At 44.4% G+C, this 576,716-nt stretch overlaps 8 protein-coding genes and 1 long non-coding RNA gene across 26 annotated transcripts; 5 read left to right on the top strand and 4 right to left on the bottom strand.

Moving 5' to 3' along the window:
* Window positions 1–43,194: 43,194 nt before the first annotated feature.
* On the bottom strand, window positions 43,195–47,387 carry LOC119064290 (uncharacterized). Its single transcript, XR_008390071.1, has 2 exons — window positions 47,221–47,387; window positions 43,195–44,194 (listed from the first exon to the last, which is right to left on the bottom strand). It is a non-coding gene; the product is annotated as an uncharacterized LOC119064290 (long non-coding RNA).
* Window positions 47,388–47,589: 202 nt separating this feature from the next.
* BPGM (bisphosphoglycerate mutase) lies at window positions 47,590–78,135 on the top strand. 2 transcript variants are annotated; one of them, XM_037165820.2, is made up of 3 exons: window positions 47,590–47,700; window positions 59,604–60,265; window positions 75,386–78,135. In XM_037165820.2, exons 2-3 carry the CDS (start codon window positions 59,665–59,667, stop codon window positions 75,556–75,558), a joined length of 774 nt encoding a protein of 257 aa, XP_037021715.2. In that variant the 5' UTR covers window positions 47,590–47,700; window positions 59,604–59,664; the 3' UTR covers window positions 75,559–78,135. The 2 variants fall into 2 exon arrangements, with proteins under 2 accessions (XP_037021715.2, XP_037021716.2); XM_037165821.2 differs by lacking the exon at window positions 47,590–47,700 and adding an exon at window positions 48,073–48,163.
* A 98,125-nt stretch (window positions 78,136–176,260) lies between these two features.
* Window positions 176,261–365,671, top strand: CALD1 (caldesmon 1). 7 transcript variants are annotated; one of them, XM_037165801.2, is made up of 15 exons: window positions 176,261–176,587; window positions 239,202–239,295; window positions 260,744–260,855; window positions 327,724–327,870; window positions 331,330–332,284; window positions 333,513–333,590; window positions 338,686–338,831; window positions 342,930–343,188; window positions 346,195–346,335; window positions 351,612–351,655; window positions 351,751–351,829; window positions 353,653–353,790; window positions 354,247–354,342; window positions 360,144–360,224; window positions 363,357–365,671. In XM_037165801.2, the coding sequence occupies exons 3-15, from the start codon at window positions 260,785–260,787 to the stop codon at window positions 363,360–363,362; spliced, it is 2,241 nt and encodes a 746-aa protein (XP_037021696.2). In that variant the 5' UTR covers window positions 176,261–176,587; window positions 239,202–239,295; window positions 260,744–260,784; the 3' UTR covers window positions 363,363–365,671. The 7 variants fall into 7 exon arrangements, with proteins under 7 accessions (XP_037021696.2, XP_037021700.2, XP_037021701.1 ...); XM_037165806.2 differs by having other exon boundaries at window positions 176,267–176,587; window positions 331,330–331,723; XM_037165802.2 differs by lacking the exon at window positions 176,261–176,587 and adding an exon at window positions 237,986–238,073.
* A 6,575-nt stretch (window positions 365,672–372,246) lies between these two features.
* On the top strand, window positions 372,247–427,508 carry AGBL3 (AGBL carboxypeptidase 3). 4 transcript variants are annotated; one of them, XM_053657064.1, is made up of 19 exons: window positions 372,247–372,618; window positions 374,072–374,178; window positions 375,110–375,170; window positions 378,389–378,574; window positions 387,169–387,273; window positions 390,007–390,145; window positions 391,449–392,228; window positions 395,074–395,236; window positions 396,455–396,581; window positions 397,517–397,617; window positions 397,838–397,950; window positions 398,711–398,765; window positions 404,500–404,586; window positions 409,452–409,509; window positions 410,147–410,218; window positions 416,244–416,292; window positions 417,448–417,644; window positions 420,549–420,780; window positions 424,314–427,508. In XM_053657064.1, exons 2-19 carry the CDS (start codon window positions 374,113–374,115, stop codon window positions 424,633–424,635), a joined length of 2,913 nt encoding a protein of 970 aa, XP_053513039.1. In that variant the 5' UTR covers window positions 372,247–372,618; window positions 374,072–374,112; the 3' UTR covers window positions 424,636–427,508. The 4 variants fall into 4 exon arrangements, with proteins under 4 accessions (XP_053513039.1, XP_053513037.1, XP_053513038.1 ...); XM_053657062.1 differs by lacking the exons at window positions 390,007–390,145; window positions 395,074–395,236; window positions 396,455–396,581; ... (8 more) ...; window positions 420,549–420,780; window positions 424,314–427,508 and having other exon boundaries at window positions 391,449–391,529; XM_053657063.1 differs by lacking the exons at window positions 387,169–387,273; window positions 390,007–390,145; window positions 391,449–392,228; ... (10 more) ...; window positions 420,549–420,780; window positions 424,314–427,508 and adding an exon at window positions 379,177–380,129.
* A 6,781-nt stretch (window positions 427,509–434,289) lies between these two features.
* On the top strand, window positions 434,290–448,579 carry TMEM140 (transmembrane protein 140). 3 transcript variants are annotated; one of them, XM_037165859.2, is made up of 2 exons: window positions 434,290–434,471; window positions 447,431–448,579. In XM_037165859.2, exon 2 carries the CDS (start codon window positions 447,468–447,470, stop codon window positions 448,026–448,028), a length of 561 nt encoding a protein of 186 aa, XP_037021754.2. In that variant the 5' UTR covers window positions 434,290–434,471; window positions 447,431–447,467; the 3' UTR covers window positions 448,029–448,579. The 3 variants fall into 3 exon arrangements, with proteins under 3 accessions (XP_037021754.2, XP_053513040.1, XP_053513041.1); XM_053657065.1 differs by lacking the exon at window positions 434,290–434,471 and adding an exon at window positions 445,391–445,533; XM_053657066.1 differs by lacking the exon at window positions 434,290–434,471 and adding an exon at window positions 445,392–445,515.
* A 445-nt stretch (window positions 448,580–449,024) lies between these two features.
* On the bottom strand, window positions 449,025–453,661 carry CYREN (cell cycle regulator of NHEJ). 3 transcript variants are annotated; one of them, XM_037165861.2, is made up of 4 exons: window positions 453,196–453,661; window positions 451,887–452,160; window positions 450,475–450,550; window positions 449,025–449,576 (listed from the first exon to the last, which is right to left on the bottom strand). In XM_037165861.2, the coding sequence occupies exons 2-4, from the start codon at window positions 452,030–452,032 to the stop codon at window positions 449,328–449,330; spliced, it is 471 nt and encodes a 156-aa protein (XP_037021756.2). In that variant the 5' UTR covers window positions 452,033–452,160; window positions 453,196–453,661; the 3' UTR covers window positions 449,025–449,327. The 3 variants fall into 3 exon arrangements, with proteins under 3 accessions (XP_037021756.2, XP_037021757.2, XP_037021758.2); XM_037165862.2 differs by lacking the exon at window positions 453,196–453,661 and adding an exon at window positions 452,898–453,189; XM_037165863.2 differs by lacking the exon at window positions 453,196–453,661 and adding an exon at window positions 452,798–452,883.
* A 3,548-nt stretch (window positions 453,662–457,209) lies between these two features.
* WDR91 (WD repeat domain 91) lies at window positions 457,210–483,121 on the bottom strand. Its single transcript, XM_053657110.1, has 15 exons — window positions 482,949–483,121; window positions 481,524–481,703; window positions 480,751–480,957; window positions 479,008–479,091; window positions 477,878–478,008; window positions 476,750–476,915; window positions 468,163–468,318; window positions 466,960–467,153; window positions 465,867–466,017; window positions 464,420–464,514; window positions 464,144–464,312; window positions 461,829–461,937; window positions 460,942–461,054; window positions 459,925–460,122; window positions 457,210–457,717 (listed from the first exon to the last, which is right to left on the bottom strand). The coding sequence occupies exons 1-15, from the start codon at window positions 483,069–483,071 to the stop codon at window positions 457,553–457,555; spliced, it is 2,241 nt and encodes a 746-aa protein (XP_053513085.1). The 5' UTR covers window positions 483,072–483,121; the 3' UTR covers window positions 457,210–457,552.
* A 7,317-nt stretch (window positions 483,122–490,438) lies between these two features.
* STRA8 (stimulated by retinoic acid 8) lies at window positions 490,439–504,899 on the top strand. Its single transcript, XM_053657099.1, has 8 exons — window positions 490,439–490,630; window positions 491,744–491,819; window positions 492,414–492,498; window positions 496,208–496,438; window positions 497,315–497,600; window positions 500,138–500,211; window positions 501,898–502,009; window positions 504,812–504,899. Exons 1-8 carry the CDS (start codon window positions 490,439–490,441, stop codon window positions 504,887–504,889), a joined length of 1,134 nt encoding a protein of 377 aa, XP_053513074.1. The 3' UTR covers window positions 504,890–504,899.
* Window positions 504,900–506,448: 1,549 nt separating this feature from the next.
* Window positions 506,449–559,040, bottom strand: LOC119064243 (solute carrier family 23 member 1-like). 4 transcript variants are annotated; one of them, XM_037165815.2, is made up of 13 exons: window positions 558,678–559,040; window positions 538,768–538,869; window positions 532,161–532,304; window positions 527,913–528,070; window positions 522,751–522,910; window positions 513,929–514,110; window positions 512,947–513,067; window positions 511,695–511,851; window positions 510,395–510,648; window positions 509,099–509,263; window positions 508,593–508,701; window positions 508,401–508,496; window positions 506,449–506,865 (listed from the first exon to the last, which is right to left on the bottom strand). In XM_037165815.2, exons 2-13 carry the CDS (start codon window positions 538,807–538,809, stop codon window positions 506,609–506,611), a joined length of 1,845 nt encoding a protein of 614 aa, XP_037021710.2. In that variant the 5' UTR covers window positions 538,810–538,869; window positions 558,678–559,040; the 3' UTR covers window positions 506,449–506,608. The 4 variants fall into 4 exon arrangements, with proteins under 4 accessions (XP_037021710.2, XP_037021711.2, XP_037021709.2 ...); XM_037165816.2 differs by lacking the exon at window positions 558,678–559,040 and having other exon boundaries at window positions 513,929–514,074; window positions 538,768–539,036; XM_037165814.2 differs by lacking the exon at window positions 558,678–559,040 and having other exon boundaries at window positions 538,768–539,034.
* Window positions 559,041–576,716: the final 17,676 nt, after the last annotated feature.

The raw sequence follows: 576,716 nt of genomic DNA, 5'->3' as shown, positions 1-576,716 counted from the left end.
CCATGGTCATTCACTCATTCCTCACGTATGGATCGGACACCTCCTCCGTGCTGCGCTCCCCTGGCAGTGGGGTGACGGAGCTGAACAAGGCAGACCAGACTTTTTCCTCATGGAGTGTACGTACTTGTAAGCAGAGAAGGAAGTCAACAAGCAAACCTGTTCATTCAGATTGTAGCAAGCCAATTGGAGAGAGAAACTGGATAGTGAGACCAACTGGGGGAGTGGGCAGGCATACCGCTTGAACCCAAACAGGTCAGAAAGGGTGGCATCGGCTCAGAGAAGACCTTTGCCCCAAGACCCAAAGAGAGAAAAGTAAGCCCTGCAAAGAGGCAACATGAGAGGATCTCAGGTGCAGGGAAAGGCAAGTGCAAATGTCCTGGCACAGTATATACTTTCCCTTACCCTTCTTCATTTTCCTTCTTCAATGTCATGTGTTTTCTGAGTACAGGTCTTTTACATTCTTAGTTAAACTTATTCCTAGGTATTTTATTCTTTTTTGAAGCAGTTGTGAATGGAATTGTTTTCTCAGTTTCCCAGCTGATTTCCTGCTACTTTACTGTATTCATTATCAGTGCTAATGTTTTTATTAGTGTTTTGGTGGAATCTTTCAAGTTCTCTATGTATGGTATTGTGTCATCTGCAGACAATGACGGTTTTACTTCCTCCTTTCCAATTTAGATGTCTTTTATTTCTTCATGTTGTCTGATTGCTTGGGCTAGGACTTCCAGTACTATGTTGAAGGAGAGAAATGAAAGCAGACATTCCTGTCTTGTTCTGGATCTTAAGGGGAGCGCTTGTATTTTTTGCCCATGGAGTATGATGTTGGCTGTGTGTTTGTCCTGTGTGGCTTCTATGATGTTGAGGTATATTTCTTTTATTCCCACTTTGCTGAGTGTGTTATCATAAATGGTGCTGGATTTAATCAAATGCTTTTTCTGCATCTATTGATATTATAAAATGGTTTTTGTCCTTTATGTTGTTTATGTAGTGTTCATGTTTATTGTTTTGTGGATATTGTACCAACCTTACATCTCCAGAATAAATCCTACTTGATTGTGGTGTAGCATCTTTCTAACGTATTGCTGGATCCAGTTGGCTAATATTTTGTCGAGGATTTTTATATCTAAGCTCATGAGGGATATTGGCCTATAATTTTCTTTCTTTGTAATATCTTTATCTAGTTTTGGAGTTGGTATAATGCTGGTCTCATAAAATGAGCTTGGGAGTCTTCCCTAATCTTGAATTTTGGGGAAGAGTTTGAGAATAGGTGTTAATTCTTCTTTGATTGGTAAAGTTCACATACAAAGCCATCAGTCCAGAGCTTTTGTTGTTTGGGGGTATTTTTTTTAATACTGCTTCAATTTTCCTAGTCGTAATCATCTATTCAGATTCTTTAATTCTTCCTGATTTGGAAGATTGTATGTTTTTCTAGGAATTTATCTATTTCATCCAGATTGTCCAATTTGTTGGCCTATAGTTCTTCATAAGGCTTTCTTTCAATCCTTTGTATTTCTTTGGTTTCAGTTGTTACTTCTCCTGTTTCATTCCTGGTTTATTTATTTGAGTCCTCACTCCTTTTTTTTTTTTTTTATGAGTCTGGTTAAAGGTTTGTCAATCTTGTTTATCTTTTCGAAGAACCAGTTGTTGGTCACATTGATCTTTTGTATTTTTTTTAGACCCTATTTTGTTTATTTCTGCTCTGATCTTTATTTTTCCTCCCTTCTGCTCACTGTAGGCTTTGGTTATTGTTCTTACTCTAGCTCTTTTAAGTGTAAAGTTAAGAGTGTTTATTTGTGCTTTTTCTTGTTTCTTGAGATAGTACTATAATGCTATGAATTTCCCTCGTAGGATTGATTTCCTTGTGTCACAGACTTTGGGTTGTTGTGCTCTCATTTTCCTTTGTTTCCAGGTATTTTTTTTTATTTCTTTCTTGATCTCATGGTTAACCCATTCATTGTCCTGTAACATGTTATTTACCCTCCATGTTTTGTGTGTTTTTCAGTTTTCTTCTTGTGACCGATTTCTGCTTTCAAAGAGTTATGGTTGGAGAAGACACTTACTATCATTTCAACCTTCTTAAACTTATTGAGGATTGTTTTGTGTCCTAACATGTGGTCTATCCTAGAGAACATGCCATGTGCACTTGAAAAGAATGTGTATCCTGCCTCTTTGGGATCAAATGTTCTGAGGATATCAATTAAATCCGTCTGCTCTAGAGTGTCATTCAAGATCATGCTCTCTTTGTTGATTTTCTCTCTGGAGTATCTATCCTTTAATGTCAATGGGGCATTAAAATTTCCTACTATAACTCTATTACCAACAATCTATCCCTTTATGTCCATTGAGATAAGACTTCTTTTACATATTTAAGTGCTCTTATGTTGGATGCATAAATGTTTGCAAGGGTTATATTCTCTTGTTGGATTTCCCACTTTATCATTATGTAGTGTCCTTCTTTATGTCTTACTCTAGCCTTGGCTTTAAAGTCTATTCTGTCAGGTATGAGTATGGCTATCCCAGCTTATTTTCCTTTCTAGTCGCATGAAGTATATTTTTCCATCCCTTTACATTTAGTCTGTGTGTATCCTTAGTTCTGAAGTGGATCTTTTCTAGACAGCACGTATATATGGGTCTTGTTTTCTTATCCTTTCAGCTACTCTCTGTCTTTTGATTGGAACACTTAAGCTATTTACATGTAAAGCGATTGTTGATAGGTACGTATTCATTGCCACTTTATTTTTTAACTTTGTTCTGTTTGTTTATTCTTTTTCTTCTTTGTCTTCCTCTCCTCTCTTCAAAGAGATTTTATTTACCTATTTTTAGACAGAAAGGAAGGGAGAGGAAAAGAGGGGATCCACACCTTGTGGCCTCCTCTGCTGGGCCTGCATGTGTGCAGGAAGGACCAAACTGCATATCGAGGCTGACTTTTATGAGCACCTGGCCAGGGAGGAGGATGGCAGAAGTCTCAAATCTCCCAGAGGTCCACCTCTGCCTCCAGGCTGCCTGTTGGGCTCCGTCACTGAAAGAGCCTCTGGCTGTACTCCTCAGCAGGGTGTAAACTCCCTAGGGTGGGGTGAGAGAGATCCCAGTGAGCGGGGCTATGGCTTCCCCCCCAGGCCGATGCTGCATGGTGGGGAGAGCTCTGCCCAAGAAAGATGGCTTTTGCCATATGAGGGAAGGACTCAGCACAGGAGTCCTAGAGGCTGACCCTTCAGCTCTCTCCCCAGAGCCACCAGCCCCAGAGTCTCCTCATGCAGCGCTAGTCCCCTCTGCCCCACCCCTCCCGGAGCCCAGGGTGAGTGATTATTAATGGAATTGTGTGCACTGGCCCTTTAAGAGCATGGCTGCCTCTCTAGCCATCTCTCCCTGGCAGACAGAAACCCTGCTGCTTTTCACAGCCAGATGTTATGTGGGCACCTTTCCTGGTTCTTGTGTTTAGGCTGGAGAGCCCAGCTTGGGGGTTAGACCCCACACGTCTCAGGAGGAACCCCCTGCAGCTGAGATATCCCTCCATAACTTCAGCTGCCGACCCTTCAGCTGCCGACCGTGGAGGCACCCTCAGTCCTCTGGCGCCTCTGTGCTTCCTACTAGTTTCAGTGTGGCTTCTTCTGCAATTCCTTTGTTATAAGATTTCTCTTCAGCTTCTTCCGTTGATTATTCAGGGTGATTTTTCTATAATTTAGATGTAATTCTAGTTTGGTCCTGGGAGGAGGTTAGTACAGCTTCCACCTAATCCACCACTGTCTTGGATCCTTATACTCCTAACTCGTCTTTAGAAAAACTTGTGCTTAGAGCAGTCTTTCTGGTGCTAAAATATGTCTTCCGATCTATTCTACCTATGTATTTTTTCCCTATGTATCTGCAGCTCTCAATTCTATATGCTGTGACCATACAGAACAGGTCTTAATCTATTTCTTCGAAAGCCCTCCAAATACTTATTATAGTTGTAGATTCCTAGGTTTCACCCAATTGTTTTGGGTAATTGCCAATCAAGCAATCAATGGTGTTTAAGTTAATGTTTAATAATTTATTAATAAGTAAGTTAATTTGCCATAAAATTAACTATTTTATTATCCTATTCAATACTAATATTAAATTGATGTTAATTAAATTAGTTAATTAAATTCAACCAATACCATTTAACATGGATGTGTCTTTCAGTTTATACTGGCAGCTTTAAGAGACAAGGGCTAAACTGAACTTAGAGGATGCCAGCCAGCATGGGCAAGGTCATTCTGAGGCCAAGGTCTAGTCTACAGTGCTGCAAATAAAAAAATTCATTTTTGTTAATTCACTTAGGAGTGGTTTGGGGGGATGATTCACAATAATCCAGTTCATAGCAGACTGATAAATGGGTAGAAGTCTAACCTACATCGCCGTTCTGAGAGAGGTACCCGTCACGTAGGCCAGAACATATGTTTATTGGCTGGTCTTACATCATCTTTTCATTGGATAGAGAGCCTCTGAAAACTCTTTGAATGTGAGAGTGACTATAATAAAAATGTAAAGCCGGAGGCACTTCCTCTCTCAGCCGCTCACCCCTGAGCGCCCCCCGGCACAGGCTGTCTGGCCGGAGCAGAGTGGATTCTCTCTCCAAGGTACTGGAGGAAGATTCTGACACATTCCGGAAAAATGATTCTCCTTTAATATTCTTTATCTGTCACAAAAGTCCACCATCGTCACATCTGTACTTGGCAGAGTGTGTTCTGGTTAGGAGTCTTGGCTGAAGTCAGCATTTACTAACCAAATGACTGAGTAAATGAATCAGGGGTCATTGAACAGAACAAGCTCTTGTGAAATTTGACAGACAGAATACGTTTTATTCTCTTTTGTTGATTTTTTTTAGTGAATAATTTGAAGGCATTTTCTTTGCAGATGACATTTGGAAAAGCTACCCTCCAGCCTGCTTCCTATGAGTTATGAAACATTCCAGTTATCGATTTGTAACTCTTCTGGGTTAAATATTTGCATAACGCCCCAATCCGTATCCTGGGACCCCGAACCCCGACATGATGGTAGTGGGGACAAGACCATGAGAGTTAGATTAGGTCATGATGTGTGGCCCTCACGAGAGCATGAGTGGTCTCACAAGATGAGAGAGATCGATCTCGTTCTGTATGCCCACCTGAGGAAAGGCCATGAAAAGGTACAGCAAGAAAATGGCTGTCTGCAGGCCAGAAAAAAAGATGCCCACGGGAACCAAACTAGCCAGCGTCTTGGTCCTGGACTTTCCAGCTTCCAGACCTGTGAGAAATAGGGGTCTGCTGTTTAAGCCACACAGGCTGCAGTATTGTGTTATGGTAGTCCAAGCTGACCAGGAGAGTAACCTATCTTTCAAAAGAATCAGCTGATTCTGAGACAAGATGTAGGATATTTGTTTTATTACTTTCCATTGAAGAGGGTGGCATTTCTGATGTCTTCCCCATCTAACTCTAGCAGCGTACCCTGGGGGACTCTGTGGGTGCTATACTCTGTCTACAGGGACTGCTGGGGAAGACTGGATGGGTGGTCCCAGTCCTCCGGATGAAGAACAATGTGGAGTCACACTGGCTGAGGAGCGCCAGTGCCGTAAGGGACTTCAGGGAGTGGACGGTGTAGAGCTTCTGTGAGCAATTCCCTGGGAGAAGAGTTTAGAGCTCACCACTTAGGGTATATATTATGCATTTAAAGTTGAGCCAATGTGTAGATTGTAACTTTATTTATTTATTGATTTTTTTTTTAGACAGAGAGGTTGGAGGGGGGGGAAGTAACATTGATTCATTGTTCCATTCATTCATTCGTTGTTGCTTATATGTGCCCTACCCAGGATTGAAACCACAATCTTGGCATGTGGGGAAGATGCTCTAATCCCTGAGCTCCCCAGCCAGGGCTAGAATGTAACTTTGTAACTTTCTTCAGTAGTACCTGGCTGCCCAGGGAAAAGAGGAGGTTTGACGTTATCTAGCACTGGGGATCAGTAAGGCAGTCAACGAACGTGTATAAAGGGCCCATGGACAAAGCTGAAGCAGGTAGGATTGAGGTGGGAAGTGGGGTGGAGGAAAGGGGTGGCAGGAAAATGAAGACAGCTGTACTTGAACAATAAAAAAAATAAGAGCAAAGGATTCCAGGAGGCTTGTTGGCATTAAGTAACTAACCCTTAAACAGGTAGTGCTTCAGGGCAGTAAAGAAGGGAATAGTTCAAGGCAGGAGAGGACTGCCTGTGTATAGGTAAGAAACAGTTACAATGAATGTGGAGTACGCTGTTATCTCCTGCATTGATCAGGTTTAGCCACTTCTCTGCTTTATACCTATGTCACACTCAAGATCTCGTTCCCAGCTGACTGATCTCTCTGTACGCTCTACCCTTTGTTTAATTCCACCACTGCCTTGCCTCTTTGAACTGGGAGCTCCCATTATAAACTCTACCATAGCCGTCTTCGTGCCCAAGTAATGGACAATGAAGTTGAGACTCTGCTGCAACCTAGTGGTCGCTTCACACACGTTCTTGGTTCCTACAGGATGGAAGAGGCAAGTGACACCAAGACAGAGCTGATTATTTGGATATGAGCATTCAAGGGGTCTGGAGCCCATAATAAGAGCGAAGAAACAAATTAGTAGGTATGAGGGAGAGGAATAAGATTTTGTAGCCCAAGAGCATTTCAGAGTTTGAAATCTTGATGATGGAATAGTAGTGAGACCAAAAAATGAGACCAACAAATGCCCAAATCATCCATGTTAAGTAATAGTGGAGGGTAGTTTTTCTTGCTCAGAAAAATTTCCATTTCAGTGTTGAGCGAAAAGAAAAATCACTTTTCAACTTTACTGTTGCTAAACCATAAAACTGCTGTTTGGTGGGGCAAGGCAGGATATTCAGCTCCTATTGCTGACAAAAAAATTCATAGAAGCAAGATGCTTAAACCCATGAAAGTGAAGAGTTTATTTTTGCTGTTGGTTTAATAACACATGACAGATCCAAATACAGTGTTGGACCACACAGTGACAGTTCGGTCAGCTACGGGCAGCATATACACTGATGGCCCCGTAAATTACCATGGAGCTTAAAAATTCCTATGGCCTTATGACACTGTAACCTTCATGATGTCAGAGCACAATGATTACTTACCTGTTCGTGGTGAAGCCGATGTAAACAAACCCACGGCCCTGCCAGCCATATGAAAGTATAGCTCATACAATGGTGCATAGTGTATAATACTTGATAATGGTAATAAATGACTATGTTTCCAGTTTATGTATTTGCTATACTTTTATCGCTATGTTAGAGTGTACTCTTTCTAATTTTAGAAGGAGCTTGCTGTAAAAGAGTATGCTGCCTTACATCAGCAGTAGCCTCATCCACCTCATCATTTTCTCTTGTGCTTAATTTAATCTTGTGTTGTTTTATCAATTCAGTGCAGGCTAAGTGTATGAGGTTCACAAAGGCTATAGCAGTGTATGGTAATGTCCTAGACCAGGGGTGTCAAACTCATTTTCACCGGGGGCCACATCAGCCTCGAGGTTGCCTTCAAAGGGCTGAATGTAATTTTAGGACTGTATAAGTGTAACTACTCCTTAAAAGTTAAGTGCAAGCTCGGCATGGCCACCGGGTAGAAACACAGTGCCAGGCTGGCTAGGACAAGGTGGAGGGCTGGATTCGGCCCGAGGGACCTTGTGTTTGCCCCCCTGTGCCCTAGACTCTCACACTCACTGACCACGCACTCACTGACACACCCAGAGCAACTTCCGGTCCTGCGAGCTCCATTTGTGGTACGCGCCCTACACAGGTGTATCATTTTTTATCTTTTGCACCGTATTTTTTTCTGTACCATTTTTTAAATGTTCAGACATGTTTAGATACACAATTACTTATTAGCACCACCGCCTACCAAATTCAGTACAGTAACATGCTGCGTGTAGACTAGGAGCAAGAGGCTGTCTCACAGAGCCTGAGCAGGGAGCAGGCTCTCCCAACCGGGTCTGTGTCAGTGCAGTCTCTGATGTTCACACAATGACAAAATGATGCATTTCACCTAATAATGCGTTTCTCAGAACATGTCCCCGTCGCTAAGCGGCACAGGACTGTATTTTCTGTGGAGGACCGGCTGAGGAATCACACAATGAATAACTGCAGGCTTCGACCTTTTACTTCTTTACGGGCTTTGTAAAGTTGTCCAGCTAAGCCTTTCCTGCTGCACACAAACTCTCACCACCAGAGGCTGTAACACATCTTAGCCGATTCCACTTCAGGTTGCACTGAATTAGCGCTTTCCCTGACTTCTTTGAAAATATTCTCACTTACAGTCGATCTATACAGATGATAGGTTCCAGTCCTCTTCAGTCTCTTCAAACTTGGCATTGATGCCTCGAGTAAACAACAGCAACTGAGCAGTGTTGGCAGCAGCTGCCAACTCGTTAAAACACAAGAAAAAAAATACTCAGAATCATTAGCCTTGTTTTTCTTTTAATTAACTGCTGATGTTGCTTCCAAGGTCCCCAACTCTTCCACCAACTGTTCTTAACAAAAGGCTGATTGTGTGAAATAGGTTTATTTTATTTGCTCTGGACACATTTCTTCAGCTTCTGCAGTCAAACACAATCAATGAACTTACCGCTGGTAAACAAACGGCTTTTCTTGCTTGCAAACAAATAAGCCCCTTGGAAACTTATTTTGGTTGCAGCTTCATTTACATTTTTAATTCTTGCGAAGACGTTCTTCTATAACGAGGTACTCTATTTTAAGTCCCCTAATGTTTTAACCGTTGATTTCCTGTGAGTTTGAAATAGCATGACGAATGCTTGATCTGTGCACGTTGGCATGTAGAGTGTTATCCTGGCACACTCGTTCTGTCATTGCGTAATAGATATAATTCACTAGCAAAATAAACCACTCTACTACAACATTTCAGGTCCACTTTTCTTGTTTTGACATAGAGGATGGGCACTGGCAACATAAAATAAAATAAACAAAATGTCATAAAATATTATGGGACAAAACTGCGCCGGGCTCCTGCAGTGCTGTTTTGAGTGTGTGGTGACTTACTGAGCAGGAAGTGGTGGGAGCTCCACCTACGGTCTCTGCTTGAACCTTTCAAGTCTGCTGTTAACACTAATGGACCACACGAGAATGAATGTGCGTGGATCTGTTACAATAGAACTGCACTTATAGATGGATGTAACCTTTCATTTCTAGTATTTTTCCCATGTCACAAGGTATTATTCTTCTTTTGATTTTTTAAAACCATTTTAAAATGTAAAACTACGGTTAGCTTTAGGACCATAAAAAAAAAAGGCGGGGTTGGGGGCAGTGGGCCAGATCCGGCCCACAGGCCACAGTTTGCCAAGCCCTGGTCTAAACCATTGCACCTCTAAAAATGCCACACATGTGTCAGGTCCTTGAATCTTTGTAGGGTTTTTTTCCCTACCACCCGAGGTATACATCTCTTGGTTAAGCACTCAACTATCTCGTCACTTTCTGCTTCCGGGCCCAACTGGCATGATATCATCAGTATAGTGGGTCCGTGATCAGAACATGCAGGTCACCAAGGTCCATCATCATCATCCATGATCTATTTAATATTTAATGTAAGCCAGGGTCAGACTGGGTTATCATGGAGAGCTTCGCTCCTGCTTCCTTCAAGAGGTTGACGGTGATGCAGATCTCTGCAGGGTGTTCTGTTTTTGCAACTCGCTATCTTTGCTCAGTGATGGGGGTCAGTGAGAACTTTTGGGGGGCTCCTCTTAGCCCTTCTGATCATAAAGACTCATTCCATGGAGAACCCATGGGAAGGTTCTTCCAGGTTCTAAGAATTGCACAGACCTCTGACTATGGCTTAGACTCTATCTACCACTTGGCCTGTGAACATCCCCACTTTAATTAAGAGGCCGATGCTATTTTGGGTCATTTGATATTCATGTCAGCTTATACAGAGCCCTCAGAATACTCGAATACTTACTTTCCCCAGTGCACAGTTAGTCTTGTATATGTCTGTAGGTCCCTTTGGGGAAGAATTATTAATAGCTACTATAACTACGGGCTATGGTGTTGCAGGGACCTTCCTCAAGGGGTCACAGCCATTCAATTAGTGGGTTCTGAACCTGAGACTCACCTCAACTTTGGAAACTAGACAGGAGACCATGATTTTCATTATGGTGCAGACCCACTCAAGAGCTATTTTGGATATAAACATCAATCCGTACCCTCATTTGCCTGCCTATATATCTTGTTCCTAAGACACCATAATTTATTAGTCTTCACCACAGATTCTTGAGGGTCAAGGCCCCCTGGTGGTCACTCTGGCCTTCATATTCACTCAGATGATTGCATTGACCTGTATTTCTTGAGGCCTATGGTAGCAATTCATGCAGCCAATTAACTCCACTAATATGACCTTCGCTTTGATCATTATGTGCTGTCAGCTTGATTCTGCTATTCCAGGGTTCTATCATCTCCATCAAGACCAGGGGACCCAGCTTCCCAGACGTGTTTCCAAATGCCACCTCTGCCCACAGAGGACACGCAACCCCGAGTTTGTCTAGACACTGGTGTCTCCACTAGGCAGCAGTCCTTCCCACTTGAGTGGGCAGTGTCCTTTGTGCTTTCTGAGAAACGCGGTCATCTACTGGCCCCTTCCTCTGACTTGGAGTTTCCAGCTTCTCCCCCTCACTACTGTGGGCACCATTTTCCCCCAAACTGAAGGAGATATTCCAGCAGTTTAGCAGGAGTGGTTCCAGGTGTCCTTGCCAGGACAAGCTGGGGAAGGAGAAAACAAAGAGCAAAAATCAATTCTGAGCTGCAGAAGGGTAACACTTTGAAGTGGATGACGATTTGAGGTTTTTAGCTAGATATACCTCCCAATATCTGCAAAATTAGACTATTTTAATACCCAAGAATGAATGGAGAGTCATTGGATCTGCCCTGACATCCCCATGGGACGGGAGAGAGAGCCGACAGTGTTTTTAAAGGCAAAGTCAGAAGAAAAATAGAGCTGTTCCCTCACTCTACGCCACCCATTCTAGAGGGTTCAAATAACCAGTCACACATGAGCTGAGGGCAAGATGGTGCTGCTGCTTTCTATTTCCTTGAGTTGGTTTTTTTTTCCATTTAAATGATGTGTTACAATGAGTCATTGTGCCATATGAAACTACTAGGCATGCTGCTTTTATAAACCTAGGGAAGGAAATGTGTTAAATCTGTGTCTCATAATATGGGAGATGAGGCCTTGGAGATGGAGAAGCGGTAACATAAGTGCCATATGAAAGTCTTAGCCTCGTGCTCCGGAACCCAATGAGGAAACAACCCATTCATGGCATCGGGGGTGCTGGCCAGACGAGGTTTCATGAAGGAGATGATACTTACAAAGAATCTGAAATGCTGAGTATGACTTTGGAAGATGGAGAAAGAAGTCTTTCCAAGAAAAGGGGACAAGAGGAAAAGGTGTGACAGTATGATATCAGGGATGAGAAATTCAGTTTGGATGAAATGAAGAACCCGTGTAAGGATGCAATGAAAAACAACGTCTGGGAGACAGGTTTGGCCAGTGTCTGGACAGTCCTGGATGTCAGAGAGCGGGGTGTCTATTTCATACTGAGGCACAGGAGTGAGTGATTGAAATTAGAACACTCTCCTTAGTATTTTTCAAGTGATTTCTTGAATAGGATCTTCAAGTTCTTGTTAATAAACTAAACCTCAAGATGGAGTAAGTGGGAGTAAGTCTCTGAAAAACCAGTGGACAGGAACTTGGTGAAGCAGAGCAGCCACTGGAAGTGATTATACCACATGCCTGGGAGGGGGGTGACTTGTGACAGGGACAGCCCTGAGGTTCTTGTTCTGTCTCCCAGCCAGCGATAGCTGAGATGGAAGGAGGTGTAACTGTGCAGAAATTTCATTCCTATAATCTGATCTTTTCTCCCTCGTTCCTTTGACTTAAACTGGTCTTGTCCAGCCTAGGAGCACCCTGAGTCACCCACTTTCCTCTCCCTTGTTGGTCTAGTCCCTTAATCATTAAGCCCCAGGACAATGAGGTTCTGGTCAGCATCACATAATCTCAGGAAGAAAGCCTCAGGTCTGTTGACCACGGAGACAGAGTGTTTAGTCAAACTCAAGATAACATCTTGGCCTCAGTTGTGTTTTAGCTCCAGACCCAGAAAAAAAAAACATCCCACCGACCAAATCCTTGCGAAACCAGACAGAACGACGCCATGGCTGAATCAGGACCAGATGAAATGATCAACTATTCCCTACCCGAGTGCCAACCAATCAATAGAGACCACGACCCCAGCTCCTTCAGTGCCCTCTGTAACCCATTCCCTAAAAGCCACCAAGGGAGCCAGGTCTTAGCACAATGACTCACATGTGACTCTGGGTTTGGTGCCATTTCCGTAAATAAACCTTTACTTTCTTCGCTGCAACCTCCTGTTTGTGACTGAGTGGGCTTTGATACATGTAGGTGAAGGAACCCCCTTTAGTTTAGTAAGAGAGTCAGGTGCCTGCTACTCAGGCCTTGCTCCGGGATTTGGTGGCCTCTTTGAAGTCCACCTACTGTCGTGCCCCAGTCTCATTCTGGTCTGAGTACAGATAGCAATGGTCTGCCACCGTGTTGGATCCTGGGAATGAAGAGCCCTCTCCTCTGAAGCTGATCATTAACCTTCAAGTTGAACCCTAGAATCCAGCATCACCATGTTTACCTCAATGAGCAAATGCTTTCCCCTCATTTGGTCTTCAAAAGGAGGAGTTATAAGAATACTGCTAAGGTATCTGAAACAGATCAAAACTGTCTCAGAGACGTGGTATAGGCATGTAAAGTGACAGTTACCTTCTGGCACCGAGTAAACACTCAATGGTAAATTCTCTTTCTATTGGTACTCCATACCGAAGGCCATGGCACAGAGTCAGTACTTTATTCCATACCGAAGGCCATGGCACAGAGTCAGTACTTTATCTCCTACACACTCTCTTTGAACACCATCTCCCACCCGTGCCTGCCCAGATCACTGAAGACATTACATCCCTCACTAATCGTATTTCCCATTCTTCACATGAGGCAGTTTCAGCCTTGTCCCTTCTCACCCCATTCTTCTGTACCCCTATGGTTTGAAGCTGCCTCTCCGTGATGCCTGGAATACTACTCACTTCCCCAGGGAGGGGCTGACTTAGTGAAACAAAAGGGTTCTTTCACCTTGGCTTAGATACTACAGTTCTGTTTTTCCAGGCTAGGATTTCTTAGGGTTTTGTTTTGCTTTTGTTTTGTTTTGTTAAGTAGCCACAACTTGCTGTTGACTCATATTTAGCTTCCAGCCAACGGAAACCCTTAAGTCTTTTTTTCCATGTGGTGTTTTTAAGCCATCTCTCCCCAGCCCAAATCTTAGACAGTTTGTTTTCCTGGTTCTCAGTAAAGGACTTCGGATGGTTGTTAAATTCCATCTCGTTAGATTAATGTGCTCCATGCTAGGCTTTAGCACGTTAACTCTTCTCCTTTCCCCAGTCCACGAAAACCAGTTACCTACCTTCTCCAAATGGGATTCATCTTCCAGGGATGCCCTTGATGGAGAACATTGTAAGAAGTTTAAGTAGGACGTGAGGCAGTGCGGAGCCCTGTGGCCTGCCACGAAGGGCCTTTGAACGAGTTGAAAGGAGATTCAGTGAGTACCATTCTGGGTATCGTCATTCAACTGAGTAGGAATTCGCCTAATTGATCCAGAAACCAGTTCACATTATTGCACATTTTCTAGAATAAATCACAAAGCATCTTGCCAAACGCACTACTGTGGAATGGTTTACTGTTTGTGAATATTGTATTTAACACTAGCTGGGGTACCCTTCCCCTCTCCACTGTCCCTACAAAAAATGACTTCTAAAATGAATCCCCCTTTTTTAACAGAGGCGGTATAGCACTGTGCTTTTGTTCAGAGTGTGGAGAGTACGAACCCCAGACTCGAGTCCTGGCTTCCCCAGTTAGTGCTGCCTTGGACCCTTGGTCTCACCAAACTATGCCTCAGTGTTTTCATCAGTAAAATGGGGATAATAATAGAACCCATGTCATAGGCCTGGTATGAGGATTGACTAACTTAGTCCCTGTAAAGCATTTAGAACCACTTCTGGCCCGTTAGCAAACAATATAAAAATTCTTGTTAAATAAAGAAGTGAAAAAAAATACATCCAGTGTATTGGCATACAGATGTCAGACTATAGCCCTAAATACTCACTCAGGATGCTGCTACAGACTCACAGAATATCATGGAAACACTAAGCTGCAGTTGTTTTTTAAAATGAAAATAACCTACGAGCCATGCCACTGACTAAAGGTAGAGTCTCTGTTAGACTTCCCAACATTTAGACTCAATATTCTTCCAGGAGAATAGATTGCATCTCCAGAACTTATGGTTTATTATAGTGTATATATATATATATATATATATGCATTTACATTAATGAATGTATGCTTTCCTCTTACAAATCATTTTAGATACTTTGATTAGTACTAGATAATTAAACACATAATTTAATACTTTTTATTATTTTTCCTTTCATTGGAAAAAAATATGTAAAATTGGAATACTTCTTAAGTCCCTGGGTACTTTTTAGTCTAATTTTTTAGATTGAGGTAAAGTTTACATAACATAAAATTCACCATTTTAAAGTGAACAATTTAGTTTTATTTAGCACATTCACAGTGTTATACAGCCATCTCCTCTAGCTGGTCCCAAAATGTTTTCATTACTTCAGAAGAAAATCTCATTACCATTAATCACTCCCCCTTTCCCATTTCTCCTCTACGGGTTTACCTATTCTGGGTATTTCATATAAATGGAATCATACAATATTTGACCTTTTGCATCTGGCTTCTTTCAGCATAATGTTTTTGAGATACAGTCATGGTGTAGCATGTATCAACCCTTCATTCCTTTTCATGGCAGAATAATATTCCATCACATGGATATACCACCATTTGTTTATCCATTCACACACGATGGGCATGGGGATTGTTTCTACCTGTTGGCTGTTGTGGTGAGTGCTGCTATGAACATATGCACATGTAGTTGCTTGAGTGACTGTTTTACATTCTTTCAGATGTGTGTCTAAGAGTGGACTTGCTGGTTCAGATGGTCGTTCTATGTTACATTTTTTGAGGAACCACAAAACTATTTTCCACAGTGGCCGCACCACGTGACATGACCATCAGTGTTATAAGAATGTATAATTTATTCACATTCTTGCCAACACATTATTTTGCATTTTAAAATTATAGACAGCCTAGCAGGTATGAAGTGGTACCTCATTGTGGTTTGGTTTGAATTTCCCTGATAACTAATGATGTTCAGTATCTTTTCATGTGCTTGTTCCCCATTGGTATGTTTGTGTATCTTCCCTGGAGAAATGTCTATTTAAGTCCTTTGTCTGTTTTTTGATGCTTCCCCAAAGACATGCTTACTAATTTAACAGAGAGGGAGAGAAAGGGAGAGAGAGATCAGTTGCCTCCCACATGCACCCTGGCCAGTAATTGAACTATAAGCTAGTATGTGCCCTGACCAAGAATAGAACTCACAACCTTCTGATGCACAGGATGACACTCCAACCAACTGAGCCACTCAGCCAGGGCCCTTTGACTATTTCTTCAATTTTGAACCCAGTTGTTGAGTTCTAAAAGTTCTTTATATATTCTGGGTACTAGACCTTTATCATTTATGTGATTTGCAAATGATTTCTCTCATTGTGTGAGCTGTCTTTCTTGATAATACTTTTTAAAATTATCTATTTTTTTCCTTTCACTGCTTATGACTTTGTTATAATACCCAAAAATCCATAGCCAATATAAGGTCATAAAGAGTTACACTTATGTTTTCTTCTAAAAGTTTTATGAATTTAGCCCTGGCTGGTGTAGCTCAGTGGATTGAGCACCAGCCTGGGAACCAAAGGGCCACAGGTTCAATTCCCAGTCAGGGCACATGCCTGGGTTGCAGACCAGGTCCCCAGGAGGAGGCATGTAAGAGGCAACTGCACATTGATGTTTCTCTTTTCTCTTTCTCCGTCCCTTCCCCTCTGTCTAAAAATTAAACAAAATCTTTTAAAAAAATAAAAGTTTTATGAATTTAACTATTGCATTTACGGTGTTCATCCCATTTTGAGTTAATTTTTGGCTCCTCTCTTTTTAAATGGTCAGTATAGCTAAAGGTTTGCCAATTTCATTGAACTTTTCAATGAACCAGCTTTTGGTTTCATTGGTTCTCTTGACTGTTTTTATGTTTTCTATTTCATTTATTTCTACTCTAACCCTTTTTAGATTCTTTTGTTAGATTCAGATTTAGTTTTCTCTTTTTTTCTAATTCTAAGATATAAGATTAACTATGTTTCAGATCTTTATTCTTTTTTTTAAAGATTTTATTTATTTATTTTTAGAGAGAAGGGGAAAGATAGTGAGAGAAATATCAGTGTGTGATTGTCTCTCACGCACCCCCCATTGGGGACCTGGCCTGCAACCCAGGCATGTGCCCTAACTGGGAATCGAACCAGCGAACCCTTTGAGTCATTGGCCTGTGCTCAACCCACTGAGCTACACCAGCCAGGGCAGATCTTTATGCTTTTTAAATGTAGCTATTTATTGCTATAAATTTGTCTCTAAGCACTGCTTTCACTGCATCCCCTAGGTTTTCACAAGTTGCATTTTTGTTTTCATTCATATCAAAGTATTTTCTAATTTCTGATTTGACCCATTGGTTGTTTAAGTGTTTGCTGTTTAATTTCTATATATTGTGATTAGATGCTACTTTAAGATCATTCTTTGGAGTCTTGCCCATAGTCGATATTAAATTCAGAGGTCTTTGAGAAATCTACGTTTGACCTTAATTCAGGATCTTATGTGTATCCTTACTACACCTTATTTCCTTGTGAGTTATCACACTGTTTAGCCAAATGGTTTTTGGATTCTGATTTTATCATCTAATGATTTGTCCTACTCGAGGTCCCTTATCAAATGAATGATAAAACTGTGAACTATGGTTGCCTAAGGAGAAACCCATCTTCATAATTAGGTCAACAGGAGCAAGTTCAGTGTATGAATTTTTCTTCCTCATGAAGAAGTAAAGGGTTAGGGTTGAAGAGCTCAGCCTAATTTCTTCAATTTATACACTATAAATATAATTTAATACACTATAAATATAATTTATTACACTATAATCTTGCTGTGATGGTTAACTTTAGGAGTTAACTTGGCTGGGCCATAGTGCCCAGATATTTGGTCAAACATTATTCTAGATGTTTTTAGGAAGGTGACCTTTGGATAATATTAACATTTAAATGGGTGGACTTTGAGTTAAATAGAATCCTTCATAATATGGGTGGATCTCATTCAACCAGTTGAAGGCCTTATAGAAAAATGACTGGCATCTAGCAAGATGGAGGCTGCCTTTGGACTCAAACTACGGCTCCTCCCTGAATCTCCAGGCTGTTGGCCACACCATCAGAGTTTGGATTTGCTAAGCCTCTGTAGTCACCTGAGCCCATTCCTTCAAATATATCTCTGTATGTACATGTACATCCTGTTGTGTCTGGTTCTCTGGAGAAGTGACTAATATACTTGCTATGTAGTTTTATTTTCTGAAACCAAAATATTTCCTTTAACCCCTGTGATTTGTACTTCGCTTCCAGAGTCAGATTTTCCTGCATATCCAGAATTTATTCTCTCATGTTTGGTTTCATCATTCATTCATTTACTCATTCATTTGAAAAACATTTATTGAGCATCTGCAATGTACCACCAGGTGCTGAGCATAAGGCAGTGAATGAATGAGGAAATAGGTAGCACACCAAATGGTGATAAGTGTTATGGAGAACAATAAAGGGTAGGATGCAGGGCATGTTTATCATGATACGTATAGGATAGTAGGTTAGGTACCTTCCACTTGCTTCCCCAGATTTCCCCACCTTTCTCCCCTCCATTATCTACCACAGTGGTTGACCTTTCTGGATCACACAGTAGGCGCTTTCCCCCTCTGGCTTCCAGTTGGGTTTGTCCAGAGGGACCACTGGCAAGAAATCAGAGGGAAAGACCATCATAGAATTAGAATATTTATTATTCTGACCCTTCTGAATTGCAGTGGTTTGGCTATTTCTCTCTACTAAAGGTTTGTCCAGTTGGATGGCCATCTACCTACACCTTTTTTCTCTCTTAGGTTTCCAATTGCTGGCCTTACCTAGTGGTTTTCCACCTTGAGCTATTTTGGCCCCCCAGAGCACATTGGCAATATACAGAGACAATTTTGATTGTCCCGACTAAGGGAATGCTACCAGCATCTAGTAGGCAGAGGACAGAGACGCTGCTAAGTGCTCTACTATGTTCAGGACAGCCCCCCCCACACACAACAAAGAATTGCGTGGCCCAAAATATCAATAGTACTGAGGTGAAGGAGCCCTGCCTTAGACCCCCAGGCCTGGGGGTTGGTGGGTAATGGCTCCTAGATATTACTGGCTCCGAGTTACTGCACCATCCTTTCTTATTTCCCCAAACCCAACCAACGTGCACATAAATCATCATCTCATTATTAAAGTCTCCTCAAATGGCAAAATGTCTTCTGGGACTGAAACTGATACAAGTTGTCAGTCAGGATTCAAGGAATAAGACAGAAGCAGGTCTGAGTATTTCCAAGAGAGGACCCTCATGGGAAGAACTGGTGACATGAGCATTGGAAGACTTTAAAGGCCAAATAAGTAACAGCGAAGAACCCGGAAAGCAGCAACAGCTGGAAGCCACTACAAGGGAGGGACAAAAGAAGTATATCCTGTTACCAAACCCCAGAAGCTGGAGTGCGTGGAAGGAGCTGGAAGCTAGTTCCATTAGAGAGATTTTCTGCTGCCTGGATGTGCAGCCTGAGAAAGGGGAAATTATCCCTCCCTCCGTCTTCCCTTCTCCCTGTGTCCAATCTCATGTTGGCTCTCCTATCGATGGGACTCAGCTGAAAGCCAGCTGACCTGGGGAGTCTGAGAAAAGCAGCCTGAAGGAGCAAGCAGAGTGAGGCAAGGTAATAATCCGAGACCACGCAGGCTCAAACCCAACAAAGAAGGCAATTCTAAATAAGAACACCTTTCAGTAGAGGCTTTAAAGAAGTAAAGAAACAGAATGTGCAGAAAATCTGCAATGTTCCAGGTTGCAGAAAGAGTGCAAAGCCCCTAGAAAATAGCATGTTTAGCATGTTAAGGGGGCACTTGGAGCCAATGATCCTACAACAGATTGACCGAGCCGCAGAGTGGTAGGAGATGGACTCAGAGGGGAAGACCAGCAGCGGATCCTAAGAGGCTTTGTGTTCCATGCTGTAGACTTTGGATTTTGCTCTGAGATGAAGTCATTGGGAAGTTTTGAGTAGAGGAGGGGCATGGCCTCACTATAGTTTTAAAAGATCCTTGTGGCTACTCTGAGAACAATAGGCTTTAATAGGGCAAGAGACAAAGAGAGAGGGCAGTTGGGAAATTATCTCGATCATCTAGGCGAGGTAGCTTGGATGAGGGCCCAAGGGACAGATGAGGGGAAGTAGGATTTTGGACATATCAATATTGAGGAGAGAGTCAGTAGATTTTGTTATTGGGTTATATGGGGGTATGAGAGAAAGAGGAGGCAAATGTGACTTTGACTTGAGAAGTGCAGGTTTGGAGGAGAAATTGGGAGCTTGTATGTGGACATGTTAAGATTGAAATGGATATTAGATATCCATGCAGAGTTGCAGTGGAGGATCATTGGCTGTACAATTTGGGAGGTGTTTGGGCTGGAGATATAAATGTGGGCATTGTTGGCATGTAAATAGTCCTTCTCTTTAGTGTGGGTTTTCCTAGAGGCCGACCCTCACAAGAATTTCGAGTGCAAATAATTTATTTAGGAGGAGAGTCCCAGAATTACCAGTAGAGAAGAGGAGAAATGAGCCAGGAAAAGGAAGGATGTCAATAAAAGGTGCATTATGAGGTAAGTCATCCCTATTGGCAAATGACACTGGGGAATTCTGGGAGAGTGTAGAATAGGCCTCAAAGGTGGATAAGTTAATTTTTCACCAAATTGCCATTTACCTTTGAATGAGGGTTGATCTAGGTGCCTTAACTCTCCAGCAATTTTCTCCCCAGGAGAGCACAGTGCTTCCTGGGCCAGTAAAAGGCCCAGGCAGGTCTGTGTGTAGAGGTGAGTCTTGAAGGGATATCGGTGAGGCACCCACAGTGTGAGATGATCTGGCATCAGCCCAAGAGTGAGTTGGGTTAGAGAAAGAATGTGTCCAGTCCCCAAAGCGCTATAGCATTCCAGCAGTTAGAGGTCAAAGAAATGAGTGGGACCTGCAAGGGAGGCTGAGGGGAGGCCAATGGAAAACAGAGTGGAGTTCTGGAGGCCAAGTTAAGAAAGTGCTCCTAGCTGGAAGAAGACCTTAACTGTGCCCCAAATGCCTCAAAACAAACAAGCAAGGTAGGAAGTGAGGACTGAGCATGGGATTTAGCGACTCTGGAAGCTCTTGGTGACCTCCACAGGATCAGTTTTGGAAATGTGGGTCAGCATAGGGAATGAGTTCGAAAGAGAAGAGAAATCGGAGGGTCTGCGTTTCCAAAGAGTTTTGTTGAAGAGAAGTTGAATGGCAGCTGGAGGGAGCTGCTGAGCTCAAAGGAGAGAGAAGTGTGTGTGTCTGTTTAAGATGGGAAACACTGCAGCACGTTTGCATGTTGGTGGGACTGATGCTGTCAGGAGAGGAAAACTGATGCTGCAAGAAGAAGCAGGAACACTACAGAAGTGATGTCCTTAGTATGTGAGCGGGAATGGGGTCGTGTGCACAGCCGGATGGGGCTATCTCAGGCACGCAGACCTTCCTGGATCATGGCAGAGAGAAGGTAGAGGGTGCAGCCACAGATGTGGAGAGGTGGTGGACAGTCTCTTCTGAGTTGCACTATTTTTCACAGAAGCAAGGAAGTCAGTTGGTATTTGAGGACGGAAGAGGAGGCGGTTGTTAGAGGGTTGAGGAGAGAAAAGGGATGAAATAGTCATTCAGGACTGGGAGCAGATGAGAGAAGTGGGAGCAAGTGGAGAAGGGTGGCAGGTGGCACCCAAAGCCCACCTGAGCTAAGGGATGGATTCTAAATTTAAAGCGAGAGGGGCCAGTGCATCAGGTCTCCAGCCATGCTCAGCTGCTTGGTTGCAGGCCTGGAATAGGGGAGATCAGATTTACTGAAGGTTGGGAAGGTTTTATTTACACCCCAAAATGTGTAATTTTGCTTCAGGAAGATAGTATGTAGTAGTTAGATAAGACATAAATATTCCTGGGGAAAATCATCCTGAATGCAAAGAGTATGGAGGATGCGTTATAAGCAAAGACAAATGAAAGTCAAGGAAAAGTTGCCTTACTCAATCCATTTTGAAAGGGTTGCTCTGCAAAAACTGATCTTTATCCTCAGTAAACATTAGGAACTGGCTTTCCTCTCTGAGCCTCTTGACCCTGGAGACACTGATTAGCTAAGGAATTGGAACCCAACTGTTAGAACTGTAAATAATCTGCTCCAGTTTACAAGGGACAGAGTCTGTGACAACCATAAGGGATTGTAAAAAGCAAGAAAGGTGTGTTTGAGACAGCCCCACCTTCCTCTGGTTTTTACATTTTTCAACGTCTTAACTCTAGGCATTTTGCAGGTAGAGCTCATCTGCTTCGATGAGCTTCTGATCAAAGACGCTAGTAAGAAGACTCTTGCACACCTGAAGCTGGGTGATTTGGATGGTTTGTTTTACTCCTGGGCAATGGAAGTTAAGATGCCGTGTTTTTCTGTCCCTTCCCATTTCCGGGCAAGGTTAGATGGCCCATTTACAAGCACTCAGAAGACATCCATAGAAGATATGGGCAATGCAAAGGGGGTTGAATACTGTTTCCTGAAAGGACACGACTGAGTTCTAACTTCCGGAACCTATGAGTGTGACTTTATTTGAAAACAGGACCTTTGCTCATGTAGTTAAGGATCTTGGGATGAGACCATTTTGGATTTAGGGTGGGTCCCCAATCTGGTGACTGGCATCCTCACCAGAGAGGGGAGAGGGGGACTTGAAACATACAGCGACACAGAGAAGCCAATGTGAGTGTGGAGGCGGGTATTGGATGCTGCGTCCATGAGAGTCCGGGATTGCTGGCAGCCCCTGGAAGCGAGGGGAGAGGCACTGGGCAGATGCTCCCCCAGAGTCTCCATCCAGAAGGAACCAATCCTGCAGAAACCTCGATTGCAGACTTCCGATCTCCTAAACTTTGAGAGAATAAATTTCTTGCTCTTTCAGCCACTGCACTGGTAGCAGTTTGCAATGGCAGCCCCCCTGGAAACCGATGCAGTGAGTAAACTCATATTTTAGTGACGTGAGGAGTGTGTGGTCAGGAAAACAACAATGGAATATTCTTGGGACCAGGGAAGACGGCTGAGATCCCTGGTATTTCCCAAAACCCTGGGACATTTCCCTAATTTTCCGTCGAGAAGGATGTGTCGCCTCCCTCTCAGAAATCGTGTTTCCTGATGGTCTGGAAGTCTTGCAGTCATTCGGAGGCTATTGTGCCATTTCTAGGAAAGTGTTTGCAAATGTTTTGCTTTCCAGGAAGTCCTGCCCTTATCATTTCACCAGCTTGATTTTTCGGTCCCGACACTCCTGCCTGCAGCAGGTCTGAGCTGAGAGGTCTGGTCCTGAGGAGGGCGGTCTCCTGGACACCCATCCAGGCACCGCCCCAATCCCTGACTTGTCTCATCGGGAATGGAAAGAAGTGAGAGATAGCTCTGCGCCCTGATGCTAATTCATTCTGTTCTCTGCCTAAAGTGCTCCCTCTGCCCTTGGGGAGCCCCTGCTTATCCTTTGGGTCTTGTCCACGTGTCTCTGCCTTGGGACCACAGAATCAACGATGTTTCCATCTACATTCCCACAGAACTGGCGTACCTTTGTTAAAAGACTTAGTGCATTTTTATTATAGCTTATTTTTAATGTATCTGTCTTAACTGAAACACTCCAGAGGAATGTTATTCATGTCTGAATCACCAGAACTTAGCGTAGAAGCTAGTCCAACAAATGTTTTTCCTATAAATTAAGGAAAGCATGATCTTCAGCAACCAAAGTGTCTTGAAAGTACACACAACTGCTATTGTTTCACTTTATCTATTTTGGATTTCAAGCCATTAGAATTTGGCAGAGCAACAAAAGTAACATAAATGTTAGTGTGTCCTGTGTGAGCAAAGAGTTCAGTGCAGAATCACGGAGGTTAAGTGTTTGCTGCTTTGCTGTTATGACCAGAGAACTTTCTTCCTGCAGGTGAAAAGGGCAGTGTCAGCCCTAGGACTGCAAAGGTCTTGAACTTATGGGAAGCAGGTTCTTCCTATTTTGATTAGAGCTTAGACAAGGCTTTCCAGAATTAACCGCCGAAGAGGCTCACTGTGCTGTATTCCTTCATCTGGCCACTGTAGAAAGCTGAAGTGTTTATAGCAGACAGTGTTCAATGGGACGTCATTATTCCAAGATCTGTCCAAGTGCCTGCTTTCATCATGTTTTGTTTGGCGTTGTACCTTGAGCTTTATGCATCTGGAAAAATGTAGAATGAATCCGCAGCTGTAGGAGAAAAATTGACTCTAAGCTCATCTGTGAATATGCTCCATAGAAAAGATGAAAACATCTGAGTGAGCAGAAGCTGAGGGCAGATATAAGAGGAAGGCTTGGTAGGTAAGTACGATATGCGTGTTCCCATGGGAACAGAGAACTGCTGCCAGCAAAACCCATGGGAAGGGCTACAGACTCTTTCTATGATTCAGGCAAAATCAAATGGGTGGAAGAATCAGAATCCACATGAATCATCTCGTCTTTCAACCACCACGACCATGACTGTCTCCAAGTCGAAAGCCGGCTAAGAGTCATGACGGAAACCAGCCTGTTGTGACAACTGAAGATATTTGCACTGAATAATCTCCCCACTGAGAAATCCCAGCAGCTTCTAACATCCACCACGGAACGTCTAAATTCCTTCGCCTACTGAGACCATGTGGTACAATAATCTCTACCCCACCTAATGTGTGACCACTTCCCATTTTGGTCGGGGTGGTCTTCTCACTTCCCACTGTACCTTTGTAAACTCTAAAACTCCACTTCCACTCTTTGTCTGTCTTCTGGGGCATCTTCCCTCCTCGTCATCCATTCAAACCAATGTATTCTTACCATCTGGTCTTGGTACCACAACCCCATGGCCAGGGCCCGGTTAAGAGCTAGTGAAGAGGGATGCTCAGTGGTGGCCGTAGTTTAGGTGGGAGGCCCTGGACAGAACCACAGTGAACAGGGCATGGTGGGGGGGGGCAGGGAATAAACACCCTGGCCTCTCTCCTGCTGGCACCTCCCACTGGCCAGAGGGCGACATCGTCCACACAGATCAGCCTCCAAAGACAAAAAAGGCAGTAAAGAAGGGAGAAGGGATCTAGGGAGAATCAAGGAATAACCAGAAGAGATGGCTGTTAACACTTGTTCCAGTTTCCTTAGGGAAGAAAATGTGGGAGAAGATGAAGAAGGTGTTAGGTTTACAAGGCTATGGGTCACAGAAAGCACACGAAGTTTGTCATTTTGAATTGATTAGCAAAAAAAGAGAGAACTAGAGAATCTGTGACTTGGACCAGTAGGTGTCTTTGTCTTGCACAACGCTGGCCTCAGGGACTTATAAAGCGTCGTGAGAGAAACCCGGGGCACTAGAAGTGTTATTTATTCCTGTAAACCACAGAATATATTTAATTCACACTAAACATAAAACTACAATAATGTCCAGACTTTATCAAGTAGACATTACATTTTTTCTTCATTTATAAAGGAACAATGAAATTAACATTAAAGGACCTGGGAGGTAATATTGAGAGGAAGGCCATGGACCTAAGCCTCAGGCCTGAATGTCTGGATTTGGGATGGGGATTTAAGAAGACATATCCTAATGGATGGAGAAGCAACGTGTATTAGACTGCACAGCCCTGAGAGTGTTTCAGTTTTGTGATGCTCCTCTGATTCTCGATCTAATGAGAATTGTCCCACCCAAAGGGTGGGAAGGGTGGAGAATTCAGTCACTAACTCCCATCGGTCAGTAGTCTGAAGGCTGTTCCCAGGATGTGAACTCCCTGGCACATCCAGCCTGCTTGGCACCCAGCATCTCCCATGGTCAGAGAAGGGTCTCAGGCTAAGGGATGCGGGTATTGGCCATAGAGAGCTATCAGAGTATACGGGAACGCTGAGTGCCGATTGAATATGAGCAATGCACCCAAGGTGCAGGCATACCTGATTACAAACACAGTGTTAAAGCTCCTTTTAATGGGAGAAAACCAAAAGGCCAGCAACAGAAGGTGGCTTGCTGTGGAAAGCATAAACTAATCCCTCCGACAGCAGCCCTCTTTCCTCCCGCCCAGGGTCCTCACAGGCTCCTCCGCATCCCTCGGTCAGTCAATGAAGGTCAGGCTCAGGGAGACCTGAGAAAAATGTCTCCTTATCTTCTCAGAAGACACTGGGCCAGGTCAGGAGAGGAGCTTTGCCAAGCACAGCCAGCAAGAGAATGTACTGCCTTTCTTATCAGTGGGAACTTACTATCTACAGTCCAAGGAAATAACATTTATTTTCCTGCTGTAAATTCTCATCACTTTGTTTCTCTGCAGGGTTAAAAGCCACAGGATTATCCCTTCTAAAGGAAATATGGAAACTGAGATGCCATTGTTCTTCAGTAAAACTTCCACACAGTACTTCCCCTTTAGATGTTATGGTATGGCCCTGTCTCCATAAAAGCTTTTTGTGCTTCTTAACATCAAACTCAGTGGGCAACTGAGACTTGGGTCGTTTGTATTTCTGACTTTGGGAAATGAAGGAGGGTGCAGGAAAGGAGAGTTAATCTGCCTTAAGTTTCCAGGGTGCTACAGAAAAGTAATAGTCAGTGTTTTTTCTAGAAAATTTGTTTTCATGTAGCTTTTAGGCTGATTTCCTTATATCTCACCTTTACTGAACAAAGGGTTTCTTTCCATACAGTGAGAAGGACCAGATAACGAATGAGTAGTTAACCAGGTAAGGGTGGTAGTCAGTGCTCTGGATGAGGGAAACTCTCGTGACACTGTGTTAGAGGCCAAAGTAATAAGCTCATGAAAACATGCATAACATTTCTAGTCATTAAGGAAATGCAAATTAATGCTAAATCAAGATACTACTTCACACCCACAAGAATGGCTAAAATTGAAGACTGACCATACCAAGTACCAGTGAGACTATGGAACAATTAGAACTCATTTATATTGTTCAATGATAGCATCGCTTTGACAAAGTGGTAGTTTCTTACAGATTTGAGCATATGCTTTCTTTATGATCCAGCAATTGCAGCCCCGGGTAATTATCCAAGATAAGGGAAAATATATATTCACAAAAGTTCTGGTACAAGAATGTAGTTCATAGCAACTTTATTCACAATGGCCAAAAATTGAAAACAACTCAAATTTCCATCAACAAGCAGATGGGTGGACAAGTTTTGGTATATTACTACTTGTCAGTAACAAGGATGAATTAGTGCACTGATACATGCATGAACATGACTGACTCTCACCAACAGAACATTGAGAAAAGGAGTGGACACAAAAGGGTATATAAAAATTATATGTTCCCACTTAGATGAAGTTCAAAACTAACCAAAGGTCAACAAAAACCAGTGGTTACTTTTTGGGGGTTGAGGGATCACCTGGGAAGAGCTGAGAACCACCTCCCTTTACATCAAATGGAAATATGGTGAGGGTGTAGGTACACAGGTGTATCTAGATGCCAAAACCATTCAGTTAAGACTTGCGCATTTCAATGTATATAAAATTTACCTTAAAAACGGTAAAAATAATAATCCAACGGAGGGGCTAGGGAGTGGGAGTAGAGATGAAATAAGAATGGTAGAATATTTAATAGTTTGAAGTTGTAGGAAAAAAAGTAGGGCTTATTATATTCTGTTTATCTAAGTTTGACATTTCCCACACACAAAAAACAGTTTTAAAAAAGATAATAAGCAAACATCACCAACAGGCTTTCATGAAACTAAAAAAAGTTCAGTCTGTCTGGAGTCAAGTGTCTTTTCCACTCTTTCATCTCATAGGCATTTTCCCAGACGGGGTGGACAGAAGATACCGAATCTCTTAGTCACATCTCCTGCTAGAGCAGGGTGGGTGCTGTGACCAGCTACCACAAGTGGGTAACTGTGGTGGGAAAACAGATGCGTACATCTCATGTGTAAGGAGAGCTTACCCAGTATTTTTCCCTTGCGGCACCTTGCAGGAACTGGAACAAGAATTCAAACGTGAGCCATTTAGCTACCATGGAATATAACATGTTTACTGGTACAGGCTCAGACCAGTATAATCCCCTTTCCCAACGAATAAAGCTCCTGAGGTTGTAGTAATTAAACCACACCATACTCCATCCACAACTAATTTTTAAAAACTATAAAGAAAAATTATATGTCTGAAAACATATAAGAAATGTGCTCAATAAATCATCACCTCATCACTTTTCATTTTAAAAAAGATTAATACCAACACTGTGGGCGTTTCGTAAGAAACATTAAATTTCCTACATCTTAATGCAATGCATGTGTATGTGTTGTGTGTGAAATTGGGGGTCTGTATAGACTTCTTAGAGTGAATTACAGGCTTTGTAAGGAATAATTTAAAGTTTCCTTTAATTTTACATTAAGGGAATTAAAACCACATCAGTGAATTCACTTGTCCAAGGTAACAGGGAATAAGACCACCACTCAGATCCGATTTCTTCAAATAGGAGTACACTATTCTGTAACACGCATGATTATGAAATGCCTTCCATTAGCTGTGTCCAGGAGAACTCTATCTTGGCAATTCACAGAACTCTGGACAGATACAGAATTGTTCAAAAGGTGTCCAGTGCACCCGTAGAAAAATTATTTTGCCATGTGGAGACTACAGTACTAGACCTGGGTGACATCTGCAAAAGAGTTTAGAAATGCTGCCAAGTCACCATCTGCTGACACAGCAGAGTAGCTGCTGAACTGCTCAAGACCCTTTCCCGTCTTTATTTTCTCTTCTCGCCTATGTCTTGAGTTGAGGGCCGCCAAAACTCTTCATACCAATTTTTTCAAGCAGTGGGCTCTGACCCATTTGTGGGTTATGAAATCCACTTAATTAATCAGGAATTAATGGAACTAAAAAAAGTTTCATTAAAAGTGAAACTTTTATTTAAAAAATGAAATTAATTAGATTAGAAAATAGCATACAAAACACATAGTTAGGACAAGGATTATTTTGTGAAAAATTTTTTCAGTCATGTACATATGAGTGTGTACCTGGTGGCAACATAAAAAGTTTCTCACTGAGGATCTTGGTCTCAGTGAGAAAAAGTACTTGAGAGCCAATGGCTCTCGTAGGGTCTCACAGAACTTGAAAACACTTTAACTGATTACTCCTTTCTCATAAACCTTTGTGTGGTTTATTATTTTAACTCTCGTTTTTAAAACTCTACCAATGAGATATGATCATCATCATTTGCCATAATATAGAGTATCTTGCTAGTTTCTTTGCACCTGTGAACATTTTTTATTGTGGTAACATTCACACAATAGAATTTACCATTTTAAGCCATTTTAAAGTGCATTTCAGTGGCTAATAGTACACTCACAATGATGTGTAACCATCATGACTATCTGGTTCCAAAACATTTTTATTCCCCTAAGAGGAAACCCCATACCCATTAAGTAATCACAAACCATTCCTCTCCCATACCCATCCTCCTTCCCCTCCACCAGTAATGCCCTCTCTCTCTATGGATTTCTCTATTCTGGATACTTCAAATGGAATCATACAATATAGGACCTTTTGTGTCTGGCTTCTTTCACTTAGCATAATGTGTTTGAGGTTCATCCATGTTACACAAGTATCAGTACTTAATTCCTTTTTTGTGGCTGAATAATATCTCATGGTGCGAATATACCAAATCTATTTGCCCATTCATTCACTGATACACATTTGGGTTTTTTCTACCTTTTGGATACTGTGAATAGCGCAGCTATGAGCATTTGTATACAAGTATCTGTTTGAGTACCTGCACTCATTTTTGGGGGGTATATAGCTAGGAATAGAATTTCTGGTTTGTATGGTAATTCTATGTTTAACTCTTTAAGGATTCATCATACTTTTTTTCCACAGAAGCATCACTGTTTATAATTCCCACTAGAAATGTACAAATGTTTTAATTTCTCCACATCTGCCCGACACTTGTTATTTTTCATTAAACAAATTACAGCCATTCCACTGGGCATGAAGTGGCGTATTTTTGCAGTTCTGGTCTGCATCTCTCCAATGACTAATGGTGTTGAATATCTTTTCATGTTCTTGTTGGCCATTTGTGTATCTGCTTTGGGAAAATGTCCATCCAAGTCCTTTTCCCACTTATTAATTGGGTTGCTTGTCTTTTTGTTGTTCAGTTGTATAAATTCCTTATAAATTCTGAATACTAGACATCTGACAAATATGACTTGCAAATTATATCTTCTATTCCCTGTGTCGTCTTTTCACTTTCTTGATAATGTCCTTTGATGCACCAACTTTTAAATTTTGAGTAAGTCCAATATATTTTTTCTCTTGTTGCCTGTGTTCTTGATGTCAAATCTAAGGAATCATTGACAGATCCAACATCATAAAGATTTACCCTTATGTTTTCTTCCAAAGCTGTTATGGTCAAAGCTCTCATATTTAGGTCTTTGTCCATTTTGAGTTCATTCTTGTATATGGTGTGAGGTAAGGGTCCAACTTCATTCTTTGGCATGTGGGTGTCCTGAACTTGATTTTAGAATTCTTTTTCTTTTTTCTAAAGTAGTCTTTTAAAAGTTCCTTGAGAGAAGGTTCTTGGTAGTAAGTTCAAACTATGCTAGTCTGAAAGAAAATGTCTTTATTGCCCTGTTCTTGAAAATAGAAATGCTAGTCCATAAACCTAGGTTGACAGTCATTTTTCACTTTAGAACTTTGAATATATCATTGTACTGTGTTCTGGCTTCCATCCTTGTTTTTGAGAAACTCAGTATCTATTTGTCCTTCTTTGGAAATTACCTTTTTTCTCTGCATGCTTTTAAGATCTTGTCTCTTCTCTGATATTTTTGGTTGTGTGTAATATATATATATATCTTTATTTATCTTTCATATCTTGGACTCTTGCTTCCTTTATTTGTGGGTTCATACCCTTTCATCAGCTTTGGGAAATTCTCAGCCTTTATGTCTTCCTTAAGTATTGCCTTTTTTCTATTTGCTCTTTCTCAAACTCCAGTTAGATATGTTATACTTACTTATTATATTTTCCATGTATCTTAACCTGTATTCCATATTTACCACTTTATTTCTATGTATTTACTACTTTATACAGTATGTTATAGTATATATGAATACTCAGACTTAATACTTTCTTCACCTGAATATATTCTGTTGTATAACTCATCCACTAAGTTAATTTCAATAATTATATTTCATTCATAAATGTTCTAGTTGATTCTTTTTTCAAAAGTGCCTGGAAATTTGATTAGATTTATACTTTTGATCCTTTTCCAGTTTTCATTCCATTTTCAATTTCTTAAAACAGTTGAACCATAATTATTTTGCTGTACTCTCTACCTGGAAATTTCAGTACCTAAATTCTCAAGAATTTAAATGTTATTGTTTTCTCATGGCTTTCATTTGTGGTGTGTTTGTTAATTTCTTATTCTATTAGATTGTATTTAATCTGTAAATTGGAAGGCCTCGATTTGGGAATTGTATTTGTTTTTTAATGGATATAGGGGACTACTAATTTGGGACCCCCATAGTTCCCTTCAAGGGCCGTCAGTTAATGGGAGAGTCTCACTCCCCACTTTAGAGAAAGCCCAAAGTTTAACATTCTAATCCCAGTAGCTGGTGTTGGCATTTCCCCCCCAAGGCAATCCCAGTCTTTATATTTGTTTAAACTGTTCATTCCAGTTTTAGCTGTTTTCATTTTTGGCACATGGAGAGATCATCTATTTCTTGTATGTCAGCAATGTATGCAATTATATTTGGAATTTACCCAGGTTTTAATTAGTCATATTTTAGGGGGAGAGTCATTCTGTCTAGTCCATCATGATCATAGCAGTGAAAAGCATAAGAAATATTTTAATCTGTATTCGTTGAAGGTTGTGACTTTGGAAGGAAAAAAATGAAGTTAGAAGTAAATCATAAGCCACACACATGTGTTGAATAATTGGATTTGGTTTCTTGGACTATGGCGATACTATGCTTCTTTTTCTGAGGGCTAGAAAGAGGAATACCAGAATTGACGGAGAAAAGCTGATTATAAATTGTGCTGTAATGTCTTGAACCAAGTTCACCTTACATAGTGAGAAAGAAAAATGTTATATTTTACTACTTCGAATAAGTCATATTTTCATGAAATGCTATGCTTCGTAAGAATAGGACTATATTTCTTTCATATTCCCAGGCCCCCAACATAGAATAAGCAGTAAAGTATTCCCTGGGGTCCAAAACTGCTGAGCTAAAAATGTCTCTAGAGGTTATGTAGTTTAACATTTTCAGTTTAGAGACAAATAACGTGGATTACAGTTTTAAGCAATGTATCCCAAAGTCACGCAGTTAGTATAATAGATCTCAGAAGGAGACTCCAAGTCTCCTGACTCCAGGCCATGCTTGTATATTACATCACATCACACCACTGAATGAAGTTGACATACATTGTTCAAGTATGTGGCATTGCATACCAAAAAAAAGGGGGAAACACTCTCATTGAACTAATCGTTTTTCTTCTTTCTCCTTTACAGAACTGATGACTTCATGCTGAGAGAAGCACATATTTTCTATGACCGTAAATCCTTTAGTGTATATTTTTAAAAAATAATTTAGACTTTAAGGGCTATTTCTTTTGTAGTAGTTCCACTCCTAATCCAGTGGTTAAGAATGGATGCTATCCAGAAATAAGCAAGACACACAGGTTCTAGTTAGGGCTCAGGAAGGAGCTGATTCATACATCAACATCAAGGGGTCTCCCACAGATATAAATTGTAAACGTGTGATGAAAGAGGTGAAGAGGGGGAGGAAGAGCTGCCCATGTGTGCAGTGGGTCAGGTTGGGATCTAAAATTCTAAAAGATGGGCATCCTTAGCAGATTTGGGGGAGGTTTCAAAGGGCTGAAGCCTCAACACACACTGTCTATTTTTCCACCTCCTTTCATCTACTTCAAGTCTCTGAGGCCCTAATATTCCTTTTTTAAAATATATTTTATTGATGATGCTATTACAGTTGTCTCATATTTCCCCCTTTATTTCCACTCTGACCCCCCCACCAGCATTCCCCCACCTTAGTTCATGTCCATGGGTCATACACATAAGTTCTTTGGCTTCTCCATTTCCCATACTATTCTTCACCTTCCCCTGTCTATTTTGTATCTATCATTTATTCTTATTATTCCCTGTACCTCTTCCCCCATTCTCTCCCCTTCCCCTCCCTGCTGCTAACCCTCCATGTGACCTCTATTTCTGTGAATCTGTTCCTGGTCTTTTGTTTGCTTAATTTTTTTTTTTAAGATTTTTATTTATTTATCTTTAGAGGGAAAGGGAAGGAGAGAGGAGAGAAAGGTGGTTTGGGCTTGTTTGTTTTTGTTTATGTTTTAGGTTCAGTTGTTGATAGTTGTGAGTTTGTTGTCATTTTACTGTTTGTATTTTTTATCTTCTTTTTCTTAGATAAGTCCCTTTCACACTTCATATAAGGGCTTGGGGATGATAATATTCTCATCTGTAGAAAGAGACTATAGGACGAATCTCTCAAAATTGTTATGAGGAATAAATGAGATGATGAAAATTAAAAAGTGAGCACAGAGCCTGGCACACCGGGAGGTGCAGTAGCCCCTACCTTATACCGTCATTGTATGTGCTGACCCTGAGTCCCACCTGCCAGCCCCTTCACCTGAATGCGCTTTCTCCTCTGACCCCCAGAGAGCACATCAACATTGCCCTTCCCAAGTGAACAATACCCATAATCCTGCAGCCTGAGACCTCAGAAATGTGCTCTCTTCTACGAATTTTGCAGAAGAGCAAACCAGACTTCTCCAAAAGCCTAAGTACAGTATCTGTTTTCTTCTTCATATGTTAGTTGAGCAAGGAAGAAGAAAGATGTTAGTTAAACACTCATTGAATAGGAAGTTATACATAAATACTGAGATGCACTAGGTTTCTGGCATTAGGAATCAAAAAACTTGAGTATTTACTTTCTTTTTTTCTTTGTATTTTAGAACACTTTATTACTTTTTTTAGGTACTATTCTATGGGTTAAAATATTTCATGGTGTCCTCAGAGTAACACTGTACACAGGGAAGAGTGCATTTTCCCCCATTTAACTGGTATGAAAACTGAGGCTCAGATAAGTTTAGTGACTCACCCAAAGCCAAACAGATATTTGGTGTCAGAACCTGAACTCAGGTCTGAGATATCATAGACAGAAATGCTTTTGTCTTGCCCTCACTTCCTTTTCTCCTTCCCTCCCTTCTTTTCTTCCTTCTTTCCCTTCCTCCAGTTCCTCAGCCTTTTTCAAAATGCACTATTTCACACACATACATGTCTGATCTGAGTAAAATGAATGCCTATTAACCCAACATCCAACTTAAGAAATATGATATCAGGAGTAGGTCTGAAGCCCAGTGCGTTCCACCCCCTACCTGTGACCACTGTCCTGGATTTTGTAGTTACTATTCCCTTTTCTTTCTGGTTTTATCATCTTACCACTTATGCATTCCCACAAATATTTAGTATTTTATTTTGTGTGTTGCTGGACTTAGTGTTAATGTAAAAGATACTTATGTATTCTTTTTTTGCTCAATATTATGTATCTGAGACTCATTCATCAATATGATGTGTACAGCTGTAATTCACCGCCACTGCTTTAAAGTGTTGCATTTTAGGAATATAACACACTTTATGCACCCATTCTCCTACTGATGGGCATTGTGGGTATTTTCAGCTTTGTGCTATTCTTCATACAACTCCTGTTGCATGTATGCAAGAGTTTTTCCAGTGAAATTGCTGGTTCATAGCATGTAACTACCTTCAGTGTTCCTGGCTAATGTCGAACTGTGTTCCAAACCAATTGTACCAATCCCCATGAGTGTGTAAATTCTACATTTTCATCAACTTGAAACTGTCAGAAACTTTAGCCAGTTTCACACCTTGTGCTCAGATCATGGTTTCTACCACTCTCTAACAGAAAGAACTAGAGTCTCTTGGAGAAACTGTTGATTCCAGGGCCAGGATGGGTAATAAATAAGGTGGATGAGTCTAGAACACCTTGTGGTGCCAGAAAGTATGACTATCATGTTCCAAAACCAAAACTAAACACAAGGGCAAACCCAGAGTAGCTCTTAAAAGCCAAAGCTGGAACAATTGGAGCAGCAAAATAAAAAATTATTGGAGCAGCACAACAAAAAATTATAGTATTAAATCATAATACAGAAAAAAATAAATATTCATGAGTTCACACTGGTAAGTCCATACTGATAAAAGTAATCAATTAAATAAATAAATAGAAGAAGAAAGGACAGCTTTTCTTTATGGTAGAATTTGAAGTAATAAATGTAAAAGGGAAAGGAAATATATAAAATCACAATGAAATACCACAATAATAACTGTTGCAGACAAGCTCCATCAAAAGATAATAAAATTAGTGGATGAAAGTTGGAGGAGATATAAAGTTTACACCATTTCAAAATATCTGCTCCAAGGGAGAAGGGGGAATTATTGTTCGATGAGTACAAAGTCTCATGCAAGTGTAGAGTCTTTGTGAGTTGAAAACACTTCTGGAGATGGGTGGTGCTGATGTGGTCGTACAACAAATTGCATGTACTTAATACCACTGAGCTGTACACTTACACAGTGAAGATGATAAATCTTATGGGTATTTTACAATAAAGTTAAAAAAATCTTCCCTAAGATATTTATTATTGATCACAAAGGGAAAGACAGTCATTTTATAGTAGAGAAACTTAGCAGAAATCGCACTCACCATGTGATAAAATTTAGCATCGCCAATGATAATACACACCCACATCACGAACCCTGTGATATGGTGCAGTATGAGTGCAATATTTCACGGTATTCTCTCCTAACACGTTTAACCTCACTGCAGTCATGAGAAAACATCAGGACAACTTGAACTGACAGACCTCTGACACAATATACTCTTTAGAAATAACGAAGGTTGTGAAAGACAAGGAAAGACTGAGGAGCTATCACAGACTAAGAATGGCTAACAACTGAATGTCATGGGAAATCTTGACCATCCTGGAACAGAAAAAGAATAGCAGTGGAAAATGGGTTGCAAATCTGAGTAAGGTCTTCAGTTTAGCCAGAAGTATTATACCAACATCAATTTCCTGTTTCCGACTATTGTGATGTGATTAGATAAGACGTTAACATTAGGGGAAGCTGGGTGAAGGATATATTCTGGCTAGTTTTCTGTCACTCTGAATTTAGCGCCACATAAAAAATTTTGAAAAGTTTTTCACTGATCCAAAGTTGTAAGATTGGTAACAAAGAATGGAAAGACAAAGGTAAGTGTCTTGAAGGTAGAGAGCAGAATATTGGCTGTGTTTCTGTTGAAGTTGTTGAATAATGGGGCTCAAGTATGAGGCAACAATAAACTTTTTCATGCTGTGTTCAGACCCAGAAAGGTTACCCACCCTCATAGGCAATACTAGACGCTGAGATCTAACCTTCAAGGTCAGGGGCATTACTGCTAAGATCACTCATGCACTTTCTCATTGAAAAGGAAGGGCTAGGCCTGATACACGCAAAGCTTTCCCCCAAACTCACTAATTGGATAAACTGTTCCTATTCCTCTGGAGGTAAGTAAGTGAGAGAGCCAGGAAGAGGCCATTTATGCTACACCAATGTGGGAAGAAATATCAAGCAGTAGGAATAAGGGATTCCTGCAGATTCCTCAACTATAAAACTTTCTGGGCCAGCGCTGTTTGTTTGTTTGTCTGGTAGGGGTAGATTTTATACTATGGATTCCTTTGTTTATTGATTATAGAACTATTCAGACCTTCTATTTCTTCTTGAGTCAATTTCAATGTTATGTAGTGTTTATGAACTTTTTCATTTCATCAGTATTTTCAAACATATCCTCATAGAAAACGACTTCTACTGCCATCTCTTTGGAAGCAGGAAGGGCCTTCTGGCCTCTGGAGCATCTTCTCCTCTTTTGCTACCTGCTATTGAAGGTGACAAGCTATGGTGACAAGCTGTGACACCTTCACAGGTGACAAGCTGTGGCTTAACCTCATAGGCAAGGAGAAAGCCTCAAATGAGAGAAAGAAAGGATCGAAGAAGTGAGCTCCCAGTGTTACAGAACAGACCCGGTGCGGGGTGGGGTGGGTGAATGATATACTATTACTGAAAGGACTCCCTCCTCTTTCTCTGGGAGTTCCCCCAACCCCGTAGTAGGTTCACTTTGCCTACTGCCAGAGGAAAGACGTCTCTCACTGCCAGAGATTGGTGAAAAGGAAAGAAATTATTTATTCAAAAGTTATACAGACTTAGAGTAATGACTTAATGTCTTCATTAAGATACTAAAGCTCTTTAGAATACCCACAAATGCATACAGTCCTTCCTTCTCCCCCTTGCCCAGCCTGGGTACCGTAACTCAGGAAAAGAAGTAGAGGTCAGTGATTCCGGCTCAGGGCACCACCAGCTGTGCTGCCGCCATGATCTCCAGTTAATCCACAGCCATGTGGCACCTTCTCATGGCCCACCAGCAAGAGTCCTTTCACCCCTTTTCTTCCAGGCAAAGTCTCTCCTGCTGCCTAAGCCACATGGCAAAAGGGAACATCCCAGAGCCGCATGGTCCCCACCTCTGCCCAAGCCGTGTGGTGATTCCCTCCTCTTCTGAAGCCACGTAGTTCTACCCTCCTGCAAAGCCAGGTTGTGATTTCTCTTGGGTTTAAATCCCCAAGCCAACCTTCCTCCATAGCCCCATTTCCAACTCCTCCCATAATCAGTTACATCTGCCAGCATGCCTGTATCCAGCTTTACCAGGCTGCCATAGTGAGTCTGGGCAGGCATGGCCCCATGGTGTGGAGCCAATTATCTCCAAGCTCTCACGCAGGCGCTGTAACCAGGGGGACTTGCTTCCCCGTTATATATCCTGGGTTGCAGTCGCTACAACCCCTGTCCTCAAGGCATGGTCACAGATATTTAACATATCTATGAAACCAGTTAAATGTTATAGATATGTTAAATGACTATGCCAGAGGTTAGCTGCAAAGCTGTTGCTATGAAAAACAGCTTTCAATGGCCCTGTTCCATGAGACTCATTCACCAGCTCAAACTGGTGGGGGTTAAGACATCATATATTTTTTTTCTCTAATTTTTCCTGAACTTCCTGAGTTCTGGACCCCATTACAAATTTCTATTTGGGGACCCCCCCTTGGCTGCACCCTGTTACACCAATATCTGGGGACTCTCCTCAAAGACTCCTCAACCATATTCTGATGAACATACACTGGTAGAGAATGAAGAACGCTACTTCAGCTTCTACCTCTAAGAGTAAAGAGAAAGAGAAAAAGAAGGAAGAAGGAGGAGGGGATGCAACAGCAGCAGTCTAATGTTCGAAAGAAAGGTCCAAAAAAAGAAAAAATGACCAAAAAGCACAAAAGACAATGACTCTCCGTTCTGACGTAAATGCTAGTGATGAAGATGCAAAGGGAAAGCCAAGAAAAAGAAAAAAAGGAAGGTGTGGGTTGAAGGAATAAAAAGGAAAAAGACTGGGAAGAGTAGGAAAGGAGGCAGTGACTCAAGCTCTCATTTTCCGTCAGAGCCTCTCAAGAACTCCCGGAAGGATCAATTAAAGCCTGAAAATCCCTCAGGTTTAACTTGAAAACCATGGCCAAGTTGTTTCCTGGTCACTTTGTAGCTGTGACTAAATATGTAAATGCTGGGAAACTGTATCCCACACCCATAAATAAAGAAAATGTATCATTTAAATGGGCAGGTTATGCAATGGGTTCTATGGCTGAAGGGAGGCCACGTGACTCACAAGTGAACCAGATAAACCGAGAGGCGAATGAGTTACCCAGGGCTGAAGCAGAGAGGGCCCTGTATCCTTTAAACAAGAAGATAGACTGAAGAGAGGGAACACATGCCAACCAAAGGGAAGGATGACAGATACGGATTTTCTGATTGTTCGGTAGATATTTTACTTAAACAAAGACAAAAAAAATATGAGACACGCACACAATCTGAAAAAGCCTCACAGTACTTAGGTGACTTTTATTTATTCCAGGAAAAGTGACTGACATAAATTGAGCAGGCTTCTCGGGTAGTTTTAGATGGGTTGAGCAGAATAGCTTTCTGTTTCAAAATTGAAGTCAGCAATGAAAGGGGAGGTGATGGAGACATAGTGTCGGTAGGATAAGAAACCTAAATCTCATGCAGTGGGACTGGGCCATTAGTCCTACATATGCCCCCACTTCTACCCACAGTGAACTTGTGGAAAAACTATATATTCCCTTATGGAATGTGTTATAAATGGAAGTGATGAAAACATATAGGAGATCACACTGAACAAAAACGAAGGTTTTCCTGAACAAAGTCGAGCTAGAATTTAAAAATGGATTGACATAATCCAATATGTACTCCACCGTAGGAGTTAATACATTTTGATTTTAGCCCCTAGCCCACCACAACTCATCTGGAAAAAAACAAACAAACCAGGAGCAAAAGTCTACTAACCCCAAGACTTGTCTACATGAAAAGTTCTGTATGTATGACAGAAATGTAAGATGTAAAAAAGCTGGGGGTGGATGCAGTGTTTATATATGATTCTTCATTCTTCTCATTATGTATGAAATATTATACAATACTAAACCCTAAAAATGAATGAAAAAATGATTAAGGGTTACATAAGTGAAGGAGTTATATACAATGCAGGTGGAAATAACAATAGGCAAAGGCAGAGAGAAATTCCACTGGAAATATAGGTAAGATGCTTGACAAGGGTGCTTAGTAAGGACGTAAGAAGAGAAATGGGAGAGGAGTAATCCATCAGTCAAGTTCTAGTGAGAGGAAGTCAGAAGACACAGTGAGCAGAAGTGTCTGGTGGACAGCAGAACAATTAAACACTCATTAAACACCCAGGGAAAAGGAAGAGAATGATCACAGACTGAGTATGATAGTGTAACAGGCACTTTCAACACACTGTCTCATTTAATCTTCCCCACAGCACTGAGCTGGATATCATTACCCCTATTTTACACGAAGACCCTGAAGATCAGAGGTTAACTAACTTGACCGAGATCCCCCAGCTAGTAACCAGGAATCTGTTGACATATAACTGTTTCAAAAGCCAGTGTTCTCTTTGTAAAAAATCAGGGTTTTTTTTCTAGGTATAATTTATATGCCATTAACTTTACCCATTTTTAGCATGCAATTAATGAGTGTTAGTGAGTTTAATAGAATCGTGCAACCAGCACCACGATCCAATTTTCAATTCTTACTGAAATTCTATTTATTTTTGATACCAGTGCTCAGACTTCACCTCTTTATTATGTATCTAAACTTGTCATATTGCTTCCAACTTCTCACCTCTAATCCCTCCCTCCACAGACATTGGAGCACCCCCTTCTAGCCAAAACACTCTGTGAGTCTTCAGTAATTGTACTTGCATGTTTGTTGGACTGTAACTAATAGTTCATAAATTGGTCTCTCTCTTTCTGGGCCATGCTCCTTGAGGACAAGGGCAATGTTTTGTTTATCTTTATCTCTTGCTCCCAGCACAGTTCATGATAGGCACTAAAAGTATTGTTAATTTACTTCACTCAAAATTCCTAACAAGTTCTCGAACATTAGGAAACACTCAATGAATAATTTGTTACTTGTTGGTTTGATTGACTGATTGAGACCAGATCCCGTGCATTTCTCAAGGTTTTACTTGTTTTTTCCCTTTTGCTTTTCCTTTGCGGCTCTTCTCTGCACCCCACACCCCTTTCATTTTTAGAGAAGGCAGAGATGGAACAAAGCATAAGGAAATATGAGTTTAGGAAAAGAGGAATACATATGATACACAATAAATTTGCCTTTTGGGGGGGAGCTCAAACATTTACTTTTCCATAATATTTTGTTGAAGTGGGTCTAATATTTTGCAAAATATATTTAGTTTTGGAGTCAAGAACACAAGTTCTTTCCCATTGGTCTTAAAAATAACTTCTAACCGAAGGGAAGTTTGGGCAAGCTGTAGACGCCTGGCCTTCCTATACTTGCTTGTGTTCCAGAGGAGAAGAAATGTAGGCCACTCGGCCCTGCAGTTTTGTGCTTCAGCTGTCACTGGGCGAGCAGGGATCACAGCCACCTGGGTTCCAGTGCGTCGTCTCACCCAGGATCAGAGCCTTTGCTATTTGTTACTCATCTTACACATCACAAGTAGTCTATAGAACACCACATATGTAACCCTCCTTAAAAATTTTTACAACCTGTGGTTGCCAGCAGGTGCTTTACCTCTTTTTCTTACCCGCCACCTCACAGACAGGTGATGTCAGAGACTAGCGAGTATCCCCTCTTCCTTCCTCAACTGGCATTGAAAAACCGACATTCAGTTGTGGGTAATGGCTGATGGTTTCTGTCATTACCCTTTACTTGAAAACTCACAATAAATGAGGACAGTCAAGCTATTTCCTTAGTTTATTTAATGAAGATTCTGTGAAGGTGCTTCCAATGGGAAGCATAAAAAGAGACTGTCTCCTAGTGCAGTCACAGATCTATAGGTCAAGTAGCTTCTCTCTGAATATATATATATATGTATATGTATACATATATATTTTATGTATGTATATACACAAATAGCTATAGAAATGGTAGCTCTGAAAACCAAATTCTGGGACGTCAGGAAAATGCTTATCACACAAGGAAATTTTACATAACAGGGCTTAGTTTAGAAGCTTAAGATGATTTCACTGGTAAGATTGTCTTTTGTTTGCTGTTGTGATTTTATGCTGTATTAGATTTCTTTAATATTTTTCTCTTCGTTGTGTTTTACACCCGTTAGGCTTTACGCTATCTCAACTCATTTGCACCTACGGCCTGGCACTTGTTTTGACTAAGTAATCGCATGTCTTTCCCTACATAGCACAGCCCCTGAAACCTTATCTGCTAGGACCAGCCTTTCCCTGCCCCCGGAGGGCCTCCCAGCTACTCACTGTGTCTATTTTTCTCCAGGACTACACGAGAAAATCCACAAGGTTGACTTTGTTCTGTACCTTAAAACGTATATTGGGTCCTTACTCTATCACTGAAACTTTTTAAAGTTAAAATTGATCGAGCTCCTTCCATGTGTGAACTTCTTTAAATAACATAGCTTTAGGAGGAAGCTATCATTACTAGGCTCATTATACAAGAGAAGAAATGAGGCAAGAATGTTAAGCAGGCTGCCCAAGGTCACATGGTTAGTACAGAACAGAGCCAGAGTTGGAACTGACAGGCTGGCTCTGAAGCCCATGCTTTTGCCCACTTTGCTGTTTCTTTTGAACCACTGAATCCCATTTTCCTGTTGAATAATTATTAGTCTCCAGTAGTACACTTGCAGTGGAGATTCAGCCTGAGAGTTAGGAAACTTGGATTCTTGTTGTTTTAACTTGGAAAAAGAACTGCATTTAACTTGGAAGAGAACATGCATGTACAAAGGCCCAAAGGCCAGAGTGAGGAAGAAAAAGGCCAGCGTAAGGCAATGTGAAATGACTGCAGTGTTTTAGACTTGGGAGAGTCGGGGGTTAGCTGTGTGACATGATCGCTAATGTGCTCTACTAAAATCAATCACCCTGGCTGCCTAGAAGAGAGCGAAGAGGGCTGAGCATTTGGTAGGGTCTATGGAGAAAACCCAGGCAAGAGGTGATGGTAGTTTGGGCCAAGGTGTTGGTAGCACGCGTGTGTGTGTGTGTGTGTGTGTGTGTGTGTGTGTCTGCATTGTACACAGGGTGGGATGGGGTGGATGGATGGAAAGGATACTAAAACATGCGCCACTGACTGAAATGGATTGGATTACATAGAGGCTTTAACAGAACATTCTAGAAATTACATTTCCAAAAAGTGCTATTGCCTTCAGAGCAGCCTATTGGGGGTGGGTTACACACCCACTTCGATGATGCTTCCAGTCTCTCAGCAATCCTGGAAGGCCTCATTCAGAATTTCCTTCAGATCCAGTTTGTGAGACTAAGTAGAAAAACAAGTATGCATATATTCGTACTTCGTGAATCCCCAAAGCTGAGGGGACTACGCATTGTGTTAAGTTGCTGCCAGGTTTGTAAGAACTTCCTTCTATGACTCTGACCTGCCAATGTACACAGTGAGGTCACTTCTGTAAGAAAACAAGCAACTACTGCGTGGGACAAAAGCTAAGTCACCTGATTCAACAAAACAGGAGGATATGTTCTTTTGGCAAAGCATGAGCCAACTCAGAAAACTCAAGGAAGAAGAAATTCTTGGTTAGTTGGATTTTATTTATTTATTGGAGTGGATAACAAGTATCTTTCAGAAAACCGACACATTTTTCACAGGGGGAACAAAGAAGAATGGCGTTACACCCATCAGTTCTAAGGAACAGTGGGAAGTATGGTGGACGGAGTTCAAATTTCACGCCCAAGCCTACGGGTACCACTCTGACTAGCTGTGCAGGCTTAAACCAATTCTCTGAGCCTCGCTTTCCTTGCCTGTAAAATGGAGATACCTATGCCAGGAGTTTTGTGAGGTTTTACTAATAGAGCCCTCATTTCCAAACCCTCCCCCAATTTTCTCTCACCTAACCACTTTTTCTTCAGGTTAGAAAGAACAGGAATCCCTGAGAAAAGCAGGGATTAAAGGGCAACCCTCCAGGTGTTTTCAGGCTTTAAGTGGCTTTACCTTTCTCAGCTCTGCCAATAACCAGGGCGCAGAGCAAAGAATTCCTTGCTACTTCATCACCCTCAGCAAAGAAGGCTGCCCCACCCCCGGGGCAGTGCCTTTGGTTCAGAAGACATTCCCAGAACACCCCATCATTCAGGGAAACATGCAGCCCATTTAAATACCTGAGTCTTTTCAAGAAAATGAAAAGCTCAATCCTTAAGATCTGTTGAACTGTGAGATATACCGTATTTTCCAGACCATAAGACACGCCTAGGTGTTAGAGGAGGAAAATAGGAAAAAATTATTTGAAGCAAAAAATGTGGTAAGATATTTAATGACATAATATTTCACCAATGTAAATATAAACAGAACTCAAGAGCAGCATTAACACCCATTATTCCTCTCAAATTTGGAGGGAAAAGAAGTGTGTCTTATAGTTAGAAAAATATGGTAATACCCAAAGGCACACTCACATGATAGAATTATATATTGAAGAAGAATATTAAATGACATGGGGAGATGTTCATGATAAATTAAGTAAATGATTTACTTAATGTACTCCTGCAAAACAGTATACTAGGTCTGTACAGAAAGTATCCAGCTACGTAACATGAAAAATAGAGACATTTACTGAAGAAGATACAAGGTACAAGAAACACTGCACACAGGACAATGACACCTCAGTCCCCTTCAAGTAGGCACTGGAACCTCACACAGTTCTCCCAGCATCTCTTCCACTGCTCAAAACACTGTAAAATCCTTTGTTGGAATCGCCATCAGCGGCCCCATCATATTTTCCAAAATCTCCTCCCTTTCAAAGGTGATTTTAGTTTTAGGAAAAGCCAGAAGTCCCAGAGTGCCAAATCTGGGCTGTAGGGAGGCTGAGTCACCTTGGCCGCCGATCTTTGTTGATTCCGGCCCGTACATGTTCAACGTTCTTAGGTGTTCTGCTTGTTGCAGGCCTTCGAGAATGTGGATCACTTTCAGCAGATTCTTGACCATCTTTGAAGCATTTGTGCCACACTTTTATTTGCTCTGCACTCATTGCATTGTCCCCAAAAGCCTTCTGAATCATCTGAATAGTTTCTGCGGTGGAGCGTTCAAGCTTAACGCAAAATTTGATGCAGATACGTTGCTCTACTTTCTCAGTCATTTTGAATTTGATGGCCACGTAGTATGCATGCTCACTCAAAGATATCTGCTGTCCCCACTGACTAGTACAGTGAAGTCCTCACTGTTCACGCATACCCATTCCAGTCCACTCTCCTTGGTTGCCAGGTTACAGAGATGTCACGCAAACCATTCTCGTTATTCCGATCTTTTTACATTAATTAATTTACAGGAAAAAAAAACAGAAGAAAATAAAAGTTATTAATAAATTGTGAGTGGTAAGATCATGGGTGTTTTAAATTCTTTCCTAAACCTTATACAATAAATATTTGTTAATAAAAAGTTATAGTAAGCAAGTATTATATAGTACTTGAGACACAACTCCAAAGGACAGAAATTGTGACTACTCTGCTAACCACCACAGAAAAAACGAGCATTTAAAGAAATATGTTTTTTTTACCCAAGCAGACTTTGTAAAAGGGGACAGTGCCTCATTTGACTTTCTGCAAGTTGCCTCCTTTTTCAACCTTGTCCCACACACCAAAACTATTTATCTCCCCCTCAGGATTAAGAGTGGGGGAAAAAAATCAACCTGGCTCTTTTCCTGCCCCAGGATGTTCAATGTTGAGATTTAGAGCAGGGAAATTTCACATAATTCGGACTTCCCAGTACTGAAGGCTCCCGAACCCACCACTGGTCTGTACCCTGTTGGCCATTCACTTCCCGACAGTTGCCTCTCTGGACATCAAGGAGCTAACAGGAAATTCCTGCCCTGTAACCTCCTCAGTGGTCCTGGAAAGAGGTGGAAAGCACAGGGCCTGGAGTTTATTGACTTCTTAAAGAGGACTTGTAAGTGTAGTTAAAAAACTCTACATTGAACATTACTGTAGTTGTTATGAAACAATACCACTGACTGAATGCTTTCCAAGGGTCAGGAATACACAACGTTATTTAATTTTCACATTGGCCACTTAGGTATTATCCATATTCCACAGACAAAGACAGGCTGAGGTCAAGCAACGTACCTTCGGAGATTGCAAAATTATTTCAAAATTGCCTCCATTGTTCTTCATACTACTCTGCGACGAGAATTTTAACATGTGAAATGAAAGAACAGGTGGCTTTCAGATCCCTCCTGTGGGCCTCCATGGCTGATCCACTGAAGCAATTCATTTTTGGTTTCAATAAAGAGGTCCTGTACTTAGTAGGGCAATGGAAGCCAAACACAGGCCTATTGCACTAGATTATGAGTGGCAGATTTTAATCTGACCCTGAAGAAGGCAGGGTGTGGTGGAAGACTAGATACTAGCAGTAAACAACCAGGTCATGATGCACCTTGGCAACTGTTAAGATATGGACAGGGTTCTGTACATGTGATACTGGACCAACTAATTCTGCAGTTTGTCCGAGGGAGGGAGGGAGGAAAGCCAATGGCTCTGCCTGGGAAGAAAAAGGCAGAACATCTTAGGTGAGTGGATGATGCTTGGACCAGCTCAACCCCACCTACAAGGGGATTCTGTGTAAATAGCTGTGAAATTATTATGGCCAAGTAGGTATGTTACCATAAAACAGTATTTCATTCAGGTCCTGCATAAGACAATCTGCTACCTAATTCCTAAAGTGCAGTAGGTGTTAATATTGGTTTTTCGATATACACACATAATAGAAAGTAAAAAGTAAAATTATTTAGAAAGTAATTATAAATATATTACTGCATTTTCATTTCCTGTTTGGATGAAAGTGGAACTTCATCAAGAATCGAAGTAGAATAGGACCTGAGACACTGAGTTATTCTCATAGTGCTTGCTATATCAGAATCAAATTCCTCACGATGGGTCTTAATGCAAGTTAGTTTTAAAATTTGTAATCTTGATTTTAAAAAGTTTATTGATTTTGGGGGGGGGGAAGGGAGGGGAAGCAGCAGGAGAGGAAGCATTTTCCCAGAATTATGAATTAGCAACGCTGGGTCTTTGTCCCAGTTCTACCCCCAACCAGCTAAACAATTCTGAATAAATCTCTTAAAACTTCACAGTCCTCACCTGTCCAATGAGATTCTACAAGGCAGGTGATGCTTGACGTTGTTAATGTTCTTGAGACGAGCTAGCATTCCATGGGTATCCATAGCAACGATAAAAGTAAACCCAATGAGCTGGTACCCTTAGGTGCAGAGGTATCCCTACTTATCAAATTAAGACACTTGTGAAAAGCTGTCTTTATCCTCCAGAGTAGGGATGGTTCGCACTCTGAGTTAGGGAGCTTCGTGTAACTCTGCAGTAGAAAAACTCTCCCCTCACTAATCCCCATCCATCACGGAGAAAAAGAAGAGCAAGTGGGTAAGGGTATAGGACTTGGAGGTTGGAGTCCTGGGAGTTAAGACTGGAAGGCACCTCCCCAGCTGCAAGTTAAATTCCAGCGATCACTAGACGGGACTTATTCTACCCCTGCGACCTGTCAGGCATTGGAGTTGTGCTCTCCCAGGAGGAAAGTTCTAGCCTTTGAGATCCCACGAGGAGTTGCTTCGCCCTAACAAGGTCTAGAACTAACCACGAACGCTTAGGTCTTAATGAATTCAACACATCGTTTGTCACCGAGTTAAAAATGTGCAAAGAGGATCTTCTCGAATATCTGTTAATCACTCCGAGGGCCTGCTGGGCAGTCACAGAGCTCCTGGACCCACTGAGAATGAAACAGGAAACCCTCCGAAGAGGACACTCCACACTAAGTAGGACAGCTTCTAGAAATCTCGAAGGGGAATTCCCCATGTGGTCAGGCAAACGTACCATTCCTTATCTATCTCACCTACGCAAAAGCAAAGTTCTGACATTTATGCTTCAAAGCCTTGTGCAGTAGTTCTAGCCTGCTTAGACGCTTACAGGGCCTCGTGACAGGCTTCGGGTATTTTTATAGTTTGCTCCAGTTCAGTAATTGTGGCCTCCGCATTTATAATTCTCCTCCGTCCACTCCATCCTCCGTCTGTTGTATAAGCTTCAATGCATTCCTTTTATCACTTTTCTCTCCCAACCAAAACCAGTGGCAGGGACCTGCCTAAGCGGAATCCCTATAATACTGAGACAGCGCTGATGAGCTACTGCCCAGAAAGCCGGCACTGTAAAGGCTTTTGTTTCGATCACTATTGAGACTATTAAATCCACAAGGAAAGCAGTTTTCCTCCTCGACACTGCCCACCTCCTTCCCCGGGTCAAAGTCTCCCACGAGCAAAATAAAAGGCATCACCTCATCATTTCCAAGATTCCGCCGACACTTCTCTATCTCGGTAGGCCCTTCCCTTACAACGCGAAACGCTGTCTAGCACCTCAGCCAGTTAAGAGATTCCCCAGGCCAAAGGTTTTCCCATGGCGGGTCGACGTGCTTGGCGTTATTTTTCTAGTTCCCCAGGCCCAAGCCCGCCCACCGCTGTCGAAGCCATCTCTTTACTGGTCCGGAGGTATGCTCTTCTCCGCAGTGAGCCAATCAGAGTCTTACTTTCTACCCCAGGGATTTGGGAAACGGAAAAGACATCAACCGGTTCCCGGGAGTAAGGCGGGGCCGTAAAGGAGTGACATCACAATCCTCCAATGGGCAGAGCGCTAGGACCTGCCCCTCTGGCGCCTAGGCTAGAAAAGAGCGTTGATGCCGGCGGTAAAGATGAGTCCTAGGCGGCGCTGCCTGCTCAGCGGGTCTGAGGAGCGGGTGCTGCCGGCGGCCTCTTTGCGGGTGAGTGATTTTGTTTTAGAATATTGCTATTGGGAACATTTATATCTTTAAATAATGTGATGGCTTATTTTGGAGTGCGGGAAGGCCGGTTCCTTCACTCCCCCTGTTCAGTCTTTGAATCTGGCGCTCGCTAGTCCGCCCCTCCAGGCAACCCTTAAACGTCTCCCCCAGGTCCCTCTCTGCTGTCCCTTTCTCAGAATGAGCCTGTCTGGGAGTCACAGATCTGTGAGCTGACGGGAGGACGCGCCTTGGCAGTGATGTCTTGATGGCAAGAATAAATAGGAACTGAAGGGAGGGATGAACTCACCCTGGACGTCTGGCAGAGCCCCTTCAATGGTAGGGCTCCTGGAAGGAAGCTCAATGTCTTTTCAGGGCCATGCCACTCTATTTACGGCGATGGCAGACCTAGCCTGAAAAGTCTAAGTAGATGGAAAACACCTGAATGCCAAGGAAGGAGAAGGAGGTGAGTATCTGCAAAGGTTTCATGCAGCGCTCAAATCTGGAGCCAAATCACAGGTTCTTAGAACCACTAAAGTATATATATAACAAATAAGTGTATTTCTTCCCCTTTCAAAGGTATTAGGGGGCGCTGCATTACTAGAGAAGGGCAACAGAAATGCATAAGGGAAGCAAAGTTAAGTTCACAGTTAAGGTTTGAAGGATAATTGGTTGTTAGCTAACTTAGGATAACTCCAGTTCCCCAACCACCTTTCTTCCAAATTATGGACAGTTTATAGCTTGAGAGTGGTACCCGCATGTTACCTGACTGAATGCAGATGTTGGAGAAACAAATCAAATACTGTCTTTCACCAGTGGCTAATAAGGTTTTCCAGTAGAAAGCAGAAACATGTCAATGCGTCCTTTATATTACAACTGGCTCCCCTGAGGCCAGTGTTTAGGTTTTATCTACCTCTGTTTTCTTGTAGCAACCCCCCACACCAGAGATGTTTCTCAAGGTGGGGTGGACTTTAGAGACACATAATTCAAACAAACAGTGCAGCGGAAGGAGCTCCGAGTTTCAGGTCAAGACACCTAGGTTTTAGTCTTGAAGCTGTTGCTATTTGTGAGATCTTAAACAAATTATTTCAACTCTTTGACTCTTAATTTTTTGCATCTTTAAAAAGTGGGAGTTGCCTTAGATTATTTCTGAGGTCCATGCCTGTGTTAAAGATCTGTTTTAAAATGAAGATGATTAGACATTTTCTAGCACAAATATTTACATAAACAGAATCTCACTGCCGCATATTCCATACTAATCTGTTAGCAAATAAAACTTCCCAGCTGCGAAGATAATACTTGTTGTTTTGTGTCCATATTTAAGCCAAATGGACCATGGGAGAAAATTTGCCCATTTTACAGACTGACTGTTGCACAGAGGTATAATGTAGTAGAAAATGTCATTTTTTATTCCATCACCCAGAGGCAACCACTGTTTGTGTTTGGGTAGATCTTTTGCTCTCTCTTCCTCTTTTGCTTCCTACCGTTGGTTGAAACTGAGTGGTGCCTTTCATTTTAAGTAATGACTGATGCATCTAAATCCACCCATGCAAATGTTTGAACTGATCGGTCTCTTGAAATCCTTGGGATGAAATCTGGTGTGAGGGAATGTTTGTATGGGGAAGTAGGACTAAAAGAATTACTTAACAAAAATGTTTCATTGAAATTTGGCCACAGATATGGAAAAAACATACTTATAAAACATAAATGAAATGTTAGCCACCTCATTAAAACATTTGGATTGTAGAATATTGCTTAGGATTTAGTATGCTTCAAGGTCTGTATCTTACCATCAGCTTTACCCCCACCAACACACACACACACACACACACACACACACACACCCCTCACTTGATTTCATTCCTCCTTCCACTACCTTATTTGACTTTTTCTCTGTAGTCACCTCATTTTACTTTATTCTCAGCTTTTGCTTCTGCTCATGCCATCAGCAAGGTAAGATCACCTGAGGTCTGTGGCAGTCTTCTTGGTGTGTTAGCTAAAGTCTGCTCCATTCATTCCAGAATACCTCTCCCTTTTTGGTAGAGTGCTTCACCACAATCTCATTTAGTCTTCCTCATAGCCCCTTGAGGACAGTAATCTCATTATCCTCACAATTTTGGATAAGGATCCAGAAGTCTGGAGAGTTTAAGTAACTTGGTCAAGGTCACGTTGTCAGTAAGTAGCAAAGCTGGGACTGATACCCAGGTTTCTTGACTTCAAACTTTTGGGATTTGGTGGAGTTTCTGTTGACAAAAGCAACTACTCTGGGGAAATAAGTAACCAACAATCAGAAGGAGGTGTCACGAGTGGGTGTTGTCCACATCGGTGATGCCATGTCAGCTGGAACAGGCAACGTGCCCAGGAAACAGACATCTCATGACATATGAGTATGTGTATTTCTTTCCTGGGAGTGGGTGTCTGCCTGCTGTGGTCTGTTCTCCTTGTAGCCAGTGATCAGTAGTAGATGTAAAATTGGAGAATGACACAGTAATAGTGCCTAGAAAACACCTGTAGGTGGTAGCATTTGCTCCTGGTAAAGAGGTGTGTTTATAATGGAAATCTGAATGGGAAAGTTACTATAAAGCTAGGAAAAGTAAGAGATGGTGAACCACCTGGTACTTTTAGGTGTGCTCTTGTTTCAACTTTTAATATTGAGCTTGATTTGGGGGTAATCATACTTTAAGATTCTAAGGAACTCAGCTCCAGATTTCGTTTCCCATAAGAACTGTTCCTTTTGACTTTATTGGAAGCATGGTTAACCTCTCTCTCTCTTCTTTTTTTTCCTATATCCTCAAATATATAGCCGGCCTATCTTCTGTAGAATTAGGGTCCTACTGCAGCGGGGTTTGAGCTACACAGTGATGTTTGGACCAGGAAAAACAGCTGAGGGGTCTGTGGTAGCATTTGAATAGTTAGTATTGCAGGGTAAGCTTTGGATGATCCAAATCAGAGCCACTCTGGCTCTATATCTGTGTTTCCTGTCTCTTCAATATTATGTCATTGATCACATTTCTTACTCAATTTTTGGGTACAGGAAATGGAAAACAAAGGTTTTAGGCTGGTCTTGAATTGATCCTGTACTTTTTCTTACCTGTTCATGAGTTGTCATAATAGAATATTAGACATTACTTTTCAGATCCCTGAGGAAGAGAGGAAGCAATGTCCTAGGAGCATTAAACTGGAAGATGGGGCAAGCCTCAGATATGGTAGGGATGGGGGAGGTATGCAAAATTATATGGTTTAGTAAGGGGCAGGAGTAGAAGGCAGCATCTAGCTTGTTACACTACCTTTGTTGAACCTGCCTAGAGATTCTGGAGATAAAGTAGCAGTGGCCTCAGTAAATGCAGTGCCTTGCATGCACACCAGTCATTTATTGACCTACCCTCCCCATCCGCCTTGCCAAAAGGATGCGGATCTTGAAACATAACTTCAATTTTATGGTGGCATTTATGGAAAGAATATCTTTTGCCGTATAGCCAATTTAGAATACACACACGCACACACACAGTGCAAAGGATATTTGAAAATATAAGTCACGTACAAAGTATGTTTCCTTTGAATCACCTATTTGTTTCTGTCTTGCCAAGGCAATTAATTGCACAGCACCTGTTCTTGAGCAAATATTCATTCATTTGAAGTGCGAGGCACCATGACAATTTATGGAGATGTCTAATAGAAGGAGAGCACGTCAAAATGACAGATTATGTTTCTGAAGTTGGTTAACAAGATGAATAATTTTCCCTTATAGTTTTTCTTTAGCCCATTATTAAATAATTAAGCAAAGGTAAACTACTCAGACTCTTTTAAATGTTCTCAGTATTGTATTCTGTGAGGAATAAAAACAATTATGAATAGGATGCCATTATTCAAGGTACGTGCCATCCTGGCCAATAGTAAAATCGGGTGATTTAATAGTGTTGGGATTTTCTGTGGTGGGATGCTTACAGCTTCAATACAGTGATGGGATTAGTACATCTGAGTATAGTTTCCTGCTAGGCTAGTTGTCGCCAAATTAAGGCCTTCTGGCCCATTACCCGCTTTTGTACAACCCACAAACAATGAATGGTTTTTATATTTTTTAATGGTTGACATAAATCAAGAAGAATAATATTGCATGTGCATGAAAATTACGTGAAATTCTAATCCCACTGTTCGTACATAGTTTAATTGGAACACAGCCTCATTTATTCAGCTGTGTGTTATCTGTGGCTGTGTTCAGCTACAGTGGCAGAATATAGCACCACATAGCACAAGAAGCCTGAAGAATTTACTGTTTGCCCTTTTATGAAAGAGCTGCCAACACCTGAGCTAAGCGGTCGTGTCTTCACATTCATCTCCATCACATTTCAACAGCCATTATCCTGGTGCAGGCCTTCATGCTATGTTACCGGGATTATTGCAAAAGCCTCACCAAGTATTCATATCCTTGGTATTTCCCATCACAAACTGTATTTGTAAGTGCTGTCAGATTCCCCTAAAATACACATTATTAAGCCTTTAATGATGTCCCAGTGTTTACAGAGAACCTACATTCTTTGGCACAAGGCCCTTCTGAAGTCACTATTCAGTCTTATCTTTCTAGGCTAGTCTCCTCCTACTTCCTTGTTGCACCTTATACTTAGGGTGATCATATAATTTTCCAAATGGGGCATTCAAGTGGGAAAGGGGCCCTATAGTAATTATGCTGGGGAAACAGCCCTAAAGCAAGACTGTGGCAAACCAGGACACACGGTCAGCCTACGTATGCTCCAGCCAGTTTGCATGGGCCACCAGTTTTCATAAGCACCTGTTCCTTTGCCTCTACTCACTGTTCCCTTAGGCTAGACTTCCTTTTCCTTTTTCTGTAAATCTGAATCTTAAACATCTTTCCAGTCCAGCTTAAAGAGTGCCATGTCCATGAAGCTTTACTCAGAAATAATCTGTCTTTTTACCTCCCTTATGGATGGAGTGTTATCTCACCATGTGGACTGCTTTCGGCTTTAGTAATACACACCCACGCCCCCACATCACCTTTCCCTCAGCAGTTCCTTGCAGACATAATCCATGTTGGTTTCTGTGTTCCTCGTATGCCCAGCACTGCTCCCTGTTCCAACGGGTCTGCAGCACATGTCTGAAGAATGAGTTCATTAACCAGACCAGAGAGACTGATGCTATTAGGGACTGTCAGTTTATAAATCATCCGTTTTAATGTGATTAAGTAGTAAGGGAAGTTGGGTTTCTAAGGACGAAGCACAGAGCCTTGGGTGCCAGTGTGGCGATATAGCAGAGCGCTCTAAAGCCTGAATGTGGGCATTGGGGTCCAGCCTGCCTGTGGCTGAACTCCTGCTCTGGCAGTTACAATCTGTGTCATCTTGGGCAAGGTAGCCTCTCTTACTAAGTTTCTGCATCTGTACAATGGGACTAATCACAGTACCTCCTCCACGGGATGGTGGTTGAAGATTCAGATAGTCTCAAGTACATGGTGGGCGCTCCATGAATGTTAGCTGCTATGATGTCATATGATGTCTTCATCATCATAGTAGTCTTGCTGGTGGGTAGAAAAATACAGAGACTTAAGACCAGGACATGACAATGGAAGTGCTGGAGGAAGTATAGCCCTGAAAACTTTTTTCTTTTAAAAATTTTATTTATTTGTTTTTAGATTGAGTAGATTGAGGGAGAAAGAGGGGGGAGAGAAACATCAAGGTGGAAGATGTATATCGATCAGTTGCTTCTTACACACCCCCAACACGGGACCTGGCCCGCAACCCAAGCATATGCCCTGACTGGGAATCAAACTGGGGACCTTTCATTTCACGGGTCGGCACTTCATCCACTGAGCCACACCAGCCAGGGCAGCCCTGAAATCTTAAAGAATTTTTTTCCTTGATGGAAGTAGTCAGCTTCCGGGTGTAAGTCTTCAGAGAAGGTTGTCAGTACTTAGTAAGAAATAATGAATCTGCAGTTTTTTGAGAGACCGTTCCACTAGAGTGGGCAAGGCACAAGTTAGGTGTCAGGGAACTAAACATGTAATTGTGAGAAGAAAGGAAAACACCACAAAAAGAAAGGGCAAGAAGATGAGACACAGTTGTATAAAAGCACAATTTTTTTTTTTTAGGTATGGCATACTTTAACAAGGAAGGAAGCCCGGGGTATGAATTCGGTGACCTGCGTGGCCCTTCTTTGGTACGAAGCATCAGTAAATCATCAACCACAATTAGTGCTTAATTCAAGTGTTGGTAACCCTTGTCCAGGGATAAATGAGGAGCCTAAAGAACCAATTCCAGGGTGGCAGGCTTCACCAAAAATACAAGTTGATGTTTAAAAGGAAGGGAGTATAGATTCTTTGTGTGATGTCTTTAAGCTGGGGTGACCGTTGCCCAACTTGACTCTGTGCCTTGAGGTTTTCTCAAAAACAGCCATAAGCCGAGCCCCTCCTTTATAGCCACCTCGCTTGTATTCCTTTTATAAAGTGCTGCCTGGGTTTGGAAAGACAAGTTGTGACTGGAGACGATCCTGCGAAATGAAGCCAAATGAGCCCAGGTCCTCAAACCAGGACTCTCAAGCCTGCTTCAGGGACGAGGCGGGAAACGCTCAGGTAGTGGGGGGGAGAAGACCTAACAAGTTGATTGGAGTCTTTCATTTTCTGTGGAAATTATGGCCGTTTGTAAGCATACTAAACTGGAAAGGGTACAAAAATATAATGCATGGTTATTCTTGGCCCTGGCTGGGCCATTAAGTACACTGGGATTCTGGAGTTAAAGCTTTCTAACATCTCAGGCCTGCAGGCTGAGTGTTTTTGCTTGGCAGTGCCCACTGAAACCGTCAAGCCTCAGCCTCATTAGCACAGCGTAGTCATCTTTGTTGAACTGACTTTGATTCAGTCGACACACCTACTGAGTCCCCCCCGTGTCCAGTGGCATGCCAGGTCCTGGGGATATGGCCGTCAGTCAGACCGACTGTGGAGAGGCTTTCAGCCTAACGTGTAAACTGAGCTCTAAAGTACCCCGTTCAGTCCGGTAGCCACCAGTCACGTGTGGCTGCTGAGCCCGTGAAATGTGCCTAGTCCAAAGTGAGGTGTGCTTTAGTATAAAGTACACATCAGGTTTCAGTGAAAAGAAATACACGCCAGACTTACTATGAAAAGAAGAATGTGCAATACCTTGTTAAGAGTTTTATATAGATCATATCTTGGGATGATAATTTCTGAACCCGTAGGGGTAAAGAAAATATGTTATTCAAATTAATTTTACCTATGGCTTTTTACCTTTTCATATGGCTTTAGAACATATGTGACTTGCATTATACAGGGTCGGGCACATATAATATCCCTTTTTTTATTCCAAAATCTTTCATTACAAAACCAGAAGCATGTGATTCTGTAACATAACATCACATGCAAGCACACCATATAACATTTCAGGTGAAGTGTTCAAATTGCTGTCCATCTCGTGCGAGACGTTCATGTACCCTGCCAACCACACTCAAGCAGGCCTTACTTCTGCTGGACCCACTATTTTGACAGGACACAGCTGATCTGAAGGACAGTGACGTTACCTAAAGCAGCGAGGGACTGAGCTGACAGTGGAGGGGAGGCAGCGATGGGCTGGAGGAGGGTCCTGGGTGGGACACAGTGGGTGCAGAGGTCCTGAGGCAGGAAAGAACAGGGCATTGTCAAGGAAATGAAACTGAAGCCTTGCATGTCACGTTAATGATTTTGAGCTTTATCCTCAGATCAACAGGAAGTAATTGAGGGTTTTAAATGGTGTGCTCAGTTTTCAGGAAGTTTGCAGTTAATAAATGAGGGCAAGACAGCTACAGTTGAATATAACAATACAATCAGAAACAAAGCCCCCCTCCCCCCACAAAAGAAAGAAAGATGGTAGAGTCTGGAGGTATTTGGTTGGGAAATGCCATTGAGAGGGAGCAGGACCCTACTTGCCCTCGTTCCTGCCCCAGGGTATGAGGCACAAACACCCCCCACTAAAGAGAGAAGCAGACAACTGGGAGGGAGTTTGCATTCATTTTCAGCTTGGTTACGGCTCAGCCCTGGAGGAAGCATTCCAGGAAGAGTCCAAAGTTGAGTGGGAGTTTGATTACAGAGCTGGGGCTCTGCAGGGTCAGGAACAAGGAAGCCCAGCACAAATGGGGATTAGAGGGTCTGTCCTTTGAAAGAGTGTGCTGGACAATAGCAGAGGAAAGCTTGGATTAGAGCCCGGAGGTGTGGGGTCTGACCGTTCCTGGGGCCTCCCCGTGCATCTGTGGCCAGGAGGACATTTCCCTTTAAGGCACAGGTCACACACCAGCAGACCCAGTCTGGCCTGCAGACGTGGTTTGTTTAGCTCACCTCTGAGAATGGATCACCAGTTTTAGATCAGATATCACACACAAATACAGATTTCCAGTATTTTGGCAATTGGAAGATCCAGGAACTTCACTTCTTCAGTAGGAACTAAAATGATCATTTTCATTTTGTTAAAGCATTTATTTATGCTAAAAACAACTGGAACCTATAGATTCTCTGTGGTCTGACTCTAAGTCTTGCATTCTCTCCAGTTTTTGTTTCAGCAGTCCTGTCTTTCAGTTCTTCAGAAAAGTTCTTACACTGGCACCCTTAGTTCCGTGAGACCAGGTAATACAAAAGCTTTGTCGGTTTACACGAGAGTGGAGTCCATCAGAGAGGCATGCGTGTTCCCTGCAGCTCACCACTGTTCCCTCCACCCTGTTCTTCATGCATCTGTATGGCCAGTGGCACATGTGGATTTGCTGGCCGTGCCTCAAACTTTAAATCCAACTGACTAGTGTTATGTGTCTGTTGGTGAACACTTGGTCTGCGAGCTCCCATGCTGATTAATATCTTAAAAATGGCCAGCTTTAAAGCTCAACAGTCCCTTTGTAAATATTCGGCAGTTAATTGAGATGGGAAAAGTCAGTTGACAGCAGCAAGGAGGGCAGAGGGAAGTGGTTTTATGTTTACCTGAGATAGATGCACTAAGCTGGGGACCTTGCTTAGTATTCACACCCTCTGCGCCAGAGTGAGGGAAGGGTATGTATTTCTGTTATCTTTGTGGCTGTAGTACTGTTTCTCTGCTCCTGCTCCAGTATACAAAGTCTGTGCAAAAGGTATCCACCCATGTGATACGAAAAATAAATACATTTACTGAAGAAGACTCAGGTATAAGAAACATTGTACACAGGACAATGACGCCTCAGTCCCCTTCAAAGTAAGCACCTTGGGACCTCACACAGTTCTCCTAGTCACCATCAGCTGCCCTATCATATTTTCCTGAGTCTCATCAAGATTTCCTGAAATCTCTTCCCTTTCAAAGGTGATTTGAGTTTGGGGAAGAGCCACAAGTCACAGGGCACCAGATCTGGGCTGTAGGGGGTGAATCACCTGGGTTATTTGATGTTTCACCAAAAAACTCTGCACGAAACCTGATGCATGAGCAAGTGCGTTGTGGTGAAGTTGTAAATCACCAGGTGCCCATAGCTTTGGGCTTCGAAATCATCCAGATAGTTTCTGTGGAGGAAGGTCCAAGCTGAACATAAAACTTGATGCAGATGCATTGCTCTGCATTTTGAATGCAATGGCCACACAGCACACATGCTCACTGAAAGCCGTCTACCACCCCCATTGACTGATACAGTGAAGTCATCATTGTTCACATGTGTGCATTCCAGTCCGCTCTCCTTGGCTGCCAGGTTACATTGATGTTGCACAAAACTGTTCTTGTGTTAACCATGGCTGGACTTCTTCCAGACAGACCTCATATATATTTTGAGTGGAAAAAAACAGAGAAAGTGTTTTGTTCCTTAAACAAAGTAAGCAAAGGCAGCAGATTAAAATACTGCAAAGCTTGGTGGTAGGTGCCTGAGTGTCCCTGATGTTATTGCTGCATTTTTTTTGTCCCTGTGATAGAGTTCATAGCCAAAAGATGATGGAGAAGTGCTTCTGCCCACAAAATTTGCCCATAATATGCCTCTTCATTTGAAGGAAAAATAGTCCATTCGTGTAAGGAGGCTTCTTGCTTGAGAAGACAAAGTAACTGTTGAGGCAGAGAAGTTGTTGATAACTTCTCTTTTCTCCAACCCCTTCCACCAACTGCCACCAAAAAATAAGACAATAAATGTTAGAGGGGTCGATCCAGTTTCTGATGGGCCTAAAGCTTCTACATGTTGGTGGATTGGAGTCCTTTAAAGAAATCATACAAAAATACCTTTCTTTTGTAAATTGCACACACCCATAAGAACTCATTATTTGGTCTCCGAGTGCCTTAGAAAGAGTTTGGTCCAATGAGGGCACGTGAAGCTTGAGCTTCATCAGCTTCCTGATTATTCTGCTTCTGGGCACCAGTAATCGCCTGGCCAATCACCACGCAGATGCCTTCACCCATTCTCTGTTCTTCTGACACCCAGTGGCCCTCTGGTCTGAGCACAGAGGTATCCCTCTCCCCTGGAAATTCTCCGTGAGGGGCCTTCATCTGGGCCCCGAGCTCAGCCTCTTCCTCTGACTTCAGGCTTTTTTCCCTGCTGCATACACGCTGAAGCTTCAAACCTGGTGCTTGACAGGAAGGGGAAATCCTAAACCTGCTAGAGCCTTCCAGCTGCATGCACTTCACCTCAACCTGCTGCCTCCCATTGAAGCCTTCTTGTAAAGTCTTTTCCCACCTTCAGAATCTCTAGGAATTAGTACAGAAAGGAAGAAACTCGATCTAGATTCCAATTAACGCTGTCACTGTTGGTTATATAACTGTGGCTGAATCACAGTTTAAGTGGAACAGCAAATCTCCAGTTAATGGAAGTTGCCAAAAAGACCAGGCCCTGATTGATGTTCATATAATCTTTACTCCCTGTGTGTGGAAAACGCTGGGGTGGAGGCGGAGAGCATTGGGCATGTAAACCGACCAGCATTTGTTGCGAAGGTATGTCCACTGCAAGGTGAAGGAAGGCAGGCCGGTGCAACCAGACAGCAGGTTCTCCGGGGCACACAGTGGGCCCAGCAGATGTTCGGGTCAGCTTACCGAGTTCAAAACACTTTTTGGTTGTGGTTCCCTGCGTTGCTAGATTCTTCTCCCTCCGAGAGGTCACTGGTGTGCGTAGGATAACCGCAGGGGTGGGAGGAGGAGGTGCGGCCTGCTTATCACGGAGCTTCCGCTCACTCCCGCAGACCTGCTCCCGTTAATCTGTGTCTACAGGCCGCGCTGCTCAGCTGCTGGCTTTTGATAGCGTGTTTGCATCCGGATTTACTCCTTCCCAAAGCGCTGTCTTGAGGCAGGTGAGAGATTAGTTTGGTGAGTCCCATGTTATGAGTTAATGTTGCTTTAAATCACTTTTGATGTTTGAATGTGGAACCTTAGATTTTCTTGTGTGCGGCGTAGCCTGTGGCACTGAAGAGCTAGTTGCCACCAGCCAGTGGTTTGCATACCTGGTAAACGTGGTGGACTGTTGAATTAACAAGTTTAATAACTTCCATAATAAGGTGAGACTGGTAAACACTCTTTTTCCACCAGAAGAAAAACAAAGTAAGAAGGATGCCTTCAATGTAGAGTCAGCTACTAGTCATCTTTGTAGACAGCTACAACTCATTCTGTTAAATCCTCTCTCCTGTAAACAAACTCCTTTGATCTGACAGAAATGCAGCATGCCATCAGAATGAAGTGTCCTGGTTATCGTACATCATACAATTAACATACTATCTAACCATCAGAAAATTTAAGCCACTGGGTTCCTTGTAATTAATTATCTGTAGAATATGCCTGTATGTACCATTAGTGTATGAATTGCCGGATGTCCGATTTCAACCCTGTTCAAAGGAATTGTCTCAGTTTATTTTAGAAACCAGCAGTTGTAACATGTGCTTCCTTTCCCAGGTTGTCAGCTGAATGAAGAATATAATGCATGCTGTTTGTTTCTTCTCTTTCTAGAGATCTTTCTGTCATTGATCATTGGCCCATCCGAAGGCACGAGGGAAGCTCATCCATCAGCATGTCCAAGTATAAACTGATTATGTTGAGACATGGAGAGGGTGCTTGGAACAAAGAGAACCGTTTTTGTAGTTGGGTGGATCAGAAACTGAATAGTGAAGGACTGGAAGAAGCTCGGAACTGTGGGAAGCAGCTCAAAGCGCTGAACTTTGAGTTTGATCTTGTATTCACATCTGTCCTCAATCGGTCCATCCACACAGCCTGGCTGATCCTGGAGGAGCTGGGACAGGAGTGGGTTCCCGTGGAAAGCTCCTGGCGTCTGAATGAGCGTCACTATGGAGCCTTGATCGGCCTCAATAGGGAGAAAATGGCTTTGAATCATGGCGAAGAGCAAGTGAGGATCTGGAGAAGAAGCTACAACGTGACTCCGCCACCCATTGAAGAGTCCCACCCTTACTACCACGAAATCTACAACGACCGGAGGTACAAAGTGTGCGATGTGCCCGTGGACCAGCTGCCTCGGTCTGAAAGTTTGAAGGATGTTCTGGAGAGACTCCTTCCCTTTTGGAACGAAAGGATTGCGCCTGAAGTGTTGAGTGGCAAAACCATTCTGATATCTGCTCACGGAAATAGCAGTAGGGCACTCCTAAAACATCTGGAAGGTACCATCTTTATGCTACTACTTGTTAGAGGTGGCTAATGGTATAGTCGGGCCGTGATCTACAAAGGACGTGGTCTGTAAGCTAATAATGCACAGTCTCCATAATAGACTTTCCTTCCCTATTCCCTTTTGTCAGCTTCAGTCTTTTTAAGAATCATTTTGTTCTGTAAAGCAACAGTTGTCTGCCTTTCTGGTCTTTGTATCTGGAGCAGTGGTTCCCAAACTTTAGTGAGCATCAGAGTCACCGGGAGGGGGAGGGGCTGTTCTACCACAGATTGCTGGCCTTGCCCGAGGAGTTTCTGAACTTGTAGGCCTGGGGTTCCAGGCTGTGGATTTGCATTTCTAAGAAATTTTCAGGTGATGTTGATGCTGCAGCTTGAGGCTGTCCTTTTTTAGAAGTCTGAACTAAAAGGACCATGTAGCTTTCTTGTAGTAAGATAAAAGGAGGCTAGCCGTGGAAGAGACTTCTGTAGGAAAGATACTGAAAGTACACTAACCTACTGGAGTCTTTCAAGATAAGAAAAGTTATCTAGACTTCAGTTTTGCTCACGCCCTTCCAACCTTGAACAGTTGTTGCTGTGTTTTGAGGCCTAGGTTTTGGGAACAATTCATTTGCTCTAAGACCTCTCTTTCCAGACCCAGGCGTAGTCTTTGATGGGGTGAAAGTTGAGGGGGTGGGGGATAAAACCATGGCTTGTCGGAGGTAATCAGTAGCTGCAGCAGTACTTGATGTTGTGTTCTAAATGTACCATAAAACGAGCTGCATAAAACCTGTCTCTCAAGTAACGGGAACTAAATGGACCCTTCTGAGGACTCAGACACACCAGTGTGGGGCATCGGTAATGACACTGCAACATTTTCAAGGCATTTCTCATCCCCTTTCCCCCCTCATTAAAGAATCCCAGCCAGTTATGCTGTTTGAGTGATCTGCTCTGTCTGGCGTTTTCCCGTCTGGCGTCACTTACTGCGTCATTTACTACCGTCTCGTTCCTGTCAGCAGTTCCCTTACCGATGCTAGAACACATTTCTCCAACATCCCTGCTCCGTTCTGCTTTACTTTTCTCCATGCGGCTGTGAAAAATAAAAGCGCTGACCTTGTATGTGAATCAGTGAAAGTAGGTTATGGGGAGCAAAATAAAGTGACCTTTATGAGATTTTACTGTAAACTTTTTAGCATGTATTTTTTAACCCCTAATTTTTATAACATGGCCAGCAGCCAAATGATTACCCATATACCTGTGTCCATTAGTTGTGTAGAAATCTAAGATCTGCGGCCTTTATTGGCTAGTTAAACCTTTATTGGGTAGACACCTTTGTTGGGTGCTCGATCTGTTTGTGTATGTGTTTATATATCTTATTTACTCAGCTGTATAAAGGGTCCTCTTCTTCCTTGTTCAGAATAGTCAGATATTTGATTAAGTGCTATGTAACTTAATCATTATTGGACCAGCAGCTCTTTACCGTTTGAAGAAGAGTTGAGGCTCCTCCGAGGACGACGAGAGCCTGAAATGCAGAATTTCACAGTTTCTTCCAGAACGTGCACTTTTTCTCACGTGCCGATTTCCTCTCCCAGAGGTGGAGCTTAGCTCTCTTTGGGGCCTGGCGCCTTCCCTAGAGAACAGGTCACGTCTCCTTCAGGATCCTCGTTGTTTGTTTCCCTGCCTTCACCAGGAAATCTTCCCTTTAAAACAGTCTCCTGCCATTTAGTGCCATTTACTCTCCTGTCCTCAGGTGGTTACAGTTGTTCTGTGGCCCCAACCGTAGTTTATTCTAGTGCCCCCTCCTAATAGTGCGTTGATGACTTAACTCTTTGTAGCTGTTGTTTTTTTTGAAGGAAATAGGATGGTTTAACAAATGGAGAAGAAGACTGTCACCGCCCTGGCCGGGTGGCTCAGTGGGTTGGAGCGTTGCTCCGTGCACCGAAGGGTTGCCGGTTCACTTCCTGGTCAGGGCACATACCTAGTTGGGGGCTCTGATCCCTGGTTGGGGTGCGTGCGAGAGGCAACCGATCGGTGTTTCTCTGTCTCTGTCTCCCTTCCTCTCTCTCTAAAATCAATAATAAAAAAATGTCCTCAGGTGAAGATTTAAAAGCAGGAAGACTCACCATGGTGGGGATGGAGGGAGCGTTACCTGTAGAAGGCAAGGTAATTGGACAGTTTACACATAGAAAAGTTCACTTTCTATATTCAAGACAGGTTTTGAAGTCATTAATAACTTGCTGAGAAGCAATCAGATGGTGGAGCTGCCTTGGAAAACAGTCTGGCAGCTCCTCGATGTTAAATAGAGAGTTACTGTGTGACCCAGCAATCCTACTCCTCGCTGTGTAGCTGTTTTAGTTTCCTGTTGTAACAAAGTACCAAGAACTGGGCAACTTAAAAAAAACATATTAATGCTCTCACAAGCTTGGGGGCTCCAGGTTCTAAATAAAGGTGTTGGCAAGGTCACGCTCTTTCCTCTTGTAGCTTCTGGTGTTTGCTGGAAATCTTCGTTCCTCGGTTCCTAAGTTCATCACTGCCGCCCTCTGCGTTCACTTGGCATCTTCCCCGTGCGAATCTCTGTTTCTTGTCCAAATTCCCCCTTTTCATAAGGACATCGGTAATATTGGACAAGTGCCCACCCCAATGACCTCATTTTAACTCGGTTATCTCTACAATGACCCTCTTTCCAAATACGGTCACTGTCTGAGGTATTGGAGCTTAGACTTCACCATATCTTTCCTGGTAGGCAGTGCAATACACTCGAGAACTAAAAACATCCATCCACACAAAAACTTTTACTGAAATCTTCAGAGCAGTATTATTCATGGCGGTCAAAATGCAGAAGCAACCCAAATGCCCATCAGCTGGTGACTGGAAGAATCCAAGGTGGTACGTCCATACAATGGAATATTCTTCAGCAAAAAAGAATGAAATACTGATACATGTTACAATATGGATGAGCGTTGAAATTGTTACAGAGGAAGGAGCAAGTTAAAAGGATCATGTGTGGTAGAGTTCTGTTTATATGAAATATCCAGAATCGGCAAAGCTGTGCAACAGAAAGGGGACTGTTTCCCAGGGCTGGGGAGCAGGTGAAGAGGGTGTGGAAGGAAGAGTGACTGCTCGTAGGGACAGCGTGTCTTGTCGGGGTAGTGGGCATGTTGTAAAGCTCATTGTGGTGGTGGCTACCCAACTCTGAATACTGAAAGTTACCGAATTCTAAAAAAAAAAGATTTTACTTATTTGTTTTGAGACAGAGGAGAAGGGAGGGAGAAAGGGAGAGAGAGAAAGAAACATCAATGTGTGGTTGCCTCTCATGCGCCTCCCCACTGGGGATCTGGCCTGCAACCCTGATATGTGCCGTGACTGGGAATCGAACTGGCAACCTTGTGGTTCACAAGCTGACGCTCAGTCCACAGAACCACACCAGCCAGGGCTGAATTGTACTCTTTTAGTGGGTGAATTGAATGGTATGTGAATGATCTCATTGAAGCTGCAAAAATAATTGAATCAGTGGGACCGAAAGGTTAAAGGATTTGACATTGGCCTAGAAAACAATAGTTTTGGGCAAATATATAATAGTGATAACAAAGTAGAAATGCGTGGATGCGGGGTATAGAATATGGAAAAAATTAAAACACAGCTTTGACCACTGGGACAGAACTGGATTCATAGGAATCGCCGAGAAATTAGCAGGCTTTAGTCCTTAGGCTTCATTTAACCTTTCTTCTAAAGGCCGTTCTTCTTTTTTTTCTTTTTATGTTGGGAGATAATGGGACTAAATTACATTTCAGAGATGAATTCATTTGAAGCAACCTTAAATTGTAATTCCTATCTCTATGACTATAAACAGGCTTTACATAAAATGTTTTGTTTGGGGGAACAGTTGATTTACAGTATCGGTGCTTGTGCTGGAAGAGGTATGAGAGGCTTGAGCAGGAAGTTTGTGAGAGTAGGCAAAGGTGTAGGCTGGCAGCTGTGTGCAGGGAAGAAGGAAGGAACGTATGAGGGAGACGGGATGGAGATGGTAGGGCTGGTGCCCAGGGAGAATGGCAGGCATTCGGGGGCGGGGGGGGGGGGAATCCGCAGAAAAGCCAGGCTATGCCATTAGGCACAAACCTAGGGCTGGGGAGGCAAGTGTGAGGGTTGAGCTCTGTCCAAGGGAGGCAGACCTTATAAGGGTGGTTTGTAACCTTCGCTCACCCTTCCTGGGGAGAACAGCGTTGCTCCTTTCTGGCCTGCAGTGCTCCCTGGTGGTACTATTAGGATTCATGGAGTTCTTTGATGTTGCTGTGATTCCCTGTAGCGATTTATTCCCACCCCCTAAGGGGGAAGAAATTATTTCATGTGCATGAAGAAGCCTGGAGTACGTTTTAGGATCACTTTGTAAATGAGTTCTCTCTTCTTGAAGAAGTCCTCTAAATGCCATTTCCCACTGATAGAATTCTCTTGGAGAATATTTTGAAGAATGAGATCCAAGCATTCTGTGTCACAGCTGTGGGGATGAGGCATAAGCAACTTTCCCAAGAGGAGAAGACAGTGTGTATGTTATTTCTCCCATGCCATTTCTGTTCATCAAGTGAGATTTCAGCCCTTTTTAAAGTTTATTCTAAATATATATGTTCCCCGGAACGGGCATGACAGCATTAGACGTCTTACCTTGCCACGTGTAACTTGCGGGAGCTCGAGTTACAGGGCTTCGCGTGGTACTTGGTACATTCGCAGTCTGAAAGGGCATTGCATTGAATTTGGATACTAGCTTTTCAAAACCCCCAAAAGTAAGTGAATATTCCTTACTTTAGGGGGAAAATATAGACTTTTGTTTTATAAGAAGAAATATTTGCTAATTCGTGGTTGTGGTTTTTGTGTTAGAAACACGTATCATTCCATTTATTATCTTGATTGCCAGTTTATTTTTACTCTAATACGAGCATACACCCTATTTTTCTGGTTAATATCTTTTATCCCAGAGTAATTATTAATAGTATCTCCTTTCACTCTCAAAAGTGCTCCAGGAGCATGGGTAAGTTACACAGTCGCCTTGCTACTTTAAAGATGTCAGCCTTCTCTGGTACTAAGAAAGTGTCCTTGAAGCGAATGTGACCAGATTCCGTATGTCCTGTAAACACCCGAAGCTGCTAAACTTTTTGCACTGATTACCAAAGTAAAAATACTTGTGGTTATAGATTCATCTGATTCCTAATCATGTCTTCTAGATGTTTCTATAAAATTTTCCTCCATAGAACAGGTTCTTTCAAAGAACTGGGGCAGTTTTTCCCTATACTGTCTTACTGCCTACCAGTCTTAAAACATTTTACCTTCTGTGGGAACTGATAGAATCAATGCCAGAATGTTGTCATATCATAAAAATGCTTTGTTATTATTTAGACACTGACTTTGGGAATGATGACCCAGATAACTAATTAAAATATCGGTTGACCCTGAGATCTCAAAGTGCGTCTCCTCCTGAGAGCATTCTAGTGTTACTTATCTTCTCAAGATTGTATGTACCTCCACAGCGGGGAGTGTTGATTCTTAAGACATCATGTTGTCTCAACTCTCTGGTGGTGTGACATCACTCTCCAGGCAGTGAGACCCTGACCGACACTCCGTCCCTTTTCGGGGGAGAGCACGGGTGCTTTTGGACGGAAATGAAACCCAGACTGACCTCAATGGCTGGGCTGTGGGCCCCAGCATTAGATGAGGTCGTGAGTCCTGCCCAACCCAGTTTACTGAGTCTCCACACGATGGCCACCTGGGCTTTCTTTGGTTGTTTTACTTTTTTTTTTTTCCGGAAAAGTAGTCTTTCTTTCGATCTGTTTTTTGTTTGGAATACTGTGTTGTAAGAAGCCAAGTCAAGAGCATCCTTGGCAGGTAAACCATAAAAAGGTAGCTTGAGGCAAGTAATTGAGTCTTAAGTTATTGCTGCCGTTACCCTCCCACTGTAGTCTGTGAATGGCGTCCACACTCGTCTCGGCATGGCGGTCCCCGATACTGCTGTACGCGGTGGCCCTTTCCTGACTGCATACTTTGTGCCAGGGGCACTTCTTGTCTAACGTGGGAACTAGCACAAGGCTCTGAACTCCCTGGGAAGCTACGGTTCGATCCTGGGTTTTACTCTGCTCTTCAGTGTATCCAGGGCAGATTTTTAAGTTTCATTTGATCACCCACTGATCGCTAAGCTGGTTTGCTGAAACTTTAAAGAGGTAATTAAGGTAAACGAGGCCGTTAGGGGGCGCTAATCCAATGTGACGGGTTTCTGTCTAAGAAGGGGAAAGTTGGACCCAGACACACACAGAGGGAGGACCGTGTGAAGGCACAAGGAGGTGACAGCCATCTCCATGTCAGGGAGAGAGGCCTTAGGGGGGAAAAGCACTCCTTGGTATCTCTAGAATTATGAAATCTTCTATTTTTAAAAAACAATCATGCATTGTGTGACTGCATTTACATGCCATTCAGGAAGGGGTAAGACTGTTCGGTCAGAAAGCAGATCAGTGGAGGCGGATAGGCCGTGAAGGGCCACTGGAGATTCGGGGGGGTGATAGGACTGTTCTGCACCCCAAAAAGGGTGAATTTGACTGTATGCAAATTGTACTTCAGTTTTAAAAGACCTGCCTTTATCTAGTGCAATGGCCGTTGCTCTAAGTGAGACCTTGCCTGCTGTTTTAGAAGGTAATTGGCAAACTAGATAGTTGGCCAGTTAGTAGAATGGAGTGAAAGTCGCTAGGTCCACCCACCTGTGCCTGTGGAAAGTGACCTGGAGGGCAGTAGGATGTTTTCTCAGCACTTTAGGAGCTGTTGGTGCAGACTTGACTTAGCACCCAAACTGCGGGCCGTGCAGGGAATTACCTTTCAAAGTCCTTCTTCCTTCTTCATAAGAAGCTACGGGACAAGCTGCTTGACCATGAAGTTTTCTGCTTAGGAGCTCGGAGCTCCTTTGGTAAAGGTTTTCTGCCCCCAAACTACAGGGTCCGGCAGAAGTAAGGCCTGCTTGAGGGTGGTTGGGAAGTTAAAAATATGGGTGTAATAATTTATAGTTTTGATTTGAACATGTCACCTAAAATGTCATATGGTGCACTAGAATGTGATACTGTTATGTTACAGAATGATGTGCTCACAATTCTGTGATAAAAGACTTTGGAATAAAAAAAGGGCATTATTTGTGCTAGGCCCCTTATTTCTTCTCAATTGCCACCAAACTCGAAGTGCCATTCTTTTTTTAAAAAATATTTTACTTATTTATTTTAGAGAGAAGAGGGAAGGGAAGGAGAAAGAGTGGGAGAGAAACATCAGTGTGTGGTTGCCCCTCATGTGTCCCCTACTAGGGCCCTGGCCTGCAACCCAGGCATGTGCCCTGACTGGGGATCAAACCGGCAACCCTTTGCTTCACAGGCCCATGCTCAATCCACTGAGCTACACCAGCCAGAGCTCTAAGTGCCATTCTTAATTGGGCCTTCCATCTATCATTTTTCCTTTTCACGGCTGCCCAGTCTAGGTGGGAGGAGGCCACCAAGGGCCTCCTGGAGTCCCAGCACAAGCACAGCCCCGCGAGAGGCGAGTGTCCTGGGTCCGAGCTGGTGGCACTGTTGTACCAGAATGGCACACAGGAACCGCGCGTTGGGGCCTGGGACAGGCTCTGTCTGGGCAGGACGGCCTGTATGTACCCTGTGAGGTTACTTATTTATACACTGTCTCTGCTCTTAAGTGATATATAATTTGGGGATTGTTTTACTTTTAACACAATAGTAGTTCTTGGTACTTCCAGGAGAAAGAAGACTTAAAGCAGATGTGAAATATTATGTAGTAGGAAAACTCCTACTTGAAGGGACTGCTTGGCTGATTTTAGCAGCGCAGTTACTGTGCTGTGCGGACCAGTTCAGACCGAAGCAGGGCCCACCCCTCACTGCTTCTGACACACTGGTCACCAGGCACCACCCTGAAGACTCCGCACCCAAACTTAGTATCTGAAAGCTTGCTGTTCTGTAGTGTTCCAGACAGGCGTGTGTTTCTTTCTCGGTGGTTGGCAGACTCACTTCCTGTTTGTTTCCTGCCGGCCCCGCTGAAGGCAAGGCCAGGTCCTGAACTGAGGCACTGGATGCAGTCTGCATCGTGCCAGCGGAAGTGGATTGTTTAGTCTGGGTTCAAGCACAGGGCTAGGCAGTTTCAAGTGCGGAATAAGAGTGGCATGCGAGAGACTCATGAAAGACAGGCTTGATCCTTGAAAAACTGCGTGCAGCTGTGCACATGTAAGGCAAAGAAGTGGTCAGATGAAATTAGAGAATCTGGGAGGAAAGGTCAGCTGGAATTCACTGTGGGGACAGGGACAGACGAGTCGGTCACCTTTGGCATTTTAGTGTGATATTTTCAGAAGCAGCAAATTCAGGCCTCTTCTGTGAAACAAGTAACTAGTCTAGTGGTATAGTTAAGCTTTCTTTTACATATAAGTATAACTGATTTATAGGAACCTTTATTTTTAAAAAGTTGCACACTATTTAACTATTAAATTAAATGTAGGATGGATTCTTCTCTCTTCCTAATTCTAAATTAGAGGCTTTTATTCTGTCATCTTGTTATGATATTCAAATAACCATTTCCACTTGTTTCCAGCCATTCTTTAAGTTGTGCATATAGGGCATTCAAGTCTTAAAGAATTGTAATTAAAAACACATAGATGATCTATAGAATTCAGAATTTCTTATTTTGCTCTTATTTTGGCCATAGAAGAATACAGCAGTCTTATCACAAGTACCCATCAGCGGAGTTTGAATGGTGACTTACGTGATGGGGAAAGGAAAATGAGGCGTGGGTGGGACCTCGTACTTGACTGATTTGGTCAAAACTGTTTTCCTCTTTTCTAATTCTCCAAAACATGCATTTCAGAAGTAGGGTTTCTTCTTGTCCTACAACAAATCTGTCTCCCTCTATGTCTTTTTTCCCATTTCCTGATATTCAAAGGTTTTGAGCAAATACTTTGGAGACCAAAGAAAATACATAGAAGACAAATTTAATACGAGTTATTTATTAGCACTAAATGCAAACAGCCTTTTGTTCAACTTTTGCAATTCTCTCTTTTTTTTCTCGGTACAGTGAAGAAAGGGACACACTCTTTCATCAAGGCTTTGGCAGTGAAAGACTAGATTCAATTTGAAAGCCCAGAGTGTTCAGATTCATTCATTTCAGCTCTGTCCCGAGGGTGTGTTAGGTCAGGCACTGTTCTTGGTAGGAGGGTGCAGCACCTAGAACTGGACACGCCTGCTCCTTATTTTTCAGGAACTTCTGTCTCCGTTTTGATCTCTTTCTAAAACTCCGCCAGGACTTGTACCTCTGAAAAGGCCTCAGAACGCTTTCAGGGCTTAGGCTTTTATGCACTAGAGTTTGGGAAGGCCCAGCAACTGGTTTTTATTTCTGTAGGCCATCATTTATGTATAAAAAGTAGACATAAACACATCCAGTTATAATAGTGAATGATATAGCTCCATAATGTCTGGGTCCTAGCAGCCATCACTGCATAATAGCAGTCCTTAGAGTCGAACAGACAGACACTGAATTCTTGCAGTGAGCCAGGCACCATTCCAAGGTCATGGGCGATACAGCGTTGAACAAAACATGACTCCTGTTCAGGGAGCCTGTGGTCTTAGAGGGAGACAGGAGCATTTGCACAGCCACCTCCCAGAGAAGGCCAAGTGTCACTGGCGTGGCACACACACAGCGATCTGTCTGCGGTTCCTGTTTATGCTGCAATGATTTGGGGGAGGTGGCTTACAGGTACAAATGAGACTTTCTGAAGTCAGACCCGTATGCGGAAAATGAAGCTTGAATTTATCCTCATGTGAGCGTTGAGTTGTTTACCCCTTTGACTTGCCACCAGACTTTTATTATTTCGTACTTGAAATGTCCCAGTCATTTAAGTGGGTTGCAGTGAACTCCTAGAAGCCCCTCCCTGAAGATTCAAGAATTAAAGCAATGGTTGGTTTCTGAGGGGGGGCTCCCAAGGGGGGAGCAAGGGATGGAAAAAGGTTGACATGGGACGAGACCTCAGTGATGCTTTTCTTCAGAACATTCGTGGGTGCTGCATAAAAATCCCGTGCCAGTTTTCAGACAGAAGGTGTGAACTCTGGCCATTCTTTTTTAACTTTCGTAGGATGTTCCAGTTAATGAGTTTGTAACACGATGTTGCATAATAGAGTATTAGTTCAGTTTGGTTCCATCCAGTGCAGACACATTATTCTAGCCTTAGGAGTTCTGCTTGCTTAACTTTCTTAGGACAAAGAATGTGCCTTTTGCCAAAACTGAGCAATGAGTAATAGCTTTGTGGTGGTTTTTCCTAATTTGCTATTTAAAATTTAAGTCTCATTGACTGATTATTAACCAGTCTAAGCATTTTAAATATTTGCAAGTAATTAGTCTGCTGTGTGAATGGCTTGAGTAGTCATTAAAGTGGAATGTTCCTTTTTTTTAATTGGAAATGTTCTCTATTTTTGTTGAGCTCTCCTTCCTTTGTAGGTCGAAAATTATAGTTCTCACGGCCTTTGTAGAGTTGGCTCTTTGATTCGATCCCACACATCTAAGCCACAGGCCTGAGCTTGAGAGCCATGCTATTAAAGGGAGCACCTGCTAGGTGTGGTTAGATCCGAACTCTTTTCTGAGGTTGCAGACTGTAGTCCCTGAACTTCATCAGCCCCTGAACCCCATCACTTTGGTCCCCTTGATAGTTAACTCTATCAAGGGGATCAAACGTGTCCACACCCTTTACTAATCTTGAAAACACGAGAACACAGAGCACTGCTGTCCAGCGTTGTGAGCAAGGGAGCATCCCCCAGAGGAGTCCCTCACACACATTTGCGTCTTTCCACGATGCCAGGTTTGTTAGGGGAGACCTCCCAGATAAGCCAGAAGAGTCATGCACATTTCAGTATACAGAGAGGGGGAGCTTACATGATAGAAGCCAGCAGAACAGACGTCCCATACCAAGTTCCAGGTCAGTGCCACCGTCTGCAGGTGGAGAGGTGTTGTTGGTCTCAAGCCAGGTGGCGGCGGTGGCGGCACATGTTCGGTGGAGTGGAAGTCTGGCGGGCTCTGCGGGGACCCGCAGCATAGCCACACTTGCGTGTGGGGTGGTCAGAGCTCTGAGTTCCTACAGCCCACCAGTGGTGGAGGCCCCACTCGTATTGGTGTCCAGGTGGAATCCTTATCAAAGTGTGCAGACTTGTAGTTTGGGCCTTCTGGGCCCCTCCTAAGGTCATTCCTGTTACACCCCACTGCCTCGGTCTTGACCTAGCACTTGACGTAACTGTCATGGCTGACACTGACTCCATGTTGGATTGTCCAAGATGTGCAGAAAGCTCTCTCTGCTCTTGCTCTGTACATCAGTTCGCACCCAGCCTTCCCAAGGGCAGTGCATTCACACAGATATTCTCTCTCCTTGTGCTGTGGTGGAGACAGCCATAGATGATTCAGATGGCCAGAGTTGGACTTGTGGGATTTGGGAATTAAGAAAAACAAAAACTAAAACCAAATAGGTCCGGTTATACTACCTTAACAGTTTTGTGACTTGAACAGTTTTATTTAACTTCTCTGGATTTGTTTAGTACTTTTAACAGCCTTATTGAGATATAATTTATATACCATATAATTCACCCATATAAAGTATATTGTTCATTGGCTTTCAGTATTTTCACAGTTGTCCATCCATCACCACAGTTGATTTTGGAACATTTTCATTACCCTCAAAAGAAACTCTATACCAAGCTGGCACTTTCCAGTCCCCTCATTCCTGCTGGCCCTGGGCAATCACTCATCCATTTATAAGTTTGCCTGTTCTGGACATTTCACATAAGTGGAATGGTACAATATGTTGTCTTTTGTGACTGGCTTCTTTCACTTAGCTTAATATCTTCAAGGTTCATCAGTATTTAGCATGTATCAGCACTTCGTTCCTTTTTATTGCCCAATAATATTCCACTGCATGGATATACCACATTTAACTTATTCATTCATCAGTTGATGGACATTTAAGCTGTTTCCACTTTTTGGCTCTGTGAATAATGCTGCTATGAAGGTTTCTGCGTAAGTTCTTGTGTGCCCCGGGGTTTTCATTTCTCTCGGGTGTGTGCTGAAGAGTGTTATGGAAGGCTATTCTAGGCACCTTGACTCTCCATGTGAATTTTATGATCAGTTTGTCAATTTCTGCAAAAAAAAACTCCTGAAATTTTGATAGGGATTGTGTTGCATCTTTACGTTAACTTGTGGAAACAGTATTTTGCAGTGTTCAGAGGGTAAGTTTTTTACTTCTTTGGTTAAATATATTCCTAAGTATATTATTCTTTTTGTTGCTAATATAAATAGAATTGGTTTCTTAGATTCATTTTTTATTTGCTCATCACTGTAGAGAAATACAGTTCATTTTATACATTAATCTTATCTCCTAGAACCTTGCTGAACTCATTTATTGGTTGAAGTGTCATCTAAAAAGAGAGAGGTTTGCTTCAATCTGGAGGCCTTTTATTTCTTTTTCTTGACCAGTTGCCCTGGCTACAACCTCTAGCACAACATCGAATAAAAGTGGAGGCTTAGTCATTTTAAAATAAAGTCCCAGGTTAATGGTCAGTGAGGTTGTAAAGGCCCACAGTCTATAAGCAGTGAATCTGAGATGCTGATAGATGCAAATGCTCATAATTTCTATTTCTCCTGGAAAACGCTAGTCAAATGTGGTCATTTTCACTAAATGGTTGTCTCCTACCAAAGCAGACAACCAACTGCAATTTCTCTGCAATTGTTTTTTGCAGAAAAAAAATTAGATTAATTGAAGAAGTCTATAAAATCCATCTTTCTCTCCAATTCAGTGAGCAATATGCTTACAGACGCTGGGGACAGATAGAACCTGGTCCTTGTGTGACAGATGAGCGGAAGCCCAGTCCCGGTCCCCATGTTTCTCATGCCTCTAAAGGGCCTTTGCTTTTCGTGACCATTGCAAATTAAATAGAGGAACTTTGGTGCTAGAAGAGACCATCCTCCTCGCTTTCATGAATGAAGAAGTAGTCCAGTGGAGGTGAACTCCTGGCCAAGGTCACAGGTGTCCTCCCCAGAGTGCTATGCATGTCACAGGCCCTCAGTTCCTGGTTGCCGAGTGGATTTGGGGGGAGTGGGGTGAGAACTACTGGGTTGAAAGCCTCGGTGGTCACCTGGCTCTAAACCTCATGCTGGTGAATTCTGCATCCGCCGCCTCCAAGGGCTGTGGGTAGCAGCTCCGATGCATCCAGCTGACAGATCTGAGCTTTTGGAGCCGGAGGGCTCTCAGAACCCTCCCCACTACACAGCTGGCTGTCTGGTCTGACCTGCTCCGTTCTTGGCAGCTTCCGTTTGGGATGCTAATCTTGTGTGGGGTTGCAGTGTGGGGATGGGGGCTCGGCAGGGCGAAGTAGTGTGTTAGCCGCCGCCCCTGGAAAGCGTCTGCCGAGAAGAGAAGTCGTAGTAGGGGAAGAAGACACATTCACTGTTTTATACTTTTTCGTGTTCTCTTTCAAGTCCATGCCTCCTACCCCACACCCTTTGTGCTGGTAAAGGAAGAGCCCGTGTTTCTTTTTTAATCTGTCAGAGGGAACGGAGGCCCAGAGAAGTCACTTGCCTAAAGTTACGGAGGTAGCAGACGGAGGGGACCGTCAGAAGGGGGAGATGCGCAGTGCATTGCCCATTGTTTCCGAGCTGTTTGAACACGTGCAGTTCATGCAGGCGAGTTCGCAGGTAGCTCTCCTGGGCCGAGCAATGAAATTCTAATGAAGAACTACCCTAGCCCTTGGGGTCCAGAGATACAATTCTGTGATTTTGGCTGGTGCTGTTGTTGTAACTGTTGGTTAATTAAAATGGCCCAGTTCATTGAGAAGTAGCTGCTGCTAACTTTTTCTGCCGTCATCGCCTCCCAAGTAACGACAGACATCAGACTCTTCCTTAAAACTGGCTCCACCTCGATCCTTTCTGTTAATACAGAACAGAAGCATTTGATTGGGATGTAGAAGTCTGTATAACGTAAGTGTGTTTTTAAAGTAGGTAATTTGAATAGTTTCAGGTCCCTTTTAATTTGCTTCACTCTGTCTGTTGCCTCCTCCCGTCTCCTTGCCCATGTTGGACTCAGAAGCCCTTGCAGGGGTTGCTTTGTGCAGCAGTTGCACCTGGTTTGATGCAGGCTCTGCTGCTGGCGGTCGGTGTGACCTGCAGCTGTTCGCCGCACCTCCCTGTGCCAGACACGTTACATGGACAAATAATAGCTTGTAACCTCATAGACTGTAACAATGATGAAATGAGTTAGTACACACACAGTGCTTAAAAGAGGACCTGGCATGTAGAATGTGCCCAGTACATCTTAGCTGTTTATTGTTACACGTGGTCGTGGTAATAAAAATACTGTCACTGCTACTCTTACAGTCTTGCTCCAACTCTTGTGGTCACAGTTGAACTAGCTGCAATTGAGCTTGTTTTAAAAAGAATTGAAGGTAATTTGTCCATTACACAAACAAGCCTTCCTCTCCTGTTAGTTGGGACGACAGGGGACAGTAGGAGAGCGAGGCCCGTTGACAAGGCATCCCTCACAGTCCTTTCCTGACTTCCCCTCATTGGGCGTCCTAAGTAGCCAAGGAAGTGTCCCCCTGCCCAGGTCATTCCAAGCGCACTCAGCATTGGAAACGCAACCACATTGTAATCTATTGAACTGGGCTTAGAGGTTAATTTTAGCCAGCCTGAGGGCATTTCATAAAAGGGAAAAAATCAGAAAACCCTCCTAGTTCACTCTAAGATTTTTCAAGATTGATTCATGTGCAAAATCAGTAAAACAAACATGGGCACAGAGAGACTAATTTCCATTCTTTTAGGATTTACATGGGAAACAGCCAGGAACAGGCAGTCCTAGAGGGTATTTACTGTCCCGAGATATGCTGTGATGTTAATTTCTGTCTGGGGCTTTATTTTCGTTTTTTAACTTCTGGGAATTTCTTGGCTTCCAGGAACTCTAGTTAGAATCCCTCACAGAATCCTCACGGTTCCAGACCGGCCGTTAATCTGGGACTTAAGTATGTGTGCAGTTAAGCCACTAAACAGTGAACTTCCTCCTGGGTCGTCCTTAATGCCTTGTTCCTTCCTCTCTTAATCTCCAGGTATCTCAGATGAGGACATCATCAACATCACTCTTCCGACCGGCGTCCCCATTCTCCTGGAACTGGATGAGGACCTGCGTGCTGTTGGGCCTCACCAGTTCCTGGGTGACCAAGAGGCTATCCAAGCAGCCATTAAGAAAGTAGAGGATCAAGGAAAAGTGAAAAAGAGCTGAAAGATAAAGCCTTTCCCTAGCTGGATTTCCTCTAGCTAGACTGAATTCTCTGGCTAGATAGGAATAGCTGCAAAAACGAGTGGCATGCAGTGTGTTATCGGTGCTGATCTCTCACTCTCTCTTTCTCTCATTCTCTTTTCCGACTTTTTCAGAGCTAGGCTGTGGGGTAAAGTTTGTATAAGTAACTAAGGAACTTAGGTTGGTGCCTGAGTGCTTATGTCATAAGCCTTGTGAGTTAGCTATCCCGATAGCCCTATTTGAATTAGTCACTAAACTCGTAACCAGCTGGGGCTTAATCAATGTCATAAGTTTCCAAGATGGGGGAGTGATCATGTAGGTGGAGTTGAAGGTACTCACCATCCAGTAGGTCCTTACTGAGTCCCCACTGACAGGTATTACTTCTCCAATAAGTAGTTCACTTTTATACTTACTAAGACTTTCTGGGACGATAGGAAAGGATATTAGATACTGCACTATACTTAAGTATTTATTGCTAGTCTTTTTCTGTAGGAAAAGGGATGTTTTGAAAGGTAAGATGAGAGGCCCATTAAGTGGGGAAGCTGCAGATGGGTTCCTCCAAGAATGGCAGCAGTGCCCAGCGAGGTCCTCTGCCCTGCCTGGGGTCAGAGACCCCTCGTTTTGCATTCGGTGGGATCCCTCTTTGGCAGCTAGAATTAGCGGTACATAGGCACGTGTAGCTGTCGGTGTTCTCTCTTCATTTTGTGTTTGGTTTTTGAGCCTTGATCCTGGCGTTCCTGAAATTGGCTTCCAAATAAAGTTCTGTGACCAAAAAATGATAGCCCTACGTATCTCTGTATGATTCATAAATATTAGAGGAAGGTTCGAACTGGTCTTCAGCTCCTATCTTTCTGTAACACTCAAAGAGTTGCAACTTTTTTCAACATGTAGGCAACTCCTAATTGTCTGTAAATTGCAGGGTGGTGCCCAGGAGAAGGCATAATAGAGTGGGTGTAATTTGATTCACATGAGCAGGGAAGTGACCTATTGGAGCTTGTCACATACATTGGTTCATCTACTGAGGGTTATGAGTAGCCAGGGTAAGCCATAGACAGAACCGATTGCTTATCAGTCTTAACGATTCTGTTTTCCATAGTGTATTTTTAGATAGTATAGGTATGTAAGTCAATTCTTTAAGCTACTGCCTTATTTTGAAGCACATAACATATATTTCAAGGATAAAGTCATGTAAAAAATTTGCAGTTGTAATAGCTGTTACAGATACTTAACCATTTTTTGTGGCTTTCCATTGGTGGATTAGCTTATTTGTATCCACATTATAGTAAAAGTGGCATTAGAATAAAACGAATTCTAAAGACCTTTGCCACTGCTTGGTCTCCATTTCATCAGTCCTTAAATCAAGACTCAGAGCACTGGCCAATGAGGGGCTGAAAAAGAGATGAACCCGGTTTGCTCACAGCCGGCCACATCTGTGATGCATAAGGACATGGAGTGTGGATGCTTTACGTTTCTGACCAACCGCTGGCTTCCCTCCCATAGTGCTTTTTAGTCTGGCAGCTTAATCAAGCGACACCCTTTAGACTTCAGAGATCAGAGTCAACTACCGGATATTCCTACCATTCCAAACCTATTGTTAGGCGGCAGCTCAGAGCATTTTTGAACAGTTTCATCTCTGGAACTGGTCTCTGGATTTTGCAGCCCAGGCGGTGACCATGTCCTCATGCAGCTCAAGGTCCTAGAGTTGGATTCTTCTTTGTTCTGCATGTAGATGTGTGTGCATTTCCAGGTCCCCCCCCCCCCCGAGCGTGATGTGCTTCTGCACACAGAGCTATACTCATACCCAGTCGCTTTGGGGTCTTGCAGACTTCCTCAGTAAGGGATAATTTAGGATGCTTTTGGATACAATTTGGTTTTATTGTATTTGAGATCTTGGCTGAAATAAATGAAGAGTCATTTGTGACACTATGTAAAATAATTTTTAACGACTCCAGTGCCTCCACCTTAGGTCACCTAGTGAACCTGTTTTCTTTGCATAGTTTACAAGGTACTCATGAGTTTTGATGTAGGAATCTTGAAGGCCACCTAACCTGCATCCTAATTTGGCGTCCTTCGGTTCTATGTCAAGCCGGGACCAACAAGAAAATAGGGATTTCCAATTTTATTTTAAATAAATGGTAGACAGCTTGTGTAGAAATCTGGTCCTTGGAGAGGGCAGTCCCTCGTGTTGCCAGGTCGGGTTTGCCCTGAAGCCAGCAATTCATGTCTCCTCTGTACAGGTGGAAATGATGGTCCCAGTGTGGGGAGGTAAGGGCAGTAGCTAGATGCTACTCCTAGAGTTTCAGTACACTGAGAATATTTCTACAAGAGCAGAAGTTCTGCTATAGAAAATGGAGGTTCTTCACCTTGAGCACTGAATTAACAGAGAATGCATTAACTGAATTAATGCATTCTTGGTTAGAATGCATTACGTCACATGTTTTTCCTTACTAAGATGTGCAAGCAAAATAGAACCAGAGACGTGGAAATAAAGAACAAACTGACAGTGACCAGAGGGGAGAGAGGAAGGGATAACGGGGAAAGTAGGGGAAAGGTCAAGTCCAGGAACATGTATAAAGGACCCATGGAGGAGAACAACTGGGGTCGGGGGGTTGAATGTGGGGCATGGGCTGGGCAGGGCAGGGGAGAGTAATGGGGGAAAAGGGGAGATAATGAATTGAATAACAATAAAAAATATCTTTAAAAAGATGTGCAAGGAAGATTGTTTTAAATGTAATCTAGCTATTGCCAAGCTCAACCAGATTCCTTTGCAGATTATCTCTGATCTTGGATTATGGCCATGAAGTTATTACACACGCACATCAGTGGCAATGGCTGTCTTCCAGCCTGGGAAGCTTCTCTGTGCCCCATAGCTTTGGGGGGTGAAATGCCTTTTTGGTCAGTGTGCGAACCTGTAAAAGTCAATACCCATTGGACAACAGTTGACCAACTTGGTGGCCAAAGCAAAAATCCTGGTCACATTGCCACACCCCCAGGAAAGAGAGAAGTCGGGGGTCACGCATGCACCGACCTTCCCCCACTTCCCATTGTGTGTACAGTTCTTTATTTTCCCAGTTCCTAACTGTGTTTAACAAAATGGGGCAGGGGAAACAGCTTAACCAGACAAGTTTCATCGCCCCCCGGGCCACTATTATTTCATTCTTAGCCTTTCACAGGGGATAAGATTCTTTTCCAAGTTCAACTTCTCTCTTAACCTAGAAACCCTTTCAAAGGTCTTTCCCTCTGAAGTACACCTAAATTGTTGCACATCTTGATCCTGCTTCCTGTTTTTTGTGTTTTGCACTATTGTATTTTGCAAGTTTTTGGCTCACTTTTATAACACCACTGATTGTATTAAACCAGGCCTGGCCTCGCGGCAGATCGGCTGTGGCAGATGCCAGGCTATGCTGAAGCCTAAGGCTTTCACGTTGGACTATGAGGGGAATTTAAACCACTGATCCCAAGGGGAATAGGAAACCTCCAAAATATAAGAATCCTTTCATTATTCAGTCTCCTTCTAATGACAAAATATCTGGCAAAATGATAGGCAGGATTAAACTCACTGTTTCCATAACTGGTAAAGTTTTATTATAGTTTAGTCTTTAAGACACTGGGGCCCTACGTTGCCAGAAAATAATGTATTATAATTTCCTTTGACAATATTTTAAGGGTAAGCTCCCTCCTCGCACTCTTCCCCCAACTGACTGGATCATTTTGAGACACATACCCAACATCAAACAGGATAGATTTTGAAAAGAAATAACATAGTCTTCAATAAGTTAAAATGGAAGCCATTGGTCACCTGCTCTGATCTTTGCCCTGTTTGGTGCTCTAGAGAAACCACATGTAAGCCCTTAACTAAGTTTTCCAGTTTGGATCTGACTTGTGTAGAGTCTGTTATCTCTGGTTGCTGTTGGTCTGTTATGTATGACTTATGCAGGATAATGTGGGGTGATTGGGAAGTTAAAGAAGGACCCTGTTTTACTGGTTTGAACTGGAGACACTTGTGTGAGTGCATGTGTAGGCGCATGTATTTTCCTCTTTCTTGCCAGTCTCACCCCTTCTTGCCCCACTCCCAGACCTGGCTCTGTCCTCTGGAAAGTCCTAGAAGCAATACCTAGTAATAGAGAGCACACCGAGCTCCCTTGACCTTGCTTTCTCAATACCGTGTCACATGACCAGAGCTGTTGGTTGGTTCCAGGTTTGGTGCAGATAAAGTAAAAGGTGAGCTCGAAACATCTTGAGTCAGGAAAGAAGCAAATGCCCAAAGCCCAACAATGAGACACAAAAATTGTCTTCAGGTACCAAATTTGGGAAAATTTGAGATTAAATGGATTATAGAACATTTGTCTTAATCTGCTCAGGCTGCTATAACCAGATACCACAGACGAGGTGACTCAATACAACAAACATGTATTTCTCATGGTTCTGGAGACTGGCAAGTCCAAGATCAAGGTGCTGGCAGATTTGGTGTCTGATGAGGGCCCTCCTCCTGGTTCTCAGATGGACTCTTTTTGCTGTGACTTCAGATGGAGGAGAAAGAGGGCACTCTGGGTTCTTTCTCTTACAAGAGCACTAATCTCATCATGGGGGAGCCAACCTCATTGACCTCATCCAAGCATAATTATCTCCCAACAGCCCTACCTCTGAATTCCATCACACTGGGGATTAGGGCTTCAATATTTGTGCCTCAATTACATGTTACAATGAAAAGTTATGGAGGTCCTTTGGGTGCTGAAGAATTTAAGGGTGAGGAATGATGTCTGCAACTCGCATTCAGATGGTTTAGCCAACACAATTTCTCTATATAGAGACAGCAAATACAGTGAATGTTCTAACTGATGAATTGAGGAAAGTGTTTATAATGGATTGTTGTACTATTCTGGCTTTTCTGTAGGTTTGACATTTTTTCAAAATACAATCAGAAACGATAATGACAGAAACTAAACATGGACTAAAATAAGCTTGCATTGAGTACAGTCACTAAAACTTTTATGCAGCGTGTGAATGAAGGTGAGTGGTTTCCGCGCTTGTTATTTTTCCTGAAATCTCAGTCCTTGGTAGGTAAGATGGAAACTTTAAGTCTGCACTATACTGTCGAGAGGCAAGGCATGCACTGATTTTATTTCTGTTATGTTTGGGGCTGTAGTTATGCATCAGGCCAACACAACAATTAGCTCGTTTGCTGATACAACAAATCATACACAGGATTAGGATCGCCATTGGCTTGTACTGGAACAAACAGTGCCAGACACTTCTTCATGCCACCATTTGGCTGCTAAACTACTTCATCTTTGGGCCTCTGTTTCCTTGAATTTCAGGTCGCTGTAGCAACCACCTCACAAGAGTCCCCTGTGTCACTCTGCCCCATGTCGTAGCCCAGTCTGAGTCCCTGTTTCCTACTGCTCCTCCCTGCAGCCTTCTACTAAGAACGCTAAGGGTTAATGGCCCGAAGGGAAAGCCTCTCATTGCCGAAAACAAGTCAAATGAATTCTGTTGGCATTGAAGATTTGCCTTTGATGTTGTGGTTGGCCACTGAAGTCTCTTCTCATTTTAAAAACAAGGTTCATGGAGAAGATCCCGTTTTTGCGAAGGACACTCTACCTTTCCAAGACAGCTTGATTGCTCGACCTGTTCATTGACTTCTCTGCAAAGCTAAGCTTTCTCAAAACTTCAGCACAGCCCCGAATGTGACAGGAGCATGTCTCCACGCAGCTAGTTTCTGGCCTGTGGAAAACAGATGCCACCTGACGGCGACTGCAGCAACCATTGGCCAACACGTGAGATGGTTACGTTCTCACGAGGAAGCAGCTCCAGCTGAAGGAGTTATTTTGCTGCCGAGAGTTTACTTAAGAATTTCTCGTGAATTTGATCCAGCCACACAGCTGTTGAAAGGGGACTATGTGCCAACCACGCTGCTCTGAATCCGCTGGAGAGGGTAGTTATGGGATGCAATGTTGACTTAGGTGAGGTCAGAGCCAGAGTCCGTATTAGTCAAATTTATTGCAATAAATCTGCCGGTACTCCAGCTTTTTGGAGGAGTTGAACTTGGACCTCGGAGCAGGGAGGACAAAGGCCATCACATAGCCATGCACCCATGACCGAGGCCACTTAATCCACACTGACACATTCCATAGAGCATTTGTTAGAGGCGTGCAGGCAGCCAGCAGCCAACAATTAGCTAGTCAGTATTTTTATTACGGAAGCAACCCAGGGTTCTGAACTGAAGTGGAATATTCTTTGTAGCTGGAATTCCACGTCCTCTCCCTGGAGGCCTGGTGTTTTATAATCTTTATTTCTGCACCTAAACACTGGGGGTCAGTATTTATTCATAAATGCCCCTGGGTTTGACTGCAAACTTCGCTCTGGCGATTTACAAAAGGTCATACCTAAAAGAGCCAGGCAGTGATTGTGGGATTTTTTCCCCCCTCTGATTATGTAATGGCAGAGCTTAGTTTATGTAAACATAAAATGTAAATAATCGTGGATCCCCATGGGGTTGCAATGGGAAAGAGATGGTTGAAAATCTAAAATATAAACTAATTCCAAGGCCTTGTTAGTTTCTGGAGACTTGTCTGGCAACGGGGGTCTCACTTCTACACACAGATGCCCAGCCATCATCCCGGCTGTCGACCTTGACTTTTCTTCTGATTGGCTATTGAGTCCTGTTGATTCTCCCTCCTCATACCTTTCAAGTTCATCTCCTCTTTGTCTTCACCACTCAGACCTCAAGTCACACCCTCATCTTTTCCCTCTTTAAAGATTTCAACAATCTTCTAGTTGAGCTTCCTGTCTCCACTTTTTCTCCCCAACATCTGTCAGTGTGACCATGCACAACTTCACACAGAGTCAGCGACACCAGCTCTCTTGCAAGGCTCTAGCTTCTCACTTTTCTCCCCTCCATTGCCCGCCCCACCCACCTTGCCCTCCTTTCTTCGTCTGTCTGTAAGAGACTCTTAGCACCACCACCCATCCCCCGACTGCCTAGAGCCCTGGCACTTACCGATGCTTGATCTCACTTGTTCCCTTCTCTCCTCTTCAACAGCAGGAGAATTGAATGAACTCCGTCCTCTACTTCATGAAGCTGGCAACATCGTGTGGATTTACTCCCCGAAATTTCACATATATCCCCCTCTTTAGTGCCGAACTGCCCATGTTTATGGGTTTCTTCTTTAAAATATCTCTCGTCTAGCAGATACTTGATTTTAATCTGTACTGTGCTCTGCGGCTGTCTTTCCACCATGAGGCAGAGATGGAGACCCTGCAGCTGGCAGACGGGAGGGCAAATGAGGCCGCGGAGCCGCTCCGCTCAGAGCCTTCTCCATTCACTGAGGCCAGAATGGCATGAAAACAGGATACTTAAGGAGCCGTGTTCTTCCTTTTTATTCAAGTTATAGAGTTAAATGTAGCAGTATATTTTGAAATTTGAAAATAAGTAGAAAAGATTCCTTAATCTTACCATCCTGACAACCATTTATTTCTATATGCATTTTTCATGTGCAGTCTTAATTTACATTCCATTTTGTATTATTTTCTTCATCATAAGCATCTCTCCATGTTTCATAGGCTTCAAACAATCTTAATAAATGGATAAATACTGTTCTATCATTTAGATAGAACTTAAATGTTCCAAAGAGAAAAAGTAGGTGCTTTCAATGTTCTACTATAATAAATCATCCTGTTCATATAACTTCCTTCCAGGCCCATCTCGAATGCCTGTGAGGCCCGTAGAAGATCACAATGGAGACACACATGCTATTTGTCCAAACATTTTAATAATCTCAATCAAGCTAATGTGAATTATTTTGTTTTATATGTATTGACAAATACACTCTTCTAACAAAAAATACTTTAAACTCTGTAAAGCTGTTTTATATGACAAAAGCCACCAAACATCATGGTTATGAAAGTCTTCTCTGGAAAGTTTTCATATACAGTAAACCTCAAGTGATATAGTGTGTGTGTCTGTGTGTGTGCACACTTGAATGGGTGTGAGCCAGGGGAGAAAAGAGTGGTTAAAAAACACAATAACTACTATTAGGGAGGCTTGAGCACAGTATTGAGCAGTGAAATGTCATGAGGTGGGTGGGATTGGAGAAATAGAAACCAGATTGGGTCCTGATGATATGGAAGGCCTCCTAAGCAGGGGAGTGGCCCAGTGGCCCAAGCCCTCATTGCCACTGGAGATTTTCAGCCATTTGAGCATACAATCTCCCCAAGGTGACATTTACACTCCACTATTGTGAGATACAACCCCTATGAGAATTGCAAATCCTATCATTTTTAAAGAGAGATGAAGGCTTCCAAAGGTATGAATTATTGAGAGAACTAAAGGGAGAAATGGATAGTAACATAATAAGAGTAGAAGACTTTAATATCTCCCCTTTAATTATGGATAGAACAACCAGCAGAAGATCTATAAGGACACAGAGGACTTGAACAGCACAATTGGACCAACTGAACTTGACAGAAATATACAAAACACTCAACCTCCAGAGAGCAGAATACACATTCTTCTCAAGTGCACATAGGACATTTTCCAAGATAGACCACATGTTAAGCCACAAACGAAGTCTTAATGAATTTAAGGTAAAAATCATATATCTTCCCTGACTATATGGAATACAACTAGAAATCACAGAAAAATAGGAAACTCCACTAAAATGTGGAAATAAATAATTCACTCTTAAATAAACAATGATCCAAAGAAGAGATCAACAATGGACTTTGGAAGATATGTGGAGATAAAATGAAAACACAATGTACCAAAACATACAGAATAAAGTGAAAGCAGCACTAAGAAGAAAGTTTATAGTAGCAAATGCTTACATTAAAAAGATCTCAAATCAACTTAGTTTAACATCTCAGTGAACTATAAAAAGAACAAACTAACCCAAAATTTTGCAGAAAGAAGGAAATAATAAAGATGAGAGTAGAGATAACTGAAATAGAAAATCTAAAACAATAGAAAAAAACAAAACCAAGAATTGGTTTTTTGAAAAGATAAACAAAATTGACAATCCCTTAGCCAGACCAAGAAAGAGATATGGAATGAGGCTCATATTTAGAAGTGAAATAGGGAACATTACTTCTCAAGTCATAGAAATAAAAGTAATTATAATAGGCTACTGTTAAGAATTATATGCCAACAAATTGGATAACCTGGAAGAAATGGATATTTCTAAAAGCATACAGCTTACCAACACTGAATTGTAAGAAATAAACAAGTCCAAACAGGCCTATAACTAGTGAGGAGAACAACACAGGAATCAAAAGCCCACCAATAAAGAAAAGTAGAGGACCAGATGGCTTCACTGGAGAATTCCACCAAACATTTAAAGCAGAATTAACACCAATCTTTCTTAAACGCTTCCAAAAATTGAAGATGGGGGAATACTTCCAAACTCATTCTATGAGGCCAGCATTACTCTGACACCAAAAATAAAGTCACCCAAATTGGAAAGGTAGAAGTAAAATTATCTTTATTCATAGATTACATGATCTTATATGCAGAAAATACTAAAGATTCTACAAAAAAACCTTTAAAGTTAAGAAATAATTTCAATAAAGTTTCAGGATGCAAAATGAACACACAAAAATCAAATGTGTTTCTAAACACTGACAATAACAATGAAAAGGAAATTTAAGAAAATAATCTCATTTATTACAACATCAAAAAAAAAAATACTGCGTACTTGGCAGAAACAGAAAATCCTAGACTCTCAAAGGACTCTGAGTAGCCAAAACAATCTTAAAAAAGATTAAATTAGCAGAGTTGGAGACTTCACACTTCCTGGTTTCAAAACATACTACAAAGCAACAATAATCAAGACCATGTGGGACTGGCAAAAAGACAGATATATAGGCAAATGGAACAGAACAGAAAGCCCAGAAATAAACCCTTGCATATATGGCCAAATGATTTTTGGCAAGGGTGCCAAGATTACGCAGTGGGAAAAGGGCAGTGTCTTCCACAAAATTGTATTGGGAAAACTGGATATCCACATGCGAAAGAAGTTGGACCCTTACCTTACACCATATATGAAAATTAACTCAAAATGGATTAGTAACCTAACAATAACACCTAAAACTACAAAACTCCTAGAAGAAAACAGGGGGAAAGCTTCAGTGCATTGGGTTTGGCCTTGATTTCTTGGGCAAGACACAGAAGGTGCAGGCAACAGAAGCAAAAATAGACAGTGGGACTATATCAAACTTTAAAACTTTTGTTCATCAAAAGAAACAATGAAGTGAAAAGGTAACATATGGAGTAGGAAAAATATTTGCAAGTAATATATATGGTAAGGGATTACATCCGAAATATGTAAGGAACCTTTACAACTCAACAACGAAAACCAAATAATCTAATTTTAAAAATGGGCAAAGGTCTTGAAGAGCCACTTCTCCAAAGAAGATACACAAATGGCCAACCAGCATATAAAAAGATACTCAACATCACTAATTATAATAGAAGTGTAAGTCAAAAGTACAATGAGATATCTTATTACTGCACACCCATTAGCATTATCACTAGCAAAAGAACATAAAATAACAAATGCAAATGTTGACAAGGATACAGAAATTGGAACCCTTGTGACTATTGGAGGGATATAAAATGGTGCAGTTACTACGGTGAACAGTATGGAGGTTCCTCAAAGAATTAAAAATAAAATTACTGTATGATCCAGCAATCCCACTGTTAGGTATATATTCAAAAGAATTGAAACCAGGATTTTAAAGCGATAATGACACACCCATTCATTGCAGCATTATTCACCATAGCCAAGAGAGGGACACAACCCAGGTGCATCATTGACAGATGAATGGAGAAATAAAAAGTGGCATATGCAAACAATAGAATATTATTCAGCTTTTAAAAAAGCAACCCTGGCACATACTACAACATGGATTGATCTCAAGGACATTTTGCTAAGTGAAATAACCAGTCAAAAAAAAAAAAAAAAGACAGACTGTTTGATTCCACTTCTATGAATTACCTAAATGAGGCAACATCATAAAAACAAAAATTAAAAAGGTGGTTGTCGACGGCTGGGGGAGGAGGAATTAGAGTTTAATGAGTATAGAGTTCTGGTTCTGCAAGATGAAAAAGTTGTAGAGATCTATTGCACAAAAAAATGTGAATATACTTAATGCTACTGAACTCTACCCTTAAAATAGTTAAGATGGTAAATTTAATTGTTGTATTTTTTTTACCACAATAAAAAAGAGAGAAGTGGGAGATATATATTTATATTAACAGGAAGATGTTCATACGTCTACACACTCCATTTCCGGAAATGATATTGTAACAAGCATCACAATGAAAGGAAAATGAGGATGGCTGTTTTTATGATGGTTGAAGTCAGGCAAAAGTACCATATTTAAAATGTTGATTTCAAATTTTATCATCAGTTACAATGAATTACTCCCAAGGGTCATCCTCCAATGGCAAATTAAGCCAGGGATAGCTCTTGTTGGATCCTCACAGTATTACTACGAGGTGGACACTTGGATTATCCTCATTTTACAGAGCAGGCTCAGAAAAGCTGAGTGACAGCCCAAAGTCACGGAGATAGTACAAAGCTGCAGCAGGATTCAAACTGAGGCAGAGCCCATGCTCTTGGCCACTATTCTGTACTATTTTTAGTTTGAAAATGTTTTTTTTAATTGAGATGTCCATCTAAAACTGGACAAAGAGTAAGTTGTCCAATGAAGCTACTGCGAACAACTTTAATTTTCATTCTCCTACAAATGAATAGGGAGCCACATAAGTTCAACAGGACACTGAGTGGAGCTAGAGAGCTTATATTTTTCACTCAAAACATTAAGTGGTTGCTTTTTTAAGTGGGAAGAAATGGAGTTTGCTTTTCTTCCTTTCTCAAACCACCTGCTTTGATATTGGGGGAGTTCTGAGCTTGTGTATTAAAACCTAACTGGATTATATGAATACATACATACAATTTGGTGACCTAAACATTTATTTGCAAAACAAAAGAAAAGAAAACAAAAATTGTGCCTTCTTCAGCATGAGTACTTAAAGCCACAGAGCTCCAGCCTTAGAAAACTTTTGGTGTCAGGACTTTTAGGTAGAAACAGTAGAAACCACTCTAGCTAGTCTAAACAAAAAAGGAATTTATTAAAGGATATCGGTGCCTCACATACTGTGTAGAAAGGCGAGACTTAGAAGACCACTCAGCTGAGAATAACACCCAAAGCTTCATGTGGGACAGATCCAGCAAGGAATCTAATGTCCTGTCATCAGGCACAGTTGCTGCAGCTCCCACAGGTGATGTCGGGCACTAAGTGCTAGAGCAACTGCTGCTACTTTCCCAATGGGCAGTGGTCCGGTAGGTTGCAGAAATCGTTGTAAATTCTTCTCCCCTGAACCTGTCCATCCATGCTTTCTTACCATGGAACTCTGATGCTCTGCCACCTAATTCCAGCTCAGTCCATGGGATATCAGGAATTGTGGTATAAGCAGAGACTTAAAAAGCATGTGTACAGTGGAACTTGTTTCCTCTTGGAACCTTGAGGCTACGATGTGAAGAAACCCAAGGTGGCCCCCTGGATGATGAGATACATATGACCCCATCATCTGTTACCCAGACTTAAGGCTTGACAACCAGCAGGCATGTGATTGAGGCCATCCTACACGACCCATCCACTAGCCAACTTGCCAGTTCACCATGCATGCCGGAGTGAACCCAGCAATGATCAAGGAAGATAACCCAGACTAGAGTTGGGCCAACCCCCAGATTGTAAGCTGAATAATTGGCTGTTATTATAAGCACTGTGTTTTAGGGTATTGGCAGCAACAGCTACTTGCTATTCGTGTACTGAATTCTTTCACATAATTTACCTCACTTTGCTCACGACAACCCTGTAAGACTGGAGGAGCAGGAATGCTGTCCCCATGTTCCAAATGGGAGGAGATTGAGCCACATAGAAGCGTAATAAATTGCCAAATGCCAAACTGCCAATACATTAAAAAGTTAGGTCTACAATGGAGGTTACCTTGACCTGCTAGTCAAAATGTACACATCAACTATATTGTTATGTTCAGAGCAAAGCTGAGCTGTGATTACTCCCTTGTGGGGTCTTGAGAGAGCTACATAGGATAATATATCTAAATGTCTAGCATAGTGCTTGGCCATAGAAAAAATTAAAATTACTATTCAGTCCCTAGAATAAAGGGTTTCCTTATCCAACTTGTTTTTTCTCCCTTGGTGATGGAGGAGCTTAACTTTGGGTGTTTCCTTCAATCAACCTAGACCACCTGAAAGACCTTTACCAAACACCCACCATCAAGAATGGTTTGTGAACCTCAATCTAGAGAAGGGCTTGGCCAAATTCTCCTATGAGGGGCTAGCTAGTAAATGCTCTCATCTTGTGGGCCATACAAAGTGTTAAAATTATTCAACGTTGCTGTAGTGTGACAGCAACCATAGACTGTATGAAAATAAATGGCTGTGACTCTGTTCCAATAAAACTTTATTTACAAATACAGGCGAGAGTTTGCCAATCCTCAATCTAGAGCAATGTCACTGATGGCTGTATTAGAATGTGGATGTCCATAGACATCAATACCATTTTTCAAAGATGAGATACTTGCGTATCTAAGACACTCTGGTTTGAGGGGACTAACCCACACTCAGACCCTGTTATTTAATCACTGCACCAGGAGGAAACACTTTATTAGATCAGCCTTCTGAGTGCATGGACTGTCTTGTCCTCCCACTAGCACCACGCCTGCCACATGAAAGGAGTATCAAAGGCTACTAGATGCTAAGACACATTCTCTCTCTTAATAAAACACTGTAGATAGGCAAATAGCTTGCCAGTCAGAAACTACATTTTCCAGGCTCCCTTGCAGCTAGAGTGGCCGTGTGTCTAAGTTCTCACTCACTGAATGTGAGCAACAGTGAAAATTTCAACTTCTCACCTTTTATCCTTAAAAAGAATTGCTGTCCTGGATTTACTTTCTCTTCTTTCTTCCTTATCATAAAAAGATGGCAGAGACCTAGCTTTGATCGTATAAATGAGGACAGTGCAGGAGACCAAGTCTTCCCAAGCCTAAGTATACACCCGCAAAAGAATGAAGTAGGACCCTTACTTAACCACCATATGTAAAATTAACTTAAAGTGAATAAAAGACATAATGTAAGTTCTAAAAGTCCTAGAAGAAAGTTTCATGACATTGTATTTGGCAATGATTTCTTCCTATGACACCAAAGGCATAGGCAATAACAGAAAAAATAGACAATTATAAAAATTATAAAAACTAAACTTGCTGTACATCAAAAGACATCATCAACAGAGTAAAAAAATAGCCCACAGAGTGGGAAATATTTGTAAATCATATATCAGTTAAAGGTTTAATAACCAAATATATAGAGAACTCCTAAAACTCAACAACAAACAACTTAAGTTAAAAATGGACAAAGGACTTCAAGAAACATTTCTCCAAAGAAGATATACAAATGGCCAAAAAAGCACATGAACTATGCTCAATATCACTGATCATGAGGAAAATGCAAATCAAAGCTACAATAATATACCATCTCACACCGTTTAGAGGTCCTGGCTCTGCTACCAAAAACAAACAACAACTACAAAATGTAAATAAATAAAACAGAAACGAGTGTTGGTGAGGACAAAGAGGAACTGTAACATCATGTACGCACTGTTGGTGGGAATGTGAAATGACACAGCAGCCATGGAAAATAGTATGATGGTTTTTTAAAAATTAAAAATAGGATTACCATGCGATTGCAATTCTACTTTTGGGTATATACCCAAAATCATTGAAAGTCAGGTCTTAAAAAGATATTACTAGAGCCATTCACAGCAGCATTATTCAAAATAGCTAAAACACAGAAGCACTCCAAATGTTCACCGATGACTGAATGGATAAGCAAAAATGTGGTGTATACATACACTGCCATATTATTGAGCTTTAGAGAGGAAGGAAATTCTGCCATCTGCTACAGCATGGATAAACTTGGAAGATATGCTAACTGAACAAAGCTAAGTCACAAAAAGACAGATGCCATAGGATTCTATTTATATGAGATACTTAAAGTTGTCATACTCATAGAGACAGAAGGTAGAATGGTTTTCAGGGGCTGGGGAGCAGAGGTAGATGGGAGTTCATGCTTCGTGGGTACAGAGCTTCGGTTTGGCAAGATGGAAAGAGTTCTGGAGGTGGATGGCGGTGAAGGTAGCACGATAGTACGTATTTATTTAATGCCACTGAACTGTGCAGCTTGAAATGAGTAAGAAGGTAATTTTAGGTTATGTGTATTTTATCACAATAAAAAAATTGAAAGAAAAAACTAAAAGAATCACCCAAAGAGCCCAGGAAAATACCGATTTTTGGGTGTCACCACCAGAGTCACTGGTTCAAGGTGTAAAGTGGGGCCTGAGAAGTTAAATTTCTAACAAGCTCCCGGGGGGAGCCTCATGCTGCCCATCCGCAGCCCCTACTTCATACTTCAAATAGCTGTGCCCTGGGGGAACACAGGTTAATAACAGGGAAGGGGTCTGGGCCCCTAAACGATCCTCTGTAACAGAGAAGAGAGAAACAGACTTTCTTAAGCCAACGTCAGTGTGGTGGATGCCTCGTGGTCAGAGCAGCTGAGCTTCCATCCAAACTCAGTTGGTACTCAATAACTGCATGTAGGAGGGCTTGAATAAGTGAAGCATTGTGTGTTGATGGGCCAAAAGTACAGACTGGTTCGGACTGCTTGACTCTTCTGGGTCTACTTCCCTCTCTTCCTACACGTTAGTCCAAGGCAAATGATGCTAGTTCCTGAAAGGAACTGGCCGTGGGTAAGGGCAGTGCAGTTCCCCTCTTGCCAACCATCCCCACATAGAGTTAAAGGACAAACGATCTCGTAAGGAATGATGGGTACACAGGCTTGCTGAGGGAATTTGGTTCCAAGTTCATGAGAGGAAGAGACGAATGTGCAATATTAGACCAGGGAGGCGCTGCTGGGGTGGGAAAGAATGCTGGTCATGGCCACTTCCTTCTCTCTATTCCACACTGGAGTTAAAGGCTGGCCTTGCCCACACGTCACGCTGCGACCTGGACCTCAGCAACTCCAAAACACACACCCTTTTCAGAAATGTGTAATTTCATCATTTCTTAACCAAATGTCTCCAACCACAGGAAGGCACAAAGTTTCCATTGGGATTTATTCTGCCACTCCCTTCTGGTGGGTGTACTCTTTCTTGTCGCTTTTGAAACCTCATTCTTTATACAAAGTATAGGCTTTTCAGAACTGATTTAAAAGTAAACTTGTTATTAAATGTACATATTTTGTCTTTTTTGCTTCACTTTATAGATTTGAGAACTGAGATACAGAGCAATCCATGGCTTAGGAAACTAAATTCGCTTTTTATTTGGCCTGTGGACCATTATCTGGGCTTTGAAGTCTAAAGATCGAGAGTTACCCACACCCTCTGACATTTCAGTATGACTAGACCCTGATACAAAAAAAAAAAAGAAAGAAAGAAAGAAACAAAAACAAAAACAATCTCAGACTTCCAGTTTCCGGTTGCAGTTGAAGGCTAGTAAATTTGGAGAACAGGCTGGAACTGTTTCTTGCCCAGGCAAACAATTTGTGATCATGAAGCAGCTTGAAGTGAATGAAAAGCAATTCACCCAATGGTAAATGTTGCCATGAATTTTTATCCCCAAAATGAACACATGATACAGGCATGATTCTTGATTTCTGGTAAAGAAGAAAATGTGGATCTATTATTAAATGCAAAGTAAAAAAGAACATGAAAAAATGTTAGGAGATAGAAGGAATGCAAGTAGGAGCCCCGAGGCAGAGGGGAGGCAGAGCTCAGTGGAGGGGGTGCGGGGGAGGAGGACGAGGGGAATAGGGGCGCTCTGCTGTGGAGTCGTGCCCAGTCGAGTCAGTCTGCAAGCTGGCGACACTGAGGGGCAAGGCGCGGAGCCGGCTTCTCCCTAGGCGGCCTGAGCCAGGGCCTCTGTAGGCTCCCACCCCACTCCTCCTTTCCAGAGGGAGTCAGATGGTGCCCTCCCCTTATGAAGCAAGAAATAGAGAATGACTCCTCATTTCCTGGAACACTTGAGACCACAGGGGAGTTGGCAGAGGGAAGGGAAAGTTAGGATTTTTCTGTGGACTAGGAGAGGGGGCGGGGGAAGAGGGCCCACAGCTACCTACGTATCTGTCCCTACCAGGCAAAATTCTGGCAAATGCAAGGCGAGGGCTCTTGAGGCTATAGCCTGTGGTTGAAAAACCAACGTGGGATGCTTCGAGTTCCACCCACAGATCCAGATTATTCGGTGGGGAGTTCTGCCTTTGAGACATCAGAATATCATTCGGTCCTTGGCCACCCTACGGGTACTTGAATGAATACCTAATATGATCACAAGACCTTCCCAATCACTGAGAAAAAGCATCTTCCCCTCCTTCTATCACAGATGCTTGGCATTCCTTTAATAAGGGATATAAATCTTTGTGAAATCATTAGGTACACAATTTTAAAAACACATACCACTAAGGAACAGGGTATTCTGAGGATACTCATTCACCATGAAAAAGGAGGCAGTAAATTGAGTCGTAGATAAAATTCTTGGGGCCGATTCCCCTTGTTGTGACGGAGGAAAGGATGCTAAAGCAGGGAAGGGATTTCTGTTGGAAAAAGACTGTGGGAAAGAAAGGCACTGGCGAGTGATTGTACTCGGGGTCATCCTTGCTGACCTCCGTGCGGATGGAGGAGAGAGAGCGGAACACTGCCACCGTGGGTGTGCAGGTGTGTTCGTCTCATTGGGTTACTGGTGTTAGATAATCTCGCCTATGCTTTATGGAGATTTGGTGCCTTCTTTCACAATGCCTTCCAAGAAATCATTATTGGAGCATTCTATAGCATCGTTATTTGAGACACACAGTCCAGAGAACAGCTCAGTGAGACGAAGATGACCTGAGCACCGGGGGACCGAGATCGGGGCTCTGCCACCAACAAACTAAATGGCTGGTGGCTCCATCTCTGAGACGTAGCTGCCTCAGACAGTGCTCTAGACCATGGCTTTCTTCTTCCCAAGTGGGGACACTGTCTGTGAAAGCAGAGTTGCCCCAATGGAAATAGAGGAGGGGTCTCAGAGCCTGACCCGTTCAGCGCCCCACTGACCCCACTTCCCCCAGCCTGCGTGTTGCTCATCAGAACCTTGGGATGGTTCACACTGCGCTGGCTCAGATGCTGGCTCAGGGCTCCTCTGAGTCCATTGAGAAGTGGCCTGAATTGGGGGAGCAGCCCTGACAGTCTGAGCGTCTGGCCTTTCCATGTGAGAATGAGGCACGTGGCATTCATGAGCCTTATTCTGCTTGGAGGCTGCACATAGGAGCCAGAGGGGGCTGCTGCCGGGGGCCTGCAGTTTCCCACCTGCTAAAGTGGATAAGCTCTTAGCGTCACAGGCTTCCAGAAGCTCTGGAGGTTGTAGGAACTTTCATTCATAACTCTTTCATTAAGAACAGCTTCTACTGGTTACATCTTCTACTAACAATCACATGATCTCCTGACTTCTAATTCAGCCCCTTCTTTCAGGTTGACTTGTCCTTTTCCATCTCTGCCATCCCCTTGGTGCTTGGTGCTCGATTTTGCCTTTGCTATTTCTACTACATGTTGTAGATGACTTAAATGGTCGGAATAGCACACCTTCTGTATTGCTTGAGTGGGGGCATTATCCATCCATCCCCCTCTCCTGTCAGACATGGATGAAAAGGTGGAGGTCTGTGCTCTTGCCCTGGACCTGTTACTAACTCACCATGTGGCCCTTGGAAAGAGATGGGCATAGTTACAGATATACACACAGAGAGAGCGACATGAGTAGGGGTATACATACGCACACACCGAATGTCCCATTTGTTGGCAATAAGCATGTATTGCTTACCTTTGGGGAAAGCACATGATTAAGTACTAGAGAGAATAAGAGGTGACATAAAAACAGGGAAGTAATGAAACCGGTTCTTTAAGTCCCCGTGAAAATCTGAGGCGCATCCAAAGCCACATCACATCCCAGAGAGAAACCCGGTAGATCCTTAAACACCAAAGTGGGGGGAAGAGAAAATTCTATCTGAAGCGAAACTATTCTGGCAAAGAGGTGTAAAGGCAATCGGAACAGGAAAAACAACGATAATAAACCAAAAACTAGGGAACTCGACTACCTGAGTGTGTGGGAATCAGCCCTCAGGTGCACGAGGACCTGTGCCAGGAATGACATCTGTCCCCTGGGAGATCCGGGGGGGGGGGGCAGGGAAGGGAACGTGGTCTGGGGGCGGAAGGCTGGGAGACTTAGGGGCTGCCACCAGTTCTGCCCTCAACTGGCCAATGAGAAGCTTTCAGATGAGGGGTGGGGCCTGACAATTTTGATGTACAGCCCTCCCTGATCCCTGTGACTCGCCTTTGTCAGCCCTTGTGACCCAGAGGGGCCACAAATCACTAGGCACATTTCCCTGGAATCTCTACAGGCACTTCAACATTTTCCAAATCGATGGGCCAAAGTGATTAGAGCTGCAGTGCCTAATCACCCCGATGGCTGCAGTGCCCTACCTAGAAAAATTATGTGACAGTAACCAGCACATGTGTGGGACTTCTTCAGTGTGGGCCCAGCCTAACTGCTTTGTACATTAGTGTGTGGAGTAGACACTATGGTCACTCTCATTTTGTAGGTAAGGGAACGGAGGTACAGAGTGGTTAAGCTCGTTGCTCAAGGCCAATGCTGCTACAAGGGATAGAGCTGGGCTTCAAACCTAGGCAGTTTGGTTCTGGAGCCCATGGGTTACACCACCAAATTTCACTGCCTCTCTGTTATCAAACAAGTACTCATAGCAGCAACGGCACAACAACATATGCGGGAAGCTCTTGGCCTTTCTGACCAAGGAGAGTTTTGGGCCCACAGAAGAAAGCTGATGAGACGAGAAAAGGTCAGGGTATCTGAGGGCATGGCCAGGGGCCCTGGAGGATGTCCCAGCTACTGTATACAAGCCTTACTGCCACTGTGTCTGTTTCTCTCTAAAAATTAACAGCAACAAAGAAACACGATCATTTGCAAATTTAAAAAGAAGCTAGCAGCTATGGGAATCTGGAAATAATATCCCCTTAACTCAAAGGGCTGATGCACTGGTTTGGTTTAAAAGGGGTTGACTTTAAAGCTGGTATGTGAGTTTACTGGGGCCATTGGCAGGGATGCTAACAATTTATGGAATGCATTTTTGGAAAGGATTAGGGGAAAAAACATGTTGTGTCTTACAAACTCAGAGTTAGGAATACAGCTCTAACGGGTGAGCATTAAATATCAAGCTTTCAGTATGCATAGTTTTTAAGGGAATCGGTTTGCCTTCTTTCTTCCCCTTTTCTTTTTCAGATCTTACCCAAAGGATCAAATGCAAGCCATATCGGATGTGCCCAAATCATTCCCATCTGACGCCCGGGACAGCCCCAGGAGACCTGGCCTTGAGGACCAGCCCCCAGTGAGTGCTGTTGGTGAAGGGACCAACATGGAACCATGTCACTTGCCTCTGTCCAGCCTGGTCCAGGGTCCCACAGGCATAATCTCACCGGTTTTCCTCTGTCCGTCCGCTGAGTTTCAGCAACAGGCTGCTGTTGACATTCTGGCCATTGATTAAAATAAGGAAGAAGAAGCTCTTCATCCGTATTCAATGTTCCTTTCGCTTTCTTCTTCCTCACTGATTGAATGAGGCGGCTTCCACAGAACAGAGTTTATGACAAACGAGTTGTCATTAAGTTGGCGCAGAGAGAGACTGACGGAGGTAGGCTGGCTCTGCTTAATTGTTGGGTAACAAAGAAAGGGACATACATAGATCTCTAATCCGGAACAAAAGCCCTGGTAACCACCAGTACTAAATCAAAAGGCAAACAACAGGCTTTTTAAAGAATCCCTTTGTTGATATTTCAGAGCGTGCTGCTTGGAGCCCACCCGCCTGGCCCCAGATTTTCGCAGCTCCCCAGAACACAGAGAGCCTTTTAAGTTCTGTGTTCACCTCCACCTTGAACAAGCATGATCGGACAAAATACACCTGGCAGAAAGGGCTCCAGCCGCTCCGGAAGGCAGCAGCAATTGCATCTGGGGTGGAAGCTCAACAGGCCGGCGGTTTCTAAACTGAAATGAGGCAGGGAGATGGGACCAGCAGCCCCGGCACTGGAGCAGGTGTGCACAGCAGCTCTGCCTGTGCTGGGAGGGACTCTCAGGAGAGAGGCTTGTTTCACTGCAGCCAGTGGTCCTGCCCTGGCAGGGCCCTTAGACATCCCTGCATTCAGCCATCTGGGTTTTTTTTTTTCAGTATTTTATTTATTTTTGAGCAGTATTAAATTTGCAACAAAGTTGAAAGGAATATACAAAAAAATTTCCTTCTACGTACCCTCTATCCCAACATGCATAGCTTCCCCGATTATCAATGTCAGTGAACAGAATGGTGCATCTGTTACCAAAGAAGAGTCTACACGGACACCTCCCGATCACCCAAAGTCCCTAGTTTCCATTAGGGCTCAGTCTTGGTGCTGCACGTTCTGTGCGTTTGGACAACTGTACAGTGGCCTATATGCATTAGTATAATGTCATATGGAGCAGTTTCATTGCTTTAAAGATCCCTGTGCTCTGCTCATTCATCTCTCCTCCCCGACCCTTGGCAACCACTGATCTGTGTAGGGTCTCCATAGTTTTGCCTTTTTCAGAACGTTTCTTTCTTTTACTCAGTAGTATTCATTTAAGTTTTCTGCATGTTGTTCCACAACCTGATAACTCATTTCTCTTTAGTGCTGAATAATATGGCGTTGTCTGTATGTACCACAGTTTATTTATCTCTTCACCTACTGGAGAATATCTTGATGGCTTCCAAGTTTTGGCAATTACAGATAAAGCTGCTACAAATACCTGTGTGCAGGGGTTTTGTGTGTGTGTGTGTGTGTGTGTGTGTGTATGTGTGTGTGTGTGTGTATAAGTCCCCAAAAGTTTTCAGTAACTATCGAGGAGCACAACTGCCAGTTCACATGGTAAAAGTGGGTTCAGTTTTATAAGAAACCACCCAACTAACTCCCAAAGTAGCTCTGCCATTTTGCATTCCCACCAGCAATGTGTGAGAATCCCTGTTGCTTCACATTCTCCCCAGCATTTGCTGTCCTCAGTGTTCTGAATTTGGGCCAATCTAATTGGTAGTGTCTTGTTCTAATTTTCATATCCCTGAGGGTGTGGAGCGTATTTTCTTATGATACTTGCCATAGACGTATCTTCTCTGGTGAGGTGTCTGTTAAGGTCTTTGGTCCATCGTTTTAAATCAGGTTGGTTTTTGTCTTATTGTTGATTTTTAAGAGTTCTTTGTGTGTTTTGAATAACAAGGTTGTTATCAGATATTTCTCAGATAGGTCTTTTGCAAATATTTTCTCCCAGTCTGTGGCTTGTCTTGTAATTCTCTTGACATTGTCTTTCACAGAGCAGAAGGTTTAAATCTGAATGACGTTCAGCTTATCAATGATCTCTTTCACGGATTGTGCCTTGGACATTGTGTCTACAAAGTCAGCACCATACCCAAGATCATCTAGGTTTTCCCCTCTGTTATCTTCTAGGAGTTTTATAGTTTTGTGTTTCATGTTTAGGTCTACGATCCATTCTGAGTTAAGTTCTGTGGACAATATAAGATCTGGGTAAAGATTTATATTTTGACATGTGGGTGTCCAGTTGTCCCAGCATTGATTGTTGAGGTGTCTATCTTTGCTTCATTGTACTGTCTTTGCTCCTTTGTCAAAGATCAGTTGGCTATATTTATGGGAGTCTATTTCTGGGCTTTCCGTTATATTCCATAGATCTAGTTATCTGTTCTTTTGACAATACCACACTGTTTTAATTACTATAACTTTACAGGTTAAGTCTTGAAATCAGGGCACATCGGTCGCCCAACTCTATTCTTCCCCTTCAATATTGTAGTCTATTCTTCCCCTTCAATATTGGAGTCTTTTCTGGGTTGTTTGCCTCTCCATATAAACTTGAAATCAATTTGTTGATATCCATAAAACAATTGGGATTTTGATCGGGACTGCATTGGATCTGTAGATCAAGTTTGTAAGAACCAATATCTTGAAAATCTCTCTAAGAACATGGAATATCTCTCCATTTATTTAGGATGTTTGAAAAGGAGTAGTGACAGAGGACATTTCTGTTTTGCACTTGATCTTAGTGGGGAAGCTTTGAGTTCATCACTATTAAGAATAATGGTAATAGAACAAAAACTGTACTTGAAAAATAATTAAATTTAAAAAAGAAAAAAAAAGAATAATGATAGCTGTACGATTTTTATAGGTGGGTTTTCACAAGTTGAAAGAGTTCCTTTCTATTCCCAGCTCACTAAAGATTTTATTTTAAATGGGTGTTGAATTTTGCCAAATTCTTTTTCTGCATCTATTGATATACTAATGTGATTTTTTTGTTATTTACTCAGTTGATGTGATAGTCTTTTTTTAACATAAAAAATGTAATGCCATGAAAATTGTGCTTAAAGAAATGAAAAGTTTCTACCATTCATATTATATGTTTTTGCTATTTAAATTGAGAGACTTTGTAGAGAGAAATTTGTTTTTCATGTCACACAGAGTGATCTGTTCATTACTGGCCACATTTCACTTTCTAGAAATCAAGTAAATCACATCAAGCAGCATTTATTGAGCACCTTTTATATGCAAAACACACAGTGCCTGGCGTCAAGAAAAATGCCAAGTCACATATCCTCAAGGTAGTTTTTAAACTTTCTGCTTCGACGTCATTTTAGAAGTTTCAAAGGAGTCACAAAATTAGTGCAGAGGGTGGTTGGGTACCCCTCACTGTACTTATTCCAGTGATAACATCATATGTAACCATAACACATGATCGAAACTGGGACAAAAGCCTCTAGCTTTACAGATAAAAAAATTGGAAGCTCGGGAAGGCTGGGTGCCTTCCCAAAGGCACAGAGTGAGTGAGGTAATTTGGTTCCCCCACGGGTGTACCTTTCACCCCACTGGGGAAGCAATGGGCAGCTGGCAATACCAAGGCTTTGTCTGAGTCCAGCTTTGTCTGCCACCAATGAGCTGGGTGATTTTGGTTGTTCTCGAAACTCTGTAAGCATCAGTTTTCTCATCTGTGAAATGGAGATAATAATAGTACCTATCTTGAGGGATTGTTCTAGAGATTGGGAGAGAGTCTACACACAATGCTTGCTTGGTAAAAGGCCTGAACTATGACATGAACGTTGGTGGTGTCTCTGTTCCTGGTACTGGTCTAGGTACTTTCTTTTTTTTTTTTTAAGGATTTTAATAAGATTATTTATTTATTTATCTTTAGAGGGGAAGGGATGGAGAGAGGGAGAGAAATATCAGTGTATGGTTGCTTCTTGAGTGTCCCCTGCTGGGAACTGGCCTGCAACCCAGGCATGTGCCCTGACTGGGAATTGAACTGTGATCCTCTGGTTTGCAGGCCCGAGCTCAATCCACTGAGCTACACCAGCCAGGGATGGTCTGGGTACTTTCTATGTTAAATGATCTGAGCCTTGTGACAACTCTAGGACACATCATCATCATTATCATCTTACAAGTGAGGAAACTGAGGCACAAAGAGTTCACAGACCTAGTGAGGGTCAAAGTTGAGATTCAGAGTTAGGGGGTCAGGGTCGAGGGTAATTATTCCCAAACCCCATAGTCAAGATTAAGGAGCAGTCCTGCTGCCATTGCTGTCCCAACGCATTGTCCCCACGTGGACTCTGGCTTGCTCGGGTGGCTTCTCCAAGCCACCTCGCCAGTGACACCTGTGTGTGAACCTGTATCCAGGCAGAGAAACAATCCTGAGGCACTTGTCATTTGGCCACTGTAAGCCCAGTGGTTAATGAGCTTCCAGGCTGACTTCATGAAGCTCTTGGGCCCCGGAGAGACTCAGCAATTGTCCACCCTGGAGGCCCCTACCTTTTCGTGACCAGAAACTCCTTTCATTACCTCCCTCCTTTTCTCCACCCCTTGGGCCCCCTTTGTCTCCAAAGGGATTGCTGAGAAATATTTATATTTGTTCATTAGTTGATCTATGTTTCTATTTTTAAAAATCTGATCAAAGATATACACAATTACAAGAGTCATCGAGCAACAAAGGATAACCAGTGTCATTGCATGGGGCTACTAATGTTCTAGCCCAAAGCAAACAACATGTGACAGTTTAATGAACCTGTGTGGGCTTAGTAGGCAGGGGTAGGAACTCAGCGCAAAATACTGAGAATACTTTGAGAACTCCAAAGTATTCAAGAATCCCAGGGACCTAATTCAGTCCCATAAGATTCTAAAGATTCCAGAAAATCCCCTATAAAGTATAAATACACTTTATTGTATGTGTTTTATGTTGGCTGAAATCCTTTTCTCGATATCTTAATCCCATTCTACTTTAAAGTTTAATATTTACATGAGAATCCCTAAAATTTAAGGGTATCCAATTACATTAAAATATTTCTACACACATATGGTACCCAGGTGCATAATAAATGTAGAAATCATTATTTTAAAAATAGTAGCGTGCAGTTTCTTTCCTAGTCATTCAATCCTTGTCTATAACCACATATTTTCAGCCATTTTTCTGTTCCTAGTCCATCTTTCAGTCCTATTTGACATACCCCTTTTCTTGTTCTGCAATCCCTAGTGCAACAAACTTTTAACAAACATATACTATAATAATCCAGTCCTCCTGAGAAGCAGAAGCAATAGCACATACATACAGAGCCAGACACAGAGAAATGTATTTTAAGGAATGAACTTACCTGTGGGGGCAGGTAAGTCTAACATTTGCAGGACAGGCAGGCAGGCTGGTAATTCCAAGAGCTGATGTTATCCCTTGGGTCTGAAGGCAGAATTCTTTCCTTCCCCTTCCAGCAGTGGAATACAGCAAAAAAATAAGGCAACTTCATTCAATTTTTTTTTTGTTGGCTTGTTTTGGTTGGAATGTACAAGCCACGCATCACCAGACATCATCTCGGTCTGAACGGAGTGAGGAGTTAAGGAGATTGGTGCTCAGACTCTTGGTCGAGGAGAACACTACAGCACCCAGATGCAAAGGTGGGGTTGAACTGTCGGCGGTGTTCTGTAAGTCAGTGGGATTTGGGGTGTGAAAGCGATAAATTACAAATAATTGCTGCTTTCTAGAGACCAAGAAAGCCCTGCGTTCAGACACGACTAAACTGAACTCTGATCTACCCCTTTTCTTATACGATCAATACTGGTTATTTTGTAAGAAACCAGTGTTTTAGCTAAAAGAGGACATAATTAATTTGTTGAGATAAATGATGCTTGTTACACATAAATGTTTGTGTTTCCCCCTCCCCCCACCACACACGAGTTCCTGTTAAATCCTATTGCCCAATGTGATGGTATTTGGGTGTAGAACCTTTGGGAATTGACTAGGTCATGGGAGTGGAGCCCTCATGAATTGGATTACTGCCCTTATAAATAAGCCCTGGAGAGCTTGTCCTAACATCTGCCAAATGAGGACACAGCAAAACAACAGCGATGTATAAACCAAAAAGCGAGCTCTCGCCAAACACCAAGTCTGCTGGCATCTTGAGTTTGGACTTCCCAGTACTGCAAGAGATACATTTCTGTGCTTATAAGCCACTCGGTCTATGGTATTTTTTTTATAGCAGCTTCAGTGGACTTAGACCACTCTCTGTGAAAGGCATGTCACAAAAAGTCAACAAAGAACTGCTACACAAGAAATATGAAACGGAAAACTTGCCTATTTGCAATGGTATTTGTTGAAGCAGAACTTTACCTGGATATTATCTTAATAAGAGCACAGAAGAAGTAGGAACCATTCTTTCCCTTGGAGCAAATGATTTATTGGGTTTCATACAGTCTCAGCTTTTGACACTGATCTTCATAATTCCACCTTAAAAGATCCCACTACAGATTCCACGGCAACATTTCAGATTGCCTTGGGGCAATACCCTAGCTTAAGAGAAGGTGAAGCACAGCCTCTCATTCTGGTTTTCCTTTTTAATAATTACACAAAATTCACCGAGATAGAGCTAGTGGTGGGCTTTGGGCCACTGAATTAAGCCAAGCTCACTGACCCATCCATGGGTCAAAGCATTTAGCACAGCTTCTAACCATTGAATTAGATACCAGAGGTCCAAAGTTCTGAGACTGCCTTAGAACAACCCTGAGGCTCCAGGTGGCACAGACTCCAGAACATTCCAGAAGGATGGATGTTCGGCTTTCACAAGCCCAAATGTTAATGCCATCTACTCAGGAAGATGAAATGTGTGACCAGAAATATCTCCCATGGGGCAGTCTCTGTCCATTTCTCTGAGACAGTCATCCCCAGACATCATTGTGGAGACTGCCCGGTAGCTTTCTGAAACCAGGATGGAACCTTAGAAGGTTGGGAGAGAAGGATTTTGGGAAAGAGCTGGAATGGATTGACTATTGGGAATGGAGTCACTTTTTTGTCAAGGGTAGGGATGGGGAGGGGGAGAGTTTTAAGAGGTGGAACACTTTTTTGTTTTATCAGTAGGAAACCCTGAGGTGCTCCAGACCACCCAACCAAGCAAGAAGCAAGATGACCAGAACTTTGCCTCCAGCCAGATATCTGAACAGGCCACCAGCAGTGGTGTCCCAAGGCCCAGGGAGATAGGCTGTCTTCTTGCCTGGTCACCGTGAGATGACAGGATCACAAGGTCACTCAGCTCTGTGTGTTAAATACTTGTGCCCCCTAAACTCCTGTGTGGCTTTTTGGATAGGAGGAGAGTGGAGGGAGCTGTCTAGAGGGGCAGCCTAATCAAGACTCGGGGCTCCCCAGCCCGGTCTGGTCCAGGGCACAGGCGCTCTGCAATACTTACTAACCCTTTCATTGGCAAAATACAGCTCTAGACGATGAGAGGAGTTCCATGGGCTGTAAAGGTTCTCCCCACTCATGAGAGTGGAGAAGTGAACCCATACAGAACGAGTCAACAGAAATGCATGGGATGGACAGTCTTACCATCCACGTCAGCCACACAAAGATCTACACAAATACTCCAGCCAGATCCCCAGTGAGACACACACCCAGTCTCAGAAGTAGAAGCAGCCTGGGCAGTCACTTTGAACAATCCTCTGCCCAATTTACTGGCAAAGGGAAGCTCTGTGCTCAACACCATTAGGGGGAAGCAGAGTCAGAAGCAGAACCACAGCTGCTGGAGCCGTTTAGGGCTCCCGGTCCTGCCCACACTGCCTGTCTCCTCTTGTGAGACTATGGGAAAGAATGAAGGGACATAAACCACATAATCCGACAATCTGGGTTTTAATTCCCTCTCTGATGCAATGAGAGCTTCCTAAGAGTCGAGCCAGCACATGGCTTTGCCTCTTTTTTTCACTTACAAACTGACAGAAGAACAAATATACAAAAATAGCATAAGGATAGCCTTGGCCCTGAACTCCACGTGTATCTTCCCGACATAGTTACGCTGGTCTAAATTCCACTCTTCGCACAGCGTTCTCATGAAAGCTGTGCTCTGAAGAACGGAAGTGCCAGAGCCAGCACCCAGGGCCCTGCTGCCCGGGTGGGAGGCCTTGAGCAAGTCCCTTCAAGGGCAAGTTTCTCCCTTGCTTTCCTACTTGGAAAGTAAGGAGGTTGGACCAGATCCTCCCAAGTGTTCTGCTTCACCCAGATTGGACTGTGCTTCTGTTTACTGAACAATGGAAGAAATGGCAAATGTGCCAGATAGAGGACTAAGTGGATCAGGGAGGGGGCCACGGTGTGGGCGGGGGGGGGGGGCAAGGAGGACCCACGAGTCTTTTCACTCAGCTGGAAACTGGTTCCTCTTATTTCTCTTTACTGTGCTTCTGGGATGCTTCTGAAGACAGAGCAAGGAGAACACAGGAATTTCAGGTTGCTATCGAGGAAGATGGCGTGGTTAGAAATTTAAGCCCAGGTTACATCAAACAGCAAGTGACTGGCTAAGGGTCTGATGAAGGTCGGCTGCTTAGCCTCAGGTCAGAAGTAGGGGCCATGAGCGAAGTTATCAATGTTGGGGATGCATCAGCTTGGGTAACTAAGTGATTCCCAGGGTTACCCCCCTAACTAGTCTGGAAGCCATCTGCGGCGAAATTGGAACTAATGAACCCAAATGTCTGGGAATGGGGCCCAGGGACCTGCAATTTGATCGGCACCTCAGATTATTTTTAGACTTAAACGTTTGAGAACCACTGATGTGGTCCATTCCCTCACTTACAAATGAGGATCAGCTATTTCTTTTTTCTCTGCTCCCTTCTAGTGGTTATTCAACGTAGAGAAGTCGGGTTTGATTCCAGCCCCGCTCCCTTCTTCTAAGTCACCAGTGTTCAGGCAGCTGGCAAGTAAGCGTTAGGAAGAATGTGGGTGAAAAACAGCTCGAAAATCCTCAAGGCCTTGGGCAAAGGTGCGTTTGATCTCCTTCTGCCTATCCCCCACTACACACACAAAATGTGTTAATGCTGGTGTGTACGTGGTCTCAGGTGTTATTAAGAGAAAAGCATCTGAGAAAGGAGACCCTTCCCCTTCACAGAACTCCCAGAGCAAGTCAGACGGTGCTATGGGTGGGCTTGTTCCAGAAACAGCTGCCCCCCACCCCCATGCCTCTAGGAGAGTCCTAGCCTCCCACTGAAGCAGTTTCTGGAGGTCAAGGTTTGAGAACAAACTGCAGATAAAAGCATCCATCTTTTTTACAGCTGACTCACTGGAGGCCACCCGGGGGGCAGCCAAGCCTCTCTGTATAAGGCAGGAGCCGCTCGATTTGGGGCATGGATAAATTAGGAAATGTGCAGTTCTAAATGGGAAAGTAATGGGTAGTTTTATTTGCAGAGCTAACTGACAAGTTTGGCATTCTGTGTACCCAGATTTTTAAATATTTACAGTCAAGAACCCACAGGAGTGGTGCTCCTACAGACACCTTTCTGATGGAGGGTTGCACACCTCCAACAGCCCTTGCTGAATCTTTCTATGAACCCATTCAACCTTCCTTCCTTCCTTCCTTCCTTCCTTCCTTCCTTCCTTCCTTCCTTCCCTCCTTCCTTCTTTTCTTTTTAGTAAATAATGCCTAGTTTTTTCTGGGTCACCTTAATAAACAATATCTGGTAATATTTTGAATACTGCCAAGGGTCCACGGGCCTAGGATGCACCCACAATGCAGATGGGACTATCCAGCAAAGAGGTTCTTTGGCTAATAAGTAGGTGGGAAGGCTAAGCCCATTGCCATTTAACATGGAGAGTTCACAAAAACCTCCTGGCCAATGCCTGTCATTTGAGCTGGGCCCTGGAAATTCATTCTGGAAAGTATTTCAGGAAGTCTGAGAAGTTCATGTCCTCTTAGGATTCAAGCTACTCTTAGGAAGTCATGACCAAACCCCAGCTCCCGGGAAGAGTCTTCTTGGAGGTAGGGAGACTGGGCAGTTTGTGAGTCTGACCTTCCCAGAGTGCTCTAAACAGGGGAGGAGGCGACCTAGAGCTACACTTCCAGGCTCCCTTCCAGGACAGTATCTTCCGGATGCCCTCCACACTGTCCACTGAGAATGCCTGGCCCCACTGGCATATTCCAGCAAAATAGTGGTAGGAGAGTGTATGCAACTTGCCCCAAGTCCCACCGAAGTGAGTGGAAGGGCTAGAATTCCAATTCACATCCCCCACCCCCCAAGCCACACTGTACTATATGATAGGTGCTATGGAGCCATTTTCAGCTGTGAAAGTCAAATTATGCTTTTAATCATTGAGGAGTGCTTTGCTGAACCTCTGATGCCTTGTCTATAAATCAGAGCTAAGAACACCCCCTCACAGAGTTACAGTGAATATTGAATGAGATAACATGCGTGTGTCAAACATCCCACATCTTTTCTGAAACACAGAACACTTGTAAAACATGAGAGATATTATTTTTATTGTATTTGGGGAGTAGAAAGAAATGAGTGGGTTAGTCGAAGTGTGCACACTGTTTTCTATGATCCGATACAGAGACAAATCAGTGATCTCTGGGAAGTGAAAAAAAAGTGTTACAAATTGTCACCTTATCTAATTTGGACTTAACAAATCTTTAAACCAACCGACCAATGGAGGAGTGGTTTTTAGGGTCAGTTGTCAGATATTAGAGGGGAATGTACTTAAGGCTGTTTTGAATGGAAAGGCAATTTACAGAGTTATAAATGCAAATACGAAAGGGATGAAAAAAAGAACATAATAGTCAATCTGACAACGTCGTAAAAGGAAGACGTCCATCCTTCATTTCACATGTTATGAGCCCTTCCTCCGAGCTGAGAACAGCGACACCAATCTGTGCCCTTCTTGGGAAGGCATTTCTGGTGCTAGTGACAACATCTGAGACTCCCTGGGCATAGACGGGTCACAGCATGCTTCTTTAATGACAGGTGGAGACCATCCTAGGGGAACCAGGTTAGCCGAGGATAGTAACATAACTAAAAAGTGTCCATAGGTAACAGCTGCTTCTACCTAAGCAGTAATATGTATTAGGAAAGCGTTTGTAAATACGATGTTACTGAAATCGTGACATTTGATGGTTTGAGTGGAGAATGCTAGAAAGACAGATTTATTCCTACCAATCAAAACATGGGGGAAAAATTAGTGGTTCTTTTTTGTCTTCCTGCACTTACATAGCTTTCAGAGTCTGTAGAAGGAACATCAGAAAAATGTTTTGCAATTTCAAATAGTATCTGTATGAGGTAAGTATCCTTATTAACATCATATATAAAAATTCACTAAAAGTGAACCAAACACCTAAACCTAAGACCTAAACTATATAACTCTCAGAAGAGAACATAGGACAAAAGCTTTATGATGTTGGATTTGGCAGTGAATTCTTGAATATGACACCAATGGCACAGATGAGAAAATAAAAAATACACAGATTGGACTGCATGAAAAATTTCAAAATTTGTACCACAAAACACCCTATCAACAGAGTAAAAAGGCAACCCACAGAATGGGAAAAAGTATTTGCAAATCATATATCTGATAAGGGATTAACATCTAGACTATATGAAGAACTCATAAAACTCAATGACAATAAAAACAACTCAATTCGAAAATGGGCAAAGAACTTGAATAGGTATTTCTCCAAAGAAAATATACAAATGGCCCGCAAGCACATGAAAAGATATTCAACATCATTATTCATCAGGGAAAAGCAAATGAAAACCACAATGCTCTGGCTGGTGTGACTCAGTGGATTGAGTGCCGGCCTGCAATCTGAAAGGTTGCTGGTTCAATTTCCAATCAGGGCACATGCCTGGGTTGCCAGCCAGGTCCCCAGTTGGAGGGTGTATGAGAGGCAACCAATCAATGTATTTCTCACACACTGATGTTTCTCTCTCTCCCTTTCTCACTCCCTCCCTTCCCCTCTCTCTAAAATTAAATAAATAAAGTCTTTTAAAAATTAAATTAAATTTAAAAATAAAATAGAAAAAAAGATAAGAAAATAAACTAAGAAAAAGAGAAACTTCTTTCCAGGAAAGGTTAATAAATAGCCTTCACATTGTGGCCTAAGGTTCTGGCCAGTATCTGTGTTCTTCCCTCCCATGATGCGCTGTAAGACTGTATCTTCAACCCCCACCCAGTAGGTGGAATGACATGACTAGTTCTCACCAATGGAAGTACATGAGGGATGCATTGCCATCTCTGAGCCAGGGGCTAAGAGCAGCAGTGCCCTCCTCACCCTTCTTTCTCATGCCCCAGAAGACATCAGAGCCCCTGAACGGAAGGAGCTTGAGCCCCGGAATGACCAACGGAACAGTCTTCACCTTTGTGGACTGTGAGAGGACTAAGAAATAGGACTTTATTTTATTAAGTTACTAATACTGGGGGTTGTTTATTAGACACATTATTATTTAGCTTAACTAATATATACCAACTCATAAGTAAATCTATTTGTGCATTTATGTATATATAATATGATTATATTATATTATGTGCATTCATTTTTCTCGTTGTTCTGGGAGCCAGTGAAAACTTTAGCAAAAGACGAGTGTGGGGACCACTGTTCTACTGCCTGGGTTTAGAAGTGTGGAAGCTAAACAGTAGAAGTTAGTAAATTCAACTATACTTAGATTCACGAGACTTATCATTTATCCTTCTGATTTTTTTTTTAAATGCTCTGGCATAAAATTCACTAGTGGCTTTAAATTTAAATTTATTGCTAGAAAATAGTAAAGAATCATATCGTTGATTGGTGCAGAAGATTCCTTTCTCCTTGGTCCAGCTCCATCCATTTCACTTGATACTGCTTAGCTTATCAGAATCCTGCTGTTTGATTCAAGTTGACTAAATTTTCTGGCTCAGGCGTAATGTGTGGAACAAAATCATTCAACTGGCCCAGTGAAAAGTCACTCCAAATATAAGGGAGTATAAGCCAAGCTGTAACATTATGAAGACATGCCCAGGAAGGAACTTTGTTAAACAGCTCCTAAGTAATGCATTTATGGCAAAACCAATAAAGAAAACTCTCTTCAAACCAAAGGTAATATATTTTAAAAGGAGACAAAGGTCAAGTAGAACGTGGAGCTTATGGCATCTGAATTTCAATCTTCACTCTGACTCTGAAGCCGTTAATGAGAGGCAACATTAATCAGAGGCCCTGATAGCGCATGCGCGTATGTCCTGACAAGCAGGTTAATGAAGTAACACACAATAACATCACTTGTAGTGTTTCATATTAGTTTTCAGTACTATGACCATGGTGAACTCAGTCTGAAGTCAGTCTTCTTTTTGTGTGTGATCATACATTGTCCGGCATCTAAAAACTCCCTGATATCTTCAATGAGATGGTTATTAATGGATATTAATTCAGAGCAGGCTTAATACACACACACGTATACACATGCACACACGGTCAGTCTTGCTACATTAAAGTGGCACATCGTTTTGACCAAAGATGAGCATCACCCCATTTGATAATAACAGGGTCCACTGGTAATTCATTTGCTAGTCTCCTCAGACAGTACCAGTACAGACATGGGCCATTCTGGGGACTGGACACACTCAACACTTCTTCATTAGCCATTGATTGAGGACCCCCTTAATTCACAAGACTTTGGTCGAAATGACTTATAACTGTTTCCAAAACTGTAAGTCATTTTCAAAGAGATAAAATAGTTGTTGAGGAGTGAAAGGAATCCTCTACTTGAAGCCAGAAGTTCCGGACTTTTATTTGCCTGTTATGTGTTCTTGGCAAGTAACTTTATAGCTCACGGCCTTGGTTTCTTCATGCTGTGGAAGTGATACAAAGTACCAGGGATGTTTTGAGGATAAATGGGATAATTATAAATAGTACAATACATGGTACGATTATTTCTTAATTATCATTTAAAGAGATATTTATAGCCTTTAAAGTAACTTCACACAAAGATTTCCCAAAATGTTTGGATTCATGAAAGTTAATTGCAAGAAGTTTTTGTCTTTGCAAAGGAGACACTGCTCATCTGTCGCATTAGTCCTGAAGTGTGGGTTAAAAACTCAGTCACACTATTACAATTTGAAGGGTTAATAAAACAGGGATAGTTTGACAAAGACTTTGACCATTCCCAGGTTCTTCTTAACTGCTTGCAAAGCACCGGAATGCCGCAGAGGCTAAAATGAGAGGGAGGTGGAGATTAAAATGGAAAGTACCCCGGCAGGCATCTGAAGTTCCCTCTGGATGAGGCTCTGATTAAAGAATGGAAAATATTTTTGCAATAAAAATTTTTGTCATTAAGCCAAACACCTTTGTTATATTAGGTTCCTCTTGGGAGAGCCGAACCCTCCTGGACGAGGCACCTTATCTCCTTAGGGACTGACCCCCATCTGTGAGCAATAATCTCAGTATGGATCTGTCTGAGCTCTCTGTCTGTAAGTTTTAATTTTTAAAGTAGATAGGTGTAGGGTCACATTGCTCAGAAAGAGTTCATATCTAAATGCCTTCAGATTTGCCCTGTGTTTTTAATAATGCTATTGTTCCTATTGTGTCACTAGTCTTTTAAATTAATTAATTAATTTTTTAGAGAGAGAGGAATGGAGGTAGAAAGAAAGAGAGAGAAACATCGATTAGATCCCTTCTGTATGTGCCCTGGCTGGGGACAAATCCATGCCTCGACTGAGGACTGAACCTACCATCCAGGCATGTGCCTCTATGAGAAATCAAATCACTGACCTTTCAGTTTATGGAAGAATGCTCAATCTATATTCGGAGACCCAATCAAAAGACATGGGTAGCTGAATGAATATAAAAACTATACCTATACGTTGCATACCAGAGACCCGAGTCAGAACAAATGATACACACAGACTAAAAGTAAAGGGATGTGAAAAGATATTTTATGCAAATGGAAAGTGGGAAAGAAGCTGGAGTAAGAATACTTATATCTGACAAAATGGACTCAAACAAAAGCGATCATAGGAGACGAAGAAGGATACTACATAACGATAAAGGGAGCAATACCACAAGAGGATGTAACCCTTGTAAACATTTATGGACCCAACATAGGAGCACCTAAATATATAAAGCAAATGTCAATAGATGTAAAAGGAAAGACTGACAGTAATACAGTCATAGTAAGGGGCTTCAACACCCAATTGTCATCAGTGGGTGGATCTTCCAGATAGAAAATCAAGAAGGAAACAACTGCCTTAAATGATGCACTAGAGCAGATGGATTTAGTTGACATCTTCAGAGCATTTCACCCCAAAGCAGCAGAATATACATTCTTTTCAAGTGGACATGAAACATTTTTTTAGGATAGACCACATGTTAGGACAAAAAAAACAAGTCTCAATAAATTTAAGAAGATTGAAATCATATCAAGCATCTTCTCTGAACATAATGTAATGAAAGTAGAAGTCAATGACAAGAAAAAAAAACTAAAAAATACACATTCATGGGAGTGAAATAAATGTACTAAACAATGAATGGATCACCAATGAAATAAAAAATCAAAAGCTACATTAAAACAAATGAAGACGAGAACAAAACAACTCAAAACCTATGGGACACAGGGAAAGCAGTCCTGAGAGGGAAATTCACAGCATTACAGACCTACCTCAAGAAACAAGAAAAAGCTCAAACAAGCAATCTTTAAACTTCCAAGGAACTAGAAAAAGAACAGCCAAGAAAGCCCTAAGTGAGTAGAGAAAGGAAATAATAAAGTTCACAGCAGAAATAAACAAAACAGAGACCAAGAAAACAATACAAATGATCAATAGAACCAAAAGTTGGTTCTTTGAAAAGATAAACAAGGTTGACAAACTTTTAACCAGACTCATCAAGAAAAAATGAGTGAGGACACAAATAAATACAATCAGGAATGAAAGTGGAGAAGTAACAACTGGCTCCATAGAAATACAAGAGATTGTAAGAAAATATTATGAACAACTGTATGCCAACAAACTGAACATTCTGGATGAAATGGATCAATTCCTATAAATATTAAATCTTCTCAAACCAAATCAGAAAAATAATCAGAAAATCTGAATAGATGGATAACAGCTAGTGAAATGGAAATAGTAACTTTTCAAAAACTCCCAGAAAATGAAAGTCCTGACCAGACGGCCTCACAGGTGAATTTTACCCAACACTCTCAGGAGAACTAACACCTGTCCTTCTCAAACTATTCCAGAAATTCAAGAGAAGGGAAGTCTCCCAAGCTCACTTTATAAGGCCAGAGTTACCTAATTATAAAACTAGATTAAAACACTACAAGGGAAGAAAATGATAAGCCAATATCCCCGATAAACATAGATGCTAAAATCCTCAATAAAATGTTAGCAAACTAAATTCAGGAATACATCAAAACTACTGTATACCATGATCAAATGGGATTTATTCTGGACATGCAAGGATGGTACAATATCCACAAATCAATAAATGTGGTACGCCATGTAAATGAAATAAAGGATAAAAACCACATGATCATATCAATAGATGCAGAAAAAGCATTTGACAAAATCCATCATCCATGTGATAAAACTCTCAGTAAAGTGAGAATAGAGGGGACATAGCCCAACATAATAGAGGCCATATACGACAAATCCACTGCCAACTGTTGGGAACCGCCCTGCCTGGTTTCAGGAGCTGAAACCCCCCCATGGCTAAGGCTGACTAAGTGACCTTCTGACCATAAGCCATCAAGGAGACAAAGCTTATCTCCCTGGCAGGGGTACCGCCTCTGCTCCTTTTTTTCATAACTGGCCTCCAATGCTTGATCAGTTAGCCAATGATGGGTAAGATTATTCAAGGGGGGAACAACCTAGGACAGGCTTGATCACGTGGAGGCCCAGGGAAGGACTTGGGGGCTATGGAGAAAGGGGGTGATGGACCCTCACCCCTCGGCTTTGATGAAGCTTGAGTCCTCAGTCTGTGTGCAAGAAGTCTCCAAGAATTCCTTGACTATCTGCCTCCTCTGCCTGACTTGAGCCTGAAACAATGACAGAGGGTGGTGCAGCCCTGTGCTGGAAAGGGCGGGATCCCTGGGTGATCAGGCCTGAGAAAGGATATATAAAATCCTGTGAAGCCTGCTTTGCTAAGAATGCTCTTAGTTAAATGATAAAGACCCGAGCAGGAAATGAGTTTGTTTCCCAAAGTTTTGTAGCCTTTTAGCTGAGAGACCCTGACTCAGAAGAAGCCCTAATAGTTCTTTGTATGCTATCTACTGTTTGATCCTTACTGCCTGACAATGATTAATAAGTTGTACCTGTGCAAAAAATTCTGTAAAAGCCTGTCTAGGCAAGGGTGCACAGCGTTCTCCCCTAGAGAGAGTGGCCTGCCCCTTTTTCTCCACAGGACTCAGTAGTCCATGTGAATTTGTCTTGATTTTTCATCCATAACGCCACGAGCACCGCAGGGCAGTGCATGCATCAGCCAACATCATACTCAAAGGGCAAAACTACAAGTGTTTATATTAAAATTTGGAAACAGGTTTGTTCACTTTCACCCTTCTTATTCAACAATGTACTGGAAGTCCTAGCCACAACAATCAGACAAGAAGAAATAAAAGGCACCGAAAATGAAAAGGAAGAAATAAAACTCATTATTTGCAGATGACATGATACTGTATATAGAAAATTATAAATATTCCACCAAAAGACTATTAGAACTAGTAAATGAATTCAGTAAACTAGCAGGATACAAAATAAATACCCCCAAAACAGTTACATTCTTATACACTAATAATGAACTATCAGAAAAGGAAACTAAGAAAACAATCCCATTCACAACTGCTTCAAAAAATAAAATATCTAGGAATAAGTTTAACCATGGATATAAAAGACCTGCACTCAAAAAATTATGACACTGAAGAAAGTAATTGAAGAAGATTCAAACAAATGGAGGCATATACCGTGTTCATGAATAGGAAGAATGAACATCATTAAAATGTCTATACTACCCATACCAATCTACAGATTCAATGCAATTCTTATCAAGACGCCAGTGGTGTCTTTCATAGAGTTAGAACAAATATTCCAAAAATTTATATGGAACCACAAAAGACCCCAAATACAGCAATTCTGAGAAAGAGGACCAAAATTGGAGGAATCATGCTACCTGATATCACACTACACTAATCAAAAGAGCATGGTACTGGCAGAAAAGCTGACACCTAGATCAATGGAACAGAATAGAGAGCCCAGAAATAAACCCAAGCCTTTATGGTCAATTAGTATTTGACAAAGGAGGCAAACACTTACAGTGGGGTAGAGACAGTCTTTTCAATAAATGGTATTGGGGAAATTGCAAAAAAAATGAAACTAGATGACCTCCTTACACCATACACGAGAATAAACTAAAAATGAATTGAAGATTTAAATATTAGTCTCGAAACCATAAGAATCCTGGAAGAAAACATAAGCAGCAAAATCTCGGACATTTCATGTAGCAATATTCTTTTGGTATATTGCCTCGAGCAGGGGAATAAAAATAAAAATAAACAAAAGGGACTATATCAAACTAAAAAGTTTTTTGTGCAGCAAAGGAAACCATCAACAAAAGACAAGCCACTAGCCCTGGCTGGTGTAGCTCAGTGGACTGAGCATGGGCCTGAGAACCAGAAGATCAGGGTTCAATTCCCAGTCAGGGCACATGCCTGGGTTGCAGGCCAGTTCCCAGCAGGGGCCAGTTCCCAGCAGGGGATGCACCAGAAGCAACCATACATTGATATTTCTCTCCTTCTCTCCTTACCTTCCCTTCTAAAGATAAATAAATAAAATTTAAAAAATAAAAAATTAAAAAAATTAAAGCCACTAAAAGCCACTAAATGTCATTTGCCAATGATGCATCTATAAGGGGTTAATATCCAAAATTTATAAAAAACTTACGAAATTCAACACCAAAACAATCCAGTTAAAAATGGATAAAGAACCTCAACTGAAACTTCTCCAAAGAGGACATACAGATGGCCAGTAGGCATATGAAAAGATGCTCAAAGTCGCTAATCATTAGAGAAATGCACATTAAAACCACAATGAGATATCACCTCACACCTGTTGGAATGGCTACATCAATAAATCAACAAATAACAAGTGCTGGGGAGGACCTGGACCCTTAGTGCAAAAGGGTACCCTTGTGCACTGTTGGTGGGAATGCAGATTGGTGCAGCCACTGTGGAAAACAGTATGAAGTTACCTCAAAAATTAGAAATAGAACTGCCTTATTACCCGGTGATTCCACTTCTGGAAATATATCCAAAGAAACTTGAAACACTAATTCAAAAGAATATATGCACCCACTGTTTTCACTGCAGCATAATTTACAGTTGCCAAAATTTGGAAGCGGCCCAAGTGCCCATCAGTAGACGAGTAGATAAAAAAAGCTGTGGTACATTAACATAAGAGAACACTACTCGGCCAAAACAAAAGAAGGAAATCTTACCCTTTGTGACAGCATGGATGGACATGGAGAACATTATGCTAAGTGAAATAAGCCAGTCAGAGGAAGACAAATACCATATGATCTCGCTCATATGTAGAATCTAATGGACTAAATGAACTAACAAGCAAAATAGAGATAGACTCATAGCTCAAGAGTGGGCTGTCAGCTGTCAGGTGGGGAGGTTGGATGGGGAGGTGGAGGGATTGAGCAAAAAGCAAAAAAAGAAAAAACTCCGAGACACAAACAACAGTGTGGTGATTTCCGGGGGGGGGGGGGGGGGTGGGGGGAGGTGGACGAAGTTTAGGGGGTTAAATGGTGATGGACAGAGACTTGACCTGGGATGGCGAACAAATAATACTGTGTACAGGTGATATGTTGTAATAAAATAAAAATAAAATGGTGGCTGCTATTTGATTTGTGCAAAAAAATCACAATATGTTGCATTTTTTAACAAAATATGTTTATAGGAAAATTTGAAATTAAAGAGAAGTATAAAGAATAAAATAAAATCACCCATAGTCATACTTATTTCTGAGCCTCTCTTTTTTAGTCCTTTTTTCTATGTATGTATTTATGGGGTGGGGCAAAAGTAGGTTTACAGTTGTTCACTTGGAAAGTGACACCATAGTTAATAAACAATAACGCAAGAATGGGCACTGCTTTGCATACTCACAACTGTAAATCTACTTTTGCCCCATCCCGTACTTATATATTATATATGTATACGTACGTAAATACACACTTTCAATGAGCTTGTATTTACAAACTGCTACACGATGGCTTTATCATTTAGTCTATTATGAACACTTGCCCATCCGTCATTAAACATCCCCCTACCGAACAATTGTAAATGTCTGTAGACCGGCTCCCTGCAGTGGGTCAGCAGTGGTCTGACCACAGGGTTTGGGGGCCCTACCCTGGGCCCGGCTGGGTCAGCACTTCCCTGCGCCTCTGTGCTCCAGGGAATCGTGTGTTCTGGCGATGACACCCCATGCTGGTGCTCACTGGTGTCCTCTGCTGTGCCCACCGTGTGTTTCCTGTACTGTCCCATGGAATCTAGCAGAACTGGCAGCCCAGCCTCTTGTGCCCAGGGACTTTGACAATCTGGAACTGGCCCTTGAGAGTGGAAGCGGGTGGTGGGGTCCCTTTGGTTGTAGCCCCCTGCACGTCAAAGTTGGCAGTTGGGCCAGGAGCTGATACCATGGGCTCTGGTGTCTGGCAGGCTGGATCTCAATCCCTGCCCTACAAGGACCTCGGGTAAGGTGCCCAGATGATCTGGGTGAGAGAAGTTAATAATAACAGTGCTGACTTCGTAGAGCTTTTGTGACAATCTAGTAAGAAATTCTTGCAAAGTTTGGCATCATGTCTGGCAAATAGTGAAAGTCCAGTAGGTGTTAGCCATTATCATCATCCCCTCAGTGTTCTTGTGAAAGCAGGAAGTCTGATGGGAGAACAAGGCGGCAGGAGAAGAACCGCTACAGGACTGTAGGGAGGGTCCTGGTGATGGTGATGGGAGGGGCTGTGTGCCGGCCAACTTTATGTGTTAACCCGGTAGGGCCATGGTACCCAGGTATGTGGTCAACACAGCATCTAGATGTCACTGTGAAGGTATTTTTTTTTTTAGGTGTGATTACCATATAAATCAGTAGACTTTGAGTAGAGTAGATTGTCACCATAATGTAGGTGGGCCCCACCAAATCAGTTGAAGGCCTTCAGAGAAAAAAGACAGATTCCCCCTAAGGAATAGGAAATTCTATATCCAGACAGCTTTGGACTTTGAACTACATCAATTATTACCTGGGTGTTTGACTTGCCAGCCTGCTCTGAAGGTTTTGGACTTGCCAGCTCCCACGACCATGGGAGTCCATTTCTAAAAATCTCTCTCACTCAAAAAAAAAAAAAATCTCTCCATACAGATATATACAGGGACCAGCAGAAGCAGGCCTGCTTGGGTCTGGTCGGTAGGGTAATAATAATATGAGTGTAACAGTTTTTATTTTCAAATGTGAACATTTCACCTAAAATGTCATATGTGTGCTTGAGTGTAATATTGTTATGTTACAGAATGGCATGCTTCTGATTTCGTAATGATTTGGTGATGAAAGGGGCGCTATTTGTGCCGGACCCCGTAGCTATAGATGATATAGTTATCGATACAGATATCCTATGGACTGTTTCTCTGGGGAACCCTAACAAATGTGGGCTGTTATATCAAGTGCAGGAGTGGTAGAGACGGGGAAAATGGAGAAGAATGCTCAGGGAAGGTCTATGAAGGAGGGAATAGAAAGGGAGTTATTGGATAGATTCGGAGCAGGAACCATGTCTTGTTTATCTTTGTAACCTTAATACACTTCCTGGTGTATAAGCATCAAATTAAACAGGCGTTCTAAGGTGAATATATTTTCTCTCCTCTCTCCTTCCTTCCCTCTAGTTTTCTAAAACTAGAAAAGGAGAGAGAAAAAGGAAGAGAGTGAAGGAGGGAGAGAGGGGGAAAGGAAGTCCCAAGGGAGGCTGGAGGGAAGACTTGCTCTCGCTGTCCTTTTCCCTTCTAATCCTTCAAACAATGCCTGAAGTATTCCTTTCTGCATACTTTAAACACCAAGAAAACAGCCCAAATCTCTTAACATTTCCCCCCAAACCTTTTACTTCATCAGACACTTCTCTCATCTGTATCACTTGGAAGTCTAGCCAACTATATCTTCTTTCTAAATCAAAGTATTTAGTCTGGAATCTGTCTTGGCACAGCCATAATGCTCTGCTTTGACTATGGATTGGTTGGAGAGATGGGACCTGGAAGATGAACGCTCAGATGGCTGGGTAATTACATCCTGACCACCAGAATTCCCCCCTGTGGTCTCCATCGGATCCATGCATTGCTTTCTGTCCCTGGCATGTGCTGGAGTCACCCACAGAGCAGCCACATTCCTGCCCAGGGCACAGGGGCTGTGTTCCCAGGATAATGTCCCATCTGGGACAATGCCTGGAGGGTCTTCTGGAGTGAAAGGAGAAGAAAAAGGCAGAGGGTTTTCGGATGATTATGCCAGTTTTGTGTGTTCTCAGGACTGAAGCGAGACTAGGTACCCTCTTCAGTGCTGAAACGGCGGCAGTCGGGGAAGACTGATACTCAGCTTTCCCACCATGGAGTCATCTTTCAGTTAAGATGGGACTCCGTTTCGGTGACTACCCACCCCTGAGCAGGGGGCTCTTTAAGGTGGAATCAGACACATCTTAGTGTAAAGTTTTCACAATGGAAAGAAGGGAAGAAAGGCACTAACACCCAGGAGAGGAAAACACATACCTGAAAATAAACCTTGCGTATTTGTTTTATAATGTGTGCCAGGGCCACCCTCATTCACTCACTCATTCAGGTGATTCGTCCCCATGGTTGCTGAGAGTCTATCATCTGTAAGGGTCCCCAGGTAAAGGGTATGGGTCACAAGGGGTACCAGGTAGATGTACAAAAATGTAAAAGGCGCTTGAATGCCACCTTTTACACTGATAAAGGAAGTTCCGGAGAGTTCTCAATATTACTTCCAAGTAAGTCAGCACTAGGGAGTAGGCGGCATTTATGTTCATTTTTCCTTCTCCCGTTTGTTTATTCCATGTTCCCTAAGACATCCTCTCTGAGAGTTTTCTTTCCTGCCTGCCTAGGACCTACACTGTATTGTTCATTTCCACTGCAATTCAAACTTTCTCTGACACGGGTTCTATTTCTCTCACCTGGAAATAATTATAGTAAACAACTTCCTCTTGTGGGGCTTGACTGACAGTGTGATTGGCTCCCCAAAATCAGACCTCCCCTCCCCCACCTGTGGAGAGAATTGTGAATGACGAGCTGTTCCGTGTGACTGAGAGCAGAGGCCTCTGGGAGATGCAGAGTATCTCAGGCCCTGCCTTGTGAGACATGAGTTTGGGGAGGTGTTCACAGGTACTCTACAAATAATTTTCTGTGTGGAATGAGCAGAGCAAACAACATATTCTATTTCCCCTTAGAAACTCCCAAGAAACATTAGCATAGTAAAGGTTTAATATCCCGTAGTAAGAAAAAACTTCATTTAATTTACTTTAACTTCATAGTAATCCCAGGTGGGAAAAAAACGTTTTCCTATGGAGTGATGATGGCCCATGGAACACGAGTTGGGAAAATACATACCTAAGCTAATGAAGTGAAGACCAAACGTGAAAATGGAAGGATCTCAGATGACTCCATAGGCGAATAGAAATGTCAGGAACTGGGGAGGGTGGGTTGGACCCCATCACAGGCCAGGGGTGCTCAGCGTCTTCCTGCGTCTCCTGGCCCACTTGCCCCGGCTCTAGCGGGATCTTTCCAGTCCTTTGGGGTCCCCCCTCTTACAGTCTCTGTCTGTCTGTCTGCTTCTCACTCAGAGAAAGTTCTGCAGAGAAGCCCTTGCTCCGCCCTCGCCGCTCCACTCAGGCCACTCCTCTTACGCACCTCGCAGGCTTCCGGTTGCCTCGTGGGGGAGGGGCTTCATTTTCCAGATTGTTTGGCTCAGTTCCCTTCCTGCGTTGTCCTATGTTAAGGACAGAGCAAGGCTATGCCTTGCTGCAAACATTCCACGAGCGTAGAACCCGAGCTTCGTCTTAAAATATATGTCTTGTACTATTTACAAAGAAACTAGATGATAAACATGCGCTCTAATTTGTCCTGCACCAGATTTTAACATATCAGAGACCGTCACTACAGTGACTTGGACTGCTTGGTGAGTGTGGTCCAGTTGGGTCCTGGAAATTGCATTTCTCTTGATTGTCTCCGTGTCTACGTTCGAATGTCTTATCATTATGCCTTGGAACGGAGCACAATTGTAGAACTGCCCCGATCTGTTCTTGAATTCAGGCCTGTGCCTGTCCCCTAGGGTGAATTATTCCAAGTGCGCCTCTTCATTAACATGGAAGTGACATGCGCCATTAAACACTGGGCAAGGTTTGGGGCTCAGATGTTCAGCACGTGCTCTCCTTGCGGGGTGGAAATCAGTGATACAGCGACAGAGGAAATGTACTGCATTGCCCCATGATAGTATCACAGCAGAGCAGTTTTAACGAATTAAGTTTCTATGCTTTGACCTTCGTGTTTACAAATGTTATGCATGTATATGTACGTGTGCAAGAGAGGGTATGTTTACGTTTACATTTATCTCCCCTCAAGTGGGATGAAATAATTATGCTTATAACAAGGAAAACCATACAAAAATAACAATGAGTTTGACCAGAAGGAAGCACCTGCCCAGAAAACGAAGACCACGTGTGGACTGTGTTCTCAGAAAGTCACGCCACTACGAGAGACGTGGTGATGATCCTTTGTCATTGGGGTTCACCTTTTATGGTGCTACGAGTTACTAGATGTACTTCATGCAGCAAAAATTTGCAAAGTAGCCTGCGATGCTTGCCAAGCCACGGTGGTATGTTGAAACGGAGTATAGTGGGGATAAGAATAAGGCCATTGACACCTTCCCTCTTACAGTTTTGAGAGTACTGTTCCCGGAAAACTGAAAAAGAACTAAGATTAAACCTGACGATGAAAATTCACATACGGCACCATTCAAAGCTGAAGGCGCTCTGTGAGAGAGGATGGAATGTTCCATCAGGGACAACGGTGGTCGACTTCCACTATGACAATGCAACTGGCTACTATAAAAATTTCACCACTACCATTCTGACAAGAGGAGAGTGTGAAATGCAAGCATAGGCACCCAGAAAGCTTGATGAATTCATTCAAAGGCCGGGATTTTGCAGAATCTTTATAGATCTAGCGGACAAGACTCTGCTTGCCTTGGTATTATAAATTCATGTAGAAAATACGAGAAAGATTGGTTACTCTGTAAAACTTTTTGATACAGGGTGCAGCCGGGGGGGGGGGGGGGGCAAAAAAAACAGATTTGGAATGGTGTCCAGAATTCAAAGTGTATAGAAATATTGGAGAGACATATAAGATGTCCTCACCCCGCCCCCCTCAGGGGAAAGGAATGAATGGAGCCAGGCCATTGAGAGCTATTTTGCATAGCAACAGTTTTGGAGCTAACCTCTGGAGGAATGGTTATTTAACATATCTATAACCTTTAACTGGTTTCATAGATATGTTAAATAGCAGTGGCCAAGTTTGGAGCCAGGGAGAAGGTAGTGAGCAGGGACTCAAGATGGGAACTAGGGGCTGCTCTCCTGAGTGAGAAGGGCTTGGACTCAGAATGTAACTAAGGGCTGCTCTCCGGAGGGAGAAAGACTGGGACTCAGGAGAAAAAAACTAGGAGCTGGACTCCTGAAGGAGAAGTTTGTGGCAGGGACTCAAGATGGGAACTAAGGGCTGCTCTCCGGAGTGAGAAGGGCTTGGACTCAGAATGTAACTAGGGTCTGGGCTCCGGAGTGAGAAGGCCTGTGTGGGAGCTTGGAAAAGACTGGCTCCAAGACACGAAGGGTCCCCGCTTGGCCAGATGAGAGAGAGCCACGCGGTTTCAGCAGAGTGAGGACCCCCTCTTTCCCAGGTGAAAGGGAAAAACCACGCAGCTTTGCCAGAATGGAGATCCCTGCAGCCAGGTGAAGAAGACAGCCACATGCTTTTGGTGGAGTGCGGACTCCTGCAGCTTTGGTAGAAGAGGCCCACGCGGCTTTGGGGTGCCCCCTTTGGCCGCGGGGCCTGAAAAAGCAACAGAGACTTTGACTGGAACTGGGTACAAAGGACTCTTGCCAGTGGACCATGAGAGGGTACCACAGTACTTTGGATTAACTCGAGATCCTGCACAGTGATACAGCTGACGGTGCCAGCGGCCTGCAACACAGACGTGTGCTCTTTTCCTGATTTACGGTACCCGGAGTTGGGACAGTGGGAGAAGGGAACGCTGTGTGGGTGTAGGTGTACAACCTAAAGGACTTTAATATTTTAGTGGAGGCATTAGGCCTGAATAGCATTAAATAAACATTTTGTTTCCTTTTCACAAATCTCTGGCATTAAGAGATGTCTTTCCAATTGGCGGCGGACAGAAGGGCCCAGTAGATTTTAGTATTTTGTTTTCGGGAGGGGCCCCTGTTGTACAGCAGTTTTGGGCATCCCTAGGTGGGCCAATATTGTATTGCCCCTCCCTCGGACCACCTCTTGTTTGGTAACATTTTGACATGAACATAACAGAAGAAGATGTTGCATTTTTAGATCAGTTTTTAATATACCATCACATAAACTGGCAAAAATATAAGCCAGCGGAACAGACCATTGGAAAACAATGGCAGGGAAAAATAATTCATTCTGGAATCATTACCAAAGTTAATTTAGTTTTTGCTGTATTTTGGGTAGGTGTGTACTAGCTCTTGGTAAGATGACAGCTTCTTTGAGAACTACATTGAATAGTGCCATACAAATGGTCAATTTTATTCAGAAGTAGTACTTACATTGTACACTTTTATGTTTGATATGAACACTGTGAGTGTCAGTTCTAAAATTTACTTTTTCACACCAAATGTCAAAGCCACGTGAGGTAAGAAATCACTGGTGTGTGTTTGCTTGTAATTATTGCTGTTGGTAAAGAAACGCTGTCACCATGTTATCACTCAAATACCAGAAGGTTAGGCTACTGTAGTTATAAAAATATATATAAAATAGATTTTATTTTTAGAGTATTTTTAGGTTTACGGAAAAAATGGAGCAGAAAGTACAGTTTCCCATATACCCTTCCCCCCAACACATACAGTTTTCCCGGATCTTAATATATATTATACTATATGCTATATACTATATAATATATATTTCTTAATATATATTAAGAAAATGCTCTAAAATGCTCTAAAAATAAAATCTATTATATATAATATATCATTATATTATATTATAATGATATATTATATATATAATAGATTTTATTTTTAGAGCATAATATATCATTATATATATATATAATAGATTTTATGTTTAGAGCATTTTTAGGTTTACAGAAAAAACTGAGCAGAAAGTACAGTTTCCCATATACCCTTCCCCCCAACACATAGTCTCCCGGGTCTCAACAAGATGCACTGCTGTGGTACACTTCCGAAGACTCACGGACCAACCTGGTCACTATTATTAACTGAAGTCCACAGTTGACGTTAGGGCTCACTCTTTGTGCTGTACAGTTCAATGGGTTTTCATACATATGTAGTGTCATGTATTCATCATTACAGTGTCATACAGAATAGCATCACCCCCAAGGGCCACTTCAGCTCTAATAACCTGCAAGAACCCACTTGGGAAATCGGAGTAACACTGTTACCTTGCTCACAACCACAGATAAAGCACCAGGACTAAAATGAAACGCATTTTGTTTCCATTCAACACATTTCATGCTATACAACTAAATATTCCTGCTTTGATCCTCAGAGCGAAGGAAGAGGAAGGGGATGGGAAGTGATGAGGCGGGAGGAAAGGTGCAATGCGGAGCACCAGACAGCCCTGGAGGGACCCGGCTCCCAACTCGGCCGCTCCCTCAGTGGGGGACACTCCCACCCGGGGACCCTCCCACCCGGGGACCCTCCCACCCCCACCGGCTCAGGCTCCCTGTCCACAAAGCAAGGGGGTAGGATGCTCTGGTTGCAAGGCGGCTTTTTTCAAATCTGAGGGTTTCTCGTGCTAACTGCCTTTGGAGAATTCAATAATTTTTTTAAAGATATAGACACGTAAATATAACGATTTCTATTTTGTATTTTACCAATGTAGTCAGTAAATAACACAGTTGAGCTACGGCTAAAACAAAAAATGATAATAATTCAGATTATTCATAGGTAAGAATCCATAAATGCAATTCTCTTCATCTGCTTTTGGTACCTGAACAAAGCTTATAAGAGAACATTCCGTTTGGAATGGAGAGAAAATTTGATGTTAACTGTACAGTTGTTTATAGAATGTGGGCCTTTCATTTGATACCAATTTTTCTTTCTTCTTGTTTTCACAGAACCACGCGAAAGTTATCAGTGCTTCTGAGCACAAAAGTGGGAGAGAGAGCTGTCTTGGTTGTAAGTGCCTGTGGATTTATTCTGAAACCCTAGGTTCTAGATTAAATACATTATTAAAAAATCCCCCACTTAGGGAAGAACAGTCTCCCAGAAAGAGTAAGACATAAGAGGGGATTAAGGAAAAGAACTTCATAGCTGGAGAGGGGTAACTCCCAACTACCAACTCGGAGTTTTTGGAGAAATCTGAGAAGAGATTTCTCAAAGCACTGGAATGTTGTGGTATGGGGGCTTTGTCATCCTGGGGTGTTAATTGGCTTTGTTTTGTTTGGATATCCATGGCCTTGTATGTGTGCAGAAGGAAGCTGTTAAGAACTTCAACCAAGGCCTGGCTGGTGTGACTCAGTGGATTGAGTTGCTGACCTGCAAACCAAAGGGTCACTGGTTTGATTCCCAGTCTAGGGCACATGCCTGGGTTGCAGGCCAGGTCCCCAGTGGGGGGCATGCAAGAGGCAACCACACATTGATGTTTCTTTCCTTTTTCTCTCTCCCTTCCCATCTAAAAATAAATAAATAAAATCTTTTAAAAAAATCATCAATCAAGTTTAGATAAAGTGAGAGCACCCACCAGTGTCCTCGCTTGACCTTTAGGGGAGTGAATTCTACAAGGTACTTGCTCACTAGCCAAAATGTTCAGACTCAATCACTAAAGACACCTGCAGTGAGTTTTTGCTTCCTTATTTTTATCTCTGTCCAAGTCAGCTATACTTTGAGCTCCACAGAACCTTAAAAATAATAAAGATTTTTTTGATAACCTCTACTCTGGATTGTAACTAGACAGGATGGTTCTTAGCGTGTAGCCCTACTTTCGCCCACCGGGCTTGACTGTGTTCAGCCCCACACTCTGTTCACAGGTAGCCTGCAGACATTCATCAGCGATGGTGGCGGCATCCTGGTGGGCCCCAGGTTCTTTGTTTCCTTGCAGAGCACGGCTGAAATCATTTGGGAGAGTTCCTCTTCTGCAGGGGCCTGGGAAAAGGATGATGAATGGCTCCCTTGTTCTGCTGCATCCCTTCAGTTTCCTACCAGGGAAAAAATGCTGATGAACAGCTGTTAATCTCTGTGCTTTCACGAGCCCCACCTTGCTCGCCAATAAGATCACTTACTGCCATGGAGAACACGTACCGTGGGGGTGAAGCAGAGTTTCACGTTATTCATTAGGCTTGAGTCCTCATCGGTACCTTCTTTATAAAATAAACACTGGGCACTGCAGACACGGGGAACAAGAGCCCACTTCATACCAAGCACAATGACAAATGTCTCCTGTGGCCCTAGATTTCAACTCTTCACAGCTGTGATCTTCCCATCTCCATGGCAACATAAAGTAAATAACAAAAATAGTCCAAATCCAGGAAAACCACAGCAGGGAATGTCTGTCTTGAAAGAAAACAAGGGCTTTACATGTGTTCACATACCAGCAAGAGGGCCCATGTGAAACCTAGCAGTTGATCGATAGGACACCAGCGAGGGGGGAATGCGGAGAGTGAACGCAAGCAGACACAAAACGTCAGATTATTTGAAGAAGCGTCGTCTGCTTTCAATAGGAGGCCTGAACGGCACATTGCTTCTTATATTCCTGGGCTTGTACAGTGCAGATTTTACATTTTGTCCAAATGTGTTTCGAATTACAAGCCTGTTATGGTACACTGTATTTAAGGGGAACCGTGGATTATAAAAGTAATAGTATCAAGCAAAGAGTGGGGAAATGCTGATTTTGTTTCTGCCACATAGCTTCTGAGCAGAGCTGTGGTCAGCCGAACAGACCTCTTGGGGTTCCCCCTCCCTGCACCCCAACAGCTCCAGGGAGTCTTCCTGTGCCCCACCCACCTCTGGAGGGAGGCTCCACAGGCCCCACTGTGGGTGGGAGAGCAGCAGAGAGGCCCCCTGGGAAAGAAGAAGGTACCTTCCAGGACACGAGGAGACCATCAGGGACAGGATATTTTTCAAAAATGGGGATTTTGCGTTGAATGAATGTTCTGGTTTACTGTAGTGACTAACACCATCACTTTGGGCCTTTCTATTCCCTAAGGGTGGTTTAGATCATCTGCAGAGAGTGGGAGGGAGGGAGAGAAAGAGAGAAGGGGACATCACGGCCCTGGGTCCCTGCCAGCCCTGGAATCCTACAATTCTGTGAATTGAACGCAAAGCATGATTTAGTTTCAGGCTTTGTGGATAAGAAACTTAGACTGTCTGTGTGTACTGTTCTACTGTAGCAAAACTGCATTGACTACAACCAGAGGGCAGTGTGTGTGTGTGTGTGTGCGCGCGCTCGTGCGTGCATGCTTAGAGCTGGGTGTGGCCTGGGGAAAAGATGGGGCTCTAGAGCCAACCTCAGGGACTAGGTGTGTGCCCTTGGGGCAGTTTCTCAATCTTCCTTGGCCACAGTGCCTTTATCCCCCTCTATGGGGGTCATAGTCCCCCCCTTGCAGCATTGTTGTAGGAGTAATTATAAGTGATCAATAAATGGTGACCATCATATTTTTATGGTGTTTAGAACCGTTGCTTGAAGAATAATTTTTTGATCACATAGGTAAGATTTTTCTGGTAGTGAGACCCCTTGACCAGTGTGATTTTTGGAAACCAAGCCCAGTACTTAGAGACAGTGATTCTATTTGGCACTAAGTATTTGTGGATCTGTACTGGACATACAGCATGTTGGGGTGCTTTTTTTAAATTATTCTAACAGTAGGTTTTTAGTCTGATTATTTCCATATTTCTCCTAAAGGTAAAGTATAGCTAAAGCATTCTGGCTAATTTAATAGTCCAGAATAGTTGGGCTATAATAAATGGAGGCTTTTACTCTGTGAATTGTGCACAGACATCTTGCCTTTTATTCACAGCTTTGTGTTCAAGTTCAAAGCTAACCAGAAGTCAATAGCCACAAAGATGGGTCTGGAGCAGATTCTATTTATTGTTGCCTTCTTCCAGCCAAGTTTCTCTTCATCTCTCTCTTTCTTATCCTTTTACTACTCTTTTCCTTTTTGTTCTCTTCTTCTGACTTCAGTGTTCTCTTCTTTCTAACTGTGTATTTTGAGGTATTTTGCTTTCTTTACTCCTTCATCATTTTTTTTTTATCTATCCCTGCCTTGCTTTTCTTTTTATTGCCTACACTTTTACTTCTAATAATCCCCAGCACCAGTTGGGGTGGGAGCACTTTTTTTTAGGACAAATAATGAAAGGGAGGGTGGACTTCTCTTTGAATTTGGAGAATGGACTTACAACTAACTCCTGGGGCCAAGTTTCTGGAGGTCGGCCAATGTCAGAGAAGCCAGCTGCTCAGGATGTAGAGATACCAAGCAGAGCACTAGGCACTGTCTAAGGTCAAAGTGACTTCAAGGGCACCAAAATTCAAACCAGCCAATGGAAAAGGGAATCAGGGCTTTAAAAAGTAAGGTGCTATATTTGGTTGTTAATACAAATACCTATTGTGCCTGGACTGCCTGACCTGAAATGATGAAAAAAAAGAGGGGAGACTTCTGACCAAGATGGAGGTGTAGGTAGGTCAACACACTGTACCTCCTTGCACAACCAAAAGAATTTAAGAATTTAAAAACAATATAACAATTTAAAAACAAAAAACAACCAGAACTGACAGAAAATGGAACTGTATGGAGGTATGACAGCCAAGGAGTTAAAAAAGAAACATCCATCCAGACTGGTAGGAGGGGAGAAGACAGGCAGCTGGGCAGAGAGGACTTGCTGCAAGGTGCGGCTGGTGGAACAGGGTGGGCAAGGCTGCAGCTGTCCGGCAAGGCAGCTGGTGGAGCCAGCGGTCCCACATTCGCATGCAGATAAACCAGGAGGAGCAACTGGGGAGTGAAACAGACTGCACAACCCGGGGTCCCAGCTTGGGGAAATAAAGCCTCAAACCTCTAACTGAAAACATCTGTGGAGGTTGAGGAAATGGGATAGACTCCCAGCCTCACAGGAGAACTCATTGGAGAGACCAACAGGGTCCTAGAATGTACACAAACCCACCCACCTGGGAATCAGCACCAGAAGGGCCCAGTTTGCTTGGGGGAAGTGACAGAAGGGACTGAAATCCCTCAAAGACCTGGGGAAGCACCACTGTTTCCTCTCAGACCCCTGCCCCACGTACAGCATCGCAACACAGCAATGTGGGTTGCCCAGCCCTGGTGAACACCTAAGGCTCCACCCCTCATACGTAATAGGCACAACAAGACAAAAAAAAATGGCCCAAATGAAAGAACAGATCAAAGCTCCAGAAAAAGTACAACTAAGCAATGAAGAGGTAGCCAACCTGTCAGATGCGCAGTTCAAAACACTGGTAATCAGATGCTCACAGTATTGGCTGAATATGGTTGCCAATTAAATGAAAAAATGAAGCCTATGCTAAGTGAAATAAAGAAAAATGTACAGGCAACCAACAGTGGCAGGAAGGAAACTCTACTCAAATCAATGGTGTGGACCAGAAGGAAGAAAGAAACATTTAACCAGAAAAGAATGAAGAAACGAGAATTCAAAAAAATGAGGAGAGGCTTAGGAACCTTCAGGACATCTTTAAATGTTTCAACATCCAAATCATAGGGGTACTAGGAGGAGAAGAGGAAGAGCAACAAATTGAAAACTTATTCAAACAAATAATGAAGGAGAACTTCCCCAATCTGGCAAAGGAAATAGACTTCTAGGAAATCCAGGAAGCTCAGAGAGTCCCAAAGAAGTTGGACCCAAGAAGGAACACACCAAGGCACATCATCATTACACTAGCCAAGATTAAAATGAAGGAGAGAATCTGAGAAGCAACAAGAGAAAAGGAGACAGTTACCTACAAAGGAGTTCCCTTAAGACTGTCAGCTGATTTCTCTAAAGAAACCTTGCAGGCAAGAAGGGGCTGGAAAGAAGTATTCCAAGTCATGAAAGGCCAGGACCTACATCCAAGATTGTTCTATCCGGCAAAGCTTTCATTTAGAATGGAAAGGCAGATAAAGTGCTTCTCAGATAAGGTCAGGTTCAAGGAGTTCATCATCACCAAGCCCTTATTATGTGAAATGTTAAAGGGACTTGCCTAATAAAAACAAGATGATCAAAAATATGAATAGTAAAATGACAGCAAACTCACAGTTGTTAACAACCACACCTAAAACAAAAACAAAAACAAACTAAGCAAATGACTAGAACAGGAACAGAACCACAGGAATAGAGATCACATGGAGGGATAGTAACAGGGGAGTGAGAAGAGGAGAGAGGGGGAAAAGGTACAGAGAATAAGTAGCATAGATGGTAGGTAGAAAATACACAGGGGGAGGTTAAGAATAGTATAGGAAATGTAGAAGCCAAAGAACTTATATGTATGGCCCATGGACATGAACTAAAGGGGGGGGGGGAATGTGGGTGGGAGGGGGTGTGAAGGGCAGAGGGGAATAAAGGGGGGAAAATGGGACAACTGTAATAACAATCAATAAAATATATTTAAAAGAAAAAAAGGCTAAACTGACCTCTGTCCTAATTTTAACATCTACAACCAGAACCATGGGATTAAGATAACTGATATATTCAAGCCCTTGGCCAAATACAAACATCATCTGATCTCTCACCCCCCATCCAAAACTACTTAACCTTTTCAAGCATGGGTTCCCTCTGTAAAAAGCTGTGACGCCTGGATCTTGTGTTGTTGTTACAGGATTAAATGAGATCACACACGAAGTGCATTCACAGTGCTTTGAAGTTTCTGTGCAGTTTCTGCCTCTTGGCCTGGGGTTTTAATGTTTCAGAAAAGCTCTGTTCACATTAAGGGTAGTTCAGGGTCAGTGTGGCTCAGTGCCTGACCCTACTCCTCACGCCCTGACAGGAGTCGAATTAGAAATAAGAGAGTGAGCCTCTCAATATTGTGCTATAAACCACTGCTCTCGTAAATCCACACACACTTGGCACCCCCAAATCCCCAGTTGGCTCACGGATGACTGCAGTGGTCCAGTATGGAAGAAAATGTTAAAAACTGCCAACTCCAAACCCACTTTCACACTCGGCCTGTTTAGAGCAGTGGGTGGCAATTTTGCCTCCCAAGGGACATTTGATGATGTCTGGAGACGATTTCGATCGTCACAACTTGGGGTGAGTGCAGTGGGTGGGATGATGCCTACCCCCCAAAATTTCAATAGTGCTGAGGTTCAGGAACCCTAGTTTCAAGGTAGCCAGTCAGACAAATCATTCTGTAAATAGGGGGCCATTTTGGCTTTGGGGCCTCACTATTCATTAAGTCTGAAAAAAGCCTGGCTAGAAGAGGCATAGGATGGGATCAAAAACCTTTTCTAAACTAAGCTGCTGTTATGAATTGAGAGAAACACATTTGCCTCTTGGACAAAAAGAGCTGGAGCCTTTCGCATGCGAAAGCAACGTGCTCGGAGCTTGCTCCGCAGCAAGAGAAGCTGTCCATAAAAGGGATGGGCTTTGCTGCTCAAAGGGATTCCCTTCAAGGGTTTCCCTTGTGAGCCCACCCCACCCCCACCAGCCCCAAAATAAATCACTGGGAAAGGGAAATGTTGGCCAGCCTCCTGGGTTCCAGCCCCTCCCAAAAGAGGGTTTGTATGTCCCGGAGGTGAGAGCGAAGAGGCAGCGGGGATGGAACAGGGCTCTAGCCCTAAAAAGGGGTGGTTGGGGAACATCTCCTTGTTTCTTAGATACGAGGATTAGACCGCTTAAATGGAAAGGCCCCAGTGGGGGGCGGGGACCAGGTCTTTTTCTCAGGGGAAGGCTTCAAGGAGGGGTGGCCACCCGGGATTCTGTATCAGGAAGACGAGGTTTGAGCCTCGGCTCCTCCAGCTGCTTGCTGTTTGGGGGTCCTGGAAAAAGAAAGGAAAATAACGAAAACTGCTGCACCCTGACTATCTGCCAGGCTTCAAGCTGGTTTTGCATATGCTGTACAATTTCACTTCCCTTTTCCAATAACCCTTCGAAGTAGCATGGCCCAGTCATAGAGTCAGTAGCTGGTTAAGTCACCCTAGGTTTGTTTGACTCCGCTGCCCATGATTTTTCTGCTGTACCACACGATTTCTCCAAACCCCCAGCCTCCTTGAGCCTCAGTATCCTCCTGGCTTGTTAAATGCACGCGGTCAGACCACCTCCAAGGAGTGTTCTGAAGGTAAACTTGGAGCAACTCCTGGTCTGTAGCGGACCCTGGCCTGCAGGGGGAGCCCAACCTCCTCCGGTCCCCCTCCCTCCCCTCCTGTGCCCGGCTGGTCTGCTTTCAGGGCGTTTCTCTGACACTGCACCCACGGGGCACAGCCCTGTGCGGAGGTAAGGCTCTGCACCCTGGTGGAGCACCAGCTCCTGGCTCCTCCTCTTTGTGGGTGGGTGCGGTCCACGCCCTCTCCCTGGGACCTCCCTTTCCCCTTCCTCTTCAGAGGACCTGAGGTTCAGCGGCCCAGGCCTTGCTCCTCAGAACTGGGGAGACCTGTCAACGCCTTCTCACTCCTCAGACACTGCTGCCCTCCAGGGACACTGGCCTGGCCTGGACACCTGGGTGGAAAGCCCAGGCCAGCTCCTTGGGAGGCCTGAGAGCAAGTCTTTTTATATATATTTTTTTCGGGGTGGAGCCTTTCCTTAATCCACAATTTTTGGACCCTGGTGTAGAAACCAACACAGAGAGACATCCACAGGCCTCACGTCCCTGGAACAGGAGCGGGCTTCCCCGGGCTCAGCTGGCTCGCCAGATGAGCCCTGCGCTGCGGGTGGGCTCCGAGCCCTGCTGGGGGCAAAGTCGGGCTTTGTCCGCTTTCGTAATTTGTACACTTCTCTCTCTCTCTCTCAGGGAGGCTTTCAGGAGTGGGTGATTTAGGGCAGGATTCCGCGATTCCTCAGTTTCCAGACCACATACGATATTAACACCACCCCTTGATCTGCAGGGGTCCCCTCTCCAGCCGTTGGTGCTTGACAAACGTAGGGCTCCCGTAAACATGAACAGAGTCTGAGAGGTCGTACAGTTTAAGGGGTCTTTCAACTGAGGGTCCCAGTAAGGTCCGTATTAAAGAGAGTGTTCCCTCTCTCAGGAGTCGGTGGTTCTCTGAGAGTCTTGGCCTGGGGAATCAGATGCCAAACAGAAGAAAATGACTTCTCTTGTGAGAGGGAGAGGCACATTTACCATCATCATAGTTGGGTTTCATTCTTAATCAGTTTAAGTTATGAGGATTTGAAGTGTTCCAACGCATTATATATAAACAAAATTAAAAAAATGCAAATCCCACCCCTTTTTTTTCCTGGCTATGGAGGCGAGGGAACACCTCAGGAAAAGTCAAAGTGCATACAGAAATGAACAGCCACATTGGTCCAGAAATGTTCGGCATCATTTTTCCCGTTTGCACAGGAGTAACGCACTGTATTAAATATGTAAGATCTTCATCGACATGGGTCTGATTACAGAAACTAACAAAGTATTCTCTAAAGAAAAAAGAATAGTCTAAATCCAGACCTCAGTTAGGCTGTGTGCTCTGTGATGGTCCAAAATAGCTGGGGAGCAGCCGTACCCAAAGCTATTGGCTGTGCTGGGTGAGCATTCTATTGCTTATATATTCCAGAGCGTTGTGAGTAGGTTTGGTGCCCACCGTCCTGTTTTGTTTTTGTTTGTTTTTTAAAAATCATTTGCTGTTGCTGTAAGTGAAAATCCCCTTTCTGTCGTATAACAATGTCATCCAAATGCCTGTTAAGTTGTGGAGCTAGAGCTTCAAAAAGTGTTCTGAGAACTAACATGGGGGTCGGCATACTTTTTCTGCAGGAGCTGGGCAGTGCATGTGTTAGGATGTGTAAGCCATACGGTCTTCGTCGCTGTTACTCAACGCTGCCGCTGAAACACGGAAGCTGCCTCGGACAACACAGAAGGGAACCAGTGCGACTGTGACCCAATGAGGTTTCAGATATGAATATGAACATTTGAATTGCATATCATTTTCATTTGTCAAAAAATTCTTTGGCTTTTTGGGTACTGTTTAAAAATGTCAAAACCATTCTTAGCTTGTAGACTGTACAAAAACAAGTGATGGGCCAGATTCAGGCCCCTGCCCTAGCGATTAGATGACATAAAAGGCTAGTAAACAAAAGTTATGTATGTGCTTAAAAACTATTTGAAGTAAAAATAAGTTACAGTGTTTGCTGATTTGTGCTACACACACATACACAGGCATACACAGACACACAATGTATTTATGACGGTGGAAAACTATTTTTAACTCATTGAGGAGGATGTGACTGTAGGCACCATTCAATGAAAAACTAGATCATGTTTCAAGTCACTGTCAGAAAGGGCAAGAATAGGTACTATGATGTTTTATCAATAATAGTTGTATAAATTGGGTACCAGTTAAGTTATAGAACCAAAGAGATCTACGAATACTATCGCTTGAACACGATGGCAATGCATCTCTATGCTAGAGTGTGGGTTGGCAGTGCAGGCCTGGCACCCAGATCTGTCCTGTCTTATTCCTCCATCACCTTCAACATTCAGCTCTTACCTCACAGTCCATAATGGCTGCTTCACCTCCCGATATCACGTCTATATTCCAGTCAGTCAGAGGAGAGAAAGGGGAGGGGGAGGGTAACTTGATCATAATGTTTATTTTTTTAAAAACCCTTCTTTCTCCTTCCGGGCATGATGTAGTAATGAGAACTGGATTTATTCTCTCATTTCAAACGACAACAATGAAAAGGTATAACATGAAACAATGGTTAACATGAAGCCATTGGAATGTTGGATATTGGACATTAAGCAGCAAAGGACAATGATCCCTGAGAGACAGGAAACAAATGAGGTGAGCCCTACAATTGTCCCAGGCCGTGGTGCAGGGTGGGAGATCCAGAGGGAGGGTAAGAGCAGGGAATCCTGCGAGGAGACGCCACACAGCATGTGGGCCCCTGAGATCTGCAGAGGGTCCCACACCACCAGGTCTCGTGTGAGCTGTGGTTACTGCATGCATGTGAAGAAACCAGCCAAGGCCTGGGAAAGAATCACCTGGGAGCATCAGAAGGAAAGTTCTCTAAAGCTCACACAGAATCAGGAATAGCTCTTCTTCCCACCAGCCAGAGTAGAAAACTCTCTAATACACAAGCGTCGGGGAGGATTCTCAGGGGGTTTGGCCTCAGTAGTAGTAGTGGTCCCTCTTAATGAAGCTTCAGACAAGACCCAAAACGATCAGGTTGTTTCTAGATGTGACAGGATGAGTGGTGGCCCAAAGATAGCAATTCCTAATTTCTTGAACCGATATATGTTACTTATTCAGAAAAGGGGTCTTTACAGTTGTGACTACCTTAAGGATCTTGAGATGAAGACAACATCCTGGATTACCCGGGTGAACCCTGAATATGCCATTACCAGTGTCCCTGTGAGGGGACATTAATGTCCCCCCAGAGGGACATTAACCCACGGAGCAGAAGCTGCTGTGAAGACAGAGGCAGAGACTGGAGTGATGTGGCCGAGGGTTGCCCGGCACTGCAAGTTCCAGAAGAGGCAAGAAATGGATTCTCCTCGTAGCCTCTGGAGATGCCCTGCTGCTACCTTGGTCTTGGACTTCTGGCCCCTGAGCTATGAAAGCAAAAAAAAAAAAAAAAAAAGTCTTATTGTTTTAAGCCACTAAGTTTGAGATAATTTGTTACAGCAGCCTCAGGAGACTAATACCATCCCTTCCACCCCGATAATTTAACTGCTTCTCATAACAAAACTCAACAGTATTACAGGAATACAGAATTATTCAGTACCTAACAAGATTTACAGGGTTTAACAACCAACCAACAATTACCAGGCATGCAAAAAAAAAGCTGGGAAATTCAACACATAATGAGGAGAAATAGCAATCAGTTGCACTGACCCAGAAAAGACCCAGAAGGTGACATTAGCATGCTCGCTTTCTTTTAGATCAGGACCTGATGCTGCGGTGAATGGAGCTGCAATGTGGAGTTCTATCACCAAATGATGAAACGGAGAACATTGGCAGACAGCTGGCAGTCTCAGCCACGATAGTAAAAAAACCCTGTCTCACCAGTTGTATTAGTCAGGGTTTTATGGTTGCAAACAACTGAAACAGATGTGGTTGATTTAAGCGGAAAAAGCATTTAATAAAAGGATATTGTGTATTTCACAGACTTCAGAACCAGGCTTAGAAATTGAACAGGAACAAATGAGGCCTGGCGGCAGCCAGGACCAGAGCCAACATCCTGCTCCAGAGCCCAGCCAGGGCGCACGGCTTGCCCTCTGAAGTCGCCGTGTGCAGCTGCTGCTCCTCAGCCACCGCTGCCACTAGACACTTCCTTTTGTTGACACTGCTGCTGTCACCCACCAGAAAAGGTCCTCCTTGGCGCTGCTTCTTTGCAGCACCAGCCGAAGGCTGCAAAGGATGCATTCGACCGACAGAGCTTCCGCCTTAATCTGAGTCCCCAGGAGGCTGGGCGAGTGTGTCTTAAGCTACTGCAATGAGAAGCAAGCTTGCCTGGATTCAAGACGTGCAAGAAAAGATAATCTTCTCAAAACTGGAAGAGGGTACAGAACCCCAACAGCCAAATAATAAAATAATAATGGTAGTAGTATTAATGATTGACAAAGGCCCGTTTCATGAGTTCCGATTCTATGGATGTTAATGAGCCGTGAGTACAGAGCAAAGGGAAGATCTTAGCATCCGCGACTCATTCTGCTCTTTGGGACCCGACTTTGCCCCTCATCTAAGTCCGCCTTTACTTCTTCCTGATGAATAAATTTTAGTCAGCTGTATAGGAGATTCATGAACGATCATTGGGAAGTAAATCATCAGCATCTGTGTTATTAACTTCCTATTTTGGGTGATTTTCTTTACTATCATTAGTTACTGTATTAGTTACCAACCGGCTACCAGCCTCTGCATCCAGGATGGGGAAGACTAGACTCCAAAAGGAGAATGGAGGGCAGTTAGTTGAATGGACTGTTCTTTCCTTTGCGCTGGGATATTTACTACAGAGAAGGACTTTGGCTCTGTTTTAGTCCTGATCTACTTGCTTCCTAGGTTTCTTCTCTGACCAGATGATCTCCTTTACAACAGGAAGCATTAGACCAGGGACTGTCGGACCAGAAGGAGCCGTATTTTACACAGCTGCACTGGTATGATTTAAGAGTATTGGAAAGACTGCTCCATTGTCCTAATTGCTCTGTCCTTTGAAGTTCATTCCTTGGACCCTTCCTATAAGGCTCTCATTAAAATACAGAAATCACACAAGGAGTGAGTTTTTCAGGGAATAATGACCACTTATTTGGCACTACAGAGTTCTTCATGCATAATGTCACTCATTATTCCTCACAAAAGCCCTATCACAGGGGTGTTATTGTTACTCTTTTCCTAAAGATCAGGAAAGTGAGGGACAGAGAAGCCAAATACCTGTGGCCTTGGACTGTGCTGCCCAAGGTCACACAGCTAGTCAATGGCATCGCTGGGACTCAGATCTCCCAGAGTCCATCTCCAGCATCTGCTTGCTTAGCCTCTACCCTTTGCTGCCTCTCGCCTAGGAGAGAGGTACAGGTGCAGGGCAGGAAAGTGCTGATAAGAGGAAGAAGGGAGCCCTTGCTGGTGTAGCTCAGCGGATTGAGCACAGGCCTGTGAATCAAAGGATCATGGTTCGATTCCCAGTCACGGCACACACCTGGGTTGCAGGCCAGTTCCCAGCAGGGGACTCATGAGAGGCAACCATACATTTATATTTCTCTTCCTCGCTCCTTCCCTTCCCCTCTAAAGATAAATAAATAAAATCATTTTTTTAAAAGGCCTTTTTAAAAAAAGGGAAAAAGGAGCCCAGTCACAGCACACAGACCCTGGAGGGCAGGCCCGTGTCCAGGTGGGGACACACGGGAAAGGTGTGGAGGGCTGGTACAGCACCCTGCACCCCTTGGCCATGGCCCTTCCTTTGTCCTGGACAGCGGACGTTAGCCGTCTTTTGCACACAGTCCTGACTTCAGGGCTCTGCCTTCTAAAGGAGTCTCCCACTACTTTCATACCTAATAAAACCAGCCGACTCTGCCTTCTGGACATCCAAGGACAACAGTGGGGAATGGGGGGCAATTTTAAGGGGAGCTGTGAGTGATGCTTAAGGAAATATGGAAGATTACTTATTTGTCTACTGGGGGACAAAGGCAGCAACCTGCATACCAGAGAGGCAAGCTCTCCGTGAGAGAGAAGGAAACCTGTGGGCGCCATTCTACATCCAGACCAACGTACTTGGTCCCCAGACCGCAGGCTTTGTGTTCTCTAAGCCCCAGATTCTTTGCATTGGAGAGAAGGATTCACAAAGCACCACGTGAACAGAAATATTTATAGTCATGGACCTGCAGAGTTGCTGCTGCTGCTGGGAAATTCACCGGCCCAGAGGTGAATTCCAAGTTTGCGTTCTACGGCACTGCCCCTTTCGCTGAAAAGGCCAGAACCCAAACCAGGACTCAGAGTCCGCCCTGATTCTCTCTCTGCCTCTCTGTCCACCGTCGCATCTTCCCTCCCTCTTCCTCTTCCTCTCTTTCTCTTTCTCAAAGCTTCCATGGTGTCTGACTCTAAGTGTAAATCAAACAACCAGACACATTAGAAGATAAGTAAAGAGAACTAAAACAAAACAGCACCAAGCAATCCTTCAGTTTTCCCACCCAGGCCAGGCAGCGGTGGAGAAAACAGCGGAGCATCTGCCAGATTCATCATGCAAAGACTGCAACTTCCCCATCCTTTCATCATCGAAAGAGACTCAGGTGCTATCAGCAGAAAGAGGCTTCATGAGTAGGCATGTGAGCACCGCACTGTGATTGAACCTTTTTAAAAATCCCAGACTTACGGCACTTAGACTGATAACAGATTGTATCTCAAAAATGTCTTCTCTCTGGCATCCTGTCTTATGAAGAAACACAGAAACTAGCCATGTGGATTAGTCTATTTATAAGTTTTGGGCCTCATTCATCTTTTAGAATTAAAAAATTAAAACATTGCTTTATACCATAATTAGGAAGAGCACAAAGTTACAGAATAGCAATGTAGAAGGTAATTGTAGGATTAAAAAAGACTTGGCTTTTATGATTCATAAGATTTTATGCAAGGCAGGCCGGCATTTGTGTGGGGCGGCGTAGGGGGTAGTGAGGATGGTATAGTCCCCCACCAGTCCTACCGCACTGCTTATCCGTCCACGGCCAATTCCATCACCTGGTCTACCTCCTTGCCCTCCTCTGTTCTGCTTCTGCCCGCCCCTTTGAAGGCCTCCGCCTCCACCATGGCTAACCTGCCATTCTAGACTCCTGACCTGAGCTCCTTCCTGCCCTGAAGAAGCTCAGCTCTACCAGCTCCCCTTGTTCTGTCTTACTCCTTCCCTGTAGCTTCACCACTGGGTCTTACTCTTTGACTGTAATCATACTCAAGTCTCTCCAACCCAAAGCAGCCAACCAAACCCACTGGCACACACCTGACACCATTTCCCTCCAGTCTGCTAAACCCCTAAAGCAAATGATCCCCACCCCTCTACTTCACAACACTTCTTTAAGACATCATCTTTGTCAATGGCTTCCATTCTGGTACCACCCACTCCTTTCTTAATCCTTGCAGTTGGGCTTCAGCTTCTGTTATTCCTAATAGTTTTTAAAGGTCAACAGTCAGCCCGTTACCAAATGCTCTGTTTTATTCTTATTTTGCTCAATCACTTTATGTGATTTACCCTTTTCTCCCACCCTAACCATCCCCCACTCCTGAGAAATTCTTACCTTATACTACACTATTCCTATTCCCCCTCTGATCCCCGTGTCTCTTCCATTTCCTCTTCCTTTCCAACTCCAAACAGAAGTTTACACTAAGAATCTGCCCCTGGCCCCCTTCTGCATCCTCTCTCCTACATGCTGTCCTGGTACATTCATTCAGTAGAACTCGTGGCTTGAGTTCTTCCTTCCTTGTGGCTCAGTTCCACAGCCGCTTGCTTCTCTGTGCCCTGACAACTCACCTTGGCTCCAGTTGGCTTTACCACCTCCTTGCTGGACGTTTCCACCCGTATGTCCTGCCAGTGTGTTACCTTACTAGGTTCAAATCTAAATTCGCCCTTTCCCCTCTTGAACACTGATTTCTTCCAAATTCTGTTCATCAAGATTGTTCTAATGGCATCAGCTCAGATCCTTCATAGAACATTGAATTCCCCCCCTTTTTTTTTGTTCCACATCTGCTAGGTAGTCAAATCTTATTAACCTTGTTGAAAGCATATGAGGTCTGTCTGGAAAGTATCCAGCTATGTGATATGAAAAATAGAGACATTTACTGGAGAAGATATAAGACTCAAGAAACATCGTACATAGGACAATGTCACGCCTCAGTCCCCTTCTGAGTAGGCACCTTGGGACCTCACACAGTTCTCCCAGTCACCATCAGCTGCCCCATTGTATTTTCCTGAATCTCACTGACAGTCTGAAATCTCTTCCCTTTCAAAGGTGATTTTAGTTTTGGGAAAAGCCAGAAGTTGTAGGGAGCCAAAGCTGGGCTATAGGGGGGCTGAGTCACTTGGGTAATTTAATGTTTCAACAAAAAACTGCATGAGACGGGATGCATGAACGGACATGTTGTCATGATGAAGCTGCCAAACACCAGTTGCCCATAGCTGTGGCCTTCTGAATCATACACATAGTTTCTGCGGAGGAATATTTAAGCTTAATGCAATATTTGATGCAGATTTGTTGCTCTACTCACTCAGTCATTTTGAATGCAATGGCCACACAGTACACATGCTCACTCAATGGCATCTACTGTCCCCACTGACTAGTACAGTGAAGTCGTCATTGTTCACACATGCGCATTCCAGTCCACTCTCCTTGGCTGCCAGCTTACATCAATGTCACGTAAACCCTTCTCATTATATTAACAATGGCTGGACTTTTCCCAGATAGACCTTATGTATCTTCTGTGCTTGTTCTTGTATTTTTATTCCCACTGATACCCTCTAGTTCAAGATCTGACTTCTGAACAATAAATATCATTTAATGCCGTGACCTCCTAACAGGTCTCCCTGCTTCAATCTTACTCTCTGGATCTGCACCTGACATTCTGACACACTGCTACCATATTAGTCTTCCTGAAACACACATCTGCTTATTTTTCTGCAAAACACTTTTAATGGCTGTCTTATGTCTAAAGCAAAAAGACCCAAATTCACACAATACACTTGATGCCCTCTACCTCCAGTCCCAAACGACCTCTCCAGGTTTATTTCCCAAGAGTTTCTTTTCTTTTTCCCATCAATTCTTTACTTTGATGACAAACACACATTCATATGGTATATTTATACATCCAGCAGCAGGTAACAGAAAATCAAACTGTAAATTAATTAATAACGAAATTTATTTACTTATAGTAGATAACTAAACTTATAGATTAAACTACATGTGTCATGTATTCTGTATATAAATAATATATAGAGAGACTTATAAAAAGACATTCTGAAGCAGACTGGGCCCGGCATGAATGTCCCCACTCTGATACAGTTCCTCATGATTCTCTTAACAGAAGTAAGTTCTCTTCTGCTAATGATCCCCACTTTGTACCCTACACTGCACTGATCACAGTGCACTTGGTATCATAATTACCTGTTAGCCATCTTATCCCTTTGGGGTTGGAGGAGGCCCCAATAAATTACACCCTTCTCCCCACCTGAGTTCTGAACCAAAGGAGTGAGAGGAAGGAGTGGCAGATAAGATCAAAACCACCTTTGCTTGTTGATACAACTGGTTCTGAAGAAAGGTGCTTTGTTTTGCTGCAACAATAGGCTTTCTAATACATGAAAGCCCAGAATCTGACAGCGTCCTCCGCAGTCACAAACAGCGTGGGAGAGGGTGAGGCTGCCGGGCAGACACTTCCCAGTCAGGGCTCTGAAGGTTGTATCCAGGTAACACTCCCCTGCTGGGGTGTTTAGAGGGGGAAAAATGATCTCTCCAAGAACCCACAGAACTCAAAATCCTCTCTGCTAAAATTGTAGACTTGGTGAAATTTCGTATGTGTTTTTATCTTTTGTAACCTCTAAATGTGATACATATGTTGGGTGCCTAATAATGTCGGCTAAACTACAGCAAATTATTTCGTAATTATTACATATAAGTTTTGACATAATTTATATTATGCGATGTATATATTTTAAGTTTGATGTATTATAATATTCTGATACATCATAATGAAAACATTTACATTTATTTATATTAACCAATTATATTAAAAGGAAAAGGCATATTAGTAAAATATGCCAGAGTGAGATTACCAGAGACTTACAGAAGCTAATTGCCTTTACACCAGAAAACGAGTTGTTCTTGAAACTTCAGAGTATGAAGAAAGGCTCGTACAGAAAGGTGGGCACACCTCTAGTTCTACTTTGTATCCAAAGGTAATCACCAATGAGACAATGCTTCCTAGAAAGAGTTATTTATTATTCCATCACACTGAGTTATTTATTATTCACTCATATTGAAGCCACCCGATTTTTCTTCCTTTTAAAAAAAATCGATGAGGAAACATTCATTTTCTTTTCAAGAGGGAGTCATTTGTACCACCCGGACACTTTGTATAATGCCGACCGTCTGGGTATGTTGAGTATTAGTGTTTGAGATCCTCTGTCTTCAGTTTCTGTTAAGATGTTTGGTGTCAAGTAGGCGTAGCGCAAGTGCAGCTCTTTGAAGTGCCTGAATATTGACGTGTCACCTCGCCACAGCCCGTGATTCAAAATGTAGGCACGTCCGTCTATTCGTAGGGGTCTTCATGGAAAAACTCGTTGCATGTTAACAAACACCGTTCAGCATATTTGAATAACTATGTTCAGATGGATGAAGAATTGAAGTAAACCTTGGAACTTGAACTTGGGTGGTAATACCATATATGCGTATGGTCTGCTGAGTGTGTGTGTGTGTGTATGCAGTACATTTATTTGGATAGCAGTCAAACACCTCTAAAGGAATGGTATGTTCCTCCTCCTCCTCCTCCTCTCTCTCTCTGGCTCTAGATGGAACTTGATGCTCTTAGCAGAAATGAATTTATATACTTATTTCAGGGACGATGGGTTCCTTAGGATTGTTCCTGGGACTTGAGTTAAATATCAATTCTATCACCATAAAGGACTTTAAAGTTGAATTTGGAACTTTTTGTAAAATTGCATGGCTACCCAAGATTAAAAACACTGCTCCGAGGTAAAGATATATGTTAAGCCTCTCAGAGGAAGTCAATGAGATAAGGAATACCTTTTGAGACAACACAGTGTTCATGGGCTTGGTGCCGCTCCCCTTGTTGGACAGCCTGGTCCTTTGGGGAGAGTGAACGTCTAGGCTAGGGAGCTGCCTGCAAACCTGGGAGCTCTGTTCGGTCCCTGAAAGAGCTGTGGATACTTGTGGCTCCTGAGAACACATCTGGGGTCTGATAGAGCCTTTGGGTAGTACCCTCTAGAGAAATACCTTGGGGAGACTGATGAGCACCCTCTGGAGTACTGATGACATTTCTACTAGAAGGAAAAAATCCACCAAGACACTGACCAGACATCTACAAGAACTCATACCAAAATGCCAGAGTGGAGAGGAATGACCAGGTATGGTGTAGTACATCTTTTTCAGGGGACTTTGGCCCCGATGCTTCCTGCATATAGTGCCTTCAATGGGAAATGAAAATGTTAAGTCTTTCTTTTCTATGTGACTATTGGAATAAAAAGAGTGAAGGCACAGGTCACTTTCTGCTTTAAACACCATCGCCGCCAATATAAAAAACCTAAATCAAACATCCGCTTTAAATGAGGAGAATATAAGTGTACTAAATCTGAACAGATAGGATGAGGTCCAAAAATCTCTTAACAGAGGCATAAAACCTGCGAATGGAATCTCAAATTCCATTTTAGGCCTTGTCCCAGCAAAGAGGATAATACAGGTATACATTTAAAATGTTTTCTGCATCTACTGATACGAGCATGTGGGTTTCATCCTTCGTTTTGTTTATGTGGTGAATCGCATTTACTGATTGGAGAGTGTTGTGCCAACCTTGCATTCCAGGAATAAATCCCACTTGATCATGGTGTGTGGCCTTTTTGATGTGTTGCTGTATTCAGTTTGCTAGTATTTTATTGATGATTTTAGTATCCATGTTCATCAGGGATATTGGCCTATAATTTTCTTCTTTTTGTAGTGTATTATTTGGGTTTGGAATTAGGATAATGCTGCCCTCAGAAAATGAGCCTGGGAGCCTTTCCTTCTCTTGAGTTTTTAAAATAGTTTCAAAAGGAGAGGTGTTAGTTCTTCCTGGAATGTTTTTATTAAGTTAGATGTTTTTAGCATTACCTTTTCCAATTTTAGCTCCATTGTCTCCTTCATTTCTAGATGTGCTGTTGACTTAACTGGACCTTCTCATGCTGCCTTTTTAAAATCTTAATCTCCTTTCCAAATATTTCATCTCATTATTGCTCTGAGCTGCATTCTGTTATGTTGCTTTAGCTTAGTCTTCTCGTTCATTAATTCTTCTTTTTTTAACAGAATAAGTTTATTTTATTTTTTATTATTTTTTTAATATTAAATTTTATTTAGTTACTTTTCAAGTACATTTTTTTAAATCTATTTCTCCCATCCCACCCCCCCCCCGCCCGGTCTCCCCCCTCCCTCTCATCCCCCCCCCCCCCAGTCCTCATCTCTGTGTCTTTCATACTTGTTCCTCAAAATCCCTCCCCCTTTTTCCCCTTAAGTTCCCTTCCCTCTCCCCTCTGGTTGCTGCCCACTTGTTCTCTATTTCAGTGTCTTTGTTTTTATTCGGCTTGCTTGTTTGTTTTAGTCTTTAGCTTCCTGTCAAAGGTGAGATCATATGGTATTTGTCCTTCAATGCCTGGCCTACTTCACTCAGCATAATGCTTTCCAGTTCCATCCATGTTGTTGCAAAGGGCAGTAGCTCCTTCTTTCTCTCTGCTGCATAGAATTCCATTGTGTATTAATTCTTCTTCATGTATATCTAATCTACTGTTTAGGCCATCCATTGAGTTTTTAATTTCAATAACTATGTATTTTATTTCTAGACTTTCCATTTGGTTCTTTTAAAAATCTACCTTTCTCTCCTCTTCTCTTCCCTTTTCCTTTCCATTCCTCTTCCCCTTCCTCCTCCCTCCCTCCCTCCCCTCCCTCCTCTCCTTCCTCCCTTCCTTCCTTCCTTCCTTCCTTCCTTCCTTCCTTCCTTCCTTCCTTCCTTCCTTCCTTCCTCCCTTCCTTGTGATGGCATCCTTTTGTTATGTCTCTAATCATTCTAAACATGCCTATTTTATATTCTCTTTTAGATTATTCTAATAGCTCGAGTCTTTGGTATGTGAGAGGCAATGATGGTATTGTCTGTAATTTCTATTGCCTCTTGCTTGTGATAGATTTGTCCCCTTGGTGTTTTATAATTTCTTTTATCGTGAGTTTATTTTGTGTGGGGTTTGCTTATTTTCATGAAATTACTTGTATTCTGGGTTGTAAAATGTCTCTCCAGAGTGTTTTTATAGTTGCTTCTTCTAGATACCCCCAAAATACAACTCTCCAGGGACCAGTTTTTACATTAATTTCTTGGCTTGGAAGTTTCTGGCCCATTCCAATAGGGCAGTTTTAGAAACTAAATTCATGAAAACAGGTCCAAGGTTTCAAATTCTCAGGAAATACTTTTTCCAAAGTGAGAGACAAATGAGTTTCTGTGTCATTTTGCTGAGATGGTTGGGGGATTTTCGTTGATTTATTTTTTGTCTTTGGTCAATAGTATCCTTGATGGTTCAGGCCTACAAGGGTCCTAGCATCATGTGAAAATCTCATTTCCACCCCTACCTTGTTCAGGTTCAAGGCTTTATCTCCTGTGTTCATTAGCACCCAAGTTCCAAGGGTTTTCAAGAGCTATGATTCCAATTCTGAGGACACAGAAAATGTGTGTCACATGCTAATTTCTTTTGTTGCACTCTTTCTGCTTCTGTGATTATCCTTCTTTTCTTGTGATCTTCATTTTGCTTTACAAACATTTAAAAATATTTTATCCTAAAATCCTAGGGATACCTGAAGGAAGACTTTTCAGGTCATGTTAGCTTGCCATGTTATCAGAAGCAGAAGTGCTATACCTGCACTTTATGTTTTCTTCCCCACACTCTTAGATCAAAACCTCATGCAATAGCCCTCCAATGTATTTTCCTCCAAGTTTTCTAAGATACAATCTCTCAGATGCATCTCCTAAACTACCATTTTATTCATTTGATTTCCTGGCTCAACAATGGTTAATGGCCCCCAAGTTGCCTGTAGAATAGTCTAAACTTCTTTTCCTTGCATTTAAGATCATCTATAATTTGACGTCTAAATAAATATATTTTCTAGGGGTTTGAGTGAAGATTTTGATTTTTCTTTGTTGCGTATTTGTGTTAACAAGTTAGGAGAGTACTATCTGTTATATAAAACTATCAGATGGATCCTCAGCTATGGGACAAGTGGGGTTTTTTAAATTTATTTTGATATGTGTTGTATTAGTCCTTGTGTTACCCCAAATCTTAGCACATATCCTAACCTTAAGAGGCTTTCAACACCTCATTCTTAAATGTAACTAAGGAGGGGACATTAATGATTAGACTTCAAGTCATAGAAGAAATGTACGTGGGGCAGAGTTTTACTTTCAATGGTTTGAGAGGCTTGTCTATTTTCCACTGTGTACTATAAGGGAAAACTGTGCTGAGGAGGTCAGTCCATGGAATGGACTGACACAAAGGGGCACAAACCCAGTCTTAATATAATTTATAATTAAACTCTATATAGTTTTTGATGACTTTTAGTTTTCAAAGCATTTTTGTAACTAGAGTCCACTTGATCTTTACAGCAACTGGTAGAGCAAATTTAGAAATAAAGAAACAAGTCCAGAAAGGTTATTCATTTATTCACTCAACAATTGAACAAATATTTATTGTACTCACTCTGTCCCAGGCAAGGAGCCATGGCTGGGGATTTAGCAATGAATGAAATGAGCCAAGACAGTTGTCACCAGGACCTAGCAATCTTTTATTTCCATGACAGGTTCAAGGTTATATCTACTCAATTGAGGGGATATACATCTAACTCTAAATTCCATGCTGGACTTGGAATTAGAACCCAGCTCTTATAATTCCTGTTCCATCAAACCCCCTACTGGCAGGTTTAGCCTCACACTTGACCTGAAGTAACATGGGGGTCTTACCTAAATTGAGTTTGCTGTCTGTTTTAGAGCCAGTCTTGCTGTTTATTATTCTCATTTTCTCTTTTGCTGGGCACATAATTGGACTGCATTTCCCAGCCTTCTGCACTGAATCCCAGCCAGTGAAATATGCAGCGGTGATATGCACTACTTCCAGGCCTGGCCCACAGAAGCACTCTACACGTAATAGTGTCTCCTTTTTCTTCTGTAGCTGCCGAATGCACAGAAATCTTTAAGCCAAACCACAAGGGTGAAGCCACAAGGTGGATGAAACTAGATTTCCTGAATGACACGTGGAAGACAGCCTGTCAATCAGGGATATGTCATGTGACTTCATGTAAATAAGAAGTAAACTTCTATTGTTTTGCCTTACAGCAGGCATATACATTCTAACAAATGTACCCTTCAAATCAAAGCCCAAAATGGGACTGCAAGAGTGATGATCAGATGGCATAACTTTATTCTTAAGAAGTCTATTCAATGATATCTCCTATGTTCTTTATTGATAACCCGGCTATAGACATCAACATTTTCATCAAATTAAAAAAAACATACTAGCATTCCAGGAAAAGTTCAAATTTAAAATGATATTCAACAGTGCCATAGACCCAATGTATCTTGACATCAACAAGGCATTTTCAATAAAATAGTGAAATAGGGACATGGGTCAATGAATTGAAAGCTGCTTAAACAATCATGGCCCAAATGATGAATGGACACATTTCAGCCTGCAGCGTGTTCTGCAATTGAAATGCTGGGCTATTCTCTTAGTCTTGTTTCAGTCCACATTTTCATCAATGTCTCGCATGAGTGTATATAGTAGGTTTGCCGATCAACTGTGCTAGTGACATGAGCCTGGAGGGGATAGGAATAAGACAGCTGACAGAATCAAGATCCAAAATTATCTTGACATGCTACAATGCTGGGCCAAAACTAACAACATGAAATGTAATAAGGATAAATGCAGAGAGTCTTGTTTTTAGGTTCGAAAATGAGTTATAGGAATAGAGGATGGAGAACATGTAACTTGGCAGCAGCTGATATAAAAAGGCCCTGGGGGTCTTATTTGAGCAAAAGCTCGATCGGAGCCAACAGTGTGAGATGGTCCCACAGCCTGAGCTGCGCTAATGGGAGCACTGTGTGATCACCGTGAGACATTAGGCTCTCCGCTCCTCGGGTGGAATCCGGGGCATCATTTTCAATTCTGTGTACATTGGAACAGTGATGACACAGAGGAGGTGATGGGGTGGTGAATCAAGATGTCCCTGCCTCTGCATCCATAGCAGACTGCCAGTGACCTTTTGAATGCCTTGTCCTTCTTCCAGCCTTGTACTATATAGTCTTCCTCCTTTACTAGATTACAAGCTCTATTAACAAAGGGATAGTAATAATAGCAGCAACAATCGTTAGAGGCAACATGGATTGAGTTCTTCCCATGTACCTGGCACTTCTCCAAATACTTGACATGTATTGTCTTATTTTACCTATTGGTCCCTTCATGGAAGCCCTATGAAATGGACTCTACCCATGACCCCATTTTACAGATGAACTGAGGCATGGTGAGGTTAAGTCCCTTAGTAAATGGTGCAATCATGGGCCAGACTCAGGCAATTTGACTCCCGGCCTGGTGCTCTTAATCCATATGCTGTCTGTCTGATCAAGCTGTGAAATTCCACCTTAAACACTCAGAATGACACACAGAAACCAAGTTATGGAAAGAACCATGGAGGGGCAGCCCTCCTCCCTGGTTAGAACTGGCTACTTGTGTAGGGTGTGTTGCATGTAAGAAGAGAAACACACTCGTGCGGTTTTGACACACCTGGACGCCTGCACTAATAGTGCTATATTTTACAGTTAATTTTTGGTTTTCAAAAACATTGAATTTTTTTATCAAGGCATAATCGGCATATAATGATATGTTAGTTTCAGATGTCCAGAGCCTTTTAAACAACCTTGGTGTCCTTTCATCCTCTGAATTTGTCTTGTGAATGAAGCATGGCAAGCTTGGAATGAGTAAACAAGCCCGGAAAGGCTGTATTTGTTCATGCATTTATGTATTGATTCAACAAGCATTTTGTAAGTGCCTATTAGGTTCCAGGCATGACAACAAGCTCACAGGAGCCCCGTAAAGCAGGTGTTATCTCCATTCCACAGATAAGGAAATGGAAGTCCTGAAGACTGCACTAGCACCATTACACACACACACACACACACACACACACTATATGTATGAGATATGCCCGGGCCCCCCATTATGTATCTTTCAAAGGGTGGGATTGGAACCATCATTTCTATGCTGCCTCACTGTTAAATTGCACTGTGTGTCAGAAAGGAGTTTCCATGATACGTAATTAGTAGTTGAGTAACGAATGGTTGAGCTCTTGGTACCCAATATGATGTTCTTACCATGAGCCATGTTATATGAAAGAAAATCAAAGTGGCATTCGTGCAAAAGAAAGTCATGACTAGTAGAAAGGATGAGAATAGAAATGAACACCTACTAGAAAATGAGATCAGCGTTGGAGAATGCTTTGAGATCTTTGGGAAAATGTGGTTGGGGGTGGGTGGAGCGTGCTGGGACATCGTCCCTCTGTGGGTTCCAGACATTCCAGGCTCCCAGCCTCCCAGCTGTGGAATGGCCTGGAATGCGCTTGAATCAGTGTGGGCTGTGGGACCTGGCAGGGGCTGGTCCAGACCCACCTGGAATCCCTGGTGTGGTTTGGTAGCCCCCAGGGCCGGGAGGTGTAGAAAATGCAGAACTTGTCACTGCAAGCCACCTTAAAGCAGAGGTCAGCCTGGAGCTGAAAGGACACAGTAGTTCCTCTGTCTCTTCTTAGAAGTATCCACCATGTCAGCCAAATTTCCAGTAGAGGCTGTCCAAATGCCTCCATCACTGTGTCCACCGAGAGGTAGAAATGGTGGATCGCCTACTCTTTTTTTTTTTAAATGGACACCTTCTCCCAGGTTAGTCTTCTATCTTTTTTAAGGTTAAGACTGAAGACGGTTGTGGGACCCAGAAGGTGAAGGGGAAGGAGTGTCGGTAGTGGAAAGAGAGGCAGATATTTGGTCCTCCAGCTCTGGAAGTTCTGGGGAATGCTCCTGTGACCTCTCGGCCTCCGTTTGTGTAGACACAAAGGCAGCCCTGGGCAGCAGCCCTCTAAAGCAGTGTCAATAAAAGATCTTTCCAAGATGTTTGGTATGCTTATCAGGGGAGAGATTTCTGTTTCTCTTCAAGGGAGGTGGTAGAGACTCCTACTTCCCAGAAGAGAGCAAGGGGGAAGGAAAATTACTGCTTGGAGTGTGGTTGGCGGTTGTTGGGGATCAGCCCCCTTGGCCTTGGCTTGGCCTCTATGGAGAAGCATCTTTAACTTTCATTGCCAGAGGGTGTTTTTCTTCTAGTGAGGGGAGAGGCGATGAGAGAGGAAATAAAAGCACAAAAATGAAAAACAAAGAATTCCTGAAGTTCTGATAAGCAGTTCAACTATGAACCAAAACATAAACATTTGGCCAAATTAGTTACTCCAAATGCTTCCTATTCCTCAAATGGAGCTGTAGTTTTATTAGACTTTGGAGTTTTTTAGCTCTGGACAGCCCTGTGCAAATCTAAAGAGAGGGGGGATTGGAGTTCGTTTCCCTCCCCGAGATCCCAGAAAATATTTAGCTTCTTCTCTTTGATGCCTGGTAAAATGATTTTGCTGTTTTATTGGCTATCTCTTTCCCCATGGAGATGTTCTCTGTTTGTACAATCACTCAAGACAGCGTTTTATTAATTAACAAGCAACGAGGAACATGCACTGGAAAATATTAGCGTGGGGCTGAGCTGAAAAGCTGGAATGGTTGATCCACAGCCTGATAGAACCTGTGATAGTGCTGTGGTCTAATTTCTGTTCACTTTCTTTGACTTGCCCTTTGAGATTTGCACGGTTTTGCTCATAGAGTTTCTCACAACTACAGGACTCGAATCTAATTTATTCACGCAATGGCATGGCAGAAATCCCTTGTTCCTTTGGGCAGAAGAATTGACATCCATAACATTCAATATTTTATGTGATTTTCAAGCAGTTGGTTAATTTCATCAATGTAGTCCTCTAATTCAACAAAAAACAGCCAATCAGATCCATTGTTTGCTATCATTTTTATTACTATTATTATTCATATGATCATCTTTTAAAATTCTCACCCAAGAACACTTTTTCATTACTTTTAGAGAGAAAGGAAGGGAGCGAGGAAGAGAGAGAAACATCAATTGATTGCCAGATGGGGGATCGAACAAGCAGCCTAGGAATGTGTCCTGACTGGGAATTGAACACACGACTGGTCAGCTACAGAACGACGCTCTAACCAACGGAGCCACAGGGGCCAAAGAAGTTGTTTGCTATCATTTTAAAAATAAGTGGGATGTGCTAAGGTCTAGCAAACACCAGACCCCTCTTTTCCAGCAGCACTCATATTTGAGGATGCTAAATTAATTAAACAAGAAGGCTATCAGAATGGGGTGGCTTTAAAGCCTCAGGAGCCTATGTAAGCAACCCAAACCCTAAGCCTGAAATGCCTCAAGGTTAAGAAATCAAAACCTTAGGACGACCAATGGTAGCCAGTGAGGCTTTCCCAGATAAGGCAACCATGTAAGCTATAGCTAATCAGATCATTTTCTTTTTATTTAAAGTATTTTATTTATTTATTTTTCGAGAGAGGGGAAGGGAAGGAGAAAGAGTGAGAGAGAAACATCAATGTGTGTGGTTGCCTCTTATGCGTCCCCTGCTGAGAACTGGCCTGCAACCCAGGCATGTGCCCTGACTGGGAATCCAACCTCGATACTCTGGTTCACAGGCCCGCACTCAATCCACTGAGCTACGCCAGCCAGGGCTAATCAGATCATTTCCATGCTTTGCTTCCACATGTCGTCTGTGAAGTCCTCCCCCAGGTCCTGCTGGTGGAACAATCCCTAAGCACTTCCAGTGTGTTTGGGGCTGCCTGATTCAAATCAATTTTTATTCAAACTCCTAAAAATTCCACATGCCTCAGTTTACCTTTTAACAAGGGGAAGGTCAAGAAAGGAAGATGAAAGGACAAGTCTCCATGGGTAAGCCCTTGGCCAATGGGAAACTTTTTCTCTAATAGCGGTTCATCATACTTCATAGTAATGAGAAATATTTTATTAAAACAGGCAGTGGGGCCCTGGCTGGTGTAGCTCAGTGGATTGAGTGCGGGCCTGCGAACCAGACAATCGCGGTTCGATTCCCAGTCAGGGCACATGCCTAGGTTGCAGACCAGTTCCCTACAGGGGACGCACGAAAGGCAACCATACATTGATGTTTCTCTCCCTCTCTCCTTCCCTTCCCCTCTAAAGATAAATAAATAAAATATTTTAAAACAGGCAGTGGGTGGTGTTAGCCAAAGCTGTCACCTTCTAGACAAAGGCAAGGGACGGATAAACTATTATTCAAGCCTGCTTTCAGGCCTGAAATCTTCGACCTCATTCCCAGGAAGCAAGACCAGGGACTGTGTCTAGATGTTTACGATGGGAGTGAGTAAGTAGCTTGGAGTTCAGGTCAGTTATTGAATGCATAAAATCAGAGCTGGTTTTAAATATTTATTCTGTTCTCATCTATCATAAAATGTGTGTGTGAGAGAGAGAGAGAGAGAATGAGGGAGAATGAACAAGACTGATCACAGAAATTTATTCAAAAAACGTTGGACACACTGAAAACACAGCCTATTAAGCAGGCACCACCTGAATAACCCTGAAAAGTAATGAAACTGGGCAAAGTCAAAGTATGTGAATCCAAGTAAGCTCTCTAGAACGAGGTGCTTCGGGAAACAGCATCTCTGAGTCGTCCTGGTCGCTATAACCATCTACGTCTTTCCTCGAAGGAGCCTCTCCTTTCTCCCATCAACTCCCCCACCCCTCTCTGTTCCTGCCCGTCCTAAGCCTCTGAAGGCCCTTCTCCATTTCCTCTTTAGAGGGCAGTTGAAATGCCTCTTCCTCCAGGAAGCCTTTCTTGGAGAAAAGAACTGACCATCTCCCCGCTGCCCCCCTACCTACACACTTTCTCCGGACTCTCATAGAACTTATTTATGGCACTGATTTCATGGAGCAATTATGTGCATGTCTTATCCCTCCCACTCATCTCATCTGATTTGCAAGCTCCTGGAAGGCAAGACTCGGACGCATCTGATTGCCCCTCCACGTGACTCAGCACTGCACCTTGTAGGCACTGTGTTAAAAGGCAAACAATAAGCGTGTGTCTATTAGTAAAGTAAGCGCACCCAAAGGCAGACCTACAGCACAGTGGTAGCCTGCACCCTTTATGTCCTACAAGTGGGGGTAAAAGAACATTTCATCTCCACTTTCTAAGTCTGCAAATACGTGCCTTATTTTCTCCATCACAACTCGGTTTCAAGCATCTCAGATTTGGTCAGAACTGACTGAGCAGTTTAGAGTGCCATTGTTGAAGTAAACATTTTTCTTCGTCTTCCTTGGGAACAGATGACACTTTGGTGGACAAAAAGGAAAACTGTCTCCGTGGGAGAGATAGGGTGGGGCCGGCAAAGCCTGCATTCCGCCAGCTACTGGATCGAGTGGAAAACAGCGAGCCGTTTTCCAGAACCTAGATTCAAGTGCCTTCCTCACGGTCTGCTCAGGGCTGCGTTCCTTGAGGAACTGAAGGCCGAAAAAGGGGGCAGCTGAGAGCTCAGCTGAGCAAAAAGTAACTCTTTTAAATGAAAACATATGCAAGAGGGGTGAAAGTAACTTAAATTCCAAGGGGCAATTGCCACTCAGCTCTCACTCCTCAGACCTCTCTTCTCTGATAAACTTTCCCTGGTTTTATATATTTTTTAAAAAGGAGGGGCTGTTGTTTAGCCATCCCTTAGAAATGGCGATTTAAAATATACTTTTTTTCTTTTTAGTGTCCTAGATGGTATGCCTTTCACCTCCTGATTGTTCTATATAATACCTGGTGTGATGTGGTCGGACCCTCTAAGTCATGAGAGGATGCAGAACAAAGGGTAGAAGAATGAGAAGAAAAAAGAAAGCTGGAGAGGAATGAGTTCCATGCCTGTGCCTCTTGCTCAGTGTCTAGAAGTTTTGGAAGCCTCTGGAAAGCTTTTTTGTTGTGGTGGTGGTGGAATTTATTTCTCAGTTTGTGGCGGACAATGGTATCTGTCGTGGTATCTGTGTGAGTGGACAAAGCAACTGCTGTTAGTTTGGGATGACTGGGTGGGAAAGTATGGACCGGTCAGAGGGAAGAGTTTAGCTGGACTGGAACCTCCAGCTGCGGGGGAGCTTCAGGGCTCAGCATCTGTTGTTTGGACTTGGGGGAAGGGGAACGCTGGTGAGAAATAAAGGCTGAAGAACTGGCGATGAGTCTAATGAGGCTAGAGAAATAAAAAGAGAAAAGATACTTTATTTTTCCTCACAGATACCCAGAAATACCTGTCGGCCCTGGAGCCAACAATGGAAGCGAAGTAAAAGGGCAAAGCAAGTGGGACTTTTAAGGGACAAGACAAGAAGGGTGAGAAAAAGGGCAGGTGTTGGAATGGACCTGGCCTTGAAAGTTCTGGGTGCAGAAGGCCAAGACGCACCTGCAGCCAGAAACCCAGGTGGTCATTCTAACCGTGCGAAGAAATTCTGTTTAGCTGGTCCTAGAAGGAGGCTTTTCAAGGCTCCACCGGCCAGCAGGAAGGCTCATTGGTGCCAAGGAAACACGCAGATGTCTGAGGTGCCCAGCGAGACTCCATTCCTGTCATTTAACTTAGAGGACAGGCACAGATGTCGAGAGCTCAGGCTTAGATGAAGGAGGTTCTCGATGTCGCTGGCAGAGCAGATTCTCAGCCCTCTGCAGGGAGCGTGGTCCACGGTAAGGCACAGCCCTCTGGGAGGAACCAGTAGGCGCACGTCTCTGGAGCCAGAGAGGTGTGAGGAAGAGGAGGTAGAAGCGTGAGGAAGAACCCTTCAGAAACCCTAAAAGCAAGTGTTCTGATAACATGAAAGCGCTGGGAGCTGTAGGGTCATGCTGGGTGCTGCCTCTCAGAATCTGGAACCTTACAGCCCTCTGAATGGCTACCCCCTGTACCCCCCACCCCCGCACCTCCCCACCCCATCTATGACATCCTCTGCCACCTTTCTGCCCACCAAAGGCCCAGCCTGGGTTTTAAAATGGCACTTGCCACTTGACTGTCCTCTTCAAACATCCGGCCTCTCCTCAGTCTCCTTAATCAGGGAAGTACTTTTAAAAGCCCCATTGACTGCCTTGGGCTTTTTTTCTCTCTCTTTTTTTTTCTATTTTCTGCTCATTTAGCACTTTAATATTCTTTTTCTGTCAGTTAGAGTCCATTCAGGAGACAAAACCTCTACTAGTTATTTGAACTAAGAGAGTTTTGTGCATTAAAAAAACACTGTTAACAATGTCAGGGAAAGGGTAAAAGAACTCCAAGATATCATGGGGGAGGCAACAACCAAAGCAGCTGTCACCCCTAGAATGAAGGACTAAAAGGAGGAGTTGAGTCAGAATTCAGATTTCTGAGAAGAGGCTGCCTGGCTGGTGCTGGTGTCTCTGAGCTTGGAAGAGTGACCTCGGGAGACCTGGATTTCTGTGGACGAAGCTTGGATCAGCTGTCATCGGGGACTGGGTGGAGGGCTGATGTGGCAAGTGTTGGAAAAAACACGGACTAGAATCAACTGCTGCTTCCAGAAGGAACTGCTATTGTTCAGCGACTTCAGGAACTACCAGCAGACAAGAGCAAGCCCCTTCCCTTCCTCCATGGAGTCCAGGCGGCTTCCTCTGGCGCCCCCTATTGACTCAGCCCCAGAAGGAGCCTGAGGTCAAAGCCAAAATGGGCTGTGCAGAGCGCCCCAGCCCCCGCATCACAGAGCCAGATAGACAAGGGGGCATCTGGCGTTGAGAGGTAACACCTTAACAACACTGTCCTTATAGTTCCTCGGGATAACACCCAGCCCTTTTCTATTACAATCATGTGTGATGGATTACAGCTAGAACTGTGTCTGGTCTTTCAATGAACCTTTTCTCGGAAGGAGAACCATGTCTTTCTTCCCTAGATTTTTAACAATTCTGCCTTCCTATAGTCTAAGGCACATGTGTGGTCATGCTTATCCTTTCGTTCCTAGCTATTGACATAAAAATCAACTTTCACTTTCTTAAAGGAGAAAACCAGTCAAGAAGTGTACTGGTCTATGCAATATATAGTCAGTGGCCAATTCTAGATCTTACTCTTATATTAGTTTTATCTGTCAGAGATACGTAATTGATTTTCTTTTTCTGACCAGATTGCCTATAGCAAAGTTCCCAAACAAGCCATCTGTGTCCTTCTCTGACCCCCTGTTGTCTACAGTGTGTCTGTCGACAGGTTACTCACGCGAGTACCTGCTATCAGGTCTCCTTTTATTACAGGCCTCCTGTTGGAGGACAGGGCATGCCCTTCCGTCACCGTATGTTAACCTGGAGTCCCCTCCCGCCATGTCTCAAAATCACATTATAGGAGAATCTCAAGCTTACTTTGTTTACAATACTTTGGGCTGGTTAGAGAGACAGTATGATGTAATGCGGGCTCCAGACAGGATTGCTCACGTCGAAATCCTTGTTTTTCCATAACCACCTGTGTGTGTCCTTGGACAGGTAACTCGGCTTCTATTGGCCTCATTTGCTCTGTCTGTAATATGGGAGTAATAAATAGTACCTACTTTATAGGGTTGTCCTTAAGTTTAAAAGCACATAGTAAATAATGCATGATAGCTATTATTAGTATAAAGATTTTTTTAAGACACAGACTTTGTTTTTTAAGATTTTATTTATTTTTTAGAGAGGAGAAGGGAGAGAGAGAAAGAGAGGGAGAGAAATATCAATGTGTGGTTGACTCTTGTGCACCCCCTACTGGGCACGTGGTCTGCAACTCAGGCATGTGTCCTAGACCAGGAATCCAACTGGTGATCCTTTGGTTCTCAGGCTAGAACTCAATCCACTGAGCCACACCAGCCAGGGCTGTATAGAGATTTCGAGGCTGTATTATTTTCATCTCCCATCTCCCCTCCAATATTTTGGGGGTGGAAAACACGAGGCACCTCTCACACTCTGATTCATTTTCTCATTTTTCACTGGTTGTCCTCCACTGAAACCACTTTCAAAGGTCTATCAATGTGATTGTCTCCCTCTCTTTCTTTATTTAATTTAAAGTTTTTCAATTATGTCACCTCATGTCTGGTCAATATCTCCCTGGCCAAGAATCTGTCATTCATTCCAATACCTAAAACCGTACTTTTGTCTTTCAAATTTCATTTCTCTTTTTCATCTCTTCATTGGGACATTCAACTCCCAGAGCATTCTTTCTCTTCCAAGGCTTTTAGTGTGGGTAAAGGAAATTATATCCACCATCTACGCTATGGAGTCCTTTGGCTCCTTGCCCAAGGCCTCCTAGTTTCTTTTCAAGTAATGTCATTCATGAAACATTTCAGACTCAAGATGTGCTGGGAGGAGATTTCTAGGAGCGAGTTACTAGGGATCTTCAACTGGCAGAGGAGTCGGGAGAGCAGACCTGGGAGCTCCAGGGAATGCCTTTCAAGAGCTTGGTGACTCATCTCCGTGTACTTCTCGGTTGATTGGGTATGCGACACGGACAGAGTGCTCGTTTCACATGGGTGCAGCCGGGTACCTTGATGCAGTCAGAAAATGAAGCTACCTGCATATTGCCTAAGAAATCTGTTCTTTAGCAACAGTAACCAGTCAAATAATTTCCAAGTTAATTTATTTTTCATTTTGTGTTTGTGTTTGCACATCCAGCCCAGTACTCCTAAAGGAATAAATTATTATTTCAGCATGTTAAGGTTTAGCTTCTTCTCTTGGCTACCCCAAACCATCCAAATTATTTTTTTTAAAACCCCTATGTATTGTATAGTAATACCTCCATAAATCTACCTTTAGGAGCCAGAGAAGAGGCCTCGAGTGGGGAATTTCTTATGTGTCCATGCACGTAGAGAGTTCAGGCTCCAGAAGATAAATGTGTCAAGAATGCGTAACCACTACCGAGTAATTATGCAACCTGCATTTCTGCCAATAAATTTTGAGGCTGATTTATGCCAGATAGGACTATAAATCTAGTCTTTGCACCAATTATCAGAAATACACTCTGCAATCTTGAATGTGTTTTCAGAGAGAAAGTAAACAGAGGAATGCTACGCTGGCTCTCCGTTGCACACTCTGTTGAAGGGGAGTGGGGGAGAGGGAGTGGGTCTGGAGAACACTCAGCCCTGAAGAGAACTTCGAGTCTCATGACCCAGAAATCGTGGTGACTTGACACACCTGGAGCATGAGTGTGAGCGCGAGTGCTCGTGTGAAAAACTAATGAGAGAAGGCATCTTAATTTTTCTGGAGAACACGATTGAAGTAATGTCTGGCTCTACCCGAGGGCTGGTAGTTTAATTGGATTGTGGGGCAGCCTGGGCATTGCTCTTTTTGGGTTTTTTTAGAAGTACACCTGGGAATAAGAAGTAGCTCGAGTCAGCTGCCCTGGGGGTGGCCCCAGCCTCAAGAGAATTATGGCAAAGTTTTTATTTTGGTTTGTGATGACTTAGTGAATATATTTCATCCTTAATCTGTCTTTCATCTTTTACCTTTGCTTGTATTATTTTTCATAGAGGCAGAGTCATTTGCTTTTTAAAGACCTATCTATTGGTCTTTTCCTTTGTGTTGCTTACCTTCTTAGTCTCTTTTAAAATGGCCTTTCTGCCCTGGCCAGTGTAGCTTGGTTGATTGGAGCATTTTTCCCTACACAGAAAGGCTGCGGGTTCGATCTCTGGTCAGGGCACATACCTAGATTACCGGTTCGATTCCCGGGAGGGGCAGGTACAGGAAGCACGCCAATCAATGTTTCTCTCTCACATTGATCTCTCACTATCTCTAAGATGGGATTTAAAAAATGTGCTTGGGTGAGGCTAAAAAATAAGTAAATAAATAATAAAATGGTCTTACCTATCTAAGGCGATAAAGCTCTTTTGGACTTCCTCTGATTGTTTTTGTAGTTTTTCCCATGCTTATATCTTTAATGTATTTGAAAATTATTAGTGAATAATGTGATCAAGGGATCTAAACATTGTTTTTTTCTAGTGAGTAACTAATAGCCCCAACAAATTATTGGGTTGACAATCTTTTTCCTTATCCAAAATACTACCTTTATTACAAGTTACTTTTTCTATATTCTGGAGTCCATTTGGGGGTTCTGCATTCTGTTCTTATGGTTAAAATGACACATGGAGAATTTATTTATTTAGCTACAGTAGTTGAGTGTTATCACAATCTATTCATAGGTAAGAGGTTGAGATTAAAATAAAAAATCTACTTTGTATTGATTTTAACCCATAGCACACAACTGGATGTTAGAGTAAACTATGTATTATAAATCATGTGGGGTTCTTACTTCTGAAAGGAGGCTTCATCGGTCTCAATAACCTGTTTGTCATCTTCATAAAGACCCTGTGTTGCAGACCACTCTCGAGCTTCTGTTACAGATATGTGTGGTTAGAGCTGGTGTGTCTTACAAGATCCTTAGACACAAGATTCTGGCGCCCTGTTACACAGCCGACCTGTTTCATTTCTTCCTGAAAACGATGCTTGCCTTGGAAACTCTAACCTGACTTAACAACACACATAGGAAATTAGTAAAAATTAATCAGTATATCTTTTAATTTTAAATGAATGATAGGACCCCTTGCAACAAAAGCCTGAAGATATTGTAAACACAGGAGTTTTCCCCATAGGGCTGTAGAACCCGAATGTGGAATGCATCTGGATAGTGCAATCTGACAAATAGTGGGCACCGAATAAATATTCTCAGGATGGATGAAGCTAGCACTGGGCTTAGCACCGAAAGCACTGCGTATGCCCCCCACCCCCAGCATTTTACTGATTTGCTTCATTCAGAGGCTGCTTTGCTCTGGGCGCTCTAAGACATAGGATGTTAGGACCTGCCATGGATCTGATGTTCTTTGCCAGAAAGAAAACTTTGGGCCAATTTAATCATTTTTCTTTGGGATTTATTTAAACCCAAGACTTAGCTATTTGGTTATTGGTTCAAAAAAACCCTACCTGATGTATTGTCCATATTTGCTTTCCTTTCCGTAGGGACCAACTGAATGAAGCACGTTGCTCTCGCTCCTCTCCAAGGAGCAGTCAAATGGAACGTGGATGACACCCTGGACCTGCGCTCTGCACACTGCTGTCCTCCTGCCGCCCCCAACGCCCGTTCTTCGTGGGTATTTTCCGACTAGAAAGGGCCACCTTCTCTGACTGCCCTGCTATCCGCCCTCTGCTGTTGTGTAGGCTCCGGCCTAGACAGCGGCCTTGTGTTTCAAAGAACTCATTCCACGTACTACAAAGATCACTCATGACATTAGCCCAGAGACTTCCATCGGTTTCCAGATCTGAGTTCTTCTCAGGGATTTTCTAAAATATTTTGTGATTACTTTCACAATACGGAGCACAGTAAGACTGTTCTGGATGGCCACATAGGACAATAGCCTGCCCGCTCGCACGAGGCGCAGCCCTGTTGGCGGCGCATGCGCATCTATCCAAGGACGAGGAGAGGTTTGTATCTGGAGTCAGGCTTGTGGTACAGAGACTCTCTTTAGTGTAACAAGCATAGTGTACATCTACCCACCCAGAGACTTCCCGTGCGTGGATTCCACGTGCCGGTACTTTCAAGTAATACCATCTTATACAGACTGTGCAAATCTGTTCTTTCTGAGAACATGTATAAGAGAATGCAAAGTCAAAGTCAAAACTCCTAGCCTCCTTGGTTCTTAGAACTGAACATGCATTAGTGATCTTCTAGTCTAACCATCTCAGTTTAGAACTGGGATGACCGCTTTGTTGACTTGACCTGTTCATACATGTGAATGTGTGTATATGTGTGTATATATACACACACATATAATCACACTAATAGTGAATAAATGAATATTAATATACATTTCAACTTTAAGTGCACTGATCATTTGGGATGAACACATGAAGTTAGTCTTCCTTCCCGTGAACTTTCCACAGCACTTTGTGTGTGTGTGCGTGTGCACAATTACAAGAATGGGAGGGTGGAGAGGTTACTGACTGTCACTTATTACAGGGATAGGAATGGTTAAAATGTGAGACAATTTCCAGCTTCATGTTGCATGCTGGCTGGCTGCTTTTCACTTCAAAGTCTGTTTCATTTTGTGAAACAGTTTCTTATCACATTTATTTATTATTCTTCAAAGGGACACTGGGAAGGTGGCTGCCTTTAGTGCTGTTCTCACGTTGACATGTGAGAAAACTGAGTTCACACAGACCTTGACATTCTCTTCCTGGAAATACATACTTAAAATAACCCACGAGGTCCAGTTAACCCTCCGGCACAGAGGTCAGTGCCCTCTTCAGTGCCCTTCTCGTCCAGCCCTGGGGCCTCTCACACAGATGAGACTGATGTCACATGGAAATTCCCAAAATCAAGAGTTGTTTAAAAATGCCCATGGGACCTGGATTAAGCACATTGCCTCATGGTTATTTTTTAATGTAAGACGATGTCTCAAAGATTCGGTAGCTCTTTCTAACCAGTACTCTGGGACCCCCATGTATGCTTCAGCACCAGGTACATCCGCATTATTGTTGTTAAAGAGCCACTCGGATTCTGTTAAACTTATAGGCTGAGCCCTCCAGCAATTCAGAGTCTGTAAATGCACAAGTGAGAGACCAATCATTCTGTGAATATTTACTGAGGCACTGTGCTGGAATTACAGGCATGGAGGTCTGCCTCTGTCTTCAGAAGCTCGGAATGTGTGGTGGGTACCGATAAGGAAAGAAGCACTTGCAACAAGGTAGCATAAGTGTAATTATAGCAGTTCACTGTGTCCTGGGCTAGGAGGAGTATAAAACTCAGACGTGGACTGTCAGAAAGACTTCCCAGAGGAAGGAAGGCCTGAGGGAGCTAGCTGGACACAGATGGGGGGGAACAGAGTTCTCTGACCAGAGAACGGTATGTGCGAACCCTGAGGACAAGAGGGAGCAAAGCACGTTGAAGGAAAGGGAAAAAGCTCAATCTGGCTGGAACATAAAGTGAAGGGTATGAGCAGGGGGGGATGGGAGATGCCCGAGGTGCTACCGGAAACGTGAACAGGAGCTAGATTATTCAGGGATGACCCTGCTAGTCCGTTTTAGATGACCAAACTTTATCCACGAATCACTCATGTCCTTGACAAATTTTATTTACCTTGTACCATGAAAGGGTGCTGGCGATAAAGCAACAAATAAAACCAACAAAGAACTCCCTGGCCGGGTGGCTCAGTTAGTTGGAGCATCGTCCTGTACACCGAAGGGTTCCAGGTGGGGGCATCTACGTAGGTTGTGGGCTTGATCCCCAGCAGGGGCATGTACCAGAGGCAATCAATTGATGTTTCTCTCTCACATTAATGCTTCTCTCACTTTTAATCTCTCTCCTTTCTCTCTCTCTAAAATCAATAAACATATCCTCAGGTGAGGATTAAAAAAAAAAACCAAAGAATTTGTTCTCAGTGAGACTCCTTTCTGATGAAGGGTGGACGTCAGCGAACAAGCAGCCAAGTCGAAGATGTAATGTGCCCGGTGGTGGCAACAAAGGCCAAGAAGGAAAATAAGTCAGAGCTGGGGAAGGCAGTGCTGCGGGGTGGTCCTCACTTCATGCAGAGTCAACGGGGCCCCTTTGATTTGGTGGCATTCATCCGCGGAGACCTAAAGTACAAGGTGGAGTCATGCAAATATTTACAACGGGGGGCGGGGGGGGGGAACAGCACCCACGAAGGGCCAGAGCCACTAACTGGAGGCCACTGTGGCTAGACGGGGGAGAGAGGACTGGAGCCGTAGGAAATCTGAACAGTGGAGGGGGGAGATCACAGAGGGACTCGTCGGGTTTTACCCTCAGTGTGATGGGAAATCAAAGGAGAGTTTTCAACAGGCGGGTGGCCTGACACTGTTGGTATAGCTGCAGCTGCAAAAGAAGAACGGATTGAGGATGAGGGTTGGGGTAACCAGGTGAGCGACGCTCACGACCTAAAGAAGGCTATGGCAGTGGAACAGCCTACAAGTTAGAGGCGGAAGAGAAAGGAAACGGAAGGATGCGAAGGGGCACTCTTGCCTTGGTTCCAGAAGACCTTTACCAACTTACACGATGGCTGAAGTTTTCTTGATTACAGTATCTCTTTGGAGTTTAAAGAATTAACAACCCCTTTAAAGCAAATGCTATGTTTTATCTTAAAATCATAACATTTTAGTGAGGAAAATAAATGGATGATATATATGACACAATATCACTTATATTAAAATTATGTTAAGTTAAAATGCACACACACAAAAGCAATACTTAAAAACTTGGGGGAAAGACACAATAGAAACTGCACAAGATAAACAGCCCCAACCTAGTTTTTCAAAAGATATCTTATTCCAACATTTAAGAAAAACTTTGGTGTTTTTCTTTCTGTGCACAGTGGAATTTCACCAATTTCTTTGGAATGACAAGTATCAGAAAAAGTTCTGTAGCAGCTAAAACCACTGTTCCATAATCTATCAAGATTCAAGGCCCGTTAGACAGAAAAATTGCAGTAGATTAAGTTCAAGTTAAAGAAATAAAACTGGCAGCCAGGAGACTGCTCGGGTTTGATCTCAGTGCCATGTTGATCACAGCAAAATCACTCACCGCTAAGTACCTCTTAACAGTTTGTAAAGCGTGTTTACATGCATTAATCTATTTGAACTTCGTATCAACTCCTTGAGGCAGCTATTTTACAAATGAGAAAACTGAAACTCAGGGAAATTGAATGACTTATTAAGGTTGCTTAACTTGTAATCTGTACTCTTTCTGTGTTCTGAGGGAAAGTTCCTAAACTGTCCTTGCTTCCTATAAGTGAATATTGTAGCATTTGCCAATGAACTTCATAGGCATATTTAAGAGGAAGTAGCCCTGGCTGGTGTAGCTCAGTGGATTGAGCGCGAGCTGTGAACCAGAGGGTCACCAGTTCAATCCCCAGTCAGGGCACATGCCTGGGTTGCAGGACAGGTCCCCAGTGGGGGGCCACATGAGAGGCAACCACACATTGATGTTTCTCTCCCTCTCTTTCTCCCTCCCTTCTCCTCTAAGAAAATATATAAATGAAAATAAATAAAGTCATTTTTAAAAAGAGGAAGTTGGTGATAATGTGAATGGCATGGTTATTTGGAATAAAAGTGCTAAATAAATAAATAAATTAATACATAATAATAATAAAGTTAGTGACTTTAGAAAGTAATATATTTAATGCATTAAATTATGTCTTTCATTATAATTATTAAACATTAAATATATTAACAGATAATAGATATATGAAATAAATCAATAGAGTAATATTAATGTATCAAATAAATTGATCAATGCATTACATCTCAATAATATATACTGTATGTGAAACCAAATTAATAAATTATATATACTTATATATATATATATAGGCACCTATCATTATTTCTGTTTCGTTTTTTATTATTTTTGAAATATTTGCCACCAGGTCTTTGCAGCTTATAAACTGTGTTAAAAGGGTGGTATTTAGCAGGAATCTGGGAACAATCTACACTTGATCCCCACCATTAGGCAGCTTTTTTCCTGACTTTCCCAAGGGAAATGAAGACAGAAACTAGTGTCGGGTGAAAGATCATTTCACCCATTCGCTGGAACCTTGGCCCCAAATCCAGGGTATTCCCCAAGTAAGCATGGCTGGCCTACAGTGGGATCTACAAATGCATCTTACATCCCGTCACTCCATTGAGAAAGGAAGGGTAGCCCGAAGTCCACCAGCCAGAAAAATGAAGAAGTATTTGAAGAGGGGTGCAAAGAGAGGAAGTGCCAGGCACTCTCCCAAGCGAGTGTGACCACGTCTCTCCATAATACTCCAGCCTGGTCCCAGGAGAGCCTCTGAGCCCCAAAGAGCCTTGCCCTAAAGCTTTAGCCCCTGACCCCTAAAAGATGTTCCCAGTCATTTTCCATGAACTTGACCATTATCTAGCATGGGTTTTCTTTGGGAAAGGAAGAGTGTTAAAGTGCTGCATTGGATGAGTTGCTGAAAGATATCACAGCTAATAGTTCCCACTGAAAGAACCCCCAAATGTGGAAATGATAGCAGGAAGTTGAAATCCTGCAACTCATTCATTCAATCCGTGACATCTTGTGTTAGGCCTTATACCAGGTACTGGGGTTCAGCTATGAGTACTTGATTACATACACGTGGGTTGGGAGGGGACTGTGAACAATCAATTTAAATGAAAACTTCCCCCAAATTAGCCACTCAGCAGAGTAGAGATGACCTAAGGAGACAACTTCCAAGGACAGGGATTCATAGAGACTCCAAGGAGATATTCGATTAAAAATAACACATCATCCCCCTGGCTGGTGTAGCTTAGTGGATTGAGCACGGGCCTGTGAACCAGACAATCGCGGTTCGATTCCCAGTCAGGGCACATGCCTGGGTTGCACGCCGGTTCCCTGCAGGCCACTTCCCAGCAGGGGACGCACAAAAGGCAACCATACATTGATGTTTCTCTCCCTCTCTCCTTCCCTTCCCCTCTAAAGATAAATAAATAAAATCTAAAAAAAATTAAAAAAAATAACACATCATCTCGGGATCTATACCTTGAAAGAAGGCAAGATAGATGGCATAATAGGCAAAGAGAAGCCTGGTATTTGGGGACTTTAGAAAGAATAAACCAGTATTTTCCAGCGCTCTTTTAGAAATTCTCCCAGGAATGGGATCTAATTCTTTGGAAAGAAATATTCTAAAGGAGAAGCAATTTATCAGCCACCACAGGTTGCTGGCATCATCCCTCCACACTGGCCAGCCCTTGGGCTTTGGGTCAAAAGCCTACCACCTCCTTGCTGCGTCCTGAGCGGGGCTGCCCATTGGACAGGAGTCTTGGTTCAAATGGCTGCCTCAGTTTTCTGTCTCAGGATATATTCCCCACTTTAAGTTAGTACGTTGGCACTCTAGTTTCTATATCAACTCTGGCCATACTTATTTCTTTGTTATTTTTTATTATGACTGTTAGTTCCCTGCCTTTGAGAAGAATCATGTAAACCAAATGTGACCAGAAGTCCTTCCAGGGACATCGAAAGACTGTTTGAAGTATGTCTGGTATTCGGGAGCACTTGGGAGCGCTGTAGTCCCTGCTTCCCCTCCCCAGCCGCATGCCCCTCTTAATTAGGGTAGCAACACAGAGACTCCAGGTTCATGGCCTAGACCCAAGTCCACGCTCACCCTACCCCAGGCACTGACTTGAATCCTCAGTTTCAGTACTGTGTTAGTAAACAGTTGAACAAGAATACTTTTCATTAAAACATCTTATTATCTTGTTTGTTTGTGTCTTTTAGATCTGACCAAAAAGAGAAGGTAAAAGGGAGAGAAATGGATGTAATATATGGCTGGTAATTGTAAGCTCTGGTCCCTGGTTTTCAGAGTTCTGATTGTCTACCACTATGTCACTAGGACATAATGGAGCTGGCAGTGCTTAACAGGCACTCAAGAAATATTCGTTAATCATAACTAATTAATGCTTAATGAAATAACTGATTAATTAATTACAGAAATAGGATGTATATCTCAAAATCAAATCAAATCATTCGAATAAGTAATTGATAAATAGAAATGGAGCTGGTTCCACGGGGTTTTCAGTACATAGCTCGGAAGGGATCCTTGAGTGAGGGCTGGGATTTGAAGGATGGTGTTCAGGAAGACCTGGAGCTGGAGTCGGACCGGGAAGGTCTCAGGTAAGTGCGAAGTGGGAAAAGCCAGAGGACTTAAGTCTCGGAGGCAGGAGGCACATTCCATGATCATAATCCGAGGGGAAAGGGGAACAGGGTTGCGTTAGAAATCAGGAGAGAGACAAGAAGAGGGGTGATCATAGATCATTTTAAAAGGCTGAGCCGGCTCTGACCTTATCCCATTGGTAGTAAGATGATATTAAAGATTTCTGAGCAAGGGAATTCAAGATAAAAACAAATGTTCAGGGCTCAATACGTATGTTAATTTGTCCTATCAAAGGAGGGCATTGTTGAAAACATAACAGTAAATAAATTTTTATTTAAAAACCCAACAGCCCTCCTCAGGTTCCTAGAGTGATTGTCACTGCATAGAATCTTTACGCAACACTTGCTTGACTTTACTGCACTTACATGACTACGTGTGTCTGTTAGCAAACAGCGAGCCCTTTCGTGGGAAGGGGAGCTACCACGCCTCACACAGTGCCGCTGGACTTCCAAGACTGAGAAAAGTTTTGGCATGGGAGAGTTACTTCGTCAATCTTTGTCCCATGAATAAATAAATGAGCATTTCGCTCACAAAGTTACTTCACCTATATTTGATCTCATTTAATTCTTCTATCTGCCCTGTGAAGTCAATATTTCTATTTTGTAAGAGAGACAGAGAGATCCCGCCTGGGTGGGGGGGGAGATCCTCACTGAGGGAAAAGAAAAACCAGGTGGGAAACTCAGAGAGAATGGAGAGGTGAGAAGGCAGGCCAGACCTCAAGGCCAGACCCCAGCGGTGGCAGAAGCTACCGCAGACACAGAGAGAAGCTATAGGGGCCGGGGGCTCGGGAAGACCCCAGAGGCATCAGCAACCCAGGGATCTCAGCGGCTCAGAAGAGGGGGTGGGGCTGAAGTCAAAATGCCCAGGGTCCAAGACAAAGGGAGGTCATGGAAAAAGAAGGAGGGAGGGGCCCGGCATAAACTGATCACTTGGAGAAATTTGACGTGAAAAGAAAACAGAAGAGTGAAGCTAAAAGAAACTAGAGCCTGTCAAAGGTATTTTTCCTCCACGCCTGGGACATGTTTACGGACAGAGGGTAGTGGCTGGTGGAAGAAGAGGGGAGCATGAGAGAGTTTGAAATGAGGGGAACCTGCCAGGCCCAAGTGAAGACTTGGAGAAAGGAGACAACAAGCTGCAAAGCTGCCTCAGGTCTCTGTCACGCTCTCTGTGACACAAAGTGACCAAATCTCCAGCATGGCTTGATTGGTGAGTTAGCTGAATCCATATTACCCGGTTCCTTTGCTTGTTCCAAACAGCCATCGTTCCCCACATATTACCAGACTCAGTTATCTGTTTGCAAATACATTTTTCTTTATTTTACTCTTAAAAATAGTTTGTCCCCCCGAGAGAAATCACTGTCTCTCAGAGGACATTCTCTCAGGCCAAATCTCCCGAACCTCACCCAAAATAGAGCAAATATTTTAAATATTTTCTTATTTGCACCCCTCACAAATATGCCTGCAATGCAAAGCCAATTATGAGATTGACATTTTTTTCCTGAAATGAGTGGAGAATAGGTTTCCTCATTGGGTGGGGACGGTGGGTCTCCAGACACGGCCTTGATTGGATTTCAGACAACTTCGTTAAGCATGGGCCAGAGACGGGAAATGCATGCAGCCGGGTGAACACGTGCAGAGCAGGGGGCCTCTCTTAGCCCCGGCCATCTGGGAGTCCATCTCGTGCAGGTGCCTGAGCTTCTGCATGAGAGGGGAAGTTCTTTAAAGGCAGCCACAGTAGTTTTACGAGATTATTCAAGGCACAGAACCTAACACTAAGCCTTGCACATAATAGATGCTCATAGGTTGAAGGCCTGGGTGAAGAATGCTATCTAGGAACAATCCAGTGCAGGGTCTAAGAGACTCAGATACCCTCTGGATTCCAAGAGGCATTTCTCATGGCTGCAACCTTTTGCTTTCTCTGAAGGTTGCATACATCCAACAGCAATAACTATGGGGAGAGTGGAAACCATAGACATCCAGTTACCCTTTTTAGCTTCAGAAATAAGGAGACGGAGATTTCCTATAGGGAATTGGCCAGTCCCGTGCAGTGGAAGTGGGAAAATGAAACACGAATGTCTCGGATGCTGCTTCATCCTTTCTGCGTTTGCTATGATCATGCCCTCTTTCCACTGCATCAGGTCCTCACCCTTATTCCAGTCGGCCAACGCCTTTCTTCTTCCATGTGTCGCCCTGGGAGACCGGCCTCTCTGTCTTCTTTCTGGGCTCCGTCAAATGCAGGTTGGTATAGTTCCAGTCCACCATCCCATGGATCCAAAAATAAGGAAAATGAATGAAATCATTCCTTTGCTGGTTTCTGTTCACACAGCAACGTGTTTTTGAGATCCAAGTGCATCTTGTTCATTCATTTTAGCCAATATGAAGTCTTATATTCTATACCATAGTTTGTGTAACCTCTTTCCCACTGACTGCTGCTGGGATTTGTTAAAAAATATTTTATTTACTTATTTTTAGAGAGAGGGGAAGGGAAAGGGGAGAGAGAAAGAGAAACATCAATGAGAGAGAGAAACACTGATCAGTTGCCTCTCATACACACCCCAGCTGGGAACCGAACCGGCAACCCAAGCAAGTGCCCAGACTGGGAATACAACTTGCAGCCTTCTGCTTTGCAGGATGACGCTCCACCAACTGAGCCACACCGGACAGGGCCACCACTGGGGTTTTGCGAGTGGCATTTTTATTACGGACAATACTCTGATAAGCTGCCTTTTACATCTCTCCCTCCCCATAAGCAACAGCTCTCAACTCCTTCGCAGTCTCCTTTTCTAGGCTCTGAAGATTGGGGTGTCTGTTCCCACACTTCTCTTCACTGGTTGCACCTGCTCAAGCAACTTATTCCTGATTTAAAACACTGTAATTCACCCTGGCTGGTGCAGCTCAGTGGATCGAGCGCAGGCCTGCGAACCAGAGGGTCGCGGTTTGATTCCCAGTCAGAGCACATGCCTGGGTTGCAGGCCAGTTCCTAGCGGGGAATGCACGAGAGGCAACCATACATTGATACTTCTCTCCCTCTCTCCTTCCTTTCCCCTCTAAAAATAAATAAATAAATAAATAATTAAAAAATGGAAAGAGCTGTTATCTCCATTTAAAAAAAAAACACTATAATTGGGTGACTCTCAACTGTGTGTCTCAAGCCTCACCTTCTCCCCTAAACACCAGATTTGTACATCACACTACCCATCCACACTTCTCCTTGAATGCCTTTAGTCATCTTAATGTGCCTAATATATGTCTACTATGATTCCCACTCCTCCCTGCAAATCCACATCTCCCTCAGTGGTCCTTCCATTAAATAACCCTTCCATTCACTCAGTTATTCAGACCACAAAAGGAGGCAACCCTGATTCCTCTTTTTCTCACACCCCTCATCAGTAAGTCGTAATGTATCCAAAATTCAATACCCTAGTCCAAGCCAGCACCTCTTGCCAATGAGGAAGGAGGCAATAGCTTCCTCTTGCTTCTTTTCTTGCAGTCTCGCTTCCCATTCTATATGGGGCAGCTAGAGCGATTTTTCTCTTTGCTCAAAATCTTTCAGTGACTTTCCATCTTACTTAGAACAAAACCCAAAGTCCTTGCAGTGGCTATAAGGCTCTGATTGGATCTGGCCGTTGGCAATCACTCCTCCCCGGTTACTCTGGACTTTGTTATTCCTTTGATACATGCCTGTAATTTTTTCTGGGGGCAATGCCATTCCCTCATGCGTTCTGCTTTCTTCTTCACTTTCAGTCACCTGTCTGTTGGAAACCTTCAGAGAGGACGTCACTGATTTTCTCTGTCCCTTCACTCTTTCTTGTGTTTTCTTTATTATGGTGCTTTCCACTGCTTGGCATTATATATCCATGTATTAGTTAATGTGTTTATCTGTCTTTAAAAAATAAAAATTAAAAATAAATGTATTTAGTTCGTAAAACTTAGGAGAGGCCCCAGCATAAGGTAGACACTAGATCAATATTTGTTCGATGAATATACTATTTTAGAAGAGTGGTATTTATTTTCATATTTCTACGTAACAAGTTAATTCTACTATGTATGGAAATTTCAGTAGTAAACATTAGCTATTGGTCTCCTGATAAACAAAACCAAGGTCAAGTTCTCTCAACCGCCATTGTCCTGTGGACATGTTCTTGCCTGTTATCCTTCGGATCTAATTACATCGTCATTGTTTTAGTGAGATCAATATGCAGTGTTTACATTGTCATGACTGTCATGAATGTTTCTCACAGTTGAACTGTATATTTTCATTCATTGTATTGGATACCCAGCGGGCCCTTTGAATCTGGAAACTTGCATCCTTCAGATTGGAGAAATTCTAACATATTATTTCTGTGATAACACATTTTCTGGGAACATTCAGATGTTGGATTTATTTTATTTTATTTTATTTATTTATTGTTTTAATTAATTTTATTTAGTTATTTTTCAAGTACAGTTTTTTGTCTATTTTTCCCATCCCAGCCTCCCCCGCCCCCAGATGTTGGATTTTTAACTCACTCTGTAATTGTCTTTTCTCTCCTCTTTTTTTCATCTTGCCTTTTTCTTCTCCATTTTGAGGGGCATTTTTTTCTAAACTGGATCTTCTGTTTCTTGAATTTAATTTTTATAAATTTGTTCACAACATTTTTCATTTACAAGAGTTCTTGCTTGTTCTCTGAAAATACCTTTTTCAAGCATCTTTCCCTTGTGGCCACAACATCTTCTCTTATCTCTCTGTGAATAATAATTACAGTTTTCTTGAAGTTATTTGGTAATTATAGTTTTCTTGAAGGGTTTGGTTTCTCGCCCTGCCTTTCTTTCCTCTGAGTTTCCTTTTCCATTGTCCCGGTCTCTCTTTCAGAGCCTTTTCCTAACGTGATGTTCATATTTAAGAGCGAAGTGCTAGACAGAGGGCCTTAGGCAGCGGACCTAAGTTTCAGGGGTCCCTCAAATTTAGATTTGTTCCCACGGTCTCCCTGGAGTGGAATATTTCCATTTCCTCTCTGGGGAGTATAAACCTGACTGTCCCGGGAGTCCCACCGAGTGAGAAGACTGGGAGTGTTTAATTGAATTCACTTTCATTTAAAGGTTTGTTTTCTGTACACAGCCTCTTACCTCTCCACTGCTTTGCCCGACATTCTGAGGCCAGCACTTCTCTTCAGAGAATGTACTTCAGTTTCTGTCTGTGTGATCTGGTTGGGAGAGGGCCGTTCACTCAGCCAGCCCTCTGGCTGTGCGTGCAGGGTTTTGGGTTGGTTGGTTGGTTTGCATGGGGTGGGAAAGATATCTGGGCTTTTCACTCTTCCTTTCTTATATTTTCATTCAAACCTGTTTTCTGCTTCATCTCTTATCTCCAGAGCTTCCCAGGGCTTCTACATCCTGAGTTTTTTCTGGTTCTGAGTCTTGATTCGGCTTCTTTCTCGTCCCTGGCCTCGTACTCCACGGGGCCGGAGTTCAGTCTCTCAGCTCTGCTAAGGCAATTACTGCCCATCCGTTCGTTTTCCATATTCCAAAAATTGGCTGACATCTGAACTCTGTGCTGACTTCTCTCCAGCACTCTCTGCCTTGTGGGATTTATTTATGATTTCTTTTTTTTTTCTATCATTTTTGTGAGGTTCGGGCAAACAGCAGAAATAAATGAGCATCATGCATTTGATCTGCCAAATTTAACCATATCCTTGAATTTTTTTCAGTCTCTTTATTTGTAAGTCCTGTTTTTCATAATTAGAAATCTTATGGAAGGATTAGAATCCTTCCATATCATATCTGTCATAAAAATATTCGCCTACAATTTTTCCTAATGATTTTCAAATTTTGTTTTTCATGTAACCTAGTTTCTTTTAATGAGAGGTAGGAATTTTGAAATTAATTTTACTGTTCCCATGTAATCAATTATAATCTTACCATTAATAGATTAGTCTACTGTTTCTTAGTCTAGGAGTTTCTATATATGCTTGGGAGTTTCCAGTCTTCCTAATTTGTTCTATTGCTATATTTGTCTATTCCTGGGCCAATAACACTTAATTAGAACTGCTCTATAGCTCAGGACTTATTTTCAGATCTTTATTTTTCCATATAAATTTAAAATTTTTGTCAAGTTCTACAAAATATATTATATAGGGATTTGAGTTGGAATAATAAATATATAGGTTAATTGGAGGAGAATTTGCATCTTTATAATTTTGACATCTGCCATTCAAGAAAGTGATAAATTTTACACTTTATGCAGGGTTTTGTGACCCTAAATCCAGTTTTGTAATTTTCTTGCACGTATATTGCTACATTTATTCCAAGGTAATGCACACTTCTGTTATTAATATAAATAGTGTGTTTTCCCATTATATTTTAAGATTAGAGATGGCCAGTTACAGAAACTGTGGATTTTTGCATACTGAACTTGATTCCAATAATCCTTCTAAACTCTTTTATTAGTTCTAATATATTTGTGGACTCTCTTGAATTTTCTACATGCATAATCACACCATAGCAAATAAAGGCAATTTTTTTTCTAATTCCAGTGGCTCTTATTTCTTTTTCTTTGTCGTGGCTGGAACCCCCAGCCCTTTTCTCAATTATAGAAGAGACAGCCATCCTTGTCTTTTCATGGATTATAATGGGATTGTTTTTAATATTTCATCATTAAGCGTGATTTTTGCTGTAGGTTTCTGGTAAATGTCTCTCATTATATTTATAAAAATTCTGTTACTAGCTCTTTAAGAGATCTTTTTTCTATAAGTGATTGCTAATTTTACCAAGCAGTATTTTTTATCTATGAAGATGACCTTCCTCTTTCCTTTTCTCTGCTTCTTTCTTACTTTAAACTGCTGATATTGTATAATGTATCAGTACATTTCCAGGTGTGACCATCTCTGCATTTTCTGTTTTTTTTATGCTGCTGGAGTCAATATGATAATTTTTTCATCTAGGTTCATAAGTACACTTAGTTCAATTCTCTCCCCCACCCCGCCCTGCCCCCAGTACTGTCTTTGTTGTCCAATTTTGGTATCAACAGTCTATCAGCCTGATTTTATTGTTTCAGAAACCCGAGTTTCTGGAAATACTTTATTCGAATAGAAGAGGGTGTGTGGGGGGAGCAGGGCATGGGGGTGGTTGAGTTCTACTGCCTTTTAAAATGTTCAAAATATCTGTTCTGTTCAACAAAGTACATATTTTAAGCTAGAAGAATGCATGTTTTTCATGGAATTACATGAAGCAATTTCCATTTTAAATAAAAAAGTATGGCCTGCTTTTCCTTTTCCCGAATTGAAACACGAGCGAAATAGAATTGGTCACCACTGATCTACATGATTACAAATAGTCAGCTGGAACTGAGAGAATGGGAGTCATCCAGATGTTTCCAAATGTCTCGTTGGATTTGTTACAGTTGGTTAGATAGATACAGCCCATGCCAGACAAGCTGTTCCTTATCTGGGATGATCAGAGTGGGGACTATATTCCACAGAAACTTCCTATATAAATCCTGTATATTTTTAGTGCTGTTTACAAATGACCTCTGGAAAAAGCAGAGGCTGTATAAGTCAAGTTTCCCATGGCAGAAATTGGCAATATTTATCTTTTTCTTTCTTTCTATTCCCTCTTCTTTCTTTTTCATTCTCGCTTAATTTAAAAAAAAAGTAAAAACAAAAATGAAAAAATCATCTTTGTATATTATGATGTATAGCACATAAAATTTGTTACATTATTCTTCCAACTATCTAGTTTCTCCACAAAAAGACTATTTTCAAATATACAAAATAGGCTGAACGGTTGCTCATCCACCATAAGCCTGAATGTGAGGTATTTAGAATTTATCTAGGGAAGCATACTTCTCTTTTCTAAAAACATAAACCCCCAAATACTTCGCCATTTATCTCCTAAAAACCATACAAAATGCATGTCCTTTCCATGTTTCCTGCTGATAATATTCTCCCCATTTGTTGTGCAGCTTTCCTTTCCTCTGGGAAGCTGGTACTTATTTTATTCATAGATTGCAAATTACGCCCTGATGTTGTACAACTGGAGTGCATTACTCACACGAGCAGAGAGAGTGCTGCTTAGCATATAATCAGCAGTGGCCCAGTAAAACAGCACGTGAAACCAGGCCTCACTGAGTTATGGACCACACTGCCCGGGGATACGGGGTCCCAAACATCTCTGGGCACAGGTCACGTCTTCACCCAGATGCCACTGACTGAGTTGCTTTCGGTTTTCATTGATGTCTGTCCTGCAACATCTTCAAGCTCAGCCACTTACCAGACTACGAAGTATATATTCTACCTTCACAGCCTGTCTAGATAAGGGACGTCCCCAGTGGCAAAGCTGTGTTCTCGAAGTTAATTTTCAAATATTTGGGCGTAGAAGACATTTTCCCGTAGGAACAATGTTATACAGTGATGATGCTCCACAAATGCCTGGTTGAGCTACAGTGTCCTTGATATGTGGCATTGGCTGTCCATTCTGTTTCCCTGGGCGAGTACATCCTGAGGCCTAACTTGGGAGGCGTGCAGCTCACCTCTCCCCCTGCCTGGCAGCTTTCACTGTAGTTCTTCCGAGCTATGGTACAGCAGCAGTTGGGGAGAGAAAACTGAGTGTAAGGTGATGCGGATGCCTCAGGGTAACTTGTTCACGCTGCAGAGCTGAAGAAGTGCATGTTCCATTTGGACCAGTCACTTCTCATCCTTCTGAATGAGGCACAGGGGCTTTTTCCTAAGTCGAGAGAGATCATTTCTAAGTCGGAGCTTCATAAACAGGGAAAGGCGTATACAGTACAACCTCAGATTTTTAAAGATCGAGCTTCTGGACTTGTAATTAGCCAAAGAAAATATTTTAATTCTTCTTGGTCAGTGATGAAACGGTCTCCAAACAGAGAGCAACAAGAAGGCATAAATCAAGCACCTCGCCCCAGGCCTGACAAATAGTAGTAAGTGCTCCTAATTTTTCGTTGTTGTTGAATCAAGTACTGGTTGAGGGAATCCTATGTTTAAAAGCACAGGACCACAGATCGAATGCATACTTGTGCCAGTTAACCTCATTCTGATGCAGCCCCTCGGAGTTCTGACCTTCTCCTAGCACACTTCCTACCAATCAAGCGTGGGTCGGAGAACTTTCAAGAAGTCACTAGAACACCAGCGTCCTCTCTGTGGGCATATGCATTCATCCACACCATCCCCAAAATAGGTGCTGGGTGTCTCCACGCCCTCTCTGCTGGGCACACTTTTTCACACTATCTCCCCATTGACAAGTGAGGGAACAGAGGGAAGGTCAGAAGGAGGCGCAGTGGACGACCAGGAAGGCTAGTCAAGCCCAGCAGGGCTCTCCCTAGCTGTGTTTCTGGTAGGGCACTCTCACTCTGGCAAACATTATCTGCTCAAGAAACCACCCCAACCTTTTTTGGCCAGTTGTCTTTACAACACGTGTAGACACATTTTAGGGGATTGTGTGTGCCTCCCTCAGGTTAGAATTTAGTCTGGATACCAGACCTGGGTCCCTGACCTTTCAGGCTTGAAAATTACACAATGATTTTATTACGCTTCATCTTTACAACTACTTTGAAAAGAAATACACTATTAAGGCTCCCTCAATTAAAAAGCCTTTCCCACCCCCACTCAATTTACAGACTGTTAACTTTTAGTTTCCTTGATGGCTTTCTCTTTTAAAGCTCCATTTGTGTTCTACAGGACAGCCTCTTTCTCCAAGATTAACATTTCTTATGATTGTTCCTGACGATGGACTGGCTTCCAGAGGCCCCGCTAAGGATAACCAAAAAAGGGCATGGAGCAGGCTGGTTTTGGCAGCCAGCACGCAGTTTCTGAGCTTTTTAGGTCTTGGTTTTTCTGACGAGTGATTTCCTGAGCTGGCCTAGGGAATGACAGGCATCTCCTCGGGCAGGCTGCATCCACCTCGGCCGAGGTGTCGTCACTGGCTGCCTATTAGAAAAACCTACAGGACAATGCATACCGCCGACTGCCGACTGTAAACATAGGGGATGTGTGTTCACTTAGCACGGACTTCTGGGAGGGGCTAAGGAAGGGCGGTCTGCAGTTTTATTGAATAGAGCAGTGTGTGCCCGGCTGCCTGCCTGCCCTCTTGCTGTGCTCCTGTTTAAAGAAATCGGTCCTTCCTTTCAGACTCGGTCCCCAGGAGGAAGTTTCAGCCTATGAGGTAAGGCACAGAGGACTTTCTTTTCATCTCTTCCGAGAGTCTGGGGACTTTCTCCTTCCGAGGTGCAGGCAACATTCCTGGTCAAAGTGGCCGGAGATGCAGGGCTGTAAAAACCAATAAACCATGCAAATTCTCAGAGCCAGCCTGAGCTTCCCTGCCCTGCAGATGTTCCCGGAAGACAAACAGGATGAGGTTTCAAGTTCTGTTCTCCGAGTTGGGACAGGAGGAGAGACCGTCTGGAGACGCAGAGGCGGGGGCCGCCGGCAACTTTGCTGAGAGGAGCCTTTTGTTTAGGAGTGCGGTGAGGCGTTTACCTGGCCGCCCCAGGCCAGTGGCCCGGAGCCTGCCTGCCCCTGGGCTCACGCCGGCAGTTGCTCCTGCATCTTTTATTATCAGAGATTTAAAAAGGCTTTGCTTTTAACAACAACGACGACTTTTTAGGGTGATGGGAAGCTAAACAGTGATGCTTTTTTTTTTTTTTTTTTAACTAAAGGCGTTTACATTTTATTCTGCTGCTAGTATTTGAGGCTAGACTTCTAGAGCTGCCGGGAAATCAGGTCAGAAGTAGGCAGAGCCCTGACACTGAGCACTGGCTGGGTGAATGTAACCGATCTGATATTTGCTTGGGAAGAAGATGCCTACCACAGCCTGTTTCCTATAAAACCTAATAATGAGAGAATGCATGCACTGGTGGGTGTGTTTTTAGGAATCACTTTCAACAGCCCGAACCATTTCTTGAGAAATCTTATTTTCTGTTTGAAAATGTGCCTGAGAGCATGACTTGATTATTTGAAACATTATGAGTTACAGCGTGTCCCCAGAGAGGGAGGAAACAGTCTTTCGTTTCAAGATAGTCCGACATATTTGGGCAACTTCAACAGTAGTATCAGGCAGCTGGTCAGTGGTAGCCTGGAATTCCTTTTAGAAAGAGCCGATTGTAAAGGGTGGGGGAATTTCAGTGGTCTGGCAATCTGCGGTCCAAAAACGTGAATGAGAACTTCAAGTACTTGGTATTCGTAGATTCCCTTGTGTGAACAGGTCTGTGCAGATAAGACTTGTAAACTGAAATAGTCAAGTCTTTCTACTATGTTTGGCAAAACCAGACGTGTAGGACTAGAACTGGCCTAAAGGCTAAGGAGATGTGTGGCAAGAAGGGCAAATCTGATCAATTTCAAAATAAATCTGGATAGTCAAGGTTTCCAGCCCCCAATAGCTGGCTCCATTTGATTTTAATGCATGGAGCAAGGTGATTTTATGTTGAGAGATCCATTAAGTCATCTTTTCGTTTTGTGTTAGAAATTGGGGGATAATTTTCTTGAGAATGTCTCTTTCTCCTTCCAGAAGTGATACATGATAACAGAATTCCCTGTGAATTTCTTTTCCTGGAACAGTCCTGAGTAAGTGTGAGAGAAAGGCTGCAGGCAAGAGTTATAGTTTGATTATCGTCTTTCCCTTGAAGAGATCAAGTTCCAAACTATTTTCACAGTGTTTTTCACGTCAATCAAAATAGGGAAAGCAATTTCTTTTCAACTGTACCCTAAACCATGCAGGGAATGCAGTTTGGAAGGAAATCTGTAATCTTGGGGTCTGAAGATAAATTCCATTTTGAAACCAACATCTTCAAATCCCCGAACATTCAGACTCTGCTACCGCCACTTTCTCCTTTCCTCATGCACTCTCTCAACCATAAAAGATGAATTTTTCAAACTAATACTTTAAGTATTCTACTCTAGTGATGGAGCAATGGGACTCGATATCTTTCTTTAGGTTAAACGTTAGGCAGCTCTTGGTATTCCTTTCCTCCTGTCGAATATTAGCTAGAACGCACCTCCCTAAACAGGGAAGTACACAGAGCACAGTGGAAAAACAGTGCAAGAATTTTCATTTGCGCTGTACAACAGCGCACATGCCAGGAACGTACAATGCATTCAACCATAGGTAACAACATTACAGGGTTGCTTCCTTGTTCAAAGCCAACAGAAACATGCAATTTCAGATAATTCAGATAAAAAGATTACTTTAGCCCTGGCCGTTGTGGCTCAGATGGTTGGAGCGTTGTCCTGTAAACCAAAAGGTTTCGGGTTCTGTCCGTTGTCAGGGCACAGACCTAGGTTGTGGGTTTGATCCCTGGTCCAGGCACATAATGATATATGATGCCTGGTCTGGGCGTGTACAGGAGGCAACCTATCGATGCTTCCCGCTTGCATCAATGTTTCTCTCTCTCCCTTCCTCTTCTCTCTCTAAAAGCAATGAAAAAATGTCCTCAGGTGAGGATAAAACAATTTTTTTAAGATTGCTTTAAACAGATACAATTCTTTCATAAGAGAGGAGAACCAGGTTTGAACTGCAGCTTAAAGGATTTAAATGAGATACATATAAGCATGCCCTGACCGTGAAGCTATTAATAATTCTCATTGGCTCCAGAGACTGGCCTGGGGATCTTCTTCTCTGGGGCAATAGGTTGGTCCTATGTCTGGCTGTGGAAAGTTCCAGAATCCAGCCTGGGTAGTCCCTGGTCTGATAAGTAAAAAGTGTCTCAGTAGGCCTTCTCTTAAAAACACATGTAGTTGTCTCCATTTGTCATATTCACGGTAGCATCCTTTACAAGACACAAAAGTGACTTATAGAGGGGCATGGAAAGGGATGAGCTTGGTCCTCATCTGCCTGCAATCTATCCCATGTCTCAGAAATGTGGCGGGGTGAGGCTGTGGTGGGGGGACAGGGGAAAATGCTGACAAAGTGGGATGCAAATTACATGGTAGGGCTAAGGAGGAGGTTAAGAGGATGCTGCCAAAGAATTTTCAGACTTAAAAAAAAAGAGTTTTCTGGGTAAATTCTCTCAGAGCCTGAAAATAGAACTATTAGCTCCTTACTGCGAGTCCTTCATCTGTCCGGCCAATCCAAGTTTTTTTGGAGAGAAGCCCATAGCTTCTTAGTAGTAGTTGGGTAATTAAAAGAGATACCTGACTGGTCTCATCCCCACCTCTTACCTAGCACCCCTAATTATCTGTTCCTTCTTCATATTTGAGGATCCTTGCGTGGTACCTTCTGGATCTTAGTCCTTTCGAGAACTCCTAGAACTTTCTAGAGCCCAGAGTCCAGGAAATACTGATCCACCCCAATGTGATCTTAGTTTTGGCTTTGATAATCAAAGACAAAAAAGACACAAGTATCAGGAGGCGGAATAAGATGGTCATCAGCGGTGGAAGGCCATACCCAGGAATCAGGAAATTTGAAGATTCGGTCGAATAGAAGACCGATGACAAGGCGCTGACAACAGAAAGGCCTTAGTAAATGAGGCAGCTCCTCCGCCTCCAGCCAAAAGCATGGAACTAATCCCAGCACATCAGGCCGGGGGCCTCGTAGGGAGGGCGAGATAATCAGGAGCACCTGGCTGTGGTTCCTGTTGGTATTGAGACCAGACCGCTCCCTGGATCTGGCCTCTCACCTCTGTTTGCCTCAGTCTTTAGTCTCCCCAGCTGGCTCTGCTGTAAGCAACTCCTGGTGGCACCCTTAACCTCCCTACCCTGGTCCTCCACCTCCACCGCCTTCCCTGGCTCCTCCATCCTCAGGCCAAACGGGGCTTTCCTGATCCTACGCTGACAGTTTGCACTGGCCCAGCTCTTGGATGAGGCCCAGAAGGGTCAAGCCCAGATGTGTTCAAGAGAAGGAAAAGGCTCTTTACTTTTTAAGGCAGGGGGAGAGATGTTAGAGCAGACAGAGTGGATGGTACAGCAGTTCGTACGGTGAAAAGCCATTCTGCTTCCCACCCCCAGACTCACAGTTGGCTGGCCAAGGGTGAGAGGACAAGACGGAAAGGATGACCTTGAGGAAGAGGTGACGGGGTGGCCCTGGCAGGTGTTGTTATGGATGCCTTCAGGAATCTGTAAAATCTCTTTAAGTCCTGATGGGCCTTTGTGAACCTGCTCTTTATGACAGCACGGAGAAAACCCTGAGCTGGGGGAGGGTGGCGGTGGGAGTGGCGTGAAGCCTTCATTTCTATTGGAGACAAGGGTGGAGGGATCAGAACAGGAGCAAAGGTGTTCTTTCTAGTTTTCCCCGGTTTTTTGTAAGGAAGAAAGGATGGTGTCAATACCCAGATGTGTAGAAGGAGATGACCTCAAGTGGCCTCCATCTCCAAGAAGAGGAGATCATCTCTAAAGAAGCATTTTCCAGGGAGCCTGTATGGGCTGGAGAAGTCAGGAGGGGCTGCTGGCTAGCGTTGCTGAGAGAGCTCAGAACGAGGATTGCTAAACAGCCTTGAGGGGGTAGTTGAAGGACAATAATTTCTTCTCGTTATTTTCAGGGAATTGGGTGTTCTTAGTAAGTACTCATTTTAGTATATGGCTTTTCTTTTAAAATATATATGATGCAGAACGTGAAGATAAATGGCTTTTTAATCATTTCCTGAGGCTTTTGGCATTGTTCTGTGAATACGCGGATGAAAGCACTTGACTTGAAGGAAAAATCATCTCACTTGGAGAGAGACACATTAAGTAGAAATGTATGTAATTAGTTCCTTTTACACTCACATGTTACATTCCCAAGCTGCAGAACTAGGCAGATTTCACCTCTGTGCTAAACATGGGCAGGACCAGGGCTGGGCGCCAGAGGCAGGAAGGGCATTAGTTCCGTTGGATATGAAATGCAGCGATGGGCTTCCTTGTGAGGGCGAGAGAAACAGCCAGGATCAGAAGTCAGGCAGAGGTTTAGAAACCAAGAGTCTCCTGAGCAAGGCAGTGTATGGACAGGCACAGTGACAACGTGAGAGCACTTGGCACAGAGCTCCGGGCCACTAGACCCTTATGTTAAATAGCTTCAGTAGCTGCCGCAGAGGGACAGGATGACAAGATACATGCGGAGCAGTAAAGCAATGGGATCATGAGGAAGTCCAAGAACAGAAGCCAAGCTAGGGGCAGGGTCCAGAGAAGTGGGGTTGGAATCAAGGTGGGTCAAAGGCTCTCAGCAGACGTTTGTGGGCTCCCATTACTGTAACTCAGCTGTGGCACCTGTGGCTGCTTCTTTCTGTTGGTCTGCAGACTGGAAAATTCCTTCCGTGCGTCCTGGTCAGGTTCTGAAAGGTGGGATCTGATTGGTTCAGCTAGAAACTATTGTCTTTGGCAGATTTCTTAGCGGACAGAAACACTTACTGGCACGCTTACGGATGAATTACCAGCCGGTCTGGCAGCAGTACTCATCCCTGGGGGTGGATAAAAAGGCCCAGTGGGCAATTCTAGTTAGAAGAGAAAGTTAGACATGGAAGGCAAATTAGCTAAAATGTCCAGCAGCTGTGAATGAATATCATTTGAATGTGTTTTTGGTGACTGAATTCCTAGAGAGGCAAATGCCCAATGTCAAGGTCATAGAGTCTGTAGTGACTGCTTGGACATGGCCCGATGAACCAGTCTTGAGGGAGGTTAGCCTAGAAGCTTGCACTGCAGATAATTGAAGAGATAAGAAACGATCCATTTTAGAAAGATTCCAAAGAAAAACACTTAAATGTTTTTGTTGGCGAGAAGCATCGTGGAGTCATAGTGAGATATGGTTTCCCTCGAACTAAGGCAATCTTTAAAATTCAATAAATAATGATTTAATAATTTCAAATAATAAATTCATTTAAAAAAACTACATCTCATTGTCAACCCCAACATGTGAGCTTGCGGCATCAAAGCCAGTGTACTGTCAGGGTAAGTTTTAGTTCTCGGCCATGGCCGCAATGCAATCTCTCATTCACCGGACACCTGTCTCATGGTCCGTTAAGACGAGTTAGAAAAGGAATGTGCGCTGTTCTGGGCTTGTTCTCCAGAGAAGCATTGACAAATGGGAATCCAGGGCTGAGCGTCAAAGGCCAGGGAGGGTCAGAGGAACAGAATATGAGGAACAGATAAGAAATCTGGAGCTGTTTATCCCAAAGGAAAGAAAATGTAGGGGCCATGTGGATGTCTTCAGATATTGGAGTACTTTTCATGTCATGAAGGCAGGCGGTATTTGTGTTTTTCAAGACACTAGAACCGGACACACACAGATTCACAGCTTAAAAAAAAAGATGGACAGGGCCTTAGGAGTCATGTAGCCCAGGGAGGGCAAATAATTTTTCATCCGTTTGCCAGCTCCAAACAATTGGCAGTGGCCGTGTGGAATACTGTGTTGAGAAGGATTCTGAGGCCGATCTAAGATGACTGGGGTGAAAAATGCTGTCACCGACAGCGATGTCTCTCGTGGAAGAAAAGGGCCATTGCTACCCAAGTGCCTCGTATTTTATGTTACTGCTGTGGTCCTTATGGGGGTTTCTCACCTCTGTACCCCAGATCCCAGAGGTACTGCGAGAGGTAAACAAACCCACATGTAGCAGCAATATATTTGACTAAGTAAATAATACATCTTACATAATATCGTGCTACCATTTTCTAATAATATAGATGCACCATGCTGATAAAAATGCTCTTTTATTTTACACAGGTATTGAATTCATAGTAGCTTTTGGTATTGTGTTTTCTCAGTGGACCTAAAACAAATAATTATATTGTGTGTGGGAAGGCTGGGGCAAGAAATTGTGGCTCTTAATGAGAAATTCTTTTACAAAATGAGCAGTGATTTCTTTTTCATTTCCCCAGTCACAGCAAGTAAAATTATACGTATATTTGTAGGTTTCTTTCATAAACTGTCAGTAAGATTCATAAAGGCAGGAAACATCTATTTTTTTGTTAATATACACCCTGTGCCTGGCACATCACAGAAGCCCAATAAATATCTGTTGAATGAGAAAGAACAAACCAAGTGACTTGACCAAGGTCACGTCGTTAATTTGTGGCAAAGGTGGTCCCGGGACCCATGATTACTAAGTCCCAGGCTGCTAACTGGTCACAGTACTCTCTACGCTGTTTTTCCTGCTAGCAAGAGAAAATGCCCCATTTAACCCTTCAGGGACTGGGATTATTGGATGCAGCCCCATTTGCCTATAATCCAGTAGGTTTTGACCAGGGTCTTAATCAGAATCAAATGTAGGGATTTTTATAATCATACATCCCTGACTCTGGTCAGCGGGTCTAGAGGCCCAGAATCTGCGGTGTGTAAAAACTCCCCGGAGATTCTGCTAAAACAACCTGACGCAGAAACGGTTCCGTACAGCTATGCTTAGAATAATTTATAGTATATACTTGGAGTAACTTATTCCTCAGAAACCTAGTGGTTTTGTTTTGAATCATTTCTTTCTAAAAGTTACAGCTGTATATTCCGAAGCATCAGTTTGGCCAGAGGGCCTCCCCAGAAGGGCTCCAGTACTTATCTGAAGATTCCTGTGCTCTTTTGGTTTGGGCACCGAGCTGTCGACCCTGCAAGGTCAAGCCTTCTGATGAAATTTCCAGTGTTTGCTTTTGTAAAGCGTTGGAAATGTGGCGAGAATAAAATTTCTCATGGTATTTCCACTTCCTGTTCCAGGGGCCATTACTAAGTGAAATTTGGGCTTCGGGGGAAGGGTGAATGAGGACAAATTTTAAGTATTTCTGTCCTGAAGGTGTTACTTTAGATATTTAACTAACCAGGAGAAACAAAGTTTTTTTTTTCCTCTCTTCTCTGCTTTGTGGTAGGGAATGTACAGATCCTAGGAGGGAAGAAAGAAAAAAAAAAAAGAAAGAAAAAATGAAAAAAAAAAAGATCCTAGGAGGGAAGAGGGGAGAAATGTCCTTTGCCCTCACCCCACATCTCCTCTGGCTTAGAGGCTTCCTTGGGTCACCCTTTTAGCAGCAGGTGAGCCCTAAGAGATAAGGGACGTGGAAGGCGGTGGGGGGATTTGCTTTTACAGGACAGAACCTCCATCTCTGGGGTCTCCCTTTATTCACTGGTCAGGAATGACGTCCTCTGTGTGGCACAGAAGAATCTACCGTATCCAGAGCACCAAGTACATAAATTACATTCGCTGAGAATTGTAGAGCTACAAGCACCTCTGCATGAGCGACCCGGAACAATGAGAATGCCAGATTGCTACTATATTTGTACCGATGCTATTTGCTTTACAAAGCCATGCTTCCGCCGCGGACATGGAAGCGGGGCTTGCTGGAGAGGAGCAGCTAAAAAGAACTTAGATTAGGATCCATGCCTGCGTAATGACCCCGTACTGACTCCATTTCCTTCTTTGCCTCTGACACTGGGCCCCCTCTCCATCCACCCAAAAGGGTGGTGTGCGGAGCCAGCTCCCAAAAGCCAATTGTTAAATTGTGAAGACTTTGAGAACCAGTTCTTAAGGGCATTTTTAAAAGTTAAACTATGTAAGCAGACATAAAATAGTCCAAACCAAGGTAATCAAGCCTCAAACTCATCCCTTCCTAATTATTTTACAGTGTTTTACTATTCTCTATGCCTTGAGGTTACTTATGTCCGTGGTGTCTATAGGATGGAAACTCTGGAGGGTGCTGTGCAAATGAACTGCTCTTCCTAATTCTTTGTTCATTGATGTTACATTGAGAGCTTGAGACATGCACTTATACCATGGAAATTTGCAAATGCCACAAATCAGACTCCCCTCCCCTCCTGAGCCCCCAGACTTTATTGTTAAATATTCACTAGCACCCCTAAGGTTTCAAGTTGGAGGAATTATCCTCTACACAGGAGAGCCAATCAGAACACAGCTGTCGTTTATTTGCATGCATAATGTATGTTTATAATTGCATATTTATTTGTTTACTTACCTATTATTTCTTAAGTGCCTAGAACATAAGTGCCCGGAAGTCAGAAGTGCCTTACCCCACACATAGTAGGTGCTTATCGTGTGAGTTAAATGATGAAGGCGTAAATGTTCATTCTTTCTTCTTGATAAGAAAGCGGAAGCCAATATTCGTGTTTGAACTCACTGATTTCTTTCTAATTATATCACCACTGACTGTTTAGAACAGTACCTGGCATAGGCTAAGTAGCGTATATCTACTTATTAGCTGAAAATCAGATAAATGTTCTTTAGAACAACCAAATTTACAGATGAAGAAACTGAATGACAATTAGGTTAAATAACACACGTAAGGTTACATAGCTCATGAGTGAACAAAGCTAAGATTCAAACCCAGGTAATCTGGCTTCACAGTCCCCGTGCTGAGCTACTAACTCTGCGTTGTCCTGTTGCTAATTACTCCCCTCCGTGGAAATTCCTGGAGGTGGGCCCTGTTTGAGAACAGACTTGGGAATCAGAAAGGCTGGAGTCTAAATCTCCAATTCACCATTTTCTAACCTGTTTTTTAACCTGTAACAAGGGTATTGTTATTCCTCCCTTTTGTAGGTGTTATCAGGATTAGGAATAGTATCACTAAATGGCTTGGCACTTGAGTGGCTGTCATCCGTAACTGCCTGTAGAGGCTCTGTGTGGGCTTGTGGCCCCCTTTAGTCCCTACGACCTCAGCCACGCACCCTCCCACAGCCGTAACGTAGATGGGATGGGAGGAGCCAACTTGGACAGTAGACATCAGTTACAGGAAACCCTATTTTCAGGTCAGTATAAGCACTTTCTAACTAAGTCTGTCTGTCTCCAGGGTCAGACATCTCTGCCCTGCAGCATCAAGCAGCCTCCAGCCCTCCCTTCGAAGCCTCTACCCTTCCTTCTAACAAACCTTTCCTTAGTGTGGCTCAGGGGCTTCCTTACACCTGAGGCTGGACTGTTACTGCAGTTGTTAGTGTTTTAAACCCGGACTGAGAGAGGAGAGAGGAGTAGATTGAGACTCACCTGCAGAAAAAAAAGCACTGAACTTGAGAGGAAGCGTGACTAGAAATGGATGGAGAGTTAGTTACCTGAACCCTGACAGGTCATAGGTGGTGGAGAAGACAAGCTAGCTCCCTCCGCTGCCTTGAGGGCTCGCTTGCTCTGTGACCCGCACTGCTGGGAAGAAAACGACCTCTGGGCGGTGAAGTAAGTTAAATAACTCACCCCGAGTCACACAACCGGCCCATGGCAGGGCTGGGGCCAGTGCGGCTCCCTGACGTCCACCCTTTCCTTTTCCCTGCAGCTGCCTGTTCTGTGTCTTTCCTCGGGAAGGCGATGGAAAGCAGAGCGGGAGGTTTCCATAACCAATCATTATAATTTGTCAGAGAGCCAGGCTGCAGTTCAAGCACGCTGTCATTCCCTGCCATATAAGGAAGCGGGCTAAACACCGTCTCTGCCACTCCTGACTCGAGAGATCACTCAAGGCAGAGGGAGACAGGATGAGATCCTAGTCCTAGAGCAGTTTAAAAAGAAAAGAAGAAACCTGCAGTAGTACTTGTGTGGGTTTTTTTTTTCCCTCACCCTGGAAGCAGAGATACTTTGACAAGCAGGTTTTACCACTTTTCCCCAACTCAAGGAAAGATGTTCTGGAATTAAGTACTGAAGGATTAAATTCTTCGTCCAAGCACATTCAACTGGTTTAGTGGTTGGTTATGTCGAACTCAGTTATTCCAAAGGCCACATCGGAGCTGATTCCGGGGGGACTGGGCCGGAAGTCGAAGACTACTGTACCGCTCTCTGCAGCGGGAGCCCACTGGCCTGGCCAGCCATTTGCAAATAGAGTATTTATCAGTAAGACTTCATATCTGAGCTTGGCCTTCCTGCTCCAAACACAGGATGTTCACGGGATCACTCTTCGCCTTAACGAGCAGGCACAGTGGGGACTTCTGCACATGGCCCTGTACCCAGCTTCACGGAGGAGGAAGAAACTGAGGCGTGAGCAGCTGCAGTTATTTACTCTGAATCATTCAGTGCAGTCTTGCCATACAGGGTGCCTACTATTTTGGTTAACTCAGAGAAGAAACACTTTGTCTTCTCAGGAAAATGAAAAAGCTATGAAAATTCCGGTCACTCCCATCTTTGACCAGAGGGCCTCTGGGATATTAGTTTCCAAAAGCTACTGTAACAAAGGACCGCAAACTAGGTGTCTTAAACAACAGAAACTTATTGTCTTTTTAAAATTTTTTTAGACTTCATTTATTTATTTTTAGAGAGAGGGGAAAGGAAGGAGAAAGAGAGGGAGGGAAACATCACTGTGTGGTTGCCTCTCCCGTGCCCCCTACTGGCGACCTGGCCCGCAACTCAGGCATCCCAGGCTGGCGACCCTTTGGTTCACAGGCTCAGTCCACTGAGCTACACCAGCCAGGGCCAGAAACTTACTGTCTTACAGTGCCGGCAGCTTGAAGTCCCACCTCAGGGTGTCAGCGGGGTTGGTTTCTTCTGAGTGCTCAAACGGGAGCTGTCCCGGACTTCTCCCCTTGTCACGTAGATGGCTGTCTTCATGTTCACATAGCATTCTCCCTGTGTGTGTGCTTGTCTCCAAACTTCCTCTTAGAAAGACACCAGGTAGATTAGATTAGGGCCATTGCTAATAACCTCATTTTAACTTGATTACCTCCGTAAAGACCCTGTTTTCAAATAAGGTCCCATTCTGAAGTGTTGGGGGCTAGGACTTCAACATAAGGATTTTGCGGGAGTTGCCCTCAAAATCCAGCCAATAAGTTGCCCAAATTCGAATTGATAGTAGGAACCCATATTCCATATTTTCTGAAACCTTAAGTGCCAAAGATCTTATGGCTGGTGGTGTTCCATCTTTCCTCTAGGACTGGGGAATGCCTAGCTAGAAATCACTTGGCCTTTTGACTTTGCCCTTGACATTTACTTTCTGCCTTTCGCAATACAAAATTCTAATCCAGCAGAGTCAAAAGAGAGGTCTCTGAAATGGTGCACTGAAGTGCAGCCTCACACACTGTGGCCTGTGTGTGGAAGCCCGTAGGAGCCTGGGAAGCCAGGGGCAGACAGTCTGGTATGCGGCCATCAGATGTGGGGGAGGGGGCTTGGTGGGGACGCTGGGCCCAGGCAGCTGGCAAGTCTGAGGGTCAGAGAGCGTGGTGGAGGGCGGCCGCTTTGGAGCAGCTGGCCGGGGAGGCAGCAGCAGGTGAGACTGTATGTCTTCACGGAGTGGGAGGCGAAGACGACCATTTCTGGCCATTTAAACATTTTATTTATGTATTCATATTTTTAGAGAGAGGGGAAGAGAGGGAGAGAACCTGACTGGGGATGGAACCTGAATCCTAGGTGTGTGCCCTGATGGAATCACACAGGTGACCTTTTGCCGTGTGGGATAACACCCGACCCACAGAGCCACACCGATCAGGGCTATTTCCCGTCATTTGTATGCACGCTGATCATAACCACTAATCTGCAAATCCAGGGAAAGTGCTAGAAGCCTACACATACCTGTGCCGGGAATCATTCGTCTCCTGTCCTTGTTTCCTTCTGTCTGTTCTCCATCCATCCTCAGAGTTTTGTGCCCTGTTTCTCTCAGTGGCCCGTCGAATTTACCCATGTCCATCATGGCTGGTTGCACATGACCCACACATTACGGCTTTCTCCTTTTCCTCTTTTTTCTTTAGCCACTCTTTCCCTTTACGCCTCCCCGAAAGTTCTTCTTGGTGTCTGTTTCCCAGCCTCAGTCGTGCTGATGCCTGCTTGCTGTCCTGGGCCAGAGGTGGTCTGCAGAGAGGGCGACTGTATCATTATTATCCAAATCAGGGCACTTTTGAGGGGGCAGGGGGCGCTGGTGAGACCTCCCCTCAGATAACAATTCCAAATGGGGACTGGCCCCAGCAACCCGGGGTGGTTATCCTAGCCATGGTGCAGCCTTCCGCCCTCCCCCCATCTCACTTCACCTAGCAACCTCTTCCTAGGTTTCTGTACTTTAAAAAAGAATCAAAACTATTATGTCCTGATTCTTCTTTGTATTTGCACCCCAAGAACCTTGATATGTTTTTGCCGATGTGCATTTCTTTTTGCCCTCATCCCCTCCTCACTTCTTCTCCTTCTCCTCCTTTATTCTGGGTCTTGTCTCACCACTTGAGTTCCCCTTCCCTTCTTGGTATAGCTCTGACTGCATCTTGAGATGAGGGCACTTTCGTCTGCCGTTACACACGCAGGAGAGATTCCCTAAATTTCTGGGGCAGAGCTGAGCACACACACACACACACACACACACATGCACGCACACGCATGCACACACAATCACTACCACCAGCAGGTGCTACAAGCTGCGTTGGGTCTCAGATGAGCCCTCATTGGATGATACAGCGCTCCGGCATTGTTCCACAGACTACAACAATCTCTGCATCATGTAAGCAGCTGTGCCTAGAACTACCATGCAGACATGTTCTGTGTATGTGTCAGGGATCTTATGGGCCATGTTTCCAATATGTGGACATCCTTAGAGCTCAAATTATAATGCTGAAAAATAGAAAGAAAGTGGTAGTTAAAGCTAACTGTGCATTACCTTCCTTATGACTTAAGTGATTGGGGCTGTTTTATCCTCTCAAGTACAATATACAGCAAAGGCCTAGCGATGACTGCTATAGGTTAGCATAGGCAGAGGTAGGGTTAGAGGCAAAAAGACAGAATAGTAGCATAAGTCCCTTTCGAATGTAGTTCTCTTAATGATTCAGTCACCTGAAACTTGGGGTTCATGCTGAAAAATTACGTTCAGTGATCAATTAGGGTCGTGTGAGGAAGGACTGAGAAAGGCAGAACATTTTCCTCCAGCAAATTGCTGAAACCCCAGTCCCTATGTGTCTGAAATACTTGCCAGGGTAGCACTGGAAAAAAAGTGATCCTCGTCCTTTTTATTTAGCTGTTTACTTACTTGGGGATTTGACCATAAATTTCTTTCTCTTCCTTTTTCGAGTGCCCTAACAATTAATGAATGGAAGAAAAACAGTGAAAGAAAATACTTTACAGAAGGGAATAGGATTCTGTTAAAGTTCTCTTCTTTCCTCCCTCCCTCCCTTCCTTTCTTCCACCCTTTCTACTCCTCCTCTCCCAGTTCCTCCCTTTCTCCTTCTCCTTCTATTTTTGACTTATTCTCCCGTTGAGATTTACACCGTTGGAAATGTTCTATTGCTGTGAAGCTTCATGCTTTAGCCGTGATGGCTCTCTGTCTTTCTTGCTTAGGTATATCTGTTTTAAAAAGATTGCTGACAACAAAAGGAAAAACCAAAATGCTTCAATCACACTCAGGAGGGTAGGTGCACAGTTGTGGTGGTTGTGAACTGGAAACATCTACTGAGGGACTCGCTGGCACCCCCAAACTGGCCTGAGTGATTCTGTCTGCCAGCCTGGGACTGCCAGCCCGCCCGTGTTGGAGTAAACAGGAAATGAGAAGTGTAGGATTTGGAGAATTTTTAAAAACTTTCTCCCCTTTCCCTATTTCTGCTCTCAGAGCCGTTGAGAAAATAAAACAGTTGCTCTTTCCATTGGGAGTAGTTTCTAGCCTGCTGATTATTTTTCCCGAGAGTGTTTGCAATATGGTGTCAAGTTTTTGGTATCTTGGCCGTCATGTTTTGCGGGGGCCTCAGATTCCGGGAGGAATCTGGTAGAAAAGTTCCCCGGTTCCTCCCTCATGTCCACAGCTGATAACCTGTGTGACTTTAAAGGGACTCCTTGTGACACTCAGGGAGGGAGGGAGTGTTGAGATCTCTAATGTAAGGCACTTTTGCTGGTAGCGTGTCTTTAAGATATGGTTTTCCTTTTGAAATATTCCATAGAGACTTGATGGTTTTTTCATGGGGGTGGGGCATGTAAGTCATATGTTTATAAAGGAAACTTTAGATTCAAAGTTTAGTGTTGGAGGTTTCCAAAAATTATCCCATGCATGACAGCTTCAGCTGACTTCTTCTAGGGCCACCCCAACCCCCTTTCAGACTTTTCTTTTTTTTTTTTGCTTTGCTTCTAGAGCAAGTATAGTTCTTTCCATCCTCCCCTTTAAAAGCAACATTGACAATCATCTTGTTTGGAGACAATCGGAAACTCCAAGGTGCTGAAAGAGGGTGGTAAGACAGGTTAACACCCATTATTAGTGTTTTCAGTCATGGAGGCAGGAAGGTTCTGAAAGCTTCCCCCAACACGATGGCACACAGTGAACAATGCAGTTCTCCGAATCACGTTGTCCTCAGATTCACTTAACCTGTCTTCCATGGGCATTTGCGCTTCTGTTTCATGAGATCGCAAATGGGAAAGTGCTGTGCTTTGTGATGTCTTTGATTATAATAGCTACAGCTGCATATACTGAAGTTTCACAATGTTCCAGGAACTTCAGAGGAAAAGCAGAGGACAAGCATGGAGCCAGACTTGAACAAGCCATGATATGGATGGGTCAAATTGCTTATTTTAATAATTGAAAAAATAATTTTATTTTAGAATAGTTTTTAGATTTATGGAACAGTTGCAAGAATGTGGCAGAGTTCTCTATGCCCACACCTGATTTCCTTTATTGGTAGCACTACTGTGCACGTTTGTGAAACTAATGGAGCAAATCGATACATTATTGTTAATGAAACTCCTTGCTTATTTGGATCGCCTTAGGTTTTGCCTGATGTCCTTTATTTTTAAGCCCCTTAAAACAATCATATTTTATATGGTAAAAACATGAACTTTATGTAGATATTAATGGAACTATGGTACACAAGTGAAAATTGCATAAGCAAACTCTTTTCTGAAACATATACAGGGTCCGGCACAAATAACGCCGCCCCCCCATTTTTTTGTTACAAACTCTTTTATTACAAAATCATAAGCATGTAATTCTGTAATGTAATACTATCACACTCAAGCACACTGTGTGACATTAGGTGAAATGTTTAAATTAAAACTAAAAATTAGTCCTGGCTACTGTGGCTCAGGGGATCGAGTTCCGACCTGTGAACCAGAGGGTCACCGGTTGGATTCCCAATCAGGGCGCATGCTTGGGTTGTGGGCCAGGTCCCCAGTAGGGGGCGTGCGAGAGGCAACCACACATCGATGTTTCTCTCCCTCTCTTTCTCCCTCCCCTCCCCTGTCTCTAAAAATAAAGAAATAAAATCTTTTAAGAAAAACTAAAAATTGATACACTCATATATTATTACCCTACCAACCACACTCAAGCAGGCGTGATTTCTGCCAGACCCTGTAAGTGCTAACTGGACCAGCTGAGGACTTTTCCACCTGAAATACCTTAATCTCCGGTCTCTGCTTTGTTTCCTTTGAGATCATCAGCAGATTCCTCTGCCTGCCCCACCAGATGGCAGACGCTGGAATCAGCTGCTGCCTGAGGTGGTAAGATCTAGCAGCACCCTCTACTCACTGCCATTCTACAGTTGGAGGCAAATGCATCAGTAAAAATGTTTACCTGGTCGTTGAGCTACTGAAACCTCTGCCTTTAAGTAACATCATACCTCAGTTACGTGTAAGAGCTCTGGCATGAATGAAGGTAAAAAGGAAGACCTAATTTATGGTTTGCCAAATCTTGAAACCTGTAGGATTTGACGAGTTTAAAAACACCACTATTAATGAAAACTACCTATTACTAAAATATATATTATGGAGGGCTTGCTTTAGAGAAATCATCTCAACAAAAGCCTCCCATATACTGAGCTTCCGAACGTTCTTTGAAATATGAGCTAGTAGCAGATAATAGCAGGAAAAAAATCTTTTTAATTCGGGTGCTGCTTTTGGAGCAACTTGATGATGTCAGGCAGGTGACTCAACCTTCTGGGGCCTCTCAGTTCTTCTCATCAAGGGTTGTGATCACTCACTGCTATAACCTTGTTTGGGCTTGTGGCTTTCTAGCTTTCCCTCATAAGGCTTATTGCTGTCCTTTCTATCAAGGATCCTTCCTTAATGTCATTGTGCTTTGTACCGAAAGGGGAGAAACAGCTAATTTTAGTTGAAATAGTAATTACAAATGAGTTGCTCTCAAGGTAACCAGTTATTTCATTTATAAGAGTTGGTTTGTTTTTAAAAGTAGATTTTATGGAGAGAGACACTATAGTACATACAGTGGCATGAATAAAGATGAAAATATATAATGCTGAGGAAATGTAGCTACCACGTTCCTTGGTGCCTTCATAGAAAAAAATTAAGTGGAGAAATCTGCTCATCAATGACTAAAACAAATATTCTTTGACTCAGAGATAGTCCTTAAATCCTTCTCATAAAAACAGTATCGGCACTTTGCTTTGATTATGTAAGTAAAGCTGATATGAGACACCTTTCGTAAAGGGAATGATTGAATTGACTCCCAAAAAGGAAGACATCAAAGTCAAGGAAGAGAGTAAAAGCTTAGGACTTGGGGTACAAACAGTTACTAGGTTTAGTCATCTGCTTTGGTCTTTCCTGTTCCACATGTAGCTGTATAGTTTACATAAAAGTACCTCTCCAGAGGATCAGAAAGCACAGATTTATGGAACCAGATGTGAGTTAGCATTTCTACAGGTGCGGCTCTGCAGCTGAAAGAACATGTTGTACCGGGGATGGAGTTTCTTATTATGTAATCAATATAAATTACCGCTAGACTTTTACAGAGGTTGATAAAGCAAACACGTGTCATTTGGATTGGCCTTCTGGTGTGTAAAGGAAACCCGCTTCACTTGGGGCACCACGTGCAAAAATGCACTATGGAGTGTTTTTGTAAAAGGCTTGGTAGCGAATACCATCAGAATGGTCAGGAAAAGTAATTCCATTCTGCACACAGAGGGAATAGCTGGTGAATAGATGGAAATGGTGTTTATGTGTTTTCCTTCATCAAGAAAGACAAGGAACAGTTCATAAATATTTATAAAGTCTCTCAGCATCCGATAGGAAAGGGCCAAGAGGATGAAAATGATTAAAAGACTGGTGAAAAAAAACACACACAAGAGAAAAGATGAAAAAGAGTAGAATTGGTTCAGCGAAACAGGCAAATAGCCCATTTAAATGGTACAGAGAGCCAGGCCTAAAACCAGGGCTATAAAAAGAGTTTCACTTGGTAAATTTCAAAGCATTTGACAATGACACACAAAAAGAGAATTTTAAAATTATAAATAGTAAGAGTAAAAATATTGATTAGTTTTGTGTCAATAAATAACACAAGTGTGTTTATTTGAATTTTTTCATGTTTAATTTTTTAATTTTCAAAAAAATTTATGATATTTCAATTATAGTTGACATTTAATTTTTTCATTTCAACTATACAGTACAGTGGTTATGAAGTTGTCCCTTTGATAATTCTAGTCCCCGTGGAGTACCATACATAGTTATCACTGTATTATTGCCTATATTCCTTGTGCTGTACTCTACATCCCTGGGACTATTTTCTAATTACCAAATTGTACTTAATTGCTCTGCCTTTTCACCCAGCCATCCCACTGCACCTGCCAGTTGGCAGCTTGCAATGTGTCTATGAGTCTGTTTCTGTTTTTTTTGTACATTCATTGTGTTCTTCAGATTCCATGTATGAGCGAAATGACATAATATTTGTCATTGACTTATTTCACTTAGCATAATACATAAGATTTTATTCTTTTATATGGCCAAGTAATAGTCCATTGTATGTATGTATCATTTCTACTCTTTTCAATCATCTGTTGATGGACACTTGGTTTGCTTCCATATTGCAGCTGTTGTAAACAATGCTGTAATGAACATAGGGGTGCATATGTCTTTTTGAATTAGTGCTTTGGATTTCTTTGGGTATATTCCCAGAAGTGGAATTGCTGGGTCATAATGTAGCTCTATTTTTTATTTTTAAAAAAAGATTTTATTTTTTAGAAAGAGGGGAAGGGAGGGAGAAACAGAGGAAGAGAAACATCAATGTGTGGTTGCCTCTCACATGCCCCCTACTGGGGACCTGGCCCACAACCCAGGCATGTGCCCTGACTGGGAATCAAACTGGCGACCCTTTGGTTCACAAGCCAGCACTCAATCCACTGAGCCATGCCACTGAGCCATATAGGGCTAGCCACTCTATATGTTTTTATTGGAGCATTTAGCCTATTTATATTTTAAGTGATTATTGATAGGTACATAGTTATTGCCATTTTATTATTCATATTTCTATTCCTTTTTGCCCTCTTCTCCTTAAAGGAGTCTCTTTAATCCCTTTAACATTTCTTGTAATACTGGTTTGGTAGTGATAAACTCATTTAGCTGTGTGTTGCCTGGGAAGCTATCACTCCTTCAGTTTTAAATGATAGCCTTGTTGGCTATAGAGTAGTTTAGGTTATATGTCCTTACTTTTCATCACTTTGAATATTTCACACCATTGTTTCTGGCCTGAAAAATTTGTGTTGAGAATTCAGCTGACAGTCTTATGGGAGTTTCCTTGTAGTTAATTAACTGCCTTGCTGCTTTTAGGATTCTCACTTTGTTGTTTTAATTATGATGTGGCTTGGTATGGGCCACTTTAGGTCCATCTTTTGGGGGACTCTCTGAGCATCTGGATGTGTGTGTCTTTTTTCCTTTGCCAGATTAGGAAAGCTTTCAGTCATTATTTCTTCAAATAGATTCTCAATCCCTTGGGGTCTCTCTTCTCCTTCTGGTTACCCCTATAATGCAAATGTTGTTATGCTTTCTGTTGTCCCAGGGGTCCTTTAAAAATCCTCATTTTTAAGAAACATTCTGTTTTCTTTTTACTGTTCACATTGGGTGTTTTCTGCTATCTTGTCTTCCAAACTGCCGATCTGATCGTCTGCTTCATCTAATCTACTGTTTATTCCTTCTAATATATTATTTCAGTTATTTATGCTTTTTATATCTTTGTTGAAATTTTCACTGAGTTACTCTATTTTTTTTCCCTAAGTCCCTTGGGCATGTTTATAACCATCGTTTTGAACTCTGTTTCTGGTAAATTGCTTGCCCTCATTTCATTTAGTTTTTTTTCTGGAGATTCCTCCTGTTCCTTTACTTGGGACGTGTTTCTTTGTTTTTTCTCATTTTGGCTGCTTCCATGTGCGTGTTTCTAAGTATGAGGTAGACTTTCTACATTTCTCAGACTCGGCAGGATGTCCATATATATCAGGAGTCTTGTGGGGCCCATTGTTGCGGTCTCACTAATCAGCTGAGCTGGGAGTGTGCAGGAGTGTTTCTTGTGTGTGTTATGTGTGCCCTCCTGTGGAAGCTGAGCCTTGATTGACAATGGCATGTCAGTGGGTGGGACTGACACCCAGGATGGTGACTGGCTGTAAGGAATGGCCATACCCGCAGCATATTAGCTGCTGTGTAGAGACTGACCCCACAGAGCAGAATTTGCCCTAGTGGGGTCTGGCGTCTGCCAAGACCTCCCTTTGGGTGCACTTTTTGTAGAGCTAATTGGGTGGTGCCCTTTTGTGGTCTGAAGCTGGCCATCAGAAGTGTTAGTTCTAGGACCTCTTGGGAGGGATTCTGGTGCAGCTCAATGTCAGTTGCTGCCTGTGACTAGCCCAGGGCTACCTGTTAGGACTTACAACGTGATCCACAGTTTGTAGCTGTCTGTGCTAGGCTTGGTTGCATGTTGGAGGAACCACGCTGCAAACCAAGGCCAGCTGCCACTAGTACTGGGCCTGAGGCACATCAGCGAAAAACCCAAGGCACCCTGAGACCTGCTACTGCTTGCTGGCTGTCCATAAAGTTCAACTGCTCAAAGAGCCTTAGGCAGAAAGCAAGTTGGGTGAGGCAGGGTCTCAGGGAGTCACCATTTGCATGAAGCAGATGGTGTTCACCAGGTGACTACAGATTCAGACCTGGCACCAGTGCTGGGTCTGAGGCCCCTCAGCAAGAGTCTCAGGGTACACTGAGGCTAGCTGCTGACTGTGGGGGCCCCACAAACCTTTGTGATGGCACAGGGTCTTAGGAAGTTGTATGGTGTAGCAAGTGGGGTTCGCCAGCTAATGCAGACTCCGATTTAGTTATATGGGGGGAGAACTCAGAGACAATGTCCGCCGTCCCTCCAGCCCTCACCCTGAATCACACAATTCGGTTTCTCTTTGCATGTCTCTGGTGCCGCCTAGGCTTCACAGAATTCCTCAGGTTTTTTAGGAAAGACTGCACTACAGGTCTAGGCTGGTTGTCCTGGAAAGAGCGTCAGCCGTGAGCAAGTTGGGCGGGGTCTCGGGGAGTCATGGGGTGGAGCTAGTGGAGTTTATCAGACTAGTGCAGGTTTATATTTAGCCTTGTGGGGGCAAGGCCGGACACAGGGTCACTGGTGGCTGTCCCTCAGGCCATTGCCCTGAAGCCACATAACTCAGTTTCCCTCTGCGTGTCATGGGCACCCCTTGAGCTTCTGCCCCTCTGCTGGAGTCCAAGGTGAGTAGTGCCTGCAAGCAAGAATTTTTACTTGGGTCCTTTAAGAGGATGCCTGAGCTTCCAGCAGCTTTCCGTCTCAGCTGGGTGGATGAAATCCCCACTGATTTTCACAGACGGATGTTCTGTGAACTCCTTTTCCCGACACTGGTGTCTAGTCTGGGGAGCCCGGGGGCGGGTTGGGAGCTCTTGCTTCTTGGAGGAGACCTCTGCAGCTGAGGGACGCCTCTAGATGCTTAACGACCCCATGTGGGTCTGGGGCCAGCCCACGTCACATGTCCACTCCTCTTACCAGTCTCGACATGGCTTCTTTCTTATACCCTTAGCAATCGGGCTTCTGTTCAGCTAGTCTCCAGGTGGTTGCCCGTGTGGATGGTCCTATAATTTGTTGTGGTCACAAGAGGAGGTGAGTGCATTGCCCTCCTACTCTGCCGTCTGGGTTGGAATCTGGTTTGAACACTTCTACTTGAATACTTCCCATTTGCCGAAAGTTTTTTTGGTTTATTCTAACTCTATCGTTCAAATCTCTTATAGCCTTACTAATTTTTAAGAGTTTCTCAATCCATTCATTTCCAGGAGAACTGAGTCAATTATCTCCCACAAAGATTATACCTGTGTCTATTTTACCTTTAAAGTTAGCCATCATTGTTAAAATTAGTCGTGTGTTTGAGGTTATGTTGTCTGATACGTATACATTCAGGATTTTTAAATCTTCTTGATGGGGAATTTCTTTCATGATTAATTCACCTTAAATTCTATTTTGTCTGCTGGTAATGTTGTTACCACATTATTCTTAGTTACTTATTATATAACTTTGAACCTTTCATTTTTTTCAATGTTTTTGTGAACTAAAATGGATCTCTTATAAATAGCATGTAGATAAATACTTAAATTTAGTAAGAGGTTTCCCTTATTTTATGTATAACCTACAACATAAAAGTGCTAAATTTTTATCTCTAATAGTAGAAAGTTAATGTCTAACATTTTAGTAAAGCCACATATTCAAGACCGTTTGGTGTTGGTGTAAGAATAGACAAATAGATCTTCCAGACAGAAGAGAAACTGCAGAAATAGACACAATTTCCTCATCTTTCCAGCATGAATATACATGTATAAATATTACTCCTAACTGACTACAGAGTATACTATGACTATGTTTTATACTACTGCCTTCCTCCCCTTTAATGATAGTTTTCTGTCATTAATGTGAACAGCAAACCCTCCTCAGTATGGTCAGATTAGGTGATTGCCATTTTAAAAACATAAAATAAGTCTTTTTGGCCCTGGCCGAGTGGCCAGTTGTGTTGGAGCGTCATCCTCTTCATATACCGAAAGGTTGCAGGTTCAGTCCCTGGTCAGGACACATACAGGAGGCAACCAGTTGACTGATATTTCTCTCTCTTGCTTTCTTTCTCTCCCTCTGTCTTTCCTCTCCCTCTCTTTCTTTCTCTCTCTAAAATTGGTAATAAAAAATATCCTTGGGTGAGGATTCAACAAATTTTTTAAAGTATGCCTGCATTTATCTTCTAGATTCCAATGCTGATTTTGATGAGTCTGATGCCCTTTTGATTCCTGAATATTTGTATGTTGTCTTACTTTTTTTCCTCTGAAAGTATATAGGATTTTCTATTCATCTTTAATATGCTGAAATTTTATGATTATGTTTCTTGTTATCATTTGGACATTTTATGCATACTGTTAAACACTTTGTAGGTCTGGTCAACCCAAGAAAAAAGTACATCTTTTAGGAAATTTCCTTATATCATTTTGGTGATAATTTTCTTCCTACTATATTCCATGTTCCCCCACTCTCTCTTCTGGATCTCCTAAACTGATCCTCCGATTTTGTATTTTCTCAAATAATTATTTTACTTTTCTCTATCTTAGGATAGTATCTGGGAGGTTTCATTAATTTTGGCTTAATATTCATTGTTTTTAACCATAATATTTTAAAATTTCTGATTGTTCTTTTGTTGTTGTTGTTTTGAATGTTTGTTTTTATAATATACTGATTTCTCCCCAGAGATACAAAATAGTTGTATCTCCTTGGAAGTATTTATATTTTTAAGTGCTGTTCTGTTCCTGCCTCATCCTGTTTTCTCCGGAGTTTCTATTTTCTGTTGTTTGTGCCCTCCTCTGCCTTTTATTCTCTCCTCAGAATTCTGGTGATCTTGACTGCCTGTCCGTGTATAGAATCGAAGCAATGAAAAGCTCATTAGACGCTCTGGACATAAGGTTGCTAATGGACTAACTGGCAGAAAATGGGTCTGTTTTTTTTTCAATGAACAATCACCAAATGTGTGTATCTCCAGGTCATTTTCCTTGAACAAGTTTATCCAAAGAAGTCTTTCACGATTTCTTCCCTGTGGCTGTAAGCCAGTTTCCAGCATGCTGAGAAGTTTTAGGGCATTGCCTAGATTGTGAAGGCGTCCCCAGGGGGATGGATACTTTCCCACTTGCCTTCCCGGGTCCTTGTCACTTTCAGTGGTTTCAGATCATGTTTCACATCAATTTCATGGCTGGAATTTCTAAGCAGAGGGTTCAGATTTGGATCTCATTCCCTCACCCAGAAAGGGGCTTTCTCCCCCTCAGACCAGAGTCTACTTCTGCAGAGTGGGTTGCTTCCCCCTTAGTAGGTTACCATGGTTAGAGTGTCCCTATTTCTGTTCACAGAAGGAACATAACGTTCCTAGCTCTTGGCTCTATGACGGAACCCAGTGGCAGTTTTCTGCCATGTTACCAATGAATGCTACCACACCTTTAACTCAGGCTAACCTCTCTGCCTTTGAATTCCCTCTATATTAAGTAATATGGAGATGTTTTTCTCTTGCTTTCAAGCCCATTTAAATGTTTCTATATGGTTTTCTCACTGTTTTCCTGCAACATTTATGTGTTTGAAGCAGAGCGGAGCCATTCCTGGGATCTGCTGAGTCCATCATGTTGAAGAAAAATTCAACATGGTGGACTAAGTATCGATGCAAAATTCTTGTCTCTCAGAACACTGAGTAAATTATAACCCCTAAACTCGTTTGTGTATATGTGGTCAATCCCTAACTGTCAAATTTTATGTGTTAAATAGCTTTCCCATGAAAACTTTTGTAGTATCTATTTTGCTATATACTATATATCCATTAGTTTAAATCACCAAATTTTGGGATGTTAGCCGAAGGGAAAATATTTTTCTGATAGTTTTTCCTTTCACAACCTGGATCCCAAACATAGATCTGGTGGATAAAACTGAATGCTTTGAAACCTCCTAGTAGCCCCTGCCATCTTACTTTGGGAATTTGAAATATTCACCTACTTCTTCATTCAGTCTGCACTATCAGTTGAAGGGAATTGAATTAGTCTAGTGGAGACTTAGCTTTGAATTCAATTGGAAGGTAGTGTGTTGCCTCCTGAGATGATAGCTATGGTGGGAGGAAGATAACTCAGAAATGCAACGCTTGGTGTCCGTGTGCAAGGAGAAAACCATCGCGATGGTCAGAAAAGCTAGCCCCGGTCCTCATTCCTGCTTTTCCATGCTCAGCATCTTAAGTGGGAGTGGTTTTTCTAATGGGAGAAATGGAAATCTTACTCCTGGAGGATTATGAGGAATAAGAGGTCTGGAGACCTCAGGTTGTATATATCAGCCCAACCACAGAATAATTCTTTTTATGATAACATGGCTGGTTTATTATATTAGGAAGTCTCAATTTATTGAGACTTCTTAAGACAAATGAAGGGGTATAAAGACAAATGATTTTCTGTTTTTCCCTATTAGTATCCCTCCTTGTTCTATGTCACATTTTCATTTGTCACTAGGTGCAGGAGTCCCTTAATTACATCTCTACCCAGCTCTTAAGCTCAAAAAGATGAATTTTTATTTTAAAATGTAACTTCATCCCAATCAGATTCAAGGCTCTTCCCTTACCTCTACCCGCTGTCTCCCAGGAGTAGAGTCTAGCGGCTGACAGTTGTGGGGCCGTGCCTCTTGCACAGCTCCCCCGCCTTCATTCTAGTGAGCACCCCGGAGAACCAGGGGAGCAGAGAGAGTCTGAAGAAAAGGTCTCTGTTGGACTGCCCACAGTAATTGCTTATTGTAAAATGACCTAAGCTAATTGCCTGGCCCTTTATGATGAATGCCGATAGTTTCCTATGATTAGAGGTAGGCCCTGCTTCCCTTCAGGTCACCTCAATGCCACGCACAGAGTGAGTTCAGTGGAAACAAGTCTCAGAGGCCAAGCTCTGCACACAGACACTTATTAGCCAGTGGCACAAAAACACTTCTAAGACTTGTTCCCTCTCTGGCCTTTCATTGCTGTGACAAGCACCTTAGGCAAAAGGTTGACTCCCTGAAAATGGTACAATATTCTGATGGCAGGATCAGCTTCCCTTCTAGGTGGGCCCAGATAGTTCATTGAAATGGGCATAGGCTGAATAGAGTCCTCGATTTATGGTACTCTTCCAAATCAGGGTGCGCCAGATTCTTTGTCCTCGTACACACAAGGATGGAGGTGCCTGTACAAACATTTCTTGTTAACCAGTGATGCATATTGAACACTGATCCTTTTGCCAAGTGAGAAATTACTTCTACATCCTTTATCGATCCTTTGCAGGCCTTCAGGTACAAATTTAGATAGTGATATTTAACACATAGTCTTATGTTTTCTGGAGTGTGTACCCCTGACTAGAGGCCTTCATCTACTGACTAACAACAGTTTCTGGGTTCAGACTGGAGTTAATTTACACACTTATTTTTGCACTGTCCACACTGGAGCACTTACAAATAAATTTCCAATGATATAACACCAAGCTGACTCTTCGAATATAGGTGATGACATTTCCAAGGGATAAGGAAAGCAATGAAATATTTTTAGATAAAAACAACAAGAAGAAAATGGTACAACTAGGGGAAAGACTATCTCATAGAAAAACTATATTTTTTTCTAAGGAAATAGTACTAAGGCTAGAATTCCTTAGGATTTTATAATGCTCCCAGTTGCCTACTTTCAAGCTGAATTTACCAGTAAAAGTTCATGTATAATATTCGGGTCACGCACAAAAATATATATACTACCAATCTTGCCCCTAGCCTTTGATGGACATTGCTAATTAAATTTAGCATTCTTTTTCTTTATCTTTAGAGGGGAAAGGAAGGAGAGAAATATCAATGTATGGTTGTCCCTCGTGTGTCCCCTGCCGGGAACTGGCCTGCAACCCAGGCATGTGCCCTGACTGGGAATTGAACCACGATCCTTTTGTCCTCAGGCCTGCGCTCAATCCACTGAGCTGCACCAGCCAGGTCTAAATATAGCATTCTTTCTCATAGCTTCAGAATTCTTCTCAAGTCAGTATTCCAAGGAAGTGAAGCTGGGAGATTAGAATTGATAGCCAAGGGAGAGCTGGATGTAAGGAAAAAGACATGGGACCTGTCCCACCTGCCAGGCCTGGTAAAATATTGAACCCTTTCAAGCTTCCATTTCATCCTCTGTAAAAAAGGTGGGGGCGGACATTACAAGAACTAAATGAAATAACACAAATAACTTAGCAGAGAACCTGTAGCGCTTCAGCCCGTGGTAGCTCCCTCTTCTTGTAGCCGTGAATCTCTTTTTAACAAGTTGAGATACGTTGCGCCGTTTACCACGTGTCTTTTGCAGGTGGACACCACTTTGTCTAGAACAAAACATACATTCAGTGGGGCAGAGCTGTCTCTATTTTGACTGTCAGTTTTAGGCACGTCTGTCATTTTTTATTTTCCAACATGAAAAGAGAGGTTTAGAGTCGTCACGTTGGAAAACAAAGAAAATGAGATTAAAATTCCCTCAACTCAACTTTGGAGCCACTAAAATATTAATGCCTTGACGGCTTAGTCACAATTGCAGGAGGCTGTGAGCCAATATTTTGCTTTGTATTGTAGAGGTGATGAGAACATATCTTCATTGCTAAAAAAAATTAAGCTATACAGACAGAAATGGGACATAGGAGCAAATTCCACGAGAACACCCTTGAGTTGAAGGTCCCCTCCATATTTTGACAATATTTAAAAAACCAAAGACTATAAAGTTTTAAAAGGAATCTTGGATGGCTTACAGATACAGTAAGGTTGCCCAAACTCTTAGTACGTATTGAATTTTTATAAAAGTATTTAAATTGATGAATATTATTCTCAGAAGTAGCATAAACTTAAGAATCATAAATGCTTACTAAAAGTAAACATATTATGACTAGTTGTCAATTGTTATATAATCAGCTCATTTGGCCTAATCCCGCATTTTCAACAAATAGACTTAAATCCTGCCCATATGAAATAAATCAAATAGTTGGAGATGGCCAGTCTTCCAAGGAGTTGCTCCCAGCTGTCTTAATCGGTGTTTTCTAAATGCTCTCAGTTTCTAGACACCTCTGAACTGCCAGATTATGCCTGGTGAGGGATCTATTCTCTCTTTCTCTAATTGGTTCTAATTCTACCATGATTTATTTACAAGAATATGTGCCATGAACTCACCGTCAGTGGACTGATACACGTTGTTCTTTACAATGGTGAATATACTCTTGCCCTTTGAGGTGCTCCACGGGGTAAGAAGCTAGTCTGCAAACCTTGAACTGGCCAATGAGAGGATCAAACCCTTGACTTCGAGTGCTCCCTCTTGTGGTGGAAGCCTTTCTCCTTTCCTGCACTCGAGTGTGGGCCAGTTTTTGAAACGGTAACTTTCGTGACACCCACCGGTTACCTGTGAGGTCTGCTCTGGTCTTCACTCTGTTCTCAGCCTTTGCACCCTCAGCGTGTCGGTGCCCCCGTTCCTCCTTGGCTGACAGTGCAGCAGCCCCGTGTGTGGGGGCAGCTTCCTGGCAGCTCCCGGTCCACGTAGGAAGGGCTTACCACCCAGGTTGCTTATGTATTGCCCTGAGAACTTGTCTGTCAACATGAGCTGTCAGCTAAGAAGGCTCTTTCTTTGGTCTTGGGTGCTTCTTCATTCTATGTGCTGATGGCAAGTCGGTCCGCAATTCCAGGTTCAACTCATCCCACCACCTCTTGGCCCCAGTCGGAATGAATGCTTCTCCTCCTGGGTTCCCACATCTTCCGTGTCTCTGGGCTGTATCTGACCAGCAGGCTTCACTATGGTTCCCTCTACTTCACCATCAGGCAGGAACGATCTTTTCAAAACAATTTTTAAAGATTTTATTTGTTTTATTTTTTTAGAGAGGGGAGAAAGAGAGGGAAAGAAACATCAAATAGTTGCTTCCCACACACCCCCAACCTGGGACCCGGCCTGCAACCCAGGCATGTGCCCCGACTGGAACTGAACCAGCAACCCTTCGGTTTGCAAGTGGACACCCAATCCACTGAGCCACCCCAGCCAGGGGCAAGGAACAATCTTCATTAACCTTTGTATATCCCGCCTTCAATTCCACTGCCAAGCACAAGGTAGGGAGGGTCAACAAATGCTGAACTGAATTCAATAAACTGAAGACAGGGATGTTCATTGACACTGTATTCATATTCATAATATTACCCTACCTCCCCAGGGAGTGTTACCCGGGGAGAGGGGTTGCCAATTACAATCAGAATCAACTGGTAAGTTTTTAAAAAGTTACACAGGTTGATAGTGTGGATTGTTCAAAGAGCTACTCAGGACACCCTGAAATGATAGCTGCCCATCCTCCCCAAGCCTCATCTTGCTTGAGAACTTTCAAAGAAGTCTCTCTGTCCAAGATACATCATTAAGAAGCTTCCATGTACTCTGTTTCATTTTAACGAAGCCCCATAAAACTAGCCATGGATGTGTTTTCATCACATTTGAAGTATAGTTGACTGGTAGCTCAGACACGCAGGCAATACTTAGATTCATTTAAATTACATTTAAACAAAACCATTTATGAGCGGTCTCTTCCAAATCGACTTCTGAGATGGGCTATTTTTAATGTTTCCTAAACAAGTTACCGTAGGTGGGCCAATTCTTCCTCTCCGCACGTCACTTTAGAAGCCCATCCCGACATGGTCTCTCTCTGCTCCGGTTCCCTCACCCCACTAGCTGTAGTAGTGCGTTTTTGTTTGAAAGGGTCCAAGCCTTTGGAATCTGACATCCAAAATATGTGCTCTTTTTTTTTTTCCTGGAGCCAAAGCCCCTAAAGTATAAATTCTTTTTAAATGAAGAAAGCAGTGCCAAAAGGAATGAAACATTTTTGGTTTCTCTCCAAAACAGAGAGATAGCGCTGAGGCAGGAAGTGGATGATTTAAATATCCACTCCGCATCTTGGCAACATATTTATGTTTAAGGGACTTAAGGTTAAAAGGTTTTAGTCTGGCCTGGGAACACTCTATCTTCCCCAAGGGTTTGGCAGTTTGGGGAAAACGTTTAAGCACTTATCAAATATGTGCCATTAGCCATTTTTCTGAGACCAGACTGTCACTGGGAATGTCATATAAGACAGCAGTTCTGTTTCTTGGGATTATCTCTAGCCATCTCACTTGGTGTGGTAGAGCGTAGTTTTATTTTCTAGAAAGAAAGAAGAATGCAGTCCCCAGTTCTTTTAACTGCTTCCGTCAAAGCTGGAACTACCCGGAATCTTGGAACAAGCAGAATGCAAAATCAGGGCTTATTGGATGGTATATATGCTCTTCCCAAGGATCACTTAAGGGCCCCATCCCCCAGGAAATTCCTTCACCCCTGAGTTATATGTCTCTCCCCACAGTGGCACATGTCCCATACCACTATCGTTTCTTGCCTTTTCCTTTTTTTCCCCTCCCTCTCTTTCTCCCTCCTCCTCCCTCCCTCCCTTCCTTTCTCCCTGCCTTCCTTCCCTCCCTCCATTCCTCTTCTCTACACCCCCTCCCCTTTTTTATTCTTTCAGTTAGAACCCTGTAGGCCATTGGTTGAACTTCAGCTTGTATTCTGTCTGAGTCAGAAAGCAGTTGCCAAGTCATTCAGAGTTTACATTGGGCTCCTGTGTTGAGAACAGAATGGGGGCAGGTGCAGGAGCGGTGGGGGCTACCGTGTAAATAAAACATAGTGATGGCTCAGACTAGGGTGGTGCTGGTGGGAACAGTGAAAAAACGATCCTATTCTAGATATGCATTTTAAAGGTGGGGTTTGCTAATGAATTGGAGGAAGAAAGGAAAGAGGCAATGGTGTTCTAGAGTCAGTTCATTTGGGCTCGTGAGAACTGATAGTTAAATCTGTAGGAATTTTGTGAGGCAGTCATTAAACACAAGCCATACTGCAAATTTAATTATGTAAACTTCCAGTTAAATAATTATATTGAAACAAAAGGTAGTAAAGACTAAAGATTTATCACTTCCTAATTATTTTACTGCATTTTACAATGACCTGTGCCCTTGGTGTTATTTACGTCCTCTGTACCTCTGTGGTGGAAACACTGCACCATGAGGTGCCCCCGTGCATCTCCTCCCAGCTCAGACTTCAGCGAAGTGACATTTGTCGCTAGAGATGGGTGGTGGTGGGAGTATTTACACAAGGAAGTTGGGCCTTCCGCTGTGACCTGCCCGTCAGAGCTGAGAGCATGCTGTTACATGTTTACCAGCATACCACTGGGAAGAGGGGTCAAAAATGAGCTCAAGGTGTTTGGGTTTAAGAAACTGGACGAATGGAGTCTCCATTTACCGAGTTCAGGAAAAATGTAGAAAGAGGAGTCGTGGGGGTGGAAATCAGTTGTTCAGTTTGTGCATTTTAGATTTGATGTGACAAATTATGCATTTGATTGGAACTGTTCGATAGGCAATTGGATGTACAGTGTCCAAGTCTTGGGTTCAGAGAGAATCCTGGGTGAAGATATACATCTAGGAGCCAACAGCTTTTGCATGATATTTAATGCGAAGAGACAAGATGCAATCAGGGCAGTGAGTTAGATAGAGAAACACAGTCCAGGACAACTTCTGGAGTCCTCCAACCTTTAAAGATCAGAGTGAAGACTGCGAACCAGCACAGGAATCTGAGAAAAATAGCTAATGGTAGAAGGAGAATCAGGAGGGTCTGATGTGCTAGAAGCCAAGTGAGGGAAGGACTTCCAAAGGGGGGACGTGATAGACTATGTCAGATGCTAATTGGTTGACGTTGGACAATGACTAAAAATTAATCATTGGATTTAGCAATGTAGAAATGTTAATGATCCTGAAAAAAAAAGGAAGAAAAAGACTGAGAAGCTTGGACTCAAGAGAGGATGGGAAGAAAAGAAGTAGGAACAATGAGTAGAGACAAACCTCTTCTGAGAACTTCGGTTGAGAAAGGAACAGAGGGTTGGAATAGCTGCTGGAAAGTCATGCAAGTTTAATTCCTTTTTATTTTCTTAATTTATGATGAGATATACTTCGGTGTGCTTGCATGGTGATGGGAATCAGTGTATCTCAGTGGGAAGAGATACTCTAATGATGCTGAAGAGAAGGGACGGTTCCTAGAACCATGGATGGCCTTTGGGTAGGCAAGAGAGGATGGAACTCAGAGAGTAAGTGGAGAGGCTGCCCTTACGTGGAAGCTGGGACAAAGAAGACATCGTTGCAAGAGGAAAGGCAGATTATCTGGATTCAGCTCTGGGTCCAGAATTGGAAAACATGGTGGCGGGAGTCTGTGGAGTTCTTGTCTGATTGCCTTCATTTTCTCAGTGAGATGAGAAGCAAGTTTATCGGCCAAGCATAGGAAAAGAGGAGGTTTGAGAGATTTTAGGAGAAGAGAGGATGTTTGAACTTGGGAAATATACTACAATTTCAAGACGTCACTAAGGACCCATATGGCGTTAATGATAATGAAGTTAAAGTGAAACCAGTTCGTTTAGCTGTGAACTTTCCTCCAGTTGAGTTCAGCTGCTTGCCTGCTACACCAGCATAGTGTTTAGAGTGATGAATCATCTGATGTTATCTGGGGAAGGAGGTGGATAGCTGAGGTATGTCCAAGGACAAGATCACTGGAAAAGAGGAGCTCAAGGAACGAAGAGGCCAGGGTATTAGAGGGATCACATACATGACTATTTGAAATGACTGAGAATTATGTTAGACATTGTATTGAAAAGAGTTACTACCAGTAGCTACAACCTTCTAGAAATGAAGGGGAGTAAAGCAGGGATCAGCAAATGACTGCAACAAGGAGGAGTCGTGGGTGGTATTTGAGAGAAAAAAAATAATGGCTGAAAAATGGCGAAGAGGAGAAAGGAGGACACCTCCTATACCTCCAAGCTCTGTGATGCAAGTGTAAGGATGTCAGAGGGACTATAAACTGTAAGGGGATGGATGAAATATGGAGTCGGAGAGAACATTCACAGAAGAGTTTGAGATACAGGGTCTTGGCTGATGACTCATCCTGAGTTCTAGAGAAGTCAGGAAGGGGTGTCACGTGAGATCAGAGCAGGAGATGCACAGAGCCAGGTGGGCTTGGAATATGGGCGATGCAGGGGGATCTGGAAGCCTTTGGAGTCTTGCTGGATGCAGGACATGACCCAGTCAGCTCTGTTGGTCTCATGTGCAGACTGTAATCATGTGAGTGGGACTGTCCCCTAGGAGGGAGGGATTTCCTTTCAGGAGCATGCAGAATTCCGGGGGTATTTTTTCCACTCCTACTGAGAGTTCAGTGGGGGCTGGGGAGGGGTTTTTTTCCTGGGAGCACACAAGACTGTAGAGGCCACCTTCTCTCCTGCACAATCATCATTCCCTCTTTCCAGCACTTCCCTCACCAGGAATTAATAACCAATACTTGACAGTCTTCCCCACAACTTGAACTTCACCTTGCTTATGTCTGTGTCCCTAGTCTCAGCTTTCTCCTGTACTATGCCCAGGAATATTACATAAATCAATGGATGAATGAGCGAGTAAATGAGTGGATGGTAAATCTTTAAAGATTTAGCACTGGGGGCAGGAGTAGAAGCAGACAGAGTGAGAAGCAGCTTCTGCTCCCACCCTAGATCTCTCAACAGACTTCTCCCTCCTGAATCTAGAACTCACTAAACTCTTCTTCACTTCATTTGCAGTCTCCGCCCAATGCTTTGCCCTTTGTCTTTCTGACTGGACTTTACTGTCATCTATGACTGGTTGTAACCCCAATAGATGGGTCCTAATGACAAGCCCCCTGAGCTCCCCCGAGCCTGCCTCACCTCACTGCTTACCGAACTCTGAGAGATGCCCTTCATTGAGGTCAAGATTTGCCCCTTCACTGATGTGTTTAGGACGAGCTCCTGGTGAACTACCTGGGCTAACTTCAGTGGCCCACAGAAGCAGTCTCCTGCCCGCTTCAGCCCATCTACCTGAAATCATTGTCCATGATGGCTATTGGTTCTTCAGAATACTTGGTTCAGTGGTGCTATCTTGTTTTATTATATGGGAATGGTGATTCTAATTAGCTTCAGGGGCTTCAACTCAAGAACTCTTGGAGTGAATATGTGGGTGTTTTAGGGGATTTGATGTGTCTTATACTAACTGAGATTTACTGAAAAGATTTCAATTGTGCATTTAGAACCATCTATCTTTCTAAGAATGATAATGGTTTCCAATTAGCTGTATTTGTTGTCACACGGGTGAGCTGTGAGAAGATTAAAAAGAGAAGGAAAGTCAGGGATTTTGAGCTTGTTAGAATGTGGATGAAGCCAATGATCACACATAGATAGCGGGATAAAATAGTGTGTGATTAACGATAGGAAGTAGACTTACAACCCTAGACAGAAGACAGGAGGTTAAATGAGAGCCATAATGATCCAGTAAGACATCTTGGAGGAGATGCATTTTAATTAGGTCTTTAGGATTAAGTAGGATTAATCAGATGGTGGTATTTCTATTAAAACACAACAGCACAGACATTATCATGAGACTCTATGGGGAGTTTACGGCCCTGATGACAGTGGAAGGTGAATGAATACGCAACAGTAATGAAAGGTAAGGCTGAGTCCTCAGTGGTGCTGCGGAAATGGCCTCTCACTCAGGTCTGCGGTCGGGAGTGTAACTGAGCGATGCCTCTGCAGCTGCACGCTGAAACCCACGTTCTTGCTGAAGCCACACTTCCGGTGGAGCTCTACAGGGGTATCAAGGCAAGCTCGTTCCTGGGAGATGTGTGATTCTTGTGCTGGGGCAACTGTGCTGCGAGGGCTCTCCTGGGCCTTGCCTGACTCTAGTCTAGAACACTTGCACCCCACCTGCCTTCTCCTTGCCCTCCTGCTCAAAGGCCTGGCCTGCATTCCACCCTGCAGCTCTCCCAGCCTCTCCTGCAGCCTCATGGTCACTGGCGGTGTTCCTCAGAGGAGCTGCAGTGATCTCCTCATCTGCACCTGCTGGAGGCACCAACATTATATTCTTATAATTGGTGTAGAGGGGTGAACCTCCCTATTTCTTATGGTTTTTAAGGTTGAGGGGATATTTAGGCTTGTGAAATCCCAGTCCAGAGTTTCACTTTTGCTTCTAGAAGCTAGCAGATTATAGGCTTCTAACTAGACCGAGCAAATTTAGTGAACTAGTTAAACTAAGAAATCTGGTATTTGAACCAAATACATAGAAAGAATGAAGTAGAGATGAGATACTTACCATAATATATAAGTAGAAGATATTCTCAAAAGAAATTGTTATCAAATAATGCATTTTTAAAAAGCAATTCTCAAAGAAGACAATGTATTTGACTTTTTAAAAAATTTATCCTCTAGTTGGCATCTATTCCTTTTGAAAGTTATCAGTTCCTTAAGAATCTTCCTTTTAATTACAATCCTGCTAATCTTCTGGATCATTCACTTGTGAGTTGGTCCAGTGTCTTATCAACCAAATCTAGAACGTTAAAATCTCTAGTATTTCCTGGTGACATTCTGGTTTGCTAACTCAGTTCTGTTAGATAACTTCCTATGGCAATGGCAGTGACCCTTCAGCCCGAACACTGTATTTGTCTGAAAAGATATAACAGCTATGGGCACAAATGTGGCCTCTGGAGTTTTAAAATGAAACCAATATTTACATGCAGCTAGAGTTGGTCTCCGTATCGGGTCACTGATTGTGTGACATTCCAAATCACCAGCTGCGTTCTGAGCTCTGTACTGAGTAAGGCTGAGGAGCACAGGGACCCTGGCCATGGCCTTCAGCCCGAGAGTCTCACAGTTTATCAGTTACCAACTATTTATGGAAGGAAATTGCTGGAGTTCCTGCATTTCCCATTTATAAATTTTCCCATGCTGGAGAAGGTGGGAGCTTCACTAATTACATTTAGTTAGTAATGTAAAAGCTACCCTAAAACATTCAAAAGGGCTTATGGTCATTCTTTGATCACGTGCACATTCTCAGAAACAAAGCCATTCCCGAACAATCTCTTTCCGTTCAGCTAATTGAAGCTAGCAGTTGGCTGTTTTGTATATACAGCATCAATTAGTTCGGAAGGTTTGTGTTTATGTTGCTGCTTTGACTGAACTGGCATCTGGGAGGCTTTTCAGAGGCTTCAAATGAATGGGTAAAATTGAGAGAGTGAAGGGCACTTTGAAGTGAATGATGATGTCATGTGATCGGCATCTCCAGCCAAATTCTGGAGAAGACAGTTCGGGCGGTTCCAGTGCTAAGGTGCCTTTCATTGTCAGTTCCCCGGCCTTAGCAGGTGAAGCTGTACTGAGTCAGAAGGTAGAACAATGAGCTTAAGTTTCCTTGGCCTCCTCTGACAGAGTCTGTTTTCTCTCTGGCTTCATAAATAGTCATTTACCTTTTGTTTTGGAAGAGAGGCTGTGAGGAATAGAGACAGGATTCATTCGGTTGGCGTGTTTGTGGTAGAGAATGTTAGTGTTAACGCCAGAGCAATGCAATGAAATGTTGTGTGCACTTGCTGGGAAATCGTGATTGCTTCAGTTTTCTTTTTATCTTATTTTTTAAAATCTCTAGCCTTTTTATGTAGGGTCAGTATTGTCAAGAGTGCACTTTGAGGGTAGTACAAGGAAAGCAAGTTTGCTGGGAGCGGGCTGGTTCAGTAAGACTGTGTTAAAGAAGACTTCTACATAACACGTCGTCTCAACAGACAGACATGTGCCTTCTTCAGCTGGTTGGAAAGGCTGGAGCTGACTTTTTTCTTTATTTGCTCTTTTGGACTGCTGACATTATTAATTTGAATATTTTTCATTTTGTGACTTTGTGTCGAAATAATTCTAAGCTAACAGGAAGTCACAAAAATAGTACAGAGAGATCCCAACAGCCCTTCACCCAGTTTTCTCCGGCGCTAACATCTTCCACGAGGACAGCCCAGAATGAAATCCCAAGGAACTGACATGGGACAATCCCCCGACCTTCGGACAGGAAGGACTTTGTCAAACGAGAGAGAATTCAGGGCAACCACAGGCTTCCTCTAGAACCTGTCTCTTCGACGGAGAAGTACCTGAGCATCGTTTATCCAGCAATTTCCCACACTTTTAAGAGACAAACTCACCGGCAACTAAGGTCTTTTTAAAAAATTACACCTTTTTCCTAAAAGATTATCTTCCTACAACCCAATTTGTTAGGGACAGGGGACAGTCATCTCTCCATTTCACAGAGTATACAAAAGCCAAATGGTCAGACCACATGGGAAGGCAGCAATCAGTGGGCACAAAATTTCGGAATCTAAGTGAAGCAGGAATTCTCTGACTCCATCCACGGCTTAAGGAAACTTTCAAGACAGAAGATAGTGTTTTTTATTTCCCTGTACAGGATTTGCTTGAGAAGTCACAAGTACGTGGCAGCAAGATTGGAAGTTTCAGACAATGGTGTTCTTCACAGTGGCTTTAACTGTTCGGCTGTAGGGTCATCTGTCACAAAACCATAGGAGTTCACCCTTTTCCCCTTTGCCTTTAACTGTTTTTGAGTCATAAAGGCAAAGAGCACGTTCCTTGTAGGAGACAACATGCACACACCACACATTCACAGAGATGACTTGTTTTAATTTTTCTGGCAGTATATTTACACGGCTCTGAGTGCAAATGGCAAAATATTCTGAGGGGACCACAATATTTTAATTTTACAGATTCATATTTTTTAAAGATTTTATTTATTTATCTTTAGAGGGGAAGGGAAGGAGAGAGGGAGAGAAATATCAATGTATGGTTGCCTCTTGTGTGTCCCCTGCTGGGAACTGGCCTGCAACCCAGGCATGTGCCCTGACTGGGAATCAAACTGCGATACTCTGGTTCACAGGCCCACACTCAAACCACTGAGCTACATCAGCCAGGGCCAGATTCATATTTTATTAGCAATGAATTTAGTTTTGTGGGGCAAGGGTGGAACCCAAATGTGGAAGTATTTCCTTAAAGTCAATGGTAAACCTGATACCATCCAGCCCGGGTTGAAGACTGATTTGAAGTTTCAATTAGAATTTCACCCGACATACCTTTGGCTTCTTTGGTCCTAATATTGGCTGATAAAAGGAAAAGTAAACTGCTTTCTGATAACTAATTATTGCAGAGGAGCCTCTACTGAAAACATAGATGCATTTTATTCACATGCTTCTCTGGTTTTGAAGGGTTCCATGTTTATTTGAGGGAGGTTTATGTCAATTATCTAATCAGAAACAGACCCCGGACTCCGCCAGAGATATTTTGGAATGTACGGCCTACTTCAAAGGAAGGTTCCATGTCTCCTTACCCAGATGAACCCAATTTTTCACAGTAAAGAGCTAAGGTAATTAGATTTTCTTTTTTTCAGAGCAAAAATTATTTTTCAGCTGAATTTAATGGGTCATATTTCTGGGCTCAGTACATCTTGCAATTATCGCCCCACTCTGGAAAATGTAACTCGATGCGCCACCACGGTGCCAGAGCTTCTGTGGGTCACCACAGAACAGGTCAGGTGGCAGCCATGCTCCAAGAGGCATGGACGCAACGCAAAGTTGGTGTCTGTGATGCACTCCGAGATCGAAATCAAGCAGCCAACCGGTGGCAGGGGTCCACCGGCCGACATTTTTGTTTGTTTGTCATGGAAAACTTTAGAAGCTAAAAACAGATGCCAGTGGGTTGTGGTAGAGATTTCAGTTATGTTTGGTCACCGAGGAAAATCCAACTGGCCACGCTAAGGAGGGCCTTTCTTTGTAAGGAAAGACAGTAAGTCCAGATCCCAAATCCAGACAAATGTCTTCTCCTGTCTCCTCTACAAGCTCTTCTGTCTTTGCACAAAGCAAGAGTGACTCAGGAGGACAAGGAATCTGACCAGAGTGACCCCAGTGAGGGCCAGAAGGAAAAAAAAAATTAGAGGCCGAGATTGGAGAACACACCTGAGGTGTGGATGACGTTCTCTGGGACGTTCAGAAGGGCTCTCCACTCCATTCCGCACCCTTGTACTCCGCTGCCTCAAGTCTCAGCTCAGGCATCGCTTGCTCAGGAAAGCTTAACGGACTCAGGCTTGACTAATTCCCTTCCTCTGCGCTGTGACAATGCCTGATACTTTGTCTAGTGCAGGATTATCACCCTGTTCTGTGATATTTAGTATCTCTATCTCTCTAGACAGAAAACTTAACAGGACTGGAGCAACATCTCTTATATTTGGAATGCTCTCTGGTTACTACTTTGGGATACACAAGACATTGGGAGAAAGGCGTGAGTGTAAGGAGAAAAATCATCTTGGTCTCTCCGGGAAGGTGGCTTTTTGACCGCATTACCCCCTAGAAATGTTTGGGGGTAAACTGAAGATCCGCCTTGCCCTGTAGGAATGAATGTAACTTAAAATGAGATTCTTTGCAAACATTTGATGTCCATAGCTTCTCATTAAAAAAAACACAAACTTGGCAATATTTGATAAATATGTTTTTTTCCTGGGGTGGGAAGAAGCAGGGGCTGGTGAAGAATGATAGAAGTTTTGACTTTAAAATATGTATTAGCATTTCTATTATTTTAAGAGGTTTTTTAAAAGACTAATAATGTAATGTGGACAATGGGAGTCATTCCTTAGAAAAGTGTAAGTGGTGACGAAGCTACAATGACCCTTAGAAGGGAAAGAAGGAGGAGAACTTTGCAAACTATTTACTTGCCTTTAGTCACCAGAATGCAGTCATTTTTAATTATTCTTCTATTTATTCTATTTAAATATAAAACTAAGGCTAAGCAACTCTTGGTATTATGATTAAAAATGTAAATATTATATACTTCAGCAGTGTAAAAATAATGCTATCACTTTAAAATGGGGAAGGGAAGTATGTAAGAAAAAAATGTAAGTGAAAAAATGTCCTTAAGTTTTATAGTAAAATCAAATAATGTCTAAAGATGCCATCTATAGTTCAAACAGCAGTTATAACTCCAGTTTGTCTGTCTGTCTATCTACCTACCTATCTATCATCTATGAATCATCTATCTACCCATCTATTCAAAGATTTAGTGATTGATTCTTATAAAAATGAGTAAACTGCGACCCACTGAACTCTCCCGTTGGCCAGACACTTATAGGGGAAAAGTCTGAAGCTATTAATAAAATTGTTGAGGCTGAATTCACGAAACAACTGACAACTTTGTGGCTTTTCATCAAATTCTTGCTCAGGGCTGTGCCAATCCGTGGGCAACCCTGTATTATTTTGGGCACAGTGCTGCTTGCTAAGTTGAAGTTTAATGTTGAAGGGAAATCAGAAATGTTCACTTTTAGAATTGTCTATTTGGTAAGGTGCCAATGGCTATCTTTTACTACGCCTGTGTCTGGGCCCAAAATAAGGCTTGACAGATCTATGGGAAAATATTGTACCTCCTTGCCTTCTACTGACCATTTATTTGGTGAATAATAGTGGGTAAATGGCAAGAAGGGACACTTTCTCCAGTTTATAGAATCCTGTGTTTGAACCAGACATAAATTTGATCAGTTAGTTGTTAAACAAACTTATTGTCCAACAGAGTATAAACGAATCACTTAGCAGACTGGCCAAGGTTTTATTCTTCACATGCATGCCATAACATACTGATTTGCATAAGAAATGACAAATTTTAATGTTACAAAAATTTTAAAGAAAGGTACAACTTGGCTAGTATACTCCTTGTCTGATGTATGCGTTTGATAATTGTATGAATGGATGCTAACACCCGGTATAAATAATTGATGACATTGATAATTACAAAACATTTCAAATTTCTAAAATATCTTTTTGTACCATCTTTTCAAACTTCTTCTCCAAATCCTAAAACTTGTTCTACTTCATTTGAAGAGAATTAGGTACATTTTATTGCCTTTTTCATACCGAGCCTTCAATTTCGTGATACAGATGGTTGTGTCTATCTTCCTGGCTAGGTTGTATACTTTTTGATGGCCGAAGCTATGCCTTAATTCACCTTTGTTTCCCTCCCTCTGCACTGTGGCCAGCACAGAACTTTACATGTGGGCAACCTGTGCTCAAGTCCATCATTGCTGAGTTGACTTGAGATGAAATTGATAAGTGGAAGAAGTTTTGATAAACTGGTGTCAGTGGTTATTGTCATGCCCATTCCTAAGTTGGGAAGTTTAACATCAGAGCCCTTAAGCAAAAATTCCAGAAAGTCTCCATTTATCCCATTTACTTATTATCATTCACCAAAAATACTGATCGTGCCTAGAATAGTCCCTCCTCCGAGGGTCATCCTGCCCCCCCCAGCTGACCCCTCACCTACTTTAAAGTACCAGAGTTGCTGATGGGTTGGAGAAGACTTGTTTTTAGCATTCTTCTCCTAAATATACATAGACATCATCTCAAAAGTGAAATTTGTATAATTTTTATCCAAAAGGGAGTTGTGAGAACATAAACAAGTAGCCGAGGCCTTAAGCACCCAATAGAGTGAATACAATGTCTAGCCATTTGCAGGTTTCACAGACTCATTTTGAGTATAACCACAGGGCAGCAAATATCTGCATGAAAATTAAACAATTCAGCCTCATAGATGACTGATTCCAACTAGCCAATCATTCAGTAACGAGTCATCCACGTCTGGTTGTTAGAATGTGAATTCCTCCCTTTTCATCCAGATGGCTTCGGCCATGGATAAAGCGTGGAGACTTTTTCACATTTTACATGGTACTTGGTGTTGCAGAATTCAGCTTTTGTGCCTCTCTTTCCCCTCTTCTTGCTATTGCCTGGATCTCATTAGAAACCATTAGTGATGTAATACTAAACCTATGGAATCTTAAACATGCTTTTAAAATCCTGTGGAATAAAGATGTCTCCGACCAAACCAAAAAATGCAGTGGGAATAGACAAAGTTACATTTCTTTAAGAAAAAAATGACTCATGTCATAGTTTCCAAACTGTTTTGACTGAAGCTTCTTAAAATAAACTCTCTGCAATATGCAGGCTTTGATGTCTGACTTTGAAAAAAATCATTTCTCGAAGATACAGTTCAATCCTTTTGGGGTGTTCGTGTACTTTTGCAGATAACCTGCTTTTATTTCAACCAGTGAATGGCACAATATTAAATAGCCATCAGACTAAGAAAGACAAGTATGTTTGAAGTGGTCTTAACTCCTACATAAACCAAATATAAAGAACATGCCATATAATTTTTTAAATTACCACAAAAATAGAATCTTCAGAACATTACCAGAAGGGGGATTTGGCCCATTAAGAAAAACAAAACAGTTTAGATGTCATGAAAGTGGAAGATTAGGAATGCAGTTAAGCTTAGTAATGATATTTTTGATTCATATGCTATTTCCTGGGCAAGGCAGCATTTTTAATTTTTCGCAGTCTTGGACCTTAATCCTTGAAGGGTAATTCAAGTTTCAGAGCTTACATACTGCAATTTGTTTGGGGTGGCAATTTGCCATTGACTTGCCTCTGGGTTTCTGGTACTCTTTCAGCTGGGGGATTCAAAGGTGGTCATTTATTACGTCCAGTTCTACATATGGCCACTGAAGCAAACTGGTGTTCAGTCAAGTCTCATTTAAAAATCCAAACAATCAGTTTTTGTTCAGTTGATCAGATTGATTTAACACATCAATTGCTTCTGTTCAAACAACAGTGAATGAAGTAACTGAGTAACTGGATTCTTTCTTTTCTTTTCTTTTCTTTTCTTTTCTTTTCTTTTCTTTTCTTTTCTTTTCTTTTCTTTTCTTTTCTTTTCTTTTCTTTCTCCTTCCTTCCTTCCTTCCTTCCTTCCTTCCTTCCTTCCTTCCTTCCTTCCTTCCTTCCTTCCTTCCTTCCTTCCTTCCTTCCTTCCTTCCTTCCTTCCTTCCTTCCTATGAAATGGTAGAAAGGGGATAGATTAAGATTTATATTCCGATTCCAACACTTTCACCTCCAGGTTGTGCTTACAAGTTTCTTAACCACTCAAGCCTCCATTTCTTAAATCTATAAATGGGGAGAAAAAACCACTCACCCCATGGGTTTGTTGGGAACATTAAATAAGAGATGTGTGGCATTTGATACACACTTAGTATATACTCTATGTGAATTTCTCCCCAGTTCTCTCCCAGTTGCACACACGGGGTTTTCTGCTTTTCCATTTCCCATTGTGATGGCGCCTTATCAACAACAACAAAAGAATGAAGACAATATTCAACACTTAATCCATTAGACTATTATAAATATTATAATCTAAGATGTATCTTACTTGGTCAAATCTGAGTTTGGAGCCCAGTGTCTCTGATGATGGCAAGAAGTGACCTTTGTTTGGATTTGTGTTATTCCCTGAGACTTTTAGAACTTCCAGAGCTCAATGTTATTTTACAACTATCTTTTCCTTTCCTTTGGCAGCCTTTGTAAATATATTATCCAAAAAATATTTAAAAAAAAACTATCATCCAAAAATGCCTCAGAAGTTCTGCTGAACCCATATGCATTTTTAGCCTGGTACTAGCACTTAGTGTATTCCAAGTGTTTAAAAGGTTCTTCTAGGATTTGACTTGAAACTAGCATTTAAAAGCATTAAGATTAAGATAAAGTGAGGGAGTGGAGGATGGGAAAAGGGCAAGACAACTACCATTTTTAAGACGACAGGTAAGTTTAGTAGGAAGACCTGGACTTAATTTCAGCTCTGTCTTATTCTAATGCATCAAGTTGTTACGAAGATGTTATAAATCTAGTTAAGGCAAATTTGCTTTGCTAACTTTTTTATGCTACCAGAAAGTTAATTTTAAATTTCCTCTTTCAAAGCATTTAGTTTAATAAGTAAGGCAGTTCAAGGATTTCAAATTGATCTCAAACATCTAAGTATTAAAAAGGGAGAGAAATAAGTATTTTTCCCTCTCTAAGGAAAATTTCACAGCCTAACTTTGAGATTTGTTAAAGTCTTACACTATGTATATTCTTTCAAAATAATAAAGATTTCTCCTTTAGTGAAGCCATTTGGTGTTGTTTGTACAATTTACAAAATTACACTCAATTATGTAATTAATGTAAAGGTCTCTAATTGCAAAACAACCTAAGGTCATTATAGAGTTACAATAAAAAATGGTCTTGGCCCTTCCTGTAGATTTAATCTCCAAAATGATTTATTAATCATTAGTAGCACGATTCTTAGACCTAGGGTCAGAGGTCAGTGTCGCATCTGGTAGGGGATCCCTCTGTAAATTAATCAGAGGAGCCTGGGATATGCTCTGGAGAAGTAAACGCACATTTCTAGAGTCTACACCGACTACTTTTTCCTCCAAAGATTAAGTGCAAAATTGACATCCAAGGATGTAATTAATATAACCCACTTCCCGAAGCCCACCTAGGCAAGCTATTGAACGCCCTCACGCATGAGTCCAGCTTGTGGTATTTCTGCTCCAATGAGCAAGAGTGAAATATGCTCACACTTCCTTTCTAATTGTCAGAATCTTCACGTTTCCCTAAGAGCCAGTCTTTCCTGAGTACTGCAACCCAACTAACCAACAAAATGTTTCTCGTCCATTCTTCATCCTTTTACCGTAGAGGACCCTGGGGCCTGCAGAGTCTGCGACTCACCCAAAGTCGCATGGCTGGTTAAGAGTGTCACCAGAACTTAAAATCGAAGTGTTTTAACACCAACCAGCATCTTTTTAGCACACAACAGCTGTTGTCTGAATTGTTTAAACTAACCGTGACAACAGGCATTTTCATTATAATAGTGTTTTTTGTTGGAACCTTGTTCGTAAGTGTGTAACCTGGAAATAACCAAGTTTTTCCTGGGTTACTCTTTTGTGTTCAAATAAAATTATTCGGGTCACCATTTCCATGTGTCTGGGAATCCCCAAGAAAGAGACAAAGCGGCAGGCAGGCCCATGCTTTTTTGTCACCCTCTGCTCCCAGTTCCTGTCACCTCTCACTGTCCCATCTCTTCTATTCTCTGTGGGTGTCACCCTGACACGGAAAAGTTCTTTTTCCCTTCAATCCCACAAAGCGGCTGTGTTGAACAGACTTTGATGAATAGTTTGACTCGATCCCAGTCCCAAATGAAATATTAGACTAGGTGGTCGGTGGGGCTGAGGAGGAAGAGGGTTTAATGAGAAGTTACCTGAGATGGGTATGGCTGAGGAAAAAAACCAGCTTTTTAGTTCTTTGCCTTAATTTTCTCCCAAGCAATTTAGGGGTGAGGGCATCATTCACCTTTTATAACCAGGAAGGAAAATTAAGCAATTTGCATAAACGAAATTGTCATCCACCCTGAGCTTATTCCCTTAGTACCTCTAAGAAGCAACACCTTTTTGCCATTAATTTTTCTTTCACTTGGACCAGATTAAATACTTGGGCAGCACTTTCTTCCTCACTGACCAGGGCACCTTTCAGGAGTCAATGGGATATTTTTTCCCTTTCCATTTCTGCATCCGTGGTTGAAAAACAGAAGAATTGAACAAGATTGTGTCCCATTTATCGAGATCCGGAAGAGGACAGAAGCAGAACACGGAGTCTGCCGATGGCACCTGAGCATCCCCTTCCTGCCAGGTGCCACCCGACCACGTGTGCCTCACTAAATTCCCACAATAGCGATGCTAGGTGGACAGTGACTGCTTTGACAGAGACATTAAACAATTTATGGAAGTCACCCAATAAATGGCAGATCCAGAATTCAAGTCAAACCTGTTCGACTTTAAACTATTTGCCTCTGCCTCAGAACTACGGAAGAAACTGCGGTGTCCATTCCCAGCTGAGAGTTGTAACGGTCTAGGCTCATCGAAGTGGATGAATGACGGAAATAGTGGGGATGGAAGCGGGGGAGCCCTGGTGGCTGAAGCCCCCAAGTAGACTCCTCAGCTGTGACCACTGTTCATCGTATATGTGATGAGACAAAGGGTGATAGTGGTATTTCCAATGCATCAGAGTACTGGGAGTCAGAAGAAATAGGGATATCCGTCAGAGGTGCTGTTTGAGGAAGATGATGGTAGATCCCTGGAGGGACCAAGATGGGAGACAGAGGGGATGAATTCTCTTCCCGCCCTTCTTCTGTTGCAACCTGTTTAATGGTACACAAAGCCAGAGTGCCTTGGCATCGGAATTGGGCATCCCCACTCACTCAGCTTTTATAACCCAACAAGGGCAACATGTTCAACAGACTATCCCCAGGAGTCTTTTTGGGTGACCTGTATTTGTTCTTCCTGCCTGTGAATAGGCAAAGGGCGCAGGTGTCTGCTTTTCATTACTGTGCAGAAATACAGTTACGGCTTCATTGATGTGAATGGATAAGAACTGTATCTTAATTGAGGTTATGTCTAAACAAAGGACTCTGCGGCACTTTTCTTACTAAAAAGTTGTTAAGTTTGGCAATCTCACCCTGTTCCAGTCAAACATTTTCTTAGCCATATTAGGTTATAGGTACAGAAGCCAATACCACGGCTGGTGTACGAGGAGGTCCTCTGTACCAGGGCAGTTTTCTTGAGAGCCTGCTCTTACTATTTTAAAAGGATTAGAGACAAATGGGGCTTGGAGTATATTTTGAAATAAGGCTGGAAAGAAAAAGAAAGTCTCACCAATCTCCCAAGCATTAAAATAGCAGTGGAGACCAAAATCAGATTTTTGAGCTGAAAGACTTGAAAAGATTTGGGTATTTGTTTATTTCCTCTTGAAAGGCTGTATCAATGTATTAAAATCTGCATCACAGACTCAGGGGAGAGGATCAGAACAAAAGCCCATCAGCTCTCTGATGGTTCCCCACTCTTGCTTATTTTTTAGTCTCTAGGGTAAGGAAGCCAGCGTTTGAGTTCTGGGTCTGCTACAGTCTGGGCAATTCTAGACAATGAACTTAATTTCATTGTCAGATGGGGTTGATACACTGTCTGCCTCACTGGGTTCTGATGAGAATCCAATGAGACAATACATGATCCGACTGTTACAATGCAAAGCACATTTGTACGCTTTCTGTACATCCTCTTTCAAAGTACAACTTCCAGAGAAAAGCTGTAGTAGCAGTGAAAATAACACTTAGGTTATGTAATAACTGGCTGCTTGGTATGGTGGTGTGTCCTTTGTTCGGAGCTTAACCACATCCTGCCCTGAGAGCTAATAAATATCCATATACTCATTCATCTGTTTAGTTTATTGATCCCTTAGCAAATGCCAAACTCTGAGTAAGTATCCTCTCTGCAAAGTAGCCTGCAGAGCTTCCCTGGCTGTCTTATCATTCGATCCTCCTTTGAAATATTTCGGCTGTTTGTCTGGCCACTTAATTCATTCCATACATATTTGTTGAGTGACTACTCTATTTTAGGTAACTGCGAAGGTCTCAGGATTCAGTGGTAAAAACAAACAAAAAGCAGACATGCCCTTGTGGAGTTGTCTGGTAGGAAAGGCACAAACATTCGCTAAAGAGGCACCCCAACATAAATGTCAGTACAAATTGTAATTGTACGTGAAGATAAATAACAGAGCCATAAAAAAGAAAAACACAAAGGCAATACACTAAAACTATCTGACACAACAGTTTTTAACTTACTGTACCTCGGCAATAAGTAGATGAGATGCTGGAAGCCTTCAACATGCGTTTTGTGCTCTAACACAAAACTCAGTGCAAGTACCATTCCAACTTTGACTTTGTGGGTTTAGGGAGCGCTAAGAATCATCCAAGTGAGAAATGAGCTGCTTCACTAGGTAGGGGTGGGGCGATCATGTCTGTCTTAGAGAACAGCATGTCCCAAGGCTCTGTGGTACGTTCTGAGTGAAGGACACACCACCATACCAAAGCAACCAGTTATTACATAACCTGGGTGTTATTTTCCCTGCAGGGTTTGGGTCTATGCAAGAAATGGGTAGTGTGACCGGATCACAAAAGAGAGTGGCAAAGAGGAAGCTGGAGAGGTAGGCGGGGCCAGATCACAGACAGAATTGTGGGTTGTGGTAAAGCATTGGCCCTATATTCTAAATGCACAGTGAAGCTATTGAGGTATTTTTAAGCAAGGCCGTGATGTGATCAGAACAATGTGTTCAAAAAGACTGTTGCTTGCAGAAGGCCAGAAGATGTAAACAGAGATACCAGTAAGATGCTTCTGAACTGGTCCAGAGGAGTTAGAGTGGATCGAATCAGGGATACAGCAACAAGCACGAAGAGGGGGAATCACTGAATCTGGTCATTGCTTGCCCGGGGACTGGGGAGGAATGGATAGTGAGGAAGTGTCTGGAGTTGAGTTTCAGGTGCAGGTGACCACACGGGTGACATTTGCTAAGAAGGGAAAATCTCAAGGACTATGGATTCTGTTTAATTACACTCGTTTTGCTGAAAGAAAAGGTCACATCACAGCATTACTTATGTGAACGAAAGTCCATCACGGCATTACTTAATAATAGCCCAAACTTGCAATACTCAGCATGTCCAGTAAGAAAGGAATGATTATATAAATCACATTATTAATCATGTTAAAAGAATGGTGTAGGGAAACATGTATAGGTGAAAAGTTAAATATATGGCATTAAATTTTCTTTTGAAATAGGATCATATTTGTTACTAAAAATAAAACTAGAAGGAAGTACACTGAAACTTTAAGGTAATCTCAGGGTGGGAGGCATTAAAAGAGACTAAAAATTGTTTTTTACATACAGGGTCTGACAGAAGTAAGGCTTGCTTGGGTGTGGTTGGTAGGATGTGTGAATATCTCGCATGAGATGGAGAGCAATTTGAACACTTCACCTAAAACGTCACATGGTGTGCTTGAGTGTGATATTGCCATGTTACAGAATTACACGCTTCTGGTTTCATAATAAAAAGAGGGCATTATTCATGCCAGACCCGGTATATTTTGGTATTTCCTATAATGAAATGCATAGTCATATATTCTTTATAATAAGAGGTATATATCTGTATAGCATTCAGAGGTAGGTCTGACTTTACACATGATTTGGGACCTTTTGCCATGGAGTAAAATAGAAACAAAAGTAGTCTTGAAAACCATCAGCTATTTCACTGAATCAGTAGGCACCATCTGCTGTTCTGGGGATGTGAAGCAGCATAAAAATGGGATGCCCCACACAGGAAGCTCATGGTCAAGTGCCTGCACTCCTGGATTGGACTCCTTTGGGTTCAGACAGCCTACAACCATAATAAGGACGGTTTTGATGTTCATCTCCGAGTTTTTCCTTTTGTGCCACATCAGGAAATAAAAGGCCTCAAACAGTGCCCGAACAATTTGTGCACCGCTGATACCATGTAATTCTAGCTAAATGTCACGTTTTCCTCTCTCTCTCGCTTCCAGCGCTCTTTACACACTGTATTTGTAGTTCCAGTTGAGGTCCTGGGATGGCATTTGTATGGAAGCTGAGATGTTTCAAGTTACTCAGTTGTTTGTTTTTCATTCTTTCACAGTCATTCGTCACAGTCACATTTTTATGTTGCAAACACACAAAACTGTTGTCATGTCTGGAAAGTTTCTTTTAGAGCTTTTCCTTCTGAAGCTGAAAAATATGTTTTATAGTTATGTATGTCAGCTCTGTTCAGCTTATAATTGTGCCTTCCTGATGCCAGAATTGTCATTTCAAAAAGAGACAGAGCTAGCTACCCAGTAATTATTTGGAGACAATTGCCCAAAAGATTTTGTTAAACTAATTTATCTCTTTTTTCATTTAATTCAATCAACTCAGCTATAAATGTTGAACATGATGAGGCTCCTGTTGGTATTTTTGTTGGCATATGAATAGAGGCATTGCTGTGTCTAAGAAATGCTATCCTTATTTATTATGGGATATTCAATTTGAAATATTGTATTAGTGGGGACATGTGTTTCATTGACCCATCTGTATCTTCACTCCATCCTCCATTTGGTGAATAACACACTTTATTTTTTTAAAGATAGCAGCCTGGGTTTAAGTTTGTGGCCACAGCAGATTGAAGACGAGATATTGTCTGCATTACCATCAACCCTCTAATATGATTGCCAAGTAAAATGTCAGTACCAGGCTTCAGTGAGATCCTGATTATTCACCGTGTGTCCACTTTCAGCCTCGTCCTGGGAAGAGGACACTAGATAATGAATCAAGATTTAGAAATGAAAAGATCTGAACACCTGGGGTCCTCATTTATTTCTTCACTTAGCCCATATTTATGGAGAAACTAGTGTGTTCAAGACTACGTGAGGCATTGGGGATATAGAAGCAAATCAAACATTAAGAGGACACATCACACATTCAGTGTTCTAACCACATTTTAAAAAGTAACTCACCAGCCCTGGCTGGTGTGGCTCAGTGGATTGGGTGCAGGCCTGCAAACCAAATGGTTGCCAATTCGATTCCCAGTCAGGGCACATGCCTGGGTTGCAGGCCAGGTTCCCAGTAGGGGATGCATGAGAGGCAACCACACACTGATGTTTCTCTTTCTCCCTTCCCTTCTCTCTAAAAAGAAATAAACAAAATCTTAAAGAAAAAAAGTAACTCAAGTCAAGAAAAAGAAGTAAATAAATCATCAATAGTTCAGTATTTATCTTCCCCCTTCGGCGGTAGCAGTGTGAGGGCAGAGGTCTTGTCTCTCTCCATCTCTGCCCTGTCCTTAGTAACTGGAAATAGAAGCCCAAACTGGGGTTGACATCTTGCGTCATGAGATAGGAATAATAGAAAAGCAAATCTCAAAGCTTTTTTCTCTGTGTGACGTCCGTGACGAATGGTGTCCACAGGAAGGGCCGACTCACCGGAACTCACCCAGGTCGGCCATTTTCTTCCGCTCAGGAGAGATTCCTAGGATGGAGTTGCGTGAGAGTCAAGTTTGTAGGAATGCTCTTGAATCCTTCCTAATGTTTTAAAAAGGTAAACCACGTGGAACCTCACATTTCTGCTGACACCTATCCCTGGTGACGATGCTGTGATTGACACTGTGGGGAGCCACGGTGATGGGCCACCATTCCTCGACAGATCTATTCTGATGTCCAAGGGCTTCGAGGTCAGGACAGTTGCTTGAAGGGTTTATTACTTGCTAGACTCTTGCCTCTGTGATCACTGCAAATGCCAGAGGCCTCAAAGAATCAAGTCTCAAGCCTGTTACTGTGAAAATGTTTAGCCCATGATAGCAGCTGGGGATCCAGCAGTGGATTGATCTGATTTCCAAAAACAAATGCAGTGATTGATTTGCCTCAAAATAAAAATGACCCGTCCCCAATAAATGAACTTGGTTGTTAAGTAACCAAACAGAGGCAGAATGGGGTTCTGCGGAGAGAACAGATTTGGGCACCCAGATCTACCACCATTAGCTGAGAGGCCTTGGGTCAGCCTTTTAGCCTCTCTAGGCCTCTCGAGGTTCCATTTCTAAAAAGTTGCCAATAATATTTGTCTTACTGACCTCCAGGGCTTCTGTGAAAATCACTTGAGAAAGGGGATGTGAAAGCTGTGTTTACTGTAAAAGTGCTGTGTATTTGTATTCTTAACCCATTCGTGATACCGCGAGTCGCTTGAAAATCAGTCCACACATGGCTGATCTTGCTGAGGACAGATGCATGACTGCCCTGTGACCAACCCACTCTGTCCCTACCAAGCATTCCAGACATTTCAGTGCGGGACCAGAAGCTATGGGAAAAAGTCAAAAGGATACTGATCAGAGGCATTCCACTGGCCCTTCCCAGGGCCCTGTGCGCAAAACGGTCCCCTGTGCATTGTTATTTTGCTGTGCTTGCTGATGTCCCCAGTTTCCAAGACAGTAACAGACCAATAAACGGGTGAGTGTGATGTTAATACCAGTTTTCTAGAGCAAAGTCCTCTGTATCTCGCCCATGGGGTTGCAGCGTTCACCGGCCACCCTTTTCCTTGGGAGTGTAAACAGAGCCCCGAGGCGAACGTTTTTTCAAAGGCTGAGGATGACAGCAACCAGCACATTTTTTCAGAGCTACACCCAGATGGTTTTGCCTTTTGTTACCCTGGGGAGGACCAGGTGATTCCAGGTTCTGACCTTGAGCCCTGAGTCCTACCAGCACCCGACGTCAGAGTTTCATGCTTCACAGTGACCAGGCTCAGGGCTGCGGGCCAGGCCTCAGCTCGCAGCTGTGGGGTGGAGGAGAGGTGGGCGGCTGGCAGGTTAGAAGGCGGAAAGGAGCAACAGGATCGTTCCACTTGGGTGTTATTTTGCTTTGTGTTTTTGCTCCTCTAAGCAATTGGCCAGGAAAGAAATATCACAGACAGCTCTGCCCTTGGGTAATTAAATTTCAATCAGTAGTCAAAACTAACAGTAGAGAGAGTTGTAAGAATACTGGAAACAAACAAGCACATATTATATACCAAGAGTATAAAAATCAATTAGTTAAATCAATAAAGCGTACTAAAGTTTTCTACTGAGTTGATAGAACTGAAAAAAATAATTCAATTGCTTTGATGACCTATGGTCTTAACCAGAAAGCACTGAATTAGGACGTTGCTTCTTTGTTAATAGGAAAAATTCCTGAGCCCTACTTCATTGACAAAATGGTTGAGATACTGGAATTAAAGAAGTTCAATTTAGTTAAACTGACAATTAAAAAAAATATCTTATATGCCTAATGTTGTGCTGTGTGGCAGATCTCACCAATGTTTATCTTCTATGGTGAGGATGTAGGAGAATCAGAACCCCCCCTGCACTGCTTGTGGGAATATACAAGGGTGCAGCCACTTTGCAAAAATGTCTCCTCGTCCTTCAAACAATTAAGCATAGAATTACCACACGGCCATACAATTCTACTCCCAGCTATGTGCCCAAGAGAAATGAAAACACATGTCTCTGCAAAAACGTGGACACAAATGTTTATAGCAGCATTATGCATGGTAGGCAAGAGATGGAACCAGCCCGAATGTCCATTGACAGATAAACAAAATGCGATGTCTCCACACAGTATAATGTTGTTTGACTGTAAAAAGAAACGAAGTTCAGACACATGCGACCACAGGGGTGAATCTTGAACACTTGGTACTACGTGAAATAATTTATTTACAAAAGACTTAGTATGTGATTCTATTCATATGAAATGTCTAGAACAGGGAACTCTGTAGGATAGAACATAGATTAGTGTTGCTTAGGGTTGGGAGATGAAGGAGGGCCATGACCGAAGGGTTTTTTTTCCTATTAAAATGTTCTAAGATTGGCCCTGGCTGGTGTAGCTCAGTGAATTGAGCTCGGGCCTGCAAACCACACGATCGCAGTTTGAGATTCCCAGTGAGGGCACATGCCTGGGTTGCAGGCCAGTTCCCAGCAGGGGACCCACAAGAGGCAACCATACATTGATACTTCTCTCCTTCTCTCCTTCCCTTCCCCTCTAGAGATAATGAAATAAAATCTTTTAAAAAATGTTCTAAAACTGATGGTGGTGGTGATTACACAACTCTGAACATCTAAAAACTATGGAATCATGCATTTCAATGGGCAAATTGCATGGTATGCAGACTCTACCTTAATAACACTGTTCCTTAAAAATAAAATAATGCCTGATAAATAATGTACACTCAAGAAAAAAATAAAGAAGCCATATATAGACACATAGGCAGAAAAGGGCCAAGAACACTGTCTCCATTGGCAAATGTCGTGTTTATGAAAGTGAAGTGTGCCTTTCTTATCGCTCACTGGCACCTAAGCATCCAACATAGATGATACGGTGAACATCAGTGCCGATAACAGCAGCAGGTGTGGTAGTGGCAATGGTCACAACAGAAGCAACTGCTGCGATCTCTCTCCAGCCTTTGGATTCTCTAACATCGTCCTGGGGTCTTTGTTGACATATGACAGTTAAACCAAATTCCAGCTTCAGAGGCACCATGACTGTGCAGGAACGACTATTTTTCTCAGGAGTCAGCGTCTTCTCTGTCAGCAGCCCCAGGAAGCTTATCAAACACGGCCATCAGCCACTTTCCCGTGAGAAGTCCAGAAACTGCACAATGCCACCAATGACTTTCTCTTTCCTCTTTGCTTCAGACGAGTGGAGCACTTCTCATAAAATGGCAAAATAAACATCCGACTTTCACCCCTCGGTGGGTGCATGTCTCCAATCAGAAGTTATCTTGCCTGCAAAAGTCCACTTCCATTCTTCTGCTAACAATGGAACGATCTTGGCTGGGGCAAAGAGTGTCGTGGATTATTCTCAACTCAAAAAATGTCCAAGAAAAACATAGGAAAGGCGATGGCAAAGAGGCACTTGCTTTAAGATGTGAAAGCCCCTTTTTTGTACCATTATGTGATCTGGTTCTGTTTCCAGAAGGACACATTTTGCTTCTTCGTAGTTGTACAAAATGGCTCTTCTGAGAATAGTTACCTAAGTGTTGCCCTCTGCATTCCGTGGAATTTCCAGGGGAATTCAGCAAAATTTCCCTGGCTTCCTTTGCTAGTCCTGGCCATCTAAGGTATAGAAGTAAGCTACGACTTGATTCATTCTGCTTTCCAGATTCACAGTAACAGGAAGAGAGGCTTATAGCATTTAGGTTCAGTAAGAGGCACTTTTATGTTACTCATTCATTCACTCGCTCACCTGAACAAACTATGGAGCATATGTTACATACCATGGAATATGCTAAAAAACACTGGGGATAGAGTTATCAATAAGACCATGTCCTTGCTATCGAGAAGCCCATTTCCATACAATGACAGTCCAGTGTGGCAATGCCACCGTAACAGCATTAACAAAACACTATGGGGACACAAAGGAGGAAAAGCCCTTCCAGGTGGTTGTTATTATCCTTATTTTCAAAGAAGTAACTGGTAGCCAACAGAGCGCTTCCCTAAGGTCATACCTCTGTCAGGAACCCTCAGCCTATCTACTCTCACAATTCACGCTGCTTCGGAGCAAAGCAGCAATGTCCGACCTAGCGGAGTTGTTTAGAGTTTAGTCAGGAAGCCAGTGGGTCTGTTTGTTGCAGAATTCCAAGAGGATTTTTACTTTTGTTCAATAGCTGACTTTTTCTTGAGTTATAAGAACGATTCCCATAGTCTTTCCCTTCGTTTAGCCTGCTTGATGGACAGATTCCTAACATAGTGTCTTATTAATACACCTTGCTCCTTCCATCTACTAACTTATGCAAATATCTGTATATATCCATGTGCATAATTCCATAGTGATGGGAAAAATGTATCCCATGAAAATCAAGAGACTTTCCCACAGACATACAAATTTACCCTAAAATATAAGTATACTATGGTCAAATGTTACTCAGGAAACACAGGCAAAAACTTAAATGGAAATGCACAATTTAAACAAGTACAGGGGAGATGTGTACCAGGACTTGAAGTGCACGTGAGCCAGTGGAGACGTGTTGGGAAGTCAGGAGGAGAAAGTGTGGTTCATGAGCAAGGGGCTGCGGAGGCACTGTGAAGGCTCCCAGCATCTTCCGATGAGAAGTGGTCCTGCATTTGAATTGCTTTAGCACGGGCCACTTACAAAAACATTCAGTATTTCCCTTCTAAGATATAGTAAGCCAAAATATATATATGGAAAGTTCACTAAGCCACTGGTAAATAATCCCGTGTTGACTTTTAATTTAGTAATAACTGGCCAAATTGATCGCAGCCTTCCCAACGACAGTTTTCCCACTGCAGAATACATTGAGTTGTCTTACCTTATTGTTTTCTCTCATTGTTTCTCTTTTTTTTAAGGATTTGATTTTTCTTCTGATATAATATATGACCATAGATATTGAATTTGTGTGACTGTATATATTTTGAGCTCATAAATTCCCTTGTCTCCTTTCCAGACTGCTGATTTATCTTCTCTTCACACATTTATAAAAACAGTGTTTTTAATTGATGGATAACAGAGAAAAGCGTACAAATCCTGATTCTACAGCATGACGAGTGTTCACAAAGTGAATGCCGTGGGGTAGTCAGCACCAAGATCAAAGACACAGAACATTATTAGCACCCGAGAAGCCCCGCCCCCTCTCAGAGTCTTATCTCCTCCCTCCTCCCACTGCCCCAGGATAACCGTTATTCTGATTCCCAGTACCAAGTATTAGTTTTGACTTGTTTTTGAATTGCACACTAACACATCCTATAGTGTGTGTGTGTACATGTGTGAGAGAGACTTCTGTTACTGAATGTTATGTTTCTGAGATTTGTTGCCTGAGCAATTCTCTGGTCATTCTAATTGCTACACAGTATTTCATTGTTTGCCTGCCATAATTTATGCATTTTACTATTGCTAAACACTGGGGGTGATTTCCAGCGTGTGGCTGTTATGAATAGTGCTGGCTATGAGCATTCTAGTTCATGTTGTTTGATGAATATATGCATGGATTTTTGTTGTGTGTTTACCGAGGAGTAAGATTTCTGGGGCCCAGGTTATACAAATACTCAGCTTTAGCAAATAGCGCCAACGTATTTCTTAAGTGTCTGTACCAAATTGACATCTGCATGGCAGGGCGTGAGAGTTCCAGTTGCTCACCAGCACTGTGAATTGTCTTTAAATTTTCAGCTATTCTAGTAGTATGTAGTTTAAATTTGAATTTTGCTAATGAGTAATGAGAGTGAGCACTTTTTGCATGCTTATTGGCCACATTAATATCCTCTTTTGTGACGTGCTCACTAAAGTTTACCCATTCCTTATTGGGTCATCTCTCTCTGCATTGTTGATTTGTGGAAACTCTTTATATATTCTGGATACAAGTCCTTTGTCAGATACTGCTAATATTTTTTTCTCAATCTGTGGCTTGCCTTTTCACCTATTCTTAATTTTAATGCAATATAATTGATCAATTTTATTCCTTTATGTTTAGTGGTTTTTAATGTCCTGTTTACAAAATCTTTGCCTATCCCAAGATCTTGGAGATATCTTTCACTTTATCCTAAAATCTCTAGTGTGTAAGTTGTCACATTTAAAGCTACCATCAAGTTGAGGAGGGTATGGTGTTAAATAGAAGTTAAGGTTTGATTTTCTTTTTTCTTATGGATATTCAGTTGAAGTGCTGGATGGTATTACTTTCTTCCAGTAAGCTTACACTATCTTCTGGTAGTTTATTTTTTTATTAAAGATTTTTATTTATTTATCTTTAGAGAGGAAGGGAAGGAGAGAGGGAGAGAAATATCAATGTATGGTTGCCTCTTATGCGTCCCATGCTGGGAACTGGCCTGCAGTTCCCATGTGCCCTGACTGGGAATTGAACCGCGATCCTTTGGTTCGCAGGCCTATGCTCAATCCACTGAGCTACACCAGCCAGGGCTGGTAGTTTAATAGAGCTGGGAAGTTCACTTTAGTTAAACTAAGCCTAAAGTGGTTTCAAGTTCATCTGCCATTTTTTCCCCTTTAACTTCTTTATTTACACATATACATGTTCCAGATCAGTCCATTATACTATTTTGTGTGTTTTACATTTCAAAACAACATTGTGATATACATCAGATTCTGTTTTCTTTTCCTTTTCTTTTTTCTCCTTCCTAAACCTTGTGTTTTAAGATTCTGCTCTGCTTTAAGATGTGAGATTGAATTAAAGCACAATATTAGGTGAATCAGTACAGTTTTATCTACATATACCATATGTTCATTTTACCATGTACTTAGCCTATAAGATTTTCCCTCAGTTCTTTGCTGCAATGAGTATCCTTGAATATGTCATTGTACGTATCTTTTGCAGGGTAATTTTGTAATGTATTCCTAAAAACGGAACTGGACTATCGACTGTAATACACATATTTAATTTTACTGAGCACTTCTAAATTGCTCTATAAAACATACCAGTTTTTTTGCATGAACCCACAATCTTTAGTTTGGCCCCGTCCCATGGATGATCTTTCCAAGGATCCTATCTGAGATTACATCCCAAAACATGTTCTTCTTTTTTGCCTTGTTTCTATTTTTTAATCAAAGTATAATTTACAGAGAGTAAAATGTGCTCTTCTTAGTGTACATTTCTGCAAGTTTTGACAAATGCATGCAGTTGAATAACTCACTACCACCACAGTTAGATAAAACATCTCTACCAACTTCAGAATGGTTCTTCCTCCTCGAACTTCCAGTTTTTCCTAGTCAGCTGCAAGAGATGTGGAAAACTCTGCTGCACGTTCCGTAAACTTTCTGCTTGGTTTCTTATTCTCTCCTGACCTCTTGTACTCTGTATCTTACGGCTTCAGCAAACACCTTGAGGGAGAAGTCACTGAATGTGAGGTCATTCTTCCAGACCTTGTTTCCCTCCAGATGTGGGCCCTCAAAACTTGGTTTCTGCAGCAGCTCTCTGATGCCTTCGGAGTTTGGTTGTAGGGGATTTTATCCAGATTTTCTAGTCGTTCTCAGTGAGAGCGTCAGGCTGCCACAGGCTGTTAATTACATCATAGGCAAACATCTGAGTCGGTCTCTATACATTAAACAGACTCATGAAGACCCTCTTCCGAAACTTTTCCTTTGGTGTGGATCTCAAAGGGTCAAAGAAATGTCATTGTTGGCAGCCATGACTACCCCAAGTGTTCAGTCATGGAAAGGGCTGGGGAGTGGGACAACTAGATCCCAGTTACGACTCTGCTACGTATTAATCATGGGACAGGGAATCTGAATCTGGCTCCTTTCTTCCAAATGGGGGCAATAAAAACAACTGGTTTTACAGTTTTCTTTCAAAGATTAAATGAGATTACAAATCAAGCGCCCTGCCCATGGTAGGCATTCAATAACTTATAGATATCATTATGTGACATATTGCCATTTCTCTAGGAGCTACAGAATACACTCCTCTCTTAGAAATGATGAAGAGGGGGTGGGAGTAGGTGGTCCCTCCATGCTAGCTGCTGGAAAGGGTGAACTTGATTGAACTTGTTTTATTCACAACTGTAACAAGACATACACAGTACTTTTTTCCGTAAAAATTTATATAAAATTTTTACAGAAAAACCATTTGAGTTGGAGGGATCTTAAAAATCTATTCCAAACACTTCATGTTATAGATAAAAGAATTGTGAGGCCGAGAGTGGTTAAATGACTTGGTCAAGGTCAGTTCACTTGTTAGTATATACTTAAGTGACCCAAATTCTCTAAGATCACATATTTCTTCCCTTCTAAAATCCTTCTTGCTCTCATATTCAACTGTAAATGTAAAACAGAGACAATTCTCAAGAGACAATTATTAATGTTTTATTGTTACTGGCTCATTCTAAAACCCATAGATCTATTTTTAAATATTTTATTTTAATTTCTAGCCACACAAATTATGGACTTCCTGCCAACTAAGACTGAAATAGCTACTTACCATTCCTTTCCCATTCCAAGGATGTGTCCTGTAGCTTTTCTTTCTTCTGTTATTAAGAAATATTCTGCCTTATCCTCTCACGCATAAGATAGAAAGGAGGTCAAGTAAACCGACAGAAAGCAGCTTTGTTCAAATTCGCCAAGTGAAAGGGGCCCAGGGGACCTCTGTTGTGCGGGGCACTGGATGAACAGGTGGCCACGTACATCCCTGGCACTCTCCTCTGTGGGTGGGGACACATCACCAGCATCACTGCCACCCTCATAGTTTCCACCAAAGGCAGCATCTTGAGGATCATTTTTTTGGAGGGCCCCTATGTTCAGCACATCTTTTAGCAGCGTGTATTCTACTAAAGGACAAACCAGCCCAAACCCCATATGGACCACATAACTTGGAAGAGCTTCATGATCACAGAGCATCTCATAAAAGCCTTATGGAACAGCCGTTCCCTGGATCTGCCCCGGGTGCCTCCTTCTGAGAAAGGGATTTTCAGCCTAGATGTCTCCTCTTCGAGAGAGCATCCCTCACCACCCGGGCTCCCTGGGCCTCTACCACAACATGTTGTTGTATTTGCTCACTATAGGAAATGTGTGCCGTTTGTGCCCCACAAGAATGCCAGTTCTGTGAAGGCAGGGCCCTTGCTACTCACGGTGTGTCCAATTCTGGCTCAGAGTACTCACTCAATAAATAAGTGAGTGTGGGCACGTATCCTTCCAGTAGTACCGTCAGGCTGCGTCAGCCCCCAAGTTGGAATACTGGCTTCACTACTTACTAACTGGGTGACTTAAGCCAATGACTGGAATACAGTGAACTTCTCAGTGCTTAGCCTAAGATAAAAATGCGTGTCTCGCTAGGTTGTTGCTGTCATCAAATGAGATAGACGTGGGCGATGAGATTAGAACAGGGCCTGGCGCTAACCCTTCATACGCAGTGGTTGTTACTATTCCCACAATTAAAGTACAGCATATTATTGTAAAGGAGTCATGGGGAGGTTATATAAATATTCAAGTTGAAATCAGGGGGTCTTAATTCAATCACATGAACTCCAATTTTTAATTAATTGAAACCAGATCCTTCTTGTTGGCTGGACAAAGTTATTCGTTTTTATAAAGGGTCCCTAACTCAACCTTTGTGGTAACCCCCTGTTATAATAAACTATCATTTGAGACCCTCTCCTTCACCCAACCCCTTGGTATCCACTTGGAAAATGGCATCTTTTCGTGAACACATGTGGTAAGATTTTTAAAGTAGAATTTTAAACACTTCTTACCAATGTGTATTGGCAAAGATTTTCCAACGGTGTTGTCAGCAAGGTGCTACTTTCTGTTTTTTGTACTGCTGAATGGCTTTCACCAAAGGCATCCCAAGGCTTTTAGGAAAATCACTGCTCTTGGAGCACCAAGATCGGGAGGAGAGAAAGTTCCTTCTTTCCTTTTATTACACCTTGATGCTCCCCTAGTGAATGAATGCTTTCATACAAAACCCACATTCCCCCACATGCTAGCTAATCAAAGGTGCAATGAGCGAGTAGCGCCTGGCTCTGTGCCACTGGCCGGGAAGGAGGCCGTGGAAGGAAGACCCGCCCGTCTACCCGAGAGGCAGCCCAGCTCTCTCTCCTTCTGGTCCCCGAGGTCTTTTCCTTCCTTACCATGTCCGGTCCAGACGCACCCTTGTCTGCAAAGAATTTCAGCAACTACCCGTGAGCCGGGTCAGCCAGCATCTGTGCGTTGGACAGTGAATTAAAAGCTGTGGCTTAAGGCATCCGTGAGTAAAGGAGCACCCAGGCTTCTAGTTGAAAGTTCCAAGGTAACTGACAGTAGAGAAAGATCTTAAAATAAGGTGTGAGAGTTTTATCACCTTTCCAGCCCTTTGATCCTAAAGTCTGAGAACAGAAAGAAAAGTATATCTGCAGAGAAACTCCACTTTTCGTCACTCTGCCATTCACTTTATGCTTTCTCTTAAAAGCTTTTCTAGCTTTGTCTCACTGACAAGACAATTAGCCAGAACATATACATAGATTCTAGAGACCAAAAAAAAATTTTTTGCCACTGATAGTATTTTCTTCCTCAGATTTGAGAATAAAAATACTGCAGGAACAGGACGCAGGGAAAGGGAAATTAGGCAAATAAATACTGACCCTGCCAATGGTTTGGAAGAAGATACTGTCATTTTTTTTTTCTTTACAAATTTAAATGTCTCTTCATTGGTACCTGTACCAATCCACGCAAGTAACTTTTGCTTCCTCCTAGTCTCCTGTGCCTTCCCCGAAGGCTGAGGGTCAAGGATGGGAGGCCCTCTGGGGCGGGTACTGCAATCCACATCAGCACTTGACTGCAGGGAATTTTTCTTAAGGTGAAAATTCCTGGGCACTTCTGAGATGTATCCCATCCCATATTAAAATAAATATCCCCAGAAGATTCTGATATGTAGCCCATCTGAGAATCCCCCCTTTAGGGTGACAGTATATTGTAAGTGCCATTAGGCCAAGTACGAGGCTCTTTGCTCATAGTTGTATGCCCCGCCTCTTCCTGGCACACACGGGGCACTCAATCCATGTTTGTTTATAAACTTCCCGATAGGAACACGCTTGGTAATTTGCCCTCATCTAAATTCCATCCTCTAGTACCTTGCAAATCACTTAGCGAGTGGTTCTTAATCAGGAGGTGGTGGGGGCGTGGACAAGGGAGCCGAGGTAGCTTCGGGAAATCAATAAATGCTAATGAAAGCTCAAACACACAAAATTTGGCGCAAAGTTTCGGGGAATTCGCAAACTTCCCTGAAACTCGTTCATGATTTCTGTTTATTCATTTACTCATCATTCATTTCGTAATGCCCTAGTAGGCACTGACGGGGGCTCAGAGATTTAAGGGACCAGATTACGCATGAGGTTAGGCAAGATTTCGGCTAGGAGAGGGCTCACAGTTTCCTTGTCCTGTTCTCAGATATATATAGAGAAGACCTCCAAAATTTGGCCCACAGGGGAAGAAAAGGAATTTCAGTGAGATCTGGAGCGCCGACCACTTTCTGGCTTTGTAAAAGAAGTGTAATTGTATGTTTCATCACTCTAACTAGACATTTGGCTCCTTTAAGGCAGGGCCTACATCCCGTGTGTATGTGGAACGAGGCGGTTCAGATGTGTGCACGATACAATAATGGACGTGTGCATTCGTGCCGAGTGGGAAGAGGCAGTCCATATTCAGGGAAGGGAGCTAAAGGTCGCCTGAAGTGGCTGTTCAGAATAAGGAAATGTGTGGCGGCTGGTTTTGCTGACGAATTCAGGAGCCCCGATTCCTAGTGTGCAATCCAGCCTTCCTCGGATACACACGACTCACAGGTGACACCGTAGGCAGGTTTGATTTGTTTATTTTTTACCTGTAAAACCAGAAATGAAAATCTAGGCCTCCAGGACCAATTCCTAGCAGTGCTATTTCGAACCAGCCCCTTGACCTTGACAGAGGGTGGGGGTGCAGGAAAGTGCGAGGTATGTTCTTAGGTCCTGTTGGGACCCCTGTTACTTTACTAAATGAAAGGCAAGCATCCCAAGGCCAGCGTTGTGGTTCCCAGACTCACACTCGTTAGCTTCCCTTGTAGTATCACATTGGGGCAGGTTTACGGATGTGACGGTGACGCATGGTCACAGTTATTATTATTTTGGTCTAATGTTTAATGTCTATTGCTGTGTTTCAAGTGCGAGAGAGTTCACTCTAGGCGATCTACTAGCACGTTTCTGTAATCATTTCTCACCCTCCACCACCTCCTCTTCTACCGACGGGTCCAGTTCCTAACCATCAACAGCAGAACCTTGGGCGAAGCAAAGGGTCTTTGAGAGTCTGAAGCTTTGCAAGCCTGAGGGCTGAGCTTAGAGACGGGATGTTCTTCACCGTGTTCTAAGGCCTTTGTCTGCGACTGTTGCTGTGTGTCGTGCTCCCTGTTTTGTATTAACTATACCACCTTCTCTACCCCATTATTTACAATAATTTAGGGGTCGCTTCTTTAATAATTGTATTTCTTGCCTCTGGGATACACAGTATACATTTCTATCTATGCCTCATTTTCCCTTTAAGGGCCTAGCTAAGAATGAAACCTGAGGGGAACTACACAATATTGTATAATATATAGTCTACATTAATAAAAATTCATTCCCCTTAATTATGCTGCCATTTCCCTTTTATACCAGGTATCACTAAAACATCCCAAGAGCATCCAGTCGAGTTCCACAGGGATTGGTGATCAACCAGAAGGCGTGGACGCGGATATCTGATTGCTTGCCTGTAAGTACAGTTTATGGGACTTGGGGGCAGGGAGCTCTTCTCTTAGCAATTCTATAGCCGCTTGGCCCGATTTCCTAAATTCTTGCACCGAAAGATGAATTGTGAGAAGCCAAGTTTTCTGCGATGCCCCTCCCCATTCGCTTACCAGGCAATCTATCAAGCTCAGAAAGAATTGTTTTGTAATATGATCTTTTGCTTTATTCTTTACATTTTTCCTGCATATATAATACCTTAAGCAACTCGGTCCCTTTTCAATATAGAAGTCCTCCCTTCCCACAAAGAATGCCAGTGACGTGGGGGAACATGCAGAAGATGAGTCAGTGTTCCCGGGGGAACGAGCCCACTTGGCACAAGCCCTGGTGACGTCAGGAGCGTTAAGTGCGCTCACTTTCAACCCACTCTCCTCAGCTGGGGCAGAACGTCTACCAGCAGAAGGTCTTCCTGGGCAGCAGGAGGAGGGGATTTTAAAAGGTAGGGGATGGAGAAATTGAAAGGAAACTTCCCTTGTGCACAATTTTGCCAAAGTTGGCACCCGTAGGAAAAACAGTTTTTCAGGAATTTAGCGTGGTTCTCAGGCAATTATTGCTTCAGGATGCTCTCCGTTACACCCTCCATTCGTTTGCTTATGGCCACCACGGCAAAATACCACGGGCTGGGTGGCTGAAACAACAAAGATTTATTTTGTCAGAGTTCTGGCGGTTAAAAGTCTCAACCAAGATGTCAGCGGGTTTGTTTTCTTCACAGGGTTCTCTCCTTCACTTCCAGATGACACTCTTCCCCTGTGTCCTCACGCGTCCGTGCTACCGTGTGAGTCTGTCTGGCGCCTCTGTGTGTGTGTGTGTGTGTGTGTGTGTGTGTGTGTGTCCCAATTTCCTTTTCTAATGACCTCATTTTAATTTAATCGCTTCTTTGAAGACCCGATCTCCACGTTGGGAGGTGCTGGGGATTAGGACTTGCGCGTATGGATCTAGGGGAAGACAATTCAGCCCATAACACCCCATCATCACTTCTCCAACGTGCTGATGTTCAGCTTATTGCAGGTGGACTTCTAACCCTCCTCTCCTGAACGCCCTTAACCTCTACGACACGCTCAGAGCGTTTGTTCTGTGCTGCAGTTCGCTGGAGTTCTCTGTGTGTACAGCTCTCCTTTCCCTGTGGCGCTTCATAATTTTTGAAATTGAAAAATGTGCCTTTGACATCTCTCACAACCCTAAAGGAGGGTTGGGGCACAGTAGACATTTAATAATATCTATTGAACGACTGAATGAATAAGTAAATAAGTAAATGAAAAGATCAGATTTAACCTCTGAATGTACAATTTGTGTACTTTAACTATCTTTAAATGATGGTTGTCAGTGGTGCTTTCTCTTTATTTGCCACCCCTCTGTCCTCGACAACAGGTGGAAATAGGTCAAGGTCAAGGCTGGTGGGGGGGGGGCAGAAGGAAAAATGATTAACTGATGGCAGAGAGCTACCTCTCTCCTTAGAGAGGTAGGAAACAGACAGTAAACGGCATGCATTTGCCCCAGATAAGGTCGCTCTCCCTTGAGAACACTGTTTGGGAAACCCAGAGGGAGGGATCATGAGTTTTCATTGAGATGGACTTTGAGGGCCTGTGAGGCTTCCAAGGGCATAGGTCTAGAACGTAGGGGATATGCAATTCAAGCTCAGGTGAGACCTAGAAATGGAGATGTTCACGGTCTAACCTCTATGCAGGAATTAAAACCATGACAGTGGGTGACGCCACCTAGACAGATTAGGTGGAATGAGGGGAGCTGGGCTTTAAAAATGCCACCCAAACTTGTATGTAGCAAGTTTCCCTGTTAAAGAACAGGAGAGAGAGCCCCTTAAGAGAAAGAAATCTCCCTGTTACTTCTAATGAGGGTTTGTAAGAACGCGTGTATTAGCAAATGTGTATGTCTAGCTATTTCTCTCTCCTCTTATTTCTTTAGGTCTTTTTAAAAAAATTTCTCCCCAAGGACGTGCCCCTTAATTTTTAGTAAGGGAGGAAAGAAGGGAGCAAGAGAGAGAAAATTGATGTGAGAGAGAAACATTGATCACTTACCTCCCCGACTGGGGATCAAACCTACAACCTGGTTATGTGCCTTGACTAGGGATCGAACCCACGACCTTCATGGTGTATGGGACAACGCTCCAACCAACTGAGCTACTTGGCCAGGGCTTCTTTGGTCTTATTTTATTCCTTCTTCTTACTTCTCTTTTGTGGGATATGCCCCAAACCACTTTGGAGGGCTTGCTCCCCTCTAGCTAAGTCTACTCTTAAGTATGTGTTTAACGCCCCAGCTGTCTGTCCAGGGGTCCCGCACATCAACACCTTCCTTTGAAACCGTTTTCATCAGCCAATCAGAAATGATCAGACTGGATAGTGGGAGAGACCCAGGATTCCGTCCAAAAAGACAGAAGTCAGGTCCCTTTCAGGGTCAGGTGCCATGGAATATTGTCTTGTCTAGACAATAAAGGGACCAACTGGGGATAATGCACCTTTTGCTCCCTGAACTCGCTCCTTAGTCCATTGTTCCCTGCTAATCTCCCCACACCACCTGTACTTTAGTAGAAGCTTTGGAAAGAGTTTCCAGCTTCCCAGCAAGGCCAAAGTGGGGGCTGGTGGAGTGTCCGTGGGCCGTGAGTCATGTCACCGTAACAAGCTTCTCCTCATCAAACATCATATCTAACAGGGTCATGTTTACCCCGGAGCTGAATTTCCCTAATTTTTCCTGCTAACTGTGATGCAAGGAAAAGGGGGAAAGGTATTTGCTTCTTTTTTATCTTCCAACGTGTTATTTCTTTTCCTTTAAGTTCTCTGCTTGCTTATTTTTCTCTCTCCCTTAGTTCTCTTTGTTTAGCAGAAACCCTTGATCTTTCCTTGGATTGCCTGATTATTAGAAAAAGAGGCTGCCCGAGGTCTGGAAGCTTCTTCCTTCTTGTCTGCATACCCCCACCCACTCTTCAAAAAGGAACTTAGAGATACCAGCTTTCTTTAAATAACTTCTTGTATACTTTCCTCTTGGTGTTCTTCGAGTAGCCAGGAAAAAGATTCCACTTTTTTCATAGCAACCCCCAAAAATCTCAGTGACACTGGCATCAGTGATTTTTATGCACATTGCTGTTTACCTACAAGGAGAAAGGAGAAACTCTGAGGTCAAGAGGAAACAGTTCTGCCGTCTATGAATGGGCTGGGTGAGCTGTTCCAAATGAATGGTGGCCAGCTGCCAGCAGAGGTGCCTCCCGACTGTGTTTCATTAATTTCAGGCAGCTGAAGGACTTGGAGAGAAAGACAATTTTCCCATGAACATGTAAAAGAAGTGCTTTCAGTTGTGTGCAGGCTTTGCCCTCGTTTTAGAATAGCATAAATGGGAGACTTTACAACCACGGTGGGCCAATATTTTTGGAGTCACTTGAAGCTCCAGATGGAGTGGAAAGAGAAGGGTTTTTTTTTCTCCTTCCTTTTTCCTTGAGTTTTGTTGAACACACCTCCCTGGACACACTCGACAAAGTGTTGGGTCTCCCGTTTAATTCAAGTGTGTCCGGACTTGTTACAGCAAGATCTAAAGGGATCTCTCCCCCATTGAAGGTCTCTCACACAGACTTCTGGTTATGGATGTGGAACGAGGCTCATATGTGAGAAAGCCTTGAGACCACGCCCTCCCTATGAGTCTCACCCCAGGGAGACTGCTTTCGGGTCCCCCTCATGGGACGTAAGGAGGAAAACATACAGTGAGCTCAAGTTTGCTTAGGGACTGAGAGAATATGAGGGACACAGGTACCTGTGATCTCCCGACATGCTGGAGACCTTCATAATAAAGAAGGTAAGAGAACATTCCAGCATCACCATGTACAGATTTTTGGCTCAATGATGGCGTTTTCCAGGCCAGGGAATTATACCTGGCCCTCAGAAGCACCTCTATGAAAGCACAGCCCTGCCTAGCATGGTGATTGATGGAAATCTGTTGTGCCAGAGTGGACATGCTCTGGCGGAGGGTACAGACAACAAGGAGAAAACAGACAATGGTACCAGGAGTTCTTGTCTAGAACTTTCCAGCTGTTAGTTTCAATAAGCCTGGGTTCGTATGCAGTAAAGAGAAACAAAATGATTCTGTTATATAGCTTTCAACCCAAACACTCAAGTCTTGTTTTTATTGTTATTCTATTACAGTTGTCCTGGTGCTCCCTCTTTGCCCTTGTCCGCCCAGCCCACCTCCAGTCCATCCCCACACTGTTGTCCGTGTCCTCAAATTCTTACCTAGGTTCCGACTCTGACCAAATTTGTCCAGTTCAAGGACACGGACTCAACTGCTTCCCAACCCTGCTTTGGGATGTTCAGCAAAGCAGAGTTGTGAAAATCTTGCGCTATTCCGTGCAACAGACCTCCAGTGGAATCAAGTAGAACAAGCCTTCAACCCGCGGAGGCGAAAAATCTGAGACATTTTCCCTCCCACTGTTCTTTGTATCTCAGGTCCAACTTCGTGTCGAATTAAATCTAGATATTTTCGAATTGACTTTTACTAAAGGAGACGGCAGAACTGCATTCCCGGAAACAGATATTTTAGGCCAAACTTAATTCTTAGATTTTTTTTCCTCCTCCTCTTTTTTGCTTAATTCAAAACAAAACGTCTATCATTCACTCTAACACCCGCCTTTAAGAGCTGGAGACAAATGGAGTCTGAATATTCACGCCCATGTGGTACAAATGAGCTGTGATTTCAGGATGCTGGCTGTTGTTCTGACAGGGGAAAAGTGCGATGGACTCATTTAATATTTTTGGCTGAAAACACTTTGTTCAAGAGGGATGGAAAAGGCCAACATTAATATTGAGTCCTGTTATTTAATGACCAAAAATGATATACCGGGGAATGGAGCATCCTGGGTCTGGGAAAAATTGGATTGATCACATCCAGAGATGGAGGGGGGGGGTGAATGCAAACATATGGGGAGCCGGAAGGAAGGGGCGCTTCTAGAAAGCACTTTCTCCCGGTTCTTCAAAGAATTCCACCCTTAAATATATTATGCCCGCAGTTGTAAATGTGATTCCATCACAGACGTACAAAATGTATAAACATAAAGACATGTGTTACAGTGAGAGACTCGGGGGACGTATCTAGCTGCCTCCCACAGATCGCTTGCTGATGGTTTAGAAATAAAAGATGTAGTTGGGGATGTTGGGGAGGCTTGTGACCGCTATTAGCACCATCTGTCTTTCTTCTTGTTCTTCAAACATATATTCAGTCCCTCATTAAGTTATTCCTTTTCCAGCTGTATATTGAATTGGACCTCCTCCATCCCAGGTGCTTTGTTAGGTCTGGGCTGCATTAGCAGTTTGAGCGTTCTTTCCTTCTCTCCTATAAAACGGACTTTTGTTTTATTCCATGCAATGGAAAATTTGGTGAATCCAATAATGTGGTCCTTGACGTAAATTGTGATTTCTGATACTTTTATTTGTTTTTTCATTGGCCTCATCTTGGCAAGGAGTCATAATATTTTAAATTTCTCTGCCCTCTCATCCACCTATCATACTTAACTGTGTGGTTTTTGGGCAAAACACAGCGATACACTGGCTAGATCTGTAATTCTACTTTTCTGTGGGTCACTTTGAAGGATGATGCATAATTGACCCTTGACACCATGTTTCCTAAATTCTGGTTTTCATGAAGCATTTTTTTAAATTTATTTATTTATCTCCAGAAGGGAAGGGAAGGAGAGAGGAAGAGAAATATCAATGTATGGTTGCTTCTCATGCGTCCCCTGCTACAAACTGGCCCCTGCTGGGAACTGGTCTGCAACCCAGGCATGTGCCCTGACTGGGAATCAAACCACAATCCTTTGGTTTGTAGCCCCGTGCTCAATCCACTGAGCTATACCAGCCAGGGCCATGAAGCATTTTTTTAAAGGGGAGGTATAACAGTAGTTTTGAAGTAATTGGAAAGTAAAAGCAAAGGAATGGTGCTGTGGGAAGGTTTTATGGGATGCTCATAAGAATCCAAGGTGAGAGACCCAGGGCGGATTTGCCATGCAATCGATGGAGCTTAAGGTGTAGGCTCTTTCCCTTGGACAGATTCCCGCCCCGGCCCCTTGTGCCTAGTAACACACATTTAGCATTGTGTTCTCTCTCTTAAGGAAGGCCTCCCACAACACCTGGGTCTGCCCTGAGACCGACACACACAGATAAGCTTAGATGATACAGCGAGTTACTATAGGTAAATAAGCGAAACAAAGAAATGGTGAAGACTGAGACGTAGTATTCATTGATCTTTCCATTTAGAATGAAGTCAGCTTATTTTCTAAGGTGAAACCCACTTAAAACGAAATAATAAATGAGTTTGCCAAAGCACAAGTGGACATAAACAGGGTTTTGACTTCATTTATACACATCAGATAGGAACTTCCCCTAACGTGGAGCAGGCCCAGGCCTGTGGACGGCACAGGGTCCTAGGAAGGGGCTTTGAGGAAGAAGAGCAGGGATGATTCCAGATAATCCCATGGTCGTTTCGTCACCGAGGATCTTGCCATCGTCTGCCTGTATTACGAATTTATAGGTCGTGGGAGATGGAGTTCAGTAGTGTGATTAAAAGTACAGACAGGGAAGCCCGGCTGTGGGGCTATAAATCCCTGCTCTACCATCTACTAGATCTGTGACCTCGAGCACTTTCTCTGGGCCTCAGTCTTTTTATCTGTAAAATGGGGACACTAGGACTGTTATAAAGATTTAAAATGATATTCATAAACTTGTTAGAACTGGGCTGGGTAAATAGTGGGTGCTATGTTACCATTGTCTAAGTGAGTAATTTCCCCATCAGGACCCACGTGGAGCCCACCACGGGCTCACTGGTGGGGTCGGCCTTGCAGGTGTGTGTAGTGCCTGGCCCAGCCCATGGTCAGCCATTAGCGAAGGAATCCAGAGATCAGGGGTCACAACCCTGCAGCCTGAGACCCCCCCGCCACTGACCTGCAGATGTGCTTCCTTTGCTCAGCATGGATTTTTTTTTTTTTGCTTTTATTTGGATTCAAATGCTCTTAGGGATCCATGCATTCTCCATTTCCCCACAGGCCACCACTCCCCAAATATAGACCCCTGTGGTGCTTAAAAGCATTTGAGTCTGTCCTTCCTTGTGAAAAGAGGGAGCCCATAATATGTGAAGAGCCCAACAGTGATGGTTCCTGTGTCAGGAGTAGGGAGGCGGGGCTGATGACGATGTGCACTGTGAGTCGCTCTCACTGGCTGGGGCCCTGCGTGCAGGGTTCCAATGAACCCACCCATCTCTGGTTCTCTACTAACAGTCACAGAAGTGAAATAAAAAATAAGTTGAGTAGGTACCTGCTTGGAACAGGGATGTGCACGGCCCAATACCCGAAGGTCATTTTCATTATGGACTGAGCTGACCGAGGCTGTATTGGTCATGCTGTGGTCAGGAGCAACTCAAAAGCTCAGTGACATAAACAAAAAATGTTTGTCACTCATGCCTTCTCCCTAACCCTGGATAGGCAAAGGTCTCTGGTCTGTGTCATTGTCATCCTTACTTGGGGACATTAGCTGACAGCTGCTTTCTGGAGCTATTGCTGGTTACCAGGGTAGAGAGAAAGGAAATCTCCAAAGGTTCTCGTATCAGCAATTAAATGGTCTGCCCCAGCAGTGATGTGACACTTGGGTTCACAGCTCACTGGCCAGGACCAGTCACTTGGCCCCAGGAGACCACAAGGGGGCCAGCAAGTCACAGCTGTGGCATTATTTGGAACTTGGGTTCTCAGGCCAGAAGCTTTTCAGTAAGTTCAACTCAGCAAATACTTATTTTCAGTAAGTTCCCCTGCATCTGTAAGGGCACAGCAAAAATTAAAATTAAAAAAAAATAAAATAAATAAAAGGTCGGCCAACCCACCGAACAAACAAAATGCACTTTGAGGGGTTAGCAAAGATCTGAGCCCTGACATTGAACAGCTTCACACTGGCCCAGGAGAAGCAGAAGTTCTGAAACATTTGAATAGCAAAACCATAGAGCAGAGATCACCAAAAAGAACAATGACAACAAGTCCTGGGTTGCATGAGTGACAACTAAGCCCCTCCAACACCGAGGCCCCTAAACTTCCCAGTCACTAGCCCTCACCTGCTTATTCTCCAAACCCAGAGTCCTGGATGCTCAGCTGCTTCCCGGACCCACGGGGCAGTCACTGAATGGAGACGGGAGTAAATTTTGGGTGGGTCCTGATGCCAGCACAAAGCTTCTTTGATTGCTCCTCCTCCTAAGCAAGAATATTCAAGTTCAAGGGAACCAGCCTCTCATGGCTAGGGTCAGCTCAGCCTCTTTGCTATGTAACATCTGGTTTTGAAATTCAGCCGAGACCCTGACTTAAATCTGTTTAACTTAAAAAGCAGCAAGAGAACATCTTGTTTTCATGACTGCCCAGAGGCTGAGTGTCAACAAATAAAAGGTCTGTTTGGGGTATTCGGAGTGGAAAAGTTAGTCGTGAGATGTCCTGCCACTGGGGGAGATTTATTGCGGACTGTTTGTTTCTTGGGATCGTGAACCAAAGTTTGAAAAAAGCAAGTGGGCTGGCTTTGTTTAAGTCAGCGAATTTCTGTTTGATGGTGGGTGAGAAGCACGCTTTTACTGTCAGACGGCCCCTGAGCTGGATGGGTTCTAGAAGGATGCCTTCACTGGTGCCACCTGCATTAGCTGTGTGAAGGTCACGCCTTACGTGGATTCCCCGTGCCACTCTAAGATCATTATTTCTATATCTCTCACACAGGACCTGAGGTGGGAAAGAGGGGGTGAGAATAGTTGGCCGTCCCTCTAACCTCACTAGCTCCTTCCCTCCTTCACTCCTCACTTCGTTGTGGGAGAAGAGTGGAGAGCACTTTGATTTATCAGCACCCAGAAGAGAAAGTATCTGACACATAAGAGACGTCGATATGCATTTTCTTAATGAATACAAACGCTAGTGTTCATGTCTCCTTTATAAATACACATCTATATGTGTTACTCTCATCCCTGTTTGGAAAAGCAATTTCTTCTGCAATGGCTTATGCTAGCCCCTCCAAAACCGCTAAGTCATTCCCATGGTTCTCTCTGATAGCAGCTTGTGGTTTTTCCTTCCTCATCCTCATCCCAATTTATATTTTATTTATTGCCTTTCTCCACCATCAGACTATCGGAATGATGAGGGCAGGGTGGTGGTATTCAGAACTTATATGCCCCAACGACCAATGTAGCCAGTGCATAAATGGTACTTGAAAATATTTGTTGGATGTTTCTATTGATGTTTTCATGGTCGTAGAGCCTTAACCAGTCTTACTATATATGAATTTAAACACCACGAAGAAAACAGTAGGGTTACAATGCAGCTGAATATACAGGGGTCAAACGGGTTCATTTGACCGCACACTCTCCTTAAGGTCACAGTGGGGCGGGTTGGTCTAACCATCTCTCCAGTCTCAAAGTTGTCAGGGCACATCCGCCATTATTGCTGGCCAAGATTAATGTCATGGCACGTGATGATAATTTAGGGTTGACTTTTCTCTCAAATAATTGACTCATTCCTAGTGGAATTAAATCTATGACTTTAGCCTTATGAGCTACATTTTGGCCCACCAAACTACCTGGTAAAGACAGTACAAGGACCTGTGGTCAGAAAGATGTGTTGGGTACCTGGTGGGCATGTGGCTTAAAATGCACATCCGTTTGTCTAGTGGTCCCCGTAGACGTTTTTGAAGGTCACGCAAAATACGAGCATTTCAGCTGGAGAGGGAGCAGGCTGGATCCACTTGTTCCATTTTGCTTTGGCCGCCCGTGTAGACAGGGTAGAGGTGGGGATGATTTGTGAGTTCCAAAGGCTCTCTAGAGAGATGCTCATGCGTTTACAAGAGGTGCAATTCCACAATAGTCTCTTGCTTTGTATACTTGAAAACATTCCCAAAGCAACAAAATGGGATGCAGAAAAAATAATGAGAGAGAAGAAAAATAATACTCTGAATTCTGAGCAATTCTACTTTAATAGGTTGATCTGTCTGCCAGCTGGCCACATTGTTGACTACTTGTAATATATACTTTTGGTAGGCCGCATTTAGTTCTTGGAACTGTTTATATTAGACTGCAGAAACTTAATTACTCTAAAACTGGCAGGACTCACTTTGGTTACTTAATAGAAAATTGCTTAGTCATCTTTATACATAGTGCGGACAGCATTGTGTGAGTGTGAAAAATTGGAAAATGGCAAATGTGCTCCAAAGAGATGTTAGGTCAGGTAGGAAAATAAGAAGGTGACTGTTTTTTCAAGAGGCTTAGCAGGTGGCTGCCACATGTTCTAATTTGACAGTCTAGGTGACTGTGGATTTGAAGTCCTTGATTGCAAGTTATTTCTCTGGTTTGTTTTTTGGGTGGATTTTGTCAGAAGCAAAACACTGCTGTTTCTGCTTCTTAGTTTGTATTCTAAGCCTAGATGTTTCAAGGTTCATGATTTTCCAGCAAGAGAGGGCGGAACTCCAGCATCAACTGTCAGGACAGCTTTCTTCTTTTCAGAAACAAACAAGGATGTCATTTCAACCCCGTTGTCACAAAGACCCCCCCCCTTTGTCCCTTTGGATTTGATTATATAACTTACCATCCTTGAACTACTACTGACTTCCAAATGTGATACAGATTTATAGAGCTTCAGCAGGAAGCGGGCAGGCAAAAGGAGTTTCTTTCTCGTGTTTTGGAGTTTGAAGTGGCGCCGAGGGGCTCCGGCTCTTCCAGGAATGCCCATGGCAACCTCACACTCTTCCTGTGACCTGGGCTGGGGCTCCTAAGAGAGATGGTGAGAAAAGATAAAAGCCCTATCGCCAGTGCGTAGTGACACCAGGCCTGGAAAGGGTAGGTTCCCAAGCAAACATCCAGAACAGGGCCTTATGTTTCTAATTACCGAGCATGGTCAGAGAGCAAAATCAGGCAACACTTCTCTTTAGACTGATGGAAGCATTTAAATCAGCTCTGAATGTCAGTATTTTCTAATTATGATGGAGGAGTGGCAAGGAATCTCCAAAGGCCTTGGAAATTTGGAGTGTTTCAGGTCAACCCCGATTCTCTTCGTTTCTTATCCATCATATGTCTGCTTGATCCTTCTTTCTCTTTGAACGTCACAGAACAAACGTATTCCCCCAGTTAGTAAGCCTAATACCCCTCTTCCTGAAACCAGAATGTCTTTCTAAGACCAGGTTCTTTTGCACTAGAGGAAAACAACTTCACATCATTATATAAAGTGGAGCTCCGTGCTACACCATCACCACTTCCAAGGTTACTAAGAGCTCAAATGGAGACATGCATTCTGGCAATGCGTTAGCTGACATTGTCTGCTAACCAAGTAAGTCCTTTGCACAAGGAATGCCCTAGAATCCATTTTAAGTCAATAAATGTGAACCTAAGGCTGACGATAAGATACAGTTATAGCCAGATCTTTGGGATTACAATCTTCTAGGAAAGACAGCCATGTCCTTAGTAATTAAAACACGAGCTATAGACTAAGTATTGCAATAGAAATATAATGTGGGTATCAGGGCAAACTCATATCTGTGTGTTCGTGGTTCAGAGATTCTAGAGTCTTATCCTGGTCTTAAGCCTATACTGCGAGACATTCCTTACATGAAAAAAAGTCCAGAAATCCTCAAATTAATGAACTGATGAAACTACCATCTAAATGATTCACGTGAAAGCAAAGAGGAAGCAGTTTGGGTGCTTTTCAAACCCAATGTATTATTATTTGTTATTTAATTGCTGTATGAAAATTAAAAAATTATTTAATGTATTATTATTTATTATTTAATTGCTGTATAAGATTTTTTAAAGATTTTATTTATTTATCTTTAGAGAGGGAGGGGAAGGAGAGAGGGAGAGAAATATCAATGTGTGGTTGCCTCTTGTGCGTCCCCTGCTGGGAACTGCCCTGCAACCCAGGCATGTGCCCCAACTAGGAATCAAACCATAATCCTTTGGTTCGCAGGCCCATGCTCAATCCACTGAGCTACACCAGCCAGGGCTGCTGTATAAATTTATATGTTTAAATTATGTACCTATTATGTCTAAGGGATGTAGTGGATAATGTCCCTTGGTTCAGTGTCAGAGCCTCTCATCTTTGATTACACACTCCTAGAAGATTGTCTTGTAACTTGCTTCAGGATTCCAGATGCACTAAATGCATTTGATGGTCATGATGAAGAGAAGTTGAAAAAAACTCACCAGGGAGTAATTAGTCCCTGGTCCACAATAACATGTCTCATGTACAAAGATGTTGCCTTGCACAAAGTACCTCCAGGACATACCTTTGAATCATTCCCAACACTGTACACGGGTTTTCATTTGACCATCTAAACTCTGTCACCTTGCTGGTATCTTGTATTAACAAGATAGCTAACTATCTTGTTTTGATCTTGCTTTTGATCTTGTTTTTTTTACCACCAAACTGGAAGTATTTGTTGAAAAGCCAATTACAAGGAGCAGACTCATGGCTTGCTGACATTTTAGAGCTGAGTAGACCAGAAAGACCACAAGGTCGTGCACAAGCAAAGCTATTGTTATGTAAAATACGACAATCTCTGTGCCATACTTTCAACTGATGAAGACCTATGACCTTTGCTTTCAAATAAACTGCTCATAGGCCTTATTGTGCAATTTGAAGTATGATCTCTCTTCAGTGCCTTCCGCTTCTTTTGTATTTGCCAAGAGTTTCATTTTCTTAGTAGCAAGGGCCCAGGCACAGCGAGATGGCCCGGCCTAAAAGTCCTTCAGTGGGAGAAGAGGTGGGTCACTAGTGAGGGGATTGAAAGGGCCCATCCATGCTTTGAGATTTGACCTGTACCACACCTCACATTTTATTCCCTCTTTTCTCCGAGGTTGTAACGTTTTTAGAAGATAGATACCGTGTCTTACACACCTTCACGTCTCTGAACTACGTAAGGTTACTTCCCACAGTACAATCATTTTGTGGTAGGAGTTGGAAGGACTTCCAGCACAGTTATCCAGCAGAACTTTCTGTGATGACATAAGTGTTCTCAGTCCTGTCTCATGTGGGAGCCACTAGGTACAAGCGACCACAGAACACTTGAAGTGCACTACCAAGGCTGAGCACGTGTCTCATTTTATTTCATTTTAATTCATTTTAATTTTCATTGCCTCAGGTGACTAGTAACATAGAATCTTAAAAATATCTTTCCCCACAGTCCTGTAGGGCTGGCTGTTTCCCTTCCACCTGACTATTTCCACTCAAGGGCTTCATGCTGTCTCAGCAGCCCTACCCATTGCCAGAAAATTCTGTTGGGGCCAGGACCCCAGGCCTTACCACATCAGAACTAACCTCTGTTACCAGGAATACATTTCGAAAGCACATTTATACTTTTTTCTTTCAAAGCTATGCATTTTTTTTCTCACACAGACACGGGCAGGTTGAAAATCCTTAAGGTTCAAATCTATGCCTTATTACTCTTCCCTAGGGGCCAAGACAGCAGCAGCGGCCATGTGCTTGTTCCAGTTCAGTATTATCCCATGTCTTTCAGTCTAATTCTCCTTGAATTTACCAAAGAAAAATACTTTCAACTTTTGGAAAGGGCACAGAAGGGATTGTGCTCCAAATTTTCACTTCTTCCTCTTCTAGGAAAAGCTCTCAGGTTGATTTAGAGATCAGTATAATGGCAGTCCTGGTTTTCCACTGATTGGTTGAGGTTAAGGAGCTGGTATGGAAGTCCTGTATGTCTTTGTCACCTTTCTTTAAATGAAGGTAAAGGAATTACCTCTCTCCAGAGGGAGGATCAAACAACGACAGCCGTAGAGTTTCGAACAAGAGGAAGTGCTCTAAATAAGGTAGTAGCATCTGTGACAACATTTGAAGATGCGACTACAATTTCTAAATGTGTTGTCTTCCCAAGCATTGAAGTCAGTATACGAATATATACACACCATCACTTCACAAATCCCCAAGGTCCGAAGTGTCCATTAAATTGGACAAAGAAGGCACAAAGACATTGGTCTTAGTAACATTAAGGCTGTCAGTTCCCCTGTTTTGCAAATTAAAAGTAGAGAAAAAGTAATGATAAAAGACTGAGCAGGAGAGGAAAGAGGACACAAGATACCACTGGTTAGCTCAGTAGGGCTTTGTGTTCTAGATCCGACTGGTTAGTGAACAGAAGCCATGTGAGAAGGTCGAGTTCTTCACGTCGTTCTCACTCACTCCTATTTCTATATTGCTGGTCTTCACAAATGTGCCTTGATGATTTCTTGTACTTCCTTTTTTTTTAAGTAGCACAGATTTTTGGAACAAGATGGTGAAGGTTGAACTAAAGTTAAGTCCAAACTGTATGTTACAATCCATGTGTTTATTTGGTTTTTGGGTCCCAAATGAACCATTCGGTTCAGAAAAGAGCAAAGCAGGTTGATAAATGGAAATTTTTTTTAAAGAGGACAAAAGTTCATTTTCTACAGTCAGAGTGAAAATATTGCCAGATTTACTGTGTGACTACTGCAAATGTGGGTTTATATAACTTTCGAGATTCATATATAATCTATTACCAAGGTCTTTAATTCTTTTTGTAAACACCGATCAGTCAATAAAATACAGAGCCGAATCAGCTCGAGTTACATTTTTTATATCCAGAATGATAAAATCTAGAATCAAAGGCTAATGGTTCAAATTAGCTCTAATTCCTCAGTGCCTATCATGTTTCAGTAGTTCAATAATGAAAAGATTTTTTAAAAGACTGCATCTATTCACAAATGGCCTTAAGAACAAAGTATGTAGAAAGTAAAATATCAATAAAATATTTAAACACTAGTTAGAACAATGGAGGAGCTGTGGCAAGGCAAGATATTATTAACTGCCAGAATGAATGATAGAAGTTCAAGGAGGGAGCCGTCACTTCCAAGCTGAAGTCCTTGGGCAAGGCATCATAAAGGAAGTGGAATTTGAGCCAGAAATTTGTAACTGAATAAAATATGGATGGTGAAGAGAATAGAGAGCCTATTCCAATGCATGGAATGGTATTAATAATGAAAGTGCGGAAGTGAAAAATTATATGACACATTTCAGAAGCAGTAAGATATTTTTTATCTGGGATGCCATGGGATGATCTGCTTGAAAGAAGGTTAATGCTTTTTCTAAAATTAAAAAAATGTTTAGCCATTGATTTGAGTGAGCGAGCGAGCGGGGGTGGGGGGGGAGAGTCAGAGACAGAGAGAGACAGGAAGAGAGAGAAAGACATTGACTCGTTGTTCCACCCATTTACATATTCATCAGATGACGCTTGTTTGTGTTCTGACCAGGGGGTCAAACCCACGACTTTGTTGTATCCGGACCATGCTCTAACCCACCGAGACACCCAGCCAGGGCAGTTAATGTAATGATTTCTACATAAGCAAATTAGGAGACAATGCCCTTAGATATCAAAATGTTTATACCCGGAAAGAAGAAAACAAGGGCGTGTCATGTTTGATGCATCTATCTTTGCTGGCTTAGAGAGCAACTATAGACCCATGTTACATGGAATAGGATGACACCTTGAACATCATCTGGTCCAATTATCTCATTTTACAGAGAACAAAAGCTTGAAGATGGTCAGTAGGTCTCCTAATTCTGAGTCCAGGTCGTTGTTTGCCAAGGATTTGCAGAGGAGGGCGATTGAAGATTTGGGATGAGTGAAGATAATTTGAAGAGCAGAGGTGGAGCATCTGATGGAGTGTGTTCCACACAGAAATCACTCAGTATGTGTCACATGAAGAGAAGTATCACTGAGTTGCAGTGATGACCCAGCTAAATTAATACAAACCTTTAGGAGAGACAAAACATGGCCCCTGGCCTGCACCCCCAAGCCCCCGAAACTCATGAACAAAAATCAAAAAGCAAATGATGAGTGTGACCCAAGGCGGGAGATGGGCATGACAGGCCTGGTAGAAGCTTAAAGAAAAAACGAAAGTCTGAACAGTAAGTTCCGGGAAGGCAGGGACCTTTTTAATCTTGTTCACTGTTGACTCCCCAGTGTCTAGAACAGAGTCCAGTACACAGTAAATGCTCATTGAATTTTGATGGTATAAATGCTTTTGTGAGGCTTCAGTGAAGTAGTTGGACCATGAGATTTGCAGTGGGCACATAGAGATGACTAGCCACCATGGCTGCGAGTGTTGAAAGACTCGGGCTCCTTGCAATAACAGAGAAATAGTTCTGTTGTGAGTGAGTCTGTAGTGGATCACAGCAGGAAGGCATGTATTGAGGAAGGTGCAATGCAAGAGAAAAAACTTGAATATCTCAAAGAAAAGGGTGCAGCCCTGGCTGGTGTAGCTCAGTGGATTGAGCGTGGGCTGTGAAACAAAGGGTCGCGGTTTGATTCCCAGTCAGGGCACATGCCTGGGTTGCGGGCCAGTTCCCCAGCAGGGGGCATGTGAGAGGCAACCACACACTGATGTTTCTCTCCCTCTCCTTTTCTTTCTCCTTCCTTTCCCCTCTCTCTAAAAATAAAAAAGAAATAAACTATATTAAAAAGGGTGCATTGATGTGCTCCAACACATGGCCATCCTACTTTATGAATCTTACAAAGAAGTAACAGTAACATGGTGAGGGCTTAATAAAAGTTTGCAATGCTTAATTTAATTAAGATTTCTGAGACATGATCATTTTATGATTTAAACCAAATGGGCTTGAAACTGAAGAGACATGGGTCGTTTTAAAGATCACCTCATACCTGAGTTCATGTGATCCAACGGATTAAACCAGAGGTCACTGACAATAGTGTCCCCAGAACTTCTCTGGGGCATGCGTACTTATTCCTGAAAGGAAAAACAATTCCTAAAGTGTGGATTAGCCCAAGAATATCATCGCAGTTGAGAGCACGTATGTTGAATTCTGTAAGATGGGGATTATAATAGCTACCTCACAGGTTTGTTATGTAGCTACAATAAGATTACATAGTTTAAAATGGCTCAGCACACTATTGAGCCACAGAAAGACATGGCAGAAACTTAAGTGAATATTGCTAAGGGAAAGAAACCAGTCTGAAAAAGTGCTATTCCAACTATGTGGCATTCTGGAAACAGCTGCCGAAACAGGGACAAGATCACTGGTTGCCAAGGCCTGCGGTGGGGGGATAGGGAAGGGGAGGGGCTGTTCAGGGCTGTGAAACTGTTCTGATACTGTCATGGTGGCCACAGTGATATGGGAAACTTTGAAAAACCTCTGTTTAACCTTTATTTGCCCAGGCGCTCTAGAGAGAATGATGGGGCTGTCTAGGAGGGCGGGTGGCTGGATAGTGAGGACTGAAACTAGCACCCCCACTGATAGAACATTTATCACATTCTGTTTCTGTATCCCACGTTTGTCATGTAGACAGGAAGACCCCTAATCTATATATTCCCCAAGAATCCTTTGTTCCGGGCTCAGAATTCAGAAATGATTCCTCTGGGCCCGTGCACGTTAAACAATAAACCTCGTACTCCAGAATCCCTCGGTGTCTAGTTGCTTCGTTTTCCTATAACAACAGGATATCATGCATTTGGCAAAACCAGTAGAACTGTATCGCACAAAGCGTGAAACCTGATGTAATCTGTGGACTTGCATTAATAATAACACCAATATTGGTTCACCAGTAGTAATAAATGTGCCACACTGCTGCAAGATGTGCATAGGGTGGAGCAGATTGTAAGCTGCCATGGCTGCAAACAGGAGGGATGCACCGGCTCACGGTTCTGGAAGCCAGCATCCCAAAATCAGTGTCAGCAGACATGCTCCCTCCGAAGACTCCGAAGACTAGGCAGAAATTTGCCCCACGCCTCTCTCCCACCTTCTTCCGGTCACTCAGGTGTCCCTTGCACTCCACCTTCTCGTGACATGCTCCCTTGTATCTTTTCATTGTCATCTCTCTGTGTGTCTGTCTCTATGTCCAAATTTTCCCTTTTTATAGAGACATCAGTCCTATGGGATCAGAGTCCATCCTAGTGACCTCACCTGAACTTGACTGTGTGTGCAATAGACTATTTCCATATAAGGTCACATTCAGATGTACTGGGAGTTAGGACTTGTCATACCTGAGACTACACAGTTCAATACAAATCGAGAAGAAGTTGTGGGCAGTTGTGAAGGAAAGGGAATATATGGGAACTCTGTACGTTCTGGGTTTTTTTAAGCCTAAAACTAAGAAATAAAATTGATTGATTTTAAAAAGTTTTCTAAAAGGCCCAGCACATAGTACATGTTCAAGAGATATTAGTTATTTTGGAAGCTGAGTTTACTTATTCAAAGTCCCCGACATGACAGGTTTTATTCTCCATGTATTTCAAGGCCAAGGTTGGTACTGCCCCCAAACGGCAAAGACTTGCCCTGGCCCATTCAGTTTATGACCATTTGAGGGTAGATAGGACTTAGCTTCCACCACTTGGCTTCTCCCACGGACAGCTGAGTGCTTAGGGTTCGTTACCAAAAGGAAAGACAGGGCCATTTGAAACCTGTAACACTGCCGTATTACTTACTCCTCACGGCACAGGTGTGGCCTGCTCTAAGAAAATCTAGTACTGCAGAGCCCATACTGAAAAGATGGGTGTATGTACCAGCAGGTAACGCAGCACGGGCCTTCGTAAGGTGCTTCTTTCCCTTTACAATGGGCGTCACAGCCGAGTTCTTCCAATAGCATGGCGACAACCCCCCCAGCACAAAATTTGAGTTTTCATAAAACTTTCCAAGAACCCACGTGTCACCTTCACTGATACGCACCTCCTTTGGCCAGGATTTCTCCTCTAGGCCCCTCTGTTTGTTCTCGACACTAAGAGCTCCCCAGTTTACAGAATCTCTCTGCATTGACGACATTTCATCACTTCATTGGTTGAGAGTTTGTTTCTTAACCGATGCTGCAGAAAGGAATTCCACAGTGACCGGAGGGGAGGGGAGGAAATGAGGGATTACTAGCTGGGGACATGGAAGCTATGGCTCTCAAAGGGGTGGGGAATCACTTACAGTTCTATGCAGACAGGGCTCCCGGACATAAGAACAGTGCCAGAGAAGTTCAGAGAAGCCCTGTGATATAAGGGTGTGAGGGTTAAGACGGATCTTCAGCTCCGGGTTGGCGGAGACCAACAAAGAGCCATTTTCACACACACACACACACACACACACACACACACACACACACACACACTACAAGGTACACAGAAGTGCTTTCCCTTTTAGATATGTCCTCCAATGTCCACAAAGCATAATGCAGAAGGGTACTTGTCTATGTCGATGGGTTATCTATCTATCTATCTATCTATCTATCTATCTATCTATCTATCATCTATCTTCTCCCTCTTCACTCTCCCCCACCCCCACAGTGACCGCATACACAATCAGCATCATTGAAGTAAGTAAATAACCAGATAGGTATAGAGTTTTTCTATGGTTGGGAAAGAAAAAAATGCTTAAATAAGTAATAAAAGGTGGGGAGTCGGAGGAGAGATGGGTAGGAGAGAAATTGTGTTTGGAGACAGCCCGGGAGGCTGGCCAGCCGCAGTGACCAGCCGAGGCTGGGGTTTCCCTTCCCGTCCTGTAGTCTGAGACACCGCCACCCGCGCGCATCCTCTGCCTGATGGGGTGGGGCACTTCTTTCCCTGCTCGTTAGCACCTCCACCCGAGGTGGAGGCTGGAAAACCCGAACCGCTGCGGCGGATTGAGCTACTTGGCCCCATGAGGCAAAGGGAAATCGTTTGCTTGCAGGCAGACGTCTTTCTCCCACCTCTATTGCTGTTGCTGTAGTTATGAGAAGTGGCTTACAGACAACGAGAGACTTTGCCTAAGAAGGGAAAGAGCAGTTTCCTCTCCCAGGTGCGGCCGCTGCCCGCCGGGCTGTCCTCACACGCCCCGCGCTGCGCTCAGAACGGAAGCCCGTCCCTGGGGGACCCTCAACTCCCCACCCCCCACTTGTATTTTTATTCTGATGACTGTGATGAGATCTGACTGGAAAATGTGGAGACATTGCTTCGTGGTTGATGAAATATTTTCTTTTAAAGAGAAAACGGATTCCTTCTTAACTAGCAACGTCTTAGAAAGTACTCGTGGTAGGGGTTAAGATAGCAAAACACCTTAAAATTAAAAAACCCGAAGTAAACGCCAGAATTTGAATTTCTAAAAGATTTATAAGCAGTATAAATAATACCTCGGGGGAGGAGAAAAGGGAAAAATTCAAACATTGGGTGCTTTTGTTTTTGTTGCCTGAGGTTTTATTTTTGTTTGTGTGGGTTACCTAAGGGGGGGGTGCTTGAAAAAAAAAATCTGACGATTTATTTAAGAAGGACTCCGAACTTGGCTTCAAAATCTAAGTTTGCGCTCTTTGCTCCCTCAAACAAACATGCATTAGGGGGTTGCCTTCGGGCTTTGCAAGGCGCCTCATTTTCTCGCGCGGAGCGAATGGCTCGGCCTCGTGTGCACAGAAAGGGCTGGAAAATATTTTTGGTGATCCGAGCGCGGCGGAGCGTCTAGGATTCCAGAGGAAGCGGAGGCCTCCCGCTCCGCACAGGAAACAATCTTCAAGCAGGCCTTAAACGCCAGATTCCAGGCCGAGTTTAACTAACCACTGACAGCTCTGTAAACAAAGCGAAAACAAAAAGAGCCCGCTTCCCCTTCCCTGATAGTCATTTCGGGCGTGGGGGCTGCAGGGGAATTCTGGCACAGTTGACTCCATGGCACGGCGACGCAGGGGAAGCGGGCTGCGCGGCTGAGGAGCTGCAAGGGGGGATCAGCCCGGGATTAAACCCGTCTCGGAGGAGGTAGGAAGGGAGAAAACCACGGGGTTACCATGAGCCGGGACTTCTAAGCTCTGGAAACAGCTCTGTTTTAACGTCATCGTTGCTTTTTGAAATGCCGCTGCAGTACGTTTATTCTCGGGATGATCGCTGAGGTCTTATTATCATTCTGCGATTAATATTTACATCTTCTAAAAGATGCAAATTATGGCTGGATACTTGTGTTATTATTTTATTTCTCTTTCTTCCTACATATGCCTCTTCTTGCCACTTTTCTTTTTTCAACTCTTGTTTTCTTTCCCTCTTTCTTTGTTCACTTTTTGGTAACTTTTGTCTGTGTATGCTTCAGCGAAGTTACAAAGAACAAAACCTTTCAGTAGCCCTTAAGTGATCCTATCAATATTTCAAGTTTTCAAAACCTCTCTGTCTCCTGAGGTCCTTGTTTGTGTTTTTTTTTTTTAAACGGTAATCCTGGAATCTTACTTATTTGTCTCTACTAGTTTCATGAATGAGACTGAATTCAGCACATAAAGGATTGGGCTCAGGAGTCAGAAATGGATCACTGGCTACCTCACCCGACTTCTAAGGTGTTTTTATTAAGAGTAAAGGGAAAAAATGAGGAGATTTAAAAAATAGCAGTGGTGAGGGAAGGGCTTAAGCGATTCATGGGAAATCATAACTTTGACTCATTGATCACATTCATCCTGCCTCCCCCCCTCTAGGTCCAGACGTCCTCTGGTCTCCCCAAACCTGAAACCGCACCATGGATGATTTTGAACGTCGCAGAGAACTGAGGAGGCAAAAGCGAGAAGAGATGCGCTTGGAAGCAGAAAGGTGAGGGCCTGCGTTGAAAAATATTAGTGTGCGGTGTTATTAACAATGTCTGAATTGTTATTAACAATTTTGAAGGGCCAACGGTGTTGCTCAGTAAGCGGTTTGCGACAGTCGTTATGAAGAATAGCTTCAGTAGTTAGTACTCCAAATTCTGCTTAAAAAACAAACAAACAAACATCAAGAAAAAGGGGGAGTCAGGAGAATGAAATAGTGGCATTTATTTAGTGCCCTTCCTATTGGAATTTTGAAATCACATAGGCAATGTGTGGATAAAAGGTTCAGAATCAGTTATAATATTAAAATGACATAAAAATGACAAATAATGAATATTGAAATCATTTGGGAAATGAGAGTCTTTAATCTAAGAAAGTAGAGGTAGTAAGCCCCAGGTAGAACTTGTGACACATTTTCCTTCTTATTAGAAAAGCATGCGCAAATGCAGCGATCCAGGTATTAGGGGTTAGTAGCCGCTGGGTGTACCTCTGTGGGGATTCTGAGTCGAGAGGGAAGCTGTCACACTGTGTGAGGCCTGAGGCCTGTCCTGGTGGCTTCAAAGGCAGGCTGGGAAACTAAAAGGACCGTGTGACGTGCAGGACATAATGCGTATTTTTAATTTGGGGGCTTCAGAGCAAAGAACAGTGGCATTTGAAGTGACTTACATCAGATGATCTTTGGAGGAAGCAGAGTAGGCATTCACAGGAAGAAAACGGTTAGTCAAGGATCTTAACATTAAACCCGTGTTGCCTGGCAGTAATTCTAGAGCACAGGCAAAAGGCGGTCATGAGGTGATTCCTTGGTGATCCTGCAGTAGAAAGCTAGAGTTTACACCCATAACAAAAGTATCTGGGACCACAGGCTCTACTTATTCAGAGGAAGAACGCAAAAGTAGATAAAATTGCTGCCTTTGGTGAACTTGGGCAGAAATAAGCTGCCATTCTCATGAAATGTCTACGCACAGACACATGGCACCTGAACCGTACCTGGGCTCTGTGGGTTTGAATCCCGGCTCTGCTACTTCTGAGCTGGACATGGAGGAGCAAGTGACCTCTCTCCAAGTCCCAGTTGCCTTATTTGTAAAATAGGCATAATATCTACATAGTTTGTATGGTTTCTGAGAAGATGATGGAACGTCCTAAATGGCCTAGCTCAGGACTCGGCACGTAGTAGGCGTCCATAAGTGGGAGTTATTATTTTTTTTAACGTTCGTTGTAGCCATCATCATTCACTAAACAAACACGAAGCAAAATGGCAATATGGCCAGAACTAAACATGAACTTCAAGAGAAGGAAAGGCAGCCACATCCTGTGATGAAACTCATCACGACTTCCTGTGATGAAACTCATCACGATTTCCTGTGATGAAACTAGCCAGGAAAAGCTCCTTGGAAGCGGTGGGCCCCTCGGGAAGTCGAGATGGTGACCAGCGGTGGAAGGGGAGCCGTGTAGGTGAGGGATCACACCAGCCGAAGCCCAGAGGCAGAAATAAGGGTCCCACTGCAAGAAATCCATTGACTGCTTGGGCAAGAACCAGACAGACTTGCACCTCTCGGGTGTTTCCATTTCACATAAAGGGCAATAGACAGAGACATAGCAGGGGAACTATGGGTGATGAAAATACGTTAGAGAAAGTTATGTATGGTGGACTAGAATGTGGGGATACCAGCACCGAGAGGGTTAGTATGGAACATACAATAATGAATGAGGGCAGGGAATATGAAAATGAAGGTTGAATGTGAGAGTCTTTACAGCAGGAGAATTAGCTGACCTTTCAGAGGGAGACACTGAAAGACAAGTCCAAGGACTCTATGCCCGAGGAGCTGGAAAGAAGGCCTTGGCCTTGTCCCAGTTGGGAAGTTGGGGTGGGTTCCAGTCTCGGGTGGGCGTGGGGGGGAGTGGTTCATGTCAGCAAGAAACCACATCCAAATGGAGATTTCCTCCAGGTGTTCGGAGATAGAAATGTTCAATGTGTGCTCAGAAAGGGAGAGAAATTGCTACTAGAGAAATTCATTTCGGCACACTTGGTATGGCAGTAGTACTGCAAACACTGAAGGTGAACGGTAGTGATAGTGGCAAGAAAGCAAGTGTAGCGAGAGCAAGAGGCCCATAAAGAAATAGTGGAAATCATCAAGGAAGACCCCCCAAAATCAAGGAAGTCAGAGAACCAGGAAGAGTGTGGGGGCACCGATGTTGAGGGACATCGCGGCCAGGTAGCTTGTGCCCAGGCCCTGAGGAGCACACCTCTCATTCTCCCCAGGGATGTGTTATTTGGCCTCCGCTTCTCCTGAAAGTCCACAGAATATCTTTACCCAACAAATACTTATTCAGCACCAAGTGTCAGTGTCTGTGTTAGGGACAGGGGAAAAGACTGGTGACATAGAAATAGCCGTGGTTTCTGTACAGCAGGATCAGAAAAGAGAGCAGGCCAGAGTGCGGGGCAGACCTTGCAGAATGAGGGCTGGAGGGACTCGGGAATGAGCACAGGGCATCAGCCTGGGTCGGTATTATCAGCTTCTTCGTGGCGAAGGAGCCTGGGAGTCAGCCCGAAAGGAATGTCGGAGCTAACTCGCTGTGGTCAGAGCCGTGCTGTAATTAGAGGGAATAAACCCAGGTGTCTTTAGAACCAGGATTCTGACCAGGAATTTTCCACACAGCTGCATGGTTCATTCCTTCCAGGGGTTTTTTGTGTGTGTGTGTGTATGTGTGTGGAAAGATATGTCTTCCTGTCTTTCTTTAATGTCAATCGTAAAAGGAATGTACTCAGTGAAGCTGAGTTAGGTAGGTATCCTTAATAACCTTAGATAAATACATGCAAATTTATCCAAACCGTGTTACTTATCTTTCTGTCTGTATTCATTCTTTGGGGCTGTGAGCTCCCAGAGGATTCTTTTCTTTCTTTCTTTTTTGAGAGAAGCATGGTACTTAAATACTTTTTCATACATTTGTGCCAAGTTTACCCTTTCGTGTTCCAGGGCGGTCCTTCTCATTCTGTTATTCTGGGCCCTGGTGTGTAAGTTCATGTTTACCATTTATGATTTTGTCAAATCCGATCATTTATGGGAATAGCGAAGGTCAGGTGCTGTGATCCAGCCAGCTCTGATGGGAAAGTTCAGGGTGTGTACAGGAAACAGGTGGCCAGAGCCAGAAATCAAGGGCTGCCTAAAATCGTGGTTTTGATCTGCAGATAAAGGGCACGTAAGACTTTGAGCAAGTCCCTTTTAACTTCAGCCCTTGGCATTCCCATCTGTAGCAGGAGTCTGTGTTTTCTATGGAGGATTGGTGGTCATTTTTACTTTCCTTTTGCTTTTGGTATTATCTAATTTTCTTTCCCAATGATCATATATTCCCTAATTTAAACCCAAATAAGACCTTTAAGGCAGTTTTTCACTTTAGAAAATGTGATTCTACGGTCCTACCCATTACGCTTGAGATGACTTAACTTTCCTTTGGATTTAGGGAAATAAAGGAGGAACTCAGCTCCGACCTGGAGTGGCGGTGGAATAAGTGAGGAGAAGTACACTGGCCCCAAGGCTCAGGGCTGCAGGTTCCTTTACCCTCTCGCTCATTTAACAACTTCTTATTGGGCATCTGCTCTGCTCCAAGCTCTATTTTGAGCACTGAGGCCAGAGCCACAGAATGACAGAATTGGGCAGAGTGTGTTACTACATTTGCGTATCTTCAAATATAATATATACTCTGATATGCATTGATACTTATCAAAGATGGCGTATGCTTTTCATGTGCTGCCCCCATGTAGACTGTGTGGGGGGAAGAGAGTCTGTGATTTTCCATCTGTTCCCCACACAGGCTTTCCACATAAAAATGCCCTGTTATTTTAATTGGTTGTTATTGAGTTTGACTAGCAGGTGCAGTTCTGCTTTGCAATGATAAATAATTTAAAATTTGTACTCTTACCAGATGTTTCGCCCACAAATTAAAATAAGCCAGACTCTCATACATTTTATTCCTCAGACACAGATCTCTGTGCCACGCTGGCTTTCATGTGCCCGGCCCTGGCAGGCACTCACTGCATCACGGCTGCCCTGAGGCTGGTGCCCACATGCCTCACTCCGAGGGTCACAGTGCAGTGCACTCCACATCGGCCAGCTTCACAGAACCTGGACTGTGAACCTGGCTAATCGAAAACATCCTTGCCTTCTTTGTTCTGCCCCTTAGCCTGTGCATCTTTTTGCTCTTCCCCTTGCCCTTGCCCTTCATTTGGTTTTCCCACTGAGTCCTTCAGATGAGGTCTTCGGATTGGTAGGAGGCACTTCATTCGGTCATCAAACACAAGTGTATTGTTACCTATCTACAAAGTATGAGATACTGTAAGAATGAGTGGCCTCCAGTCCAGGCAATGCCCTTGTAGTCTCCAAGCTCATGTCCTAGGTGCATTAAGAACTTGAGAGCAATCTTGAGCCAAAGAGATAGACAAAAAAATGTCAGTGGGTAGACTGCATTGAGCAGGTAATCAGAACAAATCCAAATGTGCTGTTTCTGTGCAAAAGATACTGTTGTACACATCTCAAAATAGAACTATATGTTTGAATCAATTACCTATTTGAAGAAAGCAAAAAAATGATTCGTTTTGCTGTTTATTACTCTTCACCGATCTCACAGGAAGAAAAATGTAACAGGTGTGTTCCTCTTCCCTTTCTGCTTCTGTGTTTTTATCTAAATCCCTCTCTGTCTCTCTCTCCGTATTTCTTGGTGCAACTTGATGTATTTTGCCCTGGTCCGTGTCGGTCTTCCTCCACGTTTGATTGACTTGTTTTCATCTCTCCAGCCATATGCCTAATCCGTCTACTCTGGGTTAGGTATCCACGTGGTTTTCTACCATCAGGGAATAACAGGTAGGAGAAGGGGGATCATTTTCAAAGGGGTCAAATTCACTTCTCTTCATAGTCAACAAGTATAAAACAATGCTAAGCCTTTTATGTGTGTCTGCAAAAATGGGCTGCTCCCAGCACCAACAGTAGGTATGTCTGAACAGAACAGAGGTGTCCTCCAGGAGCGAGGGGACGCCGAGAAGCATAAGGGTGGGAAGCAGTCGGAAGCCTAGCAGTCAAGTGCGTGGGCTGTTGCATTAGGCAGCCAGGCGGTCCAGTCCCAGGCCTGCCACTTACTAGCTACACGACCCTTACGAGTTCATCAGTCTTCTAACCTGACGTTTTGTCATCTGTACAATGGAGAAAAATAACCATATGCATCTCATAGGAGTCCTGTGGGAATATAAACAGATAAGACATGAAAGCACTAACAGTTCTAGTGTTTATTATGTGTTTATTCAATAATCATCTAGTGTTTATTATGTGTTTACTCAATAAACATCACCATTATTACTTATTAACATGACCTATTGTGATTCCCTGCGACACACAAAGAATTAAAGATACATTTTCTATTTACCATAAAACAAAGCAAAATAATACCATGAGGGTTTTTTTTCTACACCTCTCAGAGGATTCAAGAACTTAGGAAGACGAAGGGCAGGAATTGGCTACTCGGTGATGTTTTGAGTGGGCGTGCTTGGTAGCAACATCCGAAGAAGGACTGGATTTTCTCAGCTAGAAGAGTGAACACTGTTTCAGGGTGAGCTCTTTCCCATGTGGCCAAAGGGATTTGTGTATATCTGCTGAGAAGGGATGCTTTATCCAAGGAGAGATATTGAGTCACACGTACTACTTTTCCCAGGGTTGGGTTTGCTTTCACAACGGGCAGCTGTCTCACTCTCCGAGACGTGAACTCCTCCCCAGCTCATGCCTTCCACACCCACGTGAGTCCCTCTTTCTCATCGGAGGAAAGGCCCCTGTTGTAGAGTAGCATTATCAGGTTCAGAGACTCACCGACATAAATGAAAATACTCTTGCTGTTGTCATTTTTATGGGCCTCTGAAACACAGGTGATTAGACATTTTTTAAAGTATTTTTACTCCACTAGGAAAAAAATAACAATTTTAAAAAATTCATTGGGTCTAAGTTGTCCCCTTCCAGAACGTTGTCACTGGAACTTTTTTACGTGATTTGGCAGGTTGGCCAATCAATAGTTATACAACAAGCATGCACACACAAAAACACTTTTATTCACAATGCTTGGCATTGACCTTGATGCTTTCAGTCAAAATCTTTTCAAATGAAATTTATTTTTGTTATTCTGTAATCATAAAAGTATCTCATGAGGACATTAAATAAAATATTTATTTGAAACTGTCTAAATTATTAGAGTAGCTCAATTTGCTGAAAACTTCCCTTCAGGCCACTTTTCAATAATCTAACAAATCCTTTGGTCCTAGAAGTATCGCCCTTCATGGTGATTGGTGGTAAATCAGGGGTCCGAGGCCTATCCAAGGTGATATGTGTTTAGTAAAAACTGAAAATCTAGAGTGAGGACTTTGCATGACAACCCATAACTTCATTCCTAGCTGGAAAAACATGTGGCATGTAGATAGAGGTAACACACGGTTTAGAATAGCAGTGACTTTCCTACCAGTCTATTTGTGTGACACTTAGAATTCTCGATCTTCAGTCACCCAGAGAAATGCAGGATGATCTGTTACGTACGGCGACTAAGTCTAACAGACCTGGGTTCACATCCTGACTCTGGCACCTGACTAGTTGTGTGACCTTGTGTCAAATTACTCAAACATCTCTTGCCTCTATTTCTTTATGTATAGTAATAGGAATGATTATTCTACTTCTCGGGGTAATTGTAAAGACTAAGGTAGTTAACCCATATAATTAACCCAATGACTAGCACATAGTTTCTGCTCAACAAATGTTTTGATGTAAAATTGTATTAATGTTTTGTTAGGTCTCTGGTAAAAATAGTATTTTATACATTTTGAATCCTTATTCATTTGTCAGTTCAGGCATTATAATTTGCTGCATTCTTACCACAAAGTTTCTTTCCTATACCAACCTCAACATATGCTAAGATGTTTCTATTGAGGCTGGGAAAGAGTGGAGTCTTTCGGTCACATCTAAGTGCGCCACAAAAGTTTAATTGGCATCTGAGGATTTTAAAATCACATACTGTGAGCCACGTAGTTAATTTCTAATTCATTACAGCTCTGTCTTTTATTTTAAATATCATATATAAACATAACTCAGAATTTCACCTGGAGAGTGCAGTTCAGCAAAAACAGTTAAGTGGAAAATGCATCAGACAGATTTTCACCTTGTGTTAGAGGTGAAAGGCACTGTCATTTGTTTAGCGTCAACCAAGTACCAGGCCAGGTGATGCACTTCACATCCCTTACATCATTTAATTGTGAAGACAACCCCATGACCTTATCTTAGTCCACCCAGGCTGCTATAACCCAATACCATAGACTGAGTGGCTGATAAACAACAGAATTTTATTTTTCACAGATCTGGAGGCTTGAAAATCCAAGTCCAGGGTGCTGGCAGATTCAGTGTCTTGGTGAGGGTCCGCTTACTGGCTCATAGATGGCCGTCTTTTTGCTGTGTCCTCACATGGCAGAGAGGCGATGGGGCTCTCTGGAGTCTCATTTATAAGGGCACTTAATCTGATTCACGAGGTTTCACTCTCATGACTTAATCATATCCCGAAGGCTGCACCTCCTAATACCGTCACATTGGGCGTCAGGTTTTAGCATGTGAATTTTGGCGGGGGACACAAACATTCAGTCCATAGCAGACATGGATGTTCTCATTCCTATTTTATCACTGAGGAATCTGCAGGTCTGAAAGGTTAAGTAACATGTCCAACTTCATATAGATATGGAGTACAATCTGCCTGCTTATCTCAAATCACGAAACCTTTTCACTGTAATAAATTAATCAATGGAATTTTTCATTGGTTATCATGGCTAAAGCTCCATCATCTCTACAATGCCAAATAACTCCCTAAGATGGGAAAAAATATCATTTAAAGCAGTTTGTGGCCACAGACTGAAACTTTTGGGCTTAATCGAACTGTTCTTTATGCTCACGCAGGGCAATTGCTTACATGCATGGATGCACTCATGTTTTGTCCCCCCCCTAAAATCTCACACATTATACCCATTTTACAGAAACACATAAACAGAGAAGATTGAGTTTTTCCCCTCAAGCCAAAGGAGGCTGTTGGCACAACTGTTCTTGGCTTTCTGGGTTTTTCCCAGTAAGACTGGATTCATCATTAGGACAGGGGTTAGTTACATCATCACTCGTAGAAGTGTAAGGCTGCCAACGACCCTATGGATAATCTTCTGTGGTGGAATGTTACTTTTTCTTTTTTGGACCACACACTCCTTTGAGTCTCTGATGAAAGCCATAGACTCTCCTCTAAGAAAAAATGTACACATGCACCCACAAAACTTGGCACTGACTTTCAGTGGTGGCGTGGACCGCCGTCCACAGACCTCCTGGGGACCCATGAACTCTGGGTCAAGAATCCCTGATTTATTAATATTAAAATATTAAAATTTAATTTTGCATAAAGAAACTGAAGTGTAGGAATGCTGCCCTGCTCAAGATCACCCAGCTAAGCTGAGGCAGAGCCTGCCTGTACAGAGCAGACCCCTGAATGAATGGAACTGTCTGTAAAAGAAAATTCACCTGGCAGTTCCACTGCTGGGATTATATCCTAAGAACCCCGAAACACCAGTCCAAAAGATCCTATGCACCCCAGTGTTCATAGCAGCACAATTTACAACAGCCAAGTGCTGGAAGCAAACTAAGTGCCCATCAGTAAATGAGTGGACCTAAAAACTGTGGTACGTTTATACAATGGAATACTATGCAGAAAGAATAAAGGAACTCTTACCCTTCGCAACAGTGTGGATGGAACTGGAGAGCATTGTGCTAAGTGAAATAAGCCAGGTGGTGAAAGACAAATATATGATCTCACTTATTAGTGGAACCTAAACCACAAAACAAATAAGCAAGCAAAATATAACCAGAGACACTGAAATAAGGAACAAACAGACAGTAACCAGAGGGGAGGGGGGTAATGGGGGAAAGAAGGGAAAGGGTCATCAAGGAGCATGTATGAAGGACTCATGGACAAGGCCAAAGCAGGCAGGATTGAGGATAGGAGGCAGGGGTGGGTGAGGTGGGAGGAAAGTGGAGACAACTGTGCTTGAACAATAAAAAGAAAAAGAAAAGAGTGCCAATAAAACCTGCTATGGCTATGGATTAGGAAAACAGAAAGTACTTTTGGGAAATTAGTGTGTACTACAGTGTATTGCATGTAGACTATTTTTTAATTTAAAAAGCTTATGGATAATGTTTCTAAATAAAAGGAGATTAGTTCAAATTACTTAACAGTGAATAAAATGAAAAGCAAAGAAACATAAGTGAATAGGCAGAATGAAAACAGACAGCCATTAGGAACTGGGGATAAAACTTTGCCATTTGAGTCAAGATGGGGAAAAAAACTGTGACGGTGTTGCAGATAGAACCCTGTTTGCCATCAGTTTTGGAAGTTTTTTATTTGGTATCTGTGGTCTTGGCAACATTGCTTTAAATAGCTTCATTATGATAGTAAGTTATTAGGTAGGATTTCTTCATCCTTACCAGTTTCATTTTAGCAATTCAAAGGGTATTTCTCTCTAAATATGGAAGATATATGAACTGATTTGGTTCCTTAAAGAGGATTTTGTCTGTTTCCTTAAAGGTAAAACAGAGGATTCTGTCTGTTTTACCTTTACCGCTACTGTCTTTTGGGAGGATGGGGCAGATGGTGAGGGGACACAGACAGACGCCTCCCAGGAAGCAGGGTCACATGCACTTGGCTTTGAGTTCTGGCTGGGTTAGTGAGGGTTACTCTGCTTAGCTTCTCTAAGCCCATTTTTCTCATCAGGAAAATGGCCATTATAACAGTTCTTCCTCATAAGGTTTCATGTAGATTATAAAGCGATGGATTCAATGGATGGATGGATGGATAGATAATATATATGATACATATGATACATGTTGTGTATGTGATACAAGTGTATATACAACATCTGTGCAGCCATGTACTATGAAAAATAGAGACATTTATTGAATAAGACACAAGATACAAGAGACATTGTGCATGAGACAGTGATGCCTCAGTCCCCTTCAAAGGAGGCACCGTGGGACCTCACACAGTTCTCCCAATCGCCATCAGCTGCCCTGTTGTATTTTTCTGAATCTCACCAATGGTTTGAAACCTCTTCCCTTTCAAGGCTGATTTTAGTTTGGGGAAAAGCCAGAAGTCACAAGGCAGCAAATCTGGGCTGTAGGGAGGCTGAGTCACCTGGGTGATTTGATGTTTCACCAGGAAATTCTGCAGGAGCCACGATGCATGTGTGGACATGTTGTCGTGATGAAGCTGCCAATCACCAGTTACCCATAGCTGTGGCCTTCTGAATTATTTGAACATTTTCCACTGAGGAATATTCAAGCTTAACGTAAAATCTGATGCAGACTCATGACCATTCGCTAAGTCATTTTTAATGCAACGGCCACACAGTACACATGCTCATTCAACAGTGTCTACTGCCCTTATTGACTGGTACAGTGAAGTCATCATTGTTCACACAGCTCATTCCAGTCCACTCTCCTTGGCTGCCAGGTTCCATCGATGTTGTACAAACCATTCTCATTGTATTAACAACAGCTGGACTTTTTCCAGACAGATTTCAGAGGCTTTTGCTTACTGTTTTAGAGAGGACAAGAAGCTTGCCTTTCTAAACACCCGGACCAAAGGAACCTTGCTGTCTAAAGCTGGGAAAGTTGGAGAAGTATTACAAAGTCTCTGTGAGCAAAGAAATCCCATCAAACTCAAATAAAAATGTAATGAAGTCTATCTAATGTATATGTCATCTATATCCACCCTGCCCTTTGGTTTTCTCACTACCCGCGGGGTGTAAGAGGTCCGCATTTGTAGCTGTCATTTGGCCAGGTGCAAATTCTTCATGCAGGGAAATCCATCTCAGTTTCCTTTAAGATTTCTAGGGAAGTTGTTGATCTTTATTGTCCCGAAGGTCCTTAACAGTGTACCAGAAAGTACTACTGGACATAAAACATGAGCAATGTTGAAAAGATTTAGCGGCTATGTAAATAGATTCTCCTTCATCTGTGAATGCAGTTCAAGAGGCATAATGTCATACTCTGTGAATTAATTCAGTTCTTTTCACTAGTTTGCTGTCTAATAGCAACATTCATCAGCAATTGGAAAACCCGTTTATGGTTTATTGTAAATCTTCAGTAATTCAGATTCCCCCATTTTTGACTTTTTATCATTTATTTTGGGATTGTAGAAAAGTACAACTTTGAATTACTTGTAAGTAAAGAATTGGATGAACTTGTTAAATATGGAAGCTACATTCCCTGGCTTAGTTTTTAAACACTTGAGAGTACAGCTTTTAAAAGTTTTTTAAAACTTGGGAAACATTCAAAAGCCTAATTTGCTCATTATAAATCATTTTTCTCCTTGCAGTTTTTAAACAAGTGTGTAATGTTTTGTTAGCTTGGCGAAAGTCACCAGGTAGACTGAACATATTTTCGAAACTGAACTTCTTTTAAAATATTTCATGATGGGTACGGGCCTGCCTTCCAGGTAGGGAGCCCTGACGTAGTATTTCAGATTAGCACCAACTGACCAAGTGAACACGGGAGGGTTTATTTTCCACTTAATAACTCCTACATCACATACAGTTCCTTTGCGGGAAGAAGAATCTTGGTAAAGTACACAGTGGCCCACTATAAATAGCAGCCATGGCCTGTGCATTTAGAAGAGTCTTCAGAGAGCGTATTTTAAACTGCAAATTGTTTAGAATAGGAAATTCTTTCAATGTTCATATTTTCCACTGTGGGCGACATGGACTGTCCCACATGACAATTTCACTGGCTTCTGTTTTTCTGTACCATGTAGGAATCCAATCGATAGGATCCAGAAAATGGCTCCATAGGCCCTTTTTATTTTCCTAAGGCTCTCCGGGGTCTCACTGTCGTCCAATGGGAATTTTGCATCCTCAGGGGCTTTCCAAATGAAAGCTTGATAACTCCCAGAGCCGGCAGCGCAACGAGGTAATGAAAGAGCCCTTTATTTCTGGAGCCGATCGCTCTTCGGTGCTTACTTAGAATAACAGCAGCCGACCCACGTTTGATTCCCACAGAAAACCTTGCACTGTTGGCAGGTCTTTCTTGGGCAACTCAAGAGACTAATATGGGAAATCGCTAGATAGGAAGTGAACAAACAGACAAGCAGGATGGGTTATGGTGCTGGTTAGAAGACAAGCAACCTCAGCAAGTCTAATCCTTCCCAAGGCACTACTGCAGCTACAGTCGATGGATACCTCTGCCCACTCCTTCCTCCAACAGCTCTGTTTCTCTAATCAATACTGTTGTGGAATTCTTGATTTATTTTCATGGGGACCCACTTGGGAGGATCTAATATTCCCTCACTGTTTCTCTTTCCTCGATGAAGAAGATGAGACACTACAGTTATGGAGCCTTGGACGAAAGTGGTGATACAGATAGGGTTGCTCTCCGATGCTCTTCCTTCCTGCTACTCCCCTTTAGAAAAAGAACCTTTAATTCTTCCTATGTAACCGTGAAAGCCAAGCATTGCAAATGCGTGTCTTCCCAGCCAGCGTCCTCAGCGCTTATCCAGGCTACCCAGGGAGTATCATGGCTCCAGAAGCTCCTTCATTTACAAACTGAACAAAATGAAGTTTTTTTTTGTAAAACTCGAGGCCGAGGCAGCCTGGAAATTCCTAATCCTTTCCTTTCTAAGTGCCTCACACCATAAATTCTACCTCCGTAAAGTATATGATGGAGCTACGGTAGGGCTGAACTGAAGAGGCCTACCATAAATGAGTTAGTTTACCAGGAGAACTCTGCCTGAAGTGCAGAATTACTGCTAGGGCACGAATTCTTGTATCCTATTTGGTTATGTGGCCAGAAATTAAGGCCCCCACTCCCACTTCTCTGAAAAGGGCTTGGCAATCCAAATCATTGGACCCAGTCTTGCAAAGTGGCACGTCCGTGAGTGCATAGTCAGGGCCGGGGTGGGGGCGGGAATCTGGAAACCTGGTCCTTTACTCCAACTTTGGATAAAGGTTTAGCAGACCCAGGCTTCTTCTTCATCAAAACAGAACTAGCACTTCTCAGGGTATCAGAGAAAATTAAATGAGATAATGGAAAAATGCCATTGAAGGCATAAAAGGTTGGGGCACGCGGCAGCTGTTTACCGGGTAGAGGTGCCTGTGGGATTCGTTTAACTCGGATTCACTTCTGCTTAACTCTCTATGGAGTTGCATGTCTCATGCGGGTCACACACTGTTTTTCAAAGGAATTTGCCCACCTCTTGTATCTTGTGCTTTCTGACTGGCCCTGGAGCATTCTAGGCTTTCAAAAATCAGATACAGAAAAGGTGCTGTACAGCAGGGGTCCCAGACCTCCAGGCCATTGACCGGTACTGGTCCTGGCTTGTTAGGAACTGGGCCGCACAGGAGGTGAGCTTGAATGTAATGCACTTGAATCATCCCAAAACCGTCCTCTATCCTCCCTGCTGCTGCCCGGTCTGTGGAAAAGTTGTCTCCCACAAAACAGTCCTGGTGCCAAAAACTCTCCCTAGAGTCTGTCACCCCTAGAGATGACTTAGGACGTCCATTGCAGATTAGAAGAAGCAAAGCCATTTCACCTTTTTATTTCCTGTAGCCACAAATCAAAAAGAAAATTCAAAAGCTTTCACATGATGGCTTTTTTACTTACTTGGAAGGCCTAGTTCAATAGTCATTGTCTGGAAAATACCTTCCCAGAGGTCTGCAGTCAAAACAACTGATTTCTCACCTCTGTTTTCCCATAGCACATTTTATCTATGTTAATCATTACCACCTATTTCATGTGCTTACTCGTTCACATGTCTGTTCTCCCCACCAAACTGAAAGCATCTCTAGATCAAGAACTTCATCTTTCTTACTTTTATTCCCCTCCCCAAGACAAGTATGCACCATTCATTGAATGAATGAATGAATGAAAGAACAGATACTTCAAATCCTATCTGTGTACCAAGGCAGAACTTTACTGCATTTGCTAAGACATTGAAGGGAAGCAGAAATGGTAGTGACCCCTGTGGTATTCCCCGTGCACTGACACTGTCCATAGCTTCCTTTGGACGCCGTCCTTCCCCAGCTGGGCCACTGGAATTTTGACTTCATGTCTCTTACTCTAGAGATATGAAGAAACTCACCTCATGTATTTCTCTGATTCTTAAGGACAATTGGACGTCTACATCATTTAATTTTGACCGTTGTGCTTATCTGGGTGCATCATGAAGACAAATGATACTAATATCATGAGTCAGTTCCCTTTTGTCCGGCTTTGCTCTGATATTAAAGTCCCCAGTGTTAATGTGCAATTAACATCTGCATTGTAAGACCAGACGATCGCCAAATTACAGGGTTCACACCAAACCCTCAGGGGTCCAAGAGGGGGCAAACGGTATAATGGCCAATTTCTCTGATGAAAGACCAAGTCTGAATTTGATCTTATCTGAGAAGCACTTTATCTGTCCTTCCATTCTAAATGAAAGCTTTGCTGGATAGAGCAATCTTGGATGTAGGTGCTTGCCTTTCATGACTTGGAATACTTCTTTCCAGCTCCTTCTTGCCTGCAAGGTCTCTTTTGAGAGATCAGCTGGCAGTCTGATGGGAACTCCTTTGTAGGTGACTGTCCCCTTATCTCTTGCTCCTTCTAGGATTCTCTCCTTCATTTTAATCTTGGCTAATGTAATGATAATGTGCCTTGGTGTGTTTCTTCTTGGGTCCAACTTCTCTAAAAAAAAAAGAAGGTAAAAAATATGAACAGTGAAAGGACAGCAAACTCACAGTTATTAACAACCACACCTAAAACAAAAGCAAACTAAAAGAACAGCTAGATCAGGAGCAGAACCATAGAAATGAAGATCACATGGAGGGTTAGCAACAGGGGAGTGGGAGGAGAAGGGGGGAGAAGGTACAGAAAATAAGTAGCATAGATGGTAGGTAGAAAATAGATAGGGGAGGGCAAGAATAGTATGGGAAATATAGAATCCAAAGAACTTGAGACACATGGTCATAAACTAAAGGGGGGGAATGGTAGGGGTGGGGGGTGCAGGGTGGAGGGGAATGAAGGGGGGAAATAGAACAACTGTAATGGCATAATCAATTAAAAAAAAAAAACAGTCTGTGGTCTGGAGGAGTAAACTTCTTCAGTTAATCCCAGCAGGGTGGCCAACCTCTCAGACCAATATTTCGTTCTGAAATAGAGAGTGTTTAACATCCAAGTTGGGTCTCAAGTTTAAACTCTAAATAGTGGATTGTGTTCTAGTATTGGGATGTAGTAACAAACCAAGGGTGCGGGGGGAAGGAATACAGAAATGTTTTAGAACCCAAGATTTTTAAACCAAGTTATGAGGGGGTTGGTTTCTTTTCAGTGAAGTGAAACATTTTTTTCGTTTTTATAAAGAGTTTGTACACCTCAAGAAATACTGTTTGGGCAAAAGAGGAGGAGTATTTCTAAGTAACTATTAGTCAAGGCTCTAAGTTAAAATTCCAATTAATTCCCTTAACATTGACTATGATACATATGTTCTACATTAGGCACTGAGTGTCTTAATGAGTCCAAGTATACCCTTTGGTTAATTTATTATCTTAAAATGTATAATTAAAATAAATTTAGTGAACTGGAATACATAGACCTAGGACACATAGACCTGGAAATACTATAAAATAGCCTCGGAATTGGAATCTTTTCCTTTTTAATTCTTAGACCCACTGGGAAAGAGTCAGAAGGAAAGATAGTTTGAAGTTATCCTGGGAAGGCTCTGAACTTGAAAACACTTAGGAGAATCTCAGATTACATCAGCCCTTCTCTCCTTCACAACATGTTTTAGAAAGCCGCCTGCGTATTTCAGGTCACTGGCTTTCAAATTAGAAGTGGCTGTCTGCTACTTTTTGTATAAGTATCATCTATTTTACTCTCTTTGTTGTCTTCACGAGGTCTTAAAATTACAAAGCTTTCCAGATGGCTTTTAGCTTTTAAATAGGAAAAATGAAACTGATTTTTTTAATTAAATGTTTTCACTAGAAAACCTACCTGGTTCTAATCTATAAATTCATGAGTAAAAGAGAGCTCCATTTGCTTTTTTTTTTGCCTTTTCCTAATCATAGCTTGATTTCATCGCTCAATCATTTCAGAGTAAAACAGCATCCTAAAGCTTTCTCCTAGCCTATTTCTGATCTCTTCGTAAGCTACCACCAGAAAAGCACCCACAGATTCTACCAAAGAATATTTCTAATAAATTCAGCACCTAACTGTCCTATCATGGTAAGTCTCCCAGATGGAAACAGGTGGAGTCTAACTGCAATTTATTATCTTAGTCAGTTTGGGCTGCTATCACAGAATACCATAGACAGGGCTAGGGTCGGTTGAAAAGGAAACATTTATCTCTCACAGTTTTGGAGGCTGGGAAATTCTGGGTGCTGGCAGAACCGGTGTCTGGTGAGAGCCCACTTCCTCGTTGGCTGTCTTCTTGTATCCTCACATGGCGGAGAGAGAAAAAGCACGACCTCTCATGTCTCTTATTATAGGGACACTAATCCCATTTTGGGAGACTCCACCCTCATGACCTAATTACCTCCCAAAGGCCCCACCTCCTAATATCAAGACATTGGGGGTTAGGGTTTCAACGTATTAATTTTGAGGGGACTCAAACATTCAGCCCAAATGATTATGTCATTATTAAGTCTGCAGAAAGAACGGGCCAACAGAAGAGGTCTACGCGAATGCCAAGTTCAAGACCAGGGTTGGTGTTGGGCATCCAGGAATATCCAGATTAGATAGACCTTGCACCCCTGGGCTTGTTCATCTTGTGACATTAGTATGTTTTCTACTGAAGGAAGTGTTTCCTGTGTACCCCCCTGGCTTAGGTGAGGTATTCACCTTCCTTTGCTCTGACTCCCAGTCCCTGGTGACCGAGTCTTCCTGACGTTCAGACTTGGGGAATCATGGTGCCCTGGTTGGGAAATGAGAGCTCTTCGGGCTCTGAAGAGGCTCTGTCATAATGAATTGTGTTTTACTGGCATTAATTGACATTCTGATGTCTACGTCAGTCTCTTGTGAGTGTGTGAGCCAGGCAGTCTCCCCGAGACCTATCAACTTTTAAGGACCCCCAAGATCCAGTTGCTGGTGCACCAGAGCTATCTAAAAAAGACCACTTCGTGGGAGCACCAGCCAATTGCCCTTCTTGGGCATCTCTCTCCATTGCTGTCCCTTTTCAACCTTGACAGTGGATGACAAGGATTTATTTGAGTGTCTGCTATATGCTGACCGCCACTCAAGGCTGTATCCAGTGCAAAAGAGCTGTTAGGAAATATCCCTGTCAGTAGAATGATTACAACGTGCTTTGGTGAGAAAAGGTGTGTGCACGTGAACAATGAACCAGTAAGACTCTGTGGAGCCATCTACCTTTGTACCTGTAGGTAGACACCATAACCACGGACTGACTCGTGTAATCTGTGAATTATCAAACAGGACAGGACCTAACAAAGTGTCATGTATACAATGTAAACAGTAAACACAACACCCAAAGTATCCAAAACACGTTACTGACTGCTTCTGTAGCAATGAGAATTAAATATATGCTTGAATCTAGGTCTGACTTCCCAGAAAAGAAATCAATATTTATTTAAGCATAAATTATATGGCATAACAGGAAAAATATGGAGTTGACTCCAGCTGTGAAAGTCACATGTAAATTTAATATCCAGATGCATAACGTGAACGCCGGAAAATAAATGTATGGTTGTAGACATAGTCAGATGTTGTACTTTGAACGAGAGTGGTACGCCGTGAGGCCTCTGTGGCCCGTGAGCTAACCCGCTTCCTTTGGAGATCTGACTTTGCTCTTGCACTAAAAATGCCGTCTTTGAGTCCCCATGATAGTTTCTTCATTTTCCTCACAGTTGAATTGTGTACAAATCTGCATTCTAAAGTGAATAGAAATTACATCCTCCATGTACATCCTTCTTTCCTAGATACTATTTTGACCGAGAAAGAACCAGAGGGCTATAGACACGCACCAGCCACTATTCATTGAAGAAATTGAAACAGGGCATTGTTTTATTGTTTTATTTGGGGGGATTGACTTCTTAAAATTTTTTTCAATTACAGTTGGCATTTAATATTATTTTATTATGGTTTCACATGTACAGGATAGTGGACAAACAATTATAAAATTTCCAAAGTGATCCCCTCGATAATTCTAGTACCCACCTGGCACCATACATAGTTGTTGCATTATTACTGACTGTATTCCCTGTGCCGTACTTTCATCCTGATGACTGTTTTGTAACTTCCAATTTATAGTTCTTCATCCCTTTACCTTTCTCACCCAGCTCCCAAACCCTCCACTCTCTGGCAACCCTCAGCCAGTTCTCTGTATCTATGGGGCTATTGCTGTTTTGTGTGTTCATTTATTTTGTTCTTTAGATTCCACTTATAAGTGATATTATATGGTATTCGTCCTTCTCTGTGTGACTTATTTCACTTCGTATAATACCCTTTAGGTTGGTCCTTGTTGCAAATGGTAAGATTTCCTTTTATTTATTTGTTCATTTATTTTTTGGCCAAGTATATTCTGGTATCTACATGTCCCAGATCTTCCTTATCCACTCATCTTTTGATGGGCCCTGGGTTGCTTCCATATCTTGGTTATCATACATAATGCTGTAGGGAACATAGGGGAGCAGTTATCTTTTCAAATTAGTGTTTTCGGATTTCTTCAGATGTATACCTGGAAGTGGAATTGCTGAGTCATAGGTGGTTAGTTCTCTCTTCAGTTGTTTGAAGAACCTCCGCACTGTTTTCCATACTGACTCCACCAATTTGAAAACCCACCACAAGAGTACACGAGGGTTTTCTTTTCTCCACATTCTGGTCAACACTTGTTGATTGATTTACCAATGGTAGGCATTCTCACAAGTGTGAGGTGATACCTCCTTGGAGTTTTAATTTCCGTTTCTCTGATAATTAGTGACATTCAGAATCTTTTTTGTCTGTTGGCCATCTGTAGGTCCCGTTTGAAGAAGTGTCTGGTCAGCTCTTCTGCTCATTTTTATATTGGATTGTTTTTTGTGTATTGAATTATATGGGTTCTTTATAAATTTTGGATATTAACTCTTTACTGGATGCATCATTGAAGAACGTCTTCTTCCATTCTGTAGGTTGTCTTTTTGTTGATAATTTTCTTGACCGTGAAAAACTTTTTAGTTTGATGTAGTCCCATTTGTTTGTTTATTCTTTTATTTCTTGCATGAGAAGTATCAGGAAAAAATACTACTCTGAGAAATGTCTGAGATTTTACTGCCTATGTTTTCTTCTAAGAGATTTATGGTTTGGGCTCTTATGTTAAAGTCTTTAATCCATCTTGAGTTTATTCTTGTATATGGAGTAAGAAGGGGATCTAGTTTTATTTTTTGCATGTATTTTTCCAATTTTCCCAATACCATTTATTGACTAGACTGTCTTTATCCCATTGTATGTTCTTGCCTCTTTTGTCAAAGATTAATTAACCATTGAGTTTATTTCTGGGCTCTCTATTCTGTTTCACTGATCTATAAATCTGTTTTATGCCAGTATGATTCTGTTTTGATTACTGTATCCTTGTAGTATAGTGTGATATCAAATAGCGTGATACCTCCAACTTTGTTCTTCTTTCTCAAGATTGCTATGGCCATTTGGAGTCTTTTGGGTTCCACGTAAATTTTGAGATGATTTGTTCTAGCTCTGTGAAAAGTGCCATTGGTATTTTGGCAAGGATTGCATTGAATCTAAAGATTGATTTACGTAGTATTGACTTTATATCAATGTTAATTCCTTCTATCTGTAAACATGTTATTGTAGATGCTTCCATTTATTTGTATCTTCTTCAGTTTCTTTCTTCAATGTCTTATAAGTTTCTGAGTACAGGTCTTTTACCTCCTTGGTGAATTTTTTTAAATCCTCACCTGAAGACATTTTCTCATTGCTTCAGAGGTAGAGGAAGGAAGAGAGAAAAACATGGATGCAAGAGAGAAGCATCCATTGGTTGCCTCCCATACACACCCAGACTGCAGATCACGTGTTCCCGGACGGGGGGCTGAACCCGCAACCTAGATATGTGCTCTGGCCGAGAATCGAACCCAACCTTTCAGTTATAGGATGACACTCCAACTAACTGAGCTGCACTGACAAGGGTGTTAAATTTATTTTTGATGCAGTTATACATGGGACTTTAGAAAAATTTCTTTTGATAAATTATCATGTATAAAAATGCTGAATATTCAATTTCGGTATATTAATTTTGTGTCCTGCACCTGTACTGAATTTATTTATCAATTCTAATAGTTTCCTGGTGAAGTCTCTAGGGTATCACACCCTCTGCAGATAATGACAGCTTTACTTTTTTCCAGTTTGGATGCCTTTTTTTTTTCTTTGTCTGCTGTAGCTGGGACTTCCGATGGTATGATGGATAAAAGTGGTGAAAGTGGACAACGCGTCTCGCTCCTGATCTTAAGGGAAACCCTTTTACCTTTTCCCCTTTGAGTGTGATGTTAGTTGTGGGTTTGCCATATATGGTCTTTATTATGTTGAGGTATGTTTGCTCTATTCCCACTTTGCTGAGAGTTTTTATCATTAAGTGGGAGGAGCCAGATTTTGTCAAATGCTATTTTTGCATCTGTTGATACAATCATATGATTTTTATCCTTCGTTTTGTTTATATGGTGTATCATGTTCATGAACTTGTGGATGCTGAACCAACCTTGCATCCCAGGATCAAAACCCACCTGATCATGGTGTATGATCTTGTTAATGTATTGCTGTATTTGGTTTGCTAATGTTTTGTTCTGGATTTTAGCAATAATTTTCATTAGGGATCTTGGCCTATAACATTCGTTTGTAATGTGTATATTTTTGGAATCAGGATAATACTGGCCCTCATAAAATATGCCTAGCAATCTTTCCTTCTCTTCAGTTTTTCAGAAGAGTTTGAGAAGGGGAAGTGTTAGTTCTTCTTTGGCTATTTGGTAAAATTCCTCTGTGAGGCCATCCCAGTTCAGAACTTTCATTTGGGGGGAGCTTTTTGTTATTGATTCAATTTTGTTTGTAGTAATTGGTCTGTTCAGAGTTTCTGTTTCATTTTGATTCAGTCTTGGAAGATTGCATGTTTCTGGGAATTTATCCATTTCTTCTAGATTATTCAATTTGTTAGCATATAATTGTTGGTATTATTTTCCTATAATCTTTTGTATTTCCGTGCTGACACCTCAGTGTGATTTGCCCCCGTGGGGTCATGTGCCTGCCAGGACCTCCCTTTTGGTTACATCACTTACGGGGCCAATTGGGTGCTACTCGGGTGGAGTCTGAAGCCAGCCACCAGGTGGGTGTGCTGGTTCTTGGGCCTCTCGGGAGGGTCCCCAGTGCAGGCAATGTCTGGTGCTGCCGGTGACTGGCCTGTAGCTACCTGTTAGAAGCTGCAAAGCAATCTGAAGTTGGTAGCTGCCTGGGCTGGGTGGATGCACGGTGCAGGGGTCATGCTCTGAACTGAGGTCAGCTGCTACCAGTATTGCACCTGGGGTAGGTCAGCAAAAGCTGGAGGCACGTTGATACCTGCCAGCTCCCCATCAGGCTCAGCTGCTGAAAGAGCCTCTGGCAAAATGCAAGTTGGCTGAGGCTGGGTCTCGGAGTCACCAGTGTGGCCAGAGTGATGTTCACCAGGTTCATACAGATTCAGTCTTGGCACCAGTGTGGGGCCTGAGGCCACTGATCAGAAGTCTCAGGAGGCCTAACCAGTTGGTTGGGCATCGTCCCACAAAGTGAAAGGTCACCCGTTCTCTTCCTGATCAGCGCACATACCTTAGTTGCAGGGTCGGTCCCTATTTGGGGCACTTACAAGAAGCAACTGATGGCTATTTCTCTTGCACATCCACTTTTCTCTCCCTCTCCTACTCCCTCTCTTCCCCTCTCTTTAAAAATAAATAAATAACATCTTTTTTAAAAAGTCTCAGGGCACATCTGTGCCAGCTGCCGCCTGCCTGTGACCCGTTGTGGTGTCTCAAGGAGTCCTCAGGGCGGAGCTAGTGGAGCTCGTCAGGCTAGTGCAGATGGGGTTGTGGGGGGGCAGAGCTCAACCCAGGGACAGTGGAGGGTGTCCCTGCAGCCCTCGCCCTGGAGCCACACAACCGAGTTTCTCCCTGTGTGTGTCTAACACCCCCAGAGCTTGACAGAATTCCTCGCGTGTTTTTAAAGAAAGACTGCAATGCGGGCCCAGGCTTGATGTTGCCGAAAGAACCTCAGGCCGTGCGCAGTTTGGGTAAGGCGGGGTCTCAGGCAGCATGTAAGTACTCAGGGTGAAGCTGGTGGAATTCCGCAAGGCTAATGCAGATCAGGTTTGGCCGTGCGTGTGGGAGGAAGGCTCCGCGCAGGCACAATGGCAGCTACCCCTCCGGGTCTCCCTCCGAAGCCGCACAGCTCAGCTTCTCCCTCTACTGCTCAGGCGCCCCTGGAGCCACTGTCTCTCCGCCTCCGGAGTCTAAGGTGAGTGCGTGCCTGGGAGTAACAGTGTGTGTGTTGGGGTTTTAAGAGGAGGTCTGGGATTCCAGCAACCTTCTGTCTCACCCGGATGGACAGAATCCCTGCTGATTTTCTCAGCCCGGTTTTATGTCAGTTCTTCTTCTCTACACTGGTGGTCCAGGCTGGGGCGCCCAGCGTGGGCCGGACCCCTCATTCTTTAGGAGGCACATTTACAGCTGAGATAACCCCCCAAACATCTGAACCTCCCCAAGTGGGTGCAGGGCCTGCCTGTTTCCAGTCTCCGCCCCTCCTACCCATCTTGACGTGGCTTTTACTTTCTATCCTTAGTTATAAGACTTCTGTTTGGCTCGTCCTCAGAGGGTTACCCAGGTTGCGTTTTCTACCATTCAGTTGGCATTTTCAATTCGTCATGGGAGGAAGTGAGTGTAGTCTTCGCCGTCTTGACCTGAAGAACTCAGAATCGACTTCCGTTGTGTTTCCTGCCGGAGAAGAGAGGGCAGTTGGAGATACAATCCTTTTAAGGTAGAAACTTTTCTCTCCAGAAAAAGAAAATGGTCCAGCTGGTTAAAACCCCCAGATTTTAAAAAGAACTTAGACAATAGACCTAAATAATTGTTTCAAAAGAGCATACATTGACATGGAGAGCCTCCTTGCGTGTGAGCTGGAGGGGCTGGTTCATTCCTGACGACAGAACTAGTTACGAAATGCATGCTGACATGAGTGGGCTCAAACCTTCTCGTGGGTCCTCCTAAGGTGATGAACTACAAAGAAATACCATCCAACTCAGGGAGACTTCATAGAGGTGGGGGCCAGACTCTGGTCCTTATAGACTCACTATAATTCAGGGAAGCCAAGGATCTTGGCAAAAGGAGAAAGAATCGCTCTGTTGGGTAAAGGCAGGAAGCTTCAGGAAATACCAGGCAGATGGCGGCAGATGCCAATGAACCTTTCACTGAACAAACATTCCCTTTAGGTAAATTCACTGAACTGACTGAAGGTGTGTGTTTGGTTGCCAGTGGGGGTAGAACAAGAGGTCAGGATATGCTTAAGGGGAAGAATCAACCAAGGAATACTGGTTGAATCTCGAGGTCTGGCCTCGGAAGGGGCAAAATGCGCTCCGTGTAACTGAACGGCAGTATCACGGTCAGGGGGGCCTGTGTTTCCCCATGAAAAACACAGAAACATCCAGACACACCGAAGGGATGTCTCCATCCCACACTCCCATCTTGCTTCATTCTAGAACCAGACACACACAGTGGTGGTACTGACGGTGGTCCCACTGGGGTGAGACCGGATATGGAAGGTGGAGAGGAGGGGGGACGGTGTTCAAAGTAGGCAGGTCTGCGGGGATGGCTACCTCCAGGGGCCCGGGAGAAAAGGCTGTTCTGGGGAGCACGCAGGGCACCGTTAACTTGGCAAGTTTTATTTTCTTGATCTGGGTGCTGAGCCCATAGTTGTTTGCTGTAGTTTCCTTGTCCCTTTTAGTTGGTTTAAAAGGTTTCAGTGTAAAATGTAGTTTTAAACGTTGCAGCAATCAGAAAGCTGTCGCCCATGCACCTCCAGCTGCCATCTGCCTGTGGCTGTCAGTAGAATCACGTTTGATTCACAGAATTAATATAATTCCTAATGCCATCTGCTCCTGCAGGATTATCGCTGCAGCCCCCGTCAAAAGTGTTCTTTAAAAAGCCCCCTCTGATTGCCTTTGGAGGCTGTCTCACACGGTGGCACGTTCCGCCACCCTGTGTGGCCTGCCATGGCTTCCTGCTGGTAGGCCCAGCCCCCACGAGGCCCTGGCCCTTCTCTGTCGTGAAGTCATTTGCACAACACCCTCCACGGCCACTGCCCTGGGGCCCACCTGACCCTGAGCCTCTACGTCAAAGACATCATCTCACACCCTCCTGATACAACCTTTCAAGATTCCAGGGCGGCCACGCATTCCTTTCAGGCCTCCAGAATTCTGAAACCATTCTGCGCTCTGTGTAGGAGGAGGATAGTGCCCCTCTCCTCTGCTGTGTCACTCAGAGCATCACCTGAGCATCACCTGGCCATTGCCTGGGCATCACCTGAGTATTTAGGCGAGGCCTAGACTCAGAAAAAACCTTGTGAAGACAGCCTCAGCCTCTCCGCCGCCCACATTTCCCCAGGGCACAGGCATGCGGTAAGGGGGCTGGCTCAGGGAACAAGGCCAACGCATACGCAATAGCAGACCACTCCCCCAGCCCCTGCCAGTGGTCTCCCCAGGCCCACCCCACCTCAGGAAGGTGTGCCCAGGTATATCTCAGCTCCAGCCATGGGCACAGCTAAACTTGAGGTCAGGCGTTCACATCGCTTAACCTTCCATCTCAAGTGAGTTATAGAAAAAATAATAATAAATTAACTTGGTCAAGGCCATTATTGGCATGAAGCCATGTATGTTCATTCTTTTATGCAGAATGTACTACAGAAGGCCTACTGTGTACCAGGTACTGTGCTAGATGGGGTGACAGGAAGGTCACAAAGAGGAGTAAGGCACATTCCCCCTCCTCAAGGAGCTCACAGCCTGATAAGGGGGTGACGGGCAAAAACATATCAAAGCAGTATTGGTGCCATCTAGAACCTTGAACTCTGTGCTGCCTTAAGTAGGTAATTAGACATCCCAGGTACTGAAATTCAGGGAGAGGCTGTTTGAAAGATTTTTTTCCCCTTTTTGAAATCAGGGTTTGTGTTCCTCAGTTTCCCGTTTATGTGACCAAGATCTTAGACAAGACAAATGCAACACAGAGTGTCCTGAAGGAGTTGCAAAATGGGCCTCTGAAAACACTATGAAGTTGTCTATATTAAAGGCAAATAACAACAAAAGTTGCTTTTCAGGTCAATGCTGGAAATAAACTAAGCAATAAACCTGGAGACAAAAAGAAAGTCTGGATCGAGCACAAAAATGAATGGGTGATCTCTGGAAGAGACGCTCTCGTTGACGCAAAAACACTGTTAGTATGTGTGAGCAGGGCCGTGGCAGATGGTGCTGGGATGGTACCCAGGCAACCTCGGTCTGGTCTTTGTTATGTCCGATTTCAGTTTCTCATCTGAAGAGTTGTTATAGTACAGATCGATATGAAAGGAATGGAGAATAGGCATTGGCGTCTAGCCTTCAGAAGACAAGACATAAGGATGACTTCATACCTGTGTCTCTAATAGAGATAAAGGGAGTTCTATTTCAGCAATGGGAAGCCAAGTTCAATGACAGAATAAATTGAGCATGAGAGTGATTCAACCCTGGCACCTTGGTCATAGGACATCACCCTTGAAGTGTAGGACTGTATAGCTCTGTTGCTTTCAGAGTACGGTTCACTTTCTATCTTGTATTAAAATTTTTATATACGTATTTCATCTCCTTTGGGGTCTGACCTTCTTATTGTGGATCCTCCACAGCACTTAACTACGTGACTTCCTTGTAGTAAATATTCAAATAGTTTTCAGTGAGGAGGGGTTGGGGGGAAAACATGTTGGGAGGAAACTGTGTGGCCACCATTGTGGGGGAGATAGGAGGGTGTAGCACCCCAAGACATGTTACAGGTCTAGACAAAGACCAAGGAGTCTTTGCAGGAATTCGTCAGCAGACGCCTTAAGGACTCTAGTGAAGGTCAGGAGGTTGCATGGGAAGATTAGGATGAGGAGTGACTTTCCAGAGCATTCCATACATTCATTCCTCCACCCCCACCCAGGCCACCCCGTCCTCCTAAAGGAACACACAGTAGGAACCTTGAAGACATTAGCAAAGAAGATGGGGAAGGAGAGGAGAGAAAGGAAAGGGAGGAGTCTCTCCTTTCCGCAAAGGGAGATGGATAAAGGGAGGGGTTTTTCATGAGAAGACTTCTTAGGAGGATCGGTTAGGAAAGCACCATCACAGGCCGACACAGAGCAATGTGGTTTAAGTGAGTATGTCCGGGGCCATGAGGTGGGAGGGGGCTGGGAGAGGGGCACGTGTGAAGTCATCAGCTGTGGAAGGAAGACTATTAAGGGACCGAGGGAAAGGAAGAAAGAGGTTCTGCTGCTGTTAGGTGATTAACTCCTTCACCTCCATTTCCGTTCACCCCGTGCTGAGTGGCTGTCTGGGCAAGATCTTTTGCCTCATTCCAAGAGTACAAAGTCTATGAATTTCTTCATAAGAAACTTTTTCTTTAAGAGCCTTTTGGAAAAAAAAATGCCCTTTAAATGACTCGAACTCTTGGGTTGATTGTCTTTGGGTTGAAGTTGAGTTTCTGTAGGAGGAAAGCAGCTTTGTGTGTATGTGTGTGTATGTATGTGTGTGTTAAGAACACAAAGGCGCTTCCCACATACCTCTCCTTGCCCCGGGGAATAGCTCCAAGGTGGAAGCTGCTGTCTAGCCACTGCAGACCATAAAGTCTGGAACAGATCATGTGGCCCAGTCTCCTACCTCCATGAAGTAAAGTTATTTTTTCAATCATGTTTTATTAATGAAGGACCACCCTGTGGTGGGAGCTATTCCTTTCTCTCTCACTGACCTCCCTCAAGCCTTCCTGGTTCAGACCATCTTTGGTACAAAATTAGACAAAGTATCCAGAAATGACCGGTGCGGTAAAGAACTTGAGAGTGACCAAGACTTTTGTTTCTCCTTTAGTAAAAGCCCTGAAATGTCCTGTGTGCGACACCCACCCTCTTTGCTGTAGGATGATGGGCCCAGTTGTCCATGGTGCCCCCCCCCCCAATGATGATTCATTCAGTTCTCAGAGACAGTCCTGGAGGCGGACTCTGAGTACCAGTCTGCACTGCATAACAAAGGCGCACCTTTATATTCTTTATGTTGGTGTCTTCAGGAACAGAGCGCTGCTCATGAATCCCCTTTTGACAGGTTCTTCCTAATTTCTCTCACCTTGCTTCCCCAGCCCCAGCCAGCTGGACCTCAGGGGGATCCTTGGATGCCGATGCTCACCCCAGCCTGCTCTCTTCTGCTCACTCACTTCTCTCCCCGCCTCTCAAATGCATCTAACCCCCCTTGGCTTTTGTGCTCTTTCTGCTCCCCACTGGTGTCTGACCAGGTCTGAGACTCACTTCTTTCTTCACTAGCCTCAGGTCAGTACCCTGCAGGAAGCACAAGTTTTGACACCCAGGAGATTTATTATCTCAAACTAAAGACAGACAGCTACGTCCCAGACACATTCTGTTCATGATGAGGGGGCCGACCAAGGGAGGGTGTGTGTGTGAGTTCTTCTCCCCATCCTCACAACTAAGAAAATAGCTTAGCGGATAGCTTTAGACAGCCGGCCTTTGGCATACTTCTTACACGATCTTATGAGCTTAGTTTGAATATGCCAAACCTCATTGGCCACCTCAGAATCGGAGTGCAGGGGTGCAGGGAGGAGGGAGAAATTAGAAGGTGAAATATATTCCCAAGGCCAAATGAGTCCCATAAGCAAATGTATTTGTTTTCTATCACTGCTGGAACAAATAACCACAACCTTGGTGACTTGAAACAGCACAGACTCTCTCCCCACTGTTCTAAAGGTTAGACGCCCAGCACCGGTCCCACCGGCCCGTAATCAAGGTGTGGGCAGGGCCGCATTCCTTTCTGGACACTCCAGGGGAGGATGCATTGCTTTGCCTTTCCGGCTTCTAGATACTGCCACGCTCCTGGACTCCCTGCCCCCTTCCCCTCCTGCTGGTCTTGGGTACCTGCAGTACTTGTATCTCTCCGACCATCCTCTTACAGTCCTGTCTCCCTTGGACCTCAGCGGGGGAGGGTTCTCTGACTTACAGACCCCTGTGATTAGATTGAGCACATCTGGATTATCCGGGATAATCTTTCCATCTCAAAGCCTTGAACTTAATGACATCTAAAGTCCCTTTGGCCAGGTAAGGTAACCTATTCACAAACTCTGGGGATTAGGACATCTTGATATCTTCGGGAGGAATATTATTCTGCCTGCCACAGCAAGCCGCTGAAGTTTTTTTCAAGGGAAAGAAATTCAATGGTCAAAATTTGGTCAAAAGGAGACTAGCCAAATGCCTCGATCCATGTTTCTAGCTCAGCTCTGGAGTGATGAAGTCATGCCGTGTCAGCGAGTGTTTCATTAAGGCCTCTTGTGTGAGGGCAGACATAGCTGTTTTTATGAGTGTCTCATGTCCTTTATGTGGTCAGTATATGTTGAATAACAACATGCATCATCCAAAAGATATGTAAATGTGTATGTGCCTCGTGATACATGGAAATAGTTAACTTTGAATTTCATGAAACTGTATTGACTCCATAAATGACGACTGTGATGACAGCGTGATATTTAAGTAGGAAAACAACCCAAACTTCCCAGCCTGTTGAAGTGAAGAGAGCATTTGGCCTAATTAAATTAAGCCTTTTTAAGTTGAGCCCGAGAGTGGCTGCTGGAGCTCCGCTCTAGAACGTGAAACACATTGTTTCACTGCTTCCCCTTCCTGTGTCCATGTCGGCGGCGGGACCCTGTAGATCTCAAAGGCGGTTTTCATTCTAGAAAGGGGCCCTTGACATGTGAAGTTGATTGCTTCTCCTGCTCTTTCCCAGAAGAATCACCTCTCCCTTCCACTGTGCAGATCTGAGTCGTTCTTCTCATTTGATAGAAGGCCAGTCCCTTACGGGGCTCGGGGCCCCAGCACCCATCTGCTCATTGACTTGTCAGAGATAAAGAAATGTATTTACAACTCAGGCCCAGATGAGGGACGTCTCCATGATAGAGTCAACACCAGCCCATCCTTAGGGGCTAAAGTTTGACTCCTTTCCAAGCTGTTGGCCACCAGGCTTCCTTGCCCAGCTTGGCGGATGAGGTCACCAGCAGGATGCTGTGGTGCAGACTGGTCCCATGCATCCCAGGCTGGCTCTTGCTTTCATTTCATGGAGGGGTATGAGCACCAAACGTTCTGTATAGTCCAGTTGACTGCTGATGGGGCAGTTTCTCCTCTTCTCTTTGCCTTGGCTTTGCATTTTTATATCATGCATGCATCTTTCCCTAGGAAAAAGGGATAAGAGGAGTTTCTTAGATTTGACTTCTCAGTGGGAACTGTTTGCTTTGGAAGCCTCCTCCACCAATGCTAATTGAGAACAGAGCTCAGAAGAAGGCCTGGGAACTGCACCCGATGAACTTTTCGGTGGGCTGATATCCGTTGATCTCTTCAGAACTGAATTGTGTGTGCAAGCGATACTCTGGTCAACTATTTTCCACACGGATTCAGTGTTTTTCCCTTTGACCAGGTCTCTAACTTGGGATAATTTATTGATAATTAATCATGTAAAGTCTTCATCATGAAAGCTACTGGGGATCCTGGCCCCTACTGCCCAATAGTAACATTCTGGAAATCTCCAAGCAATCAGTGCCCCTTACCCTCTAAACGTGATGGGCCTCTATTAGAGAGATTACAGTAAAAAATAACAATCAGCTCTCTGATGATCCTGTGCTGAAGGGAAGAGAAAAAAAAAAGGGTGGGGAGGAGTAGATTTGGCAGAGGACAAGCCCAGACTTTCGTCACAGGGACAGACCAAAAAGTGTTAACACAGGGAAAACACGGGAGCATCCTGTACACTGCATTTCAGCCACAGATGACATGGCACGTCAGGGCACCCGGCCCCCACCCTGACCTTCCCGAGGGTCCCAGCACCTCCAGCACCTCCACCCCTTCCAGCTGCAGACATGCTCAGGGGATCCGGTTCTCAGGGAAGACGCAGCCTGGCCGCACTCTCCCAGTGAGTGTTCACTTCGCCTCTGGTTTAATATTCTCTGTCTGTCTGTCTGTCTATCTCTCTTTCTCTCACTGTTGTGTAAAAGAAAATTTTTTGTTTAATTGTCAGAGTAGGAGGACAGAGGAGAAATCAGCAGCAAAGAGAGGTGGCAAGTATGTAAGTTTCAGACCTCTAGGACACTTTCTGGTCTAAACTTTGCAGCTGTTCTGATTGGTTTCCCTCATTTCCGTTTTTATGGTGGTTTGTAGACCTCTGCAAAGGTTCAGACCTAGGCTCAAGGCTTCTCTGTTCCAAATCCTGGGCCGCAAAGCCTTGCGTGTCTCCAGATCTGTTGTTAATTTAGACCTGAGCCCTGTGCTCAGAATGATCCATTTGCAGGACTCAGATTTTGGCTGAAGCACACATTGCCCAATCCTTAAAGTCAACAGCCCGAAGCCCTTAATATACTGACCATCTGACTGCATCAGAGGGAGTGTGAGCACATGCTATTGATCTGGGAATTGCTGAGATAACAGGCCCCGAGGTTTAGGATCATGAAATCCTGGAATGTTGACACTCGAAGGGGCCCCTATGTTTTTTGCAGCGATGCTCCCATTCTAGAGATAGGGACCCAGGGCAGTAACTCAGCTTACCCAAAGCCTGGCAGCAGTGAGCTGTGAAACCTGTGATTTTTGTACCCACGGCCAGGGCACCTTTTCACACTGGCACTGAGGAGGTTTGGAGAACTCACTGTGTCTTAGAAAAAGGTACCTGGTGAGAGGAAGAACACCAAGTGGCCTTTCAGTAAATCTTCCCCGTTTTTGAGAGTTTTGGCACTGAGTCAGCATGACATTGTTGTCGCAGTTGCTCCGGCATTTGTGCAGCAGTAAATCAAATAAACAGAGGAACTCAGCAGGGTCCTGAAAACGAGACCCACGTCCACTCTATTAGTAGATCTCTTGGACAGCCAGTTTCTGGAAGTGTGGTTAGTGAGCTCGAAGGGTTGGAGAGGTTATCTGTATCGTCCCGTGGTTATCAAACTAGCTGGGTTTTTGTTTGTTTGGGGGTTACAGAGAATTTTGTTCCCTACGGGAAATGGTCTGTTAAATAGGTGGTTTGGGGTGCAGAGGACCTCATCTCCACGACACTCCCCAGGCAAGCCCCCACCCCACTCCCCGGGTGTCCCTTCTCTCCCCACCCACTCCACACAAACGTCCTTAGAATCCTAGGTCTCCATAAAACAGTTCAGAAACATCTCGTTTAATGCCTCTGTTTCCGATGAGAAAACTGAGGCCCAAGGCGGGAAGGGGTGGGTGGAGGCAAAGGGCTTGCCCAGGGCTACACAGCTGGTCCACAGCACACCTGGAATGCTGGGGAAAGAGCCCCCTCTCTCTCCATGTCTGTCTGTCTGTCTGTCGCTCTCTCTCAGTCCCTCTCTCCCTTCCTGGTTCTGACTTTGTTCCCCAGTCCATCATGCTTGTGGTTCTAAAGTTCTATCAATGTACTTTCTTTGTGTCTTTCTCACTCTTCTCCGCTCACCTGAATTTCCTGAATTGTAACAGTTATTGCCGCCACTGCGCAATCCTAGTTCCCTCTCATCTGGTCTCAGCCTTGGTCTCCCTAAGCCTTTCAGATCCTGTCCCTACTGCCTCCACCTCCCCCTGCCTTTGAAGTTCTCCACAGTCTGCCTTAAAAATTTTTTTCCATTCTGCCCTCCCCCTCCTCTGGCCCAACCGGACCACTCCTTGTTCCCCAGGCTCATCGCAGACAAGCCACCTCTGCTCCTTGGCTCCCTCAGTTCCCCACACATGAGGAACACCCCATGTGCCTTGGTTTCCTTTAAATGGAGGCATTAAGAAAGATTAGCTTTCTGAACTGTTCCGTGAAGGCTTAGGAGTCCAGAGAAGTTTTGGTGGAGTGGGTAGGGTTCCTGGAGAAAGAAAAGATGGGGAGTGAGGTGTGGGGGTGAGTGACGGGTGTGGCAGGGGAATGTGAGGGAGACAAGAAGCTCTATCTCATCTGCTTGTGACTTCCTTCCTGCCCTTCCAGGCCCTGATCAAAGGCTGCCTTCCTCCACACGCCTTCATCAGTTCTTCTTTCCTCTTCATTCTCATAACACTTGTCTGCCCTCTTATGATTAGCCTTGTACTCAAGTTAGGGGGGAGCAAGCCTGCTACCCCCCAATAGATGGTCATTCATTTGCGGGCAGAAACCATTTTGAATCTTTGAATCTTCCGCTTCCAGCCTGGTGCTGAAGCTCAAAATCTTTCCTTTAAGTTTCCTGTTATTGGATGAACCCAACAGCTCGTTCGAGGTCACATTTTTCATCTGGGTCATTCGAACACGCGAAGCCTCCACAGCTTTTGCTTTGGAAGAGGTAGCAGGTTCAGTGCCAAAACAGGTCCTCAGTGAAATGAATTTTAAATTCTTTTGCATTTGCATCAGATAATTATCCATTTCATCACCTACACAGCAAGATTGGCAGTGGTGTATTTGTTTTCTTTTTTTTTTTTAATGAGGCACATTAAAATTCCTGAATGTCAAGACCTACCCCAAGCCCTGTTATCCTCAGGGGCAGGTGTGACTGACCAGCCATTTCTTTAGTGGAAAAGGTGCTGCTTAATTCATTCCTGGTTACATGACTGAGAGATTCTGCCGCTTGTAGCCTAACATCTTCACTGCTACTTTTCTCACTTTTCCGAAGCCCTAGTAAAGTCCTGTTGAGTCAGGATTTTGGGGTTTCTTGTAAATACTCATGCTTTACTCCATGAACAGCTGAATTTCCTCTTATAAACAAGTAGGCTTTGCCGCATCCTGTGAATGAAAGGTGTTGCCCCTGTGCCACATTGAAATGATTGTGGAAGGGTGTGTAAACTTTAAAACCTTGGAATAAAAAAAAAATAGGAAATTATTTAGTTCATCCTACTGTGTTCTGAGGAAACTAAGATAAAAACATGCGGGGAAATAAATGATTGGCTTAATTATATAAGATCTAGCAGAAATGACAGAAGAAATGTATATAAAAATGTTCGATTCATAAAAAGTCTAGGAATACCTGGATTATCCAATCTTACTGAGCAGTGGACCATGACAATTTCCCAGCGTGCTGAGTTTTGTAACAAAACCCCCAAAACTTCATAGTAACTCTCTTTCCTTTCTTTAAAATAGATATTACTACACCTTGGAAACACTTCCCAATTGCCGAGGGTTGTCGTTATGAACACAGTTTTTTTAAATCATGCTGTGAAACAGTGGTACCTCAAGACTCCCATCTAAAAGTGGATGCAATTATTAAGTGATGTCTTCCGTCTTCTTATTTATGTCTTTTATCTCTTCTAATTGCTGCTACAGCACCCACCTCTGGGGACCCCACTCTCTATTCTGCTATAGCCAAGGATGTCAGTAAACCCAGCTTGTTAGAATGGTATTCAAAGTAAAAGCCAATAGTCTGAGGGAGGAGGATTGAGGGGCCTTCTCTCCAACGAAGCAAAGGGCAAGTATATTTTGGGACTGTTGGTTTACATACCAAACTGACCAGTTCTGCTCACTTTGATTGGTTTTAAACAGTTGGTTTTCCTGGATCTCCTGTCTGGTGAAGGGTGAAATTATTACTGGCAATTTATAGATGAAAAATAAGAAAGAACAACAGTGAAATGGGCACTTGTGCTTCACATCTATTTGGAACTCTGCAGATAATATTGTTGAACTGCCCGTGTCCTGGTGACCCCAGATCCTTAGGGAGGTAGTCTCGGCTTTCTGCGTGTGTCGTCCTGGCCAGCTGGCCACAGGCACCCTGGCCTGGTAGTTGGTGACCCAGGCCTTTCCCTCCTTGTTGATGCCATTTGCATTGCTCGTTTCTCTTTCTCTCTCCTTCCCTTTGACCTATGCCTGTGCTTGAAAGGAGTCCCCACGTCATGCTTCTTCTCATGTCCCTCCCAGCCCATCAAAAATGACTTTGCAGCTGCAGGCCTGATGCAGCAAGAGGAATGGGGGGTGAGAGGGGGTGGAGAGGGGCTCCTTGGCCATCTGGAAATCAATGAGCTGCTGGCCTTTCTGACTGGACCAGTGAGAATGTGTTTTTTCCCCATAAAAAAACACAGTTTCACTTCTCAGTTCTAGCTTCAGCTGTGTCTCTGGTCCAAAAAGGTGGTTGAGGGCTGGCCGGAGGTCGCAACTGCCATGTGTGATGTTTGAAGTTCCAAACACTCACTTGCAAATTAGACTCTTGGAAACAAACTTTCCATAAAGGCAGGACTGTCTGGATTCATTTCCAAGCCTAATTGAATTTTTAAGAGGAGTCTTAAAACTATCTGTAAACCTCACTCATTTCTATGCATTCATTCCACAAATATTTGTGAAGGGTTCTCCTATGCTAGTTAGTGCTGCTGGATTAGGCACCAAAAACATCAAAAAGACAAAATACAGGCTCCGGCTTTATGATTATCTAGTCTTTTAACTTCCCACCCACTGCAGGCATCTTTCACCCGTCCTCCCCCTCCCCCCCACTCCCGCCAGCATCCCTAGCTCTGTTTCTGGTTGTGGATGCTCTCAGACCTGGTACAGCCACCCAGTCGAGCATTCGCTACATCAGTCTCTTCTTGCTTGCTTTTTGCCTCTGACCCTCTGAAGGAAAATGCAAGTTTCTTTTAACTTATACTTCAGTGAAAATAGTCTTGAATTTAATAAACTTAGGTTTATTTTATGACTCAGTAACGTATCCTTACACATATGTATTTGAAACAAATATTTCACAAAACGGTGCTCACTCTTGCTACGTACAAGGGCCCCCTGATATGTTTTAGCTTTATCGTTAAAGTGTACAATGCGATGATTTGATACTGTCTGTGCATTGGGAGAGGGATCCCACCATCGAATTAATGAACCCATCCATCGCCTCTTGTATTTACCTTTATTATTTTTCTTTCTTTGTGTTTGGATGAGAACAGTTAGGTTCTAATCTCTTAGCACATTCCAGTTACACGGTAGAGTATTTTCAGCCACAGTCTCTCGCTGTGCATTACATTCTCAGCCGTTGTTCATCTTATCACTGAAAGTTTGTGCCCTTCATCAGCCTTTCCCTATTTCCCCCAAATCCAAATTCCCAATGCCTGGAAAAAGCACTCTAGTTTGGTGTTTGTATTTAAAAAATATTTTATATCTCTTTTTATTTTTAGAGAGAGGGGAAGGGAAGGAGAAAGAGAGGGAGAGAAACATCAATGTGTGGTTGCCTCTCACATGGCTCCCCCACTGGGGACCTGGCCTGCAACCCAGGCATGTGCCCTGACTGGGAATCAAACTGTGACCCTTTGGTTTGCAGCCTGCGCTCAATCCACTGAGCTACACCAGCCAGGGCAGATGTTTGTATTCTACATATAAGTGAATGATAAGTGATGTTTGTATTCTACAAATAGCTACACTATTTGTTCTTTTCTACCTGGCTTTTACCACTTAGCGTAATGGCCTCTAGATTCATGCACATTGCAAACAGCAGGACTTCATTCTTTTATAGTGCTGAATAATATTCCATCATATATACTATAATATGTATCTAAGTATATACTATGTATACATGTGTATTTATACACATTTTTAATTTATTCACCTTGACTTTCGTGAATTATGCTATTGGGTTGGCCAAAAAGTGTTTTTTTTTCCCCATAAACTAGAAGATAATTTTTTTTTCATTTTCACCAATAACTTTATTGGTCTGGATATTTTGAGTATGTTGGCTCTCACCTACTTGGTAGAACACTGATTGTTCTCAATGACTCTATTTGATCGCTGTTAACTTTGACTGGTCTACCTGACCGTGGAACATCCACCAGCAAGAAATCTCCAGCACAAAACCTCACAAACCACTTTGACAGGTTTGATCAGTCACAGCACCTTCTCCATACACAGCACAAGTCTTTTTGTGTGTTTCGGTTGTGTTTTTACCTTTCTTGAAACAACGAAGCATGATATGCCAAAAGTGTTGCATATTTTCTTCCATCTTCAATATTAAAATGGCTACACAAAAAAAATCACCAATTTGGTTAAGTTTTTTTTTAATGCAAGCTGATGTGACAGCTGCCACGATACAATCTAACAAAATTGTTTCAAGTGAAGTTGAAGACTACTAGAGCTATTGTACAGAAAAAACTAAAACTTTTTGGCCAAACCAATACAATAATATAAGAATACAGATATCCTTTTGATTTAGTTTCCCACCTTGTGATATTTTCTATATCTTTGATTTCATTAAAACATGGTGGTTATGACCTACTAAATGGATTTCAGGAGTAGCAAACTGAGGTTTCAAAACCCCTGAAAGTACTGCATAATCTTGCTACGCTGGTCCCCGCCTCCCAAGCAGTTTAGGAAGCTCTGCTGGCCAATGAGTGCACTGGCTGCCTGCTGCATGCTGCAGGGGTCAGCCTGGAGGCTTCAGGAGAAGCCTTCCGGGTGGAATCAGAGTGCCTGGATGCTGGCCTGGCTCCCTCAGTAATCAGCCCTGTGAGCTCCATCTTCCATCCAGCGGGAAGATGGGAAGCCCCTCCATCTTCCTCCAACCCAGTTATAAAACGCAGAGACATGCCTGCCTGCTGCAACTCACACGGGATGGGGGGGGGGGCAAGGCCATCTGTTAAAATGACACACCTTCACGTACACGGGAAAACATTAAGTGCAAGGCAAATGCACGTCATTAGTCAAGAGCCTTATTTTTTCCCCCCAATTAAAGTTTTATATCAGAGAAACAACTTAGACCACTTGTTTTCGTAGACTGGGGCAGAGAGTCTTGCACGGGCTCTAATATGATGCAACTTCAGGAATAAAAATCTCAGAATGGCATTTGTTTGCGATGTCGTAACTAGGTTCGTGTTTAAGAAGCTCAGCCAGGTCATCCTCACTCCTCTGCCCTTAAATACTTTTTCTGGTTATAAAATCAAGGAAGCCAGTAGGTGGTCGGTGGGCTTTTAACGCATGAGCCAGGCTTGAAGGAGCCTGCCTTGCCTGATGGTATCTACTCCAGCTCACTGGATTTATAAACACTAATTCCCACTGTTTTTAAGACCGCTTTTTATTGAAAACAACTGACAGTAAGCAAAAGCAACCAGTAAAGGAGATACTTTTATGAAGAAGTATCAACTTGTTGGAAAAAAAAGCACCTTTTCTTTATAACTTGATTGTAAACTGCATGCCATGCAGACATTGATTAGAATGTTTCATTCAAGCCCTGGTATCTTTGTGGGATCTTTTCTATGCTGAGGAATTCTTCCTTGGGGCCTTACCCCCGCTAGATACGTTGTCTCCTTGAGGCTAGTCCTGCCTGCTACCTTAGCTCTCGCTGTCCTTTCTTCACCTTTCCGTGATGGCTTCTGTCCTTACAAGCAATGTCTACACTCACCTTTTCCAGAACCCGATGCTCCAAATCACTCCCCTTGTGTGTAGCAAAGAAAATGTAAAGTAGTAACATAATAAGATAAGGACCATATTCACCCCGAAGAGAAGGAAATCAGGTGGCCACTTTTGCTCTGTAAAGAGTGAAAACATTCTTTACACAGACCAGCAATACCCCACCAAAGGCCCACAGCTCATAACTACCCTGCATAGTTTCCAGAGAAAAATACGTAAAATGCATAGAATTTTAAATAGCTTTTAAAAACCTAGCTTTAATGTGATTCCATGACATTTGTAGCCTTTGTGTAGATAATTTTCATAGCTGTTTAACACATTGTTATGACGTGCCTACGAATTTACTTTAAAAAGACTGTTTTTGCAACTTCTTAAGGAGTAGGCGAGGCCCAGGCAGGTTAAGGGACCCTGAGTCTTTGGGGCTGAAGGAGCAGCTTTAAGTAGGAAGCTGAGGCTCACCTCCGCTGACTCTCAGGTGCTCTTTCTGGGGTGAAGTAGCGCTGCTGGTGGGAAAGGGGGTCTCAGTACTTCTGTCGGCCAGACGAACCTCCTCTCAGAGTGCAAAATGGGCATGTTTGTGACCGCTGAGAAACCAGAGCAGGATTCCCCGACTCACACCACGTTTACCCATCACTCGTGACACAGTGGGTAACTTTGCGTGGCCCACTAATTTCTCTGCTCCTAAGTTTCCTCACCTGTAAAGAACAAGTAGTCTACCTGTGGTGCACATCTAGTGAACATGGAAGGAACGAGCCAGGTGAAAGTGTGTAAACCGCTGGGGTGTTTAATCCCTGTTACATTTTCTACCGGTTCCTTCCTTCACTCTCCTTCCTAGAGACCCCAGAAGACAGATGGCTTGGTATCTTAGGCCAACAAGGCAACTGATGGGCCGAAAGGCAGCTAAATTCAAGAAGTGATTGACGGGGAGTCATTAAAACATCCATCTACTTTCAAAAAATCAGAGGAGGTCTTCATCTCAGGCTTTAGTTGTGCCATTGACTTACTGCTTAAAAGTGATCACTGGTACTCCCGCCCTTTGGATAACTCTGCCATCAAATGAAACACGTTAAAAATGGACTTTTGGAGCAAAATAAAGAATTACTACTTTTCCTAGTCAGCCTAAACTAGAGACACTTTGAAGGAAAATACAGTAAGAGCTAAAGATTTGTTGGCCAGAGATTCGGATGCCACCAGTCTTTCCAGTCATCTTGACCGGTGAGGAGGGTTCAAAGTCAGAATAGTGACTTTGAACTCCACGTAAACTTGGGTTCAGATTCTAGTCATACCATTTTCTTAACTGCATGCCCTTGAGCAAATTACTGATTTTTCCTGGGTTTCTTAGTTTATTTCCAAAAAGAGGAAAGTGTATGTAAAATGCTTAGGAGAGTGCCTGGCACTTAGTAAATGCTCAAAAGGGTGTTGGGGGGCCCGGGGTGATGATTAACAACGGAAATGGTTGGCACAAACTGGGTGCCTAGGAGGTGAATCCAAGGTGTCTTTCAGGCTTTTTGCTGTGTATAATGTGCACCCACATGTTCAGCCCAAACTTTCAGGGGAAAAAAAATATTTGGTTTTAATTTTTATTTCAATTATTTATGTACATAAGTATGTATGTACTTATATTTAGATTCTTGTCTTTTGCATTACAGAGGAACTCTAGCATTTATTTTTGAGCATACAGATATCATTACTGCTTTCTAGAGTTACACTCTTAACACATAAGCATAAACAAAAGAATTAAAAACATTTATATAGATACAGAATGAGAACCACCCATAGGTAATGTGCATCCTTATTTTTTCCTCAAAAATTTGGGCCAAAAAAAAAAAGTGCACATTATACATGGCAAAATACGGTAATTCCCTGGGGCTGCTGTGACAAACTCCTGCCAACTTGTTGGACAGCTTAGAACCACAGAGACTTACTGTCTCACAGTTCTAGAGGCCAGAGTCTGGAGTCGAGGTGTCAGCGGGGCCACACTCCCTCTGGGTTCTGCAAGGAGAGCATCCTGCCACTGCCGGATCCTGGCCACCCTGATGCCCCCGGTTTGTGGCAGCGAAGCTCCTGTGCTCTCATTACGTCTGAGACGTAATTGTCTTCCCTCCGAGTCCAAGTTTCCCCTTTTTACAAGGACACCAGTCGTAGTGGATTAGGCTCCTCCCTGATGACCTCATCTCAGCTCAGTTATGTGTGTAAAGGTCTTATCTCCAAATAAGGTCACATCCTGAGATACTAGAGGTTAGGACTGCAATGTATTTTTGGAAAAGGCACAGTTCCTCCCATAACATGGGCATACGGACTAGAATTCAGTGCAACAAACCTGACCCTCACCTCCATGTACTGGGCAAACCTTGTCCACCCTGGGGAGGCCTAATGTGGAAATGATATCCTCATATCAGTTAGGTACATAGTGGACACTTCCTAATCGCAGAAGGGAAAGAGCTCCTTAGACTCATGCACTGGCCGGGACTTTTCCTTCATCTCATGGAGAGAAGGGCACCCAGGAAGGGTGTACAATCAATCTCCAGGGAAACAGCCTTCAAGTCACAGAAGGAGCTGCCTCAGATCTATAAAGAGTTGGTATCCTGGGAAAGATTTATTTTCCACTTACTTTCCTTCCCCTGTACACGTTTTAAAATTTCTGATGTTCCTTAAACATTGAATTTGACCTAGGGAAGTATTATGAGTCTGTCTCTCCTAAATATTTATGGGCTGGGAGGAAGATTCTGCAAAACATTCCCTCCACTCAAGGAACAAAGGCTCTGCCACCCAGATGTCCTCAGAGCCTAGCAAGGCTAGGGCGTTAGGAGCCCAGCTCAGAGCCGTGGGTGTATCTCCAACCAAGATCTCCAGATACCAGGGGAGCAAAAGGAACCTAGCTAAGGTGGAAACAGCATAGGAGAGAATAAAGGTGAAAGTTACAACATCTTCATACATCAGATGGGCTTCATGTAAGGAACCACGCACCTAAGTAGGCAGTAGAAGGTGCTAGAAAGAGTTAGGAAAAATTATATTAACCAAGTAGAACCATTCAGAACCAAGTAGGGCTGTGGTAACAGAGTCCTACATACTGGGTCACCTCTTTCTGAAGGCTGGGGAAAGAGTCTGCTCCATGTGTCTCCCTGGGCTTCTGGTGGTTTGCTGGCCACTTGCGTAGTTTTGGGTAGAGGTTTGTCACTCTGGTCCTCTGCCTTCACGTGACATTTTCTCTGTGTTTCTTCACATCGTCTGCCCTCTGTGCATGTCTGTCTTTGTGTCCAAATTTTCCCCTTTGATCAGGACACCGGTCATATCGAAGGAAGGCCCACTCTCTCCAATGGCTTCCTCATGACTTGATTACCTCTATAAAGGCCTCATTTCCAAACAAGATTACATTCTGAGGTACCAGGAGATAGGTCGTCAATGTATCATTTTTAAAGGACACAATTCAACCCCCAACAAGTGCTAAAAGATTTTAAGTACTTTAACATAGCATTTCATAGCTTAGTTCATAAGCAGTAAGTGGGATAATTCTTGAGTACAATTCAAGTACCAGCTGGCTGAAAGCTGTTGGGACAGTGTGGACGTGTGGATGCTCCGCCACCAAGCAATCTGTCTAACGCCATCCTGGCGAGAGTCGGACCAACCTCCACACGTAGAGCTCTGGTCCACCAGTTCCCCACTAAGTGTGGGCTTCCAGCCAGCCCCAAAGGAGACTAGAAAAGGAGAGTGTCTTTGCCCACCAGGACAGGTGCATAGTCTGGCATGGGAAGATCAGACTGTCTGATGATAAATTTCTATCTACCTTTTAATGAGAGGTGACATGGAATAAGAGAGAGACGGAAAATGTGAGATAAAAGGCATTGCATTTTTTTGGAAGTTTGAGGTACAGCTCCTACCCCCCTCCAAAAAAAAGAAGGAAGGAAGAAAGGAAGGAAGGAAGGAAGGAAGGAAGGAAGGAAGGAAGGAAGGAAGGAAGGAAGGAAGGAAAGGTAGTCAACACAGGAAGAATAAGGAAATACCAACAATAAATAAGAATTTCCCCTATGTTTAGTTTGCATTTCCCAGTCTTCTCTGCTGTTAACATTTTCAGTGAAAGGGAGTTTAAGATCCTCGAGTCGGCAAAATCTTTCTGCCCGATTCTCCCCTTCATGCTCAGAAAGAGCAGCAGACCTTGGGCGATACATACACACAGGACCTATATCCCATTTGATAAGGAGGAGGAAAAGGATGAGGATCATAACAATAATAATAATAAAATAGTAAAAATAGTTAACACTCAGTACTTACTATGTGCCAAACACTGTTCTAAGTACTTTGCAAATACGAATCATTGAACCCTTCCACAACACTGCGAGGTACGTAAGTCCCATTACCTCCGTTTACAGATGAGGATAATGAAGCCAGAGAGGTTGACTGGCCCACCTCCTCCCTGCCCGGGTGTGTGTGTTGACTGGCTCCTGCCTCCAGGCCTGCTCCAAGCTGGCTTCTAGTAGCTCCCTCGCTCCCCCCAGCTTAACGCTTAATGGATGTTATTCCCTGCCTGGGCTTTTGCAGTCTCACCTCTGGTCTCTGAGTGGGAGAATCTGGCAGCAATTATTACATGACATCAGATCCTGCTTGGTGAGCCAGCTCTGCCCCTGGCAGGACAGGGCTAGAGGGGATGAGAGGAGTGGGCTGGAGAGGGTCTTTGAACTTTCATGACTCATTACCTTAAATAACCAGTCCAGGGGACTACATACTGCTTCACAGGCCCTTGGAAGAGGAGATGAGTGTGCCTCTTTCCCCAGTGGGAGACCTGGACTTCCAAACAAGTAGCAACTCCTCTCATTTCATTGTTAATAATATCACATGATGCCCTGGCTGGTGTAGCTCGGTGGATTGAGCGCGGGCCTGCAAACCAGACAAGCGTGGTTCAATTCCCAGTCAGGGCACATGCCTGGGTTGCAGGCCAGTTCCCAGCAGGCGACACACAAGAGGCAACCATACATTGATATTTCTTTCCCTCTCTCCTTCCCTTCCCCTCTAAAGATAAACAAATAAAATCTTTAAAAAAAAAAATCACATGACTTTTCTTATGTCAACTAAAAGAAAATAAATTCTTTCTACAATGTTGAACGTCTCCATATCTTAACTTTTAAATCTTCAAAATCAAAGAACTGAGACCTGGGAAGAAGTAGATATACTGTGTTGTAGCGAGGCAAACAGCCTAGACTTTGGGGTCAGCCCCAGGGTCGTAAAACACTATGTGAGTGACCCTGGGCAAGTGATTTGTACCTGGTTTGCTCATCTAGACTTAAAGTGAGAATAATCGTGTCTAGAAAGGGAGCCACAAAGAAAGCGCTCGATCCATTTTCTAAGAAAGATCGGTGTGTTGTGATGTGAGAGCACCAGCTATGTTCGCAATAAGAAACGTTGGAAAAACACTAGTCACGAGAATGCAGGGAACCCAGGCTGCATCTGATGGTCTCCGGGGTCACGTATTTGAAGAGAGCTTAGCCCATCTGCAGAATGATGAAGTTGCGTTTAGAAAATTCAAGCTAGTTGCTGAGGATGTTCAGGGCAAAACCTGCCTAATTTCCATGACGTGGAGCTTACCCTTGACAAAATGTGCCCCATGGTGGAAAAGTAGCAGACTGTGATTAAAGCTTATGTTGATGTCAAGACTAACTAAGGGTATTTATTTCTCCTCATCTGTGGTGGTTTTACTGAAAACTGCCAACTATCAGATCCAAAAGATCTTTCACACTCAACATTAGCAGGTCCACCAAATCCAGTTCCATCATCGTAGGAAATGATGGAACTCATGACCAGAGAGGTGCTGACAAATGACTTGAGAGAAGTGATTAATAAACTGATTCCAGATCGCCTTGGAAAAGGCACAGAAAAGCCTTGCCAGTCTATTTATCTGCCCCATGAGGTCTTTGTCAGAAAAGGCAAAATGCTGAAGAAGCCCAAGTTGGAATTAGGAAAACTTGCGAACTTTGTGGTGAAGGCAGCGGTTCTGGATGAGGGGGATGAGACAGGCACTAAAGTTGAATGAGCTGATGGAGATGAGCCCCCCCAGTCCAATAAAAGTCTGTTTAAAAGTCAGACTTTTAATGGTGACAAATTTTTTCAAAAATTCTATTTCTGAAAAAACAAACAAAAAACAGAATAATTATATATATTCAACACTATTATAAGGACTACAGGAGACACATCCTGTTTAGTCGCCTGGCACTTAAGAAGTCCTGCCCCAGTGGGAGTTATCCCCATTCAATAAGCATCCTCACCCATTTCAACAACTTATTTGTTTCCTTCACTCATTCAAAGTCAAGGTTGGCTGGTCTAATACATTCCTCTTTGATTTTTTAAAATTACCTGTGTTACTGTTCATTTTTAAACAGACAATGGCTATTGTGTTTGACTTTTTAGCTTTAGAAATGTCACCTAGACTTGAGCAAGGAATCAACTTCAGCAGAGTTAGTTGTCAGCAGCAGCCCAAGCCCAGAGGAGTGACGGGAACCCTGGGGCCTCCTGGGAGCCCAAAGACCCCTCGCTCGTGTAGAGGAACCAGGGGAATTCCTTCATCTGTGACGTGGAAACGGTAACAGCATCTGTCTCCCTGGTAGTCTAGCAGTGAAATCAAAGCATGTCCATGATGGCACTGTTTTTGAAAATTCTGGAAAGTTAGAATTGCCATCCGTTATTGCTTGAATGGGTGTGACTTTGTGAGTTGGCTCTGAAAATGGCACCAAACAGGATGGGATGAACAGGACAGCCCTGCTGACACAGGCCATAACAGGGAGGCTCTCGTTCGATGTGGAAGCCACTCCAACATCACAGGGAAAAGTCTGGTGTGAATGGATGACGCTACACTGTAAGAAAAGAAAGAGGCAGTAAGCTCGGATGAGGAAGCAGAGCAGGGAGAGAGGACTCCTATCAACAGATAAGAAGCAGAAACACAGAAAGGGGACAGGGCTTTTATTTTGTTCCAAGGTTTTTAAAAGAAAAGAAAAGGACACCTCTAGGTTCAGGCGTTTGCTGTAGAACTGGGAGAGGCTACCCAAGCCCCGCCCTCCTTAAAGGGCAGGCCCGGTACCCATCGGGTATATATTCATCTCCCCAGAACATTCAACTTAAGATTCCTTGACTGCGTTTCTGAGGCAAAGACACCCTTCCCCAAAAAATGCACTTACAAAAAATATATTAGCTTTGGGATTTTTGGGTTTGGCCTTTGAAAAATATGTCTTTTTTAATCCAAAACCATAATTGCGGCCTACCAAGACAGATTGTCCTCCATACAGAGAGGATTGAATTTTTCCAGCCTCCTCCCTCAGTGGCTGTTACCCTCTTCTCATTTTTGATGAGCTGCACATGTTGTGGAAGCCACTCCTGAACCCCCGACACGAGCAGCCTCTCTCGCCACTGAGTGTCCTAATAAGGGAATGAGCAAACGCCCGTTGGTGAGGTCAGAGCAGTCCAGCGGTGGACGATATTTCTGCTGATTGAGAAGGATAAGGTGTGGTTTGGCAGGTATCTTGTTGGTTTGGCTGGCTCCCGACCTTGTTTTTTTTTTTTCCCCTCTTTCTCCTCTTCACATTCCATGAAACAGACTTGAAGAATGGTTTTCTCGTGGATCCGCAGCTGACCTTTGAGAGGGGCACCCTGACAGGCATCCTCCATGATGGTTGGAAAAGATGGCAATTGGGGGTTAGATGGTGTTTTCATCACACAAGGAGGTTGAGGTTATAGGTTAAATCCTCTACCGCTCCAAGGGGCTGCCACCAGCAAATGAAGGTGGTGTGAGACACGGCCCAGTTCGGATGTGGAGAGAACCGGAGCTGTACCACACAGTGTGTTTAACCAGTGGTGAATAAGTTCAGAACTATTACCTGCACAAGATTGAGCAACAGCTACTTTCTGCTTGTAAATATCGATATAGCTCAATTACAGAAAATAAAAAGAAGCAAAAAGAGCCCGGCATTTAGGGTCCTAAACACAAGTGGCTTCTTTTATTTCCACTGTGAGCTCTGACTCCTTGCCCATACTCCTCTCTGCACTCTGTGTTCTGAATGAGTCTCACTGCTTTTGACATAATTGCCTCTGGCCAGGACTCTTCACTCACTATGAATCAGTGTTTCTCAATCAAGCTGAAGCCCAGAATCACTTGGGGAGCCTTAATGCCTAGATCTGATCTAATTGGTCTGGGACACAGCCTGGGAGGGCGGGGGGGGGGGGATTTTAAAATCTCCCTCAGGTGATTCTAACATGCGATGAAGGTTGAGAGCCACTCAGCTTTCTGCATCTTCCATTATATCATCCAGCTTCCAGATGGCAGAGCCAGGCTGGTTTTTTTCTGGCATTTTGAAACCTTTAAAGAACATACTATATGTATGAAACGAGTCAGACAGGTTCCTTCTCAGGTTTGCAGGTTCAATTCATTTGTTTTCACCGTAACAGTAGAGAATTGTCCACCAACATCAACTTCTAGACACACGGGTATTGTTTAAACTGTGTTTCCCCTGCATGTGAGGGGTGAAATTCTCAGCCAAGTAATTGAAAAATTGCGTATCCATTTCAAAGTCATAAATAAATAGCGAAGATATATTTTTAATCTTTTCTTTATATTGATGCAAGTTATTCATCCCTCAGTAATTAAATTAAGTTAATGCATGCTTCTTTGTTTGGCTTTTTCTTTTCCTTTTTTTACTTTTAGTTTTTAATTACGATTTCCTTTCAGTATTATTTCCTACTTGGTTTCAGCCATACAGAATAGTGGTCAGACAATCATATCCTTTACAAAGTGTTTCCCTCGATGTTTTGGCTTTTCTTTTAATATTCAGCCAAGTTCACATCCTAAAAGGTGAAATTGCTCTGTGTGGCAAGGATAGGGTGATATGACTGAGGCATTTCTTTCAATGCCTTCCCAAACGCGGTGGCGTTCTGGGCTTCAGCGTGGGTGTGTGGTCACGTGCAGTAGCTAACCAGTACTGGTTCCAGGAATCAGGGCAGGAGAACCACGCTATGGGGAAGGCCTAGTCACAGATGCTCGCTTTTTATATTCTTCTTGGTCTAGAATGTATGCGGAACAAGAAAGAAACCTCGTTATCTTGGACAAGTTTTTAATGGATGGGTTACCTCCATTACATTGCAGTCTTTAAAAAAAGATTTTATTTATTTATTTTAGAGAGAGGAGAAGGGAGGGAAAAAGAGAGGGAGAGAAACATCAATGTGTAATTGCCTCTTGCATGCTCCCCACCAGGGATCTGGCCCACAACCCAGGCCTGTGCCCTGACTGGGAATCGAACTGGCAACCCTTTGGTTTGCAGGCCGGTGCTCAATCCACTGAACCACACCAGGCAGGGCGCGTTGCAGCCTTCTTAATCAGATGTTATTCAATAGGTGAAACATTTACAGATCATCTCACATCTCAAAGGTGGTCACTTCCATGGCCGGCTGATTTCTTTTGTGCTGTTCTTTCTTTTATTTCATTTTATTTTTTTTAATTGCAGTTATCATTCTATATTATTTTATACTAGTTTCAGGTGTACAGCATAGTGTTTAGACAATTATGTAATTTACGAAGTGATTGCCCCGATAATTCCAGTACCCACCCGGCATCATACATTATTATCACCGTATTATTTGACTGTATCCCTATGCTGTACTCGACATCCCTGTGATTGTTTGGTGACTACCGATTTGTACTTTTTGATTCCTTTACCTTTTTCACCCAGCCCCACAATTACCTCTCATCTGGCAGCTCTCAGTTTGTTCTCCATGTGGTTGTTTATTTTGTTCTTTAGACTCCACATATAAGTGAGATCATATCGTGTTTGTCTTTGTCTCACTTGTTTCATTTAGTATAATATTTTCTAGATCTGCCTATGTAGTCACAAACTGTGAGATTTCATTCTTTTTAATAGCCAATTGATATTCTATTGTTTTTTTTTAAATTTTATTTATTTATCTTTAGAGGGGAAGGGAAGGAAAGAGGGAGAGAAATATCAATGTGTGGTTGCCTCTCACATGGCCCCTGCTGGGACCTGGCCTGCAACCCAGGCATGTGCCCTGACTGGGAATCGAACTGCAATGCTTTGGTTCGAAGGCCTGTGCTCAATCCACTGAGCTACACCAGCCAGGGCTTATGTACTTCTTTATCCACTCACCTGCTGATGGGCACTTGGGTTGCTTCCACGTCATGGCTATTGTAAGTAATGCTTCAACAAAAATAGGAATTTATATATCCTTTCAAATGAGTGTTTTAGATTTCTTCAGATATAGTTCCAGAAGTGGAATCTCTGGGTCATAGGCAGCTCCATTTTTAATTTTTTGATTAAACTTCATATTGTTTTCCACAGTAGCTGCAGCAATTTTCAGTCCCACCAACAGTGTACTTAGAGTTCCCTTTTCTCCACATCCTCAACAACACTAGTTTGTTGATTTATTGATGATGGCCATGCTGATAAGTGTGAGGTGAGGTCTTATTCTGGTTTTAATTTGCATCTCTCTGATGAATTGCAAGGCTGAGCATCTCTTCACATGTCTACTGGCCATCTGTATGTCCTCTTTGGAGAAAAGTCTGTTCAGGTCCTTGGCCCATGTTTTAATTGGATTATTTGATTTTTGGGGGTGTTGAGTTGTATGAGTTCTTTATAAATTTGGGGTATTAACCTCTTATCAGATGTGGCATTGGAGAATATGTTGTCCCATTCAATGGGTTGTCTTTTCGTTTTGTTGATGGTTTCCTTTGCTGTGCAAAATTTACAAGCCCCCACCTCTTTAACAATTCTGTAATACTAACTGGTTTGGTAGTGATGAAATCCGTTAGCTATTTCTTGTCTGGGAGGCTATTTACCTGTCCTTTGATTCTAAATGTTAGCTTTGAGAGTGATCTTGATTGTAGGTCCTTGCTTTTCATGATTTTAAATATTTTATCCACTCCCTTCTGGCCTGGCATATTCCTGTTTAAAAATCAGCTGACTGTCTTATGGGAGCTCCCCTGGAGGTAACTAACTCTCTTTCTCTCGCTGCTTTTAAGATTCTCTTTCTGTCTTTTAATTTTGCCATTTCAGTTTTGATGTATATTGGTGTGGGATGCTTTGGGTTCATCTTGTTTAGGACTCTCTGTGCTGCCTGGACATGTATGCCTTTCTTCCCCAGGTTAGGGAAGTTTTTAGTCATTATTTCTTCATACAGGTTCTAAATTCCCTGTTCCCTCTTCTCCTTCTGGCACCTGTATGATGGAAATGTTGTTATGCTTGATGTTGTCCTAGAGGTCCCTTAAACTGTCCTCTCTTTTAAATTCTTTTTTTCTGTTCTGATTGGGTGTTTTCTGCTACCTCGTCTTCCAAGTTGCTGATTAAGTCCTCTGTTTCACTTAATCTGCTGTTGATTTCTTCTAGTGTATTCTTCATTTTGTTACTGTATTATTTATTTCTGACTGGTTCTTTTTTTTATGGGTTCTATGTCCTTTTTTGTGCTTGTATCTCTTCATTGAAGTTCTCAGTATGTTCCTCTATTCTTCCCCTAGACTTCCCGGAGCATCCTTATAACCTGTGGTTTTAACTCGGTTTCTGGTAGCTTTCTTGCCTCCATTTCATTCAGTTTCTCTTCTGGAAATGTTCCTGTTCTTTCATTTGGGGCATGTTTCTTTGTCTCCTCATTTTGGTTGCTTCTCTGTGTCTGTTTATATGTATTGGAAACACATTAGTTGTAGATCTGCCATGTCTCCCAATCTTGACAGTGTGACCTTGTGTAACAGGTGTCCTGTGGGACCCAGTGGCCCAGTCTCCCAGATCACCTTAGTTGGGCGGTCCAAAGGTGGGTTGTGTGTGCTTCTATTGTAGTTGAGCTTTGACTGCTGTTGATATGTCAGCAGATGGGATTGACCTTCAGACTGGCTGGTTGTGAGGATTAGCCACAGCAACAGCATACAATACGCTGTGGGGCCTGACCCCATGCAGCAGGATTTGTCCCCTTAGGTTCTGATGTTTGCCAAGACCTCCCTTTGGGAGTGCCACTTATGGAACTAATCAGGTGGTACACTGTTGTACCACCTCATTAGGTCTGAAGCCTGCCAGCAAATGGATGGGTTCTGGTGCCTCTTGAGAGGGACTCTCATGCACATCAATGTCAGACACTGCCTGTGACCAGCACTTGGCTAACTGTTAGGAGCTACAGTGTAATCATTGTTGATAGTTGCCTGTGCAGGACCTGGATACATGTGGGACGAACCATGTGCAAACAAGGCCACTGAAAATTTCAGCCACTGAAAGAGCCTGAGATGATATGTGAGTTGGGTGAGGCAGGGTCTCAGAGAGTCACCAGGGTGGGGCCAGAAGTATTCACCAGGTTAATACAGATTCAGATTCAGTGCCCGTGTGAGCAGAAGCCACTCACCCAAAGCCTCAGGGCATACTAAGGCCAGCTGCCACCCACTCAGGGCCTGCAGGCTTTTGCAGTTGGGTCTTAGGGACTGATCAGAGTGGAGCTAGTGGAATTCACCAGGCTTATGCAGATTCAAATTTGGTCATATGGGTGGAGGGTTCAATATAAGGACCGTGGTGGGTGTCCCTCCAGCGTTCCCTTGAAGCCACACAACTTAGTTTCTCCCTGTATGTCTCTGTGACCGCCTGAGCTTGACAAAATTCCCTGAGAGTTTTCAAAAAAAATTGCAATGCAGGCCCAGCCTGGTTGCTCCCAAAAGAGCCTAAGGTCATGCACGAGTTGCTTGGGGCAGGGTCTCCTGTAGTCATAGAGTTTAACAGCCTAACAGCCTAACGCAGAAACAGATTTGGCCCTAAGGGAGGAGAGCTCAACACAGGGACAATGATAACCACCCCTCCAGCCCCCACCCTGAATCCACACAACTCAGTTTCTTCCTATTTATCTCTGGCATCACCAGAGCCAGGTAGACTTCCTCAAGGGTTTTTAAGAGAGACTGCAGTACAGGCCCTGGCTGGAGGCCACTGGAGGAACCTGGGACCTTATTCAAATTTGGTAGGGTGGGGCCTCAGGTAGTCATCTGGGTGGAGCTATTGAAGTTCGCCAGGTTAATGCAGATTCGGTGTCGGCAGCATGGGAGGAAGTCTCAACACAGGGACAATGGCAGCCGTCCCTCCAGCTCTCACCTCGAAGCCGCACAACTCAGCTTTTCCCCTTGTGTCTCTGGCCCCCTTCAAACCTCAGTCCCTTGACCCAAGGCCAAGGTGAATGCCTGTGAGCAACGGTTTGTGTGCCGACTCTCTAAGAAGGCGATTAGTGTGCCACAAGAATTTTTAAAACATGTAATGCCTGACCATTTAGTCAGGGGCACTGACTTTTCTTCCCTGAGATTGTCAAATTTAAAAAATAACAACAGCCAATACAACAATATCCATCCAGTGTGAATGAATCAAAATTATACCTATTTTTTTGTCAGATTGGAAAAAATACATGTTTTTGGTGTGCTGTAGAATTTTAGTAATTAGTTCGTGTGTGCCGTGGGATGAAAAAGGTTGAAAAGCACTGTTTTAAGAGGATGCTTGTGTTGCCCTGACCGGTGTGGTCAGTTGGCTGGGCGTCATCCCACCATGTGAAAGGTCACAGGTTCAATTTCTGGCTAGAAGGGCACATGCCTGGGTTGCAAGTTCAGTCCCTGGAAAAGACACATGAAAGAGGCAGCCGATTGATGTTTCTCTGCCTCTCTTTCTCCATCCTTTCCCCTCTGTCTAAAAATAAATACATAAAATCTTAAAAAATAAATAAAGAGGATGTGTTCCTAGCAGCCTTTTATCTCACGGAGACAGACAAAATCCCTGCTGATTTTCACAGCCAGATGTCATGCGGGATCCTCCTTCCAGCTTTGGGGATCCAGGCTGGGGAGCCCGGTGTGGCAGAAGCACCTCACTCACTGGGGGCGACTGCAGCTGAGATACCCTCAGTACTCTCAGCTGTCACACGTGGGTGGGGGCCAGCCTGTTTTGTGTCTCCACGCGGGTTCTTCTGTTCGTCCGTAGTTCCAGGGCTTCTGTTCAGCTGGTTCTCAGGTGGCTCTTCAGGTTGAGTCTTCTATAATCTAGTTGTGATTTTCTTGTGGTCAGGGGCAGAAGTGAGTGCAGTGTGCTTTTACTCTGCCGGCTTGAATGGAAGCCTCAAGATTGAGGAATTAAAAAATTTTTTTTAAACCACCCATTTTGAAAAATAAAAGGATTTGAGAGTACAGAACCAGCACAGAGAACATTTTTAAATTTTTGGATGAGTCGTGGACTAATTAGATGTCCAGAATAAGTCATTACTCTCAACTTCCTCCCTGGAAATTTCATTACCAAGGAAGAAAAACCATTCAGAAATTCAAGAGAACAGGCTTAGCTAGGAATGTAAATGAGAAAATCGGCACCTTGACACTGACGAGCAAGGTATAAGCATAGATGGGATTACCCAGAACGAGCGTGTTATGTTAGAAAAGAAGAGAGCAGAGGAAGAAGACACAGAGAAAACCACAAAGTAAATGGCAGGCAGAGAATTTCAGGAAGGAAGGTGTGGTCTGGGGGGAGCGACTGGACACGTCATTTCAAAGCGTGGTTCTAGAGAGCACGCCCCACGATACAATGCCATCTGGAGGAGGTGGGCACCAATGTGTGAATCAAAGTCGTCAGTGCAGCTTTCTGGGACCTTTCATAAGCAAATCGAACTGTCCTTTTGGGTATGTTGATCAACTGAGCAAATGGTTAACATATCTGCATGTAAAATGAAATCACTTCACTGCACATACATCCTGATGTATATTGAGGTTAGCTACTAAATTAAACTAATTCGTGAGCCCAACTCTGGAATTAAATGTACAAATGGTAAGATAGACTACAATACCAGGCAATTAGCTACTTTTGGCTCCGTCAATGATTTAGTCAATGTATTACAGAATCCATTTGACTAGAATACGTGAAGATATTTCTAAAAGACTGGTTAGGTCAAACTTGCGTAGTTTACCTACTTGTCCTGAATTATTTTTGCTTTCCACAGTCATTGCAAAGGATTAAAACCAACATGACTTAATTGTCAGAAGACAGCAGATAAAGAAGGATAAGAAGGATATACGAAATTTGCAAGGGGAGGTATGCAGGAGGAGCTATGGAGAAAAGAAAAGCATGTACCAGAGTAACAGGAAGATAGTGAACTTCTGCTCTGGCCCAGCCCCGGCCAGCCACGTGACAGGGGCAGAGACGGGAGGACAGGGGGTGTACACGTGACACGCCCTCACGTGCTAGCTTTGAAGCAGGCGAGAGTCCACAGTCAGACTGCAAAGTACCAGTGGATTCCATTTGACGTTAGGCCCTGCTTTATTGACTAGTTTCAAAAGTCAGATATCTTCCCTATCTATAACCATTTGGTTCTTTTTAATAAGGAAAACATACATTTTCCAGCTCTGAACTCAAGGGAACTTTCTATATGCCACTGCAACATAATGCTGTTTACAGACAAAGTAGCATAAGAATGGGAAACAGATTTACAATAGATTCATTTTGGACCAATGAGGACAATTCTCCAAGTACATACACAGGCAGACGCTAGCAAGGCTTTGATTGGCAGCTGCTTGCAACTTCCAGCAGGAAGGAATCAGAGGTATGAAATGTCAGGATCCACCTCCTACATTTTTTTGCAAGCACCCTTCAGTGTTTAAGTCTAGCCTTGAAGCTGCCACCGTCGCTCTTAGGAGGGTTTAATATGGCTCTTGTCCATCCCGTCATAATGTTGAGCTTTAAACCTGAGAGAGCATGTCTTTCCAAGGGCCACTTTCCTTGGGGAGTGAGCCAACTTCAGCTTCTGAAACTCACGCTCAGAGCGCAAGCCCAGTGGCCTGTGCGACCTGGCAGCAGGCTGAGCCAGGCCTTCCTGGTGTGTATGCACAAGCCAGGGTGGAGTGCCTGCCTTTCCGACAGCCCACACAGCTTCGGAAAGTGCGTGGGGGTGGGGGTGTCCCACACACATGGCTCTGAGATGTGCTGTGGGGACAGCCATCTCCCACTGATAGAGTGCTGATAACTTTGGTCATCGTCTTTTCAGTAAATACTCGGGAGCCCAGGACAAAATAGGTGGCTTTTCCGTACTCATGAAGCTGTGCCACAGTTCACTTCTGTCCTTTTGGAAAGCATTGCTGTCCTGTATTTGACGCTAAAACTTTTCCGTGGGATTGTGTTGGTCTATTTGTCCTTCCTATGTTTGATTCAAGTAAACGAATCAGACATGGAAACTTGGGCAGTTCACCCCATATCCAGGGAATGGAATGAGCCTTCATCATTGTTCATTCGTCTCCCTATTTGCCATTGCTCGGTGTCTTGGGCCACAGGCCTTTCTTGAATTCAATGACTGAAACTACTTATTAAATACCTACTTTATGCAAGCCACATTGAGAAGGAGAGCTAAAAAAATGTACAAAGCATCTTGCTTTCAATGAACATGACATAATACGGGAAACAGGATGATACACAAATAACAATGTTATGGCATTGTAGGCCAGCTGTCTGGAACCACAGCAGATTTCACCCAGGGAAAGAGTCCCAGTCGACTTTCATTATGTCTAATAAAACATCACAGAACAGTGTGGCATTTGAACTGGCTCTGTGGCTACAGAAGATCATTCTAGGTAAAAATGGAGAGGAGAAAAGAACATGCTTAGTTATTTTTAAACTGATAGCAGTACATTATAAAGAAATTTTTGAGACTGTTGGCTTGGATCAGGGATCAGCAAACTCTTTTTGCAAAGGGCTAGATGTCTATATTTTTAAACTTGTGGGAAATACACCTGCTGTCATACCTGCTGGAGCCTGGCACTGAAGCGTGAAAGCAGCCATAGATGATCTGGGCATGGCCGTGTTCCAATAAAACTTTATTGACAAAAACAGGCTGTGGGCTGGATTTGGCCCTTGAGCCATATCCCCGGCTTAGATGACTGAAGCTCTTTGTTAATCTGCACAGCACCCAGAGAAAGCATATCCAGTGCCACTGGCTAGAAAGCAAACAGGTATGAGAACTAAAAACCTAGGTCTAGTCCTGACTGTGAGTCACTTTACCTCTTAGACCCTAGGTTACCATGTATGACATGTGGTACGTGGACTGAAAATGACCTTGAAAATTCCTTCCACTTTAATTATTCCGAAGTCCTAATAGCACCATCATGGTAGATTTCACCTGGCATTTGATTTACAGTCAGAAAAAGTGAAAATCTCATTGAATTCTTGGCGGGCACAATGAGTACAAGAAAAGTGGAGAACATGGCAAGTATAGGAAAGGATATGCATGCCGTTCGGAAGAAAAACGGGAAGTCGTGGCGTGCTGCTCTTGAAGGAGCCCCTCGAGTGCTTCTGCTCTAAATGACTGTAGGCTTTGCTGGACCGAAGTCTCCCCTTGCAGCTAAGATTTATGGAGCCCTGGATCCAGGGTAGCTGGGCCATTACTTCGTGGGGGAAAGCTGCAGAGTGAAGAGAAACACCTGGAGTACAGACTGAAACTGGCTTCCTTGGGGCCACCGCCGCCGCCGCAGAAGGAGCCTCTCTCCGGAAGCTGTGTGAAATGGTTGGTTTACGCTCCCGTTTATTAGAAGCTGGCTGGCTGTCTGTATGTGCCAAGCACAACTGGAGCCTTACTAATGCCCTTCATGCTCTCCCGGCCCCGGCCAGACTGAACTGTTTGCTTTTCCATGGCCCTATTTCCTGGCTCCTCAGCTTGGCTGTTTGAGCTCTCTGTATGTGGTAAGGTCCTCCTCTGTCCCCCCTGCCCCCACTCCTAGCCCCCAGTCCTAAAAGAGTCAGCTCAAATATTTTATTACTTTCTCCATGAAACCTTCTCTGATCCTTTAGCTGGGATTTTCTTCTTCCTCCCCTAAACTTTATTTATTTTTTAAAAGATTTTATTTATTTTTAGAGAGAAGAAGGGAAGGAGAAAGACAGGGAGAAAAACATTAATGTGTGGTTGCCTCTCACACGCCCCCTACCAGGGACCTGGCCCACAACACAGGCATGTGCCCTGACTGGGAATCAAACCCCTGACTCTGATTCACAGGCTGACACTCAATCCACTGAGTCACGCCAGCCAGCGCTTCCTCTAAACTTTCAATCACTTCATCAATAAGTTTCCTGTTTATCACATGTCTTAACTTCCCTACTGGATTACAAATGCCTTGCGGGAGTTCATTCACCTTGGTGTTCACCATCAGTGACTTGAATAGAGGAAGTACCCCATAAATAACTGTTGAATGGATGTGCTCATTCCAGCCACCTGGGTGTCACTTGGCGTGGTGGAGTGGCATTACCAACCAGCATCCCACGGTCACAAGTTCAGACTCTACCTGCATTGACCACCATCTCACCCTCAGGATCTCAGCTCCTCCTGCAGCTCCCTTTGCTGCCCAGAGCTCTCCACCCTGGTCTCCCACCTGAATTTAACCGTCCTCCTCTCCAGGTCCAGGTTCCACGTGGATTAGTGGTTTCGTTGGGGAGAGGAAGGTATACAAGATTAGAAATCCTTGAGCCAATACTGATGCTGTGACTTTGTGATTTTGTAATTAGAAGATATGACCCTTTCTGCATAAAGTGGGTTATCTCCCCTCCTGAAATAGTGCCTCCTGGGCTAGGTAACAATTTTAAGGAACTAGTTGTTGCCCTGATATCTGGTCAGAAGATGGCACAAGCCTTGGTGGTTAATAGTCTCCTGTTGGGAGAGGAATCTGCTGGTGCAGACAGGCACCCTCAGGAGTTGAAGTGCTGTCCAAGAGTGGCTGATTCTTAAGCTGTTGATGATTCCAGTTCAATGAACACACAGATGTAAGTGTCCGGTTATTTCGTATGACTCTCTCTGCTGAAATATTCTCATTTTTATGGGGGTCTTCTATTAACTCAGAGGGAGTCTTGAGCGTGGAAGGTTTTTATTTGGTTTGTTCAGACAGTCTTTTTACCACAAGTGGGTGTCTGCTTTTTCCCCTCCCACAGAGCAGGCCCCGGCTCAGGTAAGGTTTCGGTTGACTTAGGAAGATGATCTGCCAAGTGCGAAGCAGACTCCTTGACTTCCTTTCTGAACAGGAGGGAGGTCGAACCCACTTGCAGTGGTTGGCTTCCAGGTCCCCTACAAGAATAAGTGTTATTTCCAAAGAGCCAAACGTCCAGAGTATGGCCCTTCATTTTGCATTTCCTGTCTCCACTCACAGTTTGTCTTTCTGTTTGCTACCATCTGTAAACAAAAGCCGGCAGTTCTAGCACGTGGAGGATGTTAGGGAAGTTTGCAACACCTCTCGGGTTGGGGTTGGGGAGGTAGTAATCCCCCCAAATGTGCTCTCTTTTAGAAATACACTCACTCCCTTTACCAGAGGTACTGGAAACAAAGCTCCCGGGTCAGACCTGTCAGTATATTTGAGATTGCTGGTTCTAAGGAAGAGAAGAAAAGCAGCTAAGAGAGTGGGGGATATGGGAAGCTGTGCCACCGGAATAGGAAAAAATGGAGCCGAGAGAGAGTGCTGGGGAAGAAGAAGTGAATAGTAAATCTTTTTCCAATTAAGAAAAAGGAGAGTGAAAGCAGGAAAGCTCCAGAGGGCACTTTGGGGAGAGGGAGGGGTCATAGAAGGGCTGCTGTGAAAATCCATTGCACATAAATTTCCTTGCACAAAGTGCTGCTTGTCTGCTGAGGCTGCGGAGAATCCTCCTGGCTGACAGACACGCGGCGTTAGTTAGTGGCATCCACATGCCAGGTGCATTTCCGTGGGCTGGTCTGCAATGTTACTTTCCCTTCACAGGGATTCCTTTTCATTAGTCACAGGTTCATTAGTCAGAGGCCCCTCATCTCCATTTAGGGACATCTCATTTGCATTTTTCCAGTCCCTTCATTTCTTTTGCTAAATGCACACCAGTACGATAGCAGGACCACAGCTTGAAGCTCCACCCCCTGAAATGATGGACCTTTGTACCGCATCGCACAAGTTTGTCAAATTTGGGGGTGAGACTTGAATTTCTAGATCACACTAAGTCTATAAGGCTCATCTGAAATGAGTTCATGTTTTTACTTATGAAGAGAGGAACAGAAATTTCTGTTTCTAGGAGACTCAGTCCTGTGCTATGACAAGAATCTGCTTGTTTATCTGTGGTCAGAGGCATCCAAATAGACCAATGGGAATGTGGGGGTTCCCAGCACCCTCCTCTGGGACAGTTGCTAAGCTGGTTGGCCATCCAGGTCAAGGGACCTATAGGCAAAAGAAAGAGCAGAAAGAGGGAGAGAGAGAGACACACACACACACAGAGAAAGAGAGATGGCCAACACAGTGTTGCCAAGCCATTGGCACCCGGGTTGAAGTGTTTTATCATTTTTTACTTAAAAAGAAAATAACTAAGCCCAAGGTTATCCACACCTACAACATCCATTAAAACAAGCTTGTCCTTTAATAGATAGAAGTTAGAAAATGGCCCCAATTCAAATTCTACTTTTGATTCACAGCATTTTATAAAGTCTAAGTTTATTAAAGATAATATTTATTTAAGATTCTTAATTAGAGTAAAAAAATCCTAGGTTGGAGATGAAGAAGTGGTAATATTTATGAAAACTTGGGTAGTAATTGAGGTTTTGTTTTTTTTTTACTAGTTGAATCTTACATAAGGGTTGAAAGAGAAGAAAGTTTGATTGTTTTAATTCTCTTACCGACCACTTATACATTCCTCATACTTCTTTTTATTCATTTCAACCAAAGTTTAACTTGAGTAACCAAGTGAAGGGAAAAATATGTGTTCTCCAACATCCATCTTCTCCTTCCATACTTCCTCTTACTAAAATTTACACATTGAAAAGTGAACTGTTTATATCGGATGACGTTTATTGCTTCAGTAGGGTGGGGTAGCAGAAGCGGGAAGGAGTCTGAATCCAGTCCTGTTTGTGACAGAATAAACACATTTCAGTTTATCTTAAGAACCCGTCATGAAATTATCCCTCCAAATAGGATTGACTGACAGGTGCATTGTTCTTTTTAAAAATAAATGGGAGAAAGATAGCAATTCAGTAAGAAAAAAAACCCCAGATTCTATTCATTTCTGAATATCACAAACCATCTATGGGCTTTTAAAAAGAAAATGGGACCCGGAGCACAAAAGGTGAGACATTTATCTGATCAAACTAGGATATCAAAAATGGTTTGGTAATGCTGTGCCTTTATCTGTTGTTCTCAACTGTGGCCATCCACGTAAATACGGGGCATCTTGGGAACATCCTGCATGTAAAACGATGATGCAGGTTTCTGAGAAGGCAAATGTAAAAGTTGGATCATTTCAGGATGCGTACCGTGGGGGTAAAAACTACAAAGAAAATCAAGAGAATGACTGAAATAACCCCAAGTCAGGCTAGAGTTTATTTAGAGGCACTTAAAAAGAAATAGGGATGGGATTGAAAAGGGGCACCTGAGACTCTCCAAGGTGCTGGTGCTATTTAAGATGGGTAGTAGTTATGCTGTAGCTGTTTGTTCCATTATTATTCTTTGAAATGGTCATATATGTTGCACACTCATTCCTGGACACACTATATTTCATGCTAAACACCTTTGTAATTTAAAATATTGACCCCAAACAATGAGAACCCATCTGTTAAAAGTTTCCTGTGACTACCTGCATTGATTTAGAAATGAGTCGCTGAGTTTAGGGCCTGCCTGCCCTGCAGCAGGGCGATTTCAAGGGCCATGTTCCAGCAAACCTTAGTTAGCCACACAACCCCGAGTCAGAACGAGAACCCCCAGAACTCCCAGTCCTCCTCTCACTTGCCGGGGCAGCCGTAAAGCCGTATAGAACCAGCCTGCCATGATAGCAGGCAGGGTGAAGAGGATTTCCTTCCACTGGCTGACGGTTCTTTCTGTTCTGCTCTGCTCTAACCACAGACCCATCGTGGTCTGTGGTTATAGAAACACACGAGATGACAGGGTGACACCATTGTATGAAGCGTGTGGTAGGTGGGTGGCAATTTTTCGTGATGACAACATAGAAAAGAACACCAATGTGTGCAGGCACACAGCCTCTTACTATTGAGAACCAAAACTTATGGTTGGTGTTCGACTCTGGTCATTCTCAGGTGTGTGTATGGACAGGGAGATGGGGTGGGAGAAGGGGAAATAGATGACGTGAAGCGCACCTCTCTTCCCAGGGAAATTTCTCCATAGTAAGGTATCAGCCCACATGCCTTCACCCGGTAAAAGGCACAGGACTGGTAGAGCAATGAATCCTGCAGTGAAATTCAGCATATTTTCACCTTTCTTCCCCCATGAACTATACCTAAAATCAAGGGGGCTTTGTTTTATTCTATTTTATATTAATTATGAACAGACCACTTGACAATTGGCCTCTAACCCATATCTAAATATATTCTGACTTGAAAATATTTTTATTTTCTGGAGTTCTTTCCTCTATTATAATTTTTAATACTTTTCTTTGAAGGAATCCAGGGGGAAAACATTCAGACTTGGGCCCTTACGTGCATTAAATGAAACCACCACATTTTGCAGATACCACATGGAAACAAAATCATATTTAAGCACCTGGAATGATTCTATAAACCTCTTTTGACTTTCAAACATACAGTAAATCTGTGGGGCGAAGATGACTCACTTCAGTAGCTCAGGATTTTCCCTCCTGATCACAGCGTGGCCTGAGATTTTGCTAAGAGCATGCGAGCAATTCCCAGAACTGATTGGATCCTTTGGGGGAATCTGCTTGCATTTCATATCAGGAAAGCACATCACTGGGGGGCTTGGGGTCCATGAAGAGGCATAATGAAAGTACATGTGAGTCATTTGGCCTCCTAATAGTTGGTGAGCACATTTTCAACCCACATGAGGTGCTCTCTCTTTAAGTCGGATCCCGTATGAAGACCCCAGGTTAAGATGATGCCACCGGCAGAACAAGGAATGATGGGAATTGAAGAAAAGTAATTGACTAAGAGGTCGTCCCCAGTGGCTGTAAAGCCCAGGCCGTCTTCCTCCTGCGTCTGGCCCGCCTGGGGAGGGCGCCACTGCGGAAAGCCGGGACAGGATCCTGTGTGAGACCCTGGGGTGGCTCAGGGACAACCCGTAATCGCTCCTTCGGCAAATGCTGCCTTCTCACGAATGACTCCTTCTGTGAAAGTGCAGGTACAGTGGGCTGCAGAGACATGAGCGCTGCGCCTAGGGTGCAGCGAACCGTTTACCTAATGTGGGAGTTTTAGGCACAATGTTCTCCTTTTAAACAAACAGGAACATGGTAGAAACAATGAAGGAAAACGAAGAGACTTGGACACTTTGATGTGAATGGGACCCCTGTGAGTCTTTCACTAACTGGCCTCGTTTTAGGATTGGGGCCTTTTCTCCAAGGTCTTCCTCACGTAGCCTGTGAGTCTGCATGTGTGGCCATACATGTGTGTGCACGCTTACCAAACATGAGGAATGTCGAAGAATCCAAAAATGGTCTGGAGGGAACAATTCAAAGTCTGTTCAGTGGCTCTGGAAGTCTTTCTATGCACCAGTAGGTCTTCGTAACCAGTGAAGTGACGGAAAGAGAGTCCCAAATTCATATCCATACCTGTAGTCTGATAAACAGCTACTTCCAGTGTGAGAGACTGTTTGTCAAATATGTACAAATATAAATGCAGTGGTTTATAAAATACAGATTCCTTTTTATGCACTTTTTAGATGCACTTTATAAAGCGGTTCACTAATCAATAACAAAATATGAGCAACTGTGGCATCTTCTTTTTTTCTTGATATTTTAAAATGATCCTCATTTTTAAAATGTTACCAAGCATGGCTATGCAAGATATATAAGATGAATTGTTTGCTTGACTCTCTCAGCAGCCGAGGACTGTGCTGCTGTAGTTGATCACGACCCTGGAGAAACGTGTGTGCACACAAGAAGGCATCATAGCACCAGGCATTGTAGAGAAAGGTTGGGGAAACCCAAATGCCGATTGATAGGAGGGTGGTGACATTGACTGTCAGATCGTCCTACACGGGGTGACAGAAAGGAGTGATTTTCTTCATGAACTGACTTTGGAAAGCTGTTGAACATGCTAGTGAATTTTTTTATTGTAAAATAATTATATATACCATGTATGTGAAAAAATAGGATCACAAGAGTGCAAATCCAAATGTGATTAACTACTTGGTTATTCAGTGAGTTCCTCAGAATAATACTGTGATTGTCAATGTAAAATAAGTAAATTTGTACTCAGTATAGACTCAACCATGGTTGGGTTTTTTGTTTTTTTCCACTTTCTCTGGATTTTTAATGCTCTTAAACATGTAATAAAACCAGTTCCCCTCATTAAACTGGTTATTACTTTTTCTTATTTTATTTTTAAGTCCAGTTTCCTGATAAGAGATCTTGTTTTGTTAATTAAATACTATTGCCAGCATTTTTACTTGAAAACGTCAAGGATCATGTACTATCATCTCAAAACAGAAAAGAACAAAATGGAAAAAAAGACAAAATGAAAGGATATAAGAGCAACGTTCTTCAAACCATGAGCCACAAGGGGTAAAAACAAAATAAAATCACCCAGATTGTAGATGAGATTTTGCCAGCGTTGCACGGGTCTTCAGAAATCTTTAGGACGGGATGAGGGGGCCATGAGGCAAGGTGACCACTCACGCCGCTTCCATGTCTTACTGTGGAAGCTTCTGTCACTTTTTCCTTCTCTCGTCTAGCATTCATTTAGATCCTGGCCCGTGGAAACATAAAGACACTGATTCCTCAGTGATTTGCTTATTTGCCATATCTGCAATACTTTTCTTGATTAGACCTTTCCATCAAAAAGGCACAGCACCGAACATGATTATCGTGTGATTTGACTATACTGAGTCTGGGGCACGTGGGTGGTAAGAGACTGCAAACGTCATCGGTGTGAAAGCCACAGCATTCCAGGAGAGTTTTCCCGTTGCCTGGGTCTGTTTTTTCTTCTAATTTAACACCAGAGCCTTCTAGCTGTGGTTCTGGGAATGGAAGAAAAGCCAGGTCTCTCTCTACTTTGTTCGTACCACTGACACGGTCTAACAACATCATGTGGTAATTATGGACTTTGGAGATGGTTTAACACTTAGTCATACACACACACACACACACCCCATTTCTCTTTCTTCCTCCTGAATACGTGGTGAACCATTTTGCTCTGCAGTGAGAGCAAATACGTAAAAATGCCATGGTTTCTAGGATGCAGCACTGGCCCCCTGCTGTGTGGTCCCTCGTACCTTTCTCCAAGTGTTTCTGCCATGAGATAAGCAAAGGTGGCCTCCAAAACCTGGAGCAGAACACCCCGCAGTCAACCCACTAACACCCAGCAGGGCGGGAAGCTCGTGGATTCTGGTACTTCACATAGCATCTGTGGTCACCTGTTTTTTTAAAATGAAATAAAAGGCATTTGATTAAAACTCTAATAAACGTGGTTTAATCTTTCCCAGATGATTCAGAGGAAGTCCAAGCCCCACACCGCCTCTGAATCATCCGGGAACATCGTCTCCTTTGTAGTGAGAGAGCACAGCAGACTGCTTCATGCCGCATCTGCTGAAGTTTCTCAGAAGCGGCGACTGGACTGTTATGCTTTTATCACAGTCCAGTGGGCGGGTAGGTATGATATTTTACTAGTCAGCAGCATTTCAAATATGTTCTAATCTGGTGTGTGGGAAGTTAGCAATGTTCACATGCTGTCTTTCACTGGAGCACACAGCAGAGGTTGTTGCTAGCATTTGAGTGTGTTAAGGACACCCTGTACTCGCCTGTCTTTGCATAAACCTGCTTGAGTTGAAATAAGCACTCACGTACATCGCTGGCGTCGCCTACCTTTCTGGAGGGCAGTTGGTCCATGCGGATCAGAAACCTTTAAAGTGAGCGTACTCTTAAACTCAGACATTCTCACGTCTGAGAATTTTTCCTAGGTACAGCTACAATGATGTCCTTTGCGGCATTGTTTATAAAAACATAAGTTGGGAAAACCGAAACTGTCCATCAGTAGAATGTGGGTTAAAAAGAGCATAGTGCATTCATAGAATTACTGGGTACATCTATACATAGAATTCTGCATGGCTCTGAAAATTATATTTTGCTAATATGTTAAAATAGTCATAAATAAGGTACATTTTTAAAACTGTTTATAAATATAAACATAATCGCACTTTGTTAAAAAGAAAAATACCTATGATGCATAGAGAGGTATCTGGTAGGACACATCAAATTATTAGCCATGAGTGGTGTGACTAGGGAGCTAATTTTTGCTTTCTCTTTTTTACATTTTGTCTTGTCTGGTTTAAGAAGATAAGTGTATGTTACTTTTAGAAAAAAAATGAACAACTATGTTTTTTCAGCTTTGAAAAAGTACCTAAACCTGAGATAGTGACTTGGAGGGCAGACTGCTATGGGGCAGACTGCTATGGGACAGACTTCAAAGCAAGAAGCCACCTGGCTCTGCACACCGAGGGCCAGTGTAGCGAATCTTGCATCTGAAGAATGTCCACACCTACCAGGTCCTTTAGTAGGGACACAACTTTACTTACAAAGCCAGCTGGTAGTTACTGAGCCAGGAACGGGGCATGTGATGATTCGAAATGCCATGAAGCCATTTTGGCTCTTTATTTTGTTGTTGTTGTTGTTATTGCTGTTCTTAACTTTGAAAACAATTTGAGTATGTGTGTTCATTAGTGGTAATAAAAGATCCTTAAACATCTAGTTCTGGGAACTGTGTATCGAAGGCGAGGGACTGACTGTGAATGCCAAGCTCTAGAAAGTGACGAGAGTCACAGGAGACTGGTGGGGGTGATCCGATTGTTCGGGCCACCTCGCCAATGAGAAACGTGAGCGAGGTGAAGAAAGGCTGAGTGTCACTTGGCCTCAATGGCAGGTCGAGTTTGCATCAGAGCCAAAAGCCGACAACAGCCAGCCACAGAGCACACTGGTGGGTGGGAGGAAGACAGTAACCGCTCAAACTGTTCAAATGCAGTGGGAAATGAAGGGGCTAAACATGGAATTCCATTTCAGAAGGGGGCAGCGCTGTGTGAAGCCTAGGATGTCCCATATGAGCCTTTATGTCTTTTGCTTGTCTTGGACAAAGAAGGTGCCGTCATAGCCAAGGCCTCGTGGCCAATCCAGAGATGTAGAAGAACGTATTAAGACGTTTGTGTTTGATTAGCTTGGGAAGCAGTCATTAAGGACCCTGCTGTGGTTAAAGCTGTCTGCTGAGAAATAAGCCAAAGGAATATTAGGCCAAGAATCTGAAGACTGAAGCCAAACCACTGGGAAGGTCTTTCGACTGCAAATTACAACGTGATTAAATTAGAAGGGAACATTTCACATCATGTCTTGCTGTCGCCTCAAGTTCAACAAGTCTGAAATTGAACTCCTCCTTCCTCACAAAGCAGTTCCTCCACTGCACTTTTCCCGAGAACCAAAAAAACATTACACTGTAGAATGCTTTGCCATGACATCTGTGATTCCATTTGACCGTCACACCCTCATAGACTAAGGACAGTTAACTCCAGTTAATCAAGGGCTGCCAGCTAGTAAGAGGCCAGTTCTAGAAGCCAGGTTTTCTGGGTACTAACCCAGTGATCTTTCAACTGTATCACACAGCCTTCTCACATCTGTGGAAATAAACCAGTCAGTGAGATTTTATTTATTTTGAGATTTGAGTATCATTTTTGGTAAGTATGAAGTTATATTTATCCGTAGGAGCAAAGAACAAACCAGGCGACCATAGGAATCGTTCATCTTGTTTTTAATAAGATACCAAGGTGAAAGAAATTTATAACAGTCGTGTTATGGAAAGCAAAAGAGAGAAATTGGGGAAGTAAAGCCCTGAATCGAAGCCTCAACATGCCTGGTTTGGGAATCTAACAGCAACAAGCCACTGTCGATCATATTAGGTTCATATTGGTGGTAGAAATGGCTCCACAGTTTTGTTTTCTTCCATTTGCAAGTTATTTTAGCTGTGTCGTTATATAAGAATTGAGAGCACGAAACTTCCATATCCGGGTATCCATTGGTAGACGTGTAAGTAATACTGGAATGAAAGCACTCTCACCCTCCAATGTGAGGAGCAGCCTCCTGCGGGGCCCGCCTCCCTCCCGCCCACGGACCCATCATGGGTCCCCAGGCCAGGCCAGCACAGCGTGCCTTCTCGGCACCGTGTCTGCATGCGCGTCACTCCTTCCAGAGGATCCGCGTGGGCCATGCAGGTCATTTCTTCTTGAGTCTGGGCACCTGGAGTTCCCAGTTCCGGTTCTTTATTGGAGAATAATAAGTACCAAGGGAAACGTATCTAATGTGGTGATACTGATCCTGTAATTTCCCTAAATAGGCATTTGCTTCAGCTGAAATGGTGAAAGCTAAATAAAGTGCATGCAAAGCCCTCTGTGCCTCTTCTACCTGCCTTTGCCCCTAATTTTCTCCCGAAACATACCCATGGGGCCTGAGGAACAAAGGCCTACTTAGAACAAAAGCGGGGTCTTCAGGGAGCGGCACTGACTTTGAAGCCTCCTGTCAGCTGCCACCTTCTCTCCAGCAAAAGTAAACTAAAAGGAAAAAGTAAAATCCAAGCACAGAGGATACCCTGGTCTCGATTGGAATTAGCGATTTGGGCTTTTTAATGCCAAAGTCCTGGTTCTTTAACATAACTCGATTCTTTTCTGACCTTGTGACTGTCTACACAAATAATGAGTACATGTGCTGAATCTTTTAAATAAGCATTTTGATTATTTTTAATTTGGTGCTTTGGACTTCTGCTTTTTTAAAGATTTTATTTATTTATTTTTAGAGAGAGGTGAAAGGAAGAAGAGAGGGAGAGAAACATCAATGTGTGGTTGCCTCTCGTGTGCACCCCCCACAGGGACCTGGCCCACAACCCAGGCATGTGCCCTGACTGGGAATCAAACCAGCAACCCTTTAATTCGCAGGCCAGCACTCAATCCACTGAGCTACAGCAGTCAGGGCCTGGGCTTCTGCTTCTAAATCTTACATGCTATTCGTCAGCTTAGTGAAGAAATCTGATTATACCAACCTAGTCTCTGCAGGCAACCTGCTTTTGTGTACATTTTTAAAGTTAAGCTATTTATTGAACCATTGCAAATTATCTTCTGTAGATACTGGATTACTGCTTTTCAGATACATAACACTTTGCAAACTAGACAGATTGGGGCTCTAAACTTGATGAAAGGAACCATCCTTTTAGAACTCTGGTTTAGCAAGGAGTCAAGTTCAGAAAAGGACTGAGGGCTGATCCTGCCAAGAAGCTGGTGAACATGGTTGGCAGTTGACATGCTCAAGAGGTGATTTTTTGTGATATTGCAGAATCGCTTACCAGAGGAATGACGATGATGAGGAAGAGGCCGCCCGGGAACGGCGCCGGCGAGCCCGACAGGAAAGGCTGCGGCAGAAGCAAGAAGAAGAATCACTGGGGCAGGTGACCGACCAGGTGGAGGCCCACGCCCAGAACAGGTACTGCCCTCTTCAGGATGGAGAATTGCTAAGTTGCTTCTCACTCAGCCTGTCTGTCGAATGGGGTGTGGTGGGCAGAGCATTCCCTTCTCTGCCCAACTCAACTGTTTTCCGTCTGTCTAGTTTGTTTAATCATGCCATGGTCACTTCAGCAACTGACCAGATTGAACAGGCAAACTGATTTTGACATTAGAACACCACTCCTCCTCTCTCTCCCCTCAACTCATTCCCCAAATGAACCCCGATGGAGTGATTTTATTTTATTATCTAGTCATTTTTTATTTGTAGTCAGTATAGTGGATTATAGCTTTAAATAAAGGGAACTATTTACATTCATTGTTTAGTCTCTTGCTATTTGTTTTGAGCTAATGGTTTATTAATTTAATAGTGCTCTGTGCCTACCGGTAGCAGATAATACTTCAATTTTAAAAGTAGGCGTGCATTGCAAATGTCTGATTTTCATGATATACAGCCTGGATTGAAATCCTGTGATCACGACAGTATTCAGCAAGGGGCAGAATCCTGTTTAGTTTAATGTAATTATATAAACAAACTTATGGATTTACTTCTACATTTTTCCTCTGCTTGCCCTGTAGAAATCAGGAAAGTCGAGGGTACTTAAGAGATTCGCCTTCTTGAAAAAGGGCTTTTTACATGTTCACATGCACAAGGTCACACAGTCCATTTTGCTAATGGTTAGTGTATGTCATTTATGTGCCCCGAGGTGTAGAAAAGATGGGGCTCTTTGGAGGGGAGAAAGTTAATATTAATGTATAACCATGTACTGATTAAATATAATGACATTACCATAGAAGATTTTGTATGTGATTTCAGTTTGTTTTATTTTATGTGTGTTGGGAGGGCACTGTTGATGGTTTCTTTCATTCAATCTGTCTAGCAAATTCTGAACGGAAAAAATTCTGGCCTATTTAGGCCAGATTTGTGTGGGTGCACAGAAGGTTTCTGAAGGCAGTCTTCAAAATACTGGCAGGCAGGGTGAATTCAATAAGGAAGCTTATTGGCTGGGTGGAGAAATAGAGCTTGTCTCTTGGTAAGTAGCCCCTAATTACAGAGCAACATAAAAAAAGGGGTGTAGGCATGTTCTCTGGGGTTCACTGCTTGGCTTTGAATCTGAACTCGGCCTTTCATTAGCTGCATTTCTTCAGTTAAATGGAAATGAAAATTATACCTTCCTCTTAGGAACATTGTTAAGTTCAAATGCAATAATAAGACATGCAAAGTGCACAGGGCTTTGCCCGGGGTAAGCACCTAATTTGAACTACTATTGGGAAGATAGCACTTAAGTCTTACAGAGGGCGGCTGCGTAATCATTCTCTGCCTAGTCTACTTTTGAGCTGAGGAAGGGCAGGGGGTGGGGGTGGGAGAGCTTAAAAATAGCAATTTGAGGCCTTGCCTGAATCTGGTTATTAGTGAATGGTCAGCAGTGGCCCCAAAGTTACTCCTGGTCTGTAGTTTTCTTTGCGTTTCGAGTCTTGCTTCTCTTTGAGTTTCTCGTATGTTTTCACATTTTATTAACAATAGTTACTTGATACTGTTGATTGAACACAAAATTCTTTTTCTGTTGTTCAGTAAAGCATGCTAAGATCTGAGAACATAGGACTCACCTCTGAAATACAACCAACCCTAACTGGTACTTCTACAGTCTGGGTTTCAAAACAGGCAAAGAAAGGGTCAGGAGCGTCCACTGGCTTCTTAACCCAAGAGTGCTTTCATCTGGCTAGATGAATTTGGGGTACCTTTTAAAAAGTATTGCCATTCAGTTTATCCCAATGCCTACGTATGTAGACTTTTCCCCTTGAATTCTAAACTATTTGTATTTTCAGGGAAATTTCATCCTTATATGTCTAATTCATGGAGACAGTGCCCTGTAGCAACAGCTAAGGCCAAGAAAGTTTAAAATCTAGCCTTCACTCTACCATTTCTTATTAAATGTGAAATGTGTTTTTCCAAAATTAAGCAAACTTGAACTTCAAAAGGGCCAAGTTCAGGATGAACCATGAAATTTGATGGGGTTTCTAAACATTGCAAAGCACATTCTCCCAGCTCTGGCTGCAGCTCCTGGCATCACATGACTGGTTGTTTTCTGCCGCCGAGACCGGCACCCCTGGCTCAGGCCGTGTCCAGCATCCTGCAATAGTGAGTGACGTGGTGGACGTGGTACAGTGTGCTTTTCAGAGATTTTCTTTTCATTTTAAATAAACATCAAATTTAACTGTCCTTTGTCTACTGTAGAAAGAAGGGCAAGAGACCCTCTATTCATGGAACTCTTACCAAAGAATATAGATGGCGTGTATATTAGTTAGGACAATGTTTGCTGCTATAACAATGAGCCCCCAAATTTTAGTAGCTTAGTTCAGCAAAACCTACCAGTCCATTGTGGTTACTTCTGAGTAGTAGGTAGAACTGGTCACCTGCTTTTTTTCTTTTTTGTGACTCTTATCAATTCCCAGGGCTTTGGAGTCCTCTGACCTAGCTGGCAGACAGAGATAGAGAGGGTAGAACATGCATCTTTGCCTCTTACTGGCCTTGGTCTGGACACATCACTTCTGCTCACATTCAGTTGGAAATTATGGGTCACATGCTCTACCAAGGTACCAGGAAGAGGGGAGGGTAGAAAACGTACTCCTTGACTGACAGTCACTTCCTGTGACTCTGGAAGGAAGAGCATAGGTTGTGGTGGACAGTTACATGTCTCTCCCGTGGGGGTCATCAGTGTGAGTATAGCATTTCCACGCTCTGACATACACTTTCTTCCTCTCAAAGTGCTTCATGCTCTTGCAAATCCAGTTCACGAAGTCTCAGTGACTTGGCGACTTGTGAAAATACTGTGTGATACCAGGGGAATTCACTTATTAATTCAGTTTGGTCCTTGTCTTAGTTTGAGTTCACCAAGACGCGAACCCTAAAAGAAAGGTTTGACCCCAAGTCGTGTATTTGTAAAATGATCCCGGAAAACACTGGTGGTGGTGTAGGGAAGTGGGATGGGGAAGGGAAGGCAACCAAATCAAGGTTTCCTTACCAAGTGAGTGACCACTGCGGGGGTTGGGAGCTTAACTCCCTGGGGAACTCTAAGATCCAGGGCGACCCAGGCACCTTGGAGTTATCCAACTCAGAAGGTGTGGGGAGCAGAGGTATTTATGCACCAGGGCACATCAATTTTTGTCTGAGGGCTGCTCAGAGAGGGGGTTGATATTCATAGCACTTTTAGCACAGAGGGTAGACTTCAGTGGCCAGAGAAGGACCAAGGGCACAGACTTGCTCCTGCTGTCAGCCGAGAGCCAGGCAGGCGTATACGAATACAGTAATGTCTGCAGGGGCTACCCGTGTGCGTGTGGTACTGCCGGCCTCTGATGTAGTTCCAGGGTAGGTCAGACCACGTGAGTCCAACTGACTAACCAGCAGCACGCTGTCTCCTGTGTTGTCGTTTCCGCTCTACAGTGTGCCGGACGAGGAGGTCAAGGCCACCACCACGAACACACAGGTGGAGGGCGATGAGGAGGCCGCGTTACTGGAGCGCCTGGCTCGGCGGGAGGAAAGACGCCAGAAGCGCCTCCAGGAGGCGCTGGAACGTCAGAAGGAGTTCGACCCGACAGTGACCGACGGGAGTCTGTCGCTGCCCAGCAGAAGAATGCGAAACGACACAGCAGACAACGAAACCGAAGACAAGGAAGAGAAAAGCGAAAGTCGCCGAGAAAGATACGAGATAGAGGAAACGGAAATAGTCACCAAGTCCTACCAGAAGAATGACTGGCAGGATCGTGAAGAGAAGAAGAAAAACGACAAAGACGAGGAGGATGAGAAGCCAAAGCAAGGGAGCATCAGAGAAAATCAGGTAGAGGTGTTGGTAGAAGAGAAAACAGTAGAAACCCAAGAAGAAACAAGGGGAATGTCTTTGAAAAATGGGCAGATCGGTGCAGACGAGTCTAAAGTAGAGGACGCGAGGGAACAAGGTTCAGATGAGATTTCCCATAATGAACAGGTGGAGGAGGAAGAAAGGGAAAAGGCTCAGGCAGAGAGGCTCAGGCTGGAAGCAGAAGAAAGAGAAAGAGTGAAAGCTGAGCAAGAACAAAAGATAGCAGAGGAGAAAGCAAGACTGGAGGCAGAAGAAAAAGCAGCTGCTCTAGAGAGAGAAAGAAGGGAGGCGGAGGAGAGGGAAAGGGTTAAGGAGGAAGAGCGACGAGCAGCCGAGGAGAGGCAGAGGGCAAAGGCAGAGGAAGAAAAGAAGGCTAAGATAGAAGAGCAAAATCATAAAAAGCAGCTAGAAGAGAAAAAAAGTGAAGCGCAAGAGAAAAAGATGGAAGGGGAAAAGGTAGAAGAGACGCTAGCAGGGAAATGGGTCAATGAAAAGAAAGGACAAGCAGAGAGACGCCAGACAGCTGTGCACACGGAACAGGTACAGTGGACGTTTTGCACCAAATGTGTGATGCCCGTGACGTGTGAGAAATGTAATGCACATCAGATTTGGGGCCGAGGCCACATTCCTGAGCCCGCACGCTTGATCATTTGGCCGTTTGTTTTTATTGTTTAGGGCCTTAGCAATCTGTGAGCATGAAGCAATTGATTGATGGCTCAATAGCCAATCAACCAAATTTACTGAGGCAACCAGAGGAAATGTGTTGCTCTGGGCTTGCTTGTTTTGAACTTGAAGGTGGTACTGGTGGCGGTGCTGTGCTGACCTGTGATTCTGCACCTGTGTCTACGCTCCTTCCTTTTCACACCTTTACCTCTCTCCACGGGTCTACATGAGGCAAGAGCATCTTAACTCTTCCTTTTACCCATGGGTTTGACATTTAACTAAAAAAAATTTATAAACGTTGGGGGTGGGAAGTTGACAAAAAAGAATCGTGTTCCCAAATAGCATCATAAGAAGGCAAATATCAAACTTTCGAGATCAACTGATAACAAAGGAGGAGAGTAGCCAGTTGGGGCCTTCTGTAGAGAAAAAAAATGTCAGATCCATGATTGGCACCATGTAGACCTGAGCTTCATGTAAACTTGCAGAAAGTCAGTCCTCTGGGGCAACATAGGCTCATAATTGACTGACAATTAAAAGCCTACATTTTGCTTCTTTTACTATCTGAATGGCACATGTAAACTGACATAGTCCGAGGAAGGGTGGAAATAGGGGCTGGGGGGGCGTGTAAACTACCAATGAGTTTTTTCTGTCTGCAAGGATGCATTATAAGCACTGTCCTTAACCACCATCTGCTTGCATGTTCACCTTCTGGAAAGAACTCTCTGTCACTGTGTCTGCACTGCGCTGAAGCTGTCTTTCACTCCTGCTTGTCATAAGGGGCTCATGAACACAGCTACGATTGAGACAACCAGGGACAAAAATGCACCGAAGCACATGTGAGGTCTGTAAACACGCACAATGAGCATGTCATTGTAGGTATCAGTGAGCGCATGGGCAGGCACACGAGAGCAAATTTTGGGTGGAAAGCAAGCCCCCGAGGCTGCTGTTTACAAGCACTGGCCCAGGAGGCTGGGTGAGCACGACACAGCAAAAGAGAGGTCAGCCTGAGCCACGTGCCCAGTGACCCGAGCACCTTCTCACGCTAGTAAGAGCTACAAAGGGCTTCTTTGAGATGAGTGACCTGACCACTCTTGCACATAAAAAGGAAGAAGAAAAGGGGGCTAAAGTGCAGCCCCAAAGAGAAAAGTCCCAAGAAGACAAGCCTACATTCAAAAAGGAAGAGGTAAATATCATTGGGAAATAATAGCCTAATTAATCATAAAGCGACAGAGTGCTGTGTTCCCCTACAGTTGTAACCTCTCAGCCAGTGTTTTTCAAGCCATGACTCATAATTTATCGAATGGTGAAATCAATGTAGAACATCTCAGAATTAGTTAAATGTGTCCATCGGCATTTTAAGAAGTGCAATAAAATAGAAAATATCAGAACACTGTAAGCACTGCATTGTGACATCAATTATCTTCCTCACTGTGGGTCGTGGTCCAGAAGCTTGAAAAACACTCCTGATCCATCTCCCCCACTTTCTATTCCTTTAAGTGCTATTTCTTGTTTTCCTTGAGCCGTCTTACTTCCATGTCATTTCCAAGTGGCTTTGGTCCATGATTTAACTTCTCCGAGGGAAACCACCCCCCACATCCCCAGTAGAAAATTTGGTGAACGGAAGATGATACTTGGTTTTCAAAAGAAAACTCTGTCCCAATGTGTTGCATTGCATTTCTGAGGCACACACAGGAGCCGGTGCCAGAGCGCGTGACTGTAGGTAAGTGGCCAGTCAGGGGACCAGAGGCTGCTGCAGGCAGGGTGTCATGATCTGACGTCCCTGAAATGGCACATCAGGAAGCCTGACTTTGTTTCAACCATCGTGCCTACATGAGCCCTAAGGAATCCTCAAAATTGTGACAATATTCAGTAAATTCAAAGTCCTTGAACAGAGTAAAACTAAAGCATCCATAGGGAAGGAGTTGAGTTACTTTGCCCTTGGCCTGACCTGTAGTTATGGCTACATTTCTCTACCCATTGTGGCATATATAAAGAAACAGGAAAAAAAATCATACTTAGAAAGTAGATAGCCAGATTTAATAGAGGGGGTGGTTATTTTTCTGTGTTTTTTAATAAGATTCATGTACAAAGTAAAAACCCCTAGTTCGCGTTATACGTATTTTATACGTATTTTATTTTGCGTATGTGTTCCTCCTCGTTAGAACTTGTGGTGCTTTGAGAGTGAACACTGAACGTGAACTCTGCCCATTTAAAGGAAGGAGAGAGCGTAAATGCTAATCACTGGAAAACTAAATTTGGCTCAAATGAGGCAGCTGAGGAAGTGGTCGAACATGTGGGAAAACACTGTTCTTCATTTCGTAACAGAAGAACACTACAGATTCACCCACAAAAAAATGAAAGTCCCCGCGGAACTAAACTCGAACAGAAATGTCCCCCGTGGGTCCTTGTCTAGAACTGGTGTTGCGTGGTCCATGTCCTCACAGAGAGAACAGAACAGGGCACGAAATCATAGCTCGGTGATGGAGTTCACGTTGGGGCCAGGAAGCTGAAAAGGCGCTGTTTGGATTCTGTCCTTTAAATCCACTTCCCCGCAATATGATTGGTTTTCAATGACCAGAGCTTCTGCGACCGTGCACCGGGTCCCCGAGCTGGAAAGAGCTCGCCGGCAGCCATCCAGACCATCCCTTTGCCTCTTTTCAGATAAGGCCCCCCCCCCCCCGTTCAGCATTGTCCCTGGTAGAATGAATTCAGAGCTGCCTCTTTCCCAGTCTGCCCTGCAGCACATTCCAATGTCCCCAAACTTGTGGCCTCTTTTTTGTACAAGGCCAGATTAAATCCTCTGCACAGGCTTGAGAAATACATCCGTCATTCCTGCTGTAACAGCGTGTACATAAATTACTAGTTGAATGACTAGATTTTCCCCTCTCCAGCTGGTTAGTTATGTGGTTGCTTTATACGGACAACTTTAAACCGTACTTTACATGTTGTAGTCATTGTAAATACCCTCCTCCTTTTTTAATTTCCTTTTAGTTAAAAAAATTTTTTTAAAGCTTTTTCTTTCAAGGAGCAATGCATCATCGGTCAACCACAAGTAAACATAAACATCACGTAAGCCTTCTTAGGGAAAACATTTCCAAAAGTCACTCCAATACTTTACAAAATACCTTCTTTCTCCCCCTGCTGCAGCTTAACTCTTTGGTGGCAATGGATCACAGATGATCAGCAACCTTGAAGCTTAATGGAGCTGTTTTTTCCTTTTCTCCAACTGTAAAATGTCTCTTTCTAGTTCTTCCCTCTAAAGCTCCCCCCTCCTTCTCCCACCTCTAACAGCAAAACAACTTCCAGGGGAGTTGTTCATATAATATTGAAATTGACCTTTGTGCATCGAGTCCAAATCTCCCCAGCGCTGCTGTGCATGTGAACCACCAGGAAATCTTAGGAAATGCAGACTCTGACTCAGTGGCTCTGGAGTCTGAGCTTTCTAGTGAGTTCCATGTTGTCCCCAGACAAAACTTTAGGTAGCAAGGACATTTACATGGTACATAGCAGACCCAGAGAAGGAACTGAGGCTTCTGAGTCAAAAATCGGTAACTTGCACCGGTTCTTGTCACTGCTCTGGAAGCAAATAATGCCAAACAAACTGCAGAGACTGATATCACAGTCCTTTATGGCCTGCTTACTTGACCGTCTGAATGTCTCTCCGGCACAGGGTCACGTCGCTGAATTCCCACCCCACACACACCTTTGTCATCCCAAGGCATATCCCAAACACCCAGTTTTATCTGAATGATCACATTTGGCCCGAGCCTTGCACGTTCTTTCAGGTACTTGGCTACCCATCAGTCCGTCAGCACAGGTTGTCTTTATGGCAACATTCCAACCTAGGAGGTCTAATGCTTTTCCCAAGAGATTCAGAATCCCATGAGTTTAGGTTAAATCTTGTATAAAATGCAGTCCACTGTGCTCCTTAAAATAAAACATAAAGCTGTTATGGAATTACTTTAGTTATTCATTTCCCAAAAAGATAAAATAATGTTCATGCTCAAATTGTCATGATTTCACTGGGAATTTTTCTAAGGAAGTCTTCCAAAGAGAATACAGGCATACCATCCACTGCAGCCTTTGCCGATAAAGGCAGAGCTTGAAGAAAAGGATTTTTTTTTCCTTCTGTTAAATATGCATTGTTTTGCAAATCTGTTTTACATACATTTTTGGTCAGTAAATCAGACAATGTGTTTGGGGGGAGTGGAAATATCTCTGACTCCAAAACAGGAGAAGTGAGGTGGAGGGTATTTCACCTTTACATACTATTCCACACACCGTGAGAATGGAGTCCAAATTCGTTTCATGGTTCTTCTGAACTGGGACCCTCCGCAACCCCAAGTTTGTGTCCCCAGAAACTTCTTAACCACAACATATAGCACAGGCTTCTATAGTCCATGGCTTCTGGGGCCGTGTCCACCAATGGTAGGCCTAGGCAAAGACAGACCCTGCCCACCCCATAAATACTGATCTCTGATTGGGCAAGGACAATCACCAAGGAGCTGCAGTCAAGTAGTAGCACAAGCCAGGAGCCTCCTCCTCTGTAGGCCCTTGTGACCAATCAGAAGACACCAGAGAAAGGAAAGGATGAAGGATTAGGAAGGGGTCATCTCCAGGGCTACCCAACCTGCAGCCCATAGGCTGCATGCAGCCCAGGATGGCTATGAATGCGCCCAACAGAAAATTGTAAGTTTACTTAAAACATGACGAGATTTTTTTATGACTGTGTGTTGCAGTGCATTTAATGTGTGGCCCAAGACAACTCTTCTTCCAGTGTGACCCAGAGACACACTGGAAGCCAAAAGGCTGGACACCTCTGATGGCCCGATGTCCTTGTTTTCTGTACATAGAGCCAACACCCCATGGAAGTCCAGTGACTTAATCAAAGTAACAGCCAATTTGTCAACACCACTGGAACCAAAACCCAGGTTTCCTGACTTTGCCGCCGAAGCTCTCAGAGAGAATGGCAAAACAATAGCTCCCTCCTTCAGCCTGTGCAAGGGATCCCCTGTCTCCAAGTGTTCACCCTTTGGAGAAAGATTGAAGTTTTAACTAATTGGGACCACACAATAGTTGCCCATTAAATTCCTACAGAATAGTCCTTCTGGAGTAACTTGATCAAATACTACTCAAAGAAGTCCATCAGGGAAAAGACTACTGAAGGCTCAGCAGTAGAGCAAAAAAGTGCACAGGCCTTTAGTAAAACATGAACTTGAGTAGTAAATGCTCAGAGGGTTTCTGGAAGAGCTGGAAAGGGGTGAGTGGTCAGAGAAGGGGAGACCATCTGGGCAGCGCCTCTTAAAGCCCTAAATTCTGACACCTGCCTTCCTCTGTAGGGTTCTTTAGAACATTAGCGCTTTCTCCGTTTGTCTTAAAGAGAGCAATGATGAACCACCCCTGTTTTTACTCATCTTTTAGGATTCAGGGAGATGCTATAGGAAAATTGTACTCTTTTACCCCTAAAAAAAGCTTTGTAAATTCAGTTTACTTTGAAATAATCTCTTATTTACCACGAGGAACTTGTAACATGAAATCCACAGAATATTAAAACCAATACCTGCTCTTCATGTATGACCATCTGTCACCCTCAAAAATCACAAAACCACTCTGGAGATAAGTTATTACCTGCCCTCTGGAAGTCAAGGTAAACCCCAGAATTTTTCCTGTTCCATTCTAACTTTGTGGCTTAGATATATGGTCCCACAGCTGTGAGTCACCCCCCTAAAGGTAGAGTCATTATGTCTTCTGTCCTGGAGACCCCAGTTACTTATTTAAGAGACAGGATCATCTCCTCTGACAGCAGTCAAAACCAGCGTGGCAGGTCTGGCTAATCTCATAGGTTTGCCCTTCTTTCCTCCTCCACACGTTAGGGTCCTTCATCCAAGAAGGAACCTGTCCGAGCAACCTTGGCCTTTTCCCAGCAAGGCTCTTCCCACTGGGACCTGCAAACAATCACTCCCGTGGGCTTCCCAAGACATAATAGCTTCCAATAGTAACACCCCCAAAGCCTTTGAAAATAAAACCCCCAGCGAAATCAGGAAACATCTTGACTTCCTAAAAGTGTGGTCAGGGTCTCTTCTCAGAGGCTAGAGAACCATCACTCATGCGCTGAGAGTTTCCTCTGACCCCATCTCTACCACATCATCCTGTAGTGGTTTGTTTCATTTCTGAGGCTCCTGGCTTCCTATCAATTTGGGGTCATCTTTGGTGACACCAACCCAAACCTAATAAGATTCTTACCGTTATGTTTCTTTCTGGTGTGTACTGTTGGTTAGATCAAAGATGAGAAGATTAAAAAAGACAGAGAGCCCAGAGAAGAAGTTAAGAGCTTCTTGGATGGGAAGAAGGGATTTACAGAAGTGAAGTCGCAGAATGGAGAATTCATGACCCACAAACTGAAACACACCGAGAATACTTTCAGGTAAGACGTAGTGAGTAATTAACAAACGGTGACTGTGTTCACGTGGGGGGGAAAGTCAGCTTCCTCTGCTGTGCCTGTAAACAGAAACCTGCTAAACAGGCAACATAATTCTTTTGCGAGACCATCATCTTAGAGACGCTGAGTCAGCAGGTCCGGCTGTCAGTCACTAACAGAAAGAAGACCGGCGGTCATCACTTAAACAAAGGTTCAACCTGCTTTTCCCATAGTTTAGCAAGGTAGGTTATGCTGGGCATCCAGGTTTTTGTCCCTGACCTCATATGCCCATGTTAGGATCAGTTTATTAGAAAACATCGTAACTGGGATTAATATCATCAATTCATTCTCTATGTGGGCCAGGCAGCTTCCTACAAAACCCTTCTCAGAATCATGTTCAAGAATGTATTTCCCAAAGGTTGTAAATAAATGTTGTGTAAGGCTAAGATTGCTCTGTGGCCAAATCCCTGGGAAAGGTAAGATTAAACTGAATGAATGAGCTCTCTGCCACAGGACTTTGAAGGCACTTGGAGTTAATTCGTACTGGGAGTCTCTAAGAGGGAGGAAGAAGGCATCTGACTGATGAATATTTCATTTATTGCCCTTTGGAAAACCCTCTTGCATGGCTTCAGCTCCCCCCCCCCCATTATGTTGAAAATCTGGGTAATTGATTTTATTTTATTTTTTTTAATTATTTATTTATTTATCTATAGAGGGGAAGGTAAGGAGAGAGAGAGAGAAACATCAATATGTGGTTGCCTCTCATGTGTCCCCCGCTGGGAACTGGCCTGAAACCCAGGCATGTGCCCCAACTGGGAATCGAACCTGGATCCTTTGGTTCACAGGCCCGTGCTCAATCCACTGAGCTACACTAGCCAGGGCTGGGTAATTGATTTTAGGACAAATAGACAGGTATACGCAGGTCAATTCTCACTTCCAGATCCATTGAATCCTTGGAGCTCCCCACCAGTCTTGTAAGAGAAGTCCAAGTTGCCTGCTGGGGACACCAGGCTCCAGGACTCTCTGGGCCCCATTCCTACTCATGCACTCCCTCCAGCCACGGGTGCCAGATGTCAACCTCTGTCATGTCTCTGGTCGCTCTGCCAGATGTTACAGAAGAGACTCTGGGTTCCTGTAACGTGGATTTCCATGCACCCCTGCCTACCGACCCTGTGTGTCTGAACACTTGAAATAAGTATGTCCCCAAACAGATTTTGTGTAGAAGTCAGACACCGTCCCCACGACAAAGCCTCTGGGACATCCAGAAGCAGGCAGAGCTTCTAGGGGTGGACATTTGCAGCCCCTTGTCCTCTAAGAGGCTAAAGTAGGTAAAAAGTAATGGGCCCCAAACAGTCTTTCTAAACAAAAACTTGAGCAGAAATGTAGTCACAGGTATCCCACAGAAAGCCTAAACTGGCAGAAAGCAGATGTGAAAAATTAAGCATTTATCAGGAATTCATAGCAAATCTGGACAGCAAGTTGATCCAGGCAGGTCAGCCAAGCCCAAAGGTTGCTGAGGTGTCTGTAGGTTAATATTCTAAAGCCCTAAAACAGTGTGGCGTTCACAAAAAATCTTCAATGCATATTACCTAACAGTATTAGTGTGTTGTCATTTGATGGCTTAAAATAGTTTTGTGGGTATGAATACACTTTTTTGTTCAGAGAAATACATAATATTTTGAAAAAAAAAACCGTCGGTAGAAAGTTCAGTTAACAATTAGCAGACTTACCAACCAGCTTCAGCCTAAGCTCGAATTAATAATTAACATGTCCGTTATGTAGAAACCCGGAGAAGTGGGAGATGCCAGGAGGAAAATCAGAAGGACTGCCAGCAGACTGAGCAGTGAGAACCCTGAAATGTGACTCCCACTTTAATTTTTCCATGTTTAGGCAGGGGAAAAAAATGACAGAAACAAGCTGTCACCATAAAGTTTGGGTTCAGCTGCCAACATATGTTAGTTTTAGTTTCAATTAGAAGTGATGACGATAGGAGCAGAGATGCCTGGTTTTGCTCCATAGAGCGAGGAGCTGGGGAGGGAGAGGCTCTGTGTAGATTAGCCCGGGGCCTTCTAGCCTAACTGAAAACAAGCTGTGTCCTTCATGGTGAAAGGGCTGATGTTCCTCTTGCCTTCACACCTAAAGAAGCCAAGGGGAGCCTCTTCGAGAAGAAATTTTCATAGTATTAGCGGCACCCACATCTGGGCAGAGGTGACGTGGACAGAACTCTTTTTCCTGTCTTGAGCATAATTCCTTTTGTTTGATTGAATTACTGTCCCCTTGAATAGTCCTACTTTCTTATAACTAGATCGTTTTCTCTAAGAGAAAATCTAAAAATCTCAATTCAGGGAGCAATTTTATAGAGGTGGGTCGGATTGTCTAGAAAGTACAAAACAAGGATTTGTTTGGCTCTCGTTTAACATTTTTGTATGTGGGAATTACGGGTTTTTCTTCCTGGTGATAGGAAAATTGTACTCCTTATAAACATTCAGAAAATAGAAGTATGAAAATATGTACCCACCACCCAAAGAAAACCACTAGTAACATTTTCCCTAGATATTCCCTATATATTTCCATTCAAAATAGACTTGCATATAGACATACAGCATGTATATGTGTGAGTATAATTATAAATCTACATTTTAAATGGATTACCTTAGCTAGCCTTCTAAACCAATGAATGTAAGCCTGCAATTCACAAAGTTAGAATGCCCCACAGAACGGAAGTGTGGTGATTTAGTTAACCGTATCTAATGGTGGCCTTTTGAAACTCCACGATGAAGACTGAGCGCCATCTAGTGGAATCTGGGGGCATTTCTACAGGCGGGTGTTGCCCACCCGACTGCACACGGACACGGTGGACATGGAGAGAAGCAATGTCTTCGAAGATGGAAAGACCGTAAATGAATTGAGGGAGCAGATTTCTCTCTGGGGGCACAAGTCTGTAATCCTGTAAGACCCCGCAAGAGCAGCATCCAGTGTTAAGGGACCATCACACTCCGACTGAGTTCAAAATAAAACAGTTCGTTCCTCTTTCACCATCATTGAACCTAGCGTAAGATTTTTATACTTGTAAACCTCAGCTTTTGGTAAGAAAGAAATTTTACATCGTGGTCCAGCGATGTCTCCATACGTAACGGGAACTGGGCACGTCAGGATGCAGTCATTTCCCTTGCTCTGTGCAAAGCACTCTGATGTTTCCTAGTTCTTTTTTCTTTTCTTTTTTTTTTAATGCTGACTATAGTCCACTGAATTGATTTTTCTGGCCAGCAGTTTGGACAGCACTGTTCTAAAGGACGCAGGATATCTAGAACTACCTCCATGTTTTAAAAAAGCATGAGCTATACACGTGCGATCAGTGTGGGTAACTGCGTCATCTTGAACTCATCTTCTGTTCTATTCTTCCTCTGGTTGCAAAGCTAGAAACACTGTTGTTCTCTACGTGGAGTAAATGGTGCTAGACAGTAATTCATCCGTTGCTTGGAAAAAAGTGTTAGACGTGGGCTACCTATGTTCAGATCTAGTTAAGAATGCCTTCATTACTCATTAATTAGTATTTAAATAAGGCTTCTTCTTTTTCATGGCAAAATACTATTCCACTATAAATATGTACTACATTTTCTTTATCCATTCATCCATCAGTGGACACTTGCATTGTTCCCCTGTCTCAGCTGTCGTTAATAATGCTGCATTGGACTCAGTATTTTCTTTTTTATTCAGATAAATGGCCAGAAGTGCAATTGCTGTACCATATGGTAGTTCTGTTTTTAACTATTGGAGGGACTCCCTACTGTTTCTCACGGTGGCTGTCCCGTTTTACAATCCTACCACTAGTACCTACTCACCCCCATTGTGTTCCTGAGGACACCCAGAGTAAGCAGCGCAGCAGGGACTCAGGTTCAGACCTCGAGCCTCCAGGTGGACCCAGCCTGCTGCTTGGGCTGCTGTGAGGACCTGCTGTCCAATGATGGGCAGTAAAGTTTCTATGTGGTACCCAAAGCCTGCAGGCCCACCTACCCTCGCTCCTGGGGGAGGCTGCAAGGCAGGTGTGTGTCTAACTCTTTTTCATCTCTCCCTGCCCCTCTTCACCCCCACCACCGCCACCAGCCGACCTGGAGGGAGGGCCAGCGAGGCCAAGGAGGCGGAAGGGGCTTCCCAAGTGGAAGCTGGCAAACGCCTGGAGGAGCTGCGCCGCCGCCGCGGGGAGACGGAGAGCGAAGAGTTCGAGAAGCTCAAACAGAAGCAGCAGGAGGCAGCCCTGGAGCTGGAGGAGCTGAAGAAAAAGCGGGAGGAGCGACGGAAAGTCCTGGAGGAAGAAGAACAGAGGAGGAAGCAGGAGGAAGCAGAGCGAAAAGTCAGAGAGGAGGTAAGTAAGCAGGGCGCAGCCCGTCCGGTGGGTCAGCACCCCAGCTTCCCCAAGTCCCTGAATTCCTATCTCTGGGGACTCTGGCAGCTCAGGGAATAATGTCTTCCCTGCTGAAATGCAGCTGCTCTTTTGAGCATGGGCTCCTACAAATACATTTTAAGAATAATAAACTTACTATGTGCTAAGCATGGTTCCAGAACCTTTATGCATATTAATTTAGGTGGTCCACCAAAAGCAGATCCAGCTGCCTGCCGCTCGAAAGCCATTACTTGAGAGGCAGGTACTGATGTACAGGAAAGCAGTGTAAAGGTTTATTTTCAGGCCATCTGGAAGATGAGGGACTCGCGTCTCAAAGCCCCTCTCCTCCTCTCAGTGCAGGCAGAGGTCTTTACGAGGAAGGAAAGGGAAAGCAGAACAAAGAGATCGAGGGAGGGGGTTGCAAAGTTGTCTACGTGCAGACGCGCACAGTCCATTCCGATAGGACAGGCGATGGGCCGGCGTGCATCATCCTGGTTTAGTCATCGCGGCTTCACGTCATCCTGGCCCCACAGCCGAAGGCCAGCAAATCTCCCGGAACTAGGATGTTTGAAGGTCAGAGTCTGTACCTTTCAAAGTTAGTTCCCAGGATTCTTATACAAATATGCTCTTCATCTACAAGCTATGTATTAGTCAGCACTTACAGAAACAATGTCAAAAGAATGGTAGGGTGGATTATAGTTCTCCTCTGTTACAATTTTCCACTGTAACAGCAACCCCATTTTATAGATGTGGAGACTGAGGCATGGAGAGGTTTTGTGGGGTTTTTTAATCGTTTTCCCAAAGTCCCACTTGTTTTCATGCATTACCCTATACTGTCCCTCAGTAGAGAATATAGAGAGCAGAGAAGAACGAAAAGATCTGCAAGAACCAAGAGTCACATGATGGTTGTATCTTGATGTTTGAGGAGTTTTTAGAGAGATTTTTAAAAGTAGGTTTTGGGCCCTTTTAGTGGAAAAGTCTACGTTTTTGCAGTGGGGGGACGGTGTCTACTTTGTTCATCCCTGTGTACCCAGCACGCAGACCCCGTGCCAGGCAGATCACAGGAACCCAATAATTATGAGCCAACGAATTTGTTCTGTATTTTAAGACAGAACTAAAACAACAAATAAAGTTACCAAAAGGCTAATTTTAAAGACTGAAAAAGTGCTTGACCATCTACAACTTATACTGCTGCTGTGTACAAGGTGCATTCTTTTCTTTCATCCTTGGGTACATTTTTATTCTCATTTTATGGGCAAAGAAATGGGAATCCAATAGTTTGAGGGCCTTGTGTCAAGTCACTTGACTAACAAGTGGTAGAATCTGTGCTGGGACCCAGCTTCTCCCACTCGACCTGGCGCTTTTCCCGCCAACTTTAAGGAACTGTCATTGCCTGTCATTCAGAAGATTCAGCAAGATTTCAGATGACTTGCTCACTTGGATACTAACTAACATTTCCCTAAACTGTGCAGAAAGTTTGGAAAAATGACTCCAAAATCTCTTCCAAGTCCAGCTGTCGATGGCTTGTGTCCTAACAGCCACTTGGCAGCTGGGCCCTTGGAAGGTGACTCTGATTCTTCTTTTCCTTGTGTATAGAATATTCTGCTTCCAGAATTGCTGTGATGAATAAGCGGTGCCTGGTACCACTAACAGGCACTCAGGGAGTGGTAGTTATAACCATTGTTATTGTTTAGAAGAGGAGAGTACCAGTGAAGGCAGAATGAATTCTTAGAACTGGATTGAATTAGAGATTATTTGCTCTAACCTCTTACCAATATAACATACACTGGAGGGCCGAAAAGCAACAGAAATTACTTCTCACCGTTCTGGAGTCTGAGAAGCCCAAGATCAAGGCCTGCAGACTTTGTGTCTGGTGAGGGGAGCGGCTCTTCTAGGTTCACAGATGGCCCTTTTCTCGCCGTCTCCTTACACGGTAGAAGGAGTGGGCGGCTCTCTGGGGCTTTTCCTTTTAGGCACCAATCCCGTTCATCAGGGCTCCACCCTCGTGACCTCATCACCTGTTAATATCATCCCACCAGAGGTTAGGGTTTCAACCTATGGATTTGGGGGAGATGCAAACACTTAGTCTACAATACACAAAATCCTTGTGCAACCTCCTCTGCCGGACAGACAGACATACAGTCTCTGCTTGAGAACATCCAGTGATAAAGATCTCACAATCTGACAATTAGAAAAGACAACAGGAATCTCTCAGAAAATGGATCACAGGGGATGTGCGATTTAGAGCTCCAGAGTTTTTGCCTGAGAGAGAAACAGGGGAGAGTATTTCAGGCCAGTGATGAAGGACGGCCCAGAGGAGTTAATGAGACAGACTGTGAATAATGTGTGGTTTCACCACTGTGTGCAATGTCTACCTCATTTCGGGCTTGTCAGACCGTCTAAAATAATCTACTCACCTGAGGCGCGGGTAGCCACAAAATCATCTCATGTGTAGTTCCACAAATGCGGTGCCATTGATTTACGGTACTTGGCACAGACGCTCTCACTTGTCTCCACAACTCCCCTAGAACGTAGGGAGAGAGAAGAGATGCACGTATTTACACAATATGTGATACCGATTTCACACACTCAGAAATGGGAGGTCCGTGTTAAAGGGCTTGGCAGGATGATGGTAGTGGTGGTCATCACGCCGAGCTCCAGTCTAGGCGTTTCACATGGGCTCTCTGACTCAGTCCTCATTAAAGCCCTATTCAGTGAGTTCTGCTGTTATCCCCACGCTACGGATGAAGAGACTGAGGCACAGAGCAGATGACTAATGTGGTCAAGGTCACGCAGTTGGGAAGTGGCAGCGCCAGAGTGTGAATCAGGCAGCTGGACTCTAGTGACCGCCCTTGAGGACTCAGGAGCATCCAGTCTAGGACTTGGGTCTTTTTCCTCTGGGATTTGTGCCTTTTCCCCTGCAGCACTCCGTCCCCTTGGCTTGGACCTGACATTGGTGCCCTTGTCACTTGCTCTTTCTCTCTTAAGGAAGAGAAGAGGAGGCTAAAGGAGGAGATTGAGAGACGAAGGGCGGAGGCTGCTGAGAAACGCCACAGGATGCCGGAAGACGGCCTGTCAGATGACAAGAAGCCGTTCAAGTGTTTCACTCCTAAAGGTTCATCTCTCAAGGTATTTTTCCCCCAGAAATCCTTACACTGTCTCTCCCAGAATGCCTTAGAAGCTTGATTACAGCCCATTATTTAGTTACTGATTATTAAAAGCCTGTTTCCTTTATCTTTTTACTCCTCTGTTCGGCCACTTCACAACTTTTCTTTGTTCTCAACAGAGACAAAGCAGAGGAAGTGGGGAGATTTGCATCTGTTGTTTATTAGATGCTTTGGGACATGTTAGAATGACAGTCAGTGGTTCCAGCTGCCTCAATGCTTTGGGCAGTCGAAAAGGGAAACATCGATATAATGGGCAAATAGAAAGGTTATGCTACTTTTCACACTAGCTGATGATTCTTTTTCTTTGTCATTATTAAAAGCAGGGCGGCTGGAAATGGTACAGTTCAAATTTGAAAGCCGTTGTAGGAGAGGAGGTGAAATGCAGTTTGGAAAAGTCCTTGGCCAGAATGAGTTTGGTGCTCCTGCCTTTGCAGAGTGTAGCTCCTATGAGACAGAAGTGCTGATGGACGAGAATGAGCAGGAAGACTGACTTAGGGGGGTGATGGAATGGTCGAGACAGGACAGGAGTGCAGACTCAAGAAAGTACTGTTATCTAGATTCAGTCTGCCATTTTTCCCAAACACATTTTTTGCTCACGAGGGTTAAGGCACATTGAGCTCCTGGCACACTGAATATACGCAATCAGTATTTGTTGAATGGATAGATGAGTGAATGAACCTTCAGAGGCAGGAACTTTTAACATTTTTATTTCACCTTCATTTTCCATCTACCTACCTCGGTTACAGAGCGTCGACCGTGGGCAAAGCTGATACAGAACCACCGCCAGGCTCCAGGCAGTTAAAGTGTGTGCGTGCATATCCATAACCGTGCATGAGGTCTTAAGTGGCGCACTAAAATGACCAGAAACCCTTGCCCTGACAGGTGTGGCTCAGTTGGTTGAAGCAGTGTCCCTGTAAACCAAGAGGTCACCAGTTCAATTCCAGGTCAGGGCACATGCCTGGGGTGCAAGTTCATTCCCCTAGTGAGGGCATGCACAAGAGGCAACCAATCGATGTTTCCCTCCCTCTTTCTCTAAAAATCAATAAGCATGTCCTCAGGTGAGGCTAAAATAAAATAAGCAAAAACCAGTTACATTTTATAGTTATTACCCATTTCACATGCAAAGCAACATGTTCTATCCTTAAGTAACTTCCCTTACTCTACAGTCTCCTGGGTCTGTCGTAGTTCTGATGTGTCCCCAATAAACTACTTGTAGTCAAGGTCTGCTTTAGGGGAGATCCAAACCAGGCCACTGGGGCGCTTTATTATTTGATACTTGACTTTTATAATGCACCTAATGTGTGCCGTTTACTGTGAGGGAGACAAGCCCACAGCAAGCTGGCTGCCCCAGTAGAACTGACCGACTCGGGAACTCCAGAACTAGGAGGGCCACCAGATCCAGGCCGCCCCAGAAGTGAGGTCTCAGAGCCCACTCAGCAAGAGAGGGCCGTTCTGGAGAGTAGCTGAGCGTCAGTTATGGACGCCAGAATTTGAATTTCACAGAAGTTTCTTAGGCCTCAAAATATTCTGCTTTTGACTTTTTGCAACCATTGAACAATATCAAATATTCTTAGCTCGAGGGCTACATGTAGCTCATGGGCAAATGCTTGTCATTTACAAATGCTACTGTAGAAGAAAAAGTAGAAAGTGGAACACCTGCTGGGTTCTGGCTGCCTCCAGGCAACCCTGGCCTCCGCCCTGTTCCCCGCCCAGGTCCTCTGGTTCCTGGCTCATCGGCATTCGAAGGCAACCACATTTTCTCTTTCTGCCTTCCTCAAAATCCTGCCCAAGCTAAGCGTTCCTTGGACAGTCTTGGTAACATGAGCAAAGCGGCATTGATCTAGACTTCTAATTTCTACCCTTCTGTTCAGGAGAAACTATAACCCATCTTCCTCCTCCAAAAATCTCCTCTCTACCAATATTTCAGCGTCTCCAGTCTCTCCATCGGCTGGAGTACTGGGTCCCTGGGGAGCCATGTACCTGCTTCCTCTGGTGGATACGCGTACAGAGAGGCATGTGTGAGCAATCAATGAAAGTAGATACAACTTAATCAATCAATTAGATTTTTTAAAGTTTAACTCCTATATAACAGAACATACTTTCAAGAACAGGCAACCTATTGCCTTTCTCCGTAGTATGTGCCTTGAAGAACTTGCCGGGGCTCTGGTCTGAGAACTGGATTTCATAGTCTGTCCTTGGATTCCTGCAACTCTCGATACTCTTGGCCCTGCGACTTCTATAACTGGTCCCAAGTTAACATTCTAGAAGCCAGTGGGAGGCAGGGCATTTCATATTCGACCTCAAAGTATTATCAACTAGTGTATTTCGTGACTTTTGTTCCTTTCTGGGAACTCTGTACCTGGTTGCTCATGCTTCAGTTACTTTAGCAGTGATTTTTTTTTTTACATAATATATAAAGAATATATTTTAAGTAAATAACTTTAAATTTTTGTTTTTATTGTTATTGTTTGCATACATGGGTGGTGCAGAAAGTCTGGAGTAAAGAGAATGTCATTTTCTGAAACAAATAATATGCTTTTCTCCAAGGTTTTTTTTTAAAGATTTTATTTATTAATTTTTTAGAGAGGGCAAGGGAGAGGAAAAGAGAGGGAGAGAAACATCAGTGTGTGGTTGCCCTTCTGGGACCTGGCCTACAACACAAGCATGTGCTCTGGGCTGGGGATTGAACCTGCAACCCTTTGGTTCTCAGGCCAGAACTCAGCCACTGAGGCACACCACGCAGGGCTCTCTAAGCTTTTTCCAGCCAACACTGCCACCTCTTGGTCTCCAGAGAAACCAGTTCTCCTCATTAAACTTAGAACGTTTAAATTTACAACTTTAGTAAAATAAAGGGTTACATTACATAGAGTCACTAAGTTCAGGAATTTCCCAATATGCGTGCATCCATAAACAGATGGCGTGACCAGCCAAAGTGTGCTCATGAACTCAAGCCGTATTGAAGGAGACACTGGGACCTGAGGACCTGTATAAGTTGGATGCATGTGAGGGCCCAGGTTGACAAGGCGATCCCTGACCCAGAACGATGCTGGAAGTGCCGCAAAGAACACAGCTCGCCTCTGCCGCCACCCTCCACTGGGGCCCTGTGCTCCCCCCACGCTGAACGTTTCTTCATTCATCGGTCCCACCAGTCTGCACTGCCTCTTGGTTCCCCACGTGTTTGTTCTGCTAGGAATGTCCTCTGCCCTCTAACTCCTACCTTCACTCATGAACTCATTTATAAAACTATGGAAACGATAAACTACAAATCTCAGCTCAGGGATTAAATGTCTGAAAAACCTTCTCCAACTCCCCCAAGTAGTTGTTTCTCCCATAATCACAACATTGTCTTATCTCCTGAAATTTAAATATTTTATTTCTAAGTTCTGCTAGTCTCCCCTACTCAAATGTGTTCTAAAAGACTCTAATACCTGGTTGGGTGCTCAACTTTATATAGTAGGTACTCAGCACACTTTATTGGTTGGTTGGTTTACTGACAGGCTGACAAGGTTAGAAGTAGGATGGATGCATGGATGGATAGATGCATGGATGGATGGATGGATGAATAGATATTAAAGGTTCCGGTGCATTGTGTGGTTTGAATTGTATTTCGCCTTATTCAACTGAGAACTTTTTCTCCAGAAATGCACTTCTAAGTTTATATTGAAACCAAAAAAAAAAAAAAAAGATTTAAGACCTTTTACATTCCACAATCTCAGGGACGCCTTTAACACTTTCTTGCATAAAGTTTTATTTTTAATGTGTTTGTTTTTATCTTCATAAGAAATCAGTGGAAAAGATGCAGTGCGCCCAGTAACATCTATAAAAGTATTACTCAGCTGGCATTAGGAGTAAAGCATGTTTTCCAAAAAGCTTAAGAGTATTTATTCATCACCCCCAAGTCCCAGGTCAGTCTACTAACATCTCAGAAGACGGTAGGGTCCCTCAGCCACACCAGCCTGTGGTGACTAGTCGATTCCTTGGCTGCCCTGGATAGGGCAGAAAATGGACCCTTTCCGCACCTGTGCTTTGCACGTGCGCTTATACGCAAAAAAGGTTTCACCGCTTGCTAATACTGGTAGGTGGTGCGTGGCAGGGATGACTTCCAGCCTGGAGTTGCATATCATAAGGAGTCAACAAATGTTTGCTAACATAGAGAGAAGATCTGGATTTGAGGGATGCAGCTTCATTAAAATACAATGTTGGATTTAGTAGCTTTAGTTTTAGCAAAGAGAGGTTCCTAGCTTTGAAATAAAAAAGAATTTATTAAAGACTAATGAACTGCCCATTTGGTGTATATCTGTTGCATTTTCTCTGAGCTAATTTTCTTGTTTTCCACTTGGGCTGATGGGGCTTCGTGGGAAGTCTTGGCGTGTGGCCTTGGCATGTGGCCTCGGCGTTACCTCTGAGCTGTGCCCCAGGCTTCACCCCCACCCCATCTTCTACCTGCAGGGCGAATTAAGTTTGACAAATAGGCTTGGTAGCTATCAAATTAGGAAACCAGGCTAAGCCCTGAGTGAACGGTTCATACTTCCTGATTATCTTTCTTATTCAATTCTGTTACGTACCAAATACACAGTCAAACGTTGTGGAAAATTTTCTTCATCAGAGGGCATGGTACGTGTGTACTCATATAAATATGTCCCAAAGGACAACAGCATGGATTTTTTAAAATATTGTTGCTGAGAGAGTCGATCTTAAAAGTTCTCATCACAAAAATTTTATCAGGTGATGAATATTAATTAGACTTATTGTGTTGATCATTTTGCAATATAGTCAAGTATTGAATCGTTCTGTTGTACATCTGAAACCAATATAATGTTACATATTAATTATACCTCAATAAAGAAATAAGTAGACACATTTTAAAAGTCCGCCAGACAGCAAAAAAGGAAAAAGTTTTTGACATGATCCTGAAATATAATTATTGTGCCATTGATGTAAATTATTTCAAAGGCATTTTTATACCACTTCTGTCTAGTCTTCAGTTTGCCTCCAGAACTTCCTATGTTTTTGCTGCCTTTTCTCTACCCTCTGCCAGTCTTACCTTCATCTCTCAAACCTTGATCTCAAAAACCTTATTCATAGTTTTCCCTCCAGCAGAGCTGCTGTGCACAATACCCTCATCTTCCTCAGTGCTCTCGGTGCTTTTCTGCACCAGGTTTGCAGGGGTAGACGTATGGGGTGAGAAATACTGGTTAAGAAATGAAAATATTAACTGTTTTTTTCTTTCATTCCTAGATAGAAGAGCGAGCTGAATTTTTGAATAAGTCTGTGCAGAAAAGGTAAGTGATTGATTGTTCACTGAAGAATCATGCATGGAAAGATTTTTCTCTCGTATTTTTATGGATGTGTGTGTGTGTGTTTATTTACCAAACAGTGGTGTCAAATCAACTCATCAAGCGGCAGTCGTCTCCAAGATCGACAGCAGACTGGAGCAGTACACCAGTGCCATTGAGGTGAGAGACGTCCTCAGGGTTACGGTCAGACAGAAATCAACTCTGGTTATATAAACGACCATAGAAACACTTAGGACAGGACGCAAAGTCCAGTAACCACATGTTTTAGGATATTAATCAGGCTTTATTATACTCCAAACTGGTTATAGAGAAGAACAGTAATAAAGGCAAATTATGGAAGGGTTTTAAATAAATTACTGCTTACTACTTTCAGCCTGAGTGTTCTTTAATGAAGCTGTTATTCTTTGAATGAATTGGTTTCTTGATATTCAACTAGATTATTCATGTGTTAGTCAGTACATCTTCTAATATTAATTCCTTATAAAATGCATTCCCATATGTAGTTTAAACAGGTCTCATATATCCTTGGCTAATCTTCTTTGGTCTATAAAAACTTAATATTATTGAATAAAAATAATAGTATAAGTTAATAGAAAGATGATTGCCATCTAGAGCTTAATCACCATGAATTTCAAATAGATTATTTTATACTCAAAGGTCCATAGTTTTATGCTTCTATTTCAGCTTTTTTCCCACCAGGGGTTCTACCATATTTAGAAACAGTGCCTAAATTTCCAAGTACCAAGCACTAAGAGGGCAGGGTGCAGTAACCAGGGCGTGATCCTGGTTCTTCTCCGTGGTACGGACTTCAGTCAATGATTTTATCTGCCTTCTCTGTCAGAACACCTGCTAGGGCATCATTGGATCAGTTTGATTGGATTTTTCTCCTCTCCGTGGTACTGCAGAGTGGAGATAAGTTTAAAATCATTCTCAATCAAATAAATGATAAGAGGGAATAAGAGAGAGATCTGAATGATTTATCAAATGAATAAGGAAGTCTGAACACTCAAGAGGTGATTTGCATGAGATTGGATGTCCACCAAAATCTGACAAATTGCAGAGAGTTATTTTCTGTGGTTAAATTAATTACAGTTCTAATAGGGTTCATGAAGCCAAACCTGTGGCTTCAGCCCTTGCCTAGTCCAGTGATGGTGCCACTCTCCATGGCTGAACACCTACAACACAGGCCACAGGCTACAAAGCAGGACCAGGCAAGAAATGCCATGACTGTGGGCATACCCATCACTCCTTCTGGAAGAGTATCTCAAATGCATACTTCTCTTTACATCCATTCTTTCCTCTTCCCAATATATTCTCCATGCAGTGGTCTCTTGATCTCTCCTTCCTTTAGCACATCCCTGTCTCCAGTCCTTCGTAAATGCTGTTCCCTCTGCATGGAACAGTGTCTGTGCCTTCTTTCACCGCATCACTTCCAAGTCTTCCATCAGTCTGGGTTTAAATGTCACTTCCTCAGTGGAGCCTTTTTTGCTTGCCTAGATTTTAAGTATCACTCCCTTCTTAGGTGCTCTCTTGGCTTCTTTATAGCACTATGTTTCTCTTCTCAGTGTGAACTAAGTGTATGTACAATTAGTTACTGTCTTTCTGTCCTATTAAAATCTAAGTCCACTGCAGCTTACAGAGTAGACTGTCTTGTTTTGAGTACCTGCTCTATCCCCAAGCATCTGTTGAAGAAATGAAGTGGAATCCTTATGTAACAATAAATCGCATCCCAATGAAAAACATATATTATTTTTGAAAAACCTTCTAATGACCTAGACCTCAGAGGGTTTGGGGGAGAGGGGTGTATATGTCATCAAAATGCAGTTTCACAACAGAAATTACGACTCTCATTTTTGGTGAAGGCATTTGCACAGTGACTTTTAAATGATACTGTCATTTACAAATGATGCTTCCTATTGAGGAAGACAGTATTTACAAGAACAAACATAGCACCAATGCTAAAGATCATTCACACACTTCAGGGCACAAAAACTGCAAAACCTACCAAGCCAGCAGCCTCGGATCTTCCTGTTCCTGCTGAAGGCGTTCGCAACATCAAGAGCATGTGGGAGAAAGGGAATGTGTTTTCGTCCCCCACCACGTCGGGCACACCCAACAAGGTGAGCATGGGGGTCGGTCTTTTAATGTTGGAGGGTGGATTCTTTTTCTTTTTCCTTTGTATTTTTTTTTTTAGCAATCACCCTAGTTCATTATAAAAGCAGTGAAGAAGGTGTAATTCTTACTTCCTTTTGCAACTAACCCAAAGGCAAGCCCAGAGGCGTTAGACCATGTACTATGCTCTGACCACAACAGAGTCCCTGAAATTAACCATCCACCTGGTGGGTGGAGTGGGCAGGGGTAAGATGCAGGGGCAAGCAAACCAGAGAACTTTCTTTAAATATCAAGTTTAAGGTTTATTTTACTCAAAACATTCATTATAACGATCATTCACTGGTGTTATGGGATGGTTAAGTGAAATAACACTTAATAGTGTTTCGAAGTTGCTTTGAAGATTTCTTCCCAGGTAAAGTTGCTTTCTTTCTTTTTTTAAACATTGGATCATTGACTCCTCGTAGGAAACGGCTGGCTTGAAGGTGGGGGTCTCCAGCCGCATCAGTGAATGGCTCACTAAAACCCCCGATGGAAACCGGTCACCTGCTCCCAAACCTTCTGTAAGTAGCTTTGGATTTTCTGGGTTTCTTTGATCTCTCAGTTGCCCGTAGCAGAAGAAAATGGGCTCTTGGACTATTTATCCTAGGAAGGACAGTGCTCCTGGTCTTTGCTGTTGCTGCTGAGTAACAAACGAGTAGTGGTTCAGACTTAGAGAGAGCAGCCCGGGCAGCTGCATGCTAACTGCCCAGAGGGTAGGAGTTGGCCAGACCACTGAAACCATTCAAATTTACACCCTGGGCATGGTAAGTTAGCCAGAACGCAGAAGCCATTCAGAGTTACACTCTTAACTGGTCTGTGTGTTTAGCTCCTATTCTATAAATCACAGCTAGAAATTTGAAAATGAAAGTGTCAGATTATCTTGGCCACTTCTCTATAAAAAGCACCCCTAAACTTATTCTCCAAAGAAAGTGTATCTTGGTGATTTTGAGCCCATAGTTTATAATTTGCCTAACTTCTGTAACTTAACAGAAGTAATTGCCATAAATTTTTGTCACCACCTCCAAAGAAAAGCCATTTAAAAAAACTGAAAACTATAAGAACTGGTTATAAATGTTATTTTTGGAAATCTAACATTTTCTTAATAAGTGTGACTACCTTACTATAAAAATATTCTTTTAACCTTTGCATTGCATGTATATGATAATTGCCATGCATTTATCACTATAATCAGAAACCTTATTAAGCTCCCTACTGTGTACTGGTGAGCTTTCTCTGTTAGGCTGGCCTTTATATCGTTCTTGGCACCCAAAGAAGCAGAGACTCAACCTCATAACTGCTCCATTCCAGAGGCAGAATAAAACCTTTCCAAATTCCCCTAGACCTCTGACCCACTGAGCAATTAATTGTATCCATCGGTTCCATAGTTAACCTCCAAAGTCACCAAAATTTATCACTTTTCCAATTTAAGAAGAAAAAATAGAAATAGTTTTTACCCTCCTTGAGTGTAACTCCTTATAGTCCATTAATATTCATCCCAGGATTTTTGGCACAAGGGCTCAGATGAGGTATAAAACTAATGTCAGCCCAGTTTACAATTGGAAAGTCTTTAAACATTGAAAAGAAAATTTTCCCCCTCTCCCAGTGGACACAGGAAAGAGGTCCTATAAGGAAAGACAGTCGAGGTGAGGGAGGGGTCATACCCACAAGGCGTGTGCCCTGCAGTGCCTTATGTCTCCCCAGCACCCAAGGTGACACATAGAGTAGAAGTTGTTTTTTTAGTGGCAATTTATGTAAATTTTGTGCCTCCAGGCCAGTGGTTATTAACGGACACTTTTGAAAATCTAATGAAATCTGAGGAACTTCTCCCCTAAAACATGCCTATCATTCAAGTTTCAGAAGTTCAGGGACCCACTAAAGGACTCTCAAAATAGCAAGATAGAGAATGGTGTTTTCCTTTTTGATGAATTAGGCACATTGCTAGAGAATATGGTCACTTTTTTTTCTCTTTTTAAAAAAATGTTGATTGATTGATTTTAGAGAGACAAAGGGAAAGAGAGAGAGAAAAAGCTCAATTTGTTGTTCCACTTACTTATGCATTTATTGGTTAATTCTTGTATCTGCCCTGACTGGGGATTGAACCCACAACCTTGACCTATTGGTATGACGCTCTAACTGAGCTACAGGGCCAGGGCATGGTCACTTTTTCACATTGATTATATTTGTGACCTATTTCATTTCTATAGCAGATTATAGCCACATTTGGTACAGGACTTGACCCATCCTTTTGTCATGACTTTAACCGATCAGGCTAGCATCTTCTATGTCATCCTAATGGGAGGGATGAAAAAATCTAATTCAGTTATTAGAATAGGTATAACTATGTCAAGGTTTCCACCAGAGCCCCATATTCTGGAGTTACTGACAGCCTCCTAAAAGTGGAAGGCCAAAAAGGAATTACCGGGACATTACAAAACCATTGCCTGCTTTACCTACTAGTTAGTAAGTTATTTGCTAGAACATCTACTAGAGGGTAGAAGGAATAGGAAAGGAAAATGTGGCAGTTCATACAAGGTGTAGCGATCTCTTTTCCCATGACCCATGGAATTTTGCAGACTAGGGTGCTTTCCTGAACAAAAGCCAGATGGGAAAAAAGCAATATGTAATGGTTGCTGTAAATAAAAAGCTAGTTGAAGTACACTGAATAAGCAACCTTGAGTTTTATGCCCACTTCAAGGGTATTAGAGCCACCATTTGTCAAAGTGTGAGTAGCATCATGACAGTATCTTTGGGAAAAGACATGACCTGGAGTTCAAGAAGATAGAAGGGTAACTTGCAGACTCTATGGATCCAGTGGGAAAAAAAAAAGATGAAATTCCCAAACTGCAGAAAGGCTGGAAGGGTTCTGCAGATGCACAGAACTTGCCTGCGAAAAGGTGAAGTCCAGGAAGGCAGCTTAGGAAAACAGGTCAAGCAAGGATCTTGCCCTGCTCTTCTCAGGGGTCTCACACTGAGCCCACAGCTAAGATTTGTGTTGTTTCGCCCACAACATTGTGCTTTACTTTCCATTTAAAAATTATAATGTGAGCCTGGCTGGGTGGCTCAGCTGATTGGAATCGTTCCATATGCCGAAAGGTTGCAGGTTCAATTTCCTGTCAGGGCTCATACCTACATTGTAGTTCAATCCTCAGTCAGGGTGCATCCAGGAGGCGAGTGATCAATGTGTTTATCTCACATCAATGTTTTTCTCTCTCTTCCCCCATACCCCGCCACCTTCTTTCTCTAAAATCAATAAATATATCCTGGGGTGAAGCTTTTTTTTACATTATAATTTCAATATTTTTTGAGATGTGGAGGCATGAATCTGTTGATTCGCTCTTTTCCTGATTTTCCTACACCAAGCTCCTCCAGGCCTTTATGTTTCCAGCCTGGCCCTTAAGAGCAGGTGTCTGAGTTTGACACCTTTAGGACTCTGGTCATACTGACCCTGAGCCCAGGATGTCAGAGGACTCCCTGAAGACAACAGCAAATAGTAGGCACCCAAAGTTGCCCTCTGATTTTGGACCAGAGGCGATTTATTCTCTACCCCTCGTTTACATTGCCAAGTGTAGAGAGGAAAGCCGGGGTTTGCACCTGCAGCTGTGTGGCACGTGGCCATTAAGGAAAAATCAGAGGGAAATTCTTTCACCCAAATGAGCATCACCCAGTGAAACCTCAACGGGAAATTCGTCTTTCCTTTGGGATTAGTGTTCAGTTCTAAAATTCACAGGAGAGAAAAACCATCCTTTACCAAGTTGTATAATTTCCATGTATATTAGGAAGTAAAAGTGCTCAAAACTGTCAAATATTATTTTGATGTCCCTGGAAGTTTACTTAAAAGTCAACATTGATCTACATCTGATCCCTTACTGGGACGTCTGCTGCTAGTTGTGGGTCGAATTTACCATATTGCACGTTTGTAATTGGACGTCAATGCGGAGTATGCCCATTTTAGCTGGCTTGTCTGTTCTTCCTATCTGAACTGCATGTTATGTACAGCTAAATTAAAGTGCTAATTTGTCTTTTTTATTTGTTTGTTTGTTTGTTTTGAAAAATAGTCTTTCTCAGCTGAATTCTCTGCTTCATTCTTTGATCTCTGGTTGACTGGAAACCTGCTTCTCCTGCCTTCATTTCTCCCTCTTCTTCCGGAGTGGCTCTTTCTCTAAAATGTAGTCTGGTCAGGTAATTGTGTTTATATTCCCCTTTGATTTAAAATGCCAACTTAGCACTTAGATGGTAATATATTTTTTTAAATAGACTCTTTAAACTCTTTGAGTAATCGAAAAAGATTCCTAGGTAGGATTTAAGGGAGCCGTAATCCACTTTCTTCTGTAGAACATTCATGTGAAAGAAAAATATTTGTCTTCTAGGAGTCAAATAAATAAAGTAATAATAGCCACTTTCCAAGCTTCCATCAGCATGTGCCTAATTATAGTCTCTAAAATTTTAAAACAGTCTTCCAGACAATTTGGCAGCTTTTCCCTCCATTGGCAAATCTAGTGGAATCCTGCAAAAACAGTCTGATTTGTTGCTTGCTGATTCCAAGTTAAATAGGTGTAGCTCTCTAACAGAACATCAGGAATTCGTGCCACAGTGGAACTCCAGAAACTCAGTAAGATTAAGGCAAATCTGAAACGCTTCACATGGTACCATTTACCCAGCGCATTTCCAGTGTTGAGTCCTCCATACTGTCTGTCAAAATACGTCCATTGAGACTGGTGTCCGTGGATAATGCAATTGCTGTTAGCTTTGCCTTCCTAATGAGAAGAGGATGTGCCAAAATAAACATCACTATTTCAGTTAAAACACATTTATTTTGCACAAGCTACCCTCTGCCAAGTACTAGTATAAGCACATGCTGAAAGAAAAGTAAATGGAAACAGAAATGTGGATCCTTATCCAAACCCAATTAATTACGAGGTAGCAAATAAAGAATCAAAGCTCTGTAACTGTTTTCTTCCCAAGATTCCCACATGTTCTCACATATGTCATTAAGTGTCAGTTTCTGGCGTGGGTAAAATTCGGGGTAGATGTTTATTTTGGTGGGGCGAGGTCCTGCTGATGCCCCTCCGAGTTATCCCCTTGCTCCACGGGAAGCACGAAATGATTTTAGTGCGAGTAAAGTGCCATTAGAAAAGTGTCTTGGTTTAGACCGTCTGGAAGCAGATCTTAACAGAGTGATTCCAGTGGAAGTAGTTTACTTGGGAGGTGAAGAAGGCAAGCCAGTCAGGAATATTAGTAATGCTATCCAGCAAATCACTACGTGGGCTGTTAGAACTTAATCCCACTGGGGAAACCCGGGAAGCCACCATAAAACACGGGCTGCAGAGTCATCCCACCTGAGGCCTGGGCAATACCCTTGTGCAAGATGTCACGGGTGGGTGCTGGAGGCCTGCTCTTGGGAGTGTTAACTCTGAACTTCCAGTCTGCCTCCCGAGTGGGCAAAGGGGGCATGTGTGCCCAGAGAAGGTCCTCAGGGAAGGAAATGCAGTGTTGGCAGCTGGAAGTCGGGCTGGTACTCCTAGAACGGTAAGGGCTCGGGGACTTAGGCAGGGCTCTGAAAGTTCATCGGCAAGGGGCGAAATGCCTATCCACCCCCAAAGGAGTTACAGGTGACCTTTGAGTAACATGGCTTTGAACAGCGTGGGTTCACTTATATGTGGATTATTTTCCAATAAATACTGTCAGTGTATTTTGTCTTCCTCATCATTTTCTTAACATTTTTTGGTCTAGCTTACTTTATTCTAAGAACACAGTGTATGTATGATACAAATAACATACAAAGTATGTGTTAATCAACTATCTATGTTATTGGTAAGGATTTCAGTCAACAATAGGCTAGTAGTTGTTAAGTTGGAGGAAAGTCAAAAGTTTGATGCAGGTTTTCTTCTGTGCATGCTTGTGGGGAGGAGGCACAGGCACCCCTAATCTCCACATTGCTTAAGAGTCAACTGCATTTAAAACCAGTCTATGTTGTATGTACATCTAAGAGCACAGAAAATTAGAAATAGGCTACATTATTTTTAATATGCTTGTATTCCAGTTTCACTGATCAGTAAGCAGTAAGTCCTTGGCAAAGAACAGGACCTAAATGCTGGATAGTTCTAGCCCATTCTCATATCACGACACAGGTCAAGGTCTATATACAAACAAACACTGGCTAATGGTCCTTTCAATTCCACCCATTTCTGACCACTAGGACAAAAAGTATATTGAACAACACGTTGATTCACACAAACAGACAACAGATGTGATTGAGTAAGACCTGGCCAGAAAAAAAAAATAAATGGCCATATATCCATGTCTTCTGCTTTCTCTTCACTAGGATTTGAGGCCAGGAGACGTATCTGGCAAGCGGAACCTCTGGGAAAAGCAATCTGTGGATAAGGTCACATCCCCTACTAAGGTAATCTACTGGAAGCATTTGCGTTTCCTAGGTCTTATTCCTTCAGTCTGATGTCCCGGGTCAAATGAGAAAGATCAGTGTCACTGCCCATCCCCCGTAGCCGGGGAACCGTCTGTGTCTAGAGACCTTTGTCTGGTGCGGTGAAATGCAAAGCTCACAGAGCCTCCGGCATTGCAGGTTTGTCAGTCCTGCAACGTAAACAGGCCAGACCCGCCGGCCAGTTCCCGGTCAGACATTCTGGAAACACCAGAGTAGTAGGAGTGTCGACTGCAGAAGGCTTTATGTTATATCCATGGTCTGCATCTCCTTACAAGGCTCAGAGCCACAGCCATTTAAAAATCACCTAGGGAGAAATGCCCAGCTCCCTGCATGGCCCCAGAGCCACTTTCTGCAACCATCCTGTGGGGTTGTGTTGCCAGCAGCCAAGGACTCAAGGTTGCTGGGGCAGAAAGTTAAAATAATATTCAAAAATTAGGCGACACTCTCTACCCTATGAAAACAGATGGCTAACAGTGCTTGGATTTGTCTTTCTTTCTTTTTTTTTCTTTTTGGTCTTCTGCTCAAAGGGTATGTCCGCTCTTTACAAAAAGGGACTCTGGACAACATTTAAATGAGGCCCGGAGTAAAAATGGGACCCCTTGTTGTACAAGGAGCTAATTCCACTCTTAATCAGAGCCCTTCCTCCTTTTCTGTAACTACCCAGCTTTCTCCTTAAATAGAAGAGAAATTGAAGGAAAGGAAATAGAAGGAAATTGAATAGAAGGAAATTGAAGAGAAAGACACCAGAGACCAACACTAAGTAAGATTAGAAGAGTCTGCTTATGGGCCCACCTAGAACTCTAGACATAGAAGCAATTTTTAAGCAAACTCAGGACTGAAGGACACCCCAGAGGCAACCGGATGGTCATCAGCACAAATCACTGAAGTGAGCGAATTCCTTCCCCTTCCCGACCTTCTGGGTGCTCTGAAGTCCGATGCACTGCCTAAGGATGTCACTCCATCTGCTCTATTAGTTCTCCACTGTGCTTACATTTCAAGAAAGTCCACTAGCCCAGCCTGTCCGCTTAAAGTGACTTGTAAATAAGTTCAGGTTTCAAAGTCATTGCTATAGTACCTAGTAATAATTTTCACCACTACAAACCACTGACATTTATTGAGCATCTACTACATGCAGGGTGCTACTCTACCTTCTTAACCTGCATTATCTCATTTGACCCTCTTACCACCATGTGAAGTATTATTATTATCCCCATTTAGAGCCGAGGCAGATAAGGCCCAGAGAGGTTAAGTAACTTTCCCAACGTCACACAGCAAATAAACAGCAAAGCCTGATTTGACACCCAGGCAGTCTGATCGGAGCCTACATTCATAACCATTACACATTCTGCTCTCTTTTGAGAGTTGCACAGTCTGTAGAAAATATATGGCTTCAAAGTTCCGTGTATAATTTCATCCTGGTGGAAGGGAATAGGGTAGTTATTCTTTAGTTTGATTTTTGTTTTTGTTTTTTAAACAAAGGATGAACTTTTGCTGGCCTAAGCCATTCTGACCCCTCTAGCATACAACTCTGACCTTTCAGAAATGGCAATCCAAATGTTTGTAGTCTCCTTCTGGACTAGGGGAAGTCAGCTGTCCATAGCCCATCATCACAGGCATGACGGGACCCCTCTGGACCCCATTCTCCTGCACCAGGGTTCTAGGAGGTAGAGTAAAGATATGATCTGAACTGGTAGGACTCAGACAGCAGCACTCACACACAACACCACGGCAGGATTGTGCAACAGGGTGGTACAAGGCGGAAAGGTGACAGGGTGAGTGAAAGGTGACAGGGGGGCCGTCTTCACATACACGTCTGTCCCATGAAACTCTCTCTATGGTAATAATAGTATAAGCACCAGGCCCAGAGCTGAGTTTATGGGGTGGCAAAGCAGGTAGCTCCTTTGCTCCAAAATGTCAAACTCACCATGCGTCATGCAGTCACTCATTTGAAATGAAAACACACGACACATTTGAAAATGCAGATTCACAATACAGCATTGGGCCCTCCGTATCCTCAGTTTCTGCACTGGCAGATTCAGGGGATCATGGATTGAAAGTATTTGAAAAAAGCGACACTGTTGCTGACATGTACTGTGTAGTTAGACCCGCGGTGGCTGCATCCGTACTGAACGTGGATGGGCTTTTTGCCTTATCATTATTCCCTAAAGACAATGCAGTGTAACAACTACTTATATAGCATTTATATAAGTAATCTAGAGATGATTAGAAGAATACAGGTTATATGCAAATACTATGCCCTTCTCTGTAAGGGACTTGAGTGTCCATGGATTTTTGTGTCCAGGGGGGTCCTCAGTATCCCCCTAAGATACTGAGGGATGAGTGTACTACAGTACATGTAAATACCTCAGCAAGGATTTTTAGCAGCTAGCTGGGGAAAAGAAATGGCATACAGCCCAGGCTGGTGTAGCTCAGTGGATTGAGTGTGGGCTGCAAACCAAAGGGTCGCTGGTTCAATTCCCAGTCAGGGCACATGCCCAGGTGGGTTGTGGGCCAGGTCCCCAGTACAAGACGCATGAGAGGCAACCACACATTGATGTTTCTTTCTGTTCCCCTCTCTCTAAACATGAAAAAAAATCTTTAAAAAAAGGAATGACATACAAATAAGACTGTGAGTCAGATCAGATTCAAGGGTAGGGGTACAAGAACAGGAGGGGAGAAATGAAGAACAGAAGGAAACTATGGGTAAGCATATTGCACTTCGCCACCAGACCTTGACATGGTGGAGACTGAGTCATTCTATCACATGTGCCTGTTTTGAATGGACACTGCAGATTCCTGGCCATTACGTAGGAATTTGAAAAGAAATTATTCCGAATGCCCTGAGCAAGGTTAAAGATCAAGATAGACGAAAGAGAATATAAAGAAGGAAGAAAAGAAGGGGGGAGGGAGGGAGGAAAGGAGGGAAAAAGTAAAAAAAAAAAATAATTAACAGAAGAAACACAAAAAAGAGAATGCCCACAAAACCCTCCTTTTCGTAAATACTTATTCCTGCATATTACAATTCCTTTTTTCTTCTTCTGACACAAAACATCTTGCTAGACCTGCCGATTGAAAGCTGTCTTCTCTTCGCAGGTTTGAGACAGTTCAAGAAAGCAGCCAGAGTAGCCCCTTCAGAGGCTGGACCCGCCCAGTTGCAGAGGGCTGACCTGCTCTGTGTTATATTTATGTTGATTTACTAAATTTGGGTTAATTTCCTTTTGTTTTATTTCTCATAATCCCAGTAAAGCCATGTATATTATCACTCTATTTAATAATCACAGTCTAGAGAAGTTCGTGGTAAAAGTACTGCCTTTGCACAGGAGCCTGTTTCTGAAGAAACCCATGCTGTGAAATAGAGACTTTCCTACTGAGCATCGTAGCCCGGAACAGCGACGCCAACACATCGGAGCGCAGACCAAAGGAGGTGCATGTGGGAAATTGCCCGAGGGTGTGCAGTAGCCAGAAAAAAACAAACCATAGTGTGCTTTGTCATTGTTGTTTTCCATTTTCAATACAGAAGTCGTGTTGTTTCTGCACTTTAGAATAAAGCATGGAAAAAATCATCGTAGTAGGCAATCATAACACATTCTGAAAGTAACCCATTGCAGATTTGAGATACTGCAATAATGATTTTTCTTTTCAATGTACTGTTAAGGTATTCCTTTTTTCATGCTCATGCATATCTATGTTGGATGATGATGCTAGAAGACAGTGGTACCCATATCTTTAGGTTGGTTGCTTTGTGGATTTCTTTGGTAGTGATAGTCAACCACATTTTAGGTGGCTTGTTCATGTATGTATGTGCATCCCTATACAAACACACGAACGGTAGAAAGCTTTCTCATGTGCTAGGCTATTATATTTAGCAGCCTGTCCTTGTAACTAGCCAACATCACAGCTTTTCAAAAAATTAAAAATCACAATATATTAATATTCATATTTGCCAGTAGAGACATGGCGGAATGGGTCTCGATGTGTGTTCAAGGCCCTGTAGACAACCTGTAGAAAAAAGGAGAGATTTGAAATGTCAAAATGAATGGATATTTTCTATAAAACATAGTATTTAGCTTATAATTAAAAGCAATCTTGAAGCCCAGTGTGAATTTTACCCAGTCTGCCATCTGGGTCAAACAGAAAGCTCGCTGAGAACTTTCTTCTGTTAACAATCAAGTTCCCAACAGGGTGGCCTGCATGATACCTGAGGTCTCTTCCTCAACTAAAATCGAAAGCTGAGAATTTCAGCGACAAGATTGTACGGACTGAAATTCCATTTATGGGCACAAAAGACCAACTATGGCTAATGTCTGCAAGCAAAGAAGAAAAGTAAGCAAAATCCATACTTAGAAGTCATGATAGTCCTTCTATCTTTAATATACTGAACCATTTTTTAACTGAAATGTTTCTACTTTTATTCTTAGTCATTGGTACTTATCAACCATAAGTTGATCATACGCTGAACTTTCCAAAAATATATATAATTTGCACTAGGTGTACCATTTTCCCCAAGAATCTGTATTGACTTTTCTTGTTTACACATGCTGCCCAACATCGGCTCTTATTTTAGCATGTCAGGAAGTGTCCCTCTGGTCCTCACGATGATGGTAAGAGAGCTCTCCAATGTCTTGGCAATGTGTTCTAGCATAGTGATATATAGGGTAGTTCCGTAAACTTATACCTCGTTTGACTTAACCAAAAGTGTCCTAGCCTCCATTCCTACCAGAATGAGGGAGCCTCCCACATGACTGTCTTCTAATCTACAGTCTTCCTCTAGAAGAGCTAGCCAGGGCAGGGCTGGCATGAGCCAGGACCACTGCCTGGCAAAGTCTATTTTCCTCAAAAATCAGTCAAGAGTAGTTGAATTCTCTAGCTTTTTGCACACCTGGGCCAAAGGAAGGAAAGCCACCAAGACAGGATAGATAGGACTCTATGAGAACGTAAACTAGAATCCACCTGTAGTGTCTGGGTGAGCATCGCCTCCCATCACTGGAGTGAAATGGACCAAAGTTTGAATGGAGGCCCATGTTGATGCAGCATTTGCTTCGTTGTACTTTTGAACAAGAGCTTCTCCTGATCACTATTATGTATTTTTTTTCTCAAAAGTCTAACGTTGAGATGAGAAGAGAATATATCGATCCTGACTTTTATTCCAGGGTTCAGATGGAATAAGTTTTAGGGTAGAATTTTGTTCCGTTTTGGATTTAATCTTTTGAAAAAATGAAGCCCGTGTTTATTGGTTTGATTACAGTTATCTTTAAGAGGTAAAAGTGCAAAGTGACTAGCATGTTCTGTGAATCTGCCATTCCTGAAAATTTTATCAACACTTGATATTTTTCACTGATAATTGATCGCTGCAATAAATATATATTGTGAAAATGCATCCACAATAAATGGAATTCCTCCAAATGTCATTGCCTCGCTTGTTTTTATGTACTATACTGGTTATCAGTGTTATATTTGTTGTAATAAAGACGACAGCGTAGCAAAATGCATATTTCAGATTTGAGTCTTGGTTCCATTCTTTAAAGAAGAAAAGCCATTTTGTATCTTTTAAAATTGTTTTATTACAGGCAATTTTCTAACAAAATATTGAAAATTGATTTGGTATGGACAACTGACCAAGCATGTATGAAAAAGGTTGAAAAGGAGGGTTTTAGAAATTCTTTAAAAAAATTATGAAATGTCCCTCTGTCCCCCCTCATTCCCAGTGTTGCCGTGCACTGCCCTTCTTGCTACTACGGTGGCAGGACTGTTTCCCCAAAGGTGGTTTTTTTCTACGGAAGAAATACCCATTTAGTATATGCATTTGTTTGCAGAATACTTACTAGTGGCAAGGCAGTAGCGATTACATTTAAGTCCAAGAGTGTTTCTTCATAGTAATTTTGCGTATTTATGTAGCACTGCCTGGTCTGAACTCTGAGATTCTTCTCATAAAGGTTTTAAATGGTGAGCCCGGAGCTCCTGAGCAGTCTGTAAATCCCGCACTAAGTTACTGTGCCTTAAAGGAGAATTAGTCCTTCTTGCCCTTATGTCCTGACAAGAAGGGCGATGGCACTAAGTTGAGACAATGATAGTTGGCATCAAAGGCCATTCGCAAAATTAGGCGATGGAAAGAATACAGTCTGTAGTATCGATACCAAGATGACGGGGTTAGAGAGGGAGGAAAAATAATGTTCCAATGTGCACTCAGGGTGTAAACACAGTGTCTGGTGGGTATAGAGACAGGTGTAGCGGAGGTGTGTCCCTATCCTTGCTTGCACATTTGCCCCAGATGGAAACACAGATAAAAAAAGATCTCCTGACCCTAAATAGGTGTTCTTCCACAAATGAAGAACTAGTGAGGTCTTAATTTGAGTCCTGTGTCTATTTGTGTCAAGCTTATTATCCATGTTGTCTAAACATTCTGTATCCTTCCTGATTTTTTTTTGTTTTGTTCTATTACTGAAAAGAAAAAGAAGGTAAAAATCTCCCACTATGAATATGGATGTCTGTTTTTCCTCATAAGTTGGTTATTTTTGTTTCCCATATTTTAAGGCCATGTTTTAGGTAACAAATCTAGAATCATCATATAGATTCCCAGCGAATTAAATATTTTATCAGTCTGAAGTGAATATTATAGCAAAGGTTTTTGCCCTAAGGTTTGCTACCCTTTTAGTTAACACTTGCACAGCATAACTTTCCACCCCTTTACTTTTGACCCTTGTACCTCCTTTAGTTGTTAATCCAAGTCTTTGAAAACCGTGTGGTTTGAGTTTGGGTTTTCATCCCGTCTGATTATCTCTGAGCTTTAACTGGAGTATTTAGTCCTTTTATATTTGATGCAATTACTGATGTGTGTGCATTTCAGTAGCACCCTGGTTCTGGGCCACCTGTTGTTTTCTCCCTCTTGCCTCTGAGGCTGGAATTTCTTAGGCTTCCAAGTACATGCTGATTACAAGAGGCAGCTGAGAGAGAGGCCAGGCAGGACTTTTAGCAACCCAGTGGGAGTAGAGAACAAAAAAAATCTTCAACTGTCCAAACAGCTGCTTCCTGCATGTAAGGATGAGCTTGAAGGAATCTGGTCTTTGTAAAGATTTCCTCCTGCCTTCGCTCTGGGGGATGACTGCATTATTCTAGTGGGGAGGTAAACTATAAATAATAGAGAAAGTTACAAAATATTGAGTAACAATTCAAGAATTTTTTTATTGTTCGAGTACAGTTTTCTGCCTTTTCCCCCACCACTCCAGCCCTCCCCACCTCCCTCACTGGTTTCCACCCCCCCTCATTATTGTCCATGTATCCTTTATAATTGTTCCTGCAAACCCTTCACCCTTTTCCCCTGTAATCCCCTCCCCTCGCCCCTTTGGTCACTGTCAACCTGCTCTCAATTTCAGTGTCTTTGGTTATATTTTGCTTGCTTATTCATTATGTTGATTAGGTTCCTGTTAAAGGTGAGATCATATGGTATTTGTCTTCCACCCCCTGGCTTATTTCACTTAGCATAATGCTCTCCAGTTCCAGCCGTGCTGTCACAAAGGGTAGGAACTCCGTTCTTTTTGCTGCATAGGATTCCACTGTATAAATGTACCGTGGTTTTTTGATGCACTCATTTACTGATGGGCACTTAGGTTGCTTCCAGCACTTGGCTATTGTAAATGGTGCTGCTGCGAACATTAGGGTACATAGGTTCTTTTGCAATTCAAGAATTTAAGAGATGAAATATCACAAGGTTTTAGTATATAATTGTCAAAGAATTATGTAACACATAATTCAGTGCTTAGAAGGTGGAGAGAAATTTGGGGGTGATCAGGGAAAAAATATCTGACTTATATTCTTTTGTAGCCTTGGAGGCATACCCAGTGCCCTACCCGTGGTGGTGCTTGGTAAGTCATAAGATGATTTCCTGAGCAACCCAGTTTATCAACTGCTAGGTGTACTGCTGTCCGTGTCTGTAGGGTTCTTAGAGATTGAGAGATTCATTTGTTTCATGACATTCTCATTCCTACATTTATAATTCCTGTGTCCACTCAGCCCTGCATCTCAGCTCTGTCCAGACTGCTGGCCTCTTACTGGACAGTGATACAGCTCTCGACAGCAGCGTTTAGGCGAGGCTTTTACTGATGTCAGCTTTTGTTCTCTGGACATTTTTCCCCAAAGAAGTTTCATTAAAATGGGTTTTAGGACTCCAAACTGATCATTTCTACTGAGATTTAAAAAAAAAAAAAACAACTTTCAACCAATAATCTCTTACTGAAGGTACTAATATAAAAAGTATGCAAAAGAGCTGTAAGTCATACAGAACACAAGATTAGCTCCCCAACTAGCTTTCAACCTGGGTCAGCGTGACTTTAGCCATCAGGCTTATGTGGTGTCATTGTCACCAACTGGATGTCAGCTAGTCAAATGGAAATGACAGCTAACCTTTATTGGGCCCCTACCAAGTCCCAGGCCCTTTATATGATACTCACTCCTGTAATCCTCACGACAACCCTCCACGATAGGTTCTACCGTGTTATTCCCACTTTACATGTAAGTAAGTGGCAGCTCAGAGAAGTTCAAAAGCTTGCTCAAGGTTACATGGCTACTAAGTGGCAGAACATCTGACCTAAGGCAATTAGCTCCTGAGCCCACACCCCTGCCCTCTAACCCCTGGAAGCCCACAAAGAGCAAGAATAGCGCTTAAGGCCAACACTGTACACTTCAACTTGGCCCAGTTAAGGAGATACTTGCCTTTTTCCTCCCCAACCCCTGCTCATCCTGAGACAAGGAACTGGTCCCTGCACACACACACAAAAGGAGCTGGATATAAATAGCAAAACACCAGCTCCCTCCCACTTCCCCAGCCACTAGAGCTGGGGACCTGGAAGAAGGAGGGCAATTGAATTCAATTTGAAATGGAAGTTTAAATTGTACTTAATACCAAATCCCAGAATGAAATCTTACATACCAAAATGAAACTGTTTTAGTCGCTAAATGTGACTGAAAATTTACAGAATCTGGACAACATGTCCTGTGTGGAAAGGAATATTTAGGAGCAGTTACTGGGAGGGGGTAAAAAAGGGCCATTTTGTGTTTTTTGTCATGAAACTTAACCCTGGAAACTAGTCTTTCTTGTTTCAGGTGATTTACCCTATCTGTTTTTTGTAGAGCAAGCAGGGGATATTTTTACTACCTCATTTCCAAGTGTTTAGGAGAGCGATGTTTCCTGATGGTCCCCAAATTTTGACACAGTCTCCAAACTAATTCTACCAATTATAGAGGGATTAGGAAAGACTTCATTGTGGGGATGACCTTTGATCTGAGGCTGGGTTAGCTGACTGGCTGGGAAACACCTCATGAGTTGAGCTTGGAAACATTTTGTGAGGTTCAGCGCTACACTGGGGCGTTCTAGACCCAGACAGTCTGAGAAAGGCCGAGATGGGTACTATACGGAGGACCCCAGGGCTTCCAGGACCTAGTGTGGCTTACTTAGCCAAATTAGAACATGACCTCTGTAGCCACATAGCCACTAACTTCTGTGATGTCATAAATAACTCTGCCCTAGTCACTTCACGTTCCCCTTTGTCTCTGGTCAATAAATTCAAAATGACATAATTATACCACACAACTTTACATTTGCTTGTGTTGACAAAGCGAATTTTCCTTCTGATTCCCACACTAATCATTGTGCCTTTTGGAGTCTTGTTTCTTTTCCTCTTTTCTTACTCTTATTATATTCCTTTTATATACTGTAGGCTTGCAGTAAATATTCACCAAAAATTAGAGGACACGTTGCTGTAGGGGTAAAGCTGCCTCCCAAAGGTAGAAGCTGGCTGTATAAGGAGTAGGTCCAGTAACCTTCTCCGCTAAGATCATGGGGAAGAACAGTCAGACTGACAGCAAGTTCTTGTCACCTCCACTGGACCCTAAATGCAAAGAATTTCGTCTCTACTACATACCACTATCTGTAATAGGAAAGTAAATTAAAAGGAAGAAATAGAAGAAGCTACTTAACGAAACCATGTTTAATTTATCTGGGGAAGGAATAAAAGTCCTAATGAAATCTCTTTCCTTAAAATGATACTTGGCTCAGGCTGAACAGTACTGCCTAGTACAATTCATGACCCTGGTTTTCTCTTGAAGCTTTTGTACAATATTTGCTGTTGCCTCTGCCTGGCTAGGTCTCCCCCTAGACAGGCACGTAGCTCTTCCCTTTACTTACTTCAGTCTCTGCTCAAAGGCCTCGTGGTCAGAGAAGCTTCCCTGCACACCCCATCAAAAGAGCTACTCCTACCAGGGGTATCCAACCTTATGGCCATCTCTGGGCCACACTGGAAGAAGAAGATTTGTCTTGGGCCACACATTCAATACATTGCAACATGTAATCACAAAAAAGAATCTCATAATGTTTTAAGTAAATTTACGATTTTGTGTTGGGCCTCATGCAGTCAATGGGATGTGGGTTGGACATGTCTGCCAAGGCCCATCTACCCAGGTCATTCCTCATGCTCTTATTTTTCCTGCTTTCTCTCTCCATAGCAGTTATCCTCACCTGAATGTCTGTTTTCCACTGGTTTGTCTGTCTTCTCTCAATTGTATATAGCCATGCAATCGCCTATATTTGGAACAGTCCTTGACAAGTAGTAGGCATTTGATAAATACTTGTTGAATTAATTTTAAAAATATGATTTTCCAAGTTTTTAAAAATTTCTAAGTATCTGGACACTAAAATATTTTTTCTAGAGGATTACTTGAAATATGATCATTTAAATATTTGGACTAAAAGTCATGGGACTTAAATCCCCCCTCTGCTATTAATTTATGTTATTTCTTGAAGCTTCACACTGTATACCTGACGTCCTGTAGCTCACAACCATGGCTCTAAAATCTAACAGGAAAATAGATTTTATATATAAAAATTCTCTGTGCATTTCACCTTCAGAAACATATTCAGGGCATAAAACAAGATACAATAATTGTAAAGGGTAACTATTTTTCAAGGGAGCTTTATGTAACATATACTTGCTCTGTTTCTTTTTCTGGAAGGTCCAAACTTCTAAATTGCTAATCTCGATATAAAAAACAAACCTGTTATTTTTCAGAAACTTACAAAATCTAAAGATAATGATCTACTTCTATGCTTAAGCCAAAGTGCTTTGCCCTTTATTCTACGTTAAAACTTGCTATAATTCCTTATCTCCATGTCTACAGTATTACAAGTCTCAGGGCACATAATGCCCGGGTAGGAACCAAACATCTAGATTTTTTCACCCAACCAATATTACTTTGACAACTGTTCCAAATTTATTCCATTATCCACCAGAGCTAAAGATCAGGAGAAAATCAAGTCAGGATGTACAGGAATAATGTCTCAATCTGTTAGGGGAAGATCATAATTAATTAGATGAGGCATTACATGTGAACCAATTTGCCTAGTGCCAGATCTATGCTCAATGTTACCTAACGATTATGATATTTAAAGGATCTCTGAGCTGATAAGAACCTTGAGAGGCCACCCCAGCAAACCTAGGACTCCTGTATCAAGTATTTTAAGAGAAAAGTTTTCATGTATGAATCAAATAAAGATCATTAGCCACACAACTGTGCCAGAACGCAACTCCGCGTGGGGTAGTAATAAAGACCAGCAAAGTGCCAGTCTTAACCAGTGTGCTTGCTCTACAGCCTCCTCGGTCAGAGAAGGGCCAGGGCAAACCACCGTCGTGCAGAACCCAGAAATAGATCAGTGTCCCTCCTAAATTTCCTGCTAGCCTCACCCTACCCTGTGGGTCCACTTCTTCCCAGCTCGACACTGCCCCTGCCTCCAGGTCCTGGCATCTCAGGGTCTCCCCTCCTTTGGCCGAAATCCCGCGAAGGCTAGCTCTCAATTCGCAAACCGGAGATGATTCCCGAGGGCTGTCTGAAGTCTCGCGATGGTGGTCCCGTCGCCCTGGTAACGAGCGGCTTTGCCTCCCCGTGAAGGGCGTGGCTCTGGCTGCTAAACTGAACCTTAATTATGGGGCAAGGGAAAGGTTACTATGGCTGGGCCAGAGGAACGCGGGGGCCTGGGGGAGGCCGGACAGTGACGTGTGCGATTCTGAAGGAAAGGAAGCCACAGGCGGGGCGCCCCGTGCGGCGAACGAGCGCACGTGGACAGACCTGCCGGGGAAAATGAGCTACCCACACTGCCGTGACCAGACGTGAGCGTGGGAGGAACACTTTTGACAACACGAATTGTGGCTTAATCGTCCTTCCCACCAAGAAAGTCATCGCGCGTTCTCGCACACCTGGCCTGGCGTGGCTGCGCGTGGAGGCGCCTGCTTTCGCCTCTTCTGCTTCAGCCGTGGAAGATACACGCAGGGTGCCCACTAGAAAAGCAGTGTGTGGCCCACCTGAAGCTCAGGTCAGCACAGTCGGTGTTACCCTACTCAACCAGTTGGCTGCTTGGGGTGTTCTACTCAAAAAAGAGGTGTGGTTGTCGCTAGGTAGTTGTATTAGTTATAGCCAGTAAAGGAATTCACATTCAAAGCTCTGTCTCCCCACAGGAAGGCTTAGCCATCCTTATATACACTATTTGGTTAATTACATGTTGATTTCTTCTTTGTGATTGATTCGCTTAGCGTATTTGGTTGGGTTCCAGTTAGGCTCATCAAGTTACAGCTGTGTCTGCAGATACTATACCTGTAGTTTAACATTTAGCAAGAACATCATTTAGTAAGAACCACCCAGACAATAAGATCCTTGTCCTGTCTTACTTTGGTGTACCTCATAGGCCCATGTAAGGAAATAGAATCAAGATTTATGCCCCACTTTCCCAAATTTGGAACTGTGACATCCCCAGGCTGAAACTTCAGTCTCTTAGTACTGAAGGTCCTAAAAAAACATACCTATCTGTTGCATTTGTAGTTATTTGCTATGGAACTTGGACTTTTTGTATATAGTCTTGTTCCAAAACATGGGTTTTTTTGTAGAGAGGAGCCTGAACAAATAGACTGGAAACCGGTGAATTCCTTTGGTCTCAAAAATAATAGAATCTTTCTATTATTTCATTGTCTTAGTAAAACATACTTGGGAGGGTACTTACAACAAGAGGGATAATAGTCATCACCAATACAACCTTCTGAGAGCCACTGGGATTTCAGTGGGACAAATATAACTGATTATTAGAACTCTGTAGAGACAGTATCTACAGAATGTTAATCAAAATGTGAAAAGTCCGTTGTTGGCATTTGAACTGTTTGTTGGTCCATTGAAAATTTAGCAGAAGATACATTTTCTCTATTGCCACAATTGACTGCCTGAACAAGTAGCTATGATTTTTTTTTTAAAGATTTTATTTATTTATCTTTAAAGGGGAAGGGAAGGAGAGAGGGAGAGAATATCAATGTATGGTTGCATCTTGTGGGTCCCCTGCTGGGAACTGGCCTGTAACCCAGGCATGTGCCCTGACTGGGAGTCGAACCGCGATGCTCTGGTTCGCAGTCCACTGAGCTACACCAGCCAGGGCGTAGCTACAATTTTTTTTGATGATTCTGAACTTGTTATTGTTCTCTGGTATTTAATTGTAAATACAGGGTATAAGTCATTTGGCTGTCTACCCTATTAATTCTTTTTTCAATTAAATTATTTACTTGATTTGTCTTTTATTGTGATTTGGTCTCATAGCAATGAAAATTTTTTTCCAATCTTTAAAATTGAAGGTTTATGTAGCTGTCTCCTAATAACTTAATTTTTAAAATAAGCCTGTTGTCAATTAAATACAATTGAATATATTCTGGTTACACATTTAATGTAATTTGAACTCTTTAAATTTAAAAAGAAAATTGTCAATAAATTCCTTAGAAATTGTTTTACAGCCTGCCTACATAATAAAAGAAATTTCGAGCCAAATACTGAAATGATGCCCTTAGAAGATTCAGAAGAGGAAGACTATTCGGACAGAACCAGCAGCGAAGATGATTCTGTATGTTTTCCTCAACTTTGTTTTACTTCATTTGAGATAAAACTTGTGTTACAGAGATTCCCAGGAAAAGTATTATAAAGTCAGTTGAATGTCAGAATCAGTCAGTTGATTGTCATTGAAGTTGGGAAATAACTTGATTGAAAGCCAAGATATCACTGTATGCTGTATGCCCTATAGTGATAGTATTTTTATGAGAAAAGAAATTGGGTAGGATTCTTCTGAGCTGTATTAAAGTATGTGTATTAAGTCATTATTAGGGTGTTTCATAATTCCTGTCCACTTTCTCATGTGTACTGATTCTACTGTGTTCATCATTGTATGATACTGGAACCTCCCTGTGTTTTAAACCTACTGTGTAGCTCCATAATAGTCTTAATGTGGCTGTGATGTAACAAAGCAAAGGACGTGGAGGAAGAAAAGCAGGCGGGGGACAACACAAAAATTCTGCAGTACTTAAAAATATTTTGTCTGATTCTAGTAATATTTATGAGATATTTTCTTCACATTTTAGTACAGTGTCAATTACCATGTGTGTAAGTTAAGGTCCCAAAATAAACTCCCCAGAATGATGTATAACCTTTTAAGTCTAGCATTCCGTGTCTCTTTTCTTTCTTGTTCTTTGTTGTTATTGTTAATTTTTACTAATTTAAGTGGTTTTGCCAAGTTTACCGAGAATCTTGAAACTTTATTTCTTCCCTTCAGTCATTAATGTGAAGAGGAAAGAAAAGGAATGAGAGATGAAAACTTTCAGGTTTCAGGATATTTGGAGTGTTGGGTGCTTTGAGAACAGGAGCCCATAATAATTCTGTAATTTTCTTTCATTAAATAGTAAACACATGCACTCAATTCTGAGTACAACCTAGATATAAAAAGAATTCTGGATTTGGAAGTTGCTGGTTTTTAAAAGAAATCCTCTAAAACTCTCTTGTAGGATGAGGATACCTTTATGAAGTTTGCAAGTGATAAACTCCAGCAGAGCACAGTTCTAACAGGTTTGAATTTACACATGTGTTTCCACATCCATGTGTCTTTGCATTATTGCCTTGAGTGGATGAAAAATAACAAGATGAGGAAACTAGAAAAAAGTCAGATTGCATAATTTAGGGACTTATTCTGTTACCAAATAAGGAGAGAGGAATGTGTTCATTTTTATAAAAATCTTTTGGAGTTAAAACTTTTAAAGTTTGTTTTAGATAAACCTAATTTTTAATGAAACTAAATGAAAATGGTTAATACTTGATAAAGGACTTAACATAAGAATTTACCTTGACGGTTCTTTAAATAAGCAACTCTTTATTATTATTATTTTTTTAATTTTATTTAGTTATTTTTCAAGTACAGTTTTTTTGTCTATTTCTCCCATCCCAGCCTCCCCCGCCCCTTGCTCCCCACCTCCCTCCCATTTCCACCCCCCCTTAGTTCTCATCCCTGTGTCCTTCCTATTTGTTCCTCCAAATCCCTCCCCCTTTTTCCCCTTAACTTCCCTTCCCTCTCCCCTCTGGTCACTGTCCTCTTGTTCTCTATTTCAGTGTCTTTGTTTTTTGTTTTTTTCTTCTTGCTTGTTTGTTTTATTGTTTAGCTTCCTGTTAAAGGTGAGATCATATGGTATTTGTCTTTCAACATCTGGCCTATTTCACTCAGCATAATGCTTTCCAGTTCCATCCATGTTGTTGCAAAGGGTAGTAGGAACTCCTTCTTTCTCTCTGCTGCATACAATTCCATTGTGTATATGTACCACAATTTTTTGATCCATTCATTTACTGATGGGCACCTAGGTTGCTTCCAACACTTGGCTATTGTAACGTGGCTAAAGAAAACAGTATTAAATTAGCAAGACAACCAACTGTATGGGAAAACATATTTGCAAATGATACCTCAGACAAAGGTTTAATCTCCAAAATATGCAAAGAACTTACACAACTCCACTCTAAATAAGCAACTCTTTAAATGCGTTTACAACATGACTGGCGTTGTAATGGATACAGTGTTTTGGAACTGCATGTTTATTTAAATGAAGTATGCCTTAAATGAAGTATGCCTGAATGACTTTTCCTAAAGTCATTCATTTGCAAATATATATATATATATATATATATATATATATATATATATATATATATATATGGGCATCTTTTTTTTAGGATTTTTTAAAAAAAATATTGATCAGGTACAGTTTTCTGTCTTTTACTCCCATCCCAGCCCACCCCCCCAGTGCTCCCCACCTCCCTCCCATTTCCATCCCCCTTAGTTTTTGTCCATGTAGACTTGATTTTTTAAATTTATACATTTAGAGTTGTACTTTCAAATACACCCTAAAATATTGCTTCTAAATATGCACGTATCACAGATATTTTGAAATTGAAGATAAGACCTTTATTTTTTATCATTTTGTCTTTTTCACCTCCATCCTAAAGTGAATCTTCACTGTTGAGATAACCACTATTCTCTATTTGGTGTTCATCCTTCTAGAATTTTTCTTTGCATTCCTACACGGATCTATAATCATACTCATAGAAAACTTGTAGTACTATCTGGTGTACTTCCTTTTGCCCCTTTTTTTCTTTTTAAAACTTTTCCAGTCTGTTGGAAAAAAGAAGGTAACTCACTATTTTAACTAACAACATTTCCCTGATTGCGAAAGAAATTGAGAATTGTTTCATATGCTTGTCTATTTATATTCCCTTGTGTTATGGCTCTGTTATAGTAATTCTTTCTTAACTTTGTTTACATTGCTTGAAACTAGTTTGATGTGGTTTTATCATTATTCATTTGTGGCTTTTTATTTTTATATCTGTGTAAGCTACAAAAGCCCCTACTCCAAAATCATCAATAGAATTATCAAAATTTTCTTGAAATACTTTTATATACTTGTTTGAATTTTGGTATTTAATTTCTCTATAATCTGCACTTACAAATAGTATGAGGTGTGGATCTAATTTTATTTCCTAAATCATAAATAGCTGCCTTGCCATTTTTGAGTCATACTGTAAATTAGACAAAGTGTGGTCTATTCACATAATGGAACACTGGATGTTTAATGACTGTGGAATAAATGGATTTGTGTAACAATCTCAAGAAGTAGCCATGGAAGGTAATATTCCTTGTTTATAAGAAGTAAGATTTATGTTTAAAGAGGCTGCATTGGCCAACCACAGTCATGTAGAAGCAAGTTTGTCTGCTTGCTTCTACATGAACTCAGCTTGTCTGACCCCAAGTCCAATTGCTGCATCTGCTGTTGCACAAAAATAGCCCAGAACTAAATCTAGGTAAAAAGCCACACTTTGGAGGCAGAAGAGCAAGAGGACTTGGTGAGACAAATGGAACCAAGAATGTGAAAGGTTGAAACCCAGGACATGTAGCAGCATGAGAGACAAGGGAAATGAGCTTAAGGAAGGGTGATTGTCAAGTTGATGCCCCAGTTATCCTGTTGAGAGAGAGACAGCCTCTGTGCTGCCCACTTGGGGACAACCCCGTTGTAGTCCTTGTGAATTACGTTCCCAGGGTCGTGTCACACGGTGGCCCGAGAATGAGAACTGAGAGGCAGCAGTGCCTGGGAGTTCAGTGACAGCCTTTGAGAACTTAGTTCCAGTCGGTGGTGAGGAAATATGATCAGTGGGTATATTTAATCTATTAGACACATAGCTGCCTCAGTGTGATTAAGTTTTGTGAGGGTTTTTAACTGATTTTTAAAAGAGAGGAAGGGAGGAAGAGAGAGAGAGACTGCTTGATTTGTTGTTCCACTCTAGTTATTCACTGATTAGTTGATTCCCGTATGTGCCCTGATTGGGGATCAAACCCGCAACCTTAGCACACTGAAACAATGCTCTAACCAACTGAGCTACCCGGCCCGAGCTCACTGAGCTCAGCGGGATTCAGTTTAAGAGGACTCCATGGTAAACAGCCTGCTAGAAAAGCCACAAGAAACAAATACAATCCCTATCAAAGTCCAAAATGTTTTTGGAGTAGCAGTGACAATTTAGCATAAATTAATGCTATTTGAGATCAACAACTGTTTTTTAGCTATTATGGAGATCAGTTGTTACAAAATTTCATTAGTACTTTTATTTTTTAAATGCCATGAATTATAAAATGATTATATTCACAGATATTTACAAATGAATGATATCTGAGGAAAAAAGAATACATAAAAAATTATAAGAATCGGAGTTTTGCTTCTTAACACTATGACTGTGTTTGAATCTCCTTCCAGCTGATTCCCTCAGTGACTCAGTTTTCCCGCGGACTACACAGATTATACTGGAATATCAGCGAGGGAAGTGGGTGCCTCGTCTTCGTGAACCACGTGATTTATTTGGTGTCTCTTCCTCTGGTCCACTGAGCCCAACACGGTGGCCGTACCACTGTGAGGTCATCGATGAAAAAGTCCAGCACATTGGTATGTTCTTAGCAGTTACAGGGGTTCAAATGGATTATTAAACTTACTGCACCAACCCTGATTGTAATGAGAAGACTCCGGGTGTTAGAATAGTCATTCCAACAGAAATAGAAAGTGGGCCACACAGGGGTGGGCCAAAGTGGGTTAACAGTTATTTGAATGGAAAATAATACATTAATGAATAAATAATAACAGAAGAATGAACTGTGTTTCACATACAATTGTAAACCTACTTTTGCCAACCCTGTATATATAATTTAAAATTTTCTAGTAGCCACATTTAAAAAGGTAAAAAGAAACAAGTGAAATTGATTTAAAAATATTTTTTTATTTTACCCAAATATATTCAAAATATTTTACATTCTTCTTTTTATACAAAGTCTTTCAAAACTGTTGTCCTTTCATACTTACATTTCGGCTCAATTCCAATTTGTTCACATCCCTGCTAACATTTTTCCTTTGTTTTGTTTTGTGTTGTTTTGTTTTTAAGAATAGCCACCCTGACAGGTCTGAGATGATATCTCACTGCAGTGACATTTCACTGAAGATCAGCGATGTTGACAATGCAATCCTTATCAAAATCCCAATGACATTTTTTCCAGAAATAGAGAAACAACAGTAAAATTCAGATGGAACCACAAAAGGCTACAAATAGCCAAGTCAATCTTGAGAAAGAAGAACGAAGCCGAGGGCATCACATTTCCTGGTTTCAGAACATATTACATGGCTACAGAAATCAAAACAGTATCGTACTGGCGTAAAGACAGACACACCTGCCAATGAACAGAATAGAGAGCCCAGAAACAAATCCACATATATATGTTCAACTGATCTTTGATAAGAGTGCCAAGAACACAAATGGAGAAAGGATAGTCTCTTCAACAAATATTGAGAAAATTGAATATTCACATGCAAACGAATGAAATCAGACCCTTGTCTGACACCATGCAAAAACATCAATTCAAAATGTGTTAAGGACTTAAACATAAAACCTGAAACAATAAAACTTCCAAGAGAAAACGTAGGAGAAAAGCTTCAGGACATTTTTTTTTGGCAATGATACAGGTATGACACCAAAAGCAGAGGTGACAAAAGCAAAAACAGGTGGAACAACATCAGACTGAAATGCTTCCAACAGCAAAGGAAATACTGTAGTGAAAGACAACCTGTGGAATGGAAAAAATATTTGCGAACCATATTTCTGATAAGGAGTTAATTTAAAATTTGAGGAATTTCTACAACTCAATAGCAAACTAATAACCAGATTAAAACATGTGCTAAGGACTTGAATAGACATCTTTCCAAAAAAGATGTATACGTGACAAACAGATGTATTTATTGACTTTTTATGTAAACTGTCTGATATAATTTTGTGCTGTTTTGCTGTTGGTTGTCCTCTTGATTTTCTCCTTGATCTGTAAGTGCTCTCTATATGTTTATGAGATTGGCTTAATATGTCATGTATGTTGCGTACTTTTTTCTCTGTCATTTACCTTTTATCTTTCTCATGTAGAAGAATTTTGTTTTTATGTAATCACTCTGTCTATCATTTTTCTATGGCTTATGGATTTTGAAATTCTCATTTTTGTCTTAGAACTTTTCAAGTTGTATTTTTTATGATTAAAATTTTTTTATCAGTAATCCATTTTGAAGGAAGAAGTGAGACCCGGTCCACTTCCATTAACTGTCTAGCCATTTGTTCCAACAAAATTATTAAATAATTTGTTTTCTACTGATTAGAAATGCCACAATTCTTATACACTAAGTTCCAAGGTGCAATTTTAAATTCTGTTCTATTCCATTCCATTCACCTCTCTATTCATATGGTAGCTCAAAAACCTTTTTAAAAAATTTGTGTTTATTAATTTTATCCTCACCCAAGGATATGTTTATTGATTTTTAAGAGAGAGAGGAAGGGAGAGAGACAAAGAAACGCTGATGTGTGAGAGAAACATTAATTCGTTGCCTCCCGTATGTACCCCAACTGGAGATCAAACCCACAACTTTTCTGTATGTGGGACGATGCTCCAACCAGCCAAGCCACTGGGCCGGGCCTCAAAAATCTTTAATGCCGTCGTCTTTAAAACTAGACATTTTGTTATGTGGTAAACTTAGTTCCCCAACATTCCTTGTTTAAAGATGTTTCCAATTTCTTGGCTTATTGTATTTTGCCTTATTGTACTGGCTTATTTTGCCTTATTATGGGTATTTCTGTATGGAATTTAAAATAAGCTTTCCTCGTTGTCCCAGAATTAATACTGGTAACTTTATTGTGATCACATTACATTTATAGATAAAACAAGAGTGACATCTTTACAATACTGCATCTTCCTAGCCAAGAGAAAGGTATGTGTCATGATATATTCTAGATTTTCTTTACTCTCCTTAGTATAATTATACATTTTTTCCTGCACCTTTTCTAGGTTTTATTGCTAGGTATCTTCTTTTGTTGCTATTTTAAATAGAATCTTTATTGCATGTTATTTTCTAACTTGTTTTGTAGAGGACAGTTACGTTTTATATATAAGTTTTGAAATTACCCACCTCTTATTTCTCGTTTTTAAGTTACTGTGTATGTGCCCTCTCTCTGTCCATCAGACCATCTTAATTTTTATGTAGTTCAAAATAAGTTTCAGGCATTCTTACATTTCAGCATGCATATTATTAGCTAGAGTTTAATCTTGGTTTATTATTCCTTTCAGTATTTTTGAGGTAACTTTTGCATCCTGCAATGCATGAATCTGAGTGTATCCATCAATGCATTTTAGCAAATGCACACATCTGTGTGGTCCAAACCACCACCACAGTATTTATGACCATGACAATCACTTAAAAAATGAAAATAACAAACATGCACAAGACTTGTGTACTTAAAACTACATAATGCTAATGAAAGAAATCAAGGAATATCTAAATACATCAAGAAGTATACCATGTTCATGGTATCAGTCCTCCCCAAATGGATAGGTTCCAGGCAGTTCCTATCAAAATTTTTTCTGTAGGTAGAGACAAGATTGTTCAAAAATTTGTGTGCAAAAATGAAGGAACTGAGAATAGCCTGAACAACTTGGAAAAGCAGCATAAAGAGGGGGGGATCAGCCTATGTGATATCCAGACCTTTTACGTAGCTGCAGCAGTCAGGGCCCTGTGGTCTTAGTGGTGGGGTATTCGTAGATCCGTGGAGCAAGAGAACCCAGAAGTACGTCAAGCTTTATGGCAGATAACTCAAGTGCAGGACAAACAGGACTATGATTGAGAACACTTTTAAAAGCTTGAGCATTCTGAATTTTGAAGATGTGGGTAACTGTCCTGGGAGGACTGTGCCAGAAAACTAAGAAGATCTAATTATCAAATTAAATGAGAACGAGGTATAGGCTAATAAGGGATGTGAGTTAGATAGCTTTGATGTAATGGGCAAATGCCTGGAAAGACAAAACTGCTGAAACTGACTCAAGAGGAAACAGAAAACATAAATAGATACACAATAAGTAGAGGGATTGAATCAGTCATAGAAAAGCCACCTACAAAGAAAAGCCCAAGCTCAGATAGCTTCATCGGTGAATTCCACCAAACACTTAAAGTTTGGAACATTCTATCAAACAGTTCCTACCAGTTCTTCACAAACTCTTCCAAAAAGCAGAAGAGGAGGAGAAACTTGACAAGACCAGTATTACCCGGGATACAAAGCCAGACAGAAATCACAAGAAAGCTACGGCCAAATATTTATTAATGTAAATGCAAAATTCCTCAACTAAATACTGTCAGCTGAGTCCATCAGCATATGGAAAGAATTTCACATCATAACCAAGGAGAATTTATCCAGAAATTAAAAGCTAGTTTAGCATTCAAAAATCAATTAATGTAATTGATGTAATAAAATCAAATAATGTAATACAGTATACCAATAGAATGAAAAAAACAAAAAGTATAATCACTTCTTAATAGCTACAGAAAAAGCATTATTTACAATCCAACACCCTCCCCCATGGGCAAAATTGCCCCTGGTTGAGAATCACTGACCTTGAAGCTTTGAGAATTTCTGGAACCTGGATGTTCTGGCCTTGGTGTTTGATGACTAAAGAAGTAATCTTCTCAATCCTGAGAACCAAAGATATGCAAACCACATACTGACCAAGTGCTGACGTGACAGGAACCCTACTCTCTCAGTGTTTATGAGTCAGCCATGTGAAATTAATGACTGGGACACTGCTAGGTTCTGTAAACCGCTGCAGCTGAGAGATCATGATCATCTGCTGGCAATGCTGCATTGTCACACTCACATCTCACAACTGACATATGTATGGGCCACAGTGCACACACATCAGTCAACGTGTCAAAAATGGCATGTGTGTCAGTCAACATGTGTTGAACGGTCATGTATTAGAATATGTGCTGAAGTCAGTGCATTGACAGAGTTGACACAAGTCCGAGTCAACATCTGTGTCAAAATCTACATGTGTCAGAATGTGCACACATCTCAGAATTGTGCCAAACTTACTACACATCTGTTTTTACATGTGTGTTGGAATTGACATGTGCAAGAACCAGCATTTGCCTCAAACTGACATGTCGGAATCAATAAATGTGTCAGAATTGACACGTGTCAGGTTTGAGGTGTCAGGATTTACATGTTTGTCACAGTGAACATGCTTGTATGTGCTGAAACTGATGCATCATAATTGACATACATTTCAAATCAATATACATCTCATAGATGACAAGTGTCAGTAGTAACATGCATATCACAAGTGACTTATTTGTCATAGTTACCTACATGTTGCAGTTGATATACATCTAATATCTGTAGAACATTTTACCATTTATAAAGTTTTTTTCAGTAACTGTCTTACAATATTAGCTGTGATGTGGTACTCAAAGTTATTGTTCAGTTAGCTGCTCACAACTTTTTTAAATGAGGTAAGATTTATGTTGAATAAAATTAAACATTTTAAAGTGAACAGTTCAGCAGCCTTTAGTACCTTTTTTGTGTTGTGTAACTATCACCTCTATCTAAAATCAGGACCTTTTACTGTCCCTCCAAAGAGACCCTGTACCCATTAATCAATCATTCCTCATTCTGTCCTCCAACAGTAAAATTACTAACCTGCTTTCTGTCACTGTAGATTTGCTTTTCCTGGACATTTTCTATAAATACAATCAGACAATAAAAAACAAAAATAAAATAAAAATCCAACCCCCTTTTCCAAAAAACGTAGAGAGAGTAGGGAAAGTCCTTATTATAAGGAAAAGCATCTATCAAATCTCACAGCTAATATTTTAGTTAATGGTGAAAGAATGGGTATTCTCCCTGTAAGATGAAAAACAAGACAAGGATATTCACTGTTGCCTGTTCTATACAACATGGCAATGGAGCTTCTAGTCACAGTGATTAAGCAAGAAAAAGAAATAAAAAGCATCCAGATCAGAGAGGAAAAATAATGAAACTATTTCTGTTCACCAATAACATAATCTTGTATATAGAAAACCCTTACCAACCCACCAGAAAACAATTATTAGAGCTAGTAAATGAATTTGGCAAGGTTGAAAGATAAAAGATCAACATTTTAAAAATTATTTATATTCCCATATACTTACATTGAACAATACTAAAACAATTTCATTTATTATGCAGTAACATCAAAAAGAATACTATAGGGATACATTTAAGAAAAGAGATGTAAAACATACTCTGAAAACTATAAAACATTGTTGAAAGGAAATTTTTTAAATCTCAAAGGAAAGTACCAATGTTTGTGAATCAGAAAATTTATGATTGTTATGATAGCACTCCTCCCCAAATTAATCTGCCAATTCAGTACAATTTCTGTCAGAACACTGCCTGCTTTGTAGAAATTGAAAAACTGATCCTAAAATTCATATGGAAACTTGAGGAACCTAGAATAACATGCAAAAAAAAAAAAGTCTTGAGAAAGAACAATTTGAGACTCACTGTTTCCAATTCTAAAACTACAAACTAACAATAACCAAAACAGCACTGTATTGCCATGAATGTCAGAATATGGATCAATCGGTCAAACTGAAAGCTCAAAAATCAACCACGTGTTTGCAGTCAGCTGATTTTCAACCCAATGGGCAAGTCTGTTTAACAAGGAAAAAATAGTCTTTTCCACAAATGGTGCTGAAACAACTGTATAAATAATTACATGAAATGTAGATGAAGTTTGACCTTTACTTCACACCATATAAAAAATGAACTTAAAATGGGTCAAACTCTTAAAAGAAAACAGAAGTAAATCTTAATGACGTTGAATTTGGCCATGGATTCTTAGCTAGAACACCAAAAACACAAGCAACGGCCAACAAAAATGGGTCAGTTAAACTTCACCCAAATTAAAAACTTTTGTGTTTTAAAGAAAACTATCAAGAAAGTGAAAATACAGCCCACAGAATGGGAGAAAAATATTTGCAAACTATCTGGTGAAGGACTTACAGAGAACTCTTAAAACAATAAAAAGGATGTATGTCTAGAATATGTGGAATTCTTACTGCTTATAATTTTCAAAGATGTAACTTGCCCTGACCAGCGTGGCTTAGTTGGCTGGGTGTCATCCTGCAAAGTGAAAGGCCTCTGGTTTGGGGCACCTGCATAGGTTGCAAGTTTGGTCCCCGTTGGGGTGAGTACCAGAGGCCACTGATTAATGTTCCTCTCCTCTTTCTCCCTCCCTTCCCCTCTCTAAAAACTAATTAATTAAAAAATTTTAAAGACAATTAAAAAAGTGTAAATGGTCTAAATGAGCATTTTACAAAGAAAATAAACATGGCCAATAAACACATGAATAGACATTCTACATCTTTAGTTGCATCTTTAGTATACATCAATGCAGATCAATAACACAATGAGATAGCACTTTACACCAATGTGATGACTAGAATAAAAATCAGAGAGCGAATGTTGATGCCAATGTAGAGACATCAGAAGCCTCATACTCTGACGGTGGGAATGTGAAATCACGCTGCCTCTTTGGAGAGGTTTGGCACCACTTCAGAAAATCAGAGTTACCCCCATAAGAGTACTTTGATAAGCTGCTAACTTGACCCTTTCTCCAGTTCTAATACTAGAGCCTCCTATTTCTTAGTATAAGGACTGTTCGCTGTTAAATAATTAAAGAAGAACATTAACAGATTAATGAAGTCTCATTTCTTTAACTGGGATGTCTGGCTGTCCTGTAACTTTTAATGATATGCAGACACCAAGGCAAATAGCTAAAATTGCCCAAATTTCAAAATCGGTACTATGTTATCAGTTCAGGATGACTTTTGATTTGAGTCGGTTAAGGTTTTCACCTAATAAAGATGACTTTTTAGTTATAACTTCCTTTATTGTTTATTACCAGTTTGTTTGGTTGTGTGTTGTTCAGTTTACTGACAATGTCCAGCGATGCCTCTTGGTATCAATATTTAATCTATGCTTTCTCTGTAGCTAGATTTGGCTCCTAATAATTATGTCAAGTATGCTTATGTTGCTAAAATAACTGTATACATAATCCCCAAAGTGTTTTTGCAGCACTATTTGTTTATTACCACCAATTTTTTTTTTTTTTTTTACTGTTCTGATGACTGTGTTTGTGATTACAAAGGTTAGCTCCCTGTCTAGGAGTATATTCATTGCCAAGGCCAAACACAGTCTGACACACATAAGCCAATAATAAAAGAGAAATAAGATGATGAGTCAGATCCTCGTTCCATTAAAAAGTGGGAACAACTAGGGTAGTTGGGCTGTGAAGTAATTTTTTCCAATCAGGTAGAATATGGTCCCAGATAGACCATGCATTTGAGTGTGGTTCAGACAACTTTTTAGAAACTTGGGCCTGCCCCAGCTGGTGCGGCTCAGTGGATTGAGTGCCAGTCTGCAAACCAAAAGGCTTGATTTCCTGTGATTTGATTTGATTCCCACTCAGGGCACATGCCTTGGTTGTGGGCAGGGTCCCCATTTGTGGACATGCAAGAGGCACCTGATGGAAGTTTCTCTTGCACATTGATTTTTTTTAAGCGACATAAATTCGACCATCATAGCCTATCCTTTAAGAAAAAAAAAAAGAAAAGAAAGAAGGAAACTTGGTCCCAACAATAATGAAGAAAAGGAAGGCTGCTATAGCTCAAGATGAAGGCAGAGTCTAAGGACAGTCTGTCTTCAGGGAGACAGAAAACACTAGAGCATGTTTACAAGCTCAGGAGACAACCATTATCAGGCAAGATGCTGAAGATGCAGGGAAAGGGAGAATAAAAGGTGGAGCAAGATTTCCAAAGGTGGGTCAGAAAGATATCAAATGTCCCGGAGAAACAGAAACCTTAGTACAAAATCTACAATGACACAAAATGATCATGAACTACTCACCACAATAACACAGAACAAGGAGCAAGTGAAATGTTACCAATTTTGATACAGTGTGACCGTATTCCTTATTACTGCTGATGAATCCTTGGTAAAAATCTAGCCCTGCACAAAACTCCAAATCGTGGCCTGGATCTATCAATGAACAATTTTAAAATGTCCGATAAAATTTTCCTTTTTTATTGTTGACATATTCAAGTAATGTGTGTGTGTCTGTCTGTCTGTCTCTCTCTCTCTCCAGATTGGACTCCTTATTCTGAGCCAGTGTACATCCCAACAGGCCTAGAGGAAGAACCCTTATATCCCAACTCTAGTGAAGACACAGTGGTCTATCTAGCTGAAGACGGTGGGTACATAATGAGACACATTGCTCTAAAATGTAATCTGGCACCTGGGTTAATCTCTTAGTTATACAAGTATTTGTTTTGTTGATTACAGTGGAACTTGCAGATTGCCAGGAAATCCGTCCCCATAAAGATGTTTGGTTACATGTTGATCCAAGTGTTGGTTTAGTGCTCTCTATATTCTTGAAGGTGTGCTTCAGTTTGTGCAAAGTTACTTTAAAATAAAACAGAAGTCCCGGGTGGGTGACTCAGTTGGTTGGAGCATCATCCCAATTGATGATGCAGCAAAAGGTTGCAGGTTCGATCCCCAGTCAGGGCACATGCCTGGGTTGCAGGTTCAGTCCCCAGTTAGGGCGCATACAGAGGCAACCAATGGATGTTTCTCTCTTACATCGATGTTTCTCACCTTCTCTTTCTCCCTCCCTTCTTCTCTCTCTTTAAAAATAAATAAATAAAATCTCTAAATAAATTGAAATAGTCGAGGTAAGTCAGTCAAGGCCTTGTCAGGAACTGGATGGCATACTTGGAGTAAGTTTAAAAGTTCAAGGAAAATGAGAGATCAAAGTTCAGGGAGACTAACAAGGGATGGTGAAGCAACATAAGACTAAACAGATCAGAACCATTTCATTCCTTAGACCTGAAAGGGTAAATGACAGGTAATTTTTACAACCTGTAGCTGTAGGAGAGTCGAGTCCCCAAGCAACGGGATGTGTAGAATTCTGGTTGACATTTTGTTTTTCAAAGATTCATTTTATTTACAGATATTGTTCCAATGTCTTGTGACCTCTGTTGTCTTTAATAAAAAGTCAGCTGTAATTTGTATCAGTATTCCCTATACTGTATATTATGTGTCTTTTTCTCTCTCGCTGTTTTCAGCAAATCTAGGCTCTACCCAGAATTGGTTGTCTTTATATTTATTCTGCTTGGAGTTTCTGATCTTATTGGTTAATAGACTTTTTTCCCTCCAATTTGAGAAATTTTCAACCATTATTTCTTCACGTACTTTCCCATCCTATTCTTTCTCTCTGTCCTTTGCAATTCCAATTCCAAATGTTGAATTTCTAGGTATGTCCCACATGTCCCTGAATTTTTGTTAATGTTTTTGTCCTTGAGTTTTTAATTGTTTTTAAGTTCATGGAGTCTTTCTTTTGCAAACTGCAATATTTCTTGTAAGCCCATCTAGTAAATCTTTCATTTCAGTTATTGCACTTTTTATTTCTAGAATCTTCATTTGGTTCTTTTTTATAGTTTCTGTTTCTTTTGTGAGATTAATCTGCTTGTTCATTATCTCTATCTTTTCCTTTAAGTCTTTTAACATATATTCAAAACCCCCTAACTCCAACCTGAGTTGTCTTGGGCTCTGGTGACAGTGCGTGTGTGTGTGCGTGTGCGTGTGCGTGTGCGTGTGTGTGTGTGTGTGTGTGTGTGTGATCATGGATCCCATTTGCCTGATCCGTGCTTCTGTCCATTGCTTCATCATTTTTTAACCATATAGGGAACAGTGTGAAAGATATATTGTAGGAGTTTATGTTATATTCTTTTTAAAACTTAAGTTGAATTTTGTTTTGGTAGGCAGCTAAATTGCTGGTACATAATTTTGCTTCTTTCAGGCTTGATTTTGTTTTCACACAGGGCAGATTTACTTTCCTTTTGTCCTTAGTGCCATAGTGATCATGGCCTTTACTCTTAGATGCAGTTCTTATGCCTAACGTGCAGCCTTTCTGGGGTCACGATTAAATGTCTGAGGTGCTTAGTGAAGTCTTTCTGCACTAGTTACATTGAAACTCCAGTATATTCTAGAAATGCATACCTTCTATTATCTCATCCCCACAGTAACATTCTCCCCCATCTCACTTAGTCTTATCCTGTGCTCACATGGCCCGGCCCTCAGCAAAGAGCTGGGGAAACAGCAAGCAGACTGTTGAGGCCCTTCTTCCGTGCAGCTTTCTTTTCTCCGGTGACCTGCTCACAAATTGCTGCAGCCCCGAGCAACAATTGCTGCCTTAGCCCAGCAAGAATGTTATACTAGTCTTTTTTTTTTCTTTTAATCCTCACCCAAGCATGTGTTTATTGATTTTAGAGAGAGAAGAAGGGAGAGAGAGGAACATCAGTGTCAGAGAGAAACATCAGTTGGTGGCCTGCTGTATACACCCCGCCAGGGTCACACCCGCAACCTAGGTATGTGTTCCAACCAGAATCAAACCTGCACCATTTTGGTGCAAAGGATGATGCTCCAACCCACTGAGCCACCCTGCCAGGCCCTGTTATAATATTCTTAAGTGCAACCTTCCGAATGATGCACTCAGAAAGTACTCACAGGAAGACAGCCAGGGTTGAAAACAAGGCTTATTGCATGTATTTATCTCCTTTCAAGAATCTAAGATCATTCTGGTCTGTGTTGTCTAAGTATATTTTAAAAGTTAGGTCATATGTTATGTCCAGTTTTATAGTCATTTACAGTGAAAGGTCAGGCTCAGAACCAAATATTTCATAATAACCAGAACCAGAATGAGTATTTTTAATGTGACTAATATATTAATTTATTGTAGGCATTGCTTTCCCAGTCTAAGTACTCTTAGATTTTCTTCAACATAAATCTACACGTTAGGATTAGATTACTTTACAAATTAAAATTCTCAGTGACGCTTCACTTGTCTAGTAGCTGCAAACTCCGTGCAGAATCGTCTTTACCTTAGACACGGCTCCATAGCATTATGGCCTGTTTCTCTCATCAGCTTACAAAGAGCCCTGCTTTGTGTATTCCCGAGTCGGGGGCAACCGGACATCCTTGAAGCAGCCTGTGGGTGACCTCGACAACACGCTGATGTTCGAAGCAAGGTTTGAGAGTGGTAATCTACAGAAGGTAGTCAAAGTGTAGGTTTGACTCACGTTTGTTTGAGGGGCTAGGCCCTCAACTGTATGTTGTTTTCCATACTTGCTCCATTGAAGTTTTAGTATCCAACTCTGAACTGTAGGTCAATCTTTGAAGGACACACTGCTTCTCCAACTTTCTCCTAGAATAGCTCTTGGGATGAGTGTTCCATAAAACATGCTTAGGATCATGTATGCCAACCAATGACATTTTAAAAAACAATCCTATTACGGCCCTGACAGTGTGGCTGAGTTCACTGGGTGTCATTCCGCAAAGTGAAGGGCCATCAGTTTGATTCCTGGTCAGGGCACACGCCTGGTTGTGGTTTCGGTCCCCAGTCAGGGAGCACACAAGAGGCAACTGACCAATGTTCCTCTCTCTCACATCGATGTTTCTGTCCCTCTCTCTCTCTCTCGCCCTTTCTCTCTCTCTAAAAATGAATAGATTATTTTTTTAATTCTATTATGAAAAATGTGTTACAGTTAACTACAGAGGACAATGAAATTCTACATTGACTATCACATACCGATCACTTAGATTCAGAAGCTAGTTTTGCACATTCATTCCACCTACCCCTAGGTCAGTCTGTAACTACACAACACACATGCGCACTGAGTGCATGATGCTGATGAATAGCAAGTTGCTTGGTAAAGAAGAAAAGAGACAACTAACCAGGTGAGTTTGGTACATGCACGTATTATAAGGAATATACCGTAAAGTTATTTTTGCCTTTATTTACATATTCTCAATGACTGAACATGGGGCATACAAGTAGTTTATGGGGAATCAAGTGCAGTCCTCAAAGTGTTTAAAATTGTGTACTCTGTGTGGTCCTATTAATTTATACATGTTTTAAATTGTTCTCAGCGATAGTATTTCAGATCCCTATGGTTAGAATCTAATAGAAAATGGAAATATATATCCAAAGAGAGAAAAGAAACTGAACTGTAATTCAGTTTCAGGAACTCTTTATTTCTTTCTGTAGGAAACATAATTAGAGTGAAAAATGTAGTTTTTTTAAATCAAATGCCCACTTTTTATGTGTTCTCTTCTATAGTAATAAAAACGCTTCAGAATTAGCATGGAAGAGGTTTCACATCCAATGACAGAAAGTTTCCAAACTCTTACGTTTTGCAGTTACTTGCTATTTAGGATACAGCTTGAATAAACATTTTCTCCCTGCCCCCCCCCAAATGCTTTCTGTGAGTAGGTAAAAATACAATAACTATCCTTATTTATGTAAAACTGAATGTCATTTTCCACATTTTTACGTGCTTTCTTTTTCCCTCCTTTTCTGTGTATTAGGGCAGACCATGAATACCAGTTGACCGTGCGTCCCGACCTCTTCACGAAGAAGCACACCCAGTGGTACTATTTCCAAGTCACTAATACCCAAGCGGGAATAGTCTACAGGTTCACTATCATCAACTTCACCAAGCCTGCTAGTCTTTACAGCCGGGGTATGCGCCCACTGTTCTATTCTGAAAAAGAGGCCAAGACTCATAATATTGGCTGGCAGAGAATAGGAGACCAAATCAAGTATTACAGGAATAACCCTGGGCAAGATGGGCGCCATTATTTCTCTCTCACGTGGACATTTCAATTTCCACACAGCAAAGATACCTGCTACTTTGCTCACTGCTATCCATACACTTACACCAACCTGCAAGAATACCTTTCTAGCATCCATAATGACCCAGTGAGGTCAAAGTTTTGTAAAATACGCGTCTTGTGCCACACGATTGCTAGGAACATGGTGTACGTTTTAACGATCACTACCCCCTCGAAGAACGGGGACTCAAGAAAGCGCAAGGCTGTGATTTTGACTGCGAGGGTACATCCAGGAGAGACCAACAGCTCTTGGATCATGAAAGGCTTCCTCGATTTTATTTTAGGAGGCTCGCGCGATGCACAGTTGCTCCGGGACACTTTCGTCTTCAAGGTGGTGCCCATGCTGAATCCTGACGGTGTGATTGTAGGAAATTACCGGTGTTCCTTAGCTGGACAGGACTTAAACCGAAACTATACCTCTCTCCTAAAGAAGTTATTCCCTTCTGTATGGTCTACCCGGAACATGATCCGTAGGTAAAGTAAGCCTCGAATTACCTCTCTGCTTCTGTAGTCAACTTGGCAGTAAGAGTATCGTTTCCACAGTCTCACTCATGGTACTATAGATTTTCTTTAGCTGGATTAACTATAGTTACTTAGTTTCCCCCCATTATTCCCAACTCTGCTTCTCTGTCTTTCTGGCATTGTGCCACTGGGTTCAATAGCCTTTTATTAAATAATGATATCGATGCTGGAACATTTTAATGGCGTCATTAAACCGATAGTTACATTTGCACATCCCAAATTTGATTTCCTTGCTAAAGCTAACACTAACACTGATGTTACTTTGGGATCCTTGAATTTCTTATATGTGAAAATTAATTACACCCATAGAGCCTTCTGGCACTATGTTGATCATTTGCTGCTCTATGATGAGCCTTTTGATCAACAGGTTATATAGTTATTTAAAACCTGCATGAATAATGAATAGCCTTAGTTTTCCCTATAAAAATTGAATAGGTTTCAAATTGCCAAAAAATCCAGAACAGTAAAGGCACATAATGTTTAAATTTTTCATTAAATTGCTAGGTCAAGTGTGTGGAGCTTGAGTTAAACCTATCAGATTGGAATCCTGCTTTATCATTTACTAACTAGGTGACCTTGAGCAGTTGAAGAACAAATGTAAGCCCCAGTTTCATCACCTATAAAATATGAATAATAATACCTCATAGATGGGAGGATTAAATGAGATTATTGTTACTAGAATACATGGAATAAAATCTGGAACACTGAAAGCTTTCAATGTATTCAGTGTTTCCTCAAATATAAAAAAGAAAAAAGTTGTTAAGGAATATAAGAAATGGAGTAGATTTTTGTGTGGGAACTAGAATATTTTACCTGTGACTAAGAAAAATATCCAAACTGTTTCTAAAGTGATTAAATTAGTATAAGACGAGAAACCCTTAGATCCTGTTTCACTTCAGAAGTAGTAACATTTCTTTGGGAATTAATTACTTAGAAGTAGAAATTTCTTTCAACTCAAAAGAAACCAAAAGATCATTAAAATTTGGAAATTGTTGGCTTAAACATGTACAGCATATTTCATACTTAAGGAGCTAATGTGATATTCTTGCTTTATAATCTAGTTTTCTAAAAACTTGAAGTGGTCGTTCAGTGGCTCTATGTCCATCATAAGTTGTCAGTTAGAATTTATTTGGCACCAAATGAGAAAAGGACATAAATTAATACATGTAGCAGACTTCAATATGAAATTTCACTCTCGTTTAAAGGTGTATTATTTCTGATAGAAGCTATGCTTTGAAAGTTTTGATTTTCAGTTTCCGTATTTTTGGTATAAAAATCCAGCAGCAGTCCACCAGTCCAAGTTTCACTTTGCACAGTTTGTTTCCCAGAGCGAGCCACAGTCTGAAAGTATTAGATGAGAAAACTCCAGAAACAAACAAGTCATATACGTTTTAAATTGCACACCATTCTGAGTAGCGTGATGAGATCTGGCCTTGTACCATCTGGAACGCGCATTATCCCTTTGTCCAGCGTAGCCATGCTGTGTATGTTACCTATCCCCCATTGGCCACTTAGTAGCCATCTCATTGTCAGATTGTCGCCTACAGCGGTGCTCGTGTTTGAGTCACCCTTACCTCACTTACGAATGGCTCCAAAGCGCCAGAGTAGTGATTCTGGTAATTCACATATGCCAGAGAGAATCCACGAAGGGTCTGTACGTCCAGGACAAAGCACAGCACATACAGGGTTTGGTGCGGTCTGAGGTTTTGGGCAGGGGAAGACTACTGTAATGCATTTCATATTACCAAGAAACATTGCTAACAGTGTGCTATTTATCCTTCCAGATATAAGATCATATATGAAATTTTGATTATTTAGGTAATATAATAATTTTATATAAAATTTAGAAATATTAAAAAAGGTAAAAATGCCCATAATTCTCCCACCTTTACACCACTACTTTTTTCCATGTTAAAAGACACCATCAGTTAGTTTGGGGGGCTCATTTTTTATTGCTTTAATATTTATTGAATGCCTAAATTATACAAGCCAAGGATTATGATCTTTAAAATATGTAATTTTCTTAAAATTTACTGTAAATTTACTGGGGAAAAAAAGTCAATTCAAACTTTGGTACCATTTTGCTCAGAGATATTTACTCACCACATTAATAAAGGGTTAAATACTCATTGGCTTCAGCACCAACGGATAAGACACTCAACTTTTAACAAATATTTTGGGACATACTTGTATGCATAGCACTGTTCCAAGTGACTTGAAGATGATTTGAAGCATTTCTTATCTTTAACAAGATTAAATCTCAAAGGTATGAAAACTTTCCTGTGCAAGTGCCAAGTAAATGGTACCAATATTAAGTGCTATAGGAATTTAAAAAACAAAAAAGATCTCCAAGCTTGATTGGTTAGAGAGGAAATGAGATGTGAGGTCAGTCTGGAGGGGCGAGGGGTACTATTCACTAAGATGAAGAAAGAAGGTCTTCCAGCCAGAAAGAATCTATGTGAGTGCTAATGGAGAAAGAAGTGAACTCTTTCTGTATACAACAGAAAGCCCAAATGGTCAACCAGATCCTATTGGAAAAAGTGTTGGGAATAAGGTAGATCTTGTCTTTTTAATGGAAGGCATTTGTATTTTAGATATGGTTAATAGTAAATTACAGCAGCCATCTTTCAAATTCTATATTAATAATAATATTCAGTATAGATAAGAAGAGAAATTGAAAGCTAATATGTAAGACATTCTATTCACTTGGATGTCACACCTGTTAACCCATAGCTACACACATAAAAGGGAAATGCAAAAGTAAATTTGAGTGACTTGCTCTTTTTCTTCTTGGTAGACTGATGGAGAAACGAGAGGTTATTTTATACTGTGACCTTCATGGCCACAGCAGGAAAGAGAACATCTTCATGTACGGCTGCGGTGGTAGCGATAGATGTAAAGCATTATACCTACAGCAGCAAATCTTTCCACTTATGCTGAGCAAAAACTGTCCAGATAAAGTAAGCACTTTTTAAGATGTTAAGTTTTCCTTTACTAAAGTGTTGCCCACTTGAGACAGAATGGATAATCTTATTCAGTATACTAATTTTTTTATTTAGTTATTTTGTCTGATTTTACAATTGGCCATAAGAAAGCAACTATGTGGAATGGTTAGTGACCAATAATTAGAAATATGAAAAAGGAAGTGCCCATTATCCTGCCATCATACTTAATGATTAAAACAAACAAGCATTGTTTTCCTCCTATGGTCAAGAACAAGGCAAGAATATTCACTCTTACCCCTTCAGTTCAGACTTTTCTTGGAGGTTCTATTCTAGCAAGTGCAATAAGGCAAGAAAGAGAAATAAAAGGCAGACAGATTGAAAAAGAAGAAGTACAATAATAAAGATGACATGATTGTCTTCCTGGAAAATCCAAAGCAGTCTACAAAAAACCCTCCTAAAACTAATAAGTGAGTTTAGAATGTCATAGGATTCAAGGTCAGCCACAAAAAACAATTTAATTTCTGTAAACTCACAATGAACAATGGGAAACTAAAATTCAAAACAGTACCCTTTACTGTAGCTCCAAAATAAATGAAGTACTTGTGACTGCAAAGGAATAGCACAGAGTTTTTTAGAAGTGATGCAATTATTCTCCCTCCTGATTATGGTACTGATTACACAAATCTGCACATGTGTTAAAACTCATAGAATGGAACACGAAACATGTCAAATTCATGTTAATTTAAAAATAAAATGACAAAAAACTCTGTAGATACTGACGTCATAATGATCTCTCAGGCAGCTCTCAAATGCTCTTTCACATGAAAATATAGCATCTTTATTCTGTTCTGAAAATCTATAACACTAATCTTCATTCCTAAACATGTTGAAGCTTTTTTGACATTTAAAATCTTATCCCAGCAGTGTTAAGAATTACTCAACTGGTTTTGAATGTGTATGTTACTTGTACATAAAAAGCAAAATTTCTTGCTAGATTTTAAATCTGTAGTTCTCAGTAATGAGAACTACAGTAATGAGATTTTAAATCTCAGTACTGTAAACATATCATTTTTAAAATGAGCTATTTCCACTGGTCAGAAAATAAAAGCAGCTCCCGAAGTTTTAGAGAGAATTACTGGTTTTGCACAACCCCTTTTCCATCTTCATCCTGCTTCCTGAGAAACACATTGTTATCCTGAAAACAATAGCTCTTGTTCATTTGTTTCTTTCCAGTTTTCATTCTCAGCTTGCAAGTTTAATATCCAGAAGAGCAAACAGGGAACAGGAAGGGTGGTAATGTGGAAAATGGGGATCAGGAACAGCTTTACCATGGAGGCCACTTTTTGTGGATCCACTCTGGGTAAGACCAGGTATTCTCAGTCATGGCTCTCAGAGCTTTAAACCACTTTCAAGGTAAGATAACAGTGTAGACAGTTTCATAGTGAGCACTGTCCTCCCACTTAAACACATACTGATGTGTAATCAATTCTGTTGATGGAATGAATAAATAACCTTTTTGTTTCCCTTTTTTTTAAGAATAGGAAGTTTTAGCATGTAGATAGAATACGTAATTGGTTGTTTCATGAGTTAATTCCTAATTGCTTTTTTTTAAGAAGGGGTTCCTACAGATGAGTCTAATGATTTCGAGAAAAGCGGTGCTCATACTTATAATATCAGGCTAGGAATGTTTTTAGTGCACTTAATTTTCGCAAGGCAAATACACTGGTGTTTTGCTTTTGTTTTTGGTCGATTTATACTTTAATGGAAGTACTTGGTTCCTTGAACTAAAAATAACAATGTTCTGTAGTTCCGTTTAAGAAATCTTTTAATCACATCTAGCATATCATTAGAATACCCCACATTAAGGTAATTGTCAATTATTAGAAAATGTATCAACACAAAGGAGAGTGGGAAATCCACGTGTAATTTCTAGCTAGTCTTTAAAGCACCTCGAAACTGATATTATTAATGCCGATGAAAACATTATAATCATTTCCCAAGTTTTTCTTTAAGTGATTGTTAGGGTGTTTATAACTGATAACCAAGTATCCCATAACTTCTGCACTGAATTTTCTCCTGCCTTACAGCATAGACTGACCTTTGGTCCAGGTGGTGGACGGGGAATGAAGAGAAACAATAACCAGTCAGATGACCTGCCCCAGAGAAAAAAATTCAAAGGACAGGATATGGAATCATATCAGATGCTTTGTTTATACTCTGTTTTACAGCTTAGGCCTATCTCCTGAGGAAAAATTAAGTCATCCTCAAGGGTGAATTAACTTATTGATGTTTTAGGTAATAAACGAGGCACCCATTTCAACACAAAAGACTTGGAGGCAATGGGATATCATTTTTGTGATTCTCTCTTGGACTACTGTGATCCAGACCGAAGTAAGGTGAGCAGAGTCCCTCTGGTAACACACCCAACTCCGGTCTCCCAGGCAACAGGACCCACCCCTGGGCCTCTGGCCCTTCACTCCTCTCAATATCCTAGTTCAGGGGTTTTGGGTAGTTGATGTCCCAGTAGCTGTTGTTCCAGGTGTCTATAAATAGTCAATCAATTTAATTAGAAAATAAAGTTGTTTTAATAGTCATCTCATTTATCATTTTCCCTAGTATTATCAGTGCCTAAAAGAATTAGAAGAAATGCAAAAACATATCAACCTGGAGAAAGTCCCTGATGATTCAGATACTTCTCTGGAAGAAGTTGCTTTGGATCTAGAGTCCAGGTAAGTCAAGAGGTGGCAGTACTGTACTTTGGTGCGCTGTTTCACTGTCTTTCATGTTATTCTTTTTCATAGTAGTAGGATGTAATCGTCAGTCTCAACTGGAAGCCCAACTACGGGTGGAGGCGAATTTTTCCCATGCACGTTCCTTTATCCAGACCTCATCTAGACTTTATTAATTCATTTAGTGAAGTGATATTAAATGAGCACATACTATGTACTATATGTGAAAGACAGACTGAAATTGTTTTTAATGCTGTCATTACCCACAAAGAACTGACACATTTATAAAGATGCCACATAAATACTCTAAATGAATAATAAGTGCCAAATTCAGTGCTAAGAGAATATTGTTTGAAGAAAAAAGATACTAATTTTTAGTATAGTTTCTATAGGAAAGGCAGAATAAATATTTGATTCTTCCCCTTCATTTATAAATGTTTAGATGTTGATTTAGTGGCCTTGTAACCTGGGTGACTCGTAAGTTCACCTGCAGGTGGAGAGTGTCATTTTGAACTTGTGGCTGTGTGTATATTTTCTGTGTTCCAGTCAATTTCAGCCATCATTCGTCTAATAGTCCAAGATGCCTAGAACTACCAGACATCTTAGATAGATGTCTACACTGTGTTTGTAAACATTCGTCTCATAATTAGAACTATTTCTACCACTCCAAGAAGGCAAGAAGGCAAAAGTAACTGTTGAAATTTTAAAATGACACCAAAACATTGTGTAAGCTGAAATAATATCCTGTTATGTTTTGCAGTAGCCGAGGCTCCGACTGTTCAGAATCCAGCGACTCTCAGGCCCCTCTTCTCAAGGTAACTCCCCAGGTGTGGCGGAGACTTCTGCCCACGGTGTGGATGTGCTGCTTGGTGGTCTGTTTTGGTCACTAACAGACAGAAAAAGCTCACGGTTGTATAACTACTGCCTAGCAATAACTGTTATTCTCTGATTATATACCATGTCTTCACTTTATGGGTTCTTAACACTCTTATTTTATAGATAAAAACAGTTAATAGCCAGAGAGATTGATTTCCCAAGAGCCGTACCACTTCTTATGGGAGATGGTAATATAACGTTGCCTGACCGCTAGTCCAGTATTTATTCATTCACTTAGTCAACAGCTATCTATTGAGCTCCAGTTCTACATGCTACGGATAGAGCAGTAAAAAATACAGGGCAAAAAATCCTTCCCTTTCGTCGTTTATATTTTAGTTGGGGATATAAAAAATTAAGATGAGGAAGTAAAATATATGATGTGTTAGATGATAATAAGTGCAGGGGGAGGAGTAGAGACTTTGCGTGGTGCTGAATGTCTACGCCCCTACCAAGTACGAATGTTGACACCCTGCCCCCCAGGGTAGTGCCAGTAGGAGGCGACTAAGCCAGGCCAAGACAGACAACACTGAGAATGAGGTGCTGCTGTAAGAAATACCTAAAATGTGATGTGGTTTTAGAACTGGGTAATGGGGAGAGGCTGGAAGAGTTTGAAGTGCGTGTTAGAAAGTGGTGATATTGCCACGGAAGGATTTCAAAGGGGGATCTGGTGAGAGTTCAGAAAGGAAAGAGGAGAGCTGTGGTGAGAACAGAAAGGACCGTGTACAGGGTGTTGGTAGACTTGAGTCTGGCAGCAGGGTACCCCAGAGCCGTTTTGTGTGAATATGCACTGATCTTTGTAACGAGATTTTTGTAAGGGCCCAAAGGTAACTAGAAGGTTATCAGGGCCACTACCACCTACGTTTTAACAGGCAGACAGCCTCCAACAGTGATCCTGGAGGTATCCCACCTGGAGCCAGGAGCTCTGGTGTGGGCAGGGCCCACAGAGAGCCAGGCAGGAGCGGCACCCTGCCAAGCAGCAGGAGTGACATTGCCACCCCAGTGGGTCCCGACGCCGCAACGTGAAGTGAGAGAGGAGTATTCTTGAGCCTTAAAATCTCATTGAGTTTTTCCTTCCTCGGTTTTGAGCTTTTGTGGGACCTGTCACCTCATCCTTCTTTCCTGTTCTTTCCTTTTGGAATGGGAATGCCTGTCCTGTGCCTGTCCCACCCCTGGGTTTTGGAAGCACACGGCTTGTTTGGTCCGTAGGGTCGCAGCTGGAGAAGGACTTTACCTCCGGGTGAATGATGCTTTGAGTCTCACCTGCATCTGACTTAGATGATATTGGGATGAGACTTTGGACTTTAGGAGTCGATGTTGGCATGAGTTAAGACTTTTGGGGTTGTAGAGATGGAATGAATGTATTTTGCATGTAAGAAGGACAGGAATTTCTGGAAATGGGGAAAGGATTCTATGGTCCGAATATTTCTGCCCCCCCCCCATTTATATGTTGAAATTATAATACCCAGTATAAGGGAACTAGAAGGTGTGGCCCATGGGAAGGGATTAGGTCATAAAGGCAGAGCCTTCATGAGTGGTAATAGTGCCTCATACAGCAGGCTCCGGAGAGCTCACCAGCCCCTTCCTGGGGATGCAAAAGCACCCTGTGACCCAAAGGAGCGCTCCCACCTGCCCACGCTGGCACCCTGCTCTCAACCTTCTAGTCTAGAACTGGGAGAAATACATTTCTGTTATTTATAACCCACCTAGTCTGCATTTTATTATAGCAGCCAGACAGACTTAGACAGATGTTCTATCAGTGTTCTTTACTGAGTAAAAACTTACCTAAAACGTTAGCACTGGAAACAACAGACATGTATTATCACACACTTAGTGGAACAGAAATCCAGAGGTGGCTTAGCTGGGTGCTTCAGAGGTCTCTCAAAAGGCTGCAGTGCAGGTGTTGGTCAGGCAGACGGTGGTCCCCATGAAGGCTTGACTGAGGAAGGACCCATTCATTGTCAAGTTCACTTACATGGTTGTTGGCAAGATTCAGTTCCTCATAGGCTATTGGGCTGAGGGCTTCAGTTCCTTGCTGGCGGTTGGCTGAATGTCTCCCTCGGTACTTTGCCAAGTGGGCTTCTCTGTAGGCCATGCCTAACTGGCTTCCCATGAGTGAGCCAGCAAGTGGGCAAGAAAAGGCACGCAAGAGAAGCTACGGCCTCACGGCAGCCTGATCTCAAAGGCAGAACCCCATCGCTTTTGCCATGTGTTAGGAGGGAGTCACTAGACTGAGCCCACCCTCAAAGGGAGAGGATCACAGATAGAAGGCTGAGGATTCTGGGAGATGGGGATCATTATAGCCATCTTAGCGACTGTCCACCGTGAATGTAAAAGTCATAACTTTGATACAACCTTTGCCTTAAGGTTCCCTGAAGCCGGCCTTCGGATTCTAAAATTGGGGGCTCTCTGTTTTCCCTCCCAATTCAATTCTTTTGTCCAAATATTTTCTGAGCTGATTTCTTTCTTGTAACAACTTATCACACAAAGCAGGCAACAACCAATATATACACTAAACATTCTGCCTCAAAATCTCTATGTCCACGGACCCGGGTCTGTCTGTTAGGTGCATTTTCTGTCCGTCACGCTGTCACCGGGGACAGTTTTACTAGATGTATCACCTCTACAATCCTTATGTCACCATGTTTCTAGCCCCCCAGGACAGTTTCCACACCGCCCGTTGTCAGCTTGCCACAAAGCCACTGACTGTCCCATAGTTGAGGTTTTTTTTAGGGCAGCAGCACACTTTCTAGGCATCAATTTCTATGTTATCCATATTCATCATACACCGTCTGTCTGTCTGCTCTGTCCATCATCGAGAGTGGAAGGCTCCAGCCGTTTGTAGAACAGTTTGTCTCTCCCTTCAATTCTGCCCATTTTGCTTCAGATATTTTACTGGTCTGTCATTGGATACGCAGATGTCAGATATTTTAATGGTCTGTCATTAGATATGCAGATGTTTATAATTGCGGTATCTTCTTGCCATATTGACTCTTTTATTACTATAAATTGTCCTTCTTTGTCTCTTGTAACATTTAAAAATTTACAGTTTATTTTATCTGATATTAATATAACCATTCCTGCTTCTTTTGGTTACTATTTGCATAAAACATATTTCCCATCCTTTCCCTTTCAACCTGTTCGTGGATCTTTTGAGTCTTTTAAAGACAGCATATAGTTGGATCATGTATTTTTTTATATATCCCGCCAAGATCTATCTTTTGACTGGAAAGTTTCATTCATTTACAATGAAAATAATGACTGGTACAAATGGACTGACTTCTCACATTCTGCTATTTGTTTTCTATCCATCTTACAGTATTTTGTCATTCATTTCCCGCATTACTGTCTTCATTTATGTTAGTTGATTTTTTTGTAGTGAAATATTTAAATTCCTTTCTCATTTCCTTTTGTGCATATTCCAAAGGTATTTTCTTTGTCGTCATTGTGGGGATTACATCAGACGCCCTATAGCTGTAACACTCATGTTCGCTTGTCCCAGCTTATTTTCAATGACTCCCAAAAACTCTGCTCCTATACAGCTGCAAGCCCACTCCTTTCGGTTGTTGATGTCCAAAAATTACATCTCTATACACCGTGTGTCCAAAAACATAAACTGATCTTTTCTATATGTATTAGTCTCTTAGCAAGAACACAAGATTTGGACTTACAAATCAAAATTACAGTAATACTAGCTTTTACACTAATAATAGTTTTTTTTTCTTTAAATGTGTTAGTCACTTATCACATAGGAAACAAAAGTGCGGTTTGAAACCGTTGTTACAACAACACCAGATTTCATAATTGCCCATGTGTTCACCTGTCCTGGAATCTTCATTTCTCCCCACACCTTCAAGTTCCTGTCATTACTGGGTTAACGGAGTGCATTTCCCTGTGAAGCCTAATAAGACAGGAACAAGAGCTTGCAGCGAAGAAAGTAAGGGTTTATTTCAGGAAGATAGGTGAGCTAATGCTCAGAGACCTTGCTCCCCAGTGGCTTCCAGGGGTGGGGATGTACGGGGGAAAGTTGTTCATCATGGTGACCAGGGGAGTTAGGGTTTTGGTCACGGTCGTGTTCTCTACTGATCAGTCTGTGCCAGGGGCAGTGTGTCTGGTCCTGACATCAGCCACGGCGTCTCTTTGTCTGGTTTCACTGATTGTATGGGCCTGGAGCTGAAACTCAACTGTGGCCTAGATGCTATCGCTAGTTTGATGGAAACTGTGTCTCTGGGGTCAACAGAACTGAGGCTTTGTTCCTAAGATTATCTGATGCCAATGAGAACCTCACTGTCCTCAGGGCTTAGTGATTAGGCTGATCAAGGGAGCAGGTGAGGCAGGGTGCTGGGTGAGACCGCTAGGAATCAAAAGGAAAGAAAGAAAAGGTCATATCAAAGAAATAGTTTCTATCAATGCACAGTCATGCTGTCTAGTGCCCTTTCATTTCTCCTTGTAGGGCTTGCTTGAGCATTTCTCATGAGGCAAGTCTAGACATTATGAATGCCCTCGGTGTTTGCATATCTGGGAATGTCTCCATTTCTCCCTAAGTTTTGAAGGACAGTTCTACCAGAGTTTTTTCCTGAAGCACTGTGGCCATAGTGGCCCACTGTCTCCTGGCCTCCAAAGTTGCTGATGAGAAATCTGCTAATTATCTTATTGAGGATCTTTTGCATGTAATAATTTGCTTCCCTCTTGCTGCTTTCAAGATTCTCTTTTTACCTCTGACTTTATAAGTTTGATTATAATGTGTCTTGGTGTGGGTTTTTCATTGCAAATATGTTGTCAAAATTTTTTTAAATTTAAGTATAGTTGGTATACAATATTATATTAGTTTCGGGTATACAACATAGGGATTTGACATTTTTATTTATACACCTTACAATGTCATCATGCAAACCCATCACAATATTGACTTTATTCCCCTTCACCTTTTTACCTATCCTCCTACTCGCCCCCCCCCCCACTCCCCCACATCCCCTCCCTGGCAACCACCAGTTTGATCTCTGTCTCTATGAGTCTGTTTTCAGTGTTTTGCTTTGTTTGCTCATTTGTTTTGTTTTTTGGATCCTGTGTATAAGTTAAACCATGTGATATTTGTCTTTCTCTGTCTGACTAACATCATTAAAATAATCATACTACTCAACCTAATCTACAGATTCGATGCATTTCTTATCAGAATACCAATGGCATTCTTCTCAGAACCAGCATGAATAATCCTAAAATGTATATGGAATTGGTGCGGAGTTTAAAATTTCACCTTATTTGGAGTTCACTGAGTTTCTTGGATATTTACATTCATGTCTTTTATCAAATGTGGGGAGTTTTCAGCCATTATTTAACTCATTGGCATTTCTGGGTTGCTGGCCCCTCCAGTTCTAAGGCCATTACATGAGGCAAAAACAAACAAATAAACACCTGGGAAACTGCTCAAGGTCATGTAGCTCCTCTGCTCCCGGATCCCCTCACCCAGATCCCTTTGCCCTTTTTTTTCACCTTTCAGAGCCTCTAAATTTATTTTGTATCCAACACCCACTGTCTTTAGTTGTACGTAGTGGGATGCATAGGAAAAGTACTTCATCTTCTTACAAGTGGAGGTCTGAAGACAGTTTTATGTCTGCATAAATACCATCCTTGACGGGCTGATCCCATGTTGATTTTAAATGTGAATCTTCTACCCAGATACAAAGCAATAGAAAGCATCTGAAAACGAGGAAGGAGAGAAATGCTACCACAGTGAGCTGCCACCACAGCAGAGCCGGTCGAGAGGTGAGTGTTCGTCTGTCCGGTTGTTAGCAGCTCCTGAAAAACTGACTGTGAGAGAATGGCAAGTTGTGTCCTCTTATCCTTCTTAGACCCTCATTTTTTTCCTCAGTAAAAGTGAATGGTTAAAATTTTGCTCACATTTTTACTGTTTATAAAAGCACAAAAGGACCTTGACAGATGAGAGATGGGTCTTATTAAGGTGTGAAATTTTACTTATACTGACCTTATTTGGGAGGATTTGAGGTGTCTTACAGAGCTGCATCCAGAAGAGCAAGAAGTAAATTAAAACTAAGGAAAATTAAATAGGAACCCACGAGTATAAACTAGACGGTGCAGGGAGATCGCTTCCACCATGCAGAACGGGAGCCCTGCAGATGCATTCGCTAGCAAAGCAAAAGAAAAACATTTAAACAATGAGGTTTAAAGACTCCTCCCGCAAAGTTAAAAGGCAAGAAACCAGACGTGGATTCTGAGAGAGAGAGCAAGGGAAAGCCAAAGAATGCGGCATGCCCGGTTTCTCTGGGCGCATCTGCCTAGCGCTGTGGCGCTTTTCAGCCTCTGTGAGGAAGTCGCCTTTGTTTGCAGCTCTGAAAAAGACAACTTTATGGTTAGTGTGCTGTTCACGTTTGCAGGGCGACACAGCACAGTTACCATTGGTTATCCCTGGGCTGTGGGGGCGGCTTTCCACCACTTACACCGCTGATGTTTGAATGTATGCACGTTAGTCGTGAAATTGGTAAGAAGACACACAAAAAAGAATATTCTTTCTAATGCATTCAGCTGCTTATCTGTGAAAAAGGTGAACTTGGCCAGGATTAAGGCAGGACTGGGGAGGTAGTAGTTAATGGGGACAGAGTTAGGGAAGGTGACTGGGTTCCAATAAGGATGGTGACGATGTTTGCAGAGCACCATCAACGTACTTACAGACACTGAACTGTGCGTTTGGAAGTGGTGATGATGGTAAATTTTATGCCTCGTTTACCACACCAAAAAAGAGTTTAAGGGAGGGTTTACAAAGCGCATTGTACGCCAGCTGCTATGAGGTTGGTCCGGAGACAAAACTCAAGCACACACAGTAGGGAAAACACACTCACCCCTGGGGCTTTCACACACACTGGGCTTTTTATACCAAGTCTTCATCTGCTGTGAACACCCCGCCCGTCTGTCACCCCAGCGTCCCTTGCCCCAGAGCATAGAACATCCACGCACTGGCTGATTTGGCAGAAATGACTCAATACGGATTTCTTAAATTAAACTAACAACCTGGAAATGGTCCTCATGGCATCCAGCAAATGAAAAAAACAAAAAACCAAAACCACCACACCTATTTATGAAAATGTACAACTTGGTAAAAAGGAAGGGGAAGGAGAAGAGCACAGTGAAAGCCCGAGGTATTTGAACCTCCTCTCCCTCCCCGCCTGACCCTCCCACTCCAGACCAGCGCAGCCCCGGCAGGGCCTCCTCTCCCACGAACACCAGTCAGAGGGCTACCTGCCCACGCATCCAGCTGCCTGTGGCTGAAGCTACATTCCGGGTGAGTGCAGCCCAGACACCGGGGTCCTGTCTTCCACCCAGACCCCATTCATGAGAGGGAGACCACCTTGGGTGCTACATCACTGAAAATATTTTTGGCCCCAATCGCCCTTGCCTTGGCTTGTCTAGTGGTGGTACCACACTGGGAGAGGCAAACTGAGAAAGCCAAGACTGCTGCCGCCTTCCCAGGGACAGCTCGGCTCCACGGTGGGGGTCCTGCAGAGAAAGCTGTAGAGACACGTGAGTCAGAAATTTTGCCTTAAGGGAAATCCAGATAAAACACGTAGCTCCTAATCTCTCTCCCAAAGAAGTGACTTCATTTGCAAGAGGTCCTGGAGACACCTGAGGGCATTCTCAGAACCAGTGGAAGTACGGGGAGAGGGTGGGAGGTTGGTAGGTTCACTGGGAACAGAGGCTAAACTTGTAGGCTGTAAGTTTGCCAGGGAGAACCGGGGAAAGAGACAGCTGGGAGGAGCCCTTCTGAGGTCAGAACAAATCTCCAACACGGACCTCAGGAGCTCCGCTTTCAAAGGAGCACGCATTTGATTGGCTTGGTCTGTGGCACAACATATTCCCCGGGGCATTGTTGAACACAGTAAAGCTCTCAGCCAGAAATTAGTGGAACTTCACAGCTGGTTGTGCTCAGGGAAAGGGACAAAGGCCACCCTGCCCAGACCTCTGCCACCCCAGAGTGAATGTGCGCACACCCAAGTCTGCACCCCCGAGGAGCACAGTCAGCAGCCTACCACCGCAGCAGGGTAAGCAGCTCCCTGAAACAACCCAGCCACTCTGCAAAGAAACACACGAGTAAATAACAAGCACAGAGGGATAAAAGACAGAGCGGGTGGAAGTCAGTACCCAGAGTTCAACGGAATTGTCTAGTTAGGAAATAAGCCTGACAAATGCAAGGGAACAGTTATAGAGTGATGTCTCTACCTGACCGGTCCAGGCAGTCCATCCCTAAGTGTCCGCCGCCACCGTCAGAAAACCCAGAAGCTGGAGAAGACCTTAGTAACAGACTCAGAAGATGAGAAGATTTCTACTCAAATATTCAAATAATGCAAATGCTAGAAATTGTTCTGCAAACATTTCCCATTACTGTAATGGAGCACCAGTGGGGAGTAAACGTTGGCAGTGACAAGCTCACTCAGCACACCCTGAGCGCAAGTGTGGGCTGAATTAACAGAATCTAATTTCCTAAGGACTTTTGGAATTTTTCCTCTCTTCCTTTTTAAATTCTTTTACTCTCACTTTTTATTTTAAATAATTGTAGAGTCACAGGAGTTGTGGGGACTGTATGTACAGGAGGTTCCCTGCATCCTTTACTTCCCTTTCCCCATAGTAGCATCTTGCATCGGTCACTGGGTTCTCTCCGCCCGTGAAGTTGACATTGATACAATCCAGAGCTTATGCAGATTTTACCAGGATGCCTGCACGCCTCTGTGTGGGGGCCCTTCTACATTTTAAATTCTGTTCTTTAAAGCCTACTGTTACAGTAATATTGTATATTTTGACATTGATATCTGAGTTTCTGCTTGTAAACTAGGCAATGTGAGTGTGCTTGGGCCAGAGCCAAGATTATAAATAAATCGTTTTGTTCAGACAAACTCTCTAATTGATCTTAATGTGTTGTCATTTACAGAACCCAAATCAGGTATGTAGATGTTGTGAAACACATACTTAGTTCTCGTAAACATATCCACATAGTGATTTTCCTCATCTACCCAAGCTATCGTTCATGTAAAATGTAATAAATTTCTTTATATTAAATATCTCCATTTTCATCTTTCTTGATTGAAGGTTTAAAAATTGTTATGAAATCATAATCTACCTATAATGTTGGAGTTTCCAGATGGAAAACCACCTTGTCATTTGGTCATTTCAGAATGTTGCATATTTTCTAAATGTGCCCATAAACTAATAGGAGGTCTTAGTCATAGATCCTGAAATTTATTTTCCAATAATCTTTGGCAAAAAGAGTGAACGATGCCATCTTAACTGCGGTGAACAGTTCAAGCAGGACAGCTCAAGTTCCTGCTCTTGAACTATTACTTTAATGGTTTGCTTGTAAAACATCAGTACATCTTCAAATAATAGTAGTAAGTTATTGAAAACTTTTTTTAGTTCACTTCGTTTCCTAACCGGGACACACTCAATAATTTTACAGACTTCCCACAACAACATGCGTAGATTACTGTGGTTAAAATCCGCAGATCCCATTCATAAGGTCATTGGCCCGGTGGTTTCTATGGAATAAATGTGATAGTTTATTATGGTTCACAGCATCACTTTCATCGAGGGAAGAGGGCTAACAATGACATTAAGGGTTCATCAGACCAAGTCTTATCATCCATTTTCTCCAGCCTAGGATATGCACTCTATCTTGGCAAAAATTGTTTTAATTCTATTTTCCTTTTTCAGACCCTCTTAAAAAATTCTTTATAATATCCACATACCACAGATGCAGAAACAAAAGTTTGAACACATTAAAAATGTGTTCAGAGTCCCAAGGACCTGTAGATTACTCACTGTTAGAGGCAGTCACGGTTCTACAGTGTTTGGTCTTTCAGCCCATCTGGGTCACGCTGGCACCTTCCGTCAGGATAGAAAGCAGCGCCATGTTCGTGCTTCCTGACCGGAATCTTTAAAAGCTACAAGAAAATATTTTTCATCTTTTCTGTGTAAGCAGAGTTTCGTAAGTGCTTATACATTTTCATGCAATTTTATATATTTTTACCCATCACACAATCTTATCTTCCTATATCTTTACTTTTCTCATTCTAATAAATGAGATTATAAATGATATTTTTGTCTCTCATCGTAAATAGGTTCTACATGCAGTGAAAATATTTAAAACTCCTTTTAATGCCAAAATATGATATGAATATTGTCTCTTTTTTTAACCTATTTTTAAAAGATTTTATTTATTTTTAGAGTGAAGGGAAGGTAAGGAGAAAGAAGAGGGGAGAAACATTAATGTGTGGTTTCCTCTGGAGCACCCCCCGCAACTGGGGACGTGGCCCACAACCCAGGCATGTGGCCTGAGTGGGAATCAAACCAGTGACCCTTTGGTTTGCAGGCCCGCCCACGCTCTATCCACTGAGCTGCACCAGCCGGGGCTGATACCAATATTTTCTTCCAGTCTTTGCTATAGGAGAAAAGTGGTGTTGTGAAAAGTATTAAGAGGTTCTGATTTAAGAGATTATTTTATCCATTCTAAACCTGTGATATAAAAGGAATAATGTTGAAAACAGCTCTTCTGTTTATCATATAGGAAATGCACATGTTCGTGCCTGTAACAGAATTGTTTTCCTTCTGATTCTGTGCCCCATTAGGCTTGTGCTGAAGGACATTTTGTGCAAAGACACAAAGACTCAAATTCCGATGTGAAAGGTAATGTTCTGTTCGTGCCTTTTCATAAATAATTCCCCTTTACTCAAGGAACATTTTTTGGTGCCACAACTTTGAAGGTCACCACTGCGCTTGGTGCCTGGGGATATTAGGAAGTACGCCATACCATTTATTTCTTTTAATAGAGGGCTCGTCTTTTAATAGAGGGAGACAAGTTAAGTTCAAGTTGTTTTGCAACTTATGTTTTCATTTAAAATTGCAGTCTATCAATTAACCTCTTTACATGTTAATAAATGGTAGCAAAGTGCTCCATTATCTTAATTTAGCCGTCCCAATGGGTAACCACTGTTCACATTTTTCTATCATAAACAACGCTGAAGACTTTATAACTCCCCATTTGTGTATATTCTTATTTATTTATAATTCTTAGAAAGAAAATTGCTGCTTTAAAGGATATGAACATTTTTTAGAGTTTTGCCCTAAATAGCAAAAATGCAACAAAAATTTATAAGATTTGACAGCTGTTTGTATTGGTTTAATGGAGTTAAACTAAATGTGTAAACTGTTTACATGTTCATCTGTTGGCATTTGTTTATTTAGAAAAAGATAAAAATAAGAACTGTAAAAGAATCAATGAATTATTTCCACACAACTGAGGCTCTTTTGCCATCTTTTCTAGATATGAGGCCAAATGTATCAGATGATTGTGTATTTGGTTATCTGAGAAGACAGCTTCCTAATCCAGGTTTGGGTGAGTAAAATGGGAATATCGGGCAGCTGTGCGCGGTGACTTACCATCTGTACGTGAGCCATTTACTGATATGTGTATGATCACGTTCTGTGTATAAGAAGCTAGATTAGCTTCCAAATGGATAGACAAGGATCAGTTCACCTTTCCAGAAATTTTAAACCTAAATTTTTATGTTTAATTATAGCTCTAGAAATATGTAGAGGAAACCAGCAGATAACACTCTATGTCAACTTGCTCTTTTGTTATTTTAGATAGTCCATAAAAAGAAATTATTCACCTTACTGTCTAATTTTTTCATTCCCATCTCACTGAGTCTTAAAGCAGAGAGAAACCTTGAGTCCTCTCTTCATATCTCCAACTCATCACAGGACCCAGGCACACCCAACCTTTGTTGGACCAAATCACAATACAGCTCGTTCCATTGCTACAGAGCTATAGACCCGAGAAGCAGTTCTTTCCGTGTTGAGCTAAAAACATTTGTTTCTGTAGAGTTCACCCATCTATCTAATAACATCAAACACAGAGTAAAGAACCCTTAAAGGCAAACATTTCTGACCAACTCGTTTTCCCTGATTCTCCTTGAAGTAATGAGAACAAACATAATGCCTCTTCCATGTGATAGATTGTAAGTATTTTTTTTAAGCTATGATTTATTTCCTTGAAACTTTGCTTCCATTTCTGTCCACCGTCCCTCATATGGCATGATCCAACTCTCTGTACCATCTTATTTCACTGTTTTCCATCCCTATTTAAGCTTGAATGAAGCTGAACACGGTATTGTAAATGTCATCTACTGAGTACACGAATAAACCTTCATTCTCTTTTGCTTCTTTCTAGATACTAGATTTCCATTAATGCAGTGTAAGGTCGCACTTGTCGTTTGAAAACTGTCCTAAACCCGGGGTGTCAGCTCATTTTCACCGGGGGCCACATCAGCCTCGCAGTTGCCTTCAAAGGGCCAAATGTCATTTCAACTCCTTAACAGTTAAGGAGTAGTTACATTTATACACTCCTAACATTATTTCAGCCCTTCGAAGGCCTCTGCGAGGCTGATGTGGCCCCCAGTGAAAATGAGTTTGACACCCCTGTCCTGAACTATTGACATATGGATTTACATGTACTCCAAACATATAAAGCATTGTTTTCATAGGGCAGCTGCTAAGTTATATCTCCCCTATTCTGTCCTTCTTCAATTTTGGTTTGGTATTTGGCTCAATGTGCTGGTTCTTAAATTCATTTCTGCTAAATTAAATCTTCTCAGACTCAGCATCTCATGATCTTGATCTTGGTTGTGTCAGTGTTGTACTATATACATATGTGTGTTTATATACATACATATTTGTGTGTAAATATGTATACATGCATACCTGTACACATACCTGACCTCGTTCAAAGCTACAGACTCATATTTAACCACCTGCTTGCCATACATCTTCACCTAGATGCCCCTCATATTCCAATTCAAGTTCATCTACTTCTGCACTAAGTGCTGTTCCTCCTGTATTTTGTATGACTTTGGTAGCAGTACTGTCTCCATAACCAGCCACGCTAAACCCTTTTTCTCCTTTCATTTCTACATCTCATGTCTAGTCAGCCCCTGAATGAGGCTGAGTTTACCTCAGAATCCTCTTTCTTCCCCCTTAACGACCAGCATTCTTCTCAGACTCTTATGACCCATCACCAGGAGTCCCACAGATTTCTAGTTGGTCCCCTAGCCACCAGTACTGTCATCCTTACCACACCTTTCATTCTACCAAACAGCCATCCATCAGTAACACAAATCTGCTCCTGCAAACCATGTGCCCAAAGCCTTTCTGTGATTCCCAGTTTTCTTACAGTGGTTGAAGTTGGCACAGCCCCAAGACTTAGTGTTTTTTAGGCTACCTCTATTCATTTTTTTTAATGTCTGCTTTTTAAATAATTTAGTACAAAGAACTGCATCTATCTACCCACCTGTATTTCCCCCGATTAATTTTTCATAAACATTGTGCTCCTTTTTCCCTAAACAACTTCATTGCGTATTTTCCAAGAATGCGCTCTTACATTCGAATCGGGAAATTCAGTTTTGATACGATACTATTTCATGTCATACCACATTTAAATTCTGCCAAATGTGTCAACACTGTCCTTTTAGAGCAAAACTTCTCCCTGAGTCGAGATCATAGATTGCATTAAATTGCCACATCCCTTTAATCTCTTTTAATTTGAAACAGCTGCTTGGCCTTTATTATTCCCAGCACTGGCAGTTTTGAAGATCATGGGCCAATTTTCTTGTAGAATGTCTGGTTTTAAAATTTGAGCACACCTGACAATTACCTAAGGAGCTTATGAAAGCATCAGCTTCGGACTCTGAGTTGGTCTCTGCTGTCAACCCCAGATTCTGCACATTCTGTATATCACCTCACGTGATTCTGGGGCTGTGACCTGCACACTGCACTTTGCAGCTCCCAGCCTTGCAGCTCCCCGCTTTGGGGGTGACAGGGAGAGCTGGTGGCACCTCACGCATCTAACCGTTACGCATCCTGAGCAGTTTTCTTGACAATCACCAGCTGCAGCACAGAAACCAAGTTTTCTAACACAACTCCCAGTGAGCCGGCCCCTGACTTCCTCTCCAGTTTTATCTCTGGCCATTCTCTGCCTTTTACTCAACATTGTTGCAAAGATGATCTTCCTGTCACCTCAAAATGCATGTCTTCTCACCTTCCTGTCTTTGCTTATGCTGTCTTCTCTGCACGAAACACAACTCCCCCTCTTGTCAGCCAGGTTGGCTGCTTATTTAAGGAGCAGGTATTAAAGTCCACTAAGACTCACATTTAATTCCATACAGTGAGCGTGAGACAGGTGCCGTGACAGTGATGTGCTCTGGCCGGGCTGGTGCCTCAGGCAGGGCTCTGACCCAGCCTGTCCATCTCAGGGAGTGGTTTCTTTAAGGAATTGGTCCTTAAATTAGGATGGAGTCTTAACTGACAAGTTGGGCATTTAACAGGGAGAGGTGAGTCATTTCCTTGAGTTCTTAAATGTTGTCAATGCTTTTGTGATCTTAGATGCAAGTTCTTTTCTCACTTGACAGGCAGTATGCCTGAGACCAGAGGTAACTCATTGGGAGGCTTTGACTTCTGTCATCTCTTGCCAGTGTTTATTCTACCTCCATCCTCTTTCTAGTCAGAAGAAAGCTTTCTGCCAGGAAAGACAGAAACAAGTTAAAGGCTGAGGGTTCTGCTCTTCGTCACCCATCAGTATTTTAAAATAATCCCAGCAGAACAAATCTAAACATTCTTTGGTATATTTTCATTCTGAATGTAGCTAGGCAAAACTTACTTCATCTTTTCAATATATCTTCATATGTTAGTTCATTTGATATTTTAACCTTACTGATACTATTTTTCCATGCCTCAGCCATTCTTTTATATTCATTCTTTGTTATATAATCTCCTTTCCATCTTTGCTCATGTTCTTTTAAAAATCTGATGTTGATCTCCTTCACAGAGGTCTCAAGTTATACCATGCAAAGTTTGTGCTTTATATTAGAAGAAAATGGGAAATAAAATATTGCCTGTTCTCAAGAAGCGGAGAGAATAACAAGTGAATGGGCAATAGGACTGTATAATTGAATCAATGCAACTTACTGTGCCGTGGGATTGTGTAGGCGCTGTCTGGGGGAACAGAAGAATCAGAGGATTTCTCAAAACGGTGATCGTTAGAATTTACAGGGGCCTGATAATATGTTTCTTAACCAAGTTCTGAATCATTAAGAATTAAGACAAGAGAGCAGGACAAGCAAACTAAATCTAGCAACTACATACTAGCAACTAAATCTAGCAACATATAAGAAGGCTCACACACAATGAACAAGTAGGATTTATCCCAGGAATGAGAGGCTGGTTTAACGTAGGAAAGTCAAACAATGTCATGTAGTAGCCCCCACATCCACAGTTTTGCTTTCCGTGACCTGAGGTTAGCTTCGGTCCTAAAACATTGAATAGGAAAGTCCTGAAATAAACACTTCACAAGGTTTAAATCTCATGCTGTCTGAGTAGCATGAGGAAATCTCGTACCATCCAGCTCCATCTCGCCTGGGATGTGAACCACCCCTTTGTCCAGCATCTCCTTGCAGCAGACGCTGCCCCACCCATTAGTCATGTAGCAGCCGTCTCAGTTACCAAATAGACTGACTGTGCTGGTGTCGCAGCGCTGTGTGCAAGAAATGCCCAAGTACAAGAGCAGTGACGCCGGCGGCTTGAATATGACAAAAGATGCCGTTAAAGTGCTTCCTTCTGTGCAAAGGTGACTATGGTACAGATATTTCGAGAGAGTCGACATTCGCATAACTTTTAATACAGTACATTGTTATAACTGTTCTATTTTATTATTAGTTGTTCATCTCTTATGGCTAATTTGTACATTAAATTTTATACAGGCATGGAGGTATAGAAAGAACACAGTGTACGGAGGGGTCAGTACGATCTCTGGTTTCAGGAACCCACCGGGGGTCTTGGAACATGCACCCTGTGGATGAGGGGGCGCGACTCAGTGCTGTTTCTCTAAACATGTTTGATGGCCTTGGAAGAGTCCATAAGGCATATGGGAAAGGATGAATTAACTGCACCTGACTTGTTTGATATTATGTATATGATGACCAAAACTCATATGGTGAAATTCCATTTGGGGGTAAATAAGCCTGACTCAGAATTCAAAAGCATGACACCGGAAAAGGGCAGCCAAGTTAACCCACACTAAAAACTCACTTATTTGGCATCCACCTTCAGTTTAAATTCAGATTACCTGTGTGCTTTAAAAACACTTTCCTGAGAAAAAAGTTTAACTTGTGGTGACAGCCAGTGTGCTTTGGGCTCTCCAGAAATGAGGGACATTTAGACGTGGGGACCTTATGTCATGAATTTAAAGGTGCAAAGAGCCTGAATGTGGAAAAGCTAGTCTGCTAACACAAGTCTGTAGATACCAGACGACAGACGTTTTTGCAGAACTAGAGACTTATTCCTACAAGTCTAGAAACCTGTTACTGCTGATAAGGAAAGTCACATCCCAGATCAGACTCCTTTGTTGACAGGGTATCTAAGTCGATGTCATTGAACGGGACTGCCACCAGCAATCGGTGTGATGTGGGCTTGATAAGAGACCTGCAAGTCAAAGAGAGCTGGATGTTGAATGCGTTCGGTTGTACCACTTACTAAAAGAAAAGTATGGTGCCCCAAATGCCGCAGGCGGTTTAAAGAATATTATTGGGAAGGGAAACACAGAGCGAAAAGGCCCTACTGTATCATGGGGCCTGAAGAAACAAGTCAGTGTTCAGTTGTGTTAAGTATGGGTGACGTCTATTCAGTCAGCCCCACTGTATTTACATTCAGCTTCTAAAAGGTCTTATGTGTGTGTCTTAAAATAACACAATAATATGGCTTATAAAATTTAAATATCCAATCAAGCATTAAAATCTGTATCAGAGAAGCATAAATATATTGTTATACTACTCTCACACACACTGTTTAATTTGTTTTATTACTGCTAATTACCACTGTTAACTAGTTCTGTTGTTTTTGCTTTAAAGTATTCATGTAGCATAAAATCAAATAATATATAATTGCAATAAACACCTATTTTATATTTTATGTTAAAATCATAATACATGTGTGTATAATGATTTATTACATATTTTACTATTTTTCAGTCTGGTATGGCTGTGCCCTGGGTTGGCCCTCTGAAAAGTTAGTTGTCCTACTTTTTGGGTAGGTGCCCTTCATATATCCTCACAGACTAACACTCAGTTCTTAATCTGGACTGTTATCAGATGGGTATTTCTACTGTTTGCTCTTCTGTTGAAACAGTTTAATTAAAAGGTGTCCAAGGAAAATATGTACTAACATATATCATATGTCTGAAAGAGACCATTAAAGATAAGCTCAATTAAATTTGCCCTTAAATATATAATTTTTAAGAACATAAGGCATTAAGTTTTGTTCATCTTAAAAATCTTAAGTTCAGAAATTTTATGGTATAATTTCTTTTTCAGTGAAAATTTCTGGACAAGCCCCTCCCTGCCTTCTAAAAGGACATTTGAGGTAGGAGAAGTACTACCTAACTCCTTTTCCTCTGTTTTATAAGGTTTTGATTTTGAGTGAAGGTAAAAGTCACATTTTGACAACAACTGCTCATTGGCTGTCTCCTTGCATTCTACACAGTTCCCATGACTAGGTCCGTCTCACCATAGAGGACTGCCCATATGATGTGTTCTGAAGGGTTCTGAGATCTCAATATTCCCACACTGTCCCAATGGATGCCTTAAAATGTACAGCAGACATTTAGTTCTCTGCATTTCTCATTGCATTATCTGAATTTGTCTTTTTTAAAAGGAATATTTCTAGCATAAGAAACCTATTTAGCATTTTAGAATGAATGCCTATCAAATATTCCACTATCTGTAATAGTAATTGGAGCACTGGTCATGTAGGTATAACACTATGACCTAAACACTAAAAAAGGAATAATGGGAAGAGACATCAGGGATAATGGAGCTAAACCTTGTAGTTGTGTGTAAACCAGTAGTTATTACATCACTGGCTCCCTTGGCAAGTTTCCCTGTTGCTAGGAATAATGTGCATGACCCGTGGAATAGGCACGTATTTGGGAATAGACTGAAACTGTACAGCAGAGGAGATATGGTGTGTCCTCCCTTCCTTGGCATATCTCTAAGAACTTGGAATGCTGTTCAGCAAAAATGAGTTCTGTTGAAACATGCAAACTCTCCTACCCCCAGAATTTAAGTAGAAAATCATCTTGGCCATACCTTACTTGGATCTAGGATCGATTGATTTAAACTAAGACTTAATTTTTTTTATTTTATTTATCATATCTAGGGAAATAAATCAAATGGTACAGCAAGATAAAAGAAAGTAATAGAAAAAGTACTGAAGCAAGAAGATATGAGTTCTAGACCTTCTTCTCCCTTATATTAACTATGTGATCTTGAAAATGCAAAGCTTAATCTCTCTGATTCCCTAACATTCTCTTACATTCCCTCTCTGTTGTAACAGCAGGGATAACACTTCCATACTGCCTCTATCGCAGCACTGGTGAGAGCCCCCAGTAAGATACTGTCTGTAAGAATACTTTGCATACTATAAGTTGTAGTACACAAATATAATACAGTATTACATTACTCTTGATTAGAGAGTTCACTGTTGACATTGAAATCAGAGCACCCAATTTTTTTTCAGCTCCCGAAGCACGATTCAGAGGCTTAGCAAAGACCAACTGAGACATATCTTAGAAGCCCGTAAGAGGCCAATCCAGGAGATCATTCAGCCCAAGAACATAGATTGGTATGAAAACTGCCTCCGAGTGACATCCCTAAAGCCTGCTACGAGCAAACAAATTTCCAGTTGGACCGAGAAGACAAGGATACCCACAGAAGGTGGGTTTTTTTTTTTAGAATTTTAATAAATACAAAGGTGGCTTTCACTGTATCATCATTAATAAATCTTATGAAATCAGGATTTTGGGGAACAGCTTTTGTAAACAGGGATGATTAATAGCCATTTTATTCCCAACTTTGAAAAAATACTTGCCTTATTCAATCTCTGTATGAGTTGAATATAGAGGAAAATTATTTCAGTTTACTATAGCCTTGAAAAAAATCTATTTAATTGCCTTATTCTCAGTATCTCCTTGTTAATGATGCCTCCCAGTACCATACAATAAAAAATCAAAGAACTGCTGCTACAGCAATGGAGGAATCTCAGAAGCACTGTGCTAAGTAAAAGAAGCCAGACACAGAAAAGTAGACGTTATATGAAATCTCATTTTTATGCAATAAAAATGAGAGCTAATCTATAGAGACAAAAACAGATGAGGTTTCCCGGAGTAGGAGGGGTTAAACTAGGGGATGAAGGAAGAACGAACTGGGAAGGCGCACAGGGAGTCCTTTTAGGGGTGATCGCTCCTAGATCTTGACTGATGATTGTTTCCCAGGTGTCTGCACTGGTAAAACTCAGGGTTTGGGGCCAGAGCAACTAGCTGGCTTGAGCCCTCCATCCGCTGAGACGGCAAAGACTGAGGGGACAGCAGCTGACGGGCTGAAGAACAGTGAGACTGGGGGCAGGGAGACAAGTGAGAAAGCTAATGCAGAAGTCCAAGGGAGGCAGAAAGAGAGTCTGAACAAAAGGAGCTGGAGGACACTGAAGAGAAGCAGATTCAAGAGACTCTTTGGAAGTAGAATGAATAGAGCTTCCAAAAACAGAGGTGCAGGAGATTAGGTTGACTTGGGTCCTGTCTTAGCTGGGTGACGGCAGTGTTGCTGACTGAGGCGTGGAATGCAGGAGGAGAGGGGCTGCGGTGGGCAAGCTGAATTAGCAGTGTCTGTGGGGAAATGCAAACGGAGACACCCAGCAGGCAGATGAGTAGGGACTCAGAGCCACCCTTAGACTGAAGAGGAACAGATATTTGGATCATCCGTGGCTTGTGGAGGCTACGGGTACAGCTGTGAGTGCTCAGAATAAATCACGTGGTGAGAAAAGGCGAGACCACGGGATGGAATCCTGGGGAACAGCCCACTTAAAAGTTAGGCGGAGGAAGAGAAGCCTGTGTTGGACACCGAACAAATGGCCAGAGAAACAGGAGTAAAACAGGGCAAGAGCGGCGCCCCGGACACTTGAAATGCTCAGTGAATCAAGGGGGGAGTCTTTCAAGGCTCTGGGAATAAGCAACAGCAGAGAAATCAAGTACAACAGGCCAGTTGGCTTGGGAAATACCAATTTCACTGGTGCGGTGAGAGTAGAAGCCAGACTGTAGCAGGTGAGAAGTATCCAGGTAAGGCAGGCCGTGATGGTTGTGAATATTGACTGTATTTTGATAGATGTGAGAAAGAGGGTACTAATTAGAATGACTGTATTTTGCTGTGTATAATGCACAATTTTTTGCCCAGATTTTTGAGGGGAAAAGAAGGATGAGCATGATACATGGGTAGTACTAATTCTGGTCTATATAACTTTGATTCTTTGATTTATGCTTATGCATTAAAAGTATAACTCCAGAAAGCAATAATTATACCCATATGCAAAAATAATAACCTGGAATATGATAATCAGTTTTGTTTCTAAATATAAGTAAATAAAAAATTGAATAAAAAAATTAAAACAAAAGATTTTTTCCCCAAAAGTTAGGGCCAAAGACATGGGTGCTCATTGTACACAGAAGCACATTATCCACAGCAAAATACAGTATGTCCCCGAGGAAACTGATGGCCCTGGAGTCTGGATGGCCACTGATGGTTGAGGGAATGCACTTTTGAACTTCGTTTTAAAAAAATTTCAAGAGTGAGAATAGTGTAAGAAACTCCCTCTGAAACCCATCACTTCGCTTCAATAATTTGATTTCTTTTTGCTGGTGTGGTTGATCAATGTTTGGAATCCACCAGTTGCACTTGTAGAAACGGTTTCAGGTGGCTAACAAAAACAACCTACGTGGGTGAAATGATCCAAAGGCAGAGCAGTGACGCCTGGAACCACAGGCCTGGCTAATGGAAGGCCTCCTGCAAGAGTGGGGTTTGTTTTTACCAAATTCAAATGACTTTGACGTAAAACTCTCTGGCCATGGCCACCACCCTGGGCCCAGCTGTATCCCTCTCTCCTGCATTATCTCACTAACCTTCCAAGAGAAAGGGGTATTATTTCAGTAACCTTCCTGCTTGTCCAGACTTGCCCCTGTTTAGTCTATTCTTAACTCAGCAACCAGCATGATCCTGTTCAAACAGAGCTGAGATGTGACACTCCTCTGCCAAAGCCCTGCACTTATCCCTGTTTCACATTCAGTGGCCTCTGAGCCCTCATGGAAACTGAGCCCTCACTCTACCTATCTGAGCTCTAGTCTCTTTCCCTTTAGTTCATTCTCCTTTAGCCATTGTGCCGTCTTAGTCCTCCCTGAACACACTCCCATGCTCCTGGCTCAGGGCCTTCGCACTCACTGCTCCCCTTGCCGAGAATGCTCTTTCCTGTGGAAGATGCCTGCCTCCCTCCCTAACTCCTTCGATGCATTAGCGTCACGGGGGCCTTCCATGAACACCTTTTTAAAAACAGAAATCAACCTTTGCCCAAGAATTCTCTATCCCCTTCCCCGATTTATTTTAGCCCATAAACTTTATCATTATCTAACATATTTTACTTGTTTATTTGCTTATTTTCTGCCCCTGTAATTAAAGAGTAAGCTTCAGACGGGTAAGAATTTTTATTTAGATAGGATCCTTGGCATGTAAGGCTCAATAAATAATTGTTGGAGCAATTCAGTCTCTACATCTGTACGTATTTTTGTGGTTGCTCTCCAGATCTGCATCACAACATAAAAAGCAAAATGAAAAAATCTGCCTCTTTCCAAAGCAAGAAGACTGGCATAAATTGGACAGATGATGAAAAAAGAATGTACAGGAATAAAAGAATAACTCAAACGGAAGAATTATTGCAGTATTTGATCCCTATCATAAAAAGCACTAAAAATGTGCAGACCACTCAGATAAAACAGATGCTCAACCCAAGAACCTGCTTCCAAAACCAACATCAGTAAGTCAATGCGATTTTGTCATTCTTAACCACTTAAGACATTCTTTTTAAAGGAAGCAGAGCTAATTGAGTCATTAGCCTAGGAAACCAACATAAGCTCTTAAAAATGGTGGCAGCTACATCATGTTGGACAAAGGGACATAGGCCCAAAGCCATAAGAAAATACTAGATATGGGAACGAAAGAGTTATCGGGTCTTATTTGAATGTTTATCTGCATGAAACCACTCATTAATTTGAGTCTATGATTAAAGTACGCATTAATAAAGCACGACCATAGCCTGACTTGAAATTTCTCAGGTGTGCTTAAACTTTATAGTCCTAGGAGGCCGCCAAACTTAGAAGTAGTTAACTTGACTTACTTCAGCTTGTTGATCCTTGGAGGAAGACAGAAAGGATGAGACCAGATTTCTTTTAAAGATAAAAAAGAAAATAGAACCAACACTAAGCTAAAAGGAAATCTATGCAAATAAAAGTAACACAATGACAAGCAGAAAATAATAAATATAACATTAGTATTATCAACAGATTTTGAAAAACTGCTTTCTATGTACTAGACCCAGCCTTGTGTTTACACATGTACACACAGTTTACAGTCCACACGTGAGGAATTGGAGGTACAAAGGAGTTTAGGAATTGTCCGAGGTCACGCTGCCGGTAGGTAGCAGAATTGGTTCAACCCCTACTGGACATTCTGACTCCAGAGTCGCTCATCGCCAGGCGCTCACATTTCCCCTTTTCATACAAATGAAAAACGGGACCAATGTACTTACTGTATTTTGCCGTGTATAATGCACACTGTTTTGCCCAAATTTTTGAGGGAAAAATAAGGATACGAACTATTCAGGCAGTACCTGAAAAACCTTGTATCAGTTCTTGTGTTTTGCAATTATTTGTCACATAAAATTTCTTGTACCGTATGTTCAAAAATAAATGCTAAAATTTTTTTACAATATAAAAAAATAAGTATCTAAATGTAAATAAATAACAGAATTAAAATGAAAAGGTTTTTTTTCCTGAAAGTTTGGGCCAAAAACATGGGGGCACATTATACATGGGAATACATTTTACATAGCAAAATGCAGAGTAATATTGAAAGATAACTTACAAATCAATTCCAAAGTATTTCAGTAGGAAAATGAGCAAAAGCTGTGAACCAGAAATTCACAGAGGGTTACAAAAACGATGGCCAATAAACATTTTAAAATGTTCAATCTCACTTAAATCCAAAGAGTGCACATCAAAAGCAAATAATGAAATGCTCTTCATTTTTGCTTCTCAGTGAAAGAATTCATTCACTAATTATTGGAATGTAAACTGGTACAGAGTTTCTGGGAGATGACCCAACAATATAAATGAAAAATCCTTAATATCTTCATTCATTCTGAAAAGAAATTATACCGTTAGAAATTGATCCTAAGGGGTAAAAAGCCTAGGAAAGAGCTAAATGATTTCTGTAGTGATGTTCATTTCAGTATTGTTTTTACAAACTAGAGGAAAAAAGAAACAATTTGAATAAGCAAGATAAAGTAGAATCAGTCTATCTGATTTCAACACCTTTTATGTAGCTACTGTAATCAAGAGTGTAGTATCGGAGGGGAATGGACATCTTTATCAATGGAACTAAACAAAACCCAGAAATAGACCCATACAAATATGCTTGACTAATTTTGACAAAAGTGGTTCGATGTAGGAGAGAGAATTCTCAATCAGTGTTGCTGGAGTAATTAGACATCCAAAGTCCAAAAAAATAAAACTTGACCTAAACTAATTTCTCACACAAAAAATAATAATAATTCAAAATGGATCACGGACTTAACCACACAACAGAAATCTATAAAACTTTTAGAAAAATAGGAACTCTTCATAATCTAGAATTGGGCAAAAAGTTATACTTTACACCAAAAGCATAATCCATAAAAAAAAATTGATAAATTAGACTACATCAAAATAACAGTGTTTGCCCTTCAGAAGATCTGGTTAAGAGGATAAAAATATTTTCTCCTATTTTATAGGAGAAAATATTTGTAAACCATGTAAACAAGAGACTAGTATCTAGATTAAAGAGGTCTCAAAATGTAACAGTAAGAAAGCAAACATTTCATTCAGAAACTAAGAGATATACATACATGTCACCAAACACAATGTAAGGTGGCACATAACCACAAAAAAAATACATTCCATTCCACACCCTTGACCAGTAGGAAAATGCAGACTAAAACCACAATGAGTTAGCTACATGCTATCAGAAGAGCTAAAATAAAAAATAGTGATAGCACTGAATGCTGATGAGGATGCAAAGAAATTGGGCCTCTTATACATTGCTGGTGGGAATGTCAAATGGCTCAGTCACTCTGGAAAACAGTTTCACAACTTCCTTTAAAACTGCATATATAACTACCCTATGCCCCAGACATTGCTGTCCTGGGCGTTAGTCCCAGAAAAATGAAGAACTTACAGTCACACAAAAACCTGTACACAAATATTCACAGCAGGTTTATTTGTAACAGCCATGAATTGGAAAGCAACCACAGGTCCTTCAGTGGCTGAGTCATGAAACAGTGTAGTGCACCAGGTCACAGACTATTTGCTGCTCAGTGGTCATCAGGAATGGACCACTGATACACAGAACAGTCTGGATCCGTGACCAGAGAACTGTGCCAGGCGAGAAAGCCAATCCCAAACGTCACGTACAGTATGATTCTGTGTATATAACATTCTTGAGATAACAAAATTACGTAACTCAGACAACAGATTAATGATTGCCAGGAGGTAAGGAGGGGATGGGCTAGGAAGAAGGTAGGTATGTCTATAAAAGGAAAATAGAAGGGAACCGTCTGTACCTTGACAACCGGGAGCGATATCCTGATTATATTGTTGTACTATTGCTTTGCAAGGTATTCCTTCTGGGGGAACCAGGGCAAAGGCTGCGTGGGACCTCTCTATTATTTCTTCCAACTGTGCATGAGTCTACAGTTATTTAAAAATTACAGTTTTGATTGAAAATATAGTCGAGATTTGGGGGAGAAAAAAATAAATTCTAAAGAAAACGGAGACACTTTAGGTGGCGCGCAATTTATAATTTACAAAACCTCCTTCTCTGAAGGAAAACTTCCCTTTCTTGGACTTACATTGATCTTTTTAATGACTGTAGAAAAAAATCTCAGAGTACGTATGATGAGTCCATTCTAATAGAATAAAGTGGATTTGTGAAATTCCAGAGAACAGTCACGTCCACTAGGTGATGTAAGGAGCTGAGGCTCAGAGTGACTGTTCCATCGGGACAGTCTCAGCCTGGGGCAGAGCAGGTGCCCAAGCAAACACACCCTCTGGGTGTTGAGAAACGCAGAACTGGAGTTGCACTGAAAAGCCATCACCTAGATGAGGACTTAGAACATTCTCATAGCAATGGCGGTAAAACAGCTTAAGGGAAGATGACCTCCCTCCGCGCAGGAGAAAGAAAATAGACTGATACCATCCCAGATGCCAAGGGTACATATTGGGCAAAAACTCATACATTGTCTTTCTTCCCTAGAAACCCAGCTACTTGTATGAACATAAAGAGATACAGCGCACCTTGGGTACCACCCAGACACTCCCCTTTTATGAGCCACGGGAACCTTATGGTCAGCTCTGCACAATGGCTCCAGCCTGTGTCCCAGAGGTCATTCGCAAGTTTGTCAACTTCCAAAAGGCAGGAGAAAACATGTTCTCACTTCAAGGGCATAAGGACCAAAGACATGACACCTGTCAACAGCAAATGGGAAACCACATCCTCGAGTTTCGAAAAAGATGGGAATATTATCAAAGGCAAGAGTCTTCAAGCTAAGGAATCCAACCAGCAAAGCCCTGTGTAGTAGCTCTCCCATCCCGCTGAAAATAAGGGTGAGCAGCCAGATACGAATGATGGACAACCCACCTTCCATTTGGAGTTCCAGAGGCAGAAAGAATGTAGCTTCACGCTGCTCTGAAAACTTGGGATGAAAGATCACACGTGCTTACATATTAAAGAGAAAGAAAAGCCCTCTGCCCACCTCTAGCACTGTTCCCCCCCACACACGTGCACGAGCCCAGGTCAGACTACAGAGTCTAGACACCCATCTTCTTTAGTGGGGCATCTTTCGGAGACAGACTCAGAGATCTGGGGAGAACACAGAGGATTTTAAAATCTTCTCAAGTATTTATATTTCATTTTTCTCAGGGTGGGAAAAAATTCTCTGAACCTTTTATTTCACCCAAAATGACCTATGCATCCAACACCGAAGAACCAGGAACTCAGGAGGGAATGACCTGTCCTGTCTCTCACCGACTTTAATGTCCCTACTAGGCACTTGAATGAATCAGTCGACAAACACTTCCTGAACTTCTGTTTTATCTGTAGTGTGATAGAAAACACTGGTGATTTTTTAAAAAGCGGGGGGAGAAGACATTTCTCCCCACCAGAAGATTACTGTATAATTGTACATACAAAACATGCATGACTAAAATAATTACAGAATAAGATAGATAATGCACAGTAAAGTGCTGAGATTCAAACAATTTGAAAAATACTATATATTGAAAAATGCTAATAACACAGAGCAAAAGTTTGGCACAAAATGGCTCTGAACTATGTAGGTTTATAGGTTATGGTTTGCAATAGTCATTTCACTTCTGAAAATTTAGCAGAAATGTAAAAGACGAGATGGGCAGTGTCCTTTAGAGCCACTGAATGTGCAGCTTCGGCTTCATGAGGAGCAAGTGGAGCCCCTGGTGGTTTGTCATCCAGGAGACACACTGCTGAGAAACGGTTGTGTCAGCCAGTGGAGTGGGGGACGAGGGCAGGGGGTGGGTGAGAACCGACCCGGCCTGCAGTCGCTGTCAGTGAAGGTGCCCATCACAGGATGAAGGTAAGAAGCCTGCGGATCGGGTAGGAGAGGGACCTTGCAGGCACAGGCCGCAAGCCTCGTTAGGTCACTACAGCCAGATGGAACCTGACAGGCTGAGGTTGGGCAGCCTAGGCTCAGTGATATTTTCAGCAGCCAAAGAGAATTCACGGAGAGCTCGTTGGGATATTAAAGAGTAAGTATGATGTTTTGGTTTTGGTTTTGAATAGACCGCATTTTGTAGAGAAGTTTTAGGGTCATAGCAATATTGAGCAGGAGGCACGGAGATTTCCCGTATCCTCCCTGGCCCCCGTAACCACAGCCCACCAGAATGCTACATGTGTTACAACTGCCGAACCCCCGTTGATACCGTGCATCCTTATGCCCTGAGCTCCCTGTTTCCATTAGGTTTCACTCTTGGTGTTGTACAGTCCATGGGCTTGGACAAATGTATAAGGAAGCATATCCATCAGTACTGTATCATACAGAGTAGTCCACTGCCCTAAAACTTCTCTATGCTCTGCCTTCTAACCCCGGACAACCACTGATCTTTTTACTGTCTCCACAATTTGCCTTTTCCAGAATATCACACAGTTGGAATCATATAGTTTGCAGGCCTTTTCAGATTGGCTTCCTTCACTCAGTGATATGTATATAAATTCTATCTTTTTTTTATGGCTTGATAGCTCATTTTTAGTGGTAAATAGTATTGCATTGTCAATTAAATGTATAATCTACCAATGTTAAGAAAAAGAAGAAGAAACAAATGACCAATCAGAAATGAAAGCAGGGCCACCAAAACTGATCACATAGACATTGAAAGCATAATAAGGGAATACTATGAACAGCTCTTTGCCCACAAATTTGATAACAGATGAAATGGATCAACTCCCTGAAAGACAAAATCTGCCAACATTCATACAGGAATAGACGGTCTTAATAGACCTTATAACAATTAAAGAAATTTAATTAATAAATAAAAACCTGCTGGAAGAGCAACACCAGGCCCAGATGGGTGCACTGGTAAATTCTGCCAAAAATTTATGACAAAAATTTAAACCATTTCTCTACAATCTCTTCTAAAAGATAGAAAGAGAGGGAATACTTCCTAACATACTCCATGAGGCCAAGATTGCCTTAATATTAAAACCAGACAAAGATACTACAAAAAAGGAACATTACAGACCAATATCTCTCATAATCATACATGCAAAAATTCTCAACAAAATATCAGAAAAATGGAATCCAGTAACATCTAAAAATAATACACCACGGTCAAGTAGCCTTTATTCTAGGTATGCAAGGCTGGTTCGATATCTAAATATCAATCCATCGCATCAACAGATAGGAAAACCATGTTATGTGATCGTATCAATAGATGCAGAAAAAGAACTTGGCAAAATTCCACACACACATTCACGATTAAAAACTCCCAGCAAATTTGGAATGGAGGGAAACTTCCTCAGCTTCATCAAGAACATCTACCCCCAAACCTACAGCTAACATTTTAATGATGGGAAAGTAGGTGCTTTCCTGCTAAGATCAGAAACCAGCACAGATGTCTGTCCTCCCGTTCCTGTTCAACACCGGAGTGGAGGCCTAGATAATTCAGTAAGACAAGGAAGTAACCGGTATGCACAAGTAAAACTATGTTTGTGCACGGGGAACGAGATTGTCTATGTAGAAAATCCCAGATAAACAAAACAAAACCCCACAGGAAATAATAAGCAATTATAGCAAGGTTGCAAGATACAAAATTAACATACAAAAGTGAATCAGTCTTAGATACCAGCAATGAACACAGGAATTTGAAATAAAAAAACAATACCATTTACCTTAGCGCCAAAAAAAAAAAAAAAGAAAAAGACCTGGATATAAACCGAACACGTTCAAGATCTATTTGAGGAATACCACAAAACTCTAATAAAAGAAATAAAAAATCTAAATAAATGGAAAGAGATTCACGTACATCCATTGGAAGATTCAATATTGTCAAGAGGCTGGTCCTTCCCAATTTGATCTATAGATGCAGTGAAATCCCGATCGAAATCCTAGCCAGTTGTTATTGACAAACTTGATTCTAAACTTATACAGAAAGGCAAAAGGTTCAGACTACCCAATACAATTGGAAAGGGAAGAACAGAGTCAGAGGACTGTTGTTATCTGACTAGAAGACTTACTATAAAGCTGTAGTAATTAGGATAATAGGGTCTTGGCAACCTGGGCTTCTCTGTGCAGCAAAAGAAAACGACAGCCCTGGCCGGCGAGGCTCAGTTGGCGAGTCGTCCCGCAGTGAAGGGCTGTGGTTTTCCTTCCCAGTCAGGGCGCACGCGAGGCTGTGGCTGCCAGCTCCGGTCTGGGAGGCGACCCATCGACGCTTCTCTCTCGCATCTGTGTTTCTCTCCCTTCCTCTCTCTCTGGAAGGAATGAAAAAAAATGTCTTCAGTTGAGTATTTAAAAAATATTTTAAGAAAAGGAAGAAAAAGACAAAGAATCAAGGCCACTGTGAAAGAAGGACTGTCTGCTACGCACGTCCTCTGCGCAGGCCCGACCAGATCTGCCCCCCCTTTGGCTCCCAGCACTTGGCAGCGTGATGCGCGCCGGGGCCCTGATTGCGCCGCAGCACTGACGCTTCTGAGTGAGGCAGGGGCCGTGGGGAGATGAAACAAAGGGCAGACGCTGACTCTGGGGCTTTGACCCTGGCACAGTAAATTGTTCTCTTAGGCTTTAAGATAGGAATGACCTGCCCACCACCACCCAAAAAAATTGTGCTTCATTTTTACCCCAGAAGGGTGAGCGCCCTTTCTGCATATAAAAGGGATTTGCTTTTTAAGTCATTGTCCCCCCAAAACAAAACTCTTCTTTATCAGAGCTGAATACTTTCAGAAACGTGTTATCAACTGCTAATTTGTGATTTCTCTTTGAAATAAATTATAAGCAAGCAATGGTCATTTTATTCAGAGTTTGGTCATCTTCACCCCTCACCACCAAGTCTGGTAAGAGCCTCTAAGTCTCCACGGTCATTGGCAGACCGCTCACCCGAACAAGCCGTGGTGCCCCCCTAGATTCCAAGGCCAGCCTGGGCTGACTATTTCATCCTTTGTTCTAAAGGCCCTTGGAGAGAACTGTTCATGGCAAGTTCTGGGTGAGAGACAACCGAGGCTGTGGGCCTGGGCCTCGGCCCCCTAGAGCGATCCTAAAAGTGTGAGGTTTTGTTTAGAGAAAAAGCAGATAGCAAATCCACCTGGTGGAATAATACTGTCCGTTCTCGGAGAGAAGCACTCTTCTGAAGATGCCTGGCCACAGAAGCCTGGGTCCCTGAGTCACGCCATCTGAGAACTCTTGGAATGACCTATGAACTTTGACAAGGCTCAAGACATTTTGCTCAGTGGAGTCATTAATACCTTTGGTCACGCCCTCCACGTCTCTGACTCTGTTCCTTTGCACTGACCTCTAGAGCGAGCCCACAGGGAAGGGAGTTCCCTGCAACCTTTGCAATCAGGGTCGGATTTCAATGCTACAGAAGGAAACTTCAGGCCAGAGGAAGGGGCCTCCCTCAGGGACCTGGGCCTGGGAGTCCTCCAATGCATCATGTCTCACCCTTATTGCCCTCACATGCTCGCCTGCAGAAGATGTTGGCTGCAGTGTCAGGTGGGGCCTCGAGGAGCCAGAGCTCCCGGGCTAGCCCCCTCGGTCTGCAAGCAGCCTTTCGTGCTACCCCCAGTGCACAAACAGTGTCACTCCCTGTGTGTGCAAGCAAGAGCTGTCAGCGGAATGTTGGATTCACCAGGCCTTGCTTGCCCTGCCCCACGGATCATCTGGCTGGGCTGCCGGGCACCTGCGTGTTTTAGAAGCACAGCGGTCTGTGGGGTTCCAAGCAGGTAGCTGTGGTCTGGTTCCTGGACACTGACGGGGCCCGCGGAGGGCCTCCAGCTGCTGCAGAAGCATCAGTCCAGCTAGCTCCCCAGCTGTGCTGGTGATGTTACCTGACTCCTGGAGACAAAGCCTTTTGGGTCTCCCTTCTATTCCCGCTGCTATGATTTTTTTTTTTTTTAAAAAGAAGCCAGCGTACTCTAAGGAGGAAGAAAGAGTTAGCCAAAGGCTTTTCTGCCCTGGTTGAAGAGTATCATTATTTCATGACGCCCTCAACTCACCAGTTGTAGAGGCCGTAATGATAGAGGACTCAAGAGCTAGAAAATTTTAGTTTAAGTAGTAGCTAATAAGCATAATAATGCATGTAAAAGCTACTGTTCCAGGAACTGAAGGGGTGACCCTGCCTGACTCCAGGAAACCACAAGCAGGTCCACCTTTGTGCCCCAGGAGGCCTGCAGGCCATCGAGATGGAATCTGGGCCATTGTGCTCCAGAGTGAGATACCCACTGCCCAGGACACAGCTAAAGACCACTACCCAGGGCTAGAAGTTTTTTAATCCAATTAACTATTGGATTAAAAAATCCAACAGTTTCTTAATCCAATTAACTATTCCCTGAATTCCAAGCCCCTTACCTATACTTTCTCCTTATAAAAAGGAGCTGTTTGAAATGGAATTTAAGATGGTCTGCTAGGGTATGAACTCACCAGCTTCTCAGTTCGCTGGCCATCTCAATAAATCACTCATGAAGATTCAATCCCTGTCTCTGCTTACTGGGTTTGGTATGGGACAGGCAGTGTGAATGCCAGTCTTTTCCGGTTTCAGTAAGATCTCTCCTTCAAGGGCAGACATCAGTCAAAGGTGGATCAAAATCTTTCTGATCCTAACTAAAGCGAAACACATCTCAGGGGGAAAAAAAAATCCAGAACAACTTTAGAGGGAAATACTAACGGATGGTTTGGATAAAAACACTCATCTCCGGGAAAGCCTACAGCTGCTTCCCCAAGGAGAGGGGGAACAGCATGAGTGTGGGAACTGAAGGACCAGGGGGGAAAGATGCTGGAAAAGCAATGCACGTGCCTGGGACAGGCTGCAGAGGGTGAAGGGGCCCCTAACCTCTCTGGCCAAAACGCTGCTGCAGGCAGTAAACTGACCTGCCCTCTGCAGAAAGAAGCAGGTGGATGGTGGCAAACCTCCCGCCCAAAGCAAGGAGGAGCGTTCTCTCGCGAGGCCACCGAGACCCAGGGTCACAGGGGCCCTGGCAGGTTCAGTTCAGATTTCCAACGGAAAACCCTCACATCCACACCCACTGTGAGACATCTGCTTTTTCTCTCTTTAAAAATAATCTAGATGTACTTCCGTTTAGTTTAACTGCCATTACTCAATTGTATTCTTTGTTTGTTCTCTCTGAGTTCTGATAGAATTGTAATCCCTAAGAGCGATTTTAAACATAGAGGGTTTTGATCTAATTGTGATACATTATTTCCATTTCCTCGGGCATCCTGATGGACGAGGAGAGTGTTGTTTTTACGTTTATTTTAAACCACCATTGACATTCTACAAAACCAGATGGAGATATCGAAGACAAAATCTCTTTCAATGTATCAATCTTTAGAAATCCGTAAAAGTAACTTAATATTTACCTCGGTAAACTTCTATTGGTTTTGCTAGTTTTAAGAAAACAAAAAACCTAAACGACCACACTGAAGAGACCCGCAGCTGAACCTATCGGTAAATTCAAAATTCATAGATTAACTTAAGGGGTGAAATTTACAGCCACTTGTTTCTCACTCTGTAATTTTCTGAAGTTTGACACTTTAGATTTATTCATGATATTCTTTGCTATGTAAAGGTCCGTTTATGCAATTAAAACTTTTCCCTGTAAGAAACAGGAAATGTTCAGAGACCTTGGCCAGTAGGTGGGTGCTCTCTCCCTATTCCCACAACTACTGAAAAAAAAGAAGAGGAAAATCCCTGGAAATGGTCCTAAGGATATACAACATGTGAAGAAACAATCATTGATGAAAATCTACTAAATCTCAGTAAAAGCAGTGAGTCTAGAGCGTGTGGCTGAGAAGACAGGGGTCCCACTGCCCTTCCCCCGGTCAAGGGCTGTGGTATCTGCCCACGGGGGCATTCCTCGGGTCCCTGCCTCCAGGTCACAGAGGCTAAATTCCAACTGAGTAGGGCCAAGAACTCAGGGTTCCTTCCTCTACCCAGTCAGAGGACAAAGGCTCTTCCCAGAATCATCAGGCCAAGAAAAACTTCAGCCCCGGTGTTTGCCCAAGTTTATTGGGAGCGTGGAGGTTCCACGCAGGGAGAGGCAAGCCGAAAAGACCAGAGGCTACTGGCCACTCGGCTCCACGCTCCACAAGCAGAGGCGTCCCTCACTCCAGAGAAATGAGTCGCTTTCTCCACCCTCAGCTGCACTGCAGAGACTCAGAAGTTTTGCCTCAGGAGGCGAGCATACCCTGAAAACAGAGCTCTGAAGTCCTCCCCAGGAGAACGGACCTGTTTGGGGGATCTGTTTGGAACCGAGTGTGGAGGGTTTTCAAGCTAAGGGTGTTGTCAGAAGCAATGGAGATTTTGGTGGTAAGCAGCTACGGGGAGGCCAGTGGTTTGTTTAGACCAGAAGCCAGCTTTGGCGCCAGAGGGAACCAGTAAAAAAAGACAGAAATAACCCACCTAGGGTTTACACTTTTTTAAATTTCCAGTTAAAAATGGCAAACTAAACACACATTTAATTTGGCTCCCTCTCCAAAACCCACGGAAATGACTATCATTTTTATTTTTTAAGACAGGGGTACAAGGATGAAAATCAGAGAGGAAACCATTTTGGAAGCAGTAAAGCAAAATGGCTTTCAGTTTCTCGACAGTAACATGGGAGGTAGATGGGATGGAGCAAGGCTTTCAAAAGCATGAAGGCAAATTATTTTTAACCTGAAATTCTATACCCTGTCTACCTTTGATACATCATGTTTAAAGGTGGGGGGGGGGAGAATAAATAAAAGCCTTCGATGCTGGAAATAGGCGATCCCACGTAGGAGAGAGGTGAAGGGACCCCAGAACAGTGGCAGTGAAGTGGGGTTCCAGGAGGACTGTCGTGTGTCAGGTGGCCCTCGGCCCAGGCTGGAGTGGCCTTTCTCAGGCAGAGGTCAGAAACTGTCCATACAGGTTTCTCGGGGAAAAAAGAAATTTTGATGAAGATTGGAGGGTTAGACTTGTTAGTGTAAGTACATTGGAAAACCAAACAAACAAAAAAAAATTAAGGAAATTATCTCCAAGGCAGACAAAAAGTTTTATGCAAGACATAAAAAAGAAGTCATAATTTTTTACATGGCTCTGCTCCTGTATTTACATAGTTACCATATTGTAGACACTGAGTCTTGATTTACATAAAATTATAATCAGTGTGGAAGGAGGAGGGAGATAGGACCTACTCTTGTGGAACATGGAGTGAGGAAGAAAAACGCTGTCTTCCTAATCAATGGAGAGTCAGTAGATTATACCTGGAACTTCTGAAAAATCCCTTCTGAATAATATAAGCATGTTGTTTAAAGAACTGAGGTAAATACCTAAAGCATCCGTTAAAATAAGCAGAAGTGTTTGCCTTGGGAGAAGAAGGGAGGCAGAATGTGAGATGGTTCTTTTTCATAATTAATTCTGAAGAATACTTGACTCTTGAAAAACTAATATGCGTCATAACTTTGAATACATTTTTAAAATGTATATTTCTATCTCCCCTGTGTTGCATTGCTTCACTCATCAGTATTCTGTTTGCTGAGTCAGTAGTTTATATTAGTACCAAAATGTTCGTGTGGTCTTCGCCATTATTATGGAGGCTGAACTAAATGCTTGGGAATTTTGCTTTTAATAGTAACAGCTACCGTTACTGGGTTCCCACCATAAACTCAGCAGGCTCATCGCTTCTCATCCCCACAGCAGGCATGCAAGGCAAGTTTTGCTTTCACTTTGCAGAGGAAAAACTGATGCTCACAGAGGTTAAATAATTGGCTAATTTCTAGCACAGCCCCCTGATGCCAAAACTTCTATTCCTTTCTATTTGGTCCCATTACCTATTTCTAGGATTTGAGTTTAAGAGATCTGCAAACGGAGCAAAATATGAGCAGATTAAAGAACTCATCTGCAGGGAGAGAGGAAGCCAGAAGGATTGAGCAATACTCCATATCAGTCTACAGACTTAACCAAACTTAACCCCAATTCGGAATTTCCAACTGGTCAGTGAGTGAAGCAAACAATTTTAAACTTTGGCTAGGAGCCCCCATGATTACAAAAATAAAAGCCTCTTTCTGCTCTTATTTTGAAAGGGGGGGTGTTCCAGCTGCTCCAGCCTGAGTCTACACCACCACCACCCCCCAAACCAGAATGCTGTGTCCAGAGGAAGCTCAGACATCCTCCAAAGCTGATTTCTGGAAAGTAGGGGACAACCTGGGTCCAGGAGTTTGGACCAGGTAAACTTGAAGGTTACTACTGAACATGATCCTAGGTTGTGTGTAACTCAGAGTTTAGATCACTGGGAGGTTTGAGAACCTCTGGACCAACCAGCTTCTTTCCTGGACTTACACAATCGAGACCCCTGCCCGGGTCTTGCAATCAGGTGGCTGGCTCCTCTCAGGGTCAAAGGACAGTCTGGTACACGGCAGAGGTATCAGCCTCCTTTCTCAGAAGTCGTTCGGGTATGAAAAATAAAAAGTGAAAGTGAAATCATCTGACTGTGACCTCAGCAAATGTTTTTAAAAAAACTGTTTACTGAGTGAAGCACATGCGGTGGACCTGCACAAGCCTGGGGTGGCCCAGGCGCTGCCTTTCGCCTCTCCAGCAACACGTTTCTGGAGCCTGACAGTAGCAAGCCGGCAAGAAAGGACAATCCACCGAACCTGAGCTCCTGCTCCTCCCTTTTACAAGTGCGTCTGTGGGTCTGCCTCTTCTTTTTTTGGTAAGTAGCCTGCATGCACTCTCGCACCCATGCCAGCCACTCCCTAAGAGGAGTTTGTTTTCTTCTGAGATCTTTTGCACCCCAGCCGTGGGCACGGGACGGTTATTGGTGATCAGCGTCTGTGACCTTCCTCCTGCTGTGGGATCTACCCTGGACTCTCTGCTCTCCCCCACCCCCTCCCTTCAGCATCGGCCTCACAGCTTCCCAAAGCCTGCAAAACACCTGTGGCTTGTGAGGTGGATTGTTCATCAGAAATTGGCGGACAGGCAAAAGCAGATCACCGACCTGCAGTGTTACTCAAAGGCAGTTGCAGAAACACTGTAGATCCTAAAAATACACACTGTGGATTGAGGTTGTCAGATCTGTGTTCTGGACTCAGAAAGAATATCAGAGGGTCTAAGAGATATCCAGCGCCCATGTTATTCGACTCTATTGCTTCTCACACCTCAGTGGAGATTCACGGTGGGGTATTAGTTCTGCTGCTGTATATCTCCAAAGGTTTCTTGCTTTTTGTTTCCAATGTGGGCTGTTTCCCTAGCTGCATCTTCAGCTGTAAGGTCAGAGGCTTCTTTGAAAAAGGAAGAAAAGAACGTGCATCTATGCGACCCCCTTCTTTCTTTCTTCCCTCATGACAGCTAATGCGTTTGTTCTCCTTGTACCCAACCCTCCCAAAGTTCAGGGGTTCAGGGTCACTCTCCTTTCAGTTTGCATGTCTTCGTCTTTCTCAGCATTCTTTCCAGCTTCCTCCCTGCTTGATCTAATTACTAAGGTTGTTTATGTTTATCACTTCACTTTTTCATAAATCTAACATTTAATTCTGGAAATATTTTTAATGCAGAAAGAGTAGAACAACTTTCATAATGCCATTATCCAGAAATACCAAGGCTAACATTGTGTCAGACTGTTTCCTGAGACCTGGTTTTTCCAAAAGCCACATAGAGTTTCATCATCCGGATGTGTCTTAATTTAATTCTGACGTGGGGCATTCAAGTTGCTTTCCATTTTCTGTCAAAGTAATACTGTGATGAACATTTCTATATTAATCATTGACTGCATTTCTGATTGCTGCCTCCAAATAGAACATTTACTTGGCCACAAGATGTGACCGTTTTTAGGATTTTAATGCAGATTGCCAAATTGCTTTCCAGGAAGTTTGTAGGAATTTGCACGTTCATCGTCTGCTCTTTTGATGAAGCTCATAGGTTATTTTCTCTGGCATAGCTTTGATTACATTGCCTAAGGTACAGGCTTTTTCATGTTAGTTAATGGGGTACAGTGACTTTTAATAAATAAGTATTTGTTCTTTGTCTCCATTTCTGGTACTGGGTTCCTAGAAACCTTTGGAATTTCCCAAGTGATAATGCAGATAAAGGTGTCTAACTTATCTATAGCTCACCTTTTTAAACCACAAAGTGAGTTCTGGAAAATCCCTCAAGTTACCAGGGAAAACACACATGTGATTAGAGGGTTGGAACTTTCAGCCCCACCCCCAGCCTCTGGGGAGGTGAATGGCTGGAGATTGAGCCAATCATCAACGGGCAATGATGTAATTAGTCTTGCCTATGTAATGAAACTTTCATTAAAATCCCTGAAGTACAGGCTCCAAGAGCTTCTGGGCTGGTGAACCTGCGGAGGAGGTTCTGGGAAGGTGCGAAGCCAGAAAGGGCATAGAGGCTGTGCTCCCCTTTCGCCCTGTACTTTGCCCTAAGCATCTCTCCTATGGGCTGGTCCTGATTTTTATCCTTTTATAATAAACCAGTAATCTAGTAAGTAATCTGTTTTCTGGAGTTCTGTGAGCCACTCAACAAACTAACAAACCCAAGGAGGGGGTCTTAGAAGCCTCCAAATTACAGCTGGTCAGTCAGAAGTACAGGTGACCACCCAGACATGAGTTTCGCATCTGAGGTGGAGGGCGGTTCTTGTGGAACCGAGCCCTTCATGGGCGGGGGTCCGATGCTCTCTCCAGGTGGGTGGCGTCGGAATTAAGTTAAACTGTAGGACATCCAGAGAACTGCCAAGTGGAGGGAAACCCCCTGCATTTGGTGGAGAGGACGGAGAAGAAAAAACACTTTTTCACAGTTAAACTGCAATTTTACACTTCCTCTTTTGTGAAATATCTCTTCATACCTCTTGTCTGCTTCGATGGGGCAAATGTCTTTTTTATCTGTTTGCATGAACATTTTGTATATTAGGTAGAGTAGTCATTACATATTGGTTGCAGGTATTTTTTACGCTCATTGACTTTTAATTTTATTTGTTGTTTTGTTGTATAGAAATGTGCATTTTTAAATAGCTAAATCCATACGATTTTACTTTGTGGTTTCAGTTTGCTTGTAAGCTCAGAGCATTCTTTCTCGCTCATAAATAAAAGTTTTGAGACATTTTTTTTGTCTGTTCACGACATTCCATTGGACCCTCGTGCAATTTATTTAGAGACATGGATCAAGTGAGATGAGGACCTAAAATAGTTAAATTTTCTGTTTACTAGTTCCTCCAGCAATAATAATTTTTTTTAAAAAACTGTGTTCTTCCACTAAATTATAATGCCATTTTTATCACGTATTAACTTCCCACGTGTGGCTTTTCTGGGACATTTGCTCTCTCGAGCAGTCTGTCTAGTATCCCTAACATTCTGCTTTATTTGTCCCAGTTTGCCCTGCAGTTATTTTAGAAATCTACCAGGGAGTCGGAGTCCGCAATGACTTCAGTGACCCTCACCTGCCATAAGCCTCCAAATGACACACCTTGAAGTGAATTAATAAATGCAACAGTGTTTTGGGGAGCTTAGTCTTCAGACCATGGATAATGTGTTGTTCTTATTAGCAACTGAGCCTTTCCAGAGCTGGTACCCCGGGGCTCACGCCGCCTCAGCCCTGTCACGTGACACAATGAAACCGGTTTAGTGGCCAATTTACTCCCCCCTTTATTCAAGGGGAAACAATCTGGGAACTGGGGGAGCCCTGCGCCTCTTCCGGAAGGATTGTGGGCTAAAGTCAGTTTCATGGAAGCATTAGAAGAAGTAACAGGGAAACAGGACAGGATTGGCTGAGAGGTGGGGGGTTTTCTTCTGAGGCCAGGGGACCTATTTTCTAGGGTCAGGGAAGCCAGCTAAAGCTGAGCACAAGTGCTGTGGTTTTGCTGCATGTTAGTTTCTGTGGGGGGTTCCCGTGCATGCAGGCTGGCCCGGGTTTAGGTTTTTGACATGGCCACAAACCTAGGTCACCGGGGCAGTTTCCCTGTGGTGGGTCCCAATAGGTGAAGTAACTTTATCAGCCCAAACCCAGGCCTCAGAGGACTTTGGGAGGTGACTCCCAGGTTCCCAGCGCTTCTGTGAGGACAGATACCTGTTGTCCTCTTGGCAGCAATAGGGAGGTGGGGTGCTAACAGCGAAGCCCTGGCCCAGTGGAAAGCCAGCCCAAGGGGAAACCAGGGAGAGAGAGTGGCTTTCTGAGGTTCCCAAAAGCAGGCCTGAGGGACAAAGGGGGACACTTCACATCTGCTACCGATCTGTCTGCGATTGGCTCTGAGTTACTGTGCACGTGTTTAGAAGCCATTTCTGGTGCATTAGAAGCTCACAGGTAAGAACCACATCCTCTCGTGTGGGAATCAGGTGATGTTCATAGAAAACTTAGCTTCCTTTTCAGCCAACTCTCAGAACACCTTTTGCAAAACTCAGGGTGGAGATCTCAGTGACCGTCTATTCTTCTTTGCCTTTGTCCTACTTTTCTTTGACTGTTAGGGACAAAGTGCACACACAGGCCTTGGGCTTCACCGCAGGGCTAGTGCGCAGCCTGGTCCCGAATAACGCCCGGCATTGCTCCACGCCTCCCCAGCCCACTGCCTGCCTCTGCATTTTCAGCCCCACAACCTGGGGGCCTATCTCCTTGTGTTGGGGGAAGAGGGGCGTGAGGTGATGGTGCACGTAGTTAGAAGGACACCATCTCAACCTCTCACCTTGGCCTACAAGGGCCTTGGGGATCTGGGTCCCAACTCACCTTGTCCAGCTTCATCTTGTCCCCTCCCCTTGGTCACTGGGCTGCAGCCACCCTGGTCTTCCTCTCCCGATGTCGAGTTATAACCATTGTGCTCTCCTTCCAGAAGGCTCTTCCCTTGGCCCAACCCAAAGATGGCCTTTCCCACCCCAGGCCTCCTCCGCAGACAGGCTTCCCCCCGACCCCCGAACTAGACTCACCACTTTCTCCTGCCAGCTTCTCTCCTCCACTTTATCCTGTTTATTTCCTTCTCAAATTCTTTCAAAAGTTATAATTGTCTTTTAAAAAAATATGGGGTATTTGTCTCCCCGACTAGAGTACAAGCCCAGTGAAGGCAGGTACCTGGTTTGCCCCCGGGGGGTACTGACTCCCCCAGCCTGTGACTTGGAGAGTCATCCAAACTGTGTCATTGACGGAGCCACCAGTTGGAAACCCTGGATCATCAGCAGAAGGGGGACCGGGAGCCTTCGCCACAACTGAAAGAGAGAGGGCTGGGGCGGAAGAACCGAGTTCACAGCCAAAGGCAGTCCCTAGTTCGAGAGCTGTTTGTCTTCAACTCTGCTTTGGGCCCTGTGAATCTTAGCCTTGTGTGAGCCCGACTGTGGAGCCCCACCAATAAAAGCAAAGGAGGATGGTTTCCAAGGTACAGGCACTGTCTCATTTTTTAAGGATTTTTTTTCTCCCTCTAAATTTTTTTGACCTTTGTTCCTAGCTGGATCACCTGCTAGCCGAAGGCTAATAAATAACAAACAAGTTAACAAATAGCAAGCCAATACTAATGGAATCACGGGGACAGCCTCGCTCAGCAGCTGGCTGGGTGCAGAGGGGCCCCTGCTGCTGGCTCTGTACCACAGGCCTGCGGTGCCTAGTCGCTGCTGGTGAAGCTGTTTTTGTTTGCACGGAAGAATTACTGGGTCCAGCCGTTTTTGCAGAGAGCTGGTGGAAGGCCTGCCATGCACAGTGCATTCTGGGAAGCCCGGGTTGCTGTCCTCCTGACACATTCGGGAAACCCTGCCATGGCTTAGTTTTGAAAAAAAGAAACCCGAGCTCACACTTCTGCTGGAGGAAGTAAGGCACGTTTGCCTTTCTTCTTCCCTTTTTACTTTTGTCGGAGCCACGGGGCACCCAGGAACCCACTGCTCCTGAATGTGTTCGGCCAGAGAGGCCCGAGTCAGGGCTGGGGGCCCCTCTCGCAAGTCAGCCTTCGCCCTGGCCCTCCCTCCACTTTGTCGGGTTCTGTTTTTTTCTGGCTTATTCTGTTAATATTTTCTTCCTGGGCGTCGCTTTTCTCTGTAGTCGTGTGACACTCCCTGCCCTCGCTCCCTCCTCAGTCCCCTTTCCCCTCCTGGAATCGCTGCAAAGCCTCCTCCGTGTCGTCCAAGCAGCCGCAGGCGCTGGTCTGTGTGCGGCTGACACAGACCCACTGCAGTCGCCCCACAGCATCATGAGAGAGGGTGTAAGGACAGGACACTATGCGACACGGCCAAGGTCACACATGGCCCAGAAGGGACAGAACAGCCGTGGGAACCCAGGTGGTCTAGCTGTAAGATTCACGCTCATTCCTTCATTTTTATTTTTTTAATTGATTTTAGAGAGAGAGGAAAGGGGAGAGCAAGAGAGGGAGAGAAACGACAATGTGAGAGAGAACAACCAAACATCAACTGGTTGCCTCCGAACAGGGATCAAACCCGCAACCCAGGTATTGCCTTACCTGGGAGTCGAACCCCAGTAGCGACGCCAGCTGAGCCACACTGGCCAGAGCTTTCAACCGCCACACGACTATATGACAGCCACAGCCTAGGGTCCTCGTCGCCAGACATCGGTGAGATCAGCTTCCTGGTCTCCAGGTCCTCCAGCAAAACTCTGTTGAGGCCTCGGTTTTCTCCCCCTGGAACTCCACCCCCGCCAGGCTGAGCGGCCCTGGGCTGACCTTGTCTGGGAGTCCCTCTCCTCTCCAGGAGAATAATTCAAGTGGCACTTCCTAGGTAACATTCCACGTGCTGTATTTCAATTACCTCTTGTAATTTAATGTTGGTTGAACATCTACCAAGTAAGTTGTATTATTATCCCCAGTGTATGTACGAGAATGCTAGGTACAGGAATGTTAAATAACTAAGGTCACACCGCTTGTAAATGGTAGCCCTTGAATTTGAGCCCAGGACACACAGCTGCCGAGCCTGTGCCCGGAACCGTGACTCCACGCTGTCTCGTGATCACGACAATAACGCTTGCAGACCTCAGCCCCCGTCTGTGTGTCAGAGAGAGGCGGGTTCTTACCCGGACGCCACCGACCGGCCTGACTTCGCCGCCCACGGGCTGTGAGAATTTGGGGAAGTTACTGATCCTCGCTGAGCTTCAGTTTTCCCCTCTGGAAAATGGAGATGATAATACGAATCTGCTCCCATAGTGTTCTTGAGAGAACTTGAAAAGGGGACGCCCACTAAGCGCTTCGCCCGGAGCCTGGCACAGCGCAGATGGTCAAGAGATACTGAGCTGTGTTTTGAATGACCTATCAGCCTTCAATCAAATCCGACTTCTTCTTCAACCCCTTCCACTGGCCACAGAGAATTCTCGAAGAAAGTTTTTCCCTCCGTGGTCCCATATAGCTTTCTTACATCGTTAAAGAAAAGAAAGGCCAGGAGATGAATTTGTAACTGATAACAACCCAATAAGCTACCTGTGTTTTTCTTTCAAGCTTCTGTTCTGCGATGTTTTAAAAAGGGGGTAACATCTGTCAGCAGTAAAATGACAACGCCCACTTTCTAGCAGGCCATCCCGAAGGCCACAGCGCAGGTGCTCCTGGGGGTGGCAGCCGGGTGAGGAGCTGTTGCCCTTGACCTCGGCTGTTGCCACGTCACGTGTCCTTCCTCTCAAGTGGTCTCGAAGCGTTCAAGTCCTGAAACCTTAGGCCCAGGTGATGTATCAGAGAAAGAGAAGAACCTTGTGGAAAACTTACGTTTAGAAAAATGGGTAGAATAAAAAAAAATGAAGAGAGGAGGGCCAGAAGTAGAAGGACCAGGACAGAGAGGTAGATTAAAAAAATAAATCAATAAATGAAGAGGGGAGCTTAGCAGAAGCTCTCTGCGCCATTGCCGATGCTCATCCAGTCATTTACATGGCATGCCGCAGATAGTTAGTGAGTGCCTACTATGTGCCAGGCAGGCCTGGGAGCTGGGCATGTAACAGTAAAAGATAGATTGTTGATGGACGATAGATAATAGAGGGACAGATACGTAGCCAGCCCTGGACACATAAAAATGAGTCACAGAGAAAAGCCTTGTCCTCATGGTGTTTCCATTCTAGGGGGAGGGGAAGACAATAAACGAAATGTTCGAGCGTTGGATGGTGAGAGTGCTGTGAGGAGCAGAAAGGGGTCGGGGTTCCCCGGGGGGCTGCAGAGGGGCTGTTGCAGTTTAAAAATGCTGACTGTGTGTGTGTGGGGGGGGGGTGTCCTGGCTGAGAAAGGGACCGTTGGGCAGAGACTGGAGGGAGGCGAGGGAGGGAAGTGTATATTGACTGAATGGAAAGCATTCCAGGCAGGCGGAAGGGCAAGCGGGAGGGCCCTGAGCTTGCTCGAAGTTTTTAGAAAATACGGAGGAAGCTGTTGTGGCAGAAGCTGAGGGGAGAAGGGAGAGCGTGAAGCAGAGCAGAAGGGGTCTGTGAGGTGACATGGCAGCAACAGCAGGAGGTGTCCTGTCCCTAAGAAAACAAGTTACTGCTAACGTCCGTGAAAAGTGGGCGCCTTTGGTAGCAAGAGTTGCCCTTGGTGGAAAGTTCCAGAACACACACACAAGCCCGGTGGAGCATAAGTGTCATTCCTCGGTGGAGGAATTCAAATGTTCCAGAGTCTAGGGCCCACCCTCACCGGACAGGGAACGCTGACAGGAGGGGACATCGTCTATTGTCACTCACAGTCCTCTCTGCCGGGCACGCTGTTATAAGGCTTTACCCAACACGTAAGGAAGGGAATAGGCTTCCACTGGTGGTGTCCATGTGTTCATCTGACACGAAAGTTGCGTAGGTGGCCCTGGCCACGTGGCTCAGCTGGTTGGAGCATGGTGCCCTGCACCAAAACATTGTGGGTTCAGTCTCCAGTTGGGGCAATACCTACACTGCAGGTTCAATCCCGGGTCAGGGCACACTGGGGAGGCAACCCATTGACATTTCCCTCCCCCCCCCCCTCCCGTTCCCCTTCGTCTCTCTTTGAGTGAGGATTAAAGAGAAAAGGCTGCGTGGACCTCGTGCTCTGTGAGGCTGGCCTCCGGCACACCTCCTGTGACCAGGCTGTGTGGGCCGGAAGTCGGGTAACTGACCAGAGACTAAATAAACCAAGCTCTAAATGAAGGAAGACTGACATAAAATTTTTTTAAACCCAGGTCTTTTTTTGGGGGGGGATTTCTTTTGTGTAAGACAAAGTGGAGGAGAAGGGAGTGTTGTGTGGACCTCAGATATTGGGACAGGATGAAAATGTCATATGTAAAGACTTAGCAGTGACAAATTAGAAGTTATAAGTGTACGACCGATATTTGATTATGAGTTATGCAATGAGTAGCGTGTAAGGAAAGGGTACGAAGCTTTCCCGGGAGACAGATATCGGAGCCCCACTCCTTTCTCCATGAAAAAGGACAGACACACACACAGCTCGTAAAGTCCCCTTGATTCTGCGACTGGGCATCTTAACTAAATCAGCAAATGTGAGCAGCAAGGCAGGACCTGCCTTCTCACTCAGCCCGTCTTGAGTGTTGCTTCTGCTCCAGGGAAGACTTCCTACTCGGAGACAGGCCAGGATGCAGCCGGATGCTCCCTGCCTGCGGGGGTCCCGGCTCTGGGCCTGGACCGCCGAGGGCCCTGACTCCCAGCACTGGTGGACCGGCAGCGGGATTTCCCCGCGCCGGTCTGCCGGGATGTTCGTCCTCCCTCAGACACGGCCTCGCGGACGCCCACTCTGCCCACACGAGAAACTGACGAGGCCAAAACTTCTAACGGGCGGCATTTGCGTCTCTTCCGAGTCACCATCCCATCAGTGTGAAAATTTTAGAGATGCTTAGCCTTAAACAAACAAACAAACAAGCGGCCTCAAAGGAAGACTCTGAGAATATTTTCCTTCTGTGTCCCGAACTGGGACTCTGAAGTGACAGCAGGCGAGCCCGGACGCTCTCTCTGATGTGGAGTCTAAATTCGAGTCTGGGACCAGGAGCCCTCCTGCAGCAGGGGGGCTGTACTTTGTCACGACGATTATGGCAGCGAAAGGGTCACCGCCTTATTTATAGAGGGGCCCTACAGACTGAGAAACAAGAACTAGAAACGAGCATTTAAAAAACCACGAAGGAGCTAAGAGCACTTCATGGGAGAAAAACCGTAGGTGGTCAGTGAACACTGGGAAAGGCTGAGCTTTGCTCAGGGAACAGACACGGTGACAATGGTGTGTCGTTTGTCATCATCAAAGATGAAACACTCGAGGATGTCTCGCACTGGAGAGGATGATTTGAGAGCAGTGTTCTCCCAAACTGCAGGTGGAAGGTGTCCGTTTAAAAAACATTCAAATTTGTAGAGAAGCTTTATGGGTTTATTTGAGTCAAAGTGACGACATGTGCCAGAAAACAAGATCTCAGAGCCTCGGAAGAATGCCCATTTTGCAGCTTATTTTATACCTTAGAATCAAAAGAGGAGATGAAAGGAGGGTCCCATGAAATCCACTGTGGTAGGGAAGGAGGTGAGAGGAGGCAAAGGAATCTCCAGGATTAGGTAAAAGACAAAATGGAGAAATGCAGACTTCTTTCCATTGGTGGCGGCAGGACAGCTAATAACGAGCCCCAGGCACCAGGCATCAGAGTTGGGACTGAGCTCTCATGCACAGTAAGTGCATGGAGAGGCAGGAAGAATCGCCGTCTCTGGTGGCTGGCCGGGGGGGCTCCCTAACCCCACTTCTAGTTTGTTTCACTGAGAATCTGCAAAAGGTCAGTTGAGAGAAAAAGAGGAAGTTGAAGACAAAGGCCTGTCCTGGGGTGGAAGGTGGCTGACGCAGTCTTCCGAGAAGTCTCATGAATCTTCCATCCGAGCCCTGTTTTCAAGTAAAAAATGCTTAATCATGCTTTCTTGAACCCGAATATACAGCCTTGATATAGGAGGACTAAGAAGGAGCGTCGGCAAAGGCAGCTCCCAGCCTGTTCCTTTGCGCACAGTGAGGCCGAGCCGAAGCTCAATCCCTACAGCACAGTCACGGGGCTTCCGGTCCTGGAAGCCCATTTTCCACCCTGCAACACTCAGCTCCGCTGAAAATGCTTGTACGAAATCTGTGACATATGCAAAATGTGTCCCTGTTGGGCGTTTTGCCCCTACCAGGTCTGAACTGGTCAAAACTTCTCATTGCACCAGTCTAATAAACTGAGGAGGAAAGAAGCCCATTTCCATTTCTGACGGATCTTTCTGTAGCAAGCATCCTGGCCCCGGCAATCACACAACCACCTTCAGCTGAGCCTCGGCCTCTCAGGTTCTCACCGACTCAGGCCTCCAAAGACATGGAGGGTGGGTGCTTGCAGGGGCAGCTCCCAGGGCCTCTGCTGAGGGGGGCCCCCACTCTCCAGTCTCTGAGCTCCCCAGAGGGGATTCCACAGCCAGAAGCCCTGGGTCAGGAGCTGGCAGCGTGGGTTCCAGCCCTGACTGTGCAGATTTCTGTTTCTGTCCTAATGGGCCCCTGCCTCACCCCAGGGGACATTCCTGGGCCGGCAGTGAATCTTGCCTCTTGTGATTTGCATTCACCTGAGTCCTTTAAATAGAGCCACCTGCCAGAGACTGCCCGGGAATCCTATGTTGAAACCTAACCCCAATGTGATGTTATGGGAGGTGGGGCCTCTGGGAGGTGATGAGATCATGAGGGTGGAGCCCTGGGGGGGGGGGGGACTACATTCCTATAAAAAGGCTTCAGAGAGCTCCCAGGCCCCTTTGGCCGTGTGAGGACACAGCGGAAGGTCTCCTCTCTGAACCAGGAAGCGGGCTGCGCCGGACCGTGAATCTGCTGGCACCTTGATCTTGGACATCCAGCCTCTAGAACCGTGAGGAATACATTTCTGGTTTGTTTGTTTTTTTTAGTCCTCACCTGAGAGAGGAAGGGGGTGGGGAGAGAGAAAGAGAAAGAAAGAGAAACATCGATGCGTTGGCTCCCGTATGTGCCCCAACAGGGGACTGAACCCACAAACTAGGTATGTGCCCTGGTCGGGAATCAAACCCACAGCTCTCCGGTGCACGGAAAATGCTCCAACCTCGCTATGCGGCCGTGCTGAATCTCTGTTTTTCATAAGGTGCCCAGTGGAGGGTATTCTGTGATGGGCTAGGAGGCTGCCCTCTCCTCCACCTGTCCCACGTCCGGTCACCTCATACGGTGACCTTTCCCCATTTGGTCCCTTTCTGGTGCCACAGAACAGATATGTGGTATGGTCACCCCTTCAGCCCTAGGAAGGAAGAGGGGACCATTCCTCCTACGGGTCCCTTCAGAAGTTGGTCTCCTGCGTCTTGGAGCCTCTCCCCAGGGCCACCAATGGTGCCATTCAACTCACTGCTGGACGCCACCTGGCGCTCCTGGTTGGGTGACTGACAGGATGCCCCGCTGCGGTCCGGCCCCAGCCCTGGGCTCCCAGGCACTGCAGCATGAAAACTGCCGGGTTTCGTGGTGCAAAGTGTATAAATACGTGGTGTGCAGACTACTGTTTTAAATGCCACCTGGGGGAAGTCCTTCGGATTACAGGGGTAGTGAAACAATCCTTCAGAAATAGTGAGGAAGATACAGGCTGTATGCTACAGTTAGCTAGTTTTCTGGAGATCAATCTGGCAACATGCAATACAGTCACCAAAGAGTATTACTGTTTCCTTGACTCAATAATTGCGCTGTGAGATCGCTAGCACTTTCCTTGACTACCAATTATAATGGCGAAAAATGGAAACAATTTGTTCAATACTAGTGTAATGGGTAAATCTGTGACAGGGACTATTACGCAACCATTGACCGTGCTTTTTTTTTTTTTTTTTTTTAAGATTTAATTTTATCTATTTTTCAACAGAGGAGAAGGGAGGGAGAAAGTGAGGGAGAGAAACATCAATGTGTGGTTGCCTTTTGCACGCCACCTACTGGGGATCTGGTTCACAACCCAGGCATGTGCCCTGACTGGGAATCAAACCAGCAACCCTTTGGCTCACAGGCCGGAACTCAATTCACTGGGCCACACCAGCTGGGGCCATTGACCATGTTTTTGAAGAACATTTAACAGCTTTGAAAAGTATTCACAGTTCCTAGTGAGAAAAGCATTCTTTTCAGTGGTATTATTATCTAAAAATACAGAGGCACAATATTGGTAGATTAACAGTGGTTCTACATATGTGGTGGAGGGAAAGCTTTTTTATATTTTTTCCTTTAAAAAATCTTTGCTGAGATTTTTTATAATCAATGTATGTCATTACCGTTGTCTGGGAAAAGCGACTACAGATGGGATTCCATCAGCAGGCAGCATCTCATCTCAGCCCACTGAGGGGTTCCCAGGCAGGCAAACTTGGGTGTCTCCACAGAGGGCCCTCAACCCTGCTCACCTCGGAATGGGCTGCGGGGCTTCCAGAGCACGCCAGTGCCTGCCCCAACCCCACAAGTTCTGGTTTGACGGGTTTGTGGCCCCGTGACGGCCACCCTGACAGCTCCAAGGCGGCCCCACGGGTGTCCAGGACCCTCAGCAGGGTCTGAGAAACCCAGCACAAATGTCTCCAGTGCCCTTCGGTGTCCACGCTGCATGTTCAAGCACTGGGAGAGCCCGTCCTGAACTCAGCCCACAGAGGCGCCTGCTGCCTGGGTTCTGGCGCTAGGCTGCCTCCGCGAGAGGATGGGAGTTTGCCCTGGGCCTTTACGGAATTCCAGAAGGGAGGGCGTGAGCTTGTGAAGACAGTGGGAGGGAGAGCTGTACCCTCACTAGTATGACTTCCCCTCAGGTCCCCAGGAGGGCGGCCCTGCCAAGGACAAGACACGATGTTCAGCCCAAGGTCAAGGTGGGGCAACCAGCTGCTGTTCCTCGGCATCATGATCCTCGTGGTCTCGGCCTTCTGCCTGCTGTTCTACGCTCTCATCTTGGAGGCTGGCAACCTCATCGACTTGCCCAACCTGCGGATCGGCTTCTTCAACTTCTGCCTGTGGAACGAGACGGCCGGCTCCCTGCGGTGCTACGCGTCCCCCGAGCTGGCGGCCCTGGGCGTGCCCTGGGCCGGGCTGGCCCTGGCCAGGGTCTGCGTGTACGCTGCCCCGGTCTTCACCCTCTTCGTCTCCCAGACCCTGCTGCTGGCCCGCTGCAACAGTAACCAGGGCGAGTGGCAGCTGGCCGTGTGCTTCCTGGTGGCGGCCTCCACCCTGCTAGCCGGCGGCCTGGGCCTCTTCCTCACCTCCGCCTGGAAGTGGGTCAGCCTGACCCTCCTGGGGCCCGGCTGTCTAGCTCTGGGCCTTGCCCAGGCCTTACTCATCCTCTTGCTTATGGCCACAGTTGGGTTCCCTCAGAAGGGAGAGGGCACTGGGCTGAGCAAGCTTGAGAGCTGCTAGTCCTGCCCAAAGGCTCACGTGCTTGATTGCAAGGGCTCAGTCTGAACGATGCTCAGAGAAGGTGCCAGAGGACTCGTGGGTTGGTCCGTTTTCTCAGCCACGCTGTCTCATAGCTAATGCTCACCTCAAGCTCTAGCAGGCCCCAGCGAGGAGGGGCACCGGAGTCAAGAGGCCGGGGCAGCTGGGGCAGCCAGACCTGAGGCCTGGTAGTGCCGGGCTGTCTGTCCTTCAGGACTACTAACACCATGCAGCATGCTGTCACGAGAATTCTTGCCTTGATTATTAACCGGTTCAAGTAAGCGATTCTTACTTGATTCTCAGGATGGTGGGACGAGAAGGGTTCCTGTCACGGGGCCAGATTTCCAGGCTGATCTGCCACAGGCCAAAAAGAGACCCAGGGGAGGTTTGTGGCAACAAACACGGCACAGGGAGACTGAGAAAGCACCGCAGGGTCCTTGGGGGCCTGCTTAGCAAGCTCCCCCCTCCCCCGCCCCGTGACACCACTCCCAAAGGCTCAGGAGGGATCTGAGGGAGTCTCTGCAAACAGCACACCTGGCAGTGTGTGGGACAGGGGAAGGCGAATGGGACTAAACTGTTCCTCGGACGCCATACCCCTTCACTGCGAAACCTGGACTTGGAAAGGGTCCAAGGGCAACCTGTGCGTTGGGGATTTTGTGTATTTTTCAGTGCCTATGTATTGTAAAACCTACACAGCCATTGGTCACCTCCTTTTACATCTGTTACATGCACACTGAATACAGAGGTAATATGGGCCCGGCCACAACCTCTTGTCTTTAGTGTTTCCTTGGGGTCCTGTCCCATTCTACGAGTGCCCAGGGACCAAGGCCAAGGCCACCAAGTAGAAGGAAGAGGGCAGCTCAGGGGAGGGGGCTGCCGAGGAAGGGCCCATGGATTGATGGGTTGCCTCGCGGGGGGTCGGCGGAAACTTTTGAAATCAGGCTTCCCCCCTAGGGAGAGACAGTGCTCTCTAAACTGTAGAGTTCCGGTGGATTTAGCAGCCACACTTTATTTTGTCTGAAAATCATTAACATGATTCTTTGATGCGGGGAAGTTTGACCACCACGACCTCATTCTCCCTGGCACCTGGTAACTGAACACAACAGACAGCTGTGCTGGCAGACCCCCTGAGCCGGCAGCGGCCACCGTGCAGAGAGGAATACGGGCTCCTGGCTCCGGGACCCCCAGCCCAAGGGTGTGGAGCTGGGAGCCGCCCTGGCAGGGAGCCAAAGCCTAGCTTCCTTGAACTGTTCTGGACACAAAGTGCCAGGAGTCCGTCCCTTAGCTGAAGAATATCTCTCTGACGTACTTGAACACGTCCTCCTCTTCCTCGGGGCTTCTGCTGCAGGCCGAGCCAGGGCCCGGAGGTCCCTGAGGAGGGCTGAGGCCTGAGGGGCGGGCACCGCTGCCATTGTCCTCAGCCTCCCTCGTGCTCCCAGGACTGGGTAACTCCGAGCAGGTGGGGCACAGCGCTGGTTTATCAGTGCCGGCCAGAGGCAGCTGCTCCAAGACCTTTTCCTGTTTTCGGCTCTGAAGGCAAGACACATGTGATTTATTTCCCTAACGTGTCGGCCAGTTGTGTAAATCACGTCCAGCGGCCAGCATGTGACTTCTCCCAAATCAGTGGCCGCTCTACCTCCCCCCCCACCCCCCCCCCCCGCCACCCTTCCCACCACCTCTCCGCAGCTCTTGAAGAAATCAAGGCCAGCCTGGGGGAGAAGCAGGCAGGGCCTGAGGAATACCTGAGTAGAAAAGAAAAACAAACAGCAAAAGCTGGTCTGGGAGGGCGGGGTGCGACAAAAGGGGCACAGGAAACAAAACTTGAGTGCAGCCTAAGCCCCTCCACTCACGGCCATGCAACTAAGGGAAGACCCCAGGCCTCCGCGTCTTCCTTTATAAAACGGGAGTCACAGTGTCTGAAAAAACTGTATCAGCAGGTTATTCCAAGGATTAAATGAGACCGTAACATGGTCAAACGCCTGGGCAGCAACACAGAGCTGCCCAGCTCTCAGGTGCTGCGATTCGTATTCTCGCCAGGGAGCGAGGAGACCGCAGCGCTGCTCTGCCGAGCGTGGGGGAGCCCGAAGTCACCTCGCCCCACTCTGGACCTTCAGAGGACGGCAGCAGTGAAAGGCTTCCTGTCCCCTCTGCATTCACCCCGGCACGAGAGCCACCCACCCACAGAGGGCTGCTCTCCCTCACGGGGCCACCCCTCCCCAGTGCACACATCCCGGGGGGTGGGGCCAAGAGAGATTCGTGAGACAAGGGGCAGGTGGAGGAAAAGGGGACAGGTGAGAGGGCTCCCGAGGCTGCCTGAGTTCACAGGGCGCCTGTTCTAACGACATTAGCCAAAGGCTGAGTCTAGTCTAGCTTCAGCTGGTGAGGAGTGTGCGGTCAGAAGAGTGAGAACAGACACAGCTGACTCTACCTGGATCAGGACGCCCAGAGCAACGTCCACGAGTTCGGCCTCACTCAAGCAGTACGCGGTCCTCACTGTGGGTGGTCTGAAAGAAAGGCATGGTGCAGCCCATGGGGACACACGGCCCTCGTGAGGACAGAGGACAGCAAGAGAGCTCATCCCTGGGCCTTCTCGCTGGGGATAAGAGCGGCAGCTTCCTCAAAGCACCAACGCGACTTCCTTCCTCGTGACTGCTGAGCAGCATAGGGGGGGTCGTGGAGGGAACAGGGGTGTTTCCCACCCTCTGCCAACGACCCCGGGCATCTGGAAATAGGGCATGATGGCCACTCCTGAGAGCTAAACTGACACACACACCCCAGGTGTGAGCAGTAAACAGAACATCAGGCAGAGGCCTGCCTGACGCCCAGCTGAATGCAGGAGCACAGCATGGAAGGGCCGGGACAATCACAGAAGGAGGCTGGTCCACTGAGAAGCCTCAGAGCTCTGGTCGGCTGGCTCAGTTGGTGGGAGTGCCACCCCCTACCCAAAAGGGCTGTGGGTTCGATTCCTGGTAGGGGCAGGTACAGGAGGCAACCAATCCATGTTTCTCCTCAAATCAACAAACATATCCTCAGGCAAAGATTAATTTTTTTTTTTTTTTTTTAAAGAAAAGTTCTTGCCCTGGCTGGTGTAGCTCAGTGGATTGAGCGCAGGCCTGGGAATCAAGCAACCACGGTTTGATTCCCAGTCAGGGCACATGCCTGGGTTGCAGGCCAGTTCCCAGCAGGGGACACACAAGAGGCAACCATACACTGATCTCTCTCTCCCTCTCCCCTTCCCCTCTGAAGATAAATTAAAAAAAAAATTAAAAAAAAAAAAAAAAGAAAAGTTCTCTTACAAAGGAAGAGCCAGGCAAGCAGCACTGAGCATCCAGTGCCCAGTCAGGGGAGTTCAGGGACACTCCCTCACCAGCAGCCCGACTAGCCAGCCCCCAGCCTCTGATCTCACGCTGCCTGGTGGCTTACTGCTCCTGTCTCAGGAGATCTGTACACGGGAAGGCTGGACAGCCAGGCCCACTCATCCTGCCCACTGGTCATGATTATTGTTGCCAATGAAGACAGTGGCATTTTTAGACAACTGATATTTGACAGCTTGGCTGATGTGTGTAACCCTGAGAACAGAAGCCACGGTCTAGAGCTGAGGGACCTGACGGTGGACATTCGCCAAGAGGCAGAGGCGTCTGCCTGTGTGGAGGGAGCTCACGCAGCCCCCCTAACACAGCCTGGGAGCCTTGTAAGAGCTGAAGAGACATGGTCTGAAACACCCACCCACCTCACTGTTCTGCCAACACTGGAGGGCCCCGCCCCAGGAAGTGTGATGTCACCAAGTCCCTCCCCCTCCTCCTGACTCCCCAGGAGCACCCTGGCCCCAAATCGTCCCACCTTGCTGCAGCCGCAGGCACCACAGCCATTTTCCTCCTCTTCGGGGTCTTCGCTGCCCTCGTTCTCTTCTCAGGCCCCTCGGCTGTCATCCAGGTGGGAAGGACCCTCTTTTTATCCCTAGAATTTAAGGCTTCCATTTCTCTCATCGCTGATGAACAGAGTCAGGGCCCACGGTTACTGCCTTGCTTTTCTAATTCAGGACGGCAAGTCCCACATTCTCATCACACCAGGGACTGCAGGCCTGTGTGTCCTGGGAGTCAAGCTTTCTTCATTCCTACAAAGAAGAACAAAGTCCTGTGAATTCTAATCACCAGCCTACTGGTCAGATGACCCGGTTGGTGAGCAGGGCCCAGGAGACTCAGACAGACGATTCGAAGCGCAGCCAGGGAGGTGTGGTAGTGGGCAGGCTGATGGGCTCGGGAAGAAGCAGCCCTCTGGCCTGCTGCAGGGCCCTGGGCCCACACGGGCAGACCCAACAGAAATGCCTCCAGTAGCCTCTGCACTGAGACATTGGACATGGAGCAGGAGGGATGAACACCCTCCGGGGAGAAAGGAAGGAGGCGACCCCCCACTTCACCTCCCCACCCCAGATGCTCCCTGTGTCCAGGGTGCTCTGTCTACCCTGCCCCTAAACTATCTCTCAGTGATCTCTCTCCAGAGATCTCATTCACTCTCTCTTGGTGTGCTTACAAGAAACCTGAGGCCATTTAATTCACAATAAAATTTCATTGGCCAGCATTCCTTAATCCAAAGGTTTTTGACTGGTCATTTTCTAACCAGCAGTAAGGATCAGGGACAACTGTGCTTGGCTTCCGGATGTGGAACCCAGAAGGGCCCAGCCAGCCAGCCTCTCCTCTCAGTGATCTGTCTTCTGCCTTCCCCACCTGGTCGCACCTCAGCCCGTGTCCCACCTGTGACTCAGTAGACGCAGGACTCTACCTTCCCCTTAGCAGTCAGCTGACGTCAGCTCAGGGCTCCCCTAGGGTGGGTCTCGAGGGAGCCCAGGTTTACCTAGAAAAGGGCAGTCAGCCAAAAATAACAGATTCCTCTCTGGATCACAACTTGATCATTTATTGTTCATCTAGAATGGCTGTGTACAACGTAAGAAAAAAATGAGCCGACCATCATCCGAAGGTGCCCCACAGAGGGCAGTCCTTTGCCCATGGATTCATGTCTGTCAAAATTCAGGCGGTGATGAGTCACCCCCACGGCTGCGAGCACTGCTAACGCCGGGCACAGGCACAACGAGCGGTGAATGTGCACATGTATTCGACCCGGAGGCAGATACTACTTATCCCACTTTACACACCAGGAACTGAGACTTGGCGATTTCCACAAGGTTTCGAAAAAGTTGGAAGCTGCGGCCCGGACTCGTTACCAGGTCTTGCTGACTACAAACCCCAGAAGCACAGAGGCCACGCTGGGCGACCTGGGAAAATTCGGGAAGCCAGTGGTGTGCCCAGCACTCCGGACTCCGAGCCCACTCCGCCCTAGGGGACTCTGTATCCCCCTGGCAGCGACGAGACGAGAGCCAAGCTGCAGGGTGCAGAGGCCGGGAGACGCGGGGACATCCACGCGGGCCTCGCTGGCTACGGGAACCGCCCCGATCGCTTACTCCCGACCCGCGGGAAGCCGCCCGCCGCGGCCCTAGAGCTCCGGGTGGGACCGGGCCGCCGCCAGCCAATAGGCAAAGTCCAGTCTTGGACAGCGTGTGTCTCCACGCGGGGTCCTGCCTCCCAGGCTTGCGCCCACTTCCTAGCTTCCGGCGCGGCCGGGGCTTGTCTCCGCACTTCCGGCTCCGGCTGCCGGCTCGCGCTGTGGCCCGGGCGCGCCCCCTGCAGGCAGCTCGCCGTGTCTGCAGCCTCCCGACGGGCGGAAGCTTGAAGCCGACCCCCGCTGTCCTGGGTCCTGACAGTTTCTCTTTAACCAAACTGAACTTTCTCTACCGGGCCCTGACTTTTGGACTTCCGTGTTCATCTCCACATCGTCCAATTTTGGCAAGAATCCTGCTAGGCTGGTTTATCCAGAGTCCCTCACCCTCGATATTTGATCACCCTAGAATCTGATGGTGTTCGTCATCCTCTACTCCCTGCCCCCTGCCCCCAGGTGATGTCCGATCACCCCCAGGCATGAATCCCGTTAGGTCAGTTTAGGTGGGTTTAGCCAGAATCCCCCCTTACCCCTGACATTTCCTCGTATTAATTTTCCATCTACTGACCCCCAATCTGCTCCTTGGCAGCTAATCCCCACTGTTCTCTATTGCTTTAGGAGTTGAGCACAATTTCTCCCCCTCTACAAAAGCCCCACTGTAGTGCCCACCCCCCTGGAATAAGGTTTGCCTTACTGCTCTTTGACGTGTCATGAAAATTTTTTATTGAACAGAATATGTTTTCTTTCAACTGTCCCCAAATGTTGTTCCATTTGAGTTTCGCTGGCTGGTCTTTGTCCAAGTCTGGATTCCTGGGGCCCCTGAATCAGAAATTAGAGAGGTGGAGGGGTGTCAGGTGAGTGTCCAGAGTGCAGGAAGAGAAATGCAAGCCACTGTTTGTGTTGATCTTGGAGTAAAGGGAGTAGGTGTCTTACTAATATTTACTATTCAGATTGGCCGTCAAGGTATTCCCTCTGTAAACAAGGCGACTCACAGAGCCGCCCAGGTGTGCTCGCTGGTTTGTGTTCAGCTGGATGCTGAGCGCTGCATGTTACACCTGCGGTGTAATAAAAAATCGCACTCTCGGCTTAAAGCAGCCTAAGAGAGGCCAGCAAGTTGCGCAGGTGACTCAAAACACAAGCACAAGCAGTCACAAGTAGACCTTCCCCTACTGCGTTTGAGGCAAAAGAATTATCAAAATGGACAAATTGTCCCCCCAAATGCAAAATTATCAAGACAGCCGTTTGAAATGTGATTTACAATAAATCAGCTGTACGAGAGATGCACAATAGGGGAGCTCGATCTAAAGTTTGGGGACCCACCCACCCCTGGAACCAGAACTCTCCCTTCCACCTGTACGGTATCTGTGGTTTCTCCAAAGCACCTTCAACTCTCTTCCAGAACATTCTTTTCAATCCTAGGTAGGCAGGCTGGGAAAGAATAAACCAATCAAGGCTTAAGGACTCAAATCAAGTTGCAAATCCAACCTGCCCAGCATTGGTTTAAACCTGGGCTCTGCCTCTGGAGAGCAACCCACACGGGTAGGGACAGCTTTTCCCATTTCCCTGAAGGTACCAGAGCCACCAACCTCTGGGATCTGCTGTGACAAGTTGTGAGCCAGGACAAACCCAACTCTCATCAGAAGAGGAGATGCATTGTTATGTGTTACTGTTAGTAGTACCACCCCCGCCGTATCTGTCCCCTTAAAACGTCTTCTTGCAGCCAGCTGAGAAATGAGGCCTGAAGAGTGTAAAACTTGTGCGTCTGTACAAGAGGCTTTCTGTGTGAAAGTGAGAAGCCCAAGTAGGAATGAACCTTCAGTGTGGGACTTGGATGCATTGGAGTTGACTCAGGAAGTGTTTTTAGTGTGCGCTCAGGGACCCTGAGACCTTAGAGTGGAAGCAGATGGCACAGGCAGGTTCCAGGACTGGGAGGGGGAGGCCCGCCCCCCAGGCCCTCAGCAAGCCAGGCCCCCACCTGCGCTGGCTAAGCTGGCTCCAGGGCCTGAGGTCAGACTAGCTGGTTTCTTTTATCTGCCTTTGCCCAAGATAATGGAAGAGTCTTGCTGGGGCCTGGGGGAGATGATGAGCAGGTACTGTGGAGGAGAGGTAAGTCTGAGTTTTGACATGCTTTATTGCAGGGCAACAGCTCATCCTGGAGAGGGCTGGGTGGGACAGGCGACCACAGGGAAGAGAGCATTCAGGGCAGAGAGAAGGTCAGAGAGACACAGGCCAAGAGGGAACGGGGTTGCCCACAGCACACAATACCATATTGACTGAGTTCGAAGGTCGGAGGTTTACTGTGTGTTGGCTGTGTTGTGAGGCAATGTGGTGGTTTGGTGTGGCGCTTTTCGGCACCTTCCACCACCCCTCCTGGTGGAGCCTCGGTCACACCCAGGTGTGAGCCATGCTCAGGACAAGACAGGGGTGGGTGTCCAGCCCAGAGCAGAAAGGAAATGAGAGAAAGACACAGCCTTTAAGTGTTGTTTCTCCGCCATCCTTAAAAACGTTTCAGCAAGCCGTGGGGACCGTAATGAGAAGAGAGAATGGGTAATAAGGCAGAAACTGGGAAAAAAACTTGGGAGAAAAGTTAAATAATGAGTTCTCCCACTCAAGTGAAACACACGTGACAGGTGTCGCTGGGCTGCCAGGGTCACTGAGGGGTGTGGGTGAGGCTGCTGCTTTAATGCAGAAGGTGGAGAAATTACAAATGCAAAAGTCTGAGTTCTCTTCCTTCCGAGGGAGGATTATCAGGGTAGACATTGGTAGGAATGTAGACTTATAGTAAGTCTCTGGTGTTTTCTCATAATTGAGCCACTTCCCCACTTTCCCCCTTGAACTCTCAGCAGAATGGAGGCAAGGCTTTGTACCAATTCATTCATGGTTTTCCAAAAGCAGGGAACTGGGAGTACACCACCCCCACCCCAGACTGGCACCCCGTGACTGGGCTGCAGCCCACAGAGGCTCTATAATAACCATTCCTGGCAGCTGGCCGACAAGGCTGCTCCTGTTAAGTGCTGGAGCCTGAGGCGCTGGCCTGAAATCCCACCGCAGGATTAGCAGCTGACTGTGCCTCCCTGCCTCAGAGGGAAACAGAAGTGGGAGAAGGGGAGCCATTCCCTCATTCTTCCTCCCCCCCGTGAGAGTGTCTGGGACCACCCCTGCCACGAAGCACAAGGCAGGCCACCTGCAGGGCTGGGGACACGGGGATGAACTTGGCCAACTTGATCCAGTCGGCGGGCCATTCACCAGCAGAGGGCGCCGGCAGGGGGCGCCATTCAACCTCAAGGAGGTGAAGTTGAAAGACAGGACCAGCGACACAGGTACTGGGAAAGCGCAGCCACCAGGTAGAGAGGGGCAGCCAGGAGCGGAAGGTCGGAGCCCGCCCCGGTCAGAGAAGCTCCTGTAACAGAAGCTACCAGCTCTCAGGGGACAGAAGAAATGCTATGGCCTTCCTGCCTGCGGCCCAAAGACACAGGAGCAATACAAACCTCAGCCAGGAAGAGAGGGCATCCTCCCACAGAGGAGCACCAGGAAAACATGGGGCAGGGCTCCGCCCACAGCTGGTGAAGCCGGGGCGCGGGGCGCAGGGGAGACCCCGGCTCACAACTGACCCCCCCGGGTGCAGAGTGAAGGGAGACACTCTGCTGCACACACATTGCAGAAGGACACCAGGTAACCACTGGGGCATTCTTTTTTTGTTTTTGTTTTTTGAAAAAGAAGAAAACTGCGCAAATATATACAAAATACTGTCCATCTCTCCTGGGCCGGCAGAGCGGCCATCCCCCTGCTTGTCTGCACAGCCCGGGGTGCTGGTCTCCGGGGCACTTGTGCCACCACTCCATGGGGCTCCCGTTTCCGTCACTGCGCAGGACAGCGTCCCGAGCCCCCAAACAGCCTTTCCCTGAAGATTCCGGGCCCTGGCTGGGAGCTGGAAGTGGAGCGCCGCGTCTTCCTGTCCCATCTCTCCCTGCGCCCAGGACCCTTCTGCTTCTGAGGAAGTCCTCCAGGCATCCCCGTCACACTTTATGGGCCAGGAGGGTGGTCAGCTTGATCTTGCCATCCATGGAGGCAGTGAGGCAGGTCCCGCAGTCCATCGCCGTGCTCCAGTCCACGGTGACCACAGGGGCTCGGTGGCCACCCAGGCTCAAGCAGCTCTCCAGAACCTTCTCGTCCCTGCCCAGCTGTAAGAGGACAGTGGGGGGAGGGGGGTGAGCACTCACCACTCACAAATACATCCACTATTCCCCCCAAACCACCTTGAGCCTGGGGGCTCCCCCAATCTGAGGATGTGCCTGGGCACACGTGCCCACCTTTCCAGAAAGCCTCTTTAATTTCTTGGACTAGGAAACACCTTCATTGTCTGGACTACAGTTGGTTCTTCATCTGAAGTGGACAACAAGTCTCTGGTATACTCCAAAAGAAAGAATTTCCCCTGCCGCCTTTGACTTGCTGTGGGCCCTGCCCCACCCTGCTGCTCTCCCCTACCGCGGTTACCGCCCCAAAGCATTGTATCACAAGTCCCCTTCTCAGTTCTAGGCCTGCTCCCCCAGGGATCACGAGCTGCAGGAGGGCACATCTGGGGAGCTCCTGCCATGTGTCCAGCCTGCAGCACCCAGAACGCACTGGCCCCAGCAGGCGCCCCCATCAATGCGCAAGCCCCCTCTCCTCCACCCCACAGCGCCAGCAGGCCGGGCCTCCTGGGCAGGTGCGAGGTGTCAGGAGGCAGTGAGGAAAGGGAGACTGGGACCCACAGACACCGTCCATGAGCAAAAGACTGGAGGTGCACAGTGTTCGTGCAGAAAACATCTTTCACTGTCCTCAAATGCTGACGGATCGTAAGTGGGATCTGAAATTCATTATATTCCTTAAGTAATTAGGCCCCATGGTTGGCATTTTAAAAATTATACAGAGGAAGATCTTTTCACCCATTAACTGGTTACAGAGAAAATCTGACTGCAAATCATACAAACTGATTGGGACAAAGGACAAAGCCCGCATGAATAAAAATCAAACACATACATACACACGGCATGCATACAGCAACACATAAAAATCATACGGAGAGCAGAGCAGAGCCTACCTGACACTCAATGTTTAAATAGTGAAATAAAATTAGGCCTGCAAACGAAAAGTGTTACAGTATTTCCCAACAATAATTACAAGAAATCATGGAGCCACCCAAAGCCTCGCATCTGTGGGAAAGAAGAACCTCGCTGAAAGTGCGCCCAGACTTCCGGGGCTGCACTCCAGCTCAACAGACGAGAAGGCTGCTTCTTCTCCTCTCCTCCCTCCCCTCCCCCCACCCTGCAAAGCCTGCCTCCCTCTCCTCCCAACTTCTCCTCCTCCTCCTCTTCCTCCACAGGTCTCGGGTCCACAGGCTGCCCTCCGAGGGGGCTTCCCCAATGGCCCAGCTTCCCCTACTCAGACACCCAACACTGCACTGTCTCCCACAGCTGGTGCCCATTTCTCTTCCTAGTGTGAGTGTGAGTTCGAGGGAAGCTGAATCAGACTTTCTGCGTCCTGGTGCATGCCACAAACTAAGGCCATAGGGCCCCCTACAACTGCTGTCACTGACAGATGAGCCAGGACACTGAGCACACAGCCCCCGAGCAGAGGACCTCCCACCCGGTGACTCTACCCACAGAGTTGGTACTGCCGTTGGGCGGAGCTAATGCCGAGGCTGCCCACGGAGAGCGCCTGGCACCGGAAGTAGAGGTGCGCTTAGGCCACCAACACAAAGTCTCATCACTTGTCTGTTTGGTAATACTAGTAAAATAGAAGATGTTTATGATTTCATACAATTACACAAAAGGAGATGCATGAACCACAGAAGCTCTGACATGAGAACTGAAGAGAGAAACTGAGGGACAAAACAAAGTGGACGACTTACGTCACAGTCTGACAGTTCCCACCCCCAGATCTGCCTCAGCCATGGGCTGTAACGCCCCTGACCCGTGGGACTTCCAGTGCAATGATAAATCTAAATCCGGTTACAGTCGATACAATGGGCCACGTAAGCACTGACCTGTCGGGAGTGAGCTTCCCCAAACCAACGCACTTCCCAGCCCTGCTCCCCACTTCTGTTTTCCACAACAGGTATTATTATAGAAAAGGAAGGGAGGCAGAGGAGGGGCAGAGTCTCGTCAGAGGACAGCGAGTGGGCCAGCGGAGACGGGCGCGTGGCTCTCTGCCCCCACTCCTCTGCCCGCATGCAGCTCTGCTTGAGCTGGGAACCAGCCCAGCAGCAAGGGGGCTTCGGGCACAGTCCACCCCGGCTCAAAGGCTCCTCCCGGGCCACATGAGGCAGGGGCAGGGACAGAGGCCCTGCTCGGCCTTGCACAGCCCTCCAGGGAGGAAGAGCCCTACCCACCACGATGCCCCCAGGTACCTTGTAGATGACGCCTCCAGTGGCAGAACATGTCAGCATGTAATTTCCCTCCGAGTCGAAAGCGAAGAGCCGGCCCCTGGGAACTTGAACCTGCTTGTAGCCACTGTAACCAGACAGCACAAAGGGGCCGGTGGCATCTGTGGGGAGGCTGAACTCGGACACCTTCTGGCCACTCTTGTGGATGTTCCACTGGATGAACTGTAAGTACAGAGCACTCTCAGCAGCGGGCCGGCCCCCAGGGTGGAGGCCGTGGGCCCACAGGCCACCCGGACAGGTGGCGGGATGGCCTACAGCCTCATCTCCTCCAAACACAATGCAAGCATTTTTCAGGGAAGGAGTTCTAGAGAAAGGGTCAGCACCCTGACATCACGGTGTGACCTTCCTCTCTGGCCTGACCCCAGGAGGCAAAGGGCAGGCAACGGCTTTTGCACGGACGCCTGTCTCTCAAGCAGGGGGAAGGATTCAAGTGACCGTTAATATTGCGGTCGGTATTCTTGGTATTATTAGCGTCAGGACCCAAGTGGGGTTTTCTGACTAAGGACTCCCCAAAGTAGAGAAGACAGATTCCGGATCACTTCCAGGTTCTCAGCAGCGCAATGAACCGCACATGCGCAGTGCGGTTATAAACGGAGCTTCGTGTAGAATTCTCCGGCCGACCCTGGGACGGGCTGCCACCCCAGCAGATAAGAAATCAGGCTTTACGGGACAAGTCCTCTTCCCGTGGTTTCCGCGTGATGCGCTGGCTACCCCCAGGAGGAAGGACGTGGCTCCTCCCCTTTCGGAAGAATGGCCAGCTGCCTCTGACCTTCACAAAGATTCTGTGAGACTGGTTACTTTTATTATGCCTCCTCTGTGGAGGACAAAACTCAGGCCGGGAGGGGCCCAAGGTCACAGAGCTAGGACAGGGTGTGATCAGAATTCAAACCCACCCACCAAGCTGCGTTGCTCTCCAGATGCTCAGGTAGCTGCCTGCGCCAGGGAAGGGAAGTTCTGGACCTACGTCCTGCTCCCACCTACCTTCCCGTCTTCGCCGATGCTGTACACGGTGTTCTCGTCGTAGCTGAACTCCACGGAGCACACCTCCCCGCAGTGGGCCTTCCAGCTCATGGCGCACTCGTGCTGCTGCATGTCTGCGGCAGCCAGGCGGAGACACAGTCAGGTTCCCGCCCCGGACCAGAGAAGCATCTGCCCAGGGCGGGAGGCGCCTCCCACCTTGTTCCCAGCGGAGGGGAGCTGTTTGGGAGCTAGAGGGCCCCCCAGAGCTGAGCCCTGCCGGCGGGGGTCACTGGGAGCTGCAGCTCGCTCATTCTCTCCTCTGCTGGGTCTAATCTGCCACCTCACCCATCTTAAAGAGAAGCTTCTTTCGCTGGGGCTAGAGTGAGGTTCAGGAATCCAGGGTGCAGCCTGAGCTCGTCTGTAAGTCTAGGAGGACACAGGAGTCCTTCTTAGGAGGCTTCCGTAACTCCCCACCAGGGATCTGCTGAAGACACGGCCCCTTCTCCCACCTCAGGCTCTCTGACTCTGGGCCTCCCGGGTCAGCTGGCACGGGCATCTTTAAGCAGCACCCCGGATGGTTCTGAAGCACCCTGTTCAGACGCTTCATGGGGACAGTGAACCAGCCACACTGAGTGGACAGGGTGGCATTACTCTCGCGTGTCCTCCTGGGTCTCACTCAGGCCAGGAGGACTCACATGGAACACCTCTAGACTGAAGGGCTGCACCCCTCCCTCCTCGGACACGGACGTGTGCAAGGTGATTGCAGAGGTTCGGAAACGGCCAATTCTGACCAACCCTAAGTTCTTTTACGAGCACCCTGAACTGCGGCTTCGCTTACAGCCCAGCTGGCAAAAGTCCAGCTCTCTTTCCTGGGCCATTTCGGGAGGGGCCCCAGCACGGAGGCTTACCAAACAGCCGGATGACACCATCAGCCGCCCCCGTGACCAGCAGGTTCCCATTGTGATTGAAGGCTGTGCAGTTGATAGCAATGGGCCCCGGATCCAGGGAGAACTGGAGCTAGAAAAAAAAAGCCAACTAAATTTTACAATGTAGCAGAATAATAAACCAAAACTGAAGACAAGTTTCGTCGGAAAGGGGAAGGCGTCCGAGATTGGGGAGAGTGCGCAGGCGCGTGGAAAGCTCCGGACGCTCCATCTTTCAGCCGCGGTGGCGCACAGCGCTCACCTCAGGGCCTTTCCTCTGCCCTCTGCACCCCTGTGGGTTCAGTGTTCTTCCGTATATATTCAATGTGTAATTAAAATTTTTTTAAAAATAACAAGTAAAGCTAAAATTGCAAACCGTGGCCAGTGCCTTAGAGGGCAAGGAGATTAAGGGGGCCTAATTACACAGGGCTGTGCGAGAAGCAGTAAACAGGTGCTGGTGGGCGGGCTCTGCCAGAGGCGGTGCGGCAAGGCCCTCCTAGTGAGGGGACAGCGTCAGGAAGGTCCCGTGCTGCAGGTGAGCACAGGAAGTCCAGTGGGCTGGGCAGGGGGCAGGGTCACAGCACTCAGGGCCCCGAGGGGATGCAGGCGGGACACATGGACGAGCAGGAAGGACACACGTCAGGGTCTCCTTGTTCCAGGCAGTGCTGGGGGCAGGGGTGGGCGCTACAGTAGCACAGGCCTGCAGCCAGCTGTCCAGCTGAGGGGCACCAGAGAGCGAGTCTTGGACATGTTGCTGGAAACCCAGAGGAATTGTCAGACAGGAAACACGTTTTGGAGGCAGCACTGACAGAGGCTGCTCACGGGCTGATTATGTAGGTGAGGGAGGAGTATGGGCCCAGAAAGGTACCTGGTCCCCAAGGGAGACGCGTTTGCCCAGATGAGGAAAACCAGAGGAGCAACAGACGGGCCGGGCCGGGTGTGGGGGTCGGGAACTCCTGTCTGCCCCTGACAGGCGTGGACACCTGCGAGACTTCCCTGTGGGACCATGCGCCATCACACAGGTAGGCGTGGCGAGACACACACCAGACACTTGGAGCATAGCCCGCTGCCGAGACCCTTCGGGTGTCTGTCCCGTAACATCAGGAAGCTGTTCCACACAAAGGCTACACCGCTTCTGAGCACCAAACTGATTTTAAGAAACATCACTGCCCTTTAAACAGGTGAGTGGAAACATCACTTACTCTCTCTACGGCAGCAGCCCCCAACCCCGGGGCACAGATTGGAACCAGTCCGGTCCATGGTCCCTTAGGAACCGGGCTGCACAGCAGGAGGTGAGCGGTAGGGGAGCAAGCAAAGCTCCACTACACTAAGCATCTGAGCGCTGTCTCCTGTCTTCCACCTGGCCCCCCTGCACCGTGGAAAAACTGTCTTCCACAAAACTGGCCCCTGTTTCATGCAAAAAGGAGGGGGACTGCCACGCTAGGGCTCAGGGCCATGGCTGTGAGCACCTGTCACTGCTCAGGTGGGAAGGGGTCCTCAGTTCCTCATTCCTCATGAAATCACTGGCTGTCACATGGCTATCCCTCGCTAAAAACATGCATGTGTCCTCACACATCCAGCTGCTGCTGTAATTTCTGTGCGACTCTAAGTTAACAGGGAGGCAGAAGGAGACACCGGTTGTCTCCTGAAACATACAACACTTGAATGTGTAATAAAAGAAACCAGGCTGAAAAGGCTGTATGATTTCAAGTATATGATATCCTGGAAGAAGCAAAATTATGAAGACAGTAAAAAGATCGTACACTGCCAGGGCGGGGGGATGAGAAGGCAGAGCACAGGGGCGTGCGAGGGCAGTGACACTGCGTGTCACTGTGTGTCCACCCAAACCTGCGGCACACAGGGAGCTGGGACTCTGGGTGAGGATGTGTCGCTGGGGGTGTATCGACCGCAGCGAGTGCCCCGCTGTGCGGCGATGCGGGCTGTGAGGAGGCGGGGGATGCGGGCAACGGCTGTGCCTGCCTCTGAATTCCGCTAGGAACCTCAAACTGCTCAAAAATAAAGTCTTTAAATAGAAAGCATTTAAAATGAGCCACGAGAGCCCTGTGGGAGGCTCTGTGTGGCTTCTAAACTCGAGGCACAATTCTGAATGACTTCCGCCGCCAGCAGTCGACCCACTGGAGTGTCACTCCTTTTCACTACCTAGACCGTGGCACACCCTCACAAAGCAGTTTCGGGAGGCCGGAGTGGGGGGGAGGGGCACAGAAGCAGAGGGAGTGCGGGCTCTGCGCACCCCCAGGAGGGGCAGCCCCGGAGACACTGGGGGGCAGGCAGGCCTGTACCTGCTGCTTCATGGTCTTCGTGTCCCACAGCAGCAGCGTGCCGGGAACCTGGTTAGTGCCCTTGCTGCCGACGTCCTGGGCCGAGAAGTCCACCTGGGAAGGGAGGCTCGGCGCTGCAGCCGAGCAGACGAAAGAGGCCCCGCTGGGGCTGCAAGCCAGAGACAGGATTCTGCAACACACCACGGGGAGGGGAGGGATGAGCTGGGACCAAGGCTCCCGCAAAGGGCCGGCCCACTGCCCGGCAGCGCACAGGGAGGGGCGTGGCCTCCAGCTCACCGGGGCATGTCGTCATTGATGTTGATTTCACAGAGGTTCTTCTTGGCTTCCGTGTCGTACAGGCGCACCGTCCCCACACCACTGCCCAGCAAGAGCTGGAATGACAAGGGCCGGGAGGGGTGAGGAGCAGCAGCAGGAGGGCTTCGGAGGACCAACCGGGGGCTCTCCCGTGAGGTCTGAACGGGCTGCAGGGGGGAGGCGCTGTCCACCTATCCAGGTTGTTCAGGAGAAATCTGACTAAAAGCGACCTCATTTAAAAAGTAAATAAAGCCATCGAGGCTAACCTCGAACGGAGGTAAAACCACACATAGAATCTGGGGATGGGAGGGAGGCATCGCCCCACATACACCCAGAAAGGTTCTCGCTGATTAAATGAGACCCTCTGTTCTGTCCTCCTTTTCTTGTCATCTTAAATCCCAGCTGCCCCAGCCTCTCCTTCTCCCTCCTGACCTACCTACCCACCACCACCTCCTTGGGTGCCACCCCGGGTGGTCATGGGGCCATTTGCGTGTCTAGGGACAGCTGTGGCTCTGAGCCTGTAAAGGCCTCCAGAAAAAAATAGAAGAAGCTATCCTTGCCTTCAGGACCTTATGATTCACTTGGTGAAAAGCTTCAGATAGAGAATCACCAGAAGAAAGCACCAGAAGCCGGTCTGCAGGGAGCCCCCAGCAGGGGCACCACCCATGTTAGACCTCAGCATCCCCTTGGCAGATGAGCACTGGGTGTGCCCCGTGCGGCCCGAGGGCCTAGGATCGTAACTATAGTGCTTGCAGTTGCCCAAATTATTAAAAAACAAGGTCTGCCCCTTGGGTTGCCTGCTATGATCCCCTCAAAATGGAATACAACAAAACAAAAAAACCACAAAGCAACTTTACCTCCTCAGGCCAATCTCAAACATTAAAGTCCAGAGGGAACAAGAACACTTGTACTGTTGGTGCAGGCGATCACACCCGCGGGAAGCACCGCCACAGAGGGCGCCCTTCCCCACCAGCTTCAGCCACTTCCCTCGGCCCTGGCCCTGGCGCAGGAAGGGCTCCCAGCAGGAGGAGGGGGCAGCAGAGAATGTTCTGGGTGGGTTGTGGGAACTGGGGACGGATGGCAGGACTGATGGCGAGTACAGGAAGTAAGCCGTCTCTCCCCAGACAGAAGGCAAAGCGAGCCAGACCACCACAGGCAGGAAGGCGCCCTCTACCGCCTGACTGGAGAGATGCCCCAGGTGGCACTGGGGTCTCTTTTCAACTCTTCTTGAACCAGTAACTTCCCAGCTGCCCCCAAACAGGAGCCTGCAGGGACAGTCCTGGATGTGTGGTCCCTGAATTCCCGAAGAGGGAGCCAGGGCGGGGTCGGGCCTGGCTGCCTAGACTCGGCCTGCGCTGGCTGACCCGCTGCTGGACAGCCCGGGGGATCCCTTTGCAGACACAGAGCGAGCAAGGAGGGGTTTACTCACCAGCCGGTCCCGCTTGGTGGCCCACTCTAAAGACAGCAGCGGTGACTTGGAGATGGAGGATGCTTTGGTCTGCATGATGGGGTTGAAGGACCACACTTTGATGACCCCGTCTACATCTAAGCTGGCAACCCGCCTCCCCGAGCAGTCCACCCTAAGACGAAAGGGAGGGGGAAGCCGTTAATGTCCGTCGTCCTCAGCTAATTCAGATGGTTGCTCTCTCTGACGTTCTGGCTGTGTTTATTTTATTTTATTTGGCTTATGTATTCACTATGCTTTTTACTGTTGTGTTAGCGTGCATCCTCTGTGCTTACCAAGAAAACCGCTTGCTGTTAAACAGTACGTCTGGCAGCCTGGCAGCGGCCTCACGCATCTCATTCGCTGCATCTGTTTATTCACTGTCTAACAACTACCTATGAAAGACCTATTATGTGCTGAGCCCTGCGATAAAAACTACGCATAGAACAGTAAGATACTTGGCCCCAGCCTCAGGCACTGGAGACTGGCCGCCTCCTGCACTCGGCTCTGGGGCCCGTCAGGTCTGTGAGAGTGAGGCACCTGCCCACCCTCCGAACATTACACTCTGTGAGGGTCTCCTCATGAAAGGCCATGTTCTTACCATGTGCAGGTAAAAACCTGTATGTGGCAAATGCAGGGTGGGGAAAAAGTAGGTTTACTGTTGTTCTTATGGAAAAGAATGCAGTAGTTAATAAATAATAACACAAGAATAAACTCTATTTTGTGTACTCAAAACTATAAACCTACTTTGGCCCCACCCTGTATTTATCTAAAACCCCAACATAAAGCAAATTAAAATGGAGTGAGCCTTAGGGGGTACAAATAAAAGGCAACTGTCTCTGAGACACAGAGTCCCGCGCTCCGGAAGGACAGAGGCGGACGGGGTCCACAGTGGCTCTGAGCAGGATGGTATCACATGCGGACGGCGGCAGGCGGGTCCTCCTCTGACTCTGAGGTGTGACCACGGTCCTTCAGGAACCGCCCACTTTCCACACTTCCTGCCGGCCACACCACGCACACACGGCGCCCTGGGGAGGCCAGCGCTCTCCCTGGCTGGGCCTGGCCCGCCAGAGCCCACCTGCAGTGCATGATGGAGGAGTGGTGCTCCCCGTACTCCTCCTGCCCCAGCACGATGAACGGCTGCTCCGGGCGGACCCCTCCACCCTCCGGGCCGGCGGTGGCAGCCCGCGTCGGCGTCTCCAGTGCCTCCACGTGGAGCTCCGGGCAGGGCTCTGGCTCCGGGCCACAGGCTTCAGGCTTCTTCTCTGCACACTGTGCCAAGCAAAGTGGGGGGCGGGGGGGTTAGTCAGCCGTGACAGGGCGGTGCTGGGCCCAACCATTCGCCACATGCAGGCATGCACTGCAGGACAGGGAGGGTGCCAGGCCACAGCAGACTGCGGGATGCTCTCGGTGGTCTCCGGGCCCAGAAAAGCGAGCTCTGAACTGCAAGAGCAGGGCCCAGTCAGCCCAGGAGAGGGAGGTGCCTGCTCTCCCGAAGCCCCCCGCTTCCAGACCTTGCTCTTTCACAGGCCCTGCTGAAAAAGTCAGGAGACACCACCTTGACAGACCAGGCCTCTGAGGCCTTTATAACGGGCAAGTAGCCCCGGTGAGGAGATAAATGGTCAGCAAGGGGCCAGGCAAGAGACTCGGGCTGCAGATGCCATGGGCTTCAATCCAGAGTATTTGAGGGAAATGGAGGCAGCTTATACTGCCCAAAGAGCAGCCCCTGCCCCATGTTCAGCAGTGAGGGGAGTCCGGTGCTCAGTGTGGCACAGGCTTGGTTGCAGAATGACACTGTGTGGATGCCTGGCCCTCTGGGCAGAGACTCCGGCAGACGGGCCTTGGGGTGCAGGAGAAAAGGATCGTGAGATGAAGCAAGTCTGGGGATTCTGCACTGAACCATGGGAAGGAGGTCTCTGTCCTGCCAAATCTGGGAGCCTGTGACCTGCCAACATTAATATGCACAACTAACCTAAGAGAGAAATGCAGCATGCAAGGGGCCCCAAACCGGTTTAATCACAGGACTCATCTTGTGGGAACATTTCCAGTTGGCATTTTATGGCCCCTCTTTAGAAAATGCTGCGTCACCAAGGGGGGGTGGCCCGCTGGAGAGCACAAGCAAACCATGAACAACTGAAGTGCAAGCGATTAAACCCAGCTCGGCAAAACCACACTCCATACCCGAGCAGAAAGCATGAGGGATGCAGGCGGGCCTGCCCCACCCCACCATTTCCCACGGCCCTCTGGGGGGCATGCGTGGGGTGCTGAGGACCCGCCTCACCTGCAAAGTCGTAGACAAGAGCTCCTTCCTTTCTTTGCCATGATCCTGCAGGCGCCGCTGACGGTGCTGTGACCAGTTGGATTCCCCAGTGGCCAGCCCACTGAACAGGCTCTTCCCATCCTTGGGCCCGCACGCCGGGTCCTTGGCCTTAGAGGTCTGGGGGATGAGACACCAGGCTGTGAAAAGTCTCTTCCTGTCTGTGCCCACGCCATGACACCTGGGCCAGGAGGGGAGAAGAAGCCAGGGAGTGGCTTCTCGACCTAACAGCTCCTGGGTAAGTTTTCTCCCTGGCCATGCCGAGCAGGTACTTCAAAATGTTGCCCTCGTATTGGTGGGCAAAGTCAAGAGTGAAACGTGGGCACTCCGGGTCTCCTCCTTTCTGTTCTCTCCTCCCATCACGAGAGGACAGGTCACCAGTACTCCTCAGCCTGTCTTATCGCTGTCACCTGGAAGGAGGTGTATATATGCCTCCTTGATCTGATCACAATTACCTTAATCAAGGGGGAAGAGATCAGCACTCACTAAGCAACGATGATGAGGAAGGTCAGCCCCGACACTTGGTGCTCTAAACGTTTACAAGGAACAGTATGTTTGGGCAATACAAAAAAAAGTATGCAACACACAATCACCTCTCTGGAGGGGGAAAGGAACGCAGTACCCTTTGGGGTCAAGTGTATGACTAAGCCAGCTAATGTGAACGAATATTCAGGTATTTGGAAATGATGACTAGGCAACCAGAAATTCTTAATAGAAATTATTGGTAACTCAACGACCTTTGAGCAAGATGAATTATACAGAGAGGAAACTGGCATCTTGTGTCTCCTTTTCATAATAAGAGTGGTCAAGTCAACCAAGCTTAGAGCAAATAAATTCAATAATCCCCATCCCACTCCCATGGAGAGAAGGTTCTTAATCAAAACCCTTTTAATTAGTTTGATTTTTTGAGAGAAAGAAACATCAATCAGTTGCCTCCCATATGTGCGCTGACCAGGGACAAAACCTGCAACCTGGGCATGTGCCCCGACCAGGGCTTGAACCCAAAACCTTCTGGTATATGAGATGATGCTCCAACCACCGGAGCCAAACCAGCCAGGGTAGTCAGGAGCCTTTTTAAAAGGAGTTGCCTCCTGATCTCCCTTCCAGATTATCTGGCCAGGATCTCTTTTTCCAACCTTATTCCCACAAATTGGAATGGTAAAACATCACCCCCATATTTTTACAGGGATAGGGATGCGAACAGCCACTCAGGTTTGAGACCAACAGCCCGCAATGCATTTATACACAAGCCCTGAGTCCAGAGAAGACACTCCCCCAAAGTCTGCCGGCCTCTCTAGCTCTGCTGCTTGCTATTTCTTATGTTAGAACAACTTAAGATGATTTACAGAGATTCCTTTAGACCCTGGAGTCATGTGAACCATTAAGAAAGGAAATTACAAGGGACTGGAGCCTACTGTGGCTGACCAGCAAAGGTATTTGTTATTTTTGGTTTTTCTGACTGAAGCAACCTCCAGGGAGATCTACTGATGTTGTAACAGATGTTTCTTCTGGAGAAAGTACTTGACTCTCCAAATTCGGCTTCTTTGGGAGAACTCTTATTTTAAGGGTCCTTAGTCAAGATAAAAGAAACAATCTAAGAAGAAAATTAACAACCACGACAATAATAGCACTGGCATATTTTATTCACTAAATCTTACATATGCAGGGCACCGTGCTAAAAACTTTACAAACACTCCCTTAAAGGTGGAGACGTTATTTGGACGCGAGGAAGCAAGGCTGAGGGACGTTAAGTTACGTGCTCTCTACGGGCACGACTTGAAAGAGCTGAAATTCACACCCAGCTCCGACAACAGCTCCGAGAAACCTGAAGAAAGCAAGTCCATGAAGGGAACATGTGGAAGAAAGTGACACTGAGTAGCAGAGATAAGAGATGTCCCAGTCCTGGAGCTAAATAACAGAACTAAGACAAGGCCCTTCTCCCAGTGCTCAATGGGGGCCACTGTTGGGAAGGACCCCGTGGTCCATGGAACGCTGGGCCGGTTCCACGGTTTTCGAAAGTGCAAGGCTTCTCTGACTTCCCAGAAGGAAAGGCAGTCACCACAACTGATAACAGAGAGGGTCTGAGGGAACCATGGCATCCCTCACATGGCCCCAGGAGGGTGTGCTCACTCCCCGGGTGGCGACCCAAGGGTGTCAACCCCCATTACACAAGTCCATTGATTCCTTCTCATATTGACGGATCCAGAGAGCAAACTGCTCAAAAGGGAGAACTCCACAGGGGTAGCTACACACGTATCAGACAAAGGGGACTTGAAGCCAAGGACTGTGATAAGAGACAAAGAAAGTCAGTACATATTGATAACAAGGTGAATTCATCTAGAAGCTGTAAGAATGGTAAATATATACACAGCCAATGTTGGAGCACCTACTCATAAATCAAACATTCACAGACCTAATGAGAGAAACCGGCAGCAATACAGTAAGAGTAGGGAACTTCGATAGCCCACTTTCAACAATGGCTAGATTATGCAGACAGTAAGGAAACATTGGACTTGAACTACACATTAGATCAGAAGGACCTATCGGACACTTACAGAACATTCCATCCAAAAGCAGCAGAATACACATTCTTCTCAAGTGCCCATGGAATGTTCTCCAAGACTCGTCATGTATGTTAGGCCACAAAACAAGTCTCGACAAATTTAAGAAGACTGAAATCATATCAAGGATCACAATGGCATAGAACCAAAAATCAATTACAAGAAAACTAAAATATTCACAAACATGTGGAGATGAAACAACAAGCCACTGAACTACCGATGGGTCAAAGAAGAAATCAGAAGAGAAATAAAACATCTTGAGATAAATGTAAATGGGAACACAACAAAGCAAAATCCATAAGATGCAACAAAAGTAGGTATAACCCAGCCCTGGCTGGTGTAGCTCAGTGGATTGAGCGCGGGCCTGCGAACCACAGGATCGCGGTTCAATTCCCAGTCAGGGCACGTGCCTGGGTTGCAGGCCGGTTCCCTGCAGGCCAGTGCCCAGCAGGAGACGCACAAAAGGCAACCATACATTGATGTTTCTCTCCCTCTCTCCTTCCCCCCTCCCCCTCTAAAGATAAATAAATAAAATTTTAAAAAAAAAAGGAATCTCCCCTTTAAAAGTAGGTATAACCCTACCTGGTGGGGGGGACTGAGCTCTAGCCTGTGAACCAAAGGGTCACTGGTTCGATTTCCAGTCAGGGCACATGCCTTAGTTGCGAGCCACGTCCCCAGTAGAGGGTGCGTAAGAGGCAACCCCACACTGATGTTTCTCTCCCTTTCACCATCCCTTCCCCTCTCTTTAAAAATAAACAAATAAAATCTTTGTTTAAAAAAAAGTAGTTCTAAGAGGGAAGTTCAAAGCAATAAATATCTACACTAAGAAAAAAAAGAAACGTACACCTCGAGAAACTACAAAAAGAACAAATGAATCTCAAGCTCAGTTGAGGGAAGGAAATAACAAAGATAGGAGAAGAAGTAAATAAAATAGAGACTAAAAAGCCACCAGAAAGGATCAATGACACTAAAAGCTGCATTTCTATTTTAAAAGATGCACAAAACAGACGAACCTTTAGCCAGACTTAAAAACACAAAAAAAACAGGCCTCAAAAAAATAAAATTAGAAATGAAGAATTCCAAACATTTCTCCAAAAGCCTAACATGTTGGCAGAAGAGATGAAAGAACTGCCAGTGGAAGCCATGTTTTCTGGACGCACAGGTGGTCACGGGAATTCCACAGCAGCCAGGGAAACAGCGCTGGGCCGGAGGAGGATCGGCGCCCTGGGCTGACAGTTGTTTTCTACAATGGGGGGGTCCTCGAAAGGGAGGAAGGCTCGAAAACCCAGGAACCCGCAGGTCTGACAGATCTAGCAACCCGACCGAGAGATCTTCACACTGGATATCTGTGAAGCAAAGGAAAAGAACCCAAATAAAATTGCATCCATGCCCAGGGAAGGCACATGGACCACAGCGGGGTCCTCCCTCAGAACCAGAGGTGGGAAAGGCTACAGAAGGGAGAAAGACACTATGTTCTCTCCTTGTGTACCCACTGCACCTGATAAGTGGTGTCTTTTCCTTTTCCAATGCTGGATATTAAGAATGCTCAATTCGCCCTGACTGGTGTAGCTCAGTGGATTGAGCACGGGCCTGTGAAGCAAAGGGCAGCTGGTTCAACTCCCAGTCAGAGCACATGCCTGGGTTGCAGGCCAGGTCCCCAGTAGGGGACACATGAGAGGCAACCACACATTGATGTTTCTCTCCCACTCTTTCTCCTTCCCTTCCCCTCTCTCTAAAATTAATTAATTAATTAATTAATTAATTTAAGAAAAAAAAAAAGAATGCTCAATTCAGTTGGCCCACACTAATGGAACAGGGTCGCTTAGGATAGATAGACTTCAAATTCCTCTAGCTGACACAAACGCCATTTTTAACACTTCCCCAACATGGACAGAAAATAGGTCGAGAAGTACCAAGTGGAGCTTCTCTCACAAGTCAAGATGGCAAGGATGCTGTCCAGCACATCATCAGGCCGGGGACTGGGCAGTGTGCCAAAATGCAAATGAATGTTCCAACAGGCGCTACCGGAAGGCCCTACAACAAATTCAGAACTGTCTTTATAACGACAGGCCAGTTCATACCAGGAGAGCCGTTGACCTCAGTGTGACCCACAAGAGCCTGCTCACAGGAGACCCTTTCCTTAAACCGTATCTAAGTTACTTACTAAGCAAGGGTGAGCAACAGCCAAAAATGTGCTCAGAGCTGATAACTGCCGCCGACCACAAAACACTTTAATAAGCAGACTAAGGTAAACTTATGTCTAGCTAGATGTATCTGACTTACATAAGTGTTCGCTATGACTTAACCAGTAATTCAGTTTCATTGTAAGAGCATCCTTCATAACAATCTTGCAATGGCCCAAGTTATGTTCAGTCACATTTCATCACAATTGACCCTCTCTCCTGCAGTTCAGGAGAGAGATTTTTGACCCATGTCTCATCACCGGACCTCCTGGCTTCTCACTCTGAAGAAGGCTATAAATTAATTTTCAGTGGCAGGAGCAGAGCTTAGCGGGCAGTCATCCGGATGGGACAGGAAACAAGTCCCAGCAATCTGATCTCCCCTGAAGCAAAATAAAGGCACTCAGAAGACAGGCCCTTGACACACAGAAATCACCGGATGACGGATGGGCAAGCAGGCGCCTCTTCCCCAGCCTGCTGAGAACCATGGGAACAGCCCCAAGGGCAGCTGTACTTACCACGGAAGTCTCAATAGCAGTGAGGTAATTTGAGAATACAGATGTTTGTGGACGCTCTGTTTTCTTTACATGACAGCCAATTAGACCTTATCTTTGTAACTAGTAATTCCCACGTGCAGTCCCTCTGCTCACTGAGTGGGTGTGGAAGGAGTGGAATTAGGGCTGGAGGGAGGGAGGGAGGAAAACTGCAGGCCAAGGAGCCTGCTGCTGAGATGCCCTCAGGGGCTGCTGTTCCGACGATCCCTGGGGGCCTGGGAACCCTGGTTTGACAGCTACTTCCGTTGGTTGTTTATATTTTGCCTCCAGATTCAGATCCAAAGCACAGAGAGAGAGTTTTCACCCTTTATTTTGCTACCTACAATGCCATGAACATTTCAGTAACAATGACAGCAGTTACAGCAACCAATTCATTACAAGTGGGCAAAATAGGGATGTGACAGAAACTTATACTGATACATACAAATAATGTTTAAAATAGGAAAGCTTAATCATTTTATGTGCTGCTAATTTCCTGGTAAAAAGAAAAGAGGAAGTTCTGGTAACAGTGAGAAAAAGGCTAGACACTTAAGATGTGCTAACAAAGCAAGGTGACTTTAAAAAACACCCAGTGTCATTTTCTAGTGAGTTAAAAACAATATATCATTAAAATCATAGGAACTGATCATACAACCTACTGTATTTGGTATTGGTAAGAGAGCATCCCAAATTATACACTTAAATTTGGCCATCTGTTGTAATAGAGGAATTAAAAAATCAGAATGTCCCCCCCTAGAGGAGGGGAACCGGGACGGTGAGGGGTCTAGAAAACAAACCGTAAGTGTGAACAGTTGTGGGGAGAAGGAGGGATGAGCAGAGTGCTTAACAGGGAAGAGACAGGAAGGGCTGTCCTATGAGAAGCCTTGGTCTGAGCAGCTCCAGAAAGCAAAGCTAAGCTCAGTGAGTGTAAATTATAGAAGTTTCTACCGACAGCTTTACAATGGGCAAATGTTTCCCACGTTGGCAAGGAGTGAGCTCCTCATCACAGGAGGCAATCAATCAGAGAATGTGCCCCTCCATCCAATAGGAGGGTGGGCCAGATTCTGACTTTAAACTGCCCTTGACTTTAAAATTCTTTGATCATCTTGAAACTCAATTCTACTAGTTATTTTTAGAATTGAAACATCAATACTGAGTCTAATTAATAAATCAGTAAAACAAAACAAAACAAAACAAAACAACGACAAGGGATGGAACCACTGGGTTTTTCAGACGTAGACAGCTGTCATCTCCACTCAGGAAGTGGAAAGAGGGCAACCTCTATCTGACACATCGCGAGGTGGCCTGAGCTTTGAATGTATCCTAGAGGCAAGGTAAGGAAGGTTTGCTACAAACTATACATTCTCACCCTCATCTCCTAACTGTGAAGTGCACAAAAAAATCCCAACCCTTAGACCCTGAATACCTAAAAGGCAAGGCCACAGGCTTCACCCAAAAAAACTTGTCTCTATGTTTCCCTTTAACTGTTTAACACACTTGAACTGTGTCATTTCATGCACACTCCAAGGGACCTAGCACTCCCTGCATCATTTATAACACCTACAAAAGACTGCCCATGAAAGAGGTCTGCAAAGCGAACGGTAAAACATATTCAGACTGGAATTCCAATACGTTTGAATTTCAAAAAAGCAGTCGTAGGTACCATGACTTAGTTTTGACTCGTGAATGCTAAGGTTATGGTCACCGCATCTGCTGGCACCACAGGTCTTAGAACTGACTCGGGGATCCAGGCAGGCCAGCGCCTTCACCAACACAGCTACTGCCCTGGCCAGCGTGTCTCGGCTGGTTGGGTGTCGTCCTGCAGACTAAAAGGTTGTGGGTTCGATTCTCGGGCAGGACACACGCCTGGGGCGTGCAGGAGGCAACAGATCAATGCTTCTCTCTCATGTTGGGGTTTCTCTCCCTCTCTTCCCCTCGCTCTAGAATCAACTATAAAAAATACAACTACTACTAGTAAAATGCATTGAGTCCTTATAATCTGCCCAGCACTATCTATACCAAGAGCCCTTAGATCTGCTCAATTCATTCACTGACCACCCCCCCCCCCCAGGGAGTAAATACTATTATTACCACCCCCAAGCAAATTGGGGGGAGCTTTAGCAATCTGAGCAAGGGTGACAAACCAGGAGGGGGCGCTAAAAGCACACTTACTTGACCCCGAAGCCCCTGCCCTTTCTAGACTGGTGCCCAGCTCAGCCGCTGCCCTTCAACAGTGGTCCCGAACCCAAGCACCCGGCTAAAAGCCCCCATAGCCCATTGGCAGCCCCGTAGCAGCCCCCTGCCTTCCAGGCACAGGGAGCTGCCCCAAACTACTGTGGCACTTGCAGCTGTTGTCCAGCCCCGGGGGGCAGGACTAGGACGGCTCCCTTTATCTGTAACTTACACGAGTGCAGTGAGAGAGAAGCAAATAAAGCGTAACACTGGGCCTGGGAAACTTCCACTCTGGGGCATTTCTGAAAGCGATGAATCCTGACCATCTCCGCAAGAGAAACAGCTCAGTGGGCCCCGCAGCTGTTTTGGGTATACTATACGCTAGCAGAAAAGGAATTCTGCAAGCTTCTATACATGGGAAAAAATAGTCAAATTCCTTTGCCAAGTCAGTAAGTCCCAACTTGTACAAAAAAATTCATCACTTCAGAAGTAACTCTAATTTGCTCTTTACCTACATACTACTTTACATTCCCCACAACTGAAAATACCAGAAGCCTGAGCCACCAAATCACAGTCACAAGCCCTCCTGAGAGCAGAGGCGATCTCTGAGAAGAGGGGGGACCCCTCAGAGCGACTTCCTCTCGCTGCCGTCCACCCCTCCACCTGCTGAGTGTCCAGAGCTGGGGCCTTCTGAGAGCTGGCACCGTGACTCAGGCACTGGTCAGAGGGGCATGTGCTGGGGAGGAGAGACGTCCGCAGGTTAGACGTGGGTCTGAGGCTGGGCGCTACCTTGAGTCGGCATGCACACATCTGTCTACAGCATGTACGATTCCAGTGCAGGCAAGGTTTGGAGGGGGTGGGGGCGGAGTGCATTGAGTGGGGGTTCCCCCTACTGCCTCAGTCCCTCCACTGCACTCCCCCTCTCATCCTGCAGAGCTGCCACTGTCTATGGAAGGAGGTGTGGATTTGAGATCTCACCAGCATACCCACGAAATCAGCCCTAAGCGGAAAGCAAACACATCTCCCCTGGACAAGTAGGTCTGAAAGTACAGTCAGAAGTCAGAGGCCTTCTGGCGGGAGCTAGGAAAGCGGGACCTGTGCTTACCTGACCACTGATGGACTCTTTCTTGGCTGAGCTCTGAGCCTGAGGGGGGCCCTGGGCAGGTGACAACCTTGAGGGGCTCTTCTTACTCTGAGGCAGCAGCGAGGACAGGAAGCCCACGCGAGGTGACTGGGAGAGGGCGGTGTTCCTCTGGCTGCACACCATGGCTCTGGACAGGCACACACAACACGAGGTCACAGGGCTGCAGAGGGCGGGGGAGGAGCCGGAGCACAGACCTGCAGGGCTACGGACATCGCCTCAACCGAGGTCACGCACGGGCTGTAAGGCAGCGTGATCGTTAGCGCTACAGCACATACCAAAGACAGGCGCTGCGGGAGGTCTACACTCTCCTTTGAGGGCCCTGGTAAAAGCTCAGAGGCTCTGTGTATATTCCTGACATGTTTGAAACGATAATCTAGATATATTGGTTTAAATAAATCTCGCATGAAAATTAACTTCACCTGTTTCTTTTCATTTTTTTTTAACATAGCTTCTGAAAGTTTTTAAATTACATTTCCTGGCTTGCATTTTATCTCCATCAGATGGTGCTAGTTCAGACACAAGAGCGGTTTCGCGGGTGCGGGACTTGGTCCCCCGCAGGACTGGAACCTGACGCACCCACTCACTCACCCACTCATGCACCGTGACCCCTCTGTGCCCACATTCCCTCAACTGCTACTATTGTTATGACTATCAACTGGGTCTCCAGGTTTGCTGGCCGTTTGATTAATGTCGCTCAGACACCTAACCCCAGCCTGTCTACCTCTTCAAACCCTCACACAGGAGCATGTTTCCACTGTGGAATGCATCCAACGTGCAGCTGCCTATCTTTCCAACCACAAGGTACTGCTCTCAATGCATAAAATCTCCCAACTTTAGGACACAGTTGTGTTTATTTATCCAGGCTGCACAGACCTGGATGTGCAGGCGCCTGGCAGAGCTGGACAGGCTCAGAGGACCTCCGAGGCCAGGGGAGCTCACGCAGAAAGCTAGGCAGCAAGGATACTGAGCGCAGGAGGCTTTTTGGCAATTCCACACCTCCAGGAGCAGCGGGGCCAGGGCGAGGTGCTCCTCAGCTAAGTGCACAGGCGACAGAGGGGAGGAGGGGGCAAGGCCCTCACACACACTCACAGTTCCGAGTCCCCCAGGCGGTCCATGTTGGAGACATAAGGAGGCAACTTGTGTTGGACCAAGGTCTCTTCCTCTTCTGGCTGTTGCTCCTCTTTCTTTAGTCGGTGGATTTCGGCTTGCAGTGCAAAAAGCTACACAGAGATGGGGCCGAGTTAATTCACGACATCACCTCGCTGGGACAGTTAGACACAGCACGTCCCTCACCCAGCCTCACTGGCTGCAGAGGCCACGCACCCTCAGTCTCAGCTTGTCCCACTCTCTGCTCACTGCAGACGGGACGAACGGGAAAGTGCAGCTGTTACTTGACTACAGTGAGGTGAGAAACTAAACCCGTGGGCTACACAAAACCTGCTTTTTTTCCCCTTTTTATCATTGGACTCGCTTCCCTTTTATCATCAGACTCGCTTCCTCCTGAATTCACTGAGAAAAACAGCTCCACCCAGTCCTGCCTTGCTCTTGGGAAGCTACAAAATCAGACTTTGGAACTCTCACGGAAAAGTGTTTTCACTGGGGTTTAAACAGCATTTCTTACCGTTTGCCTGAAGAAAATTATACACACACACCCGAGACCCAAGCACCTTAAACCCCCCAATCTAAACAGTTTATAACCTTTCTTGTTCTGAAAAATCTTCCTTTTTCTAAAGATATCTTAATTTCGAGACGGATAAGTGCTCCTCAGGCAAAATGTAGAGGCAACTGTGGGTCCCTGGGCTCTGTCATTGTTCTAAACTAGAGAAACGCAGAGCTGAGCAGAACAACTGAAATGTATCTGGGTTGGAAACAATCCAGTTGTGGATTCAGGTAGAAAGGACTGGGGTGGGGGGAGGCACGAAATAGACACATGGAAACAGGTCAGTTGCCAGGTGGCATGAATGCATGAATAATCATTTCCTCTTAGAGGCTCCTTGCTGGTGCTCTGCCGGTCATGTGACACACATGACTTACAACGTGAACGTCGCCTTTGCTTTTCAGAGCCTGCTACAGCCCCCAGGTGCCAGCCCTGGTTTTCTGGTGACACTCCTTCCCAGAGTAGTGCTTTCCTACACTTCACCAGCCCACCACCACCACTGCCTGACTTCAAACATGAAAGCGGAAGTCCTTCCCAAGACGCAAGTATGTTTAGAACCAACCTTCTGACGCAGAACTTCATTCTCCTCTTGAACCTGGTTGGTCCTCTGGCACTCCGCATCAAAGTTCAGGATCACGGGGACTGGTGCACGAAGTTAAAGAATAAGCCTGCCTGTGAAACGCCTCAGAGGCCTTCCCAAACTCCTGACACAGCGGTGTCGCCCTTGAACTCGAGAGGTGGGGAGTGAAGCACAGACACGGTGCTATGGGCTCCTCTTGACCTTACAAAGTAGTCTCTCGCTTGAAGCCAGGCCTGGCCTGACTTTGTTCAGACAGACTTACAGACACATGACAACCTGCCTGGCTAGCCCCCAGAGAGGACACAAATGCAAACCTGAAGTTCTCTCCCAGCGCCAGCAACAAAGAGCCACATCCCTGGGCTTCACAGCCAGCCTAAGCTTCAGTAACATTCAGCTAAGAGCAAGCCTGGGGCCACAGGCTCTGCAGGCAGGCTGCAGCTGCTCCACCAGCTGGGCAGAAGGATCAGCTTCTCGGCTTTCCCCTACCCAGACTGAACCTCTCCCCGGCAAAGGTTTAGACTGGAGAGAAAGCTCTCTGCAGGCTGAACGGCCACATGCCACCATGGGTACATCCACATTGTAGGTCAGGGTGTCAGTCTTTCCCAAGCACCTCAAACAGCTTTGGTCGGGAGGAGCGAAAAGCAGGCAGGGCCTCAGTGCTGAGGAAGTGAACCGTGGCTCGAGTGGGCACCGTCTGGCACTGAAAAGACCTGGAGGGACATTTTCAACTTCCCTAGAGGGCCCATGAGGTTGTGCCTTAACCAGCTCCGGCCTGAACCCCCTGCCGGTTTCATCTGAAGGCCTCCTGGATGAAGAGCAGCAGCAAGGCCAGAAGAAAGGCAAAGCTGGCGAGAGCAGAATCCACGGCAGCCACGGCACAAAAGGAAAGGGCCCCCTTCCTACCTCCACCAGCACATGGTCCTCCCAGAGGCCAAAACGGCCGCCGAGGATGGGCCTCCACAACACCCCATGTATCAGTGACTCACCAGGCAGCCCCACTCAAACCAGACTCCTTTCTCCCACTAGAATTCCAGCCTAGAGAGCGTCAGCAAGGGATGATGGTCCCAGGCCGTGGCACCGCAGGCATTTCAGGACAAAATGGTAAATATGGTATGCTGTAAGCAATTTACATTCTCTCCTTTCTCACGCAACCACACACATATTCTTAAAGCGGTTCTATTTTCTGGCAAGTTGAGGAACACTGAGGTCACGGCCAGAGAAGGCGACCCAAACAGGAACATAGGGAGGAGGTTCCAGACCAGGAAGTGTTCTCACGTGCTACCTAATCCCAACAAAGGCAAGCGAAGTCCTGAGGGACACAGAGAGGGTGCTCTCGAGGATGGCTGGTTTCACTAAGAAGCAGCTGCCTAACCAACACCTGTATCAGCTGAGAGAGGGCCTCAGCCCTATTTGAGGGCCCCTCTCACAGCCCAGCACTAGCACCCCACTCTACCACAGTCCCCGCCCAGCCATGCATGGCAGCTATCACTTCGGCAGCAGAGTGTGAGAATGAAGACTCAGGATTCCCTGGCCTACCGACAAAACTAACCACAATCTGTTCAGCCCCCCTCACATGACATATGACCATGAACCTCGGGCGCTTTGCAGAAGAAGTGATTGCATCAAGAGCAGTGACCACTGGTCACATTGTCTGGCTGCATCAGTGACCACATTGTCTGGAGGCATCGGGAGAGGCCGGCGGTGCCAGGCAGCTGAAAGGATATGCATGCACCGAAACAGGACGCTCAGGAAGTTATGCAGGGACACAATGAAGGTGTCGGCCCACTGTCGAGAAAAGTAGGTGGCAAAGGTGGGGTTGGTGTCTGGGGATGGCAGGAAGGGCAGGACGAACCAATCCTTCCACTCGGCCTGGTTCTGCAGCTCCGTGGCCTGCTTTGCAAAGAACTCCTGGGCCTTGTCATTTCTGTTTGTCTGCCAAGACACAGAGGAGGTGGCACAGAGGGGGAAGAGAAAGGAGTGCAGAGTAAGATTCTTCATCACTGTACAACAGAGAGCCTGTGGATATCAGCTAGGTAAGTGGCCAAACATGATCTACAAACTCGAAAAAAAATAAAGGAAATCATCACTCGTTTCTCGAATTCCTTGTAATTTCAAAGAGGCTGGCTGAAACTTAAGTGCTGATAATAAATGCTATCCTAAAAACGAGTTCCTAAATTGATTTTCAAATACTGTAACTACGTCCCCAGGTCAGTTTATAATCTTTATTACTCAAATTTTAACCCAGCTACTTATAGTCTCTAAAACACCAGCCAGGCTTACATGTTAAAACAAGAGAAACAGGAATGAGGAAGATAAACCAGATGATCTCCAGATAAGAAGGGGGGAAAGATTAGGAAAATGGTCAATAATAACTTGCATGGTGACTGTTCCACCCTTCCCCAGAGTAACACAGAGAGTCCTCCTTAGGGGGTGAAAAGAAAACCTGTTTCTGGATCAAATAACTCTTTCCTTCAAGAAATCCTGGAACCAACAAGCACCTGAATTGTGTAGACGAGATAAAAGCGGAACAGGCTGGTTTTCAGCTTGTTGATGGTGGGTCTATATATATCCTCCAAGCGGCTGAAGAGTCGCCGCTCCAGGTAGCTCCAGTAATCCCGCAGGGCAGCCAGGTCATACACCTGCATCAACTGCTGCAGCTGGTCCACGATCTTGTCCACCTGGTGAGAGAAGGCGATGAAGGACTGAAGGGAACCCTCCCCTCACTCCCAGATTTAATACAGCTTTTTCCCTCTTGCTGTGGCTTCTAGATATTTTAAAAAAATCACTTAGCAATCTATAAAACTTGAAAAACTTATTAATGTGCTAGCTTTTAAGCTATTTTCTGTTGTTCGATATATGGCTTGACCCTCTAGTAAGTGTGGAAATTTCAGGTGTAAAAACACCGACTCGGGAAGCAAGAGTCGTGGGTCCAGGTCTTGGAAAAGACAGTGAGACAGACTCCCCCCCACCGCTCCATCACGCCAGAGGGTGCACTGACTGACTCCTTGAAGTCATCCAAGCACCCCCAAAGCCCTTGCAGCTGCTCGGAATGTCAGCTGAAGAAGTCACCTCCTTCTAAGAAGCAATTACGCCAGAGTACACAGTGTAGAAAAGGTTTATGGCTACCAATACCAATCCAACAGCCCCACTTTAGAGATCAGACCCTGAGGCCTGGAAAGCTGTAATGCTTTGCTTTTGCCACTAAGTAGCCACAACTTCGGCAAGCCAGGCAACGGGTCTCCTAGCTCCCTTCTGACACTCTTGCTGCTAGCTCACTTCCTCTTTCTCAAGTCACCTGTCAACATTCATTGAAGTCAGCAATCATACATGTATAAATTCCAAGAACTTCTCAACGGAAAATCACATCTTAGCGGGGGAAATATAAAGTATTAAAATGCGCAAGGAGGTCTTCCTCACCTGCTGAAGCAAAATTGCCAATGAGTCACCGACAAGGACATTTTAAACAAACACTGAATATACTTGACCCCAGCCATCATTTCGGGCTGCAGACCCCTTTGCTCCCAGTGCCATCGGAAGCAAATACAAAATATTTGCCTTGCCCAAATTCAACCACCTACCCAGCCTTAGCTCTGAAGGCCTTATCACCATCCCAGACAACGACTGGGCCAGCAGCACCTGCTGGAAGGCTGGGGTGGAGGACGGAGCCCTGAACCAGGAGTTAAGGGACCTGGGCGCCAGCCTCGGCGTTGCTCCTGACTCGCTAGGTAACTTCAGGCAAGTCCTGTACCCTCCTCGCGAGGCCTCAGTTCCTCATCTGCCCGCTGGGGCCAGATGCACTGAAGTCGAAGGCCCCCAGCCCGGTGACAGCGCTGCTCCCGCCCCTAAGGGGAGTGTTGGGGAAGAGCCCGCTCCGGGCTCCCTCAGGGCCGCCTCTGCCTCCGCCGCGCCCGCCAGTCTCTCACCCGGAACCCCTTCTCCTTGTCCGCCTTGATCTCGGCGTCCAGCTGCCGCAGCGTGTACGTGAAACCGCGGAAGAGCAGGTACTCCCGAACCAGCTCGTCCGTGCGCTCCACGGCCTCCGCCATCGCTGCGCCAGCGCCTTGAGGGGCAGCGGGCTAGTGAGGGACGGAGGGGCGGGGCTTCGGCCTCACTGGGCGGGGCCGGGAGCGGGCGCCAGTTACGTCACGCCACGGCCGACCTACCAGCCCGTACGCACTCCCTGCCACACGCCTGTGGCCCCGCCCTGCCCCCATCCCAGCCCCGCCCTATTCCCCGCCCAGCTGTCCCGTAATCACCACCCAACCCGAAGAGCGACTGGAAGACGTAATTCTCTCCTCAGCTTCCTGGCAGCAGTGGCAGGGGCTTTGTCGTTTGAGTTGTTGAAAGTGGAGGCAGCCATCCAAGTCAACTAGCATTGGACCTCGACCACATCCCAGATAGTCACGAGGTGGCCGGGGGGGCTACCCTGCTCATTTGCATTATATCACGGAATCCTCTAAGCCCTACCCCCATTTTGCAAATAGGAATCTGGAGTCCCCAGAGATAAAGGGACTTGTATGAAGTCACACGACAAAGTGTGCCCTTAGGGAGATCTAAGTCCCCCAAAGGCCCTGTTTGTGATATTATACTATCATTCTGCAAGATTTTACCATTGGGGAAAACTTGGTAAAGCGTACATGGGATCTCTTTGTATTATTTCTTACAACTGCATGTGAATCTACAATTATTTCAGAATAAAAAGTTTAATTTTAAGAAGTGTGATACAGAACTATAGATGTAATATGATTGTTTTTATAATATTTTTATATCATACACACACAAAATATTAACAATTACTGGCTTTAGGGGGTTGGATTTTATGGGTGATTTCTGACTTGCTCTTTATACTTTTAAATATTTTTCAAATTTCATACTATGAACACATTTATTTTCTTTTATGAATATAATGAATATCTTTAAACATAGGATGTTCATTTGTCATAATAACCATATCTTAGTACCAACTCAGGCAAAGATTTTATCAACCCCAAAACTTTTAAATATGGACTACTGCTAAACTAGGAATTCCCAACTCTGAGCATATACAATTCAAGTTTTGAAACCAAATACAGGAAGGACCTCACACCTGAGCTCTGATTAGCGAGTTGCCTCATTTCCCTGGCTCCCAGCTTCCTTATGGGCAATATAGATGCCTCAGGTCAGAAGAAACCTGCTTCCTCCAGCTCTCGCAGTCCACAGGCCTCATGCTGGTGTCAGCACCTGCTGGGAACCTTGATGTGTCTGTTTAGAACTCATGGGTCCCAAAGACTGAAAGTGAACCACCATCTCTCAGACCACTGTGACCATATCCCTTGCAGAGTAGCTCAGGTTAGCATCAGCAAAGTTCCTACTTGCACAAAACAGAAAGCCGCCAAGAATGGAACTAGACTTCCAGCAGTAGGAATCCATAGGTTTATGAGTCCATAAAATCATTCACTTTCACTGCTGGAACAATTCAAGTCTCCTAGGTTAATAAGTGAAACTGCTTTGGCAAACATCAAGTGGAGGACAGCATGGGGGAATCCCATCTCTGTTGGCACACTTCCTAAAAAACAGCTCCTTGTCCCATGCAACCCTGCTTCCACCTTCTGCAGTGGCTGACCCAGCTTCTCCCTCCCTCTCTCTCTCTGTCTCTCTCTCTCTCTCTCTCTCTCTGTGTACACACACACACACACACATATGGTTTTTAAATATTTTATTTTTTATTTATTTTGAGAGAGAGTGAGAAGGAGGGAGAAAGGAAGAGGAACATTGATGTGAGAGAGACACATTAACCGGTTGCCTCTCCTATAGACCCTGACCAGAGACCCAACACGCAACCCAGGCATGTGCCCTGATTAGAAATCGAACTGGTGACCCTTCACTTTCCAGGACAATGCCAACCAACTCAGTCACAAGGATATATATATATATATATATATATATATATATATATACACAGATATATACAGATATATAACATATATAATTATAATATAAATGTAATACATGTAATTAGTATTCTGAACCTCTGGAGAACCCTAATTGCAAGACTAATATATCTTGCAAAAGGTTTCTTTACTTTCAAATAAATTCACTATTCCTTTATAGGTATCTAATGTGAGGAATATTGTGCAACAGTGGAGACCCGTGAGGTATATGTCTGTACGAACATAAATGCATCTCTGACTCATAGTACCAAGTGAAGTCCACAAATTGCAGAGTGATACTCTTATGTTAATTTCTTTCCTCCAAAACTCACAAAAGAAAACTATATATTCTAGGGGAAAATGCCTGCAGGAAAGTAAACATCTAGCAAAGGATCTGGAAGCATCCACAGCAAACTAGTAACTTGTGAATTCTATAAAGGTGAAGAGAAGAACAGGGTGAGGTCGAAATGTCTTCATTTTTACAAGGGGAATGTGTATTATTTGGGAAATTAAAATTTAATTTTATAAAGAAAGTTAATCAGGGAGTTGACCAATGATTTGACTGACAAGTACCAAACCTGCCTACCTCATGGTTGTGTTACTGTGGGGTGTATTTCAAAGTATGATCTATGCTACTGTGAGGAGGGCACTTTAAGGCAGGATCTCTGTTACTGGGGGGGGAAGTATTTCAGAGTAGGACCTATGTTACTTCATGAGGGGTATTGCGGGGCAGGATCTATGCTACTTAGAGGGAGAGGTCAGGGTCAGAAGATGTTGGTATGTGTGTGGACATTGCTGGTGAGAACTCTGATTTGCATCCAAAGCTGGTGAGAGGCCATGAGGAGGTTACAAGGTCACCAGAAAGTTCATGAGCAGAGCCTTCTGCCTGCCAGTTGTGGGGAAGGCTGACTGAAATAAACAAAATATCTGCATTTTTAATAAAGAAATCAGACTGCTATAGGTAAAGAAGCCTCTTAGTAACATCCCACCCCAAGACTGCATTTCTTCTGGGTGTGGACCTGCTCCCCAGTGAGACACATCCAGGGAGGCAGGTGTGAGGGGTGGTGGTGGTTGAGAAGTGGGGTTGGGGGTGACCAGACGAAAGGCTGGGCAGGTATGTTTCTGAACCTGTGTGTCCTCTCCATGCAGAGGTAAGGCTCTCCAAGACAGCACCACAGACTCCTGAAACCCCACTGTTCCCACGAGGTCCCAGGAATGCTGTGACGGGGCTGGTAGTGGGAGGTGAGGAGCAGGGCCAGGGGAGTGCAATTTCTCGGGGGTCCTCAGAGACCCTGGAGAGAGGGGAGGGGGGAGAGCAATTTCTCGGGGGTCCTCAGAGACCCTGGGTCAGAGGCTGCCTGAGGGCCAGAACAGACAGGGCCTTGACCCAGGCAAAATTTTATAGTGAAATCATTTTACATTTACCTTGAAAAGGAGGAGAGAACTGACTCTCACTACATGTGTTCTATGTGACAGTTTATACATAACACATTTAATGTTCCACCAAAATCCGAAGTTGAATGTCAGGAATGCCAGCTGCATGCCCGGTACTCTATTTGCGTGCTGTAGGTTGGGCTCACTTATGGTTCTCAAAGTTACTGCAAAGTGGACCCTGGGTTGAAATGCAAAATGCATGCACCCTGGAGCACATGCTGCTTGGTCTAGACAGTGTGACCTCTGCTTAACCCCTGCCCCGGGGAGGAGTAGCTTGCCCCAGTTCAGAGAGCCCCTAGGGGGCACCTGACTTGGCTGCTGCTCCTAGTGTAGAACTGATGCAGTGACATGATGACATATTTAGGGGTACAGGGCTTTGAGCAAAAAGATATGTACACACCAGAGTATATTCTGTATTGGGGGGAAATGAACTTTTCTTCCTAAACTGCAAGAATACCTGCTTTCCATTCCTTTTTCTTCTTCCCATATTTAAAACATCATCCCCCTGTTCCCTCTTGTATGTGTCATGTTTCCATGATATTTATGTTTTCACCTTTTCCCCTGAGACCTGAAGCCTGTGCCCTGGGATCCTTTAATTTAAGGTGTCTTCTCTAAACCTCAGGATAACCCTATAAGGTAGGTGGCACAGCCTCGTTTGAGGGATGTTGAAACTGGAGGTCAATGGTAGGTGAGTGGAACCAGTTGGGGAAGACCCATTGAGTCCTCTGTGGGCACATGCAGGCCATGTGAGGACGCTGTGGTGATACAGGTATTGCCTCTCTGTTCAACTCAGCTTCCACAATAAGAGGAACCACCACCTGGCTAGATGAGGTCAGGGGCTTCTGTCACCACCCCGCCCTTTCCTTCTGTCACCTTGCCTTCTGGTGTGCCTTCGAACCCACCCGGGTGTTACAGTGTTTCTTCTCTGGCCGCACTCTCATTGGTCTGCCATAGCGCATCCCCATTGGCTGTGGGGCTGGGGACACACCGCAATTGGTCCATGCCCACGAGCTGAGGTACTAGGTCTGGTAGGTGGCAGGGGCAGAAGCCCTGGTTTCCACTCTGACTGGCGCAAGGCCCGTGATCACTGTCATCGCAGTCACTGCTCTCAGGGTTTCACGCGGCTTCCTGCATGTTCGGGGAAAGGGGACGTCGTGTGCGTGGGTGCCCATTCCTCCAAGTGTGAGTATCACTAGAGGCTGAGGTTATAGCACCCACTCACCTCCAGAAAGGTGCACTTGGCTTGTGGGTGTTTTTTTACATGCGAATTGAGTCAAGCCGGTGCCTCTACATAGGTGAACATTTAGGTCAGGGGCCAGACTTTAATACACACGTTCGAATATGTCATCGTGACTACCTATATATTTCAGAGAATGACGTGGGACTTTTTTTTTTGCATAGGTTGATCTGATAAGTTTGCCTAAGGTTTGAATGGATCACCTTCTAATGTTTAAAAATGATTCTGAGTCTTCACGGCTATTACAACGCCAATTTCCAGACCCTGAGGATGGAGTCTCAGACCATATTCTACACTGCGCTAATACCTTATACTGCTGGTAGTTGTGTCCTGAACACGCTTTGCATCGGTATAGGACTTTTGGGGAAAAAAGGTTTGTTGGTGTTTGTAACTGTTTTTAAGTAAGAGATGATTTCTTCATCCCATTTTTAGTTAGGCCCCCCAGACCTAGCAAAAGAGCCAACCTTGGAATAAGGCTGAAGCAGATCCTGCCCTCCCCTCCCCGATCCTAGACTGTGACTTCTGTGGCACTTGTCCTGGGAGATCCGTCCCTTCACACAGGCACTGACGGGACAGACTTAACTTTATTATTGCAACAAAGAGCTCTGTCTGAAAAATATCAGCCTGAGCTCTAGTCAGGTCCACCGCGCAAGTCCGAAAAGATCATTCTAAAAGAATGTTTTGGGGCGAATCATAGCAAATCATTCCTAGAGGAGAGCAAAAGGCAGCATTTAGGAGCAGGATATTTAAAATTGCATGAGGTCTAATCAGGTTCAACACCTAGTTGGCTTGATTCCCGCCTAAAGCCGTGTGTAAGGATTGTCTCCAGTCTTCCGTGTGCCCCACCCCCACCCCCAGTGTCTGCCAGCTCCGGACTAGGAGCCTGCCTGAGGCAGGCGGGGTGAGGTGGAAGTCACAGCTCCCTGTTGCTGGGCAGGATGCTCTAGCGCCACCTTCTCCCCTAGCGGCGGCAGTGAAAGCTGGCCCCAGAGATAGCAAGTAATGGGAGGGTCTGCCCCCTATAGGAGAAGCAGAAAGCTGCACCCTCAACCAGTGACTAGATATTTCACGGGTGTGTTAGGACGGAAGCCTGGGAGGAAGCCCAATTTAACAGGATTAGCACTGGGTGAGCTCCAGACGCTCTACAGCGCAAAGGCCTTTGGTAGTACTATTTCTAGACTATTAGAGAAGTCGAGATCCTGGGAGGGCCCTAGTAGTTTTACCTCCTTTCACTGACTTAAATTCCATGGTGTTCAGACACATTCATTTTTCTTTAATTTAAATAACTTAGGAGAGCCTGTGTCCTGAGGTTCAGACGGTTCTCACGTTGCCCTAGGCAGGTCAAACCCTTTGCTGTTTCACTTTGCTTCCTATGAAAGATTTGCTAGTGTCTGGAAACTGGAGACCAAAAGGGTGCTTTCCTCCCCATGCTGATGGTGTGACTCCTGGAAATAAAGGTCATGGCAGCTCGAAAGGGCCAGTGCAGGCAAACTACAGTGGCGCCCACTTGCCATGTTCCTGCTGTGGCTCTGGGAAGCAAACCCCGGGCAAGTAGACACCCTGCTGAATGCCACATTTTTGTTGGGATTTGCTTTCTGACCTAGAAGGCATCTTCAGATGCTACACTGCCTGATCTCCCCCCTAGAACTTAGTGGAAGCTATCTCCCACCTCCCTCAGCGGTATTCCCTCTGCAGAGGAGAACCTGTTCCCAGCTCCTGCTAGCGGCAGTGCTTTGAGGGAAGTGTTGCCATGCATACGCTAAAATCATGAAAGTCTCAGAATGATCTGGGGGCATGTTGCCCATCAGCTGCCCGGGCCCACCCCACTAGCTTCAGATCCACTGTTTTCAAGGTAGGGCCCGGGCATGTATGTTTTCAATAGCTTCCCCAAGTGACTGACGTACACCAAACCTGGCTTGAGGTCACGCATTGTCCGTGCACAGCAGGACTGAGCTCAGGGAAGCATGGCCACAGTGAAGACCACCCATCCCAGTTCACGCAAAACTCCGCACTGAGCACCTACCGGGCTCCAGAGGTGATGAGGACACGGCCTCCAGGTCCAAAGAGCTGGCAGAGCAGTGGTGGGTGAGCACCTGGTGCAGGGGTCCACGCATCAAGTGAAAGACATTGGTCCTTGTCTCTTACTAAAACTGTTAGGTATCAGTCCCAGAATCGCCTGCCCTAGAGAAAGGCTCCTGGTCCATACATTCAGATGTAACAAAGGACGACGTGATGATCACCTTCAGAACCCTCCAGAAGCAGGACAAGCCAAACCCACTCCTCTGTCGTCGTGCGACTTTTTGCTTTCACAGGTAGAACAGTGCACTCTCTCTCTCTCCTTTTTGAGGAGCATCTAAAGAATACGCCGCGATGAATTTTTTTTTTTGCATCTATACACCTGTGGTACCACTACCCGAACCACAGTGGGATGCGTTCTGGTGCTAGGAAAGACCTCACAGGGTGCGCCACATACCTATTCAGCTTTTAACAGACTGTAAAGAATAAGATCTCAGGGTACAGTCTGCTCTCCATGGCCACAAAAGTCCGTTAACAAGTACCAGGTGAGTACCTGCAATGTTCTGGAAACTTCCTGGGGTAGAGCAGGAGTGTCCTTCACTCATAAGTCGCATAGGAGCAGGCTTGTGTTTTTAGGAGTCGAACTTAACAAATTTTGGGTCATCTGCTGCTCATGACATATCCATTATTAATTCTATTCATTGGTCTGGGATCCATTACTTTCTTCCTGCTTCAACCTGCCTTCCCTTTTCTTTAATATTGTATCTTTATTGTGTAGGGCCTCCCCCAAAAGCATGATATTGCCTTGCAGATTTTAATGGCGACCTCTGGTGAAGGCAGCGACCGCAGTGGCAGAATGATGGCCCGGCCCCTGGCGCAGGTGCGGCAGCTGGAGACTCGGGCGGCCCGCAGACGCCTGTCCCAGGCCCGCCACCGGGCTACTCTGAAAAGACTCTTCAATAACCTCAGGAGAATCGTTTACCACCAGTCTGATATCACAGCCTCAAAGGTATGCGGTCCTGAGTGTGGGGAGGGAAAGTTTCTATAAAGGGAGGGGCTGTGGAGCGAGGTGGGGACTGGCTGGGAGATGCCACTCCCCCCATCCCTGCCCCTGAGAGCTGGGGCCTGCCTGGGTGGGTCGGGGACTCTGCCTGCTGCTGTCTCGCTCTGCTCTGTGCGTGTCCTGCTCCACGAAGCTGAAGCCGAAGCCTCTCGGTCCTTCTAGCTGGAATCAGTCCCTCCTCCCGTGCGCTTCTGCAGCTCTTTGCTTCTACCCCTGTCAGCACTTCCCGAAATCTAGTTTGTGTTACAAGTAGTCGCTTCCCTGCTTGTCTTCCCTGTTGGCACGTCAGCATCCTGAGAGCAGGGGCTGTCATATCTGCTCTCCGTCCCCAGGCCCAGTGCACAGGGGCGTCCCCTTAGACATACACACCTGGTGAATGTATGTCACTCTAGGCGGTGTCAGTGGTCAGCCCAACAAGCAGTGTTTAGCAGTTCTTGCTCTTGAATAATCTCGCCGTTAGCATTTTGACTTTGGCAATATTACAGGAAGGAAGGGAAGGGAGGAGTGTGAGAGGGAGGGAGGGAGGGATGCTTGTGATTCTGTCTTGCAGAACAGGAAGTTCAGAGTTCAAGTTGACAGAGCATTTATGTTTTTAGATCAACTGCAGTGTCTGCACTTAGCGAACAAAAAATATTGTTAGAGGAGCGCATTTAATACCAGCCAGGCAGTTGCACGTGGGGACAAGTGAGCAGGAGTTAGTTGGGAGCCTGGTGACAGCACGGGGCTGATGTTCATTCAGGTCCCCTCTGAGTCACTACTTATTCCACCTTCTAGTAGCGGAGGTAGTTGTTTGCCCTTTTTGCAGCCCTAGAGTTTGCTGAACGCAGCTTAATAGCTTCCGAACACTCGTGGTGAGAACCATTTCCAGAATACAAATTGAACTTCATGTCTTCTGCTCATCGGAATAAACTTCCCACCCTTTTTACCGACCACATGAAGGACTACGACTTTGTATCCGAGGGGGCGTGGCCTGAGACCCTGGAGGGGGCTCCTGTGCCCACCAAAACTGTCTGTGCTGTGAGCGGCTGACCTTTCAGCTTTGTCCTTCTCTGTCCTCAGTGGCAGGTTTTGAACAGGGCGAAGAATCATATTCGGGAACAGGAAAAAATCTTGGATCATCTGCTGAAGGTGAAAGGTAACAACAGGTCCTATCTGCCGCCCCCATTGCCCTCCCAGGGGGAGAAAGCTTGGTTGGATTTTCTATTGAAAACAGAGACATCAGGTTAAGCCAAATGAACGAATATTTACTGAGTGCCTACTGTGTGCCAGGCACTGTGCTTGGGCCAGGATACGATGAGATTCACAGCCTGACCTCAGAGGTCATCAGCCTGGGCAAGCATGATGAGATCCCACTGGGGTGCCGTTGAAGGAACCTGATCTTATCTTGAGTGGCCAGAGAAGAAATGAGCCTGTGTGCGTCAGAACAGGGCTCCCTTCCTTGGCGCTCAGTTTGGGACAGATGGCTGCTGGGAGTTTGAGTTTAACGAGCTGGTGGAACCCGATCTCTAAAAGGGACACTTTGGATGTCCTGATGGAGACTGGCCAGTCCAAGAAGCCCTTCCCCCTCACATCTGGAAGGAGGAGTGAAACTGGGCTCTTGAGTCGCTAACACTGAACCCTGGGTGGGCTCAGGGACCACCCATGCTCCCCCCTGGACCAGAAAGGCAGGAGAGACCCGGCAAAGGCCTGGCTTTTCCCTTCATGACCCTTGGCTTCAACTCCCCAACAGAATCCTTCAACCTGGAGGATGGGAATGCAAACAGCTTAGAGGAGGTCAAGGAAATGTATGCCAACATGTTCTCCAGAAATCACAGGTAAGACCAGGAGAACTGGTGCCAGCCGGCGTCTTACCCTTCTGTTGTCCCAGAAGCCCCGCTTTCCGTCCAGAACTCGGGACAGCGGAAGAGGGGCTGCCCTCCCGTTGAAAGCCCTCCTGTGCTGGAGAGAATTCTTTTCTATTTTGATCTAATAACAGGAATGACATCTTTTTATCAGAAACATTATTTTCAGACACATACTTATCACAGAAAGTGTCAAAAATGCAGAAAAGCTTAAAAAAGAAAATACAAATGCATATTGTTTCGCTTCTCAGGGAAAACCAGTGTTCATTTTAAAGCATAGCTTTCTGTTTTTTTTTAAAAAATTTTTGCATGTTATTTTATAGAGCAATGAGATCATGGTGTTTATTTTCTATTATAACTTTAAAAAACTCAGCTGGTGACCTTACTGAAGGAAGAGGAAGAAGAGGAGGAAGAAGTGTGCGTATTTTGTATATGAACATAAGGAAAATCCGCGCTGGCTGGTGTGGCTCAGTTGGTGGGGCATTGCTCTGCAAACTAAAAGGCCACCAGTTCAGTTCCTGGTCAGGGCACGTGCCTGGGTTGCAATTCAGTCTCCAGCTGGGGGCGGGGGAGAGGCAGCCACTCAGTGTTTCTCTCCCTCCCTTTCCCTCTCTCTCAAAATAAATAAATAAAATCTTAAAAAGAAAAATCCAAACCTCAGCCTATTTTCCAGGCTTCACAGGAGCCTAAGAAAAGCCAGATTGGACTCGAGAGACCAGGAAACCAGAGCACCCCCGGGTGTCGCTGATGCTGAAAGGGGGACCCGTTTAGAATGTCACACTCAAACTGGGACAGACTGGCCTGAGAAATGTCTTTCTTTGCAGTTGGCGATCTCATCTGTTATGTTTAGCTCCCGTTCCAGCTGGGCTGTTCATGGATACACGCCCTCCTGGGCTCCCAGGGTGCCGTCACCCTCTGAGCCAAGTCCTCATCCTGCATAGCAGCCTGGACTTCGGGGGGTGATGGCTGGGCCTGCGTCATCTCTGGTGGCCCCAGGGCACGTCCACACAGTGGATATCCAGACTGGCCTCTGATGAGACCCAGGAGTAGAAGCAATTCTGCTCACTCTGGAAATGGGACCGCCAACGGCTTATTGTTTAGAAACTTCCCAAAGCCTGCCTAGATGAGGTGGTATCCCATCGCCTTGGGTGGTGGCATCACTGAAGATATTTATTTTCTTCTCTGTGCTTTTCTATATTTTCCAAAAATTTTAAATTTATTTTTAAACAGAGGAGAGAGGGAGAGAAACATCAATGTGTGGTTGCCTCTCACGCAGCCCGCACCAGGGAACCTGGCCCACAACCCAGGCATGTGCCTTGACTGGGAATCCAACCAGCAACCCTTCATTTCACTGGCCGGTGCTCAGTCCACTGAGCCGCAACCAGCCAGGGCTGTATTGTCTAACATTTTTAACAACAAATGTACATTTTATCTTAATGGGAAGCAACCAGGGGGATATGATAAATTATTAAATTAAATTCACATTGTAGACCATGTAAGATACAGAAAAGTATAAGAAAAGACATGGCCGCCTATAACTGCAGTCTGTACACTGTGTTGGCCTCAGAGAGGAGGAGGCAGGTGCGGTGTGTGCGTGTGGTGTGTGTACATGCAGGACGTGGTGTGTGTGTTGTGTGTACGTAGCAGGGTGTCTGTAGCTGAATTCTGCAAATCTAAGTGGGCCCACTGCGTAATCAGTCTGGGAGATGCTCTCGGTGAGGTGGGTGCCGGCATCAGTATTTCCCAAAGGGTTAGCAAGTGATCCCCACCCCATTCACTCCACGAGCCATCCTTTCCCTACTGGTTGAAGATACGAACTTTATCACATACTGAGGTCTTATCAGTATTCACGTGACTTGCGCTTATGGAAATGGCTACATTTCTTTGTTTTATTTTTTAAATTTTATTTTTGAATTATGGTTTGGCTACATTTCCTTTAAAATCAAAATAATTAGGGAGGATTTTTCACTAGTAATATTATAAACCTGCAATAGTTAAAACTGTGCTACCAGCTTAAGAATACATTAATTACATGCTAATTATTACATATTTATTACAGATAATTACATTTTATAATTATCGTATTATAATTAGTTCATTAAATTGCAAGTGAGCTTGAGTGCCTTTGTTCAAGATCACTTGTATTCCCCTTCCTGGGAACGTTTTTTTAACCTATTCTTTGCCCACTTTCCTGCTGGACCGGCGGTCTTTTTCTTACGTCATTGTGAAAGCTCTTTACGTATCTGAAAGATTAGTTCTCTTTCTAGCATATGACTTTAAAACAATTTTTCCTTGGTTGTTTATTATTTTGCTTTTGATGTTTTTGGTTTTTGTTTTGACCATGCAGAAACGAAGCCTAATCTATCGATCTGTTATGATACCTGAGTTTGGTGGAATGCTTAGGTTTCCTCCACTCCGAGATTTAAAAAAAAAAAAAAAGAATCCTATGTTTTCTACTGGCTCACTTGCTTTTTTAAAAAGATTTTATTTATTTTTATAGAGAGGGGAAGGGAGGGAGAAAGAGAGGGAGAGAAACATCGATATGCAAGAGAAACATCAGTTGGTTGCCTCTCGCACGCCCCCAGCTGGGGACCTGGCTTGCTACCCAGGCATGTGTCCTGACCACAGAACGAACCAGTGACTCTTTGGTCTGCAGGCTAGTGCTCAGTCCACTGGGACACACACACCACCAGGGCTCACTTGCTCTTTTTATGATACCATAGGGATTATTCCTCTCGGTATGAAGACACTCTGGGTACAAGTTCTGGTTTGCCAAATGCTGTCATATTGTTTCATTCTTGTAAATGTCTTTGAAGAATAGAACTTTAGCATTTTGATGAAGTCCAACTTATTTTTTTCTTTTATAGATTGAGTTTTTGGTTTATGTCTAGATATTTCATGGGTTTTGGGGGTGCTGTTACAAGTAGTATTTTTTTAAATTTTACTTTCCAAGTGTTCATTGATTACATATAGAAAAACTATTGACTTTTTACTTATCATCCTTGTAGTCTGCAATGTTCCTAAACCCATTTCTTAGTTATGGTCACATGTTTGTAAGTTCTTTGGGATTTTCTGCATATGCAATCATTGTTTGCAAATAAAGATAGTTTTACTTCTTCCTTTTCAATCTGTGTATCTTTAATTCCTTTTGTCCACCTTATTGGTCTGGCTAGAATCTCCAGTGCGATTTTGAGTTGAAGTGGTAAGAGTAGATACCCTTGTCTCGTTTCTAATACTACAAAAAAGAAACATTCAGTCTTTTACCGTTAAATATGATGCTAGCTGTAGCTTTTTGGTAGATAACCTTTATCAAGTTGAGGATGTTCCCTTTTATTCTTATTTTGCTGAGAGTTTTTTAATCATGAAGGGATGTTGAACTTTGCCAGGTACTTTTTCTGCATCTATTGAGATTGTCAAAAATTATAATATTTAAAAACCAAATATTGGTAAGATGTTGAGTCTGTTGATATGATGAGTTACAGTGATTAATTTTCAAAGATGGAAAGAGTCGTCTTGCATTCATGGAATAAACCCTACTTGGTCATGATACAGTAATGCACACACACGTGTGTATGTTAATGCATCATATATTTATATATTTGCCAAGTTAGTGTTAAGCATGTCAGTGTTGACGTTCAGGGGGGACACTAACCTCTAGTTATTGTGTCTGTTTTCTCTCCAGCCTGTGCCCAAATAAGGTTCATCCAAAAGACTTTGCCCACTCATGCCCATTCGAGGCAATCTGGAATGAGACTGAGGAGGAAGATGAGGAGGAGGAAGATGAGGAAGATGAGGAGGAAGACCAAGAAGAGGAAGAAGAAGAGGAGGAGGGAGAGGAGGAGGAGGAGGAGGAAAAAGTGGAGCTCTTACATTCCCCGGTCACTCTGTCACCAGACCTCATGGAGTTTGAACGGTGTGAACAGCTGAGAGGTGGCCTCGTGCGCAGCTGGGGCTCCTGTGGGGCAGGGGACAGGGGCTCCCACTGGGACACGCTGCAGGCCCTGAGTCATGGAAGTTCCAGAATCTCCACACCTCTGGGACTTGGGGAGGGGGTTTGCAGAAAAGACTAAAGAAATAGTCTTGAAGCTACATTTGCATAGCACATACACTGTGTTTACTTAGACTGGATGTTTATCTGAGATGCCTTGGGGGGTGGCTGATGGGGATCATAGAGGCTAAACCGCCCCCCTGCACACACACACCCCACAAAGTCTGTTTGGGGCGGCTTTATAGGAAGATGCCTCAGACTCCCACCCCTCCACTCGGGGGGATGCGCAGGGTGGGTGGATAACACTGCCACCCACCCCTCCACCGACTCAAGACCCTGGGCAGCCTCGTTGGCTTCGGGGGCATTGGCTCAATAGGTCGAGGCTCTGTCCACAGTCGAGCCCAACTTTCAGGCCTCAAATTAAAGCAGGTGTCACATCACGTCTGCACATTCATAGGCTGGGAATTTTAAGCAGTTTTCCTTAGGGTGTCGGCTGAGCCAGCCACGCCTCTCATCTTCTCTACCTAAGGCAGAGAGCTTCCCAGGGGGCACTGGCAGGACCTGAGGAGGGACCCTGAAGCAGAAATCTGTCCCCCACATCCCCCAAGATGGCTGTGCTCCCCAAGGGTCAGGGGCACACAGGAACTAGTAATGCGAAGTCTCTGGTACAGCACAGGGAGGTGGTCAGACCCATGTGCCGAACACCAGCCGACACCCGAATGAACTCCTGAGGGCACGGCTTGGGGAGGGCCCATGGGTCTGGAGCCTCAGGCCTGGGAGATGGTGTCGTTTCTGTTCCAGGTATCTCACCTTTTACAAGCAGACGATGGACCTTCTGACCAGAAGCGGGATCGTCTCCTCGCAGGAGGTGACACTCCCTGTGGTGTCTGCGGCCATCTCCCACCTGTGGCAGAACCTCTCCGAGGAGAAGAAGGCCAGTTTCCTGGAGGCCTTGGCGCAGAAGCACAGCAGCCTCCCGGGCCTCGAAGGGGCCACCCAGGAGCCAGCCTGCGCTGAGGGCAGCATGAAGGACAGTGGAGTTGATAGCCAAGGGGCCAGCTGCTCGCTCATGTCCACTCCGGAGGAGGTTAGCTGACCCTGGGACATAGGGTGGAGGGGTGTCACCCCAGGCCAGGAGATGCCAGGGACCGGCTCAGGGTCACATGGCAAGTTTGAGGGGCTATTTGGATTCCGGCTCATGTGGTCAGTTTCTGATTTTGCTGACATCATCTTCGCAACCACAGAACAGCATTTGTTATTCTTGGGTTAGTTTCCGGCCTTTCCATTGGGGATAATAGGAAAGAAACCTTAGAACAGGGGCGTCAAACTCATTTTCATGGGGGGCCACATCAGCCTCAAGGTGTGAGGGCCATATGTAATTTTAGGACTGTGTCAGTGCAACGACTCCTTAATTAGGGGCAAGGAGCTCGGTGCTGTCGCCGGGTAGAAACAAGGTGCCGGGCCGGATAAAACAAAGTGGAGGGCGGGCTGCAGCTCACGGGCCTTGTGTTTGCCGCCTGTACCTTGGAAGGTTGTATCCGCTGGGATTTTCTCAGGCTGCCTGTTACTGGCTCATCAAACCTTGAACCCAGGGAGGTTCCAAGGCAGGGCAGGGTTCTGGTCACTGTCTCAGTAATGGCAGCAGGGACTCGGTTCTACTCTGCTCTGCTTCATCTGAAGGCTGGTTTCTCACCTTTTCTCTCCTCCCCACTCCCCTGCCCCCCGCCATGTGACTGTGCCAGGCCAGCTGATAGCAGCCATCCTTCCTCCTCCCTGGTCTCAACCGTGAAAATGATGCCCTGTGGCCTTTTCTCAAAGGCCTAGGAAGAACTTTTTCAGAAATTTCCATCGAACCTCTCCTCTTCCCTCATTGGCCAAATTTAGCCAGATTGACAGATTACTGAGCCAATGACCTGCATAATCAAGATAGGATTACATCTGGACCAATCAGGCCCAATCCCTGAAAGGTAGTCAGTTCTCACCCCGAAGAGCATTGCTGCCACACAGTGAAGTTGGCTTGGGCCAGCCCAGGGCTGGGTAACAGTTATGTCCCAGGTAGGGACAGAGCCACCATAACTGTGGCTTCTAAATGAGTAGCAGTGAAACCTCTGGGGGCTCCTGGCCCATCTGGAGAGGCTCTGCTGTGGAACACTTGTGTTCGGGGCCAGGCCCTGGACTCGAGGTCAGGCGTGCCCAGGAGGTACCTGGACATCCCCTTTGCAGTTCTGCGAAGTGTGTCTGCAGTATGCCGGGTGCTCCAGAAGGGCTGTGGAGCCTGGCGGTGCCCCTCCCGGCTGGCTTTTCAGGGGGTGTCCCAGGGAGGACAGTGTGTAGCGTATAACTCCTGGGGGCAGATTTGTTTAGGCCCTGGGTCCCTGCCTCAATCCTGTGGGGAGGGACACCAGACATTAAGCTTCTAGGCTAATGGACACGGGGGCTCAGTGACCTCAGTCCAGATTCTGTTTGAGATGACCAAAGGGATATTTTTTTAAAAGGACACCAGAAAATGTCCAGAAACCCAGGAGGGGGCCATCCACAGGGCCAGAGTCCCAAGGGGGTCAGTTCAGCGACAGCATCTTGTGGGACGAATAGACAGACAGACAATCAGGGCCGAGGACTGGCTCTGCTCTCCTGGGGGTGGCCTGTGTGACCGGGTGCCGGGTAACACACAGCTTGCCAGCAATACTTGCATTGGGAGGATGGCCTGTGGGATAGTTCATCTAAAATTCAAATTTAAGCATCCTGTACGTTTCTTTGCTAAATCTGGTAATCCTGAGTGTATATCACATTCTGGTGGAATATTTAATATTCTCCCACAAATTAAGAAAAAGCAGGACCAAACACTGTCTAAATAGCAAGATTCCCAAACCGAAAATATATGATGGGATACTCAGAGGGCAAGGATGGAGGGAAAGAAGTCACTGTGTCAGCAAAGGACCCCTCCAGGCGGATTGCTTCTCAGGGGCTTTTGCTTTTCCTATCTTATTTCATTTTCCCAAAATTTCCACGATAAACATGTATTTCTTTTACAAACCAGACAGCATTCAATAATAGCTAATATGTCTGAGCCATTTTTATGCGTCTGGTGCCTCACGTATGTTAGTTAATCCTGCAACACCCCTGCCAGTGGGCACTGTTGCAATTCCCGTTTACAGAGGAGGATTGGAGAGATGCAGTCACTTGTCCGAGATCACACAGCTTAATGAGTGGCAGGGCGGGGTGTCGGCTCTCCTGCAGCCTCGCTCCAGAGCCCCTTGACCTCTATATTCAGCTGCCCTGAAACTGTGGGGTTGTCAATCCTGGGCTCAAAGAGGCCCTCCAGCTGGGGAGGTGAAGGGCTGCTGTGTCTCCCGCCCGAGCTCTGTCTTCTTTAGAAGGAGGAAAGCACCGTCCCCAGCACTCCCCTCTGGGGTTGGCTGTTTGTTCTGAGTGGGCAAGAGCTTAATATTCACCCCCTGGGAAGGTCACCAAGCGGAGCCCCTGGGATTGAGCCCGGCTGTAACAGGCATACCTCTCGGGGCTGAGGGGTGAAGGGAGACCATCTCTCTATTCTGTCTCGCAGCAGCCCAGTGCCAATGTCGAACTGCTGAGTTATTTCCGACCAAGTTCTGTGCTTTCTTTCAGTTTCTTTTTGAGGATGTGTTTGACGTGGCGTGTTTTCTGGACAAAAATGAGGATCCAAGTCCATCTAGCTCCAGGTGAGAAGGGGTGTGAGATGGGTGTGCATGCGTGTGCATGCGTGTGCACTCCTGCTGTGAGGTTTAGGGGCCTCGCCCCTGCAGCCCTCAGTGGGGCGAGTGATTCAGTGGGCGTTCTTGAAGATCGTTCTTTTCCCAGGGATCCAAACAAAGCTGGTCCTAGGACTGTGCCGTCGCCCTGGGGGGTGTTGTCTGGGGTTCTTCAGAGCAGAAAGTTCTTCCCTCCTGGCCCAGGGCTGAGACACAACAGGTTAACAACTCCAGGTTGTTCGCATGGCACCGTTTTGCCAGGAGGAGGCAGCCGTGGGCGGCTACAGTGGTCGGTTCGGTCTGAGAGGTGGGCAGGGGCGTCTGGGGCCCGGGGAACCTGGGCCAGGCTGGGAACAGGCCCCGTGCCTGGAGCTCAGGAGAATCTCTGAGTTGTACAAGGTGGGGCTGCTTGTCATGTGGTGTCAGTGGACATGAGAGGAGGGGAGAACCGGGTGGCTGGCCCCGCTCCACAGGGTGAGGAGACACAAAACAGCATCTGGGGAGATTTGCCAACAAGCAGCAGCTGACCGAGTCTGGGCTGCGCGAGCGAGTTTAGGGCTGAAATGCCTTTGCTGCTTTGAAAAGCTGCGGTCACACAGTCTGAGGGTGCGGGCCTTTCTGAGGCCTGTGCTGGTGTCTTGGCTAAAAGAGGCCTGAACAGTTAGTGTCTCTGTCATGGGAGTGTGGGGACATTCATGTCCTCACGATTCCAGCAAATGTCTTCATTCTCCCCGGAGGCCACAGCTGTCTCTGGCGACCTGGCCACAAATCAACATTTGTCCGTCCCCACCATCTGCTTCGCACCGCCTGCCCCTGGCCCAGACAGCCCTGTGCAAAATCTGCACAGGTATATCACGGGGTGACTGAAGTCCTCCTCTGCTCTGTGTGGAGCCGGACTTTGCTGACGGTGGCCGGAGGCAGATATTGAAGAAGACAGCCCCGAAGATAGTTTGGCCGAGAAGTTGCCTAAGTGCACTTGACCAGCGATATTTGGAAATTCTTACCGTGCTGGTGGAGCAAAAAAACAACCTATTAAAAATCCTTTTTTTCACTTTCCCTAGAAAAGGCAGGGCTAGCAGGGTCTGCTAGCTGGCTGGGGGACCTCATTCCAGGGGGGTGTGAGGTCAGAATGCCAGCTGTCACAGCGTAACTCACAGTTCTTCTCTCTGTGGTCCCTGGTTGTTGGGCTTCTCTCACTGTTCCCAGAAGGCAGCTGGAAAGAACTGCAAAACAGGCCTTTTTCTGCATCTGTGACCTGTGTGGGACCCACTGGGTGGAGGTGTCTGAAGGGTCTGACCTTCAGTGTGCGATGCCCCCCTGGGGGGGCCAGAGTTGCGGGGGTCTGCACTGCAGTGGTTGACTCTCCGGGAGGGAGGACACCTCACTCCCTTGTTCCACAGGCCACAGCTCAGGACACTAAATTAGGACACGGCCGCCAGTCTCCCTGCTGTCCCACTTTGCCAGCAGGTTCCAGATGTGACACTGGAGCTGAGGCGACTCAGACCTTCCAGGAAGGGCCCCCGCCTTATCTGAGGAGTCAGCTGGGTGTTGAAAGTACTTTGTCCATGCCATAATCCAGGTCTTTCAGGGGCGCAAGCAGAGGTCAAAGGACAGGGTTCTGAACGTTGGCTGTCTCTTCCTCCTCTCTGTTGTCAGTTCCTTGTTTGCCAGCTGCCACCCAGAGAACCCAGAAGAGAAGTTTCGGCTCTATACGCAGATCATCGACTTCTTTAATGGCCTTTGCTGTGCTAATACTCAGCTGAAACAGGTAGGACAGCCCCAGCCGAGTGGCTCATTTGGTTGGAGCATCGTCCCACACACAAAAAGGTTGCAGGTTTGGTCCCTGGTCAGGGCACATACCTAGGTTACAGGTTCAATTACCAGTTGAGGTGCATATGAGAGGCAACCAATTGATGTTTCTCTCTCCCTCACCTTTCTCTCTGTCTAAAATCAATAAATCCATTCTCAGGTGAGGATTTAAAAAAAAACAGGTTAGGACAGAGCAGAGTGCCAAGAAACCTCAGCCCTCCGCCCGTCCACCATAGGATCCGGCAAGGGCTGTGGAGGGGAGCCCCAGCCGCCTCGCTGGGCTCACACCACAAGGGCTACTCGTGGGGGACATTCTCTCGTTCTCTCGGGCGGATGGTTGACCTCAGCCTGGGGAGACTGAGGGCCGAGACGGGGATGCTCTCTGGGGCGGCCACCAGGTCCCAGTTCCTAACTGGCATGGGTTCCTCGACACCTTTCTGAGAGGCTGAGCTGTTCTCTCATCTCCTGAGACCCTGGGGTAATATTTGCCATCAGCTTTGGGAGGATATTCATGTCTACTTCCAACAAGCTGACTGTGCGGCATACAATGACGTAAGTAGTGAAGGTTTGGGTCAGGAGGAACATTCTGGAAGCTTTTGTGGGGGGGAGGAGTTTATGCCTGAGCCACAATGCTTCATAGCCATAGCTTTTCTCTGCTAATTTAGCAAAAATAAATAAATAATAATAATAATACAGTTGTTTATTTTAAAAGCTAAGCAGTACTAATGAAAATGTTTACCTAAAAATAATTAGGACAGCTTTCCAACAGGGTAACGAATCACTTGGCCCTTTTCCCACCAAGCGTTCATAAGTATGCATCACTGGGACAGCCTTTGCTCTCCTGTTTCCTTTCTGCACACAGAGCAGAAAAGAAGGAACAAGCAGGCACCGGAGCATCCACATACAGCAGAGAGGCTCTCTAACCTGAATCGCCTGACAGCTTCCCAGAAATGCTGATCCCTGGTGCCCCACCCCCCAAGAAACTCATTCAGTGTTTGGAGATGGGGCCCCAGGAATCTGTATTCTGAACAAGTTGCCCTGGAGGTTCTGGTGCAGGAGGCCTGGGGCTTTTCATAGCCGCTGGTGTAAAGAGGGACATTCCATTCTCTCCCCATCCACTCGTGGGAGGTGGCTGAATGACACTGAACTGGCACTGGATCAGTTGCTTGGGTTGCTGTAACCAACCGCCACAAACTTGGCAGTGTGCAGCTCAGAGCTCGGAGGAGGGAAGGCTGGCCTAGTGAAGGCGTCTGCAGGGCCATGCTCTCTGCCAGCTCTAGGGGGCGCCCTGCCCCGTCTGCTCCTCATTCGGGGGCTCCTCTAGCCATGTGCATTCCTTGACTCACAGTGGCATCATTTCCAGTCGCTGCCTGTGTCTCCACAGGCCTTCTGTATCTCTCTGTCCCTCTCGTCTTCTTATAAGGACACCAGTCCTTGGATTGAGGGCCACCCCAAATCCAGGATGAGTTCGTCTCAAGATCCTTAACTAATAACCTCTGCAAAGATCCTTATTTCTAAATAAGGTTCCAGGTGGGCATGAATTTGGGGGGACACCATTCTACCCACTGCAGACACCTCTCACAGCCTGTGGCTTTCACACATCTGATGCTTAAAGATGCCTCAGACACCGTTTTCAGGGGCTGAAGGAACTAGAACATTTCGAATGATGTTCAAGCACTTTGAGTGACAGAGACTTGAGCATGTGGTTCTCTCCAGGATGTTCGGCTTCCTGGCACCCCTATGCTCCGACTCCCACTTTTCTCAACTTTTGCCATTCATTGTCCTCCCCTAAACAGGGGGCCCGGGTGATCTTCCTTTGACTGCCGGTCCTGCCATCAGCTACTCCAACCTCTCGCACCCGCCCCTGTCTGTAGGGCACGGACAATGAGGCCCGTTGTCCACAGCAGAAAAGGCTTCACCTGCGACTGTGGGTGCTCCCCACGGCCCAAAGGGATCAAACCCAGACCAGCAGGGCCGACAAACTGCAGGGGTCATTTTCTGCTGGCCTGGGGGAAAGACAGGAAGTGCAACCCCTGAAACATACTTTAGGGGGCGAAGTCATGTGGATTCGGAAGGGTTGGCCGGGCCCATTGTAAAGGGAATGAGAAACCCTTGCTAGACATATAATGATAGTACTGCTTCTTTAAAAAATTATCTCCAAGTGGCTAACCCATACGTGTGGTTTAAAATTCAAGTTACCAAAGATGTACAAAGAAAACTTCGTCCTTGACCTACCGCTGCCCCTTGGTTACTCACTACCCATTCCCTTCCCCAAAGGCAATCCCGTTACCGGTTTTTTGAACAGCCATCCAATATTTACATACTCTCTCAAACACAAATGGTACTCTCCTGTGCACATTGCTTGTATCTTGCCCTTTTTAATGAGTATATCCCACAGATTGGGAGTGATCACATTCCTTTTTACTGCAACAGCTGCATGGTGTTCTACTGGTGGGTGCAACACAGTGTAATTTGCCATCTTCTATTGATGGTCATTTGAATAAAGCTTTAAGGTTTCCAAAGAAGCCAGTTCTGTGGAACTGGAAAAGCTTTTCTGGTGGTCATAGAAGGAACTGACAGTGGAACGTTCCCCACTGCTGACCTTGCTTCCTGGCCGGAAGCTGGAGGTGAAGACACAGTGAAGACATAGGGGGTGGAGACCGAGGGAGCGCGGCCCATCTGAGAGGGTGGGGCCTCCTCATTGGCCTGGGCCAGGAATCCTGAAATGAAAAGCAATCCTCTTCCATCCTGTGCGTTGCAGGAACCAGGCCCTCCTCCCATGGACGATGAGCTGTTGATGCTGCAGTGTATGGAGACCTTTGACGACGAAGATCTGTAATGCAGCACAGCTGGGAGGAAAGGGATGCGTGAGGTGGACCGTTTCCAAGTTTGAACGCCGGCAGCCAAAGCTGCATCTGCCTCAGTCTTCTGGGAGTGTTTTGGGTGGATTGTCCCAGGAGCATTTTGATGGTTTTCGTTTCTGATTATTATAAAGCATTGAGAGCAGCTTGGTTCCATGTTGGTCTTTCAGGGTAGTTTGGGATAAGGGACTGGCCTGATGCAGGGCACACACTCTCTCCCCCTGTGCTCCTATTCGGGGCAAGGGATGTGGGTATTGGGTGCAGCTGAGGCCCAGGCCACAGGCCTTCCAAGAAAAGGACAGGCAGGACCTGTCTCTGGAGGTGCCATGATACCGGGTACTTTCAGCACAGTCTGGGTTCAGGTTGTTGTTCTGGTGGATTCTAGAGTTCTGGAGACCACCTGCTCATTCTCCAGGCTCTGGGAGCTCGGGAACAGTGCTGACCTTAACCGTGTGCCGCAGGACATCGGGGTAGAACCAGCTGTGCCTGCTTCTTCCGGTAATAAAGACCCTGAATGAAGGCCAAGCCAGATTTCACAGTGTTCTGGGCACTTTGAGGCTCCTTAACAAGGACTGTATATGCCCCTGAGCTGTACACTGTGTGTGATATTTGGCCCAACACTATTCTAGATGTTTTTATGAAGGCATTTATTTTAGATGAGGTTCACATTTAAATTAGTAGATTTTGAGTAAGGCAGATTACTTGCCACAATGTGGTGGGCCTGGTCCAATCAGTTGAAGGACCAAATACACCAAAAGATTGCCCTCCCCTGAGGAAGAGGGAGTCCTGCAGTGATTACCCTCAGGGACTCAGCTGCAGTCTGCCCAGCCTACTGGTCGGTCTACCCTGCAGACTTTGGACTTGCCAGCCTCCACAATCACAGGAGCCCATTGCTTAACAATGGGCTCTCTCTCTCTCTCCTGTGTATGTATATTTATATATCAACCACATATGTGTATATGTAGTAGGTATCTAGTAACACATATGTATGTGTGTGCATGTGTGCGTGTACACACAAACACAACCCATGGGCTCAGTTTCTCTGGAGAGCCCGGACTAATCCACTGCGCATGCAGAGAGAAGGGGTTCGCCTGCCTCCTTACAGTTTACACATCATAGCACAGTGGCTCTCCTCCACTGAAGACCCCCACATTCTTGGACCGCTTCATCTCCTATCTACTCCACTGCCCAGCTCTCACTGCTCACTGTCCTGTGATGCAGAAGCCGACCCCCAGTGATTCCCCTTGAGGGTGTGCGGGGGTTACAAGTGGCAGGGCACAGAGGGGAAGGGCCTGGAGGGGCTGGCAGGGCCACCTGCCTCTTTGGGGAGGAAGAAACCTGTTCTTCCAGCCAAGAGTCCCATCTCCATCCCCTGCCCCACCCCCCCAGGCCTCTTTCTCCCAAGGTGTCAAAAATAGTACCAAGAACATGTGGACTGGGTGTTTCTGCAGGGACATCGGGCTGCACTGGTTTATACTGGAGATGCAAGGCTGGAGCCCAGCGGAAGGTGCAGTTCGAGGCCTGGCCTCGTCCAAGCATGCTTGTCATGGTCTTCATTTAATACTTATCTGGCCGCCGAGGTGGACAGGCCAATGGAGGTGCTCAGGAGGGTGTGGTCCCCACCTGTGCATGCACGCAGCACATCCTGGGGTGGGGGTGGGTGGAGAGGACTTGGGGACACGTCAGGAGAGACAGCCTCACATCCTGGTTTCCGGGGCTCCCCTGGGACGCTCTCCTGAGGGATCCTGGGAGCAGAGTGTGAGCTCGCTCTTTCCCACCCCTTCTTTCCCACCGCCTTCCAGTCTGGGCCAGAAGGGGAGACACCGGGTCCAGGAGGGAGCGAGCGACTGGGTGCCAATCCCACAAGGGAAGCCGTAGATCTCCAAGACTTTCGTCACCTCCGAAGACTCCTGGATTTGATTCCACGCCACGAGGCCTCTCTCCTCCTGACTCCCTGAGAGCAGACAGTGAGCAGTCAGGACTGGGCCCGGATAGAGTGGACCATGGAGAGCTGGAGGGGGCCTCTAGCTCCCCCGCAGGCAGTTATGAGGTCTCAGCGCCCTCCACCTGCGGACAGAGGCAGCCACCAGCCTGTCTCAGGAATGGAGGCTCAGTTCAGCCTGGCTCAGCTCCCCAGGCACTGCCTGAGCTCCCACTGGGTGGCTGACCGTGGCACAGAGCTCCCGTACCACCTCCTGTGAACCACCGTCCTTTCATCCAGGGGCTGGTCTTTCCACATTTTAATGTTTCTGGGATGCAGACACATTTTACACTTGGAAGAGAAGATAATGTGGAAAAATAGAATACCCCCCAGCAGGTGCTATCATAAAGGTCCTTTCAGGAGGCTGTGGGAGGGTCAAGAAGGGCGCATTGAAAGCCATTGGTGAAGGTAGCTCTGAGCTCTCCACTTTCCACCTCCTCAGCACTTACAGACTCCATCTGCTCATCCTCACACTGATTACCCTGTATTGTAACTGTCTTTCTCTCCTCTCTCTCTCCCATTAGCCTGTGGGTTTCTGAAAGGCAGGGGGTATGTCTTTCTGCATTTTGTATTTTCAGCAGAAAATACAAAAAATACCCCTACCTCGGGGGTATTGTGGGTTGAGTTCCAGGCCACTGGATAAAATGAGTATCCTAATCAAATGAGTCACAATCTTTTTGCTGGTGGAGTTTATAAAATAACAAACAAACAAACCATAATATCTGTGAAGCATGATACAATGAAGTGCAATAAAACAGGGTATGCCTGTATACAGCACCTGAAACACAAAGGGCTCAAGAAGTTTTTGTCAAAAATATGAATGAAGGAAGGAATCAATGAATGGCTGGATGGCTGGATGAATGAATGAATACCCATGTTCTCTTTCTCACCAACTAGACTCCCCAAGAGTACTGGGGCTATGCCTTTTTCTTTTTGCTTCTGGTGTATTTCCCACCCTAGGGCCCTGTTATAGGTTGAATTGTGTCCCCCCCAAAAAACTACACGTTGAAACCCTAGGCCCTGCACATTAAAATGTGACTGTATTTGGAGATAGGACCAGTGAAGAGATGACTACGTAAAAGATGAGGGCTTTCGGGCAGGCCTAATCTGCTCTGATGTGTGTCTATAAGAGGAGACTAGGACACATGGAGACACCAGGGAGGCACACCCAGAGGGGAGGGCAGGTGTGGACGCCATGAGAGAGCAGCCGTCTGCAAGCTTAGGGGAGAGGCCTCAGGAGAAACCAGCCCTGCCAACACTGTGACCTCAGATTCCCAGCCTCCGGACCGAGAGAAAATCTATTGGGTTGTTTAAGCCCCAGACTGCAGTATTTTGTGATGGCAGCCCTTGAAAACTAATACAGACCTACACACACAACCAGAGCCAGGGCCCACTCCGACTGTGGTTGGCCTGACCTGCTGTAATCAGGGCTGGAGACGCAAGGGGAGTGACCCATATGCTGACTGCCTACCCCAACCGCCAGCTTACAGAGTGAAGGTGAGCCCTACCAGGGATGGTGTTGTCCAGGAGAAAGCCAAGAAATCCACCAACGAACATGCCCGTGGTCAGCAGCACCTGGATGACCTGGTCCAGCTGGAGAATTCCTGGCGTGGAGACAAAAGTGACAAGGATGCCCAGGGATGAAGGGCCCCGTGGGCGCTGCCCCCGGAGTGGTCCCAGTCCAGAGGACGGAGAATCACCTGTCTGCACCTTCTCAGGGTTCTTGTTCACCCAGTTGGGAATGGTGAGCCCACAGAAGATGGAGAAGCCGAAGACAAACAGGTTCCTGGACGAGTTCATGTCCACGTACTGCGGGAGAGAGGCCCCCAGGGCAGCCCAGAGCCTCAGCACCTTTGCTGCACACCAACCTCACACCCCTCCAGGTGTCCCTTCCCTCCCACTGCCACCAGAGGTTTGGGGGGAGGGGGCTGAACCTAGAGCAACCCACATTCTCAGCAGGCAAGCCAAGTCCTAATTCCCACTTGACTCTGGGAGCTGAGTGGTTCCGATAATCCAGTTCAAACTGATACAATGTCCAGTTTTGGATGCTTCCAGCTATGTCTTTTTTCCATGGTGGAGGTGGGGAGGAGAGGAGCAGTGTGGTTATGGGGACCAGGGAGCCCCTGCTCCTCCCCTTCCCCGGCCCTGTCCCATTCACCTCGATCCCCAGGAAAGGCTGCTGTTGTCCCAGGGGCGCCTCACTCACCTGCAGATTGGAAATCCCCACGGCAGAGATGATCCCGAACATCACCAGGAACATGCCTCCGATCACGGGGGATGGGATGGTGGCAAATGCAGCCCCGACCTTCCCAAACAAGCCCATCAGGAGCAACACACAGCCAGCGGCGACGATCACCACCCTGCTCCCCACCTGCAGCACTCGGGGACATCAAGACAAGCAGCTCAGCACCAGCCAGGCCACATGCCTCAAAGGCCTCTGCGCTGCTCTCGGGCACCTCCATCAATGTTCAGGACAGACTCACAAGAGCAGCACCTCCTGACCCAGAAGTGACCCCGCCCCCTCTGCTTCCGCATGGTGCGTTGGGGATAGGATGAGGGTGTGGCCAGGTGGCAGCTGGATTATTCAGGTTCAGAGGACCGACCCCCAAACCTTGGAAAGTAAAACATTTCCTCAGGGCTTCAAAGCCACTGAGGTCTGCACTCGCCAGGCTAGACTTTCTGCCTGTGGAGTGGCCACCACCAAGAAGCGTGGTATGGGGAGCAAAATGATGGCCCCTAGCAGAGGTCATGTCCTAACCCCCAAACCTGTGCCTGTGTTACCTTGCATGGCCAAAGGGACTTCACAGAGGTGATGAAGGTGAGCATTTTGAGATGGAAAGGGTATCCTGAGACAGCCAGGCAGGCCCGATGTAATTACACGAATCGGTATTAAGTAGAGAACCTTTCCTGGCTGTGGTCAGGGACATGTGACTATGGAAGGGAGGCCAGAGAGATGCAACGTTCCTGGTTTGGAAGATGGAGGATGGCGAGGGTGGACAGCCAAGGAACGAGGAAAGCCTCTAGATCAGTGGTCCCCAACATTTTTGGCACCAGGAACCAGTTTTTCCACCTCCGGGGCCGAGGAGCCAGGCACAGGAGGAGGAGCTCAGGCAGGGGCGGGGCCCAGGAGGCGGAGCTCAGGCTGGGGTGGGGGAGGAGTCAGGAGGTGGAGCTCAGACACGCTCCCCGCAGGGACCCCTCACCCGCAGCAGCCCAGTTCCTAGCAGGGCTCGGACAGGTACCCGCCCATGGCCCCAGGGGTTGGGGGCGTGGAAAATGCAAGTACATGGATTCTTCTCTGGAGCCTCCAGGGAGGAACACAGCCCTGCCAATGTTAGCCTCCGGAGATCCACGTCAGACTTCTGACCTCCGCATTAGTAAAATAATAAGTTTGGGTTGTTTGAAGCCAGTAAGTTTGCGCTAATTTGTTACAGCAGAAATAGGGGACTAATACACTCAGTGGCAGATTGGGGTACTCCACCTGCCCCCAGGAGCCACCTACCTTGGTGATTCCCAGTGCCCCAACATTCTCGCTGTAGGAGGTGGTGCCGTTGCCCGTCCCCCAGGCCCCTGCCAGGAGGCAGCCCAGGCCCTCAATGCCAATGCCGCGGTTGACGGCGTGCTTTGGAGGGGGTGGGGCTCCCACCAGCCGGGCACAGGCATAATAATCGCCCACAGACTCCACCATCGAGGAGATCACCCCAGCGATGATCCCAAAGACCCCAGCCAGGCTGATGGTGGGGAGGCCCCACTGTCCTGAAAATACAATGCAGACGATATTCACCCAGAAGATAACAGGCTGCTGAACCCTGTTAACGGCTTTGCCGGAGGGGTCTCTGGAAGGCTTTAAGACTAGGCGGTGCGCGTCTTCAACCCCACAACTGTCCTGAGGATTTGCCTGACTCCTGCTCCACCATTGCTCCCTCAGGGAGGGTCAGACGCCCTGACCTTGAGGCCACTGTGCGCAAAAAGAACCAGCCATGGAGCATCTTCCCAGAAAGACCTTGAAGCCTTTGGGAGATGAGAGTGTTACTCAGGGAGCCCCAGCCCCACAGTCCGTAGGCCAGGGCAGCCCTCCCTGGACCCTGGTAATCTACACACCCTGAGCCGAGAACTGCAGGGAAAGGAGACCAGGAGTGGCCTAGGGGATGGCCTTGAACTTGTCTCCCCAGAACTGTTTTCATTCAGTCCTAGTAGATCCCTGGTATGGGATCTACTGAATCCGGGAGGAGACTCCAGCTAGCAGGTGGGGACCTTGCTGTCCTCTCCCTGCTCCCAGGCCCAGGGGCTCTGAGCCAGGCGAGGAGAGGGGATGAGAGACGTCGGCCAGCTCAGAGGCAGCCTCTTGTCTCGCTGTGAAATAATAAATACAGGTTGTTGGAAGTCACTAAATGTGTGCTAACTTGCCACAGCAGAAATGGGATTCTAAAAAGACTCTTGGGCATGGACAACAGTGTGGTGATTGTGGGGGCTGGGGGTGTAAGGGGACTACATGGTAATGAAAAAAGAACAATAAAAAATTTTTTAAAGAGGACTAGGAGAGTATAACGTTGAGTGACAGGTGTAGGTGCCTGGCCTGCTTTGAGCCACCGTCAGCAGCCTTACCCAGTGGCCCAGCATTCTCGCTGCCATTCCCTGTCCCCACAGGAGTCTTGGGACAACCCAGGGGTCTCCTTCTTCTCTCTGGGGTCTGTGCCTCACTGTCAGATTCCTTGGAGGAAAGCCTGCCTCCCCCCACCCCATTCAATGCTCCAGCCCGTACCCTGGGTCCCAGGCCAGGAGGGTCCCCATCTTCTCATTACCTGGGTAAGGGAAGCGAAACCAAGGGGCCTGGCTCAGCACGTGGCTTTTGGTGTCGGTGCGGGCCAGGTACCCATAGGCCGTGGGGGCCGAGGGGAGGGCGTTGGTCACCGTGAGCACGAAGCAGAGGAGCCAGGAAATGCAGAGCGCCAGCAGTACCTGCGGGAGGAAGCCGCCTTCACCAGGGCGCCTGCCCCTCCCCCTGCCAGCCCCTCCCCCTGCCAGGCCCTCCCCCTGACCGCCCCTCCCCCTGACAGCCCCTCCCCCTGACAGCCTCTCCCCCTGCCAGCCCCTCCGGGACCATGGGAATCTAGTGTGTGGTGGATAATTAGCACATTAAAGGAACGCAGAAAATAAATGGTGGGGAGCCCTTGCATCAGATAGAGGCAGAATGTCTGGTGAAGGGGACACGTATGACATAGTCTGTCTCCCTTTGTACTGTTGGCCGGTCACATGACCTTGGATCAAATTCTCTAAGCCTCAGTTTCCTCGTCTGTACAATGGAATTACAGTCAGTGCTCTGTAGAGCCTGAAGCAGGATTTCACAGAGCGGGGCCCTCCAAAATATGATTTTTAATCTCTGGTGGTGAAACCCTGGAAATCTGTATTTTTAGCAGCACCCCCAGGTGAAGCGTATACACACTGAATTTCAGAGCAGGGGTGTGAGGGAGCGATGCAATCACTATGTGGAAGTGTATTCTTACAGCAAGAAATGGAGTTTCCGGTTCAATTGAACCTGAAAATATATGTGTGGTTGACAGCTACCCATCCTCGGCAGCGTGGTGCAAACGCAACAGAGAAGGCTCTGAAGAGAGAGACGCCATCCTCACCACAGGGCACTTGAATTGCCCATGAGCCACTGAGAAAGAACGTGACCTAAGCATCTTGACCCCTAGTTTTATATAATTAGCAGTGAGCCCGGCAGCCTCCTTAGTATCTCGATAGGAGAATGGCCCAGGGAATGTGAGAAGGCTACCCCACCTGGTGCCCAGGGTGGCGACCTAGGGCAAGTGCTCTGCTCCTGGGAGAGAAGCAGGGAAGAAACACTGGGGTGGCATCACCCCGATGGTGAGGGAGCGTTCCTGCAGACGGCGCAAGGGAGCGGGGGAGGGGAACTAAGGAAGGTCATGCAGCTGCAGCGCAGGCCACCGGGAGAGGAGAGCTTTTGATTTGCGGGTCATCCGGGAGTGCAGGAGGCCCCTCACTCTCCCGGTGAGTCAACTAAGAATGGAAGGGGGTGGGAGTGCTTCTTACAGGGAAGACCTGAAACAGCTGGAACTTAGAGATGTGACACCCCTTCTGCCGTCCGTAAATGGGCACGGGCACCGCGGTGTTTTTCAGGTACTGAGAAAACAGCGTGATGAGGAAGATGGTCCTGAAACAGAAGCCACACCCGACCTGGTGAGTTGGGGACCGTCCTGAGCGAGGGCGCAGGACGCTGAGCCACCCCAGCGGCAGGGTCCCCTTCTAGGCCCTGCTCTGCAGCGCAGGCAGCGTCCTGCTGTCTCTGAAAAGGAGGGGACATTCCCTTTCAGAAGCTGCTGGTGGCTGAAGAGGAACAGTGGGAAGGGGGGCTGGTGTTCTTTGGGGGTGGCAGCTGAATGGGTACAGCGGTTACAGCCAGCGAGACCAGGGCCTGAGACCGTCCCCTCTCCCAGGTCATTCTACAGGTACTGGTGGTCAGACCACAGTGGACGGAGTGAATGACAGCATCCGGTGTCATCCTCAAGTCCCTTCAAAGCTCTGTTGAAATGTTTACAGCCTCTTTTTCCAGGAAGCCCTCCCGATGCCCCCAGCTGGCTGTCACCACCCCTGCCCCTGAGCACGCCTGACTTTCTAACTCTTGTCACTGTCTCCAGGTGTATAAGTCTTCTCTCTACGACACTGTAATGTGCCTGACTTCTGAGGCCACGTCTTCGCACCCTTCCCATGAGCCAGAGGCTTAGAAACATTTGCTCAGTGGAAACCTAGTAGGCAGGGGACCGGCTGTATCAACTGACTGTGAACCCTACAGAGTCGTCTGTCCTGCCTGTGGTTAACTCATTGTCTGCGTGTGCTCACGACATCATAAATAGTGGTGATAATAAATTATAAGCAGTCATTTGAGTACTTTCCAAAGCATCATAATGTTCATGAAAATATCTGTAAACCCCAGAGTTGGCCTCTTATTAGTTTTACTGGGTCACCTTCCACCAAAGGGAACTTGAACGGCACTCCCTCTGCAGAGAGGACTTACAAGGCGGCGATCCCCCAGTGGGCCCCGGCATCATTGCCCGCATAATCGAAGAGAGGCAGGGCCACCAGGGAGATGGTCGGCGCGATGGTCAAGGGGCCGATGAAGCGCATGAGGTAGCCGAGAAGTCCCGAGAAGCCCACGAACATCTGGAAACAGGAAGCGACCATGATGACGCCCTGCAACTGAAGAGAAGCCGTGGCTCAGGCATCTTGAGGCTTGTGGCAGGACCGTGGGCCTCCGCCCAGCCCGGGCCATTCAGAGGCAGCGGGAGGGCCAGGCTGGACCACAAAGGACCCGAGAGAAGGAGAGCTCTGATCTCACTCCTCGCTTTAGTTCCAGACCACCTGTTGGACATTTCCACTTAATACGACCCTTCTCAGGGAGCAGCCCTTAGAAGTATCCACTGCCCAGAGTGATGCCCATGATGATGACTCTTACTTAATACTAGCATCACTTAGTGGTGTACTGAACATGTTTTTGCTTTATTTTTCCCTGTGTTCCTGTGTTCTATTGCAGGGCCTGCCTTTTTTTTTTTTTTTTTTTTTTTTTTTTTTTTTCCTGTAAAGGACCAGAGAGTGAGTATTTCAGACTGTGTGGGCAGTATGGGCTCCGCCACAGCTTTTCGAGACAGTGAGGGGACCCACGAGCCACACTCTGCTCCAGTAAAACTTCACGTATAGGCTCCGAAATGGGGGTCTCACGTAATTTTGACACGTGACGATCTATTACTCTTCATTTGATTTTTTCCAACCATTTAAAATATAAAACCATTTTTGGCTTATGGGCTGTACAGGAAGAGGCAACAGGCCAGATGTGGCTCGTTTGGCTGTGGTTCCCCGACCTCTGACCCACTGGACTGACTTGGTTTCCTTTATTGCTCCTTTTTTTAGTTTACTAGTCTGGATGCTCTAATTCCACTTTATTTCTGATAACTTTCCTTGCTTTGAAGTCTGCTCTTTCTAAAAGTCACATAGTGACTTCTGATTCCTTTTGATTAGTATTAACATGGTATATATTTTCTCCATCTATTTACATTTAATTTTCATGTGGCTTTATATTCAAAGTGGGTTTCTTGTAGACAACATAGAACTGGGTCTTTTTTTTTTTAATCCACTCTGGCAATCTCTGCCTTCTTCTTCTTCTTCTTCTTCTTCTTTTTTTTAAAGATTTTTATCCATTTAGAGAGGGGAAGGGAGGGAGAAAGAAAGGGAGAGAAACATCAATGTGTGGTTGCCTCTCACACACCCCCTACTGGGAACCTGGCCCACAACCTGGCATGTGCCCTGACCAGGAATTGAACTGGCGACCCTGTGGTTCACAGCTGGTGCTTAATCCACTGAGCCACACCAGCCAAGGCCAATCTGTCTTTTAATTGGTGCATTGAGACCAGTGATGTTCAAAGTGGTCACTGATGTGGTTGAATTAGTACCTACCCGATTATTCGTCGCTGTTTTCTAATTGTTGCCTTTATTCTTTATTCCTATTTTTGTCTTCCACTCTTTTTCTGCCTTTTGTGGTTTTCATTGAGCCTCTTATGTGATTCCACTTTACCTCCTTTCTCAGCATGTTCTCTTCTTTTTAAACAATTTTTAGTGGTTGTCCTAGGGTGTGCGATAACACTTGTAGCCAAGCCAAGTTGTTTCAAAGAACATGGCACCGCTTCACGAGGGGCACTGTGAGTACCTTCCAATAACACAATAACCCTCCCTCATCCCGCCCATGCATTGCGGTCATTTAGTTCATTCAGCTCACAGACGGGTATAAATAGAAATTGCCGTGACGCTGGGAGGTGAAGTCAAAACCCGTCTAATATGTTAGAGACTCAACTTGCCATCTCTTCTCACAGTTTTCTACTTTTTCTGCTGCCACCAATTCCTCAAAATAGAACCGTGGCTCCGTTTTACCTGCCCATTACCTCTCATATCCAGGTGGGTAAGGGCATCCCTACCGCTCCTATATTCATATCATTTTTATCTGTGGCCGGTATGGTAACACACTGGTGAGCTGCTGACCGTCAGCAGTTTCAAGACTTGAGAGGTGTGTGGACAACTCAGTGGAACGTGGAGAATCTACCTTAAATTCCAGTAAGCTGGCTCAGCAAGTAAATTCAATCAATCAATCCGTTAATAAAATGAGATTGAGCCATGGCTGGTGTGGCTCAGTGGATTGAGCACCTGCTTGTGAACCAAAGGGTTGCTGGTTCCATTCCCAGTCAGGGCACACGCCTGGGCTGCAGGCCAGGTCCCCAGTAAGGGGTGTGTGAGAGGCAACCACACATTGATGTTTCACTCCCTCTTTTTCTCTCTCCCTTCCTCTGTCTCTAAAAGTAAATAAATAAAATAAAATAAAATAGTAAAAAATAAAATAAAAAATAGAATGAGGTTGAGACTTGTAAAAACCTTCTGTTGTTTGTAGCACTGGTGAAAAGCAGTGGACCAGCAGATGGCGCTAAAGCACCAGAGAGGTCGGACTCCGGGTTGGGGCTCAAGGTGAGGAACAATTGGAGGCGAAGTGGAAAAAAATGAGTCTCCTGCCTTAGACCCCCCCGCAAGAGGAAACCCTGTCCTGGGCCTGTGTTTCAGAGCAGGGGTGGCAAACTTGGTCTGTGAAAGGCAGGATAGTAAATACTTCAGGTTTTGTCAGCCATATGAGGTTTCTGTTACATATTCTTTTTTTTTAAAACAGCCTTATAAAATATAAAAGCCATTCTTAGTTTGTGGGTAGTTAAAAAAATTTTTTAATGCAAACATATAGACCACAAGCTGGATTTGGTTCAAGAGCCATAGTTTGCTGACTCTGGCTTTAGAGGACTCTGTATATCACACCCCCTGAAATCAATAGTAAGTGTTGGAGAAGACATGGGCATTGCTCAGCACAGGGACAGCATGACTTGTGTCCCTAAACGTCCTCTCTCATCACTAATACTGCTCAAGTCCCGGGGGAACTGCTTGCCATAACTCTTGCTCACTGTCCTCAAAACACAGGTAAGGGCTTCTGAGCCTGGCGGAGGTTTGTGCTGCTGCGGTGTCGGAAACACACACACTTCATTTGTGGCTGGGATCGTAACATACAAGTGATCTGCTGACCAGGGAGTCTTTGAGCAGCCCAAGTTATTAGGTAGGAGAAGAGACAAATTAACTCGCCAGATCTTTCTTCTTGGCTAGTATGAAGGCAAGAGATGTGTGCAAAAGGAATTACAGTCCCCGAGAGGTCTGGAAAGGGAAACCCTGCCCCTGGCATGTGGCAGGGTGGGGTGAGCAAATCCTGCTTCTTCTTCTTTGCTTAGTTTTAATTTGAATGTATCAAATGCTAGTATAGGCTCAGTAGGGGCAGCAGAAACAAACAACAGCAAAACACAAACACAAAACAAACAAACAAACAAAGCCTCCCCAAACCTCGTGTGGTCTGCGGTTTATTCTATTGATCAGGCGGTAAGGCCAGGCTTCACTGAAGAAGAGCATCCCGATTTGGAAAATCACACGGCAACGCACAGCCTTCTGAGACTGGGCAATCAACCAGGCAAAAACCCAGCGCCCACCAGCTTGACAAGTGCCCTTTGTAGGGCTATCTTGGTCTGGAAGCACCTGGAACTGTTCTTTAGAGATCAGAGAGCCCTGTCAACCCAGGGCCCACCCTGAGATTTTAAAAAGGAAGCCCGAGGACTCAACTGGATCACTGAAGGGCACCACATCCGGGTAATCAGAGCACAGGCGCCTGCAAAAGGGCCGTTTTTCCAAGGGAAGAAGAACGGCAGGAGGTTCTAGTTGAAATTCACTAGCTGTAGGGCTCAGGCCTGCTGGCCATGTCCTTACAAGCACTGCACCCGCCGAGGTAGCAGGAGGGCCGGTGGTGAGGCCCCACACTGCAGGAGGACCAGACCCGTTCAAAGCCAGGTGCGTCAGCCCTGTCATGGGGCTGTCTGTCGTGTGGCAGTGGCCTGGAGCAGCTGCTCAACCACCCTCCCTTTAGAAGGTCATTACTCACGGGTCTGCCACTGGGCACTGTTTGGAATTAGACTGCTAGCAGCGAATGGCACCAAAAACTCTAGCCTCAGAGATCCCATATCATGAGTGATGTCAGAAAGACATTCGAATAAGGAAGAAGATGGTCATTGGCTGATTCAAGGGAAATAGTTATAGGCAGGAAAAGAAAAGGCGGTTGTACAGGAAGGATGCATAGGGTCCCCCCTTTCCTGGGGCAGGCGCTACAACACAAGCTAATCAAACTGCAGCAACAGAGACTCGGGTCCCACCATGTGGGTCTTTGAATTCAGAAAGCCCTGGGTGGAACTTTCCTACAGATGCTACGGAGAAATTGTGAGCCTGGAAGGACATGACCTGTAAACAGAAGGGCCTTGTGGGAGAAGTAAGGCAAGTCTGAATGCAGCCAGGGGACCACGCTACCTGGGATGCAGCGGACAGCGCGCACAAACCCATTCAGAATTGTTTCTGTGTGATCACACAGGTTCTCGGGCTGTGGCCAGCAGACCAGCAGTGTGATCTGGCAAGTGGACCGTGGAGAGCGCTATCGAAATTTCACGTTTTCTGGGACAGGATTTTTCAGTCGCATCTCAAATACCGGTGGCTCGTGTTGATGCCTCTCTGTTTCAAAAGAGGAGGGAAGTGTGACTTTCAATGCAGTCACTGAGGCCCAAGAGATGACACCTTGGGCCACAAGGCATACATACACAGGGTCACAAACAACAGAACCCCATATCCATCTGAAGTCACCGACGTTGTCAAAGCCAGGGCACATGCGCCCTTGGTGGGCGAATGTGAGGGTCAAGGGCCCATCATGGAGCCCGCAGGCTGCCTGTGCTGGATATTTCACAGAGCATGGGGAGCGTTGAATATTTTAAAAGCTGGTATTTACAGTGTTTCTGGTTGGAGCCTTGCCCATTCTGCAAGTGAAGCCCTGATCCAGATTGCTATCATAGCAAGACTGGAAGCACAGACGGCCCACACACGTAAGTATCAACTTATAAAACTCAAGGGCCACTTGCCACAGCACAGACAGGGCAGGAGTGAACCAAGAAACAGAATAGCAAGTGATCTTTTCACATTTCACATCATTTGCTAAAGGCAGTGAAATTATGGAAAAATTAGAATGGGTGTCTGGAACCACAAATGTGGGTGATGAGGGCACAAGGGGCTGGCTTTCCTGGGGAGGAGGGGGCAAGGTCAAGCTAAATGGGAGGGACAGGGAAGCAAGTCACCTGGGGAGCCGTCAATAAAGGACAGGCTGAGAAATGAGAGGGATATAGAAACACTCTTTTCCCAGGGGCAGGGATTTACTTGTGTTCCTTGAGACAGGAAAAATAGAAATGAACTGAACTGGACTTACTGGAATTCTGGTGCTACTTATGGGCTAGACTGAAAAGTGTGGTGGTTGCAGGATGGGTGTACCCTACCCGGTGGAGAGGATCCAGTGACAGTATATTTATTAAGTCATTTGAAAGCACCTTGGCGAAGGTCACACAGCAGGGCTCCGCGGTGTCCCTTTTGCTGCTCACTACCTGAAGGACAGTGGAGAAGGACTCAGAACCCTGACTTTTAACAGGAGCCAGGGAACGGGCCGAGAAAGGAGCCCCGAGGGGGGAACGGAAGAAGCCACCTGACAAATTACTTTACTAAATGATGCTACTTGTTCCCTTTATGCTAAAAATAAGTTGAGTTCTAGCCAGTGTGGCTCAGTTGGTTGGAGTGCTGTCCTGTAAACCAAAAGGCTGTGGGTTCAGTTCTTGGTCAGGACACATGCCTGCGTTGTAGATTCGGTCCCCAGTTGGGGCACGTGTGGGAAGCAACTAATCCATGTTTCTCTCTTGAATCTCTGTTTCTCTCCCTCCCTCCCTTCCCCTCTGCCTAAAATCGATCAGCATGTCCTCAGGGGAAGATTACAAAATATTAACAGATAAAATAAGTTGAAAACAATAGGATTATTATTTCTCAGCAATATTTCTAGATATGTCTTCAGCCTGAGATGAAGGATGGTGGCGTCAGGGTTGTTCTACTGAAACTGAAAGTCATCTCGTGCAGCTGGACCCCGAGTTGCTGGAAGGACAAGGAGGAGCGAACACTGTGAGTGTTGCTGGCACATCAGGGCACATTCACACCTGATTCAGATGGGTCACGGACTAATCGAGTTCATAGGGGAGAGAAAGTAAAACTAAAGCAATATTCTCAATTGGATCACTGGCTTGGAATGGGCAAGGAATGGGCAAGGTTCCAACCAGAAACACTGTGGATACCAGTTTTTAAAATATTCAACGCTCCCCATGCTCTGTGAAATACCCAGCACAGGCAGCCTGCGGGCTCCATGATGGGCCCTTGACCCTCACATTCACCCACCAAGGGCGCATGTGCCCTGGCTTTGACAACGTCGGTGACTTCAGATGGATATGGTGTCCGTTGTTTGTGAGCCTGTGTGTGCATGCCTTGTGGCCCAAAGTGTCATCTCTTGGGCCTCAGTGACTGCACTGAAAGTCGCACATCCCTCCTCTTTGAAATAGAGGGGCATCAACACGAGCCACCGGTATTTGAGATGTGGCTGAAAAATCCTGTCCCAGAAAACGTGAAATTTCGATAGTGCTCTCCACCGTCCACTTGCCAGATCACACTGCTGGTCTGCTGGCCACAGCCCGAGAACCTGTGTGATCACACAGAAACAATTCTGGGTGCGTTTGTGCGCGCTGTACAGCAGTGGTAGTAGTAGGCACTGAAATTTTTGGTTGATTCTGTTCCTTCTCATTGGTCAAATATAGGGCAAGAATAGGGATCTCGTACCATGTCCCCTCCTCTGACTTCCCCCCTCCTGTATGTTTCACCTACAGGGGATGAGATCATCACTGCAGCCACAAGGCCGTTAGAACCCTGAACATGGACTGGGGTGGGCTGCAGGATAGACCCCCGCTGGACTAGGGCTTGCTAGCTTGGCTCCCAGGGATATCTCGGGAGCAGACTCTGCTCTGAGTCCAGCAATGTTTTTGGCCCAGTTCCGGTGAGCCCGAGGGAGGCAGTGCCAAAGGCAGGTCTGAACACACCCTGTGCTGGAACCCCATCATTGGGTGGTGCTTGGGGAAATCTGGGCCTGCTCCGGAGGAGGTGGCTTGTGGCCTGGCTCCAGGCCTAGGTTGTTAAGGCCGACGGGGAGGGCGGTTGTTGGGCTTCCTAGAGATCTCAAGTGACCTGTACTCTCTCTTATAGGGCCCCACCCACAAGCCACCCTTGCCCCTTCAACCCCCATATCAGGGAGGATTGTAAAGTCTGCTTTCCCTTGGAAAGTGGCTCAACTGTCTGGAGAAAATCCTGAGTGTGCTGACTTCCTTATCTGCTGATTAGATAATCTGGAGCAAGGCAAACTTCAGAGTCTATGGTGGGGGGGAGCCAACCCCCCCCCAAAACAAATGGAATTATCTTCTGGAGGGAGGGCCCTTTGGAGGACAGGCTTCCCCTGCAAGGAACCCATCTCCGTTAGTGCACCAGCTGGCATCGTTGTGAGAGGCTGCCTTCAGCTTCAGCGAGTTTTTTTTTTTTTTGAAGGTTCTTCCAACCTGTTTGCCCATTTCATGATGGGTGATTTACAACCACGCTGTGCTGAGTTTTCAGCAGTTTTTGACCACAAATGGCATGACCCCCATGCCCCACCCTCCCTATTCACCCAATCTCTACCCAAGCGACTTGTTTCCCTGGATGAAAAAAGTCCACAAAGGGATACGTTTTGCTGACGTCAGAGAAGTGGAACCAAAAAAATGGCAGAAGCACTAAAAGGCATCCACATCGACGAGTTCAAAAACTGTTTTGAGCAGGGGAAAAAAAAGTCTCCATAGGCGTATCTTATCAAATGGAGAGTACTTTGAAGGTGACTGAAGTTTAAACATGTAAGAATAAATTCACTGTTTTTTATCAATAAATTCCAGGGTTTTGAGTCCCCTCTCATATATTAAGGCCACCAGTTCCTTGCCCCTGATGATGCAACTGGATTAAGGGTCAGGTTTCACAGCAGGTAAGCAAAGGGGCCCAGTGTCCCAAGTGGGCAGACTAAGCAGACAGCGCCCGCTACCAGAGTGGTACTGAGCCAGGGTGGTACTGAGCCAGGATGGTACTGAGCCAGGGTGGTACTGAGCCAGGGTGGTACTGAGCCAGGATGGTACTGAGCCAAGCCTAGTCCTGTACTTCTGTTTCTTCTTAATCAAAGCCCGCTGTGGGTACAGGCAACATTGAACTTGTGCATCTGTGAAAAACTTGTAGCAGGATGTCTGGAAAACTCATTGCGGTAACAATCTGCTCCTATTATCATCTCCACCATCACCATCATTGTCATCATCACCATTATCATCATCTTCATCAACACTGTGACATGTCTCTTTGTCTCTTTGCAGTCCCAGCACTTAGCACCACACTTGGCATCAACAATGACACTTGATGACTTCATTTAAAACCTCTCTGCCCCCTGGGGCTGGCAAGGAACATGCCCATACTCTTCCTCCTTAAAATACAGGAGTGTTTCCAAGCAAACCTAACATTCCCTCCCTCTTTTCCACCCTGGCAGCCCCGATCTGTCTCTTGCTCATCACCTTGCACAATAACTCCCTGAAACTCCCCCTTTTTATTTACTTATTGAAGTACTTGTGCCTTGACCTCCCACCCAGTCCTGCATATCAACGCACTGTTTTATCTGCAGCAGTGTCTTAACGCCCAGGGTCCTGCCCAGAGAGGAGCTGAACAGTGAATGTCAAACAGGTGAATCAACACAGCAGCCCCCATCCCCCATGTTGAGTAGCCCTCCACTCCACACATGCACTCACCCCCCCTCGTATCCGTTACCTCTCGGATCCTCTTCTGCCATTCCTCCGTGAATTCCGGAGAGCTGGTGTTCACTTGGCTGGCGTTGAGTGTCCACTCGGGACACTTCCAGGCGGGAAGAGACAGCATGGCCAGGGAGGGTGCCAGAAAAGCAAATGTCCCTCCCTGGAGAATGGGCAGCCTAGAGGAGAGGAAGACTACAGTTACCCACACAGGGCTTCAGCACTGGTCTGTCACCAGCCTCAACTAGGGGCCTCTTAGTCCGGAGTCCTGGCTGGGCTTAGAGGCAGCCTGCCGTTCTCAGTACACACGGAGTTCCTGCCAAGCCTCCACCCAGACCCTTGAGCCCTGCCAACCTTTGGACAGGTAGGAGAGGTGGGCAGGTGAGAGGCCAGCAGACCTAACCCCCGTCTGGGAGATGCAAGCCCAGGAGCAGACAGGCCCTGGGGAATAACTCGGAGACAGCACAGAGCTCAGGGAACTCGCTTCGTGGGGGCCGCGCTCTGCCCATCCCAGTGGACCTTCCCCAGGCCTGGAAACTAAGGCACACAAGGGGGACATGCTCTGACCAGCAGGCGAGGGCACACAGCCTGACACCTGGGTTGCCAGATTCCTGAGCATCTCCAGAAATGAACCTCAGTTCCAGGCCTCCACCTGCAGGCTCCTTTTTATCACATGGACAGAACGGGTTTGAGGTCAGTTAGCAGGGTGTACCCCCCACCCCCGCACCCACCCTCCTCCTCCCCCTGGTCAGCGCATCGCTCTGGCTTCCCTGAGATCATCCAGCTGCTCTCAGGGACCTGTCTTCCCTCTGAGGTGCACACGCCTGATAAGTCCCCCTCCAGCGAGCCCCTCTTACTGTGGAGGCACACCTAGTCTGCCCGCTGTGGACCTTCCAACGTGGGGGCGGGGAGGGGACCGAGGGACCTGGGTACCTTCATTGCGTTGGACACCGTGGCACACACCGAGTTCAGAGGGGCGTTTTGAACTCGGGATTTCCTGGAGACCTCTGAAAGAGCTATTCTGGAGGATGACTGAACACATTTTGTGAATGGAGGATACCAAGTTTGTGAAAGAGTGGCTCCTGTCTCAGTGGCCCCTGTAGCCCTGCTGAGCGATGGAATCAGCGGGGCCTGGTTCCAGCGAGGCAGTGGGTGGTGCAGGAGGCCCAGGCACAGGGAGGGCAGAAAGTGCAGGGTGGTCCCCACCCCCCAGCCACAGGCGTTGAGGACAACTGACCTAGATTTGCAAATCTAGACCCACAGGTCTCCAAAGGGGGATGGACTACACCGCACACGCAAAGCAGGAGCATGTGGGTGGTGGGAAGGAAGGTGAGAATAACGTGTTTTAACTTAAAAACGATGAGTCTAAGTCTCCTGGCAGAACAGAAAACACGCTGTACTCATCACCAAATCCCTTTCAAGTTTTAAAATATATAAATCTCTGTATGTGGGTATAACCAAAGAGTACATAATAAGAGAACTGTGGCGGGGCTATAACTCCATTCATTCAACAAATGTTTTTGGAGGACCTGCCAGGTGGCAGGCATTAGGTGCCATGGTGTTGGGGACACCAGATGAGTGAGACCGAGATCCCACTTATATTCTCATCATACATTTCTCCATCGGCCCTTGTTCCAGCGAACCAATGCCCTGCAGTGCCTTGCTCTCAGGGGTTGTTTCAAACACCTTGCAGCGCCCCCCCCCCGCCGGCACTGCCAGCCGCTGCCACAGCCATTTCTGATTCCCCGGTTCTGTGTGGGCAGGGAGTGCTTACTTTCCATTTCCATCCTCCGGCGCTGAGCCTGGGGCCACAGAACACCAGCCAACGCTGGATTTTATCATTTTACTTTTTAAAAAGTTTCATAGGCATGTAGTAAAGCTCTAATGAATGTGAATTTGCATTTCCTTAGCCGTGAACTAGGTGGACTCATTCGTGGAATTTTACGTCTGTTTTTCCTTGTGTATAAGCTGCCTACTGCTCACTGTATAGAATTTGGATACTGCCAGAGGTAAGAATTCTTATGCTTATGAGGTTTATTTTCATTTTTAAAAAAGGTTTTTTTTATTGTATGCAAAATTTGTCCCCAATTGAGACATTTTTAAGGGAGTATTTAAAAATTTGCAAGTAGATAAGCACTTTTCTAATTCTATTCATGTATAGTCTTTTGAGATACCTTTACATGTTTAGAACAATGCAATATATGGACTGGCTGCCTTTTCATAATGGCTAAATACCTTTCATGTTCAAGATGAAGTTCTCCATGCATTTGTTTCCGTGTTTTATCACGTCCTGCCTTTAGGTTCACAAAATGTGTCAATAAGTTCTTCACTATGCTGTTCTCAGACCTTCCAATTCTGTTTTCCATTCTTTCCTCTCCATCCCCCCACCCCATTTTGCAGAGAATAGGTCAAAACCAGGCTCGTGGTGAGGGCCCTCACTTGCTTGGCTCCTTCTAACGTCCAAGGAGGGGCCCATGTGCTCACGAGCCACACGCCTTCGTAAAATTTGCAAAAGTAAAAGGTTTCTGCCAAACTGGCTACCACTACTGTCTCTTTCCACCGCCACTGCCCTAACTCCACACCTCGCATCCGATGGTACTTTTGGGACCTGGGTAAGGGGAAGGTGAGCCCGGATAAATTTAGTTTGAATGTAGTGGGACATACTGGTGTGGGTGAGACCTCTAAACTACCCATGAATAGTTACTTTCTTGCTAGCTATCTTGGTGTGATCACAGTGCCAGCCCACTCTACCTCATGACATGCAGGTGCAGGACCACAGGTCACACGATGATCTAAATGTGTCCTGTAGCACCTGGCACTGGACGTGTGTGATTGGTGGATGGGAAACAAGGTTTGCAATGTGTGAAGCCAGAACCATGTCGGTGGAAAACTTGACAATATGCTCAATTGCCGGAGAAGGGTTGGTTCTCACTGATATGCAGGGGAAAATGGAAGTTTTCTCCTATCAGGAATACCCTTAACAAGGCAGTAAGTACAATGATCAGGGCAGCATGCATTTAAGTTGTTTTCACAGGAATCACGTACAATAGAATTTATCAGAGTGCCTGTGTTTGAAGAACACAAATCAATACCATGCTACAGTCTGTGTGTGAGGCATGCTAACACATGCCACCGCTCAGTAACAACAAACCAATCTGGACCAGCCAATACCGGGGAATAACGGAGTCATCTCTCCTTCTCGCTCTAAAACGAGGCAGTAATCAAAGAGCGTGCAATCACAAAATGTGGCGGGGACAGTCTTATAGTGAACTGTGGGAAAATGAAATAATAAAAGATAGCAGGTTGTGTTTTGGAATCTGTGGCATTTATGATGTTAACCTCCTTTTTAAACATTTTGTAATGCGTTGTGATTTTTCTTTTTAGTCTACGTGAACATTCTCTTTTTTTGGTACATGATTTTTGCATTCATAATTTTGTGTCCTTTTTCTTAATGAGGACACCCAAGCCTGTATACTCTTCAGGCGGTCCTCAGACTAGCTGCTAAATCAGTGTTAAAGGAAGAAGACAACGGGACCAGCTGATTTGCTAGGAAAAGCCCAGAGGACCTGCAGGGAGGTATTTCCCAGGAAGACAGTAACTGGTAACCAGTAACTGGATGGAGCAGGTTCTTGGGATTCAGGGGGAGCAGGGGGTGGAGGGAGAGGATGTGAGGAGACATGTGGAAATTGGGGGGAGGAAGCTCCAAAGACACATTTTCCAGGCTTCCTGCCCAGTTCTGTACAGAGCAACAGGACTGCATTATACTCAGGCTGAGCAGAGCAGCCTGCATATCAACATAAAGGACTTGATGGTTTTTTTAAAAAAAAGGAACTATAGTCATTATACCAATCGATTATCTCAATGCTCCTGTGAGGGAGCAGGGCACATATCATCATTTGCCTGCTTTGACAGGTGCCAGAGCACAGATCTGGTTCAGCGAATGTCCATTGCCTTGTTTACTCAGAACAGAATTCATCTTTCCTGCTTCAACTCCCATCCTGCCTTAACGAGAGTTGCCGCGTTTGCTCCCTTTGTAGGTCCAGGGTGGGGCATTTGCCTTAAAGTGTGCCAATCAGAGCTCTTCCCTGGAATTTTGCAATGTGAGGCCAGCCAGAGCAGTACTTGCTTGCTTTAGGGGGTCACTGCCAGCGGCCCTGCCATAGCTGGAACAGGAAGACTGTCTGCAAGAACAGGCCGTGGTGGGATGATGAAGAGACAGCCCTTCCCTCGTGTAGGAAAGGGGAGCACCCCGCACTTAGCCCAATGTTCTAGTGGGCCTCACTCTGGTCTCCTCCGGGGAGGTGTCTGTAGGACCAAGGAGACATGCCCACCTCAGTCCATATGCCCTTCCTTTTTGAGTCCTAAGAATTCTCTGCTCAAATGGCTCTGAGCCTCTTCCAGACCCAGCCTGGGTCCCTTTCCCAGGTGTGTCCTGCTGAAGGCAGACAATGGGGCATGTGTGCACAGCTTAGGCCTGAAGGATGGCTAGGGGGGAAGCTGTTTGGGGAACCTGGTGGGGGGCAGGGGTGTATGGATGGAACTTCAAGGTGCAGCTTGGTGTGCCCACGTTCATGCATGCAAGACCATTTGTGATCCAGAGCAGAGCTTGGGGAGGGAAGAGAAGGGGGAAGGCTGTGGGCTGGGGGCTGCCCCCCCCCACAGGATCCAAAGTAGAACTTCAAGGAGTCAGAGAATTCTAAACTCAACCCTAGCCTCCCAGGTAAGATGATCAGAACATATTTTATTTAAGGGTTTGTAAGCTTGGCTTATAACTCTCCAGTTCTTAGACATGGAGAGTGTGGGTCTCCATTCGTACTCCTAGCCTGGGTCTCGCCAATATTAGGGGCATGTCTGAGATGCAGAGAAAGTCCCAGTGGCATCTGAGCCCCTGGTTCAATGTGTTCCTGATGTGTGATGCACCCTGCCTTTCTCTTGGCTTGATCTTCTAAGTTAATAAAGAACAGTTTTGCCTAAGTTAATCTGGATTCATGCTACTCAAATCAAGATTCCTAGTTAATATACACAGTAAGTGGAGCTAGGACTCGGACTCAGGCTCTGACTCCTAGCCCTGTGCTCCCTCTATCATGCTCTACCAGCTTCCTAACCGCCTCTCTGGCCACCATCCAAGCACACCTTGTTGACAGAGAAAAGTCAGAATCCACGCTGAGGTGTTGTACTTACCTGACTCCTAAAAACACTTGCAGGAGAGTGCAGATGCCAGAGACGAAGAAAATGGTGCTGATGAGGTAGCTCTGGGTGAGGGGGTCATGCTGCAGACACAGGTCCTTGGCCAGGATGAGCGGCACTGCCACGAGCCCCCCCAGGGCTGTGAGGAAGTGCTGTGGGCAGAGGAGAGCAAATAGGCAGGCACGTGCATGCTGTGGTTGCCGGCTCCACCTTCACCCCCAGTTCTGCTGCCAGAGGCCAGAGCTCCACCTCTGGTCTCAGAGGGGCCGTTGGTTACTGACAGGCAGAGGTCCAAGCAAGTGGGGGGAACTAGGAAGTCCTGGCAACGAGAAGCAGGGGACCAGCCAGAGGGTCTGGGGTTGGAGGGTAGGACTCTAGTGCCTGGGACTGATATCCCAGGTAAGAAACCAAGGAAGGAACATAACACAGGAGGACATAACAGGAACCAAGGAGAGAGCTTTAAGAACAAGGTGCCCTGGCTGGTGTAGCTCCGTAGACTGAGCAGGGGCCTGCAAACCAAAGGGTCACCAGTTTGATTCCCAGTCAGGGCACATGCCCGGGTTGCAGGCCACACCCCAGTATGGGGTACACAAGAGGCAACCACACTTTGATGCTTCTCTCCCTTTCTTCCTCCCTTACTGCTCCTCTCTCTAAAAATAAATAAATAAAATATTTAAAAGAAAAAAAGCAATAGAATTATAAATTAAAGAAGAGCCATTACAATGAATACAAAGAGATAAAAAAGTACCACAAGACACAAATTGGATAACCTAAAAGAAATGGATAAATTCCTAGAAACATACAACTTACCAAGACTGAATTATGAAGAAACAGAAAACCTGAACAGACCAATAAGTGAGACATTGAATCAGTAATCAAAAATCTCCCAACAAGAAAAGCTCAGGACTAGATATTTTCACTGGTGAATTCTACCAAACATTTAAAGAAGAATGAACACCAATCCTTTTCAAACTCTTCCCAAATAATTGAAGAGGAGGGAACACTCCCAAACTTATTTTATGAGGCCAGTACATAATCCTAATACCAAAGCCAGATAAGGACAATGCAAGAAAAGAAAACCATAGGCCAATATCCTTGATGAATATAGATGCAAAAATTCTCAGCAAAATACTAGCAAATGGAATTGAACAGTACATTCAAAGGATAATATTGAATCCTATGCATTCAACATGGAAACAACTGTTGAAGATGGAAAAACTTCAATGCAAGATCAACAATGAAGACAAAGAGAAAGTTCTTGACAAGCGCAGTGAAATCATCACTGGTTTGCTAAGAACCACACTGCAGGAAAGGAAGAATCTGAACATCAGCAGAAGGAGCTGGAAAAAGCCTACCGCCCCAACATCACCAAGCTGTAGCAGAGTGTGGGAGGCATGACAGAGGAAGGCCTGGGGCTTCCCTGGGCAGGAGGCAGGGGCCCTTCATCTCGTGGTACCTCTGCTGGGCCCACCGTCAGAGGCTGACTAAGCCAGCCTAGAGCAGAGATTTAGCATTGTCCCATGCAAAATATTAAAGGACCCAAATTTGGAACAAATTCCACAGCAGTTTTAATAGTCGAGCTGTTGCATAGTTAAATAATTTGGCATTCTTGATACCTGAATACAAACTCTGGGCACAGGGGAAGAAAATAGTGTACTCCATGAGCACTGCATTATAAAGTAGAAAATGCGATGTCTTTAATAAGACTTTTTAAAATTGGCACCAAGAAAAAAGGGATCATATACCATGACCAAGTGGGATTTATTCCTGGAATAAAAGGATTGTTCAACATAACAAATCAATAAATGGGATACACTACATTAATAAAATAAAGGCTAAAAATTCCATGATTATCTCAATAGATGCAGAAAAGCATTTGACAAAATTCAACATCCTGTCATGATAAACTATCTACATTATTCATTTTATTGGCTCATAATATTGTCAAAATAGTGTGACATTTGTTCTTCTTATTTTATAGAAAAACTGTGGGGAACCACTTTGTGTGTCAGGGAATGTAGCTCAGCCTTCACGTGGAAAACCAGTGAGGAGTGAGTGGGACACAGGACCACACCCACAGAGAGGCTTTCCCGTGGGGAATCAGGCCTGCATTGTACCTAGACTGCTATGAGACTTGCTTTTGCTAAAACATTCTCACCCTGAATTGAGGCAGAGAGTGCTTACTGTCACTTCCTGAAGTGTGTGCTAAACCTCCCAAGTATGGAGTGTGACTGGATCAACCACTTTTCCCCTTGGTCTGCAACATCCTTCCCTTTGAAGTAATTAGCAGCATTCTTTCCTTTGTTATCTGTAAAAGGTAATCCCCTGCAGTGAACCTGTGCATAGTAAATGAGGACCACCCTCCATGTAATGTACCCAGAAAAGCAATAAAAGCCTTTCCAGGCAGGGACTGGGGGCTCTCTGGCCCTCTGGCCCCCTCTCTCTCTCAGAGAGTGGCCGTGCCGTCCCTTTTTCTCCACAGGACTTCTGTTGTTCTTGTGTATTTTTTCTCAAGCAGCCACAACACACACGGATCCTGCTGGCCAGGATCCGCCGCACAGAATGTATATCCCTTCCCCAATATTCCACATGGAACAATTTGTGAAATTAAAAGAAACACATCAATGAGTTTAGAAAATTCATGCTATAAAAAAATTACAAAATAAAAAGTGAAAGTTGAAAGCTACCTCCTTTTCCTAGTTCCTCATTCAAAGGTTAAGTAACTTTACTAGTTTCTTGTGAATCCTTCAAAACATACAAAATTATTACATATACTTATTTCTATCATCCTCTTTTTTGTTTGTTTTTAACACAAAAAAGATCACACTACACATGGTTATTTACTTAGCTTTCTTTCCCTTACCATATTTTGGAGAATGTTCCCTAACTTCAGAGTAAATATATATTTCTGTTTTTAACAGCTGCATAAAAAAGTGATTCATTAGGTCTTATCCAAATTTACTTAACTGGTTCCCAATGATGGATATTTTGGTTGATTCTAGGGTTTTGTTTGTTTGTTGTGTGATTTTTAATTTACTATTATCAATAATGCTATAAGAACATCTTTGTACTTATCTTACAAGTCTTTTCAACATGTCCTCATAGAAATTCGTAAGCACTGGGGCCTGAGTTAAAGGGAGGAGGTCTGTCCAGAAAAAGTCTAGTCATCATTAATATAACAAGAGTAGTTTGCATGACATTGATGTAACTGGGCAGCCAAGGAGAGTGGACTGGAATGCACATGCGTGAACAAGGATGACTTCACTGTACTAGTCAGTGAGGGCAGTAGATACTGCTGAGTGAGCATGTGGACTGTGTGGCCATCACATTCACAATGATTGAGTACAACAAATCTGCATCAAATTTTGCATTAATTTTGAACATTCCTCCACTGTATTCGGAAGATACAGAAGACTACAGCTATGGGCAATTGGTGATTGGCAGCTTCATCATGACAATACACCCACTCATGCATCACGTCTCATGCAGAGTTCTTTGGTGAAACATCAAATCACCCAGGTGACTCAGGTCTCCTACAGCCCAGGTTTGGTGCCCAGAAACTTCTTTCTTTTCTCAAAATTAAAATAAGCTTTGAAAGGGAAGAGATTTCAGACTGTCAATGAGACTCAGGAAAATACAACGGGCAGCTGATGGCGATTGGGAGAACTGTGTGAGGTACCAAGGTGCCCACTTTGAAGGGGACTGAGGCCTCATTGTCCTATGTACATTGTTTCTTGCATTCTTCTTCAACAAATGTCTATTTTTCATATTACATGGCTGAATACCTTCTGACAGACTTTGTATGGGTTTTACTTGTTGATAGAAATCACCAAATTGTCATCTAGAAAGGTTGTACTAAATAATATTCCAACAAAAGTGTTTGAGAGTGCATTTTTCTCCAAATTTCCCAAGCATTGATTATCAAACTGTTTAGTTGTTGCCAATCACATAAATTAAAGTTAGTATCTATTAAAAAAAGTCCCAGTCAGTGTCTTTAGTGTAACCTAACCAGCTGAGCATGAGAGAGAAGCCTCCCTGATTCCTTCTATCACCCCCAAACTCCTGAACAAAGAGAGACCCGAGAAGCCTTGAGTTCTTCTGAAGGGACACTATTACACATGGAAGGCAAGAGTATCCACAACTGCAGTGTAGATATTGAGCAATTTGACTGGAGTGTGTATTGATGTGGTTTTTGAGGCAGAGCCTCTTTGGACCCAATGCTTGCTGGCATCTTGGCATTACCTGGATCCCCAAGAAGATGCAGAGATACCATGGTGGGATGTCCAAGATGCCATAGGCCAGGCGGGTGCTGCTGGGACTCTCATTCTGGCCCTCCTTCTTCCTCCCTTGGCCAGCGTCATGGAAGATGAGAACGCCTTCACCCCTCTGCTCAGAACAAGAGAAGGACACATCTGGGCATTTCAAAAGGAATCGAGTGGACTTCCTGATTTCAACTGTGCAAACGAACATCCTTTCAGAGGTGAGAGGCAATGAGAAAAGGATGACTATTGGCCAGCTTGGGATTTCTGTCTGGGTCCAGATTCAAAAGACCGATGCTTTTCGGTATGACACCTCTGCAGCAGGGCCTCCCTGCGAAGTCTGGGCGCATGGACCCAGTCTGGGCGAGTGGATGCCATGCCCAAAGCCCTGGCAGAGAAGAAGCTTTGTGCAGGAGGGGATGGGAGTCAACGCCAAGGTCAGAAAAATGGGCAGGTTTTCTTTCCAGCCAATCAGGAAGAGGGGGATCCTGGTCCCAGAGTAGTGTAGCTGCCCCAAGGCCCTGTGTTGACATCTGCCGAAGCCCTCATCACAGCATGTTTATTATGATGGACAGTTCCTTATCCACGTCTTCTGCCAGGCTGTGAGTTCCTAGAATGCATTGATGTGCCTCACTCATCTCTGTTGTTCCGGTGGTCCTTGTGCCCAGCATAGACTGAATGAATGGTGAGTGATGGATGTTACACACAAACATGAATGAGTGCAGTGCCCAAGGGCTGCTCTGGGGGCGACTTACATTCCTTGTACTGGTTTCACCAAAATTAACTATGAATTCTAAATGTTACCCTCCAAGCTACTGGCTGTATAATTTAACTGACCTTGAGCAAATTACTAATATTTCTAAGCCTCAAATTTCTGATTCATAGAACAGAAATGTCATTAACACCTACTTTCTAGTTAGTGGAGAAAATGAAATGAAATCTTGAAGAAATGGGGAGATTTTGATCAGAGGATGCAAGCAGATACTATAAAGATGAATAGGTTCTGGGGATCTAACATACTCCATAATGATTATAGCTAATAACACTGTATTATGAACTTAAAAGTTGCTAAGAGAGCAGATAAATGCTCTCAGCACAGAAAGGAAATGGTAATTATGTGATGTGATGCAAGAGTTAGCCAATCTTCAGTTGGTGATCATTTTGCAATACATGTGTACCAAGTTAACGCACTGCACACCTTCAACTTATACAATGTCATGTGTCAATTACACCTCAATGAAGTGGGGGACAAAAGGGACCAAGAAGCACATGGTCCCATGCCTGGCATAGGGTGTTGTGCAATAATTATTCATTGTTATAATTACAAAGAGCTCCTGGTCTCATGTTTTGAAGGCTTTCAACGTGTGCCCAGAGCTGATGTCTGAGCATGTAGCTGGGGGTGGCAGGAGCATGAGAACAATGTCCCTGGTGTGGTCAGGAGGTGGCAAGGCCACCAGCATTCAAGTCAGGCGACTCTAGCTGATGTGCCCCAGCGGGATCCTGGGTCCTGGGTCCTGGTCGGACCTCAGAGTGAGTTGTCTGCACAGGGGCACGGCCAGCGCTGCCCTGAGGCATGGCAGCCCTCTGATGGGGAAAGCTCTCCCTGGAGAAGGTTCCAGACAGAGCGTCCACACCCACCTCTGTGCCTAAGCACCCTCTACCTCAGCACTGTCTCAAAAAATGACTCCTGACCAGGGCTGCATTATGAGCCTCATGGGCTCTGCACGGTTTTACTCTATGAGCCCCTTCTTCCATAAAAATGCATATATTTCCTGACTACATTTGTATAAAGACATATTTCTTATTATATATTAAAACATTTTCCCAAAGGATCGTGGTTCGATTACCAGCCGGGGCACATGCCTGGGTTGCAGGCCAGTTCCCAGCAGGGGACACATGAGAGACAACCACACATTGATATTTCTCTCCCTCTCTCCTTCCCTTCCCCTCTAAAGATAAATAAATAAAATCTTAAAGAAAAACATTTTCTTTGATATAAAAGTTCCATTTTTTTCTTCTGATTTTTAAAGAAATGATACCATTTTCTTGGGGCCCCTGGAAGAACTGTGGGCCCTGGCACTGAGGCTGCCTTCTGCAGAAGTGGGAGGAGGGGCGGAGAGGGGATCACTGTTTGTTAGAAGTGAGGAGAGGCAAGAAAGCTGCCAGATTGAGAACTGGGTGGCTGTCCTTTATCACCTTCAGGATGTCACTGGTCCCTGAAGGGAACTTTATTCCAAGACAGGGGTCCTCACCCTCAGCACCACAGACATTTCGGGCAGGATATTCCTTTGTTGTGGTGTGTGTCTGTGTGTGCGTGTGTGACTGTGCATGGGGTTGGGGCTGTCCTGTGTACTGCAGGGTGTTAAGCAGGACTGTGGTGACTCTTGCTGACGGTGGGTCGGCCAATCTACACAGCACAGCTCTGCAGAGTCATTTGTTCCTGGGATTCTGAAGAGCACTTGCTCACCAGTCTAATATTTATGTCCTGAAACATAGATGTGAGATTTGTGCTTCTGCTCACCTATTTAGTGATGGCTGGAAGCATGCATTGCTCACCTACTCCAGGAAGCCTCCCCTGATTATTTCCCCCTATCCTGGCCTCAGACTAAACCAGGTCACCCCTCCTCTGAGGCGCCTACAAAACCATGGCCCCAACATGCCTCACTGTAATCATGTTTATTTGTCCAAGAGACTGTAAAGTTTCATAACGTCTCTATCTCTAGCATATAGTTAGCCCTCATAAAACTGTCTGTTGACTGATGAAGTAAATGAATGAATGTAGAAGTTCATGACTATTGAGCATTTTCTCATTGATTTTTTTAAATCCCTAACTGATTGGACCTCTTCTGAAACATCATGCTTCTCCTATTTAGATTTCCTAAAAGAAGGGTGCTGCTTGGCACTTGGGTTGCACGCGAGGCTGTTTTTGCCTAAGGAGGTCAAAGCCAAACTGCAGTGAGACAAAAGGATGCTGGAGGGAACTCGGGACCCCTGACCACTTTTGGTGAGGCTTCTGTGCAGGTAGGGAGGATTCAGTGAGGGCAACGAAGGTTAAAAAGAGGCTGACAAAAAGAGGAGAGAAGGAAGGAAAGAGGGACTGAGGGATCGTTTGGGTTGGTAGGTCGATTCCGGGCAGGTTACAGAGCAACTGAGCACACCGTTTGAAGTTGGGCCGATGTGGTCTCTTGGTGTCCTGCTTGGGGGTTATAAGTGCATCACCTCGCCTCTCCCAGCCTCTGTCTCCCCATCTAAATCTGGGGTGGTGCAAGGATGTCTGCAAACCCCAGCGAGCACAGAGCCTGTGGTACCCACCGTGCACCTGTACATGAATTCACAGGGTCGAGGCTGGTACAGCTGCATGTGTTCTGCCAGGAGCTCACTGCCAGCCTCCCCAGGATCTCTCCAAGCTCCCAAGAAGGCGAGAGAGAAGGAAATATGGGTGGGAGGGGGCACTGCTGGTCCTGGCCCTTCTTGTCTTTTTCCCTATTAAGAGCCAATGACTCAAAGATTGTTCTCAGCATGGTGAGCTCTGAATATTCTGTCTGGGTATCGACTTGGACCCTCTGCAGGTTATGAACACCACTTCTACCTCCACTTTAAAACAATGTCTGGGGAACTGACCTTGCATGAGGTCCAAATTTTTTTTTTTAATTATAACGTGGATCTGGGGGATACGTGTCTTCCTTGAGAACCGCTGGTTCTTCCTGTCTGATAAGAGTCTGTGATTCTCTGAAGCCCGCTGGCCAAGGCCGCTGAAAACACAGGGCCGGATCAAAGTGACTTTTCTGGTAAACCACCTCTCCTTGATTACAGACATGGATGAGCGGGTACAGATTGTGCCTGCAGGGTCCTGTGTGGCCCAGGGGGATCATTAGCACACTAAAGGCCTGCACAGAAACAAGCGACACCCCAGAGACATTGCAGAGCAGTGCTTCCCAGACGTTAGGAGAGGCACCATCTCGGAGCCTGTCCCATTATAGGGAGCGCCTTCAACACTGGGGTGGGGAAGCCCCTGCAAGGAGAAGCCGGTGCATGTGACTTGCTGCAGGAGGAGGAAGCTTGCAAGCCCACTTCCGGAGGAAGAACAAAGTCTTTTTATTTTTACTTTGCCATAGGACATCTGTATAGTTTTTTTAGTAGCTTTTTTGTAAATTTTCCTAAATTTAATTGTTGTTCAAGTACAGTTTTCTGTCTTTTACTCCCATCCCAGCTCACCCCCCTAGTATCCCCCACCTCCCTCCCATTTCCGCCCCTGCCTTTTGTTTTTGTCTGTGTGTCCTTCATACTTGTTCCTGTAAACCCTTCCCCTTTTCCCCTGAAATTCCCTCCCCTCTCCCCTCTGGTCACTGTCAGCCTGTTCTCTATTTCAGTGTCTTTGGTTATATTCTGCTTGTTTGTTTGTTTGTTTTGTCGTTTAGGTTCCTGTTAAAGGTGAGATCGTATGGTATTTACAATAGCCAAGTGCTGGAAGCAACCTAGGTACCCATCAGTAAATGAATGGATCCAAAAACTATGGCACATTTATACAGTGGAATTCTATGCAGCAGAAAGAAAGAAGGAAGAACAAAGTCTTAATGAAGCACCCCTGCTTCAGGAAGAGGGGCCACACCTCTTCCTGTGGGAGGTGACTTTACCAGCTCAGCATGTGGGCTTGACTGAAAGAGGCAGTCTGGTGAGCCTTGCCGTTTGTCCTGCTTTGCAGTTTACAAGCAGCTTCCAGCACACCCTCTCTTTTGATTCTCACCACCACCTTATCATCCCGGATTCACAGACATGAAGACTGAGGCTCAGCGAGGCTTGTCCAAGGTCCCACTGTAAATGGGAGAACAGCGCCCTCCTCTTTTGGTGCCTAGGGCCATTGCCTGTAGTTTTGTCCCTTGTGCATACAGGGACAGCCCTCCAGCTCCCTGGTGCAGACAGGCAGAGCAGGAGACTGGTGTGGGGACAGCAGCGGTGGGAACATGTGGAGTTCTCGGGGGCAGTTGGGATCCCTTGCCCTTGGACGCCATCCATACCCCACATAGCCTCCAGCCCCCACCCAACCCCAGCCAGGTTCATTTCCTAACGCTCCCATTCGCCTGGCTCTAGCCAATGGGATTACCCTGTTCTCTCCAAGTGTGGCCTCCATTATCCTGCTTCAGTGCCTTTGCTCACCCTGTGCTCCTGACTCGCGGCCCCGCTCCTCAGAGCTCACTGTCCCCTCCTCCATCACCTCTCCCCCGGGGTCCCACCCTGTATGACTCTCCTCCCTCGCACTCCCAGCACCTCTCGTCCCCCTGTTACATCATTAACCAGTTTCTCCCTTGTATGAGAAAGATTTCTGGGTACCCCCCTTTTCTCTAGCTAGGCCATAGGCTTTCAGGGTCGGAAAGCTATCTTCCCTGGGTTTACATCACTAGATGTTTCCAGCAGAGCAACATGGAAACCAAAAACATTTCAGAGGAGTGACTTCTCCATCTGGGTGCTGGCGTTGAGGATTTGAGGAACATGAAGAGAAGATGAACCACTGAACAGGAGATGAGTATGTGCCCTGTTCACTCTACGCTCCAACTGGCCTCAGGTAAGTCAAAAATGTAGAAAACATCACAGCCTCCAGAAGATGAGGTCTTCAACTTATTTCCCAAGATTTGTTTTGTTTTGTTTTGTTTTTTTAGCTTCCATGAAGTAGCAACAGAAATTATTCTGAGGAGAAAGAATGAGAGTTCCCTCAGGTGTCTGCCTCACCCCAGTGATTTTCCAGGAGAGAGCCAGGGCCCCCTCTCTATCAGAGGCTGAGCAGCAGTGACCAGTGTCGAGCAGACTGGCTCCAGGGGACAGCTCTAGAGCCCAGTCCAGATTTGTGGGTGGCACATGTCCCAAAGACACTTGGGCTAGACCTCATTAGGGCTGCAGCCCCAGACTGGGGTGGAGGGGAGGTCTCTTTCCCCCTGTGGTGGGCAGTGGCAAGAGCAGAGGGTCTCCACTCAGGTCCTGCTGTTACTTTCAAGTGGCCAGAGTAGGTTGGAGAGGTCCTAGGGCCAGGGCTCAAGGACTAGGCAGACAAGCCTCCAGCTGGGTTACCCGAACTTTCCTTCTCTGGGCTCTCCATCTATAAAATGGGAGCAGAAGAGCCTGCTTCATGGACTTCAAAGGGACAAAATAAAGTACATAAAGTGCCTGAGGATTTTAGTAAATATCAGTTCTCTTTCTCTTTTCTTCTCTCTCTCTCTGCTTCCCACTCTCCTTCCCTTTGATTTGCTTCAGAAAGGGCTTCTGATCATTTCTGAGAAACCCACATTCAGTTTCGACAGAGACTAACCTGTGTGTAAAGGTAAAGCACAGGGTTTTCCACCTTTTCCTCCTTCCTTTGTGACCCCTTCAGAGGTCAGCTCTCAGGGAGGAATCTTTGCATCGGTGATGGCAGGTCCGGAGTATAGCTGCCACCCTTGTCTGATCATTGAAAATGTCATCTAGATCTGTGAGCCGTCATCCTTAGCAGTAGTAATGAATCAGGGCATTAGGAGTCCATGCTTGGACCCTGCACCAGGTCTCCTCCTTCCTCACTGCCTGCCCCCTTCTCACCCTTCCCTCTCTATTTTACCAGCACTCACCAAGGGGTCAGGGTGCTCACAGCTGGTGATGGCAGAGTTCATGGCCTCTTGGGGTCTTCTCCTTTGGGTCTCCTCTCAGGATAAAACAGAAGTGAAGTCACTCTAGTAGAGAAAGATTAACTTCTCAAAATCTGCCAAAATAATATGTGGAAGAGAAAGACAGAGACCCAGGGCTGGCTCTGGGGAGGGTGAGGCCTCCAAGCCCCGCCCTGACTGCTGATACATGACAGACTCCCCTCCAGCCCTTTTCCTGTATGATTACTGCAGGAGACCAAGGTGCATGATGTTGCAGTAAATGTTTTATAATTTGATAAGTTTGAATAATGGCAGAGAAGTTAATGATCCTCTATAGCACAAGGAAAGAAGTCAGGGCACAGCCCCTCAGGGTGTAGTAGGGAGACAGGAAAATAAGCTAGGGAAATTCTTGGCAAGTGGAATAGGGGAACTGAGACAAACAGCTAAACGTAATGCCTGAGCAATTTACAGCCTGGTGCAGTTGATCACCAGGGCATCTGGCAGGGGCAAAACAGGGCAAACAAGGATCTTACCCTCAGAGTAACCTCTTTTACCCTGGCCTTTTCTGCCTGGAGATAACATCTTGGCCTCAATTTTATTTTAACTCCAGGCCCTGCAAAGCAGCAAAGCCAGGTGGCAATGTCGAAACCAATTATAATGACCAAAGACACCCTGCCCTGGCACTGATCAATCAGAGGAGACCATGACCCTGACAGGGAATACCTGGAGAACTGATGAATATTCTGCTGAAACCCTCCCCTGAGACCTCCCCTAAGATTCCCGCCTGCAGGAGAAATAAAAGCCTCAAGACAAAGGACCTAGAGGTAGGTGCTTTCCCTCTGGAGAGTAGCCAGCACTGTTTTCCTTTTCTTCTCCCTACCCACACTTCTTTCTTCACAGGCATGCATCTCTTAAATTCTGAGGCAATGGGCAGCTGGCAGCATGTCCTAGGCGGGTCCCCTGGACTTGTCCCTGAAGCCCCCTTTCCTCTGACTTCTCAGTGAGCTAAGGCAGCCCGGCCGAGGCTCTCCTGTTGCTTCCTCTATGCTAAGCCCCTCCTTGTTTTACTGTCCCCAGCTTTAATAAATGTATCCTCATAGTCACTTGGACTCATGTTGTGAAATCTTTCCTACACAAAGTCAAAAATCCACACACTACACATGACCCTAGTCAGACCTACTCAGGGCCAAGTCCCCATCAACATAATATGGTGACCCAGATAGGACATTCCTTCTTGACCCTGTACAGCCAAGCTGGCTCACTTGCTGTGACTTGGGCTGTCTCATCATTGATAGAACGGTGGGATTCTGGAGAGGAGCTGACCCAGGACTGTCTCACAGACCAGGACTGTACTCGTTACTATAGAGGTCCATCGTGCCCTACTGGCTTCTCTGTTTGTGTTGGTTGAGCTTGGGTGAATTCCCACGGATTCTAGACGTCTCTGTTCTTATAAGGTAAGAGGCTGAGTTTATTTCATCTGTCTTTTTAAAAATCATTGAGGTAGAGCTAAAGGTTAAGTTTTGAGAAGAAGCCAAGCTAAGACAGGACAGAAGGGAAAAAAATGAATGCCTGATTTTGAACATTGGCTTTCAGTTGAAGTTGCTTTCTGATGGTCTTAACAAAGCCTTTTTCTGGATAAAGAAAAGTCTAAACTCAGTGGTTCAGCTCTGAGAATGAGGAACGCTTATTCCCTCTGGCTCAACTCGGACATTCTTGGGCAGCTAAGAATCTTTGAAGGGGAGGCAGAGACATGTGGGAGGGTTTGATGTGCAGACATGCAATTACTGAAAAAGCCTTTACGTACTTGCAAGTACTTACAAAAATTGGAAGATTTAACTAGACGTGACTGACTGAATATGGTCAAAATGCATCTCTTTTAATGTCTAAGTTAATTTTTGCATACAAAATTAGCAATGCCAGCTCTAAAACCAAATTAATGGGAAGCCTATCTTTATTACAAATTAGAAGCCCCTAGGAGGAACACAGGTCAATTAACACTATTATAGAAAATCTGTTTTCAGGGCAAACTCTGGCTGCAGCTGCCCCTGGGTCTGAGGTCTTGGTGACAGCCAGGCTGTTGTTAGGGTATTCAGGGTGTTCCTCAATCTTCCAGGCCTGGTCTGGGCCTTTCCCTTGGCGGGTCCTTTTTCTGGATGTGCTGGGGTTCTGTACCTCTTGTCTAGTTTGGTCCTTTCCCAAGAGCTGGGCTCTGCCCCTTGATGTCACTACTGCTGTGCATGCACCAGGGTTGTGCTGCATTGTCTGGTTCCTGATGCAGATGTACCTAGCAGAGGTGGTTTTTTTTCCTACTCCTCCTGCTTTTTTGATAGTCCTGATGCCTGGCTTTGGTTAAGCCCCAGAAAACTGCTTCTAGCCTGCCCGGACTATTAAATCTCAAGGACAGAGGACATGGCAGCCTCTGGGTGTGAATAAACCTGTAAATGCTATGATTTTCTTGTAAATCAGGCTTACGGAAATGCTGTGGCTTCATGATGAAGCAAGCTTGGAGTCTGATTCAGCTTCTCAGTTTGGTAAACTATGGAATTATGAAATAGGGTTTGCCAGGAAACTCTTGTGGAGAAGTCTGTTTCTATTGCAAAAACCAGGCCACCGAGAAGGAACTGTAGGAGACTGAAGTGAGATTTGGAAAGAAAAGGCAGGAATGGATGGGGTTGCTTGGGGGTGTCTCCCTTTCCTCCGTCTGATAGTTTGGGAGAGGTTGAAATTACCACGGAGGGGAAAGCTACTAAGGTCCCTATACATACTTTATCTGTTCTATTTTAAAATTATAGTTTAAAAAAAAACACCTTCTGAAATGAGACTCAGTGGTTTGGCTGAATTATTCATCAGGACTAGATGGTTGAGTTGGATATAACAATTCCATATCAAGATGATGATGCTTCAGGAATTCCAGCCTACCCCTCCTTTGGAAGAATCAGCCAACAGTTTTTCTGTTCCAATCTCAGATTCTATTCCTTTGTGTCTCTTAGATCAGACAGGAAGAGATTGCCATACCCTACACAGGCAGGGACCACAATCCTTGTCAGCAGGAAGCAGTGACTGAAGAGAAACTCTCCTCTCTCACCACCTCCAAACCCTGTGGAGGTCACAGCTGATTTGAGGGACACAAAGAAACTCTTTTCTTAAATATTGTTATGTACATTGGATGCATACATTCAGGGTCATGACTATTTGCATGTTTGTACATGACTAATGTTAAGCCATAACATTGAAGGTGTCAGAGTGGTTGTAACACATGCTTCATAAGAGTGTGTGATATTCAATACACGACCAACATTGTAATTTTTTTGACTGTGACCTCTGCAGGGTAAAAGATTTTAAGAATGGAGGTCTTGGAGGGGGAAATGAGACATGATAGTAAGAAGCTAGGAAAATTCTTTGACAAGTGGGATAGGGAAACTGAGACAGACAGCTGAACACGGTGGCAGAGCAATTTACAGCCAGGTGCAGATGGTCACCAGGGTGGAAGGCCTGAGTGCCCGGCAGGAGGAAAAACTAAGAAAACAAGGACCTGACCTCCAGGGCAACATTTACTCCCTGGAGATGACATCTAGGCCTCAGTTGTGTTTTAGCTCCAGGCCCAGAAAAGCAACAAAACCAGGTGAGTGACACCAGAATCAACTGCAATGACTACAGACGCCCTGCCCTGGCACTGACCAATCAGAGGAGACCGTGGCCCTGACAGGGAACTGATGAATGTTCTACTGACAACCTCCCCTGAGACCTCCCCTAAGATTCCCACCTGCAAGAGAGAGACAAAAGCCTCAAAAACCTCAAGACAACGGACTCAGGGCACGGTCTTCCTCTGGGGAGCAGCCCACACCATTCCCTTTCATTTCTCTCCCTGCCCCCCCAGCTGCTTTCTTCACGGGCATGCATCTCCTAAACTCTGAGGCAACGGGCAGCTGGCAGCACGTCTCAGGCTGATCCTGCCCCTAAAGCCTTCTTTCCTATGACTTCTCAGTGAGCTAAGGCAGCCCAGCTGAGGCACTCCTGTTGCTTCTCCTATGCAAAGCCCTTCCTTGTTTTACTGTCCCCAGCTTTAATAAACATACCTTCACAGTCCCCTGGACTTGTACTGTGAGATCTTTCCTACACAAAGTCAAAACCCCACACACTACGCATGACCCTAGTCCGACCCACTCTGAGCCACGCCTCTGTCCGGCAATAGGAGCGGCCACTAAAGCTCATGGGTGGGGCAAAGGCCTCAAGCAAGAGCTTGAGAAAAAATGCCTTTAGTCCTGGATGACTGACTCCGTTAACGCCCAGAAGTGTTTAATGACCCACCTTTTAGAAAGACAAATCCAGGAAAGTGTCACCTGACTCTCATTCCAGACCAGGCACTTGAAAGGCTCTATTCAAAACTTTTTTATAAACTCTACTTCAGCAAATCAAAAGCAAGCCAAGTTTCAGCTACTCATTGCAGTGGAATATTCTGGAATGGGCAGCACTGAATCTCAAGGTCTGGGGAACACATGGTGGGCTGCACGTTAACGTCAGCAGGAGCTGGTCCAAGAGGAAACCCTGAAAAACCCAACCATAAGTTTTTGACGAAGGTGGAGACAGACCTGATTTGGGCTATAACAGGAGAGAAAAGGTCAGAAGAGAGTCAAAGATCTCTAAGCAGCTGAACTTGACTGAACACTTAACCATGTTCACTGTGCTTCACCTTTTTTCTCTTGTCTTACCTAATGTTCACGGCAAACTAAACATTCACATCCTTATTTTGCAGATTGAGAAATTCAGGTGCCGATGGATTAGACTATTTGCCCAAGGTTCATAGCAAATGCGGGAATGGAAGTTCAAATCCAGACTGTCTGGCTCCACAGTCTGCAGGGTCAAGGACATGCCAGATGGACCCATGCAGGCCATGGGGGTCTGCAGGTGGGGAGCATAGGGCTCCAGGGGAGATGGCCCAGGGAGCGTGACCACGGAGGAGCCTGCTCACGCAGACTCTGCCCTTCCCCCAGGAAGGTCTTGCCTTTCCTGGCTTTGCCCTCATGCCACTTGCCTAGGTGGACAATGAAACTCCTCTGCCACCTGAGGTAACCTGGTGCAGGGTTTTCCACCCAAAAGGAGGCCAAGCAGAAAGGTGATCTCGTTACCCACTTCATCTGGTTGCCTGTGCAGTGTTCCAGAACTTTCCTCACTCTTCATCTCCATCCTCTCTTGGGGACCTGACACTCTGTCTCCAGTGGTCCTGGGTCCAAGCCCTTTCTGCATCCACCCTGTGGCTAGTGGGCACCACTGTTGTCACATAATCCCCACCCCTCTCAGCTGCTCAGAGGAGGAGCCAAGCCTTCTGTTCCTCAGAAGTCACTTTAATGGACTTTGGTCCCTCCCCTCATTAGAGTTGCCTGGCTCTGCCACTGTTTCTACCCGAAAGCCACTGTGGCACCGTGGTACCCCACGACTGTCCCCAAGACAGCCTTAGCTGCTCAGCTGGTGGCCTCAGCCTCCTGGCCCTGGCTGGAATCCTCCTCCCCTGCCCCACACCAGCCTGGGGTCCCCCGTACACACCCAGCACATTTATGGGTGATCATGTATGGCCCTTGTGTTTTGATTTACATAAATCTAGCTGTAGGAATTAGCTCAAGCAATGAGAGGAATTTGTTTTAAGAATATGGGGGTCTCTCTGGAAACCTGTGATTTTTTTTCTCAGACACATGAAGGAGTTAAAACTCTCCCATTACATTTTTGCACAAAATCTCCTCATCTCAAACTTGAGGCAGTTGCTCGGGCCCCAGGCACTTTGGGAGAAAGAAGGAAGGCACTGGGTCTCCCAGTTTATAATGCCCGATGGCCCCACTGGACTGGACGCACCATCCTTGCATATGGAGTAGGCTAAGGAGGAAAGCTTGACCTTTCAGCAGTGAGGTCAGATACATTGGCAGTTGGCTATTGCGTGAGAGAATGTGCCCAGAGATAGCCCTGGGGCAAATTACACCTGATAACTAGAGCTAATGAGGCCCACAGGGTTTCTGAAGAAATGCTCCAATTACGGTAGGCCAGCTCTTGGTTCCGCCTTTCAGAATCCACTTAGCCTTCCCTTGTTTTCCTTTTGCAAAGCATCCTGAGCCACAGCAACCAGATCATGTTTCTCAGGCAGAGTGCACTCTGCCTGGTGGCTGCTCTGCCCAGGGGTGCGGGCACAGTGGGAGCACTGCACACCCCTGGCCATGGCCTTGGATGAGTAAGGCCACGAGCCATGAGCTTTGATGAGGCTTCTGCTGGGACTTTGAGGTGGGAGGTGTACTCTCTTCTTCACTAACCTTGAACCTAGAGGATGTTGCTCTGTAGCTACCAGCAGCCACTCATAATTATGTGGCACCTGATGAGGAATCCAACAAGGAGCAGAGAGCTGAAATACAGAGAAATGGGGTCCAGTGGTGTTTGAATCTGTGTATCATGCCTACACTTTTATTAGCCAGTTTTCTTTAGGTCAAACCCAGTTTGCTTTGGGTTTTCTAACATTTGCAACAACTATAAACACCCATCCACAAACCTACACTCTCATCTCCAATCCCAGACAAGTTTTTTTCCCCAGAATGACTTACATATTTGTTCTTTTTTTTACCCTTCAGTCACATTGATTGTTAAATTCTGAGTGCATTAAGAATAAGTTAAACGTCAATTCTAATGCTAACAACCTCAACACATTTTTCCACAACAGAATTATATTTGTCGGAAATGTGCCCGAAACAATCCAAGAGAGGACAGAGGAAACAATTTTTTTAAAGATTTTATTTATTTTTAAAGAGAAGGGAAAGGAGGGAAGACAATATCAAGGACTGAACCCATAACCCAGGCATGTACCCTGACCAGGAATTGAACTGGCAACCTTCTGATTTTCAGGATGACGTCCAACTGACTGAGCCACACCAGTCAGGGCTGCGGAAATTATGTAAAGACCACTTGCCTATAAGAGGCTTCATTCGAAATCACACCTGGTTTCATATACTCTTGATCTGGAAGGTCAGTAAACCAGCATTAGCCATGAAGGGCGATGTTTTCTCCGTCTTTGTTGAGCCTTTACTACTTGCACCAGAAATCGGAGTTGTACGATTTAAGGATTGGATTTGCAAAATCATTTACTTCCAATTTTGATACATGCTGCCTCAAGTGGAGGGTGGCTCTTTTTTTAAATTTTACTTTTAATTTTTTTAAATTTAATTGTTGTTCAAGTACAGTTTTCTGTCTTTTACTCCCATCCCAGCACACACTCCCAGTGCTTCCCACCCTCCTCCCAGTTCAACCCCTTCTAGTGTTTGTCCATGTGTCCTTTATACTTGTTCCTGTAAATCCTTCCCCTTTTTCCCTGAAATTCCCTCCCCTCTCCCCTCTGGTCACTGTCCCCGTGTTCTCTATTTCAGTGTCTTTGGTTATATTTTGCTCATTTGTTTGTTTTGTTATTTAGGTTCCTGTTAAAGGTGAGATCATATGGTATTTGTATTTCATTGCGTGGCTTATTTCACTCAGCATAATGCTTTCCAGTTCCATCCATGCTGTTCCAAAGGGTAGGAGCTCTTTTTTTCTTTCTGCTGCATAGAATTCCATTGTGTAAATGTACCATAGTTTTTTGATCCATTCCTTTACTGATGGGCACCTAAGTTACTTCCAACAGTTGGCTATTGTAAATTGTGCTGCTATGAACATTGGGGTGCATAGGTTCTTTTGGATTGGTGTTTCAGGGTTCTTAGGATATTATCCTAGCAGTGGAATTGCTGGGTCAAAAGGCAGATCCATTTTTAGTTTTCTTAGAAAATTCCATACTGTTTTCCATAGTGGTTGTACCAGTCTGCATTCCCACCAACAGTGAACTAGGGTTCCCTCTTCTCCACAACCTCTCCAACACTTGTTGTTTGTTGCTTCATTCATGATGGCCATTCTGACCGGTGTGAAGTGGTATCTCATTGTGGTTTTAATTTGCATCTCTCTGATAGCTAGGGATACTGAGCATCTTTTCATGTGTCTCTGGATCCTCTGTATGTCCTCCTTGGAGAAGTGTCTGTTCAAGTCCTTTGTCCATTTTTTAATTGGGTTGCTTGTCTTCTTTGCATGGAGACATGTAAGTTCCTTATATATTTTTGAGATTAAACCCTTGTCTGAGGTATCATTGGCAAATATGTTTTCCCATACAGTTGGTTCTTTTTTCATTTTTATGCTCTTTTCTTTAGCTGTGCAGAAGCTTTTTATTTTGATGAGATTCCATTTGTTTATTCTTTCTTTTATGTCCCTTGCTCTAGGGGACATATCAGTAAAAATGTTGCTGCATGGAATATCTAAGATTTTCCTGCCTGTGTTCTTCTCTAGGTCTTTAATGGTGTCATGGCTTATATTAAATCTTTTATCCACCTTGGATTTATTTTTGTGTATAGTGTTAGTTGGTGCTCGAGTTTCATTTTTTTGCTCATGGCTGTCCAGTTCTCCCACCATTTGTTGAAGAGGCTACTTCTACTCCATTTTATGTTGCTGCCCCTTTTGTCAAATATTAATTGACCATAGAGATTTGGGTTTTTTTCTGAATTCTCTGTTTTGTTCCACTGGTCCATGTGCCTGTTTTTATGCCAGTACCAGGTTGTTTTGATTACAGTGGCCTTGTAATACAGTCTGGTATCTGGTACTGTGATCCCTTCTACTTTGCTCTTCTTTCTCAAAATTGCAGCAGCTATTCAGGGTCATTTATGGTTCCATATAAATTTTTGAAGTGTTTGTTCTATGTCTGTGAAATATGCCATTGGTATTTTAATAGGTATTGCATTGAATCTATAAATTGCTTTGGGTAGTATAGACATTTTGATGATGCTAATTCTTCCGATCCATGAACACAGTATATGTTTCCATTTGTTTGTGTCTTCCTTGATTTCTTTCTTCAGTGTTGTGTAGTTTTCTGCATATAGGTCTTTTACCTCCTTGGTTAGGTTTATTCCTAGGTATTTTATTTTTCTTTTTGCTATATCAAATAGGATTTTTTTTTATTTCTGCTTCTGCTGTTTCACTGTTGGTATACAAAAATGCCTTTGCTTTCTGGATATTGACTTTGTATCCCACTGTTTTGCCAAATTCATTTATTAGGTCAAGCAGTTTTTTGGCCAAGTCTATAGGATTTTCTATGTATAATATCATGTCATCTACAAACAATGACAGTTTTATTTTCTCCTTTCCAATTTGGATGCCTTTTATTTCCTTTTCTTGTCTGATCGCTGTGGCTAAAACTTCCAATACTATGTTGAATAGAAGTGGTGAAAGTGAACACCTTGTCTTGTTCCTGATCTTAGTGGAAAAGCTTTTAGTTTTTGCCCATTGAGTATGATGTTGGCTGTTGGTCTCTTATATATGGCCTTTATTAGGTTGAGGAATGCTCCCTCTATTCCCACTTTGGTGAGTTTTTATCATGAATGGGTGCTGTACCTTATCAAATGCTTTTTCTGCATCTATTGATATGATCATGTGATTTTTGTCTTTGCTTTTGTTTATGTGGTGTATTACACTTACTGATTTGTGAATATTGTACCATCCTTGTACCCGTGGGATGAATTCCCCTTGGTCATAGTGAATGATCTTTTTAATGTATTGTTGGATGCAGTTTGCCAATATTTTGTTGAGGATTTTAGCATCTATGTTCATCAGCGATATTGGCCTGAAGTTTTCTTTCTTTATTGTGTCTTTATCTGGTTTGGGGATTAGGATGATGCAGGCTTCATAAAAAGAGTTTGGGAGTCTTCCATCATTTTGGATATTTTGGAATAGTCTGCGAAGGATAGGGGCTAGGTCTTCCTTAAATGCTTCGTAGAATTCTCCTGTGAAACCATCCAATCCAGGACTTTTGTGTGTTGGGAGTTTTTTGATTATGGCTTCAATTTCATCTGCTGTTGTTGGTTTGTTCAGGATTTCTGCTTCTTCTTCATTGAGTTTTGGGAGATTATATTTTTCTAGAAATTTGTCCATTTCATCTAGGTTTTCAAATTTTTGGCGTACAGTTCTTCATAGTAATTTCTTACAATCCTTTGTATTTTTGTGGTGTCAGTTGTAATCTCTCCTCTTTCATTTCTGATTGTGTTTATTTGGGTCCTCTCTCTTTCTTTCTTGATGAGCCTGCTTAAAGGCATGTCCATTTTGCTTATCTTTTCAAAGAACTAGCTCCTGGATTCAATGATCCTTAGAATTGTGCTTTTAGTCTCTATGTCATCTAATTCTGCTTGGTTATTTTGGTTATTTTCTTCCTTCTGCTTGCTCTGGGCTGTCTTTGTTATTGTTTCTCCAGTTTTTGTAGGCATAGGGTTAGGTTGTTTGTTTGAAATGTTTCTATCTGTTTTAGGTAGGCCTGTATCTCTATGAGCTTCCCTCTCAGGACTGCCTTCACGGTGTCCCATAAGATCTGGGTTGCTGTGAGTTCATTTTCATTTGTTTCCAGAAACATTTTAATTTTTTTCCCTAATTTCATTCTTGACCCATTCATTGCATGCTATTCAATCCTCATGATTTTGAGTATTTTGGTTTTTTTTTCCCCCTTAGGGTTGGTTTCTAGTTTCAGTCCCATGTGGTCAGAGAAAATGCTTGGTATGACTTCAATTTTCTTGAATTTGTTGAGGCTTGTTTTGTGTCTTATTATGTGGTCTATCTTTGAAAATTTTCCATGTGTATTTGAAAAGGATGTGTATTTAGCTTCTTTGGGATGAAGGGCTCTATATATAAGTTAAGTCCATTTCATTTAGGGTGTTCTTTAGTTCCACAGTATCTTTGTTGATAGTTTGTTTGGAAGATCTGCTCATTTTTGACAATGGGGTGTTAAAATCCCCTACTATTACAATTGTGTTGCTGTCAATATCTTTCTTGAAGTCCTCTAAGATTTTCTTTATGTATTTGGGTGCTCCTATGTTGGATGCATATATATTTACAATGTTTACGTCTTCATGGTGGATTCTTCCCTTAAGTATTATGAAGTGACCTTCTGGGTCTCTCTTTATGGCCCCCTTTTTTAAGTCTATTTTGTCTGACATGAGTATTGCTACCCTGCCTTTTTTTTTTTTCCTGTCCATTTGCTTGGAATATTTTTTCCAGCCCTTCACTTTTAGTCTGTGTAGGTCTTTTGTCCTGAGGTGGGTCTCTTGTAGGCAGCATATGTGTGGGTCATGCTTTCTTATCCATTCAGCTATTCTGTCTTTTGATTGGAGCATTTAATCCATTTACGTTTAAGGTTATTATTGAAAATTACTTATTCATTGCCATTTTCATACCTGTGTTCCTCTCTCTCTCTTTTCCTTTCTTTCCTTAAAGCAGTCCCTTTAGCATCTCTTGCAGAGCTGGTTTGGTGGAGGTATATTCTTTTAGACTTCTTTTGTCTGGGAAGCTCCTTATTTGGCCTTGTATCTTGATTGAGAGCCTTTCCAGGTAAAGCAGTCTTGGTTGCAGGCCTCTGGTTCTCACTGCTTGGAATATTTCTTGCCATTCTCTTCTTGCTTGGAGCATTTCCATTGAGAAGTCAGCTGCTAACTCTATCAGGCTCCCCTGTATGTTACTTCTTGTTTCTCCCTTGCTGCCTTTAAGATTCTCTCTTTGTCTTGGAATGTTGCCATTTTGATGATGACGCATCTTGAAATGGGCCTCTTTGGGTTCCTCTTGATTGGTACTCTCTGTGTTCCCTGGATTTCTGTGACTTTTTCTGTCATTAAGTTAGGGAAATTTTCCATCATTACTTTTTCAAATAGGTTTTCTATCCCTTGTTCTTCTTCTTCTCCTTCTGGTATTCCTATTATACAGATATTATTATGTTTCATATTGTCTTGCATTTCCCTTAATCCCTCTTCATTATTTCTGAGCCTCTTTTCCTTTTCTTGCTCTTTCTGGGTGGTGTTTTTTTCCTACTTTGTCCTCCAGCTCACTGATCTGATCTTCTGTTTCATTGATCCTGATTTTGATTCCTTCTACTGTGTTCTTCAGTTCAGAAATTGTATTCCTCATTTTCTCTTGGCCATTGTTGATAGTTTCTATTTTTTTTCATGTTGATATAGTTTGCAGTGAGTTCATTGTTGTTTCCCTATATATTTCTGGTAATTCACTGTGAGCTCATTGAGTTTCCTGATAACCATTGCTTTGAACTCAATATCTGATAGTTGAGTTGCCTCTATTTCATTTAGCATTCTTTCTGAGGCTTCCTCATTTCCTTTCATTTGGGGATTGTTTCTTTGTCTTCTCATTGTTTGTGAGACTCTTCTTATTAGCATCAGCTTCTTAAATGTATCTGTTCTGAAAAAAATAAAAATAAAAATGTATCTGTTCTGGCTCCTTGGGTTTCTGGTGTGAATGTCTGTGGTAGAAGATCTGTGAGATTCAGTGGTGCAGTCTCTGATCTCCTAAGCTCACTGGTCTTGGGTTGTTGTTTAAGTTGGCTCTGTGTTTGTTTTTGGGTTTTGATTGTTGTTGGGTCTTTCTTTGGTGGGTCCTTCCCACCAGCCGGTTAAATGAGGGTCACTCTGTCCACCACCTTTTGTATTTTGTTGTGCTGGTGAGGGCAGGTTGTATTGAAGTTGTTTCTTCCATGTGTATAAGGTTTCACTGATTCTCTCTTGTTCAGTTGTTTGTCCTGGGTGATTTCTCCACTATTTAGTTGTATTTCCAGATAGGTCCTGGATTGAGGTTAGTGTGGCTTCCACTCCCTCCTTCACTTTTTTCTGTTGTTCTCTGTTGGTGGTTCTTTTGTTGGTGGGTTTCCTCTCCCAGCAGGTATCCTGGTGTTCACCACTTCCACCTACTCTTTTTTGTGATCAGTTGGAGGAGGAGCAAAAATGGTTTATGACAGCAGGAGAGTATTCTATGGTGTTTACAGTAGCTGCCAGTAGAGAAGAGATAGGAGATCCTTTGGCTATGTATAGTGTTAACCATGATATTCCACCCAATTAGCCACTTTTTAGAAAGGATGGAGAGAAGATAAGACTCTTGCTGAGGAGGTAGGGGCTGTGAGTTGGATCTAGAAGGCAGTGAGCTTGTGGGAAGTCAGATTCTGAAGTAAGGCGAGAGCAAAGGATAATACATAGGTGTAGTGCGTGAGAGAATAGAGTTAACCACTACAATAATGGAGTTCAGGAAACGGTGAAGTGGGCTAAGTCTGGGAGGGGTGTTGTATAGTATTTACAATTGTATGGAACAGCTATTATTTACAATACTATTAGAGCAACAATCATATCACAGAATCTATGTGATCTGAATAACAAGAATAGGGAATATAGGACCTTGAGTAGTGTGCTAATGGAACCCAAGTGAAGTCAAGGATGGTGAATTAGCAATATACTATGAAAGAGAAAACAGGGGACACCTGTCAAACGATACAGTATAACCAGCCAAGCAAAGAAGACTAAACAGAAACAAGAGGAATGCAAAGATACTATTAAAATAAAAGATGTAAGAATAATAAAAATAATAATAATACAAATATGCAGTAACTTGAAGGTTCTCTGTAATAGCAAAGTGAAATTTGTCTCACTGTCTCAGCTGTTGGGAAGCCCCCTCTTTGGGCCCAACTCTGGTCTTTTCACGGTTCCGGGTTTGTTTGTCTCACTTGTGGATATTTTAAAAAAGAAAGACAGAGAGAAGCAGATGAAGGAAGGAAGAAGAGGTAAAGTTGGAAAGAAAGGAAGAAGGAATAAAGGAAGGAGAGAGAGGAAGAAGGAATTGAAAGATTAAAAAATAATAATCTCTTGGTGGTTTCAAACTGGCCACACCAGTTTTTTGGTCTTGCTCACTGCAGCAGGGTGAGGGGCTTTTCTCCCTTCACAATCTGCACTCAGTCAGCCTCCCTTGCACTCTCCCCAGGGCTAGCCTGGCACCTCACTGCAAGGCCCTGGGTGCTGCATCCAGGCCTTCCTCAGAGCACACTCTCCCCAGAGCTAGCCAGCACGCATTTCTGCGGGGCCCTGGATGGGTACAGGATCCAAGCCTTCCTCAGAGTGAGCTCTCCCCGGAGTTACCGCTGTGGGCTGGGCCCTTCTGAAAACTGCAGTCTTCCCGGTTGTGAGCGTCTGGGACCCCACGGGTCGGGGTGCGCACCCTTCTCAGTACTATGGGGGTGCGCAGGGCACCCCCTTGGAAGCACTGCCTGGCTGGGTGGGGAGTAGGCCAGAGCGATTGTTGCAGGAGAATTCCCCAGTGTCTTTTTTCACTTTTTCTTTTTGAGAAATTCCTCCTACTGGAGCCTGCTGCTCCATACAGGAGCCTGGCCTCTCGCACAGCCCAATTCTCCAGCCAGATGGGGGACTGTTGGGGTCAGGGCCCATCGTGGCGCTGCTCTCAACTGTCCCCAACCTGCATCCACAGACTCTGCAGGTGCCCACAGCCCCTGTGTGTTTGCCACTTAGTTCTTATTCCCCTTCTGTGACTTCAAACAAGCAGGTCTCTCCCTCTGCTGCTCAAACCTTGTTTGGCAGGGGAGGGAGCAGTTGACCCGGCTCTCTCCCAAGGACCCAGTGGCAGACAGGACAGGTGCCAGGCCTGGGGCTGCAGCCACCCTGGTCCCTGGTCCCTGGAGCCTTTTTGTCCTGAAGCACTCTCCTTACCGTCTGGTTTTTCAGTGTCCACTACAATTTTTGGTCTCCTATTTTCATATATGCTGGGGTACTCTTGGCTGTTTGCTCTGTTCCTCTGTAGATCAGCCAGGTTTTTCTCCCGTGTGTAGGGGAAAGGGGAATCTGCTCCCTCCTACCTCTCGGCCATCTTCCTCTCTCCTCCAGATGGTGGCTCTTGATTTATGACTTCATAGTCTAAATAATCCCCATAATCATGTTTAATTAAATTTCAGTTTATAAAACAGAGACGGGCAAACAGGCCGGGTCTGGTCCACCGCCTATTCCTGTGAACAGAGTTTGGTGGGAACACACCCATGACCGACACTCATCTACATGGTGCCTGTGGCAGCTGTGTGTCACAGTGGTTGAATAGTCGTGACAGGACCACAGAGCCTAAAATGCTTCATTGCCTGGCTCTTTCCAGAAGAGGTCCGCTCACCGCTGTTCTAGAGCACCAGTCCAAAACCTCAGGTTCCAAAAGCAACCCCCAATTTAAAAGTCTTCAGAGTGGAATTCTTCATTTTTAATTGCACAATGTAGGTGTGACTTTAAGTAAATAAATTTAGGACTTCCACCAAGATGGAGGCGTAAGTGGAAACACCTTGCCTCCACGCACAACCAAATATAAAAACAACAAAGTTTTAACAACAATAAACGCAACCAAACCACACAGAAAATTGACAATACGGAGTCCGAAAACAACGAAATGCTCAGCTAAACCGGTAAGAGGGGTGAAGCCAGCAGCGGAGTGGGTTGGCCAAAAAGATCCCTGACCCTGGTGGTGTGCAAGCAGCTGAAGGCGCGGATCCCAGGTGCGGACTCCCTACGGACACAGAGAAGAGGTGCGGCTGGCTGTCTGCAGTCAGTCAAGCATTTGGGTGCAGATAAACCAGTGAAGAGGCGAGCACTGAGACGGCAGAGCTCAGGGCAGCAGGCTCGCACATTTCCGCTCAGATAAACAGGCGGGGGTGAGTGGTGGGACGAACTGGGCGAGCAGAGAGGACCGCCATTGCTCCATCTCTGACCCCGCCCCCACATACAGTGTCACAAACCAGCGACCTGGGTAGCCCTACCCTGGTGATCAACTAAGGCTCCGCTCCTCATATGTAACAGGCACAAACAGATAAAAACATGGCTCAAGAACAACTCAGAGCCCCAGAGCCCATAAATCTAAGCAACCAAGAAATAACCAAACTTTCAGATGCACAGTTCAAAACACTGGTGATCAGGATCCTCACAGAACTGGTTGATTTTAGTCACAAATTAGAGGAACATATGAAGGCTAAACTAATTGAAATGAATGAAATTGCACAGGAAACCAATAGTAATGGAAAGGAGACTGGGACTCAGATCAAGGGAGTAGACCAGAAGGAAAGAAAAAATGACCAAACAGAAAAGAATGAAGAAACAAGAATTCAAAAAAATGAGAAGAGGCTTAGGAACCTCCAGGACATCTTTAAATGTTCCAACATTCAAATTATAGGGGTACCAGAAGGGGAAGAGGAAGAGCAACAAATGGAAAATTTATTTGAACAAATAATAAAAGAGAATTTCCCCGTTCTGGCAAAGGAAATAGACTTCCAAGAAATCAAGGAAGCTCAGAGAGTCCCAAAGAAGTTGGACCCAAGAAGGAACACACCAAGGCACATCATCATTACGTTAGCCAAGATTAAAATGAAGGAGAGAATCCTAGAAGCAGCAAGAAATAAGGGGACAGTCACCTACAAAGGAGTTCCCATCAGACTGTTAGCGGATTGCTCAAAAGAGACCTTACAGGCAAGAAGGGGCTGGAAAGAGGTATTCCAAGTCATGAAAACCAAAGACCTACAACCAAGATTGCTCTATCCAGCAAAATTTTCATTTAGAATGGAAGGACAGATAAAGTGCTTCTCAGATAAGATCAAATTCAAGGAGTTCATCATCACCAAGCCCTTATTATATGAAATGTTAAAGGGAGTTACCTAAGAAAAAGAAGATAAAAAAGATGAACAGTGAAAGGACAGCAAACTCACAGTTATTAAGAACCACACCCAAAACAAAAGCAAATAAAGAGGACAGCTAGATGAGGAGTTAACCATAGAAATGAAGATCACGTGGAGGATTAGCAACAGGGGAGTGGGAGAAGGAGAAGGGGGAAGAAGGTACAGAAAATAAGTAGCATAGACAGTAGATAGAAAATAGGGGGAAGGGTAAGAATAGTAGGGGAAATACAGAATCTAAAGAACTTGAGACACGTGTTCATGAACTAAAGGGGGGGAATGGTGGGGGAGGGGTGTGCAGGGTGGAGGGGAATGGAGGGGGGAGTAGAACAAATGTAATGGCGTAATCAATAAAAAAAATTTAAACAGAGTATAACTCTTTTCTTTTCTTTTTTTTAACCTAATTTTCTCCTCTTCAGCTGCAGCACACCCACCAGCCTCCGCTCTTCCCTTCCAGAGACCCATATTATCTGAGCTCTTGTCCGGGTTCACTCCTGGGGGCTCAAGCGGGTTTCCAGGGTGGCCTAACAGGAACAGTCCTCCTGACAGGCCATTCACCTTTTATAATCTCCTTTCTCTGCTCTTGTGTGACTAACGACTTCTGCTAACCCTCCAGTTTGTGGCTGTGCCTCAGCATCCAAGCCCTCCTGTGAGACAAGCAGGACCCACGAAAGCATATCTGGGTGGGGCCCCAGGAGCCAGGGCCGGGCACCCGGGTGGGAGAACCTGACCTGAGGGTTGCTGAGAAGGGCGGGGCCAAGATCTGAAACCAGCGCAGGGCTGGAAACCACCTCTGTTCTACAACCAGGATTAGGAAAACAGGTTGCCATAACTTCACAGAAGGCTTGAGCTGCCCCTTCTCAGCAGGAACAGGGCCTGCAGCTGGCTTTAGGTCTTCTGATGCTGGCTCTTCCTTACAGCACTCTGGGTCCCCATGCCGCTCACTGAGTCTTGGAGTGGAGGGTGGGGCTTTGGGAGGACAGATCCTCCAGGCTCCCGAAAGTCCTCCTCACTCCAGGATGGGCACTGGCTCCTCTTTGCGAACCAGCTGAAGGTGTGCAAGCCCAGGGCCAGAGACCTAAGATCTGTGCTACAGACCAAATGCTTGCATTCCCCCAAATTCATATGTGAAATCCTAAAGGCTGAACTGATGACGTTTGGAGGTGGGGCCTTTGGGAGTCCTAACGGTGATCCCTCAGGAATGGAATGAATGCCCTTATCAAGTTGATCCCAGCAGCTCCCTTGCTCCATCTGCCATATGAAGACACAGCAAGAAGCCGGCCAATGGTGAGCCAGGAAGCAGGTCCTCACCAGATGCAGTCTTCCAGGGCCCTGATCTTGGACTTGTCCGTCTCCAGAACTGTGCAGAAAAAATGTTTGTTGTTCAAGCCACCTAGTCAGTGGTATTGTTTAATGGAGCAGCCCGAACAGACTAAGACAATCTGGCGATTGCAGAATTCCCTTGTGATGGGCTTTATAAAAAGAGAATAGTGGTTTTGGCCTTTGGCGATTCCTTTGCTAGAGTCCTGTCGATAGGAATTTGACCTAAATACAGGGTCCAGCTTAAGAAACACCTGCTCGAGTGTGGTCAGTAGGGTAATAACATGGGTGTAATCACTTATAGTTTTAATTTGAACATATCGCCTAAACTGTCATAGGGCTGGAGCGTGATATTGTTATCTTACAGAATTGCACACTTATGATTTTATAATCAAAGATTTTGTAATAAAAAGGGGACATTACTTGTGCCGGGCCCTGTGCTTTGAGCAAGCAGTTCCCGTCTTCCCTTCGGGCACTTTTACCAGGGCCGAGGCGCTCTGGGGACGTGTGACACACTGAGGATGCTTCTCCTGAGCAGCGCGGGAGGTGGAGGTAGCCGTCGTGGGTGGTCCCTGCCCAGCTCTGACCTTGACCCACTCGTCCCCCATCCTCTGCTGAACGCCGGCTGGACCGGAGGTCCGAAGGCTGACTTCAGGGCCCATGCATGTAAATGCCCCTCCCCCCTTCTCTGCCTCCACCTTCTTGCAGAGAAATTTTTGTGCTGGGAAGTAGAATTCTAGGTTTTGGGAGCTGGAAGGACCTCGAGAAGGAACTAACGTCCAGAGAAGAGGACCTGCTCGGTCCACGCTCCCCCTCTCAGCGAATGACGCCAACGCCCACCGGAGGCGGAGCCAGAGCATGGCCCGCCGCACGCAGTCCTTCCCGCCTTCTGCCAGCCTCGCCTCCTAAGTGTGTTACACGTGTGTCCGATTCCCTCTCATGGTAGCAAATATATTAACCCACCTTCACTGCTCCACTTTCAAGTCCATGTCAGCTTCCTTACGGTTTTACACACGGCCGTCTGGATCAACTCTTAAAACATACATTTAGCGTGGCCATTCTCCTCTTTAAAATGTGTCCTGCCCTGACTGGTGTGGCTCCCTGGGTTGGGCGTCATCCCACAGAGCCAAAGGTCACCGGTTCAACTCCCAGTCAGGGCACAAGCCCGCGTGGTGGGTTCGGACCCTGGTGGGGGCATGTGCAAGAGGCAACCTATTGATGTTTCTCTCACACATGGATGTTTCTCTTCCTCTCTTTGTCCCTCCCTCCCCCTCTCTCTAAAAATAAATAAGTAAAGTCTTTAAAAAACAAGAAGCCTGGCTTTGAGCCCCAAGGCTCAGCAACACCCCACCTCCCTGGGTGTCAGGTACAGGAGGCATTCCACGAATAGCAGTTGGAGTTAATCAAGATTACCCAAGTATATTCAGCACGTCTTAGTCATGAACTTGTGACTCTGAACTCTTGGGCCAGCTCTTTTGTCCAGAAAGAGGTGGACCTCAGAACCCACCTTCCATGACGGGTCACCAGGCTGTGCACATGTAACTAATGCAAAATAACCAAAGTACACTTTCACCGAAAAACACTTTTTAGAATAACAGTAAAAAAAAGAGTACAGAATGAAAAAAAGGGTACAGAAAATAAGAAAATACAGTTACTCCACTGGTAGATGGAGAGGTTTTGAGTTTCTCACGAGCACACTGCTCACCAGAACAGCTACCCCGGGGTTCCCCCATCGTCACCGTCCCCTTTGTAAGGACTTCAGTTGTCCCTGCTTCCATCAGAAGGGTCCATGGGGAAAAAAAGGGCAAGGGGAGACTTGTGGGAGAGAAAAGTGAGAGTGTAGAATAAACCCCCCCCCCCCGTCATTCTTTCCAAATAAGCTCTGTAGCTTCCCAGAAAGAGTGAGCGGACACAGGAGCTGAGGCAGAGGGGAGAGGCGGCCCTGGGGAGATGTCAGGGGAAAGTGGAGGCTAGCAGCTGAGCGCTTGGCAGGGCCCCTGCGCCCTGAGTCACCTACCTGCCTCTTGGTCACTTGGCTTCTGGTCTGTGGACCCAGCTAGGCAGTGGCAAAGGTCAGTCCTTACTGATGTCTCCTTAGGGCGGGGGAGGCAGGATCCAGCTGCCGGCGTCAAAGCAGCAGCAGCAGCAGCACGGTCAGGCTCAGTCTGGGGCTTGGGCTTGCGTACACAGGTCTGGACCCGCAGATGGAAGAGGGAGCAGAGGGAGGGAGAAATCAGCCCAGGCGGCTGAGAAGTAAGGTTGCCAGAACCCTCCCCTCTGAAGTCAGAGAGTTTCTGTGCAGGAAACTCACACTCGCCCAGCACTTGCCCTCCCCCTATCTTAGTTCAGCTGTGTTTTGTTTTGTTTCCCAGGTTCAGGGAAGTGCTAGGCTCTGGACTTTCACCGCGCTGATGTCCTGGAGACACCACCTGAAACTTCTGCGGCCGCTGCAGGGGATGCAAATGAGAGTTTTCTGAACACACTGAAGAGAGTTTTGGGTGGGGTCAGAACTCCTGAGAAGGGGGCTGAGAGGCCTGGGCTACCAGGTCAGCACACTTCCTCTAAGACAGGCTGGTAAAGTGATTTCATTGGCTAGGGCATGGTCTTTGGAGGGTGCTCTGGGTGTGTGTTTGGAGGGGTGGGGTGGGGAGAGAATGATGCACTTGAAATGGTGGAGCATTTAGAAATTAAAAGGACAGGTAGAAATCAAAGGCATCATGATGAAAGGTTCAGCTGTAGGAGTTGGGGGCAACCATGTTCAATTTCAGACTCCAATCACACACTCGACAGTGCAGGAGGAGGCTCAGACGCCTTGGGAGCCGGAAAGTCACAGCCGTGGCATTGAACGATCGCGTGGCGAGGAGAAGCCTGGCCGCAAACCAGGACCCCGGCTGGAACAGCCCCCGGCGGTAACAGCCCCCTGGCGGAGACGCAGCTCAGGTCTCTTCTTCCCTCGTGTCTCAGCAGTGGCAACCGCCATCCTTCACTAGGTGACCCTCCCCCAGCGAAGCCCCATCGTCTCCTGAACCCCAAGTCGGTGGTTTCGGTGCAGCAGAGCATGAACAGATGATGACTCTCCGGCGCGCAGAACGGTCACGAAGCCTCTGATCATCAGTGTGAAACACGTGCCCCAGGCCCGTGACCATTCTGGGAACGCAGATTGAGCACCTAGCCCACCAGAGAAGAGATGACCCCACATCCGAGAAAATGATCTCTGGAAGGAACACGGAGAAGCGTCCTGCGGGGCGGGCTGCGTTTCCTCTGGGAGGGAAGGACCGGCAGGGAGGGCGTGGAGTCCGAACTCAGGGCCCGGCGCCATTCACCGGATGGGTCTGGGCGCCTTGGTCCCGCTGGATCGCACGTTGGTCGATTGTACATTTGACGACACGCTTTCTTCCATGATTGTTTCCCCGGCATGGAGGGGGCGGGGCCTGGCGGAGGAAGGTGAAACAGACCTGTATTCGGACTTGGGGACCATGGGACCCCGCCTGGAGTGCCCTCGCTACCATTGGGAAGGTCCCTGTCCGGAAACGTGTTTTCTGCAGTACCAGGGGATTGTTCTTTTTGGCGTTCGCTCTCCTAATTCCCGCAGTCCCCCGAGTCGCTCCAAAGGACCAGTGCTGCCCTGGTGAGTAGCTCAGTTGCTTGGAGTCGTCATCCGGATGTGCCAAGGTTGCAGGTTTGACCCCAGGTCAGGGCACGCATGAGAATCAACCAATGAATGCGGAAATAAGTGGAACAACAAATCTCTCTCATCAATTAAAAAAAAAAAAAAAAAGACGAGCCCCAGTGCCCAGGCTGCTGCCCTGCCCTCTCAGCTCCCCCGTGATCGAGACAGCGACACCCGTTGGGCTCCGGGGGGCCCTGTCCCTGGGGGCCAGGACTGCAGTCTGGAGTCCCAGAGGGTGAGCCCCCCCAAAGCATGGAAGCCACGCCAGGGACTTTGCTCTTCAGCTCTCGCATGTCATCTAGGTCCCAGGAAGTCCTGAGCTCCCCGAGGGTGGCTTCCACGAGCAGTGCGTCCTCATCAGCACTGCCACCATCCTGCTGACCCCCCTCCTCCACAGTGGGTTTCCTTCCAGGGAGGGTGCTGAGGGGCTGCTCTTGGTAAGCGCCCCCTGCCTGTGAACTTCAAAGCCCCAAAGGCTGGGCACGTGGAGCACACAGCAGCTCTATGGGAAGGCGGGCCTGGGGGAGGGAGGGAACGAACCCCCCCACCCCGGCAGCCCTCGGAGGAGCTCTAGCCCCTCTCCCAGCTCAGATGTTTTGGGATGGCAGGGAGACACCACAGCGGGGCGAGGCCTGCCTGCAAGAAGCAGCTGCAAGCAGGGAGTTCCATCGGAGAGTTCCCGCCACCCTCCCCTCACCACTCAAGTCGAGCGAGGTCGCTGCGTGGCAAGTAGCACAGGAGGGCCGATACCCCTGCTGCGGCTCCCAGCCAGCGTTCCCTGGACTGACACGCATCACTCCTTCTCTGTTCCCCAGGTAGGGGAGGGGGAGGAGCCCTCTTTGCGTTAGCACCTTGCAGCCTGCCAGGGCCTTGTGTGACAGCGACACCCAGTGGAGACATACACACTAGCTCTCTTCTCCCTAGGGACAGAAATTGGCTTGCTCTCCGCTTCGCCCCAGAATCCTGAACACTTCTCCCCAGGACCCGGCGGTGAGTCCTGTCCATGGTGCTGACGTCCTGGGTGGGATGAAAGGCTTGCTGGACCTAAGTGGACAGAAGGGCCGGAGAGCTGACAGTCGCCACCTCGGGATCCTCAAGGCCACAGCCAGTCACATGTGACTTACCAACTGTCCATATCTTGTTGGTTAAGGGAAGTGAATTTAGGGAGAGAATGCCCTAAGAAGGCTGCGTTCACAGCAGGGACGACCGAGGAACTGGATGACTCTCTGTTCCTAGAAATCTTTAGAAAGAAAATGGGCTGCCCGCCCTTGACGAGGAGCAATAGGGGACAGCGTGGCCCTGAAGACCTAGGGCACAAGTTCCAACAGAGGCCTCCATCCATGTGTCTGCTTATAGAAAGTTACAAATCAAGCTAACAACCCGTGAATGCCCGCGTCTTACCCCGCCCCCGCCCCGCTTCGTTGAGCAAACCCACAGTAGCCCCGGAAGCTGCTGGTTCGCGTTTAGGATTTTCTGACCCCTGCAAGTCCGTGCTCAAACTCGGTGGAGGGGAGGTCACAGCCCAGCCCACCTGACCCCCGACCCCGCTTTCCTCATCCTTGGCTGCGTCCCACAACGTGAGCGCCCTGGGTGCTGCGAGTGGACACCCATCCGCACATCCAAGCTCTGGCCACCCCTCCCCCATGAGCGGCTGCCCTTGGCGGCTCTTCTCTGGGCCTGGGCCTCACACCTGGGCAAGAGCCCAGCACCTGCTCTGCAGGTGGCCATTTGGGCTGGGAGGCCAGGATCGTGGAATGACAGTGTGGTCGGGAAGTGGGGATGTCACTCCGTGCTGACAGGCCTTCTTGGCCCCACAGACTCTGTGCTCCATGGGGAGTGGGCCCCTCTAGCCAGGCCAAAGGGTGCTAATGGGTGGGGCAGCTCAGCCACTCTGTCCTCTACCAACAAGCCATCAGCAGATAGACCTGTGGACCTTGGAAATGGTGTCCTCTGTCCCCCTGTCCGGTCCTCACTCTGGTCCCTGGTCTCCAGTGCTTCATCAGTCAGATCCCACCAGGAAACTGGGGGCATGACACATTAGACTCTTCACACGGGCGGACATCGAATAGAAGGCCACCACCGTGGACACGTACTAACCCAGGGTCAGAAATAGCAGATGAACCGTTTCCACCCTTAGGCCCAAGGACAGGGGAGGGAGGAGGTACTGGAACCCAGGACAAGAGAGCCCAGTCAAGAAGGGTGATTTGAAAAATGCACGGGCCTTTGGTTGAGGGGTACAGCTAATCAGGGAGACTCGCAGGTGGGAAGCCAAGTGACCCAAGTCACAGCCCACAATCCGACCTCTCTCTGGTTCCCAAGGGCCACATTCAGCCAAGGCAGAGGGCACAGGACAGTGATGTGGCTCAGTTATTTCGACCCCCCTGGTCTACACATAGGATGGAGAAGGGCAAATGGTGGGTGGATCTGGAGGGACAAATGGAAAGCATCTGGGACAGATGCTTGACAGTGACTCAGATAGAAGGGACCAGTAACAGAAAGTAAAAGCTGGGCATCTGTGAACAGTTCGCTCTCGTGATCAGTGAAAGCTGAGGTCTTGACCATAGTGTGCACGTTCGATACTGCGCTGCGTGGTGACTGGGACTAACTGGCACGTGGTCACATAGACTGTGCTGCACCAGTGTGTCCCCAAGGTCCGGAGTCAGCCCCAAGACACCCAGTGCAGTGAGAGACTGCAACTAGAATCCAGCCCCATCTTGTCCTGCATTCCGGCCCAGTACTGACAGATGGAGTCTGTGCACAGGGTAGGGAGGGAGAATGGGGGTGGGGTGGGGAAATGGAACCAGGTTTCGTGCATGTTGGGTGTGAAAAGACAGTGGACACCCGACGGGAAGTCAGCAGCGGGCAGCTGGACACGCAGGACCACATAGGAAAGCACTGCCGACCTGCTCCCGAGGCTTGAGCACCGGACCCAGGAGGAGGCGACGTCTGCACCTCCTCTCAGCAGAAGCTGGCTTAGGACCCGGATGTCCACACAAAGGCCAGCACCCCACCGTTTCCTCCCTCCCTACCCACTAGCTCTACGCCCTGACCACAGCCTCATGCACCCGAGCCTTTCTTCTGCCATTGGCACACTTCAAGGCCACTGCCTGGCCTTACTTAGTTCATCTGAAATGTAACGACAATCGGGATACACCTACAAGGACCAGATGCAAAACAAAACACCAGGTGGGCTGCACTAGAACAAAAATTAGAAGACAATCAAAGGCATGAAGCGAACCGGCTGTGACATTGGACATGAAAACGGAACCCCTGCATGGTTTCCCCCCCAAATATCATCTGATGAGAGAGTGAGAAGTGGGTTTTGCAGAGTCTCTGACACGAAGCTGCTCCCCCTGCTGTGACTCACTCAGCTCCACCACTGCCGCCACCGCCACTGAGCTCACCATGAGCCGGTGGCTCGGATGGGAGTGTGCCAGCTTTCTCGTCACTGCTGTCACATATTCTAACTAACTCGCTGATCCTGTAACTGCCTTGGAGTGCAGCGCCGCCTCCGCTATTTTTAGGGGCCTGCGCCAGGCACCCACCTGTTCCCCAGGCAGCTGTCTTCATGCGTGACTTGGAGATGGGCACCGTGGGTCAAGTGGGGAAAAAATGGCACACAAGTCGAAGCCCACCTCGCTTCTCTAGGGCTCTTTGGCCCCATGTCCACCTCCCACCTCCCCTGCCTCGGAGTTTCCAGATCAGCTCCTAGACTCCACGGATCCATCATCCAAGACTTCGGCTCTAAGAAGCCGGCCTGTGAGAAGAGCGTAGTCGATTGGACTGAAGGCACCAGAGGCCAACTAAGCCTCAAGGCCTGGGAGCCCCGCAAGCAACAGGACTAAGTGACAGTGACAGTGAGTCATACAAACCAAGTCCTGGTGTGGACCAGCAGTCCAGTCATCTTCCCCAGTCATTCATACACGGCACCCCTGGTCCTGGCCAATCATCTGGCAAATTGGTGCCACCGTCACAGAGGTAAAGAGTGGGGGTGAATTTTCAGTCACTTAATCCAACCCCCTCATTGGATGGATGAGGAGACTGTGATCCAGAAAAGCAGAATAACTTGCTCAGCATCACACGGAGGTGAGAGGTTAAACGAGCTAGGATCCGGGTTTTGCAACACTCAGTTTGCCAACAGTATGTGTTTGACCTCTGGACATGCGGAATCTAAGTCCTCGCTGAGAGTCAGGAAAATCAGCGCCCCCTACAGAGAGGAGGAATCATTGCTTGATTACAGAGGTCCTCTAAGGACAGAGGGCGTCTGTCCCCACACAGAAGCCGTCTGCGCCGTGGCATGGAATTTACAAAAGAAGATTCAGCTCGGTGTTTTTCTCTTTCCTTTGGCTTAAGAACTTCACACTTAGACCAAAGGAGAAGGGCTGAGAGTGTGACAGAAATACGAGGTTTCAGTGAAGACAGTGCCAACCACCGATAAACAAGATTGGGCTTTCATTGAAAATAACAGGAGAGTGAACCCAGAAAGAGATTAAAGTGAGTACAATTTTCAAAGGAGATGAAGAATCTTGTATTTTAAAGAAATTAGTCTCCACTGACTACTTCCCTTTCTTCACTTCCCACTCATTTCTTTTTTAAAAAAACATTTTATTTATTTTTAGAGCGAGGAGAAAGGAGGGAGAGAGGCATCAATGTGAGAGAGAAACACTGATCCGTTGCCTCTCATAGGCGCCCCGACCAGGGACCAAAGCTGCAACCCAGGCATGTGCCCTGACCAGGAATCGAACCAGTGACCTATGGACAACCCTCCAAGTTCCTAAATCTACCACTTATGTTCCGTCCAGCCTCACTGGCTTCCACTGCAGGGGACATAACTGACCCGGATGCTGTTTTCTCTCTTACTTCCATGAAACCATTTTTTTTTTCTGGTTCTTCTTTCCTGTCTCCTCTCAGTCTCGCTGGTTGGAGTCCTCGTAGATCCCACTTATGGCTCCTCCCTCCCCCAGCCCGGCCCCTCCCTAAATGCCCGCAGCCCCACACTGCCCATCAACTGAGGGCTCTTACCTCCGTCCTCCTTCCCGAGTTCTAGTGTTTGTTTATCTGTTTGTTTGGTTGTTTTGTGTGGGCACACACACGTTTTCACTATAGACTTGCTCCCACCAAATCAAACTCATCCCTCTTGCTCCTGAACCAGCGGGTACGCAATCATCCGAATCAAAGACCCCTGTCATCTCTGTCCCCTTCTCTTACTGGATCTTTCCACCCAGACATAAGTCCTGCCGTTATCTCTCAGAAAGGCCTCTTACCTGTCAATTACTTTGACTGGGGGGGAGGGGGAAATGAATCACCCTTTTCCTCTTTATTCTCATTATCTCAGTTTGGACTCATGTGCACTTTCTTACCGGGGTGACTGGGGTAGCTTTTCTTTTTTTTCCATGGTGGTAAAATACACACAGCATCAAATGTACGATTTTGTCCCTTCCTGAATGTGAAGTTCAGTGACATTACGTGCATTCGCACTGTGGTGCCATCCTTCTCCGAACTTCCCTGCCACCCCAGTGTGAGACTCTGCACCCCTTAAAGAGAAGCCTTCATTCCCCGCCCCACCCCCCAACCCTGGGTAACAGCGATCCTCCTTTGTCTCTCTAAGAATGTGACCACTTTAGGTACCTTCTGTAAGAAGAATTACATGGTTTTCGTGTCTGGCTTATTCTCAGTAGCCTTTTCACTGGTCTCATCACCTCCAATTGTCTCCTCCTCCAACTCTTTGGTATAGTACAACCCACAGTACCTTTCTAAGGCGGGAAAAGACCGACTCTTGCATGTTGACTACAAGAGAAAACCTATGCTGCTCCTTGACCAGCAAGGTGGTCAAGGCCTTTTGAAACCCGGCCACACCCACCCAGCTCCACCTCCTGCAGTTACACCGCTCCACCCAGGAGCCCTCTCATGTCTTTCTCACTGTCTTGCACCTGCCACCTCCCCTGATTGGAATGCCATGGCCTCTCTGTGGCCTTCCCCAGGTCCCACTCTGGGCCCTGTGCCCTCCCCCAAGTCCCACTCGCTAAGTTGAGTTGGTCTTCAACTTAGCAAACCCACTCATTCTTCCAAGTCCAGCCTCTGTGTTCCTTCCCCTGTGAACTTGTCCCTCGTCTCCATGACTGAGCTAAACCCTTCCTCCACCTGTTACACCACTCTGCCAACTAGGCCTTTACGTATTTGTCATCATGTCTCATATATTTCCCAGTCCTGTATTGACGTCGGTCTGCCCCCTGAGCCTGTGATTCCCTGGGGGTCAGGAACACAGCTCTTCGTCCGTGGCACGCTCACTGGTGGAGCGCCCAATAATACATGTGTGTTCAGGAACAAACAAAACTATTCATCCATCTACAACTGGGTTAAAATTCAGCCTTCTCTGATATAGAAGGGCCCGTGAGGCGGTCCCTAAAAAGCTTCTTAGATACAGGACTTCAAATGTACTTCAGGTACCCTGCCACATACCGTATAGGACATCTTCTTCCCAAATGAGAAGCTGGGATAACAGTTGTTATCCCAACATCTTGTTCTGGTTAGTAGCTCTTTAAATGTCAAATACAATATGGGTGATTACGCACAGTTGTCATCTTGATAGTCTGAGGCAAGGAGACCCAAATCACATGGGCTCTCCCCCAGGATGTTTGCCAGCAGAATTCACACCTGGCAGCTACTTGGACTGAGGCTCTTCCTCTTTTAAGATTTTATTTATTTATTTTTAGAGAGAGGGAAAGGGAAGGAGAAAGAGAGGGAGAGAAACATCAATGTGTGGTTGCCTGTTGTACGCCCTCTACTGGGGACCTGGCCTGCAACCCAGGCATGTGCCCTGACTGGGAATCAAACTGGTGACCCTTTGGTTCACAGGCCAGCACTCAATCCACTGAGCCACACCAGCCAGGGCTGAACTGAGGGTCTTCTTGATGGGAAAGTGCAGGTGCCATGCCCAGGTGTGCCCTCCAGGGTGCGCTGTGGCCTCTGGGGGCTGCCTAGGGGCTCTGGAACGCCAAAGAATCTGCGTGGCCGAAAGCTTCTTCCCATATTCCCAGCCACCAGCCTAAAGCTTGACAGCAACATTTCATGAGAAGAAACTGTTCTGTAGCAAATTACAAGGCAATCATTCTTTGCCTCCATAGTGGACTTCATTTCGTTTTCAAATACTTCGTTTCAGCCTCGCAGCCACATGAGCACAAAGATCCTGGCGTGGATGTTAATAACTGTGAGTTTGCTGTCCTTTCACTGTTCATGTTTTTTTTAACTTCTTTTTCTTAGATAAGTCCCTTTAACAGCAAACTAAAAGGACAGCTAGATCAGGAGTGGAAACATAGAAATGAAGATCTCAAGGAGGGCTAGCAACAGGGGAGTGGGAGGAGGAGAAGGGGGGAGAAGGTACAGAAAATAAGTAGCATAGACAGTAGATAGAAAATAGATGGGGGGGCAAGAATAGCATGGGAAATATAGAATCTAAAGAACTTGAGACACATGGTCATAAACTAAAGGGGGGATGGTGGGGGAGGAGGGTAGGGTGGAGGGGAATGAAGGGGGGAATAGAACAACTGTAATGGCATAATCAATAAAAAAATTAATTAATTAAAAAGAAAAGATCCTGGCGTGGAGAGGAAGAAAATGCGGCCGAGGGTGGCACTGCAGTCCCCCCAAGGCCACAGGGGAAGCAGGACACTTTCCACTGTTTCACATCAGGGGCCTCTCGGGTACTGCTGGGGAATCTTGAGGTTATTTAAGGTTATTGCGACATAAATTGGAAATATTTTCTCTCCGTCTGTGTTGATCTAATTTCATTCATGGTGTTTTATTTTATACGCATCTTAAATTTACATTCAGTTCACCAATCCATATTTTTCCTTTTGAGTATTATTTTCGCTTACAAATGCTTCCCTTACCCCAAGGCTGATTACACAGTCCTCTGCTTCTTTGATATGACTGTATATTTACTGCTGGATTATTTGTTCAATGGTCGTCTCATAACCAAGTGTGAGCCCCTGGAAAAAGGGAAGCCGAACCTGCTTCATTCCCAACTGCACCCCTAAAGCTCAGCCTGCTGCCCCTGGGCACAGTTAAGTGTTTAGAGTGGGGAAAAAAAGTCACGTGGATATTGTTAACAGGAAAATACAGATATCCCTGGAAGAAAAATCAATGCATAGAATTTGGCTATTGTGAATTTTATTTAAAACATTCTGTGTACCTTCTGTTGAACTTTACCCTTAAAATTTTTAGCTATTGATAACTGCGGTAATCTCAAAATAATCATAAAATGTTGACTTTTGGGAGAAACTTCAGGGATCATGGAGGGGGCCCAGCTTCTTAGCGGGTGTGGTGTTCCTCTGAGTGGCTCTGTCCTCTGACAAGGGACTAGGTAGTTCACGGGTACAAGTTCCTGGGCACCAAGATGGGTCCCAGTAGACAGTAGCATGGCTTGAGAGCGCCCCCTACTGTTGGCCTTCTGTGGGCCCAAATGTCAGGGTGAGCAATTTGATACCTTAACCTCCAAAGCCTCATCCAAACAAAGCCTCAGGCCGGTGATTTTCTGCCAGATCTCAGGTCTGCTCCACCCTGACTCCTTTCTTTTGCTCTGAGAGTGCTGACCGTTTTGGGCCAACATTGCAGTGTTGTGATTGAGTCTATTTCAGGTAACCGTTAACCTCCCCTTGGCCCTTGCTACTTGCTTCCCGCTCCTTTTAGCCATTCTTCTGCCTTCCTGCGTCATCCCCCAAGTGGTGGTGGAACCTTCCGGGTGTTCTCACGCTCCATCCAAACCTCCATTCTGTCTCCGGCCCCCTCCGTACACTGAGCTTACAGGTTCCCTTAACATTTCTACTCTTCTCAAGACTCTCTTTTCTCTGCTGTTGTCTCGGGGAGAAAAGTATCCCCCTTCCCATGCAGAAACCTCCACATGTGCTCTTAATTCCAATTCGTTTGGCTTTCTTGTTCCAATTTATGTTTTCAAATCCTTTTGCCTCCTCTGACTTCTAACAGGCTTATGACTTCCTTCGCGGGGGCGGGGAGTGGGGGGAAGGCTTCCTTTCCTCTGACCTGGCTCCCAGATTGTGTTGTCACAGTCCCCATATCAAAATTCTTTGCAGCGCATTATCACTGATTCTTTAACTCCTGGTCAGTCTTCATTCTGCAGCCTTCTGCCCCTGGCTTCCAGTAGCAGCGCTGGCTCCCCAGCAATCCCGTGAAGACCCTTCCTGCTCTCCAGCCAATCAAATGCAATCGCAGTCACCGCCCACAGCTTCCTTCCTTCCTTGTTTCATTCATTCAAACTGAACGTCAGGCAGTAAGCTAAGCCCTGGGTACGTGTAGCCAGAAAGAGGCTTCCCTTCATCAATGAAGGCATGTAGAAGGTACAAGGGGAGTCAGAACCACCCAGATCTGCCTGGAGTGCAAGAGAGAGCTCCAGAGAGCAGACCGCCAGTGTGAGGATGGGAATGGTGTGCCCCCCAGGCTGAGAGATCAGAGGTGCACGGTCCCCTGAGATAGAGAATACCATTCTGTCTGTTAGGGGAAGGGGACTGGGGCCACACCAGCAAAACATTAACTTTCATTGTGAAAATATTGGGGAGGGGGACTGGAGTTTGGACAAGGAAGTGATGATGCTCCGAACCCCAAGGGCTAGCTGGTGTGTTGACAAGTCATCATGAGGACATGGTGAGCAGGGGAGGCTTGCTCCCTGCGCCCCTCTCCTCTGCCTCCCAGTGCTCAGCTTCCTTCCAACTGGACCCCAGGTTAGATGTGGCCGCTGAGTCACACAGGTGAGAAGCAGCCACACTTTGAGAGGTGGCAGGTCTGGGCAGGTGGGGAACATGGGGTGTGAGAGCTGCTTCCTGGAACCTTCAAGACACCACGATGGTGCTGTGGGCCACCATGAGCTCTCTCCCATGACCCCTGCACATCCGGGTCTCCTGAGAGCCAGCAGAGGTCCTTCTGCCCTTCCTCTCCCAGCCCTTCCAGTGGTTGGGAAGGCCTTATGTCCTGACGAAACCCTGATCATACAGAATACCACGTTCCATGACTCTTGCCTGGAAATGGCCATACGCTGACGCCATTCACTCAGCCCTCCATTTCAGAGCGCTCCTCTCTTTTTCTCCCACGATTTCGGCCGAAATCTGAACAGATGACTCCCAAACTATTGTTTCTACTTCTGGCCTTTCTCCGAAGTTCCACACCCAAATTTCCAACTATGTCCTGAGCACCGCCAGCTGAATGCCCTGCTGGAAGCCCAAACTCAACAAATCCAGAAATAAGAATCACCTTCCTTTTAAACCAGTTCCTTTTCATGAGCTCACAGCTCTTTGAAGCACCGTACAGTTGTTTATTACAGTTATTTGGCTCAAAAACCACTTAGTATGTACAGGGTGGGGCAGAAGTAAGGCCTGCTTGAGTGTGGTTGGTAGGGTAACAATATGGATATAATGATTTATAGTTTTAATTTGAATGTTTCACCTAAAATGTCATATGGCATCCTTGAGTGTTATATTATGTTACAGAATTACATGCTTATGATTTTGCAATAACAGATTTTGTAATAAAAGGGCATTACTCGTGCTGGACCCTATATTTTATTCCCATTCAGTTGGTATGTGACAGGCCTCTTACTATAAGGCTGGGAATATACTGGTTAAGAGTTCCCTGCTCTTAAAGAGCTTACAGTTTAGTGGAGGATCTGGGAGAAACTTAGGAAAATTCTGAAAGTGTTTTCCTTAACCTTCAACTTTGTCCAATACCTTGAAAAATTCAAGGCTCCGAAATGTCTCTTGAATTGCCCTCCCTCCTTCCTTTCTCAACCCTTTTATCAACGAATAACCTTCACCTGGGTTAGTTCTCTAGCTGAGTAGCTAGGCTTTTATTACATCACGGGCGTTTTTTTATGTTTTGATACAATATATGCACACACCATATTTTGTGGACAATTTTGGGGGGTTATTGACAGCCCTTCTGAGGCCAGACCTTAGATCCCTTGGGTTCTTTCATGAACCCAAAGAACTCCACCTCGGTCTTGCTCCCATCCTCACCAGTTCCGCCCAGGCCTGAATAATCGGTGCAGCGCAAGTAATGCCCCCTTTTAATTTCAAAATCTTTTATTGCAAAATCAGAAGCATGTCATTCTGTAACATAACAATACCACACTCAAGCACACCACATGACATTTTAGAAGACATGTTCAAATTAAAACTATAAATTATCACACCCATTTTTTTTACCGTACCAACCACCCTCAAGCAGGCGTTGCTTCTGCTGGGCCCTGTATTTATAAGCTCAGTCTTAACCACCTCTCTTTCCTGCTTACGGACGATCAGTGGCTCATTTCTAAAGCTGCAGCACCCACCTCAGGCTTCTTTCTCACAAGCCAGCTAGACAAGCTCCAGGTTCCTTCCCAACTGAGACGCAGCCCCTAACCCTGCTCTGTGTGGTCTCCAAGTCTTCCTTTGCCCAGGCTGTCCCTGCCTGCTCCACCACCTACGTCTCAGCCTGTCCACAGCTTTCACCCCCCCCCCCGACATCTGTACTCTGACATTGGACTGTACTCCTGTTTTACAGTCAAACACGGAAACTTCTCCAGAGTGTGAGAGCAGGGATTCCCCTAGCGCCTGCCACAAAGCCCAGCCCCAAGGAGACGCTTGAGAAAATGCGAGACTGAATTAAACCCAAATCTCTCTTTTGTGTCTTAGTACCAGTTACATCCTTCATCCTCTTTCCTCTCCTACGTAACTGTCCTTAAATATTTGAAGACAATTACCTTGGCTTTATCCCTTCTCTGTACAAAATCCAGAAAATACTGGCTAACTTGGTTGTCTCATTCAATCTAAACAGAATTCAAGACACGCACAAAATAGTAAAAAAAAGTCCTCAAGGATTTTATTTCCCAACCATCCTTTGACCTACTCTATGACCTGTGATAAATCCATCTCTCTTCGTACCCTTTCTTCCACTACCACTTCGCTGAGATCGGGGGAAGCAGGTAATAGCTCCCTTTCTTTTCTTTTTTTAATTTTATTTATTTACCTTTAGAGGGGAAGGGAAGGAGAGAGGGAGAGAAACATCAATGTATGGTTGCCCTTTGCACATCCCCTGCTGGGAACTGGCCTGCAGGGAACCGGCCTGCAACCCAGGCATGTGCCCTGACTGGGAATCAAACCGTGATTGCTTGGTTCGCAGGCCCGAGCTCAATCCACTGAGCTATACCAGCCAGGGCTTAATAGCTCCCTTTCTTAGTTATCTTATAAATATGAACAGGAGAGCTGACAGAGCACATGGAGCTCTGAGACAGAAGGGGAGTAAAGCAGAGTCATGGGTGGATGTAGCCGAGGACAGCTAACAGTCAGTTCTTTCTCTGCCGTAAAACCTGTGATCCAGGCCAGAAACCCAGGCTTTTGGGGCCTATTTGTCTTCTTTTGCACATTATGGAGCTAACAGACAAGGAGTATGCACTACTGAAACAACAAAAAATAAAAAAGGAAGTCTTCTGGACTATATGTAATATGCCAGCCATTTCATAAACATGATTTTAGTTTTGCAAGCTGAAAATAAGAAAACACAAATCATTTATTTCTCTTTAAATGCTCTTAATTAAATCACTTATGAGCCTTTGAGTTTTTAAATCTCCCAGCCCCACCTCCCACTCCCCCCTCACACAAAAATTCTACTTGGCCTATTAATTTCCATTGGTCTTAGACACCGACTTCCTGCCACTGTGGAAGGAGGCACAATGTCACGTGTAAACACCTGCCCATTACACTCAGTTCCCCTCAGAGATTAAGCACATGCAGATTATATTCTTCAGAATGGTTCTTCTTAGGTGTTCCCTGAACATCCGGGCCAGTGTTCATGTTCTTTCCCAAAGAATTTGGGTTACTGCCGATGGATATAATCAGTTGACCCTTTCAAGGGACACTTCTAACCATACACTCGTGTCTTAGAATCAGCTGGTTCAGAAACAGCTTTGCAAACATTATCTTCGAAGGCAGCCCTTCCTGGTAGGAACTGCCCTGGGTGTCTGAAGCCCAGGTCCGGACTAAATCAATAATGTGATAAACACAAAGAATGAGTACTGATTTTTATAACAAAATAAGAATTTGGTTTTTTAGAAGAGTTCATGGTAATGGCCTTAGTCATCTTCCACTTGGATAGAAACAACTGTATTGGACACAGGGTATTCCTCATGCTTATGTTTCAGGTACAGGAGCTATCGGACTTTTCATAGTTTACATACCTTAAGTATAATCAGGACCTTGAACTGAATGATGCTGGTAAGAAATCTGATAAAAAACTTAAATAACATGCAGACTCTTCCAGGTGTTCAAGTCCAGGCCAATTGCATTGGACTGTACCAATGGCATTCAGTTGTATGTATGTTGGTTATCATAGAATAAACATTGTGGGAATGTCAATACATTGTTGATACTACCTATTTGCAAAATACAGTTCATATACAGTTAAGGGCAGACTATTTTTTTCCTCCTCTACAATTTCTGAAATGGTTCTAATGCAATGTGGTCTAGAAAATGACTGACATCCAACTGAACTCACAACCCTCCCACCAAATTGCAAGCAAAGGCAAGTAATACTTGCCTTTAACATCTGGACTAAAGTTTTAATCATTAAAATACTCTCCTGTATGACGAACCTTTGGAAAACAAACTACTGGCTGGAAATCAAAAGATCTACATTGGAAAAGAGGATGTCAGAGAGAGAGCAACCACTTCTTGCCATTTGAGCCCAGAAAGGCACGCCCTGGCGGCTAGTGTTCACTGTCCAATAGCAAGAAGCTCCCTCTATTTATGGCCTATTAGCTTGTCAAATCAAAACTAAGATGGTAGATTAAACCTACACACTTAATTTTATTTCTTCCTATAGGTCTACTGAAATTAGAATAAAGAAAGAAGACAGGGAGAGCGTGAAAGAGGACAAGAACAAACATGGGGACCTGGCAAGCCATGAACTCAGGTTTGCATGAACTCGCTCAGCTGACCTGAGAAGCCAAGACCCAACCCATTCCACATCACGCACTCTTCACTGGCACAGACACCGACTGTGCCAGGTGCCCCTAGAACCACGGAGAAGTGCAGGGTAGGGCTGAAATAGGAATTAGTGAGAAAGATGTTTTAAGAGGCTAGTTCCCAGAGTTCTAGCCAAGATGGATGCATAGGTAGAAACCCTTCGCTTCCTTGCACAACCAAAAGGAGGATAACAACCAATCTAAAATCAGTTAACAACCAGAAGGATCATAAAATCAAACAGCATGGAACTCTGACAACCAAGGAGTAAAAGAAAAAATTAACCAGAACAATCAGGCCGGTAAGGCAGCGAACCAGGTGGGTGGGGTTCACTTAAGGGGACACTGAGACTCAGAGCTGACTGTGGACTATGGCAGGTGCTGCGGTGGGAGAAGCTCCCAGTCTCACATGAGAGTCTGGTGCAAAGTGCACTAGAGCCCAACAGGAGAGCAGCAAGGTTCCCTCTCTGGCCCCGCCCCCACAAGCAAGGAGGGTTGCCCAGCCTGGGTGAATATCTAAAGCCCCACTTCTTTACAACCTATCAGCTGCTCCAAGACAGAGAAAAATGGCCCAAATGAAAGAACAGAGCGAAGCCTCAGAAAGAAAACTAAGGGACAAGAAGATAGCCAGCCTATCTCATGGAGAATTTAAAGCCCTGGTAACCAAAATGCTCACAGATCTGATTGAGTTTGGTTGAAAAAAACAAATGCGAGAAACCCTAAATAAAATAAAGCAAAAATATTCAGGGAATCAACAGTGACAGGAAGGAACCCAGGAGTCAAAGCACTGATTTGGAAGAAAAGGAAAAAAATAAACACCCAACCAAAACAGAATAAAGAAACAAGAATTCAAAAGTGTGAAGAGAGTCTTACAAAACTCTGGGACCACCTGAAACGTTCCAATGTCCAAATTATAGAGGTGCCAGAAGGAGAAGAACAGCAGCAAGAAATTGAAAACTTATTTGGACAAATAACAAAGAAAAACTTCCCCAATCTGGCAAAGAAAATAGACTTCCAGGAAGTCCAGGAAGGCCAGAGAGTCCCAAAGAAGTTGGACCAAAAGAGGAACACAGCAAGGCACATCGTCATTAAGATACCCAAGATTAAAGATAAAGAGAGAATCCTGAAAGAAGCGACAGGAAAGGAGACAGTTACCTACAAAGGAGTTCCCATAGGACTATCAGCTGATTTCTCAAAACAAACCTTGCAAGCAAGAACCTACATCCAAGAATCCTCTATCCAGCAAAGCTATCATTTAGAATGGAAAGGCAGATAAAGTGCTTCCCAGATAAGGTCAAGTTTAAGAAGTTCATCATCACCAACCCATTATTATTATATGAAATGTTAAAGGGACTTATTTAAGAAAAAGAAAATCAGAAATGTAAACAGTAAAATGACAACAAACTCACAACTGTCAATGAACCTAAAAGAAAAACAATGAAAACAAAAACTAAGCAAACAACTAAAACAGGAACAGAATCAGAGAAATGGACATCGCGTAGAGGGATTTCAATGGGGAGAAAGAAAGGAGGAATGGGGGGAAAAGTACAGGGAAGAAGAAGCATAATTAGTAGGCATAAAATAGATGGAGAGATAAACAATGGTATAGGAAACAGAGGACTCACAGAACTTACATGTACAACCCATGGACATGAACTAAGGATGGGGGGGCATGCTGGAGGGTTGGGGCAGGGCAGAGGGGGGGATAAAGGGAGAAAAACTGGGAAAACTGTAATAGCATAATCAATAAAAAATACTTAAAAAAATAAAAAAAGAGAGGCTAGTTCCCTAGACTCGTTCCCCAACGCCACATGATAGAGGAACTATATTTATCCTAAGTGGGCTGATATTTGGAGACTTAATCTCTAGAGAGGAAAGAGCTCAAAACGGGGATTGAACAAATGCACGCATAATGAACACAGAGACCACCAATACAGCTCCGGCCGTCAGATTTCTACCCTCGGGCCAGCCACTGTAAGGCTCTTCTCCCTGGAATCTGAACAGCCCCAAAGAGAAGGACTGAAGATGTTGACATCAGGGTTTTCCCCACACAGAGCCCACCCAGGTCTCCCAACAGTGAAGTTCAAACATAGCAAGCCTTCGTATTTCTGAACCTCCTATCAGCTTTTTAGTCTTACTCAGGAACATGTAACTCAGGATTGCCAGGGACCCAAGAAGTCTCTAACATGGAAGACAGAGATCCAAGCAAACAATCAGCTAAAACCAACTTGGAGGAACAGAACACCAGGAGAATGAAACTATAAACAGTAAAGTTGAGATAAAACTTCCTAGAAAGAAGAGCAAAAGACAGAGATAGAAAATTGGGGGGAATAAAAAACAGAAGTTCACAAGGTATGACACCTGAATATTGGGATTTTTAGAAA

The sequence above is a fragment of the Artibeus jamaicensis genome, unplaced genomic scaffold, assembly GCF_021234435.1.
Source record: "Artibeus jamaicensis isolate MK-2021 breed Jamaican fruit bat unplaced genomic scaffold, CSHL_Jam_final scaffold_3307, whole genome shotgun sequence".
In the NCBI taxonomy this organism is placed as follows: Eukaryota; Metazoa; Chordata; class Mammalia; order Chiroptera; family Phyllostomidae; genus Artibeus; species Artibeus jamaicensis.
The sequence above is the reverse complement of the archived record's forward strand: the minus strand, read 5'-3'. Positions and strand labels throughout refer to the sequence as shown.

Coding starts and splice junctions, on each gene's coding strand:
- BPGM (XM_037165820.2), top strand. CDS start 59,665: ATGTCCAAGTATAAACTGATTATGTTGAGACATGGAGAGGGTGCTTGG. Junction 60,266..75,385: donor ACTCCTAAAACATCTGGAAG/GTACCATCTTTA, acceptor CTTAATCTCCAG/GTATCTCAGATGAGGACATC.
- CALD1 (XM_037165801.2), top strand. CDS start 260,785: ATGGATGATTTTGAACGTCGCAGAGAACTGAGGAGGCAAAAGCGAGAA. Junction 346,336..351,611: donor CTAAAGGTTCATCTCTCAAG/GTATTTTTCCCC, acceptor TTTCATTCCTAG/ATAGAAGAGCGAGCTGAATT. Junction 353,791..354,246: donor CGTCGGGCACACCCAACAAG/GTGAGCATGGGG, acceptor GACTCCTCGTAG/GAAACGGCTGGCTTGAAGGT.
- AGBL3 (XM_053657064.1), top strand. CDS start 374,113: ATGATGCCCTTAGAAGATTCAGAAGAGGAAGACTATTCGGACAGAACC. Junction 378,575..387,168: donor TGAAAAAGTCCAGCACATTG/GTATGTTCTTAG, acceptor CTCTCTCTCCAG/ATTGGACTCCTTATTCTGAG. Junction 410,219..416,243: donor GCTTCCTAATCCAGGTTTGG/GTGAGTAAAATG, acceptor TTTCTTTTTCAG/TGAAAATTTCTGGACAAGCC.
- TMEM140 (XM_037165859.2), top strand. CDS start 447,468: ATGTTCAGCCCAAGGTCAAGGTGGGGCAACCAGCTGCTGTTCCTCGGC.
- CYREN (XM_037165861.2), bottom strand. CDS start 452,032: ATGAGAGAAATGGAAGCCTTAAATTCTAGGGATAAAAAGAGGGTCCTT. Junction 450,551..451,886: donor GTGCCTGCGGCTGCAGCAAG/GTGGGACGATTT, acceptor CCTTTCTTTCAG/ACCACCCACAGTGAGGACCG. Junction 449,577..450,474: donor CTCTGGGCGTCCTGATCCAG/GTAGAGTCAGCT, acceptor TCTTGCCTTCAG/AGCCGAAAACAGGAAAAGGT.
- WDR91 (XM_053657110.1), bottom strand. CDS start 483,071: ATGGCGGAGGCCGTGGAGCGCACGGACGAGCTGGTTCGGGAGTACCTG. Junction 480,958..481,523: donor ATCTCGTCTACACAATTCAG/GTGCTTGTTGGT, acceptor GTGTCTTGGCAG/ACAAACAGAAATGACAAGGC. Junction 461,055..461,828: donor TGGTGTCATCCGGCTGTTTG/GTAAGCCTCCGT, acceptor TGGCTGCCGCAG/ACATGCAGCAGCACGAGTGC.
- STRA8 (XM_053657099.1), top strand. CDS start 490,439: ATGGCGACCTCTGGTGAAGGCAGCGACCGCAGTGGCAGAATGATGGCC. Junction 491,820..492,413: donor TCATCTGCTGAAGGTGAAAG/GTAACAACAGGT, acceptor ACTCCCCAACAG/AATCCTTCAACCTGGAGGAT. Junction 497,601..500,137: donor TCATGTCCACTCCGGAGGAG/GTTAGCTGACCC, acceptor GCTTTCTTTCAG/TTTCTTTTTGAGGATGTGTT.
- LOC119064243 (XM_037165815.2), bottom strand. CDS start 538,809: ATGAACTCTGCCATCACCAGCTGTGAGCACCCTGACCCCTTG. Junction 532,305..538,767: donor GTGAGCACCCTGACCCCTTG/GTGAGTGCTGGT, acceptor TGTTCTGAGCAG/AGGGGTGAAGGCGTTCTCAT. Junction 514,111..522,750: donor GGCAGAAGAGGATCCGAGAG/GTAACGGATACG, acceptor GCTTCTCTTCAG/TTGCAGGGCGTCATCATGGT.